This window comes from Lissotriton helveticus, chromosome 3_2 (genome assembly GCF_964261635.1).
Source record: "Lissotriton helveticus chromosome 3_2, aLisHel1.1, whole genome shotgun sequence".
Classification (NCBI taxonomy): domain Eukaryota; kingdom Metazoa; phylum Chordata; class Amphibia; order Caudata; family Salamandridae; genus Lissotriton; species Lissotriton helveticus.
Genome location: NC_136062.1, coordinates 68,088,363 through 68,665,078, shown reverse-complemented (window position 1 = coordinate 68,665,078; position 576,716 = coordinate 68,088,363).

Below are 576,716 nucleotides of genomic sequence, written 5' to 3'. Positions count from 1 at the left end.
CTTTCTGTAGTGGACAATGGGTTAATGACTCTGTCCTCCAGAATTCTTTCTTTGGACAGCATTGTGTCTTCAGCAATCGACATATTATCGCAAGACTTACTGTTATTACAACACGGTCAGTCTCAATTGCGTTCTATTGTACAGCTTGGCTGGACGTTACAAAATCTGCGTTCAGGCTATGTGCCTTGGCGTTTAATCAACACAACGTCACTATTTCATATCTTTAACCTTACTGATAGACAAATCAGTATGGCCCAGAAGGGTGCTGATTATACAATCCTGAGCATTGAGAAACTTGAGAGATTACCAGTGACAATGTCAGAACGACCTGTCAGTGAATGGATAATACATGGGATAATTAATATTCCAATATCAACCTTCAGGTTTCAATACTGCCAAAAATATATACAGGCTGGCATGTACGAAAAATTGGGAAAAGGGTACATTAAAACAACATGGAACCTGCCCTATTCACATGCATGTGTCAGTAATAAAGGACAGAAAGTGTTTCTTAGTGGCAATAATTGTGCAATGTCACTAAGCGGTACACTTCTGTGTAATGGAATTAGTTTGCACGGAGCCTGTGAAGGGAACTCAAATAACCTTTCATGTCACCAGCAAGGCGCACCTGCAACAGAGATAGAACCATTCTTTCAAAGACTCTATAATGGGAGTTACATTCTTATTGTAGATCGCAGATGTTGTAGTCTTATGCCCGGGACTCCTTATCTCGTAACTACGACTGCGAAGGTCAAGTGCTGTGGACACTCATTGTTCCCCAGCTCCTTTCCAGACAGGGAGGCAAGGGCATGGCCCAACTTGAAAAATTACTTCTATTCGAATAGACACTTTAAGCAGAATGAAAACAGTGCTTCTTCAGACGCCGACCAGGCTCACGTCATCAAAAGAAACATATGATCTCCAGGTCGCAAGGACGACTGCAGAGATACATTCATTGTTATCAACTAATTCCCCCATACATTTAGCAGAAATCCTGAATGAAATCTTAAATATTTCTGATACCAGTGGAGTCTCACAAGTATTTAAGACAGTATTTTCGATGGCATTAACACCATTCAAAGCCATACTGGGTATTTTCCAGATTTCGTCCATTCGATTTTTGGCGGACTTCCCCTCATTTTGGGACTAATTGCAGGAATCCTATTCCTAGTCCTTATATTTCGTTATGGCAAACCGTGTCACAGACAAAACACCTGCGACAAGGGAAGAAACAATCCGAGCCATTGGATACCGGGACCGGATATCAAAAATCCTGGGACTATCCCGGCTTAGAGACCTGAACATGACTTGGTTTCTATCATTTCGACCAATGTGGCATCGATGTGTTTTACCTGTATTAAGGTGCCATCACGATTAAGGGGTAGTGAAGTTCAAGATGAAAGCAGCATCGATCAGGTACGACCTTCTGTCATCATTCCAAATCAAAACGCCAGTGGAGACAATCATGCGACCGAATGCATGGTTACACGTTTTTCCGAGTTAGTGGAACTCTCCCAGGAAGCTGTTGACAGTTTTTTCGAAAGCCTAAATGATATGATGTTCTCACCAGAGCAGAAATAGAGACTTTTGAGCAAGCTCGCACACGGCGTTCCCTGAATTTGGCCTTCAACTTTAATAACAGAATACCATGAACAATATTCCCTCCAGTTCACGGACAGCAATTTTTTCAGCAGCCCCATAATATTTTGCATATTTTTCGGGACACTATCTTCTGCCTAAAGTAAGAACTATTCTTAGAGAACTAAAATTTCTAAAATTTAGATAGCTTATAGACATTAGCTGCCCGCTGGTATGTTCATAATCATTCTTATTCTGTGATGAAATGGTCTCGAACCTTTTTTCTGTATTAAGAGCCATTTCATGTGTTAATTCTCATATACCAAATAGCAAAAATGTATACAAATGCGTAATTACTTTAGCGTTATTCTACAGCTTGAGTGCATACAATACATGTAACTGCATTTTTCCGTATATTTGATAATTTCAAAATGCATTTATGTATTTTGGGGTGGTAAGGTATACACGATACTCTATAGTATGTTGTACTATGTTTTACTATGCATAGATTAGTAAATATGTCCATAGTTAGCGTGGAGTGGGTGTGATGTATTCCTATAGGTTCTGTATCGATCCCCCTATTCCTGACCCTATTCTGGTTAACAAGTTAACTAGCAGCCAGCCCATGAGGCAGAAAACCCCCATGATGCAGGAACCGTTATCTGATAAAGCCACACTACGGCACAGGAACGTGTTATCTGATTAGGTCATAACGCTTGCCATCTAATTAGACAAGCGATATTCCTCCAGCCCCTGATAAGGCATACGGAGTTCTCAAAACAAATCAAACCTATGTCAACCTGGAAAAACCCTGCGGCCATTGTTTTGATTTCTTCGAGAACTTCAGCAAAAGAATGTGCTAACGACCAAGTCGTATGACATCCTTATTGACGTATCTATGTCCATCCTTACGTCAATCTCGGCACCTTAAAGGTATAAATATTACCGATATTGCCCTATGCAAACACACGCGGTGGTGACGAGGACGGAGCAGCCAGACTTGCCGAAGCCCAGAGCAGAGCAGACCCCGCTGGTGCAGCCCCGCCTTCTTGACGCGCTGAGAACGAGACGCTGCTTTCTCCTGCCGAGAAATCCAGCTCCGGCGCTTCCGGGTAGCCCTCGCAGGCAGCCTGGAATATCGAGACCAGAGACGAGAGATACCATCCCTCATCCATCCTAAATTCCAGGTACAGAACTGAATAACCCCTCGCAGAGAATTCTTTAGTCAGTCACTTGGCAAAACAAACTTAACTTAAACTGTTACTTTCTATTCCCGCCCACGCATTAGACTTAGGTCAGGTACACGGGGTAGGCGTAGTTAGAAACACCAGTTGAGTACGATTAGTCAAATGTATATGTGTATGTAATATATTTTATTCATTTTAAACCTTCATATGGCTTAGAAACCATATCAATGTTTTTACAGTATTATTTTATACTTCTGCTTTTAATGTATGCACTTTACTTAACTATAAGTATTGCAATAATATCGATCCATTTCTCTTGTATGAGAAAAGAGACTGATCAATAAATAACATCTTTTATTGCACAAGCCCGTCTCTTCCTTTTCTCTACAATCTGATGAGACTAAGAATGCACGTACTGACTGAGTAAAATAAATTGCCTTTTGTTCACACGACTCTCGAGGTACACTCTTGATTAGGGGAGAGCAAAGTTGTCATGTTCTATGGTTGTCAGAAACTAAATCCCTTCTTGTCTATCCAGGGAGGTTCAACTCCTCCTTGCCTATTCGAGAAAGTTTCTAGTGAACTCTGAGCTAAGCTGGCAAACCCAAAACTTTAAGTCTAATATCGACAGTAGTAGACCTAGTTAACGTCTGGTCTAGGCCTATACTATTGAAGGTATTATTCCAATGCGCAGAGCCTATTGGGATAATAGGAACTACACTACAATACTTCTTCATACTCTTTAACAAATTAAGAATGACCCTACTACAGAACATTTTAACTTTGATTTCCTTAAACTGCCTCTGGTTAAACTCTCCTTCTTTGCACAATGTTTTATTCTTCATATGGTAGACTTTTTGTCCCTTATTAGTTGGTAGTGAAGTTTGTTTTTTATTTCCTTCATTTTGTACTTTTTTCAAGCTGACAGCATACAATTTTAAGAAATGTCTATGTCCTCTTACTAGCAGCTTTTCCTCTTTTTCAGAACCTTCTTCGCACTTTACCCCTTCTGTTTCCTTTTGTTAGCATTGTAACTCACTGTAGTGAAGAAGAAGTTGATGTCTGAAAAGAAAAAACGAGTAGCTTTTAAATATGCAGGATTACTTGGCGAAGTACCAACATAAAGATATCTGTTATCACAATATTGCTAACATTATTTTATAAATTTTAACATTAATGTCTGTTTGTTAGAATGATGTATAACTGAGGATATGGATCCATATCTGTGCATAAGGCTTATTAAAACTCCTAACGACATCTGTTAGATTTCAAGGATATACAACCGTTCCTGATAGACTACCTGCAGCCTACCCTAAAGGTGAGTGGTATGTGATAGGACAGCAGGTTAACCCTTGCAAGGGATTTTAAATGCCAAGTAGGCATAGCAGTAAAAGTACATGCATAGACTTAGGAGTACCAGGCCTGAAACATGATGCAAAAACGACTTCTTTGGTTAGTGAACTTGAAAATCTCAGTTCTTCATAAGATATATAAATGCATGTCTCACTCTCTGAGTGGGGGTCTGTTTGTTTTTATATACAATTGTATTTGTATATAACTACCTCTTTCTGGCATGTATAGTTCTCTAAATATATTTGTAACAGGCTTCACGGATAGCTTCCAGGTTCTGATGCTGAGGATTTTTGTTACTTAAGTGTGTGTGTGTAATCGCCTTCATTGCTCCAACAGTGATCAGAGACAGACAAAGATGGCAAAAAACGAAGGGGAATCTGTGGGGAGAAAAAACAGTGAGTAGAGACAGATAAAGATGACACACATACACACACACACAGACACACACACACACACACAGAACTCCTATGTACCTAGGTACATAGGAGTTCTGTGTGTGTGTGTGTGTGTCTGTGTGTGTGTGTATGTGTGTGAATGAATGTTTAGATACTCCTCACACTGTTTGAGTATAAAGTGTAACAGTCACAAAACATAATGCAAGGGCTACTTTTCTGAATGCTACACTTGAAAGTGCTAGTAGAGGATAGCTGAATAGGTAGGTCGCTCCCCCTGCCTCATGCAGCGCCACCAGTGCTCTCCGCCATCTGCCCCCAGTTTTTCACTATTTTTTCTCCCCACAGATTCCCCTTCGTTTTTATTTGCCATCTTTGTCTGTCTCTGTTCACTGTTTTTCCCCCCACAGATTCCCCTTCGTTTTTTGCCATCTTTGTCTGTCTCTGTTCACTGTTTTTTCTCCCCACAGATTCCCCTTCGTTTTTTGCCATCTTTATCTGTCTCTACTCACTGTTTTTTCTCCCCACAGATTCCCCTTCGTTTTTTGCCATCTTTGTCTGTCTCTGATCACTGTTTTTTCTCCCCACAGATTCCCCTTCATTTTTTGCCATCTTTGTCTGTCTCTGTTCACTGTTTTTTCTCCCCACAGATTCCCTTCGTTTTTTGCCATCTTTGTCGGTCTCTGTTCACTGTTTTTTCTCCCCACAGATTCCCCTTCGTTCTGTTTCCGTCCCTCCCGCCACCCTTTTCCCGCAGTTTTTTTACCGCAAATCGGTCTTTGCCCCGCCTACCCTCCCGCCGCCCACCCCTCAGCTGACCCCTCCTCCCCCAGCTACCCCATAAATGGCGGCCACTGCGAGGCCGCGCCGAAGACGCGCATAAGGCAAGCCCGTCTGTGCCCGTCCGCTCCTGGACCGTGCCCAGCGCCACAACCCCTGGCCCCCGTGACCCCCACCCCCCCGCCGGACCTACGACACCACCACTCTCACCGCCCTCAACCGCGGACGCACACCGGGTTGCAGCCGCGCCACCCCGAAGCGAGCCCACGGACCTTTCTCCTGCCGCAACTGCCGTTTCACCTGCCTACGAACACCCAACGCACCCAACAAGAACAACTCCCCCAGAAACAAACTCGAATGCATCCTGATCAACACCCAATCCGTCCACAGGCACGCCATCGATATATGGAACCTCATCGACTCCACAACCCCGGACATCGCCTTCCTCACCGAGACCTGGATGAACCCCTCCTCTGCACCCGACACCGCCATAGCCATCCCCAACGGCTACAAAATCATCACGAGAGACCGCACTAACCACACCGGAGGAGGCATCGCCATCGTCCACAAGAGCTCCATCCGCATAACGACCAACACCGACAACACGCTCCCTGACGCTGAACACCTCCACTTCTCAATCCACAGCGACCCCAAGACCACCCTTAGAGGCACCCTCATCTACAGACCACCGGGACCTCGCACAAAATTCAGCGAAGACATCGCAGACTTCATCAGCCCACACGCACTCCCCTCCACCAACTACATACTCCTAGGGGACCTGAACTTCCACCTGGAGAACCACGCCGACAACAATACCACCACCCTACTGGACAACCTCGCCAACCTCGGACTGAAACAGCTGGTCAACACCCCCACCCACTACGCCGTACACCACCACGCCAACAACCATCAAGAAGACAATGGAACCGAGTCACCGCCGAACAACTCACCACAGCCCTCTCCCAGAACCCACCCACCAGCACCGCAGACTCCAACGAAGCGGCCTCCAACCTCACGAACTGGATCTCAGACTGCACCAACCTCCTGGCCCCCCTGAAGACCCAGGTACACAAAGACAACCACAAGAAAAACTCCTGGTTCACCCCCACCCTCAAGGACTCCTGTCTGCTCTCAAGAACGCCACCCGCAAACACCACCAACTCCTCCGCGTAATCAAGAAAATCATCCTTCAAAGACAGGCTCGAAAACAACGCCCACAATAGCAAGGAACTATTCGGCATCGTCAGGGAACTCTCTAACCCTGATGCTGAAAACAACGCCAACCCCCCTCTCAGGATCTCTGCGACTCCCTCGCGACTTTCTTTCACCACAAGGTCACCGATATTTACAACAGCCTCTCCACACCCAACACGAACCCACCTCCGGAATTCGACACTGACAACACCACCATCCACACCTGGAACCCAACCACCACCGAGGAAACCACCCGCATCATGAACTCCATCCACTCAGGATCCCCATCCGACCCATGCCCGCACCACATTTTCAACAAAGCCAACAACATCATCGCACCCACCTACGAGACGTCATCAACGCATCACTCACCACCGCCACCTTCGCTGGAAACACGCCGAGCTCAACGCCCTCCTAAAGAAACCTACAGCAGACCCCACCGAACTCAAAAACTTCCGGCCCATCTCGCTCCTCCCATTCCCCGCCAAAGTGATTGAGAAGATCATCAACACTCAACTCACCACCGCCCTAGAATCCAACGACTCACTCGACCCCTCACAGTTCGGTTTCAGAGCTAACCACAGCACCGAGACCGCCCTCATTGCAGCCACAGACGACATCAGATCCCTGACAGACCAGGGAGAGACCGTGGCACTCATACTCCTGGACCTCTCCGCAGCCTTCGACACGGTATGCCACCGTACTCTAATACGGCGCCTCAACAACGCCGGCATCCGAGGCAAGGCCCTGGAATGGATCACCTCCTTCCTCTCCGGAAGAACACAGAGAGTCCGAATCCCCCCCTTCAGATCTACAGCTACTGAAGTCATCTGCGGCGTCCCACAAGGATCCTCCCTCAGCCCCACCCTCTTCAACATTTACATGACCCCCATGACGAACATCGCATGCAAACACGGACTCAACATCATATCCTACACCGACGACACTCAGCTCATCCTCTCCCTCACCAACAACCCCACCTCAGCAAGAACCAGACTACATGAAGGAAGTAGCGGACTGGATGACAGACAGCCGGCTTAAACTCAACACCGATAAGACGGAGGTCCTAATCGTCGGCCCTACTCCCACCGCCTGGGATGAATCCTGGTGGCCCCCCGCCCTGGGCAGCACTCCCCAACCCACCGACCACGCCCACAACCTCGGCTTCATCCTGGACTCGTCCCTCTCCATGAACAGACAGGTCAACGCGGTGACATCGGCATGCTTCAACACCCTCCGCATGCTCCGCAAAATCTTCCGCTGGATCCCCACCGACACCAGGAAGACCGTCACCCACGCCCTCGTCACCAGCCGCATGGACTATGGGAACACTCTGTACGCCGGCATCACTACCAAGCTACAGAAGAAACTTCAACGAATCCAGAACGCAGCCGCACGACTCATCCTGAACATCCCCCGCCACCACCACATCTCCGGTCACCTGAAGAAACTTCACAGGCTCCCAGTCAGCAAGAGAATCACCTTCAGGCTCCTCACCCACCCACACAAAGCCCTTCACAACCTCGGACCAAAACTCATCAACCACCGCCTCTCCTTCTACTGTCCTCCTTGCACCCTGCGCTCGACAGGACAAGCCCTGGCAGCCGTGCCCCGCATCCGCAGGGCCACCGCCGGGGGCAGGTCCTTCTCCTACCTGGCAGCGAAGACCTGGAACTCTCTTCCCAGCAACCTGCGCACCACACAGGACCACCTCTCCTTCAGAAGGCAGCTCAAGACCTGGCTTTTTGAGCTCTGACCCCCCCCCCCAGCGCCTTGAGACCCCCACGGGTGAGTAGCGCGCTTTACAAATGCAAATGATTGATTGATTGAATAGGTGCCTCATGATGCATTTGGGGCTATGATCACATGTCTTTACCTGTTTGTTTGTAAATGACTGCTTCTCTGTCTGACATGTATGCTTCTCTAAATGTATCAGTAAGGGCTGCATGGATTGCATTGAGGGTGTATTAAAGAGTACTGGGTTATTTAAGTAAGTGTGTAACTGCCTCTATTACTACTACATATTGTGCGAGAAAATGATGCTGCTCATCCCATACCTCTAACGGCCATACTATTGCATACCCACATTGCCACCGTCTCTAAAGGTATTAATTTAATTCAAACCACGGCAAAAGCTTGACAGGTATTTGTCGTACGAGTGAATAAAACCCGTTGTATGCTCCAACGATGCCATTGCTGAACCACCCATCCATATACTCAGGAACCCAAAGCACTCGCAATACTACACAAAGAAGGTCTGATAATGATGGGGGGGTCACTGACACAATATCGACCACCAACATATCGTCTGGACAGAAAATCATCGCCAAAATATCGATGGACAAAATATTGTCTCCCTATCTACAAACAGGTAAGTACAAAAATATTGAAGACAAAATATTATTGTATTAAATATAGTTTGTAATAATATTGATTTTTTTAAATATGTTAAAACATATCTTAACTAATTTTAACTAATCAATATAATTAAGTAAAACATACATACAATTATTTAAAAAAAAGAGGGTAACATTTACTATTCCCACTCCAGGGAGTGGAACAGTAGGGAAAGTGTTGGATAGCGGCAGGGTAACATTTACTATTCCCACTCCAGCAAGTGGAACAGTAGGGAAAACGTTGGATAGAGGGAGGGTAAAAATTACTATTCCCACTCCAGTGAGTGCAACAGTAGGGAAAGCGTTGGATAGCATAGGGGTACAAATTACTATTCCCTCTCCAGAGTGTGCAACAGTAGGGACAGTGCTGGATAGCGTAGGGGTAATAATTACTATTACCACTCCAGAGAGTGCAACAGTAGGGAAAGCGTTGGATAGCGGGAGGGTAAAATTACTATTCCCACTCCAGAGAGTGCAACAGTAGGGAAAGCATTTGATAGCGTAGGGGGAAACATTACTATCCCCACTCCAGTGAGTGGAACAGTAGGGAAAGCGTTGGATAGCGTAGCTGTAAAAATTACTATTCCCACTGCAGAGAGTGCAACAGTAAGGAAAGGTAGGTTAACGTAGGGGTAAAAATTACTTTTCCCACTCCAGAGGGTGCAACATTAGGGAAAGCGTTGGATAGCGGAGGGGTAAAAATGACTATTCCTACTCCAGTGAGTGCAACAGTAGGGAAAGCGTTGGATAGCGTAGGGCTAACCATTACTATTCCCACTCCAGTGAGTGCAACAGTAGGGAAAGTAATGATTTAATATATAAATAAGAATACAATAATTGTCAATAGCAATAAAAAATGTATTACAATTAATTACTAATTACAAAATATTTATTAATTAATTAATTATAAATACCAATACATATTATTCAAAAAAATGAATTACATATTATTAATTAATTGACAACCAATTAATTTTCAATACCAAAATTGTAATAAGTAATAGAGAAATTACCAATTAATTAACAATAAATTAATTAGTAATACACAAAAATAATTTCAATACCTTACTTAATTACAATTAAATTACTTCCCACCCTATTCCCCTATAAACCCACAACCCGCTCCGAATAATAACGTAATACAATTAACATAATTATCAATTAATCCATTAATAAACATTAATTACCAATTAATAAAAATAATTACCAATTCATAATTAATTAACAATAAATTAATTATCAATACCAATAAATAAAAATCAATATTTTCTTACTTACAATTAAATTACTTCCCACCCTATCCCCCTATAAACCCACAACCCGCTACAGAACTAAAACACAAAATTAAATTTAAAAAATGTAATTATTCCTAAAAATGTATATTTAATTTACTATATTTAAATTACTTCCCACCCTATTCCCCTGTAAACCCAAAACCCGCTACAGAATTAACTTATGCAAAAATATAAAAACATAAAATTCATTACTTTAAAAAAATTAAACATACATTACAAAAATAATATAGACTTTTAACACATATATTAACATACAAAACTAGTAAAAAATCAATATTATAAAAAATTCGATATATATTTTAATGCCTATATTATGTACTTCAATATTTTGACAGTCAATATTACTTACCTGCATATCGATATTATTAGCCACTATATTATATCCATTCGATATTATGTCCATTCTATATTTTGAATTCGATATTCTGTCCATTCTATATTTTTTCCAATATTATGTCTAGTTACCGATGGGGGATGTGTTCCCAGAGGGGACATTTATTACACTCACATATTTTTTTTGCATTTTCAGACACACTCCCCTTTGCGGATTTATATACCATAGATTACGGGCGGCCATGAAAGTTCTGTGTCCCTCCTTCTCTCAGGAGCCAGCATCTCTGGGGGGTCACTACAATGCCTACTTACCTGAGCTATTCATTAGTTATAATGGGGTAACCCAGTGATCCTCAGAACCTGGGTTCTAAAGCTAAACAAAAACAGTGGTTCTGTTGGGAATCTACCAATTTCTTTGTTTTCATGTACTCAAAATAAATTATATGTCTACATTGAATGCACAGTACACAATGACACACAAATTCAATTTTGGTTTCAGTGGTATCTCTTATTGTAGATACCGTGCATGTATTAATCAGTAAATCCAATGGCTGTCTAAGACAGAAAATGCCATAAAAATACACATAAGTAGTGCAAGGTTTAGTGACTGGTACTGAGTGGTGATGACCGTGCTTTACAAGAATAAAAAGGGTGTCATATATTCAATACAAATACAAACGACATAAACTCTCATGTGTCCACTTCTGAGTTGAATAATCACAAGTAAAGTCCACATTTGTAAAGTCCACATTTGTAAAGCGCACAATCACCCGTAAGGGTCTCTAGGCGCTGGGGGCCGTCGGGAAGATTAAGCGAGCTATTGCCCAGAGTCACATGGTGCTGGGCTAACCTGCCGCCGGAGCCGGGGATCGAACCGTGGTCCCCAGATTCCAGCGTCAGTCGCCCTGGCCGCGGCGCCACACCTCTCTCCCAAGAGAATTAACATTTTTCTTTTTGTTGTGACTCCATATGAATCAGAATTACTTGGATCCCATGACTGTTATGAAGACATTTTTAATGCTGTAAAAGACACAGTTGACTGCTCAGTGTTTCCAACCTATCTCCAAATGTTGAGAGATTAAATTGAACAGGAAGAAACCATTGCTGCTGAGATAACCGAGGAGAGTTCTCAAAGCAGCCAGACAAGATCCTCAGCAGTTCAGCAGCAACAAGTGAAGATCCTCTTGCAGAGCCAGTAATTCAAAATCAAGCAGCAATAGCTATGAATGAGGTGGAGAATGAAATCTAGCAAGCAAGACAGGAAACTGTAGATTTTGAACAGCTAGTAATACAAATGAATAATGAACAGAATTTTTTTTTAACAAAGTTATAGATAAAATAGAGCAGGGATTCCTGCATGAGAAGATACTGTGTGAATATTCTTCATTTAAAACATTTGTACTATGCATAAGTTGTCAATCGGCCCTGGAAAAAAGCTTCTGAATTAAAATACTCCCCAGTTAGCTACAGAAGACAACAGATTCAAATGTGTCATGTGTACTTACAACAGGATTAGGTGCACATAACATTAAAGGAATTACTCTTCATCAACTATTAATGCTACCCATGGAACATGCTAACAAACAAGAATACCAGAAATGATCTGGTAACGCTTGTCATGAGGTAGCAAGAGTATTGAAGAAGCTGAAGCTTCTAATTTGCTTTCACGCAATTAAGAATGCAACAGATATTGAAAACAAACTATGATATACTATTTGGTAGAAAACATATAACATTACTTGGTGATCTACTACAACTAACACCTGTAAAAGGACAAACTGTTTTCAAAATATGTTTTCATAATGAAACAAGAAATTCTTTGGGAAGTATTGGGAATGTAAATATTTGGCAAAGCTTCAAATACAAAGAATTGGTGAGAAACATGCATCAAGCATCAGATTTTCAATGTGAAAGTATACTGAAGGACATCTGAGTAGGAGTTCTCATAAAAGAAGGCAAACAAGCTTTGGATAGGTGTCTTATGCGCGGCCGCCCGCGCATGCGCATTTCTTGCGAGAAATGCGCATACGCGAGCGGCCGCACATGCGCATTGGTTATCAAGACGGCGGCGTGAACGAGCAGAGGGAACCCTGGGACGCCGCGGACAAGTTAAGTGCCTTTTATTTATGTTTATTTGCCCGTTTACTAAAATTAGGTATATTCGGGAGGGCGGGAGGGAGGCGGGTGGCGGGTAACTTCGCTACACCCAAGGAGTGGGCGTAGCGTTGCCTGCTTTGACTACTTTGCAAAGGGCGAAGTAGGCAACACTACGTCCACTTCGTGGGCGTAGCGAAGTCCTTCGCCCGGGGTTAGTTAACAGCATCAACACGTCTTATTTATGTATTGCTGTTCATACCCTAAACCGACATCTACTGTGCTCTGCCCTTCAGTTCAAAATGGTGCATGTCATTTCATGAGTGGGATGTTGGCTTCCAATGGATTGTTTTGATGATAGTTGTTACGAAGATCATGAAAAGTCACAATTTCAGCACAATTCTTTAATTTCTTGCTAAGTTATTCCTTTTGAACATTGAACTAGGATGTCATCAAAGTCACACCTTGTAGTCTAGCCAAGTTATTCTTCTGAGTGCACAGAGGGCAAAAGCCCAGGAGATATCAGTCCTGACAGAGCACTGCCGTTAGAAGTGTGGTACGAATACCTGGAATTGAATTCTTCTGAAGCCTTCCCTTTTCCTTCAGACTAACAGGCTTGATCAAGGCAATTCAGGTAAGTGAAAAGCAAAAAGACAAAGTAGGAAACAGGGGTGGGCATGGTATTTTAGAGGTTGACTGTGTGTTTTTTGTCCTGTCAGGGTAATGGAAAGTTCACTGTGAGCCAGGAGTCATATTAACAAAAGCACAGAATTATGGAATGCTCACCGTGAGCCAAGGGCCTGATTAGCAACAGAGTCATAGAATGTTCACTGTGAGCCAAGGGATTAATTAGCAAATGCATCTGCTGGGGTCATGGAATGTTCAAGCAGGGCTTTTAATCTTGAAGGTGATGTCTCATGAGTTTAATTGACAAGGACACCTGTCACTGCTGTTTGTTCTGGAACATTTGCACTAAATAGAGCAATTATTCCTGACAGTTACTCAACATTAACGTGACTGATTGGTGCACCTGCGAAGATTGTGGAACTTTCACAGTGGTTGTAAGGAGCTGTGTCTTTTTGTTGGCAGTTCAATCATTTGTCTGTGGAGGTCAATAATTCCCCTTATACCACCGCGAAGGGAGCAGACAGCAAACCAAATCAGAATATGAATACATGGAGGGGGGTAAGAAGGGGACAAATGTGGCTCAAACTCATAAGATCCTTGAGGATTGTGCAGTGACGGGGGTGACGAGGACCATGACACAAAAACTGCGGGGTTAGAGAAGCAGTTACATTTGTGCTATTGTAATATAATTTTGCGTCTGAATAATGTTGAAGAAGGGTTAATAAATGATGCAATTGGTAAAGTTATAAATGTCATTAATTACCGAAACGGAGATCAGGTGGAATGCTTGGTCATAACATTTAATGAGATTGATGGTGGCAAGCAGATTGGTTAATGCGTTATAAGTTTTTTGCTAGTGAAAGACATATACGTCCAGCAAAAGCAGTTCCCATTGTCTCTAACATATGCTGTAACCATCCACAAATAGCAAGGTTTAAGTGTATATACAGCTTTTGTTAATATTAGAAGTTATGTATGCAAAGAAGTAATGTCATATTTAGCATTGTTGCGGACATTGTGCGATTTGGTTTTGATTGACTTTAATGAGAAGAAAGTTAGTGCTGATGGAAGCCGTGTGAGGAAATGCAATCAGTTAAGTAGTCTATATGCTCCTCATTTAGGCCAGTACCTTGTTTACGAGAAACGGTTAATCTGTAAAAAGTGGAAGTTTACAAAACAGCGTGTAGCTGCTCCAGAAATGGAAGGAGAGAAAGAGAATCTTCAAGGATCAAGAAGAGAAAACTGATAAATGGTTGAGAAGTTGTAGGTTCTCAGTTTAAAAAACAGTTCAGGAGTCAACTGCTAAGCAAATGTTGTTAAGAATGTACTGTTCCATTTTCCACTAGTACCAACCAAATTGAACAAAAAAGAGATAAGAGAATCTTTTCTGCACTACATAGCTTGTTCCAATGTTTATTGATTGACAGAGCTATAATACATTCTGTTTCAGGAATCTGAGATCTTGTAGATGTATCTACCGGCTCAGTAGTGTTTTCTCTAAATATTCAACAAGATGCTCAAAAGTGTATTAAGGCAATGCTAGCAGTATTAAAGAAAGCAGAAGTAAGTATTAATGAGTTTCTTGAATTGAAATACAAATGGGATCATGACTGCGAAGATTGTGGATCCATGTCCAGCACTGTAAGTAATTCTGCACGATTCCTTTACTTGACATTACCAGATACTAAAACTGCGCCTTGTTGAAAAAGGCCAACTAAAATATGACCAGCCAAAACTGTAGAACAGATGTCTTGTCTGTATTGTTCCTACAAACAACTGAGAAATATATTATACTGATGTTACAACGATGCAGAGCAGATGACCCAAAATTAGAGACTGACATTACAAACATTGTAGCTGGACAAAGTTTAATTTCAGAAAAGACTTTTATTACTTTGGCTATCATCTTTAACAAAGGAGTTAATACAACGTCTGGACACTATAGTGTCTATTTAAGATTCCAATCTGGATGGAAATAATTGAATGACATTAATCTAAAATACAAACCAGACTCATAAGTTTTCTTTCTTCAACCAAAGTTCTGAGGACTCTTTCTGGATGAAAAAGTGGTATACATAGTTATTATTGCGTGCTTTATCTGTTTATTATTGTGAAAACAACAGGAGTAAACCCATCAACCACTTTGGGATTGGGGTAGAGAGTATGCAAATAACATATGGTATCCCAACTGGTATAATTTGGAGGCAGTTAGTTAAGATATGTATAAAACAATATCAAAAGAAGATAAGGAGCCTCTTTTAGTATTTCACTTATGTGCGCGTGGCATCATATTTATTGTAGGAGTAAAAAGGGAAAGAGACACAAATCAAAAGAAACAATTTTGAAGTTATAACAGCACTGCAAAGGGCAATGTAACACAATTGTGGATAACTCAAATTGTACTTGGTGCTCAGTGCTAGTGAGTGAGAGGCACGGTAGCGAAACAAGTGACAATAATCAGCGACGGCGGCGCAGGTGACTGGTGATCAATATATACAGTGAGTGAAAGACACACAGTATGGTTCCACATTTGTTTCAAATTGACTTCGATATGATAATGAAGGTATTGTTTACAGCAACCATTTAGTCTGGAGCGCCTATGTTCGCGCTGAATGGTCAACGGCGTTTCGATCCTTTTCAAATCAGGATCATCATCAGGACTTGGGTAAGGTGCAATGAAGGGCAGCGAGAGTCTGATGTCCGGTCCGAAAGTTCATCAGAATCCGATGCTGGGAAGCCAGAGCTGGTGGGATATCCAGTCGATGAAGAGGGTCACCGGTCAAGTGATCCGGATGAGGATCTGTGCAACCGATCCAGAGGGTGATCGGCGAGCAGGGAATGAATCTCCAAACGGCGAGGTCTCTGCGTGGGAATGAATCTGAGCTTGCGTTGCCTTATCGATTTATTAGACATTATTTGGCCTATTGGGAGTAGTGTTTTAAAAAAGTTGTTTTAAATGTATGTTTCTTTTTACCATTGACAAAGGAGTTTATATAGGATCTAAACACTACATTCTCTAATTACAGTTGGAAACTGAATATATATATATATTCACTGAAAGAACCATAGGTTTCAGGAGTTATATAGTTAGGAATTAGTTTTTAAAAAACCTTTGAAATTCACTCAAAAAACTATAAGTTTTAGTGGTGTTATAGTTAGCTGGACATTTTACTCATACAAAACCAAGGAAATTGCTCCTATATAGTTAGTTGTACTAACTATATTTTGTGCACCCGCAATCCACTGCTGATGATGTCACATATTAGATCATTCATGACATGGTCAGTGACATCATTGATGACATCATCCAGTGAATGTGGTTTGTTTCGTTATTAAAATATGCATTATATATATAGCAATTTACATTGAAGAATGAGTGGATATATATAAATAAATATTTGGATGGAGGATTTAGTAGCCGTGTAAATGACTGTTTACTTGACCAATTTATAATGTCTCACTAAATATAGTGGATAGTGACTAAACTGTGTGAATATCTGTATCACTTTGTGAGTTGTTGTGTAAACTGATTCTACAGTTGGTTACTAGCTATGTGAAAGTCTATATTAGTTATTGATTAGTTAACTGAGTATTTGTATGGGAGTGTGAAAGTGTGTGTGGTTCGGTGGGGGGTGTGTGACTGTCCAAAGATGTGTGAATATTTGATTCAGTAGATATATGAAGTTAAAACTACATGTTCTAACAGTTTGGGTGAGGGAATCTCTTTATGGGTGTGGTGATGAGCAAATATATTTCTCAAAGGTACAGGTCCAACAAACTAGAAAAATAAAAGGCAGTGTATGTGTGAGTTGTTGTATATAAATAAGTATACATAAGACACAATGATTGTGTGAGTGACTGTATGGATAACTGTATACTTGTAATAATGATTTTATAATTCACTAAGTACGACTTATTATCTAAATGAATAGAAGACGTGGTGTTTGTATAAGTGTTTTGCTAAGTAAATATGTAAGTATGATCCATTGTTTGCATAAGTGAGTAGGATGACTTCATATGTGAATAGGATGCGTGCTGTTGTTTAATGTCGATATAGATGTATAAGTATTTTTGATAGTGTTCTTTTGTTCATTGACAGCATGTATGAGTGAATCCATAGGTAAGTGATTAGATGTGTGTATACATCTATGAATCACTGAGTGGATTTTTAGATACTTGTATTGCTGTGACAATGGATTTAAATATGATACTCTGTATTTTACAAACAGTGATGAAAAATTGTAATAGTGTATGAAAAGGTGTATGTGATTGTCGCGTGGATGATGTCATCAGTGATGTCATCAGTGATGTCATTTGAGATGTCATCAGTGATGTCACTGACCATGTCATGAATGATCTAATATGTGACATCATCAGCAGTGGATTGTGGGTGCGCGAAATATAGTTAGTACAACTAACTATATAGGAGCAATTTCATTGGTTTTGTATGAGTAAAATGTCCAGCTAACTATAACACCACTAAAACTCCTGAAACCTATGTTTTTTTCAGTGAATTTCAAAGGTTTTTTTAAATGCTAATTCCTAACTATATAAGGCCTGAAACCTATGGTTTTTTCAGTGAATTTCAAAGGTTTTTTAAATGCTGATTCCTAACTATATAAGGCCTGAAACCTATGGTTTTTTCATTGAATTTCAAAGGTTTTTTTAAATGCTAATTCCTAATTATATAAGGCCTGAAACCTATGGTTTTTTCAGTAAATTTCAAAGGTTTTTTAAATGCTAATTCCTAACTATATAAGGCCTGAAACCTATGGTTTTTTCAGTATTTTAAAAAAAAAAATTGATTGGTTAACTGGCTTATTAAGTGTATCTTAGTGAATACATATATTAGCGAGTAATGTTTAAATATTTAAATATATGCATGAGTGATGTAATATGTGACGTCATCAGCAGTGCATTGCAGACGTGCAAGTTATAGTGAGTCCAACTAACTATAACGTGGGAATTTCAATGGTTTTATGCGAGTAAAATTTCCAGCTAACTATAACTGGTGTGAAACCTATGGTTTTTTCAGTGAATTTCAAAGGTTTTTTAAATGCTAATTCCTAACTATAACTGGTGTGTAACCTATGGTTTTTTTCAATGAATATATATATATATAAAATTTCTATGGCAAAATGAAACCCCTCATTTTGTTCCTTTTCACATTAAATGTATTAAGTGTTACCACTTTATTCCAATCAAGATGACTTCAGGTGTGCCATACTTTTGTCATAAGTAAGACTGTTAGTTTTCTAGTTGTTCTTTAGAACACTCTGGGACATTCTGTCATTGGGCTAAAGTTGGGCTACATCTGGCTGATATTTGGGCTACATTTGGGCTCTTTTGTCTCTGGTGGCCATCTTGGGAGACTGCATATCAGAATTTTTTTAATGAAATATAAGAGGATTTGAGAAGTCACTCAAAATGTGCCCTAATTTTTCTTTCTTCAGCGCTAATCATAATTTCTATGGCAAAATGAACCCCCTCATTTTGTTCCTTTGCAAATTAAATGTTTTAAGTGTTAACACTTTATTCTAATCAAGATGACTTCAGGTGTGCCATACTTTTGTCATAAGTAAGACTGTTAGCGCTCTAGTTGTTCTTTAGAACACTCTGGGACATTCTGTCATTGGGCTATAGTTGGGCTACATCTGGCTAATATTTGGGCTACATTAGTTGTTTTTGTCTCTGGTGGCCATCTTTGGGCTACATTGGGCTACATTGGGCTACATTTGGGCTCTAACATATATATAGCCCAATGTAGCCCAATATATATTTTTTCAAAGTTAATTTTCGTAAAAACCACTGGAGCACATATCTTGAGACATAGCAAAGGCACATCGGGCTATCAGTCCCTACAATTTTGCCAAGTTTGGTGGAAAACCATTCAGCCGTTCGGGCTAAAAGTGAGTCCAACCGCCCTATGGAAATTAACATCGGGAAAACACGTTTTGGGAACCCCCTTTTATCTCTGCCCCCGCTTGACGAATCCCCCCCAAACTTTCAGGGAAGGAGCGGAGCGCTGCGAGGCAAAGTTAAGGAAAATTTCAGGAAGATTCTTCAACCGGCGCCAGAGATATTTCCAATAGAATGTTGCAATTTCCCTATGGAAAACAATCCTAACTATATATACCTACTGGCTATCGCCAGTCGGATATATATATATATATATATATATATATATATATATATATATATATATATCTCAATCAGTCATTTGTTAAGCACACTACATACCTGCGAGGGTCTCAAGGCGCTTGGGGGGGTGGGGGCCACTACTGATCGAACAGCCAGGTCTTTAGTGTCCTCCTTAAGGTCAGCAGGTCTTGGGTCTGTCGTAGGCTATGTAGGAGGGTGTTCCATGTCTTGGTTGTTTTTTAGGTGTGCGGGACGGTGTCGAGTGAGAGGTCGGCGGAGCGTAGCTGGTGGTTGGGGGTGTAGAAGGAGAGCCGTCTGTTGAGGTAGGCTGGGCCGGTCTTGTGGAGTGCCTTGTGTGCATGGATGAGGAGCTTGAAGGATATCCTCTTGTTGACCGGGAACCAGTGCAGGTTTCTCAGGTGGGGGGTGACGTGGCCGTGTCGTGGTACATCGAGGATCAGTCATGCCAAGGCGTTTTGGATGCGTTGTAGTCGATTGATGAGCTTGGTCGGGGCTCCCGCGTAGAGGGTGTTTCCGTAGTCAAGTCTGCTGCTGCCGAGGGCCTGCGTGACTGTCTTTCTTCTATCTGTCGGGATCCATCTGTAGATCTTGTGGAGCATGCGGAGGGTGTTGAAGCAGGAGGAGGAGACGGCGTTGACTTGCTTGGTCATTGAGAGCGTTGAGTTGAGGATGATTCCCAGCTTGCGTGCGTGGTCGGTGGGGGTCGTGGCTGCCCCCAGTGCCATTGGCCACCAGGAGTCTTCCCAGGCTAATGGGTTGGAGCCGAGGATGAGAACCTCCTTCTTGTCCGAGTTCAGCTTCAGACGGCTGATCTTTATCCATTCGGCGACGGCCTTCATTCCTTCATGGAGGTAGGCTTTGGCGGTGATGGGATCCTTGGTGAGGGAGAGGATCAGTTGAGTATCGTCGGCGTAGGAGATTATGTTGAGGTTGTGCTGTCAGGCAACGTGTGTAAGCGGGGCCATGTAAATGTTGAACAGTGTCGGGCTGAGAGAGGATCCTTGGGGTACGCTGCAGATGATCTCGGAGGCTTCGGAACAGAATGGGGGAGGTGGACGCTCTGGGTTCTGCCGGAGAGGAAGGAGGGGTCCATTCCAGAGCCTTGTCTCGGATCCCTGCAGCGTGGAGGCGTGCGCATAGTGTGTGGTGGCAGATGGTGTCGAAGGCGGTGGAGAGGTCTAGGATGATGAGTGCTGTAGTCTCCCCGTTGTCTAGCAGGGTCCTGATGTCATCGGTGGCGGCGATGAGGGCGGTCTGTCTGGGAAGGTTCCAGGATTCTGTTCTCTTCGAGGTATCGGCTTAGCTGTCTGTTAACGATTTTCTCTATGACCTTGGCCGGGAAGGGGAGCAGAGAGATGAGTAGGAATTCATGACGTCTCTTGGGTCTGCCTAGGGTTTTTTGAGTAGGGCGTTGATCTCGGCGTGTTTCCAGTTCTCTGGGAAGGTTGCGGTCTCAAGGGAGAGATTGATGACGTTGCGCAGGTTGGGTGCGAAGGAGCTGCTTGCTTTGTTGAAGACGTGGTGCGGAAATGGGTCTGACGGAGATCCGGAGTGGATTGTGCTCATGGTCGTGATGGTGTCATCAACGCTCATGCTGGTCCAGGCAAGCAAGGGGACGTGGTCAATGGTGTGCGGAGGGTCTGTTGTGTTGCTGTTTTTTAGGGTTGTCTGGGTGTTGAAGTTGTCGTGGATGTCTGCTATCTTGCGGTGGAAGAAGGTGGCGAGGGAGTCGCACAGGGCTTGCAACAGGGGGATGTCATTGGTGTTGGAGCTGGGGTTGGAGAGTTCCTTCATGATGTTGATGAGCCCCTTGCTGTCATTTGCGTTGTTGTCGAGGCGGTCTTTGAAGGAGGTCTTCTTGGCAGCCCTGATAAGGTGGTTGTTGTTGCTGACGGCGTCCTTGTGTGCTGCTTGGCTGTCTGGAATTTGTTCACTGTGCCATTTCTTCTCTAGTTTCTGGCAGGCTTGCTTGGAACCTAGGAGTTCTGCAGTGAACCTGCTGGCCCTCTTGCTGGTGTCTCTGTGGGGGGGGGTTCTTCAGCGGGGCGAGGGTGTTGGCGCAGTCCTCAATCCAGTGTCTGAGGTTGTGGGCAGTGACGTCGGTGTTGGAGGGTTTGGTGAGTGGGCTGAGAGCGAGGTTTGCATGTAGTTGGTCTTCGGTGATTTTGCTCCAGCGGCGGTGGGGGATCTGTTGGGTGCGGTGGTGTGTGGTGGGTTTCTGGAAGGTGAAGTGGATGCAGCGGTGATCCGTCCAGAGGAGTTTGGTGGTGTGGCTGACGGAGACGTGCGGGCTTGAGGAGAAGACTGGGTTGAGCATGTGGCCGGCGGAGTGGGTGGTCGTTGTGACGAGTTTTCTTTCTTAACGGGTGGTTCGTCAGCTCTGTGGCTGGTGTAGCTGCAGTTCCGGTAGGTGAAGGGACCGTGTGTGCGTTTCGGGGCAGCCTTGAAGCAGTTGTGGGTCCGTCTGGTGTTGAAAGCGTGCAGAGTGCTGGCATCGTAGTGGTGGCAGTCGTCATGGTGGGTGCGGGGGCCAGGGGTTCCGGCGCTGGGTGCGGTCCAGGCACAGACAGGCTTGCTGCATGCCAGCAGCGCGGCCGTGCAGCGGCCGGCATGTATGGGGAGGTGGGAGTGAGGAGCATCTGGGAGGCGGGAGGAGCCGCCGGGGACGCAGCGGCAGGGGCTGTGAGGGGCGATAAAGGAAACAGTAGGCAAAAGGGCACAACAATTGAGGGGGAAACGATTGGCACAGAGGGCAGAAAAGTCACAAAAAGGGCAAAAAGCTCACAAGAGTACAGGGGGAAACGAGTGGCACAGAAGGCAAAAGGTCACAAGAAGGGCAAAAAGGTCACAGAAAAACAGGTGGAAACGAGTGGCACAGAAGGCAAAAGGTCACAAGAAAGGGCAGAAAGGTCACAAAAAATGGGGGAAACGAGGAGCACAGAAGGTAGAAAGGTCACAGAAATGCAGGGGCAGCTAAGCAACGGAAGGCAAAAGCGGGCAGAGAGACAAGGGGGCCGCGAGGGGAGCAGAAGGAAAAACCGGGCAGAGAGACACTGAGGCAGCGAAGGGAGCAGAAGGCAAACCGGGCAGAGAGACACGGGAGCAGTGAGGGTAACAGAGGGAGAGAACGGGCACAGACCACTTACAGGCAACGGGGGAGACAGACAACAGCAGTCACAGACACAACAATGAAAATGCAGTCACTACAACGGGAGCAATGAAAGGATATACAGCAATACAATGGAGGATGAGCAAACCTACCGCCTACCACTGGCCACCAGGGATGAGGCACAGGTGGTAGCCTGTGGGTGGAGGAGGGCCTCGAACTTCCTCAGCAGCAGTAGCTGGGCAGGGAGGCACAGGTGGAGCTGTGTGGAGTGGGAGCGACAGACCTGAAAGAGTGAAGGGTCGCTCTCCTCACCACGCAGTGGCCAGCCTATATGGGGAGGTGGGAGGGAGAAGCAGCTGGGAGGCGGGAGGTGGGGGCAGCGAATGGGCAGTCAGGGGGGCGGGGCCGCAGGGGGACGCAGCAGCGAGGGGCAACGAAGGAAACAGAAGGCAAAAGGGCACAACAATTGAGGGGGAAACTAGTGGCACAGAAGGCAGGGGAAACAAGTGCCACAAAGACAGAAAGACCACAAAAAGGGCAAAAGGTCACAAATATACAGGGGGAAACTAATGGCACAGAGGGCAGAAAGGTCCCAAGAAAGGGCAGAAAGGTAACAAAAGACGGGGGAAACGAGTGGCACAAAGGCACAAAGGTCACAAGAAAGGGCAGAAAGGGCAGAATAAAAGGGGGAAATGAGTGGCACGGAGGCACAAAGGTCATAGGAAAGGGCAGAAAGGTCAGAAAAAACGGGGGGAAACGAGTGGCACAGAAGGCAGAATGGTCCCAAGAAAGGACAGAAAGGTCAGAAAAAACGGGGGGAAATGAGTGGCACAGTAGGCAGAAAGGTCACAGAAATGCAGGGGCAGCTAAGCAACAGAAGGCAAAAAGGGGCAGAGAGACACGGGGGCCGCGAGGGGAGCAGAAGGAAAAACTGGGCAGAGAGACACGGGGGCAGCGAGGGGAGCAGAAGGGAAACCGGGCAGAGAGAGAGAGAGAGAGAGAGGGGGAGAGAGAGAGAGAGAGAAAGAGAGAGAGAGAGAAAGAGAAAGAGGGAGAAATCAAGAGTACCGAAGCATTTCCCAATATCACATTACAGCTTACTGTAATGCTCACAGAGCAAGTAACTAAAATATGAGATTGTGTCAATTATAATTATTTCTTATGTGCTGACAACTGAGGGACCCTCTTTCAAACCTATATAGTTATAATATCAGTTCTATTGAGTCTTATTACTTTTGATGTCTTATCAGTGAAGTTTAAGATTATCTAAGGTTATTGACATATTTAAAGGAAAACAAAACATAGTTCAGGAGGCAAATAATGCAGAAGTATTATAAAAAGTAACTGACTAAAGAATCGAGTTACTAAAGGTGGATCAGTTGCTACATAAATAAAGACTGTGTAATAAAGGAACGATGGGATGTAAATGGGATGTAAATGGCAGCTGAGAAATAATGAATTCTTCAAGGTTTTATGCAAAGGTTTTTAAAATTGGTTTGCAAGCAGGCACGCAAATATGTATAGTTCTGGAACATAGGGGTGACTTTTTATGTAAATTATGAGTTTTCTTAGCTTTTGGTATTAATATGCAAAATGTATGCAACCACCCGAGACAGCACTGCAGACAGGCACAAGGGAAGATGAGCATGCAGAGCGTCAGTGAAGAACGTAAAATGAATAGGGAAAAATAATGGGCGTCCTTGGTAAATAAATGCAAAATGAACTTTGCAATTATTAGTATGTTCTACTGGTCTCCTGATAGATGATCTGACAATTAGTTTAGTGCTATCACGTATTGAAGAATTACAATAAATTGCACGATTAGATTAATACACAGCTGACCAGGCTGCCAAGACAGAGATGAATACGTATTTGAATATAGGTTTTTAATTAAAAAGAAACTGCTGAGTCCTCTACCTTTGGCGGTGCAAAGAAATAAAAACCAAAGGCAGCTAAATAAAAAAGTTATATTTTGAGTTTAGAACAGGTGCACAAAATGCATACTTTGTACATGGAAATTTCCAGTCCTGATTCACACAATAATCTTTGGCGTAATTTGTGATATGCAAAGGACATTTCCGAATGTGGAAATTGTTCCAGCATAATTTTGACATTGACCAATTGATTAAAAATAATGTACACAAGTGTCAAACGGGAAGGTTTGGAAAGGGAGATAAAGTTATCTTTATTGAGATTCTCAGCCTCTGTTTCCTAGTGGCTAACTAGAGACAGATGTCTACTGATTGGGTGGTTTTAGCCAATCAGTGACGAGCTTGAGAGGACCAGTTGTGCCACCCAGGTATTTGATGCATGCCGCAGCGCGGACGAGCTGTTCGATATAGTTGTAGCCACATATATAATGGATACTGTTGGCTTTGTTTCCACAGCATTGGAAATCTGAGTATAAGTCAACGACACTTATCAACAAAAAACTACACTAGTTGTGAGAGTCATTTTTTCATTTTTTCTTTTTTGTATGTGTCTTTGTCCTGACGAAAGCTCCGTAGACCCGGCTGGGCTTGGAGAGCTGAAACATGTTGACATATTTTTTAAGACATGCGGTAATCCAGTAACATGATTACCATCATATCGCAATTCTTTTTACTGATAGTGCCTAGACCCCTTCTCTTTTTCAATAAATAAACTTTTGGGCTAGACACTGTTTTTTACCTCCTTTTTCATTATTTCTGGACACTTCTACCTGTACCGGAGGTAGCCTCGGGTGAGGCTGGCACCCAGCACGTTAATCGACTACCCTATGAATACGCCACGACTCCTGATGGGGCGGAAAAAAGATACACCGCAACGATAAAATCAGGATGCCTATGAGGGTTTTTGAATACAAACCAATGGTTTTGTAGATACTAGTGTCCATTCTATTTTTGATTATTGCGATATAAGTAGCTTTGGTGTGTGAACTGGGCTTGATATGCGTACTGAACTGCACTTTGTTTAAAATTTGTTTAAATTGCTGCTAATAGTTTTTAGTGTTTTTAAGCTTTAATCCCTTCTGGCAGTGGTTTGTCCTGACTGGGCGATTTTCAGTGACAAGCTTGGGAGAAGCTGGTTGTGCCTAACAAGTATTTGATGCACGCTGCAGCAAGGAAGCACTGTTTGGTATAATTAGACTCGGTGTGTGAACTACCATTGATATGTTTACTGAACTACACTTTGTTTAAAATCTGATTTGTACTCTGCTTCTCTTACTGCTAATTATGTTTTAGCGTTTTTAAGCCTATGTCCCTTCCAGCAACGCTTCGTCCTGATTGGGCGGTTTTAGCCAATCAGTGATGAACTTGGGAGGAGCCAATAGTCCCCCCCCCCAGGTATTTGATGCACATCGCAGCTTTGATGCACCGCTGGCGTGTCAAAGGCACGTCAAAGGCAAGCCTGTCTGTGCCCGTCTGCGCATAGACATTGCCAGGAGCCAGGCACACTGCCTCTCTGTCCTCCCACAGGTTGATCTACTGGCAGGAGGCCCTTTTTGTTGTTAGCCATGGTGCCTCTCTGTAAAATCATGCTCTGAGCAGATTGATGATATAAAAGTAGTTTATTCGTAGGTAGAAAAGGATCCCATCCACAGGAGCACTGTTGGTATGAAGGAGGCTCAGCTTCAACAGACAGCCTCTTACAATTCACATTCCAAAGCACCTGGCAACAATAGCAGGGATATAGAATCCTACACATCTACCCTCTTTACAAAACAGGTTCAAACCATAAATTGCAACAATAGAAAAACAGAACAGAAATGAAAATAAGAGAAAATTCAAAATAAAGAAATTAGGGATATTTAGTGTACATAGTCCTTTAAGTACATTGGAGTATAAGATACTCTTGAAGACCTACGCCCAGCCATCGAAATACTGTGAAATCCCTCTAAACTTCTAGTCAAATATTTCGAACCACAAGAGTCAATAGAGCCTTTTAAACCTGTAGGAGAAACAACTGAACCACTAGAACTTTTCATGGAGTTAGGATGAACACTTCCATACGTCGGATGTCTAGGTATCAGATCATCCCTAACAAACAACCACTCTATTAAGGTTCCGAATGCGGTGGTTAGCAGTCTTGACAGCATTCTTAAAGATCTTAATAACCTGCATAGGCTTCAAAAATGCTGTGGAAGAATTTCATCTGCAAGGATTTTTGATAATGACCCAATCTCTCACTTTCACATGAGTTTCTTTCATACGCTCTCTTTGTTCATAAAGTTCGAAATGGTCTAGAATTTTCCTAGACTCAGCCAGTTTCCAATCACTCTTATCAAGGTCACCACCCGAGCATTTTGTAAGGCATTCACCCATGTAGGTGCCACTAAAGTATTAGGATGTCTGCCCCTGAAGAGTTCAAAGGGAGTTTTCTCAGTAGCGGCATGTGAGGACAATCTATAAATTTGAACTTTCTTGAATATTTCATTACGCCAGTCCATTCCAGTGGATTTAGCCATCTCAATTGTCCATTTGAGAACACAGTTTCAGGATGGTATAAAGCACACTTCTTGTGCTAAATGCCATGTTGAGTCAAGAACTGTTCCATTTCTCTTGAAACAAACTGAACACCATTGTCAGTTAGAATGAAATCAGGGATGCCTTCCCTAGCTATGAGTTTTTGTAAAAATGGCTTAACATTTTTTGTGTCGATGCCACATGTAATAGCTATCTCTGGGCATCTGGAAAACAGATCAACAAGAACTAGAACATACCACTCAGAGTCCAAAGAACAATCCGGTCCAACGATATCCAGTCTGACTTCTTTCCAAGGACTATCAGGATGATCACATATAACCATCGGTTGGACATTTGGTTTGGCTACCCTCTCACTCAAGGCACGCTGCACTCATTCCATTATGGCATGTTCAACCTGTAAATCCATTCCCGGCCACCAATAGGACAACATTAACCTCTCCTTAGTTTTTGACATGCCTTGATGTCCTGCATGTGCCAAAGCATCCAGTTTGTCCCTAAGGATGGCTGGGGGAACTAATCTCACACCCCTAACAAGTAGACCACTGAACTCAGAGAGCTCATCCCTGACATGCCAAAAATGTGCACACTCATCCTCGCCTTTGGTCTTCCAACCAGTCTTGGTGCGTTTCAATACTTCAAGCAATACTCAGAGCTCAAACCCTCTAACCACCTTTGTTTGGTAATATTGTCAACCTCAATGCAACAAACCATGTCATCATCCTCTTGTGCACATCATCTAACAAGGATTGTTCTTCTGAATCAACTAGACGCGGCAAAGCACCAGCTACTTTATTGTCCACTCCAGGAAGGTACTTGATATCAAAATCGTAATCTTGTAGAGCAAAAACCCACTTGGTGATCCCACTAGATACCACATCAATGCCTTTTTTAAAAAAGATTTCACATAAAGGCTTGTGGTCAGACCTAACTTCAAAAACATTGCCCCAAAAAGGTTTTTGATTTACTTAATTGACCGAAAACTGCGAGAGCTGCTCTTTCTATTACAGAATATCTCAATTCAGCCCCCCCGTAGACTTTGTGACAAAACCAAAATTATGTCATCCCGACCCATATTCTTTTGTAGAAGAACGCCACCAAAACACTTCATACTGGCATCAGTTATCAAATACGATTTCTTTTTAGGATCGAAACAACTCAATTTGGGTGCAGTGTTCAACCTTTCCTTAAGATTGAAAAACTCATCTTCACATGCTCGGTCCCATACAAATTCACATCCTTTACGTAGCAACGATCGCATCTTGACACACAGAGAAGCAAAACCCTGAATAAACTTACTATAGTACTCTGCCATCCCTAAAAAACTCATCAATTCCTCTTTATTGGTAGGTGAATGAAGTTTGCGAATAGTCTCAACAAGATCAGCCTTGGGCATGACACCTCCTACAGAAATAGAATGACCCAAGTAGTCAATGGATTCTTTCCTGAATTTGCATTACAAGTTAGATTGTAATCACTGAGTCTACTTAACACTTCCAAAATACTTTCATCATGTTTTTATTGCCACATCCATATATTAATATATCATCTTGATATACTTTCACAACAGAGAGATTTCTCAACACATTCTCTAAGGCTCGCTGAAAAACCGAGGCAACTGAGACCAGACCGAAAGGAAGCCTAGCAAAATGAAAGGTTCCAAATGGAGTCATGAAAGCTGTGGGATCGTTTGAATCATCACTCAATTTAGTCTGATGGTATGCAGATTTAAGGTTGATCGTGTTAAAAAAATTAGCACCTTGAAGTAACATCAACATATCAGCTATTTTAGGTGAGGGGTATTGATCTACAACAACATGCATGTTCAATTCTCTTAAGTCTACACACAGACGCAAAGAGCCATCATCCTTCTTAGCAGGTATCACCGGGGAAAGCCAAGGGGTGGCTTCAACTTCCTCAATTATTCCGTCAGCATTCAGACGTTCTAATTCAATCAGCACTTTCTCACGCACAGCAACAGGGATATTGCGCACCTTGCTATACACAGGCTTGGCACCATCTACCAGCTGAATGTGATGCACATAATCTCTCAAGCATCCCAAAGTTTTGTACAATACTTGAGGAAACTTTAGTTCCAGCATTTGAATGAAGTCCTCAGTAGAATTACTACCTACAGAATAGATTACATGCATGTTGAAGTTCTCTTTTAATCTAATAGGGGGTGAAAAATGTGGATCCAAGATTACACTAAGATCTCTCTGGTGAAACCAGCTTAATATGCTGTCCCCCTTTTGAGAAATGTAAACCTTAGCATTAATAATCCTGTTCTTATATTCTACAGATCCAAAAATAACCAAAAAGTTTGATCCGTTCACCCCATAAGCATGAGGTGTAATATCAGGAGGACAGAGTTTAGTCATGTGCCTGATCTTCTTGAGGTATAACTCCTTAGAAATTATAATGATTTCAGCCCCAGAATCAAACAAAAGAGAAGTACGTTCACCTTATACCAAGACCTCATCATTAGGACCATTCTTACTCTCGCAAATTATTGACCACAATCAAGCTCAGGATCAGTATCATTAACATATTCTTCTTGTTCATAAATTTCAGTTACTTTACCTTTGTAGGATTTACCTTTATATACTACAGTAAAATGCCCTTTCTTTTTACAATTGGTACAAGTGGCTCTCCAGCCTGGACATAGTCTGTCATTGGCCAAGTGACCACATTTACCACAGCGAAAGCATTTGGGTTGAAAATTATTGAACTTCTTATTCCTATTTGGATCAGGTTTCTTTTGATCTAGTTACTTTGTTATCTTTTGAGATTGTTTGAGAACTTGGACAGAATCTTTATCTTTCGTATCACCATTCTTTGTAATGACTTCTACGCACTTAAGGGAATGCTCAATCCTTTTAACAATGACTAGCACATCCTCAAGTGAAGGTCTGTCTTTTTGCCACAGTTCTTCTCTGACACGTTCAATATTACATCCCAACATGAATTGGTCTCTGATTCTCTCATCAACAGTGGAACCAAACTCACAATATGTAGCCAGTTTTCTCAAAGCAGTTATATCATTTTTAATGGACTCACCTTCCATTTGACTCCTGCGACCAAAGTGGTATCTCTCTAGCATGGTACTTATTTTAGGTAGGTAATGTTTGTCCAGCTTGGCAATACAAATTTCAAATTCATTAAGGTCAGTCTCATGTATATCAGGAAGATGGTCAAACACGTCTTGTCCTTCTGAGCCTAAGCAATGTAGCAATAAAGCTGTTTTTCTTTCAAAGAGCAACCGCAAACTCTGGCATACCTCCAAAAAATTTGTGTAATTTTTGCCACCGTATGGGAGGGTCACCAGAGCTAGAGAGAAAGAAAGGTGGGGCAGGAACATTTTGCATTTACCATACTGTTCGCTAAATATGAAGAGGATTTAAGCAGAAAGAGACGTAATAAAAGATGATAAAAGAAGAAAATATCATGGAAGTAATATACCCTTTATAAATAAAAGTGTGAGTTTTCTGGAGCCCAAAACATAAACAGTCAAAGAGAAGAATACAATGAGGGGAAACAAGATATGTTTGTTGTAATAGCTTGAACTACTGCCTGTAACACAAAAAGGATATATAACAGTAGCGGGAAATCCAATACCAATATGACACTCAATAAGGTAAAATGTGTGTGCTGTAATTAAATCAGTGTATACATCACAGTAATGATAAAAATGCTCTAATCCGGAAACGGACAAACAACCGAACTAAAAATGCAATGTGAGCGTGCCACAGAAAGGTATACAATATTTAAATTATCGTGTGCATCACTGACATCACAAGCATGTAGTTTCTTCCTTGTAAATAAATTAGTGTGCACATCACTGAAACGACGAGCACTGTGCTTCTTCCTTCCAATTAAATTAGTGTGTGCATCACTGAAATGACGAGCACTATGCGTCTTCCTTGTATTTAAGTTAGTGTGTGCATCACTGAAATGACGAGCACCATGCATCTTCCTTGTATTTAAATTAGTGTGCACATCCCTGAAATGACGTGCAATGTTTGTTGTGCCAGAAATATATAACAAAATTAAGCTAGAGCGTTAAAAAATTGTGTGTGTATCACAGAGGAGATACGCAGGTGCACAGATTTGTCCATAGACTGTGGTCGCAGTTGGAACTTAAGATGGCCGCCACGCTAAACGAAAGGCAGCATGAGTGCATCGGTTTCTCGAGGCAGGATGCACATCGGCTCCCGAAGTGAGGAGGTGAGAGGTGAGATGGAGCTCCAACAAAGAGACAATGAAGGCTCTCTCACATGAGAGCGGAATCTCGAAATTGCGTGAAATTAAAAAAAATCAAGTTCACTGCAGCACCAGTAAGGCGATGTAACGTGAACTCTATAGGATGTTGCACATGCAAAAGTGAGAAGAAGAGCCCTGTTGAGCACACGCACTAAATATTCCTTAAGAGTTGAGCGCAGGCAATAAATGTTCCTTAAGTAGCACGCGTGTTTGTATAGCAGAGTTGTGGTTGAGTACACTGGTCGAAGCGTGCAAACAAACCTCTTAAGTAATTTAAAAAAAACGCACGTGTAAGAGCAAAGAAATTGACAAAAAGTATTTCAAAAGTGCCGAAGCGTGCAGGGAGCAGTTAAAAGACTTAGCTTAATGCACAAGAGTATTCCCAGAGGCAGTTTAAATCCAAAAGAATCCAAGTGAAATTTGCAGCGCTTGACAAATTAGATTTGTAACAAAAGATTATATAAACAGTACCTCAAGTTGGTTGTAGTACAAAGACTCCTTACAATACAGCTCAAAGAGGAGAGCTTTAAAAACACAGATGTTAAGATCCTTTGAGAGGGTATCCCATTCTGTCGCCAAATGTAAAATCAAACTCTGCGCAGATTGGTGAAATAAAAGTTGGTTTATTCATAGGTAGAAAAGGATCCCATCCACAGAAACACTGTAGGTATGAAGACGGCTCAGCTTCAACTGACAGCCTCTTACAATTCACATTCCAAAGCTCCTGGCAACAAGAGCAGAGACATAGAATGCCACACTCTCCCTGTAGGAAACACAACTGGTCTCCATCTGCCTGCCCCTTCATTGCAGCTCCGGTCATTTTAAGGCAAGTACCGGTCCGGTCACACCGGTCCCTTCCTCTAATAAGATGGAATATAAAATCTTCAGCCTCAACTGTCGCTCCATGGTCAAACATCATGCCAAGTTTTTTGACCTTTTACAAGAGCTGATCTCTGATATATATGGCTTTCTCTGTTGTGATTCTGGCTCTGTCCCTACCCCTGTTCTTTAGGGGTCAAATCCCATACACTGGGCACTGGATGTCAATAACCTAGTGTTCAAAGTGAGTAAAATAACCCTATATCTTGCAGAAAGTGTTCATCTTTATTTTATCTATTTTAGGATGATATCATATATTCGGATTTCCATTGATTGGAAACTTCATTTAACAAGCACTACATTGCCCTTCTGCACTGTCTGTGATATACACAAGATTCAAAATAGAATGGGCTAACAAATGCTGGGGCATATTATCAAGGGCAGGCAATACATTATCGCCGCTTTTATCGGCAGGAAACTGCCGATAAAGCGGCGATATTGGCCTTGATAATATGATCTATGAATTCCAACCGAAGCCCATGTTAGATGTGTTCACAGTTTCCTGCCGATAAAAGCGGCGATAATGTATCGCCTGTCCTTGATAATATGCCCCGCTGTTTTTTGTCTAATTTTGCGCAAAAGATACTTAATTTACATTGCAAATCAGCTTCTAAGGTCAATTTTATTAAAATAAATACAATTTTTACAGACAGCTGGTGTACTTTGTCCTGGAAGTGATCTATCGATAGAGTGAGATTTTAGTCACAACCTTTTACTGGAAAGTAGACCCAATCACTTCCTCTGCTGTAAAAGGTATCGGATCCCCTGCCTGAATCTCTTGCTCCATGCCTCCAGTTGGTCTTTGTTTATGGACTTTAAGTCATTCCAACATTTGTGGATTTTCTCCAGTGTCTTTTTTGTAACCCCTGCAATATTAATCTGGTCTACATAATTGTTTTAGTTGCCATTGAGGTTGTGAGTGAGGTCTTTACAAAGAGTTTGGCAATTTCAGTGACACATTTTACAACCAGGATCCATACCTGCCAACTCATAGGTTGCACTGTGTAACATACAATATCAGCTCCCATCACACGGTCACCCAGGGAGGAGCAGATATCACACAGTGGCAAGGAAAATTAGCTGTAAACCACTGTAAATAGTGGTTTTCCAGCTCATTTTCCGAGGCTTTGAGCTGCTGAAGTCCATGAAGGGGTGTAAAACCACCGCAGGACATCAGTCCCAGCCTCAGCAAACTTATTTTTGTGGGGAGAAAGGAAATTGGGTGAAATTCAAAAGTGACTCTGAGGTACTTTTCGCCTTGTGGCCCGCCCCTTAAAGGCTTCTCCCCCTCTTCACATGGTGAGAACTTCCTCTTCCCACTTCTTCTCACCTCTTCTTGTGGCTCCTGACATTATGCACAGTTTTCAGATGTAAGCATTGTTGGATTAATGTGCACCTCTTCCTTTACCTTCCTACCACCACTTTTCTTACCTGCCCCACACGAGAGTCCCCTCACACATTTAGCACATGCTCATGTCAGTTAGAAAACATGTGTTGAACCCAATGGAAAAAGGGAATATTATGAAGACTACCACAAGGTAAGTTATTGCCTGTATAGTTCTATACCCATTACATGGAGCTTAATTTGCAATTTCATGGTACCAGTGGAATATTACCACATGATACTGGTAATTACAGGTGCAAAGTTTGTGTCCAACCAGTAATATGCAACTTGAAACCAGGGCTGTAGGATTAAATTTCGGCAAGAAGTCCTGTTTCCTGATTTGTCTAATGATGTCATTAATATCAGACTGAAAGTGGGCAGTCAATTCTTTGTTTACAATTTACAGAAACTATGCATCTTTTCTAAAATGTTCCATGTTTTCTTTACATGTTTTTTGCTAAAGGGAGCAGCATGTTGCCCAAATTATGTTACAAAAAAGCACAGAATGTTTTGTGAATTTATTTTGACATTACCTAGAGCCTGATGTATCACAGGATTTTATCCATTCTCTGTCTATGGGCGATTTTCAGTGACAAGCTTGGGAGAAGCTGGTTGTGCCTAACAAGTATTTGATGCACGCTGCAGCAAGGAAGCACTGTTTGGTATAATTAGACTCGGTGTGTGAACTACCATTGATATGTTTACTGAACTACACTTTGTTTAAAATCTGATTTGTACTCTGCTTCTCTTACTGCTAATTATGTTTTAGCGTTTTTAAGCCTATGTCCCTTCCAGCAACGCTTCGTCCTGATTGGGCGGTTTTAGCCAATCAGTGATGAACTTGGGAGGAGCCAATAGTCCCCCCCCCCAGGTATTTGATGCACATCGCAGCTTTGATGCACCGCTGGCGTGTCAAAGGCACGTCAAAGGCAAGCCTGTCTGTGCCCGTCTGCGCATAGACATTGCCAGGAGCCAGGCACACTGCCTCTCTGTCCTCCCACAGGTTGATCTACTGGCAGGAGGCCCTTTTTGTTGTTAGCCATGGTGCCTCTCTGTAAAATCATGCTCTGAGCAGATTGATGATATAAAAGTAGTTTATTCGTAGGTAGAAAAGGATCCCATCCACAGGAGCACTGTTGGTATGAAGGAGGCTCAGCTTCAACAGACAGCCTCTTACAATTCACATTCCAAAGCACCTGGCAACAATAGCAGGGATATAGAATCCTACACATCTACCCTCTTTACAAAACAGGTTCAAACCATAAATTGCAACAATAGAAAAACAGAACAGAAATGAAAATAAGAGAAAATTCAAAATAAAGAAATTAGGGATATTTAGTGTACATAGTCCTTTAAGTACATTGGAGTATAAGATACTCTTGAAGACCTACGCCCAGCCATCGAAATACTGTGAAATCCCTCTAAACTTCTAGTCAAATATTTCGAACCACAAGAGTCAATAGAGCCTTTTAAACCTGTAGGAGAAACAACTGAACCACTAGAACTTTTCATGGAGTTAGGATGAACACTTCCATACGTCGGATGTCTAGGTATCAGATCATCCCTAACAAACAACCACTCTATTAAGGTTCCGAATGCGGTGGTTAGCAGTCTTGACAGCATTCTTAAAGATCTTAATAACCTGCATAGGCTTCAAAAATGCTGTGGAAGAATTTCATCTGCAAGGATTTTTGATAATGACCCAATCTCTCACTTTCACATGAGTTTCTTTCATACGCTCTCTTTGTTCATAAAGTTCGAAATGGTCTAGAATTTTCCTAGACTCAGCCAGTTTCCAATCACTCTTATCAAGGTCACCACCCGAGCATTTTGTAAGGCATTCACCCATGTAGGTGCCACTAAAGTATTAGGATGTCTGCCCCTGAAGAGTTCAAAGGGAGTTTTCTCAGTAGCGGCATGTGAGGACAATCTATAAATTTGAACTTTCTTGAATATTTCATTACGCCAGTCCATTCCAGTGGATTTAGCCATCTCAATTGTCCATTTGAGAACACAGTTTCAGGATGGTATAAAGCACACTTCTTGTGCTAAATGCCATGTTGAGTCAAGAACTGTTCCATTTCTCTTGAAACAAACTGAACACCATTGTCAGTTAGAATGAAATCAGGGATGCCTTCCCTAGCTATGAGTTTTTGTAAAAATGGCTTAACATTTTTTGTGTCGATGCCACATGTAATAGCTATCTCTGGGCATCTGGAAAACAGATCAACAAGAACTAGAACATACCACTCAGAGTCCAAAGAACAATCCGGTCCAACGATATCCAGTCTGACTTCTTTCCAAGGACTATCAGGATGATCACATATAACCATCGGTTGGACATTTGGTTTGGCTACCCTCTCACTCAAGGCACGCTGCACTCATTCCATTATGGCATGTTCAACCTGTAAATCCATTCCCGGCCACCAATAGGACAACATTAACCTCTCCTTAGTTTTTGACATGCCTTGATGTCCTGCATGTGCCAAAGCATCCAGTTTGTCCCTAAGGATGGCTGGGGGAACTAATCTCACACCCCTAACAAGTAGACCACTGAACTCAGAGAGCTCATCCCTGACATGCCAAAAATGTGCACACTCATCCTCGCCTTTGGTCTTCCAACCAGTCTTGGTGCGTTTCAATACTTCAAGCAATACTCAGAGCTCAAACCCTCTAACCACCTTTGTTTGGTAATATTGTCAACCTCAATGCAACAAACCATGTCATCATCCTCTTGTGCACATCATCTAACAAGGATTGTTCTTCTGAATCAACTAGACGCGGCAAAGCACCAGCTACTTTATTGTCCACTCCAGGAAGGTACTTGATATCAAAATCGTAATCTTGTAGAGCAAAAACCCACTTGGTGATCCCACTAGATACCACATCAATGCCTTTTTTTAAAAAGATTTCACATAAAGGCTTGTGGTCAGACCTAACTTCAAAAACATTGCCCCAAAAAGGTTTTTGATTTACTTAATTGACCGAAAACTGCGAGAGCTGCTCTTTCTATTACAGAATATCTCAATTCAGCCCCCCCGTAGACTTTGTGACAAAACCAAAATTATGTCATCCCGACCCATATTCTTTTGTAGAAGAACGCCACCAAAACACTTCATACTGGCATCAGTTATCAAATACGATTTCTTTTTAGGATCGAAACAACTCAATTTGGGTGCAGTGTTCAACCTTTCCTTAAGATTGAAAAACTCATCTTCACATGCTCGGTCCCATACAAATTCACATCCTTTACGTAGCAACGATCGCATCTTGACACACAGAGAAGCAAAACCCTGAATAAACTTACTATAGTACTCTGCCATCCCTAAAAAACTCATCAATTCCTCTTTATTGGTAGGTGAATGAAGTTTGCGAATAGTCTCAACAAGATCAGCCTTGGGCATGACACCTCCTACAGAAATAGAATGACCCAAGTAGTCAATGGATTCTTTCCTGAATTTGCATTACAAGTTAGATTGTAATCACTGAGTCTACTTAACACTTCCAAAATACTTTCATCATGTTTTTATTGCCACATCCATATATTAATATATCATCTTGATATACTTTCACAACAGAGAGATTTCTCAACACATTCTCTAAGGCTCGCTGAAAAACCGAGGCAACTGAGACCAGACCGAAAGGAAGCCTAGCAAAATGAAAGGTTCCAAATGGAGTCATGAAAGCTGTGGGATCGTTTGAATCATCACTCAATTTAGTCTGATGGTATGCAGATTTAAGGTTGATCGTGTTAAAAAAATTAGCACCTTGAAGTAACATCAACATATCAGCTATTTTAGGTGAGGGGTATTGATCTACAACAACATGCATGTTCAATTCTCTTAAGTCTACACACAGACGCAAAGAGCCATCATCCTTCTTAGCAGGTATCACCGGGGAAAGCCAAGGGGTGGCTTCAACTTCCTCAATTATTCCGTCAGCATTCAGACGTTCTAATTCAATCAGCACTTTCTCACGCACAGCAACAGGGATATTGCGCACCTTGCTATACACAGGCTTGGCACCATCTACCAGCTGAATGTGATGCACATAATCTCTCAAGCATCCCAAAGTTTTGTACAATACTTGAGGAAACTTTAGTTCCAGCATTTGAATGAAGTCCTCAGTAGAATTACTACCTACAGAATAGATTACATGCATGTTGAAGTTCTCTTTTAATCTAATAGGGGGTGAAAAATGTGGATCCAAGATTACACTAAGATCTCTCTGGTGAAACCAGCTTAATATGCTGTCCCCCTTTTGAGAAATGTAAACCTTAGCATTAATAATCCTGTTCTTATATTCTACAGATCCAAAAATAACCAAAAAGTTTGATCCGTTCACCCCATAAGCATGAGGTGTAATATCAGGAGGACAGAGTTTAGTCATGTGCCTGATCTTCTTGAGGTATAACTCCTTAGAAATTATAATGATTTCAGCCCCAGAATCAAACAAAAGAGAAGTACGTTCACCTTATACCAAGACCTCATCATTAGGACCATTCTTACTCTCGCAAATTATTGACCACAATCAAGCTCAGGATCAGTATCATTAACATATTCTTCTTGTTCATAAATTTCAGTTACTTTACCTTTGTAGGATTTACCTTTATATACTACAGTAAAATGCCCTTTCTTTTTACAATTGGTACAAGTGGCTCTCCAGCCTGGACATAGTCTGTCATTGGCCAAGTGACCACATTTACCACAGCGAAAGCATTTGGGTTGAAAATTATTGAACTTCTTATTCCTATTTGGATCAGGTTTCTTTTGATCTAGTTACTTTGTTATCTTTTGAGATTGTTTGAGAACTTGGACAGAATCTTTATCTTTCGTATCACCATTCTTTGTAATGACTTCTACGCACTTAAGGGAATGCTCAATCCTTTTAACAATGACTAGCACATCCTCAAGTGAAGGTCTGTCTTTTTGCCACAGTTCTTCTCTGACACGTTCAATATTACATCCCAACATGAATTGGTCTCTGATTCTCTCATCAACAGTGGAACCAAACTCACAATATGTAGCCAGTTTTCTCAAAGCAGTTATATCATTTTTAATGGACTCACCTTCCATTTGACTCCTGCGACCAAAGTGGTATCTCTCTAGCATGGTACTTATTTTAGGTAGGTAATGTTTGTCCAGCTTGGCAATACAAATTTCAAATTCATTAAGGTCAGTCTCATGTATATCAGGAAGATGGTCAAACACGTCTTGTCCTTCTGAGCCTAAGCAATGTAGCAATAAAGCTGTTTTTCTTTCAAAGAGCAACCGCAAACTCTGGCATACCTCCAAAAAATTTGTGTAATTTTTGCCACCGTATGGGAGGGTCACCAGAGCTAGAGAGAAAGAAAGGTGGGGCAGGAACATTTTGCATTTACCATACTGTTCGCTAAATATGAAGAGGATTTAAGCAGAAAGAGACGTAATAAAAGATGATAAAAGAAGAAAATATCATGGAAGTAATATACCCTTTATAAATAAAAGTGTGAGTTTTCTGGAGCCCAAAACATAAACAGTCAAAGAGAAGAATACAATGAGGGGAAACAAGATATGTTTGTTGTAATAGCTTGAACTACTGCCTGTAACACAAAAAGGATATATAACAGTAGCGGGAAATCCAATACCAATATGACACTCAATAAGGTAAAATGTGTGTGCTGTAATTAAATCAGTGTATACATCACAGTAATGATAAAAATGCTCTAATCCGGAAACGGACAAACAACCGAACTAAAAATGCAATGTGAGCGTGCCACAGAAAGGTATACAATATTTAAATTATCGTGTGCATCACTGACATCACAAGCATGTAGTTTCTTCCTTGTAAATAAATTAGTGTGCACATCACTGAAACGACGAGCACTGTGCTTCTTCCTTCCAATTAAATTAGTGTGTGCATCACTGAAATGACGAGCACTATGCGTCTTCCTTGTATTTAAGTTAGTGTGTGCATCACTGAAATGACGAGCACCATGCATCTTCCTTGTATTTAAATTAGTGTGCACATCCCTGAAATGACGTGCAATGTTTGTTGTGCCAGAAATATATAACAAAATTAAGCTAGAGCGTTAAAAAATTGTGTGTGTATCACAGAGGAGATACGCAGGTGCACAGATTTGTCCATAGACTGTGGTCGCAGTTGGAACTTAAGATGGCCGCCACGCTAAACGAAAGGCAGCATGAGTGCATCGGTTTCTCGAGGCAGGATGCACATCGGCTCCCGAAGTGAGGAGGTGAGAGGTGAGATGGAGCTCCAACAAAGAGACAATGAAGGCTCTCTCACATGAGAGCGGAATCTCGAAATTGCGTGAAATTAAAAAAAATCAAGTTCACTGCAGCACCAGTAAGGCGATGTAACGTGAACTCTATAGGATGTTGCACATGCAAAAGTGAGAAGAAGAGCCCTGTTGAGCACACGCACTAAATATTCCTTAAGAGTTGAGCGCAGGCAATAAATGTTCCTTAAGTAGCACGCGTGTTTGTATAGCAGAGTTGTGGTTGAGTACACTGGTCGAAGCGTGCAAACAAACCTCTTAAGTAATTTAAAAAAAACGCACGTGTAAGAGCAAAGAAATTGACAAAAAGTATTTCAAAAGTGCCGAAGCGTGCAGGGAGCAGTTAAAAGACTTAGCTTAATGCACAAGAGTATTCCCAGAGGCAGTTTAAATCCAAAAGAATCCAAGTGAAATTTGCAGCGCTTGACAAATTAGATTTGTAACAAAAGATTATATAAACAGTACCTCAAGTTGGTTGTAGTACAAAGACTCCTTACAATACAGCTCAAAGAGGAGAGCTTTAAAAACACAGATGTTAAGATCCTTTGAGAGGGTATCCCATTCTGTCGCCAAATGTAAAATCAAACTCTGCGCAGATTGGTGAAATAAAAGTTGGTTTATTCATAGGTAGAAAAGGATCCCATCCACAGAAACACTGTAGGTTTGAAGACGGCTCAGCTTCAACTGACAGCCTCTTACAATTCACATTCCAAAGCTCCTGGCAACAAGAGCAGAGACATAGAATGCCACACTCTCCCTGTAGGAAACACAACTGGTCTCCATCTGCCTGCCCCTTCATTGCAGCTCCGGTCATTTTAAGGCAAGTACCGGTCCGGTCACACCGGTCCCTTCCTCTAATAAGATGGAATATAAAATCTTCAGCCTCAACTGTCGCTCCATGGTCAAACATCATGCCAAGTTTTTTGACCTTTTACAAGAGCTGATCTCTGATATATATGGCTTTCTCTGTTGTGATTCTGGCTCTGTCCCTACCCCTGTTCTTTAGGGGTCAAATCCCATACACTGGGCACTGGATGTCAATAACCTAGTGTTCAAAGTGAGTAAAATAACCCTATATCTTGCAGAAAGTGTTCATCTTTATTTTATCTATTTTAGGATGATATCATATATTCGGATTTCCATTGATTGGAAACTTCATTTAACAAGCACTACATTGCCCTTCTGCACTGTCTGTGATATACACAAGATTCAAAATAGAATGGGCTAACAAATGCTGGGGCATATTATCAAGGGCAGGCAATACATTATCGCCGCTTTTATCGGCAGGAAACTGCCGATAAAGCGGCGATATTGGCCTTGATAATATGATCTATGAATTCCAACCGAAGCCCATGTTAGATGTGTTCACAGTTTCCTGCCGATAAAAGCGGCGATAATGTATCGCCTGTCCTTGATAATATGCCCCGCTGTTTTTTGTCTAATTTTGCGCAAAAGATACTTAATTTACATTGCAAATCAGCTTCTAAGGTCAATTTTATTAAAATAAATACAATTTTTACAGACAGCTGGTGTACTTTGTCCTGGAAGTGATCTATCGATAGAGTGAGATTTTAGTCACAACCTTTTACTGGAAAGTAGACCCAATCACTTCCTCTGCTGTAAAAGGTATCGGATCCCCTGCCTGAATCTCTTGCTCCATGCCTCCAGTTGGTCTTTGTTTATGGACTTTAAGTCATTCCAACATTTGTGGATTTTCTCCAGTGTCTTTTTTGTAACCCCTGCAATATTAATCTGGTCTACATAATTGTTTTAGTTGCCATTGAGGTTGTGAGTGAGGTCTTTACAAAGAGTTTGGCAATTTCAGTGACACATTTTACAACCAGGATCCATACCTGCCAACTCATAGGTTGCACTGTGTAACATACAATATCAGCTCCCATCACACGGTCACCCAGGGAGGAGCAGATATCACACAGTGGCAAGGAAAATTAGCTGTAAACCACTGTAAATAGTGGTTTTCCAGCTCATTTTCCGAGGCTTTGAGCTGCTGAAGTCCATGAAGGGGTGTAAAACCACCGCAGGACATCAGTCCCAGCCTCAGCAAACTTATTTTTGTGGGGAGAAAGGAAATTGGGTGAAATTCAAAAGTGACTCTGAGGTACTTTTCGCCTTGTGGCCCGCCCCTTAAAGGCTTCTCCCCCTCTTCACATGGTGAGAACTTCCTCTTCCCACTTCTTCTCACCTCTTCTTGTGGCTCCTGACATTATGCACAGTTTTCAGATGTAAGCATTGTTGGATTAATGTGCACCTCTTCCTTTACCTTCCTACCACCACTTTTCTTACCTGCCCCACACGAGAGTCCCCTCACACATTTAGCACATGCTCATGTCAGTTAGAAAACATGTGTTGAACCCAATGGAAAAAGGGAATATTATGAAGACTACCACAAGGTAAGTTATTGCCTGTATAGTTCTATACCCATTACATGGAGCTTAATTTGCAATTTCATGGTACCAGTGGAATATTACCACATGATACTGGTAATTACAGGTGCAAAGTTTGTGTCCAACCAGTAATATGCAACTTGAAACCAGGGCTGTAGGATTAAATTTCGGCAAGAAGTCCTGTTTCCTGATTTGTCTAATGATGTCATTAATATCAGACTGAAAGTGGGCAGTCAATTCTTTGTTTACAATTTACAGACACTATGCATCTTTTCTAAAATGTTCCATGTTTTCTTTACATGTTTTTTGCTAAAGGGAGCAGCATGTTGCCCAAATTATGTTACAAAAAAGCACAGAATGTTTTGTGAATTTATTTTGACATTACCTAGAGCCTGATGTATCACAGGATTTTATCCATTCTCTGTCTATGGGAACATGTATATTTTTGTCCAATGCATTTGCTCGCAAATCCATTACCTTACACGAACACAGAATAAAACTTGGAATTTGTTCAAAAATAAATAAATACATAATTGTTCTTCATGGTTTAAAAAATATCAATGCTCTCATAGAGAGTAAACACAAAGTATGAGGTGTACAAATGAATATCGATCATTTAACCCAGTCACAAATCGATTACAGACCGCCAAAATGGGCTTTTGGTGTGTATAAAAGCCAATTTGGTCTGTCAAAATAAGTATTCATTAAAATACAGAATTGCAAAATGAAAACTTTCAAATGCCAAACGTTTTTGGGTGCATAGCAAAGACAGAATCGCTATTTAAATGTATAAAGAATGTAGGGGCACATGCATCAAGATAAGGAATTGCGATTCCTAAATAGCAATTACTTATGCATGTAGGTTTTGCAAAAATAATAGCAATTCCTACACAGTCCCTAATAGCGAACTGTCAATTCTTTGTTTACAATTTACAGAAACTATGCATCTTTTCTAAAATGTTCCATGTTTTCTTTACATGTTTTTTGTTAAAGGGAGCAGCATGTTGCCCAAATTATGTTACAAAAAAGCACAGAATGTTTTGTGAATTTAATTTGACATTACCTAGAGCCTGATGTATCACAGGATTTTATCCATTCTCTGTCTATGGGAACATGTATATTTTTGTCCAATGCATTTGCTTTTGCTCGCAAATCCATTACCTTACACGAACACAGAATAAAACTTGGAATTTGTTCAAAAATAAATAAATACATAATTGTTCTTCATGGTTTAAAAAATATCAATGCTCTCATAGAGAGTAAAGACAAAGTATGAGGTGTACAAATGAATATCGATCATTTAACCCAGTCACATATCGATTACAGACCGCCAAAATGGGTTTTGGTGTGTATAAAAGCCAATTTGGTCTTTCAAAATAAGTATTCATTAAAATACAGATTCGCAAAATGAAAACTTTCAAATGCCAAATGTTTTTGGGTGCGTAGCAAAGACAGATTCGCTATTTAAATGTATAAAGGATGTAGGAGCACATGCATCAAGATAAGGAATTGCGATTCCTTAATAGCAATTCCTTATGCATGTATGTTTTGCAAAAATAATAGCAATTCCTACACAGTCCCTAATAGCGAACTGCAAATTGTGTTTCGCTATTAAGGAATGCTTTTCCATTTATTCCTATGAGCTTAAGGTCCATAGGAATGAATGGGAAAGCATTTTCAATTTGCGATTATCAAATAGGTATCGCAAATTGTAGATGCAATTGCAAGGGTGCTAGGGGGCCTAAGGCCCCCCTGATAGACCCCCAAAACTGGCAGGTATGCCCAGGTTGCACACACACGTCTGCGCCACATGGCACTTAGAAAAATGCAATTTTGTGCAGTTTTCCAAGGATTTGCAAACTAACATCAACTTGAAGTTGATGGTAATTTGCTATTCCTTAATGCAAGGTTGCATTTTGAAAATGCTTCTTGCATTGCATTTAGGGAATCGCAAATCGCAATTCCCTATATGCATTGGCAAAATAGGCAATCGCAAAAATTGCGATTTCCTATTTTGCAAATGCATTTTGGGTTGATGCATCGGAAAATGCTTTTTACTGGTCGCAAATGGGCTGATTCTGCAAATCGGACCGTTTGCCACCGGTAAAAAGCTTGATGTATGTGCCCCTTACAATTTAAAAATGATCTTAGAGAATCCACCGTACATGGAAGACATAAACTATATAGAGATTGACCACTTATCTTCGCCTTGCCGTATTGTGTTTCTGCATTGCGACCAGTGGCATTTGTAGGAACAGAAAATGCGTCACTGGATGTTCTGGCATATTTTTTTTTTTTTTTTAGTGGTGCCTTCTATGTGCTGCATAGCTGATCTCACTTCCAAAAACGCCAACCTGCAGAAGTTAATAGTTAGGTTTCCTATACATGATCAAACTTATTTCCCAAAGCACCGTTTGCTCTGCTGTACGAGAACTACTTCTGCCACATATCTTAGAGGTCAATATTCTGTTCTCTGTCCCCCCGACTAATTCGATGTGACAGTAGTCAAGCTTGGACTTCACTTTCAGTAATCATTGGAATGTGATAATTGGGCACATTTTTGGGTCCACCTGAAGTCACCAGCTCTAGTACCTTTAATTATGCGGACAGACTTACACAGTGGGTCGCGACGTAGGCATTTGATATTCAAACTCTTCTCCTTAAAATCATTGTTTAAGATCAACAGCAACTTAACCAGCCAGAAGCACTACTCTAAACTGAATACATCTTGGCCTCAACAATGCAGACTAGCTGTGGCTAAAATAACTGCTATTGGTTATAAGTCAGAATAACATAATTCTCAAAAAATAAGAATCACATGTTTTCTCTTTTGCATCTATACATTCCAAATACTAAGCATTATTTGAATTCACACATTGCTATTTCACTACATGAGAATATTATCTTTTTAATTAATAAACCCATGCACATCTAAGGCAGTTTTACAAATAAAAAATGTCTAACAACAGATGTAACTCTATGGTGTTGGGGAGCAACATTTGAGGATCAGGAAACTGTGGCTAAAAAAACAACGATGTGAACTTATTAAATGCAATAAAGTTTCTGTTAAAAATACTCCAAAGAACAAAGAGGGTAGGTGTAATTCCCCTGACTAAGAAGAGGCAAGGGAATGAATGAACTACTTATCTGAATTCTCATTACTCTTAGTTTACTCCTCCTCACCTTAGCAAGAGATGTGGGAGCTTCCCACCTCCCCACAGATAAACTCTGCTAAAGTTGTTTTCCACTCCTTCAACAATTGTTGAGAATCCAATCAGCATAAAGGTCCCCCACCTTCCTGTTGTTATATAAGCCATATAGAATAGTGTCTAAGAAGGGAGTGAGGGTGATTATTGCTATTAGGAGGAGGACTTTATTTGTTCATTTCCCCACATCTGTCCTGCTCGTCGAAGCAATAACTTGTGAGGATGTGTCCAAGTAGAAAAAAAAAATTTCTGACACAATTATATGCTTCTCAAAAACATATATATCAAACATTTCTTAATTTTTGTTAGCAAGACAGAAACAGCAAAATCGCCAGTAGCATTAGGAAATAAATTCAATTTATAATGTAAGAAAAACATTTTAGTATTCACCCATGTGGCTGATCTGATGTGGTGACCGTCCTTCCTCCATCTGCAGAGGTCGCTCCCACCACGCTCCATCGCTTTCTCACCAAGCCTCCTGCGGTATCGTAGCTTGTGCCTGCGCTTGCCTGTACTTGTAATCCAGCCAAACGCTAGCGCTACTGTACCTGCGCTTGAATAGTAATATTGTTGTCTGCGCTAGTATTGTATTATCGTTTTGTGCGCTTGCATTGTTAAAACGTTACGCTAGTCGCATATTTGCTGGCTTCTTTGTAAATTCATCAGATCACATCTACCTGACTGTACCTGCGACTCTGCCCACCCCAACCCCGTTGTCCTTGCTTCCGCTTTGGCTGCCATCTTGTTGTTATTGTGCCGTCCCAGCCTGCAGCTCCACCCCGCATCTCGCCTCCCAGCTGACCATCCCTCCCACAATAGAGTATAGGATCGCATCCCCCAAGGAAGCGCTGTGACCGTCCTGCCTCCATCTGCAGAGGTCGCTCCCACCACGCTCCATCGCTTTCTCACCAAGCCTCCTGCGGTATCGTAGCTTGTGCCTGCGCTTGCCTGTACTTGTAATCCAGCCAAACGCTAGCGCTACTGTACCTGCGCTTGAATAGTAATATTGTTGTCTGCGCTAGTATTGTATTATCGTTTTGTGCGCTTGCATTGTTAAAACGTTACGCTAGTCGCATATTTGCTGGCTTCTTTGTAAATTAATCAGATCACATCTACCTGACTGTACCAGCGACTCTGCCCACCCCAACCCCGTTGTCCTTGCTTCCGCTTTGGCTGCCATCTTGTTGTTATTGTGCCGTCCCAGCCTGCAGCTCCACCCCGCATCCCGCCTCCCAGCTGACCATCCCTCCCACAATAGAGTATAGGATCGCATCCCCCAAGGAAGCGCTGTGACCGTCCTGCCTCCATCTGCAGAGGTCGCTCCCACCACGCTCCATCGCTTTCTCACCAAGCCTCCTGCGGTATCGTAGCTTGTGGCTGCGCTTGCCTGTACTTGTAATCCAGCCAAACGCTAGCGCTACTGTACCTGCGCTTGAATAGTAATATTGTTGTCTGCGCTAGTATTGTATTATCGTTTTGTGCGCTTGCATTGTTAAAACGTTACGCTAGTCGCATATTTGCTGGCTTCTTTGTAAATTAATCAGATCACATCTACCTGACTGTACCGGCGACTCTGCCCACCCCAACCCCGTTGTCCTTGCTTCCGCTTTGGCTGCCATCTTGTTGTTATTGTGCCGTCCCAGCCTGCAGCTCCACCCCGCATCCCGCCTCCCAGCTGACCATCCCTCCCACAATAGAGTATAGGATCGCATCCCCCAAGGAAGCGCTGTGACCGTCCTGCCTCCATCTGCAGAGGTCGCTCCCACCACGCTCCATCGCTTTCTCACCAAGCCTCCTGCGGTATCGTAGCTTGTGCCTGCGCTTGCCTGTACTTGTAATCCAGCCAAACGCTAGCGCTACTGCACCTGCGCTTGAATAGTAATATTGTTGTCTGCGCTAGTATTGTATTATCGTTTTGTGCGCTTGCATTGTTAAAACGTTACGCTAGTCGCATATTTGCTGGCTTCTTTGTAAATTAATCAGATCACATCTACCTGACTGTACCGGCGACTCTGCCCACCCCAACCCCGTTGTCCTTGCTTCCGCTTTGGCTGCCATCTTGTTGTTATTGTGCCGTCCCAGCCTGCAGCTCCACCCCGCATCCCGCCTCACAGCTGACCATCCCTCCCACAATAGAGTATAGGATCGCATCCCCCAAGGAAGCGCTGTGACCGTCCTGCCTCCATCTGCAGAGGTCGCTCCCACCACGCTCCATCGCTTTCTCACCAAGCCTCCTGCGGTATCGTAGCTTGTGCCTGCGCTTGCCTGTACTTGTAATCCAGCCAAACGCTAGCGCTACTGTACCTGCACTTGAATAGTAATATTGTTGTCTGCGCTAGTATTGTATTATCGTTTTGTGCGCTTGCATTGTTAAAACGTTACGCTAGTCGCATATTTGCTGGCTTCTTTGTAAATTAATCAGATCACATCTACCTGACTGTACCGGCGACTCTGCCCACCCCAACCCCGTTGTCCTTGCTTCCGCTTTGGCTGCCATCTTGTTGTTATTGTGCCGTCCCAGCCTGCAGCTCCACCCCGCATCCCGCCTCACAGCTGACCATCCCTCCCACAATAGAGTATAGGATCGCATCCCCCAAGGAAGCGCTGTGACCGTCCTGCCTCCATCTGCAGAGGTCGCTCCCACCACGCTCCATCGCTTTCTCACCAAGCCTCCTGCGGTATCGTAGCTTGTGCCTGCGCTTGCCTGTACTTGTAATCCAGCCAAACGCTAGCGCTACTGTACCTGCGCTTGAATAGTAATATTGTTGTCTGCGCTAGTATTGTATTATCGTTTTGTGCGCTTGCATTGTTAAAACGTTACGCTAGTCGCATATTTGCTGGCTTCTTTGTAAATTAATCAGATCACATCTACCTGACTGTACCGGCGACTCTGCCCACCCCAACCCCGTTGTCCTTGCTTCCGCTTTGGCTGCCATCTTGTTGTTATTGTGCCGTCCCAGCCTGCAGCTCCACCCCGCATCCCGCCTCCCAGCTGACCATCCCTCCCACAATAGAGTATAGGATCGCATCCCCCAAGGAAGCGCTGTGACCGTCCTGCCTCCATCTGCAGAGGTCGCTCCCACCATGCTCCATCGCTTTCTCACCAAGCCTCCTGCGGTATCGTAGCTTGTGCCTGCGCTTGCCTGTACTTGTAATCCAGCCAAACGCTAGCGCTACTGCACCTGCGCTTGAATAGTAATATTGTTGTCTGCGCTAGTATTGTATTATCGTTTTGTGCGCTTGCATTGTTAAAACGTTACGCTAGTCGCATATTTGCTGGCTTCTTTGTAAATTAATCAGATCACATCTACCTGACTGTACCGGCGACTCTGCCCACCCCAACCCCGTTGTCCTTGCTTCCGCTTTGGCTGCCATCTTGTTGTTATTGTGCCATCCCAGGCTGCAGCTCCACCCCGCATCCCGCCTCCCAGCTGACCATCCCTCGCCCCGCCCCCCTCCTCTATCTACTTATGGTAGAGCAACTGACGCGCAGCGTTCACGCGCAGCGATCGCGCCCCCTGCGCGCCGAAGGTGCGCCAAAGGTAAGCCCGTCTACGCCCGTCCGCGCCTGGACCGTGCCCAGCGCCAGACCCCCTGGCCCCCGCCACTCCCAACCCTCTAAAACTACTTATGATGCCGCCACTCTCCTCGCCCTCAACCCCGGTTGCACCCCACTATGCTGCCAAGCTACCCCAGGACGTACCCACGGCCCATTCGCCTGCCTCTCCTGCAAATTCAACTGCATCAGGACCCTCACCAAACCCACCTCCTCCACAAACATCCCCGATCCCAACCGCCTGAAATGCATCCTACTGAACACCCGCTCGGTCCACAGACATGCAACAGAACTCTGGGACCTAATCGACACTGCGTCACCTGACATCGCCTTCCTTACTGAAACATGGATGAACGCATCTTCTGCTCCCGACATCGCCATAGCCATACCGGACGCTTACAAGATTATTCGTAAAGACCGCGCTAATCAAACTGGAGGAGGCATCGCCATCGTCCACAGAAACACCATCAAAATCACAACCAGCTCCGACGACAATCTTGCAACCGCGGAACACCTCCACTTCCAGATCCACACCGACCCTAGGACCACCCTTAGAGGCACCCTCATTTACAGGCCTCCAGGCACCCGCACTCAATTCAGCGACGACATCACAGACTTCGTCAGCCCACTTGCCCTCGCCTCCGAGAACTACATTCTTCTAGGAGACTTCAACTACCACCTTGAAAACATACTCGACAACAACACCACCACCCTTCTGGACAACCTGGCCAATCTCGGACTCAAACAACTTGTTAACAACCCCACTCACACAGCCGGACACACGCTCGACCCTATCTTCACCTCCTGCAAGCACATCTCCTTCGATTACACTACAGCTCTCCACTGGACGGATCACAGCTGTGTTCACTTCAGCTACAAAACTACCCTGACCCACAACCGTCCACAACCCATCCCCCGGAGAAACTGGAACAAAATCACCACCGACCAACTCCTCACATCACTCAAACAAAACCCTCCCACCCTCTCAATGAACCCAGACCAAGCGGCCACCAACTTCAGGCAATGGATTACCCACAGTGCGGACGAATTAGCACCCCTGAAAAAGCACCAGTTGAAATCAACCAGCAAAAAGGCTCCCTGGTTCAATGATGAACTCAAAAAATCCAAGAAGCTATGCCGCACCATGGAGAAAAATTGGAGAAAAAACCCAACCTCAGACAACATGGCCTCCCTCAAGACAGCCACCCGCAAACACCACCAACTGATTCGATCCGCCAAGAAATCAGCATTCAAGGACCGTCTCGACAACAATTCTCATAACAGCAAGAAACTCTTCAATATCGTCAAAGAATTCACTAACCCCACCGCAGCATCCAACGACATCACTCCCTCCCAAGACCTCTGCGATGCGCTATCCTCCATCTTCTACAACAAAATTGCCGACATCCACAACAGCTTCAAGAATACTCCCTGTGATCAACCCGCCCCACCCCCTTCAGACCCCACTCCTCCAACTAACAACCTCAGTGCCTGGAACACAATCACCACTGAAGACACCATTCGCCTCATGAACTCAATCCACTCTGGCTCGCCTTCTGACCCCTGTCCCCACCACATCTTCAACAAAGCTGACTCCATCATCGCACCCCAACTTCGCGATGTCATCAACTGTTCTTTCGGCTCTGCCACCTTCCCAGAAATCTGGAAACACGTCGAACTCAGCGCCCTTCTGAAAAAACCCACAGCAGACCCCTCAGAACTAAAAAACTACCGACCCATATCCCTCCTCCCCTTCCCGGCCAAAGTCATCGAGAAAGCCGTCAACAGCCAGCTCGCCGCCTTCCTTGAATCCAACAACTCCCTTGATCCTTCTCAATCCGGATTTTGAGCCAAACACAGCACCGAAACCACCCTCCTTACAGCGACCGACGACATCCGAGCACTCCTGGACAACGGAGAAACAGTGGCCCTCATCCTACTCGACCTCTCCGCCGCTTTCGACACAGTCTGCCACAGCACCCTTATCCAACGCCTTAGCAACATCGGCATACAAGGAAAAGCCTTGGACTGGATCATCTCGTTCCTAGCTGGGAGAACTCAGAGAGTCCGGCTTCCCCCATTCTACTCAGAGGCCACCGAAGTCATCTGCGGCGTACCTCAAGGATCCTCACTCAGGTCCACCCTCTTCAACGTCTACATGAGTCCTCTCGCCTCTATCGCACGTCAACACAACCTCAACATCATCTCTTACGCCGACGACACCCAGCTAATCCTTTCCCTCACCAAAGACCCCAACACCACCAAAACCAATCTTCACGAAGGCATGAAAGAAGTAGCCGAATGGATGAAACAGAGCCGCCTTAAACTCAACTCAGACAAAACGGAGGTGCTCATCCTAGGATCCTCCCCCTCAGCTTGGGATGACTCTTGGTGGCCTTCCGCTCTGGGCACAGCACCCACACCCACAGACCATGCACGTAACCTTGGCTTCATTCTAGACTCCTCTCTCTCAATGTCTAGACAAGTCAACGCCGTCTCGTCCTCCTGCTTCAACGTACTTCGCATTCTCAAAAAGATCTTCCGCTGGATCCCCCTCGAGACAAGAAAGACTGTCACCCATGCACTGGTCACGAGTCGTCTGGATTACGGCAACACACTTTACGCCGGAATCACAACAAAATTACAGAAAAAACTCCAGCGCATCCAAAACGCGTCAGCGAGACTCATATTAGACATCCCGCGCCAAGATCACATCACCGGACACCTAAAAGACCTCCACTGGCTTCCCGTCAACAAAAGAATTACTTTCCGCCTTCTCACCCACGCACACAAGGCCCTTTATAATCTAGGACCCGAATGCCTCAACACTCGACTGTCCTTCTACAAACCCACACGCCAACTAAGATCATCCAATCAAGCCCTCGCCGCAGTCCCGCGCATCCAAAAATCCACCATGGGTGGCAGATCCTTCTCCTTCCTGGCTGCCAAGACCTGGAACTCACTCCCCACCCACCTCCGCCTCACTCATAACCACATCTCCTTCAGAAAAGAACTGAAAACCTGGCTTTTCGACAAATAATGAACCCCTCCCTCTAGCGCCTTGAGACCCTCTGGGTGAGTAGTGCGCTATATAAATGCCCGAACTTGAACTTGAACTATCTACAAATGTCCTGAAGTGAAGCTCTTACAAGCCACAGCCCACAAAGCAGCTACTGCCCTTATGAATCTGCCTAAGACATTCCTTAGTACCTCTGACATTATACATGCATAAGCCTAACATATTGTTTGCCTACTGATTGTAGTAGTTAAAGCATTTTTCCCTTTAGAAACTGTCCCTCAGGAGACAAAAAGAGACTGGTAAGATCTAAAAGACATAATTTTTTCCAGATACGTTAACAAGGCTCTCTTACATTTAAAGACAAAGGGATGTCTTGTGAAAATTGTAAAACCAGAAGAATAATTTCTTCTGAAAGCCTGATTGAATTTGATGTTTATAGTTCAGATACAGTTGAAGGATTGCTTGAGGATTGGTAGAGCAGGGAACATTTTTAAGTAAGGGAAGGATATTAGCAAGGATGTTAGCGCTCCTGACTTCCTTATAAAAGATATCACCACTCTTTTCTTGAATATTTAATTAGCATAGACGGTCATGTGAAAGAGATTTTTAACTGCCAACATCTCGGCTGATGTAAAATAAACCTAGCTGACTGATTTTGAGCCAACTGAAGTCTTTGTTTAGGTCCCTTAGGGAGGCTAAGATAAAGGGAATTGGTGTAATCCGCCTAGAGATGGCTAAGGCCAAAATGACTTCAACAGGCATCAAATGTGAGGAATTTGCCAATGTGCTTGATTTTCCATAGCTTTACAAAACAGGAGGATGGGACTGCATCTATTTGAGGTTTCATGAACATATTATATGTACAAGCTATGTCCTATCCAGTGATTATTAGCGTTTTATACATCCTGATTGATTGATTGAGATTCTTGTTGATGAGGACTCCAAAACTCATGACAGATTTCATGGGCTATGGGGAAGCACTCATCGTAGGAAGCCAGAAGGAGGGGTTCCACAGATCCACCTTATTGTGAGTAATGACAATCTCTGTCTTATCAGAGGTAAGTTTTTGTTGGTTACTATTCACCCAATTTATGATGAACAACATAATGTTCTGAAAAAATTTCAACGGATTCAGGGGAGCAGCTTATGGTGAATAACAACTTCAAATCATCTGTATAGTTATAAACTATTGCATGCCTTTCCTGTACGGAATGTACTAATGGACAGATATATAAATTAAAAAGGTGGGGAAACAGGTAAGATCCTTGAGGTTCTCCACAGGTTATTTTGTTTTTTCCCCGAGTTTTATATAAAGCGAACTTGAACGCAAGGTATCAGTGCGCTTTACATGAGCACCAGTTGCGTTACAGACAGACACATTCATTTTGTTATTACACACAGGTAGATTAGATTGAGTGATTTGCCTAGAACCTTAGGATGTTGAGCGCCCCTGCAGAGACAGTGTCGAAAGCCGCAGAGAGATCAAGGAAAACCAACACTGGTGTGCTACCTTTATCAGCTTCTTCCTGCATATCAGCAGTAACTGACAGGATGATTGCTTCAATTGAGTGAGCTGGCCAAAGCCCTACTTGAATGGGGTCAAGGAAGTTAGATTCCTCCAAAAAGTAGCAGATGTGCCTGGCTACATGTGCCTCTAGCACTTTCACTAGGAAAAGTAGCATGAGATTGGTCTGTAATTTTTCAAGGTAAGTGGGTCCTCGCTCATTTTCTTCAGAAGTTAGACGACCATAGCCTCCTTAAAGATGTTAGGTACCGTCCCTTGGCTAAGGAATGGGTTGAGGAGAGAAGTGGCTACACCAGGGAAATGTGAAAAGATCAATGTTAAGATTCTCAGATGGAAGGTAGCATTAGGGGGAGCACGACTTAACTTTGGATAGCAAGTACAAAAGGCCATCCTTGCTGATGACGTGGAAATCAGAAAGTTTGACTGGATTACTATCTGCAACTATCTGCACTGAATGGCAAATTAAGTGAATGACTAGCAGGGATGCTGTTTTTTTAATTACCTTAATCTTCTCAATAAAGAAGGAATTAAATGTATTGTACAGGTTCTGTGTCAGTTTGATAAGGGAGTCTATACGAAATATGTCCTTAGATTTATTGATAGAGGTTAAGATGTTAGTGGAAAAAGGCAGTCTTAACTTGCCTGATTGATTTATTTTTATTCTTTGAAGTATAAGGAGTAGTTTTACTTATCCTTTATCGAATAATTAGTTTACCATTTTCATTCTGCACAATGAAAGGCAATTTTGCTGTTTTTAATTTTTCCAAAAACCATTTAGAAGCTACATGGTGCTGAGCTTGTTTTGATTTCTGAAGAGGGTCACGTAAGTTGCTGGCTACTATTAGCAAGTAAAAAATCTCTTTCATATGACCGTCTATTCTAGTTTAAGATTCAAGAAAAGAGTGGTGATACCTTTTACAAGGAAGTTAGGAGAGCGAACATCTTTGCTAATATCCTTTCCTTACTTAAAAATGTTCCCTGCTCTAGCAATCCTTGGACTGGATCTGAAATTTAAACCTAAAATTCAATCTGTCTTTCACAAGAAATTATTCTTCTGGTTTTTCAATTTGCACAAGAAATCCCTTTGTCTTTCAATGCAAAGAGAGCCTTGTTAACGTATCTGGAAAAAACAAAGAATTTTAGATCTTACCAATCTCTTTATGTCTAAGGGACTGATGTCATTTGAGATGTCATGAGTGATGTCATGAGTGATGTCACTGACCATGTCATGAGTGATATAATATTTGATGATATCAGCAGTGCACTGCGGGGGCGTGAGTTATAGTTAGCTCAACTAACTATAACAGCCGAATTTCCCTGGTTTTGTACGACTGAAATGTCAGCCTAACTATAACGTCCCTGAAACCTGTGTTTTTTTCAGTGAATTTCAAAGGTTTTTCAAATGCTAATTCCTAACTATAACGTCACCTGGGTGTCTACTTTAAAATAAAAATTTTCTAGGGTCAGTTTTCACTGTGAAAATGTGATGTATCCATGTTGCATTTTGGGCCTTTCACTGTCATGGCCACTAGGCCTATCCAAACAACTGAGGTATAATTTTTCTCGCAAGACTTTGGGGAATGTGGGGTAGGTGGAATTTTGTGTATCCACGCAGACTCCTGAGCTTTCCACCACAGAAATGTGGGCAACATTTGTTTATTTGAGTTTGAGGTTTGCAAGGGATTCTGGGTAACAGACCTGGTAGGAACCAGACAAGTCAACCCATCCTGGATTTCCCTTAGTGTCTAGTTTTCAAAAATGTATAGGTTTGCTAGGTTTCCCTAGGTGCCGACAGAGCTAGGGTTCAAAATCTACAGCTAGGCACTTTGCCAAAATAGGGCCTGTTTTCACTGTGAAAATGTGGTGTGTCCATGTTGCATTTTGGGCCATTTCCTGTCTTGGCCACTAGGCCTACCCACACAAGTGAGGTACCATTTTTATCGGAAGACTTTGAGGAATGCGGGGTGAGTGGAATTTTTTGGATCCTTGCAGATTTCAGAACATTTCACCACAGAAATGTGAGGAAAATGTGTTTTTTTTTACAAAGTTTGAGGTTTGCAAGGGATCCTGAGTAACAGAACCTGGTGAGAGCCAGTCAAGTCACTCCATCCTTGATTCCCCTAGGTGTCTAGTTTTTATAAATGTATAGGTTTCCCTGTGTGCTGGCAGAGCTAGGGTTCAAAATCTACATCTAGGCACTTTGTAAAAAAGGGTCAGTTTTCACTGTTAAAATAATGTGTGTCCACGTTGCGTTTTGGGCCATTTTCTGTCGAGGGTACTAGGCCTACCCACACAAGTGAGGTACCATTTCTATTGGGAGACTTAGGGTAATACAGAATTGTAGAGAAACTGTTATTACCTATTGACTTTTGATGCATTTCTGCCTTCCAAATGAAAGACAATGTGTAAAAAAGAAGTCACTTTGAAAAATGGCCTATAATTGTCATGCTAGTATGTGTACTCACAAATTCGGAACTGTGCAAATAGCTACTGTTTCTAAACTCTATATTTTGTTCCAATTTCAGAAATACATAGTTGTCTTTCATCTCAATTTTTCACTGTGTATTTTTTCCCAAATTATTTGCTATATACCCGGTACATAATAATAAACCATTGCAAGATGCTGCTTAGTAATTGGCTCTGGGTTTGTCAGGTTCTTGGTGAACCTACAAGTCCTATATATCCCCACAACCAGAAAGGTCCAACAAATGCAATGGTATATTCTTTTCAAACATCGATAATTAGAAGAAGTTACTTGTGAAAAAGTTGGCACAAATGGCTATTTGTTTCAACTCATTTTCAATTTTTCCTATTTTCAACTATTATTTTCTATATAGAAACCTTGAAGGATCTACACAAATGACCCCTTTTCTGAATTCAGAATTGTGCTTCTTTTCTAAAATGTATAGCTGTCCAGCATCCATTATTGCTTTCATACCCATTTCTACCATTAACTGGAAGAAGATTGAAAGCTCAAAAATAGCAAAAATAAGCTATGTCCCAGTAAAATGCCAAAGCTGTGTAAAAAATGTTGATTTTCTGACAAACATCTGTCAGTCCCTGAAAGCTGGAAAAATGGTGAATTCAGCCCCATAAACCCTTTATTGATATCATTTGCAGGGAAAAACAGACTCTTTCATTTGCAGCACGTTTTCCCCATGTTTTCCCAAAATAAAAAATAAAGGTGTATTTTGGCTAATTTCTGGGTCCCCTCTTGAGAAATTCACAAACCCTGGGTACCTTTAGAATCCCCATGATGTTGGAAGAAAAGGACGCAAGTTTGGCATGGATCCCTTATGTTGTCAAAAAGTTACAGGAGCCTAAGCACAAACTACCCCAAATAGCCAAAAAAAGGCTTAGCACGGGGGGGGGGAAGGCTGAGCAGCGAAGGGGTTAAACTCAAATGGCATTGCAGCAAAAAAATGATGGATGAATTTAAGCCCAGAACTCTTACCTGGGGTGAATGTTTGCCCTTGATTAGCGTTCTGTCCATCAACTGTTCAATTTGCATTTATCACCCCGAGTGGGACGGGTATGCCTGGCGGATGAGGGGTGATGCATTAAAACCGGTTCCAGGATGCTTGTTTACAGTCCAGGAAGGATTTGTCTGGTCCAGGGAGGACCTGGCCTGGTAGTTTTGGCTGGACTTTTCCCATGGGGAAAGGGTCAAGACTGATTTGTATATGGCAGTGTTTAAACTGGAATGGCTTGGGGAGCAAAAAAACATGGATTTAGGCTCAGATCTCTGTACTGGGGTGAAAGCTTGACATTGGTTAGTGTTCTGTCCATCAACTGTTCAATTTAAATTTATCACCGCAAGTGGGACGGGTATGCCCAGACATGGGTCCCGCGCTCTCCTTACCATTGGAATCAAGCAAGCCTGGCAGATGAGGGGTGATACATTGAAACCGGTCCCAAAATGCTTGTTTCCGGTCCACGGAGGACTTTTCCGGTCCAGGGAGAACCTGGCCCGGCAGTTTGTGCCAGACCATTTCCAAGGGGAACCGGGTCAAGACTGATTTGCATATGGCAGGGTTCCAACTGGAATAGCATGGGGAGCAAATAAATGATTAACTTAGGCTCAGATCTCTGTACTGGGGTGAACGGTTGATGTTGATAATCATTCTGTCTATCAACTTTTCTATTTTCATTTACCACTCTGAGTCGAACGGGAATGCCCAGACTTGGGTCACATGCTCTCCTTGCCATTGGAATCAAGCTAGCCAGACTGATGAGGATTGATGCCCTGAAACTGTACAGGGTGTTTGTTTACTGGACTGGTAGGGCCTGGCCTGACAGTTCAAGCTGGACTGTTCCTATAGAGAACCGGGTCTAGAATGATTGGCATATGGCTGTTTTTAAACTGGAATATCATGGGGAGCAAAAAACAATGAATTTAGCCCCAGATCTCTGTACTGGGGTGAATGTTTGACGTTGATCAGCATTCTGTCCGTGAAATGTTCTATTTATATTTGCCACCCCGAGTGGGACGGGTATGCCCAGACGTGGTTCCTGTGGTCTTTATGCAGTTGGAGTCAAAGCTAGCCTGGCTGATGAGGGGTGTTGCCATGAAACTGATCACACGATACTTGTTTCCAGTCCAGGGAGGACATGGCCTGGCAGTTCGGGCTTGATTGTTCCCTTGGGAGACAGGGTCAAGACTGATTTGCATATGGCTGGGTTTAAATATGAATGGCATGGATTTAGGCTCACATCTCTGTACTGGGAAGAAAGTTTGAGATTAGTCAGCATTCAGTCCATCAACTGTTCTATTTGCATTTGTCACCCCAAGTGGGACGGGTATGCCCATACTTGGGCCCCAGGATGCCATTGGAGTCAACCTAGCCTCGCTGGTGAGGGGTTGATGCCTTAACACAGGTCCTAGGATGCTTGTTTCCGGTCGCTTATTTTGGGCTGACTGTTCCCATGGGGAACAGGGTCAAGACTGATTTGCAAATGGCTGGGTTTAAACTGGAATGGCATGGGGAGCAACACATAATGGATATAGGCCTAGCTCTCTGTACTGGGGTGAATGTTTGACAATGATCAGCATTCAGTCTATCAACTGTTCTATTGGCAGTACATCCAGAGGAGGTCAATGATGCTCCGCCTAAGCAATCCAAGTTCCTCTAGTGTCTGCCAAGGCTTTGATCACTGCTGCTTAGTGCCCATGAGAGGGCGAGAGGGAGCCTCCCGCTATGGTGTAGAACCAGTCAGCGTCACTGTTCCCACAAAGATGCCACTGGCATGGATATGCAAAGCAGGAGATATAAACTCCTTGTCTGTTGGCCCTCCTCTCCACATGCAGCACATCGGCCAACCCTCTGACTGGCAAACAAGTCATACTGTCAGTTCCTCCCGGCTCTAACAGCAGAGGCACTTGCAGTCAAAGCGCCAACTACTGCACAACAGGTCAGAGGCAAACACTAATCCTGAAGTGGATGTGCAGTGGCAGGCCGTTAAATCCAGACCATAGGGAGCACTTGGAGGTCCGAGCGCAATGTAGCCTCCCAGCAAACTGAGGCCTGCTGGGCCTTGTTGCCTACTAAGGCATACTCCGTGCATCTCTCTGTCCCCTGTAGATATAACTAAGGGCCTGTGGGGAAGGTCAAGCAGGCCCTCACTGTGACAATATGGAGGCTCTGGCTGATGGCATGTACCTGAAGGGGCTCTAGCACTATACTCCAGCAGTTACTGCCGGACAAAGAAGGTGATTACACCAGGGGGGCCCCCTTGTGACAACACCAGTGGCTGCCAAGCAGGCCTCTGTCTCTCCTCCACATGGCAAGACACTCACACAATTCCTGTGGCCCAGTAGCGCAACATCCGGCTCCAGCAAGGTCCCCTGAGATCATCCAAGGGCCAGAGTAACACACCACAGGTATGCCCAAGGGAGCTCACACAGCGGTAGTCTGTCGGCTCCAGTCCACACTTCCAATGGAAACAGGGGGGAAGTACCAGGCACCATTGCTAATAGGCCAGCCTCCATCCACACACCCACGTGTAGTCCAGAGCTCGGTGCCTTAGGCCGTCTGGTAGCAATGCTCCAAGCAGAGTTAGCACTGGGCATGGAAGGGTGCGGTTCCATATCAGCTCTGCCCACCAGTACCGCCACTCAAACTGTGCCAGGCTGTCGGGCCTCCTTACGCCTCCACAGGGCTGCTACAAGTTTTTCCAGTGGGGTCCTCTCGAATCTCCTGCCCACACTCCCCTTCACCTATGTGCCCTCATCAGCAGACAGGGAAAAAAGTTTGTCGGCTGGCCAGTCATTCAGGGGGGACTATGAGCCTCCAGTGCAGCTGGCACCGATTTTGCTCCTCTTCATGCACCCGACTCAGGGGTGTGGACCTCAGGCTGTTCACCTGCCAATATCACAGCGGTGCTAGCAGGGCCAAAATGGCAATGTTCTGCAGCTCAGCTTAGGCAACAGTACAGCAAAACCTGGGCAAAAACAGCCAGCACTGCGGAGTGTAAAGTTTGATGCTCAAAATTGCAAAAAAATCAAATTTAATCAAGGTCCAGGAGCCTTTTCACGATGCTGCCGCCATCTTAGGTGGTTAGTCACACCTCCCCACCTGCCCTCTTTGTATTGAGCGAGACCAGCAGTGCAGTCTGCTTGGAAAAGGACTGCCTATTCCATGAACAGCAGGATTGGTGGGTAAATCAGAAAAGATAAGAAAAGAAGAAATATAGATCCAAAGAGCGGGGACACAGATTCAAAACACCTGAAAGCAGAGACCATGAACAAAGCTAGAAGTCAAAATGTATGAGTTCTGTTAATGTCGTACTGATATAGGAGGGTGATTGACAGTCACTCTTTCCTTTATGCGTGGTAGGGTAATGAAGTTTGTACAAATGTGCTGATTTTCATAATGTAGAGATTACTTATTTTCCTGTCCAACTGCGGTAACATTTGACTTACATTTCTGGGAACATTTCTCTATAGAAGACCTGGATCTCTGACCTTGAATTAGTTTCAGCACACATTCCCATTTGTCACATCTTGGCAAAACATTTGAAGTCAAGAACATGTATGACTTTGAACTTCAATTAATAATCAACAAACCGCACATTCAGTTAGGTTTTACCCTTCTCTAAAATAAATGGTTAGAATTACAAATGTGCATCAATATCACTTGCGATTTTGTAGAAAAAGAGCGCATAGTGAAATGTACTACCTTTTGACAGAACAGAGAGCAACCAAAAATGCTTTGTTGAGTCTAAGAGAGACAAAAAAAAGTGCCATATGTTGTAAGATATGGCACATTTTCTTATTTCCTTGCGATGACAAACTTTAGGCTGCCATGCGTCAACATGAACTCTATTGTACCATAGTCCAAAGGCATATAAACTGATTTATGTTAGAAAGAACATTAATTTGGAAAGTAAATCCTAGTAACTCGTGACGCAAACCCAGTGCAAAAACATTAGTAAATTTCATCTAAGGCATTTTGCTTCCAAAAAGTCTACTAATTCAAAATCATTGAATGAAGGGTGCTTCAAATGCTCAAAGCACAACAATATAACTGTGATTAATTCTGCCTTTGGAATCTTAGAATTAAAACATGTATTTTTCCAAAGAATTATGTTTTAGACAGTATCACACAAAAATAAATGCCTTGTAATTGCAAAATTCAGTTTCCACATACACTTGTATCTCATATATCTTTGTATTCGTATTCCAATATATAGAAAATATATTTGTTTTAAGAAAATGGAGTACTAGTTTAGTAGTATGTGAGTCTTTCCCAACTCATAAGTTCAAAATCTTCTTAGGTCAACACAGAAGTTGGATAAATGGGTTCCACCCATGGTATAGAGCGGACAGGTTTAACTGGAAAATGTGTATCTAGCAGCATAAAAACAATTAAAAAAATTGGAAACGCGAAAAATGCCACAGCTAATTTCTAAACGTAGAGAAATATTTAAGATGAAAAATGACAAGACAACTGAAATCAAATAAGGGAAAACAGAAATATGAATTTTGAAGGCAAAACGTGTGAAGAAAAAGTAACACTCCAAGTAGAAGTTACTGTTCACTATTTCAGTTAACTGTGAGGGAGCTAATGTCAGATTCATTAGGCGCATCACCTCAGTCAAAGATTTTACCCTTGGACTTAGGTGTCGATTCCGATCCGGTAAAATGCGCTCCGAATGGTCGTACGGAGAGTTTTTTCCCCGTACGAATCGTATCCGTAGACGTCCCGTACGTACGATGAAGTACGATCCGTACTAGGTGCCGAACTCCGTACGAGTCGTACAGGACTCCGTAAGACTCAAATCTCCGTACGAATCTCACTTGGAACCCGCTGTACGCGACATCGCGGCACGTTTTTACGACCCAGCAAGTACAATTCGTGTCGGGTACGCGCCGTATGACCCTTTTCCTACGGGAGCCGAAAACAGTCGTAAACGCAGAGTTCGTGCCGAAACAGGTACGGAACGCCCCCCCCCCGGGTACGGCACGTACCCCCCATGATCGCAGGGGTACGCGCCGTACCCCTGTGGTCATGGGGGGTACGCGCCGTACACCCAGCGTACATGGGGTACGCACCGTACCCCATGTACAGTGGGTGTACGACACGTACCCCATGTACGCTGGGTGTACGGCACGTACCCCGCATGACCACAGGGGTACGGCGCGTACCCCTGCGATCATGGGGGGTACGCGCCGTACGGTGTGTAGGTGATCGTGCGCTTTTCCGTACGAATCGACGTGTACCGTACGAATCGCGTCTGGGTCGGCCGATCGGGATCGGAATCGTCCGGTCGTACGGCGTCTGTACGAGTCGTACGGAAACGGCTCCGGATACGATTCGTACGGACGGGGATTTTACCGGATCGGAATCGACCCCTTAGTGTCTGAAACAGAAGTCGAAATAGCGCAGAGAAGCCGGGTTGCTGGTTGTAATTGGTGAAGTCCTCTTGAAGTCACATGGCCATTGGGCAAGGTCCCACTGAAGCGAATTGTTTTAGGGTGAAGCATTCTGAGTGGGAAATGTCAAATTTCGCACCAGCCAAAATTCTCTTGTTGGTCGGATACTTTTCACACCTTAGCCTGGTCAAGATTTTCACCTTCAGTCTTAGAATTCAGAGCTTAAAGGACAAGTTACTCTAGGACAAACATGACGGATATCCCATCCACCTAATTATAAATGCATTATATCCTATGGCACTAGAAATAAGGTGACTAGGATACCTGTCACCTTTGTAACAGTAATTGTCTGCAAAACTCTGAATCAAAGCTTTAGTCTCTTCTTTGAAGCTAAAAATTCTTCAGTGGGACAAGCCTACAAGCTCCCTGGGGCAAGGTTCTCTTGTAGTTGGATACCTTAGCTGTGAGATCCCACTGAGACTCTGCAGGTAGTGGAAGTCCAACAGTAATATAAGGCCCCACTTTTACTGACATCAGCCTATGAAAGCAGTTTGAAAAACTAGGTTTAAAGCTTCTAAATGGCAATACAAAAGAGGACATTCTGGCATCAATCACCTTCCTTTGTGGCAGTAAAAGATCAACAATAGATTATACGCTAATAAGCGATGATGCAGTTTTTCTACCGGTGAGTTAATTTCAAATCATTTCCCACACGGAGAGCTATCATCTCCCACAAATGCTTAGGAAATGAAGTAAGTTCCACCAGCTGAGTGCAGTCACTTATAATTTAAAAAGACTAAAATGGCAAGGCCTAGGGATTGGCACCAGAGAAAATAAGATGCTTGCAGCATGATGACGATATGTTTCTCTTGACTCAAATGCCAATTGCCTGCAACGCAGTCTAAATGCTCTAAAAACCTATATGGACAAGCAAGGCTTCAAGATAAACTTAAATGAAACAAAAGTGGTCCACCTGGTCGACACCAAGTATAAGCTGTTTACCTGGTTCATTGAGGACAAAAAGTCTGAGGTTGTAACCACACACACATATCTAGGCCTCAATATGTAACATCAGATGCCTTTAAACTTTATCTAGCCACTATGTAGACAAAAGCACACTTATTTCAAATAGTATGTTTTACATGTCTTTTTTCATCATATTTCAGTGTGTTAGTCATTGTACGAATTGATAATACTTCCAGCTGTATGCAGTGGTTTTAATCAACTATGCAAATACATAAATAAGGAGAAGTCCCAGCCTTTCAGTCTTTTTGAAGAAGTTACCTCTGGTCTCTTCTGAGGCTTGAGGGACCCTCAGGGACATCGCTTAGTGGAGAAGACTCACTCTGGCAAAGGATACCAGCAGGGTTCAGTAAAGGTCCAGTTGTTACTAGTCAGCTGGTCACTTTAAGAAAAAGGTCTCTTGCAGCTTGTTATGTCCATGTAGCCACATAAGAAGCAGGTCAACTGAACCTTAGGAGTTCAAGTCTCTTGCTTGGCATGCTCTTATATTTAAGAGCATTCCCAGCAGCTCGGATCTCTACACAGATCATCAACAGTAGGTACAGTCCTCTTCTGTTCATCTATAAGTCAAGGTGTATTCTGAAGAGCTGGGGGTGAGGTCCTAATGTTGTAGGATACACTAGCCACTTCTGAGCCAATTGTCTTTTTGCTTCCAATACATTCTGTTTGCCCTACTACAAACTATCCCATGGTGCACTATTCTGAGCTTAATCCAAAATGCCAAAGTCTTCTACCCGATGAGGTCCCTGTCAGGTGGGTGCCTAGTGAAATAAGCTGTCCCCTCCTCATCAGATCAAAGGTGTTTTCTACTCCAGGTCTCCTTCTGCTTAAATATGAATGGGAAGGTGTCACCATGTTCCATTTCAAGCTAATAAAGTTCCAGAGCATTCCCCAACTTTCCTTTATGAGCTGAGAGGAGTCACCTCACATGCATGTCTTCCTGCTAAAATACCTAAGCAATTGTTTCTGCTCAGGGAGCAGTTTTCATACCTCATTAGGGGAAGGCACTAACAGGGGCAGCTGCTAGAGGCTGATGCTAATTGGCTTACTGGACCCTCAAACAGGCACAGTGTAACAATGTATTAAGTTAATTTTCCTGTGCATTTATAAAAAATAAAAAATCACTAATAAATTGCAGTTTTAATAAATATTTAAAACAGTGATTGAATCATTTCTGTTGCTGATCTCAAACCAATATTAGCATTAATTGTGTCATGACCTTGGGCTCTTCTTCCTGTGCTGTGTGTGCCTTGGGACACCTTGGGGCCCACACTGCATTTCCCAGAGCTCCGCCTTATGTGTGTTCCAAATTGATCTCATCTCACTGGAGTCTGGTTGCCCTTCTTCCACTTTTACCCTTCCTATGTCCCCCAGGGCTGTTTCTTTGCCCACCTTTGTCCTTCAGTATTGTGTACACATGATTCCCCCAGGGCCGGCTCCCATCATAAAGTTATGTCCCTTGGGACCTCCCTGGACTTAGCAGACCATCATGCACACATTCAGTCAGGGCCATGGTATGCTGCAATTACCTCCTGCCTCATGATCCCAAAATATTGTGACATTTGCGAGATGCATGTGCCAATCAGCCATCTTTTTTTGTTTATTTTTTTTGCAGAGTGTTTTATATAGCGCGAACTAGAACCGAACCGAATCAGTTATCAGAGCGCTTTACATAGCACCAATTACGTTACATGAGGACACACTTTCCGACGGTATTTAAACTGCACCCAGCCCACATTGAAGTGCTTGACGTTGATCCCTCAAGAGACCAGGAGGCTCTTCCTCTACTCTCCTGGAGGCCTGCGTATCTTGCCTTTTTTGGCTTCCCGATTGACCTGTGAAATAATGTGACTCCTGGTACCATTGTGCAGTTGTCCATCCGGATCACCATTAGCCTGCTCCTGCAACGCCACACCACTAAAAGAAAAGACGAAGGTTAGTGCAAACCCACACCCTGCAAAAAAAAGACAAAGGTTAGTTCACTAATGAAGCGCCACAGCAGGTCTCCTTCCCACCCAATAAGTTGTTGGAATTGAGCACTCCAATATAGCAATTTATTACATACTGTTATGATAATTAAAAGCTTGTACATTTTTCAAACTATGTTAAAAGGAGGTTCACTGGGCATATCTCCTCTTAATCCTTGGGGACTACTATCCAGAACAAGACTGGTGCATTACCCCGTGAGTGTTTAAGTGCAGAAACTCAGAACCCTGGGGGACAATTGCTGAGGCTCTGCTTAAACAAGACGCCTGTTATCCCGCAATGCTGGAATAGAGTATTGGCAGACATCCTTTGCGGTAATAGTGTGTATGTGCTATGTGAGTAATGCAGCATTGTTTTATGATTGAAAAAGCAGATCTATGAGAACAAGTGTTAACTGTGCATTGTGAGATGGTTGCTAATGTGCATTTATTTGCCCATTTGTGCCAGCTCCCACTCACCCCCACTTTGAAGTCTCTGAGAGCCGTACATAGCCTGAGAAAGGTTCACAAAATCCCTGGAATTCCCAGTGGCTGCTCCAGAAGCCACCAGTTTCTTTCTCTCTTTGGTATTTTGTCCCACCCCCTTCCCGTTTTAGACAGTGGTTTTCAGAGTATTCTTTTCCCTCAGTCGGATGCTGCACCAAGAGTGAGCGAAGGTCCAGCATTGTCTCAGTGTAAAAGAACTTCTGGTCAGTGGCATGACAAATTGTATACAAACTCTAGTTTTTCTCCTGCTTATGTCAGTGGCGTAACACAGGCCTCCTGTAGCCCCCGTAGTGTGAGAGGACCACAGCTCCAGGGAGCCCCCTCAGTACAATACTCTGGCTAGAGAGCTCCTGATTGAGTCTGGAAGGGGCCCCTCTACGTACCTTGCAGGGGGCCCCCTCAGGTTTCTTTACCCCAGTGGCTTAATTGCTTCTTCCCATTTCGTCCTGCTTCTATACCTGCTGTGTTGTTTCCCCATCCCTCCTGCCTAGCCTTGTATGCTTAAATAATTCCTTCTGCCATCTCGATGTTGCTTTATAGTCAGTACGACTTACCCTCTCCATGTTTTCAGGTTTGTACCCCCACCCTACCCCATGCTGCTTGTCCGATCAACACCCCACTCTTCCCTATGTAGCTTCCCTGTTTGCCACTCTTGCTTCAGACACCCCATTTGCTTTAGTTCGGCCACCATGTTGCTTCCATGTTTTCATCCAGCCCCTGGCTCTCTTTAATCCTTTGATTTAAAAACATGTTTGCGAGTTTTCTATTCTTTTTCGAAGTAAATAAGTAACTTTACAAATTGTTCGAATAATTAAAATAATTACAGGAAAATATCATCGATATTCACTCCCACCCGCTTCTGCCACCCCCTTTTACCCCGGGTTCCAAAACTTCTGTCTCCCACCGGCTCACCTAAGCTCTCATCATTATTAATTACATATGTAAAAATAGGAGAGCATTAGAGTGTGTTGTGATTTTTAGACCCAGAGTGTAACTTACAAATATTGCAACATAGACGCAAGACAATTGTACAATATTGCGTACATTCACTCATTCGTACACATTGATGTTAATTCGCTTGCAGTTCAGATGTACGCCATTTCTCCCTAACTAAACATATTTTTGATGCTTAACATCTGTCTCAGATGAAACCTGAACACAAATTATGACAAGATGGAAACACATGAAAAAGCAAGGAAAAATTCCTACAGCAATAACAACCTAAGATATGGGAATCATGACAATATTCCTAAGTCTACTTTAAAAAAAAGTCTACTTTAAAAATGCAGCAACGGAATGTCAATGACAAAAAGGTTATAATCCGTTGGTAGGCATTTGAAACATAAGTCCGATTAATATGAATCTTTTGAAGTCAAGAATTTGTGCTATGAAGATGCAATAAAGAAAAACTATTGGGGTAGAAGACATTACAAATTCCCCCTTTCTAACCCATCCACCCCCAAATACCTTTAGGCACACTACAGACTTACGTTGTAAAGCTTTTTCCAAGATTTATTGATTAATGGCTTGATTTAGATCTTGGCTGGAGTACCGCTGTCCCACCGCAAGTCAAGTACTCTGTCAAGCTGGTGGCAGTCCACCCACTGTACTCAGATGTTGTGGCATCTTCTCTGCTGGCTAACAATCTTCCTTCAGTGTCATGACGGTAGTTTTCCACTGAACAGATTTAGATGTTCCTGTTGTACTAGTAGTGTCCTGGCTGAAGGTATCCTGACGGAGTGAGGCCAAGGTGGTGCAGAGACAGGTAAGTACTATTCATCATGATCTTACTACATATATGTTGTTCATGTGTCATAATACTTATAAGGGTAATATATTATGTCCTTTTTTGTACATATTGCATGCCACAGAAACAACATACACACACTTTTTAATACACCCACGGGCACCACAAGCACACCACCCACAAGCACCACAACAAAAAACTTTTTTATTAAATGTCCATAAAGGTGTGTTCATTATAACTTGATCAGTAGAAAAAAGAACAGTACTGCATTACACCTAAGAAAAATCTTGCATGTAAGACCAATGCAGAAGTACACAAGGCTAAAGCAATTGTTAATACACAATACATAGGACAATTGTTTTTAAAAAAAAATGTTTTTATTAGCATCATGAGGAGTAAGCAAATAAAAAAAAAAGACAAAAGATATAAAAGTACATACAGAAATAGATCATACCATAGAAAGACATCAACAAGGAACAAAATTATATCATAAAACGTCAAAGACAGAAATGAGAAGAGATGTTTAACTTATTGCATTATTGGATCCCAGATTCTTTCTACTTTCGACTTAGTTTGGATTCCCCTTGTTAGAGCCAAAGCATGTTCCATACTATGTATTTCCTTTACCAAACTCCACCACTTCCAAAACTGTGGGTGGGTTATGTTGGATCCAGACCCTTGCTATAGTAAGTCTGGCACAGGTTATTAAGATTTTCATCAGATCGATCTGTAGACCGCTCCCAGCAGCCATGCCGACAAGCACATCTAACAAAGTTAGTATGATTGGGCGTGCAAGCTTCTGAGAGAGAACTTTAGTTACTCCCTTCCAAAATTCAGTTAGTTGTGGTCACGTAAAAAACATATGATTAATATCAGCTGCACTTTGATCGCATTTGGGACACTTTGTGCGGTCGCTACTGCTACTGTTAGTTGCCCATTTCAGTATTCTATCTGGTGTATAGTAGAGCTGGCATATAGTTTTAAAATACTGAAGCTTAAGGTTAGAGGAGTGGACAGAGCGGCTTAAGCTATTAAAAGATGAAATTATCAAATTTGGCGCCACGTCGATTTCAAGTTTCCTACTCCATTTCTCTGCTAGCTTTGGACAATCATCAGTTCTATAGCCTATGAGAATTCTATATTCTATAATGATCACTGACTTATCTGTTTCCCTGTCAATACAATTCCATAGATCACAATACAAAATAGTCGTGAGACCTTGCTTCCGTACAAAGTAGTCCCTGATATGATAGTACTTGAACCCCGCCCACTCCGTAAGGTTATAACAATCTTTTAACTTTTCGAATGTGAGAAAACCACTGTGATTGTACAGATCTGATAAATGTAAACAAGCCTGGTCATGAAATATTTCCGGAAAACCAGGATTAGCCCACAAAGGGTCTCTGTAATGATATAGGGTGGTGTTACATTTAACAAGAAGAGCACGCCAGATACTGATAGTGTCCCGTGCCGTCTTAAATTTCACCCGTTTAAAATAGTTTGGGTCGTTTAGTCTGTAAAGGAACATATTTACATCTTCCCCCAGCATAAATTTGTGGTAAAAAAAATTATTAATGGGGTTCACCAAGCTGCGAAAGCGGGTCAGAAAAGTGGACCAAAAGTAAGATTTAAAATCTGGGAGGTCCAGACCACCCTGATTGAATGGAAGTTTGAGTAGAGTGATAGCGCGACGAGCTTTTTTATAGCCCCAGATGAAGCTACTAATGATGCCGTCTAATCTATTAAAATAAGAGTTATCTACCCGTAAAGGAATAGGGCAAAATAAATACAAATATTTGGGCAGAATCTTCATCTTGACCAGATTTATTCGAACAATAATACTTAAAGGCAGTTTATGCCATTTCTTAAGTAAGATAGTAATCTCTTTTAATAATGACTCATAATTTAAAGCACAAATTGCATTGATGTTGGCCGAGATTTTTACCCTAAGTAGGTGGCTGCCTCGCATACACCCAATACAGGAATAGGTGACTTATAATTCATAACAATTTGAGTTTTACTGGTATTAAGCCTGTATCCGGAAACCATTCCAATTTTTTTGCCTCCAATATTATGCCCTTCAATGCTTTCGACACAGTTGTGGAATATATTACAATGTCGTCAGCATAAGCGGTTATTTTAAGAGAATTTGGGCCGAATACAAAAGGGATTATCTGAGCCTGATTCTGCAACGCTACTATAAATGGTTCCATTATTAGGGTGAACAGCAAGGGTGAGAGAGGACACCCTTGTCTCGTACCTCGTTTTATTGGGAAAATAGAAGAGCACTTTCCCAGATAGCTAATTTTGCCTGTCGGGTTGTCGTACAGAGACTGAATCCAGTTCAGAAATTGGCCTCTAATGCCAAAAGCCCGCAATGTGGCCCACAGGAAGCCCCACCCCACTAGGTCAAATGCTTTCTCTGCATCTAATAATATCATACCGAGTGGGGTTGGCTTGACCCGTGCCACGTCAAACGCCATGATGGCCATGTTGATGTGAGCTGTGGTATTCCTCTTTGAAATAAACCCGTGGTGGTGGGGCGATACCAATTGCGGCATTAGCGGTGCCAACCGAGTTGCTATAATCTTCGCAAATATTTTGGCGTCGTTGTTTATAAGTGAAATGGGTCTATAAGACCCCCGTTTGTCCGCTGGTTTATTTTTTTTTAAAAAGAAAATAATTTGTGTGGAGTTCCAAGACTTAGGAACTTTTTCCCCATTCCCAATAGCCTGAATGACCTTGGACAGTAATAAAATCAGTTGTTCCGTACATGTTTTAAATAATTTAAAGGGAATCGCATATTCCCCTGTTGCTGTACCAGAGGGTAAAGTATTAATAGCTATTCTAATTTCTGCTGCTGTAATATCGGCCAGGAGAAGGGCAGATTGTTCATCGTCCATGTTTTTTATTTTATTTAAAGAAATATATCTAAGTATCTCTTCTTTAGCGACCTCAGTTTCAGGTGTGTAAAGGTCTTGGTAGTAAATAGCGAACTGTTGCAAAATCGAAGTGGGATGGGTATATCTTTGGTTATTAGCCCCTTTAATTTCCTTAATAACCATTTGGGCCCTGTCCTCAGCTACCTTATATGCCAACAATTTTCCTATCCTTTCACCACCTTCGTACTGAGATAGTTTAAATTTTTTTAAATTGGCAATACTTTTTTCTCTAAAGTTTTTTTAACTGCAGATTTTAACTCTATTAAATTGAAACCTAATACTTCTATGTTAGCAGCCCCAATAAGTAGGGCTTCAGCTAATTGATTCTCAATAGAGAGTATGTCTGCAATAGTTTTCTCATCTTGGCATTTACGTTCCTTGTTTTGTCGCCAGATATATTGCTGTGTGAACCCGCGTGTGCTGGCCTTGCATGCATCCCAGACTATCAATGGTGAGGTCGAGTTCATATTTATGCTAATAAATTCTATTAAGTGATCTTTTAATTGTCTTAAGAAGTCTGGGTTTAAAAATAAATATCTAGGGACTGAAAAAGACCGAGGGGCTTGTCTCTCTGTTGCTAAGTCAAAAGAAAGAAGAATAGGATTATGATCCGAGGTAACTCTCGGGCAGATTACCATAGTGCTTGATTCAAGGATTTTGTCCAAAACCCAAGCCATGTCTATGCGCGAGCATAGTTTGTGTGCAGCAGAGTCGTAGGTATAACCAGCTATGTTTGGGTGTAGATTCCGCCATGCATCTTTAATGGAATGGATACGAGCGAGATCTAAGATTGCAGCTCGAGTCTTCTGCATTCTCTGAGTTGATCCTCTTCTAGTCGTGTCGATATTATAATTCATGATACAATTAAAATCCCCATTACTATGTGCTCCACTTCCCAACTAAGCAGCTCCATATTAATTTGGTCAAGGATTTTTGGTTCATCTATGTTTGAGGCGTAAATACCGCAGAATGTATATTTGCGGCCGTCAAGTGTCAGCTGAGCTATTGCCCACCTACCCGCTTTATCAGTGAGGGTTTTGTTAATTTCTGCTCTAAAGTGTTTTTGTTTTAGAATAGCTACCCCGCGAATTAAGGTATTTAAGTCTGTGCATACCAATATGTCATATTCCAGTTGTTTGAGTAAGTTTCGATCTTTGTATGCAATGTGGGTCTCAGATATAACGGCTATCTGTGGGTTATACATTTTAAGTTCCTCAAACACTAAGCTTTTAGTCCTACTGTTCAAGCCCGCCACGTTCCACGCTAGGCATCTAAATTGATACATCTTGTATAATACAGATTCCTGTCTTTAAAAGATTCAAACGAATAAACCTTGCTGAACATTAACACTGAGCTGCTTACCCCATGATGCATTTTTTACCCTGATGATTTCTCCCTCCCCCCAATCCCCAACCTCGACCCCCACCGAACCCGCCCCCCCTACCGCCCTTGTTCCACCAAGAAGGCCTCCCCATTGTCCCCGCTGCCGCTGATATGGCAGCTGCACGAAGTCTCAGCTGTGGGGGGTCGGCCAGTGCTAGCGCTGCAAGCTCACAATAAAGAAAAAGAAAATGAAGAGAAGAGTGAGAGAGATGTCGACCATATCCCCACATCACATGAAGGGGGGGAAAAAAAGAGTCTAATCAGATCTTCTTGTCAGATCATAATAATATCACATAGTTCGTTTTAGATTGTAGTGAATTAAAGTAGTTTATTATCAGTCCCAAAATTCTTCCTTTTTCCCTTTTTTTCTTCCTTCCTTTCTCTCCTTAACCCCTGCTTTCTGATTGCCATTTAATCATTACTTGCTTAACTTCACTTTCATCCGAATAGAAATAAGTGCGTCCATTCTGAAAAATCTTTAATCTTGCTGGTTCTTGTAAGAAGACTTGACCACCGAGAGCCTTTATTGGATCGATGAATTGGTGCAACTTCCAGCGCCTCTCCATAGTGGCTTTGCTTAGGTCTGACCTAGCAAAAAAAGTGACAGAATCTGTGGAAACTGGTGTATTAGATCTTGCTTTTAATGCAATAGCTTGACGCAGTAGAAAGTTTCCTATGCAGATCAAAACTGGGTGAGGGTGTTGGCTCCCCTTATTTCTTTGTATCAAAGGTAGCCGATGGGCACGCTGTATTTGTGAGTCCCAATCCCAATCTGACAGATCGGGGAACGCCTTCTGAAATAGGTGCACGATGTATGCCCTAGGGTCTGCTCCTTCAGCCCCTCCGCAATCCCGAAAATTCTAACATTCTGTCTGCGCTGCTGATTTTCCATGTCTACTAGCTTGGCTTGCATTAGCCCGATCTGGGCCTCCTGTCTATTCACAGTAGTTTCTGAATGATTTGATTTCTCTTCTGTGGCAGCAACTCTTTGTTGTAGCTCTTCAACCTCCTGGGAGATACCACCTAATTTGCCGGCCATCTCGTGCAGGGAGGATTGGGTTCTGCTATTATCTTCTCGCATCTGTTGATAATGTATCTGAGCCTCTTGCCTTTGTTCATTTAGTAGTTGCAAAATCAAATTAAATGATGCGGATACTTCCCCTTGAGTGTTACACTCAAGAGTCGAGCTGGACTGTGATGTAGCTGGTATAGACTTAACTGAGGAATTAGCAATGTGCATTGAAGTTAGGTTTGGGATGGTTGTTATTGCAGCTACTGCTGCTGTTGATGCTGGTGTAGACGATGTCATAGCTGTTCTTATCGGCAGTGGTGTTAGAATGGAAGAAGGCATCTCTTTTGGAGGAGCAGCAGCATCGGAGACTAAAGTGAGAGTGGTGACGGTGTTCAGGAACGGAATAGGTGCCCCTGTAGCGGCCACTGCTGAAGCAGCTGCGGATGCGGATGCTGCAGGTGAGAGTGCTAAGAGTGCTGGGGGAACTGCGATTTGCACCACGTCCACGGGCTGATTTGATTCGCCAGATGTTGCACCCGCCTCAGTAGGACTGTTTCCTGTCAGACGTAAAGCCATAGATTTCACACCCCCTTTTGCCTGCACCCATTTCCGTAAAGGACTGTTCTCAGCTATCACTCTTTCCATTGCAATAGTGGGTTTTAGCTTATTAATTATTTTCTTTGCCTTATTTTTCGACTTGCCCCTCCTCTTCTTTATGCCAGCAGCTGTAGTTGAGCTGGAAGGAGTGCAGTTTACTGAATCGTGGTAGTCTATATATTCCTCGACTGTCTCTGCCCCCTCAGCATGCTCTGGTTCACCAGCTTCTACCCCTGTTTCCTCTATTAGCTCCTCACCACCCGGCATTAGCCTCGATAATGATGGTAATGCTGGCGATGCTAGTAAAGAATGGGTAGTGCTACACTCTGGGTGAGGCTGCATTTGTAGCTCTATGTGGATACCACAGTCAGGTATTATAGTCAATCCCGCGGAGGCACTGGGGGGGATGGTGACAGCCTCCACATTTGTAATACTCTCGCTGCTTGCAGTGCTAGCTACATTGTTGCCGGGCATACCAGAGATAATGGGCAAAGCAGATTTATCATTGTCGCAGTTTCCTAAAGCTATTGAGTTGGAGGGGAGACAAGATGGTGGACTGACACCGCCAGCACGGAGGACAGCTGATGGAGGGTTTGGTCGTTTGTGCTTGCTGCTAATCTGCTAATCTTAAAAGGAGATACTTGAGAGACTAAGACACCATGAGACTGTTTGCATCTCAACGTGCAGCAGATTTCGCTGTGTTCATACTATGTCCGTGCTTGCTGCTAATCTGCTAATCTGCTAACTTTTGAATGGAGAACTGTGAGAGACTAAGAGACTGCGGGATATTTTACGCGTTGCAAAAACTTCACTCTGTTGGCTCACCGTAATCCAGTCCTCTCTGTGATCGTGCCGAGCTGGATGTGGCGGTTGGTTGGGAGCCGACTGAGGCAGCTGCTCCGGTCTGTACGTTCGACCTCGGGTGCGAGTGGCTGGTTCGCTCTCGGCTGGCTTGATCTGAAGGCTGCACACGGGGGGTCGTGATTTCCTCCCACAACAGCAAATCGAGCCAAAGAGTCTACCAAGGAATGCTCGAGCGGCGGTGAAATGAGTGCTTCAACGGGATGGCCGAAGCAAACACTGCCGAGGACCCAGAGATGTTGGAAAACGGCAATGAGAAGAAAATCACGGGGAGACTGGAGAAAACGGTGCCAGCTTCTAGTAAGCCACTTCTACGCTTACCACTGCTTAACAAGCTTACTGAGTCTATTTCTAGTAATATATACATAGGACAATTGTACAAGTAGCTTACCGTAGAACTCAGCGACAATGGAGTAGTTTGGTGTCATGGACTGGTGGAGTCGATGAAGTAAAGGACTGAACTGGATGATGTGGTACAAAAAGGAAACGGAAGCAGGATGAAGGAAAAAAGGTTGGATTTACTTCATTTCCTACGATTCTGCCAACTTGAAGAAGGAGGTATTCCCAACACAATTGCCACAGCAGAAATGCCCATATAATCAAGACTGCGGAATTCTGTGCTGTAGTCCTACCAATAGGTGTTTCTACCTATAGCACCATCTATGCTTTAGAGACTTCCTGGCTGAGTTGGCAATAATCTAGTGGTCTTTCATCAATGCACCAGCCAACATCTAAATACCGTGGGCAGACAGACAAGTCATCAAGAGGACGGGAAGACCATCAAAAAAGTGATGGCCAGACCTGATCCACCAAGATAGCATCACACATCCATTCAGCCTGGAAAGTAATAAGAACACACTAAAATTAAATCCCAGACCCTCAAGTGGCTGAATGAATTTGGTTTAATATAGATCATAAACAACTGTAACAGTGGTAGAGTTTTTATTTAGTGTGGCTGCTATAGGAAATTTGTTTGAAGATATGGACTGTAGTTTCATCACCTAGTTTGTATGGATAGTATTTAATTATATGTTCTTAAATCTATATATTTTATTATCAAGATTCATATTAACTGCTTCACTATAATTGTAAGGAAATTCAGTTTGACGTGAACTGAAGTTTATGACATGGCTCTACAGTTTGGTTAAGTCTCTCCCTCATACATACAGGACACAGGAGACTTCCTTCGGAGGATCTATGATTTCTTGCTTATCACAATTGATGTTGCTACGCTCTATACTAGCATCAAAAATGAAGGTGGCCTGAGGGCCACATGGCACTTTTTAGGTGCAAGTCCATTGAAATGATGGCTGAATACTCAGATGATTTTACACATAATAAAGAGATGCCTCACTAATATATATATTTTTTTAATGGGGAACTCTTCCATCAAGTGTGTGGTACAGCTATGGGCACCACCTTTGCCCCAGATATGTGAATTTACATATAGGCTAGTGGGAGGAGCAGGTGGTGCGCACGAAATATCATGAGGTATGGGACAATCACATTGCGCACAATAGTCGATTCATTGACGACTTGTTCTTGGTGTGGAAAAGGTCAGAATCGGAAGCTAAAGACTTTCTCAATCAAATACAGTTAAATAACTTGAATTTAGGTTTCACGAGCAACATCAGTGCTACATGTGTTACGTTTTTAGATCTTACTGTTATTGTCAAGGACAATAAGGACAAAACTAAACAATATAGGAAGCCAACATCAGGGAACATGTTACTTCATGCAACTTGTATTCATCCCACAAACCTGATTAGAAGTATTCCGTATGGAAAATGTTTAAGAGTTATGCGGAATTGTAGTGAAGTGATTGAAGCCAACAATGAGATTAGTTGTTTGATACGTAGATTTAAAGCTCAAGGGTACAGGTGGGCATTTTCTTAATCAAGATTATGAATTCATAATCAATGTTCTATACATAGCATAAATTCAAAGTTTACCATCTCCATGTTTCCGCCTGTTATTCTGCTGAAACTTTTCTTATCTGGTTTTAACTTATGTTCTTACTGTTATAATTGTGATAGGCCACTCCCTATTTTTTCAATTGTGCTTTCTCCCCGTGTACAAAAAAACGTAATATAAACAAAGAAAAGAAAAAACAGATATGTAAAAAGATTATATATGTAGATTTTCATAAAAAAGCCACATTGCAAAGTATTTCTGAAAAGAGGTACTTACATATACATATTTAACAAATTACATTTGATAAAAAAACATGGAAGAGACTTTTATTCAATTCCCCTTATTCATCCACAGACGGAGGTAACTTGTAGCTGTACCTACAGTTAATCATCTTTGATATGCAGAATTGGCTGTACAGCCGATATTCAAGGTCCTTTTTTTAATCCTAGATCTATAGACAATTCCTTGCTGGAGTTAAAACCGGTGTGCAAAATCAATTATATATTTAGATACAAGAATTCTCAATTGACGTTCTCTATCACATCCCTTTTCATGCGGTCTAATTGCATCTAAAACCATAAATGACAATAATTTCTCATTCTGACCATGCAATTCCTTGAAGTGACAAGCTACAGGGTAGTGTCCATCATTACGCCTTATAGCTTGCTTGTTGGTGCTCCAGCACCCTCTTTTTAGCTCTATCTATGTATCTATGTATGGTATTTCTTAAGTAGTATTTACCACAGGGACAGATTAGGCAGTATATACAGAACTCAGTTGAAGTTTCCTTTGATCATAAGTTCTCTCCCACTGTTTGGGACTTTAACCTTAGTGCAATTGTTACTATTGACACAAGCTTTACAGTGCAGGCAATAAGCAAAGCCCGTAATACTTTCAACTTGCCACCTCACCCCCTAGAGGTTACAAGTTGCCGCTAAGATCATCCTTTAAGGATCTGCATTTTCGAAAAGTAATTTGGGGGAACTCATGTACAGAGTCTGTCTTTAAGATGTGCCAGTTTTGATTGAAGGTTTTTCTAAATCCTTTATGCCTGGTTTGAGAATTGCAAAAAACACAGTTGATGGACAGAATGTAGAACAATGTCATACATTCACCCCAGTACAAGGATCTGGGCCTAAATCCATCGTTTTTTTGCACTCCACACCACCCTGGGTTAGACACTGGCTATATGCAAATCAGCTCTGACCCTGTGCCTCATGGGAACAGTCCAGTCCGAACTACCAAGCCATGTCTTTCCCAGACCGGAATCAAGCATCCAAGGACAGGTTTCTGGCTATCAGCCTTCATTCAGCCTGGATAGCCTGACTCCAGTGGTGTGGAGAGCCTGGGACTCACGTCTGAGCATACCCAGCCCACTCGGGGTGAAAATTGCAAAAAACACAGTTGATGGACAGAATGTAGAACAATGTCATGCATTCACCCCAGTACAAGGATCTGGGCCTAAATCCATTGTTTTTTTGCACTCCACACCACCCTGGGTTAGACACTGGCTATATGCAAATCAGCTCTGACCCTGTGCCTCATGGGAACAGTCCAGTCCGAACTACCAAGCCATGTCTTTCCCAGACCGGAATCAAGCATCCAAGGACCGGTTTCTGGCTATCAGCCTTCATTCAGCCTGGATAGCTTGACTCCAGTGGTGTGGAGAGCCTGGGACTCACGTCTGAGCATACCCAGCCCACCCGGGGTGAAAATTGCAAAAAACACAGTTGATGGACAGAATGTAGAACAATGTCATACATTCACCCCAGTACAAGGATCTGGGCCTAAATCCATTGTTTTTTAGGACTCCACACCACCCTGGGTTAGACACTGGCTATATGCAAATCAGCTCTGACCCTGTGCCTCATGGGAACAGTCCAGTCCAAACTCATCATAAATCTCACCTAGATATCTGTTCCATCCCTTTCTTTTCGTCTTTGATGCAATAAATCAAATCTTTGCCGCGTATCAACCTTCACTATAGCTTGTCTAACTGTGTTCTTGCTATAGCCCCGTTCTTCAAAGCTTCTACTCCTTACCAACCTCTTCTCTACATATTCTCTTTCTGTGCTGCAGTTTCTCCTTGCCCGAATCCTCTCCCCTTAAGGAATGCTATGGATTAAACTAGATAGGTATGCATCGGTAGTATTTAGGACAGTATTTCTGGCAGTTTTCTTTCTATGTAACTTGGTCACCATTTGATGTTCCTGTACTGTAACCTCCACATCCAGAAACGTGATATTTCTCTAATCATATGTGATATAAAATGTAGATTCATATCATTCTCATCAAGTGATGAAAAAAAGGTGCATGCTGACGCCTCATTGCCTTTCCAAATAAAAAAAACATCATCAATACAGCTCATCCACATCACACTTTGTTCACTTTGGGTCTCCCAGCGATTGTGCACCCGCTCCTCCCACCGGCCCATTAAAAGTTTTGCATAGCTGGGGGAGAAGCAGGTGCCCATCACTGTACCCTGTGTCTGCTTGTATGGTTTTTGATCAAGGAAGTTATATGTCAAACAGTACCACACCATTTCAATCAACATTTCCGTGTGGAGTAACAATGACATTGGACTAGCACATAGAAAATGTCTAATAGCCTGGATCCCCAGGTCATGTCTAATACACGTGTAAAGACTAGTCATATCTAGTGTAATTAACATGTAATCCCCTTCCCATAATACTCTATCATTCATCATTAAATAGTGTGTTGTGTCCTTCAAGTAGGCTGGTAGAGCTGTTACAAAGGATCTTAGATAATGGTCAATGTATTTAGAAGTCATCTCCAGTTGTGAGCTTATTGAGGAAACTATAGGTCTTCCTGGTGGTTTCGGTGCATCTTTATGCAATTTTGGAAGTAGATATACGATTGGAATGTGGTGATGTTTGCTAAACAAACTTCGATATTCATCCCACTCCAACTGACCTCTATTCTTCCAACATCTCACTGTATTTTAAATTAGATGCTAATGCCTCTAACTGATTGCTTAACTGTCAGAGGCCTTTCCTTAAGTGTTTCTCCTTGGCCCAAACTACAACGTTCCCCACTTTATCAGAATGTCTGATAACTATAGAAGGGTCCCTCTTCAAATTTTCCAGGGCATTTATTGAATCTACTGAGAGATTTCTTCTCAACCTGCCTTTAGTATTGTATCTTATTATTTTTTAGTCTTAAAAGATGCTTTTCTCAAACACTTCCACGGCATCACAATGTATATTAGGTGTAAATGTAGAATTCGGCCTAATTTGCTTGAAAAAGCCAAATCCACTGATTTTCCCAATGCATGTAAATTTAAAACGGATCCTCATGGTATGTATTATTTTCGTCCAATTGTGACAATGTGTGTAACAATTCTACATCCGAAATACATAAAGTACTGGTTACTACATCATCCCTTTGACTCTTTGCCCTTAGTGTTTGCATAAGAAACCACTTCTTTAGTTTCAATTTCCTTAAAAACCCGAAAACGTCAATTCTAGATTGCACATAGTCTAAGTTTCTTGATTGACAAAATGATAGACCCAGCGATAAAAATTCAATATCTGAGGGTGATAACTCACGTTTTGATAAATTGACCACAGGCATTTCATTCCTCGCCCTTGTTGTCAGTGCATCTGTTTTGCTGAGATCTTCTTCTCCTTCTTATCCTTGCTTTTTTACTCCTCTTGTTCCTCTTCTGCTTCCTCGTGTTCCGCGTCCCCTTCCTCTCCGAAAATCCTGTTCCTCACTTTGTTGATTTTGGTTCACTCTATTAAGTAGTTGGAACTGTTTAAAAAAATTATTTCTACTCATGCTGTTAACAGAGCATTTTGTGCCAGAGTTTCTACTGAGACATCTGATGCATTGCTGTTTGATACATCGCTTTCTTCATGTGTCTTTAAGGTCCTCTTTTCGGAAATACTTTGCAATGTGGCTTTTTTATGAAAATCTCTGTATATAATCTTTTTACATGTCTGGTTCTTCTTTACTACATTTTTATTCTGTGTTTGTACACAGGGAGAAGGCACAAATAAAAGAATAGTGAGTGGACTATCACAATAGTAACAGTAAGAAAATGAGTTAAGACCAGATAAGAAAAATTTCAGCAGAATAACAGGCAGAAAAAGTATATAAACATGGAGATGATGAACTTTGCATTTAAGTTATGCATAGAACATTGACTGTGAATTTATAATCTTGTTTAGAAAAATGCCCACAAGGGCGAAATTGTTTGTAAAATATGTTGAGAGATGGTACCACAAGTCTTGTATAAAACACAGGCCAACATGGGTTGAAATTTGCGATATCTCTAAATGGCGCTGATAGAAACTGCTCAGAGTGACTCTTCATGTTTTGGGAGGTTTGCATTTTGTAAAAAAATGTGGTAAAAAAGGACATTATGCTCAACTGTGCAGAGGATCTAGACAACAAGGAGTGAATTATTTGGAAGAGGAAGAGACGTTTGTTTTGAGTGTGCGGACTGATGGATTGGTGAATGCTGACCACATTGAAATGCCAGAGTGTGTGATTACTATTGATGGGAAGATAATATTGGTTCTTGCAGACTCTGGTTCACCTTAAACCATGATTGGTGACAAGAACTGTAGTATGATCTTTTGTTGTGATGAAATCGCCTTATTGCCTCCAGATATAAATCCTGTGGGTTATCGTGGTGTGAAGATAGATGTGTTGTGTTATTCTGTGATGAAAATCCAATTTGCTGATCGTAAGACAGTTTGAAAAGTGTATGTGGCAAAGTGGGGTGACAATCTCCTAGGGTGGTGACATCAGAGAGATATGGGGATAACACTCACTCCCAATGCCAAAGAAAGGTTTTAGTTTTAGCTAGAGAAGAGTTACCTGAGGAAAATGGTTGAAGATTTCTTAAGGTGTTCAGTAATGAGATGGGACTAAGAACTTTTGAGCATAAAATTGTGTGGGGCTAGACAAAGTGTAAAATTATGATGTTGGCTCCGTTGGAGCAGGAAATAAAAGAACTCAAGGAGAATGGTGTAGTTGAAGAAATTGAAAGTTCTTAGTGGTTGGCTCCAGTGGTTTTGACACCCAAAGATGGTGGTAAACAAATTTGCATGTATGCTGACTTGAGGGATTTCAACAAATATATTTGGGGTGACAGAAAAACCTTTACCAAATATAACATAAACGTTGGCAGTCATTAAAGATGCTGAGATATTTATTCACTGTATTGGATTTATCCTCCCCTAAGCACCAGGTTATGATCCATTCTGAATCGAGACCTTTGACATTATTTATGACACATCTGGGGGCATTCCATTTTATTTGCACCTCTGGGGGCATTCCTTTTTATTTGCATGCCTTTTGGCCTTGCCTCGGTATCGGTGTGTTCCCAGAGGGTTATGAAACAAGTATTGCATGGTTTTGACAAATTATTGTTTTTTTCAGGATGGCAAAAATCTGAAGGAACATGATGAGATTTTGTGGACAGTCTTGGAGCAGTTGCAGAATGCTGGTTTTGTCATAAAAAATGAAAAATGCAAATTCAAGGTGACAACAGTAACTTACTTGGGTCAAACCATCTTTGGTGAAGGAATTAGTCTGAAGATGGACTTAGCAAAGAATATAATTGAGGCGTCTAAGCCTGTTAATAAGGATCAGGTGCGTTCATTCCTGGGATTAGCTGAACTTTGTTCACATTCATTCAAAATGTTACTAATATTTCTTTGCCTTTAGGATCATTACTAAAGACGGGCTTGCATTACTGTTGGACTAAGGAATGTGATGTGGCTTTCAGGAACATCAAGGACAGCATTGGGAAGCTGCCACTTTTAGGAAATTTTGATGCAAATAATAAGACTATTTTGTCTACCGGTGCCAGGATCAGTGGTTTGGGGGCGGTTTTAGCTCAAACAGTGGATGGTAATTTAAAGGTAGTGGCTTATGCATTGCTTTCTTTAAAGGGAGCGGAGGAAAGGTATTCAGTTATAGAGCGGGAGGCCTTAGCTGTTTATTGGGCCATTTTACACTTCAAATTATTTTTGTGTGGCATAACCTTTATTGTTAGATCTGATCATAGACCACTCACAAGAATCTTTGTGAGTAGAGAGCTAGATAATTTGTCCTCTAGGATATGCCAATGGACAGAATGATTATCTAGCTGCAATTTTGTGGTTGGGAATATACCTATGACTGATTGTCTTTCAAGGATGCCTATTGACCATGAAGAAGAAGCTGGTAAAAGTGATGTCATCTGCTTTGGAGGGGGTTTTCTGTGTAAGATGAGATGAGAATTAATGATGGGAACATCTTCAGATGTAAACGTTTCGTGTCTCTGGTTGAATTAAGGGAAAAGGGTATTAACCTTGTGCATGAAGGGCATTTGCGTAGAAACAAGACGAAGGCTAGACTTCATGAATGGTATTGGTGGCCTGGAATGGACCATGATGTGGAAGGAGTTGTGAAAGATTGTTGGCAATGCGAAAATAATCAGAAATCAAAGAAATTGTACACTTTACCATCGTCTCCTGTTGAAGTACCTGTGAAACCATGACCCAAATTGGATTTGGAAATAGCAGGTCCCTTTGAGTTGCTGGCTCAACAGGAGCGTTATGTCATCTTACTTGTCAATTATATGTCCAAATGGGTGGTCACTAAATGTGTTTCTGTTGTAAATATCAGAACACTAATTGACTTTTTAAGAGAAGAGTACTCCAGGAAGGGGATTCCAAAATGTTTGGTCACTGGAAATGGAGTACACTTTGTGTCCCAGGATATAGAGTTTCCGTACTGAATTGTCCATTGCACATCTAAAGACTGCTCTTTATTCACCACAAGCTAATAAATAGTGAAGAACTGTGCACAACACGCACTTTTCAAAAGTGAATCATTGATAAGTTTCTTGAGAGAGACATGGTGTGCACACAAAATCATACCCAATAGGGTGACATCCATATCACCCTTTGCTGCACTCAGAGGAAGGAAGCCTTACTGTAAATTGAATCTGGCATGGTTGAAATTAGACAATGACATGATGGAACAACTATCCAGTGGTGAGTTAGTGATGTGAAGGTTGGAAAATCAGAATAAATATTAATCACGTTTTGATAAGAGGCATTGTACGCAGGACAGTAGATGGGCAGCAGGCGAAAAGGTTTTATTGAAGACACCAGGCTTGATAAGGAAAGAATGACCAAAGTTTATGGGTTCTTTCATACTAACCTCAGTGAAGAAAAATGTGGCTGTGTTAGATTCTGGGAATGTTTGGAGCATGTCTAGATTGGTGGAAGTGGGTAATTTCCATCAACGGTCGTTCTCAGACGGGAATCTTTTCGATGGTGGTTTGAAGAGTTTTTGTCATGGGTGGGCGAGGCTCACTGAATTGCACTTTGCTGTATTCCGCGGAGGTGCATAAAAACTCAGTGGAATGCCACAGAGGTCCGCCCTGCCCTCCCCCTATGTCCCCCTGCACTGAGGCAGCTTGTACTGTGCACAAGGTGCCCTCACACTCAGACCTGCCCGGTGGAGAGCACCGTGGAGAGCAGTGAGTTTACATGTGCGCTGCATCTGCAACTCTGCACAAGCCTCACACTGCTCTCCCTCTTGTCTCAACTGTAACCCCTCCTGTTACTGTAAACTAGTCATGGTGCATGGCAGTTAAGCACATGAAGCGCTCCCTCCAGCCCAGCTGGTTGCCCTACCACCTCCTTACCTGAATCATCCGATGCCCGTGCAGTCTTCCTTCACAGCCAGCCTGACTTCTCTCTCCCTACAACGGTGCTTATGGTGCCATTGCCAGGCCTTCTGCACTACTCCTGAAAGTGAAAACCCAGCTTGGATAATCAACTACAGCCTAGTGGGCTGCCTGACTGTACCGGAGCAGGGAGGGTACGTGTCTGAAAACAGTTGGAGTGCCTCCCCTCCCAGCCCTGCTCCGACCCTACTCAATGGCATGTCCAGACTTCAGAGGGTGAGGGTTCCAGGGGGTCTAGGGCGTTCTGAAACATGTGGTTTTTGCTCTGAGCTCTCCTTCCTCTCCGTCGGCTCATACATTTGTTACAGCTTCATTGGTAAGGGCATGGGGTGATCTGGTGAATTGATTGAGAAGAGAGGAAGGTACGTAACATTGGATAAATACATATCAGCTGTGAGTGGTAACTGGCATATCGCATGAAGAAAAAGCAGACTGACCCAAACAGCTATATCGGTGCGTGCATGCAGTCGCGCTCACAAAGTAAACAATCTACGGTGCGCATTAGTCTCTTTGACCAGTGCATTAGCAGAGAGGAGGTCATGGAAGGAAAGCGTACACTCTATAGAGTGCATCTTTCATCAGTGCAGATTGGGTTCAGCAAGGATAACAAAACAATATCGGCAGCCAGTCCATAAATAAAGTGTACCTGGAGAATTCTTTATCGTTTCAAACACACATTCGAGCCACCTCGAGCTGGAGTTTTGTTCTGCTGGTGAGTCCTGCCCAAGGGGGGCCGCTGTCACTCCTGTAATAGACTTGCATGTGGCCACCACGTCTGACAAGTGAGAGGAGAAGTGCCCAGATGCCCTAATGAAATTTGTTCGCTGCCGAGGAACTGTCTGTAGGCGTTTGGATACGGTCTAACAGAGCAATGGCCTGGCCTGGCATTCTATCCAGATTCCATGTGGGGTAGGTATTTTATTTAAAAAAGAAAGGTTTGGAGGTGTTCAAGGGAAAAGGCATGGATGCAAGAGTGAGGAAGAAGGAATAGAAAGAGGAAGAACCACGGCATAACTTGTTAGGACCATGGATGCAGTGGACAGAGCAAAGAACAACGTGTAGAGCTCTGTACCTTGCAGCAAAGAACAATCTTCTTTTTAGGGTGGGCTGGCCTGGCAAACTTCGCTACACTATGTGGGAGGCAGAGTAGTTTGTCAAACTCCATGATTCAAGCAGAACGCGGAGCAGAGGAAACTTCGCAAGCTCCGCCAGAGTGGCAGAGTTAGCCTCCCACACTTGGGGCCATATTATCATGAAAGGGCAATACATTATCGCCGCTTTTATTGGCAGGAAACTGGTGCTAAAGCGGCGATAATGGGCTTGATAATATGCCCTTGTGAATTCCTTTAGAAGCCCAGGTTCTGGTGTTAACCTGGGCTTCTATGGGAATTCACAAGGGCATATTTTCAAGCCCATTATTGCAGCTTTAGCGGCAGCTTTTGCCGATAAAAGCGTCAATATTGTATCGCCCTTTGTTGATAATATGGCCCTTAGTTTTTGTAATCAAAATGCTGGAAGAGTAAGAGTAAGGCCAAAGTGGCATAAGGATTATGTAATGATGATGCATCAGAAATGATGTTTACATGAACATAATATGTTGATAGAGCAGGGTTTGGCGTAAGTAAAACCTGCTCAGATTGAACCTTCCATGGTGTGAAGGTCTTAACAAAGTTTGAAATTTATCGAAAAAATAAATAACACGCAGTCGAGAAAAGTAAGAAAAGTGCAGGAAAATGACACTGTGTCTAAGTGGGCCACAAACGATTTCTGTACCATGAGTAAAAATACAAAAAAGAAAAATGTGTATTGTTTGTTAACATAATTAAGTAAATATTAATTTCAGAATAATAGTTTTAAATGATTTTGTTTTATTATACTAATGAAGAGATTGAAATAAGATTATGAAATTAAGCATTTGTCTTTGAATACATAACAAAACATGTTTATTTCTCGTAGAGAAACTGCACATTTTACAAGAAGGCCACAACATTGCCACTAGGGTTAATTTTGCTTTAGAATGTATTAATACAGAAAAAGCAGTTTTATTCTTTATATCTGTCCATTGGGTCCTTTATTCTTGAGTGGCTGCTACTTGTTCAGTGTATCCACAATGTTTCTTACTTTCGCAGGAAAAAGCGTGCTCTTGTGATAAATTGTACTGTTAAATGTTTCCGAATTCATCTGAATATGCCTGCGCCGAGAAAGGAGAACATTTAATTTCCTCTGCTGAAGGACAATGATGACAGCATGGAACTAAAACAATGGACGTTTGAAAAGGGAAGAGCGATGGAATTGGTGTGACTTAACAGCCTGTGCTTGTCAGCCAATCCGAAAGGATTTTCCTGGATTTAGTTGTAAGAATAAACCAGAATTGATAAACATTAGGGTATAATTATTAGTGATAGATTCAAATGGGTAGGCAGAGAGAGAGAGAAGAGAGAGTTGGTGTTAGATCTATCTGAGGCATTCGTTGAAGCTGTTCTTTTGATGTCCTTGGCTGATGCTGTTTGTATGCTCCTCATACCTCATGAGGATAACCCCAGCTTTCCCTCTCACCCAGATGGTTAGCATTTCCAGCTATTAGCACACTGTGCTGTATTTTTCTAGGTTACTATGAAATTCTGTATTTGCATTATTCTTATTGAAAATGCTCTTTTGTCTCTTCCTCTATTCACTCAACTCTTGTTCCTTAATTGAGATGTTTCTGTGATTACCTGTATTGTGTTCTTGAGTGAATATTCAGATTCAACATTGTGACTCTGTTAGACTAATTCTATATGATTTGAAAGAAAATAGATAAAAGCAAACTAAAAGAGAAACGGAGTCCTTCTATATTCATTATAACAATGATGAAGAGATGTGTATGAATGTATATAGAAAGGCGTAAATATAAATATTCTATTTGTTCTAGGTCCTCATGAGGGGAATATTTCATGTAAATCTTTTGCCAACTTCCTGTCAAATTGTCTGGTCTGTCAGAGGGCCTGATGTAATATGGGCCAAAATGTTGTCTTATTAATAGAGAGTGCAACATAGTAAGTAAACTCGCAAACTTTTATAGCGCGTGGTATAAATTGTTATACGCTCTGCTTTGGTTACCCCAAACCCTTTTCCTGCTGTGCTTCACGCTATCAGTTTTTGGTAGCTGAGGATGGTTAGTGTAGATTGATTATATTGGTCAACGACTAAGATGAGAATTATTATTTGTAAATAATCTTTTGTACCTTTTTTTTACATGTAGTTTGCACACTGGTTTTGATCTTAAAGGAAATTTGTTACCAGGTCCAGAGAGGCCTAAACCACGGAATAAGCTCAAGGGCGTGTCTTAGTGTGGCATACATTAAGTATTGTGTTGTCTGCTGTTGATGCAAGTATTGAGCAATAGTCGTATTGTCAGTATTGCACAGGGAATTTCGGAGTAAGTATAGCAGAAGCTTATTTGGGTACCTATAGAAGGCATATCTGGAGAAGTCCTGAAAGTTTTTACTTGATTGAGAGTGGAATCACGTTGGTCGGAGATTATCCTAGTAGCGAGAGTATACTTGGAGAGTCTGTATCTATCTCCTTTTAGTGGAGCAGACACGCTCGAATGTCTATGTGTTCTAACTTTGATTGTCTAAAAAGTTTGTAAATAGTTTCTGATAAATTTTGTGAAGGGCGCGTCAATTGCAGGAGTTGTAATGACATCACAGAAAGCCGTGCTGCAATTGGATAGTTAGTGTGAGTCATCATAAGAAGCTGCGCTGCTATTGGTCAATACGTGTAAATCATCACATGAGTATTGTGCTGTTATTGGTGGGTTGGTGTAAATTGCGCTGGTATTGATCAATGTAAACAAATCCGATTCATTAGAAGTACGGAAGAAGTTCTTCAATAAGAGGTTTACTGATTGAGACAGAAAATGAAATTATTAAAATTGCTGAAATTCCAATTTAGAAAGGATGTACCTATACCTATTAGAGAAGGAATTCCTATAGCTCCTAAGGGTATGGCTGCTTCTTTTATCTCACTAGAAAGGGGTTATCATACATGTACATGGTTGGAAAATTGGGTGAAGTAGACCGAGAGAGATGGTAATTTGCCATTTTCAGAGCATGGTAGTTTCAACAGTAGGATTTTAGAGCATTTGAGATATCAAATGAATGAATAGAATTCCCCGCCCAAGTCCTATGCGGTATGAAGCTCTTGAAGAATGGGAACATGAGGCATACAAGAGAGAGTAGGATTGAGAATAGGTACAGGAGCACTGTGATTAGATACTCAGAGGCAAAATGGGGTACTCAGATGAATAAATGGAGAAGGGATGTTGTGGCATTAGGAGAGTGTGTCCAGTTTTATTAGTGGAAAATAATGAAGGAGGAAAATGTAAAGAAAAGAAAAAAAATACAACAGAGACAGAATCAGATCCATATGAGGTAGATGATGAATTGTTGGATGAGTTACTAATGATTAGACCTCCACCGTATCAGGAAGAGCAAGAGAGTCCATCACCAAGTGCTCCATGGATTCAGATAGAAAATCCCTAAAAGAAAAACGCAATTGTAATAAACAGGGTGAAAAGAGCATTGACTAGACAAATAAACAAATTGAATTTAAATGCAGGTGCGTTGTCAGTTCCAGCGTCAATTAGTCCTACAGTTCCATTATAAAATAATGAGCAAAATGTTTCACAGGTGCATGCCTTAACAGTTCCTACATTTCGAAATGATAGAAGTAGAAATGGTATAAGTGAGGCAGAGTCCTTGATTGATATTGCTGAAGACCAGTAGAAACTCCAAGGCGTGATGTGCAGATTAATCCAAGAAGATTGTTACAGAATACAAAGGGAGAAATGGTGACACCTATGTCCGGACGGTCTTTAGGACCTTCACCGGAGGAATTGGATGAATGGATTAGAGGGATGACTTCTAATAAAGTGAATATGGATGTAGGTAGATTAAAATCAGATCTGGAAGAAACGATTAGTCCAGAAAGATTGAGTAAATATCAGGAGGAAGAGTTGTTACTCTTGCGTAAAAATATTACAATGAGATCGAAAAACCTTCATGGAAAATTTGCTGAAGTTGCACAGACGTATGGTGTGGACATAGAAAAAATCAAAGGCTTTACAAAGAAACATACAGATTGGATTTTAGCGACATAGATTTAGAGAGTTTGAGTTCTTCAGGGAAACAGTTACAGATAAGGAGTTGATTAGCACATTAAGACAATGGGGTGAATTAGATCGTTGGAAAGGAAGATGGCTAAAAAGAAGGAAGAAACCGCTGTAATATTAACCCTGGCAGTAGTACGCGTAGACGCGCTATGCGTAGCATCGTGTAGCTATGCGAAGTGCACTTAGCACTACGTAAGCTACGTGTAGCTACGTGAACTGCGTAGTGTGGTAGGGAAAATGATGTTCGCATTGATTGCACAATGCCGAATGCTTGTCCGCACTGTGTAATCATTGCAAACGGCATCCTGCAAAGTGCAAGAGGTCGTTTTTTGCCGCTCGAGTAGATTTGAACTTGTGCGGCAGTTTACTCAACGCGAACTGGTAGTTTGTTATTGCAAGCGGATGTGAGCATACGCAACCACTCGCAATGAGAAACCTGACCTACCCGCGTTGAGAATCTCGCCGGGAGGTTTATTTTCCACGCTCGCGATCGGCAACTTGATCGCAAATGAGGAAAAAGGCTTGCTGGGATGTCATTTAGCTCGTTCCCGGTCTGCAACTTGACATTGAGGACCGTGAGCAAGCAAAGTTGCTCAAACTACGCAAACTATGCGAGCGTAGCATATTCCTACGCCCAGGGTTAGTAAATACAAATATTTTACCAATGTATCCATTGAGAGAAACAAAAACAGAGATGTGGTGGGCGGAATTTGCGAAGTCGCGTTACGTAAAGTTCAGCGAAACAGTAAAACAGTATAAAATCTCCGCGAGCTACGTGGAATTCCATGAGCATGCGAAATTGATTGTTCGCAATGCATTTTTCTTGTTCTGGAATGCTGTTTACGTGATCATGGAGAAATATCTCGGGAACTTGCCCATGCGGTCGCCAATGGGCGCGGCCATCTTGTTTTTTACTTGTCCCGCCTGTTCACGATCCTATTTCCTGTTCCAGGTGGCATATTGTGTGTCATACTACCCATTTGCGATGAGTAATCCCTGTTCGGGAACATGTATTACGTGTCCGCAATGCTTTTTGCTTGCTCGGGGGGGGAAATATTGTGCAAACTTGCCCATGCGATTGCAATGGGCGCGGCATCTTGTTTTTCACTCTATTGCTATGGTTCTGGGCCTGCTTTTCTATCCTTCCTCTATCTTTGCAATCCTTTGTTCCTGTACACTTTTTAAAATCTTTATTATTTATTATCTATCTCTATTTTTCTGATTCTATATTTTCAGTTTTTTTCTACTTTTTGTGATTTTTCATACTACTTTTTCACTCTTTTTCTATAACTTACTTTTTTAATTCCTCCCTTTTTGTTTTTCTGCCCCCGAGTCCCAGAAACATGTCCAAGGGAGAGAGCAAGGGCAACAAGGGCAAGGCTACTACTCGTAGCTGCAGCCACAACTGCCTTCCCTACGGAAGGCTGCACTCACAAGGGGTGCAGGCTAGGGACATCTTTAGCGAGGCATAGATGGCCGCACTTGTTTTTTTGTGCAGCGCCATATCCCCTTAACCCTAGCAGCAGGCGGCAGGCCTGGGTCCTGGTACCGGCTCCGGGAGCATCACCAGTGGTGGGGAAAGGTGCGCCAGGCAGTGTTCCGCTGCTCTGGTGCCTGGTGCACCATTACCCAGCTGACGCACCGGTGGTCCGATATCCTGGACCGGGAGCAGGACCTGCTAGGAGTGGAGGTCCTGGGGCTTGGTGACTAGCTATTTAATATTACTACTTTGTGTTTTTCTGCTCTGTGTTATATATTGTGAATATATATTTTTCTGAATTGCAAGAATGCTGCTGCTTACGTTGCTGGTAAATTACGTTTAAATATTTTCTGTGATTGTTATGACACAGGTGCTACTAAACTTACTTGTTTGCAACTTTGTGCTCGCTTGGCCTGATTATTAAGAGTTTACTTTAGAGTACTTAAGTTTGGTAATGCTAGAGAGACTCTAGACCTTCCTATTTCCTCCTGCCACTAAGAAGAAATAGTGGTGGATTGAGAGGTTTAGTTACTTATCCTATGTCACATCAAGTGCTGCTGAGTGCTGCTTACCCCAGTCCTTAGTAGATCCTTTTGTAGTTTGTTTAGTGAGTGGGAATAGATAGGCTTATCACTAGCAGAACATCAGCAGCAACCAACCAACAATTAGGTGTATGCAAACATGTATGCATGTATGCATGTGTCCTCCATCTATGCATTTTTGAGGACTAAAATAAATTGAAATGCTGACCTAGTGAACAATGGGCCCGACTGGAATAGGTGGGCTAGGTGAGGTGGTACTTAGGCTTAGTTAGAATTCTGGAATTAGAATAGAACACTGGATTAGTGTTCATAAATAATAACTAGACGGTCCCTGAACCCTGCAATACTACTAGTCGGTCAGATTTTATTGCAATTGTTGTTTCCAAAAATGTTTTTTGAGTGTTTCTTTATTAAATCTTACATGATCAGCAGCCTGGGGCAAAAAGATGGGATCAGAGCCAGCTGGACAAGGGCAAGATGCCTTCCAGGGCCAGGACCGTTACTTAACCGAGGGCTCTGCTGCTGACCCCAGTAAGTCCTCCAGTGGTTAATATTAATAATTATATTTCCCTAACTTTTACTGCACCTTATTTTTTCCAAAATAATATTTTGGTTTCCTTATCCTATTTTTTACAACATCTTCTTCGATCTAGACTCTGTTTCTAAATTCTTATTATACCTGCCTCTAACTGCCTCTGCTATGACTCTCTGTACTACTACTATTAGTCTGCCTGTAGCTAAGCTTGCCCAGTTGGCCACTCTTTATTTAAAAGGTTTTAAATAAAACTCAGATTCACCAATAGCTCTTGCCACTGAGTCCAGTCCTTTGGGTTGTCCTCTTCTAGTCTTCTTAATCTTGAGGCTTTTCGACAATTCCCACCAACAAAATGCTCAACCAGATTTGACTATTTTTGATAGGAAGGGACATACTTTAACTGTTGTAGGGATTCTGTGCATACAGAACTATGTACAAGAAAATAGGACATTGGTGATGGGAGGTTGGACCTTCCTCACACCTCAGAACCAACAATCCCCTTGCTGACTAGCTAAAGTGTCTCATTAGCCCCCCGAACCCCTTGAAGATACCCAATGATTAGATAACCCAGAACATAACACTCCTGACCTTTCAGAGTCGCGGAAGCAATGCACACCTTTTCGCTCACTCACTTGTGTAAGTCCACACCAAATACCACAGAGTCTATGTAAGTTGAAAAGGTTTATTTTCAACTAACAACAAGCTCTGTACATTGTTCTATAATGCAGTATCCGAGTCAGCACCTACAGCAAAATGCATAAGATTAAAACAATAAACATTGTTTCAACTACAACTCCATAGAAGACAGAAGGGAAAATCATGATAACTTAAGAGTGGTGGAAGAACCACCCTCCCCTTGGAAGGAATTACGTTTATATAAAGTTATAAATGAAGATCTCTGAGCGAATTCTGGGGGACCCCTAACCTTAGAACCTAGAAGTACTGGATACATCATAAGCTCTGCAAAGCTGTGGTTTATAGAAGGGAATCTTCGGCCTGTTAAGAGAAAAATGGTGCACGTTAGTATAATGCAATCATTTCTCAGTCATGCCAAAAATTGTAGCATGTTATGGCTAAGCAATACGGACTGACCAGAACTCCATAACAAAGTGGCTTGTTCTTTGACCTTTTATGCAGCGCTCAGACAGTAGCAGTATGAACTCATGTGGGCTCAAATGTGTCTGACACAACAAACTGCGAGGTAACATGCGCAAAAAAAACTGACACAAAGCTAAAATGGTTGCATGGCTCAGGCTAACTTAGCAAAGACTAGAATGACGCTACGGACCATGGTAATGTTAATGGTATTTGTATTTATAAAGCGCAGACTGATGCCCGAAGTTGTTCTGGCTCTACAACTAATGTCTACTCTAGTACCCGATTTGTACTAGTGATGTATGTTGTATAGGTATGTATTAACTTTTTTTTCGATCTTGCTAGTGATTGTAATGTTTTTTTCTAGGCATACTACCGACCACCAGTGCCGGGGCCAGCGGAGATGGCGATTCGGCCATTTCGGAGGGAGCAGGAGATGCGGCAGCTGTAGGAGCTGCAGGGGGTGAGCCAGCAGCAGTGGTGGGCGCTGGGCGGTGATAAGTTATATGCCTTACTTATTGACATTACACTCGCTGCAAGGGTGTACACTGAACTGTTGAGACTTAGTAAGTAAGAAGTTGTTGTGAACAACGGTTGAAGAAGACACCCATTACTTAGCATTAGCAATAGCATTAGCGTTGGGAGTTGAGTAACCAATGGCCTCTTTTATCTGACTTCAACTCAGCTGTGAAAGTTTTATGGAGAAGACTAATAGTCAGATCAGATGACCTTGATGTATGTGTTGAACAAAAAAGGGAAAGAAGGGTGGAAGGAGGAAGGACGGACTAGATGTAATATGACTGACAGAGAAGGATATGTGGGATGCATGCATAAGTGGGTGATAGGAATCAGATGCATGGGGCGTTGAAGGATGGGTGGAAGGTAAAAGAAAAGATGCTTGCCTGGGTGGGTGAATCTGTATGGGAGGACAGCAAGAATCCTCAGTGGTGTTTGAGTCAAACTCAAAGCTAAGGCAAGCAAGGAAGGAAGGACACATGGGTGGTGGTTTGAAAAAAAAGAATAAATGTTTGTTGTTGGTAAAACAAACTAAGGTTTTTTGAGAGATTAAGAAGAATGATAGACGATTACTTTAAATGGATGGATGTCTGGATGGTATTCATCATACATAGCATAGGTGGATACTCACTGGATGAAGAATCTTAGTTTGAAGAGCATGTAAAAAAAACCACACTAGAGTAGCAAAGCTGAGGAGAATATAAGTTGTGTTTTCAGAATACTCCCTTGACTCAGTAGTTTGCAAGCACAGCATATATATTGTGAAAGTATGTAGTTATCAAGCGTCTTCCTCTGACTCCGAGGACCACTCCCTACCTATGTTAATTTATTTTCGACTGTGTCAGCCAGCTTGCCATGGGTGGCATATCGGCTGGTTAAACAATAAATCTAAAGAAAGTACCTCATGTCGTCCCATATATATTATAAGCAATGATCATTGGATCAGATATCATCCGCCTTTTTGTAGTAGTCAGGGCAGGGTGAAAGTGAAATTGAGCAGTTGCCCTTGATGTAACAGAGTAATGGCCAGTGCCACCCATAATAGAAAATACGAGCTGTCCCACCTGCAGACAGTAGTAAATAAAACTAACATGAGTCTGCGTCATGACTCGAGTATGTTTTTCTTGAGCGCAAGCTGACTGAGCTGGCATGCAGGCTACAACTAGGTTACGTAATTTCACTAAACAAGAGAGAAGAAGAAGACTGGTGTACTTTGTACTCGAGTCCATAGTGCTAGTATAATGCCTGAAACTCCCAAAAATGTTAGAGGCCGAGGAAGTGGGAGCATAGATACATACCACAACTGGTGGTATGTACCGTGCTTGCTAGTGCTACTTTTCCAATATGTGTTGAATTAATTTTGTGTTACTGTTTTGATATGAATATTGGTTACACTAGTTTCTTTTCTTTCTTGATATAGCTCCTCCTTCCCAAGCAAAACCAACCAGGAAGGAGTTGGCAGCCATGGCCCGGTGCCGGAAGTGGGAGGCCATCTGCCAAGAATACCAGTGGCTGGTGGTTCTGGCGGAGGAGGAGGAGGCGGCAGCAGCTGCAGCCTCCTCCAATGCCCCGGCCCCCAGCCAGGCCCCTCCAGTGGTACGGCACTGCAGTCAGGCAGCCATTCGCCACCGCACTTCAACATCCAGCACTGCTGCCCCCACTGTGGATGCCACTGTAGGGCATATGCGTGATGCATGCTCCTCTGAAATGCATGTCTAGAGGAGCAGTTAGAGGAGCTAAGGAAGAAGATCAAGGTCCTGGAGAAGGAAATCAGAAGAGCCCCGCGATAACTTTAAGACCCTGTTGGATTGCACCTTTTTTTATCCTTTTTTTGGTGGGTGGGAATTGGGTGCTGGGGTTTATTATTATGGACATTTTGGATATTGGTCGGACTTTCTCGTTTTGGACATTGGTTGGGGTTAGGGAGAGGGGTGGGTTGGGTGTTGTGGGATTTTTTACATAGTTTATTTTTGTTAGGGTATTAAATAATATTTATTTTATACTTAAACATAGCATATGTTGTTAATGTTTTGTGGGGGGTTACTGTTTTACATCATATGGTTTCCTTGCTGCTGTAGGCTTGCAGCCAGTGTTTGATTTAAATAACCTGCCAATTTTGTAACACACAAACAGATAGATGAGGTACCCCTCACTGAGTGACTTGTCCTACTAGAACTGTCAGTCTCTCCTCCTAGTCCATTATTATACATCCCCCAAACTTCTTTTCTTACCTGTGATTGATTTTTAAGTTAGGTACAGCGATAGCTGCATGACGATGATGGTTTGGTTTCCCAAGAGAATGGAGATGCAATGGTTGTGGTGGTAGTAGTAGACACTGGCAGTAGCATTTGCTAAAAAAGAAAATGAGACAGTCAGTCGCCTGAGACAGACTCTTGGAGGAGTAATAGAACGAAGTAAATAAAACATAATGGTGGCGGGACAGCCTAGTACAATAAGTTGCAAACTGTAGTTGTGTGGAGTCACTTAACTCAAGCAAAACCTTTCAGTATTGTAGAGGTGAATGTTAATGAATCCAATCGATGCTGGAAATTAATTATGATGGATTATGTTCCTTTGGAAAAAAAAATTGACTGGCAATTTACAAGTACTGAGCATTGGTGGGCAAGCAGAAGAAGATACTCGCTCTGCCTTGAAATTGAATTAGTGTTGCTTTCACCACATCTGCCCCAGCAAGCGTGTGATCAATTATTGGTGAACAATTAATTTAGTACACCTCAATATAAATCACTCAGCCCGGGGGAAGAGGGTTAGGAAGTGATGTATGGTTGGGAAAAAACAACAAAACACAATCTTGGCAAAGGACCATATCTATAAATCTGTTAAGGGAGGAAAAGCAAATGCATGCTTGATGATGATAACTTGATGGTTTATGATAATTGGTACTTAATAGACAATCAAACAGTACAGGGCAGCAATATATTATGCAATTTGCTAGGCCTTTCTGCCCTCAGAGAGACCCAAATTAAATACAGTTTCTGTTCTGTTGTACCGGGCTTACTTTTAAAGATAGCAAAGAGAAGTGGAGAAGTGTGGCTCACTGGTTAGAGGAGGCAGGCCCTGATGCAGAGGTCAGACCCGAGACCAGGGTTCAATTCCCGACGCGGCAGGGTCTTGAGCTCAAATGTCCACGGACTCGATAATTCTCGCCTCGGTGCCTACTCGAATCATGGGTTCACACTCTGCAGCTCTGGGCAATAGCTTGCTTAATCTCCACTACGGCCCCCCCGCGGTGGGATGCCTGGTCTTCACCTTGGGGATGCCCAGTAGGGGTAATCTCGCAGGGAAAGCCAGGACGGGTTCCCAAAGCAAGCGCTAAGAGACCTGTCGGTGATTTGGCGCTATATAAATCGAAATTAACACAACATAACAAAGAAAATGATTAAATAGTTGTAGGGATGAATTATAAGCAGAGAGCAAACATAATACCAAAACACAGTCGTAACGGTTGAAGATAAAAAATGAATTAAATTATTTAAAAGATAATGAATATTGATACTGTTACGGTATGTTATCCTGGTCAAATTGGGGAGTTGCACCTCGGCATTCCTCTTGGTCCTCCCTTCCATGGACACTAGCGTTCATCAATCTTGGGTGCCGCCACTGCCTGCCTGACGGATGCAGATTGGTAAGGTAAATGTGTGTTGTTTTTCCCAGCATATCACACGGTAAGAGCCGGCCTGTAATTGTAGATGGAAAAACAAAAGGGATATTGAAAAATCAAGGAAAAAAAAATGCATACATTACGGTGGAGAGCAACAAGAACACTTTCTGAGGCGGCATGGATACATCATGTCTACTCTGTATCCAGCATTAAACTACAACAACAACAGGACAGAGCAGGCCCACAGCACCCGTGATACATCCTCCATTTAGCTTATATTTTGACAGAGACACATGAAGCACATATACAGCAACATAGTTACGTATCTCCTCGTACGCCTGGACAAGACAGCAGATAGCGCGCTGCAGGGCGGACTAGCTGCCAACGCGATAGCGTTTTTATAATTCCCGTTTTTCTATTTTGTTTATTTTAAATTGTATTTACCCTGTTTTTATACGCTCTGCGCAGTCCCTTAACCTGCACTATAATTGTAACAAGCACCGCGCTTTGGCGGGTCCCTTGAGTCACCTTACGCTTTTGGCGGCCATCTTGGGGGGAGAATTAGACGCCTGGCGGCGCCATTTGTGTTAGCAGACCAGCTGTCACAAGGACATGCTGACCTGCATATAAGGTGGGCATTTTAGGCGGGCTTTCCTGTTAGTATCTTCTCGTACGCCTGGACAAGACAGCAGATAGCGTGCTGCAGGGCGGTCTAGCTGCCAACGCGATAGCGTTTTTATAATTCCCGTTTTTCTATTTTGTTTATTTTAAATTGTATTTACCCTGTTTTATATGCTCTGCCCAGTCCCTCTACCTGCACTATAATTGTAACAAGCACCGCACTTTGGCGGGTCCCTTGAATCACCTTACGCTTTTGGCGGCCATCTTGGGGGGAGACTTGGACGCCTGGCAGCGCCATTTGTGTTAGCAGACCAGCTGTCACAAGGACACGCTGACCTGCATATAAGGTGGGCATTTTAGGCGGGCTTTCCTGTTAGTATCTACTCTTACGCCTGGACAAGACAGCAGATAGCGCGCTGCAGGGCGGACTAGCTGCCAACGCGATAGCGTTTTTATAATTCCCGTTTTTCTATTTTGTTTATTTTAAATTGTATTTACCCCGTTTTTATATGCTCTGCGCAGTCCCTCTACCTGCACTATAATTGTAACAAGCACCGCGCTTTGGCGGGTCCCTTGAGTCACCTTACGCTTTTGGCGGTCATTTTGGGGGGAGACTTGGACGCCTGGCAGCGCCATTTGTTTTAGCAGACCAGCTGTCACAAGGACACGCTGACCTGCATATAAGGTGGGCATTTTAGGCGGGCTTTCCTGTTAGTAGCTCCTCTTATGCCTGGACAAGACAGCAGATAGCGCGCTGCAGGGTGGACTAGCTGCCAACGCGATAGCGTTTTTATAATTCCCGTTTTTCTATTTTGTTTATTTTAAATTGTATTTACCCTGTTTTTATACGCTCTGCGCAGTCCCTTTACCTGCACTATAATTGTAACAAGCACCGCGCTTTGGCGGGTCCCTTGAGTCACCTTACGCTTTTGGCTGCCATCTTGGGGGGAGAATTGGACACCTGGCGGTGCCATTTGTGTTGGCAGACCAGCTGTCACAAGGACATGCTGACTTGCATATAAGGTGGGCATTTTAGGCGGGCTTTCCTGTTAGTATCTCCTCGTACGCCTGGACAAGACAGCAGATAGCGTGCTGCAGGGCGGACTAGCTGCCAACGCGATAGCGTTTTTATAATTCCCGTTTTTCTATTTTGTTTTTTTTAAATTGTATTTACCCTGTTTTTATACGCTCTGCGCAGTCCCTCTACCTGCACTATAATTGTAACAAGCACCGTGCTTTGGCGGGTCATTTGAGTCACCTTACGCTTTTGGCGGCCATCTTGGGGGGGACTTGGGCGCCTGGCGGCGCCATTTGTGTTAGCAGACCAGCTGTCACAAGGACACGCTGACCTGCATATAAAGCTGCCCTTATCACGTGCAGCGTCTGCGCCGTAGTGACGCCGGAGTCACGCCAGAGTCCAGCCCGTCTGCGCCCGTCCGTGCTAAGGACGGGCTAAAGGGCGGGAGACTCTGGTCCCTGGCTGTACTCGATATGTCTCCCCTGGCAGGTCCTTTGTATTCTTACCAGGATCTCACCCGTTTGAGACCTGCATGGCTACCATGCCACTTCTCCTGTTCTCCGGAGACTCTCCGGGACGCTTTTTACTGCAACTGTTTTAACATCTGTGGTAAGTTATCGACAGCTCGTTTTTTTAGGCCCCCCCTTTCCTTTCCACCTCCCCTACGTTGCACCCCCTGTAAGAATCGGGCTTTCTGATTAACACTAGATCTCTAGTGAAAAATAACATCGCCTTTCGTGATTTTGTCACAGCAAGAAAGCCCACATGGGTGTTCATTACCGAAACCTGGGCCACTGAGTCCTCGGGACCTGACTTGGTAGAGGCTGTGCCGGATGGGTATTCTTTATCTAGACTGGATAGAGTGGGGCGTAGAGGAGGCGACCTTGGAATCCTTTACAAGACCTCCCATATTTGTCACACCACTCAACTCTTCAGGCCCTCCGACCTTTTTCAAGCCCTCCACTTTCTCATAAAATCTCCCGATGCCGCTCCTTTTGTGGGCATCTTGGTGTACAGAACTCCTGGGCCCAGGACAGATTTTAGTCAGTCTCTTCTTAACATTCTAGAGCCCTATTTCGGATCTACCAATTTGACAGTTCTCGGTGATTTAAATTTTCACTTAGATAACCCTGATTCTAAAGACTCCTTGGCCCTTCTGGACTCACTATCTGCATGTGATCTCGTGCAACTGATCAAACAGCCTACTCATCAGGCGGGCCATATATTGGACGTGGTTTTTTCTAATGACGATAGGCTCAAAATAGACGATTCCATCCCACTGGCCTGGTCCGACCCTTTGGCCGTCCCTTTGGAGCTTCGGGTCGCTTCGTTGCCTGCAAAGACGGGTGTCCCCAGTCAAACCAAATCTAGGAGGAACCTCAGGAACATCACGAGCGCCTCGTTGGCCCCATTGATGCAAAATCACAATGCTGGTCTTTTTGAGGATGTCAATTTAGCCACTTCTGAATTGTCCAAGGCCATTAGTGCAGCAGTAGATGTGCTGGCTCCTATTTCTTCTTGCTATTCTGCGAGAAAGAAACCCTCGGCACCCTGGTTTTCGGAGCCTCTTAGGCTCATGAGACAGGGGTGCAGGAAGCAAGAAAGGGTTTGGCGGATGAGCTGGAATATGAAGGAGAGGGATAAACACAAGAAACTCCTCAAGGAGTACAAGATAGAGATCATCAGAGTGAAGGAAGAGTACTTTGCTAACCTGACAATGGCTCTTTCCTCTCCCAGGGATCTTTTCAAAATAGTGGACTCACTCTGTACGTTACAGATTCCGGACCCTGTAGTAAGCACACAGGAATTCTGTGATAAAATCACAGGATTCTTCCACTCGAAGATCGCGGACATCTATTCGAATCTTGAATCACAAAGATCAGTCACCCCTCCTCCGCCCGTCCCCTCTTTTCCGCTCCCGAAGGAGGCTTTATCTACCACCTCTATGACTTTGTCTGAGTTTCCGCCTCTATCTTATCAGGAGCTTGACCTGCTCTTAAATAAGATAAGGTCGGGGTCCCCACTGGACCCATGCCCCCTTAAAGTCCTGAAGGAGTGCAGAGACTCCTTACTGCCCTTATTGCTGGACATCATGAATAGGGCTATGAGAGAGGGCACTTTTCCATCTCAATGGAAGAGTGCGGTGGTCAAGCCCCTCCTAAAGAAGCCTACACTAGATCCCGGGGTGCTTAAGAATTATCGCCCCATTTCTTTGCTTCCTGCTGCAGCAAAGATGATGGAGACTCACCTAAATCAACATCTGGCGGCTTTTCTTGACTCCTCGGGTCTACTAGATCAATCTCAACACGGCTTCAGGAGGCATAATAGCACTGAGTCAGCCCTAACGGTCGTTTTGAATAACATCCGTATGGAGGTAGACCAGGGTCATACCACCGTCCTGGTCCTCCTGGACCTGACAGCCGCCTTTGATACCCTATTCCCTTCGATTTTAACATCTCGCCTGAGGGAGATAGGGGTGGAAGGGGCGGCTCTGAGTCTGCTGGCCTCCTTTTTGGACCAGAGGGAACAGAGGGTTAAGCTGGGAGAGTTTCTATCTCCATCCCTACCTGTGCAATGTGGGGTCCCACAGGGGTCGGCATTAAGTCCGACCCTGTTTAACATCTACGTGAACCCGCTTGCCAGGCTGGTTAGATCTTTTGGGATGGAGGTAGTCTCGTATGCTGACGACACACAGATCTTGGTGTCCCTCTCCCATCTGGCTAACTCGTCACTGTTCAACTTCAGGAACTGCATGGAAGCAGTATCCCAGGGATGATCTACAATTGAGTTGAACGGTGAGAAGACTGAGATCTTGGTGTTTGGCCTAAACAATAACATCTGGTCACCTGAATGGTGGCCGCCCTCGTTGGGGACCTGTCGGCACGGAACCTGGGTGTATTGATTGATCCCGCCCTCTCCATGACCCTGCAGGTCAACAGAACTGTTGCTACCTGCTGGGGTATTATTAAAATACTCTGAAAAATAAAACATTACCTGTCTCCTCAGGGGCGGAAGCAAGTGGTGGTAGTACTTGTAGCTTCGCGACTTGATTATTGTAACGCCTTATACACCGGCATGAATAAGAGCCTGATATAGCGTCTTCAGACTGCCCAAAATGCGGCAGCGAAATTTGTTCTGGACACTCCCAGATTAGCGTCAGCAACGGCATCCAGAAAGGCCTTACACTGGCTTCCTATTGAATCAGGATCATCTTCAAAACGCTCTGTCTGACCTATAGTGCACTCTCTGGTAAGGGGGTGGGGGGTGTTAAGAAACTGCTGCTACCTTATGTATCGGGCAGAGACTTACGCTCCTCCTCAAAGAACCTGCTGGTTGTACCTCGCTTCCGTAGGAATAAATGGGGTGGTAGGGCTTTTTCTTCAATTGCCCCTAGGTTATGGAATACCCTTCCTTGTGAAATTAAATCTCAGTCTTCGGTTCTGCTTTTTCGGAAAGCACTGAAAACATGGTTGTTTGCAAAGGCGTACCCGTAGTTACTGTTTTCTTTTTTTTTCTGTTCCTATGGTTTTGCTGTTAGGCGCCTTGATGCCTTCGGGCTTAGTTGCGCGATACAAGATTCTTTTCATTTCATTTCATAGCACTTTTCAAATTAGGTGACTAAATCAATGCACCGCTGTCAGTCATACCACTACACTTCATTTTACCACTACACAGACAAGTAGGTCTGTTGTGGTTGTTGTTGACTTGTTTACCTTCTCTGCTACTCATGAAATGCCCTGAGTTATTCCATCAATCAGCTCCGACCCTACTGAGTGACTGCAAAGATGTTATTATGTCACTGTGGTCATCATCATGGTGTTGTCCAACTTAGTATGCAGTGCAGTGTACATAGTAAGTCCAGATTCCATATTTAAAAATGCAATGGATCGGCCTGCAGTAGAAGTACAATTTTGTTATTAAATAACAAGAAGGGAAACATTGACCTGAGTTACTTTTAGTGTGTAGATCAAATAATAATAGTGCACAATCAATTCACTTCATGCACAACAAACAACAACACAAACATCAATCACTCCCAGAGTCAGCATCCAATGCATGCCATCATTCATTACCTGTTCCTTCTCATCTTAAGTTAAGGGGCAGCCTCTCTTGGCTTCGAAAGGAGCATAGCTATAGTAGTCATCATGTTCCACTTCCTTGGGAGAGACTCGACAAGGCAGAATTTTCTTGCGTATACTGATCTTACTCTACATCCAATCATCATCTGGCTGGAGGGAAATGGATTTAGGGTGAGTCAGGAGGATGGAGGAGGAGGACTCAGAATAGTGGACTTCACTGAGCAGACAGCTGAACCTTCAATATGGCAATAAAAAGACTAGAAGACAGTGGTGATGGATTTGTTGTGATTCGAAGTCTCGAACCAGAAAGACAGACACACACAAATAAAAGTAAATAAGGAAGGAAGAAAGTAAGAAGTTCAAGCCTAGTTGTCAGGGAAGTATAGCTCATCCTCAAACTCTGGGGGTTCAACCAGAAGTAGGTAATGCTTTATCACACTACTTCCGTCACCTAAGCTGCTGTCCTCATCTTCCTGAATTGATTCATGTATCGAGTAATTCGGTGGTATAAAGTGCTGATTAATTTTTATTGTGGTTAACCTCTCCACTTTTTCGGGCGAGAGACTGGTCCTTTTCACTGTTACAATGTCACCAGAAGCACTGAAATCACGTTCAGAATACACTTGCAACAGGGCAAGCCAGATAGTTTATCACCAGCCTGCTGAGCACTGGCCATTGGCCCCTTTTCCCATACCAATACCGCAATGGATTTTGATCAATGTAGACCTCTGTTGGGTCATCCAGATAGGCCTGGACCATCCGCTCAATGTTCAGGGGTGCTACACTTTGCAAGCCTTTGCTGCAAATACCAATCCTGTGCCAATTTTACTGGGGCTGATGATCCGGTTCTTGCTGTTGTTGATAGTGTTGATGACTGCTCTGAGCCAAACGCACTGCCCTCAGGCTCTGAAGTGGAACTTGAACCTGAAGTAGTGCTGGAAAAGCAACTCTGGCGAAATAGAACCGGCTGGGAAACTTCCATTTAGGGCATATGGCTGACACAAATTCAAGGAAACCCACTCCTTCCACGAAAAAAAGGGAAAAGGTCCAGCACTAACGTTTTAGCCAGTTTTGCATTGTACAAACGTGCCATTGTGTGGTTGCGTTCAAACTGCCCCTCTGACCTAAGCATGCTGTCAATGGTAGGCTGGATTATTTTCCTTTGTGGTGCAGCTGATGCAGGTGACTTCTTCAACCCAGTTAGGCTCAACAACGCATTTTTTTCATTGCACTACTCTGTTGCCTTGGTTCCTCAGTCTGACTCTGAGTATTCTTACTAAGGTGCCACTGAGATGTTGCTGAGGATGTGGGCAGTACCAATACACTGCTGGGAACAGGGCTAGAAATGTCTCCCTCTTGTTCTCTTTCCACCGTGATCATACCTTCTTCTACTTCTTCAACCCCACCAGCAACAATGGGTGCAGTTTTACCTTTTTTTGTACGCTAAGTAGGTGTGCCTCCCACCGGAAAATGTGATGTTTTTTTAGATGACTTGTTTGGCTTCCGGTACCATAGTTTGTACCAAGCTTACCCCATCCAACAGTGTGTTGACAAATTGAGCATATAGCAACATCCTCCTCCTTACTGCTAATCGAACAGAAGTACCAAACTGGGGAGGTGAACTTTCTGGTGCTACTGGAGGTGCCACTTTCAATGCCAGATGAACTGGAGGGTGGGAGTGGCATTTGACTCTGTGCATTTACAGTACCACTATGTACTGAGGTGGTGGTTGAGCTGGATGTAGGTCCCTGCCAGGCCTTAGCAAATGCAAATATGTAAGCCGTAGGTTGTGTTGGTGTTACGTGTGTTGGTGGTATCCATGTATAAACAAAGAGAGGAGTATCACCACTGGACCGTACAGGTCCTAATGGAGCGTGGGGAAAAGGATGTTCAAAAGAAAATGATTCTTTTGATAGAAGACCATCACTCACCAACCTGGTTGGTGACATGCTTCATCATCGGGGTCCCACCCGGACAGCCGAATGCCATCCGGGTTTGCTGCGACACCTGATTACAGTGGAGCGGGTAGTTTTTGTGAATGTGATGTACAAGTCAGTTAAAAATTGGCCCAGTATAACTTCAAAAAACTTTATTCAGAAGCTACTGGACAATGTTAAAAACAGTTATCAGATACTGGAGTTGGTTAAATTGACCAACTGTATCTATGTGGGTGTGCTAGGGTCTACATGTTTCAACCTGTAGAGGAAATTCCCAGGTTTTCGTCAGGACCAAGTGAAAAAAAAGAAAGAAGGAACCTGACCGGTATACACACGCTAAGGTGTACCCAACCCTCGGCCCTTGTGGCCTAACTGCTACTCACAGTCAGGAGACCTTGCGTCCAGAGTTTGGAGTAAGGAAAAATAATAAAACCTGCGGAAACAAAAGTACAATCACAAACATTCAAATACATGCCTGTAACGTGGTTTCTCAGTAGACAGGTGCTCCATGCTTTCTCCATCACTCATGTAGCTTGAGCGAATCAGATGCATCAACTGATGGTGGTGACTAACATGCTAGCAAATGCCAGCATACTGCTCTTAATATGTATCAACGTTATTCAACGCGGTGCTCGAATGTGACAAGCCTATAAAACATTTATATACAGGACAAGAAAGAATCATACTGTGGGTTTACATATACTGCCGTGCCATTTACTAGGTATCAATAGCACCGGTGAGTATACAGTTAATGTACCACTTTCATACACTCTCAGGAAGTGGTTACAAATGCTCACAAGTCAATGGTGAGCTTTATGCAAGCTTTAAATCTGATCAGAAATCGGCATTGAAAATAGTGGTCGCTATGGGAGGGTGAAAAGAAGGAAGGATAATGCTTACTCGAAAATCGAGTGGGTTACGCCTCATAGGAAATGAGGTCAGGTGAGTACATCTGAAACAATCTGCGTAAGGAGAAAGAACAGAGAGTGTACCCACGGGTCAGGGAAAACAGCGTGAAAAATGACGAGAGCGGAAATCACAAGGATCGAGGCTCGACCTCACGCTGATGCAGTACTGCAAGGTTTACTCACTGTGACCGGATGGAAGGGGAGGCAGTTAAGCCTATGCACCGACCTCTAGATCCTCGAGGATAGCACGGTGAACAGCCTCCGGGATTAAATGGAGGTATCTTTCGGGTTGGGCGTGGCCCCATGATCACATGGGTACGTGATGCACGCCCGCGTCAAACAGTCACTATGGTAACGACAGTGTACTAGGGGTGGAAAGTAAACCATGGAAACCTAATGCAAGTTATACAGACATCCAGGAGGTGTCAATGAGCAGCATTAGGTCATATCACCACATGTTCATGGTTAAAAATGATAAAGGAAGGCGCTGTGTGAAAACGTGACCACATTAGACAACTAAGGCATTAACCATGGTAAACGGCCGTACACTGAGGGTGTAAACCATGGAGACCTAATACAGGCTTTACAGACATCCGGGAGGTGTCAATAGGCGGCATATATTTTAATCACCGCATGTTCATGGGTAGAATGAATGAAAAATTAGTCCAGTAAATAACTGGAGTGTTTGGCAGAAAAGAAACCTATTAGGCACTGGGAGAAAGGAGGACCCAGATAGGGGTGAAAGTAGGAGTTAAACTATTGCCCATGTGGTGCGAAGAGCCAAGTTATGATAAACCTGCCAGAATGAACCGTAGGCATGTTCACATTAATGTATTGCAAGAATGTTCACAGTAGCACCCAGTCACAAGCTGGTGAGTCATGGGATCTGGAGAGACTAGACCAAGGTTCTGTGTAATGATAAGTGGCTGAGTTCTCATCATTGAAGGACTGTATTCCAGGGAATATTGTTGTTAAGCCCTATTTTGTTGGTTGAAAGCCTGTAAATCCAACGTTGTTCTTTTTCAAAAAGACGTTGTGGAGTTCTTTGCCCAGTCTTAATCTGTTCAATGACTGTCCATTTCAAATCATTTGTGGTGTGGTTCTTCTCCCAGAAATGTTCGGTCAGTTTTGTCATGGACTTTCTGCATCTAATGGTTGTGCGATGTTCGCAGATCCTTAGTTTGACTTTTCTGCAGGTCATTCCCACATAGGATAGGTTGCAAGGGCACTTGATTAAATATACTACATTGGTGCTATTGCAATTAGTGTGGGCCAGTTGGTTCCACACTTTCCCTGGTTCTAATGCCAATGTTTTTGTGTTGTTTGTAAGGTGGCATACGCTACAATTCCCACATTGGTAATGGTCCACCACACTAGGAAGACCCCAAGCCATGGTGATAGATTGCGTTGTCTCTTGCATGGGGTTTCTAGGTCGAATTGTCAAGATTTAAGAATAGTGGTAGTTCAGTACATAGTCGATTTACTTGTTGCATCAAAAACAAGAGAAGCTTGTGTGACAGATACTAGTGCTCTACTGAATCATTTGGCAGTAGGAGGGCATAAAGTTTCACCAGCCAAATTACAATTTTGTCAAAAAGAATATATCTATTTGGGGCATTAATTAGAAAAAGGAGTCATAAAAGTGTCACAAGATCGAATAAATGCGACTTTACAAATGAAACATCCAAAAGCACAGAAAGAAATTCAGATTTTTTTGTGTATGGTTGGATACTGCAGCACAGTGGATCAATGAATTTTCATTGATAGCTAAGCCATTACAGAAACTGACTCATAAATAAGTATGGGCGAAATTTGCGAATCCGCGGCATGCGAATTCACGCAAAAGCGAATACGCGGTCTGCAAAATCTGCGGATTTGTGCGAATTTGCGGTTTTTTTGTGTGTTTGTGGGGCGCTTTGCGTGTTCGCGGAGTTACCTATGCGTTCGTACATGGGTGCGGCATCTTATTTTCAGTGTTCGCGTTGCGTATTTCCGTTTCCGGGCGCTAGTTGCATGCTCGCGTTGGGCGTTTCCTATGTGTGGGGCTTAATTACGTGTTCGCGTGCGTTTTTGCGTGCGCGCGGGGGAAATATCACGCAAACTTACCCACGTGGTCACAATGGGCGCGGCCATCTTGTTTTTCATTCATTGCTATGGTTCTGGGCATGCTTTTTCAATCCTCCTTTAATCTTTGCACTCCTTTGTTTCTTTGAACTTTTTTTAACTTTTTTTTACTCATTAACTATCTCATTATTTTTGTACATCTATATTTTGTGTTTTTTTCTACTTTTGGTTACTTTAAAACTACTTTTTTTAACTCTCTTTTCTTTTCTTTACTTTTTCCCTATTCTTTCCTATCGTTTTTTCTTCAGCTGTCCAGGACCATGGCAAATAGAGCCGGGAAGAACCTTGAGGGGAAGGGCCCCGCACCACGTACTCGGCTCCCTTGCGGGCGCTTAACACCTTGGCTGCTATGACTTTTCCCCTTCTGTGCTGATTGATTGATAATCCCATTGTTCATGACAAGGTCAGCTCGTCATTAGCACAGCTCCAGTGTGCCTGATGACGAGCTGAGCTCGTCATGAGCATGGAAGGGGTTAATGTCAGAGGATAGCACAGCCAGGGAGATCTTTATTGCGGTGGAGGTGGCCTCACTTATCTTTTATGTGCAGCGCCACCTCCCGAAGACCATCGCAGCAGGCGGCAGGTCCGGTACAGGGTATGGCCTCCGGGAGCGTCTCCAGCTCTAGGCTAAGGTGTGCCGGGCCATGTTTAGGGAGTTGGGGGTCCGGCGCACCTACAAGCAGGCGAAGCACCGGTGGTCGGACATCCTTGACCGGGAGCAGGACCTGCTCCACCTGCTAGGCGTTGAGATCCCTGGGCTTGGTAGGTAGCTTTGTAATGACTACTTTGTTTTCTTCTGCTCTGTGTTATATTGCTAATATATGTTTTTTCAAAGAGCAAGAATGCTGCCGATTCGATTACATTGTAGGTAAATTAATGTTTAAATAGCTACTGTGATTGCAGGTGCTCGACTGCTCAGTGGCGTTGCTACAATGCTTACTTGTTTGCAACTTTGTGCTCATTTGGCCTGATTGATTATGTATGAGTGTAGTACTTTACAGAACTGCGTAATGTTAGAGAGACTTGAGACTCAAGTCTAGTCCTTCCTTTGTACTCCTACTGCCACTAAGAAGAGATAGTGGTGGATTGAAAGGGTGAGTATATTATGACTTATTTTTTAGTAGTAGGACATTTTTTAGTGGTCTGCAATCATGATAACGGACTGTGTCTGTCACGTCGCGTGCTGCTGAGTGCTGGCAGTCGTAGTAGAACCTTTTTAGTTATTGATTTGCATAACTTTCCAAGTAGACTGTCTGCGAATCCAGCAATACTGTACTATCCAACCTTAGTTGACCAGATCAGATAGGTCAATACATGTAGTGCAATTGTTGGTAATTTGTTTACCCGAGATAATTTTAGATTGTGGTTAAAGAAATCAAATATTTAAAAAAACAATCATTCATGTTTGTGTTCATTTCATAATCATCAGCACCTCCCAGGGGCAAGACGACGACAGAGACGCCGGCGGAACAAGGTGGCCAGGATCGGTCCTCCGAGGTCTCTTCTGCTGGCACCAGTAAGTTGTTCTGTTGTTAATATTAATAATTATACTTCCCTAACTTTTACAGCACCTATTAATTCCAAACTGTTTCCTAATTCTATTTTTTATATATAGTATTTGATCTTCTTGTAGACTGTTTCTACATTCTTATCCTGCCTCTACTATCACTCTCTGTGCTACTACTATTTACTATTATTATGAGTCGGTCTGTGTAGGTAGCTAAGCTTGCCCAGTCAGCAAACGGTGTTAAACAAAACTCTGTTCCAGCAATAGCTCTAGGCACTGAGTGCAGTCCTCTGGGTTGCCCTTGCTGTCTATTCAAGTCTTCTTAACGTTAGTGCTTTGACAATTTCCAACAACAAAATGTCAATGTCCACCAAGAATAAGCTAGTAGTTGGCTTTTTGATTTGATAGGAGCACATACCATACTGCTAGTGTTTCAGAGACTATTCTGCATATACAGAAGTATGGACAAGAGAAATAGGACATTGTTGATGATAGGCGCAGTTCAACTTTCCACATACCTCAGTCAGAACAGAAGTTGAAACCCCAATCCCCTGACCGACTATCTAGTGTGTCTGACCAATGATTATACTACCCAGCTGAACAGAAGAAGACTACCGAATCCCGACCTATCAGAGTCACGGAAGCATGCTTGCAAAGTGCAGTTGTGCAACAGCAAACCCTTCCGCTCACTCACTCATGAACAAAACCCACACCGTGTTTTTTAGTTCTAAAGTTTTATTTTCAAATAAGAAATAAAAAAACAATATCTTTATTTTTAATAGCGCAGTATTCCCAGCGAGCCGTGGTGATAGATGACGTTAAAGTTTAAACACCCTTCCCTAGAATATACTTCAACTTAACACATCTAATTATTATAATAACTGTGCGGGATCCCTCACCTTGTTTGAACTTCAAGTACTGGTGGTGATGAGGAGTAGGTGGTGAAAATTGAAAAGCTCTTGTTGGCAGAAGGGCAATGGATTCTTCTGTCTGTAATTAGAAAAATGGTGCACGTTAAAAAGCAAGCATTCATCAGTTGTGCCAAAAAGTGCAGCATATTATGGCTAAGCATAAAAAGTTAACACCCTCCCCAAAACCGTCACTTTTTTTCAGTCCCAATAATTAAAAATTGTTTATGTATTAACATTTTCTTCCATTATGAGACAAAATAGAGGGGGGTGTATGGCATCTAAAAATATGACTTTTTTTTTTCTAGGCGTCACAACATCGGATGCAGCACCTACCACCACCAGTGCCGAGGCCAGCAGCACGGAGGCGTCCACTCCAGGGGCTGATGCGGCAGCGCCACAAGTGCCACCAGGAGGAGCTACTGTGGAGGATGGCTCAGCAGCGACGGACGGTGGTAAGTTATTATACTCCTTACTTATTGACATTTTAGAGTAGGCTCCCAAAGGGGTGTATGATGTACTGTACAGTAGACAGCACACTAGTTCAAGTACACTGTACTGTTAAGAACAGTTACTAATTTAGAACTACATTTTTGCCAATCACAGAGAAGACAGTCACCCTTGACTTAGCAATAGCATTAGCGGCGGTAGTTCTCGAGTAAGCAATGTCCCCCTCTATTTGACTTCAACTCAGCTGTGAAAATTTTTTCGTGAAGCCAAGTCAAATCAGATGAACTTGAGAGATGTGATGAACTAAAAGGGAAAGAAGGGTGTAAGGAAGTACGAGCGAGTCGTAACATTTATGACTGTAAAGAATGATACGCGTTTTTGAATGCATGCAGAGGTGGCTGATAGGAAGGAATCAGATGCATGGCTGCTTGAAGCAAGGATGGTTGGAGGAGAAAGAAAAGATGACTGCCTGTGTGGGTGAATCAGAAAATGCATGTGTGGTGTGCATTGCAATATATAATTTGGGTGAAACTCAAATGCAAGTCAAGACGGTGGTTTACCAAATAAAATAAAAAGGGTGTTAGTTGGTTGTTGAGAAAAAGTAAAGTTGGTCCAGTTGAGACATTAAGAAGAATGATAGACGTTTACTTTGGAAGCCTGGATGGTATCTTCTTCCTCATAGATAGCAGAGGTGTATGTAGAGCAGACGCTCAGTGGATGAAGAGTGTTACTTTGAACAGCATGTCCGTGCCAGAGTAGCAAAGCAGAGGAAATCCAAATACTAGAAGTTGTGATTGTTCAGAAATACTCCCTTGACTAACAGTACAGTAGTTTACTTTGCAAGCACAACATATATTGTGTATGTATCGTACAGTTCACATTATATCAAGACAAGTCCCTTCCTCCGGCAATTATGGGTACCACACTCACTCCCTATGTTAATAATTTTCTTTCAGCTGTGTCAATCATGGGTGGCTTATCCCTGTTGTTCACTCAATCTATCAAAACAAAGCACCTAAAGTCATCCATCATATAAGCAAAGATCATGTGATCGGCTGGATATATGATCAGAAATGAATAATCCTCATTTTCCTTTTGTAGTAGTCAAGGCCCGGGGGGGCAGTGCGAAATATAAATTACATTGAACAGTAGCCCTTGATGTAACCGAGTATGGCCAGTGCCACCCCTATAGAAAAGTAAGAGCTTCCCTATCCCCACCTGCATGTACTGCTTAAAGTAATGCGAGTCTGCGTCATCATGGCTTGTGTCTGTTTTTCCTGGGTGCAAGCTGACTGAGCAGGCATTATACCGGCTACCGCAAGTTAACGTACAAGTAATTTTTTTCGCAAAACAAGAGTAAAAAAGAAGAAGACTGGTGTACTCTCTGACTCTCTGACTATGTAGCGAGTCCATAGTGCTGCTAGTAGAATTCCTGAAGCTACCACTAATGTTCCAGGCCTACAAAGATGGTGGAAAGATACATGTCAAAATGTTATACTGTGCTTGCAAGTTCCTAGTGTTACTGTGAGACAACTTTCTGTCGAATTATTTGGTGTTAATGTTAAAGAGTATTGGTTACAGTATTTTTCTTTCTTTCTTCATATAGATGCTCCGCCGGAAGGAGATGGTTGTCGGGCTAGGGCCTGGAAGCTGGAGGCCATTTGTGCCGAATTTCGGAGGCTGGTGGCTCGAGAGCAGGTGGAGGAGGCGGCAACAGCTGCATCCTCCTCCAGTGACCCTGGGTCCACCAGTCAGCAGCCTGCAGTGGTATGAAGCCGTGGTCCGACAGCCTCCCGCTGCCGCGGAGCAGCAAAAAAAACAGCAGCTGCCCCCCCAGAGCCTGGATGGCACATCAGCGCAGTCTCCGCCGGAGAGTGGACTACCTGGAGCGCACAGTTGAGAAGCTGAAGCGCCAGCTCCAGGACCTCCGTAAAGAGATGCGGGACCACCTGTCCACAGGACACCGCCGGAAGTGACTGTCCCTTGCCCCTTTTTTAACAACTGTTGGGGGGGGGGGGGGAATTGGGCATTGGGGATTCAGAGGGACTTTTGGAAGGACATCCCTATGGACATTGGTTGGGGTTAGGGATGGGGGTGGGTAGGGTCTTTTGAATAGTTTATTTTTGTTAGGGGAAATATAATTATTTATTTTACATACTTCAACGTAGTGTACACGTTCATATTATTTTGTAGGGTGGTGGGCGGGGTTACTGTAAGTTTGGTTTCCTCAAACTTACAAGCATGAATGATCTAAAACGTCCAAAAATGTATAAAAGTGCCACTAACAGAGTTAGTGAATTCAATTGCCCTACTAGTACTTTACTAGTACTACTGTCAGTCTCTCCTCTCCTCCGAGTCCTAGCCCTTTATTCTACCTCCCCAAAATGCTTATCTTACCTGTGATTCGTGTTTGACAATAGAGCTAGTCACAGGGCTGGCTGCTTGGCAAATGGCGATTACGGTTGCCCATGAAATCCATCCAGGACATAAACTCCATTGTTGCGGTGGTAGTAGGAGTGGTACCACACTAGCAGTAGCAGCATATGAAAAAAAAGGAAATGAGACTTAGAGTGGCTTGAGAGGAGTATTAGAAGGAACAGTATATTTGTAGCCTAAGCAATGCTGAAGATAAGTTCGGAAAAAAATATTTGTATGGATGATTATGGCTACAACAAGAACAGTGACACAGCAGTGTAACCCTTCTTCACGTGTAGGAGGATGCTGTTGATGATGGATCCAATCGATGGTGGGCATGAGATTCAGAATTGATTTGAAAGTACTCATTGGTGTTTTTCTAAGCAGAATTACAATATCCTAGGATTCATCTAGCTGCCTTAAAATTGATTTGAGGAGATTGCTTGCACCTTATCCTTCCCAGCAAGTGTGTGGAATTATTGTTGTCATTTAGTCACACCTCAATGAAAACCATACAGCCCGGGGGAAGAGGGTTAGGGTTTGGAAATTGGATGTTAATGGGGTTTTTCGGGAACGTTTTGTGGAGAGAGGAAAAAACACAGCATGGACAAACAACAAAGAAAGAAAAACAAATCTTTGGATACGAAGATATCCATAAATCTTTTAAGTACATGCACTACTGCATGCATGACGTTGTTTGCTAAATGAATGGTTCGGTTACTTAAAAGTAGTACTTACTACAACTTACTAACAATGAAGAAACAATGTGACAGTACAGGGCTGCAGTAATTACGCAATTTCACTTGCCTATCTGCCCTAAGAGAGAATAAACACTTATTAGTACATTAAATTAGTTTTAAAAATAACAAGGAAACTTATCAAATAACTGGAGAGATTAATTTGAAGCATAGAGCAAACAAACGCACAGAGTCACACTCATAGAAGTTCACAACAATAACATTATTTAAAAGATAAGGAGAAGTGAAGAGGATACTGTAACTGTATGTTGTAGTTGTCCTGTTCAATTTGGGAAGTTGCATGTATCCACTTATTCTCGGTACTCCTCTATTCCATCTGACGCCCCGTCGATCAATCTTGGTGACCAGACACACTGTCCACTGCCTGGCTGGCGGATGTGGAACTGCGGATCACTAATGGTAAGCCTGAGTTAATCGTTTTTCCCATCGCACAGGGTAAAAGCCGGCCTGTAATGTGATTGTTGATGGAAAAACAGGAAGTGATATTAAAACACCACGGAGAAAAAAATATAAGTTATGGTGTGTAGTGCAAAAATAACACTTTCAGTTTCAGAGGCGACAGTATTGCATACAAGCATCATTTCTAAAGTGCATACTCTGAGTCTCCTTTTTAAAGATAGTAATTAGCACACAGCAGGCCAGGGCCATGCAGACGTTCAAGGCAGGCACCACTGAGTGAAGCAACCCGATGTAGCATACCTCTTTGACACAGACAGACAAAGCATTTCTAATTGTATGCAGCAAGCCACATAGCCGCAATTTTACATGAACTGCTGTCTGGACTCTGGCATAACAACACTGCACTGGCTCGACCACTCCATATCACGACTAGACAGACATGTAGTTCTGCTGTAGTTGTTGTTGACTGGTTTACCTGTTTGCCACTCACGAAATGGCCATAGTTCTTCCGTAAACCGACGATGATGATCCATCCATCCCAGTGAGTGACTGTAAAGAAAAAAGATAATATGTAACTTTGATCATCAAGACTACTCATCATCATCATGGTATATTGGTAACCTCAATGTTGTTCATGCAGTCACAGTCTACACATACAGTGAGTCCAAGGACATTTTGCATATTAAAAAATGCAACGTAGTGGCCCCTGCAGTAGAAGTAGAATTTGAATTAAACATGGTAAAAAAAAACAGAGTAGACTTGAGTTACATTTAGTGTGTAAAAGATTAAATAATAACAGAAGACATATGATGATTCATTTCATGCACAACAAACAAACAGCAATTGCTTTTAGCAGAGCCAGCCAGCCAGTGCTGTCCACTGCATGCCATCTCATTATTACCTGTTCCACTTTTTGTCCGCATCCTGTTCTTAAAGCGAATGCCCACAGGGCAGCCTCTCGTGTCAATTTCATAAGTAATTGTCAGCAATTAGCATATAGTCAGTGTAGGAGAGTAGGGTCTGCTATCCTATGGTCACCCCAAATGTTTGCTTTTTGCCTCACTGGTTTATGACTTAATGTGGCTGTGGGCCTGCTAATCAGACCCACAGCCTGCTGTTCTCTCTCTAAATTAATGCCAATGCACACCAGGTGCATTACGAATTGGAACTGGTTCACCTTATTGGCCCCTGTAACAGTGTACCCCAGGTACCCAGGGCATAGGTGCTTAACAACTGGGCATGAAAGGTCCAGGGATTCCAGGACTATATCTGTTTTCACAAAGATTTTTGTATATACAGGGGAAACATACTCAAAAACTCTGGACCTTTTAGAGTTTTGAAAATAGAAAGTTTTTAAGTAGGGAGAGTATGTATTCCAAGTTAAGATGCTATATAAGGATAAATCCAGTAGTCTTTGATGCAAGTTTTCACTTAACTCTGGACAAAAACTTTCACAAAAACTCTGGACCTTTTAGAGTTTTGAAAATAGAAAGTTTTTAAGTAGGGAGAGTATGTATTCCAAGTTAAGATGCTATATAAGGATAAATCCAGTAGTCTTTGATGCAAGTTTTCACTTAAGAATTGAGTACTCAATCTTTGCATACATAAAAATGCAAAACTTGCATCAAAGACTACTGGATTTATCCTTATATAGCATCTTAACTTGGAATACATACTCTCCCTACTTAAAAACCCAGGGCATAGGTGTTTCCAAGGCCTACCAGGGGCTGCAGCATGTATTATGCCACCCCTGGCCTGGCCTCCATATTTGACACAACTGGCTGATCACTCAGCTGGGGTAAGTCGGTGTAATCACCCCTTACTTAGGTATAGTATGTCTATATCTAACTTAAAATGGACACATATGTTCCTATCAGCCACTCCTATGGAAGGCCTCATCAATCCTGGAGGCAGAGTGCTTGGAAATATGTGATATGGTGCTCTAGCATGAGCTGAGCCTGTCTGCAGCTTTCGGAACCACGTCCTTTAGCTGTTCCATGATACTGCCATACCATATACTCTTAAGTGCATTATGAACCTCGCGGTTAAATGCTATCTTTGGTTTGGCTTCATCAAAACATGTCGAGTAAGGTGTCATACCGATTGGAATACTACCCCCTCGCCAGTTCTGGCAACGGAGGTAGCATTCCACCCTTCTAGAGGGACACGACATGTACATAACCTGAAACCCGGGTAAAGTTAAACATGAGCCTCAGCATCACAAAATGGATGCTGCCACCACAGACACAAGTCTGACTTCCTGCTGCTGGGAGTCCTTCCAGCGAGGGAGGCTTGGACAAAGGGTTTCCTGCCTTGGGAGGTGCTAGCACCACCCCAGACAGGATTTTGTGTATTGGGAAGGACAGGGCTGAATAGAATGAGACATGCCTGGGGCACACAAGGTGTCCCTGTGCATAAGCCAGTCCAAACCGGTGCTGGGGCTTCCCAGCCCCAGTCCTGGCGCGGAGATGGACAAAGGAAAGGGGGTGTAACCACCCCCCTTCCTGGTCCCACCCAGAGGAGGGACCTAGCAGGTAATCTGGCCCCTAGATTTGGAATAAGAGTAGGAGCTGTGTCCCAAGACTTCAGATCATCCTGAACTCGACTTGAAACTAAGAAGAAAACTGGACTTCGACATTCTGCTACATAGAAGACTGAAGAGAATCTCCCTTGTGGCCAAGGAGTGACCACCCTGTGAATACAGGCACCAACCAGCAACTCGACGTCTGCTTTGCCGCCGCCTCCCACCGGAGCCCGAGCCCAGAGCCTGACAAGACCTGGATTCCCAGACATCTCACAGCCCGATCCACAGTTCCTGAAAAGAAGAGACCCATGGAGGCATCGAGAGACGTGGGACCGGCCATCTTGAAAGACCCCTGAGAAGCTGACTGCGCAGCCCCCGAGGCTCCCTCAACGATGTGCTTTGGGGTTTGAGAAGCCCCACCACCGAGAAGCATTTGCACCGAAGAACAGCCCCCCAGCATCTCCACGATCTGCGTGGGGCCCTTTTTGCACTTTGCCACTCGATGCACCATCCCGGCCACTTGCCACATGGCTAGCGGCCATCTTGGTGACGAAACCTACAAACAACACCACTGGTCTGGTTGCTCCAGACTGGCCCTCGCTCCCCTGAAAAGGAGCACCCGCTCTGACCTTGCTGGTCTGAGTAACAAGCTTTCTTCACTTCCTGCGTGGCTTGCATTAGCCAAGGCCTGCTTGCTCCAATCAAGTTGCCGACACCGCCATCAGCTAGAGCCTTTGTCGGACAGCTCATGACCGACTCCTGGACATCCTCGACTTCTTCATGTCCACGTGGCTGCGGAGACAAGCTACTCCTCTTCACCTGTTTGCACCCAACATTGCCTGGTTCCATCCTGGTTCCACGGTAGTCACTGGCTAGTGACTTTGAACATTGTCCCCTCTGCTTTCAGGTCTTCACATCTTCAGATCCACCCTTGGATCCACCGGAACTCTCCTCGACGACCCGCCTGCAGCATCTTCATCTCCAGGCACCATCGACCTGCGTGACGAAACCCAACACTACTTGGCACCTGTGCACCCGCTTCCTGTGGGTGAGGTAACTCAGCAACGCTGGTCTTCCTACACTGGTACACACCTCTAGTGCCTAGATCTAAAGTTTTGTCCTTCTAGGTCAGTCGGAAGGTTCCTAAAACAGTAACTTTATAACTTTTACGCACCATTGACATTGCATTGGTGCATGCGTGTGCTTTAAGCGCTGCAACCGAGTCCCGCGGGCCTTCCCCGACTTCTTCACTGTTATTCTCGAACAGCTCCAGCGATTCCCCAGGCCCTAGGCCTATTTCCTTTCCGATTGGTGGTTCTTATACCACTATTTTAGTATATGGTTTAAGTGGCCCCTAGGGCTCATCCATATTGTACAACTTTTGAATATTTAAACTGTGTTTTGTTTTAACGCATTTGCTTCTGTGCTCATAAAGAGTATAGGGGATATTTGTAGTAAATAAATATATATATATTTTCAATATATATCTGTGTGGTGTCCTTTCATTTGGTATTCAAGGGGATTGTGTATGGTAAAACAGCTTGCTTCACATGCCTATACAGAGTTTAGCCTAAGACTGCTTTGTCCACGCTACTAGGATAGCTGGTCTATAAGGTTGACTTACAACCAATCATCATAAGGGTTGCTTGGCATGGTAAAAGGTGATCACTAGAGCTAGTGAGCATCATATACCAGGCCAACTTCTCACATTGGTGAGCAGCGGTTGGGATTTGAGCTTGCTGTTGTTTTACCATTACAATCTTTGAGATTATCAGTTGAAAGATCATACAGGTACCTGTTAGGTACATATAAAACAAGACTAGTATACTTAAGTTCTACTGAACTTAGTTGTTGTAGAGGATAGGGAGTAGCACACCCTGACTACAACTACTAGATAGGTTTAGTAGGTAAACACCAGTGTAGGTAGATTGCAACATATCCACCCACACTAGAGCAATGTCTGGAGCAGAGGGGTCCACTGGACCTGTCCCTGTTGAGAGTGACCCTCCAAAGGCACCATCCAAATTTGCTATGTTAAACTTTAAAGAAATGAGGCAGCTGTGTACCTTAAGAGGTCTCAAGACGGGTCCAGCCCCTACCACAGCACACCTCAGAGAGCTTTTAGACCAGTCTGAAGCTCTAAAGACCTCTAAAGCAGACCCCAGAGGGAATGTTGAAGAAGGCTCTCCCACTGAAGATGATAATACTGACACCCCTGTCCCTGTTGTCCAGATAGATAAGGAAAACCAGAACACTGGAGATACTCAGCCTGAGGATGAGGAGGAGGAAGAGGAGGAAGAAGAAAGTGATTCTGATGATGAGAGACTTAGTCAGGTGCCAGTCAAGCGACTTAGCCAGGCTAACTTAAGCCAATTTGGGACTGAGTCAGGGTCAAACCCACTCAGACCCCCAAGTGGACTTAACCAGGAGTCTAGGAGGAGAAGGAATCACTCAGGTGAATCTGACACTTCCCATGCTTCTAGAGGTTCTCATGGTCACTCCAGAAGTTGGATGACTAGCCCTCAGAGAAGGGAACATGAGGCCAACATGAGAGAGGCTGAGCTTAGGATCCAGAAGAGAGAGCTGGAAGTAGCCCTGATCCAAGAGAAGCTTGTTAAAGCAAGACAGCCTAGAGAGAGTGGATTAGGACCCACTGGTGACAGCACTATCCCTAAGGATAAAGACAGGTCCTATGACAATATAAACCTGAGTAGGATTGTGCCACCCTATAAAGCTGGGGATGACATCCACAAATGGATAACTGCACTTGAGAGAGCCTGCACAGTACAGCAGATCCCTCAGGAGCAGTGGGCAGCAATCTTGTGGCTCTCCTTTGAAGGTAGAGGCCGAGACAGACTCCTCACAGTTAGTGATGGGGATTCTAGAAACTACCTGGTCCTGAAGAGTGCTCTTATAGATGGGTACGGCTTAACCACTGAACAGTACAGGTTAATGTTCAGAGAGACCCAGAAGACACAGACTCAGGACTGGTCTGAATTTGTTGAATGTGCCACTAAGGCTCTGGAGGGCTGGTTGCTGGGAAGTAAGGTTACAGAGCTGAAAGTAGCCCTGATCCAAGAGAAGCTTGCTAAAGCAAGACAGCCTAGAGAGAGTGGATTAGGACCCACTGGTGGCAGCATTATCCCCAAGGATAAAGACAGGTCCTATGACTATAGAAACCTGAGTAAGATTGTGCCCCCCTATAAAGCTGGGTATGACATCCACAAATGGATAACTGCACTTGAGAGAGCCTGCAGAGTATAGCAGATCCCTCAGGAGCAGTGGGCAGCAATCTTGTGGCTCTCCTTTGAAGGTAGAGGCAGAGACAGACTCCTCGCAGTTAGTGATGGGGATTCTAGAAACTACCTGGTCCTGAAGAGTGCTCTGATAGATGGGTTAGGCTTAACCACTGAACAGTACAGGTTAATGTTCAGAGAGAACCAGAAGACACAGACTCAGGACTGGTCTGAATTTGTTGAATGTGCCACTAAGGCTCTGGAGGGCTGGTTGCTGGGAAGTAAGGTTACAGACTATGAAGGATTGTACAATTTGCTTATGAGAGAACAAATTTTAAATAATTGTCAGAATCAGCAGTTGCATCAACATTTGGTTGACTCAGTTCTGACCTCTCCCCAAGAACTGGGAAAGAGGGCAGACAAATGGGTTAGAACCAGAGTTAAGCAAAAGAACCAGAACCAGGGTGGTGACCAAAAGAAATCAGACCAGAAGGGTGGGGAGCAGAAAGCTAAAGACCAGAAGTCTTCAACAGGGCCCCAAACTAATACTGAGGGTGGGTCCCAAACTTCCAAGAAGAAGAAGAAAGAAGGTCAAAGGAAACCCTGGTGTAGTAATTGTAAAAACACCTCTCACTGTACCAGTGAGTGTAAAAAGGGTGGAGCCCCCAATACTGCAGCCCCCAAGGCACCTGCACCCAATAGTACAGTCAGCAGTGTTGGTCCACAAACTAAGGGGGTAGTAGGTATCACCTTGGGAACTGAGGGAGAGTCTGGCCTAGTCAGAACCCCTACACAGGCTGTTCTGATTTGTGATGTGGACATAGAGTTGTGCACTACTGTCAGCCCCAATAATCTGGCCAAATACAGGCAGACGCCTTTGATTCATGAAAAAGTGGCTCAAGCATACAGGGACACATGTGCCAGTGTCACTATGGTGACACCTAGCTTTGTGGACCCTGGACAATACATACCAGGCGACAAATACCTGGTGACCAATGCCAGCAATGTCACTACTACACATAGTGTGGCAATTGTTAATTTCTCCTGGGGAGGGGTAACTGGCCTAAAAAGAGTTGTGGTTGGTGCTGATCTCCCAGTTGAATGTTTGTTGGGCAATGACCTGGAGAGCTCTCTATGGTCAGAAGTTGAGTACAGGACTCATGCAGAGATGTTAAGGATATCATCACATGTCCTTGCTGTGACCAGATCACAGGCCAAAAAGTGCCTCTCTGATCCTCAGGTCTTGGATCCTGGAACAATGGTCCAAGCACCTTCCAAGAAGAAGAACAGGAGGGTAAAGGCTGTGCCTTCCCAACTGCCTACAAGGGAGGATCAGCCTTCGCAGGAAGATGATCTTGAGACCCCTGAAGGAACTGTCCCTGAAGAACTTGAACCTGATCAGGTTGAGTTTCTGGGGACAGGGGGACCTTCTACGGCAGACTTGGGGCAGGCTCAGCTAACCTGTCCTTCTCTTGAGCCCCTCAGACAGCAGGCTGCTGCTGAGGCTGCTGGGAATGCTCAAGGTACCCATAAAGTGTATTGGGATGATGGGCTCCTTTATTCAGAGGGTAGAGACCCCAAGCCTGGTACAACCAGGATGTTGGTTATACCTCTGCAATTTAGGGGCTTCCTTCTAACCTTGGCCCATGATATTCCTTTAGCAGGACACCTAGGCCAGAATAAGACTTGGGACAGGCTTGTCCCTCACTTTCACTGGCCTCACATGTCTGAAGATACAAAGGAGTTTTGTCGCTCCTGTGTAACCTGCAAAGCCAGTGGCAAAGCAGGTGGAACAACAAAGACCCCCCTGATACCACTACCTGTGGCGGGGGTCCCCTTTGAAAGAGTGGGGATTGATATTGTAGGTCCAATGGATCCCCCTACAGCATCTGGGCACAGATTCATACTGGTGGTGGTGGACAATGCCACCAGGTACCCAGAGGCCATTCCCCTTAGGACCACAACAGCTCCTGTTGTGGTCAGGGCCTTGCTTGGAGTTTTCTCCAGAGTGGGGTTTCCTAAGGAGGTAGTATCTGATAGAGATGCCAACTTCATGTCAGGATACTTAACAGCTATGTGGAAGGAATGTGGTGTCAACTACAAGTTCACCACTCCTTACCATTCACAATGTAATGGGCTTGTTGAAAGGTTCAACAAGACCCTAAATGGTATGATCAAAGGATTACCTGAAAAGCTCAGGCGAAGATGGGATATCCTTCTACCCTGCCTTCTGTTTGCTTACAGAGAGGTCCCACAAAAGGGGGTTGGCTTCAGCCCCTTTGAATTGTTGTTTGGGCACCCTGTAAGAGGACCCATGTGTTTAGTGAGGGAAGGATGGGAGTTACCTCTCAGAAAACCCAAGCAAGACATAGTGGACTATGTACTTGGTCTCCGCTCCAGGATGGCTGAGTATATGGAGAAGGCATCCAAAAACCTTGAGGCCAGCCAACAATTACAGAAAGCTTGGCATGACCAAAAGGCTGTCTTGACTGAGTACCAGCCTGGACAGAAAGTATGGGTGTTGGAGCCAGTGGCCCCAGCTGCACTCCAAGACAAATGGTCTGGACCCCATACTATCATTGAAAAGAAGGGAGAAGTTACCTACTTGGTGGACCTAGGAACTCACAGGGTGCTCCATGTTAACAGATTGAAGGCATATGTTGACAGGGCAGACATGGGCTTGCTTATGGCTACAGATGAGGGGCAGGAGGAAGAGAGTGACCCTCTCCCAGACGTGCTGATTCAGAACCCTGAAGATGGCTCAGTTGATGGTGTGGCCTTAGATGGCAGCCTCACTGAACATCAGCAAAATGACTGTAGACAAGTTTTGCAGTCATATAGACATATGTTATCATTGACACCCAGTCAGACTAACTGGTGTACCCATGTGGTGGACACTGGTGACAGTCTTCCTGTGAAAAACAAGATTTACAGGCAACCTGACCATGTCAGGGACTGTATAAAGACTGAGGTGCAAAAGATGCTGGAATTAGGTGTTATTGAGCCTTCAGAGAGCCCCTGGGCTAGCCCAGTGGTTCTGGTCCCCAAACCTCACACCAAAGATGGCAAGAGAGAGATGAGGTTCTGTGTGGATTACAGAGGACTCAATGCTGTCACCAGGACAGATGCACACCCTATTCCAAGGGCAGATGAGCTCATAGACAAGTTGGCTTCTGCCAAATATTTGAGCACATTTGATCTGACAGCTGGCTATTGGCAAATCAGGTTAGCTGAGGAATCCAAAGCCAAAATAGCATTTTCTACCCCAGGATGTCATTACCAATTTGTGGTGATGCCCTTTGGTTTGAAAAATGCACCTGCCACCTTCCAAAGGTCGGTGAATCAAGTCCTTACTGGGTTGGATGACTTTTGCGCAGCATATCTGGATGATATTGGTGTCTTCAGCTCCACCTGGGAGGATCACCTGGTCCACCTGAAGGAAGTGCTAGAGGCTCTGCAAAAGGCAGGCCTCACTATCAAGGCCACAAAGTGCCAGATAGGGCAGAGTAAAGTTGTATACTTGGGCCACCTTGTAGGTGGAGGCCAAGTTCAACCACTGGAGAGTAAGATCCAGACCATAAAGGACTGGTCCCCTCCAACCACCCAGACTCAGGTCAGAGCTTTTTTGGGCCTGACTGGGTACTACAGGAAGTTTGTTAAGAACTATGTGTCCATTGTGACTCCTCTTAATGATCTGACATCCAAAAAGATGCCCAAAAAGGTTCAGTGGACAGTAAACTGTCAAAAGGCATTTGATGACCTGAAGAGGGCCTTGTGCTCTGCACCTATCCTGAAGAGTCCTGACTACTCAAGAGAGTTCATTGTCCAAACAGATGCTTCTGAGTTTGGAGTGGGAGCTGTGCTTTCACAACTCAATGTAGATGGTCAAGACCAGCCCATTTCTTTTATTAGCAGAAGGCTGACCCCCAGAGAGAAACGTTGGTCAGCCATTGAGAGGGAGGCCTTTGCTGTGGTGTGGGCCCTGAAGAAGTTGAGACCATACTTGTTTGGCACTCACTTCAAGATTCAGATGGACCATAAGCCCCTCTTATGGCTTAATCAGATGAAGGGTGAAAACCCCAAACTACTCAGGTGCTCCATTTCCCTACAGGGGATGGACTTTACAGTGGAGCACCACCCAGGGACTGACCGTGGTAATGCAGATGGTCTCTCCAGGTACTTCCACTTAGAACATGAAGACAAAACTGGTCAAGGTTAGTCTAATGTCCCTGCGTTTGGGGGGGATTATGTAGGAGAGTAGGGTCTGCTATCCTATGGTCACCCCAAATTTTTGCTTTTTGCTTCACTGGTTTATGACTTAATGTGGCTGTGGGCCTGCTAATCAGACCCACATCCTGCTGTTCTCTCTCTAAATTAATGCCAATGCACACCAGGTGAATTACGAATTGGAACTGGTTCACCTTATTGGCCCCTGTAACAGTGTACCCCAGGTACCCAGGGCATAGGTGTTTCCAAGGCCTACCAGGGGCTGCAGCATGTATTATGCCACCCCTGGCCTGGCCTCCATATTTGACACAACTGGCTGATCACTCAGCTGGGGTAAGTTGGTGTAATCACCCCTTACTTAGGTATAGTATGTCTATATCTAACTTAAAATGGACACATATGTTCCTATCAGCCACTCCTATGGAAGGCCTCATCAATCCTGGAGGCAGAGTGCTTGGAAATATGTGGGATGGTGCTCTAGCATGAGCTGTGCCTGTCTGCAGCTTTCGTAACCACGTCCTTTAGCTGTTCCATGATACTGCCATACCATATACTCTTAGGTGCATTATGAACCTCACGGTTAAATGCTATCTTTGGTTTGGCTTTATCAAAACATGTCGAGTAAGGTGTCATACGAATTGGAATACTACCCCCTCACCAGTTCTGGCGACGGGGGTAGCATTCCACCCTTCTAGAGGGACATGACATGTACATAACCTGAAACCCGGGTAAAGTTAAACATGAGCCTCAGCATCACAAAATGGATGCTGCCACCACAGACACAAGTCTGACCTCCTGCTGCTGGGAGTCCTTCCAGCGAGGGAGGCTTGGACAAAGGGTTTCCTGCCTTGGGAGGTGCTAGCACCACCCCAGACAGGATTTTGTGTATTGGGTAGGACAGGGCTGAATAGAATGAGACATGCCTGGGGCACACAAGGTGTCCCTGTGCATAAGCCAGTCCAAACCGGTGCTGGGGCTTCCTAGCCCCAGTCCTGGTGCGGAGATGGACAAAGGAAAGGGGGTGTAACCACCCCCCTTCCTGGTCCCACCCAGAGGAGGGACCTAGCAGGTAATCCGGCCCCTAAATTTGGAATAAGAGTAGGAGCTGTGTCCTAAGACTTCAAATCAGCCTGAACTCGATTTGAAACTAAGAAGAAAACTGGACTTCGACATTCTGCTGCACAGAAGACTGAAGAGAATCTCCCTTGTGGCCAAGGAGTGACCACCCTGTGAATACAGGCACCAACCAGCAACTTGACATCTGCTTTGCCGCTGCCTCCCACCGGAGCCCGAGCCCAGAGCCTGACAAGACCTGGATTCCCAGACATCTCACAGCCCGATCCACAGTCCCTGAAAAGAAGAGACCCGTGGAGGCATCGAGAGACGTGAGACCAGCCATCTTGAAAGACCCCCGAGAAGCTGACTGCGCAGCCCCCGAGGCTCCCTCAATGCTGTGCTTTGGGGTTTGAGAAGCCCACCACAGAGCAGCATTTGCACCGAAGATCAGCCCCCCAGCATCTCCACGATCTGCGTGGGGCCCTTTTTGAACTTTGCCACTCGATGCACCATCCTGGCCACTTGCCACATGGCTAGCGGCCATCTTGGCAACAAAACCTACAAACCACACCACTGGTCTGGTTGCTCCAGACTGGCCCTCGCTTCCCTGAAAAGGAGCACCCGCTCTGACCTTGCTGGTCCGAGTAACAAGCTTTCTTCACTTCCTGCGTGGCTTGCATTAGCCAAGGCCTGTTTGCTCCAATCACGTTGCTGACACCGCCATCAGCTAGAACCTTTGTGGGACAGCTCGTGACTGACTCCTGGACATCCTCGACCTCTTCGTGTCCACGTGGCTGTGGAGACAAGCTACACCTCTTCACCTGTTTGCACCCGACTTCGCCTGGTTCCATCCTGGTTCCACGGTAGTCACTGGCTAGTGACTTTGAACATTGTCCCCTCTGCTTTCAGGTCTTCACATCTTCAGATCCAGCCTTGGATCCACCGGAACTCTCCTCGACGACCCGCCTGCAGCATCTTCATCTCCAGCCATCTGACTTGAGGGAAATGGATGGGGGGAGTCTGTAGGAAGAGGATAGAGGAGCATGACTGAGTTGTGAACTTGTGAACTTCAGGATTGCAGACAGTGGCACCTTCAATAAGGAAATAAGACGAAGACAGTGCTGCTGATGGATTTGTTGTGATTAAAGTGTTGTTGTGGTAAAAGTTGCAAAACAAAGAAAGACACACAGGAGTAAAAGTGAATAAGGAGTCAGGACGAAAAAAAAAGGAAGTCAGTTTCAGGCCTAGGTGTCAGGGTAGTAGAGCTCATCCTAAAACTCTGTGAATTGAGACGGAAGTAGGTCAGCTAACAGAGAAGAACTTCCGCGGTGTCCTCTTCTTCCTGCGTGCATTCACGTATTTTGTAATCTTGTGGTATGAAGTGCTGATTCATCTTGATTATTGTTAACCTCTCCACATTTTTGGGCGAGAGGCGGGTCCTTTTTGAAGTTACAATGGCACCAGCAGCACTGAAAACACGTTTAGAAGACATGCTTGCGAGTGGGCAAGACAAATAATTTAGAGCCAGGTTGGTGATCAGTGGCCATTGATCCATTTTCCCATACCAATAAAGCAATGAGTTGCGATCAATGTAGACCTCTGTTGGGGCATCCAGATAGGTCTGCACCATCATCTCAAGGTCATCCAGGGGTGCTGAACTTTGCGTACCATCTGAGACCTTTGCATCAACACTGGAACGAGCAAACCCTTGATGAGTTATCCAATCCGCTTCCGACAATATTATGGCTGGGCCTGGTGCAGGTGGGGATGATGATACGGCTGCTGGTGTTGGTAATGGCTGTGAGGGAAAGTGACTGCCTTCGGCCAGAGAAGTGGACCTTGACACCTGATGGCCTGCTGATTCAGTAGTACTTCTGCCGGTTACTTCAATTTCCTGCCGCTCTTTTCCAACCGAGTGGCTGACAGAGCTAGCCAATATTTGTACTTTGAAACATCTGCTTCATTAAAAGGAATGAATGCTTTGCTGGGCACTGCCTTTTTGTACCGTGGATCCAGAATAGTGGCACAAATGCAATGTTGTTCTGTATGTATTTTTTTAAGCCTTTCATTGTCAACTAGGCGGGTTAATAAGCTCACAGCCAACTGAAATGCATCTTGCTTGTCAGTATCACCTTTGAACGTGGAAGACACCGCCTTCAGTTGGTGCTCTAGCATGCGCAACAATGGGATAGCCTTTCCCAAAGTACAGTCCTCCCTGCTGACTTCACGCGTGAAGACCTCAAATGGACGAAGCATGTCTGTCAGGCTTTTAACTAGGTCCCATTCCTCCAACTCTAGCCTCATGTCTTTCATAGTAGAACCCAGTGCAAAGACATACTCATTGATTACCAAGCACTGCTCAGACAGACGCTCAAGCATGTACAAGGTTGAGTTCCAACGTGTTACCACCTCCTGGATGAGTCCTCTGACTGGCAGTCTACGGTCATGCTGAAGTTTCCTCAGCTGCTTCCGGGCCTTAAAAGAATGGCTGAAATGTGTGCAGATTCTTCGGCAGGTGGTCAGTAACTTGCTGACTGTGTTTTCTTTTTGCAAGAAATCTTGAACAACAATGTTAATACTGTGCGCCAAACATGGCACTCTGAAATAGCCACCATCATTCATGGCCCGAACTATATTACTGCCATTATCCGAGGAAATATAACCAATCATGCGCTTTCTTGGATGCAGCAATTCAAAGACCTTACTGTTAAAGTCTTCCTAAATGTTTACTGCAGTATGAGATTTCTCCATGGCAAACATGGCTACTGTTGCGTGTTTCCGACTAGCTTGAAAAACTGTGTCACTGTCAAAACCTGCATATAACTTGTCTCTAACCCCTGCAAAAGAGACCCAGTGTGCAGTGATGCACATATAATCAAGGGCTTGGCAACTGGTCCACATGTCTGTTGTCAGGTGGATAGTGTGAACAGCACTTTTCTGCCAAGCTGCCCCAATCACCTCCAGCACATCTTGATGTAGTGCTGGAACCGCAACTCTGGCAAAATAGGACCGGCTAGGAACCTTCCATTTAGGGCAGACTGACAAATTCTAGAAAACCCACCCCTTCCACAAAAGAAAAAGGGAGAAGGTCCAGCACTAACATTTTAGCCAGCATTGCATTATAAAGACGTGCCGTTGGGTGGTTGCGTTTAAATGGTGCCTCCGACCAAAACATGCTTTTAATGGTGGTCTGGACCGTTTTCATATGTGACGAGGAGGATCCAGACCTCTTCAACCCATTTAGGCTCATTGATGTACTTTTTCGCATTGTTGTCTCTCCCAGACTCTTAGTGTGCCTCATAGATGTTGCTGGGGTAGAGTGTGTGGGCGCTACCACTGCAGTGCTGCTGCCAGGGGTACTGTGTGTACCAGAAAAAATGTCTGTCGCTCATTCACCTCCCCCTGCACTATCAGCCCCTTGTCATCATCAGATGCAATATCAATGTATACATTTGGATTTGTTGTACTTTTGGCTGACCGGATCTTACTTAGGTGCGCCTCCCACTGGATAGTGTGGTGTTTTTGTAGATGACCTCTCTGGCCTCCGGTACCATATTTGGTACCAAGCTTACCCCGACTAACTACAGTTTTACAAATCGAACAAATAACTAGGTTTTCCGCCTTTTTGCTAATACTAAAGAAGTCCCAAACTGGGGAGTTGAGATTTCTGGTGGTGGTGGTGGTGGTGGAGGTGCTACTTTCAATTCCAGATGTAGTGGAGGATGGGCGTGGCCGAATTTGACTCTGTTGTGCACTTACAGTTACAGCACCACTACTTGAGGTAACGGAGGTCAAGCTGGATGGAGGTCCCTGCCGGCCCTTCTGAAGAGAACATATGGCAGCTGTAGGTCATGCTGGTGTAGTAGTTACCTGTGTTGGTGGTGGTACCAGTGCCACGCCGCCCACATCCCGCTCAGCAGCAATTCGGGATAGGGTAAAAATGTCTGTCTGCTGCATGCCCGCTGGGGCTGGAGTGATGACTGTGATGACTGGGTCGTCATCGTCAGACTGTTCATCAGCAGCAGAATACACCACTTCTACTTCTTGTTCGTCGTCATCACCCATAAGTGGAAGCCTTGCGGGAACCTTCCTTTTAGGCTTAGCTACCTTTGTGGGCTCATGGTGTGCCTCCCTCTCAGATGGTGGGTTCTAATCTTGATCTAGATCATCAGAAGGAAGGGGGCTTGAAGAACTTGTACTAGCCCTCCTTGACCTTTTTCTTGCTGGGGATCTGGAAGACAATGGTTCATAAGGAGGAGTGGCTTGCTCAGATGAAACCTCCGCTTGAATCTCGATTTCCTGACGTGCCCCAACATCTGGAGGAACAAGCATTGTGGGCAGTTGTGCCTCTCCATGCACCTCTACTTGCGCCTCTCCATGCGTCTCTCCTTGCGCCACTCCTTGCGTCACTCTTGCGCCTCTCCTTGTGCCTCTCCTTGCGCCTCTCCTTGTGCCTCTCCTTGCGCCTCTCCTTGTGCCTCTCCTTGCGCTTCTCCTTGCGCCTTTCCTTGCGCCTCTCCTTGCGCCTCTCCTTGCACCTCTCCTTGTTGCACCTGTGGTTGTCGTTGCGGCTGCCGTTGAACACTCGTCAGATGAGTTACACCCTGCTTTGATTGGATGCTACTTTCTTGCGATGAGTCAACGCCAACATCACTGGTCGATGTTGATTGAGAAATTAAAGTGGCTGCCTCTGCGGCACTCATGGCCTTGGGCCTAACTTGGCCTGGCGGCACTGAGACCAATGAAGCTGAGGTGCTGCTCCCAGCTTGGTCCCCGGCGGACAACGCTGCTGCAGGCGCAGTTTTTTTTCCCCATAAAAGTGTCTGTGGGCACACCAGTCTACTTGGTAAGTAACGCCACTTGCTTCTTCTGCTCCTTCTTACTGGCAGTGGCACTAGCAATTTTCTTGTTAGAGGAGCTACGGCCACCTTTCTTTGGGCCCATCTTTTTCAGATGTCAGAACAGCAGGCCGCAGTTGCACGAGTTGCAGAGTTGTCTGTCGCCACACGTGACGTCTCGTGACATTGTGCTGCACACACTGCATCAGGACTTCTTCCTGGCACTGATGATGAACGATGAGGATGATTTGTGGTTATCTTCTTTGTGCACCTAAAAGGAAAGGAAGCCAGAGGAATATCAGTTAAATAAATGTTGCATATGTCGTGCTTCAATTCATATTTTCAACTAGGCATTTATTATTATTACACCACTCCCAAAAACAGAAAGACCAAAAATGAAAATTGCAATTATTTCTAATCAAAAATGGATGTTTACATTAATAGCAGAGAGACCACACAGAGAGAGTTGTTTGTTTCATGCACCACTGAGTACCCCTGGGCATAATGGATGTAAGGAGGCAGACTGGGTGCAGGCCTATGGCACAAAGCACACTGCCTGGCTTCAAAATGGCCCTTTGACCCCCACCCACATGGCCAGGCCCTGCCTGGACCAGGCCTCAAAATGGCCCCCAGCCACATGGCCAGGCCCCAACAACACCCCAAAAAATCGAAAAACACACAAAAATCAGCACAATCCAATGCCATCCATGCCCTAAATGATGTTTAAATTCAAGAGACCCCACAGAAAGACTTGGTTCATGCACCACTGAGTGACTAACCCTGGGCCTACTGGCTAGTGTGGCTTTACACGCACCCCACATTTTTAAAACAAAATTCCACATATAACAGTGAGATATTCAATTCCATGGCATAAATGATGTTTAAGTTCAACAAAACTCACAGAAACAGTTGTATCATGCACCCATGACTAACCCTGGGCCTACTGGATACCGTGCCTATCCACAATATATTTTTTTTAAAGTTGTGAAAAGGTTAAAAAATTGTAGTTGCAGCAACTGCAATGCCCCAAACAAACAACTTACTTATAAAATCTCAAATCCAAAAGTAATCCAAAAGTGAATCTGATCCAAACAAAAAGTTCAATACAAATATCCAGCAGCAGCCACAAAGAGTAATCCTTCCAGCTCCAGATCCAAATGAAAAGTGACCAGGACGTGGACAAAGCACTGGGAGGAGCCTGCTGGACAGGAACAGGAAGTTGGAGACTCTGGGGCACTTCCTCCCCCCCCCAAAAAATGGACTCCTTGCAATAAAAATTACAGCCAAATGTCAATCTGAGTTATTCTGATCCAAATCATCATTTTCAGAAGGTTTATGCTGCCTGCGGTAGATTTCATGTGCAGAATTGCAATTTTTGCAAGTTCGGGAAAGCGAGCTGTTCAAATCTCCCGCCGGAAGTCAGCTGCGCGTCGCATCTACGTGTTCTCAATTGTTTACTCCCGCGATGCGTGATCGTGGGCCCTTATGACGTAGTCGCGTTCTCAAACTCTCGCAGTGCAAGTTGGCAGGCTGCTATGATGTAATCGCGGTCGAAAAATCTCGCGCGATTACGCAGCCAGATCCAAAATGGCACAGCGCACGCAAACCGGGAGGAAAAACAACGCGGCGAACTCAGAATCACGGTAAGTCAACTCAGCGCGCAATATTGTATTTTTGAAGCGCGACCAAGCGAAACAATCCACTAGCTTGTGAATTGCGAATTTTTGGGCAAATTCGCGCAATTCGCAGACCGCGAAATTGTCAAAAATTTGCAAATTCCGCGAGCGTAATGGATTTTCAGCCCATACAGTGCACTTTCAGTTCTAACGCAAATGCATGGAACTACACGTCGTTTTGTGGCAAATTTTTCAGAGACACTGGATTGTATAGCTGTAGCTTTCACAAGTTGGTTAAAAGCAGTTGCTGCTACTTGTGTGATTTACGAACAAAGTGAGGCAATTGTGATGAGACATCCATTAAGAGTGTATGTACCACATTCTGTTGAGATTTTGTTGACACAAACTCGAAAACAACATCTTACGACAAGTTGGTTAACAAAATATGAACGAGTGATACTGGGAACTGAAATTGTGACAGCGACAAGTTGTAAAATCCGAATCCAGCTACCTTGTTGCCAAATCCAGATTAGTCGTGGATGAAGTAGATCATGATTGTCTGGATGTGACTGAATTATGTACAAAACCAAGGCCTGGCATAAAAGACATCCGATTATCTGAATCTGATTGTGTGATGTTTGTGGATGGGTCTTGTCTAAGAGATGAAACAGGTACATTGCAAGCTTTCTATGCAATTTGTACAGTGGCTAATGTCATTGAAGCTTCATGCTTGAAAGGAATAAAATCAGACCAAATGCGGAGCTAGTTGCTCTGACCAAAGCCTTTTAGTTTGGAAAAGATTGGAGAGTAACCATATTTACGGATAGTCAATATGGTTTTGGGATTGTCCATAATTTTGGACAATTGTGGTCCTGACCTCATCAGGTTCACCAATTCGAAATGAAGAATATGTAACAGAGTTGTTGTTGGCACTACAATTGGCTGAAGAAATTGGGGTGGTGAAATATTCAGCACACAAATCTGGCAGTGATTATATTACTGCAGGAAAAAGGTATGCTGACGAAGTCTCACGTTATTGCGCTCAAATTTCAGTTTCAATAAACAAAAAGATACAGGAATCTGATGAAAGTGAATGCAATCTGATGTTCTCATCTGTTTAAACATGGGGAACTAAGACAGTTACAGGAAAAGGCAGGTTTAGAAAAAAAGAGATTTGGATTAAGGCAGGTTGTTCACGTAGGGAGGAAGATGAAGTGTGGATTCATCATGATAGAAGACCAATAATGCCAGACAGTTTGTTGTCCCAAATGACAAGATTTGACCATGGTCCTACACGCATTGGTAGAGATGTGATGATTAGAATGTTCAAATAGTTCTGGCTTACTCCCGAATTCAGGGTCATTGCATAAAGTCTTTGCCAGAGGCGTGTGATTTTTTAAAATTTTTATTAAATGTTTTATTGGATTTTAAGAAACATAATCACAGCTGTCATATAACCCTCCCCCCCTAAGAACATACACAGTTTAGCGCTTACGCGTCATAAGACGCAATACTTTCTGTCAGCAAATACACAGCCTTTGAGCCAACAACCCAACCATGGGCAGGAGGCACTCAATTCACTCTACGTTATCAGCTCTGACAAGTGGAATATACCACCCCCAAAAACCTCCCTCCTCACACACCTCTCCCAGACCACCCCATGCGTAGCACCACTCAGCCCTTCTAGTGAGTAACCTCTATCCTACCAATTCCCCCCCCAAGAAAGAACACCCCTTGGGCGTCCCTGAACGCAGCCTACGCCCTGCACGCTCGGGGTGAGTGCTCACTTCCCATCCTCATGTTGCTCTTCCTCCTCCCCACTGCTGGCCGACCCCCCGGCCCCTCCCTCCGCTCCCCCGCCACTCAGATGTGTCTGAAACAGCCCCCAGAAGTTTTTCGGGTGGCTTCTGGGTGGCAGTAGCTCATTATAGTGTTCAGACTGCGTGCAGCAGAATAGCATGTCTTGTGTCCATCGTTGGACCGTGGGGGTTGGTCCTCTCATCCAGCAAAGGGCAACCACCCTTTTTGGTATGAGCATACTCATGTCCACTAGCCTGCGAATAGCCCTGGGAAGCTTCCTGGAATGACCCAGGAGCGCCAGCTCAGGATCCGGGCCCAACTCGACCTCCACAACTCTTTATAGATGTCCCTTCAGTAAGCCTGTACTCCCGGCACAGCCACGCCAGGTGTAGAAAGTCCGCCACTGGCGCATGGCACCTTTCGCACTCCGCCTCTGCGCGGAGGCCGTATCTGTGCAGGCGTTCAGGGGTATAATACACCCTGTTAATGAATTTAAAATGTACCAGCCTATGTTTGCCGTTTAGAGATATCTGCCTGGTGTTCACACAGCAGTAGCGCCACATATCATCGTCTATCATAGTCTGCAAGTCTCTTTGCCATGCCAGCCTTGCCGTCGTGAATTGGTTCTCCCTGTGGGACATCGCTATTTTATAAAGATTGGTCACCATCTTGCGGGGGGTCTCCTCCTTAACTACATAGGTGAGCTCTGGAACTTCGGGGGCTCTGCAAGGTCCTCCCCCAGCTGCTCTAGCAGGGCTCTGCGCACCCTGTGAAACTGGAAGCGCGTTAGCAAGGAGGCAGCCCCCCACTCTCATTTGCTTGGTCCCAGGTCTTAACCTTCTCGTCCCGGAAGAGGTCCCCCGCCTGCCTGATGCCCAGCTTGTGCAACGCGCTAATCACTCCCATATCTGCAGGGCGCCAACCATTGGGCCCATTCCACCGGCATACTGGGAGAGTACAGCCCAGCTCCCTGCTGTTGCAAGAGGCAATGCCATGCGTGGTTGGTAGCCGTGATGGAATCTAAAATCCCAGTTCTGTAATCCACAGGTACAAAAATCGTTGCTGGGAGGGGAAGAGGGTCTGCAAACAACTTTTCCATGCGAACATGGGGAATCTGCGCATCTCCATGCATGAAGGAGTGCAAATGCGACCCCTGTGCCACCCTGTAGTAAAGCTCTAAATCTGGGGCCCCTAGACCCCCCCATACTGTACGGCAGCGTGAGGATCCTCCATCGCACCCTTGGTTGCTTACCTGCTCATGCAAGTTTTATCATGAGTTGAGTCAATCTGTGGAAGAATACGCTGGGTAACACCATCGGAAGGTTCATGAATAGGAACAGCATTCTTGAGAGCACTACCATTTTCATGACTGAAATGCGGCCCAGGAGAGAAAGCGGGAGTCTGCTCCAGGCCTCAACATCATCCTCCAGTTTGCTAACTGCCACTCCGTAGTTTTCCCTAAACACTATCTCGGAATCAGTGTGTAACCGCATGCCCAAATATCTGATCGATTCGGTGGTCCACTGCAGCGGGAATTCCACGTCAAATTTGTGCGTGACCGGAGTAAGGGGGAAGGCCAAGGATTTCGTCCAGTTCACTTTCAGTCCAGAGAGAGTGCCGTAGTGCAATACTTCTCTGAATTCCACCGATAAGTTATTTTCTGGGTCACGGACGTATAGCAAGGTATCATCTGCATACATGGAGACCACTATCCAGTAAGTGGGTAAGCCTATGCCCTCGTGGCCGTGGTATTCCCGCAGAGCGCACGCCAATGGCTCCGCCACTAAGGCGTACAGCAGGGAGGACAGCAGGCACCCCTGGCGGGTCCCTCTGCATATTGGGAAGGAGTCTGTAACCAAGTCTCCGAGGCGAATTCTCGCCTTCGGCCCATTATACTTTAGCAAATATCTTTGTGTCGATATTTAGTAAAGACAGGGGTCGGTACGAGGTACACTCATCTGGTGCCTTCCCCTGCTTGAGGATAGTCACCATGATCGCCTCTCTCATCGACTGTGGCATGCAGCCCTCAAAGCATAGGTCATCAAACAATGTTGACAGGTGAGGGAGCAATAAGTCTAGGAACGCTTTATAAAAGCCAACCGTAAGCCCGTCTGCCCCCGGGGCACTGCCTGAGCGCATACTCGCAAGAGCCTCCACAATTTCATCCTTCTCAATGGGGAGCATCAGGAATTCCCTGTGTGTGTTCGTGAGGGTGGGTAGCTCTAAGTGTTCCAAATATTCTAAAACTTTGCTGTCTAAATCGTCGCTCTTGGATGAGTACAAATCTGTGTAATAGCACCTTAACCTTTGTGCTATGTCAGCTTCCTCGGTGAGGACTTCACTCTCGTCTGACTTAACCTCTGCGATCTGCCCTGTCTACCCTTTAGGACTCTGGCAAGGCTGTCGCGTATTTCCCCAGATATTTGACCTCTCTGTCCGCTTCCTCATGGAATTCAGCAAGCAGGGATTTCATTTCGTTGTCTAATGTTGTCTCCAGGTCCCCTGTTGCTGCACTTCTAATTGCGCTAGTCGTCTCTCCAGTTCAGCCAGTCATTGTCTGATGGACTTAAGGACCCCCGAGTGCTTGGACATGGCAATGCCCCTAATATAGACCTTAAATGCCTCCCATATTGTTTGGAAGCTGTCTACTGAACCTATGTTTGTTTCAATGTGCGTGTCAATAGCTTCCGCCAACTCCCCCTTGAACAGCGGGTCAAGGAGCGAGTAGGGCGGGAATCACCATGTGAACGGAGGTATCGTTTTCTTGGGGGTAGCCAACACTAGCAGAATTGGGGAGTGATCAGAAAGGGTGCGTGGGAGGACCCTGCAGTCCCTGAGCTGTCCCAGCAGTGGGGAAGACGCCAGCCAGTAGTCAATTCGGGTGTGGATGTCGTGGTGGGCCGAGTAGTGTGTGTAACCTCCCTGCATTGGGCTGCGCGCTCTCCACACATCCTCTAGGCCAGGCTATTAATAATACTATCTACCATTTTCGCAGTCGCTGAATGCCCACAAGCAGAGCCCGCTGATCTGTCCAGCGATGGTTCAAGAACCAGGTTAAAATCTCTGCTCCATAGGAACTGTACATTACGGAAAGCTTGGGCCTTCGCCTCTAAAGAGGCATAATATTCTGGGCTGTCATAGTTTGGGCCATACACATTAACTAATGCTAAATCCAACCCCCGCCCCTTGCACTTTGCTATCACATATCGGCCTGCCGGGACCGCGCTCATAAGCTCCAACGTGAATTTCGATTTGGGGTTGACCCAGGTCAGAACCCCCCTACCCTGTGTCATAAAGCCCGCTGAGACGGAATTCCCCTCCAATCCCCTGCTACTTAACATTTTACTCTCTTGTGGAAGGTGGGTCTCCTGTAGGAGTGCTACGTCCACGTGGTGTATTTGTAAATAGCTCAGTACCTTCCTCAGCTTCCGGTAGTCATTAAGACGTCTGGCGTTCCCTGTGAGTGCCCTCATGGTGTCTATCCGCCTCGGGTCCTCGGAATCAGCCATACCCGCCATTGCTGTTCGCTTTTAACTTCGTGTGTGCATGCTCGCTGAGTTGTTCACGCTTTGCTCCATGTGTAAGAACCACAACTGCCCCCCCCAAAAGCCCCAACAGTCTCACCAGTATTCTAACGCCCCCACCCCCTCCCACAGCTGACTGCCCCCAACTTGGCTATGCAGAGACCCTGACTCACCCTTGCCCCGTAACTACTACCTTTAACAGCTTGACCCACTGTGGGTCATTTGGGTGCTTTGCACGCGGGGGCCAAGGTTGCTTTGCAACCAACCTGTAGTACATCATCTTAGGTTGCTGGACGCCATCCTCCGTTCTCCCATTGTGCCGAGTCTCTCACATCATAAGGACTAGATAATACTGTCTCCACTTTCCATCTGTAAACTTAAGGTGTTGCATTATACGCTTCATCCCCCCGCTATCTGTTATGCCCTTAGTCAACTAACATTAGACCTGGCGCATCACTTTATCAGCTTCTTACACATATATCTTACACATATTATGTGGATGCGCCGCCGGGCTACACTCTCGAGCTTTCTATTTACCTTATCTAACCATCCCACCAGCCTCCCCCATCTTTTCCCTAGCAATCCTTAGCGCCACATCCCTGTCTCTATAGTTGAGCAGCTTTGCGATTATGGGGCGCGACTGGGCCCCCGGCCGCGGATGCGGTCCCAGCGAGCGATGCGCCCGCTCTACAACAAACATTGGCGAGAAAGCCCCCTCTTCGAGCAGGGTCACTAACAGCTTTTCCACAAACAGTTCCATGTTCCCTGTGGGGGTCGTTTCCGGCAAGGCCGTGATGCACAGGTTACAGCCTCACGAGCGGACTTGCAGGTCCTCGGATTTATCCTGCAAGGCCTGCATGAGTTTCCCAGGTTTTTTGTGGTCAGTGTCCAATTCGGTGTGCGCCTATTCCACTTCGGTGATCCGCCTTTTAGACATATCAAGTCTTTCTGCATGCTTGTCAATCCTTTATGTTCTACACATGGCTGTTTTATAGCGTTGGTAATTTCTGATCACAATACCATCATTTAACCACGAACTTTTGTGTACTTACGTGCAACTTTCTGCTGTTTTTTCCTCTCGCTGCGTATTCACGCAATTATGTTAAGTGATATATGTTCATTGTTTTCTTTGTAGATTGGCCCCTGAAGAAGGGACTCTCAGGTCCTGAAATGCATAGGGCCCACATTTAAAAAAATGTTTTAGTAAACAATTGATTATTTGTCTCTTTGTAAATGTTCTCAATATACATGTATAAGGAATTCATGCTTTTGATTTCTATGTGAATGCAACTAAAAAATGATATCAATGCAAAAAAATGTTTTGGGGATTACAACAATTACCTGTAAAGATTTACATTTACAAGTATATTTGCTATTCGTGTGATTCATTTTTGATATAGGGTTGTTAAATTGTATTCAATGACCTAGAGGGTCACTTTGTGACGATTTGTGGATAGTGCGCAGTGTTGCGACCGTCTTGGTAGCATTTTTCCACTTTTGTCAATCCTTTCCGCCATCCTGTCCTTTCTATAGGTCAAAGCGTCGTTTTTCGTTCCTAGGGACGCCATACTGCTCTGCAGGCCTTTCTCCATAGCTGTAAGCAAGCTTTTTATGTCCGTACCTGCAGCTGCACCCTCGCTGTCTTGCGTGCTTTCTCTGTCCGCATCTGTCGCATCCTGTGATTTCGAGCGTCTTTGTTCGAAAGAGAGCTTGCTCTGCGTTTTGTCACCTCTGCCCATGCTGCCCAAGGGCCCCCGTGGGTCGGTTTCCAATACACCAAGTTTACGCCGTTTGCATCCTTTTGCGGACACCTTGAGCCGACCTGGTTAGTTGGTGAGTTGGTGATAAGTGCTCCCCGGAATGGCTGCCCCCACCTCTCCAACACGGCTGCAATGTTCGTCTCACCAAGGGATCGCTTCCTGACCACTATTGCAGCACTCCCACGATCTCTAGCAGGCAGGCCTGCACCGCAAGTCAGTCGTCCCTGCCGCCTTGGTGCGCACTGCGTAGTGCCCGCGTTGCGCCCCTCTGGACGCCTCCACGTGCCCCGTGGCCCCTACTCCCGATCCACTGCTCAGCTCGATCTCTCCGAGTCAGCTCTGGGAAGCGCCAATCCAATGCTCTCCCCGGCGTCGGGACATACACTCCGGCTCTGGGGGGCACTGCGCCAGTCTTCTCCCCACTTAATTCATGACACTGCCTTTGCGCTCCGAGGGCCTCCTGGTGACTCCTCTCTTCAGCCGTGCAGTACTTGCACCTGCAATGCCTCGCTGCATTTCACCGCGCACTCCCGGAGCCTTTTCCTCTCCTCTCCCTTTCTGGGCCACACCAAGTCACTGTAGCACATGCCGAGGGCCGCATGCTCCAGGCTTCGCGTCGCAGCCTTCCTCTCACGCCAGCGCCGGACGTCTCTCCTTGTCACTCGCGGTCCCCCAGCCCGGGCAGGTGGGGGGGCGGGGATCAAGGGGGATCTCACCCACCACCGCAGCCGGGTCAGGCTCCGATCAGGCCTCCCGCCCAGGGCGTTTAAGCTCCGCCACCGGGCCGGCCCCGGGTGTCCTCCTCAATCTGCGCCGCATGCATGGTGACGTTGCGCTGTCCCGCGTCTTACTGTAGGCCGCGTTCTCGCGGCCCTCTGCGCCTCCTCTCTTCACTGCCGAGTTTCACTGGGCTCAGGACGGCAAACCAAGCACCCACCCGAAACTCCTTGTTTCCGCTCGTTCCGGGGATGCAGAAGCTGGTCTGTGTTGTTGTTACGATGCAGGATATTGCTGAATCTTTGGCACAACAGGACAGAGCCCCAGGCTCAAGCGGCCATCTCGGTCGCTGGCAAGCTCCGCCCCCGAGGTGTGTGATTTGTCAGCAACAAAATGCAGGGAAAATGACAGTTGTCTGTTGGGGACGAATTGGAAAAGGAGCAGGTTATTTTACTCGATTACAAGCTGATTTTATTGAGTTGCCAAAATGTAATGGACTAAAATATGTTCTGGTGATTGGTTGTCTGTTTTTGCGATGGGTGGATGCCATCCCAACGAGACGGAATGATAGTCTAACAGTTGCTACATTTCTTCTTAGAAAGATCATTCCTAGATTCAGATTTCCAGTCTCTTTAGAATCTGATGGGGGAACATATTTTAATAATGAAATAATTCAAATGATTTGTTCAACATTACAAATTGAACAAAAGTTACATTGTGCCTATCAACCAGAAGCATCAGTTGTGGTCGAACACGTCACTGGAACAATAAAATCAAGACTTGCAAAGATGTGTGTGACCACTGCACTTAAATGGCCATATGGACTATCCCTAGTTCTGATGAGTCTGAGAAGTTTTCCAGATGGAAAGACTGGATTGTCTCCGCATGAAATAATCATAGGCAGAATGATGAGACAGCCAGTAGTTCCAGCAAATTGCCCAATGAATATAACGAATGCTTTGGTATTTGATTATTGCAAAGGATTGGCTGATGTGGTGCATTCTGTGCCTCATCAGGGTGGTGAAGTTGCAACCACAACACAGCAAGAACAAGCACACAATGTAAATCCTGGAGAGTTGGTTCTTGTCAAGAAACATGTGAGGAAATTGTGTTTAGAACCCCGTTGGCATGGGCCATATCAAGTGATATTGGTGACAACAACAGCAGTAAAGTGTGGTGGCTTGCCGAATTGGATTCATGCCAACCACACACAAAGCGTTCCAAGTCCACTTGAAAGTGAAGAATCAGACGAAGGTGATACAGAAGGTTGCCAAAAAGAATCAGAACAGACTATGAGTCGAGTAGAGTGGGCACCAGCTACTGGGTCTTGTGAAACTGCAGATGTCAAAACACTAAAGAAATTGAATACAAAACAAAACAGTGAAGGAGGGAAAAAGGAATCAATTAAAAGAAATATTGAAACAAATCTTGAACAGAATGAAACTGAAGAAATTAAAAAGAGGAAAGCAAGAAAAGGAGATGTATGGTCAAGAGGTGTGAAAAGACTGGAATATACTTTGAATGAGAGTGTTTCAAACACAATACTTGCATAATCTGAACAAAGTGATGCAGAAGAAGATGCAGTTCGGAAAACAAAAATCGCAAGACTACCAAACTAGAAATACACAGGAACTGAATGGACCTGTTTGCTTGCTGAAAAAGATGTTCTACAAGATGACAATGCAGAAGATATTGAGCTAGAACGGAGAAAAAGCTATGAACCACGGTAAATGAAGTGTGTTAAAAATTGGGTGCAGAAAAAGGAGAGTTGCTCTGAAAATACAGAAATTGAAATTGAAACTTTACTGAAAAGACTGAAAGAAAAAGAGGGGACTGGATAGGTCTCAGAGAAGGTCTTGGAGAAGTGAGAAAAATAAGAAAAAGGAAGACCTAAGAAGACCTAAGGCTTAAAAGTGCTTGGATACACATATTTTGTTAAGTTTTGGTTTTAAACATATTTTTTTGTTACGTTTTTTTGAGTTGTTTTGGTCTTTTGGTTTAAAATGGCAAGAATTAAATAGACTGGTAATCAAATTCAGGGATCAGATAGGCCTGAATGTATTAATGCTTGCTGTCTATGCGTCTTACTAATAATGATGGTTTGGTTAATATTAATAATTGTAGTACCTTATTTTATGTTTTGTACTAAAAATAATACTATTAATGATTTAGCAAATATAAAAACGCATGTGGGAGAAACTCTTAGAGAAGACTCACATTCTAATTTAAAAAAATGCACTGGAAATTATTTACATCAAGATAACTCTATTAATGATTTCTTGTTAAATGTTTTTACTAAGCTTTTATAAGAATATGTAGGCACTATGGACGCTAGAGATTTTTATGTGTGCATGCAATTACCATCTTCTGTGTCAGAAGGGGTGACTTATCACCACCTCCCTTTAACATATGGTATTTCGTGTAGTGTACTAACTTTATTGTTCAATGAAAAAAGGCAACTCCAGTACTATTACTCAAATATGGATTTTGTGTTTTCTGAACGTCCTGTTCAAAAGAATATGAGCGTAGTAAGAAGGGCAAAAAATGCTGAGTATATAGGGGAATTTTTTCATTCTATTAAAACAATATATACTGCATATGCCCATAGAAATAACTTAACATGTAGTTTACGAAGTGAGGAAATAGAATTCATTAACATCGTAGAAGATAGAAAAGAGAATTTCCAAAAGAAATCTGTAGAGGAAAAGAATCATATTCCTCCGTGGGCTTATAGAGATGGAAATTACAAAAAGGGTGAGACACAATCTGCAATGACCCAGGATTGGCATCAGAGAGCGAAGCTTTGCTTTTTAAGGAAGAAAACAGATTATAATAATTATTTCATTGGTTCTAGTGAATGTTATCATACCTTCCTAATCACAGGGGGTTGGGGATTAAAAGGTGGAACAGATCCTGTTTTTCCTGGAATTTACTATGTGTGTGGTTGGAATGCCTACTATAGGTTACCAGCACGTTAGTATGGGTGTTGTTATATGGGAATAGTCTACCCAAATGTTTCATATATTGATAAAAATTCTGGAACCAATGAAAAGAGTAAGAGTGGATTAATACGTAACAAAAGGGGAATTAGTGCTGCTGAGATTGTGGGTGATATTTTTGGAGCAATGATACCTTCATTTGGAGTAATTTTAAATTCACACAAAATTAGACAACTCTCCATGGTGGTTGATCGTTTATCAACAGATACTGCTGGTGGATTTTTAATGATTGACACTGAAATGGTGGATATGAGATTTAAGGTTTTGCAAAATAGACTTGCTCTTGATGTGTTATTGGTGAAAAAAGGCAGAGTCTGGAGCATGTTGAAAATTCACCAAAGCTGTATATATATCTGACAAAAGTAATAATATAGAGGGATATATTGCTAATATTACACTTTTGAGAGAACAGTTAACTGAACTGAAGGTTGACAGTTCTTGGGAGAAACTCGGTAAGGGTTTCTCTTCTGTGTGAGAAAGGTTTTTAAAATTTGGTATTAGCTTCTTAGGTAGGATACTAATCCCTATTACTGCTAGTACTGTTGGAATGTTAATCTGTATCTAATATATAAATGCTGTAAATGCAAAGGGAAAAGGCTAGAAACAAAACGAGGAGCAAAAAAAAGAAATAGAAATGGAAGACAGAAAGAGAAATTATTATGAGGTTATAAAATTTGTAGATGCAGTTAGATTGTAACCGATGAGAAACAGTGTATTCTGATACAATCCGATTGTAATCAGATTTTCCATTTTTGATGGCTTAAGTAGCAATAAAAGAGGGGATCGATGGAGCAGGGTTTTGCATGAATAAAACGTACTCGGAATAAACCTTCCACGGTGTGAAGTTATTAACAAAGTTTAAAATTAATTTAAAAATAATTAACATTCAGTTGAAAAAAAGGTAATAATTAAGGTGCAGGAAAATTACATTGTGTGTAAGTGGGTCACAAACGATTTCTGTACCATGAGTAAAAATACGAAAATGAAATACGTGTATTGTTTGTTAACATAATTAAGCAAATATTAATTACTGAATTATAGTTTACAATTATTTTGTTTTATTATACTAATGAAGAGATTGAAATGAGATTATAAAATGAAGCTTTTTTTTTTTTTTTTTTTTTTTGGGGATCAAAAACTTTTATTGCATCCTTCAAATACACTGCGGAATGCCTACAACCCAGTGGGCCGGCCGCTATTATTCAGATAAGTAGACATGGTTATGTTACAGATATGTCAGTGAACTATTCCATAAAATTTGTAGCATGGCAACCGTTACATGCACAGGTCCCGGCATTACGTGCAGGTAGGCAGAAAGTATTGGCTGTTGATTTCCCATTTTCATAACCAAACAAACAAACAAACAAAGTAACTATTAGGAACAGGATTGTGGTCAGGTTTAGTGCAGTAGTGGTCATTTGGAAGCAACATACTGAGGAGTCCCAGGACAGAGCCCTCCATAGTGGCATCCCATCCTGTTAAAGGTAAGTCTTTGTCCTTCCCCGTGGGCCTATAATGTACAATTCTATGCCCTCCTGCGGGGTAGTGGAGCAGCTGCCCTCCTGTCAGTGTCCGTGCCACTCAACCTCACACCCCCCTCATCCCACTATTCCCCCTCCCCTTCGTCATCCGAGTCCTCTAGGTCCTCCTCTGGCAACGGGTCACATATCTCTCCTCTATACGTGTTCCATTTGGACCAGATTTTGTTCCATTTTGCCGGGCAGGCGCGGCTAGCGTAGACCGCCCTTTCCGTCACCATTATCTTGTCCATGTTCAAACACCATTGTGACTTGGACGGTGTTTCCGGGACCCCCCAGCGCTGTGCGACATCTCTTTTCGCTACCCCCAATCCCACAGTGACCCAGAGTCGTCCGTGTCGTGAGAGGTCGGTAGGCTCCCATATATTGAGAAGGCACCTCCTCGGGTCCGGTAGTAGCGTCGAGTCTAGTGTTTGTGAGATCGTCCGAAACACCTGTTTCCAATATTCCTGAATACGAGGGCAATCCCATATGGTGTGGAAGAATGAGCCCTCCTCCCCGCACCCACGAAGGCAGTAAGGGTGTTCTATCCTGTGGATACGATGTAGCATTGTTCTAGTGTAGTATACCCTATGTAGTATCTTCATTTGCACTAGTCGTAGTCTTGAGGAGATACCGACCTCCCTAGGTGATGCCAGTGCCTCACTCCACTCATGTTCGTCCATCCCACCAGTGTCCCCCTCCCACTTTGCCTTCAATGTCAGTGTCGGGTCTGGTGCATTATTAAGTAGTTTGCGATAGACAAGGGACGTTGCACGTTCTACCATGAATTCAGTGAGAAGCCGGTCCTCTAGCGGTGAGGACTCCAGCAGGTCTGTGTCCGGAGGCAGCACCGCCAGTAAAGCGTGCCTTATCTGGATGTATCGGTAGAGCTCTCGTTCACTGAGGTCATATATTTCCTTCAACCTATTGAAGGGCACAACCCCGCCCTTCTCCCAAAGATCTCCCACTGTGGAGATCCCTATCGTGTCCCAATGTGAAAACCCTTTGCTGTTCCTCAGGTGACCTAGGACTCGGGAGTCCCACAGCGGGGTTAGCTTGGTGATCACCCCCTTCCACCCGAGCGCGGTCGTCGCTGCGTGCCAGACCGCGATAGTCAATTTAGTGGGCCCCACTTAGGAGCGAAGTTTGCGGTGGTCGTATAGCGGAGCCAACACGGTATCAGAGCCCAGTTGTCCCCTGTCTGCCCGGAAAGCCGGCTCATCCTGTGAGGCATGTAGCCAGTGGTTGATGGGTTTAAGGTGCACTGCCCAGTAGTAAAATTTCAGGTTGGGTAGGGCGATACCTCCATCAAACCAGCCTCTGTGTAATTTAGATTGGGCGATACGAGCAGGGTGAGTTCCCCACAGGAGGCTGGAAACCAACGCTGCTACCGTTTGAAAGAATTTGGGGGCAATCGGGAATGGCGTGTTCTCGAGGACATATAAAAATCTGGGCAGTGCCATCATTTTGTAAAGTGCGGCCCGGCCTAAGAGCGTCAGCGGGAGGTCAGACCAGAACTTAACGTCTCGTCTGAGTCTATCTACGTGGGGTTTCAAATTTTTATCCATGAAGTCAGTAGGGTCCCTGGTGACATGGATGCCTAAGTATTTGAACGAGGAACTCGCCACCCGCAGAGGGCAGCTCGGGTCAAGAGCCGGAGGCTGTCCCCTCAGGACAAACAGTTCTGACTTAGTCCAGTTCAGCGTGTAGCCCGAGATCCTGCCATGGGCATCACAAAGCTGTAACAATGCCGGAATACCCTCGGTAGGATTAGATAAGTAGACCAGCATGTCGTCCGCGTAGAGGGACAACCGGTCCTCCCACCCCTCCCTCCAGCAGATACCCCTAAGAAGGGGCGAGGTTCTGATGAGCGTGGCGAGCGGTTCTAGCGAGATCGCAAACAGCAAAGGGGAGAGGGGGCAACCTTGTCTTGTACCCCTTCCCAGGGCAAATGTCCGAGAGACATGGCCATTAGCTATCACTCTAGCCTCCGGGTCTGTATAGAGCAACCTGACCCATGCAATAAAGCGGGGCCCGAACCCTAGGCGCGACAGCGTCTCAAACAGGTACGCCCATTCCACCAGGTCAAACGCCATCCTGGCATCGAGTGCCAAGACTACCGCCTGGGACGTTATCGAATCCGCCCTAGCCAGCACGCCATGTAGGCGTCGCAGGTTCAAGGCCGTATTCCTGTGCGGCATAAACCCGGACTGGTCTGGGTGTATCAGAGAAGATAAGTGGGGCAAGAGTCGTGTCGCCAGGAGCTTGGCCAACACTTTAACTTCCACGTTGAGTAGTGAGATAGGGCGGTAAGAGGAACACTCTTCAGGTGGTTTGCCCGGTTTGGGGACAGCCACTATAGTCGCTAATCTTTGATCAGGCGGGAGTGTACCCCTCTCCTGACACTCCTGAAACATGCCCAACAGGTGTAAGCTAAGGGCCTCAGGCATTGCTTGATACCACTCTACCGGTATCCCGTTAGGCCCCATGGCCTTACCCGGGTTCAAGGCCTGAATAGCTAAGCTAATTTCCTCAGCGGTGACATCCGCTTCTAGTTCTCCTGATGCTTCCGGGGACAGTGTGCGGACTTCGATCGGCGCTAGTGCGTCTCTGGCCATCTCAGAGGTGACCATCCGGTCAGGGGTGTACACCTGTTCAAAGTGTTCTGCCAGGAGATCTACAATGCGCTCCGGGTTGGTGTGCAGTGTGCCTTCTATGTCCCTTAGACTCGGAACTCCTCTAGATGTCCCGTCCCGTTTATCAAGCCAGGCCAGCAGCTTCCCGGCCTTATCCCCCACCTCGTAGACCCTATTCTGGGTGTCGGTCAGTTGACCCTTGACATACATACGGAGATGGTCGCTATATATCTGCTGTTGTAATGTCAGTGCGTGCAGGGTGGAGGGTGTGGGGGACCGGTCGTGTGACTCCGCTAGGTCCCGCAGGGCCAGGTCTATAGTGTCCAGTTCTCGGGAACGCTCACGCCTGTACCCTGTGATGGTGTTTATGGCTGCCCCCCTCAGAACGGTCTTGTAAGCCTCCCACAGTATCTCGGAGGAGTGTACTGAGTGAACATTTTCCGTGAAATACTGTGTTGTAACCTTTTTGAGTGCCTTGCGGACCTGGGGAACCTTGAGATAAGCGGCCTGTATGGGGAACAGACGCCTGCGTGATCTCATCTGTGAGGAGAGTGTGAGTGTAAGTGGAGAGTGATCCGAGATCCCTCGAGGGTGAATCGTCATTTCCTCCGCTAGTCGGAGACCGTCCCCCAGGGTTAAGAAAAGATCAATTCTTGACAGACTCCCATGTACTGAGGAGTGAAAGGTGTTTCGGTTAGTGTTGGGGTAGAGGTGTCTCCAAATATCAGCTAGACCCATGGCAGTTAAGAATCGTTGGAGGCGGGGGATCCCCCCCGCGGGGGCCTGTGTGGGGAACCTATCGAGTTGTGTGTCAAGGATGGCGTTGAAGTCCCCTCCAAGAATAATCTCGCCCTCCGGGAGGGCCAGAATAAACTCACCCAGTTTGGGGAGGTGTACTGAGTGTAATGCCGGGGGAATGTAGACTGAAACCAGGGTGAGAAGCTTTCCCTCCCACTGCCCCTGCAGAGCTGCGAAGCACCCTTGATCGTCAGTTTTTGTGAGCATGGGGATAAACCGTGTATTCTTCAGTATCAGGATCCCAGTGCCTCTGGAACCGGACGTAAAGTCCGAGTGAACCACCATCTTGTATCCTCTTCGATCTAGGGCTTTGACCGCTCCCCCCGTTAAATGTGTTTCCTGCAATAGTATTACCATGGGCTTCAGTCTCTTGATTGCAGTAAGGACCAAACCTCGCTTAACCTTGTCCCCCAGCCCTCTCACGTTCCAGGACATGACACGCAAGGCCGGGCATTGCGTTTCAGCATTCACTCCGCCCCTCACGGGATTGAAAATATCTGCCATTGGGTATTCCGGGGTCGGTAGTGTAGTGCCGGAGAAGTGGTATCTGGGCATCGGGCGTTTCTATGCCCACTAAGGAACAGGAGGATCTCACGGGGTGCCTCCCTCCCCCGTCCTCCCCCCCCACCCGGGGCTGAACCACTGCCAAAGGCTCCGCTGGGAGCCGTACCTCCCTGTTCGTTACTTTCGACTCGCCTAAACACATATGGAATCCTCGTTACTTTCCTAGACCATGCATGTACGTTCCTAACTTCAACAAAACCCTCCCCTCCCAAATACCCCCTCCCTGCATCCCTGCCTAACGGACTTCCAACTGCCCGCCTCCCCAACTGAGCAGAGCGCTTTACCCATCCCACAACCAGAGTACTTGCGTGTAAGGGGGGAGAGTGTCTCCCCGAGCAGGCGGCATCCCTGCGTGCTTCTAGGGTAGAGTCGCCAGAGTCCAAAAGCAGCTCCCAAACGATTTAACGACTATCAGCAGTTATCATCGGCGCCATCTATTGAATGGGAATCATTCTTCTCCGCCATTTCCTGCCAGTCCATTTAAGTGTGATCCTTCCGCTCCGCTTCTGCCGGATGATTGTGAGCCCGTCCCGTTGTGTCCTCCTCGGTCGTGATGGTGTCTCGGTGGTTTTCGCTGCCGGTCCACAGTGTGCCAGCCCTCCAACCAGTCCCGGGCCGCGTCTGGGGTGTCAAAGAACCAAACCTTCTCGTCTGCCACCACCCTCAGTCGGGCCGGAAACTGCATCGAGTATTGTAGTTCTTGTTCCCTCAACGTTTTCTTGACTTCCAGGAATGTTCTCCTCCTCCTGGCGACATCCGCCGTATAGTCCGGGAAGAACGCTACTCTCGAGTTTTGGATCTGGATCTCCGGCGCCACTCGTGCGGCCTGCAGGATGGCGTCGCGGTCTCTAAAATTGAAAAGTCTTGCCAGTATTGGTCGAGGTGGCCCTCCAGTCTTAGGCTTCCCCCCCGGCACCCTGTGGGCTCGTTCCACCGAGAAGAAGTTCGACAGCCCCTTGGGCTGGAGCTTGGTCTTGATCAACTCCTCCACGTAGAGGTCCATGGCGCCCGTGTTTTCTGATTCTGGCACCCCTAAAATTCGGACGTTGTTGCGTCTGGAGCGCCCTTCCTGGTCATCCAACTTGTCACGAAGCAGCTTGTTATCCGTCTGTAGTCGTTCCATCGCCGTCTGTAGTTCCGAGACATCCTCGACCAGGGATTTGGTGACCACCTCCATTTGTTTGACCTTTTCAGACATTTTGTGGAGGTCCGCCCGGATGAGCGTGACCTCAGTAGCCGTAGCCCCCACCGTTGCTTGCACCTGTGCCAATGCCGCCAGGACGTCCTCGATAGTGGCCTTTTTGGCACCCTCCGCCTCCGTCGCTTTTCCCCCCGTCTTGCGCTGGTCCTGGGGCGGGGAGTGTTTGTCATACGCGAATTTGTCCAACCTGGTCTGCGTGGCATTTTGTCTGGGACCTCTCTGCGACATGTCTGACACTCCCTGAAACGTAAGGGCTGTCGTGAGGGCGGCTGGTCACTCCACGCGTGCACGTTGCGGCAGGTCTGTACCCCCGTTGCCACAGCAGGGGACACCGGGCGTCGCTTCTCCAGATACCAAAAGACGTAGTGGGTATCCCCCCGCCGGCCAGTCCGCGCTGATTACCGTGCTCCTGGGCAGCTGGGTGGTGCGGATCTAGCGCGATTTGCTGGTGTGGCTCCGCTGCTGTGAAGATGGGGGGGGGGTGTCCCCGCCAGGCGTAGGTATGTGTATGCCCACGCGCCCCTGTGTGTCCACCTCTCAGGGCAAAGTCGAGGAGGCTGCAGATCCCCTCCCAGGCCGCCGGGGCCCCGGACCGAACACTGCCAGACTGGGGGGGGGCCGCCGCTGCAGGGACGCTACGCGCGTCCGGCGCTCAATATGGCGGTACCTCCGTCGCGATGTGCGGCAGTTGTGGAGGCCTCCGGTGGAGTCTTTGGCCCCCTTTAATTGCAGCCGGGGGTCACGCAGTTCCGCTCGTGGCCCCTGGTTCCTAGGGGAGAGGAAGGATGGCCGTCACTTGAGCGACCTTCACGTCCCGCCGGCACTTCCGGCCAGGGGTGACCGCCGGGAGTCGGCTTCCGGGCGGACACAGGGGCTACTGTGGCACCGGGGCTCCCTGGCCACAGACAGGCCTCACCGGTTCTCTGGCTTCTGCTGTCATGTAGGGGTCGCGGAAGCGCCGAATCCGCTCCAAAATTTGCACCGCTGGGCGCCGCACGGACTCCTGTTCACCTCCACCCCGTCAGGCACAGGTTGGCATCGGATAAATGTTACGGATCATTGCGGGAAGCCTGCACTGCTCCGGAGCCTCTCTAAGCAGCAGCCGCCATCGATGGCTGCTAGCCACGCCCCCCGAAGCTTTTGTTTTTGAATACATAATAAAACCTGTTTATTTCTCTTAGAGCAAACTGCATGTTTTACAAGGAGGCCTCAGCATTGCTGCTTGGGTTAATTTTGCTTTAGAATGTAGGAATACAGAAAATTAGTTTTATTCCTCAAAGCTGTCCATTGTGTTCTTTATTCTCACATGTCTACTACATGTCTAGTGCATCTATCATGCTTCCTACTTTCGCAGGAAAAAGGGAGCTCTTGTGATAAACTGTACTTTTAAATGTTTCCAAATGCATCTGAATATGAGTGCACCGGGGAAGGAGACAATTTTATTTCCTCTGCTGAATGACAATGATGATGGCATGGAACCAAAACAATGGGCATTTGAAAAGGGAAGAGCGACGGAAGTGGTGTGATTTAAAACCCTGTAGCTGTCAGCCAATCAGAAAAGGATTTTCCTGGATTTAGTTACAAGAGTAAGCCAGAATTGATAAACATTAGGGTATAATTATTAGTGATAGATTTGGCCAGGTAGGCAGAGAGAGAGAGGAGAGAGTTGGTGTTAGATCTATCTGAGGCATACGTTGAAGCTGTTCTTTTGATGTACTTGGCTGATGCTGTCTGTAAGCTGATTCCTTAACTTTGTTCCTCATACCTCATGAAAATAACCCCAGCTTTCCCTCTCGGCCGGAGGGTTAGCATTTCCAGCTATTAGCATGCTGTGCTGTAGTTTTCTAGGTTTGTATGAAATTCTGTATTTGCATTATTCATATTGAAAATTTTCATTGTCTCTTACTCTAGCCACTCAACTTTTGTTCCTTAATTGAGATGTTTCTGTGATTATCTGTATTGTGTTCTTGAGTGAATATTCAGATTCAAAATTGTGTCTCTGTTTGACCAATTCTATATGATTTCAAAGAAAATAGATAAAAGCAAACTAACAGAGAAACTGAGTCCATCTTTATTCATTATTGCAATGTTGAAGGGATGTAAATAAATGTATATAGAAAGGTGTAAATATAAATATTCTCTTTGTTCTAGGTACGCATAAGGGGAATATTTCATCTAAATCATTTGCCGTATCCCTGTCATATTCTCTGGTCCATCGGATGACCTGACGTAAAATGGGCCAAAATGTAGTCTTATAAATAGAGAGAAAAAATAATAAGTGAACTGGTTAACTATTTGTAGTGTGTGGTATAAATGGTTACACGCTCTGCTTTCGGAAACCCTTTTCTCACTGTGCCGTGTAATGTGGGAACTGGGTTAAGGTTCCCCGCATTTTATTTTATTTTGTTGTAAAATTACAATTGTCTGCACTTACAGTAAATTTTATGAAATATTGTTTTTTTTAGTTTACTTAGTGGTTATTGTTATTTTCATCATTCAATTTTGTTATGATTAAGTTGGGGAGGTGCGCTATGGCTTGTGAGTCCAGCTGCTGTGCTTGGAATGTTTACCATGTAATGCTGTGATGCATTGATGTTCTATGGAAACTGGGATTGGAACTTGGGAATTATTTTTGTGGCAGTTGATATTGGACAGTTGCCTAGAAGGGTTGGTGGAGATACTCGGAATAGATATCCTGAAAATAATGTTTGGTAGCGTTATTCATTGACCTTAACAACTAGCCTTATCAATGTATTTCAGACTGAATACGTTCTGGTGGTCCTCCCATTGCTTCACAGTGGCCTGCCCCGGTTCATTCACCTTATTTCCATCGAATTTATAGCCGGCAGGCGTCCATAAAATATGTTCCAAATGCTGTTGATGCATAAAAGGACACACAGCCTCTCGAGTTGGGGCTAGTAAAACAGAGCGTCACCGCTAATTTATTCCAAAGAGAAAACACACACTGTTCCAAGAATGTGGGGAACATCCGTTCACTATGCAAACAATTTATTTGCTAATAGGTTTCCTTCCATAATGCGTTTCAACCCCTCCTGGGTCTTAGTCATATAGGAATACAGAACAGGTAAGTCACTCTGCTTTTAAAGATCACAAGCATAAACAGGAAGGAAAGACTATACATTAAAATAGTTTTAACATCTCATTATGAATAGCATTCCAGAGGCCATTTTATGTAGAAAATAAATGAAAGTACAAAACATATAGGAATTCCAATCAAACTAATAAAGTTCATTAACTTAAATGAAACCTTTCAAAGAATGAAATCCATGTTTTTACTGATAGTTAGTCCCTACATACGTCAGTTCTTATTGGGACCACAGTGCCCACAATGCCGTGCCCCGGTGTTCGTTTGTCCCAATATGCTGTTTGATAAGAGTCTCGACCCTTATAAAAATTAGACATGTATGGATCCTCAAATTAGCCTCAAAGGGGTAAATTCCATATAGGCCAGGGAATCCTACACGTTCTAAATAATTAAGAAAGCCTTACATTTATAGACCTACTGAATTTAGAGTATTAGTTATATAACCTATGTGTGCCCGGTATACTCAGACGTGGGTCCTAGGCTCACTGTGCCACTGGATTCAAGATAGCCTGGCTGACGCGGGCTGAAACCCCGAAACCGGTCCTAGGATGCTTGTTTCCAGTCCTGGGATGACCTGGCTTGGCAGTTTGGGCTGGACTGTTCCCATGAGGCACAGGGTCAAGGCTGATTTGCCTATGATTGGGTCTAAACTGGGGTAGCATGGTGAGCAAAGGACAATGGATTTAACCCATATCTGGTGAATGTTTTGATTTGTTCTGCATTCTGTCCATCAGTTGTGTGTCTTTTGCTTTCTCACATCTGCACTTAGGCACTGATATGTCTGGTTATATATCCAGTCTCAACCCTATGCTGCAACTCACATAGCTATCTCCCAAATGATACAGCCTCTTACACATCCAGTCAAATATGTGCCAAAACACTTGCACAGTAACTCCCATGTAAGTAAGCCTCACCGACAGTTATACACAAAGTCACATACTCCAGTGGTCTGTAACACGCCATCTTACCAATCCATGTGGCTCCTTCCATACATATTTAGAGATGCAAAGAATCAGTACGAGAGTCATTCATATGCCAACACACTCCCTTAAACATGCAAAGATAAAATCAAATAGGGACTGACACATTCATTCAGATATGTCTTTGGTAACTGACACTAAAAATTCAGTCATGCAGACAAACTGCTCTTTCAACAATCTCGGTCCTGCTACTGCTCAGTCTCTGTGTCCAGGATTAGTAGTAGAGATAGTTGACATTCAAAACGCGTTTTAAATCTTAGATTTTCTGTCAAGTACATATAACTCAGAATGTATGGTGTTTGTACCTAGGCTATAGGAGAGGGTACTGTGTACTTATATGTACTTTCACACTGAGTATAGTTGTTAAGTTTCTTACCTTTTGAATGGTATGATATAGTAACTGTTAGACCTGGCACCATTGGCGTGGGTCTTCCTTCCATTTTTTTTGCTGTTGTCTCATGTATTTTTGCTGGTGTTAGATGCTTTGGGAACTGTGCCACTGCTATTCAGTGCCACAGTGCAAGTACTCCCTATTGTAAATTGATGTATTAATCAGTGGTTCCAGGTTTGCCTATTTGGTATACTTGTCAGACCCTAGTCTAGTGCACTGAGTGTGCCCAGGGCGTGTAAATCTAAATGCTGGCGTTGGGCCTGCAGCACTTGTTGTGCCATCCACAGAAGCAGCCTTGTTACATGTGTCTAAGGTTGTCAGATTATCTCCCAACTTGACCCACACTGCTGAAGCGAGGATATGCCCAATCCGCTACCCCTACTCGGACTGTAGTTCGCCAAGACCACAACAGCGGAACCAACAGACCGAGCACAGGGAGAAGGTGGGAAAAAACAAAAGATAAGGAAAGACCAATTGACCCAATTCGACCACTTCACCCTCAGGACTCTCTACTGCTACGATACTGACTGGATAAACTGCAGAGAGAAAGAAAGAAACACAAGAGATTACAAGAACATCCCCACAATGTCGTTTCTCTTGGCACATGCTTTACTCATACAGTATGGCAGAATACAACCCCATCCCTCTGCTTACCAGATGGTACACAGTAGTTGTCTTTAACGTGTCACTGGAAGGGAAGGCTGGCGCAAAAGTACTGCCTTGGTCCTCAGTCAGAAATGAAATGTTCAAAGTCCCACTTAATCCAAGAAGAGGGGAAAAAAAGTCATTTGACCCCAAAAAACCCAAAAATGTACCGTTACTTCGTCTCAGTAGGGTACAAAACTGAATGTGGCCACGATATGAAAACAAAGAAAAGAAAAAAGCAACCGGAGACGCTTGACTCGATGGCTCCGTGAAAGCGTCCCAAAAACTCCCCACAATGAGGACGATAGTTCCCAAACGACCCGGAAATAAATCTTCCGGTTTATCAAAGTCCCGAACCTGCACACAGCCGCGCACAGCCGGTAATAAATGGATTGATGGTCGTTACCAGACAATGACTCCTCACACAGAAGACTCAGGAAAAAGGTAAATACAAGAAAACATCCCACACGTTATCTTCAGTCCGACATGCAGAACGAAGCCTCGCTCTGCATGTTGGCTCCTTGTGGCTCCGTGAAACATCTCAGAAAACTGCCAGGACGTAAATCAAGACGGGGACCCAAACGCTGGTAGAAAATAATGCGACCAGTGTAGAAACCAAGCAAGGAGTCCATGACCCAGCACGAATTTATGACGCTGGGAAGGGAGAAGGACAGACAAAAAGGGGGCGGATCCAACTGCATGTGCATAGAGAGAGGACAGAAAGGAAAGAAAACAAGATCCCTACCTAATTCCCAACAAAGGTCTGCCATTGCAGAGCCTGCGTGCAGTCTGGTACTGTCATGCTGACTGGGCAAGTGCACCCACTTCCCAGTCCCTAAACCTTCCCTTTTCTTCATATCAGTCACCCCTATGGTAGGCCCTAGGGCAGGGTGCATTATAAGTATAAGGAAGGACAAGCCCTGATGTGTGTGGCATGTCCTAATAGTGAATTACAGCCATTTTCATTTTTCACTATTGCAAGGCTACCTGTTCTCCATAGGCCAGAATGGGCTGTTAGAGTTATTACATTTTACTATCCTAACTGACTCAGAGAGTGGTAGAAATTCGAGTTTAGTATGCCTTAACTCAGAATAATAAAATACATCTTTTAGTAAAGTTTATTTTAATATTCTGTGTTTGCAAATACCACTTTTAGAAAGTAGGAATTTGCTTGTCTAACCATTCAAACCTGCCTCTGCTAGGTTGTGTATTCCTATGTCTGGCTTTGTGTGTGACAGGGCTGGGGAATTCCAAGAGGCAGGCTGAGTCACCCAGTGGTGAATAGAGAGATCTGCATCTATTTGGGAGGGAATAGTTGCACCTGAACCTTGAATAGGGCTGTGCCTGCCTTCCACAATGCTGGGTACACCCCCAGGGGAGCAGCTGATGTCTCTGCCCTGCACACTGAAAGAGAGAAGGACTCCTGTAAACAAAGTGCTCCAGGACTGTACTTGCCTTCCACAATGCTGGCTCCACCTCCTGTGGGACGTCTGATGTGCCTGCCCTGCACTGTGAAAGGAAAGGAGAAGTCTGGTAAACAGAGTGCTTCAGAACTTGTTTGGACTTGGCAGAGGCCCCTCTTCCCTCAGAGAACAAAGGATTTTGGGGTATGAATATTGGCAAATATTCTCAAAACAAGACCTAGACCACAACGGCACCCAATTATAAATCCCTTTATGGTGTACCATCACATGCAAGACTTATGCAAATTACTCCTCTCTTTTTAGTTAATGAGGTAGGAGGTACATCCAGGTTATGCCATGTTTAAAAACATAAGCCCATACCCTTGGAAACATATAAACAGTTGTGAGACAACAACTAATTCACACCTTGGTGCCAAATTAAGAAAAATTAGAAAAAGTGTGTGTGAGCGAGATGGCGCCTCACGGGCGAACCACCAACGGGAACCTGGCAGGTACTCACCAGGATTGCCCTGATCTCATCATTGGCACCATCAAGCTCAGAAAAAATAGGTGTCCGACAAACAAACCAAGACAGTGTTTGTGAAAAAATGCAGTGTGTGAAAACAAACGAAAGACACAGAAAGTGTCAAACAACAGACATATAAAAGCCACAAACAACACGGAACTTAGCTTTATTCTGTCACTTTCGTGTTGGTTGCGGGATGTTAAAAAAGTGAGAATAGCTAATACCTATCTAGCCAGACTCAGCTTGCCGACATGTTTCATTGCCAATTCCAATTTAGGAAATTTCTTCAGGGCGTCACACATTTTTAAGCCACTGCATTAGGACATGTGTTGTCTTCACAACTGAAAAAAACATACACATATTTGTCTTCCTTCCATTTAAAAATCAAGCCAAACAGAAGAGGCTTTGAAGTATGATTAGCCCCAAAGCACATACAACACCCCATCATTTACCCTCAATCGACCACCTTGGTGCATACCAGTCGAGAGGTACAAACCCTCATAGGTTTCTGGGTGACTCCAGACGTGAGTCACTCGTCTTCCTGTAGTGATTACTGTAAACAACAAAGTGAATTTTTTGATAGTTAGATAGAACCCCTTGGAATTGTAGTGAATCTGTTCTAATAGCCTGTAATTAGCAACTGTGACCCTATCAATGTTTAAAACATCAAAAGACCCTTTGGATATTGCTGTTAGATATGTCGTTTTAAAGCAGCGATTTAGGAACTAGGCTTCATTAAAGATAGAGCTATATTAATGTTGTGGTAAGTTATTCTTATATGAGAGGACTAAGTTGCAAGGCATTATGATTCAACCAACACTCAGTTACGAGGTATCGCAACTCCAAACCGGCACTGAAGTGTGGCGCATCGTAATTACAAATCGTGGACAAAGCCACGGAAGACACCTATGCTGTGGTTTCACCCCCATCTAAAAAAACATATACCAAGCCCCCAGTACGGAGAGTATACGTCTTTCCAGTAAAGAACACGGGCCCGGCATTCACTCAGCACACGCTAAGCCCCGGAAGTCAGCTTTGATTAAAAATAGTTCCTGAGCATCACGTAGAACTCGCGTAGTATCGCGAGAGAACGGGTCATCATTTCGGAACGGACAAAAACCCAAAGCATCCAATGAAACACATGGAGTATCACGAGAACTCGCGAATTATTCGTGAGCATTGCGAAGCTGAAGTATAAAGTTAAAAATGCAATAATGGACTATGCAGAACATCAATAGTCACATTATGCATGGACACTATTCATAGGGGAATCATTTTTTCAACAAAAAACCTTGATGTTAGACACAGTCTTATGTTACAGTGCTTGGATATAGTAAACAAGGTCAGCATACCAACAGTTTTGAGAATATATTACTGAGTGGAGGGCGACCTTTGACCACTGTTCCCTCTTAGCTCCTTGTTGTTAATTGTATGAATATTGGCACCCTGATCCCATGAAATTAGATCACTTTTGGACTACAAGAAGAAACCTTTACTGAGGATATGAACCTGAATAAACTGAGGAGAGACTATTCCCAAGCTGAAGTGCTGCTTGGGGGATTGATCTGCAGTGGTTGCCTTACTGCCAAAGGAAGGAGAATGGAACTTTGTGTACTTTGCTTTCAACCTGTGAAGGATCTCCAAGGGCTTGGAAAAGAGCTTGCCTCCTGCTGAAGTCTCAGGGACAACTGACTTCACCCCCAGCTCCCCAGAGTTCTTTTGGAAGTGCTTGCTGCTGTTTTGGGGCTTTTGAGGAACTGCGTTTTGCAAGGAGCTGGAAGCGCGACTCAATGAAAAGAAGCGTATCGCCGTCGCTGTGCCTGCCGTGACCGCTGGAACTGTTGCACTGCACCGCATCGGAGAGAAGTGTGCCGCAACGAAGAGAAAGCGTGTCGCCGATACTGCTGCTGCCGTCGCAACTCCGAAGGAGGGTGTCGCCGCTGTAGTTGTCGCACTGCACCGCATGAGGAGACGAATCTCGCAACAAGGTTGGAGCGTGTTGCCGTCGCTGTGCCTGCCGTTGCAACTCCGAAGGAGGGTGTCGCCGCTGGAACTGTCGCATTGCACCACATCGACCAAGAGCACCTCACATCCCCGAGAAGCGCGCCGCCGTCGGAGCTGTGGCCGTCGCATCTTGGATATCGCCGCTGTAGTTGTCGCATCGAGTGGAAGCTTCACGCATCGTGGGAGAAGAGTGTCGCCACTGGAGCTGTTGCCTTCGCATTTTAAGGGTGTCGCCGCTGCAGTCCACGCATCGAACCGAGAAATTCTTGCATCCCTGAGAAGCGTGCCGCATCTGGAAGATCTTCTCGTCTTTTTTTCTTTGTATCTGAACTTTGCCGCATTTCCTGTTGCTGTGACATTGCTTGTCGTGGAAGCGCAACACAACCTAAGGTACATTGACGCAGAGTGTCGCATCTAAGAACTGAACTGAACTAAGCTTAAATCTACCCTCTTAAAGTAATCATAGTGTGTATTTTTGTTGTTTATGGTCTTGTGGTAACTCTATATAAAGCCTACTTATTTTTGACATGAAACCGGTGTGGTGTCCATTTGTAGTGTTGTCACTGGGTTACTGTATGTGGTCACAACTGCTTAACTTACAACGCCTCTGAAGTAAAGCCCTCCTGCTCGTGCCAAGCTACCAAGGGAAGGCAGGGGTTATTTTGGGAGAGTAATCCCCTTATCGTGACTAGAGGAGAGGGTCCCTATTGTCACAAGTACTTACCTGTGCCAACTAGAGAACCCCAAATCTAACAGTAACATAATCATATAAGTATGTTTTTAGATGTTTAAATTATAGGACTTAAAATGTATACTTTATTTTCTTATCAAATATCTACTTGGGTTCAAAGCGAAAAGTTGAAGATGCAAAAAAGGAACAGATGAGAATAGCACAGTAGAAACAGTACTACTTGGAAGACAGTCAGAACGAAAAATGGCATAGTGGACAGAATGTTCTCCAGGAAAAAAATATGCTGGCAAGAGAACTAATCAGTTTCTTAGAACAATAGTTGGAAAATGAAAAACATGGAAAACAGGGGCTCTAGAGAGGCGGCAAGCAAGATGTCCGCATCTCTGTGAGGCTCATTCTGCCCGGGGCCTACATCCGCCAACATCCTTCTGCAAGGGTCGACCATAGCAGCACAAAATAATACAGAAGGAGCGGAGGCCTGAGGAAAAGAACCGCCACCCAAAACACCGGAGACAACAAACTGCAAAACAGCTGCCAGACGAGGGGCCGAGACAAGATGGCGAATGCCTGATCGTTCAGAAGACGGTGATAGGGCGGCCTGAGGGAGGCCGCTCGACTTCCACACTGCTGCTGAATGGGAGCGAGACTGTCTAACCTGCAATTGGTGGGCCGCCGCTTGCGAATCATCAGCCCTTGGTGAGATCGCGAGACACTGAGTGCAGGACTGGTGGGGAAACAACATCACCCCAGTTGCAACCTGCCTGGATTGGGGCACAGAGACTGGCTGCTGAGCAGCTTTTGCAGCGGAGGTTGTGGGGCTGCTGCACGGGAGGTGCAGGCGTTGCAGTGGACTTGGCCTGGAAGCTGCCCAGGGTAGCCTGGGTTGGAAGTGCTGTCCCCCGGGGGCTCTGGTTGGCTCCCTGGATCGAGGACACGCTGAGGTGAGCTAAGGCCTTGTGCGCTGGTTGAGGGAGCTTGAGCTCTGTCGGGTACATTGAAGCGCCTCCACCTGGCCTGGGAGAGGCAGCAGAGGCACTGCTATTCCCGTGTTCGTCTGTGGTTGGGACCCGCTTACTGGCTTGTTTGGGAGCTGCCCAGCACTGTGGCTCATCCGGTGGTGAGGGGGTCTTTTAAATGCCACCAGGAGAGCTGGATATCATCTCTGTGAATACACCCCCTCGAGACAACACGCATTTAGGGTTTGCAGACACTCAGGTATGGATGATTGTTGGAAGTGACTAAATATCCACCTGCTACAAACGTGCATTGGCTCTGGAGTCTGGCAAGGGGTAAGAACTTAGTACCAAGTCAGAAATACTGCCGCAGTGGCTGCCGTTCAAGATCATAGGATAGATCTTGCAGAACTGAAAGACTGCAGTGAGGGACAGTGGGGGCCTCACCGGTCATTCTACTGAGACAAGAGTAACCCTCCACAGGCTGAATTGAAGCCTGGATTGAGCCATGCTTTTTCTTCTGTGCCTTTTGGGAAAGCAGTGTGTTCTGATCACCCAGGGGTCGACCATAGCAGCATAAAATATTGCAGAAGGAGTGTTGGCCTGAGGGAAAGAACAGCCACCAACAACACCGGAGACAACGAACTGCAAAACGGCTGCCAGACGAGGGGCAGAGACAAGATGTCGGATGCCTGATTGTTCAGAAGACGATGATAGGACAGCCTGAGGGAGGCCACACAACTTCCACACTGCTGTGGAATGCAAGCAAGACTGACTGACCTACAATTGGTGGGGCAGCCGCTTGTGAATCATCAGCCCTTGGTGCGATCACGAGACAATGAGTGCAGGCTGGTGGGGAAACAAAAACTTTATTCCGGCTGCGGCCTGCATGGGTTGGGGCTCGGCGACTGGCTGCTGAGCGGCTTCTGCAGCAGAGGTTGGGGGGCTGCTGCACGGGTGACCGGGAGGCACAGGCCTTGCCGTGGACTTGACCTGGAAGGTGCCCGGGGTTGCCCGGGCTGGAAGTGCTGACCCCCAGTGGCTCTGGCCGGCTCCCTGGATCGAGGACACGCTGAGGTGAGCTGAGAGCTTGTGCGCTGGGTGAGGGAGCTTGAGCACTGTCGGGTGCCTTGAAGCCCCTCCACTTGGGCTGGGAGAGGCAGCGGACTGTGGCTCATCCAGTGCTGAGGGGGCCTTTTGAATGCCGCCAGGAGAGCTGGATATCATCGATGTGAATACACCCCCTCGAGACAACACACATTTAGGGTTGGCAGACACACAGGTTCGGATGATTGCTGGAAGTGACTAAATATCTTCCTGCTATAAACGTGCATTGGCTCTGGAGTCTGGCAAGGGGTTAGAACTTAGTACCAAGTCAGAAATACTGCTGCATGGGCTGCCGTTCAAGCCCATAGGATAGATCTTGCAGAACTGAGAGACTGCGGTGAGAAACAACAGAGGGCCTCACCGGTCATTCTACTGCGATAAGAGCAACCCTCCACAGGCTGAATTGAAGCCTGGATTGAGCCTTGCATTCACTGCTGGGCCTATTGGGAAAGCACTGTGCTCTGATCACCCAGGGATCGGTCTCCACCTCTGTGCTCCAGGCTCAACCATGTGCAGGACAGAGGGCAAACAGGCAAAACTGCCCTTTGAGCTGCTGAAGTCATCTAGATGCCCTGGTGGAGACATAGACTCCAACATGGCAGAAGGCTCCCAATCTGTTGATACAGATCTACGCTCCCTGTTGATCACCATGGATCAGAGCCTTACCTCCATTGAAGCCAAAATATATGCCCTGAATGTGCTCATGGACCAAAGTTTGGAGAAACATGATTGGCGCATCAGCGAAACAGTACACAGAATCTCGCAACTGGAAGATGTGAGACGGCTGGGGGAGAACAAATGCAGAACGTTGATTGCCTCCTGAAGGTTATTGCGGCGAAAAACAAGGACTTAGAAGTGCGCTCGCACCACAATGACATCTGTATCCTTGACACTCCAGAGTCCACAGATACAGGGCAGATAGAAGCTTATGTAGAGGGCCTACTTGCAGGTCTGTTTCATCCATCCTCCTTTTCTAAAGTCATGATAGTGGAGCATTCCACCGCTCACTTACTGCCAGACCTCTGCCAGGATCCACCCCTAGACCCATCATTGCTCGTCTTTTGAATTATAATTACAGGGACGTTACCCTCCGAATGGCACGTGAAAAGCAAGATCTAAATTACAACGGTCACTCCATATCTATTTTTCCAGAGTTTACACGCTAATGGTCCAAGAGGCACTCAAAAAGTTTGTTCCTGTAAAGTGGAAGTTGCAGCAGGCCAACATTCCCTATGCCATGCTGTATACAGCAAAACTACATGTGACACACCGGAGAAAGCAACATGTCTTCACCACACCCCAGCAACCACAGGACTTTCACAAGACACTTACTCAGGGTCCCCGATCGAAGAGGAAGGGTAGCAAATCCAGACCAACTTCCCCGCTCTTGATCAATTATTAAAAACTGGTAATGCTGGTTAACATCGGTTTGACTTAGTTCACAAAACTTACAGGCAGTTTGTAGAGGTGACATGTAACACTTATAGAACATACACATATACTACCACTAAATCCTGTTGTTTATAAGTACTTTATGAAGCTCAGTAAGATGCTCTGGTTGATACCAATATTATACTTACCCTCCTGGCCCCCCATACAGCAGAGGAGTAGAGCCAGGCTCTCTAGCATAAATCCCCTATGGGTGTTCCCCAGAGGTTGGGTATTGTTTTCTTTCTGTTTTCCACATCTCCATATTTTTGTGATTTAGATCTTTCTATCTACTTATTCTGTTGTCACTATAGCCTTTCCATTAGAAACCGGTCCCTCCTCTTGGTTGATCTATCTTATATGTACTTGCATGACACTCCAGCACAGGCCCCTGTGACTATGTTAGGCCACTGGGTGTGGGCGAGCTTGCACCCGGGTAATGTGTCTTTTCAGGGGTTGAGGGTGGGTGAATTTCCCTTGCGGGTTTGGGCTGCAAAAATCTCTGTGCAAGAGGGACTTCCTGAATCGCTGCATGAGACATGCATGATTGACTGACAATATGAAAGAAGTTCTGAGTGCCAAGTGCAGGACAAGAATCGGATTCTAGCACGCATGGACTATATATGACGTAGGAAAGTTTACTCAAGTAACATTTAAGATGAAGCAGTGCATCCGAAACGTCCTTGGTGGCAGCAAAAGCCAGTGGACTGGATCCGGCAGAATGAAAACTGCCACAAGAGAGATGATACTTGTTAGAAATGAGGGTCTCAAGTTGGCAGTGGCTTACACCCAGGCCAAGCAGGGGCCCGTCCTCCTAGTCAGGATAAGGGGATTACAACCCTAAGATAGCCCCTGCACATCCCCTTTGTAGCTTGTCACGGGTGGTCCGGCTTATCTCAGAGGCAGTGTACAGAGCGTTTGCACATAACACACAGTAATACAGTGAAAACTCTACACAAGGACGCTAAACCAGTTTAAGAAAAATAGCCAGTATTCATCTGAGTAAAAAAATACAAATCCAGCATACAGTAATGAAGAAATGAATATTGCAAGAATCAACTTAACAGCTCCATTAAGTTGATAGCTCCACGGCGTAGTGAACAACAAATCCAAAAAGTTCAGGCCAACCGCGCTGCCACGGGTAAGCTACAGTGTCGGGGAGACCTGAAAAAAGTACCTTTGGAAATATGGGGCGTTGGGGACCTTGCAATGAACTCCGAAGATGTGGCGTCGCCAGCATCAGAAGGCTTCAGAAGGCATTGGTTCCGGAGGTAAGTTCAGGAGTTGTTAGGCCCTTGAAGTCACACGCATTGCAAATTGAACAGCATGAGTTTGCATTCAGGAGTCCAGGTGTCGATGGCATTGGGCTGCGATGCATAGTAGGATGATGAGACGTGTCGTTCCCACACATCACAGTGCACAGAGAGTCTCAGTGACGGTGTCCATCGGTGAGACCAGGGCTGCTGCGTGTAGTGGGGCGATACGACATGTGGTGTCCACAGGTCATGGTGCAAGCAGCTTTGTTGTCGGTAGACTTAAGATTGTGAAGTGGTGCAATACTTTGTGCTGTGCCCACAGGTTGTGGTGCAAGCAGTGGAGTCAGTTGACGAGGCTGGAGTCAATGGTGCTGATGTTGGTAGATCAGGGCTACCGTATGGGACGGGGCAATGCTTCATGTACCTCCCAAGCGGTGTCCACAGGCCACAGTGCAGGTAGCGGCATTGATGTCAGCAGGATGCGTTGTCATCGTGAGCTGCAGTGTGAAGCAGGGCAATGCTTTGTGTTCTCCACTAGCAGTGTCTACAGGTCTCTCTGCATGCAGCAGCATCGGTGATGAAGTTGCAGCGTCGTCGGTGATACAAGGGTGGCGATGTAATGCAAGGTGATGCAAGGTGCTGTGCCCACAGATCACAGTCTGCGGTGCGGGTGAGAACAGAGTGTGGTTGCATAGTAGGGCAATGCTCCGGGTAGTGCCTTCAGGTCAATGAGCGGACAGCAGCGTCATTGGCGGAGTGTAGTTGTTTTCTTCTGGTGCAGCACAAAACATGCAATTCCCAGTACTGTTGACAGATGAACCTGACGTCTTTGATATTCCAGAGACTTCCAACAGTAGGCAAGCTCTACTTCAAGCCCATGGAAAAAATCAGGGAAAAAGTTGAAGAAAGTTCAGTCCAGTCCTTTCACTGCCCAAGACAGAAGCAGCCACAGCAGGCCAACGCAGCAGAGCACACAGCAATGTGGTAGTTCCTCCAAATAGCTTCTCCAGCTCTTCCTCTTGGCAGGTTCCTTAGTTCAAAAGAGTTTTAAAGTTCTGGGGGCAGGGCCCCAATACTTATACTAGTTCTGGCCTTCAAAGGAGGTATACTTCAAAGACAGTCCTTCTTTCTCACAAGATCCAGTTCTTTCCTGCTGTGTCCCAGCCAATCTTTAGGAGGTGGAGACTTCTTTGTGCAGGACAGGTCCAGCCCTATTCATCTGTCAATAATAACTCCTTCCACAAAAAGTGGTATTTTCAAATACACAGGGGCATATTTACAAGGGAAGTGGCTGATTGAGGCGTTAGCCTTCCTGGCTTAACACCTCACTCTACCACTTCAGAAATGCAGGCCAGCACCATATTTAAAAGAATATGGTGCAGCCCTGCATTTCCCTCTGTACTGGCGCTACAGTTAGCAGCCTAGCCCCAGTGCACAGACACCCTTGCACCATCGTGCAAAGGTGTCTGCGTGCACGGGAAGATTGTTTATGTGCAGGAAGGTCCCTCTTCCTTCACATTAACAATCTTTAAATGCAGTGATGTAACTTCTATTTGTGCTGCCTAATGCAGAACACACAGAAGTTGCAAAACTGCATTTAAAAAAAATGATTGTTTATTTGCAGGAATAGGGACCTTCCTGTACATATACAATCATTGGCCTTTTGCCGTTTTCATGTGTGCTGCACAGCGCAGCATATATGTAAACAGTAAAAATGAGGAGAAATGAAATATTTCTCCTCGTTGTGCCAGGGTAAGACCAGGCTTTCCCTGGTCTTAATTCTGGTACTGCCTCCAATTTAAACCACCCTTGTAAATAGGGGGCAGCGTCAGAATCGGTGCTGCGGTGGAATGCCCACAGCATCTCCCATTTCTAAGTACAGCGTGAAAGGGGGCCTTATTTACAAGGCAGCGTTAAGTCACGTTAAGTTTCTTAATGCTGCCTTCTAAATAAGGAGAAGCCCTTATTGCCACAGGAAAGTCTTGAAAAGTGATGTTCCCTTGGCAATATGGCTTGTAAATATGCCCCGCAATTTCAAAACCATCTTCACTAAAAGCTGTATTTTTAATCTATCATCTTCCAATGGGAATCCACTTAAAAGATGTTCCTAGTCAGACCCCATGTTCATATATGAAAGAGATAGCCTTTCAATAGTGAAAAACGAAATGCACAGTATCCGACTATCAGGACATGTAAAAATCTACTACTTCATGTCCTACCTTTTAAATACACTGTACCCTGCCCACGGGCCAGCCTTGGACCTACCTTAGGGGTGACTTACATATGATCGAAGGAAAGGGATAGACCTGGCAAGTAGATGTACTTGCCGGGTTGACATGGCAGTTTAAAACTGCATGTGTAGACACGTCAGTGGCTGGTCTGAGACACATTTCAAAGGCTACTTATGTGGGTGGCACATGGTGCAGGCCCATCTAAGCTGCAGGCCCACTAGTAGCATTTTATTTACAGGCCCTAGGCACACAGTGTGCACTTTACTAGGGACTTATTAGTAAATCCAATATGTCAATCATAGATAACCAATCAGAATCACATTTTACACAGATAGCAGCTGTACTTTAGCACTGATTAGCAGTGGTAGGGTTCCCAGACTCCTAAAGCCAACACAAACAGTTCAGGAAAAATGTGAGGAAGGAAGCAACATGTTTATGGATAATCCTGCTAAAATAGTAGCTCCAACAGTACCCGTATTTGAAAAGGGACGACTAACATCACAAAGGGGTAGCCATTATCATGAGCAAAGTGTACAGAGAAATGCCTAATTGAGTGGAAGACTCCTGATAGACAGATCAACACCACCATTATCGAATGCTATGCTCCCGCAAATGACATAGAGAAAACAATCAAGGACTTTTTCTACCAATAGATGCAAGCTGAACTTGAAGACATGGCGAGTCATGATCTGAAGATTGTGATGGGAGACTTGAATGCTAAAGTGGGAAAAGACGACACAAACCATGGCAGAGGCATTGGAAAGTTATGGTATGTTATGTCACGTAATGTTATGTTATGTTATGTTAGTTATGCAAATTTGTAGAACACACTATCACCCGAGAGGGTATCATGGCTCTGAGCAGGTATGAGTCTAGGTGCACCTAGGTTCTAGTGGGATTTCTCAAAAAGTCAGGTGGCCAGCTTCTTGGAGAATTCAAGAAGTGAGGAGGAAGCTCTTATGTTTAGCAGCAGGTCCTTCCATGCTTTAGGAGTGGTGTAGTAGGACGATCAACTGCCAGATCTGGTTTTCTATTTGTGTGGGATTTGTGCAAGTAGGAGTCTGGATGATCGGTGGTGTCCGGAAGATTGTTGAAGGCAGATGCGACTGTTGAGGTATGCTGGGCAGTGTTGTATAGAATGCCTTGAAAGTGTTGGTGAGGTGTTTGAATTGTGCTTGTTTGTGAATGGGGAGCCAATGGAGCTCCTTCATGTGGGATGTGATGTGAGTATGGCATGGGAGGTTGAGAGTGATTCTGTCCGCTGAGTTCCAAGGCTTAGAAGGTGTTTCCATAGTTCAGCTTACTTGTGACCATGGAGTGCATGATGGTTTTCTGGTAACTAGCAAGCTATTTGAAAAATCCCTGGGATCTTCTAGGTATGGAAGGACGAGACGGTGATGGCATTGACTTGAGCGGACATGTCAAAGTTTGCTGTTGATGATGATCCCGAGTTTCTTGGCTTGGGTAGTGGGGGTGGGGCTGAGTTCTAGCTCTGTTGGCCCCCAGTTAGAGTCCCATGTTGATGTGCTCTTCACAAAGATAATTATTTTGGTCTTGTTAGTGTTCAGCTTCAACAGTGGATCTTCATCCAGTTGGGAATTTTTGTCATTCCGACATTGAACTTGATCTCGGTACTGGACGTCTCATCTATGAGGGAAAGAATAAGTTACATGCCATCGGTATTGGAGAGGACATTGATATCATGGGAGTGGATGGTGCTGGCTGGAGGGATCATGTATAGCATGAAGAGGGTCAAGTTCAGGGGAAATCCTGGTGGAACTCTGCAAATAAGGATGCGGGTGTAAACAGAGTACAGTGCAAATTGACCGACTGGGTAATTTTAGTAAGGAAGGAACAGATTCATCGGAGTGCGTGACCTTGGATTCTGATGATGTGTAGCTGTTAGATGAGGAAATGGTGGGAGACTCTGTCAGATGCTACTGAGAGGTGCAGGAGGATGAGGGCCGCCGTGTCTCCTGTGGCCAGAGTCATGCAGATGTCCTGTGTGGCTGCTGTGATGGCAGTTTACGTGCTGTGGTTTGGTCTGAAATGAAACTGAGTGGTGTTGAGTAGCTAGTGGTCCTTGAGGTATTCACTGAGTTGTCTGTTGATGGATTTCTTGAAGACCTTCACTGGGAATGGTATCAGATAAATATATCTATATTTTGCAAGTGCTGAATGATCCACAGCAGGTTTCTTCAGTAGTGAGAGGACAGTTGCTTGCTTCTAAGCATCTCAGAAGGTCACAGAAGAGGTGTAGGCCTTCAGAATGGGAGTCAGCAAGGTGCTTGCTGATGGTGGCAGTGCTCTGGAGTAGGTGTGGTGTGGGCAGGGGTCCGATTGGGCCCCTGAATGGATGGACCTCATGGTGGCAACAGTCTTTTTCGTGGAGATGATGGGATAAGTGGTTAGCAGGGGTACTTTTGGTAAGAATGGACAGTGTTGGGTGAGGTCTGTAGGGTCTAGTTGGGGGCTGAAGTTGTTGACATGGGGGTAATGTTGTTGCTAAGGAATTGAGAGTGATTTTTGCAGAGGTCCTCTGAGGGGGTGATCAAGATTGAAGTCGCTAACAGTAAAGTGAAATCTTTTACAATAGTGAATATTTATTTGCTTCTCTTGGTGATGGCATCAATGCAGTCCGCTGGATTATTTGGTGGTAGCTTTTAAGGTAGATTTTAATGTCATCCAGCCTGCATTACCTGGCTCATTCTCTATTGTTTGCAGTGGTATTTCATCAGTTTGAGTTCTTCTGTGTACCAGCTGGTCTGGAATTTGGATACTGTTGTATAGTTGTGTTTGAGTGAGGCCCGGGGGTTGGCACAAGATTTAATTCACTTGTCAGAACAGTGGAACAATAAATGCAATTGGATAAAGACTGTTGGACCTTTGCACCACAAACAATCTGGTCATATGATGGACACTGCTCCCCCACTGTGATATTTGCAAACTAACTTGGTGCTTCCCCAGTGGCAATGACAGAAATCAGATTGATCACCTGAAGGTCACTGCAAGATGTCAGAGAGTGGAGGGGAGTGGATGTCAGTAATGATCACCATCTAGTGATCGCTCTAGTAAACTAAAGCTCATAGAAGCAGAATGCATCACATCAGGATGACAGCGCTTCTATGTGTCAAAAATACAGGACCGCATCACTGAGAAGGTATTTAACTTACCAATCAAAAACATGTTCCAACTCTTGGCAGGCAAGGACTACTAGCCCAAGCCAGCTGCAAACACAGTCAACAAGACATTGGAACAAGGCTTATCAGTATACGTGAAGAGCAGTGAACAACATGGAGATCAACATAAGAAATAAGACAAGACACATGGCAAGCTGTTGAAGACAGGAGGGCAGCAAAAAAAGAAACTAATGGAGGCCAAATCTGAAAGGCTTTAGGAGGAGTATAAGTAAAAGTACATAGAAACAAATAGAGCAGTCAAAAGAATGAAAGGTCCAGCCAAGCAAAGGTGCCAGCAAGTTGAGTAGAATGTCTTCTGATCACAAAGATAGTCAGTGGTAAATCTGATGCAACATATAACACCCGTATCAAGGATATGCAAGGCAAACTACTCACAACAGATCAAGAGCAGGAAGCACATTGGGCCGAGCACTTCTAGGAAGTCTTGAATAGACCAGAACCAATAAGCAAAGCAGACATCCAAGAAGCAGAGTCAGACTTGTTGTGAACTCCTTGTGGAGCTCACCTGGTGTTTCCACAGGGATGAGGTGGATGAACAGATGCTGGGTCCCAACTTCCCTCACCTACCAATTCAGACCAACACTGTTAATGCCAAAGAGGTGAAAGTGGGGAAGAGGCAAAACAAAACTAGGAAAGAGAAAAAGAGCAGAACACAATGGTCCTTCCGGCCTGAGGTACTTATGGGTTTGATTGCATATACTTCCTAATGGGTGAAAATGACAAGTGGTAAGTATAGTCCATGCAGACATAGATATTATTATAAATAATGACTTAAGGTATGTGTAGGAGGGATACATCTGGTAAACATCCCTCTTCTAAATCAATTGAAGATAAGGGCTTGTAGGAAGCGAAGTTAGAACTGAGGTGTCTATAAGAAGTACTAAACATTAACATTAAGACTGCAGAATTAAGCATTCAATCATGACGAAAGTGAACAGTACTAACCTTAATGAAGACCACCATCAGGTTCCACTAGACCCAAAAATAACTTAATCCAAAAATTACCAGGAAATTAAAAAAAACGTATTTTCCTAGACAGGATATACCTTTTTAAACAAAGGTACACAAAGTTGTTGCTGTGTCTGGTTAGGATAATATATCCTTAGGTTTCACAACTAAATAACTAACTGCCATTTTATTATTCAACAGCAGAAGAAAAATCAAGGAAGAATCATAAACTTCACACTGTGTGAAATGCAGAGAATCAGATATGTAACATTGAAGGAGACTGAAGCAGCTGGCGAGGAATCACCAAACCAGCTGCTGTCCCCGGAAGATGACCTGTGACCTGGAAGGGAAAGGCTTAAGAAGGCGCAGCGAAGACACACCGGAGGCTTCTCTGTGACCTGACGCATAGCTGAGGAAAGTTACAGGTGAGTGCCGGGAACTTCGGGACTGCGGGAGGGCTTGGCGGGAATCCGTGACGGAACGTGAAGCACGTTCCAGTCACAGAACACCCCTTTTATTGACCCTAAGCGCCGCCCCTGCCTGCTGAGGTCCGTCGGTGTGCGGGTAGCCATGACACTCCACCCCACCACAGAAAGAAGGAATCATCACTGCCATCCCATCTCTCAAGGAAGAAAAAGCTCCTGAGCAACCTAAATGCAGACATGTTCAATGCAGATCCTAAAACATCAGCCAAGATCCTCCAACCACTGTTTACATTGATTTGGGAATGAAAGATAACACAGATGACTGGAACCAAGGCATCATCATCAAGATTCCAAAGAATGAAGCATTAATCAACTGTAACGACAGGCATGGAATCACCCTTCTATAATCACAACTAAAATCCTGGTAAACATCACTGTACAGCACATTACTGATGCTGTGGACAAGCAGGCATAAAAAGAACATGCTAGGTTCGGCAAGGGCAGAGTGTGTGTTTATCAAATCCTTACTCTACACATCATCATAGAGCAGTGTGCGGAGTGTGAAAGACATCTATACATCAACTTCATTGATTTTGAGAAAGCCTTTGACAGTATCCACAATGACAGCCCCTGGAGAATGCTGAAAGCCTCTGACATATTGCAACAGATAGTTCTCCTCATCAACCGCTTCGATAATAATTTAACCTGCAAGGTGGGAGATAGTGTGTATAGCTTCAAAGTCAAGACCCATGTGAGACAGGGAGGTATGACGTCAGCTTTGTTCTTCAAATAGTCATTTACTTGGTGATGTGACGGGTAACTGAAGACAAAGCCAGAGGTATCTGGTTGACCTTATTCTCTACACTGGACCATGGTTATGCGGATGACCTAGCCTTGCTCTCACACACACATCATCATATGTGGAAAAGATGTCTTGGCTCAGCACAGAAAGTGGGCCTACAGATCTACAGTCAGAAATCAGAAGCCATATCACTCAACATTTCAAACACTTCACCCATCAAGGTAGATGGAGAGGACCTGGCAGTGGCTGAAGATTTCATTTACTCAGGCCGTACTATCATTAGGAAGATTCCCCCTATGGAAAGGAAGGGTATTGCCTGCCTGTGTGAGGTGCCGGTGGGATAATTTAAGGACTAGGCCCTATCTAAAGACTACTGGACCCCTGGCTGCTCCATGGATCATCAGGTGGTGCATCTTTTGGGGGCAGTGCAATGAGGCAGGGATGGTCAATCCTGGTGATTGGTAATGCCGGCAACACAGTCCTTTTCGTCTCATTGGGAGCATTGTGTTTACCTGCCTAAACAAATCCTTCCTTTGCTCTCATGATCTCATGCAACCTGAGATCAAAGCCTTGATTATTTAGGTAGACTAGCCTGTCCACGAGTGCCTCACCTGCACTCTAAAGGCAGCACAGAGATGGAATGATTGAAGAAATGACCAGTAGAGAATAGCAGTCTGTGAGGAAATAGGGTATATTACATGGTGTGGTTGTGTGACCCTACTGTGTAATGCACTTACCAACCCATTTTTGGACCAGTAGTTATCGTCTGTCAAACTCTCACCTCAATCTGGGGTAGCTTTGGCACTGAGCAGCAAGTCTTACATAGAAGAACTAGCGTACAGCATTTAAACAGCAACAAAACAATCGAAGAGGAAAAAGACACAGCACTCAAGAAATCTGACACCAACTTATAAATAAAGACTGTATTGTTATAGGAATTTAGACACTAGGACAAAAAGTTCTCATGGAGGGGTCCAGTGATATGGATTTTACAAGTGTTAGAAATTGGGTTACTGGTTGACTGGGGTGTGAACCCTGGTCAAGCAGCAACAACAATCCTAGTTAGGGTAAGGCACAAGCAAACCCCAATTAACCTGTGATCAACCACCCTGGTGGCTTGGCCGAGAGAAGTCAGGCTTAACTTAGAGGTACTGTGTAAAGTATTTGTGCAAAACTTCAAACTTCAAACAGGAAAATAAAAAAAAACACATTAAAAGATCCCACAGAAGCTTAGAAAAGTAGAGCTTAATTTAATAAATAAAACTAAACCAACACAAACTGCCAACCTTTTTATGGGTAATCTGGAATCTGACCTTATCTGGGGGGAGAAGGGCACCCAATTTGTTGACTCAATAATCTTTTGGGGACGTTATATAGACGACTGCATCCTTCTATGGTCAGGCACTGAGAGATTACTTACAGAATTTTTCACTTACCTGAATAATAACACGTGGGAAATCAAATTTACAATGACGTATAGCCAAACTAGAATTGAATTCCTGGACATTGAGTTGTATGTGATGGATGACACTTTACATAGTAAACTCTTTAGAAAATCCACCTCATGTAACTCTATATTACATGCTTCTAGTTCACACCCTCCACATCAAATTAAGTCTATTCCGTATGGGGAATTGTTGAGAGCCAGAAAGCTTTGTAGTGAAGAATCTCAATTCAAAGACTGCGTACATGACATGAGAAACAGGTTCTCTAAAAGAGGATATTCCAGTAACACTATTAAACAAGCGGAAGTAAGGATAAGTAAAATCAAAAGATTGGATATTCTACAGCCCAAAAAACAAACTCAATCCACAGACAGCACAATCAGGTTAATCACAGAATATAATTCCTTCCACCACACTCTAAGGAAGAGCATGAGCAAGCATTGGGGGATACTGAAAACAGATAAATCCCTACTTCCTTTTGTCACAGATAGACCTCAGATCTGCTTTAGGAGAGGCAATTCGCTCAAGAACAGATTAAGTCCCACAGTACCACATGGCCTGCACACAACGGACTGGCTTTCTACACGAAGTAAGGGTTTCTATAAATGTGGTTTTTGTGCCATGTGCAGATGGGCCAAACACAACACAAAACAATTTTATAACCCTAAAGGTGAATGTTTTCTAATCAATACTAATATCAACTGTCTCACTAAATACGTTATATACATCATAGAATGTAAATGTGGCAAACAGTACGTAGGGAGCACGATACGTGCACTCAAGGATAGAATTTCAGAGCACATAAGAGCAATTCTTAAACAAGATCCTAGATATCCTGTAGCCTTACATGTGGCAGGGTGTCAAAATTCTGAAAATGAGAAATCTGTTTCCTTCTTTGGCATAGATGTAGTCAACTTGGGGGTCAGAGGAGGAAACAGGGAACTAAAACTGAGACGTACAGAGGCCATGTGGATTATGAGAATGTACGCAGTTGGCCTTGGTTTAAACTTCGATTCCGAACTCCAATTTTTCCTAGGGGATTGAATCTTTGGGTAATTACAGTAACTCCAGACAGCCATATCACTTTACATAAAATAAGATGCAACTATATGATGAATCATTATATGTAGTGACTTATATAGAGTGTTTATGATGTTGTTCATGGGGATATCTACAGAAAATCAGGTTCACTTGAATTATTTTCCTACAAATGAGACTTGGATGCTTATACATGTGTACATATCACCATTTAATTATGAAATGAATGTTTATGGTCTATATTTCCATGTATTTAACCATATTACCAATGAACAATACTCTTAGAATTGTAAGAGAGGTTGGGGAGATATCGTTAACACTTGTCCCACGATTTTGTTGGTTGAATAATTTTGCATGCGCGGCATTTGCGGCATCACTTCACAATTACCTTTTATACATTGCCTATAAGCGATGTAACCAGGATATAGGAGCACGTCTTCACACTGGAGAATGAATAATAGTTTTGCTCCGCATCATGGTTCATGTGCCATGGCTCACCGACATAATGTTTGATTAATTTTGAGCAGGTGCACATTATTTTTGTTTTTAAGCCACACGTTACTGCATAGCGGTTCACTTTTCTCGAATAGGGGAAAGAAGAGCTTTTCTCAAACTCGGCATCTACTTTTATCTACTGCCTCTTTAAATTTCTTCTCGTAGACAGCGAGTACGTCACCAAGAGGGCTGAACACGTTAAAAGTAGGAGTTACTTCCGGGTCACGTGTCCGCACCAGGAACACAGAGACCCGGGAGAAACGATTATAACGAGACGCCATCAGGTTAGTGAAATGAGTTGAGCCTTAAGTGGGCTAGACCTTCCTAACAAATCTTAGACAGAGCGTAACTATTTGCTCTTACGGTTTGTCTTACAGACATCAACCGCCACGAGGCCATAGAGCGACCTCTATCAGCTTCGGTGAATGTTTCGGGTAAGCAGCGGACTTCATCCGCTTTAAACTGTTAAATGCACACTACATGCCATGATGCAATCTAGTACCACTATACTATCCCTTACAATGTAATTTCAGATACCGAGGGTAACGGCACCGCTCAATTGCTAAACTATCTCCCGGGTGATTCAAAGAGCGCACTACGCTCGTAAGGTAATTATACAAATTGAAAACGCACATGTTTTTCGCTGAGCTAGGGTATAGTATCCATAAGGGTTTCTGGTGTATTTTTAATGAAGTAAGGTCTATAATTGGGAGATATGGAATTCGATCATTTCCAATGGATACTATTGTAAAATATGTCATATAAATGTATGTACGAATCCCATTCAGATGCCGCTTTATCTGTCTGGTACACAATAATTTCTAAATAATCCACTTACAACCAGCAAAACAACTGGTATGCCTCGCATTGATTAAACAAATATTACTCATATGCTCTTGAATAAGGGAGATGGCTGACACTATGCCATGTTAGATATCATAGGTAAATGCGGGTTACTATTTCAGACCAATTCTCTTTTATGGTTGAACCTTTCCCTTATATTTCTTTTTAGTTTAACAATACTACTTGACTATTGGAACTTCTCATGGTTTTGGGCCCATCCGGGTTGGAATTATCACCGGAAGAGCGGTGAGCCTATTCCAGTTTTTCCTTTTTTTTGTTAAACTTTACACTATTATTAGCCATTGGGGCTCTCATCTTTAAAACAAAATAGATAAGATCAGACTTAAGTCTGTAGAGGATTACTCGCTCAACTTTTGACTTTTTGCTTTTCTCACTTCTTTATCCCTCCCCTCTTTGTTTCCCCTTTCTATGCCTCTTTGTGCTTTTCATTATTTTTTTGTAACTAGACCTCCTGGTCCAAGCACAACCGTTTAGAGGTATGTGTTGGAATGTTTTTTATCCAATCACGGTGCACTTTTTGTTACGCATGCTCTTTGTACCACTCTCGAGCTAATCACAGCACCTCACCGAATAACTATTCTCGAATAAATTCACTGATCACTGCACATAGGCGGAACACAATTCGTCGAGATTTTCATGTGCATGGGTTGTCCACCGACCGTTAGGTGTACATAATTTCATCACACAGTGAATGATGGTACTGAGTGCACTTTTGGTTCCAAATAGCTTATTCTTGGATGCACTACACCTAATGATGTCTTCCACATACCTTCTCAAAAGGGTTAATCCATGCATGAAATTGTTCGACTTGATGCTTGTTTCTAAAGCCGGTCCTAAGTGGTGTAGACAATGTTATCTACCATGTATACTCTGTATATTTTACCAAGAAAAGCCTATTTCTCTGTATCATTTCCAGCCCTGAAGATTCGCGTGATGCGATGAAACACGTGTCGGCTGGTTGTTTTCAAGCTGTGATACATTAAACAAGGAGACCACGACGCTGTTGTCACCATATGTTAATTTATTTCCTCATTCGTATATCACTTTGTATCACATTGTTGTTTCTCTGCACTTAATTGTTAAACTAGAAATGGCCACACAGTGACCTTTTTACTTACTAAGTGTGTGCATAGGGTATGTCTTCTATTTTATTTTTGGATTAGGACAGTTCGCTGACCTCTCCATTGAGTGGTTACATGGTTGTCCACTGGCCCAGTTGCACCATTATCTATTATTCTTTTCAAGTGCTTCCATACTGGCAGTGCGCCCATTCTTTGTCTTCCAAAAAACCATTTTCCCTTCTTAGAAGAACTAGCGTACAGCATTTAAACAGCAACAAAACAATCGAAGAGGAAAAAGACACAGCACTCAAGAAATCTGACACCAACTTATAAATAAAGACTGTATTGTTATAGGAATTTAGACACTAGGACAAAAAGTTCTCATGGAGGGGTCCAGTGATATGGATTTTACAAGTGTTAGAAATTGGGTTACTGGTTGACTGGGGTGTGAACCCTGGTCAAGCAGCAACAACAATCCTAGTTAGGGTAAGGCACAAGCAAACCCCAAATTAACCTGTGATCAACCACCCTGGTGGCTTGGCCGAGAGAAGTCAGGCTTAACTTAGAGGTACTGTGTAAAGTATTTGTGCAAAACTTCAAACTTCAAACAGGAAAATAAAAAAAAACCACATTAAAAGATCCCACAGAAGCTTAGAAAAGTAGAGCTTAATTTAACAAATAAAACTAAACCAACACAAACTGTCAAACTATCAGTAGAAGCAGAAGCATACATTTTTAAAGAATAATCTGTAAAATAGTGCCAAACAGTAGAAAGTTCTAACCGTGTCTATCTGGTAGTATTAGACCAGGTCAAAGTCAAAAGTTCAGGCCAACTGCAAAGAAGCGTGGGTCGGACATATTCCTAGTTTAGTCCAGCTGAAGATTTAGCTTTTCAAGATTTGTCCCAAGAGTCCCAATCGCATTTGAGAGGGTTGTAAAGGAGCAAAGAGAGTGACAGGGGTGGTGGTCGATGTGGTGCGAAAAAATGGCTGGGCGTCGCAGACGGGAGGGCTAGAGCTTCATGGTGGCAGTCCTCTGCAGGTGATCTATGCTTGCTGTGTGAATAAACTGGCTGCCAGTGGCTCACCCTGAATTTCAGTGTAAGCTGCATGATTCAGTTGCGAACTGGCACTTTCAAGGTCGCAAAAAGCCCAAAAGCTCAATTTCAATAGCCCATGAACCACATCAAGGGTCCAGGAGGCACCACTTAAGGGTCAGTAGCTCGCTGTAGCTGGGTCCGGGGGCTGCTGGGGATCCTTTTATGTACCTGAGGCTTAGATCTAGAGGTATGCAGACTAACTCTTTCATGCAAACATGAAAGTAATGGCGAATGCACTCCTTCCCTTTTAAGTCTTTTAATTTAGCTTTGATTGCCAGATGAGTGCGTACATAACAGTGCTGTGTTCGTCCAAACACAGCGTCTCGAAAGATTATAAATAAAGGTGTGAACGTGGCAACACCAACTGCTGCACTGCTGAAAATAGGACAACAGTCCTTCACATTTAGACCATTATTAGCATTTAACCAAAATAATCAAATTGTGTTCCCATTTAGTAAACGTGTAAAGTTATCCATGTTTTCCATTTTTGTGCAATCACTCCGGAGACAGATACGTTGAAATGGAATGCTTTATTCCTCATTTTCAAATGCCATATGCTGTTTATCCAAACTTAGACATAGACACGTGATTCCAACTGTCCTTTTGACCCAGTGTCATAAAAGACCCAATGCATTTCGAACATCAAAAGTTCTTCGTCAGGGGTGCTGAAATAAATCATAAAGAGCTATTTGAACCGTTTCACAAAACAGGTGCGCACTAAATAATGATACTAACAATATATTTGATCACTAGCCACCCCACCCTCACAACCCTCGTTTAAATTACCCTTCCATTATCATAATATCTGAAATGAATAAAGCAAAACAGTGTAATCCAGCCTACTCATAATACGTGACTACCATAAGAAACAAACAGTGTTCTTTTACCTTAAGGGGTCATGACCAACAGGATAACGTATGCCTGTCTCTCTTCGTTATAAAAAATGAATCAACTTCTCTCTCTAGCACTATGATTAGATTTTAAACTTGCTTGCACACGTATCTTCAATTAATCCCCAATTAGTTCGACCCTGTGACCTCTTCACCACACCTCCCAAGAACAGAATTTACTGCCTTTTCAACCCATAATGCACCAACACTATTACCAAAAACGTGGTGCCCCCAGGCTGCATAATTAGAATCAACCTTTTACATGAAATGAATACACACATATACGTGACAAATACGTGCCAAGAATGCATAAACAATCAAGTCGTCTGACAGAAATAATGTCCGTGATGTGCTCTCAAACTAACAATAATTCTTCCTTTCAGTGAAACGTGAAACATTACGAATTTCAAGCTGCTATTAAATACTCCGAGTCATCCGATGTAATTCTGTCTCCTTCGTGAAGTCGAATTATATTAATGCTTTGATTCATACTCCGTTAACTTTGGGGTGCATCTCGCTTTTGGACAATAAATTGCGAAGCAAACATGAAAGTAATGGCGAATGCACTCCTTCCCTTTTAAGTCTTTTAATTTAGCTTTGATTGCCAGATGAGTGCGTGCATAACAGTGCTGTGTTCGTCCAAATACAGCGTCTCAAAAGATTATAAATAAAGGTGTGAACGTGGCAACACCAACTGCTGTACTGCTGAAAATAGGACAACAGTCCTTCACATTTAGACCATTATTAGCATTTAACCAAAATAATCAAATTGTGTTCCCATTTAGTAAACGTGTAAAGTTATCCATGTTTTCCATTTTTGTGCAATCACTCCGGAGACAAATAAGTTGAAATGGAATGCTTTATTCCTCATTTTCAAATGCCATATGCTATTTATCCAAACTTAGACATAGACACGTGATTCCAACTGTCCTTTTGTCCCAGTGTAATAAAAGACCCACTGCATTTCAAACATCAAAAGTTCTTCGTCAGGGGTGCTGAAATAAATCATAAAGAGCTATTTGAGCCGTTTCACAAAACAGGTGCGCATTAAATAATGATACAAACAATATATTTAGGCTGTGGGGTTTTAGGTTTAAACCTATAATAACTGATAAAACCCCACTGAAAGAAAAATAGCCCTCACCAGTGAAAACATATAAACACTGAAAAAACACCTGCACAATCACAAACTAAATGCCATTCAAAGTAAAAAGAAAGTGAAAGCGTAATTTTGTTCTTACTGAAGGGGTCAATACAATTTAACTTTGTTATACAAGCTTGTAGTAAGAAAGACTGGCTAACATTATTCTGCTTGAGTTTTGTTCTTTAGGGATGCCACTAAAATATTGTTTCTTCTTCCTTTTACTCTTTTCACTTTTATGGCCTTTGGTCTAAGGATGCAGGGTTTAGTTTCACGTTTTAGGTTTAGTTTAATTATTGTATAAACTGTAGAGAATCAGGACATATCAAACTCACATTTGATATTTTGGCTGCATTTGATTCTTTCACTGATAGGTAAAATGGCTAGTTTCATAAAAATCTTTCCTAATATGTGTCATCACATTTATCCACAGAGAATGGGTAAAAACCCTTAATACATCAGACCATAGTTTCTAGTGGGTTAGTATTGATAGTAGGTGAATTGCCAACACCTCAGGCATTAAACATTAAATGCAAGGTATAGTGACAAGTATATATATCACCAAGCATCTGGGATAGTGGTGAAAATGTGACACCAGACTTTTGAAAAACATGAAACGCAGTGTCTCTTGTTATGCTCTGCAAAAAAAGGTTATTTCCAAGTTCAACAAGATTGGAGTGATATTGTTTGTATTTGTAGTGATTCAGCTTCGTATATAAAAAATGTGTGTGATGACCTGTCAAAATTGATAGCCGAGCTGAAGTGATTCCCTGTAGGAGATCCTTGCCACTTGTTATATGGTATGCTGAAAGCATCTTTACAATCTTCAGAGTTAATGAAGGATGCTATTGACTTTTTAGTCCATTCTGGTGCGCTATTTTCTTATGTCCAGGAACTAAAACGCAAATATTTATCATTTCGTGCTTTATGTGGCATCAAAGAAAGCGTCATCTAAACTGTGTCCCTTAGCTGACGGTTCTCAGCCCAAGGGGCTATGAATGCAGAGAGGGCCTTTTCACAGAAGTTTACATGGGAAGGAAAGCGCGAACGCACATGACCAAAGACTCACTGAAGAAATATTGTATGGTGTACTACAATAAGATTAATTTGAAAAAATCTCTTTGGAACTCATATACACTATACGTACTTTGTCTATATACCATGTTTTTTCAGTGCAGAAAGCAAGCAATGATAGAAGCAAAACGTTCCATAAACACCGTAAAAATACTTTTTCTGTTGTTTTTAGTGGCGTGAAAATGTGTAACCACAGATAACAACTGTTTTTAAAGATATTGAAAACACTGAAAAACCCCCACCAGAATTGACCAAAAATAGAAACTGAAAACAGGACAGCCTAAATATATTTAATTTCAAATGTATTTTATTGATTTTAAGAGCAAAAACAGGCATCACAGTACGATGGAAAGGCAGTAGGCATATATTGCTAGCGAGACAGACAGACACGTCTTCTCTGTAAATCGAACAATAGGCGACGTACATATGCCAGAGCGAGGTATAATGCCAAGGCAACGAATGGCAGGCATTGTAAGAGAGCAAAACTGTAAGAACAAAAACCAGGAACCCACCCCCGCCCCCTCCCAACCCCCCCCTCCCACCCCAACCAGTGTGCCGTGCATGGGAAACAATCTCAGAAACAATCAGGTAGTGAGTACTGCAATGATACATGAGATCACGGAGGGTCATGCGTAGCTTCGGTAAGTCGCAGAATGCGGAGGTATTTGGCACATGTGATCTCATTAAACTCTTTGGACAAGAGGGATAGCAGCGGTAGCCAGACCTTCTGAAATGCAGCTGTGGTGTGTGTAAGTGTAGCCTGGATGCGTTCCATCACCAAAGTAAACCAGAGTTTGTGTAGCCATCCCGTGTGTGTAGGCCTGGTGGTCGAGCCCCAGAGCGATAGGACATGTTGCGTAGCCACTTGCATGGCGATCCCCATTTGGCGACCCCGGGCAGATTTCAGGGGAAAAGTGAGTGCGTTAGGTAGGCCCAAGATGGTGTAGGCGGGAAATCTCGGGATTTCGGTGTTGAAGGTAGAGTCAATGTCGTCTAGGACCGTCTCCCAATAGCCCCGAACTTCACAGCAGTCCCAGAGGAGATGGGTCAAGGTGTCCCGTTCCCCACATCCCCTCCAGCACAATGCGCTATGGTCGGGTTCCCCTTATGGAGCCGGGCCGGAGTGAGATGCCAGTACATGGCCAGCTTCACCGCTGTTTCCCTGCCTACAGTGTTCCGTGTGGTGTGTGAGGCCCTGTAGCATATATAGCTCCATGTCAGAGCCCTGCCAAGTTCCGCTTCCCAACGCTTCTGACCCGCTGTTTTGCCTGGAGTGGCTGGGGGCGTGAGAATTTTGTAGATGTCCAAAATAAGATGTCTATCCAAATCTTTTGTCATCAGCCATTTCTCAAAGACCGTCATCGGTCGACCAACTAGAGGGGCGTAGACCGGGTTAGTGAGCCTGTGCCGGAGTTGCAAGTATTGGAAAAGGTGAGGATTTGTTATGTCATAGCCCTGCTTGATGTCCGAGAGGGGGAGAAAACCCCGCAAATCAAAAAGGTCGCCGGCAGAACGGCAGTTGGTACCGCGCCATTGCGAGAAGGCGTGGGGCATTGCCCGGCGGGAACTCAGGGTTGTCTAGGATGGGGGTAAATGGGGAGGGGAAGGTTGTCAAACCTCTTTTAACAGCGACCGCGTCCCAAACCCGCATGATGGTGCGAGTGATAGGTGACTTCAAGAGGTATCGCGGCCGGTGCTGCCAGAGGAGGAAGGGAACCCTCCAAAGGGGCATCTGGGCCATCGCCCTGTCCTGAAATAGCCACCGTTTCTCGGATTCTGGCCTATGCCATTCCACCAAATAGCGGAGTTGGGTGGCCTGGAAATATTGCAAAAGGTTGGGGACTCCGAGACCCCCCTCATCTATGCTCCGGTATGCTAGCCGTTTATGTGAGCGCGACCGCTTCCCCTCCCAGATGAAATGGTGGAGAGCGGCTTGTAGGTCCGCAAGGACGCCAGCTGGGGGCAGGACCGGGAGGGTTTGAAAGATGTATCAGATCTTTGGTAGAACTGACATCTTCACCGCAGCGACACGCCCCAGTAGGGAGAGGGGTTGCTTGGACCAGCGCGTAAGATCGGTCCGGATCTGGGAGGTGAGGGTTTTGTAGTTGAGAGCTATCGCCGACTCCGTCGAGGAAGTGAGAGTTACACCCAGGTATGGGAGTTGTGTGGTCAGCTGTAAGTCGGCCCCGTATGCGGGTGTATTCCTGCAAGGGTGGGCATTTTTGCCCAGGGGCAATATCAGGGATTTCTCTCTATTGATTTTGAAGCCTGAGACAGCTCCAAAAGATTCCAGCTCCTCCAGAAAAGCGTGTACAGAGCGGTCTGGATGGTCGAGAGCGGCTATTATGTCGTCGGCGTAAAGTCTGACCGTGTGAGGTTCTCGGCCGTAGGTGATGCCATGGATAGCAGGGTTATCCCGGATCTTCTGCGCAAGGGGCTCTATGTACAAGGCAAACAGGAGGGGGAAGAGGGGGCACCCCTGCCTCGTGCCGCGCTGGATCTCAAAAGGGCTCGATGGGAGGCCACCCAAGCGGACCCGAGCTTGGGGGCGGTGGTAACAACTTGTGATCCAGGACTGAAAGCGGTCTCCTAGCCAAAGGCGCGTCAATGTACCTTCTACTACTAGAAAGACCTTACTTGGTATGTGGAACATTCAGTTCGACTAACGCAGACTTAGCTGAGGGCGGCAACCATTCAGTGGGGATATCATCATTGCTCAGATGGTGTAGGATCGAGGGAGTGAAATTGCATGCTTTGATGAACTGTATGACCTTGTTTTGAAAACTCAATAAAATGTGTTTAAAAAATAAAAAATAGAAAAAGACTCGCTGTAAGTAGGTCCAGTCGACTCGATCGAACGCCTTTTCAGTGTCGATGGCCAACAGCGCAGAGTCCGAGTCCTGGAAATGGGCCTTGTCAACCAAATGGAGTACCCGTTTGGTGTTATCGCTGCATTGGCGATTAGGAACAAAGCCCGATTGGTCAGGCTCCAAGATCCCAGGCAGGCATGGACCAAGACTTGCAGCCAAAATTCTGGTAAAGAGTTTCAGGTCCATGTTGTGTAATGAAATAGGGCAGAACGCGGAGCAGTGCGTAGGTTTCTTACCTGGTTTTGGTAGCACAACTATTTCAGCCACCATCATGTCCGGGGGGATGGAGCTTGGGCCTTCAAAGGAGTTGAAAAGCCGGGTGAGAACAGGAGCTAGCAGCTGACTAAAGGTTTTGTAAAAACCGGCCAAGAAGCCGTCCGGTCCTGGGGATTTGAGCGGGCGAAGGCGGGATATAGCGGCCATCACCTCATCCAGACGGATGGGGGCATCCAGAGCATCTGCGTTTGCCCGGGACAGCTCGGGGATCGCCGCCGAATCCAAATAAGCAACGACGTCCTCGAGGGACACCGCGTCGCCCCCGAATAAAGAGGCGTAGAAGGTCCGAAACGCCTCCGCAACCTGAGTCTCCTCAGTGAGGACTGCACCCGAGACATCTGTAAGGCCGGAGATTTTCGAATGTTGGGTTTTAGCTTTCAAAGCGCTAGCAAGTAAGCGGCCAGTTTTGTTACCCCCAACGTAATACGTATGGCAGAGACGGAGAGCAGCAAATCCCGCCCTGTCAGTGTCTAGGCTGGCTAACTCGGTCCTGGCTGCCTTCAATTGTCTCCAGACCCATGGAGCGCAGGTGCGGCTATGATCCCTCTCCAGCTCAGAGACCTGAGCGGTGAGGTCGTCTCTCTTCGCTTTACGGACCTTGGCCTCTGCCGCGGCTATCGCGATAAGTTCACCTCGGGCCACCGATTTCAGGGCTCCCCACAGAGCCGACACCGATGTCTCCGACATTAGCACCAGTTGTGTTACACAAGGACACATTCATTTTTGTTAGGCACGGGGAGAGTAAGTGATTTGCCTAGAATCACAGGATGTTGAGGGTCATTGCCGAGACTCAAACCTGGTTCCTCAGATTTGAGGTCTACCACCCTAGCCGTTAGACCACTTCCTCTCTCTGGATTTACAGTCTGAGCAATATTTTTTCTTTTCAAGAGTCTGTTTCAAGAGACCTCTATGCTTTGCACTATGGTCTTGCTTTTAAATTAAACAATCTGATTAAAACACTATTTCCTTCGAGTTAAGAGACCAGGCTTGTGTGCCGGTAAGATAATTAAAAAAACATTCTACGGCGCCATCCAATTTGCACACTACTCTAAGTGTTGAGCATATTTAATGCAGTACGAAATTTATTGGGCAGTTTTTCGCTTGTTCAGATAATTCGAGAGTACATATTCACAATGGCTTAGTAAATCATCTTGCTATCCTAATAGATTCATCTTAAAAATTTGCTTTGAAGCGCAGCATTTGCCACTCTTTTTTTCAAAATGTTCTCCCAAGGGAGAACTCTCTCAAACCCTATGCATGTCAGACAAGGTCACAGGCACAAATATGGTGACAATCACATAGAGATGCTGCAACATGCACCTCCAGACTTGCCTGGCCCGCTCACTATGTTGCAATGAGCAACGACTTTGAAATATCACCAACTGTCCCTAACTATCAGACATGATGGAGTGGCAGGCAGTGACATCAAGACTGAACTGAAAATGTCCAGGAACATCTTCAATGTGTGGAGGTCATCTAATTGAATGAGCATAGAGATACATTTCTGCCTGAAACAAGCTTGTGATTTCTGCACACACTCTAACCAATCAAGTAAAAGATTCAATGGCCAACCCTACCCACATTGGACCTTTTCAGGATGGTGAAAGACTTCTGTCACACAAAAGCACACACATATTCAAATACTAGTCACTTGCTAGAAGTAGTGGGAGAACACATGCACATTTAGCCTCCATGATCTTCAGGCAGGGAAAAGATAACTTTCTAAAACATTAATACAAATCTGACCTCACCATTGAATTGGGTTTTTAATAACCATGAACATATTTGTTTCCTTATTTTCGAACTAGTCCTGTTCCAGAGATATATTATTAGGATTTTAATCTGTACTCTAGTTTTCTACAGAGGACAGCTGACCTGCCACTACGCAATATAACTTTTGAATGCTAGTCACTGTAAGGACATGTCAAAATTCTTTTTCTACATGTCCTACTTTCAATTGCAATGCATCATGCCTTTTGAATTATAAGGCCTACATTGGTGTTTCCTATTGATATTAAAAAGGAAGGCTTTGACCCGTCAAAAGGGTTTATTTTAACAGGTCAAACTGCAGTGTTTAAACTGCCATAGTAAGGCTTCAATAGTAAGCATGACGTCATGTTTTACACTTGCACCGTAGTGGATGGCACAAAAGGTTCTGCAGTCCACGAGTGTCATTTAACTTACAGGTTCTGGGTACATTTGGTGCTAAATACTAGGGACATATAGATGGGTTAAATGTACAAATTAGTAATATGCCAAAGTGGCCATGTTTAAAGGGGAGCACAGCCACTTAACAACTGATTAGCAGGGTTAAAGTGCATAGAGTTCTAAAGCCAGCAAAAATACCAGGTTTAGCAAAAGACCTAAAATCTGGGGTCACCCCAAAGAAAAGGCTGATTTCCTACAATTATTAAAACAGAAACAAAACAAAGAGCGGCTTGAATAGGAGTGAATCCTCGGCATTCTGTTATTCAAACCTTTACTTTCAAAATGTCACAACAATTGTTGGAATAATGGAAGAGCAAGAAAAAGTGAAGAAACAGTTGGAGTGTAGAGACAGTCTTGAGCCAGGAAGTTGTCAGCTGTAGGAAATATGAAAGAAGAGAAGACGTGTTGCTGTAGTTCCAATGTGTCGGTCCATGTTGCTGGCAACAACCCATTCTTTCATTACCATTTACCATTTGTTTTATCATTGTGTCATGGTCCAAATATAAATGTATTACATCATAGTCCCAGAGTCACATATAACATTGTTTGCTTTTCCTACTTTTCTTATCTCCATCACCACCCCGGCTGTATTAATTATGTTCTTCAAAATGCACCATTTCAAATCACTCTCTTTATGTCTACATTCTAATCAGTGTTCCACATGTGGTGCATTCCTTTTTTGAGTTCTAATCTCTGATCTATGTTCATTTAGCCCTTTTCTTACCTCTCTCACTGTCTCACCTACATATCCTTTCTTACAGGGACAGGTGATCAAATAAATCACGTTACTACATGAGGTATTATACCTATAGGGCTTCAATTAAAAAATAAGGATGGTTTATTAGTAAAAAGTGAAAAGCTAATAGAACATTTGACATTAACTGCCAATAGTTGCAACTGTGACTGGATACTTCTAATTGTAGAGATGACACAAGAAATAATTATATTAGAGAAACATGAGATTGAGATTTTAGAAGCACAACTGAAAGAAAATACAGCATTAGAGGAGGCAAAACGTAAACTAGAGGAAATACAAGAAGACATAACAGGGTACTGAGAATATTTGGTGATTAAAAAGACCAATACATTTAGAAAGGACATAAACAGGTATAATATTGAAAGAGTCTAGCTGTATCTCCAAAAAGATTGTTATGATAGAACAGTGAATGAGGGGGTTCAAAATAGAAAATGGTACCCAAATAATTTCAGGGGCTCAACAAAATATGTAACTTTCTCTGCCACCTCCTGATTCAGATGAAGAAAATATACAGGATAAAAGGCATAATAGGGAAGAAAGAATGGTAACAAGCAGAGCAAATCCTATGTTTTAGATCTACAGCAGCAAAGATACAATCCATACCCTGAAGGAAAGGCTGGGGAAAAGGAAATTATCATTGTCAAAATGCAGGTCCAAGCAATCAATACCCGCAGTCAAAAGCACTGGGACTAACAGTGGAGAAAGCACCCATAATAAATATATCATTTAGGACTCTCGGCATAGAAGAAACTCGAGTGTTAGAGAGAGGTTTGGGGTTTGCACTCCCGCAGCACCATCCAATAGGTTAAAAAAAGAAAAGGATATAAGAAACCTATTTCGGAAGGTCAGAATAAGAACAAGTACCCAAAACAAATGAGTCAGGTTTGAAACCATTATCCACCTGAACTCCAGCAAGAGAAATGTTATGCAAAATGGAAGAATTTGGAAACGTTCTTGAGAAGGGCATAGAAGACTTATTCAACTAAACATTCTGGAGTAAGAATAATCCATCTAAGGACCTCCATGAGGCTCTGAAGGACCTGGAAGGTTGTGATACTATTAGCATGAAACCTGGTGATAAAGGGGGGAGAACAGTGGTAATGGACAAACCTGATTACAATAGGTAAATGTATGCTCACCTTTAAGTCAGAGAACATTATAGGAAATTCAAAAGGGATGAATTGAAAATGCTGGAGGGAAGGGTAGTACGGTTATTAAGACGAGCTAAGGAGGATGAGTTAATTTGTCAATAGGAAAAGGAATTCCACCATAATGAACACTTAATACTCCCTGCCCTATATAGACATTTGCAGGTACAAAAAAACCTTTCGGACCCTCCTATGCGACCAATCGTGTGCAGTCTAAACTCTCTTACTGAGCCCTAGAGTAAACACGTAGACTGCTTTTTAAGACCTCTTGTCTCGAAACAAACCTCATACATAAAGGATATGAGTGATATGATTAAGATAGTGGAGGGAATCAAGTTTAATCCAGACAGAGAATGGTTGGTCTCTTTAGACATTGAGGTCTTACACACAATTATATTGCAGAGCAACACAGTAGAGATGATCAGAAATATCTTACAAAGATTAAAAAGGAGACTTATCAGCCCATGCTAGTTTTATTATAGATCTTGTGGAGATCATTCTGATTTTTTTTTATTTATTTAATGGCAAGTATTACTGTCAAATCAAAGGGACGAGCATGGTGCAACCTCTGCTCCCAGTGTAGCCTGCTTGTATGTAGGAACATTTGAGGATAAGCACATATTTAACAATACAGGTCTTATTTCATTGATGACGTGTTTTTTATTTGGCATAGCAATAAGGAGGATCTGCTTGTTTTCATAGAATGGTAAAATTGTGGAGATTCCGATTTAAAATTCACCTCCACAATTAATCAGTTCCACTGTGACTTCTTAGATATCAAAATGACGGCTATATTAGGCATTTTACAAGTGGAACTCTTTTCAAAACCATCAGATCGAAACACTGTTCATCATTACACTAAGCACCAACTGACCTGTCAGAAGGACAACATAACCTATGGCCAGTTCTTGCAACTGTACAAACAGGTAGAGTTTTGAGATACATGCGTAAACTCTGAAGGGAAAACTTCTTAATCGAGGATATCCTGAAAGCAGAATGAGGTAGGCTAACAAGAGGTCAGAATATTATAATAAGGATAACCTTTTTGAAACAAAAATTTAAGAAAATGTGAGTCAGCAGAGAATAGATTGTATAAAGAATTTCTCTAACATGAGCAATCAAATTAAAAACCTGATTACACACGGAGTTGGTATCTACTAAATGAGGTAGGAAAGGAAAGGGTATAAAAAAGTTGCTTCACATAAAGAAGAAATAGAACAATTAGAAATTATTTTGTTCACACGTATAGAGAACACAAAGAGCCTCAACAAAGTAATATCACTAGTGGTAGTAAAGTCATAGGTAATTTTCCATGTGGGAATTGTGGTAACTGCAGTTCCATGATTAGTGGTAGAGATATAGAATTAAACAATGTGAAATACTACTTTAAAACAATGTTGAACTGTAGAACAAAGAACATGACATATTTGATCATCCGTCCCTGTAAGAAAGGATACGTAGGTGAGACAGTTAGAGAGGTAAGAATAAGGAGGGGCCTCTAAACAATTGTCGTTTGATTGAAGGAGACCTTACCAAAGAGACGGGAATATTTATCACAGAAGGTAAATAGGCAGATGGGTCATAAAACCTTCTTAGCAATTGTAAATATCGTAATTGTAAAAACTGACTCTAAATGATGGCATGCTTTTAGATGTGATTAATTTTAACATAACGATGTTGGGCAAAAAAGGGTTTTAAGTATAGTGCAAGTAGCCCAACATATTTGCATAATGCAATCCATGCTACTATGGACTCTTAGCAATAGAAAAGTTAGTATGTTGGGCGGATCGCCACCGCCCGCATGGCGGTGGTGATCCGCCCTCCATTCTTTCACGCCCACCATCCATTTCCACCCGCCGTATTAGTGTGGTGGGGGTACCACGGCGCACGGACAGTAAGACCATCTGCCGCTTTCTTTATTATGGTGTCGGTGTCTGCTAGACACCGCCATCCATATCAGGATGTAGGTGGGAGGCAGCCTTTCCGTGGCGGTGTTGCTGCCACGAAAAGGCATGCCGATTTTGAGGTTGGGGGCCCGTTGCAGGCCACCAGGATGTTTGGGAGTAGGGGGAACATGGGGGGGTACCTAGGGTACCCCCCTGCATATGCATGCACAACACGGCAGGCACCGCGCGGTGCCTGCCACGTTGTGCATGCATATGCTGAAAGCACCGCCCACCACAATGTTAAAAATACAGGATGCGCCCACCAGTGTGGCGGGCGCATCCTAATCACCCCCACGGGACTGCCACACTTATGGTGGGTGGTCCCTTTTTATGGCAGGATGGCGGGCGGCCCGCCATCCTAATGATGCCCTAAATCCCTACACAATGTTTAATCTGGGGGGATTATATATTCTGCTTCTAAAATGATAAATAGAGGTGAAACAACTGACAATCACAAAAGGGGCTGCTTAAGTACATCTTCAAGTTAATAGCAAGCCTGGTTGTTCCAGTAATTATGTGTATTTTTCCGTTTTAGTAAACCTGTAGGGCACTCAATTAGGTGACACGCACTGATGTGAGGCAACCCACACGAAAGCCTGTGTCCCCCCTAGAAAGAATATCTCTCTATAAATATTAAGCGCAAACATATTTGAGTTGTTTAAGTATCTAACAGACACCAGATATACATATCGGTAGTTGAGCTTTCTATAAACTATTGAACCAGCTGGAGGAAACAAAAGGGAATAGATATATGAACGATTAACAAGGAAGAGATTCAATGTCATTGTATTCATCCTTCCATCACCACAATGTCATTGAGGGACAAATGCTGTGGTATATTTTAACAGACTAAGAGGATGCAAGCCAATAAATCATCCTGCAGCGTTATACGAAGAGTAAAGTTGGATATTGGAAGCAAGGTTACTTATCCTATAGAAGCGCCAGGGGCAACCTAGACAGAGTTTTCCTCTAAGAAATGTGAGCAGTGATACTTCGAGGTTAGTGGAAAAGGGGGGAGTAAGCTATAGAAGAAAAAATAGGTGCTCCTTTATCTATAATAACATAGACATGTTTTGCCCTTGTGCAGATATTTGGTTTAAGGAAAATAATTGAAGGGAGCAGAGAAGGAACAATAAGTGGTTGCACACTTCCGACAGAGCCGCCAGGATGGCCAGTAGTCATTCTCCCGCAAATTGGTTTTTGGACACACACTCGTGTCCGTTCGAACAACGTTTCTACCGCAGCTTCTTAATTTTATAACGATATGACCTTGTGGCCTACGTGTGTACTGGCGTGACTTTTGTTCCACACTATCAGTGAATAGTCGAGAGCGACTCGGTCTCTGCTCACTCGCAGTTGTCGTGTTCCCTGACCCCAGGAACACACAGGAAATGGTAGGGGTTTTCAATGTCTTCTTTATTGACTCATCGATTACATTACCGCAGCGCTCCTTGTCCCCCGAACTCTTGCTCCGAGGTCCTGCTTGTTACTGACCCCTGGTCCCCTCCCCTGACCGGATGTGGTGTCCGGTGTCCCCTGTCCCCACCCTGTGCCCCAGGGTCCTAGTGCCATATCCACGGCACGACAGCAGTGACCGAGCACAGAGGTGTGCCGGGTTGGAATTATCACCGGCATTACGATTGCTCCTTTTGATTGACTTATCTTACAGTTTCATCATACAACACCACTTAACAAGTTTTGATCCACAGCTTCTCCCATACCCTACCGGGTTGGAATTATCACCGGTTTAGGGAGTACTCTCAGCTTTGGCATTTCCATTCCGCCCTGAAGAGTCAGGAAACTACTTGTTTCCCTGATGAAACACGTGTCGACTAGCAGTGCTGCATTACTGTATTAAAGAACGAAAGACATCAACTAAGAATTCTGTTCTGTTTTGCTCGAATTGACACTTCTAATGATATGTTGTTATACTTTATGTGTGCACGGAAATCTGGTACAATGAATATGTTGTAGGGTCCTTCTACACTAATCAAGGGGTTATGAGCTTTCCCCTTCCCAGTTAGCACCATACCTTACGTTCAATCACAAACACTAATGTTAACAAGCAGAGCGCCATTCTTCCTAACTTATTAAAACCTTGTGGCTTACAGTATCACCAACAAGTTATTCTCAGCCCAGATCCTTTGCACAATTCCTCCAAAAAGCACAGCTTTTTAATAGTACGTTTTTAATATGAAGATTTTGATTACTTGAGGGAAAGGGTTGCTTTAGTTAGTTATAATATTAATATAGGATTTCTTTTTTTCAGAGGCATAACTAAACCAAATTATGTGCCACGTCAAAGCTAAAGCTCTTTTTATCCTATGATATGTTAATTAATATTAAATAAATATATGGAATATGAACTGTAACAGAGCAGAAAGGATTGGCATTGGCAATATGCAGTATCCATAATAGTAACCTCTGGGAGGAATGAAGGAAAATGTGAGAATTCAAGGTTTAATGCAGAATAAAGTAGTGAGTGTGAAAGAAAGGGAACCCCAGGTTGTTAGAACAAACTGAATGTATGGAGAATGTGGACCAAATAGGATAGCCACAACCTGAGCCTGTTTAAGTAATTCTGTCCCAGATGTTCTTATGTCTGAATATTGTTTTCTGTCTTTTTAGACTATTGTATAGGTTCAATAATAATTTGTCCCGAAGAAAGTGGATTGAACCGACCATACACAACTGAAACGCACCGTGGACAATTTCGGACTTTAATTGTTTTTAACATTTGTATGGTGAGAACTTGTGATGAAATAGGTTTTTCCTGAATATTAGTGCAATTTTTCAGTCTTGTGATTATTGAGATTAACAGAAACTGTTCTTAAATGATAACAGACTAATGTAACAGTGAGAACATTTACTGATGTATCCTTGCACAAACAAAGAATAGTTTTTTTGTATAACTGCTATTAATGATATAACGTGTATGATATGAAGATACTATTGAATATTTGTATTTTTAAGTGTTGGTGATTTATGATATGGAATGAATAAGACATTTTTATATTAAGCAGTGTTCGCCTAAAAAGGAAAAAAAGCGATTGGATAAGTGGGACAATATGAGTATGAAACACAAGAGGGACCTTTTGTTGTTTACTTCCAATTTCGGATGAACCAGGGCGTGGAATTGAAAAATTATGCAGAGGTTCTACAGCTTTATTCTCTACCACCATGGAACTGCACTGTGATATTTTTGTTTTGTTTTCCTTGTTTTCATCTTTTTTGGTACATCCCACGGTCACACCCTGGGCCCACACAGGCGTGGGACTTGTTGGGGCCACAGGAAGAGCTGCAAGGCCAGTGTGTGTAGTCAATTAATGTTTATTAGTTTTTTTATTAAAAATATGTTCTAAAGTGCCTAAGTAATTGTGTTAATTTTCTAGATTTCTTTTTTTAGAAATGTTGAAGTGTTTTGTTATTGGTGTAGTGTTATAGGGTAGTAAATATTTTAAATATATTTATGTTTTAATTTATTTGTTTGTAAATATTTTCTAGTTTGAAAGATTTTTTTTAAATACATGTATTTATTATTTTATATTATATATTATTTGTAGTTTTTTTATATGAAATGAATATTATAATATTGTGTATATTTATATATTTATTATATTTGAGTTTTCATTTCTAAATATTATTTATTTATTTTTATGATTTTTAAAAATGTTTAATTGTTTTAACTGTTTGAGTGTGAATAGTAATTTTTGTCTCTTCGCTATCCAACACCATCCCCAATGTTGCACTCATTGGAGTGGGAATATTTATTTTTACCTCTTCGCTAACCAGCACTTTCCCTACTGTTGCACCCAGTGGAGTGAGAGTAGTAATTTTTACCCCTCCACTATCCAAAACGTTCCCTACTGTTGCACTCACTGAAGTGGGAGTAGTAATTTTTACCCCTCCGCTATCCAACACTTTCCCTACTGCTGCACTCACTGGAGTTTGAATAGTAATTTTAACCCCATCGCTATCCAACACTTTCAATACTGTTGCACTCGCTGGAGTGAGAATAGTAATTTCTACCCATCCTCTATCCAACACTTTCTCTACTGTTGCACTTACTGGAGTGGGAATATCAATTTTTACCCATCCGCTATCCAACGCTGTCCCTACTGTTGCACTCTTTGGAGTGGGAATAGTAATTATTTCCCCTCCGCTATCGAATACTTTCTCTACTGTTGCTCTCACTGGAGTGGGAATAGTAATTTGTACCCCTCCGCTATCCAACACATTCCCTACAGTTGCACTCTTGGGAGTGGGAATCTAAATATTTACCCCTGCACTATCCAACACTTTTTCTACTGTTGCACTCTTTGGAATGGGAATAGTAATTTTTGCTTCTCCGCTGTCCAACACTTTCTCTACTGTTGCATTCTTTGGAGTGGTAATAGTAACTTTTACCCCTCTGCTATCCCACATGTTCCCTGACTGTTGCACTCACTGGAGTTGGAATAGCGAATGTCATTATTTTGCTAACCACCACTTTCCCTACTGTTGTACTGACTGTATTTGGACATGTAAGTGTAAATATTTGGTATTAGTTTAATGTATTATAGATTTTTTTAATGTTTTAAAATGTTGATATATATGTATAGATTTAATTTTTATATAATTTAAACATTTTAAATACATTAAAGATAATAGTTTATTAACTATTTTAAAGTAAATGAATATATATAGGTATACTACATTATTATGTTTGTGTGTTTATCTTTTTTTAATTAAGTTTAGTTGTTATATTTTGTTAAAATGCATATGAAGTTTAATTTATTTTGTTAAAATTAATATTAATTTTTAATATATATTATTTTATATTATATATATATTTAAATCTATATTTTTTACATCTATATTTTTTACATCAATACTCACCCGTTTAGGTTTGGGAGTCGATATTTTTGTAGTCTATATTTTTTTTGCGATATTTTGAACATCGATATTTATGCCATTGATATTCTATCAGTGAACCATAACATTACTTTGAAATATGACTAAAACAAGAGGCCATCATAGTTTTCTACAGATTGGATTATGTAATCCATGTAGCAATATAACCCAATACATAAATATTTCCACAACATACCTTTTAGGTTACAAATGCATTCCGACCGGCAAAGTGGCATACAAGAAACCCTGGTACCACAGTGTGGGAAGTAACCTACTACAATGCTATGTAGAAGGTTTGGACCATATGTAGTGGGTTTGGATTCACTAAAGTGATCACACTTGCGCACCAACTGTTTGTGAACCCATTCTGATTTTTGGACCGGAAGTATAGGTTGGTTTACAAACAGGGCTTTGCAGGGGAGCCTGCTTAATTAATAGACATTAGCGAGGTGACAATTTGCACCCCCTTGTGTTTGGCTACAATCATAGGGATGGTGGCCTGCAAGGGACAGCAGAGCACCATCCTTGATTTCTTTAAAGGAAAACGTACTGTTTTTAGGTCTCGCTGAGCCAGCGCGCTGTCAGCGAGACATTTAGTAACTGGCTTTTTGAAGGGCTTTCTCCGGCCACCAGCGAGTGTTTACGACCGTGGGCGTGAGCTTAAGAGCACAGGCGCCATCTCGAGGGCACCCTAACAGCCGCAAATACTTTCACTTTCGCGGCACCGATGGCCGTGCGGCCAATGCTTGTTGATTTATCGTTAAAGGCTTCCTTCTCCTTCATCCTCTGTAATTTCTGCCCGGCGCAGGCTTTGTGAATCTGCCCTTCTTGGCTATTTGCAGTGTGACTTTTACATGCAAGTCTGGGGTGCCCCCACGCACTGCATACCTTATCACAATGTGAGGTCGGCCAGACGGAAGTCTCGGATCTTCTTCCAAGGCTCGGTGCCAGCCACGCTTCTTCAGGGTGGAAGCAAAATATTACACCATGGCACATCCCTGGCACCCAGAAACGCTGCGGGCTACATACACCGCATGGTTTTTAAGCGACTCCGCATGAGGCAGAGAACGCACATGTATTTATTTCTTATTATAACGCAGTATACTTGTGTGCAGCTCAACTCATGTAGGGTGACCAGGCGTCCCGGATTTTTCTCAACTCAGAATGGGAGGTGGCAGTTTCATGATGCATGTTTCAGATGTAGTGCTTCGTGCCTCACTTATGCCATTTCTAGGCGCTGTAATAAGCAGGTGAAACTATTGCCCAGTTTAATGATACTCAGTTTATCAACTTCGGAACGACAGACTCCTCAGTTGGCCTTTTTTTGCATGCAGACTTGTGACTTGCAGATCAATTTACGTTTGCAGCAATAGTCTGTTACATTTCTACACTTGCAGCAGAGCAGCACACTGTCTAACACAACAGCCCTAACATAAAGCGCATAGTCTTTGAGCTGTGATCTAATGGGGGGTGTGGGGAGAGGGGGTGGTAATGACAGCAGTGTTCAGGTCCCATTCCCATAAATCGCGTTGTTGTTCCCATTGCAAGAGCAGGACAATCGCTTGCAGTTCCATATTTCCATATGTTTGCTAAACCAGCCACACACAGCTGCACAAACCACGACTGGTGGCTGTAATGTCCCAGTTCATTGTAAAATGCTTCACCATTCACATTGCTAGCCTTGCTTGCAAGGGGCCCTGCCAAGGGTAATGTCAGGGGAATGTGAAGGGCCAACATTTCACATGCTGCTCTGCCTCTGAGGGAAAGGGCTGGGGTACAGAAGATCACAAGTCTCAGCAGCCAGGCTTGTGCCCCATTCACTCTATATTTAAAATAGGCTGAGGTAGACTATTAGTGCCCAATAAAAAAGTGCCGACAATCACCTCAAGTGCATTCAGCACGTAGACATGGTTATGGCTCCTTCACCCAGCCCACTCAAGCCCATCCCGCTGCTATAGGTGGCGAAGAGACTGTCCCTACACATACAACCAAAAGACGAGTAATAGATCTGGGGGTCTCTAGTTGGCAGAGGTAGGTACCACTGTCCAAATAGGGACCCTTGATTCTAGTCAGGGCAAGGAGATAACCCTCTGAGATAACCCCTGCTCACCCTCTAGGTAGCTTGGCACGAGGAGTCTAGGCTAACCAGAGGCAATGCGTAAAGTATTTGTACCAACACTCACAGTAACACAGTGAAAACACCACAAACTGACTCCACAACAGTTTAGATAAATAAAGGTATTTTTAATCTAAACTACACAAGACCAAATCGACAAAAATCCAACATACACAGTTCAAGAATATGGTTTCAAAAAGAGTTCTTAAGGTTGCGTTAGAATTCTCTACGTTGCGATAGAATTCTCTACTGATGCGTGAAAAGTTCACAGTTGCGTCACGTTTACTCACAGTACCTTTTAGTTGCAACATAGTTCCAAAAGCAGAAACTGGTGCGGTGGAAAACAAGCGATGCGTTGCTCCTGAGACCCTGGGGAGGCGATGTGACAGCCCCGCTGCAGCAGCGGGCGTGTTGCGACGAATCCGGTCTGTATGGGGAGGAAGGCCACTTGTATGGATTCCGATGGGTAGGTTCCGTAGGAAGTCTGTTCTCGCAAAGGCACGATGCGACGATCTCGTAGGGGCTGCGACGATCTCCGGGGCGACGATGCGCGGTCCAGCGGGGATCCTCTCTCTCGCAGCTCCACAATGCGTTGATTCTGCGATGACACTCGCAGTGTCGTGATGCGACTCGCAAGCAAGCGGTGTGCCGATCTCACCCAGCGACGACAGGCTCTGCGACGATACTCGCAGCGATGTTCAATTCTCCCGCACCGGTCTGGTGCGTCCCGCAAACGAAGGATGCGACGGCTCTGGCAGCGGCGTCAGGCGCTGCGACGATCTCGACCTTTGTAGCGGCGGGAAACTTCTCGCACTGTCGGGGATGCGCTCCGCAAGAGAGCGATGCGACACTTTTCAGATTCAAAAAGTCTCTCAAGCTTAGTTTCAAGCTTCCCAGCTCAGGTACAACTTCCAGAGGCCCCACAACTGGATCAAGCACTCTAGGAAGGACAGAACTCTCTCAGCAGAGTTCAGGGAAGCTGGGGGTGAAGTCCTTTTGTTCCTGGGACTTCAAAACAGGGAGCCAGCTCTTCTCAGGCCCTTGGAGATTCCTTCAAGACAGGGGATACAGCACACAGCAAAGTCCTTCCCCTCTCCTTGGCAGCAAAGCAACAGCAGGTCAGTCCATCAGAGCAACAGCAGGACAATCTTCCTTCTTCAGTTTCAGCTTTCTCCTTGGCAGAGGCTCCTTCTTGATTTCCAGGATGATCTATTTTTCTGTTGTCAGGGGTCCTGTACTTATACCCCTAAAAGTCTTTGTTCTCTTTGTGCAAGTGGGCCCTGAGCCCGGTCTGAACCAGTTCTGGGTGTTTCCTGAGTACTTTGTTTTGCTGGCTTCTGGCTTCCTTTCAGAGTGAGGGGCAGGGTCCTCAGCCGCCCAGCAGGGGGGTGGAGCCAGCATTGTGGCAGGCAGGCACAGCCCTATTCAGCCCAGGTGCTAACTCCTCCCACTACTCCAGTTGCAAATGCAGTCATTCAGCCTAGTGCTGACTCATCCAGGGGAATTCCCTCCTGGGGAATTCCCCAGCCCCTGTCACTCTCAAACCAGACAGTCACTACACAAACAGGCCCAGGCACACAGAAGGGTCAGACAAGAGAACAGCAACTTTCTAAAAGTGCTGTTCTCAAACACAGAATTTAAAAACAACCTTTCCTAAAAGATGTGTTATTAAATTCTGAGTTCATGGATACTAGATACTTATGTCCTATCTTGTTCCTATGGGAAGAAATGCTGTTAACCACTGTAGCCAGCATCCCACATGTTAATCTATGGAGCAAGATAGCCTTACAATAGTGAAAAACGAAAATGGCTGTAATTCACTACCAGAACATGTTACCTGCACCAGTACATGCTCTACCTTTCACATACACTGCACCCTGCCCAGGGGGGTACCTTGAGCCTTCCATAGGGGTGACTGATGTGCACGAAAAGGGAAGGGTTAGGCCTGGTCAGTGGGGACACTGACCAGGAGGACATGGCAGTTCTAAACTGCACACAGGCACTGCAGTGGCAGGCCTGAGACACCATTTTAGGGCTACTCATGTGGGTGGCACAATCAGTGCTGCAGGCCCACTAGTAGCACTTGTCATCACCAGCCCTGGCACACCCAGTGCACTTTACTAGGGACTTCATGGTGATACAAATATGCCAAACATGTATATCCAATCAGAATAACAATTTACATAGAGAGCATATGCACTTTAGCACTGATCAGCAGTGGTAAAGTGCGCAGAGTCCTATTGCCAACAGCCACGGGTCAGGAAAAATAACGGAGGAAGAAGCAAAAAGTTTGAGGATGACCCTGCAAGAAGGGCCAGTTCCAACACAACCCCCTTCCAGCCTAAAGCCAGGGTAGACCAAACGATACCTCGATGGTATTCCCTGCTTAAGGCGATAGAACACGCCGTCCTAAACCCAGTTGGATCACTCTATCCATACTCTCAGGGTCCACCATACCAACCCATATGGAACCCTTCTCCTCACCTGTGGACACCACCTGTGCAGCACCTAACCTTAATTTCCTCACAGGTGTGTCCCAACAGACCGACAGCAAGCCACAGTGACCACCAACAGTGATCAGGAATGAGACCCAGGCCTCATGCCTCTCATGGCTCTCAAACCCCTGTGGCATAAGAGGATGGGGGGCAGTAGCCCCAGGTGCTTGGCACCCTTTGTCCATTCTCCCACCTGTCAGGTCAGGTCTAACATCCTGGCACTGACCCACCAGTCCCGGACCTGTATCCGGCGGCTGGACAGGAGGCTGGGGTGGGCTTCCCCACACCCTGCCCTCCTCTTCCTTGGGGCTCTGTACCCTCCAACCTGGAACGGTACCCCCTTCTAGAATAGTCAGGGCACCTGTGGCAGGTATCCTGCACCATTCACCCACCAGGTCAGGGGTGCTATCCTGCAACTGGTATTCCAGGTCAGGGGGACACCCCAGACCTGGCCCTCAAACCTAGGCTCCAAAGCCTCCAGGTCAGACAGCACCTGAACCTGGCTTCCCCACCTGGGGACTAACCCCTGCAGTGGAACACTTGCCTGGCGCACCAGGACTTTACTCACTGAGGCACCTGTACTGGTAGACAGTATCCACCTGGCCAACACAACGGTGTGGCCCAGTCCACCCCCAGGGTGAGACTCCTGCCCTCCTTCCAGGGGCAACCCTGTCCACCAAGACAACCAAGAACACAACTTTCCTATCAGTTCAGGACCTCCCTCCAGCAACTGGTCTCCCAACCTAGGGTTTAACCCCTCAGGTTGTACCAGGGTCAGGGGCGAGGACTCCCTCCCTCTGCACCCCCTTCCAGAGCGCTGCACCCTCCTTACTGGGGGGGTACCTCTGGGAACCATATTGGTCAGGACACTGGTTACAGATGTCCTTCCTTCCAGGTCAGGCAAATCTTGAACCTGGTCTCCCAACCCAGGGACCAAAACCTGTGGTTGTGCATTTGCCTGGCACGCCAGGACGTCTGGGGACTCACATAGTACCCCCTTGAGGGTGACACACAACTCATGTGTCCTGTGACAGTCTGCCTGGTGCAGATCTTCCGACCCCTGTCCACCTGACAGCGTGGGAAGATCCCCCAGGACAGAAGTGAGGTCACTCACTGGGGACTCAGCCCTTCCGACTGGTCCCTGACCCACTGGTTCTCCCACTGGGGACTCCTTCCCCTTCTCACCCCTCAGCCTGGACTTCGGTACCCTCCCAAATGGAGCGGCACTGCCAGACACCAGAACTGATGGAGGCCTGGTTACAGGCACTCCCCGTTCCCCAGACACTAGGAGATCCTCCTCAAATGGCCTACAAGTACAGTCTAGGTCCCCAACCTGGTGTTCCCTTAAGGAACCTTCCAGGCCCTGAGACTGGGTTTCGGGCACCGCGAGATACACCGTCCCACACTCACTCCTTCTCCACTGAGACCGGACATGAGCCCCTACACCCCTCCCACTACACTGGGACCTAACTGGGCTACACTGAACCTCTTCCACCTCACAGGTCTGGAAGATATCTAAGCCACTCGTTTTGGGATCACTCCCCAATGCCTCCTCAGACTCTCTGGAATCCACCAAGAAGTCTGCCTCCAACGCAAGCTCTCTGGGCTCAGAGAACTCACACTCCACCGGGTGTTGGCATAGCTCTGTAAAACAGGGACTTAAAATATGCTCTCCAACAAATAAATCACACAGCCCCCCACAGTTGTTGACAAAGCTACCCTTTGCCTCACCCTCCAGTGCCTCACACAAGTACCCCACACCACTCTCCTGAGACTGGCAAGACAGTATCTGACTGTCTCTGTCACACAACCCACACTCTTCTGGCTGGTCTTCACACACACACACCAAGGTTTCTTCCACGGGGGAACCCTTCTCCCTGTACCTCTCTTCTAGAGTCAGTAGAGTGTCCCTCCCACCACTAGGAATATGGTCCCCTGAGCCAGTCCCCCAATCTACTTCAGGGACACTGCACTCCACTGGAACTACATCATAAACTTGAACCCCCTGGTGTATGTCGACCCCCTCCCTCAAGTCAGGCGCCACATCTCTGGGTGTTTGTACCTCTCTCTCCGCACTAGATATCATAATCATGCTGCCACCATCTGAGCTGGACTCCACCTCCAACTCAGCAAAGCTCCTTCCTTGAGCGTCCCATTTTTCTTTTTGGGCTAAGGCCCACCGGATCATACCTTCCTTGCTTAGCCGGTCTAATTCTCTGCACCTTTGCTCAGTAGCAAGAAGCCACTCATCTTTCTCTTCCTCACTGTCAGAGAAGTACTCCTCCTCAGAATCATCTGCTAATGTTGCTTCCCAAATTCTGGCCTCATGGGAATACAGGCATGCCTCAAGATCCCTCCTTGCGGAACCTTTCTCCATGGGCAGCCCCCTCTTCTTGCAAAAGGCTTTTATCTCCTCTTCTGTGTAGATGCGCAGGTGGAAAAAATTGACTTCCATTTTGGCAGGATTTTACAGGTGCAACACTAGCCAGAGTCTCAATATCCAAAAATACTTCCAGGAGGACACAGGAAAAAACAAACAGTATGTGGTGGCGTAGTGGCCTGCACTCACTAGTGAGGTACACCAATTACTGTGGGTCAAGTACAAATACAAGTTCAAATCCCACCGCCTGACCACCAATGTTAGATCTGGGGGTCTCTAGTTGGCAGAGGTAGGTACCACTGTCCAAATAGGGACCCTTGCTTCTAGTCAGGGCAAGGAGATAACCCTCTGAGATAACCCCTGCTCACCCTCTAGGTAGCTTGGCACGAGCAGTCTAGGCTAACCAGAGGCAATGCGTAAAGTATTTGTACCAACACTCACAGTAACACAGTGAAAACACCACAAACTGACTCCACAACAGTTTAGAAAAATAAAGGTATTTTTTATCTAAACTACACAAGACCAAAACGACAAAAATCCAACATACACAGTTCAAGAATATGGTTTCAAAAAGAGTTCTTAAGGTTGCGTTAGAATTCTCTACGTTGCGATAGAATTCTCTACTGATGCGTGAAAAGTTCACAGTTGCGTCACGTTTACTCACAGTACCTTTTAGTTGCAACAAAGTTCCAAAAGCAGAAGCTGGTGCGGTGGAAAACAAGCGATGCGTTGCTCCTGAGACCCTGGGGAGGCGATGCGACAGCCCCGCTGCAGCAGCGGGCGTGTTGCGACGAATCTGGTCTGTATGGGGAGGAAGGCCACTTGTATGGATTCCGATGCGTAGGTTCCGTAGGAAGTCTGTTCTCGCAAAGGCACGATGTGACGATCTCGTAGGGGCTGCGACGATCTCCGGGGCGACGATGCGCGGTCCAGCGGGGATCCTCTCTCTCGCAGCTCCTCGATGCGTTGAATCTGCGACGACACTCGCAGCGACGTGATGCGACTCGCAAGCAAGCGGTGCGGCGATCTCACCCAGCGACGACAGGCTCTGCGACGATACTCGCAGCGATGTTCAATTCTCCCGCACCGGTCTGGTGCGTCCCGCAAACGAAGGATGCGACGGCTCTGGCAGCGGCGTCAGGCGCTGCGACGATCTCGACCTTCGTAGCGGCGGGAAACTTCTCGCACTGTCGGGGTTGCGCTCCGCAAGCGAGCGATGCGACACTTTTCAGATTCAAAAAGTCTCTCAAGCTTAGTTTCAAGCTTCCCAGCTCAGGTACAACTTCCAGAGGCCCCACAACTGGATCAAGCACTCTAGGAAGGACAGAACTCTCTCAGCAGAGTTCAGGGAAGCTGGGGGTGAAGTCCTTTTGTTCCTGGGACTTCAAAACAGGGAGCCAGCTCTTCTCAGGCCCTTGGAGATTCCTTCAAGACAGGGGACACAGCACACAGCAAAGTCCTTCCCCTCTCCTTGGCAGCAAAGCAACAGCAGGTCAGTCCAGCAGAGCAACAGCAGGACAATCTTCCTTCTTCAGTTTCAGCTTTCTCCTTGGCAGAGGTTCCTTCTTGATTTCCAGGATGATCTATTTTTTTGTTGTCAGGGGTCCTGTACTTATACCCCTAAAAGTCTTTGTTCTCTTTGTGCAAGTGGGCCCTGAGCCCGGTCTGAACCAGTTCTGGGTGTTTCCTGAGTACTTTGTTTTGCTGGCTTCTGGCTTCCTTTCAGAGTGAGGGGCAGGGTCCTCAGCCGCCCAGCAGGGGGGTGGAGCCAGCATTGTGGAAGGCAGGCACAGCCCTATTCAGCCCAGGTGCTAACTCCTCCCACTACTCCAGTTGCAAATGCAGTCATTCAGCCTAGTGCTGACTCATCCAGGGGAAATCCCTCCTGGGGAATTCCCCAGCCCCTGTCACTCTCAAACCAGACAGTCACTACACAAACAGGCCCAGGCACACAGAAGGGTCAGACAAGAGAACAGCAACTTTCTAAAAGTGCTGTTCTCAAACACAGAATTTAAAAACAACCTTTCCTAAAAGATGTGTTATTAAATTCTGAGTTCATGGATACTAGATACTTATGTCCTATCTTGTTCCTATGGGAAGAAATGCTGTTAACCACTGTAGCCAGCATCCCACATGTTAATCTATGGAGCAAGATAGCCTTACAATAGTGAAAAACGAAAATGGCTGTAATTCACTACCAGAACATGTTACCTGCACCAGTATATGCTATACCTTTCACATACACTGCACCCTGCCCAGGGGGGTACCTTGAGCCTTCCATAGGGGTGACTGATGTGCACGAAAAGGAAGGGTTAGGCCTGGTCAGTGGGGACACTGACCAGGAGGACATGGCAGTTCTAAACTGCACACAGGCACTGCAGTGGCAGGCCTGAGACACCATTTTAGGGCTACTCATGTGGGTGGCACAATCAGTGCTGCAGGCCCACTAGTAGCACTTGTCATCACCAGCCCTGGCACACCCAGTGCACTTTACTAGGGACTTCATGGTGATACAAATATGCCAAACATGTATATCCAATCAGAATAACAATTTACATAGAGAGCATATGCACTTTAGCACTGATCAGCAGTGGTAAAGTGCGCAGAGTCCTATTGCCAACAGCCACGGGTCAGGAAAAATAACGGAGGAAGAAGCAAAAAGTTTGAGGATGACCCTGCAAGAAGGGCCAGTTCCAACAACGAGTAACACAAATAAGCAACACCCGACATCTGATGAGGCCCATGACTAGGGGGTAGATACAGATATGAACTGGCTGCCTGCCGCCCACAATGTACAGCTGCAGGTCACCAGCAGCTTCTCATTTCTGCCTCTGATGTTTCATCCGTACAAGTTATGCTGGTAAAAGAAAAGTAACAAAAGAACGCGAAACCTTTAAGGAGTGTGCCTTGAATTACTTCATAGACCACTACGTTTTTCTGGCTGGAGGCTTCAGGTCCCGTTGAATAATAAAGTCTGAAGGAAGAAATTTGCACAGCTCCCCGGTGTGTTTGTGTGTCCCTGCAGAGCAGACGCCGTCCCGGCGGGTGTTAAAGCCCCCGCCTCCCCTCTGGCCACACCGGTCCGAGGCCCACACCGCCCAGTGACTTGTCTGTGATGGACGCCTATCTCCAGTCATCTCACTGGAACATTGTGCAAGTGAAAACACCATTAGCATGGCCATTCGAGCATTGTTGCAGTCACAGCACGGATTCCAAACCGCAGATTGTTGTGGGTAGCAAAGATGCCAAGTGACCGAATGCAAGCAACTAAGCAAGGGAAAAAAAGAGGTCCCGCCCATGGCTGGTATTTAAAAACAAGCATTGGCATAGCCAATAGGTCTCGCCTTTGGGACCTTATAAGTGTTTAGCCATGCAACAGTTAATGTTGTTGCAGTAAGGATATTGTGCTGCATAACTAAACACTTATAAGGTCCCAAAGGCGAGAACTATTGGCTATGCCAATGCTTGTTTAAAACTTCCTTGGAACACTCTCTACTCCTCATGATGTTGCCACCATGATTCACAAAAAATAAGTTGTCCAAATGGCATCCTTTCCCATTTTCAAATCAGTTACCGCCTCAACTTGGGAGACTTTTAAGGGCCACATGTACTTCTTATTGTATCCCAATTAGGAAATTGCATTTCCTACTGCACTGAAGAATATATTTAAAAATAGTCATTCCTATGACTTTGCAAATCGACCTTCCTCATGAATATCAACGAGGTAAGATGCAATTTGTGACCGACTAGGAATCACTGCCATCATAAGGATGGTGGCCTTCTGGGGTCAGCAGACCACCATGGCTGTTATTGCTTTTGAATAAAGCTAATTTCTTTAAAGAAAAATAAGATGCGTCTAACATAAAGAAAATTAAACTTAAGTTACATTTTTTTAGGTGCAGGCAGTAGTCCGTTAGACCTCCACCTGTTCTATATTTTTACATTCTTCTTTGGTTTCCCCTTCCCATTTGCCAATGGGTTACCACCTCCTTCGAGGTGTCAGCAAAATATGAATATTTTGAAGCCAGAATTCTGTAGCAAAATAATAATACATACCACTGCGAATTGATATTTGGAAAGGACACATTTCCAAATATCAATTTGCAAAGCTAAATTGCGATTTGGTAACAAGTTACGGAATCATATTTTGCGTTTTACACATTCCAAAAGGCTTTTTGCAGTCGGACATGGCCCAATTCTGCAAACTGTAGTTGGAAACTATTAACACATGTTTTACTGACTCGTGATTTAAAAGAAAGTCCCTTCCATTTCCCCCTCTATGCTCCTCGCATTTTGTGTTTCAGAACTTCCTAATCGCAAAATGGGGTTAATGAACTGTAAACTGAGTTTTGCAGTCACAAACCCTGTGATTGTGTGAATCACAGTGTTTGTGATCGCACAATACCTTCAGGACCCGACTGGTCATAGCGGGCACCGGGCAATTCCCCGGTGCGCCGCACGGGTAGGGGCCGGTTTTGGGCCTCTGGGGGGCGTTTTTGGAACAGGGCCGTTTTTGCAGTATAGCTGCAAAATCGGCCCTGTACCAAAATCGACTGAAAACCAGCCAAAGAGCTCTGCGGCACCCCCAACCCCCCCCCCCTGCCGTGGGGAGGGGTGCCCGGCCGAGCACTTTGCCAGGGCCGGTTGTGGTTCCCAGTCCGGCCCTGAATACCTTAGTACATTTGACTCCTAGCTTGTTAAATAACTAGGGAGGTAAGTATCTACACTAAATTTCCCAGTTAACTGAAATTGACATTTAAGAAAATAATTGGGAACAATTATGATACGAAGTCAGCTTCAATCAGCCGTTCAAACCAGATAGACCTTGCAGGCACAGACTTTTCCTGTACCTTTCCAGATACTACTTTCACATCTTGCAGCAGATGGATTTTAATATTATTGTGTGTGAGTGTGTTTCCTGTTATTTTCCTAGTAATAACAGAGCTGTCATTTCTAATAAAAAATGAAACCAGCACCCAGAGGAATAACAGAATCGATAGGTAGCACACGCTGAAATATTATCTTGGTTTCACACAAATGCTCAGCAGCATGAAACCGTATTGAAACATTAAAGCTGAACTTTTTCAGAGACTGAAGCTGAGGTATCAGAAGAGAAACATGCAAAAGGTACTGCCCAGGTTTGTTTGGCCTGTTGATTATGTCTTGTTAGTGGCTGTATCCAGTCAACTTTATCGCCTTGCCTTTCGGAATAGACGTGCTGCTGTAGAAAGCATAATTCGAAAAAAAAGATATACTCTAAAAAGAAATCTACAAAAGGAACCCTTACATTGGTCACCCTTAAGTGTGATAAACAAGAATCCTTCCATGCCCCTATCTGAACATGGTGCTTTTTTTTAGTATCCATACCTCTATAAAATGTAAAAAATATAAATCTACTTATAAGTGGTCACTTTGTTATCATTTGTAGGGCCATATTATAAAGGAAGGGCGATACATTATTGCCGCTTTTATCGGCAGGAAACTGCCGCTAAAGCGGTGATAATGGGCTTGATAATATGCCCTTGTGAATTCCTTTAGAAGCCCAGGTTCTGGTGTTAACCTGGGCTTCTATGGGATTTCACAAGGGTATATTATCAAGCCCATTATTGCCGCTTTAGCGGCAGTTTCCTGCCGATAAAAGCGGCGATAATGTATCACCCTTTCTTGATAAAATGGCCCTCAGTTCTTATAGACATCATACAATACACCATATTGTTTGAGAAAATTCACTAGTGGCGATGTAATTAACAAATTGTCAAATTTATTCTCATGACCAATGTGCCCGATAACGCAGTGAAGTAAATTTGCAGCTCTATTTAAATGTGGTTAAGAACCTGGTACAGACTATTTCACTTAGTTGAGAGTGCCATGTATAATACACTACAGTGTCACAAAATGGGGTGTTCAAACATGAACAGATTGACACACGATTAGGGCTTAGGGGGCATATTATCAAGAACAGGCGATAAAATTATCGCCACTTTATCAGCAGGAAACTGCTGCTAAAGCGGCGATAATGAGCTTGATAATAGGCCCTCGTGAATTCCCATAGCAGCCCAGGTTCTGGTGTTAACCTGGGCTGCTAAGGGAATTCACAAGGACATCTTATCAAGCCCATTATCGCCGCTTTAGCGGCAGTTTCCTGCCGATAAAGCGGCGATAATTTTATCGCCTATTCTTGATAATATGCCCCTAGATTTTTAATGAGTTGATCCACCTCAGAGCAGCAAGCAAAGTGTATGCGCTGCATTGCGTTTCATAAACTGGAGAGAGTAGAACTGAACTAAATCTACAAAAAAGTGGCACCGTTCTGATTTCGTTCTGGACTAGCGCATGGTGTTAGGGTGTTTTTTTCAGCATAGTTTTTGGGCAGGAAAGGGTCCTGTACAAAACTATCCTTTAAACAGTTTCCTCTTTGGGCTTGTGCACACATGCAAAGAGGAATATACTAGGAGAAATAAAAAGAAAATCTCCTTGTTATGCCACCCTCAGTGATTAACAGGATTTTGTCAGAAACCCTTGTCTACAATTCTTGTTAGATACGGACTTACACTAAAATCCATTGGCAGATATGTAGGAATACACCATCCATTTAATGCCACATTGATGAAATATAATGCAAGGCAGTGTTACCTTTGTCTTCACACTAATGCAAATCACCATTTCTATTAGTTTGTAAATACCAACCTGGATTTTGTTTGGGGCCTGTACTAAAAAAATAAAAGTAAAAACTGATGCAAAATGTTTGTAAATCTGGGCGATAGTTTTAGCAGATTGCTCCTCTAAGAGTCTGGTCGGACTAGCCTTTTACTCCAATGGGCATTTCTCCTGTGAGCTTAAGCCATTGTAGCCCAGATATGAAAGCCCATGGACCCAGCTGATGCCTATATCACTTTTGCCAGCTCTAGGAGTTTAAATGTTTAAATATAAAAGTGACTCTTGAGGAGCATCCCTGCTATAAAGAAAGTGCTGCAACAGTGACAGAACATTTCCTGCTTAGTTCATTCCAGGAAAGTTCCACTGCACAGCAAATGTATTTGCTTTGCATTTTGTACTGTGAACACTTGGCATTGATAGCACAATAGTTTACATAAGCTCTAAACTTCCTATATAGTATCTGACTATTAGGGAGAGATGAGGGAGATATACTGATGCTGAAAATAGAGGCAAAATATATGTGTGTAATGATGTGATAGTAAATATCCTTTATGTGGCACCTGAAATGTGTTTAGAGGATCCAGCTGCTTGGTCAGGAGTCTGAGGCAGAAATGATCATGCCTCCTGCTCCAACAATAGTTTCCTTGTCCTGAACTGGCATTCAGCACTGAAAGTAGGTGAGGCCTCTCTTCAGACTCGATCACCTCCCCTCGCTAAACTTTGGGATGCTGTGTTCTAGCTACCTCAAGTAGAATTGGGGTTGCTTGGGTACATTAGAAGTACATTGGACAGCTAAGCATATAGTGCCAGATGCATCAAAAACAATTTTGCGATTCCCTAATTGCGAATCTTTGCGATTCACAATTAGGGAATCACAAAACGGCATGCATGAAAGTGTGCAGTACACTTTCTGCGATTCCTAAGGGGTCGCAAATGACCTACCTCATGAATAATAATGAGGTAGGTCCGAATTTGCGACCCTCTAGGAATCGCAAAAATCACAGGGATGGGATGGTGGCCTCCTGAGATCAGCAGACCACCATATCTGTAATTACTTTTAAATAAAGCAATCCATTTGTAAAGCAGCCCGTTCTCCTTAAAGGAAAACAAGATGCTTTACTTAAAGAAACATTTTAAGATTTCTTTTCATTTTTTAAGAGCAGGCAGTGGACCGTGGGACCACTGCCTGCTCTTAAAATGCTTTAATAAACATTCACAAAGTGGAAGGGGTCTCTTGTGGACCCCTTCCCATTTGCAAATGTCTTACCACCTACTTCAAGTAGGGGGTAATACGTGAATGTTTTGCGTCCGCATTCATGGTCACAAAACATACATGCATACTGTTAGGATTCGCTACTTGGAAGGGACGCCCTAAACACGCCCCTTCCAAAAAGCGAATTCTCGAACCCATTTTGTGATTCAGTAACAGGCTACCAAATCGCACAATTGTGTTTGATGCATTGCAAAAGCATTTTTTACAATCGCAAATGGGCCGATGCGAGTAGAAAAATGCTTGATGTATCTGGCCCATAGACTCTTCCTGTCACATTTAGACAGGAAAAGTTGGCAATGGTGTAACCAAAGGTTGTTGTTATAAGTTAAGTAGTGCTTTGTTTCAGAGACTTCTGGTCTTTGCATTAGTGTGCTTTGTTTCTATTCTGTAGTGTTTTATTTCATCGACATCTGGTCTTTGCATTAGTGTGCTTTGTTTCTATTTTGGGAGTAAGACTCGGAATATGCCAGAGCTTATTGTTGCAGTGCACAGTAAACTCATCATGTGACCCTGCCTCAGAGGGCAGTATCTGCAGTGCCATAGTAGAATATTGAGGTGAGTTGAAACTAGTTTTCTTTGAGGAGAAATGGGATAGTGTACGTGTGGGATGAAGTCAAACAAGCAATGATCCTGCCAGAATTCTCCTAAATACTCAATACACTTTTATTGTTTACTCTGTTAACTATCTCGTCTCTGCTCACTGAAAACAAGTGGTAGTCGTTTTATCTGCTGAGTGTCTCATCGATTCAAAACTGACTGACATGTTACACCCATATCTCTACAACTGATTAATTAGTATTGAGCTCCCATCCTCTTGCCCCTCACATAACACTTCAGAAAGTGACCATCTCACACGATTCTATGTATCACCCTTTGGTTTTGCCCACTGTTTTATTTCTTCTGTATCATTAGTGTGTTTATCATGACTATGTATAATGTGAGCACAATTCTGGGCTGAGCGCTTTATTCATGGTTTCTCTGTTGATGTTGTTTTTGTGAAATAATAAAAAGAGATTTAAAAAATTTTTCCTTACAGTGACTAGAAGCCAGTAGCTACTCTCACTCTGGCAATTCTGGCCCGCCAATAGATAAACACTGGAAAGCAATATTAAACAATAATTTTACTAACTTTGGCTAGACACTTGCTAGAAAAATGGTTAAATTACTATAATATTTATTGAAAGCCTAACTTAGAGGTCGATTACGATGGCGGAGGGAAACGGGTCTGACCGCCATGATCGCGGCAAATATAATCCTGACCGCGCCGCAGATAAATCGCAGGTGCGATTAGGATTTTTCCGCCAGCACACAGCGACCGCGACAGACAGATCACACCAAAGACCGCCGCACGTGGACGGTACCACAGAAAAACCGTCCGCCGCGGATGCAACGCCGCGGAAACAGGCCCAACCACCACCAGGCCTGCAGAGGGACCGCCCGCACGATTAGGATAACCCCGCCATCCCAACGGAACTTACCACCGTCCACGACCGCTGCGGAAAAAAAGCATCGACAAACAGAACTTGGCTGCGGAAGGACCAAACGAACATCACCCCTGCCGTCAAACGGAAACAAAAATGGCGGATGGAAGTAAATGGTAAACCAAAAAAACAGGACACACACCTACCTGGAAAACCCACCCCCAACAACTACACACCCCAATGACACACACCCAGCAAAAACAAGAGAATCCAAGTCTCCACACCCACAGAACACCTGACTGCAAAAAACCATTGGGACACAACCACCACACAGAGTATTAAAGGAATCCCTCTCATTACCACAATCCTTTGCATCACAGCACAGCTGCAAGAAAGAGGCACACATCACACACAACAGACACACACAAACACACATACAACCTGCACACCAGCACACCCACCACACCAACCCCCACAACACCATCCCTACATACCACACACCTGCACACCCAACACCCCCAACAGCTTGCAAATCACACACTATGGCCCCCAAGAAAAACCCCAAATTCACAGAGAGTGAGTTGAAGGTCATGGTGGATGAAATCATCCATGTAGAACCACATCTGTTCGGTACCCTAGTCCAGTAAAACACCGTGGCAAATAAAACCACAATGTGGGACAGGATAGTGACCAGAGTGAATGCTTCAGGGACCGTGCCATGCACCAAACACGATATCCAGAGGCGGTGGCACGACCTCAAGGCAAGGGTGAAAGGCATCAGGGCCAAGAACCACCTGCGGGCACACCACACTGGCGGTGGCCCTCCCATGGATCCAATACCATACACCCAATGGGAGGAGAAGGTGCTAGCCACACTGCACCCTGAGAGCCTGGAAGGAATAGATGAGGGAGTGGAAGCTGTTAAGTACAAACCAATGACCACCATCACACTGTTATGTCCTGCCTTGCACAACTGCCAAGACACATCTCCCAGGCTCCAATCCATGCATGTGGACCACACAGTCACCCAAATGTGAACCCCAGGGCTCAAATGCACCTACCATGATCAACCACAAATGTAGCCTCCTACGTTCCCAGGGGTGCGTGTGGTCAAGCAGCTAGCACTACAACAGGTCCCATTGTCTACAGGGAGGGTGGGTGTGGGTGAGAGGCCAGCACTACAACTCCCAACAGGCCCCCATGTCTACAGGGAGGGTGGGTGTGGGTGAGAGGCCAGTACTACAACTCCCAATAGGCCCCCATGTCTACAGGGAGGGTGGGTGTGGATGAGAGGCCAGCACTACAACTCCCAACAGGCCCCCATGTCTACAGGGACGGTGGGTGTGGGTGAGAGGCCAGCACTACAACTCCCAACAGGCCCCCATGTCTACAGGGACGGTGGGTGTGGGTGAGAGGCCAGCACTACAACTCCCAACAGGCCCCCGTGTCCCATCCCAGAGCAAGATGGAGTCCCCCCACCATGTGCTGACCAGTGCATCTCTCTCCGCAAACTTACAGGTAGGTAGCCATCTTCACAGGGAGGGGTGGGTGTGAGGGGGAAGTCTGTACTCCAATGTGCACCCTCCACCCTCATGATTGCAGCGAGGAGCAACACAACACATGGCTTCGTAGTAACTCCATGGTTAAAATGTGAAATTAAACATGGAACAGGTGAGTACGCAGTGCCTGCATATTGCATTCGTCGAACAACAAACAAGTACCATATGTCCACAGAACGACCCACAAATAACAGACCCTTGGACACATGGAAGAGAAGCGTCACATCTGTACACATCAAAGAACTTGCAAGGGGAAATTTGGACACGGTGGCAGTCCACACAATCCATGTAATAGGCAGTCTGTGCATGATGTGAGACTTGACATACCCACAACAGCAAGTACAATGTGTTTCCTGACACAAGGCACATGGATGCAATGTCCAAAGCTTGTCCCTAACACAAGGTAGACCATCCACATGAAAGACCAACATATGCCTCTTTTGACAGTGACTATACCAGGTACAGTAGCAAGGTAGGTTGTCCACAGCCCTGGTGAACATGCCCTAGTCCACATTGCTGAGCCACAGCAACAATGTTAAAATGACTACAAAACTACACAGAGTCCAGGGGTACCATCCAATAGCAGAACAGCACAAGACATATCCAAGTATTGTCTCCCCACCTCCACACCACCATAATGCCCAGTACTGTGTACCACACCATTGTGATGACATCAACAACCATGTCCTGAATCCCTAGAAAATTGAAATGTAACAACAATAAACCTGTCATGTCCACAGCATTGATTCTTAAATTCTTGTCCCTCAGGTGACCGAGAACTGGCAGGAGAACCCAGCACCCGCCAGCATCAGTCACACCCCTCACAGCATGGACTCTGGGGTGATGATTCCCTGGACACCTCGGATGGGGAGGGCGATGCCGGTCTGCCTATACTCCCAGGGCCATCAGGCTCACAGTCCATCCCTGCTCCCACCACCTTGGCCAGTGGAACCACAGCAACGTCTGCCATTGGGACCTGTGCAGCTACCACCACCACCACCACCAGTCCTGCCTGTGCCACCCTCCCTGACCCATTGGATGATGGCGGACCATCAACATCACAGGCTAGCAGGGAGAATGGATGTGTGAGGACACAGGTGAGGCCACAGGTTCCGGACAGGAGGGCAGGTGCAAGGCCAGGTGGGAGACAAGACCCACCCAATCCTGGGACCGAGACCCTGGCTCTAATTTCAAGAGTGCATGCGTTGTACGAGCGGTCGCAGGCACAGGCTGATCGTGCCAAGACTCACTTGAGACCCGCCAGCTGTTGAGGTCCATGGACAACCGTATGGGATAAATGGTGGCCCTCATAGGGGAGCAAACATCTGTTTGGAGGGATTGGTTATCCCGCAACACATCACCTCCCCCTCCCCCAAGTGGCCAGCGGGACAGGACACCACCACCACCACCATCACCTGAGGCCACTGACAGGGAGGTGTCCCCCGCACAAGCTGCCCCCACAGCTGGGTCCACTCCAGCTCAAAGTCGGAGGGGCCGTCTGAGGCTGAATCCAGGACAGAGCAGTGGCAATGCACCAGCCAACCGCCAGAATACGAGCCGGCACTGACTTCAGCCTTCATTGAGCCTGGGATTCACTCTGTGAACTATCTTGCCCCACAATGGCAAGCATTGGCACACGTCTGTTGGACTAGGTTTACACCACACAATGTGGTGTCTACACGGTGGGATCATCTGACATGACCTTCAACTCACTCTTCCCCTCCACCACCATTTTGTAAATATGTACTAACACAAATCCACCCCCTGTAAATAAACACGACGGAAACACTCAAGGCTGTGTGACCTCAATGTTTTAAACACAGGTTTGTCTTAACTGTTGTCATTACCAGGTGCAGGGATCAATGTTGATCGGAATCATGGCTGTGTGGGAGTGACCTAGGGATAATGAGAGAACAAAAAGCACATATCAGGAAACTGAATCACACCCATCACACCACACCGTACTGCAACATCCCACAAACTTGAATTTGAATTTTTTGAATTTGAGTCGGATTTCTAAAGCGCATAGCTACCCGTGGGCGTCCCAGCGCTATGACTTGCTATACTAAGATCAGATCAGGAGGATTTCAGGGGAAGAGCCAGGTTTTGACTAGCCTACAAACCACACTCATCGCAAATTAAGCGGATCACAGGACACACATCAGGGAGCATTGCATGTACACCATGTCCCACACCCATTTGCGAACAGAAAATACCAGAACAGGCAGCATTCACACACCAGATCCACCCATCACCAGCAAGCATACATCACGCATTGAACAGTAGCACAAGACGTAGTTACTCACATTCAAGGAAAGTAGCGGTCAATGAGCTGATGCCTCTGGTCCACACCTTTCATCCAACTATCCTCATCACTGGACATGGGTGGGATGGGAGGCGGAGCAACCTGTTGGTCTGCAGGGTCCAGTATCACTTCAATATTCTTGCGCAATGCCAGGTTGTGGAGCATGCAGCAGGCAACCACAATTTTGCATACTTTGCTGGGTGAGCATGGCAGGGCCCCTCCGGTTTTATCCAGGCAGCGAAACCTAGACTTCAGCAGTCCAAATGTACGTTCCACCACCCGACGTGTCTTCCCATGGGCCTCATTATAGCGCATTTGACCTGGGGTAGTTGGATTCCATAGGGGGCTCAGCAGCCACGGGCGGTTTGGGTACGCAGAGTCATCTAGGTGGGGGGATGACAGACACATACATCAGTACCAGTACTGGTGGGAACAGCATGGCACACATACAACACAGTAGTCATCACAGCACACTCACCTACAAGCCACACACGATCTTGATGCAGATTAGCCATCAGTTGGGGGACAATGCTGCTCCGCAGGATGTGGGAGCCATGTGCGATCCCGGAAATCTGGCACACACATGGGAGATGATGTTGTCAGCCAGGCACACCACTTGCACATTGATTGAATGATAGTGCTTCCGATTGCGATAGATGGGTTCACGTGCCTGGGGTGGAACTAGACCAATATGTGTGCCATCAATGAAACCCACTACGTGTGCAATCTGGGCCAAGGCATAGAAGTCCCCTTTCAGTGCTGACAACTCTGCCGGACATGGGAAATGGATGTAATCATCCTTGATACGCATCATGGCTTCCAGCACATCCCGCAGTACCATGCTAAACATGGATTGGGACATCCCCCCGGCATGACCAACTGTGTACTGGAATGTGCCTGTAGCGAAGAAGTGAAGTGCCGCCATCACCTTTGCTGTGGGTGTAATTGCTCTAGGATATGGCCTGCGTGGCTGCAGGTGCGGTGCCAATTGTGCTACAAGGTCCTGCAATGTCAGTCGGTCAAGCCGGAATTTGCAGATCACCTCCTCTCCAACCATGTCCTCCAGCACAGTGTATGGTCGATGCACGTTTGGAGCCCTCCTGTGTGGGAGTGAATGGGAGCAGATGTCAATTGGACAACACGGCACAGCTGAACCACACTATCACATCTTGACCGACACATCACAAATATTCCATGTAGCAGGCACTGTTTGTATGTGTGACATGACAGAAATATAAGGCACTACAGCCAACTACACACACAATGTTCACCCACAAACAACATCCTGTGTGCAAATATGTACAATGGTACATGCACACATGTTGCAAGAACAGCCAACATCACATGACGGAGGGCCTATGTGTGGACAAGCATTCCCACAAATACACATGGATGTGCACTCACAACACGAACCTGGAACACGCCCTCCTTGTCTTCATGCACCCATGACACCACCAACAATGCTCTGCATGCTCACATGACAGGCATTGACATACAACAGACGACACACAGACGCATACACAGAATGCATGTATCCCCCATCATTGCTTCTTGCACACACAAAACACACACTCACGACTGGATCAAACTGTGGGTACACAGGCTTAATGGACTGTGTAGATGTGTACACATTGAAACGTGTGACCTCAAAACCAAGATGTTACCACATTGCCATGCACATCTGACGCAACTTGAGCTCACATCACTGTCCTTTGACAACCACTGGCAATGTCAATAGTATGCCCACACATGCAACAAATGGACATTGTTGACACGTGGACCCGGCGGTGGGTGACGCTATGTGACTGAATGGGGGGATACCAACTGCCATTTCCACTTGCACATTCAAATGTATCTGTTAGCCTGCCCCGCCCCCGCGGAATGCGTGCTCCGCCATTGCGATGCCAGCAAGTGATGATTTTCAAATGATGCACCATCGCGGTAGCGCGCACATGTGGTTGGCGGTGTGTGACCGTGATGGTCCTTGAACATGCAGCCAATGGAAACAGGTACTGCAGGACGCGTTAGCGAATTCCAAAAAAGCGGAAGCTGTGCACCGCCACAGCGGGGCCAGTCATTGGCTCATTTTGAATAAGGCAGCCCGGGAACACCAATTGCTGCAGACGTGTGCCACTGATATCAGCTCAGGGCCCTATAAATATGTGAGTTTGAGCACCACACATCCACTGCTTCCAGCCACTGCTGCCTGCACCCATCATCTCTACCTGCTGCTGCCCACTCCACCAACTGCTGCTGTTGTGCCAGTGTCCTGGACCTTGCCATGGTGAGAGTTGGACACATCCGGTCCCGTCCCTTCAGTGCAGAGTAGCTGGAGGTCCTTGTGGAAGGTGTTCTCCACCACTATGAACGGCTCTACGCTGCCCCAGGACAGGTGGTAAATGCAATGGGGGATATGTTGGTGTGCATGAGGTGATCCCAGACTACTGGCCTCTGCAATCTGGGCAGTGTTCTGTGGGAGGCAGTATGGGTATACCCCAGCAGGCCAGGCACGCTGTGATGTGTTCCTGGTTCTGTCACTGACTGATTGACCTCTATGTTGCGAAGTGTTATCTTGAGGGGTCACAAACATGACATGTGTAGTCTTGTGGCTGTGCTGGGTCACGGCCGATCACAGCTATCTTGTGGGTGTGTACCTCACCTGCTTTCCATGATGGATTAATGCCATATTGACCTGTCAGTCACTTATGTTGTTCTATGCATGGCTGCTGACAGATACCTGTACCTTCTATCTGTGTGAACGGCCCACTGCTCACTGACTTGCCCCCTCTTGTCTCCCATTATGGTAGGTCAAGCTGCACCATCGCAAGGCCGTGTGGAGGGCCATAGCATGTGATGTACGGGCAGTGGGGGTGTGCAACAGGCAACACATACACTGCCACAAGCGGTGGGATGACATCTCCAGGCTCAGCAAGAATGTGGCGGGGATGACACTGGGGCTGATTCACCGATCAGGCCGGCTTGCACGCCGTACCATGACCCCTCTAATGCTACATATCATAGCTGTGACACATCCCGACCTGTCCGCACGGTTGAGAGGCGAGCAGCAGCAAACTAGCGGTAAGCACACTGAATGGGTTTGTGACTTGGGAGTGCATGCATGTATTGCTGGTCAGACACAGTAGTGACATATGTGGTGTATATGGTGTGCTGCTATTAGATGTTGGTTGCATTAGCGGAGTGAGAGTTACTATCCATGTCAGCCAGCTGGACATACCAGTTGCATTGTAGTGCAGGGGCCCAGGACATGCCATTCAGGTCAGTGGTCCAATGACATCACATGTGTGGTGGTCTGCATGCACTTGCCCTGTTTGTTTCATGTACATGTGTCACAGGGCCAACTAATTATTTGACATGAGGATGTCTGGTAGGGGTCGTTCATGTGCAGGATGGGTGCGATATGTTGTTCAGCAGTCAAGGAAGTTTGGATTATGTAATTTGTAGTACGTGAGTGTGGCTCTAAGGTATACCTCTAATCTCTCTCTTTCAGCTTTGGACGAGGGCACTGACAGAAAAACAATAGAGGTAAGTGGTGGCAATGCATCCGGATCAGAGATCACACAAACACAGACTGAGATGGAAGAGAGCAACTGGAGAGGAGGACAGAACTATCCCTGAGGACTCACATGTGGAGACACCATCGTCCTCATCTTCAGACAGCGGTGGTGAGTCACCTTGGCCAGTGGAACCACAGCAACGTCTGCCATTGGGACCTGTGCAGCTACCACCACCACCACCACCAGTCCTGCCTGTGCCACCCTCCCTGACCCATTGGACGATGGCGGACCATCAACATCACAGGCTAGCAGGGAGAGTGGATGGATGAGGACACAGGTGAGGCCACAGGTTCCGGACAGGAGGGCAGGTGCAAGGCCAGGTGGGGGACAAGACCCACCCAATCCTTGGACCGAGACCCTGGCTCTAATTTCAAGAGTGCATGCGTTGTACGAGCGGTCGAAAGCACAGGCGGATCGGGCGTGCCAAGACTCACTTGAGACCCGCCAGCTGTTGAGGTCCATGGACAACCGTAGGGGATAAATGGTGGCCCTCATGGGGGAGCAAACATCTGTTTGGAGGGAGTGGTTATCCCGCAACACATCACCTCCCCCTCCCCCAAGTGGCCAGCGGGACAGGACACCACCACCACCGCCATCACCTGAGGCCACTGACAGGGAGGTGTCCCCCGAACAAGCTGCCCCACAGCTGGGTCCACTCCAGCTCAAAGTCGGAGGGGCCGTCTGAGGCTGGATCCAGGACAGAGCAGTGGCAATGCACCAGCCAACCGCCAGAATACGAGCCGGCACTGACTTCAGCCTTCATTGAGCCTGGCATTCACTCTGTGAACTATCTTGCCCCACATTGCCAAGCATTGGCACACGTCTGTTGGACTAGGTTTACACCACACAATGTGGTGTCTACACGGTGGGATCATCTGACATGACCTTCAACTCACTCTTCCCCTCCACCACCATTTTGTAAATATGTACTAACACAAATCCACCCCCTGTAAAAAAAACACCACGGAAACAATCAAGGCTGTGTGACCTCCATGTTTTAAACACAGGTTTGTCTTAACTGTTGTCATTACCAGGTGCAGGGATCAATGTTGATCGGAATCATGGCTGTGTGGGAGTGACCTAGGGATAATGAGAGAACAATAAGCACAGGTCAGGAAATTGAATCACACCCATCACACCACACCGTAATGCAACATCCCACAAACTTGAATTTGAATTTTTTGAATTTGAGTCGGATTTCTAAAGCGCGTGGCTACCCGTGGGCGTCCCAGCGTTATGACTTGCTATACTAAGATCAGATCAGGAGGATTTCAGGGGAAGAGGCAGGTTTTGACTAGCCTACAAATCACACTCATCGCAAATTAAGCGAATCACAGGACACACATCAGGGAGCATTGCATGTACACCATGTCCCACACCCATTTGCGAACAGAAAATACCAGAACAGGCAGCATTCACACACCAGATCCACCCATCACCAGCAAGCATACATCAAGCATTGAAAAGTAGCACAAGACGTAGTTTTTCACATTCAAGAAAAGTAGCGGTCAATGAGCTGATGCCTCTGGTCCACACCTTTCATCCAACTATCCTCATCACTGGACATGGGTGGGATGGGAGGCGGAGCAACCTGTTGGTCCGCAGGGTCCAGGATCACTTCAATATTCTTGCGCAATGCCAGGTTGTGGAGCATTCAGCAGGCAACCACAATTTTGCATACTTTGCTGGGTGAGCATGGCAGGGCCCCTCCGGTTTTATCCAGGCAGCGAAACCTACACTTCAGCAGTCCAAATGTACGTTCCACCACCCGACGTGTCTTCCCATGGGCCTCATTATAGCGCATTTGACCTGGGGTAGTTAGATTCCATAGGGGGCTCAGCAGCCACGGGCGGTTTGGGTACGCAGAGTCATCTAGGTGGGGGGATGACAGACACATACATCAGTACCAGTACTGGTGGGAACAGCATGGCACACATACAACACAGTAGTCATCACAGCATACTCACCTACAAGCCACACACGATCTTGATGCAGATTAGCCATCAGTTGGGGGACAATGCTGCTCCGCAGGATGTGGGAGCCATGTGCGATCCCGGAAATCTGGCACACACATGGGAGATGATGTTGTCAGCCAGGCATACCACTTGCACATTGATTGAATGATAGTGCTTCCGATTGCGATAGATGGGTTCACGTGCCTGGGGTGGAACTAGACCAATATGTGTGCCATCAATGAAACCCACTACGTGTGCAATCTGGGCCAAGGCATAGAAGTCCCCTTTCAGTGCTGCCAACTCTGCCGGACATGGGAAATGGATGTAATCATCCTTGATACGCATCATGGCTTCCAGCACATCCCGCAGTACCATGCTAAACATGGATTGGGACATCCCCCCGGCATGACCAACTGTGTACTGGAATGTGCCTGTAGCGAAGAAGTGAAGTGCCGCCATCACCTTTGCTGTGGGTATAATTGCTCTAGGATATGGCCTGCGTGGCTGAAGGTGCGGTGCCAATTGTGCTACAAGGTCCTGCAATGTCAGTCGGTCAAGCCGGAATTTGCAGATCACCTCCTCTCCAACCATGTCCTCCAGCACAGTGTATGGTCGATGCACATTTGGAGCCCTCCTGTGTGGGAGTGAATGGGAGCAGATGTCAATTGGACAACACGGCACAGCTGAACCACACTATCACATCTTGACCGACACACCACAAATATTCCATGTAGCAGGCACTGTTTGTATGTGTGACATGACAGAAATATAAGGCACTACAGCCAACTACACACACAATGTTCACCCACAAACAACATCCTGTGTGCAAATATGCACAATGGTACATGCACACATGTTGCAAGAACAGCCAACATCACATGACGGAGGGCCCATGTGTGGACAAGCATTCCCACAAATACACATGGATGTGCACTCACAACACGAACCTGGAACACGCCCTCCTTGTCTTCATGCACCCATGACACCGCCAACAATGCTGTGCATGCTCACATGACAGGCATTGACATACAACAGACGACACACAGACGCATACACAGAATGCATGTATCCCCCATCATTGCTTCTTGCACACACAAAACACACACTCACGACTGGATCAAACTGTGGGTACACAGGCTTAATGGACTGTGTAGATGTGTACACATTGAAACGTGTGACCTCAAAACCAAGATGTTACCACATTGCCATGCACACCTGACGCAACTTGAGCTCACATGACTGTCCTTTGACAACCACTGGCAATGTCAATAGTATGCTCACACATGCAACAAATGGACATTGTTGACACGTGGACCCGGCGGTGGGTGCCACTATGTGACTGAATGGGGGGATACCAACTGCCATTTCCACTTGCACATACAAATGTATCTGTTAGCCTGCCCCGCCCCCGCGGAATGCGTGCTCCGCCATTGCGATGCCAGCAAGTGATGATTTTCAAATGATGCACCATCGCAGTAGCGCGCACATGCGGTTGGCGGTGTGTGACCGTGATGGTCCTTGAACATGCAGCCAATGGAAACAGGTACTGCAGGACACGTTAGCGAATTCCAAAAAAGCGGAAGCTGTGCACCGCCACAGCGGGGCCAGTCATTGGCTCATTTTGAATAAGGCAGCCCGGGAACACCAATTGCTACAGACGTGTGCCACTGATATCAGCTCAGGGCCCTATAAATGTGTGAGTTTGAGCACCACACATCCACTGTTTCCAGCCACTGCTGCCTGCACCCATCATCTCTACCTGCTGCTGCTGCCCACTCCACCAACTGCTGCTGTTGTGCCAGTGTCCTGGACCTTGCCATTGTGAGAGTTGGACACATCCGGTCCCATCCCTTCAGTGCAGAGTAGCTGGAGGTCCTTGTGGACGGTGTTCTCCACCACTATGAACGGCTCTACGCTGCCCCAGGACAGGTGGTAAGTGCAGTGGGGGATATGTTGGTGTGCATGAGGTGATCCCTGACTCCTGGCCTCTGCAATCTGGGCAGTGTTCTGTGGGAGGCAGTGTGGGTATACCCCAGCAGGCCAGGCACGCTGTGATGTGTTCCTGGTTCTGTCACTGACTGATTGACCTCTATGTTGCGAAGTGTTATCTTTGAGGGGTCACAAACATGACATGTGTAGTCTTGTGGCTGTGCTGGGTCACGGCCGATCACAGCTATCTTGTGGGTGTGTACCTCACCTGCTTTCCATGATGGATTAATGCCATATTGACCTGTCAGTCACTTATGTTGTTCTATGCATGGCTGCTGACAGATACCTGTACCTTCTATCTGTGTGAACGGCCCACTGCTCACTGACTTGCCCCCTCTTGACTCCCATTATGGTAGGTCAAGCTGCACCATCGCAAGGCCGTGTGGAGGGCCATAGCATGTGATGTACGGGCAGTGGGGGTGTGCAACAGGCGACACATACACTGCCACAAGCGGTGGGATGACATCTCCAGGCTCAGCAAGAATGTGGCGGAGATGACACTGGGGCTGATTCACCGATCAGGCCGGCTTGCACGCCGTACCATGACCCCTCTAATGCTACATATCATAGCTGTGACACATCCTGACCTGTCCGCACGGTTGAGAGGCGAGCAGCAGCAAACTAGCGGTAAGCACACTGAATGGGTTTGTGACTTGGGAGTGCATGCATGTATTGCTGGTCAGACACAGTAGTGACATATGTGGTGTATATGGTGTGCTGCTATTAGATGTTGGTTGCATTAGCGGAGTGAGAGTTACTATCCATGTCACCCAGCTGGACATACCAGTTGCATTGTAGTGCAGGGGCCCAGGACATGCCATTCAGGTCAGTGGTCCAATGACATCACATGTGTGGTGGTCTGCATGCACTTGCCCTGTTTGTTTCATGTACATGTGTCACAGGGCCCACTAATTCTTTGATATGAGGATGTCTGGTAGGGGTCGTTCATGTGCAGGATGGGTGCGATATGTTGTTCAGCAGTCAAGGAAGTTTGGATTATGTAATTTGTAGTACGTGAGTGTGGCTCTAAGGTATATCTCTAATCTCTCTCTTTCAGCTTTGGACGAGGGCACTGACAGAAAAACAATAGAGGTAAGTGGTGGCAATGCATCCGGATCAGAGATCACATAAACACAGACTGAGACGGAAGAGAGCAACTGGAGAGGAGGACAGAACTATCCCTGAGGACTCACATGTGGAGACACCATCGTCCTCATCTTCAGACAGCGGTGGTGAGTCACCTTGGCCAGTGGAACCACAGCAACGTCTGCCATTGGGACCTGTGCAGCTACCACCACCACCACCACCAGTCCTGCCTGTGCCACCCTCCCTGACCCATTGGACGATGGCGGACCATCAACATCACAGGCTAGCAGGGAGAGTGGATGGGTGAGGACACAGGGGAGGCCACAGGTTCCGGACAGGAGGGCAGGTGCAAGGCCAGGTGGGGGACAAGACCCACCCAATCCTGGGACCAAGACCCTGGCTCTAATTTCAAGAGTGCATGCGTTGTACGAGCGGTCGCAGGCACAGGCAGATCGGGCGTGCCAAGACTCACTTGAGACCTGCCAGCTGTTGAGGTCCATGGACAACCGTAGGGGATAAATGGTGGCCCTCATGGGGGAGCAAACATCTGTTTGGAGGGAGTGGTTATCCCGCAACACATCACTTCCCCCTCCCCCAAGTGGCCAGCGGGACAGGACACCACCACCATCACCTGAGGCCACTGACAGGGAGGTGTCCCCCGAACAAGCTGCCCCCACAGCTGGGTCCACTCCAGCTCAAAGTCGGAGGGGCTGTCTGAGGCTGGATCCAGGACAGAGCAGTGGCAATGCACCAGCCAACCGCCAGAATACGAGCCGGCACTGACTTCAGCCTTCATTGAGCCTGGCATTCACTCTGTGAACTATCTTGCCCCACATTGCCAAGCATTGGCACACGTCTGTTGGACTAGGTTTACACCACACAATGTGGTGTCTACACGGTGGGATCATCTGACATGACCTTCAACTCACTCTTCCCCTCCACCACCATTTTGTAAATATGTACTAACACAAATCCACCCCCTGTAAATAAACACCACGGAAACAATCAAGGCTGTGTGACCTCCATGTTTTAAACACAGGTTTGTCTTAACTGTTGTCATTACCAGGTGCAGGGATCAATGTTGATCAGAATCATGGCTGTGTGGGAGTGACCTAGGGATAATGAGAGAACAACAAGCACAGGTCAGGAAACTGAATCACACCCATCACACCACACCGTAATGCAACATCCCACAAACTTGAATTTGAATTTTTTGAATTTGAGTCGGATTTCTAAAGCGTGAAGCTACCCGTGGGCGTCACAGCGCTATGACTTGCTATACTAAGATCAGATCAGGAGGATTTCAGGGGAAGAGCCAGGTTTTGACTAGCCTACAAACCACACTCATCACAAATTAAGCGGATCACAGGACACACATCAGGGAGCATTGCATGTACACCATGTCCCACACCCATTTGCGAACAGAAAATACCAGAACAGGCAGCATTCACACACCAGATCCACCCATCACCAGCAAGCATACATCACTCATTGAACAGTAGCACAAGACGTAGTTACTCACATTCAAGGAAAGTAGCGGTCAATGAGCTGATGCCTCTGGTCCACATCTTTCACCCAACTATCCTCATCACTGGACATGGGTGGGATGGGAGGCGGAGCAACCTGTTTGTCTGCAGGGTCCAGGATCACTTCAATATTCTTGCGCAATGCCAGGTTGTGGAGCATGCAGCAGGCAACCACAATTTTGCATACTTTGCCGGGTGAGCATGGCAGGGCCCCTCCGGTTTTATCCAGGCAGCGAAACCTAGACTTCAGCAGTCCAAATGTACGTTCCACCACCCGACGTGTCTTCCCATGGGCCTCATTATAGCGCATTTGACCTGGGGTAGTTGGATTCCATAGGGGGCTCAGCAGCCACGGGAGGTTTGGGTATGCAGAGTCACCTAAGTGGGGGGATGACAGACACATACATCAGTACCAGTACTGGTGGGAACAGCATGGCACACATACAACACAGTAGTCATCACAGCACACTCACCTACAAGCCACACACGATCTTGATGCAGATTAGCCATCAGTTGGGGGACAATGCTGCTCCGCAGGATGTGGGAGCCATGTGCGATCCTGGAAATCTGGCACACACATGGGAGATGATGTTGTCAGCCAGGCACACCACTTGCACATTGATTGAATGATAGTGCTTCCGATTGTGATAGATGGGTTCACGTGCCTGGGGTGGAACTAGACCAATATGTGTGCCATCAATGAAACTCACTACGTGTGCAACCTGGGCCAAGGCATAGAAGTACCCTTTCAGTGCTGCCAACTCTGCCGGACATGGGAAATGGATGTAATCATCCTTGTAACGCATCATGGCTTCCAGCACATCCCGCAGTACCATGCTAAACATGGATTGGGACATCCCCCCGGCATGACCAACTGTGTACTGGAATGTGCCTGTAGCGAAGAAGTGAAGTGCCGCCATCACCTTTGCTGTGGGTGTAATTGCTCCAGAATATGGCCTGCATGGCTGAAGGTGCGGTGCCAATTGTGCTACAAGGTCCTGCAATGTCAGTCGGTCAAGCCGGAATTTGCAGATCACCTCCTCTCCAACCATGTCCTCCAGCACAGTGTATGGTCGATGCACATTTGGAGCCCTCCTGTGTGGGAGTGAATGGGAGCAGATGTCAATTGGACAACACGGCACAGCTGAACCACACTATCACATCTTGACCGACACACCACAAATATTCCATGTAGCAGGCACTGTTTGTATGTGTGACATGACAGAAATATAAGGCACTACAGCCAACTACACACACAATGTTCACCCACAAACAACATCCTGTGTGCAAATATGCACAATGGTACATGCACACATGTTGCAAGAACAGCCAACATCACATGACGGAGGGCCCATGTGTGGACAAGCATTCCCACAAATACACATGGATGTGCACTCACAACACGAACCTGGAACACGCCCTCCTTGTCTTCATGCACCCATGACACCGCCAACAATGCTGTGCATGCTCACATGACAGGCATTGACATACAACAGACGACACACAGACGCATACACAGAATGCATGTATCCCCCATCATTGCTTCTTGCACACACAAAACACACACTCACGACTGGATCAAACTGTGGGTACACAGGCTTAATGGACTGTGTAGATGTGTACACATTGAAACGTGTGACCTCAAAACCAAGATGTTACCACATTGCCATGCACACCTGACGCAACTTGAGCTCACATCACTGTCCTTTGACAACCACTGGCAATGTCAATAGTATGCTCACACATGCAACAAATGGACATTGTTGACACGTGGACCCGGCGGTGGGTGCCACTATGTGACTGAATGGGGGGATACCAACTGCCATTTCCACTTGCACATTCAAATATATCTGTTAGCCTGCCCCGCCCCCGCGGAATGCGTGCTCCACCATTGCGATGCCAGCAAGTGATGATTTTCAAATGATGCACCATCGCAGTAGCGCGCACATGCGGTTGGCGGTGTGTGACCGTGATGGTCCTTGAACATGCAGCCAATGGAAACAGGTACTGCAGGACGCGTTAGCGAATTCCCAAAAAGCGGAAGCTGTGCACCGCCACAGCGGGGCCAGTCATTGGCTCATTTTGAATAAGGCAGCCCGGGAACACCAATTGCTGCAGACGTGTGCCACTGATATCAGCTCAGGGCCCTATAAATGTGTGAGTTTGAGCACCACACATCCACTGTTTCCAGCCACTGCTGCCTGCACCCATCATCTCTACCTGCTGCTGCTGCCCACTCCACCAACTGCTGCTGTTGTGCCAGTGTCCTGGACCTTGCCATGGTGAGAGTTGGACACATCCGGTCCCATCCCTTCAGTGCAGAGTAGCTGGAGGTCCTTGTGGACGGTGTTCTCCACCACTATGAACGGCTCTACGCTGCCCCAGGACAGGTGGTAAGTGCAGTGGGGGATATGTTGGTGTGCATGAGGTGATCCCTGACTCCTGGCCTCTGCAATCTGGGCAGTGTTCTGTGGGAGGCAGTGTGGGTATACCCCAGCAGGCCAGGCACGCTGTGATGTGTTCCTGGTTCTGTCACTGACTGATTGACCTCTATGTTGCGAAGTGTTATCTTTGAGGGGTCACAAACATGACATGTGTAGTCTTGTGGCTGTGCTGGGTCACGGCCGATCACAGGTATCTTGTGGGTGTGTACCTCACCTGCTTTCCATGATGGATTAATGCCATATTGACCTGTCAGTCACTTATGTTGTTCTATGCATGGCTGCTGACAGATACCTGTACCTTCTATCTGTGTGAACGGCCCACTGCTCACTGACTTGCCCCCTCTTGACTCCCATTATGGTAGGTCAAGCTGCACCATCGCAAGGCCGTGTGGAGGGCCATAGCCATGTGATGTACGGGCAGTGGGGGTGTGCAACAGGCGACACATACACTGCCACAAGCGGTGGGATGACATCTCCAGGCTCCGCAAGAATGTGGCGGAGATGACACTGGGGCTGATTCACCGATCAGGCCGGCTTGCACGCTGTACCATGACCCCTCTAATGCTACATATCATAGCTGTGACACATCCTGACCTGTCCGCACGGTTGAGAGGCGAGCAGCAGCAAACTAGCGGTAAGCACACTGAATGGGTTTGTGACTTGGGAGTGCATGCATGTATTGCTGGTCAGACACAGTAGTGACATATGTGGTGTGTATGGTGTGCTGCTATTAGATGTTGGTTGCATTAGCGGAGTGAGAGTTACTATCCATGTCAGCCAGCTGGACATACCAGTTGCATTGTAGTGCAGGGGCCCAGGACATGCCATTCAGGTCAGTGGTCCAATGACATCACATGTGTGGTGGTCTGCATGCACTTGCCCTGTTTGTTTCATGTACATGTGTCACAGGGCCCACTAATTCTTTGACATGAGGATGTCTGGTAGGGGTCGTTCATGTGCAGGATGGGTGCGATATGTTGTTCAGCAGTCAAGGAAGTTTGGATTATGTAATTTGTAGTACGTGAGTGTGGCTCTAAGGTATACCTCTAATCTCTCTCTTTCAGCTTTGGACGAGGGCACTGACAGAAAAACGATAGAGGTAAGTGGTGGCAATGCATCCGGATCAGAGATCACACAAACACAGACTGAGACGGAAGAGAGCAACTGGAGAGGAGGATAGAACTATCCCTGAGGACTCACATGTGGAGACACCATCGTCCTCATCTTCAGACAGCGGTGGTGAGTCACCTTGGCCAGTGGAACCACAGCAACGTCTGCCATTGGGACCTGTGCAGCTACCACCACCACCACCACCAGTCCTGCCTGTGCCACCCTCCCTGACCCATTGGACGATGGCGGACCATCAACATCACAGGCTAGCAGGGAGAGTGGATGGGTGAGGACACAGGTGAGGCCACAGGTTCCGGACAGGAGGGCAGGTGCAAGGCCAGGTGGGAGACAAGACCCACCCAATCCTGGGACCAAGACCCTGGCTCTAATTTCAAGAGTGCATGCGTTGTACGAGCGGTCGCAGGCACAGGCGGATCGGGCGTGCCAAGACTCACTTGAGACCTGCCAGCTGTTGAGGTCCATGGACAACCGTAGGGGATAAATGGTGGCCCTCATGGGGGAGCAAACATCTGTTTGGAGGGAGTGGTTATCCCGCAACACATCACCTCCCCCTACCCCAAGTGGCCAGCGGGACAGGACACCACCACCACCACCATCACCTGAGGCCACTGACAGGGAGGTGTCCCCCGAACAAGCTGCCCCCACAGCTGGGTCCACTCCAGCTCAAAGTCGGAGGGGCTGTCTGAGGCTGGATCCAGGACAGAGCAGTGGCAATGCACCAGCCAACCGCCAGAATACGAGCCGGCACTGACTTCAGCCTTCATTGAGCCTGGCATTCACTCTGTGAACTATCTTGCCCCACATTGCCAAGCATTGGCACACGTCTGTTGGACTAGGTTTATACCACACAATGTGGTGTCTACACGGTGGGATCATCTGACATGACCTTCAACTCACTCTTCCCCTCCACCACCATTTTGTAAATATGTACTAACACAAATCCACCCCCTGTAAATAAACACGACGGAAACACTCAAGGCTGTGTGACCTCCATGTTTTAAACACAGGTGTGTCTTAACTGTTGTCATTACCAGGTGAAGGGATCAATGTTGATCGGAATCATGGCTGTGTGGGAGTGACCTAGGGATAATGAGAGAACAACAATCACAGGTCAGGAAACTGAATCACACCCATCACACCACACCGTACTGCCACATCCCACAAACCTGAATTTGAATTTTTTGAATTTGAGTCGGATTTCTAAAGCGTGAAGCTACCCGTGGGCGTCACAGCGCTATGACTTGCTATACTAAGATCAGATCAGGAGGATTTCAGGGGAAGAGCCAGGTTTTGACTAGCCTACAAACCACACTCATCGCAAATTAAGCGGATCACAGGACACACATCAGGGAGCATTGCATGTACACCATGTCCCACACCCATTTGCGAACAGAAAATACCAGAACAGGCAGCATTCACACACCAGATCCACCCATCACCAGCAAGCATACATAACGCATTGAACAGTAGCACAAGACGTAGTTACTCACATTCAAGGAAAGTAGCGGTCAATGAGCTGATGCCTCTGGTCCACATCTTTCACCCAACTATCCTCATCACTGGACATGGGTGGGATGGGAGGCGGAGCAACCTGTTGGTCTGCAGGGTCCAGGATCACTTCAATATTCTTGCGCAATGCCAGGTTGTGGAGCATGCAGCAGGCAACCACAATTTTGCATACTTTGCCGGGTGAGCATGGCAGGGCCCCTCCGGTTTTATCCAGGCAGCGAAACCTAGACTTCAGCAGTCCAAATGTACGTTCCACCACCCGACGTGTCTTCCCATGGGCCTCATTATAGCGCATTTGACCTGGGGTAGTTGGATTCCATAGGGGGCTCAGCAGCCACGGGCGGTTTGGGTACGCAGTCACCTAGGTGGGGGGGATGACAGACACATACATCAGTACCAGTACTGGTGGGAACAGCATGGCACACATACAACACAGTAGTCATCACAGCACACTCACCTACAAGCCACACACGATCTTGATGCAGATTAGCCATCAGTTGGGGGACAATGCTGCTCCGCAGGATGTGGGAGCCATGTGCGATCCTGGAAATCTGGCACACACATGGGAGATGATGTTGTCAGCCAGGCACACCACTTGCACATTGATTGAATGATAGTGCTTCCGATTGCGATAGATGGGTTCACATGCCTGGGGTGGAACTAGACCAATATGTGTGCCATCAATGAAACTCACTACGTGTGCAACCTGGGCCAAGGCATAGAAGTACCCTTTCAGTGCTGCCAACTCTGCCGGACATGGGAAATGGATGTAATCATCCTTGTAACGCATCATGGCTTCCAGCACATCCCGCAGTACCATGCTAAACATGGATTGGGACATCCCCCCGGCATGACCAACTGTGTACTGGAATGTGCCTGTAGCGAAGAAGTGAAGTGCCGCCATCACCTTTGCTGTGGGTGTAATTGCTCCAGAATATGGCCTGCATGGCTGAAGGTGCGGTGCCAATTGTGCTACAAGGTCCTGCAATGTCAGTCGGTCAAGCCGGAATTTGCAGATCACCTCCTCTCCAACCATGTCCTCCAGCACAGTGTATGGTCGATGCACATTTGGAGCCCTCCTGTGTGGCAGTGAATGGGAGCAGATGTCAATTGATCAACACGGCAAAGCTGAACCACACTATCACATCTTGACCGACACACCACAAATATTTCATGTAGCAGGCACTGATTGTATGTGTGACATGACAGAAATATAAGGCACTACAGCCAACTACACACACAATGTTCACCCACAAACAACATCCTGTGTGCAAATATGTACAATGGTACATGCACACATGTTGCAAGAACAGCCAACATCACATGACGGAGGGCCCATGTGTGGACAAGCATTCCCACAAATACACATGGATGTGCACTCACAACACGAACCTGGAACACACCCTCCTTGTCTTCATGCACCCATGACATCACCAACAATGCTGTGCATGCTCACATGACAGGCATTGACATACAACAGATGACACACAGACGCATACACAGAATGCATGTATCCTCCATCATTGCTTCTTGCACACACAAAACACACACTCACGACTGGATCAAACTGCGGGTACACAGGCTTAATGGACTGTGTAGATGTGTACACATTGAAACGTGTGACCTCAAAACCAAGATGTTACCACATTGCCATGCACATCTGACGCAACTTGAGCTCACATCACTGTCCTTAGACAACCACTGGCAATGTCAATAGTATGCTCACACATGCAACAAATGGACATTGTTGACACGTGGACCCGGCGGTGCGTGCCGCTATGTGACTGAATGGGGGGATACCAACTGCCATTTCCACTTGCACATTCAAATGTATCTGTTAGCCTGCCCCGCCCCCGCGGAATGCGTGCTCCGCCATTGCGATGTCAGCAAGTGATGATTTTCAAATGATGCACCATCGCGGTAGCGCGCACATGCGGTTGGCGCTGTGTGACCGTGATGGTCCTTGAACATGCAGCCAATGGAAACAGGTACTGCAGGACGCGTTAGCGAATTCCAAAAAAGCGGAAGCTGTGCACCGCCACAGCGGGGCCAGTCCTTGGCTCATTTTGAATAAGGCAGCCCGGGAACACCAATTGCTGCAGACGTGTGCCACTGATATCAGCTCAGGGCCCTATAAATGTGTGAGTTTGAGCATCACACATCCACTGCTTCCAGACACTGCTGCCTGCACCCATCATCTCTACCTGCTGCTGCTGCCCACTCCACCAACTGCTGCTGTTGTGCCAGTGTCCTGGACCTTGCCATGGTGAGAGTTGGACACATCCGGTCCCGTCCCTTCAGTGCAGAGTAGCTGGAGGTCCTTGTGGACGGTGTGCTCCACCACTATGAACGGCTCTACGGTGCCCCAGGACAGGTGATAAGTGCAGTGGGGAATATGTTGGTGTGCATGAGGTGATCCCTAACTCCTGGCCTCTGCAATCTGGGCAGTGTTCTGTGGGAGGCAGTGTGGGTATACCCCAGCAGGCCAGGCACACTGTGATGTGTTCCTGGTTCTGTCACTGACTGATTGACCTCTATGTTGTGAAGTGTTATCTTTGAGCGGTCACAAACATGACATGTGTAGTCTTGTGGCTGTGCTGGGTCACGGCCGATCACAGCTATCTTGTGGGTGTGTACCTCACCTGCTTTCCATGATGGATTAATGCCATATTGACCTGTCAGTCACTTATGTTGTTCTATGCATGGCTGCTGACAGATACCTGTACCTTCTATCTGTGTGAACGGCCCACTGCTTACTGACTTGCCCCCTCTTGTCTCCCGTTATGGTAGGTCAAGCTGCACCATCGCAAGGCCGTGTGGAGGGCCATTGCACGTGATGTACGGGCAGTGGGGGTGTGCAACAGGCGACACATACACTGCCACAAGCGGTGGGAAGACATCTCCAGGCTCAGCAAGAATGTGGCGGAGATGACACTGGGGCTGATTCACCGATCAGGCCGGCTTGCACGCCGTACCATGACCCCTCTCTTGCTACGTATCATAGCTGTGACACATCCTGACCTGTCCGCACGGTTGAGAGGCGAGCAGCAGCAAACTAGCGGTAAAGCACACTGAATGGGTTTGTGACTTGGGAGTGCATGCATGTATTGCTGGTCAGACATAGTAGTGACATATGCGGTGTATATGGTGTGCTGCTATTAGATGTTGGTTGCATTAGCGGAGTGAGAGTTACTATCCATGTCAGCCAGCTGGACATACCAGTTGCATTGTAGTGCAGGGGCCCAGGACATGCCATTCAGGTCAGTGGTCCAATGACATCACATGTGTGGTGGTCTGCACGCACTTGCCCTGTTTGTTTCATGTACATGTGTCACAGGGCCCACTAATTCTTTGACATGAGGATGTCTGGTAGGGGTCCTTCATGTGCAGGATGGGTGCAATATGTTGTTCAGCAGTCAAGGAAGTTTGGATTATGTAATTTGTAGTACGTGAGTGTGGCTCTTAGGTATACCTCTAATCTCTCTCTTTCAGCTTTGGACGAGGGCACTGACAGACAAACGACAGAGGTAAGTGGTGGCAATGCATCCGGATCAGAGATAACACAAACACAGACTGAGACGGAAGGGAGCCCCCCTGGAGCCTGGAGCTGTCCCCCTGGAGAGGGGGACAGAACTATCCCTGAGGACTCACATGTGGAGACACCATCGTCCTTATCTTCAGACAGCGGTGGTGAGTCATCACTGTTGGTAGACACAGGGAGTGGACAATCTACACCTTCAATCGGTACACAGCACACTGGGCCCAGACTGCCAACTGCAACAAGTACTGCTCGTGCTCGCCAGAGTAGGGGGAGCAGAGTGGCCTTTGGTGCAGGCACCGCTGCCCCTGCCCCTGTGACACAAACTGCGCTTAGTGCTAAGGCGGTTGATCTGCTGTGACAGCTGTGTGTAGGGCAGACAAACATGATAAATGTATTCCTGGACCACGATAGGAAGTTGGGGCAGGTGGTAGCATTCATGGAGGGGATGCAGGGTGATGTTGCTGGTCTCCACAGAACAGTACAGTCCATATCCAACACAGTGTCTGCAGCCATTCAACAGTCACAGGGACAAGGTTCTACTTCAGTTCCCCCATCCACTTACTGTCTCAGGGGAGAGTGACATTTCTGAACATGCCTCATTTTCAGGTTATTACACTAGAAGCAGGCACAGGCAGCAAGGCAGGCAATGGAGGCCACAGACACCATCCCCTAGGAAAGGGAAATCTTTCACAGAACACAACATCAGCTACCCTGGAGATGACACACAGGACCCTCATGGGGTGATGGGGGACACAGATTCACAAGGCACACAGGCATCCCTCTCATAAGGTACTCCCAAGGGCAACGCACATCTCATGGATAAGGCACAGACCAAGGACAGGGCATCCGCAAAGGACAGGACACCACCCACGGATACGGCTCCTCCCAAGGAGCAGGCACCTCCCAAGGACAGGGCCAATCCCAAGGACCGGGCCCCTACAAAGGACAGGGCACCTCCCAAGGACCGGGCCCCTACAAAGGACAGGGCACCTCACAAGGACAGGGCCGCTCCCAAGGACCGGGCCCCAACAAAGGACAGGGCACCTTCAATGGACAGGGCACCTCCCAGGGACAGAGCACCGCCCATGGAAAAGGCACATTCCAAAGACAGGACACCTCCTAAGGCCAAGGCGTCTCCCACGGCCAAGGCACCTCCAAGGGAGCAGGCACCTCCCAGGGCCAAGGCGTCTCCCATGGACAGGACATCCACCAAGGACAGACATCCATCACCCATGCATCCCCTGAAGCTGGTGTTGGTGAAGGAACGTAAACCACATGTGTCACAGGTAGAGTCCCCCCATACCTCTACTCCCATCCACACCCCGGTGAAGCAGAGGAAGGAGTACACTGTTGTTGCATCCCCCCATTGCACATAATGCAGAGGGCAGAAGGCAGGGCCAGAGCAAGTGTCAGCAGTGAGGTTCCGTAAAAATTATTACGATGTTCTGGGCATTGCCGAATATGGATAAGTTTGGTATCTACGAACCGCAAATGACGAGTTCGGCAAGTGTGCGAAATTTCGCTACACTACCTGCCAGGGTTCGTCTAATATTACGCGTTCTTCATCTGAACCCTCGGGTTCCATTTTAGATACGGCATCCATTTTGTTTCTTGCCCTCACGTAGGCAGCGAGCAGGTAACTGTTCGCTCCTTGACCCTCTAGTTCCCAAGCCTTGCGGAAGACGCATATTCCTTTCATGCGTCTTTATGGCCGGAGGAATGACACAGCAAAGGCAGATGGCACAGCTTGAGGGTAATCTGGTTGTACCGGTCTATTGTGACAGCCTTGCAGGCGATGGATCCGAATGTCTGACAAAATATCGAAATCAAAAATATCGAAATACAAAAATATCGGGACAAAAATATCGAAGTCAAAAATATAGGAATCCTATCCCTAACAAGGTAAGTACAAAAATATCGAAAAAATAATATCGTAGTACAAAAATATCGTATTTAAAAATATCGTTTTTTTAAATGTATTAATAATAATGTAAAAATAATTATAAAATACATATAATGTTACAAATATTAAATAAAAATATTAAAACATAATTAAAAATTTAAAACTAATACATATACATTTAAAATAAATTAAAAACTTAATAATGTAATGTAATTTTATATTTTTTAATTTCATTTAATTGATTTAATTTAAATTAATTTTATTTTTACCCTGTACGACTGTACCCCAAAAACCCAAAACTGACCCTGAACCCTAAAAATACCCCTTTACCCAAAAACCCAAAACTGACCCTGAACCCTAAAAATACCCCTTCACCCATGAACTGAAAACTGACCCTGAACCCTAAAAATACCCCTTTACCCATGAACTGAAAACTGACCCAGAACCCTAAAAATACCCCTTTACCCAAAAACTGAAAACTGACCCTGAACCCTAAAAATACCCCTTTACCCATGAACTGAAAACTGACCCATAACCCTAAAAATACCCCTTTACCCAAAAACTGAAAACTGACCCTGAACCCTAAAAATACCCCTTTACCCATGAACTGAAAACTGACCCATAACCCTAAAAATACCCCTTTACCCAAAAACTGAAAACTGACCCTGAACCCTAAAAATACCCCTTTACCCAAAAACTGAAAACTGACCCTAAACCCTAAAAATACACCTTTACCCAAAAACTGAAAACTGACCCTGAACCCTAAAAATACCCCTTTACCCATGAACTGAAAACTGACCCTGAACCCTAAAAATACCCCTTTACCCAAAAACTGAAAACTGACCCTAAACCCTAAAAATACACCTTTACCCAAAAACTGAAAACTGACCCTGAACCCTAAAAATACCCCTTTACCCATGAACTGAAAACTGACCCAGAACCCTAAAAATACCCCTTTACCCAAAAACTGAAAACTGACCCTGAACCCTAAAAATACCCCTTTACCCAAAAACTGAAAACTGACCCTGAACCCTAAAAATACCCCTTTACCCATGAACTGAAAACTGACCCTGAACCCTAAAAATACCCCTTTACCCATGAACTGAAAACTGACCCTGAACCCTAAAAATACCCCTGTACCCATGAACTGAAAACTGACCCTGAACCCTAAAAATACCCCTGTACCCAAAATTAATTAATATTATTTAATTACCAATTAATTATTAATTAACAATAACAATAAAGTAAATATATTAGCACATTTGCTGTAATTAATTTAATTTAATAATTAATATTATTTTGCACAATTAATTAATTAAGAATAACAATAAATTATATATAAAAAAATTACTATAATTAATGTAATTAAATAATTAATAATAATTAATTACCAACTAATTAATAATTATAAATATGTAAAAATTATAATAATTAATTAACTAATTAATAGAAATTAATGACCAATTAATTATTAATTAAAATATGTACAAACATATATCAATTAATTAATTATTATTAAATTACTTCCCACCCTATTCCCCTATAAACCCATAACCCGCTACAGAACATATTTATCTATTAATAAATTAATTAAAAATAATTAAAAATTAATTCTCAATTAATTAATTAATAATTCCTACTAATTAATAATTAATTTAACATAATTAAATTACTTCCCACCCTATTCCCCTATAAACCCACAACCCGCTACAGTAGTAAAAGACAATATTTAATAAAATAACATTAAAAATAAATAATAAAACATAATAAATACAATATAATATACACTAAATTTATTTAAAACTTGATATTAGTAACATCAAAGTTATTAATTTCGATATTATTAACATCGATATTTACAACTTCGATATTACTGATATCATGCCAATATCGATATTTAGACTGTCGATATTACTTACCTTCGATATTTTTGTTTCTCGATATTTAAACTTCGATATTTTGTCTTTCCGATATTTTATTTTCGATATTTTGTCTGTGTACCGATGGATCCAACTCTTTTGATCCCACGATCATGCTTCTGATATTACCTCCACACTCTTTTCTCTACACGTGTCTGACTTCCTTGCAGCTGTTCTTGTCTCTTCTTCTTTGTCATTTACAACTCTAATGGGTATGCCTAATGGTGGGAAGATGTACTTTTATAGTTGGGAACCGGCATTGCTATTGTAGACATGTTCCGGGATTCTGAACACATGAAAGCGACCTTTTTGAAGTTTACTGTGGGAACTGGATTGTAATCTTTTGTCCACATGTTATGCAATGACAACATTATGTATAAAAGAGAGCGACCTACAAACACATTTTGAAGCAGACTCTCAGAACCTACACACTGTTGTACTTCTTGTGACTTTTGCCTCCCTGCAGTAATAAACGCTGATCTTTGACGCCGAAGGAAGTTTCCCGTGTCTCTGTAATTTGTGCGCCGAAACAGGTATCCCATGAAGGTTATAGGTGTTGTTCCCTGGCACCGCTGGTACTGTTAAAAGTCCAGTCCTTCAGTTGGCGCCCAACGTGGGGCGACTTCAGCGGTACCGGTCCAAAGCCTGATGATCGTGAGGAACTTCGTGTGAAATCTCCGAGGGAAGGTGCACCCCGCTTCATCGATCCTGTTGTCGAAATAAGTGGCCCGAAGTTTTTCCCTGCGAAGATTCCCGCCTCCTGACGGCTGCGACGGACCGATGCCCTGACTGTCGACCTGTCTTCGACGCCCGGCGTAGACCTTACGTACAAGCAAGACGATAGACGGGCCTTCCTGGTGACGCCATTGAAGTTCTGAGTTAAGTATTTTGTGGGTCGCTCCCAGTCCTTAGTGGTTGTTCTAGCTTCTTGAAAGCTTTGTTGTTAGCCTTTAAGGCTTTGTTGTAATAGCTCACCGAGCTTTGTAATAGCCTCCTCAGGCTTTATGGTTAGCTCTCCGAGCTTTGTGATAGCCTTAAGGCTTTGTTGTATTGCATGGTTCCATTGCATTTGTGGTTCTTAGTATTGGTCCTTAGTATTATTTGACAGTTGCAATTGCCAAAAACCGAGGGTTTTGACTTACACGAGGTTTAATTACTTCGGTAATCCTTGAAGTTTGATACTAGGTTAGTGTGCACGATGCCTAGCCATAGTGGTTTGTTTCATATTTTCCAATGTTGCGCAATGGATTCCCGGTTGGAGGACTCGTGTCCGATACCTCCAGTTGGAACTCCGATACATGATCTTTATAGTCGACATGGGGTGGGTCCTATAATATATAATGATTACTGGGTCCGCTATACAAAGAAAGACGGTGACCTTAGATGGCCACCACATGGAACTTTTGAACTTTCGATTTTAGATAATCTTGAGGCTAAATTATTTTTAAAGAAAGCTAGGCCAGCTATGTTTGATTCTTTTCGAATATGGCGTAAAGAGGCCAAGCAGAAAGAAATCAAACAACTTAAAAAGGATCAAAAGCAAGGGTTCGTTCCGATAATGCAAACTATAAAAGAATGTAAACAGGACAAAGAAGAAAAGGAAATGGAAATCTCTACTAGATTGCATCATATGAAAATAGATAAATGTTACCCGGTTTTACCGAATAATCTAGAAAAGAAAGAAGAAGATTTAAAGGAGGATTCCTTGTTATCATATTTGATGAAATCACCACCTCCTTATGTACAGGGTGCTACTGCTCCTGTAGCTGCTCCTGTTATTCCTCCTGTAGTTCCCCTTGTTGCTCCAGTGGCTGCGGGCCAGCCCGTTGTTAACCCTAAGTTTGTTTCACCACCTGTCCTTGTTCCTACTGCTCCTGTACCTGTACCTTCGCAGACTGTTGTTTCTGCTACTCCAACTATCTTGTCAGTTCCTACTATGCCTTCTTTCACCTCCAGTGTTGTTGCCCCTGTTTTTCTTTCCCCTTCTGTTCGTAAGCGTGTTCCTAACTCTGTTGCTACCCTTTATTCACCTCTTTCTGGTCCGTTATTTTCGTCTGATTCATCTGAAACTCCTCAGAGACGGAGTCAGATCCCTAGTGGTAGGGAGAAAGAGACATTAATAACCATGGCACATAGGTGGATAAGACATCCTTCTAATTACACTCCTCGTGTGGTCTTTGATACATTTTCTCAGTTTAATGAGCCTACGCAGAGATTCGTGTTTGAGGAGATGTGTAACTTTTTGAGGGAAGAATGGTATAATGATGATGTAGATAATGTACCGTCCGACATAATTGAACTTCAGAGTCACTTTTCCAACGGTATGATCATAGGTGAAGATGTACGACGTGCCGTGGAACGCTTATTAGCGTTTAGATCCACAGCACATTCTCGGGTGTCCTCAGATGATACCACCGAGGATTGGAAAGCGGTTCCTGGTCAATATCCCATGAGAGAGGTTCCGCCACTGTGGGTGCCTGGTGACCCTAATGCAAACCCTGTGGTTCTACCGCATTTTCGAAGGGTATGGATACATCTTCCATGGAAACGATCGGAAGTTTTGCAAGTGAAGCAATCCTTACCCGATCCGCGTAAAAATCCGGCTGGTTATTATAAGGAGTTATCACAACTGGTGGAAGCTTCTATTATGAACCTTGCCGACATCGACATGTTGTTTGGCAATGTTGTACCGCAACCAGTTTGGGCCAAAATTCGTCAAGCCAACCACGCAGTTGAATTAGGGGGTGATTGGGCTGCACTGCTAGCGGCTGATGCATTACAAGTTGGTGGGGCTAAGCCCGACCAGCTAATCTTAGACTTGCCGCAGAAAATCATTACGCTCATGAAAACTATCATGCCAGCGATGAAGGTGAACTGGGATAAGTTATCAGCTTGTAAGCAAAAGAAAGACGAGAGTGTCTCGGATTTCTTTACAAGGTTTGAGGAAGCGTTTGTCGACCACAGCGGTCAGGACATGGGAGCTGAGGGAGGCCAGCGGTTATTTGTTGACAAATTTGTGTCGAATTTGTTGCCTGAATTAAGCAACAAACTGAAAAATTCAGAGAGTGCGTGGGCAGTTTCAACCCCTGCGCAAATACTAGCAACAGCCCAGTATTATGAGAATAGGGAAAAGGAAGAAAGTGATCGTGTAGAGAAGAAAACGAAGGAGCTAAAAACGAAGGTTTTGTTACAGCAAGCATACCCTCCACGATCAAACCAAACTGATTCACAACAGCAGTATCGACCACGAGCACAGCCCGATAGGACACAGCCGCGTTCTGACAACTTTGATTATAGATCTTCCCTTGGGTATAATCAGTGCGCATATTGTAAGAAAGAGGGACACCTAAAATATGATTGTCTTGCCTTACGGGACAGCCTAAATGGTGTGTCAGCACGAGGAAATCGTGGTAGTGGTCCCCAACAGGCATCACGAGGTAGAGGTCGTGGTTCATCCCACAATCAGAGTGATCGTTATCAAAATCAATCAGATGCAAATAATTGTTTTGACCAGCGAAATGCAGGGTCAGTCCGATCTGCACAGTATAATGTGGACGATTATTACGTAGAGCATGAGACTGTTGTAAATGACCATTACTAGGACAGCCAACGACAAAGAGAGGGAGTAGTGTCAGTTCCGGTCGATCAGAGTGGGCCTTACGTTGCAGTGGCTACATCGGGTGTAGTTGAGCCTTTTCTGTTAGACACTGGTGCGACGAAAAGTTCCATCATGCATTCGAAACTCCCTGGCGCACCTTTGTCTGGCTTAACGAACGTTTCCGTTGGATTCTCTGGCGCCCCTGTTAGCAACCCAGTCTCTAGTCCTTTGCCTCTTATGATTGGTCCTCGTGAGCTAACGGCTCCACTGATTCTATCTACAGGTTGTGGTGAAAATCTTTTGGGCCTGGATTTGTTGAAACGATTATATGCAACATTGTATTGTTCCCCCGAAGGAGTGGAGCTTACATTGGGACGGAGAGTGATCTCTCCAATGTATTTATCGGTCGATAAATTCCCACCGGAATTGAATTCCCTCCCTGCGTCCTTATGGGCCACAGGTCCCAATGATGTGGGCCTGTTAGACATTCCACCCTATGTGATTCAATTGAAACCAAATGCGCGATTACCACGTTTACCTCAATATCGTATTTCTCTTGAGGGCGAACGAGCGCTGTTAGCAATCGTTCATGATCTCATTGGAAAAGGTGTTGTTGAAGAAACTCGTGGGAACGTGTGTAATAGCCCTGTATTACCAATTCTGAAACGAACTGACCCAACTAAACCTCCTGTGTATCGTTTTGTAATAGACTTAAGAGAGGTGAACAAAATAGTGGTTCCACAATTTCCTGTGGTCCCTGACATTACGGCTTTACTAACAATGATTCCGGCATCTGCCTCCTGGTTCACAGTGATCGATCTAAAGAATGCTTTCTTTAGCATCCCGATTGCAGAGGAAAGCAGAGACCTATTCGGATTCTCATTAGGGGGTCGCAGTTTTAGGTTAAAACGCGCTCCACAGGGCTACTGTGAGAGTCCGTCAATCTACAGCCAAGCACTTAAAGGTCAACTTGATGCCTTTGTATTACCTAAAGGTGCAGCTTTGATTCAATACGTTGATGATCTTTTAGTGGCAGCTGATACAGAAGCTATTTGCAAAACGGCTACAGTATCATTGTTACATTATCTACATAACTTACACCACAAGGTATCGCCTTCAAAGCTACAGTATTGTTGTCAAGAAGTTACCTATCTAGGTCACTTATTGTCAAGAGAAGGGAGAAGGTTGACCCCAGAGAGAATTGCAGCGATTACCCGAATGACTGTGCCAAAAACCCAGAGAGAAGTTCGTGCCTTTTTAGGTATTACGTCCTATTGCAGACAATGGATTCCAAATTTTTCACTGTTGGCGAAACCATTGATAGCCCTTACGTGCAAGGTTGTTTCATCCCCATTGCCTTGGACTGAAGAGTGTCAGAAAAGTTTTTCTGAATTACGTGATGCGTTGTGTTCGGCTCCTGTGTTGGGCACTCCTGATTACAGTAAGCCGTTTACACTATACGTTCACGAGAGGGATGGTTGTGCGTTGAGTGTTCTGACACAACCTTTTGGTGGTAAGCAACGCCCATGTGCCTATTTTTCTTCGACTTTAGACCCAATAGCAAGAGCCTTGCCAAGTTGTTTAAGAGCAACAGCGGCAGCTGCGGCGTCCATTCGACAGTCCGCAGGTTTAGTTATGGATAATATGCTCACGGTAATGGTTCCGCATGCAGTTGACACTCTATTGAATCGAACAAAAACTCAACATCTGACGAGCGCAAGATTGTCTGGATATGAGTTGACGTTGCTGGCCAGTCACATACGGATAAAACAATGTAATGTGTTGAATCCAGCAACATTGCTGCCGATTGACACAGAATCAAATGGTGAAGCAGTACATGACTGCTATCTCAGAACTGAGGAGGAAACTAAGGGTCGTATTGACCTAAAAGATACTCCATTGACAGATCCCGATGGTACTTTGTATGTGGATGGTTCTTGTTTCAAGTTGCCGAACGGTGATGTGACGACTGCATATGCTGTAGTTACATTGAGAACGATTGTGGAAAGCGAAAGACTAAGTCAGAATTCGGCTCAGGCTGCCGAGTTAATCGCTTTGACGAGAGCGTGTGTGTTGTCTAAAGATAAACGGGTGAATGTGTTTACAGATAGTCAGTATGCGTTTGGTGTGGCACATAGTTTTGGACGACTATGGAGAGAGAGAGGATTCCTTACGTCGCATGGCACGAAGATTCAACATGGTCAGCTTGTAAATGATCTTTTAGATGCACTCACATTGCCTAAACAAGTGGCCATAGTCAAATGTAGCGCACATCAGAAAGTAACGGACGATGTGGTCCGTGGTAATGCGTTTGCGGATGAAACGGCTAAAGAGACGGCTAAAGATTTGACAAACAGAATGTATGTTACGAGCTCAGTGAGATGGCCAACAGAGACTGGTATGTGTAAAGACACATTTGAAAGCGTGAAAGGAATACAGAATGAAGCCACTGAGACGGAAAGGACTAAATGGAGAGAGAGCACGGGAAGATTAGATGAAAATGGATGTTGGGTTGATCTATCAGAGAAACAGAGATGGATGTTACCGGATGCGTATGTGCTCGCTGTTGTTACAATGGCTCATGGTATGGCGCACATCAACACGAAAGGTATATGCAAGTTGTTGTCTCATGTATGGAAGAATGATGGGATTACTAAGTGTGCTGAGAGAGTGGTTAAAAATTGTATGGTGTGTTTGATGCACAATCCTGGTAAGGGCACCCCCACTCCACCTGGTCATTTTGCCCCTCCTACGTACCCTTTCGAAGTTATCCAGTTGGACTTTATCCACATGGACCGATGTAATAACTTGAAGTATGTGTTGGTTGTGGTGTGTGCATTCTCTAGGTGGATTGAGGCCTACCCCCTTAAGGATAATACGGCTTTATCCACGGCAAAAATTTTGCTCAAAGAGTATTTTCCCCGCTACGGAATGCCTCGGGTCGTATGGTCGGACAACGGAAGTGAGTTTGTTGGGAGTGTGATGAAGAGTGTGTGTCGCGGTTTAGGGATAGTACAAAAATTTCATAGTGCAAACCATCCACAATCAGCAGGCTTGGTGGAGGGATATAATGGCACTCTAAAACTGAAATTGGCTAAAATTCAGGCAACAACTGGTTTATCTTGGCCCGACGCTTTGCCTCTGGCTCTCCTGTCGACCAGGGCAACTGTACACTCTCGAGTAGGGCTCAGCCCATATGAGATTGTGTTTGGTCGTCCTGCTAATATATGGGGAGTCCCAAGACCTAAGGAAGTTGACAGAATTGAATACCCTATGTTGATTGATTATCTCTATGATCTGACTGCTAAATTGAGTTTGATTCATCAACAGGTCTTTGAGTCTCTGCCATCACAAACAGAGGGTCCTGGTCATCGACTTCAACCAGGGGACTGGGTCCTCGTCAGAAACTACGGACGAAAACGAAACCTTGAACCAAGATTTGTGGGCCCGTTTCAGGTACAGCTGGCTACGAGAACGGCGGTTCGACTACACGGACGTCGGAACTGGGTACATGCTACCCACACGAAGAGAGTCCCGCTTCCTTTGCCATCGGACACCTGGATAAGAAGAGGTCTTTCTTCATCTGAGACCGACACTGCACCACGTTTCGTTCCATTCAGCGAGGCTCGGCTTGTATCTGACACCGTTGCTGACTCCTCTCAAACAATTTCCTCCACGTCAACCTTGGAAAATTTGACTGTTGAACAATTGCCTGAACAATTGAACACTCCTTTGCCGTCCAATCCATTGTTTGAAGATCAGACTCGCCCTGGAAGTAGCCGATATTTTCTTCGTCCACGAACAAGCCATAAATAAAAAGATTTTTTTGTTTATAGGTTCTACGTTACTCTGAAAACAGTGGACATTATATATATTGTATATCTTTTTCTTTTTCGTACAGCCAAGAACATTATCTAGCTAGAACCTACCATCCAGGTTGACCGTAAGGCCGTGCGGGTACTTCCTTCTGTTTAGCAGCTATCGACACAAGGTTGGTTTCTATTATCAATTTCTGGGAATTCCTGGGAACTGATAACCGCTACTCAGAACGAAGTGCGTCAAGAACGTCGCGGACGGTCGTTAGGGGATGGAATCATCATTGTCTGAGCTGTCGAAAAGAGAAGAAATGTTGGCGCAAAGATCTACATTGCAGAAAATATGTCATACAAAATGGTTTTACTCGCAAGTAATCATACTGTTTCTCACCATATCTATGCTATTGGTAGGAGGAATATATTATGGGTCTCAGTTCTTATTGTCTTCTGCTACACCTACTCTTCCATCTCATGATCAATATTTCATTTCTACTGTTTCTCCACATTCCTTTTATCCTCTGCCTCAACACGAACAAATCAGACGTGCGGAATTCAGAAACAACTCTTTTATACAACTCCTGCATCAGCATCAGTTAGTGGTAAACACTACCAATTGTTGGGTGTGTGGGTTAATGCCACATACTATGGATAAAGGTATTCCGTACCTAGTTCTGCCTTATAGTGCACAAGGGTCAGCTCGAGCATTACAAACTATGTTCCGTAGCGCACTAGATTCCTACCCCCATCGAGAACCACGCTCAGCAAACTCTGGTCCTGGCCCGTACCACAAGACTCTGGCGAGAGCTATTGCAGACTTAGATAGAGATATTTTTGACGCATCACTCATCCCAGAGGAAGAGGTGCGAGCATATAAGGAACTGAGTGAAGCTGAGTACAGCTTATCAGTGGGTGAGAGGCAGCTTAAAAGCTCGCCACCGATATGGATTGTACCTCACCTTGGTAATTTCTGCTTGAAAGGTCTTGGTCGAAATCCGAGAGCTCAGTTTGGGGAGAGTGCTTGTACCGAGACATATGTCTTACCGACACTCTCCTCCCCTGTCTTCCTATCTGCCAAGGGTACCTACTTTGTATGTTATGATCGAGCCTATACGTGGTTACCTCATGACTTCTCGGGTACCTGCTATATTGCAAATCTTTTGCCTCCGACCTTCACTGTGGCCTCTGATTACCACAGAAATAGAATTGTAAGAGGTGTGATTAGCAAAGAAGATACTTCCGGACAAGAGGCGGGAGACTTCTTTAAGGGTTTCCTACCGTTCTGGGGACCGATGGTTAATAGCAGGAACCTGAGACAGTTAACTCGTGTAGTAGAATCAACTGCCAACATAACTGCAAATGCCCTTGGAAATTTAACAGCCGAAGTCCAGGCGGATAGACTGATGACGTTGCAGAACCGTATGGTTCTAGATATCGTTCTAGCAGATAGAGGTGGGGTTTGTAAAGTCATCCATTCGAGCTGCTGCATATTCATACCTGATAACGCTCCAACGGTTTATCAAGCCATCTCTAAGTTGCACAAAATTTCGGAGTCCATACACGTGGACGAAGGAAATTGGACGCTTCTGGGATGGTTTTGGGGTCTGATATCGACTTGGGGTTGGAAGATTCTGATGATCATAGGGATTGTTGTGACATTTCTGTTCTCATGTTGTCTTTGTGTGCAATGTGGTCCTGCCTTATGTGGCCTTTGTGCTACGACGTGTATAAGACAGCCCGTTGTCACCAAAGAGGCATTGAAGGATCGAATAATGTATCAACAACATCTGAGTGATCTGATGAGTATCGAAATCGATTATGATTCCGACTAGTGCTTGCCTACATGAGGGCAAAAGGACCGTCTGAGGTTCCGTAAAAATTATTACGATGTTCTGGGCATTGCAGAATATGGATAAGTTTGGTATCTACGAACCGCAAATGACGAGTTCGGCAAGTGTGCGAAATTTCGCTACACTACCTGCCAGGGTTCGTCTAATATTACGCGTTCTTCATCTGAACCCTCGGGTTCCATTTTAGATACGGCATCCATTTTGTTTCTTGCCCTCACGTAGGCAGCGAGCAGGTAACTGTTCGCTCCTTGACCCTCTAGTTCCCAAGCCTTGCGGAAGACGCATATTCCTTTCATGCGTCTTTATGGCCGGAGGAATGACACAGCAAAGGCAGATGGCACAGCTTGAGGGTAATCTGGTTGTACCGGTCTATTGTGACAGCCTTGCAGGCGATGGATCCAACTCTTTTGATCCCACGATCATGCTTCTGATATTACCCCCACACTCTTTTCTCTACACGTGTCTGACTTCCTTGCAGCTGTTCTTGTCTCTTCTTCTTTGTCATTTACAACTCTAATGGGTATGCCTAATGGTGGGAAGATGTACTTTTATAGTTGGGAACCGGCATTGCTATTGTAGACATGTTCCGGGATTCTGAACACATGAAAGCGACCTTTTTGAAGTTTACTGTGGGAACTGGATTGTAATCTTTTGTCCACATGTTATGCAATGACAACATTATGTATAAAAGAGAGCGACCTACAAACACATTTTGAAGCAGACTCTCAGAACCTACACACTGTTGTACTTCTTGTGACTTTTGCCTCCCTGCAGTAATAAACGCTGATCTTTGACGCCGAAGGAAGTTTCCCGTGTCTCTGTAATTTGTGCGCCGAAACAGGTATCCCATGAAGGTTATAGGTGTTGTTCCCTGGCACCGCTGGTACTGTTAAAAGTCCAGTCCTTCAGCAGGGTCCAGCACGTCCCCAGAGAGCAGACCCCCACCAGCACATGATCCCCCTTTGATGGGTGATGTTTCAGATGAGCCCGTACCACTTCCCATTCCAGTCATGTCCAGGGTGCCCTTGCAAATCCCAAAGAAACGGAAACACACACCGGTAACACCTGACCACCCCAATGTCGCTCCAGTACAGCTGTCCCCAGCTCCCAGAGCCACCCTGCCGCCTGGCCCATACAGCCCTGTGGCTCATCATTTCAGTGGTCCTAGTGGGTCAGTTGCAGTTCACTCTCATGTGTCAGATAGTAGCACTGTGTCTGTTGTTCGCTGTCATGCCTCATGTAGTAGCACTGTGTCAGTTGTGCGCTCTCCTGTTTCAGGTACTGCCACTGTGTGTGTCCTACACTCTCATGTCTCAGATGCTGGCATGGTATTTGTTGGTCACTGTCCAGGGACAGGTCCTGTCAGTGTGTCCATCGCTCATGTGTCAGTCACTAGAGCTGTGGCTGTTTCTCACACTCCTGTATCAGGTCCTGCCAGTGTGTCTGGGTCTATCGCTCATGTGTCAGTCACTAGAGCTGTTGCTGTTTCTTACACTCCTGTATCAGGTCATGCCACTGTGTTCGAAGCTATGAGATCCCACAGTCCACCTGATTCTGTGCTGTGAGGTGCAGTTCCCATCACTCAAATCTCACTGTACTTGATGTCTGGACTGTCCATTGTAACTACCCTTGCAATAATATTATCCATGGGACTGTACATATGACACACGTACTTGTGCTGCCTCAGATGTACCTGCTCTGTTGTGAACACTGCCCTGTTGCTGTTCTGATGCTGCATTGTGCCCTCTCATGTGCTGCCTCAGATGGACCTGCTCTGTTGTGAAACCTGCCCTGTTGGTGTTCTGATGCTGCATTGTGCCCTCGCATGTGCTGCCTCAGATGGACCTGCTCTGTTGTGAACACTGCCCTGTTGATGTTCTGATGCTGCATTGTGACCTCTCATGTGCTGCCTCAGATGGAGCTGCTCTGTTGTGAACACTGCCCGGTTGCTGTTCTGATGCTGCATTGTGCCCTCTCATGTGCTCCCTCAGATGGACCTGCTCTGTTCTGTACCATGGACTGTTGATGCACTTTGCCCCTCTCATGTGCTGCCTCAGATGTACCTGCTCTGTTCTATCCAGTCTGCATGCTCCTCGCTACTCACAAAGTCAACCTCTGTGCTGTGCAATGAAGCAAGTTAATTCTGTGTTGTGGTTTATCTGTGTCATACCTGGTTATCTCCTTGCATTGTTGATATATTGCTGTTGTCTTACATGCTGTGTCTGCCACTTTCACATAACCATTGCCCAGCACTGTTTCCTTTCATTTGACAGGGGTGACAGTCATTACAATAGGGCTGTGGACTGTGTAAGGGTGGGGGAGGCACTCTGAGGCTTATGTTGGGACAACAGTGGCTTCCCATGCACTACAGGTGATGTGGATGTTTTTCATATGGTGCATGTGTCACACTCATAATTTGTGGCTACCCAGTAGGTTGTTTAGTCTCGACTTTCACAGTCAATATGTCAGGGCTCATTGTGTGTGTGTTGGTTGTTGATGTGTGTGCAGCAGGGTTGTTTTTTGTGGTGTGTGGTGTATGGGCCCCTGTCTGTTAGTGGGGTAGGTGTGGGGTTGGCTTGAGGGTGGGCCAGCATGTCTCCTTATGTGTGGTATGCCTTGTGTGTTGGTGTGTGTATGTGGGCCTGTGAGCTGTGTGGCCTAGCCATTCCTGCCTGCCTAGTTGATTGTTGGCATGGTTTCCGTTGTCTGCTCCGCAACGTTGCGTTGTCCGTGGTGTGGCTGTTTGTTCGCGGTGTGTGTGTGTTCTGGGTGTGTGGGGTCAGTTGTGCCCAGGTTGTTTTGCTGGGGGTACATGTATGTGTGTTCCTGTCCAGACCTGGGGTTCTGTTGTGGGCAGGGGCTTCGACACGTGCGTGGTGTGTGTATTGTGTGTTTGCATACCTGCGTCATCGTCGGCGACGGTCCATGACTTGCAGGTGGTGGAGCACGAAGAGTACCGGGAAGGCATGTAGAGCTGGGTCCATGACGTTGGTCTGGTTGTGGTGGGTCTCTCTGCAATGTTTTGCCTCTCAGCTGTGGTGGTTCCGCCGTGTTCGGATTGGTGGTTTTTCCGCAGCGATTTGCTGTGTGGTTTCCGCCATCGTGATTTTGAGGACGGTCGAGACGTCATTCCGTACGGCGGTGTCTCTGGATTGGTTACGTCCGCCGCGGGGTCGGGTGTATTTACGTGGCGGATCACGTTCTTCCGCGGCGTACGGAAATTCGGCAGTGCTTCCCATCCTAATATGGCGGACGGACTATGCGCGGCTTGCATTTTCCACCTACTCCAGGCCGGCGGTCGTCCTTCCGTCTGCCATCGTAATCGACCCTTACTTGTTATGTCAGATGTGTTCTCTGTCTGAAGATCCTGAAGGCTGATTTGCATGCATTAGCCTCCCACTGTCAGCCAGCTGGTGACTAGCCCTGATGAGGGGTTTAAACAGAGCCCAGAGCGGAGATAAAGGCTTGAATGCAGAGCACTTTTTTGTTCCATTGACATAACACCAGTTGGGATTTGCTAAAAAAAGTAATTTACTTGAAAGAAGTCTCCCCTGTCATAAGCAGATGTCAGATGACACAAAGAATGGCCTCTTCTTTTGTCCTCCCAGTCTGTCAGGAAACAATCTTAGTGGGGACAGCCCCGAGGTCTGCTTGGAGTAAAGTTCAACCAACAAGTATCCCACCAAGGGTCATGGGGGTCATTCTATATAAAGCACGGGACACTGGTTAAAGCAATAGGTCACCCCAGATGGGTGTGCTAGCTCTGCAGGACTCGTGCAAGGCAAGAAATAATTCCTTTTTTATATATAACCCGTACACACTCTAGTAGTGCCATGCTTCATCATCGGGTTCACCCTGACTCCTAAAGGTAAGAGTGGGCTCGATCATGTTTCAGGGATCACTTGTTAGAAGGGTGACTTGGGGGCATAACTAGAGATTTAAAATCCCTCACCTTCTCTAGGTATCCCTTTATTCGTGGAGATGGGGGACAACTAAAACAATAGCTTGTGGGTAATGTGAACTGTTATGGTCCTATGACCCTATACTCCAAAATCTAAAAGGGTCCGGGGCTATTATCAGGGTATCAGATCGGTACCTCTCTGGTTTGTGGGTCAGATTATCATCTGGAAAATTAGTGGAAGGCAATTGTACAGGGGCAGTGTGAATACTTGCCCATCAGGGGTCTTTGTGGAGAATCACCTGTAAGAGAAAGGATTCAAAATAAGTATTATGTTAAGCATACAGTGTCTCGTGATTGCAGAATCCATGACCATGCAGTCTCATGAAGAAGACTGAAAAACAAGCACATCCTGTCTTTCTGATCCTCAGTGTATACAGAATTTATGGTCAAATGTCAAACATGGTGTTATGCTAACAAGCCTGTAGGACTACACATCATGGGAACCTTTGTTAGAGGCAGCTCAAGTAAGGAATCACATTCCACTGTTAGACATTGCGAGAAATGTAGAAAGCAAAACAGTTTCCCAGATATTTTACCACTGGAAGTGCAAAAGCCTGTTTACTATAAAGAGGGATTTACAGACCATTAAGTGAAAATTTCAAGGAAGTATCAGTGATGATGCTGGAATGAGTGAGTGCATGAGTAAATGCTTAAACAGAAGAAGATCATTACAGTCAAATTTGTATGCTGAAAAATATATATTTTGTTGAAAGATAGAATGCTACAAGGGAGCATCCATCCATGAGAAATTAATCAGCTTTAATAGCTTAAAGTTGACAAAAAGCTTTAAGAGTGTCCAACCATTAATTGTGATGCAAAGATCTTAGCAGTTTGTAGTAGGGACACAGTGACTGTAGAAGCCCATTATCATGCATCTTGTTACAGGAACTATGCAAGGATTAAAACAATGGAGGAAGATCATGCTTCTAGCATTCAAACTAATTATCACTACAAAAATATTAGGGATGAAGCATATGTGAACTATTTCAATACATTAGAACTGTTATTATTCCTAACAAAGAGGTAATACATTGTGAGAACTCTCACTGAAATGCTTGAAACCCTAATGATGCACAGAGGAATATAGGGAAAAGACAAGTCAACCAGGAAGCATATTAGGAGAAAATTGGACTCCCATTTCAATAACAGCATTCATATATTCCCAGACAGACAAGGGACATTATTGACCCAACCTGATAGTGTCATGCTACAGGATGTTGTGAGAGAAAACTAGAGTTAAAAAAGAGAATGATCAATTTTAAAGTTAAGGCAACAGACATGAATAAGATCATTGTTCAATCATCATCAAACAGTGGAGAAAATGTGTAAGCCACGTAAGGAATAAAACAACTCTCATCGCATTTCTTGAGAATAATACACTGTTCACGAACAGTGAAGATAAATGCTACAAAATCAATCTGAAGCGAGTCCCGAAGTGCTCGATCTTAACAGAAACTGTGAAGAAGCAGATCGTCGTTTGGTGGTGCATGCTGCGCACTATGCTAATTAGGGTTATGAGGAAGTAATGATAAGCTCAGATGACACCGATGTGTTTATAGAGGGGTCGATTCCGATCTCGGTCCGTCAGCCCTCCGAGACGTGTTAGTAGCCTTACCTTACGGCCGAACAGTACCAGGAGTGGGACCGTCTGGGCGACGCAGTACGATGTGGAAAGTGCCAAATTCCCGACTGATCCCACTCTCCGACTCCAACATCAATACCCGTCCGAGCCTGACCCGGAAACACCCAATCCGCCCCGCAAGGCAACATAAACACTGCTACTTCCGGCTGGTCAAGTACGATGCGTACTTTCTACGTTCCGGACGGCTCGTCACGTACAGGACGTCTCAGCACCCGGAAGAGCTGCATATCAACTCCGATTCGCGCCATTAACCCATTCCACGGGTTCGAACCGGAGCAGCCAGCAACAGATCGAGACGAAGCAGGAATCGAATCGCGCAGGTCTTAGCAGTCCTGTACATATATGACCAGGATCAGGAACAGATTCGGATGGCGCAGACGGGAAGTAGGACACCCTTCCTACCAACAAACCCAGGGGGCCACACCCTGCCCACCAGTATCAGGCCTCCTCAGGGAACCCATGGCCACCACTACTGCCACCCCACCCATAGGGGCATGTTACCTATCACTGATGCCACCCCACCCATATGGGCATGCTACCTATCACTGATGCCACCCCACCCATAGGGGCATGTTACCCACACCCACTGCCACCCCACCCATAGGGGCATGTGCCCTATCACTGATGCCACCCCACCCATAGGGGCATGTTACCCACCCACACTGCCACCCCACCCATAGGGGCATGTTACCCACCCCCACTACCACCCCACCCATAAGTGTCATCTGCTCTATCACAGATGCCACCCCACCCTTATGTGTGATGTGCCCTATTACTGATGTACCCCACCCATAGGGGCATGTTACCCACCCCCACTGCCACTCCACCCATATGTGTCATGTGCCCTATCACTGATGCCACCCCACCCATAGGGGCATGTTACTCACCCCCAATGCCACCCCACCCATGGGGGCATGTTACCCACCCCCACTGCCACACCACCCATAGGGGCATGTGCCCTATCACTGATGCCACCCTACCCATAGGGGCATGTTACCCACCTCCACTGCCACTGCTACCCCACCCATAGGGTCATGTGCCCTATCACTGGTGCCATCCCACCCATAGGGGCATGTTACCCACCCCCACTGCCACACCAGCACCACCCATAGGGGCATGTGCCCTATTACTAATGCCACACCACCCATAGGGGCATGTTACCCACCCGCAATGCCACCCCACCCATAGGGGCATGTGCTCTATCACTGATGCCACCTCACCCATAGGGGCATGTAACCCACCCCCACAGCCACCCCACCCATAAGTGTCATGTGCTCTATCACTGATGCCACCCCACCTATATGTGTCATGTGCCCTATCACTGATGCCACCCCACCCATAGGGGCATGTTACCCACCCCACTGCCATCTCACCCATAGGGGCATGTGCCCTATCACTGATGCCACCCAACCCATAGGGGCATGTTTCCCACCCCCACTGCCACCCCAACCATATGTGTCATGTTACCTATCAATACTGCCTCACCCACCCATAGGTGTTAGTGGGGCAGACAATATTGACAGCCCCACCCAAAGGGAGGATAATGCGACACACATCATCAAACAACAACCACAGGCATGTCAGCCAAATACATCTCACAACAACATCATGCCAACAGTGTGTAGTGCCCGAAAAATATCCCCAAGAGTGATTTTGATTCATGACACACAAATTAACTACCATCACATGTGTAAACAACACCAGTGTGGCCTACACAAGTCAATCTTTGACATATCACTGTCCCAATGTGTCAAAACCCACCACCAGTGTGTACATCCAATGAAAAATGTCTGGACACAAACTGCAGCTAAAGTTGAGCATTGTGGCAAAGGGTGAAAATCACCCATCATCACAGTGAGCACAAGGAAGGTGTCATCATGGAAATAGCTTTATTTTATACAAAACAAGGGAACCCAAAGGTATAGCACTAGGGACCTTGGGCAGTAACGTATTACAAAAAACAGGGGTCCCTAGTAGTTCAGGGATATTTCGCAAAAATGATAGACATACGCTCAATAGTATGTATGACCTTTGTCCAGCCGGACAGGAATTTTAATTAAAGTGATAAGCAAGAATAAAGAGGATTTTTTTACACAGTGGGTGCAGCCAGCAACCCACAGGGGACAAGATCAAGGGAAATATGGTCGGGTACTCAATTATCTGAGCATTTTCCAAGCCAGGGCAAGATAGCCTCTTCATAGGAGACCGGACCGATCGTGTCTCATTCCTGGTTGGGTTGCTCGATGGCAATTCTGGGCTCAGATGATCCCCGCCCATCTGAGCCCAGAATTGCCATCGAGCATATTTCCCTTGATATTGGGCACCGCCCCCTGGAAATAAACAATGTTTGGACCTAAATCTGGTAAAAAATTGCCTAAAGATTTTCAAGACAAACTTTTTTATTCTCTGTCCTGAAGATGATGCCACTCATTTCACAATAGGCATCGAAACGTCGTCGACATTTTAGCGTCATATGTAAAATGAAAAGTATAAATTGTATACAATGATGCTTCTAAAATGTATTTTTGTCTGTTCACTGAACTACTAGTATACAGACCACCTTGTTCGTTCTAACCCCATCCCCTTGTTTTGACTTGTCCCCTGTGGGTTGCTGGCTGCACCCACTGTGTAAAAAAATCCTCTTTATTCTTGTTTATCACTTTAATTAAAATTCCTGTCCGGCTGGACAAAGGTCATACATACTATTGAGCGTATGTCTATCATTTTTGCGAAATATCCCTGAACTACTAGGGACCCCTGTTTTTTGTAAATCATGGAAATAGCAGCACATGCCAAACAGTAGGTAAGATACCTGGACATGTCAGCACAACACCTGTACACTCAACCTTCATCTACCACCCAATGTAGGCACTGGTGACATACGCCTGGGTATGGTAGTGTCCTTTAAGTCACCTGCACATAGACAATACATATGTCTACCAATGTGAATGAATGAATAAATGAATGGTATTTTATACCGCGTATACTTAGCCCCAAAGGGCATCAAGGCGCGAAAAAAAACGGACAGACAAAAAGTCCAGGCTACCAGGTAACAGTACCACAAGACCGCTAAGAGCTCGATTCGTTGTATGCCTGGGAGAAAAGCCAGGTCTTCAGATGTTTCCTGAAAACCGCCAAAGAGGACTGGCTAGAAAGCTCCAGGGGGAGGGAATTCCAAAGTTTTGGAGCCAAGATGGAAAAAGCTCTACCTCCCCATCTCACCTTAGCAAATCTGGGAACCGAGAGCATGTTCTTTGATGATGACCGGAGAGTTCTCGAGGGGGTATAAACCCGCAGAAGAGACCTAATTACCTCCGAGCCTGAGCCATATATAGCACTGTGGGCCAAACAAAGAAGTTTAAAAGAGATCCTAGATGGAATCGGTAGCCAGTGAAGGTCCCTTCTGGCTATGGTTGCAGAAGAGCATCTAGGAAGGTTTAAGACCATCCTGGCCACAGCATTCTGCACCATTTGAAGACAGTGGATAGAGCCTTTGCTAATGCCACTGTAAAGGGCATTGCAATAATCTAGCCTAGATGAGACTAGGGCAACTGTTGCTTGTTTCCGGGCTATCAGGGACAGATAATGGGCGATTTTCCTGAGAATACTGATTATGCCACAGCAAGTTGACACTGTCCTATTTACCTGGGGGTCGAATGATAAGGTGGGGTCAATTAAGACTCCAAGATTCCTGGCGGTAAGAGTGGGACGGGGGCATTCTCCCAGGGACGGGGGCCACCAGTCTTTTGACCAAAGATCATGGCTCCCTCCAAAGACCATGATTTCAGTCTTTTCGCCGTTTAGTTTTAGAAAATTACGGACCATCCAACGGGAGACTGCTTCCATACATGCTCTGAAATTGGAGGCAACATCACTAGCTGGCTGGGTGATAGATACCAAGATCTGAGTGTCATCGGCGTATGATAACACATCAAGACCGAAGGATCTTACCACGTTTGCAAGTGGGGTAACATAGATGTTAAATAATAAGGGGCTCAATGATGAGCCCTGAGGAACCCCACATTGCACTTCCTGGGAGCCGGAGAGGAAATCGCCCATTTTAACTCTTTGCTCCCTATGATGGAGAAAGGAGGAGAGTAAACTGAGGGGAGAACCCTCTAAACCGATTTCCTTAAGCCTGGAAATCAGGATTGAGGGGGACAGGGTGTCAAAAGCTGCTGTGAGGTCTAATAACACTAGCAGAGCAGAATGTCCCCTGTCAACTTCAGACCGGATTTTATTGGTCACCACCATAAGGGCAGACTCAGTACTATGGGCTGCCCGAAACCCATGTTGAGAGGAGTCTAACAAGTTAGAATTCTCAATAAAGGCAGACAGGTTACGGTTTATATGAGACTCCAAAATCTTAGCTGGGCAGGGAATAGAGAGATAGGACGATAGTTTTTCAATATTCCCGGGTCAAGAGATGGCTTCTTAAGCCATGGCTTAACAACAGCTGTCTTCCAAGGGGAGGGGAAAATCCCCTCGCTAATCGCCATGTTCATAACCTCTAATAGAGGAGGAAGAACAGACTCTCTACAGGTCTTCAAGATTTTTAAAGGGCAAGGGTCGAGAGGCGGACACGATTTGGTGGCATCAAGTAAGAGATTAAGATCATCTAGGGACAGAGGAGGGAAACACGTGAGCTGCGGTTTAGGAGGGGTATCGGCATCATCAACAGCAGGGGGGATTAGTAAAGGGAGAGGACCTGTTTTGATGGCATCAAGCTCAAGATTGCTGCTTTCAAGTAAGCTGTGAATATCCGCAATCTTAGAATGAAAGAAAATTGCTAAGTTATTACAAAGTTCCTGTGTTTGAATGGTAGGATCGGCTGATTTGGGTGCTGAAAGAGAGTTTATTATATTAAACAAGTCTCTTGAAGATGTGAGGGAGGCCGTGATGTTTGTAAAATAGCACCTTTTTTCTTCAACAATCGCCTTCTTGTAATCACTGAGTAGGGATTTGTGCAAGGCTTTTCCCTGTAAATCAGGACGCGCATTCCAAGACCTCTCTTGTCGTCTGCATTTCTGGTGCATAGATCTTAAGCGGTCAGAAAACCAGGGTTGGGAAGTAATTTTTCGGGCTGAATAGTGTTGTTTTGCTGGGGCGAGGGTGTCTACAGCACTGGCTATGGCATTGGAGAGATCAGAGGCAGCCCTATTGGGATCAGCCCCGGAAGTACAGCTAAGGGCATTCATGAAAGGTGATATAGTGTCATCATTGATTGCTCTGTAGTTCCTTCTGGTTTCCCACACACTGCTCTTGAAATTATTACAGGAAGAGGAAATTACTTTAAAATGGAAGGGAACTGCCCAATGATCAGACCAAGAAAGAGGGAAAGGTATGCCAGTCGTAAGTCTGTCATCATTTGAAAAAATGCCATCCAGCGTATGGCCAGCCAAATGGGTAGGGCCATTAACCAGTTGGGCCAAGCTGCATGCGGCTAAGCCTTCTATAAGTGCTGATGTGTCTTTAGCCTCTGAGACCTCTAGATGAAAATTGAAATTGCCCAAAATGCTAAATTGAGGTTCATCAACGTAAGGCTCAATAAGTTTAAGAATGTCCTGAGGGAAAGTCATTCTAGGGCCAGGGGGTCTATAACAAAGAATGCCCGAGAAGGAGGCTGAGGGAAGAAATTTAATAGAGAAATGCAGAGCCTCAAATTTGTCAGAAGGCGAAGAACGAGGCTTAATACGGCAGGTGAAAATATCTCTAAACAAGATTCCCAGCCCACCCCCCCTATGACCAATCCTATCCATCCTGGACAAAATATAGCCCTCTGGGACTGCCTCAACCAGATCGGGGCCTGAAGTTTCAGAGCCCCAGGTTTTGGTGATAAAGTCCCAGGGAGGCTTGTTTTGAGAGACAAAGTCGTTGAATGTAACATTATTACGGACCAAAGACCTAGCATTTATGAGCAAACGTGCTTCATTAAGAACATTGGGGGCAGGTGATTTGCTTCCTGGTTTGGCCTGTTTTTTATGATGATAACGTCGGGGGCATGTAGATATCCTGGCCCCTTTACAACATTGGATGTTGACAAGAGTCTCAGTGGGGAAGGTAAAATGGCATAGCCTGAAAGGGGGTCTAAGTGCAAGAAGTGTGGCATGGGAGTAAAGCTCACAGTTATCTTGGAGTTCTAGACGGGGCCCCGCCCGCCTGGCCCCTGGCGCGTCCGTGAAGCGGACGGGCGCAGTCGGGCTTAACTTAGGCGCAACTTCGGCGCACATTCGCTGTGCGCGTTCGCTGTGCGCGTTCGCTGTGCACGAAGAGAGTCGACCCGGTTAAATCGGTAAGGTCACAAGTCTGGCGTCCCACCTGACAACCACCAGCCAATGGGAGCGGGGACCCAATGTATGCCGTCAAGCCCTCCACGCAAACGGGAACACCCGCGGTGGAACGGGGCACAGGCAGGGAAAGTAACAACAATGAGCAAACAGCTGAAATGAAAGATCGTTTTTCACAAGATTTATCAGGTAAGGTGCAAATGAAATACTTAAAATCACGGCGCAGTTTTAAAATATAGATTCCTCTATAGCAGCAATACAAATTTAAGATCAGAGCACAGTCAGCCAGAGCATAGTGGTCATGCATTGGGAGCAAGGACTAACCGAGGATTCGAGTCGACCCGGTTAAATCGGTGAGGTCACGAGTCTGGCGTCCCACCTGACAACCACCAGCCAATGGGAGCGGGGTCCCAATGTATGCGGTCAAGCCCTCCACGAAAACGGGAACACCCGCGGTGGAACGGGGCACAGGCAGGGAAAGTAACAACAATGAGCAAACAGCTGAAATGAAAGATCGTTTCTCACAAGATTTATCAGGTAAGGTGCAAATGAAATACTTAAAATCACGGCGTAGTTTTAAAATATAGATTCCGCTATAGCAGCAATACAAATTTAATTTGTATGCACTGAGGACACAGTTGACCTTACACCAATGAGGACCACACCTGCATGTACAGTGGAGATGGCACAACCGTCAGGGAAAATGTCAAATTGGACAATGTGAAGCACATCATATGTGCATGGGTGCAAGCCACAGATGTTGTCATGCCAAGGAAATGTTACCATCCCTGTGCTAAATTTGTTAACCATTACACACCCACTCAGCTGCGAAGGATGACAAGGATACCAACCTGAACATGAAACACATCTCATGGAGCATGTGGAGTACACCACATCAACACCTCAGTAACAGACATTTGTAAATCATGCATCATCACACAAAGGTCAGGCTAACAGCATCAACAAAATCTACAGCTCAATCAAATGCACAAGCAGAAAAAAATGTTTTAATCAGCATTCTGCCATCTGGAAGGGAAAATCAACAAAAAAGTCCAAAGTTCAATGATGGTGTGAGTGACACCTGTCACCCATTGCTTGCCTGCACTGATAAGGACCGGAGAAATCTACTCTGAGGGGTGTACATGGGGTAGGCCAGGCACCGCAGGGACAGGATCAGGGCTCAGCAGAAGGAGGTTGTGAAGGGGTGCTAGGTGCAGGAGAGTCAGTGACAACTGCAGTGGAGGGGTCTGACATCAGTTGTGCCGTCACAACTGTGGGGCACACGTCTGATGGGGTGTGTGCTGGAAGGACTGCAGTGGGTAGGTCAGGTGTAATGGACATGGTCCACACTGCAGTGCCCATGTCAGACTGGCAGGGTGTCAACTTCACTGCAGTGCCTAACACCATGGGAGTGGAAAGGGGTGCAGGTGAGGTTGGCAGGACAGCTGGGGGGACACGCTCCCCACAGTAGTTGCAGCAACAGACAGACTGGTAGTGGTGTCAGTGGAAGAGCAAGTGGGAGTTGGGGAGGGCCTGAGCATTTTGGGGATGAAGTATCTGTGGGTGGAGGAACGTGGGACAGGGAATGGCGTCGGAACCTGTGATGTGCTGACCTGGGGGATGGAGGAAGGAGACTGTGCAGTGGAGCTGGGGGGCTGGGGGTGGGGTCTTGCTCTTCCGGGTATGGCGTGACTTGCGGGTGGGGGCCTCAGTCTGCCTGTGCTTGGGGGAGGGTGTAAGGGTGTGAGGGGCACACTTCACTGTGTGTGGGGACCTCCCTTTCCCCCGGTAGTCAGGATCTGCTGGATCTGAGGGGAAGAGGCCTAGGTCACACAGGAAGAGCTTCTTAGGAGATGGGGTTGCTGGTGAGGCAAGGGAACGGCTGTTGGAGGGAGAGGAATCTGAGGACTGCGGAGTAGTTGTGGATGGCTGTGTGTGTGTATGCGACCCATCCCCTGTGTGTGTGGTATCAGCCCCCTGACTTAGCTTGCGTGCACGTTTAGACTTATGTTTGGGTGATTGTGTGCTGTCTGTGTCTTTGTGTTTGGGTGACCGTGCAGGTGTGTGTGTGCTGGAGACAGGTCCGGTGCTAGGAGAAGTAGTTTGTGCTGAGGCTGAAGGGGTCAGGGACTGCTCTAGTAGAGATACTGGTGCCGTCAGTGAGGAGGCCATGGACTGATTGGTCCTCTGTAGGGCAGAAATGCCAGATGAGATGCCCTCCATGAATAACACCAGTTGTGTCAACAAACCGTTGTGTGCATGGAGGACACTCAGCATTGATGTGTGCCCTACATGGATCTGTTCAAGTAGGTCCACAAACTCCACACTCAGGGCAGCAGGGGATAGCGTCAGGGGGTGCGGTGACTCACAGGAAGCAGACTTGCTCCCGAACACGGGAGCTGCCACGGACCTGGGAGCCGAGGGGAGGATTGTGGTGGTGGAGGTGGCAGGGAGAGCCTCACTATCAGTTGTTTCCTGGCTGCTGACACCCGCCCCCACAAGGGAGTCATCCTCTGAGCTGCTGTGGTCCTCATCTGAGGTAGATGGTGCTGAGGACTCCTCGGTGTGGCTCCCCTCACCCTCCGTGCCACAGGGTCCCTCCGACTCCTCAGTCGCTGGTCCAGGCTGGCTCTGATGCTCCTCCTGTTCCGTGGCCATGTCTCCTGTGCCCTTGGATGTATCTGCATATAAGTAGGAAAGGAACAACCACATTAGTTGCCTGCACTGACTGCACACAACACTGTAAATACACCACATCACAGGCCATGCACTGGCATCTTTAGCTGATATGTGCTCATAATGCACACATAGGTGTACATAGGGTAAAAGCCAGTCTGAACATCAATCATGGCACACAAACCCCTCCTTGACCTGTACCCATATGTCTGTTGCCGGTTGCCTGATGATACCCGAAAGTGCTCACATGCACCACATACACAGTTGTTGAGAATGCAACTGACCATGTAGAAGTACAGTACCATAGACAAACATCACATCAAATGCCAATCACTCAGTACAGGGGGCTTGATGAATGTATGCCCAGACTCACATTTCACAATCTTGTGATGCCTAGCAGCACAACACACAATGGTGTCCTTACGTCCTGAAAGTCAATGACACAATGGGGTGCATGGAGCACCTCTCACTCCAATGCAGGATCCCTCATCTCAAGTCAATGCCCTGGCACAGACATGCATGGTAAGTCGGTCTTCACTGTCACATGTCATTGGGCAATGATTCCGGTCAACATCAGTCTGAACTGCGTCACATTCATAGGTCAGGCCCATACCAAAAGCTGCATCTGACAAGTGCACCACTCTGTCCCCTGCCACACACTGCTCTTGGACTATGATGATCCTACATCACTCAAATTCTAGATATGAGTGACTGCAAACCCAACTACATGAATATGAGCACCTCACAGTCTACTGACAATGACACCCAGCCATGTGAAAGTCTCTCTTGCCTACAGCACTGTGCACATTCAACTGATCACACCCCTATGTGTTGCACAGATATGAGCACCATTGTCACAACTCAGATGTCCTGCTGACACTAAAATCCTCAACACACCAGTTGTCACAAAAAGGAAGCCACAACACAATGACATTGTGTCAGACACCTGATGGCACATTTCAGGAAGCACAATCAGTTGGTCCATACACGTGAGTGTGAGTACAGACTCTCCCAATGCTGTGGAGTGGGCATGACTGACCAGGTAAACCTAAAACAGTGTATTGTCCTGGACAGTAGGCAGGTGTCTGGGCAAGTGTGACATACTTCCTAAACATACTCCGGAGGAAATCACAGGGACTCACCTAATGCATGTTCATGTTTTAAGAACCCGATCACACATGTTGTGACGCAGACCAGCTATTTGAACACATGTGGAAGGCACGCACAGAACACATGTCAGAGACCAGGCATAGTGCAAACAATAGTCCCACCCACGATGCTCACATCAGAGTCCCAATAACATATGCTGTGCAGGACAATCAGCATAGCAGAATGAAGGGGCACAGTACCCAAGTTAAAAAACACACCTACTATAGGGGCCACAACTGTAGATCAGATGACAAGTGTGACTGACTCAATTGAGGGACACGAGTCCTGGACTCCAAGACCAACGTAATGTAGGAGTATGACCAGCCCAAAAGACTGCAAATGGCATGTCACACATGTTTACAGATCAGGCATGGACTTACCCCCTCCTTGCTGCTGTCTGGCCTTCAGTTGCCCATCCAGGTCTGGGAAGAGCACCGCCAGGATCCTAAGCATGTGGGGGGTCAGTGTCCGGTGTCCACCCCTACGGCAAGGAGGCGACAGCTTCAGCTGGACCCTTGCGATCCTCCGGGTCTAGCCACGTAGGTCCTGCCACCTCTTCTGGCAGTTGCGGATCCGGCCCATGTAGACCCCCACTTATCACACTGCCCGGGCGATGGTCAGCCAGATTTCTTGCTTCTGGTGGGCATCAACCTGTGAGGATGACAAAGTGAAGAGGACATTACCACACATGCCACATAATTGTGCTGCATACAGTTGAGTATACATGTAGTTATCACAAAGGTAAAAGAGGTACACAGGTAGTGGGCCAATATGAATGTGCATTTGTGCTGTAGGTCTGACATGGTAACACTGGCTAGGAAGTTAAGGCTAGCACTCCTGCAGTACTGCAGCAGGACACCTGCAAACCACATGAATCCACTTAAATAGGTAGCTGAAAGTACTCAGTGCATATGCCTCACACTGCTGTGCACACTTCTATTACTTTTAGTCATACTACTTGCATAAAACGATAGGCAGTTGATTGCACACTCACCTGCTCCCCTGGTTTCCCATACAGCTTGCTGTACTCTGGGATGACTCCATCCAGCAGGGCCTGGTTCTCCTCCTCAGTGAATGCTGGGGCCGTCTCCAAAGCACACGCCATTGCAGGATCCAGAGGAAGCACAGACAGCAGCAGCAGTGTATTTGGGAAAGTTGTCCTGTGGCATGTAGTGCAGGCAAGTGAGCTCCCTAGGGGCCTTCCAGCCTTAAATCTGTGCTGAAGAGCCAGATTCTGTGACATTGCCCCTCACTGATAGGCCAGACATGGTTGCATTCTATGAATCTGTCCAATCCATGGATACGTAAGACTCCTACACGTCTTCCGCATTGTTCAAATCACTCACCTTCAGGACGCCCTAGGATTGCAACATTGTTGTACGCATGCAACTGTAGTTCCAGCGCACGTCTCAAACGGTTTTTGAATTCGCATCCGTCTCCATGATAGCCCATTGCCAATGAGTGTGCATGGCTCGGTAAACTCATTATCCGACGCGTATATTTTTTAACAAGACGCATCGGTCCGGATACGACTATATGGGCTATGCGTTCGCACAGCTCGGTCCATGCATGTACCATGCATATTCTTACAAGTCACCTGCGTCGGGTCAGAACGCATACGCGTCTAACATGCATGAACCGAGCCGTGCGCACGCATTGCCCATTGGCATCAATGTGATACGATGCGAGTGACTGTAATGCATACGCATTGTTCAGTCAATGGACAACGTGTGACCACGACTCGGTCCATGCATGCACCCGCGTCTGCATACAAGTCATCCGCGTCGGATCACATTGGTATGACTTACAGACAGTTAAAACACAGATTTAAGTGCCATTGCCACACCTTCAATGCCACAGCATGTCCCACACTGCATCCCATGGCATGTAAGGTTGCATCACCTGTGTGTGTAGGGGGGGCTACATTCCTATTCTTGAATGGCGCTTAGGTCAAGCCACTCCCAGGCTGGGCAGGAGTTCATGGGGACAGATTTGTTTTGGAGTGGTGCACCTAACAAATATAATTTCAAAGTGTTGGCTTATGGGCATGAGTAATGGACACAGTACCAGTTTGGAGATGTGTATGACCTGTCACACACACCATGAGTACAGGGTTGTATGTCATGTACGTCACAGCCAGACACATGGCTACAATCCTGATCTACCCACACAGTCTGTGTGCATGTTGTGTCTCAGATGTTGGTGGTCCCATGAGCCCAATGTGAGACAGGGCCCTTCTTGTGCCTTGTGCATGCAACTTCATGCTGTGTGTGTGTAATGGGCATCCATTCATGGCCTGCAGGTACCAAAGGGGGCACCAACTGTGTGACTCATTATTGGTTGTGTGATATCCATGATACAAGCTGTCATTCCAGTGCACATGTGGCATTCCAGGGACCATTGCTATTTCCCTGACATGGAGTTGTGATGCTTGTCAAACATCAGTCCTCGTTTGTCACTGTGTTGGGTGTTTTTAACGTGACAGCAGTCCATGGGTACTGTGCCACAGCTCAATGTTTTGATATTGCACCCCAAGGTACTCATCTACACATGTGTTATTTATATGTGAGATGATGGGCATGAAGGTGATATATGTGTTCATAAACAACTGCACACACCTTAGTGAAATATGAATAGCTGTGATGTAAATTGTGATTTTTGGCAAGGTGAGTGCCACATGGGTACCAGGATATTTGATGTCACTTTGCTAATCTCTGTACTACAGGGTCCCAGCAGTCCATAGACCATTCCCTGACCTCGAGACCATGGTGGAACGCCACAGCATCCGGCGGTACCGCTTCACCAGGAGCATGATTGATGAGTTGGGGGAGCAGTTGGCGCAGCATCTTGAACCTGGCCGCACATACCCGACAGCACTGACACCAAAGGTGAAGGTGATGGCAGCCCTACACTTCTTTGCCAAGGGTACCTTCCAACACACTGTGGCTAGTGTTGGTGGTATGTCACAAACTATGTTCAGCCGTGTGCTACGAGATGTCTTGGAGGGGATGTTGACTCACCTGGACTCATACATACAGTTTCCTACACCGGGTGCACTCGCAGCGATCAAGGATGCCTTCTATGGACTGGGGAGGATGCCAAACGTGATTGGCTCTCTCGATGGCAAACATGTGGCCCTGATACCACCACGGGCACAGGACCAGACATACCGCAACCGCAAACATTACCACTAAATCAATGCTCTTGTGGTATGCCTGGCGGACATGGTGGTTATACATGTGTGTGTACGTTTCCCTGGTTCGGCCCACGATGTCTACATCATGAGAAGGAGTCGCATACCGTTGTTGATGTCACAGATGCCAAACCAGTGTGCCTGGCTTGTTGGTGTATACTGTTTACCATTGTGTGTGTTTTGCAATTTTGTCTCCCACCCCCTTACAATACACAACTAATGGTGATTCTTTGTATGTAGGTGACTCTGGATACCCCAACATGCCATGGTTGCTGGCACTCCTGAGGAACCCTGTGACAACATCCCAGATGCGCTACAATCAGGCACATGGCAGAACCAGGCGAGTCATCAAGCGTACCTTTGGTCTCCTGAAAAGCCGCTTCCGCTGCCTGGACAAGACCGGAGGGGCCCTCCCATATGAGCCTGTAAAGGTGTGTAAAATCATCATCGTCTGCTGCATGCTCCACAACATGGCAGTACGGAAGGAGGTACCTCTCATCCAGGACGACGACGACCAACTTCCAGCACCTGTGGAGGATCCTGGCCTGGGCCACGAGGCCAGTGATGATGATGATGAGGTTGACGTCCACACACAGCTCATCAACAACTTCTTCAGCTGAAGGTGAGTTCACAGGTTTGTCATGTCAATGTCCTGAGTGAGCCTGTGAAGTGTTTGTGCAGCTCTGTTGCTGTTAGAGTTTGTCCGTGTGGTACTTGACTCGAAGTGTACAATGATGTGTCCTGTCATTTGGTCTGTTGTCCACAATGGTGTTGACATGCTAAGTGGTTATTGTGTAGGTTTCCTGTGACATGTTTAATGCATCTTCATCCTGGCCTGGTGTCCTTCTGACTGTGTATCATTTCTGTCCTTCCCAAGGTACTTTGCCAGTTCCTGGTGCAAGTCTGACACCAACATCCAGTATCCACCCTTGTAGCGCCATTTGACGACACTTGGTGACCCTGTGCCGACTGTCATGTGGAATCACCTTAATATTGTTGTATAATAAACTTGTTCATGATTTGTAATGTACCTGTGCTTCACTTAGTAATGTGTTTTATCTGTCTTCACACATCTGACTGCCATATGGTTAACACACCTGTTGGCTTATTGGCAGTGACTGTGGAAAGGTGTAGTGTCTGTGCATTCCACCATATATCTGACAACCATCTTTGTAAGCAATGTGTCCCATGTCCATGGTGAGTATGTGTTGTGGACCCAAATATGTGTGTGTCCCTCATAGGTGTGACATCAACATGAGTCACATTACAGTAATGACATTGCTGTAGTAGTTGGCATGCACTGTGTGCTTCAGCATTTCCTCATCTCCATGACACATACCAAGTTGGAATCACAACATAGGCAAGTATAGTGTAATAGTGATTTTATTGACATACATGTGTGGAGATAGTGCTGTACATGAGGTTTACAATACAAAGTTCACACATGAGTTAGAAGTATTGGTGGATGAAATGTCCAGAGTGGAGTCCACATTCATCTTCTACATTGGTACAACATGGATCCTCCATGTCATGATGGGGACTTGTGTCATGTGCAACAAGATGAACTCTTTGCACACAAAGACCAACATCCAAAACAGGTTCAGGGTACCTGGGGGATGTGCAAGGACAACTGTGGCTCACTTGTCCTTCTTCGGACGACCCCGCCTCTTCTTATGGGGGGGATCCTCAGGAGCAGGTGCCGACGGTGCATCAACTCGCCACCAGATTCATCCTCCCTCCCTGTAGCATTTGCAGATGTTGTTGCATGAGATGTTGTGGGCACACAGCAAGGTGTGGACATATTAGTGCTGATCTCCCGGAGACAGGTCAATATGTCCATATGCTCCGCCGTAAGTTTGTCCCACTTGGCCTCCATGCGGGCATGATGGGCAACCTGCTACTGTTGCATGTCCTTGAGGACCCCCACTACCTGGCTTAATCCTCCGGTGGTATCCTGGTACGCATGGGGGTCATCAGGCAGTCCAGGCCCCTCTGCAGACCATGACCTCTGCCTAACACCACTCCCACCACCCCTAGACACACGGCCTGTACCTGTGGTGGCAGGCACAGTTGGCCCAGGGGCCCCTTGGCTGTTGCCACTGGTGTCATTGTTGGTAGCATCCTGGGTGGCCGTGGCCCCTGTGCTGTTTGAACTTGGTCTCCTTGGTCGGTCCGTGTTGGCGGTGGTGTTAGGTCTATGGCCTGATGGTGTTGACATGGCTGCAGGGGTTGCAGGTGTTTTTGATGGTGGGGCTGCCTGATGACTCACACCGGAAGTTCCAGGTTGATTGTCGTCATCCAAAGAGGACAGAGCCAGATCGACACCAGAAAGGTTCTCCTCCACCAGAGTCTGGGCCAGGGACTCATCTTCACTTGGTGCAGACGCCCTAGTGGCACCTGAGTGTGGAAGAGACAGACATTGTCCTTTATGTTACTACATACATCAATGGTTGACCTATGTAGATTGCAACAGGGAGGGTGGAAGAGGTACTGATACATTCATCTTGCAATGGGTAGTACTGACAATGAAGGAGGGGCAGTGGATCACTCATCCTGTGCAGCCATGATATCTACATGATTTTTTTTGTTGTCCTCATTAGTGCAATATTATTAGTAAGGAGTTGTCGGGGCCCCGATCTCTCTTTAGTTCTTAGATTTCACTGTCATATAACGGAGTATATATATCTAGACAGTTCCCCTGTACCGTTTGAAAGAGAGGAGGGTCCCCTTATTTCCATTACTTTGTAGAAGGATTTAATGCGAGGGGGGGAGCTAGCCATTATGGCTACTCAAGCAGGCCTTCTCCTGACTTTCCATTGCTTACACATAATCATTGGACTATTACGTAGGTTTATCTGAACCATACCAACCATTGGGACAATATCCCTCCAAATTTTCCTCCAAACAATTTAGCTAGAACCTTGCTGGTAGTTTTCCCAGATGTCCCAGAACTTAAATTTCTCACTAGGGGGTTTTCTTCTATCGAGTTTATATATTCTTAATATTGAAGTTAGCCATTCACTGTGAGTTGGAGGGACCTGACCTACCCATTTCACACAGATTTCTCTCCTTGCCAGTAGTATTAACAGGAAAAGAAGATTTTCCTGTGCTAAAGAAAATTTGGATTCCTTACCCCAAAGATAATTAAATCAATACTTACATTTAGATGTCTTCCTAAAACCCCATCAAGAGTCTTACCTACATCATTCCAGAAGCCGCCGAGAAGGGGGCACTGCCGAAACATATGTAAGTCGTCGGCCCTTTCCAATCCGCATTTTGGGCAGACTTTCACTGTCGTCCCAGCAAATTTCGACAGCTTTTTTGGGGTCCAGTAAGCTCTATGAGAAGTGAACAAATGGTTTCTCTTTAGGGCAGCTGATGTTACAATTGTCCAGCATTTGCTCATAGATACTTGCCATTGGTTGTTTAACTCCAGCGTCGTCAGATCTTTCCCCCATACTCTCTCCGGTATCCGAAATTCTTCTTCCCCTGCAAGGATCAAGGCCCAGTACCAACGTGAAATTTCTTTATGTATAGAATTTTCTTTCAGCATTTCTTTTTCCAGGGATGAGTTTCCTGCTCTGACTTCTTTTAGGGATTTAGCCCAGCTGGATAACTGGTAGTATTTAAATTTAGCTACTGAGCCATTAGTTTTTGAAAATAGGGAATTCCAGTCCAGAAGAATGTTTTGAGCCATCAGATGTCCCCACTTGGTTATTCCTGCTGATTTTATAGGGTGTGCTAGTTTGTCTTTAAGACACTCTGGGGTGCCAGGGGAGTCCCATATGGGGGCCAGATCGCTGTAATAGGGAATATTTAAAGTACATCTTATGCCGAACCAAGATTTGGCCGCAGACTTCAGCATCTTGAGTTTAATTTTTTTTTTTAATTTAGGGTGTCCAAATTTGTATAAGAAATGGCTGGTTCTATTAGTCATTGTTTGGAAGTACAGCGGATAGTTTTCAAATGTGTTTAGGAGCTTTCTACTTGATTTAAATTGAAAAGCTCTGCAGTACTCAAAGAGATCAGGACTAGCAATTCCCCCCTGGTCTTTTTTCCGTCTTAGCTTACTCCAGGCAATTCTGGGGTTTTTTGAAGACCAGATAAAACTTGAGATTTCACTCTGGATTTTTTTTATTGATTCTTTTTTTAATTCGAGAGGAATGGCTCCAAAAGCGAAGGTAAATTTCGGTAAAATTGACATTTTTATTATGTTCGATTTGCCTAGTAGCGTCAAGGGGAGTCCCCCCCACACTTTCAATAACCTTTTGACTTCCTTTTTCTATTCTTTGAATGTTGATGTGAGTTACCGCTTAAGTATGCCCAATTGACTCTATTGAACGCTTTTGCGGCGATGGTGATTATTGATAGAGGACGTTTCTCGTTGGAGGCAATGTCTATGGCGGCAAACAATTCTTGCGTTAGGTCTTGTAGCTGTCTTCCAGGTATGAAGCCCTTCTGGTTGTTATTAATTAGTAGCCCCGCTGTTTTCCCCAGGCTCTTCGCCATAATTTGTGTAAAGATCCTATAATCACAGTTCAGGATCGAGATTGGACGGTATGATTCGCATTTTTTTGGGCTTTTACCCTGTTTTAGAAGGATGGTAATTGTAGCTTCGTTCCAGGAGTCTGGGAGATCAAATTTTTCCAAGAATATTTTGTTCATCAGTGTTGTTAAGGGTAAAAGCAATGCCTCTTTTAATTTTGTATAAAATTCATTGGGTAGAGCATCTGGACCAGCTGCTTTGCCTTTCTTGAGGTTTTTTAATGCCTCTTCTACTTCCTGAGTCGAGATTTCCACGTTTAGTTCTTCTCTCAATTCTGGAGGTAGGGTTGGGAGATTTAGGGGGTCCAAGAAGTGTTTTATTTCTTCCATTTTGGGTTTACAATCTTCGTTGTACAGATCTGAGAAAAAAGTGAGGAATTCTTGTTTTATTACAACTTCTTCAGATCCGTTCTCTGCTGGATTTCTCGGATTGATACAAACAACTTTGTTCCTGGTTTGTTCTGTCTTGGTTTTCCAAGCGAGCATCTTGCCACATCCCTCCCCATATTCATAGTGGGCGAGTTTGCTTGCTTCCCATTTTTCTCTAACTTTGTTTTCCAAGATTTCTGCTAAGCTCTCTTTTTGACTTGATCTGTCCACCTCTAATTGCTCTTTATGAGAGGAAGAAATTGTTGCGGCTAATTGTAGATCCAGGTTTTTGATCTTATCTTCCAAAGTTAATATTGATTGTTTTATACTCTTTGATTTATGAGCCGCTAGGCTGAGGATATGTCCCCTGATCACTGCTTTATATGTGTCCCAGGTTGTCTGTATCAGGGTGCCTTCCTTATTGTCCTCGAAGAAGAGCTTGGTCCATACTTTTAACTGGTCAATGATCTGAGGGTCTAGGAGGATTGTACGATCCAATGTCCATCTTGTGCTTTCCTTATTAGGTTCCAGTTTCAATGTGATCAGAACTGCGGAATGATCTGAGAGATGGGCAGGAATGTGTTCTACTTTGATTGTTTTTACGATTAGACCTTGATCTAGAAGAAAAAAGTCTATTCTTGATTGGATTCCGAGTTTTCTATTTTTGAAGGTAAAGTTATTATGTTTATCCCCCTTTACTTTCCATATATCCACTAAGCAAAGATCTCTTTTGTATACCCCCAACCAATCTCTCATTTTTGGCAAAGTAGTTTGTCTTCTAATAGGGAGGCGGTCTGTTTTGGGGTCGAGTATTATGTTTAAGTCTCCGCCTAAGATTATTGGTGAAGAAACCGAGAGTAAATGTGAATACAAAGTTTGCAGCGGGACAGCGTCATCCCTGTTTGGGCCGTAATAGCCTCCCCACGGGTAAGGCATTATTCCGTATCCTTACTCTGGCCAGAGCCCATCTCCCCTTTGGGTCAGTTTCTGATGCTTCCACTTTTGCATTCAAAGATTTTTTAAAAAGAATGGCAATGCCTTTGACAACACACTCCTGGTCAGTGCAGATATATGAGTGTACCCAGTACAGTTGTTTTACGATGTCTTCCCACACTTTTTTTAGTAGGTGTGTTTCCTGGAGGATTATAATCTCACTGTCTATCGTTTTTAAATATTCTAATATTCTCCTTCTTCTACTCTTGATTCTTAAACCATTAACGTTCCAGGAGATAAATTTGACTTGGGTTTTATCTTTATTCATTTTTGTGACTAAATCTTTTTGTTTTTACGGGCCTCCGAGTACTCCTTCTACTTTTTCTGATTGTTGCTGAGGAATTTTTTTTTTCTTTTTTCCCTATTTTGCTCCCGCTTCCCGTGGATAGTTTTTTATTTTTTTGCTTCATTTTTCTTGTAGTGCACAAGTTAAATAGTAAATTAAAAAGTCCCCCCATCCCTGGAGAAACCTCCCTTTTTCTTCCTTGGGCTTGTTGATAGCCCTCTTTTGAGCTCCGTGCTTTAATAACATTTAAGCAAAGAATACATAGGCGCAATCTAATTCCTCATCTGATCACGTAACTGTTCTAGAAATTTTTCGACTTCCTTAGGGTCTCTTATGCTGTGCATTTTATTTTTCCACATTATCCGGAGAGAAGCCGGGAATTTCATCTGAACAGTAGCGCCTAGGGCTTTCAACTCCGGCATCATCTGCCCCAACTCCCACTGCCTGTCTTGTGTAGCTTTTGATATATCTGAACGGATCCTGAAGGACCAGTCATCTTTATTGTATGATCCAGTTTTTATTGCTTCACTTAGGAGTCTTTCTTTAATAGAGTATGTTCGGAAATTTTCCTCAGATTCTTCCTTTCCTTACTTTTTCCAAATGGGTCTCTGTGTACCCTCTGGATGTCATCTTCTAGCCCGAGATCTTTACACCATGGGAAGAACTCCTCTAGAAGTGAGATGATGAACTTTTTAATATCTGTACCTTCCCTTCCTTCCGGAACATTTAGGACTCTAAGGTTATTACGTCTGGAGTGATTTTCCAACGTTTCCAGCTTGTTGGCGAAGATTTTATCTGTTTCTCTCAATGTTCTAATTTCCTTTTGATTGGATTACACTCTTCTGCTTATTGAAACTACTTCAGCCTCTACTGCTGTCACTCTATCTCCTAAGGCGTTTAGCTTGGTGTCTAAGAGTTCACATACCTCCTGGATCTTACTTTGATTTCCTTCTGAGATCTCGAATCTAGATTTAATTTCTTCCATCATTTTTTCTAGGAGTACATCGGTGGGGGATCTCACCAGGCTTGGAGTTTGGTCTGCAGTTGGGGTTTGGGTCTCCGTTTGGGCTAAGCATTGGCCTTGGGTAATTAGGGCCACGTCTCCTGTTAGAGACATAGTTGGGCCGATTGAGGGACTGGGTAAATTATGCGTAAGAATAGGAGGAGCTCCTACCTTCTTCTGGTCAGGGCCTGAGATTTTAGATTTTGGTTCAGAGTCTCGTTTTTTCTCCTTCTCTTTCTCCTGTTTTTGCTCTTGTCTTTTAAAGAAAGATCTTAAAGAGGGAGTTATTTTGATCCTTGCACAGTCCGGTCCCTCCCATGCATCTTCTGATCCCCCTGTTTTTTTAAATGTCTTTCCTGCCTTTGCCTGTGCTTTAGGAGTTTCCTTGGCTTTTCTTTTGGTACTTCGGGGTAGGACGGGGAGTTTAGTGTTTGTAGCTGGATTTGTTTTAAGAAACTGCCTATTTCTTAAGCAGTATGTAGATCTCCCCTTACAGTCTGAGTTCTGTCCTGGCACCTCCAGATTTTCTGCCCCCCCTGACCCCTCCTCTTTGTTTGGTAAATAGGGACTCGCTCTAGAAGATTGTCCTAGATTTCCGGTCTTCTCCCCTTCCCTTTCGTCTGCGCCTCCTGCACCCCCCCCCCGCCTTCCGACCTTCCCCCCTGGCTTACCCGGTTCATGTACTGGGAAATGGGACCTCCGGAGCTTTTCTTCTCCGTGTTCGCTTTCTGGGCAGATCGGACAGAGTTCTCCGCCGCTCCTCCCTCCAGGTCCAAATCACGCTTTTCCAACCTTGCACCGGGCTCTGAATTGGGCTCAGAACTGTTCTGGGATCTTGCAGCGTTCTCGCCTCTGTTTGCGTTGTGTGCACTGCCGCCTCCACTCTTGCCCCGGAAGAAGACGGCAATTCTTTGACGGGCCCTCCGGCAGTTCCTGGCTGCCTCGAAAGCCACCTCCCACCGACCGACGAGAGTTTGGTGCAGGGGGCTCAGCAGCAGCAGCGGTGTTTGACCCTTCCGTGGATTCACAGGGACGGCAGGTGAGACCCGTGTTGTTTTTTTTGGCATCTCCTTCGTACTTGTTTCTTTCTTTTTTTCGGGTTGGTGCTGTGAGAGAAAGCGAGTTAGTGAGAACGTTGAGACTCCGAGACACTAATTACGGTAGGCGGACAGGGAAGTCCGGGAGAGATTCTATGCCGAGCAGTACGTTGACCCATAGCACGAGGAGAAAGGAAATATGAACTGAGTATGTGACTCCTAGTGAAGAAAGTTCTTGGATGATTTCCTTATACAGTTTCCTTATACCGTTCCTTGCATTTCGCCGAGTGATTGCGCCATATCAGCCTGGGAGCAGCACGGAGCTCCCGACAGGACTCACTGACCGGCCGCCATCTTTTCTCCAGCCATGATATCTACATGATTGCATTCCTTAGTAAATGCCCTCCTATACGTATACAGGAATGGGGCCGCGCTACTTGGATTGCCGCATCAGTGTACTGTAGCTGCATTTACTTTGGATCACCTTTACTGCAAATATGATGTGCCTTCACCTGGAGGTAGAGTGGCTGCTTTCCCAGTAGTGTCCAGAGGAGATATTAGGTCTAGGATCAAATGGGGTTGCTACATGTTGACCAAGAGTGACCAACCTTGGTGTGGTGGATCAGTAGCTGGATGGACACACAACATCTTTGTTTGTCACTTCAAACATCACAATGTTCAACACTTTTCCTTAGCCTTTGGGTGTTGTGTGTGTTTTTTTAGTCACAGCACTTGAGCACAAACACACACTCTCAGTTTTCTCCTCTGGGCACGACTGGGGAACCAGCCAAGTTACCTCCAGGTCGAGGCACAGCATATTTGCGACAAGGAGGAGCCAATGATGCTACTGCTACAGTACACTGATGCTGAAAGACATGATGTCACACACTACGCATGTGTACATATGTGTGCCTTTCAATGGAAGCATCACAATCAGTCATGAACCAGGTTGCTCAGGAGAAGTAGACCAATCACCCCTCCTTGATCTTTGTAACAATGTTTGATATACATGACATTTGCAACGTGACGTCAGAATGCATGCCTGAACACTGCATTGTCTTCTGTTGTCACAGACATAGTTTGATATTGTGGTAGCACATTGCCCTGCCAACATGGAGCCTTTCAATGTGCATATTGATGTGTGCACATACCCAGCTCATGTATGGATTTCCATGTAAATGGAAATTGTTGCTCAAGGGCCATGAGGTCGCTGACACAGGAGTGTGATCCCTGTTAACATGTGACTCAGCATCCCTGTTAGGGTGTGTGCCTGTGCTGACAAGATGGCAGACAGTGCAGTCCTGGTGTTTGTAGGTGTACAATTCCCAGAAGGGCCTTGTGCTCCCCACAACAGAAAATAGTGTCAGACATCCTGTCAGTCCATTTCCACTCCTCCCTGTGAGGTGAGCATGGTTCAGTGTGGGTGTGCTGGGCCATTTGGGTGGGTGGGTATCGTGAGTGACTGCAAGTCCCAACATGCTCTTGCCTACACCCCCTTCCCAGGATGCCCTGAATTCCCTCCTTCTGACTCTGGTTCCCTGTGAGGGGATGTGCCTGTGCTGACAAGATGACTGTCAGTGCAGTCCTGGTGTTTGTAGGTGCACAGTCCCTAGCAGGGCCTTGTGCTCCCCACAACAGAACCCAGTGTCAGACAACTTGTCAGTCCATGTCCACTTCCTGTGAGGTGAGCATGGTTCAGTGTGGGCTTGCTGGGCCATTTGGGTGGGTGGGTATTGTGAGTGACTGCAAGTCCCAGCGTACTCTTCGCTACACCCCCTTCCCAGCATGCCCTGACTTCCCTCCTTCTGACTCTGCTTCCTAGTGAGGGTGTGTGCCTGTGTTGACAAGATGGCTGACAGTGCAGTCCTGGTGTTTGTTGGTAGCCAATTCTCAGCAGGGCCTTGTGCTGCCCACAACAGAGCCCACTCCCAGAGGACTTGCCAGCCCATTTCCAGCCCCTCTGAGGTGGGCATTGTTCAGAGAGGTGTTGATGGTGCAATTGTGAGGGGGTACATTATATGTGACAACAACACCATTATGCTTTGGTATACACTCACTTCACAAGCATACCTTTGGTATACACTCACTTCACAAGCATACCCACTATTCCTTCCTGTCAGTCAGCATCACTGTGAGATATTGGTTCTGCTGGCAGGGATGTCTGACAGTGTTAACTCAAATTAGTGCCACTGCCTTGCCCTATTTGTTGGTAGCTTTGTACATGTCATGACACAGTTACAATTCACTATGATGTGGCCATTATTGTGTTTGTCTGACTAGCATAGACTTCTTGGGCTTATTGACTTTCGTTTCCTACACCTTTGCTCTCAGGGCATGGTTTGGCAGTCCCCTTAACGGTACTGTGTGTGTGTGTTGCAACACAATATTGGGCATGTTGGTTGTGTACTCACCAGGCTCTGGTATGTCAGGTAGGCCATGGATGCCCTCTGGTGGTAGGATGTCCGGCACCTTCTCCCAGGACCTGAAGTAGACTGGTTTGGCAGGAGGGCCACTGCCAGTGACCTGGCTCAAGGCGTGTTCCTTCTAGAGGAGCTTCTTGACCCTCCTGCACACGTCACACCATCTGTTCTGGATGTCGGTCTTTGTGCGATATGCTGGTGCTTGTGAGTTCACCTTGTCCACGATTCTGTCCTACATCTTGGTTTTCTGAGACATGGGGGTCTTTTGTACCAATGTGCCAAACAAATGTGGCTCCACTCTGAGGATCTCATCTACCAATATTTTATACTCTGTCTCTGTGAAAGGTGGATTCTTCTTAGGGTGCATGGTGGTGGGTGGTGTCGAGGAGTGTTGTGGGTGGGTGCAAGTGAGGGTCGGTGGGTGGGTGTCTGTTTTGGTAGGTGTATGTGTGTGAGCTTTTGGAGAGTGCTGATGATGTGTGGGTTGTGTGATGGGTGAGTTGTGTGTGTGTCTGTGGTTGGTGTCTCCAGTTGGTCTGTGCTGGCTGCTCTGTTGTATTTGCAAAGGGTCATGGTAGTGTAGTTTTGACTTTTTATAGGTGGAGTTGTGGGTGTGTCTGTGTTTTGTTTTGTGTATATTTATTGACTTTGTCACGGCTTGGCTAGTCTTTTTTTTGTGTTTTTGGCATTGTTTTTGGTGTGCATGTAGGAGACGGTCTTCTGACCAAGTCGGACTCTCATGCTGGCTTGTGCTTGCTGCTCCGTATCTTTCATGCTGATTGTGCTCTGTGTTGCAGTCTATTGCCGCGGTCTCTCTCGCTTCAGGTACGTTTTCTGTCCGGGTCGGTTGTGCGCTTGGGCTCTGTGTGATTAGGTCGGATTTAATATGTTTTGCATCGTACTGTGCGGCTCGGACGTCGCAGGTACATGTCGGTCGAGTTCATTCCGGGTTCGGTTCGGTTGGTGTGGCTCGTGTCCATTTTCTGGCCGGATGGCAGAATTTTGCCCGGCTCGGTCGTACAGCTTGGTTTCCATACGGCTCGATTGGAAATCACGGGCATTGCATCGTACTGCACGGGTCGTAGGGTGCAGGTAGGTGTCAGTCCAACTCCGTTCCAGGTAAGAGTCGGTTGGGCCGATTTCCGACCCGAATCGGAATCGGCCCCTAAGTGTTTGGGATTTCATGACAGAATCATGGATGAATTGTTTCTGAAATGTGGTACTAAAATATGAATGCAAGTCCTTGACACAAGGAAAATAACTTCAACTCTTGGTGAAAATGTTGTTGACCTATGATATGTCTCCATACATTTACGGGCTTTGAAACAGTAAGCGCATAAGTGCATTCAACATCCTGTCTGCCAACAGACAAACATAGGAAAAAAATTCACAGCTTGGAGATGAATGGGATCTTTCTGAAGAACAAATGGACAAATTGGAACATCAAGCCGCTCTAAGCAAGAGATGTCTTCTGAATGATCCACAGACATCTAGTCCAATTGGAAGAGTGTGGAAGTTGGAAAAAGGCAAGAAAGCAGAGCAACTGGTAGTTGACTGGGTGGAGGGGCTGCCAGCCTCTCAGGTTGTGTTATATCTGCTAGCTTACAAATTCATTAAGAACTGCAAACTGCCAACATGTGTCTGCTGTCTAAACTACCTCAAATGCACTGACATTTGCAGACTTCTCGCCAGGGAATGATGACACCTATTCAGAAGAAAATGATGACAAAGTATGTGAATTATGATATTGTGTTTATGTTCACTCATCACATACATTGCTTATATAGGATGTAACAACTATTATTATTTAATATTGTAAGTGAAAATTATGCATCAAATCTATATACATATATGAGGAAGACAATGAACTGTTATTGTTATTAGTTTAAGGACTATGTGGTTATTATTACAATTAATAATCATTATTATGCCATAATATTGAATTTAGCCAATCTGGTGGAAATAGATGTATGTTTCTACATATTATGATGAATGTGTATGCTACATGTCAAACATATGAAAAGCATTTGTTTTTTTAGCTATGGTTTTTAATCCAATAATATCAGGCAAAAGGCAAAGATTGATGACTTTTTATCACATATTTTCCATCACTAGGCATCTATACCTTGCAAAAAAAAACATGTTGGAACCCATCCCTCTGAGTGGGGCTGATAGAGCTAGATTTCATCAAGATTACGCACCGCTTTGTTTTGTGTTTCAGACAGACTGCATTTAAAATGGCACGCAGATTTTGGTGCAAGTGAAAACACATGGCACATGAAACATGAAATGAGGCCTAGTCAAATGCTTTTTAAAAGTGGCACTTTTGGTGCATGCAAAGTGAAAGACATGAAATGAGGCCTGGTCAAAATGCTTTCAGTCTGAAATGCTTTAATTGAAAGCCATGCTTAATTAATTAATCAGAGATGATAATGTATTTTTACTTTTAAAGTAGCACATAATTGTGCTAAATTAACATGTGGTTTTGCAGTGTAGAGAAACTCGTGATTTCAGTGGCCTCTTTAGCTTTGAAGATAAAATGGAATGTGTGGTTCTTACCTCCCAGTTCCTTTCCCTTGAAATCAACACTCCCTGTTCCTGTCTTAAGAGACTTTGGCTTTGTTGCATATTTAGACAATGCATATTCAGTTCATAACACATCTTCTTGCTATGTGTATTAATTAATCAACCATGCACCAAGACTACGCGTGGGGCAAACACATTTTGCATAAAAAGCTATCTAAAACATTAGATGATGTTGGTATGAGTATGTATTAACTGTTTGCATTTTGAACATTTGCACTGGTGCATGTTTATGCTATGTTGTACAGTGCACATTTTTGCATGTTGTGCACAAATGATAGAAAATCTGCTTTAAACTAATAGCTTTTGCTAGGTAATAATGGATAGAGGGTTATTGGTATGGGTGAGGTAAACATAATGAGTTTTATTTAATACATTTGTATTCTTTTATGTTTGAGCCCAAAATAAAATGGATACCTGAGAATCCAGCATGGCTGAGAATTGTTAGCAGTGTGTTGAATGAGAGACGTATGGGCAGACAGAAGATTGTGTCAACTGCATGAACTCCCAAGTGCTTCAATTGAGGACACATGGGTACAGGCCACAGTGACGTGTACACTGCTGTCATAGTGCTAATGTAAATGTACCAGTGTTTGTGGGAGAGTGTCATTCCTGCGTGCGGTATGAAAGTGAGAAGGAAATGGACTGATACATTTTTAAATCTAAATGTTGCAACAGTTGTATAATTATTGATGGTGAAACATATGACTGTAAGAAGCCTTAATGCTACCTTTGTTAGAACTGGTATGGGTTGGATTTGCAATGAGAATAAGAAGGTAAGACCTTCAAGTCATCTACGCTAATCAATCACAGTGCATGTTTCTACTGAAACTGCAACATTATTAGTATAGTCAGCCAAGAATTAGAGTATTAAAAATAACCCCATAGGGGGTGTGTCAGCCTTAAGCCTTTGGTCTTAGAGGAGAGAAGGGGAGAGGAGCAGATTCTGACCAGACATCATATGGGTTAGGTATGTGAACGTCGCAGGTGCAGCCTGGGAGGAGATTGCGTCTGAGGAGAGACAGAGGGTAGAGTGGAATAGGCCAGCCTTGCAAGTCATATTTTTGGCAAGGCAGATCACATTCCTCTGTGGCCTTGTGACGGAGGGGCCTTTTCAAGGAGCAATCTGTCTATCTGTGAAGACGCAGAGAGAATGATTGAACAGACCAGGGCAGAGAGAGGGCAGCTCATAGAACAGGTTTAGATTTAGATTCTAAAACTTTAAGTTTATGCTTTGACTAATTAACTAATTTTGAAAAGATATATTTGTCTTATGCATTTATTTCTCTTTATGGGTGATTTTTGCCAAATATTAATTATTGATTAGCCATTCAAAACTCACTCTTGAATTATATTTTTCAGAACTCTTTGAAGAATTCTGACTGACATTTGATGCCTCATTCCCTTCCTTTATTGAATGGTTTGTATGCAACCTATAATATGTTCTGTATTAATTCTATTTTTCCTATTTTCAATTCTGTAACCTGATTGATATTTGACTAATGAATAAAGGGTCAGACAACCTTAACCTTTAATTAGAAAATAAAACCCTTTAAAAATGCTCACAACTCTCTTTATTGGCTTAAATATTAATTGCGTTTTGGTATTCCATGTTTATATAAAGTCTCCTGGAAGTGATACATCACCTTGTAAGTGGTAAATGAGTGAGAAATTACTGCTGGTTCAGGACCAATGGCCTACATTTGGGGTCCTGCCTCATGGCCTATCTGAAACCCATCAATACTATTGCTTAAATGTTCTATTTGTCTTCACACTCTAGAGGTCTTTGATCTTATTATGTAAAAGACCAACAACAGCATGATCCCTTGGAATGACAGCATGGCGGTTGAAAGTCCTTTAATCAGTAGCAGCTCATGTACTGACAGAGTGGTGGGCCGGGGAGGAGTGGGAGATGGAGGACAAAAAAAGGGGACGGAAAAAATATCTTACCTGCCGCATCTCTGCTCTTCTGCCTAGTCTTCACCAGCACATGCTCTCAGAATCCCCTGTGGCTAATCCGGATGCTACATTCATGATACTGAAAGCAGCATCAGGATTGGCCTGAGCATTAAGGATTTGCGCTCTCAGTGAAAGTGGGAGCCTGTGATTGCTCTGTCCAACCTGATAATGCTGCTAGGTTAGAGTGAGCATGAGTGCGTGAAACTACCTGCCCAACTGTCATGCACACTGAGAAGAGTGTCCTGCTCACCACTCCCCTCCATGATGGCCCGCCACCAAGCCTCAGCTTTTGTAAGAAAAATGAAACAGTAATAAACACTTTTATTTTCATTTTATTTTGAAAGTCTTGAGGCTAATGGGGGTGTGACACTTTTCTGCCATAGCGGAGGAGCCATTGCTGCCTTCAATGTGAAATCTTTCACAAAAATTTAAAGCTGTGCATAAAGTATCCAAACCACTACATTATTTGGGGGATTTTACATTAGTAGCCTTCTCCAAATCAGGTCAATGAAGTAGTTTCCAAAATAAATGATAAAAGATGGCAGAGTGGACATTTTGTCTCCATCTATTCCTCTTCGGTGTGACGTCATCTAACAGCCTGTTCAATGTTAAATGTGCTTGTCTGTTTCTAATTATTGCTATGTCTATGATCGCCAATTCTTTCATGCTCTCCTACCATAACATTTCTGATGAATTGTCACTTTTCATTTGTTTTCCTATCTTCACCTCTACCCTTCATGATTCTATTTTGCCCAGTGTATCATGATAATTTATTGGATGGCCTCTCATGCACTACACCTTAACCTATCTAAATCCAAGCTCTTTTTCTTTCCTGAAGCCTTTTTTTGCTATTCCCCCTGCATATCTCAAAGTGGTTCGTTCTTTCCATTTTTATTTTCCCCTTTCATATTTGATTCATATTGTAATCTTTGACCTTAACATTATTTTGTTGAAAGATTTAAACTGACTCCAGCTCTTGTCACCGGCACCATTATACACTCTGTAGGATCTTCCACGCCACTTTGTGGAATCTTTTTTTAAAAGTAGAAAGAATCATGCAAAGTAGATGAGCAGTAAATCTTCAGGTTTATTCCATAGTAAGAAGACCCATCCAGGTCCCAGCTAGTGGATACAAACAGCACTTTCCATTTGAACTATAAGATTCTCCGTAACTAGGACACCACCAGTAGAGAATGTAATACACAGTCGCTATGGCATCAGAAGTACAGCAAGCTCCAGATGCTACACACCCCCCTCTTTCATAAAAAAAACAAGTTGCAGAAAGAGAAAGAAAAGAAGGGGGATAGGAACGTTGAAGAAAGGGAGTGAGATACAAGAGAAACACAATAAAACTGAGAGAATAGAGCAAGCTAAAACCAAAAACAAACATAGAACATTTTAAACATTACTGTAAACAAGCAATTGTACAAAGGCACTTATGCCACACTTTACTGTTCTTAATCTTTCAAGTAAGACGGCCTCTTGGTGACTCCAGAGGTCAAACGTGGATGTGTCACAAAAGAAGCATCAGCAATCTCACCCACAGGAGAATCAGTGAGACTCATTGGCCCTTTGTACCAGGCAACCCTACTCATTTTCCAAATTCTATGATCTTGGGTCTTTATTGCATTCTTAAACACCTTAATAACACGAATAGGCTTGGATAACATGGCACTAAAAACAGATTGTTTGATGATCACCATGTCACCAACAGCAAAAACTGTTTTTTTGGTGGCTTTACTATAGTCACAGTGGGCTTTTCTTGCTGGGCTCTTTCCCACTACTCTTTTGCGCCACGTAGTACCAACATTGTCTGACAATGAAGCAGAAGTAGACTCCTCTAAATTCCTCACCTATGAAGGCTCTACAATAGTACACAGAGATCTGACTCTAAATAGAACAAAGGGAGACTTCCCTGTAGTACTATGAGGAGTCAACCTATGAACACATTTATTTATTTTTTAACTTCCTTTTTCCAGTTAAAACCACAACTTTTGGCTAAGGAAATTGTTTCCTTCAACACTCTGTCGAACCTTTCAACCATGCTTTTGCTTTCAGGAGGATAAAGGGAGCATCTTTTGGGCTTGATAGCACAACTCTTGAGAAAAACCTCAATTTCCTGCAAAACCAGTAGGGATGATGTTACGGAAACCTTCTCTAGCCATGAGATTTTCTAAAAATGTTATCAGATTTGCAGTTTCAATCCCACTTGTGAAGTGGATTTCAGGCCATCTTGAAAACATATCTATGACTACCAAGATAAATATTTGTTGTCCTTCAGAGTGAACGGGCCCAAGAATATCTAATGCTATCTCTTTCCACTGTCGAAAGGGTAATTCCCTGGCAACCATTGGTTGCACTCTCACTTCCTTGGACTTCTCACTCAAACAAATGCCATACAATCCCTGACAACCCTTTTTACGTGTAAGGCCATCCCTGACCACCAATAGGTAGAGTGAAGCCTCTCTTTAGCTTTGGACATCCCCAAATGGGAGCTATGGGCCAGATCAATTAAATTACTACAAAGTTTGAGAAGAGGAACCAACCTGGTCCCACGAAGTAACTACCCTTCACAAACAGCCAACTCATCTTTTACTCCCCAAAACTTAGCTGCCTCCTCAGACGCTTGTTTTTTTTAGTGTCACCCTTTGTGAACAAAAGGTTGAACTTCAGTGAGGACTGGATCAGATCATAAATCCTCACGCCACTGATCTTCATAAATAATTTCCTCACCAACAATGCACACATGGATATCACTCTCTTCACTATCTTCATCAGACACACTCTCATTCTCACTCCCTTGCGTGCTTTACTACTCCTGACAAGCAAGAGCTACTTACCATCGCAAACAGCATAAAATCTGGCTCTCCCAGCGATATCTGTCCACCTACCTGCTGTAGAGAAGTCATGGAGACCACAATAATTGACCACATTAGTCTTATTGTATCGCTCTCCTTTAAAGAATGCAGGGTATTAGATGCCTGGAAAACCGCCCAAGTAATCCCCCTCAAAAAGAAGGCCAACATCCACATTTCCCAATTCCAGAATCTCCGCCCCATCTCACTCCTCCCTTTTTGTGCTAAGATTATGGAGAAAGTAGTGAATAGGCAGCTCATGAATTATCTGGAAGAACACTCTCTCCTGCATTCCACTCAATCAGGTTTTAGAGCTGGATACTCTACTGAGTCAGCCCTACTTTTTTCCACCGAGAGTCTTAGACACATAGTTGATGAGGGAGAGACAGCAGCGTTGGTACTTTTAGACCTAAGTGCAGCTTTTGACACCGTGCTGCACTCAACGCTGCTGTCTCGGCTATCTAGTATGGGAGTAAAGGGGCCAGCCCTTGCGTGGATGGAGTCCTTCCTGGTGAACAGGAACTTTCAGCTGCACTGCCCCCCATTTAGGTCTTCTCTCAGAAAGGCGAGCCATGGGGTTCCTCAGGGCTCGAGTCTGAGCCCCACCTTGTTTAATATCTACATGGAACCCCTGGCTCGCATAGTTGAGGCTTATGGGGTGGGCATTGTCAGCTATGCTGATGATACCCAATTGATGTTTAAACTTACGCCCGACCACAGTGAAGAGGCCACCAATTTCTCCAACTGTCTCACGGCAGCTTGGATGAATAACAACTGTCTCCGCCTTAATGGCGACAAAACCGAACTACTGGTGGTAGGTAAATCCTCCTCCGCATGGTCTCACATGTGGTGGCCTGCGGAATTAGGCAGTCCTCCTAATCCTGTGGCCTCGGTGCGTAACTTGGGCATCATATTGGACTCTAACCTTCCATATAAGCCCCAAATCAGTAAAACCACAGCCAGATGTTTCAGTGTACTGAAAGTTCTTCGGAAAGTACTGGACCTCCTTCCCATGGATTCCAGGAAGACCATTGTACATGCCCTTGTAACCCCCCACCTGGACTATGGTAAAGCCCTGCTACTGGGGTTGAGCAAAAAGGGACTCCACCAACTCCAGTGTGCCCAAAATGCTGCTGCGCGTCTTGTGCTCAAACTTCCTCGAAGAGCCTCAGGCAGATCTGCCTTGTCCAAACTCCACTGGCTCCCCATCAAGGAGCGAATTAAATTTAAATCTCTATGCTTCGCCCATCGCATTGCCCACGGCACTGGCCCAGGTTATCTTCATCGCTTACTCATAATACATCGACCTACCAGGAATTTGAGATCTTCTGGAATGATGACGTTCAAAATCCCTAAAATCACCAGAGCCAGGATGGGCGGCTGTTCATTCAGATACTTGGCTGCCAAGGGCTGGAACGAGCTTCCTCTCGAGATCCGTATGGAACCCTCCGAAATCAGGTTTCAGGGGAAACTTAAAACGTTCCTATTTCCTCGCAATTAATCATCTTCTCCTCCCGTGCCCTGTGGGATCTTCCTGTGTTTCTTTCCTCTGAGCTCTTATTGCAGTTTTCAGCACGGGGACACTCTGTTTTTGAGTAACCAGGCGCTTTACAAATGGTTTCTATTCTATTCTATTCTATTAATTTTTTCAACTAACCCGGATAACGTGTCTGCTATGCCATTTTCTACTCCCGAAATGTACCTTATGTCAAAATCATATTCTTGAAGAGCAATCACCCATTTAGTTATCCTGCTCAAAACCAGATCGATACCCTTTTTGTTGAAAATCTCACCAAAAGTGTTTTTGTCGGTTTTGATTACAAATTTTGTACCTCAGAGAAACTTTTTGAGTTTCTTAACAGCCCAAAACATCGCGAATGCCTCTCGCTCAATGACCAAGTAATGTGACTCTGCATCCTTAAGGCCTCTAGATACGAACATGATTGTTCTCACCCCCTTCACCTTCTTGTTGGAGAACAGCCCCTAGACCTTTAAGACTAGCATCTGTTGTAATGATAGAAGTATTTAAGGGGTCAAAACTTTTAAGTTTAGGCGCAGAGTTGAGTTTATCTTTAAGAACAACAAATTCTTTATCAGAGGAATCATTCCACTTGAATTCAACTCCTTTCTTTAAGAGTGCCCTCATGTTGACAGTGAGTTCAGCACAATTCTCCACAAACTTATTATATTATTCAACCATCCCAAAGAATTTCATAAGCTCTTCTCTGCATATAGGGGCACATATACGAGATATGTTATCAACTAAATTGGCCTTGGCCGTAATACCTTCATTAGAGATGGTGTAACCTAAATAATTGATGGTGGTGGACCCAAATTGACATTTTCAGACTTTATAGTAAGATTTGCTCCATCAAGTCTAGCAAGTACCTCATCAAGGCGATTCCCATGCTCCTCTGCGTCCTTCCCAAACACAAGGATATCGTCTTGGTAGACGCAAACCCCTTCACAACCTTTGAGTGTTTTCTCCATGGCACATTGAAAAATGGACGCTGCCGAAACTAAACCAAATGGAATCCTTACGAATCTAAAAGTACCAAATGGAGTGATAAAAGCAGTATAATTTCTTGATGACTCTACCAGTTCAATCTGGTGATATGCTGAAGTTAAATCAATAGTGCTGAATACTTTGGCACCACAAAGCAATACCAACAATTTGGATATATTAGGAAGTGGATAGCGATCCACGATGACACATGTATTCAGTTGCCTCAATTCCACATATAGACAAAGGGACCCATTGGCCTTCTGAGCCGCAACTACCATTGAGTCCCCTCTACTTCCTCAATTATACCACTTTGTTTGAGTTTCTCCAATTCCTTCTTCATTTCGTCCCTAACAGCCAAGGGTACATTTGCTACTCCACAACTTGAGGGCAGAGAATCAGAACACAGACATATTTCATGCTGAAACCCTTTGAGAGAGCCAAGTTCTTCCCTGAAAACATTAGGACATTTTTGTTTGATTTGAGCTTCAAAATTACCACCAACATTCCCTTGAACCATGGACACTCTATCCTTCAGTTTGATTGGTGAGGTGCTATCTGGGTCAGGCATAATCCCTAAATCTCCTTGGTGAAACCAACTAATTATACTATCACCATTTTCCAAGACATAAATCTTCCCAGACGTATAGCCTCCTTCATATTCAATAAAGCCTACAAAATAACCACGTAGAAGTATTGGTTCTCCACCATAGGCTAAAGGGTGTATGTCAGGCTTGAGAAAGGAAACTTTATGAGACAATTTGTTTTGAAAGAACACTCCGGAGATAATGGTAATCTTCGCACCGGAATCAAAAAGAGCCTTGGTGGGTTCACCATCTACGAGGATGGTATCAATGAGGCATGATTTGTTTTTGATGTCGGTGTTACCTTGAACCACTATTTTTCCACTTAAAAAATCCTCTTCAATATCCTCAGTTTCAAAACATTTGACAACAACAGCAAAAATGGTAACAGTTAATAGGAGCGCACAGCAATGTATAGGTAAAATAGTCAGTTTCAAGAGTAGTATGTAAAGTCGGTGCTCAGGAAGAGAATAGAGATCGATTACCACAACCTCTGAAGGAACCAATGGTCAATAATAAGGTATTCCTCCGAGCACTCTGCAAATTAATGTCTTTATCGAATGTTATCTTCAATCATCAATAATCATCCAAACTTTAGTCCAGAACAAGTTAAAGTGTCTTTAGAAAATCCGATTTATTCAAATGCGCATTTGAATAAATCGGATTTTCTAAAGACACTTTAACTTGTTCTGGACTGAAGTTTGGATGATTATTGATGATTGAAGATAATATTCGATAAAGACATTAATTTGCAGAGTGCTCGGAGGAATACCTTATTATCAAAACATTTGACATTAGAGGAAGTCATCTTAGTCTAACAAACAATAGCAAGATGACCTCGCTTCTTACATTTAGGGCAGACTACACTCAAATCTGGACACTTGTTATCGTTAGCTAAATGTCCTGGCTTATCACACCTATAACACTTAAGAGTGGTGAATTTACGGTTTGCTTTACTACTATCTCCTTCAGACTTAGACATGGTTGTGTGATCTTTCCTCACTACTTGAAGCATTGCTGTTTGTCTCTCTTAACAGTGTCTAGTGCACTTCAACTTGTGTTCAACCCTTTGTGCAACTTGAATCACTTTATCTAAGGAGGGTTCATCCCTCAACCAAAGCTCTTCTCGGATTCTTTCAATATTGCATCCCAACATAAACTGAGCCCTAATCCTTTCATCCACCAAATTTGCAAATTTTCAGGATAATGCGAGCTTGCTAACCTGACTGATAAATCCTTTAACTGATTCTCCATCATTTTGTAACCTTTTTAAAAATGGTACCTCTCTAAAATTGTGCACAATTTAGGGAGATAATTTTTGTCTAGTTTCTTAATACAGATATCAAATTCATTTAAATCTGTGGCTTCTGCTTCACTCAGTTCAGGAAGATGATCAACCACATCTTGCCCTTCTGATCCTAAGCAGTGAAGAAGAAGAGATGACCTACGGTCAGCACTTAAACTTACTCCACAAACTATTGCATAATGTTTGAAAACCTTTATCCATTTTTGCCATTTTATGGGAGGCTCCCCAGGAGAGGTTAAAAATAAGGGATGAGCAGTAACACTTTGCATGGTTAGGCAATAGCATACACTATGCTTACAAAGCAAGAAATATGACTCACCCTGTAACAAATATTGGAAAGCAAAATAAGTATAATAATTAATTAATGTAAAGAAAAAGAAATGTGAGTATACTTCCAATTCTATACACCAAATTGGTATTTATCACAGCTGTAACACACAAATTTGCCAGGAGGTTACAATAAACATAATAATTATAATTGTAACACAGAGGGTCAACATCATAAAAACAGAAAGTTGCCAAAGACTAACAATAAAACATAAAAATTGTAATCAGTAATGTTGTGAGTGCATCACAGATAAGACACGCAGAGTGGCACAGTAAAGAGGTGATGGGCTTAAGACCATTAAAACGTGTGCGTGTCACAGAAGAACCAAGAATATCAATAGGTATAAATGTGAATGCATCACAGAAGGGACACACAAAGTAATTTGCAAGAGAATATTGAGCGTTGAAACAATGAAGATGTGTGAGTGTCACAGATGCAATACACAGCGTGGTTAACACAATGAAGGAGTGTCTGCATGTCACAGAAACAAAGCATAAAAAGGCAGCCATGCGTAGATGAAGAAAGTATCTCCTCCAATATGGCGGCTGCATCGGATTACATGCAGCATGACATGAAGAATACTGCAGACTGAAGAAAGCTGCGCTGCTGGCAAGTAAGCCCTCGAGGACAGGAACAACGAGGTGAGGTAACCACGTGCTCTTCCCTGATGAAACAGAATGGCCGAAAAGAACCTCACCACTCGCTGTTGCTAACCATAAATGCTGCAAAGGACACGCACTGGTGGAGCGAGGTGAGGTGATTGTATTTATAAATAAACAAAAGGGACGAACCTGCGTCGGTAGCTCCCAACCCTCAAGGGATTAAAAAGGGTGAGTCATGCGACAGCAGCCCCCAATCCCAGGGCCATGTAACGCACTGAAAAGGTGGAAAAATCAACTTGTCAAACTAAGAAGGTGATACAGATAAACACCTTTCAGTTTAAAAGTTCTCTGCCAAGACGAGACAAGTTTCTTTAAAGTTAAACAAAGCATATGCAGCGCAAATTAAAGCAGGAGAAAATATGAGGGTATTTGTCCACTCACGACTTGTAGAGATGAGAGGTTCCAAGTAGGATGAAATCCTATTGTTGTTGAGTCTTGTTGGGATCTTCTTACTGCCGAAGTTGCCAACTACGCCAGTGTAGGGTCCTTGTTCAAAGTAGAAAGGATCATGCAAAGCAGATTAGCAGTAAATCTTCAGGTTTATTCCATAGTAAGAAGACCCATCCAGGTCCCAGCCAGTGGATACAAACAGCTCTTTCCATTTGAACTATAATATTCTCTGTAATTAGGATACCATCAGTAGAGAATGTAATACACAGTTACCATGGCATCAGAAGCACAGCAAGCTCCAAATGCCACACACTTGAACTCGTATCATTGCCCTTATCCAGTTTTTGTGGTCACTCTTGCTCTACTCTGTTACACCAGTTCTCGGCTATGCCTGCAAAGCATTTCTTTTTACCAGCTTCATTTTTATGTCTGTCTCCAAATGTATAGTCTTTAAATGTATCCTTGACCTAATCCTTCTAAGTCATTGTGCTACAATCCCAGTTTTTATAGTTCTCTATGCTTAGCTTGTTTATTCTATCAAAATAAATCCACTTGTTTCCTTGCTCCAAGAATGTGCAGTCCCTATCAATTTTGCTCCTCCTTCTGCATAGATGCAGAGTACATTTTAGCTCATTGTTATCCTAGTCTATATTAATGTTCCTTTGTTTCTATTCAAGTAATCACCTAGGCATGAGAGTGATATAAATAAAGCAAATATGTTACTTGAAATAATATAATATTAACAAACAGCATTATACCACCTGCATTGTTCCAGCCTACCTAAAATATGTGAAATACTGAGGGTTTTTGAAGTCACCATACATACATTAATACCCTGATGGCACATGATTATATCAAAAGTCGTCATGCATTAGTGTACATTGCAGGCATTTATCCAGGAAAACCAGCATAGATGTAAAACATGTTCTTCTTGGTATATCATTGAGTTCAACCTCTTCCCTAAATGCAAATGTTGATTATCACTCATCCTTACCTCTACTATGGACTCTTTGTAATTCAATATTGAAATATGATTTCACCAACAGCTTACATCAATAAGATAACACAATTCTCAATTTTGTTTCTGCATGTCGTTTAGGAAAATAAACATCTCTTGACCCGCAAACAAAGGAACACATCTGCTCAGGTGCTAGTCATTTCTTGATTGCTAACATCATCTTAAGTGGTGATCCCAGACATCAGTAACACAATTAGGGTCATTTTTCATATTACCGCCTGACTCCTTTTCACCACAATTTTGCCATGTCCCACCAATGTTCAAGGAACTTTACCTGCTTTTACTATAGGAAGAAAACAATCTAAAATGTATTGGTTCTTGAACTCCATTCTGGATTCAGGTACCTCCTCTTATCTGCCAAAGTTGTTTACCATCTCCAGGCGAGTGAGGACACGTAGGAACAATAACAATTTTAAACAGGAGGCTCTGAAACTGAAAACATCCTTTTCATGAGAACAATCCTTTGCTGGTGCTATAATCAGTTTGTAAAACTCCCTTTTGTCCCTCTTAGGTCACAACCAGAGGTCTTAACATCCTGGAAACTGCTAAACACATGTCTATTACAATTTTATTTCAACTAAATATCTAATTGATTCATTTGTTCTTGTGCATTCTATTTAACCCTCAACTCAGTTGAAGTTTATTCTAGGAGTGTGCGCATGTCGGGCAATTTTCTGTAGCATAATTATGAGAAATTACAACACAATCATGCAAGCTTTATTTAGAGCTATTTTGAACCCTCGGACCAGGAATGAACTGGTAGATGCATTGTGCACTAAGAAAATTGAGCTAAATGTAACAGAACAGGAATAGCAGCCAGTTCTATGTTGCTCTACACATACAGTAGGCGATCCCCCCAAAATTACTCTAAAGTATGTGACCAGACATAATTGCCGAATTTTTTTAGAATTTTAAGTAATAAGAGTAGCCCAAAATTTCCTACATTTCTTTTTTTTTTTAAACAATTTTTATTCTTTTCATGGCAGTTAACTATGCACGTTAACAATCAATACGACAATACTTCAGCCATGATCCCAACACACCATTATACATAATCAGGGTTCATAAAGACATTACTATGAGAAGCAGTTCGTCCTGTAACTCATTATAGTTAGCAGTGCAAATAACCCAGCCCCCATCGCACTCCTCTTTGTCATCTGAGATGGTGTCATCTCCTTCTGGCAGCAGGTCACACAGTTCCCCCCTATATGTATTCCAATTAGACCACACTTTGTTCCACTTTCGAGGGCAGGCCCTCGCCACATATACTGCCCTTTCAGTAAACATTAGTAAGTCCATATTCCTGCTCCATTGCGCCAATGTAGGTAGGTCCGCTGCGCCCCATTTCTGCGCAATGTCCCGTTTCGCCACCATAAGGGCCAATGTACTCCATATTAACCCTTACCTGGATAAGTCATTTGGATCCCAGATATTCAAAAGACACTTACGTGGTTCCGGAGTTAGTGACACCCCCAGTGTTTGTGAAATTGTGCGCAGTACCTGGCGCCAGTAGGATGCTATGAACGGGCATTCCGAAAGTGTATGAAACAAGGTACCCTCTGCACCACAGTTCCGAAGACAATACGGATTCGGTGCTCTCTGGAGTTTGTGTAAGGTGGTCCTCGTATAGTATATACAATGTAGGATTTTTAATTGTACTAGTCTAAATCTAGTCAAGATGCCCACCTCCCTTGGGGACGCCAGTGCTTCATTCCATTCCGTATCGTCTATAGCGCCCAGTTCCTCCACCCATTTCTCGCACAATTTCAGCGTGGGGTCCGCGAGGTTGTTCATTAATTTTTTATAAGTGAGGGAAGTTGCGCTATGCTGCATGTAATCAGTGAGTAGTCTATCCTCCAATGGGGAAGACTCCGGGATGTCAGTCTCTGCTGGTATTGCTTGCAGTAGTGCGTGTCTGATCTGGACATATCTGTATGTTTCAGTTGGACCCAGTGCATACTGGTGTTGGAGTTGAGTGAATGGGATTACCGCCCCTTCATCCAACAAGTCCCCCACCGTTGATGTCCCTATATTGTCCCATTGTGTAAACCCTTTACACTTTCTTAATTGTCCTAGGGCTTTGGCGTCCCAGAGTGGGGTAAGTTTAGTAATTGTGTCCTTCCAGCCCAATCTTGCCTGTGCGTTGTGCCATATCGCGATCGTGTGTTTCGCTGGGTGCACTAGTCCTGCCACTTGACCTCTATTGTATAGCGTTTAAAGCATGCCGTCGGTGCCCAGCTGGACCCAGTCAGCCCTGTAGGCTGGGTCATCCCGGGGTGCATAGATCCACTGGTTAATTATTTTGAGTTGGGCTGCCCAGTAATATAACTGCAGGTTTGGCAACACAATCCCTCCCTCATACCAACTTCTATTCAGCTTGGCATGGGCAATACGTGCAGGTCGGTTACTCCACAGCAGGTTAGACACCAGCGTTGTCACTTGCTGAAAGTATTGTGGTGTGACTGGGTAGGGTGAGTTTTCTAGGGCGTAGAGGAATCTTGGAAGGGCCATCATTTTGTAGAGTGCTGCTCTACCAAGAAGCGTGAGTGGCAACTGTGCCCAGTATTTCACATCGTTTCGAAGCCGGACTAGTGGTCGTTTTAGGTTTTTGTCATTAAATTCCGTTTGATTGTCAGTGATGTATATACCAAGGTATTTGAAGGAGGTCGTGACTCTCTTGAGCGGGCAGTCCCCGTCGAGCGCGGGTGCCGGTCCCTTTAGAACATACAGGACTGATTTCCACCCGTTTAGTGTGCAAAATTTCCCACATTTCTAATAATATTTTGGTATTATTAATCTTTCGACCAGTTTCATTCTCGCTATTTTTTCATTTCAGTAAACCAAGAGGTTATTGCTATATATAAAGACGTTACTGATATATCTAGTACTAGAAAAAATTGGAAAATAAAGAAATACATAAAATATGTTATGTTCTGCTACATTTGTTAGGTATAAAATACTTTGCAGATGTCCTTATAGCAGTTTATGTATTGCACACTGGGGAATAAAAGAACATGTTTTGCTTTTCTGTGGATTACATGGTTGCTTAATGGAATAAGAGTTTTAAAAAAAAACTTTTTATTGAGTTTAGCAGTTCTCAAATATTATCTCATATACATCTCTTAGAATCAGTACAACAGCATCAACATTTATAATGCATTTATTCTTGCACTATGCAGCTAATCTGACGGTCAACTCATACCAGGATATTCCAAGTCTCAAAGTATACAACTTCCACTTTTAAGTCATCTATGTTTTCTTTCCATTTCTACCATTCAATTTAGACCTATGCACTGCTCATGGCAGTCTTGTATCTAGTCGATCGGCCAGCATTCTTAATAGTTTTGTCTATTCCACAATGACCTTTGCCCATTTTCCTTTGAGAGAACACGCGTCTTAGGACAAGTCAGAATGGGAAAATTCATTTAATAACTTATTTAAGCAAAAGCTTCAAAATGTACCATATAGACCACCTTTCATAATAAAGCGCCAATTAGTGATATGTTTCTTGTGAGCACTGCTGAACTTTGTACTCTAAATATTTTCAATACTCTTTAAAACATTTACTGTGCCGATTTGCCCGTGATACTGATAACACAAAAAGAGGTAAGGGGCTATCAAAGTACTTGTGCCAGGGAAAAACTACGGAAAGATGGCATCATTGATAAATTACGGTCAATTAAAATTGCAAATACTGTGCAAATCAGAAATACTTTGACATTAAAATATTTCACATCCAGAACACTGTACAAGTTATGCACATGCATAACAAATCCCATGGCACATAATTGATGCATTAAGAATTAAATGCCAGAGGGAATGAGAACCTAAGACATTATTTCATTGATAAAAGTTGGTTGCATTCCAGGATTCAGAGGAATGCTTCTCCAAACAGTCCTGTCAGGGCTAATGGCCTGACTGACTAACTGACAAAACTTATATAATTCAAATTATCTCAAGAGGTCCCTTGTTGCTGGTTACCTAAAGGGTGCTGAGAAAATGCTCACACTATGGGGCTCATTATGATGTCGGGCGGAATGCCTCCGCCAGGCTGGCGGTAGCCACCACCGGCCTGGCGGAGGCAATCCGCCCGACATCCACTTCTGAATGCCCCCACCATATTAGTATTGCGGGGGGACCTCGGCGGACGGAAAGACCGTCCGCCGCTTTTCCGCCCCAGTCGGCCGGGGCGGAAAAGGATTAATAAGGTGGCGGTGTCTCATAGACACCGCCAGCCATAATAGTATGGGCCACAAAGGCTTGCAGTCTTCACTTTGGGGGCCCCCTGGGGGCCCCCAAAGTGAAGGAGGGGTGGGGGTGCACACGGGGGGGCGTACCTGTGGTACCCCCCTGTATTGGCATAAACAATGCGGGAGGCACCGCGCGGTGCCTGCCGCATTGTGTATGCAAATGCATTCATGCATTTATGGCATTGTGGCGGGCGCTGCAGAGAACACCGACCGCCACAATGTTATAAATGCAGGATGCGGCCGCCACTGTGGCGGCCGCATCCTAATACCACCTACGGGACCCCCGTCCTTATGGCGGGTGGTCCTGTGTCCCGATAGGATGACGGGCGGACTAAGTCCGCCCGTCATCCTAATGACCCCCTATGTTTGATTTTCAACTTTTATGTATGTCCCGAGGGGGTTGGGACGTGTGGGGAATCGACCACTGGCCTGACCGGTGAAGTTTGAGTAAAGAGAAACACAGGCGCCTTCAATAGCGGTTTTAAAGAGGGTTTAATGGGGATGTATGTCTTTTTCATTGAAGGTGGCAGTCCACTTTATCCTACAAGATATCTGTGTCCCAAACTATATACATTTTTTTTCCATCTGTACAATCCGAGGTCTTGACAGGCGTGGTTTTCGTCGGACCCTGGGATCTTCTTACTCGCGGCTCCACACCGTTAACAAAATAAAGAGAAATGGGGGTCAGGTACGTGTAACACTCTGGGACTCAAAATAGGGCCGGGGGTGAAGACACGACAACCGTGCACCAGTGCTCACTTCACACGTACTGGGGTGAGGGGAAGTGCTCGTGATGAGGGAGGGGAGTCTAGGGCGGTGCTCTTTACACTCGGGGCTGCCTCTTCCGCCCGACCCAACCCGCTACCCGGCCCCGTACCTCTTGGAGCCACGCTCCCCCCTCATGTGGGAACGTGGCTGGACGAAGAGTGGTAAAGTTGGCCTCCTGGCTTGCCGCTCTCGCTACCCTCCGACTCTCTCCATCCGTCCTCCTCGATATTCACCGCCTCCTGGGAAACGCCGTCCGACGAGCCCAGGATACTTCCGGCTTTTGATCTCGTGCCGTCATCGATGGGCGGAGCCTCGGCCACACTGTACATTTCCTTAAAGGGCCTGCGTGAGTTGGTATCGTCGGTCCAGCCGGACTCGGGATCAGCGGCCCAGGTACACTGCGGTAGATGTGAGGACAAGGGGCATGGTGAAAGGGGGGTGGCGGACCACCAGTCCGTAGGTCCTTCTATGTCCGGTCTGCCCACCCCGTCACAATGTACTAAGACTGTAAAATGTCTGCTGACTTTAAATGTACGTATACATTTATTTGACCATCTGAGTGCATAAATGCCAGAATGTTTTGACATTCCCTTATGGTGACAACAAGGTCACTCATATTTTAACTTTTAAAAACCAATTGATCAGGTAAAAACTGAGCTCATGCGCCACTGTCAGCCAGAGTAATGAGTGCCAGACTGCAAAAAAAGGGTGACACTTGCTCACACCACAGATAAATCTAATTTCTGCATTGTATGCAATTCGCAGTGTACTAACTGTCAATGTTTGTAAGACTGCAAATATAATTATTAGTGCTGTTAAGTCCTGATTAAACGCTAACGGGAATAGTTTTCTGTAGGTACGAGCCCATACCCCCTGGGACCATGGACCAATTGTTGTAAAAGACCCCAGAGTGGCCCCCCAACCCCACAGACGGGCAAACTGTGGCCAAGAAAAAAGAGGGAACAGAAACTGATCCACATCCAAGGGAGAAAGCAACCACCAGTTCAAGCCCTGAAAACAGAGCAGGAAAAAAGGAACAGGGCAGAAAAAAACTTACAAGGGAGGGAGCCCAGTGGGACAACAGATGATGGATGAGAGGACAGAGATGGAGACAAGTCCAAGGACAGACCACAGTGGTTGATGCCGCCTAATCCCAGGGCACTCATCCAGAGAACCCCTGAAGCCATAAACACCCACTGCTAGAGCCAATACCCATGTGAAAGTGTGAGGAGCAGGGGACAGACGGAATGGCTGAGAGTCATGAAGCCCAAGATGAACCGGAAGGAGCCTTCTGGATTGCGGACCAAAAAGAGAATGGATGCGACCTCAGCACCTCTACTTCTGTCAGCACACAGACAATGGCCTTGTGGGTGCGCAGTGACAACACAGCAACTCATATGTGGAGGTCCCCTGATCACGGGAAGCCTGACACTGTCCCAACAAAGAAGGACTGCGAAAAGGGACCAAACCTGTGGCAGATAATTCACACCAAGAGCTCGGAGACAGGAGAACCCTAATCCAAGAAAATCTAGTCTGGCCCCGACTCAGGGAAAATCAGTATAGCTGTGCATCCCCCTACTTTTGATCGGGGGCCAGGAGCCAAAGTTGAAAGTCGCTCCCACACGATAAGTCCGCCACAAAAAGGATTGCAAATAGGACAATAACACCTGAAATCCATATGTGAAATTTGATGGTGGTTACTGGACAAACCAAAAAGCAACAATAGCAACATTCATAAGCCCAGCTACCCACCATAACTCTCAATTCATCCCCAAACAGCAGAGGACTCCCAAACGCTAACTTATTGAGAACCGACTTCTATGCCACCTTCAGATGCTACGATAAGGCCAGAGGGACCGGAGACCGGCCACATCAGCCCCAGCTTGGAGGAAAAAAACCCACAAGGTATCAATAAAAGCAGCAGATAAAGACTGAGCCAATACCATCAAACTCCCATATAATGGCAAAGCACCCCAAGACTTGAAGACACAAAAACTGCCTGTAAGCATACAGCACCTGAGAATAACAGGCAGCTCCCATCCTGGTCCCAACAAGTCATAACCCAGCTTAAAAAGGAGGTCTGTAGATTTCAGGGTGGTATGGCCCTATCCCTCAAGCTTAAAGAGGACCAGTGACTGACAGGCACCAGCCACACCGGCCCGCATACCAAAAGCAGAGGCAGCGGGAGATACAACAGAGCTGACAGCTGGAACCAGTGAGTATGAATCCTTTAAATGAACCATAAGAAGACTGTCAATCAAAAGATGGGAAATACACAGTGTATTGACATACTTCCATCATACTCCAGGATATCCCAGACTATGCCACGCAGAGCCAAATCATTTAAGAATATAGAGCATGGGAATGACCATTGAGACACCGAGCCCACGCAGTAAGAGCAAGAGTGCATAACTATCAGGCCGCAAGTGACACACTCAGAAAAAAGGTCTCTTCAATTACTGTTATGTAGGGGGGTTGGCCCCATACACATCAACACACCTCATCTGCTTTATCTGGCTTGAGATGCACCAATAGCAACCCAAACCGGCCCAAGAAGAATAACCTGGAAGCAGAACACCACCAAAATTCATCCTTGCACATGCTACCTCGAAGAAGCAGCATATCCAGCTGCAGAAATCAAAGCAGAAAGTGAGCCATGCTAAGAGCACAGCTCTAACATGTAAACCAGTAAAGAAGTGAAAAAGCCTCAAGCAGCAAGACTTTACATGCTTAGGAAAGGCTGCCACCTCTCCGGCCGCCATGCACACAGAGGACATGGCAGAAAGGTCCAAGTGCTGCTAGATACCACTTAGGACTCGACCGGCCCGCTCTGAACCGTTGAAAACACCCATCCGAAGCCAAGCACATGCACAGGGCTTGGCTGCGGATGATGCAGAAAAACACATAAAAAAACATCGCCCTCAGCAGGTGAATGCTTCTTAGAAAAAAGAAATAAAAAAAAGAAATGCACAAACACAGCATAACTAGCACGTACTCTTACCTGTCACTGGAAGGAAAACCAAGTAGGGATGGGGGTGGGTGAGATGGGCCTTGGTTCACAAATACAAATATACTAGCCTGTTAGGGTGCCTGTCGGGAGGTGGGACCGTCTCATATTGTAATGACTGGGACCAGGAGGACCTGGGGGGGGGGGGGGTTAATGGCTGACACTAAAGGATTGACAGAAATAGCTAGGGCCACAATTGCAGTTTTCATTTTCTACAACATTCGAGTAAGGAGAGCTTGCTTATATGGCTATTGTTAGATCTGGGGGTCTCTAGTTAGCAGTGGTATTCACCTTTGTCCAAATAGGGACCCTTAGTTCTAAGTCAGGATAAAGGGATTACACTCTTAAATAACCCCTGCTCACCCCCTTGGTAGTTTGGCACGAGTAGACAGGCTTATCTCAGAGTCAGTGTGTTAAGCATTTGTGAATTTCCACAGCAATACAGTGAAAACATTACAGATGGACACAACACATGTTTTAAAAAAATAGGTATTCTTTATATAGACTTAACACAAGACCACAAATGACAAAGATCCACAATACTACACTTAAGATTACTTAAAGATGATAAAACGTTGCTTAGTTCAAGTTAATGATCAATGCTACAAAGTTCTCAACAAGTATCTGGATGCGTTACGCAAAGTAAAAAGGGAGATGCGTCAGTTCCGTGATCCGGGGGAGATGATGAGTCATGCCTCAATGCTTGCGCAGAGTAGAGGATGCGTCGTGATCCTTACCGGTGCGGAGGTGATGCATAGATTCTGAGCCTACGGGCCCGTTGCGGTGCGCAAGATGGCACCTTGATGCAATGCGATGATCCGGTAGCAAAGTGAGAAGATGGTGCCCTTGACGTGGGGAGGCGATTATGATGCATAGACGCCCTGGCAGCCTTGCAACGACTCTGTACTTTGGAGCCACGACAGGCCCTGTGACACGCTTCTCCGATGATGCGATGGCGACTCTCTCGATGGCGTCACGCTTCTCCGGGGATGCGACAGCAGGCAGCTTCGATGAACACACGCTTCCAGGGAGATGCGGCAAAGGCTCGCTTTTCCGGCGATGCGACGATTTCAGCTGCAGCGGTGACACGCTTACTCTCGATGCATCGAGTTCTAGCTCCCAGCGACAAGCAAATGCCTGGAGCCAGAATTCCAAGCAAGGAAATTCAGAGGGGAGCTGGAGATGAAGTCTTTTGTCCCTGAGACTTCAGCAGGAGGCAAGCACAGTTCAAGCCCTTGGAGAATATTCTGTAAATGATGAATGTCCTCAGAAGTTCCTTCTCCTTTTCTTGGCAATGAGGCAACCACTGCAGGCCTGATCACTGACATAATATCGACTACAAAAATATAGGCATTTAAAATATCGACTCCAAAATATCGACTACAAAAATATCGAAGTCCTATCTACAAACAGGTAAGTACAAAAATATCGAATCAAAAACTATTGTTTAAAAATATGTACTTTGTAAAAATATCGAATTTATTCAAATTAATGTAAAATAAAAAAAATTAAAAATAAATGACTCAAATATACTTAAAAAACTTAAATAACCTTAAAATTATTAAATAATTAATTTAAGTTATGAAAAAAATAAAATTGTATTTGTTAAAACATATATATATATATTAACATAATATTATTAAAAAATATACAATATTATTACCGTAGCATAGCAAGAGTGTTAAAATTACTATTGCCACCCCAATGAGTGCAACAGTAGGGAAAGCGTTAGATAGCATAGGGGTAAAAAATACTTTTCACACTCCAGTGAGTGCAACAGTAGGGAAAGCGTTGGATGGAGTAGGGGTAAAAATTAATATTCCCACTCCAGTGGCTGCAACAGTAGGGAAAGCGTTGGATAGCGTAGGGGTAAAAATTACTATTCCAACTTCAAAGAGTGCAACAGTAGGGAAAGCGATGGATAGCGTAGGGGTACAAATTACTATTCCCACTCCAAAGAGTGCAACAGTAGGGAAAGCGTTGGATAGCGTAGGGGTTAAAATTACTATTCCCACTCCAGAGAGTGCAACAGTAGGGAAAGCGTTGGATAGCGTAGAGGTCAAAATTACTATTCCCACTCCAGTGTGTGCAACAGTAGGGAAAGCGTTGGATAGCGTAGGGGTAAAAATTACTATTCCCACTCCAGTGAGTGCAACAGTAGGGATAGCGTTGGATAGCATAGAGGTCAAAATGACTATTCCCACTCCAGTGGGTGCAACAGTAGGGAAAGCGTTGGATAGCATAGGGGTAAAAATTACTATTCCCACTCCAGTGAGTGCAACAGTAGGGAAAGCGTTGGATAGCGTAGGGGTAAAAATTACTATTCCCACTCCAAAGAGTGCAACAGTAGGGAAAGCGTTGGATAGCATAGGGCTTAAAATTACTATTCCCACTCCATAGAGTGCAACAGTAGGGAAAGCGTTGGATAGCGTAGGGGTTAAAATTACTATTCCCACCCCAAAGAGTGCAACAGTAGGGAAAGCATTGGATAGCGTAGGGGTAACAATTACTATTCCCACTCCAGTGGGTGCAACAGTAGGGAAAGCGTTGGATAGCGTAGGAGTAAAAATTACTATTCCCACTCCAGTGAGTGCAACAGTAGGGAAAGCGTTGGATTGCGTAGAGGTAAAAATTACTATTCCCACTCCAGTGGGTGCAACAGTAGGGAAAACGTTGGATAGCGTAGGGGTAAAAATTACTATTCCCACTCCACAGAGTGCAACAGTAGGGAAAGCATTGGATAGCGTAGGGGTTAAAATTACTATTCCCACTCCAAAGAGTGCAACAGTAGGGAAAGCATTGGATAGCGTAGGGGTTAAAATTACTATTCCCACTCCAAAGAGTGCAACAGTAGGGAAAGCGTTGGATAGCGTAGAGGTAAAAATTACTATTCCCACTCTAGAAAGTGCAACAGTAGGGAAAGTAAATACTTCATATATTATTTAAAAAAAATATAACTTAATATCTATGAAAAATTAATTAAAAGTAATTACCAATTTAATATAATATAATAATTAATCAATTACAATTACAAATTAAAATTAATTATTACAATTAGTTACCTATTAATACAAATGTATTACAAATTAACAATGAATTAATTAACAATTAAAAATGAATTAACAATTAATTCAAATTAAATACAATTAAATAAATTGAATTATTTAATTAATTATAAATAAATTACTTCCCACCCTATTCCCCTATAAACCCACAACCCGCTACAGAAAATAAATTAGTAAAATTAACATAATTAGCAATTAATCAATTAAATAAAATTAATTTGCAATTACAATTTAATTAATTACCCATTAAAAATTAATTAAAAATTAAATCTAAATAAATACCAATACATAATTTTACATATTTAATTAATTATAAATAAATTACTTCCCACCCAATTCCCCTATAAACCCACAACCCGCTACAGAAAATAAATTAGTAAAATTAACATAGTTAGCAATTAATCAATTAATTAAAATGAATTGCCAATTAAAATATAATTTATTACCACATATAAATTAATTAACAATAATTAAAAATGAATACCAATAAATACATTTACATATTTAATTAATTATAATTAAATTACTTCCCTCCCTATTCCCCTATAAACCAAAACCCGCTACAGAATTAAATTACGCAAAAATTAAAAAAACAAAATTAGTTAATTAAAATAAATTATAACATAAATTCACACATATAATAACTTAAAAAACACTATAAAAAATTTGATATTAATAAAAATCCGATCATTTTAATAACCTATATTATATACTTCGATATTTTAACTTTCTATATTTTTAACATTCAATATTACATTACTTACCTTAAAAACGATATTTTTGATGTCTATATTCTGTCCATTCGATATTTTGTCCATTCTATATTTTAAACTCGATATTATGTCCATTCGATATTTTTTACTCAATATTTTGACTGTTTACCCTGCAGGCCAACCCAGCAACAGCATTCTGGAAGAGGGGCAGTAAAACTCCTGCAGCTTCCTTGGTTCTTCTCCTTGGCAAAAAGTTTTTTGTTCCAGAAGTAATCTAATTTCTTGGGATCAGGGTACCAATATATATACCCCAAAATCCTTTGTTCTCTGAAGGCAGAGAGGCATCTGCCTAGTCCAAACCAGTTCCTGAGCACTTTGTTTACATGACTCTCTTCTTCCTTTCACTGTGCAGTGCAGAGACATCAGCCGCCCACAGGAGGTGGAGCCAGCATTGTAGTGGGAAGGCCCAGCCCTATTCAGGTCGCAGGTGTAACTCCTCTCTCCCATCTAGATGCAGATCTCTCTATTCACCACTGGGCTGCCACAGCCTGTCTCCTGGAATCCCCCAGCCCTGTCCCTCACAAACCCAGACAAGGAATACACAACCAAGCAGAGGCAGGCCTGGACATTTAGGCAAGAAAATACCTACTTTCTAAAAGTGGTATTTTCAAACACAGAATATTAAAACCAACTTTACTAAAAGATGTATTTTATCATTCTGAGTTCAGGCTAACTAAATTTGAATTTCTACCATGTTCCCTGAGTCCGTTAGGATTATAAGAATGTAATAATCTAACTGCTCATACTAGCCTATGGAGAACAGACAGCCTTGCAATAGTGAAATACGAAAATGGCTGTAATTCACTATTAGGACATACTACACACATCAGAGTATGTCCTACCTTATACTTACAATCCACCCTGCCCTTGGGCCTACCATGGTGGTGTCTAACATGAAGCAAAGGGAAGGTTTAGTGACTGGCAAGTGGGTGCACTTGGCCAAGTCGACATGACAGTGCTAGACTGCCCATAGGCCTTGCAATGGCAGGCTTGAGACACACTTTACAAGCTTCTACTGTGGGTGGCACAACAAGTGATGCAAGCCCACCAGCAGCCTTTGATGTACAAGCCCTGGGCATACATGGTGCACTGTACTAGGGTCTGACAAGTAAATCAAATAACCCAATCATGGTTTCACTAATTGGCACATTAATTTAACGTAGGGAGCACTTGCACTGTGGCACTGAATAGCTGTGGCACAGTGCCCAAAACATAAAACCAGCAAAAACATATCAAAACAGAGGAGGCAATCCGTCAAAAATGGGAGGGAGATTCACACCAATGATGCCAGGTCTAACAGCTATGTTTACTTATATGGCTATGTTTAGAGTTGCTGTATCTGTAAGCCCATTCAGGATCTTGACTGGTCAAGAGTTAAATAGAGAACAAGATTTCAGTGCAGATGTTAAAAGCGCTGTTTGTTCAAAGAAGGTGAAAGCAAGCATAACCAAACTCTCAGTTTTCCAGGACTTTGAGAGAGGGGATATGAGGCAGCTAGGGATAGATTCCTAGTCACCATATTAGGAGATCTAGGTGCACTCTACACAATATTGCTAAAATTGAAGGGTAATTCAGGTTTGAAAAATATCAAACTTTTTTATCAGAATTATGTATCAAACAAAAGATGCTCATATATGTTTTGCTTGTCTGTAAAGTGCATCCCATTCACTTTTAGGCAGCTCTCTAACTATGCTTAAAGGTTATAGCCACTATTTTCTAGAGGTTCTGTTTAGGACCAACATCATAATTCATGGTGGGTGGTTCCTTTCACAGAATATTAAATATTACTTTTGAAAGGAAAACCACCTGCCTTCTTCAACCAAGTTGTAATGGTATCACAAAGTAAATTAGCATTTGTCACAGCTGGATCAGGTAGAGTTTCTTACTCATGGCCTAAAATAAATTGCATAGTAATCAGACCTAGCAGGTTAGAAGGTTATGCAGTCCTGCATTTAATTACGATCTACAAATCTTAAAACTGTGGTCAACAAGGTGAGCTAGACTATTTACTAATAGAGAGCATGAAGGTTTTGCAGCTAGTCACTACTTCCTGTGGCTCATATACATCAATATACCCATGTTCCATCGCTGGATAGGAGTGTAATAGCAAAGATGAGACCAGGATGGGGATTTAACTGCTAAGGTGAAGGGGGTCAGTAAGCAGTTATAAAGCATGTATATTTCAGGGACCTTTTCTAAAAACCATATAGTCAAAAGGAATACCTTCATTGAAAACTCGGCCTGAAGACAACAACTTTTTGTGATGGACTAGATATCAATGTTGTAGCCATCTAATATAGCAATGACCCAAGTAGAAAATTACACCATGGAAGAATCATTGATTGACATAATACTTGGTTTCCTTGGGGAAGGATGAAATTATTATGTCCGGTTACCTCTATGAACACAGTGACAAAAGTAGAATGGAGAATGAGGCAAATTGCACCAGAGGTTTTCAGGTTATATATTCATTTTACAGTCTCACACATTGTAAGAATCAGGGGATGATAACCCTCCTCAAATAATAATCACATTCATTGTCAGGGTGAACCACTAAAGTTATGAAACAAACCTATGCTTAACCCTCTGGTAGCTTTGCACAAAGCAGGCAGGCTTAACTTTAAGGCAATGTCAACTATGTATGCAGTACTCAAACAGAAATAAAGTGCAAACAATACCACAAGAAAAACCCTAATCAACTTTGAAAAATAGAGAATATTTTGATTAAATAAAATTACATTCAAATTACTAAAATACTAGTAGTAGAAATGGAGATGTAATTTTTTAAAGTTTGGTTTAAAAATAATACCATAAAGCACAATGCTGCCAACCACAGTTATCTGGTCAGGTAAGACGGAGTCAAAATCATAAGTTAAGAGTGACAAACAATGGAACACGGGTCAGTTACAGGGACCAGGTTCGTCTTGATAGAAAGTATACTTACTGACTTAGAAGCCTATATCAAGAAAAAGTGGTGGTCGACGAGTTATCGTCGGGACAGCCTGCAAGCTAGATCCGAAGCAGAGTCAATGGCGGGTTGCTAAAGAGTGGGCTCCCAATATGGTAAAGGTAGGAAAGCTCTGAGTGGGCAAAGTCTTAAGATCATTCTAGAGAAGGACTCAAAGCTGATCAGAGGCTGCTCGGCACCAGCCCCGATGAAGCCATCTATGTTCAGCAGCTGACAAGCAAGCTGATGCCAACCAGCGATTTAACTTTGATGGCTGGAAGTTCGAAGGCGATCCCATTCTTCACTGGTTCTACAGGCAGAAAGTAGGCTGTGTCAAAATTTGTATTACGCCAGAGTAGAATACAAACCTACTGATAATTACATGATTTGGCACACAAACCTCACTGCAAGAGCACATGCACAACGAAGTTAAAGAGCAACCGTGTCTGCTAGCTGATGCTGTTCATATTCTCTTGCATTTGGAACTATTTTCTTAGCGTAAAACATATTGCCAGGTAAAATTTGGAAACAAGGAAGTATTTTATGCAATGGAAATATTGGTAAATGCTGGGTAATGCCCCTCATATAACTCTGCATAATCTCACTTAACACTTACGGGCCTATAACAATGGCGCCACCATAACAGTAGATGGGACCGACCGCAAGAGGTGCAGTGGTCCCACTGTACCTATTAGGATGCGACCGCCACCATGGTGGTCGCATCCTGTATATTTAACGTTGTGGCGGGTGGTGCTATATTCAGCATCCACCACAATGTTAAACTGGCATGCTGTGCATTTGCATGCACAACGTGACAGGCACCATGTGGTGCCTGCCACCTTGTGCATGCAAATGTCAGGGGGTATCATGGGTACCCCACCAAGTGCAGACACCCACCCCCCAACTCACTGGGGGCCCGCAACGGGCCCACAAAGGTATTCTCTGCATTCCTTCCCATGGCAGAGTCTCCGCCATGAAAAGGCATGAGACCGCCATCATCGTAATATGGATGGTGGTGCCTGGAAGGCACCGCCAGCATATTGCATGTCTTTTCTACCCGGTAGGCAATTGGGCGGCTTGCCTACCAGCGGAAAACTGGCGGACGATCCTTCCGTCCCTCTGTGTCGTAATATGTTGGGGGAAATGTTAGGTGGGCGGACGGAAATGGCGGGCGGATCGCCACCGCCATACGGGCGGTGGAGATCCGCCCGCCATCCAAATAGACCAAAAATTTGCTGTTGCATATTTTAATCTAATTAAAATATGCAACAGCAAATTACATGAGTTACTCCCACCCCTAGCAGAAAGTTGGCAAAAAGTATCTATTTCCCTCTCCCACAGAGAAGTGTGTCCCAACACCAACCAAGGGTCCAGGACCTGGGGGGTACCACTTGGGGGTAAGTACTCACTACAGCAGAGGCCAGCCGGTGGGTCCAGGACAGATCTAGTTGAAATTGGTCAAGTAGGTCTTTGCAGGAAGGGAACACTGTAGAAGCTTGTTGTGTCCCTGTGGTTCAATCAGATCAGCCAACTGACCCACAGAGTTACTTCTGGGGTACTAGGTTCAAGGCAAGCAGATCCAGTCTCCATGTTTCATACAGCAGAGCAGTCCTTCTTCTGATCAGCAGAGATCCGGAGGGTTCACTTTAATACCCATTGCCTCTAGGTGGAAGGCAAAAGGGAGGCAGGCCTAGGTGTGAGCTTCCTTTGCCAGTGACACAGTAGGCATTCTTTGAAGCTCATGAGGGGGCTGGGGACAGCCCCAGGCTATCCTGGGAAGGGAGGAGTCCCTCTACCTACTATTTGTCCACTATCTTTGTCCACTATCTGGGAGCAGTACACATCTCACCACTAAGCATGAGCGCAAAATCCGCTCCGATCGCGGATTTTGCGGATTGTCGGTAAATCCGCGGTCCGCGAACTCTCGCGAATTCACCGAAAATCCGCAATCCGCGATCGGAGCGGATTTTGCGGTCAAAAGTTCAAGCCTAATGCCTAATTTACGATGGCGCCGGCAAGCTGCCAGCGCCATCCTCAAATGGTTACTTAATTAGCTTCAACAGGAAGCTCTAACAGATAAGATAAAGCAGGGGCTCGAGCGCCTGCTTTATTTTATCAGTTGGAGCTTCCTGTTGAAGCTAATTAAGTAACTTTTGCAGGATGGCGCTGGCAGCTTGCCGGCGCCATCGTAAATTATTCATGATGGTGACAAACGGTTCTGTCTCTTAATCTGCTGCTCTGATCGGTCTCTGACCTTTTATACACACAAGAGGCATGTGCGCTCGCATGGAAGCCCCGTCCGTTTGGCCCCGCCCACACACTCGAGGAACACTTGCAGATATCAATAAAGCATGTGCCCTAGTTGAAGCTTAAATTCAGTGACTCATTCATCAGCCCAAAAACAATCGTGAGCATTGTGGGTGCTGGGCAGGTGTCTCTTCTTCCCAAATATACCATCGAAAATCCTCTGTGATGCTGGCCAGAGGCATTTGCATCTTTGACTTTCACGAGCGCAATCCTCGTGCTGTTCCTGTGACCAGGAGCTTCTGTCTCTTAATCTGCTGCTCCGATCGGTCTCTGACCTTTTATACACACAAGAGGCATGTGCGCTCGCATGGAAGCCCGTCCGTTTGGCCCCGCCCACACACTCGAGGAAGCCCCGCCCCCAAATCCGCCAATCCGCAAATTCGTGAATCGTGGATCCGCAAAATCCGCCCATGCTTACTCACCACAGGGGAAACATCAGGGGTCAGGTGACAGCTGGACACTGGAAGGAAAGCCTTTACATTTTAGACAGGAACATGATAACTTTCTAAAAGTGTAATTTCCGGGTTAGTAATATAAAATCTGACTTGACCATTACATTGGATTTTAAATTGCTATTAAAACGAGTCATTGAACCATTTTTCTAACTATTCCCAAACTGAATGTAGCACTTATTAAAGTTAATACTGTAAAGGAGGGACAGCCTTGTCATAGTGAAAAACGATTTTGGAGGTGTTTCCCTGCCGGGACAAGAAAAACATCAAGTATACATGTGGTGTGATTTTAATACCATGCAAACTGCTTTATGTGCTTTTAAGTCTTTCCTTGGGGTTGACATTTAAATATTAAAAAGTAAGGTTTAGGATGGAAAAAAGGTTTACCTAGTATGGTTAGTCAGTCAGTCAAATTAACTTAATTTTGGTTTGAACATTTATAAAAGTGCACAGTACAAAGACATTCTCGATACATAAAAACGTTATTAGTCCGAATCACAAACCATACCAGTGAACATATATTAATCAATTGCTAACATAATGAATCAGTTAATAATATGCAACCCTAATGCTGCGTTCAAAACCAGAGAGACAAAAACCACAGAATGTGGCCCCTTGAAAAGGGCTCATAGGGGGTATGCCATCTCACCGTGATTCCTGTGTTGTTTCCAACTGGGGGTAGCTCTGAGAATTTGCTGGGATAAATAGAGTAAATATTGCACATAGACCCAAAAAAGATATATATAAACAAAACTTTAAAACCGTGAGTGAATGTCATAGAACTGGTACGTATCGTCCAACAATTCCTACACACGATTTTGGAACACCGTGGTTTAAAAAACAGAAGGTATACTCATAAAGAAGTTATAAGATAACCAGGCCTAATTAAATACCTTGTTCAGAAGGTGCTACAAATTAGTCTTAGGTCGTCAGGGTCACTTAGAATGGGCACAATATTAACATGTACTTGCATATTCACTACTTTAGTGCAACATGGCTTTCATTGCCTGCCACTCTGTCACAGGTTTTACCCATAACACTTTCTGATCAGAACGGCACTCCTGATAAAATACACGACCACAATACAGATGTTGATATAGGCCAGGAAATACAGATAGGTAAAACCTTCTCTATAAGTGCACGGACGTTACATTCTCAGTAATGGGAGCCGAAACCTTGCTCTCACTAACTTATAAAGTGCTCAACATAATACAAAGTGCAGAGTTTTTGTTTGGACGAGTTGTCACAGGGACATGATGTGAGGTTATCCAACCTCCCTGCTTGACAAGCGAGAGCTACCAAAATGTGCACAGTGCCTAACCTTGTGAGATAAAATCTATTTTGCAAGTTTGTACTAAAAACTGAGTAATACTGTGGGTCAGCCAAAACAGAGGTTAGAGCTGCAAGATAACCCTGATGCTGCTGATGACACATGTTATCCCTAGTGAATTTAATCATGTCTTTGGGCATTTTCAGAAAGGTCACCTAATCCAATCTCATAAAACCTATGTTTCAAATAATGAAGCTAGGGGATCTTATAAACACTATAAGTGGCAAGGCAAGCCCTGATGCTATCTCTAGAAAAATATAAATCCTCTGATAGCCAAATCTCAGCCCAGAAACACAGCGGGATGAGGCGAATGTGGGCCTCAATGAACTCCAAGCCAAATTCAGCATGGCAAAGTGTTGTAGAAGCACTTTTAGGTACCATCAGGAGTCTTCTAATAAAGTTGTTATCTACTACTTGTAGCTTAAAACTCCCATTGTCCCCCCATGTTCTGCCCCATAAGTGGCATTAGGAAGGCATTTGGCTCTATAGAAAGTTAATAGTTCCTTTACTGGTTTCTGCACCAGCTCAGACGTGAACCGGAAAGGCTTGTCCAAGGCCCTGTTTGTCTACTGCGCTCTTAGGGCCAAAAGGGGTCCTATTTCAGCTGTGTATTGAATAGATTACCCAAATATCAAATGTTTGTAACTTTTTCTATCACTTTTCCCTGCATCAGGGAAGTTTTTGTGTTTGTAGTCTGCGGATCACATACCATAATATATGATTTGTTAAAATTAACTTGTAAATCAAAAGATATCATAAAATCGGTAAAATTGTCAAGGGATTTCATGAAGGCTGATAGCTTTCCCCGTATCATCTGCGTATGAAAGCAGTGGGACACAATTTCTATCAATTCTCGGGTAATTGAGCTGCCTCGTCAATAAAAAAGCCTGTAGTCCATTTGTAAAAATAAGAAAGGGTCGAGCATACAGCCTTGACGGACTCCCTTGGTTGAAATGATTGATTGTGTTTTTTCTCCCTTACTACCGTATCTTATCCTAACCGCATGTAGCCTTCGTACAATGTTTACCTGTGCTTCTTCTACTCACATATCTCCCATCATTGCCCACAAACTGTCTCGATTGACAGTATCGAAAGCACTAGATAAGTCCAGGAAGGCCAGTTGTATAGATCTCTTCATGGACTTTGTGTACTTATTGATGATCAGGGACAGATTGAGGCATTATTCAGTCCTGGCCATGGTTGGACTGAATCTATAGGAATACCACGCAACATATGGTCATTTCCAACAGACAGCAGATAAGAAACTCATAAACATGAATCATTTTGTTTTCCCACTTCTTAAAATAGACAGCATATATTATTATGAGCCCAGCCTATGCACGGATGGCACAGACAGAATTGCCTATGGTATACTTTTGGGGCCGATTTGCATGTACCTGCTGTGCAGATACACTATACAATTGTTAAAATGCTGAATGTTGTCTGCTAGGTTTCATGTATACAAGTAAGGTCCAATCAAAGAGTACTCATGTTTTGTCATTCCCAAAGTGAACTTCAAGGCTAAAGTCAGAACTCAACGTTTAGATTGATCAAGACGTTAAAAGTGGGAGCATCTCCACATACTAATCGCAATCACAGAGCAAGTACAGGTATATCTAAGGGCATAGAGACATTTCAAAGATGGTGAGTCCAAGGGTTACTACACAGAGGGAGGTCTGGACTTCCACAGTAGTGGACTTTGAATAGCAAGTCTTAGACCTTTAACTAGTTGCTTGTAGTCTTTAGGCAGGAAAAACAGTGCCGTATAAGACAGTGTTACACCGCCAGCCCACAGTTATCTAATTATCTAACCTGAAAGTAGGAGAGTGCAGTCTTGCAGAAAGTTTTGTAGCTTTTGAATTTGAAACTAGATAGAAAGTGGGTCCTTTCTATTGACTTAAAGGCAGGCTTGGATTGCTTGGGCTGTCTTAGGGTAAAAGCATGGTGGGAGTGTTAAAACTTAGGGCCCGATTCCGATGTCGGACGGACCTGAGTCCGTCCGACATCGGCCAGGAGCCAAGACCGAAAGACCTACTATTGTCTGTTATTGCCCTGCAAGTACAAAGCGACCAAACCCTATTCGGTCACACCCATATGTTTCACAATGGGAACATGCATTAATGCATGCCCGCATTGTGAAATGGAGGGGTGCAGTTCATCCCTGCACCCTGTGGCCTGCACCCCAATGTGCTTGCCAATGGGTTCAGGGATCAACAGAGGGGCACCATAGGTGCCCCAAGGCTGCCATTTGGCGGCTTCGTACCCAGGAGGGTCCTAGTGGAAGCTTCCAAAGACAGTTTGCAACTGCCTTTTTGTGCTGGAAACACCGGCACGAAAAGGCAGTGAAAAACTGCCATCGTACTCCCTCGGTCGTAAGGAGGCCACGGGGGGAGTACTGAAGGATTTTGGGATGGTGGATGGCTCTCGGAACCCGTCGTAAGCCATCCGGAAATCCGAGTCAGATTCCTTTCCGACCGAGCGCATCGGAATGACTCTGTCGGAAAGGAATCTGGTCGGCACGTTCAGATTCGGGCGGAAGGGCTTAGACAATCGTTCGGAGCCCTTCCTTCTGAAATCGGAATCGGGCCCTTAGATGTTAAAGAAATAGGATAGGCAATGTATACCACATTAAAGCAGCCAAAGACTGAGAGGACATTTTCTAATAAATGTTCTTTTCCCTTGTTGAGGAAATGTAATTGGCACACAGGATGAGATATTATCACTATCAGTTGTAGTATTTACCAGGAATAGGCTAGCCCCATGAGCAGGACTTTTGTCTTATATCCAGTGAGGCAAATCATGTTGCGGTGCATGTATAATTGGATGCAGGTACAGCTGAGTCACATCAGTTTAAAAGTGACAGCTAATTTGTCGGAATGCAGTCATTAAAAAGGGACCATTCCAAATGTTGAAAAGAATTGGAAAAATATTGGATCTCCAGAGTTTATATTAAACAATTGACAAAACACAAGCCTCCTCTAGTTAATCCAGTTTTCAAGAAGGATTTGAAGCAAATCAGGATTTTTACACCAATGTCTGTTCTTTCAACTTATATGTATTGCAGTACAGTGTGGCCAAAGGCAATACACATGGCGGTAAACAGACATAATATCATTTTTTTTTTTTACCTACAGTAATATCACGTTTTTAATATCGAGGTACAAAAATATCGAAAGGAAGAATATCGTGGACCAGAATATCGACAGTAAGGTAAGAAATATCGAGTAGTGTAATATCGAAGACAGTAATATCGTTTGTAAAAATATTGTTGTTAATAATATCAATGTTTATAGTAATGTTTTTTATTTTTGTATGTATTTAAATGTATGTATTCTTTATTTTTATTTAAGTATTGTATTTCTTTTTTAATTTATGTATTACATTTTTATAAGTTATTAATTATTTTTTAAGTTTATATTGCATTTTAGTTCCATAGCGAGTTGTGGGTTTTTAAGGGAATAGGGTGGGTAGTAATTTAAATATAATATATTTAATAATAGTTTGTAGAAATTATTAACTATTTTTCAATAAATGTTGTGTTTTTAATCCGTAGCGGGTTGTGGGTTTATAGGGGAATTGGGTGGAAAGTAATTTAATTATAACTAATTAATTAATATATTTTATTGATCAATATTTATGTATGTAATATTTTATATTGTTACTTGTGTTATTTAATGTATTATTAATTAGTTATTAATTGGTTGTTAATTGTTAATTATTAATTGGTAAACATATTAATTGGTTTTATTTATGGATTGTGGGTTATAGAGGAATAGGGTTGGAAGTAATTTATTTATAATAAAGTAATTATTAATTTGTATTTATTCGTTTTAATAATTAATGTATTAATTAAATATTGATTTGTAATACATTTTTATTAATTGGTAATTGTATTAATTGTGGGGTTTTTAGGAGCTGGTTGTTGGTTCATAGAGGAATAGGGTGGGAAGTAATTCTTTAATAAAGTAATTATTATTTTTTATTTATTTGTATTGATAATTAATGTATTGGTAATTAATTATGAATTGGTAATTAATTTGTATTAATTGATTAATTGCTAATGATATTAATTTTGTGGTTTTTTTTAGGATCGGGTTTTGGGTTTATAGGGGGAATAGGATGGGAAGTAATTTAATTTTAATAAAGTAATTAATAATTGGTTATTTATTGGTATAGATAATTACATTATACATTATTATTAAAAAAGTATTAATTGGTAATCCATTTCTATTAATTGATTAATTGATAATTATATTAATTGTGTTTTTTTTTAGGGGTGCGTTGTGGGTTTATAGGAGAATAGAGTGGGAAGTAATTTAATTATATTTGAAGTGATTAATAATTTTTATTTATTATTATTTATAAATAATTTATTATTAATTCATTATCAATTTGATTTTTAATTAAACAAATTATTCAATTGACACTTTCCCTACTGTTGCAGTCTCTGGAGTGGGAATAGTAAATGTAACCCCTTTGCTATCCAACACTTTCCCTACTGTTACACTCTTCCTGAATGGGAATAGTAATTCTTACCCCTACGCTATCCAACACTTTCCCTACTGTTGCACATTTGGAAGTGGTAATTGTAATTTTTAACCCTATGCTATCCAACACTTTCCCTACTGTTACACTCTCTGGAGTGGGAATAGTAAGTTTTTATCCCTGCGCTCTCTAACACTTTACCTACTGTTGCACTCCCTAGAGTGGGAATAGTAATTCTTACCTCTTCGCTATCCAACACTTTCACTACTGGTGCAATCTCTGAAGTAGGAATTGTAGCTTTATCCCCTCCGCTATCCAATATTTTCTCTACTGTTTTAGTTAATGTAGTGTATAATGTCTTTTAAAAATATTCTATTTTTTTAATTTGTTATATGTATATTTATATTTTTATGTATATATATCAATTGATCATTTTTAATGTGCTTTTTTAACAATCTATAAGTTATTAAAATATTTATTTATAAATGTTATTAGTAAGTACATATTTTATATTGTATACATATTAATGTTTAATTTATTTTTACATTATATTTATTAGTTATAATTTTAAACATTTATATGTATTATTTACTTTATTTTACATTACTTTTTAATCATTAAAAAATATATTTTTAACAACGATATTTTTGTTAACAATATATTTTTTTCAATATTTTTGTACTTATCTTTATGTAGATAGGACTTCGATATTCTGGATATCGATATTTCGGGTCCGATATTTTTGTCGTCGATATTCTTGTTGTCGATATTCTGTCACTGATTCACACATGGCGTAGTGGTCCAGCAGAAGTAGGGAACATGTGTAGCCTTGGCCCCCGGCTGGCAATTGTACTTTACTTCTGTTCAACGTAGTGGTTTTGTTTCCTCCCATCAGTGGAAGTCACATGACAGGTATTTGAGGGCACAACTAGATTCCAACATAGAGGAGAGTTGGCTGATGACAGCGGTCTCTATCACCATTGCTGGATACGAGTTGCGGCCGATTCCCACCTTACTGGTAACGCCCTCCGTCCGAATCGGATCCGGAGTGCTTTCCAATCGACTCAACCTCCGGGGCTCCGAACGCCCATGTACAGTGTGAACACGTGCTTAAGTACATGGGTCGCTCAGAGCCCTATTGAAGTCAATGGGAGCCTGTTGTACGACGCTTACATAGGGTCCAATTGACAAAAAGGTATGTTGCGCTAAAGGGTGCCCCTATAGTGGGGACGCGTCTGTGCCATCCGCACCATACATGCACATGTTGGGGGGATCCTTTGGTCCCCCCTGTGACTGACTCGTAAGGCTACAGGTGAATGGGGTCCGGCGTGGACCCCCAAAGTCCGCTTCCCAGATCTTTTACTCCGTCTAGATCCGGCTGTCCGAATCGTGCATCGTACTGTCGGAAATTGCCTCTATTGCACGGCACGGTTCGCTTACGGCCGACAAGTTCGGAGTGATCCGGACCCGGAAACATCTTAGTCAGTGATTTCACTTTTCCCGCATCGTACTTGCTCGCTCGTACAGTTGTACAAGTCGGTCGGAAAACATGCATCCGGCTCGTACTTTTCCCGGCCGGATCGAGTTCAGATCCATTCCGAGCGGGATCAGAATCAACCCCTTAGTAGTTGAATTTCAAGTTGGTTCAACCACACGTTTTGAGTTGGTGTTCTCCAGAAACAAAATGATGGATGAAATGCTTAATTTCAATATTCACCACTGCAATTATTTCTGTGCCACATTCAAGCATATTGTTTGTTTCATCAATGAGCTACTACAGAACACAAAATCAACCATTTCTAAATCAGTTTTCGCCACGATTCAATAAGGACAATCTAAACCACATTGTTGTGACATATACCATTGTGCGTGGGAACACGAGAAGTTAGAGACAGGTTTTGTTCCTTATCGAGGCTCCGTTGAGAAAAGCAGCTTCAGTCCTATGGCACACTGAGGCACAGAACCCATATGCTGGTATTTGGGTACTCGTTTACCACTTTAAGTGTAGTACCGAGAATAGCAAGAAAGGGATGGATAGGTTCAATAGGGGCTGATTTTTCACCTTACTGATGTCACTCAATGCCATAGAAACTAGTGTGGAGTTGATGGTATTTTCATTCAGAGTTTACTTGACCTAGTAGTTTGGGGTGGTTATAAGAGTGGGGTCAAGGATAATTTGCATGTTTTTGGCACCCTTCTGTAATAGCATACATCAGCTAAAAAATAATTTTACCGAATGTGCCCAGGGTAATCAGCTTTTAGGTGTCCATGTTGTGCAGCAAGAGCAGCACAACAGCATGTTTGAACTTCCCGGATATATCCTGTGTGGACTATGCAGCATTCCGAGGTGAAGTCCAAAGATACACCTATATTTGTGATAAAGTGTGAAAACCATGCCATTGGGAAAGAACATGATAATGAAGGTTAGCTGTTATCCGGGGAGAATTTAGGACAATTTATGTTGCTTGGAGGAGGCAGCCTATAAAAATAGCTAGTCACTAGTGTGCCTTAATTGCGCTTTCTGATGGTGATAAAATGTGTGTTGCCACAAAGGTGCTAAAAGGTGGGAGCTTTCAATTATGGAAATGCAGACTACTAGGTGTTAGAGGAACTTGAAAAGTAGGTGTGAATACAATTTTATAATTTTTGTTACTTCCATTTGTTAGAAATTGTGTGTTGGTTGAGGGGGTGTGAGCCCTTCTCAAGCAACAGCAACAATCTCATTCAGGGTAAACCACAAAAGCCGCTAAAGTATTCTGTGCTTAACCCTCAGGTAGTTTGGCACAAAAGGAGTCTGCCTTAACTTAGATGCAAAGTATAAAGTATTTATCCAGCAGGCAAATAGTAATAAAATAAAAACACAACACAAGACAAATCCCACACCAATTTAGAAAAAGAGTACATATTAAATAATTGAATTGATACCAAAATGACAAAAATGCAAGTAGTGGAACCGCAGATATGGAATTTTATAGTGTAAGAAACTAGATTGTTGGTTGACTGTGGTGTAAGCCCTGGTCAAGCAGCAACCACAATCCTTGTTATGTAAGGCACACACAAACTCAAAATTAACCTTTTCTCACCCCTTTATTAGATTAGCACAGAGTACTCAGGCTTAACCTAGAGGCAATGTTTACAGTATTTGTGCAAAACAGTAAAGCAATGACAACAGTTCACAAACGAAGACTACAATACATTTAGAACAATAGAGTACATTTTAATAAATATAACAAGACCAAAATGTCAGAAATCTAATTAGTAGAACTGGAGATATTGAACTTTGAAGTTTAAAGAGAAAATAGCAGCCAAAAGCACAATACACCACTTGGGACATCTGGTTGTGCATGACTATGTCAAAGGAGAGGATGTGGCCTAACAGGGTGAGCGGTCAACCTCAGAGCTGGGTAGCCAGGCTCGATTGTCAGCCGGGACGCTCAATATCCTGTAATTTTGGGCAAAGCACTTAATCTCCCCATGCCTAACAAAAATAAATGTATCCTTCTGTAACACAACTGGTACACATGTAAAGTGCTCTCTTACCTCCGGGTCTAGTTTGTGCTATATAAAACAACCTCCTCAAGTTCAGGCCATCAGTGATGGAGTATGGGACAGCTACCGGGACCCAGTTAGACCCACTTAACAGAGTAAAATAAATTCTGGTTGCAGAGCATTGCCTGGATCTCTGTCAAAGATGCATCGCACAGCAGAAGTGATGCGTCAGTTCTGAGATACAGCAAGGCTGTGGTGCGAGGTCCTGTTCCATTGTCATCGAGAATCCCATTGGCGGAGCGTGCGATGCAAAATCCAGCATCAGGGATCTAAGGTGTAGGTGGGAATTCATCCATTTCAAGGAGATGCTAAGCTACGATGTGGATTCTGGAGTTATCCTCGAGACTGCTGTCAGTAAGAGATGAGAGGACCTGGGCTGTGGAAGCCCCGTTTGCGATGCATCAGTTCCAATGACAGTGGTGGGGGATGTGGGTCTTTGCAACAGATCTGATCCATGCAGCAACGGTGATGCATCGGTTCTGGTTGGGAATGTGTTGCTCAGCCAAGCAGATGCATCAGTTCTGCTTGGAGATCAAGCCCTCAGGTACACTGGATGGAGGAGGGATTTGAAGGCCATGACAACAAAACTTTTGAAATCAGATCAAACATTAATTGCAATACTAAATTATTGATCTATGTGATAGAATGCAAATGCAAATGAGTACTAACAGAACTCTCAAAGAGAGAGTTATCGAAAACATGAGAGTGACAATAAATAATGATGAAAGATACCCTATAGCCACACATATGACATGTGACAAACAGGATCAACACAGATCAGTTGAATTTTATGGCATTGAACATGTACCTAGGGACCCAAGAGGGGGCAATAGGGAATTGACCCTTAGAAGGAAAGAGGCGATGAGGATTTTACACTTGAAATGTGTTAAAATGGGTCTGCACACAGATCATGAGCTTCAATACTTCCTGGGTAATTAATGAAAACAAACATGGATGTATGATATCAAAACCGTTTAGTATGAATATTAAATGATACATTTTCGCTGAAAGACGTGTATAATGGCAAATTCACAAAAAAATAGCTTTCGAAGTTGGTGGTCATTGAATTTGTGTACAGTTGATATTAACTGAGACATAGGAAAAGCTGTTAAATATTGCTTCAATTATTCACGGTTGAAATCATCACATATGGAAATTGTATGTTCAATGTGAGAAAATATTTAGATAAAAAACTGGGAAATCCACCATGAACAGATAAAAAAGCTTGTGATCTACAAGTCATGAATAGTTAACATCAATTGGAGACATAGCCAATTGGAGACAAAGCCGAGATAACCAGACTCCAGCGTATTCAGAACTCGGCGGCCAGGGCAATTGTAGGCCTACCCAGAAGATGCTCGGCTAGAGACACCATACAGAGGCTCCAGTGGCTGCCTATGGAAGCTCGCATCCAGTTTAAGGCTCTCACCATCGCTTTTAAAATTCTTAAAACTGATGGCCCGAACTTCTTCGATCATTGCTAACACCTTACACCCCCCAACGCAATCTTCGCTCCGTGGGTCAACACTTAGTTGTGGTCCCTCGCACGAAGCTTTGCCGTATCGGAGGTCGCTCCTTCAGACTAATGGGGGCGAAATTATGGAACTCCCTGCCCCTCCACATTCGCTGCCTCAACAATCTGTCTGCTTTCCGTAAAGCACTAAAAACGCACCTCTTTCCACTTCTGTAGTCTCTTTTCCCTCCCCCCCCCTCCCCAGTAGGTTGTGTTGTGGTTCTTAGCGCCGGGACGCCCCGTTGCTGGGGCAGCTGTCGCGCTCAACAAAACACATAACATAACATAACATAACATAGCAAATGATAGTCAATATAGAGTACAATATATTTTTTTATGTTAAGAAATATGAAAAAATGTAACATTTGAATATGGTTGGGACATGAATTGGTGTAAACATTGACATTTGAGATGATGCCCTTTTAATTGATTTGTAGACAATAGAATTCAGTCCCTTGGGTTCTTAGAGGCATTGAAGGTTGTTAAAACCATGGGTGTCGATGGATCTATTACAATCCAAGTAATATATGCTACATTTAAGATGACACCAATATGTTTGATTCAGACAGAGGTGGTTCAAACGCCTTCATCTATGATAGACACAAACTTACTATATCTACTATCATTACAGGATGCAAATATATATTTCATTATAGGGCACATTGTCAATATAGTTGACATGAATAATGATAAAGGTCCTATTCGGAGGACGGGAAGGCGCCTCATGTAATTGCAAACATGGACCGGTTTAGGTCTCGAACATGGTTAAAGATGGCCCCCTCCTATTAAAACCCAATGTGGAGACCTACAAGTCCCCTTTCTGTTTCTTAGGAAGTAACATATACGAACAAACATGGCCCGTTTACAAAATCCACAACAGAGTGTACACGCAAGGCGGGAGGATAACATTGGCTCATTCAGTGGTAAGCGTAGGAGTCTCTTTGAATACTTGTAACAAATGAAAAGGGCACAAGAGAGACGCAATAAGAAACTGATAGCCTGTTCACATTATTTTACAAAACAGGACAAGAAGAGAACACGAGTAAACAGACTTGATACAGTTTGGGATTCCTACTATGGGAGCAATACATTTTATTTCTTAAGGAAATACATTAACAAGCAGAGGTCGGGATGAAATTACAACCGGCGAGAAGTTAGGGGCAGCTACAATTTAACAAGATACATTAAATATTCAGTTTCTTTGAAAATTGGCTGATGCTCATATATTGAAGAGTGTCCCGATTATATTTCTTGAATGATTATAGATAAGGATTACCAAGATAAACCTATACAGGTATAAACCCAAGATCTTTGGGGTGTTAACTTGACGACTGCAATAATATAAGGGAGTTGATTCATACACATGGGAGCATATGGTTTTACACAGTCATTTGGCATGATTTAAGGGGGAACAATGTTATGGGTGCACTTTTATTTAGATAAATTGGGGGCAGATGAAAAAATGACTTGTGTATGAGCTTATTTTGCAAACACACAACTACATGAGGTAACAATCTCGATGGACATATTGTCCACAATGATATTTTAATAGTTCTTTGTAATTTGTCTATATATTTTAAAAAATGTATTAAGCACTATTATCAATTGATTTGATGCATGGGTTGCTAATAATTATATTTGACAATAATCAAATTTGCTATAAATTGGTTTTGCTCACACTAATCAAAATGTCAGTAGATGTATATAGCGAATTAATGTCACCATAATATAAATAATACTATATAACAATCAGTACATCATACCGCTTGATTGTATATTTCCATGTATTTTAGCCCTGATGAAGTCACAGGATTGAATGCCCAAAGCAACAAAATATGTGTTGGCCAAGGCTGAGAACATAACAAGTAAATAAAGAACAGATGAACAAAAGAATTTGGGCAATCTTGTCACATTACTGTTAAACAATTATATGTGGATACCAGCATGTGCTGGTGGGCAGAAATCATTCTGCTTGGGGATACATCGCTCAGAAGAGAATATGTGTCAGTTTGGCTAGCAAGCACCTTAGGCCCACTCGCAAGGGATAAGGACTGGGATGGCACCACTTGACAGAGTAGATTCACAGATGGCAGAGTAGAGGTGTGGGTGCAAGGAGGTTGTAAGCATGTCCATGAGGCTTCAGATAAAGAGGCCAGCCAACAAGCCCTTTAAGTTACTCTAAATTCTGGATTCAAGAGTTGCAGGTCCAATCCTTAGCACCCAGGCAAGTGGGCAGAAGACAGAAGGTCAGCACAGAAGAGCAGGAATTCAGCAGAGTGCAGTCCAGCAGAGTGGCAGCCCTTCAGCAGCACAGACGCCCTTCTTCCTGGCAGGATATCCACAAGTCCAAAAGTATAAAGTGGTGGTGTTCGAGGTCCTTCTTTTATTCGCAGTTGTGCCTTTGAAATGGGTAGAAGCTTCAAGATGATTGCACTTTGAAGTGCGCAGGTGCCCTGCCTTTTTTGCCCTGCCTCCAGAATATCTACAGTGGGTATGCACCCTTTGTGAGGAGACATGACACAGCTCATTCTGGTACAAGTGAGGCTGGGGCCAGCCCGTCACTCCCATCCTGCCAATGAGAGCCATTCAGTCAATCCTAGGCCCCCATTGTATTTGGCTGTCTAGGAGGATTACAAAAAGTCCAACTGCCAATTACACCCAATCATGTGACCAGAGACAGGTTGCAGGCAACATAAGGCTTAGCAAGAAAATGCCTCTTCCTAAAAGTGGCATTTTCAGAATTTTAATTTAAAATCCGACTTCACTATAAGTTGGGATTTTATTAGAATTCCAGAGCCACCAACTTCGAACCAGTGATATCTTCCCTTTTGGAAATTACAATTATAAAATGTAATAAGGTAATTCCAATGTTATGCTATGGGAGATAAAGACCTTGGAATAGTGAAAAATGAATGTACCATTTTTTCAATATCAGGACATGCACATGTCCTGCTTTTTAAATACAAGGATCACTACCGTCTGGACTGTATAGGGCCTACGCTAGGGTTGACCTAAATGTATTAATTAGAAAGGTTTGGGCCTGGAAAAAGATTTATGTTTCCGATCAAATAACAGTTTAAAATTCATAGTCAGGCTCTGAAATGGCAGGTGTGAGACACATTTAAAGGGCTAATTGAGTGGGTGGCACAATCAGTGCTGCAGGCCCACTAGTAGCATTTCATTTACAGGCCCTGTGCACTTATATTACCACTTTACTAGGGACTTATAAGCAAATTATTAACTAATATTACCATGTTTAGAGGAGAGATTACATGCACTTAGAGCCCTAAGGCCTACAAAAAGGAAGTCAACAAAAAGTGGGAGAATGAAGACAAAAGCTTTTGGGAGTGATCCTGAAAAAAGGGCCATTTCCAACATATAGGTTTTGTAGAAGTCAAGCACTAAGACGCAACAAGTGCCAACTGCAGTTGGACCGGCTCCAAGTCACAAGTTCAGGCCAACTGCTATAGAGCACGGACCTGAATTCAGTCGGCTGACAAAGTTGATGGTAACTTGTGATGGGGAGTCAGTCAGTCAGTTAAATAACTTTATTGGAACTTAAGATAAGAGCATAAAAGTACAGTACAGTTAAAAACATCCATTAAAAAACTCCTCCAGAATATTCCCAATTCATAATATAAAATACATAGGGGCAGATTTACTAAGTTTTTGCGCCGTTTTTCCATCACAAATGTGATGCAAAAATCTGTTTTTTGTAATTTACTTTCCAGCACTAAATGTGTTTAGCGCTGGAAATAATGTAAAAGTAATTCCCAGAAGCGCATTGCGCTGCTCCACTTTACTTTGCGCCATGGGGGCGTTCCAAGGCTGGTGCCTGGGCGTTCCCATGCAGCCACCCAAGGTTTCTCACGCTAAACCCAATTTACTAAAAACAGTAGATTGGGTTTAGTGTGAGAAAACTGCGCCCTTTTCAACTAGGCGCAAGGAAAGAAAAATGCTTTCATTTATCCTTCCTTTTCTGACTGTGCATGTGTTCTGCAATGTGCAGCACGAAGACAAAGTGGGAAAAGCTTTCCCTTGTGTCAAGCTTATTATTTTGTACAGGAAGAGTGCAATACCTATGCTGGAATCATGCACACACCATAGCGCTTCGGCACTAAGGTGCATGGTGCACAGCAGCTGCAATCAGCACCCGCGCAAGGGAAAGGGGAGGAGAAAGCCATGTCTTTGAAGATATGGCACTCCCCTGCTCCCTCACTGTTGCGCAATGCAGCGCAGCCTCGCAGGGGCTGCTCAGTGTTGCGCAACATTTTTGTGAATCTCCCCCATATTCCATATAAAATTGCCTTAAAAGAGTTAAAATAAATGATTTGTTAAATTAATGAATATTATAATTAAGAATCTTTTAATCTCCGAGACGTTATTGACAAACAGAGGTAAAATGCAAGGTAATTTCACACAAGGTGGTCAGACAGCATTTGTAGAAAATAGAATGATGCGGAGTCCTCCGGTGTAATTGAGGAAGTTGCTGGGGCTGCAAAGACTTGTGCTGTGATGTGACAGCATAGAAAACAAGATGCGTCGCACTCGGCCAGTGTTGGCGTCGAGCACAGTCAACGTCAAAGGAGCAGTAGGGGCTTACAACAGCTTGTGTTGTGAAGCATTGACGCAGTGAATAAAATGCGTTGGGCTGGTTCGGTGTGGATGGGAAACTGAACAACAATGCATCGAGATGCGTAGGGATGTGGCAATGTCAAAGAAACTTATTGTGTCCCTGTGGCCTGAACAAGGGGCCAGCCGGTTGACCTTTGGAGATTTCTTAGAGTCCTGGGTTAACACTGGCAAGCTGGATTCCGCAGGGCAGCTCACAGTACCAGAAGAGTCCTTAGTCAGCACAGCAGGGTTTTGGGAAGCAGGGAAGACTTCACAGCTCGGCAGTCCTTCTGCCTCTTAGAGTCCACAGGTCCAGAAGTGATGTGAAGAGTTGGGTCTGAGGGTCCACTGCTTGTACTTGCTGCCAGCGTTGAAGGGGAAGAAGCTTCTAGAGTTCTCCCCTTCCAATTGGTGTCTGAAACTTCCTCTTCCCCTGCCCTAGCCCCAGCTTGGGGGCACAAAAGACTAGAGAGAAATCCCTTTGTGAGTGTGCTATGTCTTTGTAATGCCAGTGTGGTACATGGCAGCTCATACCCCTCAATCTGACAGAGATGGCCTGTCCTGCTACTGTCTGGGAGGAATACAAAAAGACCAACTGCCATCTACACCTAGTCATGTGACCCAGGATAAAGGCTGCAGACACTAGTGAATGTTTTGATTTGTTCAGCATTCCGTCCATCAATTGAGTGTCTTTTGCTTTCTCGCCCTAGGTGTGCCGGGTATGCCCAGACGTGGGTCCGGGGCTCACTGTGCCACTGGGACCAATCTATGCTGGCTGATGAGGGCTGAAAGCCCAAAACTGGTCCTAGGATGCTTGTTTCCGGTCCAGGGAGTACCTGGCTTGGCATTTCGGGCTGGACTGTTTCCATGAGTCACAGGGTCAAGGCTGATTTGCATATAGTCAGGTCTAAACTGGGATGGCATGGTCAGCAAAAGAATGATAGATTTAAACCAGATCTCTTGACTGGGGGTGAATGTTACGATTTGTTCAGCATTCCGTTCATCAATTGTGTTTCTTTTGCTTTCTGACACTAAAAGGTTGGGACAAGAACATGCCAACTTTCTAAAAGCTGTATTTTCAGAATTATGACATCAAAATCCAACATTACTATTAAAACGGATTTTAAATTACAACACTTTAGACACCAAACTCAGAATTCCGCTGTGCTCCGTTTTGTAAGTTATCACTTATTCAATGTAACAAATGAACCCAATGTTATCCTATGGGAGAGGTAAGCCTTACAATTGCGAAAAGTGAATTTAAGGATTTTTCACTACCAGGACATGCAAAACTTCAAAGTATATGTCCAACTTTTTAAATACACTGCATTCTGCGTTCTGGGTTGTATAGGCCTACCCTAGGTGTGACATACATATATTTAAAAGGAAGGTTTAGGCCTGACTCAAGTTTTTTTTTAACAGGTTGAAATGGCAGTTTATAACAGCAAACACAGGCTAAAATGACAGGTCTGAGACATGTTTAAAGGGCTTCGTAAGTGGGTGGCATAAGGAGTGCTGCAGGCTCACTAGTAACATTTAATTTACAGACCCTGGGTGCATGAGATACCACTTTACTAAGGACTTACGAGTAAATTAAATGGGACAATTGGGTGTAAGCAATTTTACCATATTTTCAGAATATGCCACAAGCACTTTAGTCTGGTCAGCAGTGGTATAGTGTAGAGTCCTCAGGCCAACAAAACAAGATCCACATAAATCGTAGGTTGAAGACAAGATTGTTTGGGGTACTACCACCCTGAGGCAGACTAGTTTAACACCATTGTACTAATTTATCAAATTAAAATTAGATTGCTCTTTGTTGTGGATCAAATCAAATCCATAAATATGCTTACCATGTCTCATCTAGGGAGTTAATGAACTTTCCTGTACTATAATACCACTTTCCCTTCGGCTCAGCCCAGACTTTCTAACTTTTAGACGTTCTTATAAAACTTGGCTGTTCAGACAGGCTTATTTTCAGTAAGTTGTTCAGTAAGCTTCAACAGCGCCATGAAGCCCACGGGCGTACGTGCGCTTTACAAAAAAAACCTAACATAACATAACATATAATCTTACCGTTATAAATGCTATCAGTGGATTATTTGCTGGTCTTTCGAGGATATATTTTCATATGGTTTTAAAAATATGACATTACCCTAAGTCACATGATAGGACTGTAATGGCTGTTGCCAGTTAACATACTTTTTATTGGAATAAAAAATGGCTTTAAGTGTATACTTTGCAGAAGCACTAATAATTAGTGGTACATGTTTAAGAGTCTTTTTTTACCTTTCTGAAGTATTCTCTCACCATATCAATCGAGTAGAAAACTGGATGTACGTTGTTCTATGCATTTATGCGCAATTCTTCAGACTTTTTAAAAACGGTTTCCATGGAAATGGTGTAATCTTCTGAACTAGAGAGGGTGAAGTTACGACACGCTGATAAATTTATGGATACCAATTCTGCTGGGAAAATTACAGTTAGGAGAATTACATTTACGGGCTGGTGTAGAAATAAGAGAGGTTCAATGTATTTCAGAGCAAGATGTATGATTTGGGCTAGTATTAAAGATCATTTGCACTGAAGTCAGAGTATTTCAGTTGGTGACGTGAAAGGAAAAGTGGTCTGTTTTTCAAACGGTTCCTCCGCTCAGCAGATTGGAACAAAAGGCATGAAATCCCATTGCGCATGGCATATTTGATACGATATGCTAACCAGATTAATTTCGTGTGCATTGGAGGGTAGTGCGAATTCTCTGTAATCCTTTGATCTGCTCCGGCTTCCGGGATGCTGTTAATAATAGAGCTAGTATCCCACTGAGGTTTAATCAGGTTTCCAGTTCACAGAGTGATCTTGGGCGACAAAGTCGCTTCCCGTAACAACTCCTGTACGACATCCGCCTCTATAATCTTGATGGTAAGGGAGTGTATTGAAGAAAATCGGCCAAGCAAATAAATCGAGAGCAGTGTGGATTCATGGTTAGAGAATTTCAAAAGACAATTAAACGCACCTTTTAGGGTGGTAGAAACAGCAACAGCTTGCTCATGAATCCCAAATGTTCTATTTAATCGAAGGTAGATGTAACTAGCACACATCGAATTTCTCTTAATCTTATTAGTTAGTATATACTTTTAAAAACATGTATACACAAATTGGCTAGATATGGTTCAGCGTAAATAACCTGTGATTGTATTCCAAGCCAAACAATTCATGATGCGAGGGTGTAAAAGTAAATATTTTCTATTACAATTGGATTTGGCACTGCCAAAAATACTGTTTTCACAGCATGAATAAAAAACGTCTGCCTTTATTCCCTACTGCCTTGTTTATCTATGACATTCTCCTACAGAATATTCTTCTGCCCAGACCTTTACATATAAATTGCTTCACCCTCTCATCCGGCGGGTGGCGGTGATTTTGTATTAAATGTATGGTGTAAAAGGACGGATAGGAACTGAGAAGTTAAAGAACACATATGGATTGTCAGCATTTAGTTATGAATATCCTTATGACATTGTTTAAGTTATCAAGCACATTACTGGTGATACCAGATAGTGAGTTCAACAGTTGTTGAGGTAGAAAGAGCTGAACAACCTGAGAAGTTCTGAAGCTGAGACTGATCCTACGGTGTAACTGCAGCCAAAGTGGTTCTCACAAGGCGCGCATATATCCACTATTTTATGTATGTAACTGAATGTCCCATACATCAAAAAGTGCGTGTTACCAACTAAAATACAAATGGAAGAACAGAGTAAGTGCCCAGAAATGCATCCACAAACGGAGAGTCACTGCTGACAGTTATAAGTAGCTAATGAAAAATCAAGCAGTTTCCCAAGGAGGGTGATGCAAATGTATACATACACTTAGGGGCTTATTTATGAGAGGCTTTGCCATCGGGCCCACCTTTTAATGATGCTCCGGTGGCGCACACCTCTCAACCATATCTATGAGGGCATGCAAAAGCCACTTTGTGTGGCCACATACATGGGGAGTAAGACCAAGCAGCTCAAGTAGCTGCATTGCCTTACTCTGAACTAGGGAGGCATTGAATGGGCATTAGATAGATTTTCCCACACAACACCCTTGGATTTTGACGCTGACCCAGATTTAGTTAATCACTTAAACCTGGGGCACGCCAAATCCTTACGCCGCCCCAAAGCAGGAGGTGTAACAAGAAGGAATATTTGTATTCCTCCTCGTTTTTGCTTCTTTCCATGTGTGATGCATTCTGCAACACACATAGTAAGTGAAAAATGCCTCTCTGGATTGCAAAAACAACGGTAGATAGTAGGTTATAAGCTTGCGCTCAATTGTCATATGTAATTTTGGAACATATAAGACTGCTTCTAGGGATAAGGATGACGTCTATCAAACCGTCACCATTAGATGTAGATATCCACATCAACAAATATATACACGTTGTATCCCGAGCAAATTGAACAGTGTATTATGCAAATTATGAGTCCCAAAGAGACATTACAGTCCACATGAGTGTTTATCTTCTTCTTTAATGTTCAAAACAGCATCCTTATGAGTCCTAGCCAACACGTGTTTCGTCTATTTAGAAGTATATGCATACAGACTTCATCAGGGCTAGAATATACAACAAAGACAATAATTACTAACTGAAGTATATATAGAAAAACATCTACAATAACAAAGAAGAAAGCAAAGGCTAACCAAACCCAGTGACAACAGGCAAAAAAGAAACAGGAGCACACCATAGAGCCAACGGTTCTAACATGCGTACACCCAAAGAAATGCAAAAATCAAACCATAGTGAAAAATAGAGATTGAGAAAAAAGTGCGTGAAAAGAGAAAGAAAATAAGATAAAAGTGGATTGCTTTTGTGCAAGAAGGTGCTCCTTCATGCACAAAAACAATCCTGCATGCAACACTGATGATGTAGCAGAAATCACATTTTATTCGTAGTGGTGCATTATAATCACATGTCTAGAGCGCACTCTCATATAACCTCTTGCCGTATTAACCTGAAGTTTTGGAATTCCGAAATGTACTAACTCGAAACGTGATGTGCTCAGTCCTTTGAAAAGTACATGGAAAATTAACATAGAAAGTGAATGTCACTAGCAGAAAACATTAACGTCAAGAGCTTGGGACATTTATTCTTGTTGAGGCGCCTTCCTCCACAAAATAAATCCTTCTAGGTGTTTTCCACTTTCTGTGTGCTGCAAGATGCAACTCACATGGAAAGAGGAGAAAACTAAAAGAAATAAACATATTTCTCCTCATTACGCCTCACCTTGGGAGGCATATGGATTTGGCGCTTCCCCATCTTTACATCACTTTGTAAATCTGGAGCAGCATCAAATATCATGGGTATAGCATGCCGAAATCACAGAGCACCCGCGGAGCGCCTCCAAGCACAGAGTGAGGCGATGCAGCGATTTGCACTGTGTTGCCTTACTCATGAATTATGAGGCCACTCAAAGCCACGCTGTGTGGCTTTGATTGACTTCATAAATGTTTGAGAGCCTTACGTCATGCATGTACTGCTTTACGTGGTGCAAAAGTGAGGCAGGGATCTCATAAATAAGCCCCTTAAACAGAGAGCAGGAGAAGTTATCGATGCACATTCTCCCTATCAGTAATCCATAACAACAACAAGTATCAGCAAAGCCAATAGTTCTCAGCAGTGCCAGAACTATTGGCTTTGTCTATGTTAATGGCATTTAGCCAAGAGCACACAATTTGAGTGTGTAAGTACATTTTTGTTTTTGCACCATTTCTAGTGCTTTTAGAATTCCTTCAGCACCTTAAAGCATTCCCTGGAAGGAGAATAAAAAAATGAAATAGCAAATGTTAATTTTTAACTGATTGCAGGTATAAACTAGGCCTGGGCGAAGCACTACGCTACGCTCGCGTAGTTTGCAAAGTTTGCGCAACTTCGCACTATGCGAGCTGCACGTAGCACAGTGCAAACACGCATAGCGTAGTGAAGCGGTCATTTTTTGCTTGCTCTCAGTCCTCAACGTCAAGTTGAGCAAGCAAAATTACATCATGGCGAGATTTTTTCATCGTTCGCAATCAGCAACATCAAATTGCCGATCGCAAGCGTGGAAAATAAACCTCCTTGCGAGATTCTCAACGCGGGGAGGTATGTTTTCCCATTGCGAGTGGTCGCGTATGCTCGTGACCGCTCGCGATGAGAAACTACCAGTCCGCGTTGAGAAAGCTGCCGCTCGAGGAAAAATCTCCTCGAATGGCAGAAAACTACAGTTCGCACTGTGCAAGATGCCATTTTCAATGATTGCACAGTGCCGGATGCTTGTCCGCACTGTGCAATCATTGAAAACGGCATCTTGCACAGTGCGAACATGCTACTACGCAGTTTTCGTAGTGCTACGCGTAGCTCAGGTAGTGTGAAGTGCACTTTGCGTAGCTTCACGAAGCGCTACTTCTCAAACTACACCCAGCCCTAGTATAAACATGGTCATACAGAATTTCTGCACGTCAAAATGGCAGGAGTAGAATGCCATTCCAATTAAAACAAGCATATTGTGGGTTTCTATAACATGCACACAAAAAATGCATTCTGCAGAAGTTTTTTTGGGGGGGCCCTATTGACTTAAATAAATTCTGAACAAACCAATCAGCCTTTGCTTGCGCTGCATCTCATAAGTTCGATTGTTAAAACTTCAGTCAGTTCTAAAAAACATATTCCCTACCACAGCATACAGGTTTAATTTGCCGTGAACGCATTCCCTTCAAGGTGTAATATTAAAAACATGATTCTAATTCAGGGAAACATATACCTTATTTTGCAACTGACAAACAGTCAAAGAAGGAGTGATAACTTAAGTTGAATGGACATACAATAAGCAATATGATACAAACCTCAAAATACAGTTGCATCAATAAAGTAAACCACAGCCTCCTCCGTACTTTAGAGGCTCTTAGATATTTGGCACTCAATGGGCGCCAAGGTGACAACCCAATGACTGCCACAAGAACATTTGGCATTACTCAGTCTGTCTTAAACTACAACTTAGTTATGCTCTCACTCTACAATGAAATTATGAGTTTCAACATAAATGCAAGATGTGAGAGTGACCACTCACTGCAGATTATCGGGATCATGAACTTCAATGAGCTAGTACATGCATATGATGTAATTGACGCTCAGGATGCAGGTAGACATTGACAAAGGGTGAGATGGCTCACAACCGCCTCTGCTATGTATAAGGATTGAAAAGCAGACTAGCAGTACATTAAACAGGGAACATGAAGTCCCAATGAAGGCATGACAAATGTATTTAGATGAACTCAAAATCTATCTCTCAATATTAATTAAAAGGCTCCTACAGAGATCTCAATCGAGGAAAAATAGGAATGGTACTCAAAAACCTTAATGCTTCAACGTCGAGCAATGACAATTGAAATGAAGGCTATTAATGCTCATCCTGATCCCGCATTTAACCGTGACAGATTCTGTGAGCTACACAAAACATATAAAAAAGCAGTCTGGTCAGCATTGAAATTGTCCAAGCCTGCAAAAGCAACAATGCTATATCTCTTTGGTAGCTAATTATGCAACTGGATAGAGATCTAACTGCAACTTCAGGCAACAATATCTCTGGAAAAACATGGGTGTAGCATATTGAATTTTTATATAAAAGCAAGGACCCAAGTCCTCCTCCATCACATAATGACAACAGCACAACTGCCTTATCCTGCTCCTTGAGCTAAATCAAAGAAAAAATAGAGAAATGTAGAAGGAACAGCACACCTGGCTCAAATGGGCTTCTTGCATCTATCTACAAACAAGACTGTGATTTCTGGTGTGCACCTTTGTATTCCTTGTTCAATTTCTGTCTAAAGGAGAATGTAGTTCCGGAATCATGGCATGACTCTATCTTGGAACCAATATACAAGAAAAGCCAGTGCGACTCTCCCAACAGCAATCGAATAATCACCCTTCTTGATATGGATTCAGAAATCTTTGTTAGCTTACTACTGGCAGAGCTGGAAGCCTGGGCAGAAAGAGGAACATTAATTGCTTTCAATCAAACTAGATTCAGAGCTAAATCTAGTACCACAGATAACTTAGTTGTGCTCTCAATGATTGCTGAGAAATATATCATCAATAGAATATAGCTTTTATATTCCTCCTATGTGGATTTCTCCAAAGCGTTTGACCATGTCAACCACCATTTCTTTATGGAGAAAATTGGTTGACTGGAGCATCCCTGCAAAACTACTATGCACCATCCAACTACTGTCTTGAAATAACTGGACAAAGGTAAAAATTGGTTTCAACAATAGCTTGTCATCTAAAATAGAAGTTAAAAGGGACCTAAACAAAAGCTACACCTAAGTGCTCACCTTTACGCAGCCAAATCACATCCACCAAGACAGGGACAACATCAGGTGACCTCATTACAATATGTGGATGATATAGTCCTGATTAGGCCTGCGCGATGAACTTCGCTCTGTTCGTGGAGTTTGTGGAGTTTTCTGCACTCCGCACTTCGCGGAGTTTGTGGAGTACAGAAAACTCCACTTCGCGATGTGCAGCAGAGTTTTTCCCTGCTCGTGAATGGCAAGTTTGTGATCGTGAACGGTAAGTTTGCGTGCATAAGCTGAAGCTCGGGTAGCATTTCTACCCGAGCTGCAGGAATAACAGCACAAATTGCAGTTCGTACTGCACTCCGCCACTCGCGGACCTTCGCAGAGATTTTTTGTAACTTTGCGGAGTTCCGCGTAGCAAAACTCCACGAATTACACCCAGGCCTATGATGAATTCAACAGGCATTGGGCTTCAAAGGCTCTTAAACAATCTCCATGTGTACTGAGCCAAAAACAAAATGGTGGTGAACCTCACAAAACCTCAGCTCATGGTTCTCTCAAGGAAGGTCTGCAAGAAAAGTAATTGGCTCCTGGGTGGACTGCCGATCTCCAGAGGCACTTGTTATAAATACCTCCATGTATGGCTGCAGGAACGCCTTTCATTTCCCTTAGATCTAAATTCAATAAAGCCAAAGCCTGCCTCAATATTAACCGGCCACAAACTCTGTTGGTGGAGTTTGCAGATTTTGGCATACTCTGCGTTCTCCAGGGAATGCAAAGTTTCTGCAAAATTCCCAACTTCGCTGTGGAGAAGAGTTCAATCCCAGACCCTCCCGCCTCCCATCCCCCTCAATAAATATTTTTCAAATACAATTACAATTAAAGTAAATAAAAGCGCACTAACCTTTATCACAGTGTATCTGGCTGCCCTCCTCCTCTCTGCAGTAATCCTCTGTGTCAGACGACGTACGTCTGACATAGGGCATTCTGCAGGCGAGGAGGTAGAGGGCAGCTAGGGACGCCGCGATAAGGTAAGTGCTCTTTTATTTACTTTCATTGTAATTGTATTTGAAAAATATTTGTCGTGGGGGGTGGGAGGCGCTAAGCTGAATTCTTGCCAAACTCCGTAGAGCTCCGCATAGAGCAACTCTGCCTGCTCTTCCCGGGGTTACTCAATATTGCAAGCAATCAAAGCCATACCTGTGCTCCTGTTCTTACAGTGATAAAAGCCAAGCTTATTCCATCAATCCGCTTTGGCACATTGGCTTTCCCGGGGGGCTTTTTTTAACTCTGCTCAAAGCAAGATATTTTACATTTCTTTCACCTACCGCAAAGCACCATCTGATGCAAATGCAGCTAGAATTCGGTATGCTAAACCAAGTACTAGTGCAACATAGCTCTTTACTCAAGTATATATCATTACTATATCATTGCTAAGGCTGGCGGATCAGTAGACACTGCGTGCCGAAATATGGGAAGAAATTAGGCCTGGGAGGAGGTCATGGAGTTCTGCTACGTGAAACTCCACTGGGCGTATATGTTAGACCGAAACCAGGACCTCCTAGGCATTGAGCTTCAGGTGCTCGTGAGTATTAAATATTGTTGTCTTTGTGTTCAATGATGCTAACTTTTATTCTGAAGACCATGCTGCTCACACTTTGACTTTACGTTGGAATGCTATTATTATATGATTCAGTTCCTAGTTTCTGGTAGGCAGGTCCTTAGCACTACATTTTCATACTCATCATTGGCGATCGCTCTGGCTTATTAAATAAGAAGCCATTGCAGACTGTCTACAGGTCACTATAGTAAATCAGTGATATTTGTGAGTAGCTTATTCTCTCTGTGACTTTGCTTATGTAGCTCGTACTGTTCCAAGATATTTCACAGTGATGTGTAGTATGCATCTATGCATTGCAAAAAAGGGGGACTGAGATGTCCATCGAGGAGGTTAAGAAATGAGAATAGAATCAAAGATTATTCACTGCAATACATTGGATTCAAATGTAGATTTTGTTAAGGAAATTTAAATAAAGGCTTTTTAGATTAGTATGGGCAACTCAGCGATAGTCGTTAGACTCAAAACTATTACTATAGGTGATCTGTTTTAGAGAACTATAATTTTGTGGCTCTGTTTGCCTGTCATATTCATTTTGTGGAGATTATCTTTTTCATTTCTTACATCAGCACCCTAGGGCAAAAAAGGGATGTTGTAGAGGATCCAGGAGAATCTGGTCAGGATCTGGTCAGTCCAGTGCCACTGTTGAGAGCTCTGCTAAGCCCAGTAGGTCGTATAATTTATTGTTATTATTTCCCAAATGTTTGTTTCATTATTTTTGTGGGCTTAGGATAGAATCCTGGGATATGGGAATGTTGGTGCTGAGTTCCAGGATGGGAGTTACTGCATGGAGGCGGGTGTTGCTGATGAGATATAAACTGTCTCTGAAACCCTTACCTGCCATCTTTCTTCCGCTTGGCAACGAGGATAGGGTACAAACCCACTCGTGCAAAGCATAATAGTTTCCATTTTTGCTTCATCCCTGTTATCTTTGAATTATCTTTTTCTCCCCTTATATTAAATTGTTTCTGTTTTGGTAACTGACCTTTTCTGGTCACTAGTTTCTAGTTCACCTATCTTGTGCAACAAATACACACACACACACAGCAACATTTCACAAATCAACACACCACTCTCCATTCTACATAGCTGAGTACTAGGCCTCAAACTCATGTTTTACCTTTAAAGTTGATACATTCTTGCTTCTAGCTGTTGATAAGGTAGTTCCAGGGATCCTATCCTGAGTTCTTCCATCCTTATCCTCCTCACTGCGAGCAACTCCATGGTAGACCATGTCATGGCCTGTGCAAAATAGACGTGTAGTGCACAGCTATTGAAGAACAAGTAGAGAAACAGAATTGCAGTATTTTTAATAGGTTTTTGTTTGTTAATTAAAGTGACTCTTCAGGTCTCCGAAGAACCAGAAAAAAGGAGAGGACCCTGAAAGTAAATCTGGCTAAGTGTGAAAGGGCCAATCACCTCCAGGGAAAAAATGATCGGCCACTACTTAGGCTCCCAACTTTGCAAATTAATCATCTCAATCAAGTTCCCAAATTAAAGTTCAACACCCTGCCTCACTGTCTGCCACCACATGAATCATATATCATCACTTATAATCACTCGATAAGCAGAATACTCATCGGTGTAATGGTTACCTGTTCCAATAAAGGATGGTATTAGGTACACTATCTCCCAGTTGATGCAAAAACAGATTGGAATTTGGCAGACTTGTAAATCAAGCAATTGTCTGGAACAGCTCTCCTAGATGATGTATAAACAGAAGGATCATAGGACTGGATGTACAGGTAAATTGATTGCCCATCACTTAGGCATTAAACACTGAAAATCAATTATCTTAAGCAACTTCCCAAATTACAGTTCAACACCCTCACTCATTGTCTACCACCAAAAGAATCATCAATCATCACAACTCACACAATCACTCACTCACCATTGCAATAGATGTAGATGCCTCTTCCAATCAAAGCACTGGTGGTTTAGGTATTAGGTATTCATCTTTGACGTAGCCAACACATTGGAATTTGGTATTGGCACTCTTGTAAATCAACGATCTTCTGGGGCAGCCCTGCTAGTGCTAAGTGATGCAAAAAAGAATAGGCATGCAAGGAGGGCAGGTATTGTATCCAATGTCATAAAGGAATTGTGGAGGCATCTTCAATGCACACTGGTCCAACTTCAATCCAGCAATATATGTGACTATAAAATGGTGGAGCAGCATAAATCTGACACAAAAATAATAATATTCCACTAGCTACTTTTTGTTGTTGCAAAGATAGAAGTTCAACTAGGCATAACTAAAACGTTCTGTGGGGGCACCGGCATACTTAGTCCACAAAGCAGAGTTCATCCTCAAACTCAGGTGGTTCACCCCGACGTCGGTCTGCTAACACATTTAATTCTGACTAATCATCCTCCTCCTGTGCTGTTTCAGAAACTGTAAAATTGTGTGGTATGATATGTTGGTTCAATTTGATCATAGTCAGTCTCTCCAAGTTTTGAGGTGAGAGGCTGGTCCTTCTCACTGTAACAACCGCACCGGCTGCACTGAAAATACGCTCCGCACACACACTGGCTACAGGACAAGCCAGATATTTTATTGCCAGCCTACTGAGCTCTGGCCATTGGCACATCTTCCCATACCAATACATTAATGAATTGTAAACAACGTAGACCTCTTTTGAATTTTCCAGATACTCCTGTAACATCCTGTTGATGGTCATTGGTGCTACCACTTGCTCAGCCACTTTTGTCATTGCATCTGCACTGGACTTAAGTCCTGCCGATTGAAAACAATACAATGTAGATATTGGGTCCAGTCCTTCTGTTGCTGTTGCTGCCTTGTGTCCTGGTTTATGGTGTTGTTGGCTCCTGTGTGACAAGACTGACCCCTCTAAGAAGTTGAAGTCGGCACCCCAGAACTGCAAATTGGGACTTTAAGTTCCAGCCATTCTTCGCCCAGGTCTTTGGCTTACTCTACAATCCACCTCCTGTATTTTGAAACATCACCCTCTGAAAAAAGAATGATTTGTACAGTTGTTCAAGTAGTGTGGCACAGATGTTCTCTTTGGACACAATGATGCCATTTTGCAGCCTTGTATTACAAGCCAAGTGAAGGATCACGCTCTCAACCAAGGCTTGCGCTTCTGGGTTTTCATTCAACCCTGTGGGTGCGAACCTTTTAGACACCTTCTTTTTGTGGTCCTGTAGCAGATGCAATAACAGGATAGCTTAGCACTTCATACTATCCTTATTGCTAACTTCCAGCGTGAAAACCTCAAAAGGGAGTAGCATCTGTTTCAGGCATTTGACTAGGCACCATTTGTCTGCCTCCATGGTTATAGCTTTCCCAACTGTATCCCGTCCTCTTTGAATGCCATAGTCATTGATCTGTTTGTACTGCTCAAACAGACATTGCAACATGTAATAGGTCAAATTCCAATGTTTTAGCACCTCATGTATCAGGTGCTTTATTAGCACGCTGAAAAATCCACAACTACTTCCAGGCTTTAAAAGAGTGGCTGAAATGAGTGAAGATTCTTCTGCAGGAGGTCATTATGTTGCTGACTATGTCTTCTTTGTTCAGAATGTCTTGCAGCACCAGGTGGATGCAATGGGCAAAACACTGGACCCTGAAAAAGTTACCATCTGCCATGGCCTTTATCAGGCTACTGCCATTGTCTGTGGCAAGTAATCCAAGTCTTACACCTGTATGTCACAGTCATTCATACACCTTGCTTTTAAATTTGTCCAAGATGTTTACAGCTGTATGTATCTTTTGATTTACCCCTGCAAAACCTGTCAAACGTATCCAATTTGCAGTGACACATATGTAATCAGTCGCCCGACAACTGGTCCACATGTCCGTCAACAGGTGGATAGTGTGAACAACACTTTGCTGCAAAGCGTGTCCACCCAACTGCAGCACATCGAGAAGCAGCACTGGAACAGCAACACCTGTAAAATAGGTCTGACTTGGTACCTTCTATTATTGGCAGATGGCTGCCAAACATTCAAAAATCCCACTCCTTCCACAAAGGAAAAAGGGAGGAGGTCCAGTACTAACATGTTTTCCAAATTCCTACTGTACAAATATGTGGTTGAGTGGTACTGCTTGTATGGTCCCTCCAGCTTAAACATGCCATATTAGAAGCCTGGATTTTCCTATTTTCTGGGGCCACTGACACTGGCATTTTTCAAGAAATAGATGGTGGTGGTGGTAGACACAATGTCTGTCATGGTGTGACAGTCACTGTATGCCATGGTGTCTCCATCTCACTCCAAGTCTTGTGCCATTGTGAAGTCCCAGAGGTGGGTGTTCTGCTGGTGTACTGCTGGGAACAGGGCTGCTTTGCATGATGATATAACCCTTTTCTTCCTCATCATCACCTCCCACAATGATTGGACATGTAGCTGATGTTCCTCAGCTCCCCTCATCACCTTAAACAATTACTGTAAGGTGCTCCTTCCACTTGATTCTGTGGTGTTTTTACATATGGGTCGTTTGGCCTCCAGTACCATAATTTGCACCAAGCTTACCTCAACGAACTTTAGTGTGGCGAATGCTGCATACTACAATGTGCTCCCTCAGTTCACTCACCGTAAAAAAGTACCAAAAGTACTTTCTTACCATGCGACTGCCAATGCCTGAAGAAGAACTGGAGGTAAGTGGGTGTGTCATTTATTGTCACTGTTTCTCCTGCAGTAGGGGTTGGTGCAGGTCTCAGCTGTGGTTTTGCAAATATGGGAGCTGGCAGTGCTACCTGGGCCACATCCTACTGAGGACTTCCACAATGACTGCCTCATCATCATATTTCTCCTCATCAATCCTGTCAAAAAAACTAAGTCTTTCAGGAACTTTTCTTTTCCCTTGCCTCTCCTGAACTCTGCTGTGGTGCACTCCATGTACCTATCATCATCATCATCAAAAGTGGTGCTTGGAGTAGATGGTGAAGTAGTACCCTTCCTTTTCCTTGCCAGAGATCTGGGAGCCAGTGATTCTAAAAGAGGAAGTTCTTCCTCAGAGTGAAGCTCAAACTCCTGTTCTGCTCCAACATCTGGAAAATTTACTGTTCCCGGCTGCAGCTGCTGTTGGCTTTGCTCTGTTTCCTGAAACGATTGTGTCTTACTTTGCGAAAGGGGCAAATCTAATTCAACGTCACTGCTCGTTAACATGATTGCAGTAGCTGCCTCACTAACAGGCATGGTCCGGGGCTTAGTTTGGAATTGTGCTGTTGGTGCAAGAGTGCTGCTCTCAGCTTGCTACCTGGAGGCTGGTGCAGCAGGTACACATTGGCTGAAAAAGGTTTCGACTGACACAGCACTGGTGGAAAGCTGCTCCTTCTAACTGACCACTTTCTTGGCAGCAACTTACTTTGGGAGCATTTTAAAGCTCTCAGTTGGCAGTTGTACAAAGCTTCACAAGCAGAAGGGTTTAGAGGACTGACGTGTGACTGCACAGACCTTCTTTTGGCAGTAATGTGGGAGATGTCTCTTATCTGAGACTTGCGCACCTAAAAGCAAACATGCAAGGAAAACATTTAGTGTGAAACATGGCATTATTTGCAGTTTGAATGAGTACAGGCAAAGGCAATATTAGTTTGGTTGTTTTGTTGACTTTGGTAACCACTTTAAAGTCAAACTGCACCATCACACTAGAATTTCCCATCAGAATAATGCACAATATACCAAATTATAGAGCTCTTTCCTTTATGTTCATATGTAGGAGAAACCTAGATAAATGGAATTGTACATTTTTTAAATGGAGGTTAGCTTGCACCTATGGCAGGCAATCTGATCCAGGAGGTAATGGAATATAATCATCATCATTTCACAAATGAATGATGCTGGAGTCTAAAGTGCATCGCAGCCAGGGTGTCCAGGAGGAAATTGAATCATATACATAAAAATCTGAACGTTGTTATGTGGCTGTGTGCCTATTCAATTCAATTTATCCAATGTATCCAATTTCTTAAGCGCACTACCACCTAACAGGCATCTTGGCGCTAGTAACTCTGAGACCATGTCAGCACAGGAGGGAGTTGAAGCGCAGGGCTAGTTCATAGGGAATAGCCAGGTTTTAAGGTTCTTTCTGAACGCAAGCAGCTCCCCATGTTGCCGCAGTACAAGAGGTAGAGTGTTCCACAGCCTAGCTGCGGCCACCCCGAATATTCTGCCCCCTGCCCTGACTTTGTTGAAGCGTGGTACTTTTACTAACATTCCTTTCAAAGAGCGAAGCTCTCTGCCTGGAACGTACCACTCAAACATTTGCTGAAAAGGGATTGGACCTTTTCCATGCAGGGCTTTAAAGACTAGGCACAGAGATTTAAATTTAACTCTCTGTGCCACTGGCAACCAATGCAGCTCCGAATGTGCTCCAAAGGCAGAGGTCCACCTTGACCAGCCCAGTACCAGCTTAGCCGCAGCAGATTGAACCCGCTGGAGCCTGTCTAGCAGGAATTTTGGGGGATCCAAGGAGTAGAGCATTACAATAGTCTACCCGACTAAGTATGGTACTGCGTGCAATTAGGTCACGGGCTTGAGATGGTAGGAGGGGAAAGAACTTCCTCAAAGAGCGCATAATCCCCAGACAGCAGCTCACCACTTTCCCCACATGCACCTCCAGAGAGAGGTCACAGTCAAATGTGACCCCTAGGTTGCGAACTGTTTTTACCGGCAAGCCGGGGTTGGGGAACTCTGGTGGCCACAGATTCATGGGCGGCCCTTCCCTGTTCTTATGCGTTTTAACATGCATCAGTTCAGTCTTAGCAATGTTAAATTGTAGGGAATTCTCCTTCAGCCATTGTGTAATATCTCCTAAACATCTATGAAACTCTTCTGCTGAGATGGACTGCTCTCCCTCCAGGGAGAGAATGAGTTGAGTGTCATCAGCGTAATTGATGACTTTGATGTTATAACGCTTGATGATCTTTAGCAGGGGTCTCAAATAAACATTAAAGAGATGGTGGGTGGATGGATTGATGGATAGATCGATGAATGATGGATCGACAGAGGCAAAAGACAAAACAGGCAAACATAATTTACAATTAAAAAATTTAAAAAGTACAATTTACTTTATTACAAAAATTCAAGTACAATGAAAATCTTAAAAAAATCTTTTTTAAATGCAAAATCAAAAAAAATTACAATAAAAAAACCCAAAAACAATATGTGAAATTCTCAAGCATATTATTAATAAGTCTGGCCGGTGAACTCCACTCCGCTCGCGGAGTTTGCGGAGTCTCCGCACTCCGCGTATGCGGAGCTCATGGAGTTCTGAAAAAATCGGCTTCGCGTTGCAGAGCAGAGTTTTTTTCCTTGCTCGCATCCGTCAACATCATCTCCTGGTGAGATTTTTCCTTGTTTGTAATCACCAAGTTGGTGAGAGTGAGCGTGAAAAATGAACCTCCCTGTGAGAAATCTCAACGGGCGGTCAAATTTCTCAGTGCGAGTGGTCGTGTATGCTCGCGACCGCTCACTTTGAGAAACCGCCTGTTCACATTGAGAAAGCTGCAGCTCGAGTAAAAATCTACTTGAGCGGCAGAAAGGAATCAACACCCACTTGTGCTGTGCAAGGTGCCATTTGTGATGTTTGTACAGTGCGGGCAAGCACCTGGCACTGAAAATCACAGCAAACAGCATTTATCTAACGCGCTCCGCTGCTCACAAGGCTTCACGTAGTGCAGCAGTTTTTTTTGCAGTTCACAGACTCCCGTTAGTGGAACTTCGCTTTTCTGACCAGGCTTAGGCTGATATTTCATCCTTCCATGCAAGCCTATGGTAAAGGCACACTGGATGGATGCACAAAATGGCTGCCAGCCAGTGCCATGAGAAAGAAGGCATGGGGAACAATACAGACATGCAGGCCTATGGCAAAAGCACACAGGCTATCTAAACAAAATGGAGCCCAGTCACATGGTCTGTCACAAGAACAATAACCAAAAGGTATGCATGGCCACAACAAAGTACACATGCAGGCCTATGGCAAAAGCACACTGGCTGCCTAAACAAAATTGCCACCAACCACATGGTCAGAACAACAAGCAGGAGGCATTGAAAACAAAGAAAACATGCAGGACTATGGCAAAATCACACTGGCTGCCTAGTGTCGATACAAAATGGGCCCAACCATATGGCCACAAAAACAAGCATGAAGCATGGAAACAAGGAACACATGCGGCCTATGGCAAAAGCACCCTGGCTCTCTAGTGCCTACAAAAAATGATTATCAGTCACATGATCACAACAACAGGCAGGAGGCCTGGGAAACAGAGAACACATTCAGGGTTATGACAAAACACACTGGCTGACTAAATAAAATGTCCGTCATCCATATGGTCAAGCAACAAGCAAGGAGGCATGGAAAATAAAGAATACATGCAGGCCTATGGCCACTGTCTAAACAAAGTGGCCCCAGGGTACAAGGCATGGACAACAAAGACAATTGGTGGCCTATGGCGAACACACTTACACAATGGACAGACAAATGGGGTATGGTATCACAAAAAACAGCATTAATTCAGCAATGCCAAAATAAAAATTAACTGGGCTAAAAGAGTTTACAACAGCACACATCCTCCAAAGGTATCAAATATAATTACCCCAACCTATACACTTTTTGCAGAAATAAAACATGAAATAACCCAAAAAACACATTTCATAATTTAATCCAGTGCCATCCATGGCCTAAATGATGTTTCAATTCAACAGACACCACAGAAACAGTTGTTTCATGCACCCATGACTAGTACTGGGTCTAAAAATGCTTCTTGCACAGCAGAGACCACAACCAGAAAGGAGGCATAGCCACAACAAAGAATACATGAGGCCTTTGGCAAATGTACACTGGCTGTCTAGAAAAAATGTTCACAGCAACAAGCAAGAGGCATGGAAACAAAGAAAACATGCCGGACAGGGCTATGGAAAAGCACACTGGCTGCCTAGTGCCTACACAAAATGTCACATGGTCACAACACAAAACAGGACACCAAGAATTAGTCCACCTATACCCTGTTTGTAGCAAAAAAATTAAGTACCCCCCAAAAAACACATTTTGTAATTTAATCCAATGCCATCCATGGCCTACATTATGTTTTGATTCAACATAAACAGTTATTGCATGCACCCACTGTTGGATAAAATGCTTATTGTAGATCTTACCGGATGAGGGGGGTGGAGTAAATGTTGCTTAGCTTAATGTCTTCTTCCCATGTTAGCAAAATGTATCTTGTCACTTCTGCACTTTATATGTGGTGCTACAAAAGAGGCAGTGTAAAAGAGGAGATGGGGTGTCACTACTCCCTCAAAATAGTATACGCTGTGTTGCCACTTGTGCACCTTATACCCGTTTTTTTGGAAGATGTACTGCAAGACAGGTCGGGATGCAAATGAACTAGATAATGCAGGCTGATCCTTTCTCCCTGAGGGTATTGTTTTAATTCTTTGTGAACCTTTTAAATCATTTATGAAGTGTAATTTATAGTCTTAATTAACCAAAAGAAAGATGACATTGACTTTGACAATGCTAAACAGTCAATGCGGTCATGCATTTTTATTAACAGGGCTGAGCAACTAATGCTAACCATTAGGACTGCATGTTACTCTGATTGCGGTTCAATTTGAACATCGTATGCTACATAAACTATATGAGTGCCTGGTGATACGCTGCCCTGCAAGCAGCTTTCTGCTTAAGGGCAATTGTAGACAAGCAAATTAAGCACAACATTACAGTTTTTAAACTATGCATGAAGATGAATGTGAATCTTCTGCAACACTTGTGTAGGAAGGTAAAGCAGATACATAAAACATTATCGAACATTAAAACTGTATTATTTCATCACTAATCACACACAAAATATTAAAAAATTCAAGTTGCACTGCACAAAGAGATGGGGTAACCAACTACTGAACAAAATGAGGCTTAAAGCACATGAACTCCACCTCCGGTTGGAGAAACGAGAAGTCACTTAAGGTCTGTCTGAGACATGTACTTGTTAATCAGACTAGCGGCTCGGTGCGTGCACAGTGTTGTATGAGTGGAGATTACTCAAGAGGGCGTGTAAGAAAAGAATTGTAGCTTAAGAGAAACACGGGGGGGGATTATTGTAAAAAAGAAAAAGTCAAACCGTTTCAATGTGGCGACTGTACCACATGCACTCAGTAAAAAAAAAACAAATATGGAAAAGTTCTGCATAAAGAGGATGCAGAGAGGTACTTAATCAGAGCTGCAAGCAGTCCCTCACTTTTGAAAGGGCTGTCTGCTGACATGTGTAAACAGTCTAAAAACGGACCGCTGGCTTGGTGCATGCAAGATGTTGTAGGGGTGAAGCTCATGTAAGTGCACGTAAGAAAATAATTATAATTTAAGAGGAACACATGAACATTACTTTGAAAAAATCCTGTCACTTTGAAGTATACTTTAAAGTATATTAACACACAAGTATTACTGTTAGGTATCAACAAATGTGTACTTGCTGTCAGCCTAATGCGGTAGTGCGGGCGCTTAGAGTGGTTATGTGACAAAGCTCTACAAAATACAATTAAAAAACCCTAACGCTGTAAAATCAAGTAACAAGTAATATTCGAGCACCAAACACTGAGAGGCCGGGTCATATTAGTAGAGATTAGAGTTTGTTGGTAGGAAAATATTATTAAGGGGTGTGACCGGCTTACTTGGTTGCAGTATGTGCGGCAGCATATTTCTAGCTATGATCCATATCCACAAATGGTTTATCCACGTGGTATGTGGGCACAATTATTATAAGTAGGAAGGGCTGCTTGAGTTAATTCATTGCTTCCTTTGCAGGGAATGGTCCTGTCATCTTTTAGTGGTCAAGACTAAGACGCATGCATATTCGTTAATAATAGGATAAACCAATTTTAACAGTCATGGGATGCTAGGAAATTGTTACATTGGTCCAAATTGTTTTACAATCAACTATAAGATTTGTTGTTTTAAAGTTATGATTGTTTTTATCTTTTTTATTTATATTATTCGCTCAAAGCTTAGTGAGTTAATGTTTGCATCGTTGTAAACATAGCAAATGTTAAGACTGGATGACAAGTTGTAAAGTTATATAGGGATATAGAATGTTACTAGTCCATTGGCATGATGCGGAAATAAATATTTTGAGTATTAAAGAAAATCATTGTGATGAAAGTTCACTTGGCCAGTGTACCAGATTATTCAGGACTCTAAAGGAAACAGATATGTGAACAAGTTTCAAGCTAACGCTAGGTGTGCTTTCTCAGGGATATATTGCATAGGTGGCATGCATAGAGCCAAGGTAGATATGGTATACATGCTGTCACTTAATCTTCACCAAAGGACTGAACCCAATGACCTAGAACTCACGTCAATACTCAATGACTCCCTCACTTAGCTAAGCAGATAACCCCAAATCAAGGAGCAGCCAGGCTCAAAGATCTTCACTGGCTCCCCAGCCATAGATTTCTTAAAATTACTGACACACACATTCAAAGCTTTACAAAACACTTGCATAGCATACTTTAACAATTGTCTCAGATTACAGAAACTTTCCAGACACCTCTGTTCTGCGGCATGCTACTCACACTCTTACTATGCAGATGCAACGCACAAACAGACAGAAGTGTCTTCTACTACTAAACTTCAAAAGCCTGGAACAGCCTGCCCTTCACATCTGCATTGCCTCTAAAATGTTTCATTCCACAAGGAGCTGAAGACTTGGTGCTTCAACTAGGTGATTCGATTGATCAGCCCACTCTGCTCCGGTGTCAGCTCTTTACAAATACTCATAACATTACACAGAATTCGGCACCCAGCACTAAATGTACGGTTCATATTTATGGTATGGTTACCATGTTCAGAACTTGGTAGATGTTCAGTTTGACGTATGACAATTACATCATAGTCACATCACTGCACATAATTTTGGATGGGACATATGCCACGTTGTCACTGAGTACCCTGTGTGAAAAAAACTTCAATAGTAGTTTAGGAAGTGCTCTTCAAGGGACTTAGGGAAGTCTTCCTAAGCATGTTTACCTTAGTTTCAAAGGTAGATATGCTCACTAAGTTTGAGGAAGTTAGGGCATTGATGCATACTCGGACACCCCCCAACTCAAATCCATAATCTAGAAGAAGTTGGATTAAGCACAATGAATGTGCTAAAGGTACATAGAAAGACATGCCTTCTTGAGTGTCATGTGCCACTCTTGGAAGCCATAGGCAAAGGTTCCCTAAGCATGTGCTCTGTAAAGCTCAGAATGTCTAAGGTGGTTGATAATTGACTGAGAACACATTCAAACTTTTTTTCTTTTGAGAAGGTTGTTGAGGCACCAACTGTCATAAAGTTTAGTCATATGTGTGTAGAGGTTTGCTTTTGGTGTGTTTGCATGCAAGTTGGTTGATGACTGGGTGAGCGGTTGCTTGATTGGGTATTCCATCTATGGCGTATGAATGTGATGGGTCCTTGAATGCTGGGGGCATGTTGATTTGAGTACACTGATGTGTTGGATTGGGTCTGTGGATGGTGGTATGAAAGTCATGCATGTGGTGCATGAATGGCATATGAATGGCCGATAAAGCAGTCAGTACCTTGTTGTGGCGTTATGGCTCACCTTTTGTAGTTTTGATTTCAATGTTCAGGAACTGTGTTTAGTATTTTTTTTTAAGCTAACACTTCTGGAGGTACCTAACCCAACCAGTATAATTGGTGGTTCAATCCAAAAAGTTTAGTAACAACAACCTATTATTTCCTGTGAATTAAACACCTGGAGGTGTGCAAAGTTGCATAACTTGCATTGATCCCATTCACGTTCCCATAATGCCCTGCAAAACTTGAACGTGACAGGAATAGCAAAAGGCTATGCATGTAGAAATCGTTTAAAAAATAGCGATTTCTAAACATTTCTTAATTGCGAATCGCAAATTGCGAGTTGCATTTAAGGAATACCTCTGCATTCATTTCTATGGGCCTAGAGGCCCATAGGAATGAATGGGAAGACATTCTCAATTTGCAATTCTAAATTAGAGAATCGCAAATTGAGAATGCAATTTCAAGGGTGCCAGGGTGTCAAAAGGACACCCTGTTGCACTCCTGATATCTGCATATGAGTACATCTTGCACACACACATGAGCCAAGGGCATGTGTGTGTGTAAAATGGAACTTTGAAAAATGCACATTAAGTGCATTTTTCTAAGTTTTTGCAAATTTCCATGAAGTTCAAATTCATGGTAATTTGCACCCCCTATTAGCGAAATCGCTAGTTTTTTTTACTTTAATGCATTGCATTTAAGGAATCTTAATTTGCGATTCTTAAATGCAATGGCAATTTAAGTAATCACAATTTAGAGATTACGTAAATTGCGATTTTTGCATTTAGGATGATGCATCCCAAATGCAAAAATACCAGTAGCAAAGGGGCAGATTCTGAGAATCTGCCCATTTGCGACCGGTTTTTGCTTTGATGCATGTGGGCCTTAAATGGCTAAGACCACTAATTTATTTACATTTTGTACTAGACATTTCTGGAATCTGTTTTGATTTACAAATGTTACCTCCACCCAGCATTCCTACATGTCTCCATATGAAAGGAGACCCCAAAATTCATGGTTGGCCTTAGCCTCCACAATTGGAAGGGGCACAAAACACAACATGGGCACATGACATTTTCCTACTGAAAACCACCCTGTTTTTGCAATGTGGTTAGCTGTAGATTTTGAAGTTTGTCTGTGACCTACAAAATCCCTGCATTTCTGAAAACTATACAACCAGGGAAGTCAATTGTGGTGTGGCTTATGTGGATCTAACAAGGTTTTCTTACCCAGACACCCTTGCAAACCTCAATTGGCAAAAATCACAAATTGTCATCATATTTCTGTGCAGAAAGTTCTGGACTCTGAGAGGATCCACAAATTTCCTACCACTCAGAGTTCCCACAAGGCTGGCACAAAATGCCCTAAAGGGCAACTTGGAGAAATCAAAGATAAGTACAGCTAACCTATTTGTGACTGTGCTCATCTGCCGTTCATGGAAACCTACCAAAAACAGAATTTGAATTTTATTAAAGATATTTCGATCCATAATACAAAACATAGCTGCCTTTCACACATATAATTAAAAACAAAATCTAAAAGAGTTTAAAAATGAGTTTAAAAATGAAGCTAAAATACGGTGTACTCTAAAACTGAACCACATTTGTCAGGCCCAAAAACGCTAAGAGCATAAAACAATAGCTCTGGACTGACATCCGAGATTTCACTGAAAGTAATAAAGGTGGGATGTCAAGCATTGACACTGAAAGTGTTCTTGTTAAGCGTTCTTGAGTTTTGTGCGCTATTTATGGCTGTGCTTGACTGCCACTCATGAAAACCTAACAACCATAGGCTCTGTGAAAACTGGACTCTCCACTGTGGTGTGCTTTGCATGGATCGCACCTGGATTTTTTACCTTCTATGCCCTGCAAACCTCAAACTGTGACTGAAATCAAGCATTTTCCTTACAAACCTGTGGTGGAAATTTCCAAAATCAGCAAGAATCCACAAAATTCCTCCCAACCAGCCTAACCCCACTTGGGTAGAAGGGCCATTTGTATAATGATCTCTTTTTACCTACCCTTGTAATCAGGAGATGAGTGAGAACTCCGGGTGGTATGAAATTTGTGGATGTCTGCAGATTCCAGCACTTTCTTGCGTAGAAATGTGAGGAAAATGCTGTTTTTCTAAAGTTTACAAAAAATGAGGAGTTAGGTCCCGGGACACAGGGTCAGCTGGACCATAGAATAATTTATGAAAAGAGAAATGCTGGAAGGGTTTGTGGGCAGAAAGGAAGGTGAATTTTTGGTAAAAAAATTCCCACGTACCCCAATGCTGTACTTCCTGCCCAAGATCCACAAAAATCTGAATGACCCCCCCGGACGTCCATTCGTCTCGGGATGTGACTCTTGTCTAGAGCCACTGTCCAAATATGTGGATTTTTTCCTAAAGCCTTTTATCTGTAATGTGACATCATACCTGAAAGATACGACCGATTTCCTGAATAAAATAGAGGGCCTAGAATTCAATCCACTTGAGGAAATAATGGTCACTATGGACGTCACGTCCCTCTATACGCAAATCCCGCAAGGGGAGGCGTTGGAGGTGATGGAGATGTACCTTGACACAAGAGACCGGCCTCATCGAGTGCCCACTAGATTTATTCTGCAGTTGGCTGAACTAACCCTGAAAAAGAACTACTTCTGCTTTAATGGCGAGTTCTTTTTTCAAATCAAGGGGACAGCCATGGGATGTCCCTATGCGCCGGAGATGGCCATATTGTTTATGGCACAGTATGAAGAGAAATTTGTGGCAAATAACAACCCCTACAAGATACATTGATGACGTGTGGCTCCTGTGGCAGGGGAGCCACACCGAATTGATGGAATTTCATCAATGGTTAAACAACAAACATGGTGATATTAAATTCTCTATGGAACACAGCAATACGAAATTGACATTCCTAGATGTGGAAGTTAGCTGCATTGACGGTCTCTTAAAGTCATCTCTTTTTAGAAAGAAGACGGACAAAAACACTATTCTCCATCATAGGAGTGCGCATCCACGCAATCTAAAAACAAATTTACCCTACGGGCAGCTACTTCGTATCAGGAGGAACTGCTCTGAGGTAACAGACTATGACTTTCACGGAGGAAGATTTTGTGAGGAAATGAAAAGCAGAGGCTACCCCAGGAAGCTGCTGAAACATGCCTTCAAAAGAGCACGTTATACCCCGAGGGAATGTCTACTACAAAGTAAAGTGAAACCTGAAATGGAAAAATTGGTTTGTGTAACAACATTTGGTCCACACACCCATAAAATCAGACAGACCATACTTAAAACTTGGCATCTGCTGGAGGGCCTAGAATGCCCCTTTCCCAGACCGATTTTTGCTTTTAAAAAAAACCGCAGCATTGGACAGCAATTGGTGCGTGCGGATGTCACCATTGAAAAACCTAAACATGACTTATTGTCAATGTGGGGATTCAAGCCGATTGAGGGACACCACAGATGTGGCAACTGTGTCTCTTGCGACACAACAATCGAGGGGAGTGAATTCACACACAAAAATGTCAGGTGGAAGAACCAAGGGTTTTCAAACTGCAAAACACGGAATGTGGTGTATGCAATTGTCTGCGGATGCGGAAAATTGTATATAGGAAAGACCAACCAGCAGGTCAACACCCGCATAACACAGCACAGGTCACGAATAAAAACAAAAGTGTTAACCGCCCCAATGGTACAACATTTTGTTGACAGTGGACACACTGAAACAGACTTCACGTGGACGGTTCTGTACACAGTGACTCAAGCCCAATGTATCAAAGATGTGGACGATGTCTTACTGAGGAAAGAAGCGTATCTAATACTGCGCTTCAACAGTTTACAAACTGGACTAAACTCGATGTCTGAAATTTCACGACTATAAACCGTTTGATATAATACACAGTGCTCACGTGCAATCTTTGAAGCAGGCATTCACTTAGTAAAACATCAGAATGCAAAGTGGGACTACAACTCCCACAAAGCCCGGGCAGTCATGTGACACGCATTGACGATCACATGTCCTCTTTTTAAGATGGCGACCTAGTCACCCGAGTGACTCCTCGAATTGGTTTGGAGTGCACTTGGGAGCGTGTTAATCTTCAAGATCCACAACACTTAGGTAAGCACCAAGATAGGTAATGCTTAGCGATACCTCGCATGACACAGCAGCGGGCTCACTCTGACCGTGTTTGTCACTACAGAATATGAAAATCGAACTGAAACCGGCTAGAAGTTAGAAAAACAGGGGAGTTGCACTGAAACAACCCAAGCGCCAACAATAAGGTAGGCACTTGGTTTTGCTACCCGTTCTAACCGCTTTTTGTGAACTCATTTGAATAGTCGAGTCACTCCAAACCCTTCTTGTAGGTGCAACAAGACGTGTCCACCGCCGGCTGGCGGGTGGGAGCTGATTTTTGTCCTATGCACGGCCGATTTGAATACATACTAAACAGAAGTGCAGACTACTGACTCTAAGGTAATTTCCAAGATTGTCCTTTGGCCTCCTAGGCGCAGGCTGTCCTGACCATTACAATATTGTAATTGGGATTGTTGTAATTTTTTAGAAAAGAATCAACAATGATTGAATAAGATCTCTTCAAAACTGAAAACCCGCTGCCAACTTGAAAATAAAGGTACACATTTTCGATAAAGTTATGGGAGAGGGCAATGTACATAGGGGATGAAAATGAGGAATACGTTAACTTACTCATTTTCTCTGTACATAATTTTCAGAAGACTAAAACGAGAAAGCCCTGATGAGAACTTGCCAAATGCCAGAGCGAGTTCGAAACGCGTCGGCAATAGCAGAAAGGAATTGGCAATAGCAGAAAGGATTTAAGCTCATTTATCAGACAATTGAAAAATTTGTATTTGTTACAATTCATTTTGTTTCCTTTTCCTAATTGCAAATAGCTTCATTCTTTTAATTAAGTTTTTGCTAAATACCACATAACGATTGATGCTTCTCGTATTACCGTATTCGTATATCTATGTACACTAAATGATTGGATGTCACTTTGTCACATGTTTTTTGTCAAATATTCTTTGTCAAATGTTTTTGAGTTAAATGTTTTTTGTACAAATTGTATGCACGTAGTGTTTTTCTCATGCAACTAATGCTTTAAATTAATGAGATTTATATAAAAAGTAAATGGTTTAAATAAATTTGACCATACAAATCATAACAAAGATTTGGTTTGTTGCTTAAAATAAAATAGCCATCAAAAACCGCAGGGCCAGCATTTCTCTTTTCATAAAAGTTTTTCTAAAGTTGGCAATTTTCAAGGGCTTCTGTGTAAGTGATCGTGGTGAGAGCCATGTAAGTCAAACCACCATGGACTCCCACATGTGTCTAATTTTCAGAAATGTGCTGGTTTGGTAGGTTTCCTTAGGTGCTGATTGAGCTAGGGCACAAAATCCACAGCTATCCAAATTGGAGAGTTGAAGGAACGGTGGCTAGTAGCAAATTTGTTGCCCCCAGCAGTTTCCAGAACTTTCAGTCACAGAACTGTGAGGAAAATATGTGTTTTTAGCCAAGGTTTGAGATTTGCAAGGGCTTTTGGGTAATATTACCTGGTATGAGCTATACAAGTCATTTCTCGCTAGACTCTCCAGTGTGTCAAGTTTTTAGAAATGTGCAGGTTTGTTTGATTTCCTTAGGTGCCTGCTGAGCTAAGGCCCAAAATCTACAGCTACCCAAATTACAAAAAAATGGGTTGCTTTTTTAGTGAAAAAAAAGTGACACATCCATGTTGCTTTTTTGGCCCCCTGATATCACGAGAGCTAGCCCACCTACACAAGTGAAGTGACATCTTTATATGGAGACTTGGAGGAATGCTGGGAAGCACTACATTTGGGGCTCCCTACAGATTCAAGACCTTTACCTCACTGAAATGTGAGGAACATTTGTTTTTTAGCAAAAGTTTGAGTTTTGCAAGGGCTTCAGAGTAACATTACTTAGTGAGAGCCACACACGTCATGCCACCCTGCACTCTAGGGTGTCCAATTTTCAGAAATGTGTACGTTTGATAGGTTTCCCGTGGTGCTGGCTTAGCTAGGACCAAAAATAAACAGCTACTCTAATTGCAAAAAAGTTTTTTTTTCAGTGAAAAAAGGTGACATGTCCATTTTGTGTTTTGAACCCTTTCCTGTTGTGGGGGTGGGGCTGTGTAGGCGAGGTGTAATTTTAATTTAGGGAGCTTCCCGGAATGCAGGGTGGTAGAAAATGTGGACTCCTCCAGATTCCAGAACTTTCCATCAAATAAATGTGAGAAAAATATGATTAAAATGTGTGCTTGTGGTTTGCAAGGGCTTATGGGTAAAATTGCCTGGCGAGAGGCATGCAAGCCATACTACCCTGGGCTTTCCTGGGTGTCTAGTTTTCAGAAATGGACAGGTTTGGTAGGTTTCATTAGGTGGTGGCTGAACTAGAGCCCTAAATCCACAATTACCCAAATAGCAGAAAAAGGAGGCTTGGTTATCAGTGGAAAAAGGTGATATGTCCATCTTGGGTTTTAGGCCCTTTCCTTTCATGAAGGCTATGCCACTTATGAGAAACTAGCTTGTTGACTGAATTGGGGGGGGGGGGGGGATCCCTATTCAAGCAACAATGAAAATCCCTATCAGGGTGAACCACAAAAGTCACTAGATTAGCCAGTGTTTAAACCTCTGGTAACTTGGCACAAAACAATCAGGCTTAACTTGGAGATAATGTGTAAAGTATTTATACCGCGTACAAACAGCAATAAAACAAAAAAAACACAAACATTTCTCACCAATTGAGAACTATCGAGTACATTTTAATAGATTATATGACACCAAAACTAATAAATCCATTCAGAGTGCAGGTAAGATGAAAATAATGGATTAGGTCCAGTTGGTGCTTACCTTGGTATTGGGAAAATGTTCTGAAAAGATCAGCAGGTTCAGACTGCCGGTGATGTGTGAGAAGTTAGCCTCATTATTCGGGAACCCCTGGGCGAAGTCACAATAAAAGTGTCACATTTAGAGTTAGCCTCTTTTTTGGAAAACTAAAATTTCCAGATGGACGAGGCTGGAGCCTGTAGCCTACAAGAGTTCCATGAGGTAAGATACTCCTCTGGCAAAGGACCACTGAACAGGACTTTCTGCTGCGGAGTAGAATGCTGTGAGAGTTACCGTAAAGTCAGGCTAATGTTGATCATCTCATATTTTGGATTTTAACTATCTGTGTACCTTTAGAAACACCACCAATGGTCTGGGACTGGATGGGGCGCCACTTCAGGGGTTAGGACTCACTTAGTCTGGGTCTAGACAGGGGTTCAAGATGGTTGGAGTCTTTTCTGTCTCTTAGGCTTTGATCAGGAGGCCAGCCATCTAGCACTAGGAGTCATTCTGGTAGTCCTGGGTTCATGTGATAGCAGCAGGGTGGCCATCTGAGCATTCTTGGCAGGCTCCAGGCAGCAAAGTAATATTTTGTGGTTCAGGAAAGCAGTCTTGTGGAGTACATAGCAGGCCACAATAGATTTAAGTCCTCTGAAAGTCCTTTCACAGGTCCAGAAAGGGAACTGAAGAGTTAAAATAACATAAGGAGCTATACCTACCAATAGCCCCAATACCAATTACCAAATAACCAGTCAGTTGGCAGTGAAGAAAGTTCAATAGTTTAATATGTAAAATACTCTATAGAGGAGCCTCTCCAACTATCACCATCAGGTGCACGGAGAAGACTGCTGGCTTACAATCAAAACGGCACATATTTACTTTCAGCACAGTACATGAAGTTGCCGTAAATGGAAAAACACTACTTGGCTCTTGGGCCTCGAGGAAGGACCATATATGGCACACATGATTAGTTCAAAGCTCTGTTTAGTTATTATTGGGGAGGTCAGGAGGGGTGACTCCTTTTCGTCCCGGTGCCCGGGAGTGCAGGCACGGCGCCTTCAGGAATTCACTTATCACACCCAAAGCCAGATGGGACCATGAGTCCCTGGACAGAGGAAGAATGGTGTGCATTCAGCTACTCTCAGTAACTCAACTAAACTGGGGCCTGACAGCTATCGGAGAGCAACACGTGATCACTGCTCAGGCCTAGCACAGGCAGAGAGAAGATGGCGTCTGTATGATTCTCGGCCTACTCGATGTAAACAAAATACATGAACAGTATATACCCTTATCAACTAACTAAAACAGATATAGGTTAGGCATTATGCATATAAAACGCAAAGAGTATATAGATACATCATGCTTACACAGTATATAGATATGACTAATACTGCTAATATAGGGGAATTTGATTTTTATCCCTCAGAACCACCCTTTTAGCATGATGTAGCTAATTAAAAGGGAAATCTTCAAAAATCCATTCATCAATCTGCATGATATCCTTTATTTCTTGCTGAACTAATTGAGCTTTTACTGCTGCTGGAGAAGGACTAGTCACAGAAGAGGCGAGTTTAGCAGCACAGTAAGAGCAACAAGCAGGCCCACAATGTATGCAAAGACAGCAGGTGAATATGATACCAGCTATACCCACTAGTACCATCAAAATTTTCCCTCCCAGGTAGACAACAAACCCCACAACCAACCAGATAAAGACCAGGTACCAGTATCGGCATGCACTTCGGAGGCCAAACGGTGTACATTTTGAATGGCCAGATGAACAGAGGGGGCGGGGTCAGGGATATATACACAATAGGAGCTGCCGATCACGCGACATGCTCCTCCTCGGTCAGCCAGGATAACATCTAAAACCATTCGATTCTGAAGCGAGACGAGTCTCGTCGCTTGAAGTTCTACGGTTAGATTGGTCAATATACCTGCAGTGGTATTGATCACCCTTTCGACTACTCTAGACAGACGCCTCACTTCCTTACTGGTAATGATGGGACCCCAAATAGGAAACACCCCCTTCGCAATGTCAATAAAATGTTGCTCAGGAGTATCTGTTTGATCTATGTCAGTGGTATCAATCTCTCTCGTATCTCTGACAAGTGGCAGGCTCCGTTTATCAAATCAATGATCCTTATGATAATTAGAGGGCGCTATGTATACAGGACGATACAAAAAGGACAAATAACAACGGCCAGCCTAACCACGGGGAAGCCATGTATATGCATTTTCTCCACAGACAAAAAATACATTAGGGGGAGTCAACAATGGAGGACTACTGAAGGTGCGCAGTCGATTGGTATAATTACATCGACTTTATCCTACTGAAATGTATCCTGCTCCCTGGACACAGAATGCTGAGGTACTGTTTAATATGGCCACTGGAATTGCTTTGTCATCAGTAACATTTCTTTCCTAAAATTGCTGAAAATACTGAGTAAAATTAAACTCTTCAAAGTCGAGTATTTCATTTTTCAACCAGGTAACATTTTCGTGCTCGGTATATACATTCATACAAGCATTCGGATCTAACGACCCTTCACCTTCATTTCCCTGTGGGTCAAACCCTTGGTGTACTTCTAAGTATGCTAGGATCATCTCATAGTCTCTTTTTCTGAATATCATTTAGTATCTACAGTATAATGCATGTACATCATAGATAACAATCTGAACCAAGCTTCACAACTTCCTAAATATGATAATGGCAGAGAGATAAATAGATCATGTTCATGCATTACAGAAGGCAGAAGGCCGCAAACCTAACAGTTTGTGGTATTCATAGCACTATGCGTTTGATGAAGTATTTAAACAAATACATTATAAGTCTGACGGGGCCTTTCCTTATGCGGGGCTAAAGTATAAAATAAATGTTCTGGAGGCGGGGTAGTTGTTCCCAAAACAGTATGCATAGGATGACGAAATTCCAAATATACAAACACACTCATCAATAGTATTAACAAAATAGCTATTGTGACCACAATGGCTCATTTGACACGCATGGTCCAACTAGAAAAAATAGGCATATATGTAGGGTAATAATGGGGTGCAAGAGGTCGTTCCTCTTCGGGAACAAAGCGGGCAAAAGGGTACATGCTAGCTAAAAGTCCAGAACTAAACTCGGGCAATGAAGTCCAACCTGCCCGAGGGTTCTTCTTTCCTGTGTCTGTCTAGAGCCTCACAGGCAGGTTCATCACAAAGAAAACCCAAACAAATCCTTGTGTTGGGGTTATGTTTTCACACAACTCTTGAAGAAAAACACAACCTGGGCCCCTTTTTCAGGAAATTCAGTTTTTCTTTCTGAACAGAGCAAACAAAATGTTCCAGGCTCTCAACGTGTTCAGTCCTCGCTCAGTACCCCATGAAGGTTTCTAACCAACCCTATTACTCAAGTCTTTCCCTATCTCCTTCCATCTCCATCCTGGGTACCGTGTTGTTTTCTGGGCTGCAGATTTTATCGAACATGGCCAGGCATTTCCTGATCAGAGAACAAAACAGAGGAGGGTACATCCGTTGCAACAGGGATATCATGAACCTTTCGTTCAACTGTAGGGGCAACAGAATCTGGAGCAAATACTGGTGCAGATGACAAAACCCCTTCCGAGCCCACTGCCCCTTCTCCTTGCCCCTCTCCAACTTGCAGGGCATCAGAAAAAGTGACAGAGTGAGGGGCCCATTCGCTCTCCTGGGTCAAAATTCCTTCCTGGTTCCGCTATCATAAGGAAGCGGGAGAGGCAACTTTTTAATGTGGGAGACAATTATCCAATTTCTCTTGCCGTCCACCTTCACCGCCGTCCGCTTGGCCAAAAGAATCTGGTGAGGTTTGGACCACCGATGGTCCAAGCTGGAGTTTCGCTAATAGTTGCGGACCAGAACCCACTGTTCTGGCTCCAAACGATGTCCGGGACCCTCTGGCAGGGGTTGCAACACTGCTGATACCTGTTGATGAATGGAACGGAGTTCTTTAGTCAAAGCATGCAGATAATCTGTCATCATAGGATAATCAATATCACAAAACGTGTGGGTCTCGGGACACCCCAAATATTAGCTGGTCGTCCAAAGAAGACCTCATACGGTGACAAGCCAGAACAGGAATGTGGAGGAACTTGTAAAGACATCAATGCTAATGGTAGGGCATCGGGCCACTTCAGCCCAGTACCCTCCTGGATTTTGGCCAATTTCAATTTCAGTATTCCATTATACTTCTCAACCAGTCCCGCAGACTGGGGGTGTCGAGCAGCATGAAACTTCTGCTTAATTTGCAAACCATTACAAACATGACTGATAAGATCTGCATTAAAGTGTTCCCTGTTATCTGTCCAGATCACCCGAGGTAATCCCTAGCGTGGGAAGAACTCCTTTATCAAAGCTTTTGCTGTTGTCAAAGCAGTATTTTCTTTGGTCAGGTAGGCCTCAACCCATTTACTAAAGGCGCACACCACGACCAGGACATACTTTTAGATTATTCACGCGCTCCAGTTGGATATAATCCATTTGGAGCACCTCAAAAGGCAAAGATGGTGGTGCAAAGTTCACACTGAGAACAGGTTTTCTGCCTCCGGGATTGGGTCGTAAAGAAGCCCTGCAATATTGAACCAAATGGGCTGCAGTCTTTGGGATATTAGGATTATTCCACACAGGATCCAAAAGTGCACAAATGCCTTTTGCCCCGATGTGTGCTGAACCATGGCCATAGTTACTACAGCATTAACCACTGCATTGGGCAACAACCATCTCTGTTTTTCCGTCAAATCAACCCAACAATCGTTTTCATCTAATCTCCCCACTTCCCTTTCCCAATGAGCCAATTCAGCAGGAGTAGCTTCTTTCTGTATCTCTCGGACACTCTCCATAGTGTTGTCAAACATTTCTGTTTCCGCAACCCACCTAGCAGAGGTAGTTACAAACATCGACGACATTTCGGATTTGGCAGTTTCCTATGCTACCTGATCGGCGAAGGCATTTCCCTCACCTAATACATCTACTACTGTCTTATGTGGACTGAATTTAACTACAGCCACCTTCTCTGGTAATGTCAATGCTGTTAGTAATCATAAAATCAAAGGGCATGTTGTATTCTTTGACCATGGGAAGTGAGAAAATCCCTCTTCGCCCACAGCCGGCCGAAACTATGAGCCATGCCAAAGACGTATTGGCTATCTGTGTAAACGTTTACTCTCAATCCTTCACTCAACTCACAGGCCCGCAGCAATGCCACTCACTCAGCTGCCTGTGCTGACTGATAGGGTACTCGAGAAGCCTCAACTATAGTGCGGAGGGTCATAATCGCATATGCAGCTGTTGTCGTGCCGTCTGGTAACTTGAAACAAGAGCCATCCACATACAATTCCCCTTGGGGGTCAGATAGAGGAATGCCTGTGAGATCTACCCATCACTTCCTCTCTTCTTAGGTCCGAAATATACAATCATGTACATTATTGTTTTTCTCGTCCAAAGGGAGAGGTAGCAACGTGGCAGGATTCAGAGTGGCACACCGCTTAATTGTAATATGGGGGGCAAACAAAGTAAATTTGTATCCAGTAAAACATGCACTCGTAAGGTGCTGAGTCTTTATTTTGTTCAATAATGTATCCACAGCGTGCTGTACCATCACTGTGAGGTCAGTATTCAGAACAAGCCCTTCTGATTGTCGAATGGCCACCGCGACAGCAGCAGCAGACCTTAAACATCTAGGAAGCGCTCTGATGACGTTATCCAACACCGCTGAGAAATAAGCACAAGGTACTTGCTTACCATCAAATCCTTGTGTTAACACAGAAAGCAAACAACCGTCCACCTCGTGTACATAAAGCACAAAAGGTTTTCGGTAGTCAGGAGTACCCAAGAAGGGTGCACAACAAAGCACAGATTTTAAAGAGTCAAAAGCTTCTTGACATTCATCAGTCCAGGGTAGAGTTTCATGCACATCCTTAGTGGTTAAGTTCAAGAGAGGTTTAGTTTAAATTAGGAATACATTGGCGTCAGTAAGAGGTTATACCAAGAAATGCACGAACATCACGCTGAGTATGAGGTATAGATATAGTAGAGATGGTAGTCACACGTTCAGGGGTTAGCCTCTTCCCCTCTTTTGACAGTAGATGACCAAGATAAGTTACCTCCTGTCGACAATATTGGAATTTGGAGAGGGATACCTTATTACAATTGGCTGCCAAGTGAGACAACAATTTAACAGTGGCTTCCTTACAACCTTCCTCAGTATCAGAAGCCACCAACAGATCGTTTACATACTGGAGGAGCACATTACCAGGGGGCAGGGTCAAATCATCCAATACTGCTTTCAAAGCTTGGCTATAAATGCTGCGACTCTCAGTGTACCCCTGGGGAGCGCAACAAAACCGGAAGCTGCACCCAGATAAGGAGAAGCCGAAAATATGACGTCTATCAGGATGGATTGGAATACTAAAGAAAGCAATCTTTAGATCGATAACTGAGAAATACTTGGCAGTGGGAGGAATCATAGTGAGAGTAGTAGTGATGTCAGAAACCACAGGGTACTGCGGCACCACTATTTTATTCATTTCTCGCAGGTCAATTACAAAACGGTAAGTATCAACATGGTCGGGATCACTTCCAACAGGGCCTTTTTCAAAATCGGCAATATAGGACTATTACATACATTGGCAGCCGTTTCTTCCAATACGCCCTTATCAATCAGGTCCTGGATAATAGCAAGCCTAGCCCTTTCACCAGCTGGTGACATTTTGTACTGAGGTATACGTGGTAAACAAACATTTGGTTTCAGAGTAATAGAAACAGGCGAAATCTTCAACAGAACAACATCGTCGATGGGATAGCAGCTCCCAAGGGAGGGGCTCATTTTTAGTGAAGGATTGCAATGTATGTTTACCGGGAGATTGTATGTTCAAATAAACACCATCAGGGGAACAATGAATCTTTGCATGCAGTTTCTTTAGCAAATCCAACCCTAATAGATTTTCTTCGCAATGCAAAGTTTCCAAAAACAGAGAGTCCACTGTGACAGGACCAATTGTAAACGGGATAGGCTCACCACCGGGATTCCAGAAAATCCCACCAAAACATTATTCTGCCCGGACAGAGCAGCCCCTGGGACCAGCAAACGAGCAATAGAACTATTTACCACACCCGTATCAACTAGAACGTTTTCAGAAGTCCCCATCAACTGCCCTCTCACATAAGGCCCTCGCTGATCAACGGGTACTGACACCTGGCCCCCACTCTGTCCATGCCTGTACTATGTGTAAACATATCCATCGGCCCCTTTAATCACACAATCTTCATTGTAATACTGCCTTCCTCTCGGATTATTATTCTTCTCAGACTCACCATGCGTTGCTTCTTCTCTTCCCATATCACTTGGATCCACACCCCCTCGGCCTCTCCCTCTCCCTCTTACTGTTCCATTCTGAGCCAGCAACAATGGACACTGAGCTCGCCAATGCCCTTCCTGTTTACAGTAAGCACATTGGTTTATTTCCAAAGCAACAGCTGGACCTCTGCCTCGTCCTGTTCCCGCCCCCCTCGGGTCGGACCCTCTACCGCCTCTGTCTCTGCCTTGTCCCCTGATAACTTGCTGTAGCAATACTCGTGTCTTAGGATACTTTGCTTTCTTTTCAGACTTATCTTTGCTCTCATTTTCCCTATGTTCATAACACTGAGCCATACTCACTATAACTGACGGTGTGAAAGTGGTCCAAGTAGTCTCAGCTGCTTGTAGCCGCGCGGAGATCTTGTCTAACAGATTTGTCATGAAATGATTAACAAATAATCGTATACCACCTTCCACTGACAAGTCTTGTACCCTAAAGTCAAAAGCACACGTTCAAATCTGATAAAGAAATCGAAACACTCTCGTCCTTTTTCTGTTTACATACTCTCAATTTGTCCCAATCCACCTTACGGGGCGGAATTACGGAATGCATGTAGGTAATAATCCGACCTGGCAAAGCCAATATTTCAGGTTTAGGTTTATCACCAGGCTTTGATCTGATCCCAAGTCCCTTCCCAACTCTGTGGCATGATCCTGGTCATGCACCTGACGCCACACATTGACAGGGACTAGTAAACCGAAAAATAACTCTATGTCAGCCAGGGTCAGAACAGCTGAAGAGGCAGCCTCAGTGAGCTCTTTATAGTAAGTACAAGCCCTAGATACATTTAACAAAGAAAAGGGTACAAAGTTCCTAGGTGACGAGGTAATCACCAGTAAACTGCCATAGCTAGTGAGTTCTGGCAATGTGTTACAGGAGGTCAATGAGGGAAGTACATTGCCAGAACTCACTAGCTATGTCAGTTCATTAGTGATTACCTCGTCACCTAGGCTCTGCACCTCTCATTTATGCATTGTTCTCTGGCAACAAGCAGGTGAGTACCACTGTCTAGTGAGGTGCAGGACAACACCCCAAAGCATGACAACTTCTACTAAAGTGTGGCCTAGTCTTGTCCCTGAAAGAAGTATTTTCTCACAATCATCATGGCTGAATTTCAGCAGAGCTGCAAGAGCTAACTAAACCAAACACAGAGTATGGCGTATTTCCATAAGCTCCCCCCACTCACATCTGTGAATGCCTTTCTTAAGCCTACTGTCTGTCAGGGAGAGGGGGTGGCCCTGAACGGCAACAGTGCTTGACCTGTTCTTCCTTTAAAGTTGATGCTTTATTGCCAAAAAACCCTGCTCTGGCATTCCTGTGCCGCACATTGCTCTCTCCATGAAATAGCCCCTGGTCGGTCAGGCCACTTATCACCTAACTAAGGCAGCCTGGCTAATCCCTTCAGGGGTGCTCAATCAGGGAAGAGTGCTAGAGACTGGATTTTAGCTTACAGAAAAGAAAGTCTTATAACTTGTTTTCAGTACAGGTTATAACAAATTAAACAAAGCCAAGTTGCTGGATGTATCAATACCATTCTGCTCAGTCTTTGAATAAAATGTTCCCACTCTCTAAACAATAGTTATGTATACATAACATATAGCAATGTTAGCCTATGATGCCAACTGTCTTCAAGGGGAAAAAGTGAAATATGCAATATCTTCTGTAGTGTAGTTCCTATTATCCCAATAGGCTCTGCGCATTGGAATAATATCTTCAATAGTATAGACGTAGGACAGAGGTTAACTAGGTCTTCTACTGATGATATTAGACTTAAAGTTTAGTGTTTGCCAGCTAGCTCAGAGTTCACTAGAAACTTTCTCGAATAGACAAGGAGGAGTTTAACCTCTCTGGATAGACAAGAAGGGATTTAGTTTCTGACAACCATAGAACATGACAACTTTGCTCTCCCCTAATCAAGAGTATATCTCTAGAGTCGTGTGAAAACAAAAGACAACTTATTTTACTCAGTCAGTTCAGTGCATTCTTAGTTCCACCAGATTGTAGAGAAAAGGAAGAGACGGGCGTGTTCAATAAAAAGATGTTATTTATTGATCAGTCTCTTTTCTCATACTAGAGAAATGAATCGCTATTATTGCAATACTTATAGTTAAGTAAAGTGCATACAGTAATAACAGAATTATAAAATAATACTGTAAAAGCATTGATATGGTTTCTTAGCCATATGATACTTAAAATGGATAAAATAGATACATACATATATACATTGACTAATCGTACTCAACTGGTGCTTCTAACTACGCCTACTCCAATGTACCTGACCTAAGCCTAATACGTGGGCGGGAGTAGATAAGTAGCAGTTTAAGTTAAGTTTGCTTTGCCAAGGGTCTGCTTCAAGAATTCTCTGCAAGGGGTTATTCAGTTCAGTACCTGGGATTTAGAAGGCTGGAGGGCTGGTATCTCTATCTCAGGGCTTGATATCCCAGCTGCCTGCAAGGGCGGCTGGAAGCGCCGGACCTGGATTTCTCGGCAGGAGAAAAGGCAGCGTCTCTTTCTCAGCGCGTCAGAAAGGAGGGGCAGCGTCTGTGGGCTTCGCTGTCAGCTGGGCTCCTCGGCAAGTCTCGCTGCTCCAATCTTGTCACCACCTCGTGTGTTTGCTTAAGGCAAGGTCGGTATTATTTATACCTGAAAGGTGCCGAGATTGACGTAAGGATGGACATAAATACGTCAATAAGGATGTCATACGAACTGGTCGTTCGCACATTCTTTACTGAAGTTCTCGGCTAAATCAAAACAATGGCTGCGGGGATTTCCCAGGTCGCTGTAGGTTTGATTTGTTTTGAGAACTCCGTATGCCTATTAGGGGGCTGGAGAAATAGTGCTTGCCTAATGAGATGCCATGCGCTATGACCTAATCAGATAACGGGCTTCTGTGCCGTTGTATGGCTAATCAGATAACGGGTTTTTGTGCAGTTGAATGGCTGCTAGTTAATTATTAACCAGACAAGGGTCAGAAATAGGGGGATCGATACAGTACCCATAGTAAATACATCACACCCACTCCACGTAATCTATGTCCATATTTACAAATCTAGGCATAGTAAACAAAAACTAGTAGTGCATGTGTATACCGAACCACCCCAAAATACAATCAAATGCATTTTGAAAATTGGAAATGCGAAATACACGAAAAGATGAGTATAGTTACTATATGCACTTCAAGCAGTATAATAATGCTAAATCTAATACGCATATTTTGAAATCAGCATGAACGAAATGCGGAAATTACACATGAAATGGCTCTTAATACAGAAGAAAAAATTCGAGACCATCTCATCACAAAATCATAAATACTTGTGAACATGCTAGAGGGTAGCTAATGTCTCTACAGTAGCTAAAAATAGAAATTTTGTTCTCTAAGAATAGTTTTACTTTAAGCAGAAGATAAGTGTCCCAAAAAATCGTAAATATTTTTGGAAATGGAAAGAGAAAAAAAATTGTCCCGCTCTCCGTAAAAACTGGTGAGAAAATTTCTGATTGCTTTATTTTCAAAGTTGAAGGCCAAATTCAGGGTGTAGGGAACGCCGTGTGCTAGTTTGCTCAAAGTCATTCTTTCTGCTCTGGTGAAAACATCATATTGTTGAGACTTTCAAAAAAACTGTCAACTGCTTCCTGCGAAAGTTCCACTAACTCGGAAAAATTTATTAACATGCATTCATGAGCATGATTGCCTTCATTGATGTTTCGATCAGCATAGCTGACAGAAGGTCGTACCTGATCGATGCTGCTTTCATCTTGTACTTCACTACTCTTCAATCGTAGTGGTGAAGTCTCCATGAATGCCGTCATCAGGATTGGTAGCCGCTGGGGACAGTACAATGCATGAGCCGTTACCGGACCCAACAAAGTCTCTGCGTCCATTGGCACATCCGATTGTAGTGTCAGACAGGTGTCCAACACGGATTCTTCGCCGCATTGCAAGCACCTTAATACAGGCATAACACAACTTTGCCACATCGGTCTAAATGAAAGAAACCAAGTCATGTTCAGGTCTCTAAGCCGGGCTATTCCAAGGACTTTAGTTATGCGGTCCCTGTAGCGTATGGCTAGGATCGTTTCTTCCATTGTCGCTGGTGTCTTGTCTGTGACGTGGTTTGCCATAGCGAAGTAACAGGATCAAAAATAGGATGCCTGCCACTAGTCCCAAAAGGAGAGGAAGTCCGCCAAAGATGGAATGGACAAAATCAGGAAAAATACCCAGGATGGCTTTGAATGGGGTTAAAGCTCCCGAAAACACTGTCTTAAATACACTTGAGATTCCACTTGTATCAGAAATATTTAAGATTTCGCTCAGTATTTGTGCGAAATGTATGGGGGAATTGGTTGATAACAGTGAATGAATCTCTGCAGTTGTCCTTGCAACTTGGAGATCATACGTTTCTTTTGATGACGTTAACCGGGTTGGCGTCTGTAGGAGCACAGTCTTCATTCTGCTTAAAGTATCAATTCGAATAGAAGAAATTTTCAAACTGGGCCATAACCTTGCCTCCCTTTCTCGAGCATCGTTTGGGAACAATACTCGTTCACAGCACATGACCTTCGTAGTCACGGTTATGAGATAAGGTTTTCCGGGCAGCAGACTGCAACATCTGCGATCTACAATTAGAATGTAACTCCCGTTCGAGAGTCTCCTAAAGAATGGTTCTATTTGTGTTGCAGGTGTGCCTAGCTGGTGACATGAAAGGTTATTTGTAGTCCCTTCACAGGCTCCATGCAAATTAATACCCTGACACAGAAGTGTACCGCTTAGTGACCTTGCACAATTATTGCCACTAAGAAACACATTCTGGCCTTTATTACTACCACATGTGTGTGTATATGGCAAGTTCCATGTTGACTTAATGTACCCTTTACCCAACCTTTCATACTGGCCTGCCTGTATATATTTTTGGCAGTATTGAAACTGGAAAGTTGTTATCGGAATATTTACTATCCCATGTATTATCCATTCAATGACAGGTCGTTCTGACATCGTCAATGGTAATCTCTCAAGTTTTTCAATGCTCAGAATTGTATAGTCAGCACCCTCCTGTGCCAAACTGATTTGTTTATCAGTAAGGTTAAAGATATTAAACAGTGACGTTGTGTTGATTAAACGCCAAGGCACATAGCCTGAACGCAGATTTTGTAACGTCCAGCCAAGTTGTACAATAGAACGCAATTGGGACTGACCGTGTTGTAACATCAGTAAGTCTTGCAATATTATATCGATTGCTGAAGACACAATACTGTCCAGTGAATATATTCTGGAGGACAGAGTCATTAACCCATTGTCCACAACAGAAAGTGATTTTTCCAAATTAATACGGTCAATTTCCCGTATTTTTTCTGCTGTCTCAATTTGAGTTACTTTCCAGGCTTCATTGTAAGCTGCATATATAGAGGCCGCTATGAAACGTTTTTGACGCTGTTTGCGTGGTCCCATAATGAAATCACGCAAGTCAGCACCCTCTTGAAGTAAAGTTAGGTGTTGCTTAATTTCTGCCAGTGTGGATGTTTGTAGCCATTGAAGGCAGAGCTTGCCCACACTGTAAGTAGTTACTATCCCTGGATGTTGTCTTTGGGAATATCTAGGGTCTGGCCTGGTCAATTTGAACCCCTGTATTTTGTTCAGGAATCTGTCTTGACAGTTATTTGTGTCTGTGGGCCAGATCAACCATTGTTTGCAATCAGGATGTGTTCTGTTTTGGTTTAAAATATGGTTCACGTCTATCTCAACATCTATAGAGCTATTACTGTTCGTTGTTGGCTTTGGAATAGACGGTTTGTTTAAGCCAAGACAGGTAGTTTGTTGAATAGTGTCATTCAGAAATATAATTTGTTCTGGGATCATGCAGGCTCTGAACAATGATTCTATACCTTGTACTTGCCAATCTTTTGTACCTCAAACAGTTTTTGCTTCAATGTTATTGTTCCAGAAATCAAAACGAAATGTATTCATTTGCTCAAAAAATGATTCTGAATATATCAATTTCGTGTTTGTAAGCATGGTCTTCATACCTGTCCTATTCGACAATTTGAAATAAAATGTTTCTGCATTACTTGTGTTAAACCCTGAAAAATATGAATATTTATCATAAAATGTTTTAGAACTACCCTTTGGAGGAGTATCACAATGTTCCCATTGGTTATAATTTAAAACATTTCTAAGTAGTGCAGATTTATGGAGATAATGGTTACCATAGTGGTTGTAGCAGAACATTTGATCATAATTAGACGAACCCTGCAAATAATCATGTTCTGTAAATTTAGCAGACATTACTAGGTCAGACATCATATCATTAATACTTTCAAAGTCCCAATCATCAGCAAATGTGCTTGGTTTTACAAAGTCACTTAACGAGATCTTAAATTGATGTGGATACTTCAGGATTTCAACCGGGCCATAGATTTCATAATCAGTATTGTCCCATGCTACACCGCCTGGTATAGGATTGGCTGTGAAGTTCACTGAAGAAAGTTCTCTTTTCTCGACATGTGAAGATGTGTGTGGTTTAAGGACCAAGTTGATTTTCTGGCTTGCTGTGTCCATTTTAGCACATTTTCCCTCAATGAAATGTCCCAAGCATAGTACCATGATGAGCCAAAGTATGAGGACAAATGCACCTAATGTCACCCAAATTTCAATCCATGGAGAAGTCAGATAGGTTCCCTTTAGTTGATGAAAAAGTTCCTTTGCTTTGTCCTTAAAAGTTTTTGTTGATGGCTGTACTTCTGTTTCATTTGGATTTTCAGAAAAATCATCGAAGTTGATGAAGTAGCCGGATGCCGTTCTGTCATTTGTTCCAATTGCTTCTGGATTACTTTTTGCTTTTGGATTTTGCTTTGTTTCATTAGAAAAGTCTGTAGTTACATCATCGTAGGTCGGTGTTTCTTGATGAAAAGCTTTGATTTGGGGTTCAAGAGGTTCAAGTTCCATTGCTTTATTGCTTAGTCCTTGTTGTTTCACTGTAGATTTTTCAAATGTGATCAGTCTTTCAGTTTGAACCTCTGTGGATGTAGCAAACTTTGGTGTTCTGCTACTTCTTGGGAGTCCACTTAGCCTACTATTTGTTATCGGCCACATGATTGTGGTTTAACCAGGTCGATGGATATGACTCGGTTCTCCTTTTTACCAGCAAGGGGCGGTAGTACTACTGATCTTGTCCCGTTGATAGACAAGACAGGAACTGCTTTTCTGTAAGAAGGCCCAAATTCCTTCTTTACCGCGATCTTCTCTCTGACCAGATCCCCGACTTTTGGAATCCAGACAGGCCTTGCTGGGACAGGTGGTTTTTCTTCAGTGGTTGTTGGCTACTGTTTCAACTTTATGTTGCTCAGGTCTTTTCTTGTTTCATTTAAGTCCTGTAAAATAGCCAAGCGATCTTTGATATCAAAGCATTTTTCTTTAACCACTGAAGTCTGACTATCTAAGTCCTGGACTAACATTCTAGTCCCAAACAATAGTTCGTACGGACTGAGTCCTTTCAGAGAATTTCTTGGCAGGTTATTTAGACTACGTTGGACACTTATTAAATGTTTGACCCACCCAGCTCCTGAACCTAATACCTTTGCTGTTATAGATTGCTTTATGTCACGGTTTTTTCTTTCTACGATTCCGTTTCCCTCAGGATGAAATGGACAAGAGTACCGCAACGCAATGCCCATGCTGGTCATGGCCTCCCTATAAGCTCGAGAGCTAAAAGCAGGACCCTGGTCAGAATGTAGCATGCCAATTGCGTATGTGCCGATAAAGACTCGCAAATCTTTTATAACAGTTCTGGCGTCAGCCGATCGCTGGGGCCACATCCATATGAATCTCGTGCATGAATCCACTGCGACCAAGATATATTTATATTTACCATCCCTTTGTAAGGGACCACAGTGGTCCAGGTAAACACAGGCTAATGGTTTATCTGGGATTAGAAGGGGCGTCTGTGCTGGTCGTTTCACTGTTGATACTTTCATTCTTTGACATATTTCACATTCCAGAACATAGTTCCTTGTCTGTCTTCTCATTTGTGGCCACCAGTATCTCTGTTTTAATAATGATACTGTGGCTGAAACGCCAGCATGTACAGAAGCAAGCCCTTCGTGTGCCGCTATGATGAGTCCTAACCTATGTTCCATGTTTGGAATTGCCCTATCCCCCACTCCAGGGATTCGAGCAAACGGAACATTATTTGCATCAGTTATGTATAAGTACTTTTCTGGAAAGCCTTTCGGGAGTGTTTCTATTGCATCTTTTACTGTAGCGCTGACAGCCTGTAATATTTCGCTGTCTATTTTTGTTTTTGACCGAGTGATGGCAGCTACGGAAGCCGTTTGCACAGCTGCCTTCGCGGCCTCATCAGCCAATGAATTCCCTGCAACGTGAACGCCATCACGTTGATGACTCAGTGTATGTATCACGTGAGTCTTTTGTAGTTCCTTTTGCAAAAGAACTACTTGTTCCCAAAGCATTTTATGCTTGATTGTGTTACCTTTTGCGTCTTTAAAACCATTCTGAACCCAGATCTGCAAGTATTCATTGTAAGATTGGACGCAGTAATATGAATCGCACACTATGAGTGTGGGGAATTCTCGATCGGTATTTTCAAGCGCCATCTTGAATGCCAGTAGTTCTGCTCTTTGAGCTGTACAGTCTCCTAGAGATTGCGTTTTAGTGACCACTGGTTTAAATGTACCTTCGTGCCAGTGACCTTTAACAATCGCGCACGCAGCACTGTAAGCTTGCTTACCCCCCACTGCGGGTTGTGCTGATCCGTCTGTATATATTATACAGCCGTAATGTTCTAGAGGCAGAATTTCGGTCGGCGGAGGACATTCGAACTCATATTGGAGAAACTCTTGTGTTTTTAAGTTGGGATCAAATTCGTATGCCACGTATGTTGCAGCAAGAGAATTAGCCCATTGTATCCATCTCGGATGGAGTGCTTTAGCATTCGGAATGCTTGCCTTTGTTACCGCCTCCAGGGCTGGTATCGGTGTCACGATGATTATTCGTTTACCTTGTGCTAGGGCTCGTTCTTTTGCTACAGCAGTCTGTACCGCGGTTAGAATTTTTTCCGTTGGGCTAAATTTCATTTCAGCTTTTGTGTACAAGTGTGATTTGTATGTAATTGGTACCTTCTCTCCCTCATTAGAGGTTAGGTACGTGAATCCGCATCTTCCTGGGATGACTCGAATCACAAGGTTGCGTGTGTTATCACGTGTTTGTAATTTTGTTTTAACTAACATATCTGTTTGTAAAGATCTCAAAATTTCTGTGTGTTTTTGAGTCCAATTGATTCTTTTAAAATCTGGTTTTATAAGATCATAGAGAGGTTTAACTCTCTCCGCATAATTTATAAAGTAAGTTCTTCCGAAATTTAGGAAACCTAGAATTGATTGTAAGTTTTTTAGTGTTCTAGGTGCTTGGATTACAGCACATTTCTCTAGGAAATTGTCAGCCAGGCTTTTGCCTTCACTTGATAGTTCATATCCTAAAAACAGGACAGTTAGATGGGCAATTCTTGACTTTTTAAAGTTGAATTTGTAACCCTCTGCTGCGAACCCAAGCATTATGGTGTTCACTCTCTTCAAGTGAGTATCCAAGTCATCATCTGTTAGATAGATGTCATCGACATAAGATAATGCCTCATCATCATATATTTGTAGTAACTCTGTTACTCTTGCTGAGAATAATCCTGGGCTGTTCTTGAACCCCTGGGGCAAACGACAGAATTTTTTTTGCGTGCCATTTATTGAGAACGCGGTCAAATATCCGCTCTCTGGTGCTATATTTTGACAGAAGAATCCATTAGAGATGTCTAATGTTGTTTTGTATTTTTTGCGCACTATGTTATTCATTAGTGCAGCACTGTGCGAATTTTGTACTGCAAAAGTTTTGCAACATGAGTTAAGGTGTCTGTAGTCCAAAACAAGACGATATGAATTATCTGGTTTGGAGACAGGAAACAAAGGATTATTCATTTGTGAGGTGCAAGTTTCAATCACCCCCTGGTATTCAAGTTGATCTAGGATCTCTTTTACCCGTTTTTTCGCTTCTTGCTTAATTGGGTACTGCCTCTGTGCAGTAGGTTGTGATTTTAACTGGATTTTGTGAGGAGGAGAGTCCTCATCCCATCCCACATGGTTTTTATATAATGCAGGAGCTTGGGCTACTGCCCACTTTCTTGCAAGTGTATATTTTTTATGAATTGGAATATGATTTGAGAAGGCAGGCATAATTATTTCTTCGCCATGAGGGCACTCCCTGACAAACTCTGGTGGCCAGTCTCTTTCAGCTAGAAGGATGTCATAGCCCTTCGAGAGATTATCCCAAAAGAGACCCCTTATTTTCATAGTCTTATCCCCCTCTATACGCAATGTTATTTCATATATTTTATGAGGTTTGCTAACTCTGGTATCTGCAGTTTCCACCTGAATGTATTCATTCGTGTCCACTGTCTCCAGATGATTCATAAGGATCTTGCGAGCTATGCTCACTTCTGCTGCGCTGTCTAGCATTGTCTGAGCCCATTCTCCGTTTTTCAGCTGTGTCCTCAGTATTCTCGGCATGGTTGATTACTTTAATACTGGCTACCTTCTTTTTTGGAAACTGTAATTTTTTATTTTGATGAGCAGGTTCCTTGTCTTTGGACTTGACGTGCTCTTCCCTGTGTTCTGACCGTCCTCTTCTTTCCGATTTCTGCGAGGAAGTCTGAAAAGATCGAGAGGGACGTGTATCAATATCTTGATATCTATCAGGTTTCTTCAGATTATCCCTATTTCTAAGGTTGTATTTTTTCTCAGAGGGCTCCCTCTGGGGAGGCTTGTGTCCTTGGTCCGGAGATCTTTCTGTCCGCCGAGGAGACCTTCCTCTGGACTGGAATCTTTTTTCTTTTGGAGTGGATTGTTTATTTCCATCCCAGATCTTCTTTGAAGTGTTTAGATTATTTTTAATAAATACCTTTTCAGGATTTTCTATTAGTTGGGGTTTCACTGGTTTCCCACCCAAACTATCTCTTCCTAGTTCTTCATAGGATTTTTCTATGATTCTGGCAAGTTCAAATGGTTGGTCTGCTATATCTGTCTCTTTCAACCTCTGGCGGATCGCCACATTTGCTGCTTCTCCCTTTATATTGGCTAGTAATATTGCCGAGACCAGCTTGAAGTCTTTTAGTAATTTCATACCAAGAGTTAAAGCAGGTTCTGGACCGTATTCATCTTGAATTTGTTTTTAGCACATCTGGTATTACTGACATGGATGGAACACCATGTGTTTTTGTGTCAATGGAAGCAAAGACTGTACCCCAAGTGTCACAGTCCTCCACATGTGGTGCGATTCCCATTGGAAGACAGATAGTCAGAATCCTGTGTTTCTCAACCGGGGTGGTATCTGGAAATACTGCCTCTATTTGAGTGAATTTTTTTGCTAACCAGAATGGAATTTGTTCCCGTTTTGCGGGTACTTTACCTAGACAGGACTGTATGTTCTGTGGTGTAATTTTATTTGTGTTCCCCTGGTGAGGGATCAGCTGTGGAATTTTAATAGCTGGTTGGACTGTTGAAGTCCGCATTAAAAATTGGACTAATTGTCTGTGTATTTTAATTAGTTGTTTTAGCTGTGCTAAAAGATCTGGTGCAGACATTTCTTCAATGTCTGGATGTGGTGTGTATCCGGCTAGGACCGGCCACGTTGCTCCTGGTCTACCTAGTGGACCGAGCCTGGTGATGTGATTATTATGTTTTAGGGCACCATTAAACCAGAGCAGGTGCTCTTGGTATTTGAGTGGTATTTCCACCTCCTCGAAAGGAGTGTACTCATTAGGAGGTTCCTCTATTTTATAATAGTGGAAGTCCTTTGTTACATCGTTTGCTGCTGTAAAGTTTATCCATGAATAGAATACCTCTGTCTGCCGATATTCGTGTGCCTCAATTACGAATATGACTGTACCACCTCTCGGTGTCAGCCCATTTTCTATAAGTTTTAAAGTTATAGATTTTCTTACGTTGACCGGGATGAGTATTGCATCCGGGTCTTGGTGCTGGAAGGGACACCTTTCCACACATAAACAATCCTCCCCTGCATGCAGACACCCTTGCACTCTGGTGCAAGGCTGCCTGCGTTGGCGCTAAGTTGCTAAACTTAGCATCATCGCCGGGGGAAACACAAGGCTGCACCACAATATTGTAAATATGGTGCAGCCTTGCGTTTCAGAAGTGGAGGAGAGAGGCATTCAGCCAGGGAGGATAACCCCTCTCTCCTCCACTTTCTTGTACACATCCCCCTGTGTGTTAGAACTCTTGTTCTATTTACCACTCTCCCAAAAGCACTGGATAGCATAGAGTCTGTGTTTTTACATTATATCTAAGTTGCAGAGGTTAAAAGTCTCCCACATTTAAGGTTACCAGTTGACTCCTTCTCTCAAGGATGCAGTGGTCCTGCTTTGGGATTTCATTTAACAACTCACATCACTCTGGGGATTGCAGGCCTCCCTAGGGCATAGGTCCTACAAACAAAATTTTGCAGGTTCTAATTAGTATATGCATGTAGAGTGACATCATATTCAATGAGGTAATATCACAATTCTATCAGGTGCAATACATAAATCTTTTTGTAGAAAATGTCGCATTATTTATCATGCTATGTTTTATCAGTGCTCTGAAGTGGTCACCTGACTGCATGAGTTCTTTATAAATCAACAGATATAAATATGCACAGAAATATTAAAAGAACATGTTTTTATTTTACTTCTTGTGAATCATGTGTTAGGTTTTCAAACACTAAGGGTACTTTACTTTAGAAAATTACTCAAAGTGACATTTTTAAAAGCATTTCTTTGTCACATTCAAAAATTATTTATCTTTGAGAAAATTAAAGGGGGTTGGTGTATATTTTGTAAATAGTCAATGTTTTAACATTATATATTTGGTTCCTGTTGTTACTTTTAATAACATAAAACCGAAACATCCCTTTTCCAACATTATTCAGAAATTAATGGGTCAATCCTGGATAGATCTTCTCTTTGTTAACGCCACCCTGGGCTCTTCTCGAGGAGAAGGAACATGTTGCATGGTGGGTGAAAACACTGTTACGTGACCCATAAGGGCATTGTCGTATTCCCTATGTTAGCATGAGCACATTGCAGACTGTCCACTGCTTCATGTAAACATACCATCCACCGCACAGCCTTCCTCCACTATGTCCACATTGTGGCCTTCAGTTAGGACACAATGCGCCCCCCGCTAACAAATTGAATTTTAAAATGTTTTTAATAAACTGCAGATCTCTGCCCTGCCATGCTACCGAAATCTCTATTCTTCTTGAAGAAGATGCGCCAGGAGATCTTTCTCACAGAAACATGGCTTTCCCCTAATTCGGATCCTGACCTCGTCCAAACCTTGCCCCCGAGCTATGCCATCACACGGATGGACTGCCCTGTAGGGAAAGGTGGCGGAATCGCTATCATTTATAAACACTAACTGAGCTGCATAATCCTGGGTAGCCCTGCTATAGACTGTGAGAATGTCATATTCACCATTGAATTTAGCCCTGTTCTTACGTTCACAGGTATGTTAATTTATAGAACCCTTGGGCCTTCCCTGAACTTCTGCAAATCTCTTCCGGACTCGGTTGCTAACTTAGCCAGTTCATCCGCCAACTTCTCTATACTTGGGGACTTCAATCTTCATTTTGACGACCCCTTACACACCTCAGCGGCAGAACTAATTAAAGATCTTGCAGTCTTCCAATTGTCACACAAAGTCTCTAAGCCCACTCATATAAAGGTTCACTCTTTGGACGCCATTTTTTCAAACCTGGATACTTTGGTTGGGGAAATTCCTATACCAGTTCCCTGGTCTGATCACTTTATTATTCCATTCACTGGGTCCCCACCAGGGAAAATAACAGAAATAGCCCCCATTCCCGTAAAAGCCAGGCCATGGTCCAATTTGTCATCTGAACAATGGGCCATTACTCTGAAAGCCTCCAAGCCGGCACCCTAGGCAAATATAGTGACAGCCAACCATAATTTTAACCGCTGGATCAAAGGTTCCCTGGATTCCCTTATTCCTGAAAGAGATCTTAAAATCAAGGCCAAAAACGGAAATAAACGTGGTATACGGATGCCCTCTGAGTCTTAAAACAGAATTGTAAAAAAACTGAGAGAGCGTGGAGAAAAAACTTTTCCCCAGATTCAAAAGAGAAATATAGGAAAAACATCAACCTTTACAAAGCCAATATTAGAACTGCACAGGCCAGCTACTATGAGGGAAAAATTCTAGCAGCAGCCAACTCAACGCGAGAGATCTTTAAGGTTGTAAAATCCCTCTCAAAGCTTCCCGCCTGCTCCGACACCTCAGGTTCCCAGTGTGACAACCTTGCCAAATTTTTCGTCACCAAAATCAACACTATCTTCTCTTCCTTTCCCTCGGTAGATAAAAACTCCCCACTCACTCACCCTGTCAACGGGCAGCCTAGCCTTGATCTTTTTCCGCCTGTAGATATGCCAGAACTTGAAAAACTGTTCCTCAAAGTTAAAAGCGGCTCCCCCAAAGACCCCACACCCTTACATAGGCTTACACAGGTAGAAGAAGTGGTCCTTCAGGTTATTCAAGATCATATCAACACCTCACTCGCATCAGGAATAGTCCCCCCTGCTTGGAAGGAAGCCATGGTGAAGGCTTTGCTGAAAAACCCCACCCTGGACCGATCTGTGTTAGGAAACTACCGGCCCATTTCTCTTCTGCCCGGGATAAGCAAAATTACAGAAAAATATGTTAACACAATTCTGTCTTCCTTCCTTGAGACCCACAATTTTCTCCACCACACTCAGACGGGTTTCCGTCCGCATCAGGAAACAGAAACTGCCTTGATTTTGGTAGTAGAGCATACCAGAAAAATAATTGACTCTGGTGGTACAGCGGTAGTCCTGCTTCTTGATCTTAGCGCGGCATTCAAAACCGTCAATCACCACATCCTAATCCAAAGGTTGAATAACATAGGTATCTCTGGCGCCGCTCTGGCCTGGCTCCAGTCATTTTTAGATAAAAGATAATTTCAAGTGTTCCACAACGAATTCTCCTCCAACAAACCCCCTCTCCAATGTGGTGTACCCCAGGGCTCTTCCCTAAGCCCTACCCTTTTTAATATATATATATACGCATACCCTTGCTGAAACAGTTCTCCCCTTTGGAGTCCATATTATCACATACGCTGACGACACCCAGCTGGTGATTGAATACAACAATAAGGACAGTAACCCTTCCAGCCTTAATTCCTGCCTTCAAGAAATAGCCTCCTGGATGAGGGACTCCTTCCTGAAATTAAATGGGGACAAAAGTGAAATTATGGTTTTGGAAAATCGTTCCCTACTTGATATGAGAGAAATCTGTCCCGCTGTCCTGGGTCCGGGACCACCCCCAAAGCCCAAGTCAAGAGTTTGGGTGTTTGGCTGGATCAGGACCTATCCTTCACACCCCAGGCGCATAAGACGGCCGCCACCTGCTATGGTCTCCTCCAAATTTCTCGCAAAATTCTGCCACTATTGCCATTCTGGGCAAGAAAGACCATGGTACAGGCCCTTGTCCTGTCCAGATTGGACAAGCACAAACGCGCTCTATCTAGGTACTCCTACGGCTACCATCTCAAGGCTCCAGACCATCCAGAATCGGGCTGTGAGATTACTGCTTGATATACCTAAGATGGAATTCCCAAGACCAGCGCTGAAATCCCTCCACTGGCTTCCTATTGAGGTAAGAATCAAATTTAAATCACTTTGCATTGCCCATAAATCATTCGACAACCTAGGTCCCCCATCCTTAGAAATGTCATCCAGCACTACGAGCCCTTCGATCCAAATCCCTTAACCTGGCATCCATTCCCGAAGTAAAAAAAAACAGAAGTGGTGGTCGTCAATTTTCCTTGCTCACCACCAAACTCTGGAACTCCCTCCCACCCTATCTTCGTGCCCAACCCAACCATTTCTCCTTTCGCAGATCCCTTAAAACACTGCTGTTCCCTTAACGTGCTCTGATCATCTGCCTCTGTCTTTCTTAAGCGCTGGGAGGCCTCCGGGTAGCCATGCGCTATATAAATACCAATCAATTTAAATTTAAATTTCAATGTACATTACTACACAAATTTATTTTGCTTGTGCCATACTGAAAATTTCACATTGGACCTACAGTTGTTTTTACAATTTGCTCATTCCTGGGATTTAGTTTTAACATTGTGAACAAGGTGAAACAACAATGCCCCTTGTTATTCAGTCCTGGTCCGGCCCTAGCACCTAGACAAAACATTCAGGTGCAGCTGTTTTTTGGGAAAACATACATTATTCTTATGAGGGTACACAGATAGGTAACACACACTTGGAGAAGGACCTTTCCAGGGAGAAGCGTACAACAGCACCTGTGATGTAGATCTACCATCTATACTCTGAGGTACGGATTCTGCTGATAACACCGAGAGATATTCTAGCATATATTCATCTTACTTTTATACAAGGGGAGGGAAGTAAGGTTACATTGTCATTCACCATGACAGATCCTTTTATGATTTACGGACTACTTGCTATGCTGACCGTATCTATGTTAGGCTTTTTTCTGCTGATTGTGTCATGTCTACTGCATACTAGAGCACATCAGTTAAAATACATATTTTAAACTTGTTCATATCTCTGTCAGATGTTATTGTGGATGAGTACGAGAGTGTGAGCGAAAGAGTCTTACAACAGCGATTCCTGAGAGAGTCCGAGTGTTGGGTTCTGGGGTGTCTAATCACTTGTTCCTCTGTGAGTGAGTAGGAGGGTAAGTGAGACACTATACGTAGTTGGTCCCTGGATCATGGGTACTAAGGTGGTAGGATAACTCAGTCCCTGCCTACAGAGGTCCCATAATCAAAGCATAGTTCTGTGTTAAAGCAGAATCCCTGCAACATGACACAGCTAATGTTTGTTCTGGTACCTTTACACCCCCCCCCCCCTGAGTAGCACTTGTGCTCGTCTATGATACTCTCTCACCAGTTATCCGAGAAGTCTGTGGTGGGGCTGGCTTTGTCTTCTAGTTGTAGGTTTCACCTATTGCTGTAGGTTTTTCAAGCTTGAATTCTAAAGAGTTGTTGACCAGTTTTCTGCTACCGTTTAGTATTATTTTTACTACAAAATGACACAATTGATCGTGATTCTGGCACATTGCCATTCTGTGGTTAAACATCATTTGACAAAGCACGGGGTCCCCAATACGGGGTCCGCACTTGTTTTTGTTGACAAGGAGGATCCAGCATACCGCTTCAAAGTCTTTTTTTCAAGGGTTATATTTCCCGCAGTGGAATCAAATGATAATTTTTTTCATGCTCATACGGTTACTGCTGCACCGGCACAGTATTTTCCTTATGCAGTGATTTAAGTTCTTCTTATGTCCTGGAAGCACCAGATTTGTTTTAAAGGCGCCCTTCCTCACCCTATATCATTTGTTCGTATGGGCCGCTTAAGTATTGATGGGGCCACATGGCTGGCATTTGCTGGTTTTATCAAACAATTGAAGGGTTGGTCACTCGCACACCTATCTTTTGAACTAAGGGTAATGCGTAAACTGCAAAAGTGTGGGGAAATGTATCTATCTTTTGCGTGCAGCTTGGTGCCACAAGGCTGCCAGTCCTTGAGGTGACATAATGAAAATGAGTGATTCAAGATAAAGAGTCTTAAAGAAACCGGGCGCACAGCTGTATGTAGTGTACCTTACTAAATCAAAGTATTAACATACATGAATACAACTTCGTTCAATGTTGAAACAAATACTAGTACACATGAATTCTTGTGTTTAAACAAAACTTCATTGATTTTTTCACAGGTTGTTGAATCAAATTAGTTGCTTGGGTCATTACATTATGACACAATTGATTAACATGTTATTTGTAATATTTACAATGTACATAACATAGGTTCATGATAGTGGCGTAATAGTTATATCAATGATGATTGCTGCAGTTTAGCCCGATGCATTTCGGGACCTCGTGTCCCTTCCTCAGGGGCCACTAGACATTAGAAATAAAAGCATTTAGCATACAACGATTCCATGCACAAACATTGCAAGCCAATATACTATATGTTGAATGCATCTTACTGATGAACAGTCTAAAACGATCCCATGAGCGAGGTAATAGAATTAGAGTTTTACGTGATGCCAGTACCATTAGTGCTGTGGAGAACAGGGATAGAAGAAAGTGTGACACCTCGCTGCCCAGAGCTCGTAGACATGCTAAAACTATAGAGTCTGGTCATCTTGTGTAAACAGCGCAGGTAAGATTGCGGTGTTTACCGTGAGAACAAATACTGTGCAGAAAAAGTGAAATAGAAAATGGTGAAAGACATGCTAATGCGGCGTACTGGAGATTAATGGCACACACAGGGAGCGGAACAAAAACCGACCTGTCGAGTAGCTGATAACCGACGGGATAAGTGAATTCGAAGTTTGGAATGGAGACAGAGAAACGATGTACAGCAAACAATCTAGAAACAAAACGTGCATAATGTAAAAATATGAAAGGGGGTGGGGGCTTGTTAAAATGGTGCTCTAGAAGAAATTCTGAAGGCGAGACGCCTTAAGTCACCTGTAATATAACGGTAAAGTGAAAAGGCTTAGATCCTTCTGACCTAGGAAGAAGAGCTGTTACTGTTGTATATGATCACAAATGCTACTGCACACAGAGAAAGTTCAAACACGAGCGGAAGCTCGCTGTCAGTGATAAAGACAGACTAAGTCATGTGAGCGCCTGAATCAGATTGGTGGCCGTATTGAGTGAGTGTACACCGCTGTAGACATGCTCAGGATTAAACCATGAGATACTGAAAAAAAGCACGATCGGCAAACCAAAAAAGTGAACCGCAGTGGAAATAGTGAATGAAAGGGGTGCAGGAAAATAAGTGTGTGTATGTGCCTGTACATATACAAAGGAGCATACTAACAATCACGGTCTACTGTGAATCAGTGGTACTGGGTTGTTCTTAATAGTTCTTAGCATAAGTCATGGAGAATACGTAGCCTATAAAGAACATCTCCAGACAAGTACATGTACAGCACAAAGGTATGTACTCGTTCATGATAACATGAATCACTTACATAGTGGTTGTGTGCCTGCCTGCTTGTTCTGGTGAATATGTGAATATGTGGCAGAATCAGCTGCCTGAATGGGAGTGGACATCAATAAAGTTTAAAGCAAAAGTGGGATGGGTAGGATGCAATGATCTGGTTATGTGGCTCCTTCAATTAAAGAAAGCAACTCAAATCCATTTCATCATTCAGTCCTAACCGTTGCATGGTTTGAAATTTTGTGATGAGCATAACTTCTCGTTGAGATAAATATTGGCTGTTGTCCCTGCCCTCTTTGCTTTTAATTTTTTCAAGTACCAGAAATTGCACTTGGGTGATGTTATGTTGTTGTTGAAGTCAATGCACTACTAGGTTGGAGTTGGTGTTCTTATTGAGTATCATACTCTTGTGTTCTCCAATTCTTATTTTAATCTTTCTTTCAGTTTTGCCTATGTACAATAGCCCACATGGACATTTAATACTGCACACCACATAACTGGAGTTACAATCTGCAGTGAAGTGTAGCTATCTCTTTTCACCCGTTCTTTCATGGGTGACAATGTTTTGCTGCATCACGTTGTTACAATGCGTGCAGTTATTGCATTTTCTCATTCCTAGGTTGTGGGAATTGTCACTCATTTTCTTAAATGACAGTAATTCTTTAAGATTGGGACTGCGAGTGTGTGCAAAAAGGGGTTGATCTTTGAAGATGTTGTTGAAATCTCCTTCTTTTGGTAAAAGTTCCCATATTTTCAAGATGATCTTCTTTATATTTATTGATCTTGTGAAAAATATGGAGACAAACGCAATACGGTTCGAGGGAGTTTTTTTTGGTTTGTTGGAAAGTAGCTCTTCACGTTGAATTGATGACACCCGCTCTTCGGCTTTAGATATACATTGCTTAAGATACCCTCTGACCAGGAATCTAATTTTCATGCGATCCATATCGCGATTAAATGCTTCAGGTGTAGAAGAAATCCTTTTAATACGGAGCATTTGAGAGAATGGCAGGTTCTGTATCAGGTGAGGCGAATGAAAGCTGTGGTACAGCAACATATTGTTGCGGTCCCTCAGTCTGACGAACATCTTTTTTTAAAATATTTTTTTTTATTGATGACATGAGGACAGAGTATCAGCAAACAACAAAAAAAAAAGACAGACTCATCATACAGAAATAAAAAACAGGCAAATGTAGCAAACAACAAGGGTTAATATATTTTGGGACGGCGGACAAAAGGGGAATAACCTTCCAAAGAAGAACTTATAAGCCTTTTTATACTAGCATAACTTCCTGCAAGCAACCAAACAAATACCTAAACAAATTCCTAGACAAATTCTCCCCAAATTTTTCCTAGTTTACCTAATGCTCTTACACCACTGATTTTAGCTAGAGCGTATTCCATGTTGAATGTATCTTTTACTATGGCCCACCACTCTGCCATCGATGGTGGATCCCGTGCGATCCATGCTCGAGCAATAGCTAACCTAGCACAGCCAATATAATACTGATAATTTCTCTCGAGCTGTAGTCGCATGATTGAGGACCCAGTAATATATCCGTAACCGTAAATGAGATAGGTCTATTAAGTTTGTGAGACACATCCTTTCCAATCCTCCCTAGAATGTTACTAATGCTGAACATCAGCAAAGCATATGCGTTAAATCAGTTGCATATAGATCACATTTTGGGCACCTAGTCTGATCACTGCTTGAATTACTTGTTGCCCATTTCGAAATACGTACAGGAGTGTAATAAAGAAAGCAGATAGTCCTGTATGATTGTAGCCTTAAGCTGGACGAATATACTTATTTACGAATAGTGTCTAGTAAAAGAGATATACAATTAGCAGTAATAGTAAACCCTAATTTCTTTAGCTAGATAGATACATTCCCATATGCTAGAATCTGTCAATTCAGTAAGCTTAAGGCTGCGTATAAAATAATCTCGGATTTGATAATATTTTAGGCGCATACTATCCGTGACATTGTAGAGAAGTTGGAGTCTCCCAAACAATGAAAACCCAGTATTATCATATAAATCGCCTAAGCTTTTAATACCCAGTTGTGCCCCTTGTCTCCCTCCCCCATCATGGAAGATTCCTGGGAGAGCTGGATTGTCCCATAGATGTAATCTGGAGTGATATAACGGTATTTGGAATTTACTTGCAATGGCTCTCCAAATGTAAGCTATATCTCGTGCAACCTTAAATTTAACCCTCTTAAAGTAATTTGGGTCGTTAATACGGTATAAAAACATTTTGGATTCCGTTCCTAACATAAATGCATAATAGAAAAAAGGTTCCTTACCAGGGTGTATCAGACTACATATGCGTCATAGAAATGTCGACCAGAAATATGCTCTAAAATCAGGAAAGTCAAGGCCCCCTTTTCCATAGGGTAATTTGAGTATCTCAATTGCGCGACATGCTTTTTTATAACCCCAGATGAAGCTACTTAGTATGCAGTCAAGGCGTTTACTAAAGAGATTATTAATACGTAGTGGGATAGATCGAAATAGATAGATACAATTGGGGAGAATCTTCATTGTAATTAAATTAATTTTGCCAGTCAAGCTGAGTGGGACCTTATGCCATTTTTTTAAAGTAAAAGTGTGCCTTTTAACAATACATTATAGTTCAGCGTGGCTATCTCTTCTGGGCATGCAGAGATTTTTACTCCCAAATAAATAGCAGTTTTGCACATTCCCTGAATTGGGTCATTTGGTTTATAGTTCATTACAATTTGCGTCTTATTAGTGTTCAGCCTGTAGCCAGAGACTACACCTAACATCCTAGCCTCCATGATAATCCCTGTCATTGCCTCAGCTATATTTGTAGAATAAACCGCGATATCATCTGCATATACCGTCATTTTAAGAGTATTTAAGCCAGATGGAAACGGTAATATGCAAGGGTTTTTTTGTAATGCCACTAGGAATGGTACGATAGATAGAGCAAATAGTAAAGACGACAATGGGCACCCTTGACGGGTACCATGCAAAACAGGAAATATACCCGACTGTATACCTGCATAGCATACTTTGGCTCGGGAGTTATCGTAGAGAGCCTTAATCCATCGCAAAAATTAGCCCTTGATGCCAAATCTATTCAACACCGCCCATAGATAGTCCCGCCTCATTCGATCGAATGCTTTCTCTGCATCAAGTAGTATCATACCGAGTAGGGTGGAACATACCTTAGCAACACCAAAAGCTGTAAAAGCCGTATTAATATGAGTCGTAGTATCCCTACTGGGTACAAATCCATACTGTTACGGGGAAATCAGAGCAGAAATTATTGGGGCAAGTGGATTTGCCAATATTTTGGCAAATATCTTCGCATCATTGTTGATTAGCGAAATCGGTCGATAAGACCCACATTCATCTGGTGTTTTATTCTTCTTAAGAAAAAATATAATTTGTGTAATATTCCATGACTCAGGGGCTTTCCCCTCTTGTCCCATGAATCCGATCACTTGGCTATGTATGGGGGATAATTCCTCAATGCAATGTTTATAGAGCTCTACCGGAATCAAATCTTCCCCTGAGGATTTTTCAGAGGGTAGAGCAGAAACTGCCAATCTAATCTCAGCAAAAGTAATTTCTTTATTCAATATATCTGCTTGCTCCATATCAATACGGATCACTTTATTAGTCTGTAAATATATATTAATATCGTCATGCCCCAGTCGGCTTTCAGGAGAATATAAATCCTTATAGTATCTAGCAAACTGTTCAAGTATTTTGAGAGGGGTTGCTATATGTCACGTTATCAGGGCCTTTAATCGTCCTAACTAATGTTTTAGCCTTGCTTTCTGCCACCTTATAAGCTAGTATCTTTCCAACTGTTTCACCACCCTTGCACTGGGAAAGATGGCTAGATGTTTTTCTGCATATAGTATTTTTGCTATAGTATCATCTGTGTTCTTTTTATTTTTGAAGTTCTGTCTAAATATATACTGCTCAGTGAAACCCCTAATGCTAGCTTTACAGGAGTCCCATACCACATTGTACGAGGCTGAGCCAATATTAAATTCCCAAAAATCTTTTATATGAACCTTAAGTTTAAGTATAAAATCTGCATTGAGCAACAGATATCGTGGGAATGAAAAAGAGCGATTTCTTCATTGGTATTTCAAATGAAAGGATAATAGGGTTATGATCTGACTTGACCCGCGGGCAGAGATCCATGTTACTTGTTTCCAAAATATTATCTGACACCCATGCCATATCGATGCAAGAGCATAATTTATGCGCCGCTGAGTAGTAGGTATAGCTGGCAACATCAGGGTATAGTGCCCTCCAAGCATCTTTAATATTATTAATGCACCCTATTTCTCTAATTGCTGCCCTAGTTTTACGCATCCCACTAAATGCCCCCCGTCTGGTAGTATCAATATCGTATTGCATAATGCAGTTAAAATCACCGAATACCAGACGCTCCCCCTACCATTCAAGAAGTTCCATATTAATTTTGTCCATAACAGTGGGCTTGTCTGTATTTGAGCCATAGACCACACACAATGTGTATTTCTTGCTTTCTATAATAAGTTGGGCAATTTCCCATATACCATTTTTATCTAAAGAGGTTTTAATTGTCTCAGCTTTAAAAAAATTATTTTGTAAAATAGTGACCCCTCTAATTGATATATTTAAGTCAGAGCTTACAATAATGTTATGCCCTAATTCTTTGAAGACATTGCGGTCCTTATAGCATATATGTGTCTCAGACAGTAAAACTATAGGCGGGCTGTACATCCTTAACTCCTCAAAAACTAAACACCGTTTGTTCCTGCTATTTAGCCCTGCCACATTCCTGGCTAGACACCTTACTCTATCCATAACAGTAATGTTCTCCTCTCCCCTTGCCCCCTACACATTAATAAAAAAGAAAAAGGACATGAGCAGAAAACCTTGCCACTTATTGTCTTTCTAGAAACCCGATTCATGTCAATTTTACTGATTTTACCCTCTCCCAGGACATCCCCACCCCTAAACCCTCCTCCCAGCCCACTCCATCACAACCCCACCCACCCTACCCACTCCCCTTCTTCGTAGAGGAGGATTCCTCTCTCTAACCAGCTGCCGTTGGTTTAGGCAGAAAAAAAAGTCACATCAGTGACCACCCCTCTCTCCCAGAGCCCCGCAATTATCTCTAATATCACCATGTGTAGTGCAAAAGAAAAATTAATCGTTACATCATTGATCCTACAGCCATTTTTAACAGAATAAAAGGACGAAGAGCAGAAAAAAAGAAAAAAGCATATAATTAAAAAGCAGCTCCCTCTTGAGTCTCCTAGCAACGATTTTTGCGCCCCTACCTACGCCGTTTTAGCCTTTTACATTTTTTAGATCACTATATATATATAGTCAATCCCTATGTTACTATTCTATTACTTTCTCAGTAGATTCTCTCCGCCAATCCATTCAGTATTTTTTCCACTTCTTAATCATCAAAGAAAAAAAATGTATGACCATTCTTAAGTACTTTTAAACAAGCCAATTCTTGTAGAAAAGCTTGACCCTCCAGGGCCTTGATTGGTTCAATGTATTGCCGTAGCTTCCAGCGTTTCTCCATGGTAATTTTACATAAGTCTGATCTAACGAAGAAAGTTATTGACTCTACAGTGACTGGCTTATTAGGTCGAGCTTTTAGTGACACCACCTGCCTTAGCAAAAAATGACCCATATAAATCAGAAAAGGGCTGGGGTACCGAATATCCTTTATCAGTTGGACAAGGTGTAGTTTATGGGCCCTTTGCAACAGCGAGTCACAGTCCCAATCCAATAGGTCCAGGAATGCCTTTTGAAAAAACTGAACCAGAAACGCTTGCAGGTCTCCGCCTTCAGCCCCTTCTGGTATGCCAAAAATTCAAAGATTTTGTCTTCTTTGTCGATTTCCCATCTTCTCAATTTTGGTTTGCAAATTTGAGATCTGGGTCTCATGTTTACTAACGCATGCTTCTGTGCAGGTGGAAAGTTCCTCTGTATCTGTAACCCTTTGTTGTAGCTCTGTCATCTCTGATGTAAGACCACCTAATTTATTTTCCAAAGTATTTAAAGATCGTTGCATTTTATTGTTGTCAACACGCATTTTCATGTAGTGCTGCTGAGATTTAAGTCTCTGTTCAGTAAGGAGTTGGAAAATCAAATTAAGTGATGCATCCTCCTTACTAGCCCCTTTCTTGGTCTCGGTCAGCGGCTGGGCAGGTGTTTGGTTCAGGCCCGTATACTGGCTATCCATATTGTGAGTCATATTGTTGGTGCTGAATATGATGCCTAATGGATTTTGACCAGGCGTCATTGATGTACAGTTTTCAAGTGTGTTTATGCTGTTGGGCTGATTTTATTTGGGAGTTCCCGCCCCTGGGCTGTTACCTGACAGCCATAGTACCATCGTCTTTACTCCACCTTTAGCTTGCACCCACTTTCATAGAGGGCTATTATCGGCAATAATTTTAGCTGTAACCCCGCTTTGCATGTGCTTTGTTTTTTTAGTTTTGTTTCTTCATTTTCCTTTAGCTTTTTTTGCAGCAGAGCCTTTATTTGTGCTGTGAGTTTTCCCAAGTATGGCTTCCTCTATTTCTTCAAACTCGTCATTAAATTCAGAGTCAAATTGTGAGTCATCTCCTACTGTAGCTCTATCTATAGCTGTGCACATCTCTTCCCCCAGCTTTTGCACCTTGCTTAATCCAGGATTTTTTGGGGAGAGTTTCTCATAATTAGTGCAGGTGGGTAGTATTGATGAGCCCAAATGATTGAGTAAGTCACCCCCACATGGGATTTCAGGGGGCCTATATGCTCTTTAACTGTAGTTACGGTTTTGCTTTTTGCGGCCTGTAACAGTGACTCATTAATAGTAGCCCCGTCTGCTCCTACATCTGCCCCAACACCCCTAACCAATATATTAGTCAGTTCCTCTATTTCGCCCGCAATCTCTTTAGCAGGAATTTGAGTTTGAATTGGGGCTGAAGCAAGAGCCCCACTGCAAGACAAATCTTTAGACGTTGCGTTATTGCCCTGTTGCTTTGTTGGGGTTGCGGCATTACGGTTATTAAACATTTGTCCATTTTCCCTTCCGTTTTTGCTACCTAAATCTGCGGCTAACTTGGGGGGCTCCAACGTTGGGGGTTTAATTAAAGGCAGACCTACTCTTTCATGTGCAGCTGTTTCAATTCCAGAGCTATTAACTTCTTCAGTTGCCACATTCTTACCAGCACGCGTGGATCTCGACGGGTTTTTAGGAACCATCTTGAAGATGCTGTATCCTGGTCTGTGCACTACATTCCGTGCTGGTCTCCGCGGAACTGTGGACTAGATAGATGAAAGTAGAAGCCCACAAGTGTGACTCCAGACGATCCGATATTTTTGTCAAGGATGGGTGTTTCACCCGTATTAACAGCCACACACGGGTCCCGTTCAATCGCAGAATCCAAGACTTTATCCTCTTTCTCTCCTTTTCCTCTGTTTCAGATTCCAAACTCAGGCTTGTTCAGTGCCTTATTCAGTGCCTTATTCAGTGCCTTATTCAGTGCCTTATTTTCCAGGTCCTTTCTCCGGTCCCGGACAGCCAGCGGGCATATATCAGGCCCGTGGTCACCACACCTCCACTGGATCATTTCAAAAATCCGCTATGCTCCCTGAATAGCCCAGGTGTCCAGGTACCAGCTAAAAGAAACAGGCCTTTTTTCTCCGGAACCCACCGAAACCCACTGAAGCTTCTCACCACTCCCACCCCTTCACCGCTGCCACAGCTACTGCCTGCATTGCCTGAGTCAGTCATGTTGCCCTTATTACAGTATAGCGATAATGTAGCAGTATTGTAACAGTATAACTGTGTGGCAGCAAGATCGGCTCTTCATGCGATCTTACTCTCGTTGCATCGCTTCTGTCCTCCTGTCTTCCAGCCAAGACCAAAGGCCCGCCTTCAACCTCTGCTCCCCCTCCTGCTCCAGGGGGCCTCTCCGGCTACAAGCTGCACACTCTGCCCACTGACCGCCGGCCGCCAGCCACCATCACCCGCGGGGTCTTGCGTTGCCGCTGAACCGCCGCCGCTGAACGCCCAGAAACACCTTGGCTGCTCAACGGGTCCAGATGCATCTCCACAGGTAGATATTGTTAATGTTTTAAAAGGCCTCAGTCAGAGTCTTGTGCTCCACATATCGGTGGGAGAGAGGGGTCTCCCGCTGCAGCTCCATGGCGGCTTCAGTCTGCCATCTTGCTCCTCCCCCGGTCAGAAGTATCCATAGACAATAGAACAATTGAGACACAGATGTTTGTCAAACCGGTTGACCACTTCTGACCGGTTTGACGAACATCTGTGTCTCAATTGTTCCATTGCCTATGGATACTAAAACATCTAAGAATGTCTATTCCTTTGTGTTAATGTGATGCGTGAATTTGATCCTGGTGTTTCTCGTACACAATTCTCTGATGTGTGCTTCCAATGTTTCCATAGTGTTAGACCATATTAAAAATATATCATCAATGAACCGTCGATATATTATTAGATGTTTATTCCATTCCATTCAGTTTTTTGGGGTGCGTGTTCATCTTCAAAAGCAGCCATGAAGATATTGGCATAGGTTTTATGCTACATCTGAATGATCTCAATGCTAATGTGGTGGATGTACGTTAGCTATACACTCCAGTGGTTCCCCATAATAGACGAGTGATCCAATTTATTGCTTGTGCATTTTTGGTGGCTCTAATACAGGGAGGGGGGCCTTGTAATTAGTCCTTTCATGATTAATTTAGTGATGGGCAAACATCCTTAGAATCTTGCGGACCTACCTTTTTGGATGGCTCAGAAGATTGAACAGCTTGATGCTGTTTTTCCACATACTTTTCCTATGGAGAAGCACAGGATCCTTGCCATGTCCTTACGAAGTGGACTGATTCCCCTTTGGTGGACTGCAACACCTGGTAAATGGTGTTTGCCTCACTGTATACACTCTGTTTTGGCACCCCCACCATGAGCATTCTAAAATGTGTACAGGATGAACGCGTTGCTGATCCAGCATTGGATTTGGTGATGAAATTTGTGGGTATTTTTCCCATTGTCTCTGATATGATTTTTGCTAAAATTAAAGGTGAAGTAGTTTGCTTACAGGGTCGTCAATGCCTAGCGGGGGTTGCGGACATTGATCGGTAGTGTCAGTTGCTGAGGTTTTTACATCATTGGGATGCAATAATTTGGGAATCAGACCAACTACCCAATACCAGGGTAAACCACCTTCTGACAATGAGGGGCGTCCTGTCTTTCCAAAGAAGACCTGGGACAGAAATAAGCAGCAACAGAAACCTAAGTCTTCTGCTGGTTCTCCTCTACCTGATGCTTCTGAACGTAGATATGATTTTGTTCTAAAATTAAAACGCCCGAGAGTTTCCAGGTTCCTGATCCCTTTTCCCCTCGTTCCTTTCAGGAATCGTCGGATCAACAATTTGGCAGAGGGGGACCTCAGGACCGCAGACAGGGTGACTCCACACAACAAAGGTGAGACCCGCAGTACCAGTTTGACATGAAAGTCAAACAGTAGGTACCACAATCTCGAGCCCTTTTTCAGAAGAAATAAATTGCCGCCATGACAATGAAATATGCCTCAGACAGTGAGAGCCCTCCTCCTGGACAGAAGTTGGGCAGTGACTCTCCTTGACAGCGCGGCAGAAGTTACCATAGTTCACCAGGCACTCCACCAGTTTTTGGAGGTGAAAGCAACTGAGACGATTATAACTGTTGAAACCGAGTAGCTCCACAGACTTTATCATGTAGACTTTCAAATTGAGTGTTATAATAAATGCACTGTAGGGACAACTTAACATCTTCCTATGACATTTTACTGGCGGGGTTTATTGGCCTCCCCCATTTGCCCTCGCTTCTCAGCAAGGAGGTAATTCTTCCTTCTTTTTCGCAGTACGTCCCAGATGAGACGAATCAAGCATATGCTTCAGAGTGGGCTCTTGTCTTAGCTCTTGCTTTGTATCACAATCAGGCTGGCTGGGATAAGTATTCTCCTTTGCATGTTATTCCACTACAGTCCACTCTGCAGCCCCAACCTCAATGTCCCATTAAATGTCAAGTCAAGTCAAAAACATTTGTAGCGCGCACATATCACATCCAAAGAGTCTCATGGCGCATGCAGACGGCTCTGACGAGAGGGTAAAAGAGGCCTAATTTGCAAAAAGCCAAGTCTTCAGCTTCTTGTGAAAGCAGCTGTGTTCGGAGATGACACGAAGGTTGAAGGGCATTTTGTTCCATGAGGCAGGGGCAAGAAAGGAAAAGGCGCGACCGCCATTTCTAGAGGTTTGTATTCTAAGGGGGGTAAGCAGAGACTCGTTGCTAGATCTTAGTTCTCTTCGGGGCTGATACCATGTTAGCTTTTGGGACCAATATTTTGGACCATTTCCATACATGTGTTTGTGGACCAAACATAAGGTTTAAAAGAGAATTCGCTTTTTCACCGGGAGCCAGTGAAGGCTTTTAAAACAAGGAGCAGATGGGGATCTTCGCGGTAAGTTGAGGACCAGCCTGGCTGCAGTGTTCTGAAGAACCTGGAGCATGTTCAGAAGGGGCTCATTTATGGCTAGTAGGAGCACATTCCCATAGTCCATTCTGTTAATGATTAGACCCTGAACCAGGGGTTTCCGCGCCTCAGTGGGGATCCACTTAAAGACCTTTCTTAAGCTTCGCATCAGTCCAAAGCAAGTGCCCGCGATGTGATTGATTTGGTTCTTCACGGATAATTTATTATTCATGAAAAAACCCAGGTTCCGCACTGATTCTGTAGGCATTGGGCAGTTACCCAGGCTGGTTGGCCACCAATCATGTGCCCTGTGTTCTGCCGCATTGTCAAAGAACATGATTTCTTATTTGCTGCTATTTAATTGAAGATGATTGGCGCTCATCCATTTCTTAACCTGGATCATGCATTTTTGAAACGCTGTTTTGTTTCAATTGGATCCGGGCCCAGAGTGACTAGAATCTGGGTATTGTCAGCATAGGACAGAACATCAAAGGCAAAGGGTCTGATTACTCTGGCCAATGGTGTCATATAAATATTAAAAAGCGTAGGACTTAAAATGGAGCCCTGCGGAACACCCATCTTAACAGGCCTTTCACCTGCTATGTTTTTGCCAATTTGAACAGCTGTTACCCGATCAGATAGGTAGCTGGTGAACCATTTTAGGGCGGTTCCTTTGACACCAACCTCCCAAAGCCGTTGAATTAGAATGCGATGGGAGATGGTGTCAAAGGCCACAGACAGGTCGAGCAGGACGAGGATGGTTGATTGGTGATTATCTAAAGCCAATCTGATATTGTCCGCAACCTCGACCAATGCTGTCTCTGTACTGTGGGATGCCCAAAAACCAGATTGAGAGGGGTCTAAAAGCCCTTGGTTTTCAAGATGGCTCACAAGCTGTTTATTGACGAAGCATTCAAGAATTTTCCCAATATATGAGAGTAATGAGATGGTTTGGTAGTTTAAAAGGATGTTGGGGTCGGCCAAGGGTTTCTTTAATATTAGTCTAATTCTTGCTGCTTTCCATGCTGTAGGAAAGTCTGCCTCCGAGAGGGATTTGTTGAAGAGACCGGTCAGACCTTCCACCGGTGCCGGCGCTAGAATGGAGAAAAGTTTAGAGGAGACATGATCGGTGGGAGACCCGGACTTTTTTCAGCCCAACTGACATGGTCACATCATTATCAAATTTTTCAAATTCACTCAGGATATATGATGGATCACATGACAAATTTGCCAGGGCTTCGGGTTGTGTTGTAATTTGATGAGAAGGAAAGGAGAGGTGGATGGCAGTAATTTTTTTCTTCAAAGAATTCCGAAAGAGCGTCAGTCCACTCTTGGGAGTTAGGTATTGCTGACGGGTTGCTAGAAGTGGTGAACTCCCTTAAAATTTGATACAGTTCTTTTGAGGAATTTTCAGCTTTGTTTATTCGCTCCGTGAGAAATGCTTGCTTTGATGCCCTTATGTCACGCATATAACTGGTATGCAGTGCTTTATATGTTTTGTGATCATCCTGGTCTTTACTTTTCCGCCATTTTTTCTCAGCGACTCTGGTTAGGGATTTGGTGATTTTTAGTTGTTCAGTAAACCGCCCGCGCCCTGCTCCTGATTAAATAGGAGATGGGCGGAAAAGACTAGAATGCTAGTTGGTACTTCCGGTACGACCCTCCGTAACAAACGGCACAAGCCTTGACAAACCGGGGTCTAAGGCGGTGACAGAAGGCAGGAAGGGTGTAAGGCAGAAGAAACAGAGGTACGACGCAAATTATTCAAAACAAGTACAAGAAAGTGAGCAAAAGCAAAGATGTCACTTGATACTTCTACCTATGCACACTTGCAATGTCGGAATGTAACTAAAACAACAGCGTGGCCCTCGGGTCTAAGGCGCCGCTGCGCACGTCCGTGCCCTGCTCCTGATTAAATAGGAGATGGGCAGAAAAGACTAGAATGCTAGTTGGTACTTCCGGTAGTACAACCGGAAGTAGATAGCGGCAGGACCGACCCTCCGTAACAAACGGCACAAGCCGTGACAAACCAGGGTCTAAGGCGGTGACAGAAGGCAGGAAGGGTGTAAGGCAGAAGAAACAGAGGTACGACGCAAATTATTCAAAACAAGTACAAGAAAGTGAGCAAAAACAAAGATGTCACTTGATACTTCTACCTATGCATACATGCAATGTTGGACTGTAACTAAAACAACAGCGTGGCCCTCGGGTCCAAGGCGCCGCTGCGCGCGTCCGCGCCCTGCTCCTGATTAAATAGGAGATGGGCGGAAAAGACTAGAATGCTAGTTGGTACTTCCGGTAGTACAACCGGAAGTAGATAGCACCAGGACGGCCCTCCGTAACAAACGGCACAAGCAGTGACGGGTTCTACTTGATACTTCTACCTATGCATACATGCAATGTCGGAATGTAACTAAAACAACAGCGTGACCCTCGGGTCTAAGGCACCGCTCAAATGTGATGCTAAAGCGTCAGTTAGTGACATTCTCACTTAATTGGAGTATCAGCGTGTTATTGAGCCCTGTGTCTTTTCAATTAATAATCCTCTTTTTCAAATATTGAAACCAGATGATTCATATCATATTGTTTTTAACTATCGACATTTGAATAGTCATGTCCGTACCTTTGCAGTACAGAACACACATAGTTTAGCATTGGTAAATAATATAGTAAAAAATGTAAACCTACTTCAGACATTTCTAATGGTTTTTTCAGTCACACTTTGGCTCCGGAGAGCTTTAACTTGACCACATTCAGTGCTCTCGGCACTCAAAGATGCTATGCAAGATTGCCTATGGGGTATAAGAATAGCCCTGTCATTTTTACGGCAAGTATATTGTTCATTTTGAATTAAATTGACCCTGATGCCTTTTCATATGTCGAAGACATTTACCTGCCAGATGATGAGTCAAATCATCATCCTGCGGGGGTAGATCACATTATCACGCGTTTCGCCGCATTAGGTTACAACAAGGCTTTATCTCAGGTCGCCCACTATCTCAATTCCAAAGTTACTGGTTAGTCTACAAGCTATAAGTCAATGTTGGTTATTTGGGTTAGTGCTGTGCACTCAAGAAACGGTTTCATGCATATTCTCACATCTCTCTGAAGTAGATTAAGTTAACAGGAGTTAGTAATGGTCCTTTAATATTAGTAAAGGTAGGATGAGTGTATCGGTTAGATAGGGGTATATTTGAAAAAAATATTACAGAGAAGGACTGTTTGTTTGGCATACGTTTGCGCTTGGGAATAGTTTTGAAAATGCACAGATTTAAAAAAAACTATAAAAATTCCAACAAAGGAAGACATCCGAGGTTCCTTCAGCATCAGGCAAAGGGGGACAGTGCCCCCCTTAACAATTTGGAGCAGGTATCTGACTACCCTGGACTTATGTCCTGAACCTCTGTCACCTCATTTGAACTGACATAACTGAAAAGAAAGAGCTGTAAAAGAAACAAGGTTCACACGGCTTCTGCCTCCCTCTACCTGAGATGTGATGTTATAGCCGGAGTAGTCGACTATAAACAATACATGACCTTTAGTAATGTAATATATGCTAATATAAAGCTCTCCAACACCTTCAGATCAAAGTTGCACTATATTCTAAAAACTACAGAAGTATGCACTAAGAAGTAAGGACAAAGCCTTACCTTATATGTAGTGCGTACAAAGGATTTGTAGATGAGAGATGAGGCAAGTGTTTTATTTAATGAATTAATAATGTATATATTTGCAATTTTCTCTGAATATGCATCTTTTATGTTTACATTTTTATGATGCAATGTGTACAGTTGTTTGTAACATATAGTTATCTGACCGTTTTCCTTTAAATTTGTGTTAAATTCATTTTATTTTCTTCATTTTTTAGTGTTTTATATTTTATGATGCGATTTGTTTAGGCATCTGCAATGTATAATGATATGACTATTCTTTCAAATCAATTTTACTAACTTTTTTAATTTTTAAAACTTTTTCATATTTCTTCATTTTGACATACATGGGTGTATGCGATGTCTAATGTTGTATACCTTTTTAATTTACTTTTTTAGTGTTATTGTGGTTATTCTTTTCTTCCATTAATACCTATGTGATTCCCTTTCAGTACCTGTGATTGGCCAGCGGCCATATGTTTCTATGTGACTTCCAAAAAGGTGTGGCTTGAATAAATATGAAGCTGTTTAAGATATAGCAGTGGTACTAGATGTAACTGTACCTATAGTAAATTGCAGCTGCCTTACCCTTTTGCAGTTGTTTTTGTGTTTGCATGCCCCTTCCTGTGCACTTGATTAAATTGCCCATTCCTCCTTCCACTTTGTCATGGATATTCTCCATTTTCCAGCCACTTCCTGTTAACACTCTAACATTCACTCCTACAATATGGAAGTAAATGTGTACAATTCTGTGCACTGCACAGAGAAATCCACACATAACATATAGGACCAGCATAAGCTTCGATCTACACATTTACCTTTTTTAACTGCAATTAAGAGTACAAAGTACTACAGAAGTACTACTAACCATATTCCTAAATGTCTTCATTAATTAGACTTGTTGTGAATCGGGTTCAGTGTTTATATTCATTTCCTAAATGTGACATGTGGTCATTAGCCCTATTGCTGCATGTGAAAATGTAGAGCAGGAAGCACTCTGGGTTTGTTTAATGGCAACAAAAATTCTTCAGGACAGTTAATAGATGCTGGTCACCGCAGTGCTGCTTTTCACATACAGTCCTGAAGACATATTCAAATCCAAAGTGTTTTCTAGCTTTAAAGTATTGTTAATGGAGCAGATGTACAAACATAGTCCCTGATTCACAAAGGGCTTCTGTACTTGTGGCGGAGGCCTAACAGCTGTGAAGGACTATCCGCACTCGGGACAGATTCTCCACAATTAGAATTTTCATGGCGGAGATTTCGCTCTGAGTGCGGACACTCTCCCGTGACTTCGGGGCCTCTGCAACAAGTGTGGAGGCCCTTTGTGAATCAACTTGATCGACATTTGTAATTCTGTGTTTGTCAATTTTAATGAAACATAAATACTTGATCACAAATTACTATGAAAGTACAATTATGAGCTTCATCACAATTTAAAATTTGCAATGTCCTAATTGCAATTCAGTACAAATGGGTATTTTATGAATTGCAATATAGCAAATGTTGCACTGGTACTCCCTAGTGACATTACAACCAGAAAGTGTACCAGCCCTCCCATATTATGGATCAGAATACGATTCAGGAGAGGATCTTATGCCACATAATTGAAGAGAAGGATAGATAGGTTTAATGAGGACCTTGGCAGATTGGAGGATGTCCTGAAGGGAAAAGAAATACTTAAAGCAATGGAGCTAGCGTTCTTGATGGAGGAGAGTGGGCCAAAATTGACACACTGTTTGGCAAATTGTCCCTGACTGTTCTGGAGGCCATGCAGCATTGCATATGGCAAAAATATCCAGTAGGGAGTAAATGTAATTGGAGTCATCCGACCAAAGCCTTATGAAATCTGCAAAATATGGCATGATTTTTGCTTCAGGACAAACAATTTGTCACCAAGAGGCACCCCTGCTACGGAGCCACCAACCACAACACTGAGAGCGTCAATTGAATCCATCCTTGGGCTTGAGGTATTCACTGGAGTGACATTGACAAATCTACAGCAGTACCAGCATGCCAGTGGCAGTAACCTTAAACTCCAGGAAGCCAACATATATTTGGCTAACCATGCATGTCTTTGGGCTTATCCTTCCACCAAAAATAATGTCTGACATGGATCATGATACGAGGGGCATCGTTTAGTGGGGGAATTATTTCAGAGCTATATAACAAATTGAGGAGTACCACCAAAGATAAGGCTACGCAGCCGATATTGGTGGAATGAGACACTAGTGTGAAAGAAGAAGTCCTTCTTTTTTTATGAACCCCTCACTCACCGACCTGGTCGGTGACATGCTTCATCATCAGGGCCACCTTGACAGCCGAGTGCCGCCAAGGTGTGCTGCGACACCTGAAATACAGTGGAGCGGGTATGTGAGTGATGAATGTGAAAAAAGGAAAAAAGTCAGTGAGTTAAAAATTGTCCTGGTATGACTTATCAAATATTATTTATTTCAAGGCTACTGGACAATATTAAAAACAGTGTGTGTTGATACAATAAAGGCTTTAATAGGACCTAGTGTATCCACAGTATGTGTAGGTCTACATGTTTCAAACCAGAGTGGGAGTTACCGGTTTTTCTTCAGGACCAAAAGGATGTAAAAGGAGTTGGGTGGTCAAGGTACACTAACACCCTGCCATACCTGCAACCCTTTCAGGACCCTAAATAGCGAAATTGCTAAGTGGGTAAAAATAAATTGCAACCCAAAGGTGGTTACAATAAAATTGCAAAAACCTGGGAAGAAAAGAGAGGATTATAAGTCACAAAGATTCTTTACATGCCTGTAACGAAGTGAAGTGACGTAGTCCGCTCTATCTCTGAGTCATTCCACATTCAATTAATGCGAAGTATCCATAGTGTGGTGTATCAGCATAAATTCTAGATAGGAGCTACTTGTTCCTGAGGGGACACACCTATCAATATGGGTGTGAGGGTGAAAACGCACATATAATTCTATATTTTAAGCCAGTCTTACACAAGCTAGATTGTGCGTGCCTAAGTCATGATTCTGTATGACTAGTGCCAGGGATTACCGACGTGATAATATGTCAACTTGATCCAGAGTCACATATAACACAAGACAAACAACACTTAACACATATATTGCCAAAAATATGCTCACTCCGTAATGGAGAAATGCTCGCTGCACGGGGTTTTGAGGGGAGAGGCAACAGAGCGCAAAACGTATTCTGTAGAGTTAAAGGGAAATGGGGATAGAAAAAAGTATCAGAACACCGTAAGTTTCCTTCTATTTTGGTGAAGGAGGTCCGGAAACAGAAGCGTTTCCAAAAGTCTAGGGTCTACTTACAGTTTTTCTGCTCAGAAAAAGGCATTTAACCTACTCAGCCCCTCCGCGCTCCCGTGTGGGACAGAAGTGCAGCGCCTGAGTTAAAGGCAGCCGCCATTGCGGGCGTGGAGGGCGTGGCAGGCCGGCATCGCGTCATGACGTCACGTGGTCACGTGAACGTCTTACGCGCGTCGGGTTGCCAGGGGGAGAAGATGTAAACAAAAGACTCCGTGAAGCGGAGTGGGAACGAGCCGTCTGTTTAGATTAACAAGGGGCTAAGATGGGGGAAATAAAATGTATTGACGGTTGCACCTCAGGTGTGACTTAAACAATTCTTAAGAAATGGGGAAAAAAGATTTCGTTAGGGACAAAAAGAGGCTCCGTGTTTGGAGTCACAGTGAACCCATAATAGAAAATAGTCAAAGGGGTTCAAATGCATTCTGGGGACTGAGTGAATACAATTTAATTGGAATGCAGGGTTTGAGGGTAATATATTCTTTTCCATACTGTTCAGGAGAGCAGTTATTGTTCATCAAAACTCCATCACAGTGGGAGATTTTCTGCATAAAAAAGGTTTTGGCACTTTAGGAAAGTACAGAGGCCCAGGAAATATTATCATTCAAACCATATTTGTTGGTGGACAGTCTATACACCCATCTTTGTTCTTTCTCATACAGGCGTTTCTGTATGTTAGGTCCTGGAGTGATTTGCTCAATGACAGTCCAGAACATATCATTCGGAGTGTGACCTTTTTCAAGGAAGTGGTCTGTCAATCGGGTTGCGTTTTTTTTGCAGCGTATGGTGCTGCGATGTTCGCAGATTCTCTGTTTTACCTTCCGGGTCATCATCCCAATGTATCGCTTCTTGCACGTGCATTCGATCAAATAAACTACGTTTTCGCTGTTGCAGTTGGTATGCGCAATTTGCCTCCAGGTTTTCCCAACTTCTAGGTCTAGAGTCTTTGTATTTCTGGTTAAATGGCACACACTGCAATCTCCACAGCGAAAATGTCCAGTCACATCGGGTAGGCCCCATGCCCTGGTTATGGAAGTTGTGGTGGGAGTTTTCTTTGTCTTTGGTCTGGTATTTACAAGAGTGTCTTTCAGGCTCTGAGATTTCTTGAAGGAAAACTGGGGTTTTTCCCAGTGTAGATTTCCAGTGTTTATAATATTCCAATGCTTGTTTATACTCTTAGTCACTTGGTTTGATATTGAATTGAACGTGGTCACACAGGTCAGTGGTATTGCAGCATCAGTTCTGGTTTTTGCCTCGAGGAGTGCCTCTCTGGGCTGGTTCCTGGCCCTCTTTTGACATTTGTTCACTATCTTATTAGGGTATCCACGATTGCCTAATTTTTTTGATAGGTCATCTGCTTGAGTTTTATAGTCAGATAGTTTGCTGCAGTTTCTACGCAGTCTTAAAAATTGTCCGTAGGGTAGGTTTTCCCTAAGAGGTCGAGGGTGGAAACTTTCGAATCTTAACAGGTTATTCTTCGAGGTTGGTTTATAATGGGTTTTTGTTTCCAGATGATTGTCTTCCTTGTTTATTACTACATCTAGAAAAACAATTTCCCTTTTATCGTAGCAGCTCGTGAACCTGAGGTTCCTGTCGCAGGTGTTAATCCAGACGATGAACTGTTCAAGCAGTTCAATTGGTCCTTGCCAAATGGCAAGGACATCGTCGATATACCGTCTCCAAAAGGTTAAATGTTCGCGATATGGATTCATGTCATTCAGAACGAATTTGTTCTCAAAGTCGTATACGTACATACCAGCTATGCTGGGAGCAAAAACACTGCCCATTGAGGTCCCCCCGGTTTGCAAGAAAAGTTTTCCTTCAAATTCAAAAAAATTTCGTTTAAGGGCCAGGGTAGCGCATTCCAGAATGAAGGCCCTGGGAGTATGGAAAGGCCAGTCAGCATTCTCTAGGGTGTTCCCCAGGACTCGGATGGTATCGTCCTGGGGTATGCTTGTATAAAGGCTTTCGATATCAAAGCTCAGTAGCACAGTGTTCTCATCCACTTCCACATTTTGTAGTAGATTCAGTAAGCTTTTTGTGTCTTGTAAGTAAGTTGTTGACTTCTGCACGATGGTCTTCAGAAAAAAGTCGCAGAACCTGGAAAGAGGTTCTAGCAAAGAGCCAATGCCAGAAACTATTGGACGACCTGGGGGGGGTAGTTTCCCCTTATGCATTTTGGGTAAGATGTAAAAGTAAGGGATCTTTCCTTCAGTGGTGCATAAATAGTCCGCTTCCTGTTTTGATATTGCTCCGTTGGTTTCTGCAATCTCAACTAGCTGACAAATTTCTGCTTTTAGATCACTTGTCGGGTCAGTATCCAAAATTTGGTAATTCTTTCTGTCACTTAAAAGTCGGACACATTCATCGCGGTAGGCAGTAGTGTCCATAATGACTAGTCCACCGCCTTTGTCAGCAGGTTTTATAATAGTAGTTTCACAAGTGCGCAGTTCTTTTAAGGCTGTTTTTTCAATGTTACTTAGGTTCTGAAAATTGGAGGTTGTTTGCATCTTCTCCACATCATTGTAGACAGCTTGTTCAAATGTCACTAGTTCAACTGGTGTTGCGTGTTGAGGTGGCATAAAAGTTGATTTCAACCTTAGTCCACTCTCGTTTTCCACTTCAGAATCTCTTTGTTGACCCTGTTTCTCAAAAAAAGCTTTAAGTCTCAGTTTCCTAAAAAAACCGGCCAACTCGCAATGTAACTGAAATTTATCAAGTCGTGCTGTGGGGACATACCCAATCCTTTGTTCAGAACGTTTTCCTCAACATTTGTGAGTGGTTTTGAGGGCAAGTTTGTCACTAAGGTTTCGCACTGCTTGTGCCCACCTTGCTCTTTGTTCTGTTGCTCACTGGATCGTCCTCCTCCCAGTGTACTTGGTTGGGTTGTCTGTTTTTTCCCCTTCCCCTTCTGCCCCTGTGAAAAAAAGGAGGGCGGAACTGATTTTGATGGAAAGGGGGCGGTTGGAAATATGGTTGGAAAGGAGGTTGCCAGCCATACATCTGGAAGTTTGCAGATTGGTTGAAAGGATCCTGGAACATGGGAGGGTGGAAACCAGGCCAAAAGTTTTGCCCTCCTCTCCCTCCTCTTCCCCTCTGTTTTTTAACACTGGTGTTAGACCCGTTGCTACTGCCTGATGAGGCACTTGATGCGTCGGAGTCGGATGTCTGTTTATCGGGTGGTTTATAGTCAGGATCCGAGTAGGGGTATGTTTTAACAAATGAGAACCTCTTTAGATCCTTTTGAAATTTCGTAACTTTTTGCTGGGTCAAATTTTCTTTATATTCAGTTATCTCCTTATTGATTTCATCTAATCTTCTTTTGTATCCAGTTATAGTGGCCTTTATGTGTGCTTCCGTCTTTTGGATGTCAATTTGGATGGTTTCTGACAGTCTTAGGGCTGTTTTCAGTATTAAAACAATCCAATCATGCGTGCAATGCCAGGCTATTAAAGCCCAGTCTTTTCGAAATTGCGCATCATTTAGAAAGATCCGTGGGGCATTTGTAACCAGAAGACCCTTGGGTGCCATGTCGTTGGTAACATATTCTTTTAAGATGGTGCCATGCAGTATTGTTCTTATACGTTCCCTTTTCATTTCTGTGAGTTTTTCCCAATCGCCTGTTTGTGATATTGTCTGAGAAATGCTAGCGTCAGCAAAACCAGAGATTTCGCCAAAGATGGCATCTATCTCCTCTGTGGAGTACGTGAGACCTTGGTTTTCTCCCATGTTTGAGAAAAATTGTATGAGCAGGACAGTGTATGTGTAAGTGAGATATCTAACAGGTGGACTAAGGATCAAAGAAGGACAAAATAAACTCTTGCAGCTGTGCGCTGCCAAGACAAATATATAACAAGGTATAGAGAGCAGAGGGATTTTATCCGCTTGAGTGGACGGAAGGGTACTCCCGTTCCCCTGGTTAGGTAGCTATATAACAAATTGAGGAGTACCACCAAAGATAAGGCTACGCAGCCGATATTGGTGGAATGAGACACTAGTGTGAAAGAAGAAGTCCTTCTTTTTTTATGAACCCCTCACTCACCGACCTGGTCGGTGACATGCTTCATCATCGGGGCCACCTTGACAGCCGAGTGCCGCCAAGGTGTGCTGCGACACCTGAAATACAGTGGAGCGGGTATGTGAGTGATGAATGTGAAAAAAGGAAAAAAGTCAGTGAGTTAAAAATTGTCCTGGTATGACTTATCAAATATTATTTATTTCAAGGCTACTGGACAATATTAAAAACAGTGTGTGTTGATACAATAAAGGCTTTAATAGGACCTAGTGTATCCATAGTATGTGTAGGTCTACATGTTTCAAACCAGAGTGGGAGTTACCGGTTTTTCTTCAGGACCAAAAGGATGTAAAAGGAGTTGGGTGGTCAAGGTACACTAACACCCTGCCATACCTGCAACCCTTTCAGGACCCTAAATAGCGAAATTGCTAAGTGGGTAAAAATAAATTGCAACCCAAAGGTGGTTACAATAAAATTGCAAAAACCTGGGAAGAAAAGAGAGGATTATAAGTCACAAAGATTCTTTACATGCCTGTAACGTAGTGAAGTGACGTAGTCCGCTCTATCTCTGAGTCATTCCACATTCAATTAATGCGAAGTATCCATAGTGTGGTGTATCAGCATAAATTCTAGATAGGAGCTACTTGTTCCTGAGGGGACACACCTATCAATATGGGTGTGAGGGTGAAAACGCACATATAATTCTATATTTTAAGCCAGTCTTACACAAGCTAGATTGTGCGTGCCTAAGTCATGATTCTGTATGACTAGTGCCAGGGATTACCGACGTGATAATATGTCAACTTGATCCAGAGTCACATATAACACAAGACAAACAACACTTAACACATATATTGCCAAAAATATGCTCACTCCGTAATGGAGAAATGCTCGCTGCACGGGGTTTTGAGGGGAGAGGCAACAGATCGCAAAACGTATTCTGTAGAGTTAAAGGGAAATGGGGATAGAAAAAAGTATCAGAACACCGTAAGTTTCCTTCTATTTTGGTGAAGGAGGTCCGGAAACAGAAGCGTTTCCAAAAGTCTAGGGTCTACTTACAGTTTTTCTGCTCAGAAAAAGGCATTTAACCTACTCAGCCCCTCTGCGCTCCTGTGTGGGACAGAAGTGCAGAGCCTGAGTTAAAGGCAGCTGCCATTGCGGGCGTGGAGGGCGTGGCAGGCCGGCATCACGTCATGACGTCACGTGGTCACGTGAACGTCTTACGCGCGTCGGGTTGCCAGGGGGACAAGATGTAAACAAAAGACTCCCTGAAGCGGAGTGGGAACGAGCCGTCTGTTTAGATTAACAAGGGGCTAAGATGGGGGAAATAAAATGTATTGACGGTTGCACCTCAGGTGTGACTTAAACAATTCTTAAGAAATGGGGAAAAAAGATTTCGTTAGGGACAAAAAGAGGCTCCGTGTTTGGAGTCACAGTGAACCCATAATAGAAAATAGTCAAAGGGGTTCAAATGCATTCTGGGGACTGAGTGAATACAATTTAATTGGAATGCAGGGTTTGAGGGTAATATATTCTTTTCCATACTGTTCAGGAGAGCAGTTATTGTTCATCAAAACTCCATCACAGTGGGAGATTTTCTGCATAAAAAAGGTTTTGGCACTTTAGGAAAGTACAGAGGCCCAGGAAATATTATCATTCAAACCATATTTGTTGGTGGACAGTCTATACACCCATCTTTGTTCTTTCTCATACAGGCGTTTCTGTATGTTAGGTCCTGGAGTGATTTGCTCAATGACAGTCCAGAACATATCATTCGGAGTGTGACCTTTTTCAAGGAAGTGGTCTGTCAATCGGGTTGCGTTTTTTTTGCAGCGTATGGTGCTGCGATGTTCGCAGATTCTCTGTTTTACCTTCCGGGTCGTCAACCCAATGTATCGCTTCTTGCACGTGCATTCGATCAAATAAACTACGTTTTCGCTGTTGCAGTTGGTATGCGCAATTTGCCTCCAGGTTTTCCCAACTTCTAGGTCTAGAGTCTTTGTATTTCTGGTTAAATGGCACACACTGCAATCTCCACAGCGAAAATGTCCAGTCACATCGGGTAGGCCCCATGCCCTGGTTATGGAAGTTGTGGTGGGAGTTTTCTTTGTCTTTGGTCTGGTATTTACAAGAGTGTCTTTCAGGCTCTGAGATTTCTTGAAGGAAAACAGGGGTTTTTCCCAGTGTAGATTTCCAGTGTTTATAATATTCCAATGCTTGTTTATACTCTTAGTCACTTGGTTTGATATTGAATTGAACGTGGTCACACAAGTCAGTGGTATTGCAGCATCAGTTCTGGTTTTTGCCTCGAGGAGTGCCTCTCTGGGCTGGTTCCTGGCCCTCATTTGACATTTGTTCACTATCTTATTAGGGTATCCACGATTGCCTAATTTTTTTGATAGGTCATCTGCTAGAGTTTTATAGTCAGATAGTTTGCTGCAGTTTCTACGCAGTCTTAAAAATTGTCCGTAGGGTAGGTTTTCCCTAAGAGGTCGAGGGTGGAAACTTTCGAATCTTAACAGGTTATTCTTCGAGGTTGGTTTATAATGGGTTTTTGTTTCCAGATGATTGTCTTCCTTGTTTATTACTACATCTAGAAAAACAATTTCCCTTTTATCGTAGCAGCTCGTGAACCTGAGGTTCCTGTCGCAGGTGTTAATCCAGACGATGAACTGTTCAAGCAGTTCAATTGGTCCTTGCCAAATGGCAAGGACATCGTCGATATACCGTCTCCAAAAGGTTAAATGTTCGCGATATGGATTCATGTCATTCAGAACGAATTTGTTCTCAAAGTCGTATACGTACATACCAGCTATGCTGGGAGCAAAAACACTGCCCATTGAGGTCCCCCCGGTTTGCAAGAAAAGTTTTACTTCAAATTCAAAAAAATTTCGTTTAAGGGCCAGGGTAGCGCATTCCAGAATGAAGGCCCTGGGAGTATGGAAAGGCCAGTCAGCATTCTCTAGGGTGTTCCCCAGGACTCGGATGGTATCGTCCTGGGGTATGCTTGTATAAAGGCTTTCGATATCAAAGCTCAGTAGCACAGTGTTCTCATCCACTTCCACATTTTGTAGTAGATTCAGTAAGCTTTTTGTGTCTTGTAAGTAAGTTGTTGACTTCTGCACGATGGTCTTCAGAAAAAAGTCGCAGAACCTGGAAAGAGGTTCTAGCAAAGAGCCAATGCCAGAAACTATTGGACGACCTGGGGGGGGTAGTTTCCCCTTATGCATTTTGGGTAAGATGTAAAAGTAAGGGATCTTTTCTTCAGTGGTGCATAAATAGTCCGCTTCCTGTTTTGATATTGCTCCGTTGGTTTCTGCAATCTCAACTAGCTGACAAATTTCTGCTTTTAGATCACTTGTCGGGTCAGTATCCAAAATTTGGTAATTCTTTCTGTCACTTAAAAGTCGGACACATTCATCGCGGTAGGCAGTAGTGTCCATAATGACTAGTCCACCGCCTTTGTCAGCAGGTTTTATAATAGTAGTTTCACAAGTGCGCAGTTCTTTTAAGGCTGTTTTTTCAATGTTACTTAGGTTCTGAAAATTGGAGGTTGTTTGCATCTTCTCCACATCATTGTAGACAGCTTGTTCAAATGTCACTAGTTCAACTGGTGTTGCGTGTTGAGGTGGCATAAAAGTTGATTTCAACCTTAGTCCACTCTCGTTTTCCACTTCAGAATCTCTTTGTTGACCCTGTTTCTCAAAAAAAGCTTTAAGTCTCAGTTTCCTAAAAAAACCGGCCAACTCGCAATGTAACTGAAATTTATCAAGTCGTGCTGTGGGGACATACCCAAGTCCTTTGTTCAGAACGTTTTCCTCAACATTTGTGAGTGGTTTTGAGGACAAGATGGTCACTAAGGTTTCGCACTGCTTGTGCCCACCTTGCTCTTTGTTCTGTTGCTCACTGGATCGTCCTCCTCGCAGTGTACTTGGTTGGGTTGTCTGTTTTTTCCCCTTCCCCTTCTGCCCCTGTGAAAAAAAGGAGGGCGGAACTGATTTTGATGGAAAGGGGGCGGTTGGAAATGTGGTTGGAAAGGAGGTTGCCAGCCATACATCTGGAAGTTTGCAGATTGGTTGAAAGGATCCTGGAACATGGGAGGGTGGAAACCAGGCCAAAAGTTTTGCCCTCCTCTCCCTCCTCTTCCCCTCTGTTTTTTAACACTGGTGTTAGACCCGTTGCTACTGCCTGATGAGGCACTTGATGCGTCGGAGTCGGATGTCTGTTTATCGGGTGGTTTATAGTCAGGATCCGAGTAGGGGTATGTTTTAACAAATGAGAACCTCTTTAGATCCTTTTGAAATTTCGTAACTTTTTGCTGGGTCAAATTTTCTTTATATTCAGTTATCTCCTTATTGATTTCATCTAATCTTCTTTTGTATCCAGTTATAGTGGCCTTTATGTGTGCTTCCGTCTTTTGGATGTCAATTTGGATGGTTTCTGACAGTCTTAGGGCTGTTTTCAGTATTAAAACAATCCAATCATGCGTGCAATGCCAGGCTATTAAAGCCCAGTCTTTTCGAAATTGCGCATCATTTAGAAAGATCCGTGGGGCATTTGTAACCAGAAGACCCTTGGGTGCCATGTCGTTGGTAACATATTCTTTTAAGATGGTGCCATGCAGTATTGTTCTTATACGTTCCCTTTTCATTTCTGTGAGTTTTTCCCAATCGCCTGTTTGTGATATTGTCTGAGAAATGCTAGCGTCAGCAAAACCAGAGATTTCGCCAAATATGGCATCTATCTCCTCTGTGGAGTGCGTGAGACCTTGGTTTTCTCCCATGTTTGAGAAAAATTGTATGAGCAGGACAGTGTATGTGTAAGTGAGATATCTAACAGGTGGACTAAGGATCAAAGAAGGACAAAATAAACTCTCGCAGCTGTGCGCTGCCAAGACAAATATATAACAAGGTATAGAGAGCAGAGGGATTTTATCCACTTGAGTGGACGGAAGGGTACTCCCGTTCCCCTGGTTAGGTAGCTATATAACAAATTGAGGAGTACCACCAAAGATAAGGCTACGCAGCCGATATTGGTGGAATGAGACACTAGTGTGAAAGAAGAAGTCCTTCTTTTTTTATGAACCCCTCACTCACCGACCAATTGAACTGCTTGAACAGTTCATCGTCTGGATTAACACCTGCGACAGGAACCTCAGGTTCACGAGCTGCTACGATAAGAGGGAAATTGTTTTTCTAGATGTAGTAATAAACAAGGAAGACAATCATCTGGAAACAAAAACCCATTATAAACCAACCTCGAAGAATAACCTGTTAAGATTCGAAAGTTTCCACCCTCGACCTCTTAGGGAAAACCTACCCTATGGACAATTTTTAAGACTGCGTAGAAACTGCAGCAAACTATCTGACTATAAAACTCAAGCAGATGACCTATCAAAAAAATTAGGCAATCGTGGATACCCTAATAAGATAGTGAACAAATGTCAAAAGAGGGCCAGGAACCAGCCCAGAGAGGCACTCCTCGAGGCAAAAACCAGAACTGATGCTGCAATACCACTGACCTGTGTGACCACGTTCAATTCAATATCAAACCAAGTGACTAAGAGTATAAACAAGCATTGGAATATTATAAACACTGGAAATCTACACTGGGAAAAACCCCAGTTTTCCTTCAAGAAATCTCAGAGCCTGAAAGACACTCTTGTAAATACCAGACCAAAGACAAAGAAAACTCCCACCACAACTTCCATAACCAGGGCATGGGGCCTACCCGATGTGACTGGACATTTTCGCTGTGGAGATTGCAGTGTGTGCCATTTAACCAGAAATACAAAGACTCTAGACCTAGAAGTTGGGAAAACCTGGAGGCAAATTGCGCATACCAACTGCAACAGCGAAAACGTAGTTTATTTGATCGAATGCACGTGCAAGAAGCGATACATTGGGATGACGACCCGGAAGGTAAAACAGAGAATCTGCGAACATCGCAGCACCATACGCTGCAAAAAAAAAACGCAACCCGATTGACAGACCACTTCCTTGAAAAAGGTCACACTCCGAATGATATGTTCTGGACTGTCATTGAGCAAATCACTCCAGGACCTAACATACAGAAACGCCTGTATGAGAAAGAACAAAGATGGGTGTATAGACTGTCCACCAACAAATATGGTTTGAATGATAATATTTCCTGGGCCTCTGTACTTTCCTAAAGTGCCAAAACCTTTTTTATGCAGAAAATCTCCCACTGTGATGGAGTTTTGATGAACAATAACTGCTCTCCTGAACAGTATGGAAAAGAATATATTACCCTCAAACCCTGCATTCCAATTAAATTGTATTCACTCAGTCCCCAGAATGCATTTGAACCCCTTTGACTATTTTCTATTATGGGTTCACTGTGACTCCAAACACGGAGCTTCTTTTTGTCCCTAACGAAATCTTTTTTCCCCATTTCTTAAGAATTGTTTAAGTCACACCTGAGGTGCAACCGTCAATACATTTTATTTCCCCCATCTTAGCCCCTTGTTAATCTAAACAGACGGCTCGTTCCCACTCCGCTTCACGGAGTCTTTTGTTTACATCTTGTCCCCCTGGCAACCCGACGCGCGTAAGACGTTCATGTGACCACGTGACGTCATGACGCGATGCCGGCCTGCCACGCCCTCCACGCCCGCAATGGCGGCTGCCTTTAACTCAGGCGCTGCACTTCTGTCCCACACGGGAGTGCGGAGGGGCTGAGTAGGTTAAATGCCTTTTTCTGAGCAGAAAAACTGTAAGTAGACCCTAGACTTTTGGAAACGCTTCTGTTTCCGGACCTCCTTCACCAAAATAGAAGGAAACTTACGGTGTTCTGATACTTTTTTCTATCCCCATTTCCCTTTAACTCTACAGAATACGTTTTGCGCTCTGTTGCCTCTCCCCTCAAAACCCCGTGCAGCGAGCATTTCTCCATTACGGAGTGAGCATATTTTTGGCAATATATGTGTTAAGTGTTGTTTGTCTTGTGTTATATGTGACTCTGGATCAAGTTGACATATTATCACGTCGGTAATCCCTGGCACTAGTCATACAGAATCATGACTTAGGCACGCACAATCTAGCTTGTGTAAGACTGGCTTAAAATATAGAATTATATGTGCGTTTTCACCCTCACACCCATATTGATAGGTGTGTCCCCATAGGAACAAGTAGCTCCTATCTAGAATTTATGCTGATACACCACACTATGGATACTTCGCATTAATTGAATGTGGAATGACTCAGAGATAGAGCGGACTACGTCACTTCACTACGTTACAGGCATGTAAAGAATCTTTGTGACTTATAATCCTCTCTTTTCTTCCCAGGTTTTTGCAATTTTATTGTAACCACCTTTGGGTTGCAATTTATTTTTACCCACTTAGCAATTTCGCTATTTAGGGTCCTGAAAGGGTTGCAGGTATGGCAGGGTGTTAGTGTACCTTGACCACCCAACTCCTTTTACATCCTTTTGGTCCTGAAGAAAAACCGGTAACTCCCACTCTGGTTTGAAACATGTAGACCTACACATACTATGGATACACTAGGTCCTATTAAAGCCTTTATTGTATCAACACACACTGTTTTTAATATTGTCCAGTAGCCTTGAAATAAATAATATTTGATAAGTCATACCAGGACAATTTTTAACTCACTGACTTTTTTCCTTTTTTCACATTCATCACTCACATACCCGCTCCACTGTATTTCAGGTGTCGCAGCACACCTTGGCGGCACTCGGCTGTCAAGGTGGCCCCGATGATGAAGCATGTCACCGACCAGGACGGTGAGTGAGGGGTTCATAAAAAAAGAAGGACTTCTTCTTTCACACTAGTGTCTCATTCCACCAATATCGGCTGCGTAGCCTTATCTTTGGTGGTACTCCTCAATTTGTTATATAGCTACCTAACCAGGGGAACGGGAGTACCCTTCCGTCCACTCAAGTGGATAAAATCCCTCTGCTCTCTATACCTTGTTATATATTTGGAATTATTTCAGATCCACAATAAATTGCTGAGAAAAGGGTGAAGGGTCACAGGGAAACAAAAGGCCGTACAGTGAAAAGGTTAAGGAAATGTTTAACACATATATTTAATTATATTATATGGTCAAAACATAAATATTTGAATAAACCTTCGAAATTACACTGCTTTACAAAGATACATTTTATCTACAAATCAAGGGAGTCTCCATGGGTGCATGCTTTGCCCCAAACTTTGCTATACTTTATGTACATATTCTTGAAAAAACAAGATTCTTACACCCTGCAACCCTTCTTATGAATACATCACATTCTGGCATTGCTATATCAACGATATCTTACTAATTTGGAATGGGAACAAAAAAATTCTCCAACACTTTCTTGAGTAGATTCACTCAAGTCAACCCCACCTCAAATTTACGTCAGATCCCAAAAATAATAACCTCTCCTTCCTGGATCTCACATTTCAGGTCGAAGATGGAAAAATAGGAACCAGTCTCTTCAGGAAACCCATGGAAAGTACCACTCTCCTGCTTTACACAAGTTGTCACCCATGTGGTCTACGAGAAGGCCTGCCTTTCGGACAATTCCTTCACATTCGCAGGAACTGCAAATTGGTCAAATACTACTTCCACTAAGCTGCCATTCTGACACGCCTGGTATAACCATAGGGAAGCCCTACTCCCATCAAAAGAAAAATGCAGGAATACACAAATCCCATTTGTTTTGACCTGTTCCCCATCCAGCAATAAGGTCTGAAAAATCATCAGAAGTAACTGGGATATTCCATGATCCCCCACTATTTTCCTATTGCATGGAGCACAACCTGGCAGACCACCTTGTTCATGTCATAACTTGGCCAAACAAACCCAACAATGATTCTTCAATTGCTTCCACTTGGGGCCTCACCCCCATCAAAGGCCACAACAATTGGAAGAGATGTGTTGCCTGTTCTTCAACACTTAACACCAAGAAATTCAAATTCAATGATCAGACGTATCCAGTAAGGCACTTCATAAACTGCAGGTCCAGCAAATATGCCATTCGATGCCCCTGTAACCTTGTCTACATCAGGCAAACCACCCAGATGATTAAAGACAGAATAATTCAACACAGAAGCTGTTGGACTTGGCCCTTTTCCCCCTGAATTTATTTGCTTTTGTGGGAATCAACATGTCATGTGGATGTATTTCAAATGCAAATGTTAAATGCTGTGCAATGATGTACGCACCTAAATCTCCCCCTTGGTAGAGGAATGTGTAGGCCATGTGTGGTGCGAGATCCAGTGATAAATGCTGCGCAATGGCATACGCAGAGTCATTACACCATTGTATTAATGCACCTTTGTAAAATGTCACTTTTAAAATGGACGCCATTTCTGTCTGCTTGTGCTGCCTGACTGAGGTGGGTTGGCGGTCTAGTGTTTGAAGTGACACGGTGCTCTACACTTCCCCCAGTGACAGTGAGGCTTGAACTGCCAGGGACCTTCTAGAAGCTTCCAGCTCTTTTTGGTAGATGGGAGGAGGGGTGTATATTTAGAGCAGTAGAGATGCCATGTGCTCAGACTGAGGGTGGACTGGAATGAGAGGGGACACTCTGCCAGGAGGTACCGCTGCATGGGCCTGTGTTCTGGCCCTTGATCCCATCTGTACCCCTCTGCTATCCACAGGGCCAGTGAGTGCCTTTGCTGGAGTGAAGACCTCTGTGTCAGGAGGAGTGCCACTTTATGGGAGATGACTGCTTCTAGGAGCTGCTGTCCTGTACTGATGAGTGCCCACTGTCTGCTGATTTTGCCCAGCCTGGCCTGCTTGCTCTGCTTCCCTAGCACCTCGTGAGTGCTATACTTTGACTGCCTGCACTCCAAGGAGGTGAGGAGCGTGGACGCTACTCCCACGGGTGGGACCCCGGGAACTGTGAGTCACCTAGCGCCTGGTGAGCGCCATATTGAGGTGACTGTGCTGCTCTGCCTGCACTCTAGCGCCTGGTGGGCACTGTTTTACTGATTACCAGAAGAGGTACACTATTTTCTGTCCCTGCAGCTTCTAGTGGGACCTAGTGCCTCGCAATCGCTATATTCAAGGTGCCAGGGGAAAAAGAGCTGACGCCTGCAGCGCTGTGCTGTCAAAGCGCTATATTTCAATTCCCCTGCAAGTGTGCTGCATTGGGGTGCAGCCAGAGTGCCATGTTTGCATTGACTGTGCTCTGCTTGCTGCCACGGCGCTACAATTGTGCCCAGGAGAAGAGGAGCGGACGTCTGTAGCGCCGGGATTCTAAAGAGCTACAAGGGGATCCCGGCATGTGGGATTCCCCCCTGCCTGCTTGGTTGACAGTGAGCAGTTGCAACTTATTGGGGGGCATTGTACTCCTCAGGAGAAGAGAGAGAAGAGTGAGAGACACTCCTGCCTTGCCCCAGTGCTTTGCACACTTTGTTTTTGCTGTTTTTGCAGCCAGCCCTGACTTTGCGGGACATAGGGCATTTGAGCCCCGTAGAGAGGCCAGTTGGCCAGGGGCCAATTTCAGAGTGGTGTGCCCCCAATTGGGTCGAACTGTGTTTATGCTGGCGAGGCCTACTGCCCATATGATTTCTTGCATAATATTGTTGCATAATGCATTTGTACCTAGGATGATACCTAATGCTTTTTTCCCTCCAGTTTGCAGTGCTGATTTTGGGCCATTGGTAATTTGAGAGCCCACGAGTAGGGGTTCCCAAGGCGCAGTGGTGCCAGAAGGGAATCTGCAACTTTAGGGCAGCTATTCCAGGTGTATTTGCATCAGGTGTCCTGTTAATGTTGTTTTTGGCTCATGTTGCTGCCCCCTACTTCATGCCCAGGGTGGTCCATGCTATTTTGAGGCCTACAGGTTATGCCCCAGACCATTGGACTTGCCAATAGGTTTATGCCTAATGATATTGCTCCTATGACTCAGGTTCAGGTCTAATGTTTTCCTGCCTATGGAGTTGCCAAATGCTATAATGTGTATGCCTATGCTAATGTGATTGGGCCTAATGCAGGATGAGATTTATGCCCCATGTACTTATGTCGCTGCTGATATGATGCATAACATGTTATATGCTGAGGGTGGACTCCCACCTTGATCTATACTGATGATTTTATGACTCATGTCCATGTGGTTATGCACAATGTACTAGAGTTTTCATGCCTGCTGTTATATGCCTAATGATTTTCTTCCAGGCTTGCCCAAAATGTGTTTATATGCTGACCTGTGTGTTATTCTGGGTCCCTTGTTTATGCTTCATGCTAAGGAGGATGCCTTATGTTTAGGCCTGATACTTTTAACAAGGTCGCCCAGATCATGATCTAGCCAGAAGGTCCTGGCTGTTCTATATTTAGTGATAGACTTTACCTTTATTCTTCACCCTTCCATTTACTCTAACTCTACGAGCGATGGTTCTGGCAGCGTCCCGATTGGCGCTGCCCTGTAAATATTCCCTGTGTAAATCATTACCTAGTGCCGGCTGGCATCGTTTGTATGCACCTGTGATTCCCTACTGAAGTGTTGATCTTAGAATACACATACTGTTTTTCACCCAAACTGGTGTGGTCTCTTTTTGTAGTGTGCCTTGGGTGTCGCCTGTGTGTGCTGCGTGGATGCTTTACACATTTCCTCTGGAGTTAAGGCTGCCCGCTCTGCACCACGCTACCCGTTTCTAACAGAAGCCGTATCAGGTGTGAAAAACTGAATGCCCCTCTCGTATTCCACTTCGAAGAATTGAATCACAAGGAAAAAGACTGCACCTGGCAAGTCATAGACAAACCCATCATACCACAAAGAGGTGGTAACCTACAACAGCTACTGAATAGGTGCGAATGCAGGTGGATATCCTATTGCCATATTGTAGAATATGCCCTCAACACTTTGGACTAGTGGAATAACACCATAGCCTGCTAGTGTTCGCCCTTGTGCCCTCACTCTGGACCTTATCTGTAGTTAGACACCTCTGTCACCTCTTGTGGTGACATCTGGCAAAATATCCATCACTACCTCTGTGACCCCCGTTCAGCCATCCTCCTCAAACTTTAATAAATATGAAAAACATATATAGATATATCCTGTATATACACTCTCTGTTCTAATGCATCCTCGTTTTGACCCTTCTGCATTTGCTGTGATCTGCTTGGTTAACTATCGAATATTCAATTTATTATGCCTTGTACGTCCTATGCATAAATCCTTCTCTTTGTCTCATTCATGTTAATTGTTGCTTCTTGTACCACAATTGAAATTTAAATGTACCCATATAGATTTCTATAGAATTGCTGAATATGCCTGAAATAATGTTTTATGTATGGATTTTTGCTCTGTATATTATCCACTACTATGTAATGAAATCCTTTCTTCAATCAGGCTCCTGATCAGAACTGTCCTCTATTTTAATCACTCACTTCCTTTCCAACACTCAACCCGCCTCTTCTGACATCCTGACATCGCAGCAGGCACGCCCCGTAGTTTCCTTAAGTGCTAACAATCAGTGTATGGCCCTGATTCATTGCGCTCAGTACCTACGCCAGAGGGGCAGACTGCTCCCGGCTGCCCCAGTCCCCGGTGATTGATGCTGGTGTTCTTTGCAATCACAACCATACAAGTAAGTTCTCTGACTCGTCTTCCCATGTGGTCATTCCATCACACCTCTCATTTTCTCCTTATCCACCGGCCCCATTCTTTCCTTTTTCTGTTGGGGGTCCCTCCGATCCCCATCGCCGTATCCTCATCCTGCTTCAACACCCTGCGCATGCTCCGAAAAATCTTCAGGTGGATCCCCACAGATACCAGAAAGACCGTCACTCAGGCCTTCTTCACCAGCCGACTAGACTACGGAAACGCACTCTACGCAGGAACCACAGCCAAACTCCAGAAACGACTTCAGCACATACAAAACTCCTCTGCCCGACTCATCCTCGACATCCCCCGCCACAGCCACATATCCGCCCACCTAAGAAACCTGCACTGGCTCCCCGTCAACAAGAGGATCACGTTCAGGCTCCTCACCCACGCACACAAAGCGCTCCACAACAAAGGACCAATATACCTCAACGACCGCCTCTCGTTCTACACCCCCCCTGCCAGCTCCGCTCAGCCAGCCTCACCCTCGCCACCGTTCCACAGATCCAAAGAACCACTGCTGGTGGAAGGTCGTTTTCCTACCTGGCCGCAAAGACATGGAACTCACTCCCCGTGCACCTTCGACTGACCCAGGACCACCTCACCTTCAGGAAGCACCTCAAGACCTGGCTATTCGAACAATGACAGCACCCCTCCCTTTAGCGCTTTGAGACCCTCACGGATGAGTAGCACACTCTATAAATGTATTGATTGATTGATTGATTCTCGGCAAACCCGAAAGCTGCCTGGATTTTACCTGATCTCGCCCCGCATTGTATCACGAGGCCATGCATGCAAGTGAGTGTCTCGGTTTTTCTTCTCCTTTCCCTTCACCCTTTTCCCCTCCACTACATGCCCCGCTCATCCCCTTCTTCCCCCCTGAGTTGACCGTTTCACAATTCTTCTCCCTCAGTGTCCCATGATTTCAGCGTGTGCACGCCTTCATGCCAATGCGCCACCAGTTCTGATACCTTCCGTGACCTCAGATGACTTAATTCCCAGTAAGTGATGCCCCTGCCTGCTTCTTGCGCATTTTTCGCATTTTACTATCCTCACCCGGTTCACAAGACAGGCATCTTCTCACACATGATTTTCCCTTTCTTGTTGTTTATGAGCCTGGACATGATACTAATTCTTCCAAAACCAATGCACATGTCTGTTTAAAAATTATCTGATTGGGCAATGAAGTGTCTAAACTTTGCCACTGTCCTTTAACCTGTGACTCATTACATTGCCTTTTAATGCTCACGAGGCCAAATGGCGCTCCCTTTTTTGTCTTATGAGCCTAGACACGATAGTAATCCCTAAAAAACCAACGCACTTGACTGTTGTAATTTATCTGATTGGGCAATTAATTTGTCCAACTTTACCTATGTCCTTATACCTGTGGCTCATTTCCTTGCCACCTTTATGGTCCACCATTGAATGTTTCCATTTTTTATTCATGCAGCACTGTCTCGAAAATCTGTAACCTGGTCCTGATGATGGCCTGACATTTTATATAGGCCGAAACGCTGTCGACCCTCTATGATTGCCCAGAAGAATTACCTTGTCCATAATTTTCAAACGGTACGGTCATCAGAGATGACTTCATTGTATATATAACTGTGCTTGCGCATTTATTCCGCTGTATATATCCTTCATGTCACTTGAGCTGTTCACCTCTCACAAGCACTTCTGCACAAATTCACAGGTTACATGACATTTAATGTAACGCAGTGTAATTTTGATGGTTTATTCAAATATTTATGTTTTGATAATATAATATAATAACATGAAATATATGTGTAAAACATTTCCTTAACCTTTTCACTGTACGGTCTTTTGTTTTCCTATGCCCCCTCACTCTTTTATTAGAAATGTATTGTGCATATGAAATAATTCCCCCACTAAACGATACCCCTCCAGACATTGTCTATGCTATACTATATCTACCCTAGTCTCTAGCGGGTCTACGGGTAACCTCTTGTAGTCTGTAACTGTATGCATCATGATAATGCATACCAAAAGTCTTTGAGGCCATTGTCATGCATTTGTTGGGGTTTCCGTACTGTGAATATGAAAACAGTGTTAATGAAATTAACAGAGATTTATCAGCTCCAACATGTCTGAGCACTAAAGTGGTGGCTTCCCAGGAACTATGCAATGACATTGCTCTGCATTTCCTGGAAAAAGTGGGAAAGATTGTTAGATCACTTGAGGTGCTTAGTACCGTCACCCACCCCCATAGACCACTGGAGACGGAGGGGGCCCGAGCCAATTATACACTCTTGATGGCTTTCAGGCTCTCTCTGACTCCACCTTCAGTGAGGTAGTGCAAAATATATCCTCAGGATCTCCTTCTGACCCTTTGCCACAGAAAATATGAAAAACCTATGGCCGTGAAACTCTTCCTTGGCTGAGACAGATATGCAATTAGTCATTAGAAACAGGAACTGTCCCGGGGGAATGGAAACACGCGGTGGTGACACCACTGATTAAAAAACCTTCTTTAGACCCCACTAACCCAGTCAATTTTCGCCCAATCTCGCTGCTTCCCTTTCCTATCAAAATCTTGGAGAGGGTTCTAAGCAGGTCCTTGTCAGACTTTTTTGAGGAACATCACTTATTGGACAAGGATCAGTTTGGGTTTCGTCCGGCGCACGGGATGGAGTCTGCTCTCTTGACTATGCTGGTACTTCTCGATTTGTCAGCCGCGTTCGACACGGTAAGCCACCCAATCCTATTAGAGAGACTGGAAAAGATGGGGGTCAGGGGTAAAGCCTTGCAATGGCTTGGCTCCTATCTGACAGATAGAGAACAGACAGTTTCTATGGTAACTTTCACCTCCTGCAAGACGCCGGTCACTCACGGGGTGCCTCAGGGTTCTGCTATTAGCCCTGTTCTCTTTAATGCCTATTTACAGCCGCTGTTCTCCATCATCAAATCGTTCGGGTTGACCTAGTCAACTACGCGGACGATACGCAGCTGGCATTTTCTTTAGAAGGAGAACAGGCAGTTCCCCTGGAGCACTTCCAAGAGTGTATGCGCCACACCGCGGATTGGCTGCGGAGGAACTCTCTGCAGTTCAATAGCGGAAAAACTGAAGTGCTCTACTGCTCCCCTGCAAGGCCGACCATCTATTCCCCATTGGAGTTGAGACTCACTCGGGAGGAAGATCCACTGACCCCGGCCAATACAGTGCAGAACCTGGGGGTCCTAATAGACAAAAACCTCCAGTTGGAGTCGCAGGCATCCAAGAATGCAAATGTGTGCTTTGGTCTGTTGCGCCTGCTTCGTCGAATACTCCCCATGTTGCCAAAGGAACTGCGCGCTATGGTAGTAAGCAGCACAGTGCTGAGCAGACTGGACTATTGTAACTCTCTATATTTAGGAGCCCCCCAGTACATCTTTCAGGGGCTGCAAAGAGACCAGTCTGCGGCGGCAAAATTGGTACTGGGGTTGCAACATGACTCTTCCTCCACCTCCGCACCGAGGCAGCTCCATTGGCTACCAATCAGGCAAAGGGTTCTTTTCAAGTCACTCTGCCAGGTGTTTAGGGCCTCACATGAGATGGGCCCAATCCCATTACAGGGAAGATTTTCCTGGTATCTCCCTCAGAGACAGTTCCGGTCCTCGGGTACCGGCTTGTTGGCAGTCAGGAAATTTAAACACTACCGGATGGGGGGAAGGGCTTTTAGTGTGGTAGGGGCACAGTTATGGAACAAGGTACCACAAATGATTAGACAGAGTGTCTCATTAATCGAATTTATGAAAGGCCTGAAAACCTGGCTTTTCCCAAAACTCTGATCTATTTTCCAGTCTCTCTCCCCATCAACCAGCTGACCAAGTATCTGGATATCTAAAAGCGCCAGGATACCCGTAGGGTGGCAGTAGCGCTATATAAGTATAGATACACTACAATACAATACAAATTAGGAACTTCCACCAATACAGATGACCACAAAACTCCCAAGTGCACAAGAAATCCCCTAAACAAAACCACAGGGATACCCACACCAACACAGAGACAAGAGAAGGGTTCAAGCAAGAAAAGTATGTCTAGCCATATGGACTGAGAATGCAATGCAGAGCTTCACACAAATGGATGAAACATATCCATCAGGGAGCAGGATGAGGATCTCTCCAAAAGGGGAGTTTCTGGTATTAGAAAATCCATTTTGGGAGTGCAGTGCAAACAATTGTCAACCATAGTGACTGATGTTAATTATTGTTATGTTCCCATTTTCACATCCGTGAATAAATAGAATATTTTGTGTTCTACATGCAAGGATTCTACATGTCTTAAATTATTCATTTGTTGTGTTTTGGTTACTTGTTAAAAGTGGTTATGTGTGTGAGTTCTGCCCTACATATCTTTCCTTCTGCATTCCGCGCTACATCCTGGAGAAGATGCATCCTCTTTTTTAGAGTTATCATCATCTAATGTGAAAGATGTTTCTCTTGGTAATCATGTGTGTGGTCTTGGACTGCACCTCCAATTTTGTGCAAGCACCAGAGTTGCTCTTTAGGATCCCAGAGGTATGTTCTGCTACATAACATGTGTTTCAGTGTGCTATATTGTAACTCCTTCCACTAGGAGACACTGCTTTCAGATTTGGGTGAGCATCCAATAGGTGTATGTCAAATGCACCAACACTTATAACAGGAATTCAAGACTTGCCACTGTAACTATTTTTGTTTCCTGTTTTATTAAATATTAATCAATAATACAAGGTTACTACCTGAATAAAAAAAAGAAAGAAAAAAAGCAATCACATGAGAATAACTGAAAGGCATTGGAAGAAAAATAACACCATTATCAACAGAACATTTTGGTAGTTTATTTACTCTTACGTCACTGTAATCCTTAAGTGCCTGGCTCCTATTCATCGTTGTCAGCTTTTAAGTGACTTATTTACTGTTGCCAAAGTCTTCTCTGATCAGATGATTGCAAAGTCTGAAGTACAGGAAATGAAGGAATGATGGGTATTCTCATGGTGTCCTGCCACAAGGTCAGTGATCAGGTTTTCAGCACTGCACACAGCCTATCTGTAGTGGCAGATAGAAGGCATCTTATTGCACAGTGGGGGAAATGCTATGATATTACAGCTTGCTTCCCTGTAATGCCAACGGGGTATTTGGGAAAAAAACAATCCTGACCAGCATTGTATCTAGTTCATTACAAAGAAACCTAGACAGGGTACGTAGCGACACAGTGCTTCAAGGTTGTGCTACTGGTGTGGCTGCTCTGGGTAATAACCTAAATGGAGGGCACTGACTTCGTGGAGGAGGTGCTGTGTTTAGTAATAACTTACAATTTAAAAGCACCTGCTGCAGAATTCCTTGTACATTCAGCTTCCAACATGGCACACACGCCTTGTAAACTGCACACATGCCTTGCAATGGCAGGCCTGAGACAGGTGTGAAAGGCTACTTGTGTGGGTGGTACAACCTGTGCTGCAGGTCCACTAGTAGCATTTCGATTACAGGCCCTGGGCATGTGATGTACCCCTTTACACTGGACCATACATTTACTGCTATGTTGACTTGGCTTTTAAAACCCCTTGCAAAGCCTTAAACTCCCTTTTTATTATGCATAGGTCATCTTTAATGAAGACCCTGGGTAGCCCTTAGGGCAGGGTGCTGTGTAAGTAAGAGGTGGGACTTGTAGTATTGCGTTTTACATGTCATGGTAGTGACAAACATCTAAACTAGTTTTTCACTACTGTGCGGCCTGCTTCTCTCATATGCTAGAATTCCGAATTCATTAAAACACTTTTAAGATGCAATTCCTGATTAGAAAGGAGTAGCTGCATCATGTTTCATTTCTGCAGAATGTTTATGGCCCAGGTTAGGTCCATGTAGCAAAGTTGGTAATTTCTTACTTTATCTTCTTTTGCACAATAATATTAATGCTGTGACTTTTCGCACATATTCCTGTGTGTGCCAATGTTGGATTAGTCTCTCTGAAATTACATATCTGGCTTTGCATAACATTATCACAATGCCTCGAACACCAAGTTCAAGGCCTTTATTAACCAATGTACAAATGTTGTTCTATCTTCCTCCACAGGACGACAGGGTCATTTACATACTCATAACATTGCTAATCTAAACGTACAGCTCAAGGTTGCTTTTTAATATAAATAATCAACAATCCATAGGATTAGCAGAGGAGGCACTTCAGCTGACACCAAGGGTTCAAGCATGCTGAGTCTTCACCACTCAGCAGTCTGACACTTCCGTAAGGGGTGTCCAGTTTGTGACCAAGACGGGGCCCTTCATTCTCCTCCACCAGGTAATGGGGTTGGATTGTTCCTTGGGGCGCTTCTTGGCTTTCCCCATATACACTCTCTAGGCACACACAGCAAAAGGTTTGCATAATAGGTGTATGCCTGATTACTACCTTGTTTTATACGCCTGCAAATGTACACAGTTTTAGCACCATGGTATACCAGCATCTGCTATTTACTCTTTTGGTGCTTGTTCTCACTTTCATCTGCTTCTGTCTACTGATTAAAACAGCACATGTATTTTTTATAAAAGAATAACATTGGTTCAATAAATATAATGAAAGTGTCCCAGTGTGTGTTCTCTGTATATTTCTCTGAGAACACAAAAGCACGAGTGACTGAGCGAGAGGTTCTGATCTGTTACCACAATCCCTGAGGGGTCAGGGTTGTCATGTTCAGTGGTTTCCAGAAACCATTCACTCCCTGGTAGGGTTAGGAGGGCTTCTGGTGGCATTGTGAGCTGGGTGACATTGTGAGCTGGCTGGTCTCTAGGCCAACATATCCTGCGGGGGTGCCCAGAATCAGTCTAGGCACCTTGCCCAATGCTTATGGTGTCCAACAAATGTGCATATCCTATGGAGTAATGGGAACTACACTATATGGCGCTGCCAACATTGGTTGGGGTCTTATTTAGTGATCTACCTGAGTAGCTCTGTCGGGGTGGGCCTCAGCCAGGCTTACCAGTGCTAGGGGTTCAACCTTCTCTGCACAAAGTCCTCATACCAATAGGATAGAAGTTGGCACGGAAACTGGAATATAAAACAAAGTTTTATTAACCTCATGAGGTGGACTACATTCACACAACTCCCTTCGGTAGTGTATGAAGTAGCACACTGAACAGAAGGACCATGGTCCTTTTATACCCACACAGGGGCTCAAAAGAAGGTGGTACAAGTACAGAAGAGAAGGGTTACATACATAAAAGGTCATACAGAAATGCACAGTCAACAGTAGGGAGGAGCTAGGAGTTTTCTGACTCCAGTAAGAATAACCTGACAGTTGCAAACTAGAACAGGTGCATGGACAGTCACAGTCTCTTCTGAGCATGTGCAGAGTAGCAGAGCCTAAATAGCGTCTGTCTATAGGCAGAGTGCAAGAGTAAACAACAGCAAGGTAGGACAGAGCACATGGTGACCACATGACAGACAAGATGGCTGCCGAATGCAAGATGGCTTCAGCTAAATGCTAACCCCGATCGCTGCCAATTTACAACAGATGACCCTTTTAGCATTAGCTGAAGACATTTGTTCATTTGGGGTAATCTAGGTTCACACCGTGTACATCTATTTTCATCATTTCAGTGACTTCTTTATTTAGCTTACGTTGGGCTCTAATTTCTGCAACATTTCGCTTGGCGGGAGTACAGGCAGTAATGCAGACGGAGCAAAGCATTGGACCACATTGTATACATGCACAGCATGTAAATAGTATCATGACTATTACACATAGGATGGCCAATAGCTTCCAGCCCCAAGTGGCAAAGAGTGCCCAGAACCAACTTGCAAAAGTCCAGGTGCCAGTCTCTGGATGAATTTCAGCCGTAATCTTATGTAGTTTAGAAATTGCATCAAACATTGAAGGTGAGTGGTCAGAAATGTAGACGCAGCAACTACTACCGATGATGTGACATGCACCACCTCGATCAGCCAGAATTACATCCAAAACCATACGATTTTGGAGTGTTACAATCCTCGCAACTTGCAGCTCTTCTGTAATGTTCCCAAGTGCCATAGCTGTCTGATTGGTAACAGCTTCTACATCACGACTCAAGCGTCTTATCTTTCTACTGTTTAATGCAGCACTCACAAAGAAAAACAAGCCCAAATTGAAATCAATGTAATGTTGCAAGGTGGTGTCAGTCTGGTCCACCTCATCAGTACTTGTCCTCTTATATCTGTTCTTAGAGATATCGTTATACAATTTGAAGTCTCTATGATATGATGCAGGTGCCAGAAACACAGAGGGCAACAGAAAGGATACATAGCATACTCCTGACCATCCACCTGGTTGTTGGTAATATCCCTTGTTACCGCAGACAAAGTATGTATTATGTGAGGATATGAAGCTACTGTTACTGGCATATGTGGAGTAACAATCCCAGGCATATATTAGAACAATGACCAATAGATTAAACAAAACAAACTAGTGCAGTTTATAGAAAATATACATTTTTAATTTGATAAAAAAGGATTTAGTAAAAAACAGTGCATTGATCAGAAATGATAAAAGATTGTATATTAATACATGTATATTCACAAAACAATTTAATTAAAAAGGAGGTCAGGTGGCATCCGGTCGACGCGTTTCGACATAAAATATGCCTTCATCGGGACTTAAACCATCCAATTTCTAAATTTATATAAATGTACAGGGACAATACTGTTCACCGTTTATTTTGACCTGCAGTACGGCTGTATAGATGCTGTCTCATCGGCTTCAAAGTTTGGAGATTTATTTGTAATTTTCTTGTATTTTTCTTTAAAGTATCATAGGAACTTTCGTTGCCTTAAGTATTTTTGGGTTACACTAGGAACAGATGACACTATCCCTTAGGGGATTATGCTCTGTTCATCATCTGGGGTCATTAAAACGGCTAAGTACCACATCCAGGCCACCAGTGTGTGAAGTAAGGTCCTAAATATCTTGAAATGATATTGCTGCGTGGTACCGCTTCGTTCCCGTAGGTAGAGCTAACAATTTCGCAAGGCACCGAAGTCCTACGTTCTTTTATATTTTACTGTTGCCGGTTCCTAATTTTACATAATGCGGTTTTCCCCACGTGATTCAATTCTGAATGCGTGTTGGTGACGTCGTGATATTTTGTCTTTTTCGGTATCCAACTCCCGTAGCTCCTGGAGTCTACGGCGGAGACGTCAAAAATCCGTCTTTTTAGATTACCATCGCACGTCACTCCTGAAGTTCACACGGGGGCACCGATAAGTCAAGACCTACTGCCGATGGGTCAGATTTTTCAGAGAGAACAACTGTTACTGGCACCTTCAATAGTCAAAACCACAGTACTCTCACTTCTACCCGCTGGAATTCTCCTACACTTCCTATACATAAGTCTGCTTTAGCTCTGGTAACAGAAATCACAAATGGTCCATTGTTCTTAATAGTTCTCATATTTGGGAAAATATATGGCGTAGAAATATTCTCAGGTCGATACTCTTCCCATTCCCATTTAGTCCCTTCAGCTAGCGGATAACCATCTTCAACCGGATAACACACTTTATTGAGATGATAATTAATCCTTCCTATTGTCATCCTCGAAATCTTTGCTTTTGCAGAAGCAAAAAAAAGCTCAAACTAAGCTTGGCAAGACCCATTATGCGAGAAAGGAAGAGGAATAAAAGGTGTTCCTCCTTTCTTCTGATGAGCAGGTATCATCCCACACACCCAACAGTCAGTAGTATTTGTGGCATTGTGAGTGTGATGCAACATCTGAATAAACTTACTGTTCAGGTAGGATTGTCGATGTTTCTGCTCATGGTAGGGCAGCGTAAAGTAATGATGCTCAACTGGTACTGGAGTAGTGGTGATCAGAAGCTGTCGAGCAGGAGCCACTTTCTCAACAAACCAGGTTATCACTGCTATGGCCACCATAACAACAACAAACCCCACAGCACAAATTATCTCTTTATTATCGATCTTAGCAACAGTTGATCTCCTTGCAGACATGATCACTTCATTGTTGAATCAGTCGTTGGAGCTCTAATGTCCTTGTCCTGGGCAGCCGTTGGTTTCTTCACCGAGGGTCAAGACGGGTGTCAATATGTAGGACTTACCCCCCCCCGCTTGCCACATCAGCACTCCGTTTCATAAACCCAGGACTGTAGCTCAACCAATCTTTTTTAACAATGCAGACTCTTTCTTAATTGGTATCGAGATACTCCAGGGATCGTGTGGTCCGGGAAGACTTCTTCAGATTTGTCCAGAATCTCTCGATGGTCAGTCAGCACAACAGGTTCCACCAAGGTAGGCGACACTCGCTTGCACTGAGTACTATGGACCCAGTTCTTTCTGTTCGTCACTCCAACCGGTGTCCTCGTTGCTAGGAGCACCTGCTCCGGTCCTCGCCACCTGGTCTCCAAGCTGTTCGACCTCTCAATGGCCTTGAACAGTACGTGGTCTTCATGCCGGAGTTCATGGGCCTCACCTGTAGACCTGTCAGGAAGAGCTTCACGAACCTGTTGAAGAATAGAGATCAAACTATCAGTAAACTGTGCTAAGTAATCATTCCTCAGAACACATGGTACATCATATATGGAGCGTTGCTCAGGAACTCCCAAATGTTCATCGGTCTCCCAAATTCCAGATCATGAATGTGAAAAACAACAGAAGATGCTGATGCTAGTCAATTTCTACACAATCATTTAAATCCCAAAACATTGGAATAAAACCAAATGTTTTTATTTTTTATTTTATTTTTAGTTCTTTTGTTTTATTCAGTGACACTTTTAACACATTATATTTTTTTACATTCCACTTAGTTTGTCATAAACACATTTTTACCTTATGTACAAAACCTAACCAACAATTTTTCAAAAAGGAATACAATTTATAACAAGTTCATTCAAACTCACACCCATACTCCACTCATACTCTTACAGATAAAATATAGCTGGAACTACAATATTCACAGCAGAGCCATATACAAATTATAAAAGTTTGAATTTCTAATATAATCTCCTGGTCTATTCAGTCTTTTTTATGGCTTACAACAGTCTACGCGTTTCGAACCCCGATTGTTTTATAGGGTTCTCATCAGGACGGTAGTCTGTGAAGAGAGGAGAACACCTTATTATAGAAAACACTATCTAAATAACTGCATGCTGCGAGTTTCAACACTATCATACCTCTTTGTCTTACCTCTTATTAATCAGAGCCTGAAAGGGATGGCACTTTCCCGACGTACAACTCATATAAAGGGCAACCTAGTGCATTAAAAAACGAGAACAAAACAATGGTCAATATCAACATCATTATGTTTCATCATTTACAGCTCATTCGTACTTGTGCTTAATTTATAATTGGCACTTACTTGTGCTCATATGGCTGTGGTTAAGGTCTTTAGAATTCTGTGCAGCCTAAGGCTGTGTCAATAAGAAAGAGAAAGTATGTTTTTAGTATTATTTGATGCTGTCCCCTTATGTTTGTTTATACGAGTAACATAAAAACAAAGTACCTCAAGCTTTAGCTGCTTTCCTTCAGATGACCGGGGTCGAGCGCTCCCGCCTACCCGAGCAAAACAAAACGAGTGGGGGCAGTTTAGTAACCCGAGAGTGCAATGCATGGCTCAGGAGTCAGTTTCAATCAAAGCTCCGGTACATACCTCGGACGGTCGGGGCACCGAGCCTTCAGTTCGCTTTTCCTCGTTGTTAGACGCCGCGTTCAGTGGGACGTAAACTTCCGGTTTTCCCAGGATTCATGGGAGTTGTAGTCCCGGTTAGTAGCGGTGTTTAAATACACCCAACTCTATTTGATTCTGTTATATTGGCTGCATGTTCCTTGTCTTAATTTTTATTTTATTTTGGGCAACATGCTATGTGGGAATCTTTATTCCGATTACATTACGTTATTTTTACAAAGCCAGCGAAAACCGTGTGAAACTGTTTACATGTCCTATAGCGATTTTAATATTCAATCAGGTCTCCGGTGATCGATGTATGCATTGACTATCATATGTCGTTTGTTACTGGTACCTCAATTATTGATTACGAGCGCCCTATGGTGTTGCACGACTACAATGGGTGGATCATGGAACATGTAGTCAAAGGCGAAGGTAACTCTTTTTGGTCTTGTCCTCCTCTATATATGGCTGCATGTTTCTGTTCTATTCATGAGATTGCATCTTGTCGTTCAGTTGTTGTCTGATGTATACCCTTGCAAAGTCGGTTTGTGATATTATCCGATTCTGTCAATCTGTAATATCATTCAGATTCCTAAATGTGCCATCATCCTTGTTCATCATTCCAATTGTGTTCCACAGGGGCACTGAATGTATAATTAACCTAATTTAAATAATTCGGATAATTCATTAAGGCCCTCAGTTGCAGAGTCAAATTTTAGAATCAGCATTGCCTCCCTTCTGGAAAGTTTTTCTTCAAGATCACCTCCTCTTTCATCATTGTCCACTTTTGAAATAACTGTCCAAGTTAGCTCCGTGTCTTTATGATTCTTTTCAAGCCAATGGTTGACAAGGGGAGCCGTTGATATCTTGTTTTTAATCCTTGATTTTGTGCTGTTGGATTCTACTACGTACCTCTCGACTTGTTTTTCCAATATAAAGTTGATTGCAAGGGCATAGTATTCCATATACGACAAATCGCGATTTGCAGTTTGTAAATGTGTCATGTTTCCATTTTATATTTCTGTGTTCAAACAAACTTCCTTCTTTCGTTGTCTCACAATATGTACATTCACTACATTTGTGGTGTCCTTGGACGGGCGGTAGGCCTAGCATTGTTCTTAAATCCGGGTTTTTACTTTTTTGTGGCAATGCTGCTCGTACCAAATGGTTGGCAATGCTAGCGTTTTTTTTAAACGCAAACAGTGGCTCATTGTTGAATGATGCATCTATATTTCTCAGCAGGTGCCAGTTATTTGGCACTTGCTTTTTCAGTGCATTGGATTTCGGGCAGAAAGTGCTCACAAAAAACATTCTTTCATTTTCTTTTTGTGTTTTCTTTCCAGTAAATTTTCCCGCGGTGTCCACCACGCTCTTTTGACCGATCTTTTTAATAGTTTTTTGGGGTATCCTCGCTGTAGTAAATTATTCGTCAGGTTCTCCGCATGGACACCGCGGGAAAATGAAGGGTATGCCTCTATCCATTTACTGAAGGCACATACCACCACTAGAACATACTTCAAGTTATTGCAATGTTCAAGTTGGATATAATCCATTTGCAAAACTGCAAAAGGTGCAGTTGGTGTAGCAAAACCTCCTGTAGGAGTCTGTGTTCCTTTACCAGGAATATACTGCTAACAGACCAAACAAGACTGTACTATTCTTTTAGCTGTGCTGGTAATTTCTGGATGCTCCCAAACTTGCGTAAGCAATTTCGTTACTGCCGAAGCTCAAACATGTGCCGGCCCATGTGCCATTTGAGCCATAGGCTGTAATAGGCTATAGGTAGTTTCCACTTATCCATCTCTTTGTTTTGCTAACAGCCCTTATCATCCAACATTCCCTCTTTAGACCATTGCTCAAGTTCTTCCACAGAAGCAGACCTCTGTATGTCTAACACTTCCTGCCTAGCATCATGCCAACGTTCAGCTTGTGACTTCACCACTTACATAGATGTAGTACTTTGTTGCAGCGCAGTCTCACAAACTACGCAATCTGCAAAGGCATTACCTTGTCCTGTCTTGTCAGTCACTTTCTTGTGCACGCTACACTTAACAATAGCTATTTTCTTCAGATATGTCAGTGCAGTCAGAAGGTTATTCACTAGTTCTCCATGCATTATCTGCATCCCGTCGAAGGTAAGAAAGTCTCTTTCCTTCCAAAGTAGTCCAAAATCATGGGCCACTCCAAAAGCCTAGCAGCTGTCTGTATAAATGTTCTCATGCAAGTCAGTGCTAAGTTCACACGCTCATGTCAGCGCTATTTGCACAGCTGCTTGAGCTGATTTCTGTGGTATACGAGCGGTCTCCACTACTCTCTGAAGTGTCGTAATTGCATATGCAGCTGATTTCGTGCCATCTGGTAACTTCAAACAAGACCCATCAACCCATAGTTCCCCATCTACATCCGAAAGGGACGTATCTTGCAAATCGACGCAACCCTTTGTCTGTTCCACAGTAAGCAATATACAATCATGAGAATCCTATGACTGAGTCTGAGTCTGAGTCACTGGATATGGTAACAAAGTAGCTGGGTTCAGAGTCGCACATTCTTCAAGGTAATGTGAGGGGCCAGTTGTGTCAATTCATATCCTGTCAAATGAGCACTAGTCAAGTGTTGCGTTTTAGTCTGATTCAAAAGGGCATCGACCGCATGCGGTACTAGCACTAACAGTTTATGTGACAAAACTATCCCTTCACTCTGATGTATGGACACAGCTGCTGCTGCAACTGAACGAAAACACCCAGGCAATGCACGAGCAACAGGATCAAGAATTGCTGAAAAATATGCACAGGGACGCTGCTTGTCACCGTGTGTCTGCTCTAAAACTGACAATGCACATCCATCTTTCTCGTGTACATAGAGTGTAAAAGCCTATGTGTAATCTGGAGTGCCTAACACTGGTGCAGAGCAAAGAGCTTGACAAAGCTGCCAAAAAGCATTCTGGCATTCATCTGTCCATGGAAGGGGCATTGGAGTGTCTTTGGTCAAAAGCCCTAACAAGGGTTTAACAATGTGTGAAAAACCTAATATCCATTGCCTACAAAACATAGTCAGACCAATGAATGCACAGACATCTTTCTGAGTAGAAGGCACTGGTGTGTCTAAAATTGCTTGAATGCGATCTGGTGTAAGTGCACGTCCCTCCTTAGACAGAAGGTGACCTAAGTAGGTAACCTTCGGTCTACAATATTGCAATTTCTTCCGCAACACTTTGTGGTGATGTGAAGCAAGAAAGAAAAGTAAAGACAAAGTATATTTTTCACACTGTTCAGGGGTATCGGCTGCCAACAAGATGTCATCGACATATTGTATGAGAGCCGCTCCTTCAGTCAAAGTGAAAGAATCAAGTTGTCTTTTCAATGCTTGGCTGTAAATACTAGGACTCTCAGTGTACCCTTGAGGAATTCTACAAAATCTGCACGATTGATTATTCCAAGTGACGCCAAACAAATATTGGCTATCAGGATGAATAGGAATCAAAAAGAAAGCATTCTTAAGGTCGATCCCAGTAAATGTAGTTGCTGTCGGCGGAACTAAGGTAAGAAGTGTCGTTATATCAGAAACGACGGGGCATTGTGGTACTACAATCTTGTTAACCTCCCACAAATCAATGATGAATCTATAAATCCTAGATTCAGTGTCTTTTTTCAAAATAGGAAGCATAGGACTGTTGCAAATGTTATAAGGAACTTCTTCCACAACCCCCACTTCAATTAAATCATGGACAATGCGTATAAGTGCTTCTTCGCCTTCTTGAGAAATTTTGTATTGAGGCAAGCGTGGCAAAGAAGCGCCCTCCTTGACACTAATATGTACTAGTGGAATAACCATTTGCCCTACATCGGTGTCTGACGTAGCCCACAAAGCACTAGGGAGTGAAGCTAATGCAATGTCTTTTTTAACAAGACAAGATCTCTCAATCACGGGGTAGTTGTCATTCAAAAATTTCGTACACCTTATGGAGAACATCGTATCGTAGCCCTGAAATACTTGAGCATATCAAGACCCACAATATTGTCCGGTGTATTCGGAGAAAGCAAAAAATGGACATGGAGCAGTACATTTGTCAACATGAAATGCAAGTGGTTGTGACAGCGGGATAAGGGAAGGTGTTCCATCGAAACCTATCGATGTAAGGGTTAAGCCAGACAGGGTAGCCCTTGGAACCAATTGTTTACACAAGGCGCTACGAGTAGCTCCTGTATCAACCAGAAACTGATCAGTAGAACCCAAAACATGTGCTGTAACATAGGGACCCTTCTGATCTACTGGAACTTCAACTGATTCCTAACCCCATCCTAGGCAGTCCCATGCATAAGCAGAACATTTCAAATCAGGCGGCAAATAATCAAACAGACATTTGATATTGGTTCCGTCTATCAAAAGTGTTAAACCCATCCTGTCCACGTGTATCAGCATCAAACCTAGCACGATCATCCGTGCTTCCTCTAAGGCCTGAATTTCCTGAACGATTTCTCATTTGTCCTCATCCACGTGGATGCTGCTGAGCACGCAATGCCGGACAATCTGCAGCCCAATGTCCAAATTTCCAGCAGTAGGCACACTGGTCAGCAGACAAAGTCCGACGAGGACAAGGAGGAAAAGTCGGACCATAAGACCCACGTCCACCTCTATCATTACCTCTAGATGGCGGACCATTAGCATGAGCCAACATAACCTTCGTTTTTAACTCTTAGTCTTCTTATCCACATTGTCTTTCGCTTCTAACTCCTGTTGTTCATAATACTGAGCTATAGTCAGAAGAGAAACCGGAGAAGAAGTAGTCCATGAACTCTCACTGGCCTTTAGGCAACTAGCTATTCCTGGCAACAGGTTGGCGACATATTTATCAACAAACAAAGCCTGCCAGTGTCATCTGTCAATGACTGGCCACTAATATCGTGGAATGCCTCCTCAAAGCATATAAAGAAGTCAGAAACCAATTCACCTCTTTTTTGCTTGCATGATGCTAATACAGTCCAGTCTATCTTTTTAGGGGGAATGATCATTTTTAACTTAACTAATATAGCTGCAGGAAGATCTAAAATTAACTGACATGGCTTCTGTGCGGGTTCCCTTTCTACTTCCATTTCTTCTAATTCTCTCCAAAACGCCCTAAAAGTCGGACAGTCATCAACTTTACAAACAGTTCTCCACATATCAGGGGGTAATATCAATCCGAAAAAGTATCAATATCAGGCAGAGTCATGGTACTAGAGCTAACGGCTCCCTCTACTTCCTCATAAAAAGCAGCTGGATTTTTCCGCGGATCAGACAATGCAGCTTTAAGAGCCATACCATCAGCTCTATTCCAAGTAGTGTAAACCCAATTATAAATAAATTAACCCTTTGCATCAGCGGAATCCTTATTATCACTTGTTCCCTCGTCTCTAGGAAGAACATACAAAGGTACGGCTTCCCGCATAGGTTTCGCATGAACCATCATAGTCTTATCTGTTCCAGAAGCAGAAGCCTGTGCCACGCTGGTCAAGGATGTTTGTGCAGCTGCGTCAGCTGCCTTTTCTCTTCTCGCAAATGGACTGCTTCAGCACGCAGTTTAACGAATCGTCTGATTGAGTCAGCCACCTGAGAAAAGACAAAAAGACCACCACGCATTTGCTTACATTTATTTGCTATTTCATCGGGCTCCAGCTCCTCGTAATGTTTCCTAAACCGTTAAATGACCTCTGCGGCAAATACCTCGGTAAAATATATTTGCTCCCTTTCCTGACAATCTTTCATGTCATCTAAAAGTTCAGAAGCAGGGGCAACGCTACGATCGGCTTTACAAGCAGCAGATCTAAGCTCGGACGCACGCTCAGCGGACAACATAGAACGAGTCTCCCGTGCTTTCTCTTGCTCTGAAGGAGAGTCCTCATCTGACTCTTGAGGAGCAGACGGAATAGTATTTGGAGGCGGAGAACGATCTAACACCAAGAAATCATCTTGCGGTTTATTAGGGATAGGATAGAGGCGTCGCCGAACAGCGTATTGGCCAGTTAACTGCAAATGACACTCCTCTCTTTCTTTTAGTTCTTTCATTTCTTTCTTTTTAAACTCTAATGCTTTTGCATAAATATTTTTTCGTTGTTCCTTTTCAATCAAGGCTTGCACACGCCTCATTCGTTCACGCACTTTTTTCTCCCACATTCGTACACAGTCAAATATATCTTGCCTAGTCTTTTGCTTAAACATACATTGTTCCACCTACTGAATCTTTCATAAATCAAATGACCCATGCATAGGCTAACGCAACTCAGGAGCCTTATAGTATATTTATTCCATAACGTGCTGTACATTATAGAAGAGATACCATACTTAATATACATGTCCCTATTAGGCGTTCCTTCTGGGGGGGGAGGCTTTTCTTCATCGAGTCGTAAACTGGTACCACCACAAAAGCAACACATTCTATAAAGTGTGCTAGAAACAGGCATGCCGTGAATAGTGCAGTATATGCAGTATTATACGGAAAGTAGCACTTAAAGTACGCTTGTACACTGTGCCGTTCAAATTTTATTCAAAACAAAGAAAATTCTCCTTATTACCTGCCTATATAAATTGCAATTTATATATTAACAATCACAGATTCCAAAATTGGCCAATACAAATTCCAAAACCAACAGTAAGTCACATAAACGATCTCACCAATCCCTGGTATCAAACCAACAACAAGTGTCGCATCAAAACGACCCTTACCAATCCCTTGGTGTCCAGATTCCAACTGCCAAGTTCTTGAATCGACCAAATGGTCACTGCACGGCAAATCAACAGAAGAGATCTCAGTCGAGGATCGGCACCACCTGGAGGGTCAGATCAGAAAGAGAGGAAAAACGCTGTGGTTGCCAAGACGTGGATCTCCTTGGGCAGCGATCCACCGCAGCAAGATTCCAATCCTACATTTCGACCACTCCTTCAGGCATCCAAGTCGCCGATGAGCCCCCCGTTGGGTGCCAATTTGTCGGGGTGGGACTCAGCTAGGCCTACCAGTGCTAGGGGTTCGCCCTTCTCTGCACAAAGTCTTTAGACCAATAGGATAGAAGTTAGCACGGAAACTGGAATATAAAACAAAGTTTTATTAACCTCATGAGGTGGAACTAAATTCACACAACACCCTTCGGTAGTGTATGAAGTAGCACTCTGAACAGAAGAAGCATGGTCCTGTTATACCCACACAGGGGCTCAAAAGAACACGGTACAAGTACAGAAGAGAAGGGTTACATAAATAAAAGGTCATACAGAAATGCAGTCAACAGTAGGGAGGAGCTAGCAGTTTGCTGACTCCATTAAGAATAACCTGACAGTTACAGACTAGAACAGGTGCTTGGACAGTCACAGTCTCTTCTGGGCATGTGGAGAGTAGCAGAGCCTAAATATAGTCTGTCTATAAGCAGAGTGCAAGAGTAAATTACAGCAAGGTAGGACAGAGCACATGGTGAGCACATGGCAGACAAGATGGGTTCCGAATACAAGATGGCTTCAGCTAAATGCTAACCCCGATCACTGCCAATTTACAACAGCTCAGTTGTGCTTTACTCAGAGGCCTATACTCAGCTCCAAACAGGAGACAAACGTGGTGGTAGGGAAATCCGCCTCAGTTGAGGTAGTGTACCCTATGCATTGGCTGTAGGTTATTCAAACTTGGATAAAAACTTCCCACATTGTGTTTACCCTATCTCCATAATTTCATATTGTAATTTCCTTCTTCTTTAAAAAAACAATGCACTTTAACGGAGAAAACTGAGAAAACATTGAAGAAGGAGTATGATCGCTAAACATTAACGAAAATTACAAACATGCTGGTACAATACATGTATAACAATACGGTCTCCCAGTAACAGGTGGAAATGTTACCTTTGTGGTTGAGGCACACAAAGCATTTCGAACAGAGGTATTCTATTCCTGGGTTCAATTCCCATTTGCCAATGGACGCACACAATTGCTTGAAGGGGAAACGCCAGATGAATACATTCCCCTACAGTACAGAAAACAAGAGATTCGGTCCGATAAGTGAAGAAGGAGCGACATGGCCAGTCTTAGCTGCTCGTACAGTGAATCTTAATTTTGCTAATTGAGATGCACCAAAATTGAGCACACTAGACGAAGATCTAGTAAACATTTATAGGAATCTTACACAGTTCATAAAGCGAAAAATTACAGTTAACACTGCCTGGACTGCTCAAACAGCACAACCACAATTAGCTATCACGGGTATCAGTCGACAAACACTGAATGCCGTTATGGAAAATATTCCCACCATTTATGAGCAAATTCCGTTCTGGATAGTAAAAAAAACAAGCCAGCTTGAAGCTGATTTTCGCCACATGGGCCCACAAAAGAAACACTAAATACTAACTATGTTCAATGGAGATGGCTCCCCCATGGAAAACTGGCAACTTGAGCAACAGTATTTGCTGGCATTTATATCAGAACACATGGTACCCATCCACTGGCTGTCTTGCCTCAGGTACTGAAAAAGGTATAGAATGAGTGCGGGGAGCACCCGCCATGGACTTTGGAATTAAACTAATTGCAATTTAGCCACAGTAGCAGCCATAATGTTAAGTAACATAAAAGGGAGGCAGCAGCATTAGCTATATATCAATGCCTGAGGGAGTTCACTTCTGCACAGCAGAAGCGGGAATTGCCTAAAATTATCGAAGAAACCTAAGCTACACTAGGTAGAGATAATTTGGGAGCCAGACCTGGGAAACCGCAAGCTAAGAGTAATTCTGAAAAAAAGAATTCTAAGCAAGCACCCAATTCTTCCTAGAAGAAATGGGCCTTTAAACAGAAAAATAAAAACAAAACACAATCACGGTGTGGGTCCCCTCCACAGGAGACCACTGAAAAGAAATACAATTTAAGGAAATGTAGCACCAATAGGAAGCCGGATAGGTATCAGGATTAACCCTGTGCGGGCGGCTACGTTCCGTGCACGGAGTGTGCGTAGTGCCGGCTTCTACGCATTTTGCGTAGCAGGCGTAGAATCCGGCACTATGCACGCTCCGCAGACGGAGCGTAGCTGGCCGCCACCCGCCTCCCTCCCGCCCTCCCTAAATACTTTAAATTAAAAGTGTAAAAGAATTAAAAGGCACTTACCTTGCCCGCCGCTGCCCGCCGCGTCCCCGGGGCTCGCTATCTTCATGGCTTCCGTCTTGTGTATCTAATGCGCATGCGCGAGCGGCCGCGCATGCGCATTTCTCACGAGAAATGCGCATGCGCGGTCGCCCGCGCATGCGCATTAGATACACAAGACGGAAGCCATGAAGATAGCGAGCCCCGGGGACGCGGCGGGCAGCGGCGGGCAAGGTAAGTGCCTTTTAATTCTTTTACACTTTTAATTTAAAGTATTTAGGGAGGGCGGGAGGGAGGCCTGCGGTGCGTAGTGGGGCTACGCGGAGTGCGGAGGTGGGCGTAGTTTCTCGCCCACTTCACGTAGCTCCACGAAGCCCCACTACGCCCACTACGCCCAGGGTTAATCAGGATACTGAAACTCAATCCTCTCATTCCTTTCAGGAGTCATCCGACACACGTTCATAGAGAGGTGCATGGTCAGAAAACAGCTCAGAAGATCAAGTGACATCAAAGAAGGAACAACAATGCTAATCAGACTACACAATTAAAAAAGAATAAAAACAAAAGAATACTTAACCTCTGGAAAAAAAGAAGGTAGCTGGGATTAAAATGAGGCATGCCCAGGCTGCTGAGGACTCTGCTTCTGAACGGGGAATGGGCAGTGATGATGCTGGACATCGCAGCGGAATTCACAATACTTCAGCGGAACCTAATAGATTATTTGGTGGCAATACAGCTGAGTGAGCATATCACAGCGGAAACACCAGATACAAGGGTGAGTTTTCCCCATCGTTTATATGAAATAGCACACCAATTGGAGGGAGGCATACCCAGAAACACCAAGGCTCTCCTTTGGGACAACCTGACTTATGGTTATGATATTCTTTTGGCTGAAAAAGACTGGTCATCTAAGTTTGTAATGGAATGCCCAAATGGGGAAACGGTAATTTTACCTGCTTTCTCTGTCCTCATTTTAGAATCAGTTAAACATTCTTATGCAAATGAGTGGCCCTTAGCATTAGTTCCTCCACTATACCTTAATCATGTTGGGTGGGATAATGAGTCACCTGATCATGAAATCCATTAAATTCAATTCCTCACCCCAGAGACAATGCCCGATAAAACATGAAACTAATAAACAAGTTATAGACATCTTAGAACAACTTGAATACCAAGGTTCAATAGAAAATTGCACCTCCTCAATGAATAATCTCTTGTTCCCCGTAATGAAACCAGACAATTCATACCTTGTAGTTTAAGACCATAGGCATTTAAGCATATCTACTTTGTGCAGAAGAAAAACAAAACAACACTTGATATCTCAAATGGATTCTTCTGCCAGAGTATAGCTCCTGAAAGCAGATATTTGATGATATTTTCAGCGCAGGATTCACAAAGGCAATTTTGCTGTTTACCTCAAGGGTTTAAGAATAGCCCTGGGCTGTTTTCAGTGAAAGAGTTACTTCAAAGTTCTGATGAGGAGGCCTTGTCCTATGTAGATGGTATTTATCTGACAAATGATGAATTAATGGAACACTTGGACAGAGTAGATCGTATAATTCTAGGGTTTTCTCACCTGGGCTACAAATGCAATTTACTTTTTTATTTTTTATTTTACATTTCTGTTTTCTGATACAAGTTGTCATATGAGAGTGAAAGCCTGGCGGCACATTTTTGGGAAATTTTGCATTGGAAAAACTACAAACCATTTTACGAATTTAAAATTGTGGCAGAACATTCATTTTGGAATACACAGAACAAGATTTAAATAGACCAGATGTTTCAATCACACATTGGACACAGTAACATATACACATTTTCCGTACCGTAAAAGCTGATTTCTCTGCCCGTAACTTAGCTAAGTGTCCCTGCAGCCTGTCTCTAGTACCCATGTGTTTCATGGTGTGGGTGACAACTACACTTTGTACAGTCCCACTAGACAGCCACAAACACAGAAAGGTGGGTGTGACAGAGTACCTATCTGCATTCTGATAGCTCTTCCTGGGTAGAAACAGGGAGATAATGTGGGAGCTGACACATCTAAATAGGCAGTATCATGTGTCCTACACAAAGAGCTGATTAACCCCCAGAGATTGCCTAGCAGGCAGGCTGGGATAAAAGGGGACCTGTGCACTTCAAGTCAACCCCACTTCAAAGGCACAGTTCATCCCCGTTATCAGGCTGGGATACGGATGCCGTCGATCAATTTCGCTACCAATCACATCTAGGAGGTGTACTATATGACCTTGGGGTGCTACGTTCATAGTGATATATAGAAAAGAGCGTCTTGAAATACGCGCCTCGCTCTGGAATTGATATATATCTTCATGAGTATATTCTATCTTTCATTGGATTCCTGTTTTTATTAAGGCGACTGTCGCGGTGCCAATTACCTCAGAGATATTCCATGAAATTGATGCCCTCTGAATATTGAATATGAAGAGTTAAGTACCTTGTTTTTGACCCATTGTCATATGACACCCTCAACTGCATATCGATATCCACATATTAGCTTACTACACGCCACGTCTAAACAATTGCCCTGACAAAGTTACATATTGTAACAAAACGCGTTGGCTGTTTCTATCTGGTTTAATTGACCGAAATAAAGAGGAAGTTATTTGGAACATTAACATCGTCTCCTTAATCTATTTGAGTGCGCCTCCTACTTTCGTCTATAATTTTACCCTTTTGGGATCTGTGCCCTAGGACAACAGGCATTTGGAGTGTGCAGCACCAACATCTACTTGTTTACTATTGTTTTGGTTGTGCTTAACCTTGGTCAGGTTGTCCTGTTCTTTCTTCTCACATTTGGGTATAAGTACTAGGGCTTTGACCCTACCAAGCCAGTGAACTACTGGACCTATGAAGAACTCTGTCAGGAGTAAAGACTGCTGTGCCACAAGGAGTGCCACTCTGCTTGTCTGCTGCTCTGAAGAAACAGCTTTCAGCTTTGCTGAGCTAACCTGCTGCCTGCTGATCTCTGCCCCACTGAGGATAAGGACTGAATCCATCTCACTTGTACCCAGATTGACTCCAAGGGCTTGTTCTGAGGTTTCAGGGCCATAAAAGAATTCCTGCAGTTGTACAACAGAACCGAGACTCTGTGGTCTGTGAGTCATACCCTGCCAAGTGGTGCCAATCCAGTCCTGGGCCCTTGAAATTTCATTTTGTTTGTCCAGAACCATCAAAATCGACTTCGTGACGACCTTGCACCAGTTGATACCGAAGTATTGCCCTTCATCGCTGACACAGGAGCCGAGGGATGACATTGCTTTGACGTACTGCGTAGTTCGATGACCGCAGACAGCGCGGCTCAATGATGATGCAGTGCCTGCATCGTAAAGGGGTTCAACAACGAAGTCTTCAATGACTGGGTGGATTGGCGCCGATGCTTCACCTCCATCCACGGGTTGGACGACAATGCGGTGACACCTCGCATCGAGTCTTCAACTTCGGCTCAGGCTCCATCCAAGGTACTTTTTCAGCTGGACCAATCTGAGCCCTGTAGCCAGACCTACCCTCCATCACGGTCAGCCTGAACTTTAGATTTACCCTGTCTAGCATGGCATTGCAGCAAAACATGAACACAGAAGGAGAGCAGTGGCTCAGAACATTTTAGTGAGACCACCACTTACGACAAGGAAGTCAATATAAAATTTGTGTCTGGGGGTAAGGAAACAACAAAAACCTCGTAGAAAAATTGAGAAACTATCCCACCAGTAGATGAACAAATGGCGGGAAGTAACTTCTCTGCAAAGTTACTAGGATACCACAGTGTACTGAAATCTCCACAGTAGTATCATATGAAAACACTGATCCTAGTAAATTGAATTCATGGAGAGGAAATTTAACCCAATGCTCAAGACATATGCTACTGATATTGATCAAATACATCTGGGCAGACTGTGAAAAAGTACTCAAGTAAAGTGTGCGCACCAAGAAACACAAGGAAGAGAGGAATAGAAGACTAGACAAACTGAAAGAAGACATTAATTGCAAAGAAAACTGAGACAATTCCAACAAGACCGAGAAGAATATGCCATAGGCTTCATTTTTTTTGTCAAATCTGTTTATTGGCATTTATGTTATTGAGCATACATTAGGTACAACATTCGTGTATCACATCTGAACTGATATATCAAACAATTGTACATAGGCGAAGTAACATGTCATTCAGATGCTGCAGCTGTTCATAGAGGCGTCACAAGGTGTGTGTTAAAGAGTATGCTCCTGAATGTGTCCGCAACATAGGGGAGACCGGGCTCCCCAGCCCTGTGTACAGAGATGTTATTCATATAACAACCGTAGAGAATCAAATCAAATCAAAACAAACAAACAGCGGCATGAGCACAGATATAGCGTGTGTATTGAACCCCTCCCGAACCCCGCCCCCCCGTGCACGCGCGCCTCCAGTCTCATCCATTCCTGTGCTATGGAGCTGTGCGTCGCACCAAACAAGAGGCGCAACTGCTAGCCAGGTACTGCCTGCGGTGCACCCCCCTCGCCCGGTGTGCCTATCTAGTCCTCTGCTACCCCTGCACTCGCAGATCTATCTACTAGTTGCAGGGCATTAAGCATGAGCTCCCAACGCTACACAATGGGTTCCTTGCGAAGCCCCACCACCACCTCCCATCTTATGGCTGTCCATTCCGCCCAAGCCCATGCCTGTAGGGACAGGGTCCACAGCTGTACGCTGGGCGGGTCACGCGCCTTCCACCTCTTCATGAGGAGGTGTGTCGCCACCACCATCCCCAGATCCAGGAAGCGTGACGACACCGTATCTGTGGGTGGTCTCTTGAAATGGTGTAGAAGGTATTCAGGCCAGTTACAGGGGATGATTTGCCCGGTACATTGCCTGAGTAGCTCGCTAATGTCTCTCCAATAAGTGCCCAGCCCTGGACAGTTCCACAAGATGTGGAGAAGATCCGCATCCGTCTCGGCGCATCTGGGGTAGGACGCGTCAGACCTGTGGAAGTATTTTTTTATTAGGTCTGGGGTGAGATAGGCCCTGTGAACAATATAAAGTTGGATTTGGCGAAAGCGCAGGTTTCGGGGGATGCACATCAGGCGCTTAAGGATTTTCTCCCATTCCCTGTTGTCAAGTGCTCGCCCCAGGTCTCGCTCCCATTTGCCTCGAAGTGGGGCTAAATCCACTTCCGTGTGTGTCCTCAAGGACGCAGCAAACCATCTAATTAGGTGCCGGCCCCTGCCCATGACGTGGAGGTATTGCATAGTCAGGTGCTCCTTAGGCTCCAAAGTTACATCCCCCCACCTAGCCGTCATGTGCGCTATAAGGGAGCGATGCAAAAGGAACCCTCCAACGGGAAGCCCGTTCTCAGCAACCAGTGATGCATAAGGTATCAGTGTTCCATCTCTGTATAAGTCACCCATCATCTGGTTATCCGCCTCGTGCCATTGCTCCAGCAGATGGTGTGTGAGGACCCCTCCACCCCCCGGCAAGCCCTCCAAAGGCATCGCAGGTGCATAGCGGAGCACCCCCCGCGTGAGAAACATTGCTCTGCGGAAGCATTTGTATGCCACGTCCAGTAGCAGCGGGGCGGTTTGCGCCGTCTCTGTTAGTGGATGGAAAAGCGTGGTGACCAGCTCCAGAGTGTATGGAGGCTCGCTCATGGCGGTGTCCTCACTCCCCCTGTCTGCTAGCCAGCGGACAACCCATTGAAGCTGCGCCGCCAGATAGTAGTGCTCGAAACAGGGAGCAGCTAGTCCGCCCCTGTCCGTGGGCAGGAACAGTTTCCTAAGCGCCAGCCGGTGCCAAGACGTGCCCCATATGAAAAAGGAGGCCGGTATAAAAAGGGGGAGATTGGCAAAATAGTACAGAAGGCGGGGGAGCATGACCATTTTGGCAAGGGCCACTCTGCCTGTGGGGGTTAGTGGGAGTGTGGACCAGAAACAGACCTGGGACCTGAGCGCTGCCACTGCTCGCCCCAGGTTCCCATTGAAGAGAACGGCCAGCTGACGGTAGATCTGGATCCCCAGGTACTTAAAGGTGTCCACGTTCCATTGGACTCTGGTGCCATGAAGGCAGTAGGCGGGGTCGTCTACCCCGCTGCTGAAAGCGTAGAGGCAGGACTTCCCGCGTTCACCTGGAGCCCCGAGATCGTGGTGAAGCGACTCAGTAAGTGGGCCAGTTGCTCGGGTATGTGTCCCAAATCCCTGACGAACACCAGCAGGTCATCCGCATATAGGGAGACCTGATGAGTGGCATCGCTGAGAGGGATGCCATCACCCAAGGTGTGATTCATGGATGTGGCTAGCGGCTCCATAGCCAGCGCGAAGAGCAGTGGCGATAGAGGGCACACCTGCCGGGTGCCCCTACCCACCGCCACCGCCTCCGAGACATAGGGCCCCAGTCTCACGTGGACCACCGGATTGCGATATAAGAGGTCAACCATCTGCAGAAAGTCCACGTCCAGCTCATATCTCTCCAGCACTGACGACAGATAACCCCACTCTAGACAGTCAAAAGCCTCCTCTAGGTCTAGCACCAGGCATCCTACTCTAGGCCATTCCTGCGTCGCCTCAGCCGCCACCCTAAAATATCTCTTAAGGTTCAGAGATGTGGACCGCACCGGCACAAAGCCATTTTGATCTGAATGAATTAAGTGAGGGACCACCGGCGCCAGGCGCTCTGCGAGTATTTTGGCAAAGACTTTGTAGTCAACGTTAAGCATTGCCAGTGGGCGGTAGGAGCCTAGAGCAGCTTGGTCTCTGCCTGGTTTGGGCAGTAAAACCAGGAATGCCTCTCGCATGGACGGCGGGAATGAACCTGCATCTATCGCTGCATTGTACAGCTGTAGGAGACGGGGCGCTAGGATGTCCCTGTTTGCTTTATAGTATTCAGCTGGCAGGCCGCCCGACCCAGGGGTTTTCCCGGTCGCCAGTGCCTGTATCACGTCTCCCACTTCCTCCAGGGTGAGCGGGCCATTAAGCGCGTCTCTATGTTCTTCAGAGGCAGTGGGCAGCATAACCAAGTCCAAGAACTCTACCATTGCGTGCCTAGGGCCAGTGCCTCGGGCCGTGTACAGCTGCCGGTAATGGTCCGTCAGCGCCTAATGTATTTCATGCTGCGTGTAGACCAGCTCCCTGCCCTTTCCTTTTGCACCAGCCAGGCCAGCAGCCGGCTGGCTCTATCCGCCTTGGCATGAGTCCTGGCCGTGTGCGCCGCATAATTGTGACATCGCAGCCTTACTAGAAGAACCGCGTGCTCACCGCGGAGGTCGTTGAGCTTGGATGAGTATCGGCCAGTCCCCTCTCCTTCCCTCTCGTATGTCAAGAGCTCAGCCTCCAAGCCCGCCAGGGAAGCAGACACTGTTTGTGGATGTTCCAAGTGGCCCCCATACAATGCCCACGAATGGTCGCATTGTGGGCATCCCATTCTGTCCTGGGATCATTCACCGTCCCTGCATTTTCCTCAAAATAGGCTAGGATGGCTGTGCCCAAGGAAGAGCAGAACTCAGCTTCTTCAAGCGCAGCTGGCTGTAGCCGCCATGTGGGTACGGGAGGTCGGTCCACCCCCCAACTAATTTAAAACCATAGGGGGTTGTGACCAGAGTGTGTCCTGCCCAGGTATTCTGACCTTACCAGGAGTGGGAGCAGCGATTGGGAACTGACTATCCGGTCTAAACGGACATGTAGGTCATGAACTGGCGAGCAGTAGGAATATATTTTATCTGCTGGGTGTTGCACTCGCCATAGATCATGGATCCCCCAGTGCGAGAGCCAGCCCTGAAAATGTCTGCGCATTTGATGCTACTGCTGCACCTCGGAAGGGGGGAAAGGATATGTCCATATGTGTCTCTAGAACCATGTTAAAGTCTCCCCCAAGTAACCATGGGAGTCCCGCATAGGGATGAAGGATTTGATTTAGGCTTGCCAGGAAGGAGGGCTGATCCGTGTTAGGTGCGTACACTGACCCCAGCAGGACCTCCTCACCGTTCAGCCGCCCCCTCGCTAGAGAGTACCTCCCCTCCGAATCCACCTGTATGGTTTTGCATGTAAAAGGGACACCGGCCCTTACCCAAATCAGCGTGCTATGCGCAGGCGCAGAGAAGGTTGTGCCGTAGATTTGCCCTCTCCAGCGTCTGCGGAGTCGGGCGAGTTCTGTCTGGGCCATGAGTGTCTCCTGAAGGAGTGCAATCCCCACCCCGTGTCGCTGCAGATAGGAGAAGACTGAGTAGCGGCGCAATGGGGTGTGCATACCATGGATGTTCCAGGTCATTATGTTAGTGCACGCCATATGGTGAGTCGCAGCGCTGCCTTCCGAGGTCAGGGAGGGCGTCGCAAGTGGGGCCTATGGGCAGCCTCCCAGGGGGGAAATCATTGTGCCGCTGCTGGAACATGTAAACTATAACCAACCGTGTAACAGAGTGGGCGAGTTCCCAACGGGCATACGTCCAAACCAGAAATGGAGCTACTACGTAGTGATGTGTTGACTCAGCGCAATGTGTACGCGGTGGAGCAGGGAGCCAACAATTGAGCCAAGGTATACCCCCATCGAAGGCCCTTAGACGGCTTAGAGGTGCCTGAATAATGCTAGAATGAAAAACGCGCGGAGCCAATGTGAGCTACCCATAGGGGGACACTGCCCACGCCGGGCACCTAGCGTCTCCCAACTGCGGGTCTGGGAGCGCTTCTGCATACTCTAGGCTGTACATGCACTATAGGCAGCGTATGCAGAGGTGACTAATGATGCATTCTGGCAGCGCACTTCGTAGCATTTTGACAAAGGATATAAGGAACAGAGCATTTAGTCTGCAGGCCAGCACCCATAGTTCATCATCCAGTCACATAATGTGGTCAGCTGTCTGGGGCGTCACCACGGGCAGACCTGCATCCTCTGTCAGCACAGTGGAGGGGGTGGATGAACCGCTCATGTCCAAGTCACTCTGTGGTCGATAGTCTGAGTAGGCAGCACTGTTCACTACTCCCAATGTCGCAACCGCCTCAAGTGCCTCCTGCCGCTCCTGCCACATCTTCTCCGGGCTGGGCGGGACCTGTCCTAGACCTGCGCCCCGGTGAGCCTTCCTCTTTCTCCACCTCCTGGATCGTTGCTCCTGCCACCCGCCCTCTTCTGGGACCGGAGGTCTCGTTCCCGACTACTGCCCTGTCTCTTCCAGCCAGTCCCAGACGTCCGACGGGTCGTCAAAGAAGCGGGTGCCTTCCTTGGTGACTATCCGAAGGCAAGAGGGGAACAGCAGAGAGTCTCTTGACGGCCAAGTAGGTGCTCCTCCTTCTCTGCACTCGACTATTACCCACTTTGATGTCACCCAGCTTCCTAGTTTCACAGAGTACCACATCACGGTCTCGGTAGTTGAGGAGTTTGAGCAGAAACGGGCGGGGCTGAGCCCTCGGTCGCTGGGCCTGTGCCGACACTCAGTGTGCTCTTTCCACCGCAAAGTGTGAGGACAGCGCCCCAGGCAGCAAGAGTGTCTGCAACCAGGCTTCCGTGTACTGCTCCGGGTCTGTCCCTTCCTCTCCCTCCGGCAGTCAGACCACCCGGACGTTGTTGCGCCGAGAGCACCCTTCCGCATCTTCTGCACGGCCCTCTAGTGCGTGGACCCTGTCATTTAAGTCCTGTAGGGCTGAGGTGTGGCTTTGCACCACCGGTTGTAGCTCCTGGACTGACTGGCGTTGCGTGGCTACTAATTCCGTCAGTTTACAATGGTCCACGTGTAGTAGTGTGAAGTCGGAGGTGACTTTGTCGATCCGCGCTTCTAAGGATGTTTGCTCCAGAGTGGTTCCGATGCGTTCCACAGCCACCAGAACAGAGTCCATCTTGGCTGCCAGGACTGCTGCAGGCTCCATGTCATCCCGTCTGCGCTCCTGCGTGGGGCCAGGGTCGCCTGTCACCTGCTGCTTCAGCTGGGATCTGTCCCTTAGCTTGCCCATCACCAACTGCTGTGCTGTTGGCATCAATGCACAGTGTCCGGCCGCAAGTGCTGAGTGAAAGGGCACCTCCCCAACTCAATCGGCGCTGCAACAGGACCAGGAGAGAGCCGGATTGTCACTGCCAGGGGGCTCTGCAAAAGTCTCAGGGGTGTGTCAGCGCCCAACCTGGCCCCAACTTCTTTGTGTGCTTGCCTCCCCCGGTATAAGCAGCCTCCGGTAATACCTCGCACCTATGGGCACAGCAGCTTTGGCAGTTTAGAAGGATGGTTCTGATGCACCCAACATGGCCTCTGGGCATCAGCATCCCGGCGCAATGCCCGAGCCGCCCCTAAGGCAGAGTCCGCTTGTTGTGGCACAGTTCAAAATGGCACCCGTCGCAGAAGTGGCGTGCCTCCGCCAGGCTGTGCTCCCTCTGAAGGCTCGCCACAGCGCCGCGACACCGCCGCCACTCTGCCAATGCTGGCAGACTCCTCCTGCACCCAGTGTCCGCAGCCCGTCAGGCTCAACGCAATGTCACTCCTCGTCAGTGGTCCAAGGCCCCGCAGGACGGAGCCAGAATATGGCGGCCCCTGGCCATATGCGTGGCCCTCCCTCAGGCAGTCTCTCAATGGTGGCAACACCCACGGGGCAGCCCCCTTCGGTCAGGATCCAGCGCCCAACGCCGGGCACAAGGGCCGCCACCCGGTGGGCTCACTCTGTCTCTTCTGGTTGCAGCGACCCCGTAGTCCGCCTCCTACGTCAAGTCGCGGGGGTCCCAGCGCTCCGCCAATGTCTGCCCAGGTAATCAGTGGGCCCCTTTAGTCTAGTGGCAGTGCCGGTTGGCAGATGTCTCCGGGTAGCCCCCCCATTTAGCTCCTCACTATCTGTCCTCCTCGCACTCCGGCCCCTCAGCACCTCCAGCCAGGCAGCAGCCTGAGGGAGTGTGTGATGAAGTGTCCATCACACCAGGCCCCGAGGTCGCAGAGCTTACCGCGTCAGACCTTCACGTCCCTCCGTCCGCCGCCGCAGGCGCATCGGGTTCTGCCGCCCCAGTCCTCTCCTTCTCTTCAGTCACAGGTGGGAGTGCCCGTTCGGACCCCCCGGGTGCCTCTGGCCGCTCACCAGTGTATCCAGGGCCCGCCACGGCTCGCCTCACATGCCGCCAGTCACAAGGTCCGTCCTTCCCCCGGCAGGCAGTACTCTCGCCGCAGTCCCCGAGGATCCGGGGCTCAGGGCGATCTCTGCTTCCACCGAGTGCGGTCTCCACAGCCACGCAGGAGCCACCACAAGGGCGCCGAGGCCTCGGGTGATTGTTCGCGCCCCTGCCTCCCGGGCAGCGTCACCACCTCACCATCACGGCTGCGTTGCCTCCGCAGCCTCAATTCGGGAGTCGCTGCCCCGCGATGGCTCCTCAGTGCTTCCCTTCACCGGCTCTGCTCGGCAGGGACACAGGGGAGCATGTCCACAGGATAAACGCAGGTGAATAGGGGCCCCCTGAATGGAGCTCTAAGAAGTCGCGTCCGCCATGTTTGCCAGCTCATGCCACAGGCTTCATCTTTGGGTTTAGCAAATGGAATGGCAATGCATAAAGAAATCAACTATGGAAAAGTACTCAAGTAAGAAAGGAAAGAGTGGCAATATAATAGAGGAACCAACAACTTCAGATAAAAGTGAACTAGAAGTTGTGGAGGGAAGAGGGGACAAAGAAAGCACTTTTTATACAAATTTCACCTTTTGAGACATGGACCCGAACACTCACAAATTTAGAGTAGAAAACCAAGAGATGGAGGAGGAAGCTCAAGCAGAGGGGATAAGAAATAAAATAAACAAGGACAAAACCCCATTGATAATTTGAAAAGTGAAAAATGCGATGGAGAATATAGATGAAAAAGCCATTATAAATGTGACTGGCAGACAGTTGAGCAATGCTGAGAGATCCATGCTTGAGTTGACTTGCGCTTTTGACCTATCTTGACTTTGAGTATGTTCAAAGTAGGATAGAATGTGAATGAATTCATCTGGAAGATATTACAGATAAATGCTGACCAAATGAACATCAAAACACAACACAGTAACAATGAGGAAAAAGAGGAATACAATCTGTAGATGTTCCTAAAAGTGGCATTTCTCTACCATTGGCACTAGCTGATTTGCAAGATATGGCTAGTAAATGCCTAGTAGAAAATAGGATAATCTACCTATAAGACCCTAGTATGTAATAGAGCATGGATGTTTAAAAGCCCAGCAGATTTTATGCCCTTTGCTTGTGTGCACTGCTGAGTGTCTGGTTGTCATTTTAAAGGCAGCTTTGTTTTGCAGGACTGCTTTTATTTTTATTTTTTTAAAGATTTGCATTACCATTTTTAAATACATTACATCTGAAGTACAATTTTTCCACATAATGCTTTCTCCACCCTCACCTCCCCAGACCCCCCCACTCTTAAAAATTTAAACAACAAGCCAAATAGCCCACCACATTTGGGTATGCATTCTTTCATTCTTAGCTGCAATCATCATAAAGACACCGGATGACAAAAAGTGTGCAGAAAAAAGTGCTAAGTGCAAAGTGCAAACTGCTAGTTCAGCCCCTTGCAAATTTGCTAAATAAATTCATACATATAAGCTACTTTCCACTAATAACCGAAAACTGACAAAAGGTATATAAAGTGTCAAGTGCAAATTGAAATGGTGCTTATCAAGCCACAATTCAGCAGAGAGTGCTTGTTGCACTTGAAAGTTCCCTTTCATTAAGCCCACATTCGTCAATATAGATTCAAACATATTTAACAGCATCCCTTGACTAAAAGAAAGTTGACAAGAAGAGTTCATGAGTGCCAAATATACAATATGTGTAACTTATTCAACATAGATTGGCCCAGACATGCTCTTTACCCTTTGAGCTTAATTCCCCCTTCAATGCACAGTAGTATGACCTACCCATTTGTTCAACCGATCCTAAACAGCTAATGCCTTTTTCCTGGCACGGATTCCTTTCTCAGCACATATTGCTCTTTCCAAATTATGAATCAAAAGTAATCGGGCCACCCACTGCTGAAAGGAAGGGGGACTGGAATCTAGCCATGCCGAGACAATACACAGCCTGAGTATGGTCATAGAACAAAGATCAGGACCGCCCCCCCTTCCTTCCTTCCAATGGTATAATGTACTCCCAATATTATCATAGAGGGGGTTAAAGATACATTCCAGGACAACATTTCCTTGGGAAAACCAGAAATGTCATCCAACAAGGACAAAGGCTACCACATGTAGCAAACATATGCACTGAGTCAACCCCATATTCTGAGCAGCGGGACACCTAGTACCTTTGCCATTCCCCCATTTAGTAATTTTACTCGGGTGCAATATCGGAAAAAACAAGTTTTATAAAAGTGTGCTTGGAGATTCGCAGAGAGTAAATCAGTTGGTGCATATAGGAGGGCTTGCTGAAAAGCTTTATCAGTGATTCCCAATTGCAACTAACATTTAATGGAGATCTTTCTCAGATCATCTGACATCAGGCTATTAAGAATATTATAAAGAGTCCCTATTTGTGGGAAATTGCTATCAGACAATGTCCCCAACAATTCACATTTTCCAAATCCAGAGGGCCTTCCCGCCTTACACTGTAAAAAAATTCAATTCCTAATTAATAAATATTAAAATAACTCCTTGTTGCTGAGGCCAAAATTCATTCTTAAATCCCCAATTTATATAATCCCATCTTCCAAAAAACAAATCCTAGTTTGTTTATCCCAGCCTTAGACCAGGTTGCCGAGTAATGGTCCCCAAATATCTCTGGCAGGTTCTCATTATTTCTAGTTGGAGTATAGTAATGCAATCTGCCAATACCAAGACGTTTACGAATAGCAGTGATAGCCTTGTAGGCCCCCATAAGGGTCTTGAACCTTACTCTTTTAAAATAACCTAGTTTTAGTTGAAATCACAAACAGTACCAAGCTTCTGGACCAACCAGAAGTTCCAATGGCAAAGGAAACTCTGATACTTGATCATTGGAGCAGTTTTGTAACAATACGGGGCAATGTTGCAAGATGGGTACCCAGTAGAACACCTTAACATTGGGGAGAGCCCATCCACCTCTATTCTTTAAGAGGTGTATAGGTATTCTAGGCTGAGAATAGGCCCATAGAAAATGTGCAAATAGATTATCAAATTTCTTTAGTATTTGATTCGAAAATTCTTAAGGGATGGCTCTAAAAAAGTATAACATTTTCAGAAAAACGATCATCCTTAAAACATTACATCTACCAACTGAAGAACTGTGCAAATTATTTAGCCAGTGCAATGACCTCTTTGTCACGGTGGCTAGAGCGGCTACATTTTCTTCCACGATCAAGTCAACATTAGCCAAAATATTCACTCCTTATTTACCACCCTAGGGTCAGCCCATTCAATTTTCTTATTCAAAATAATCTGTGTCTTTTCTTTATTTTGAGCATAACCCGAGACATCCTTAAAGCATTTTGCCTCTAATTCAATCACCTCAATTGACCTTATCGGATCGTCAGTAACAAAGCTTTATATCATCAGCTTTATATCCATTCCTCTGATTAGGTGAATACACAGATTTATTTCTAGCTTCCTGATAAACAAGTCAACATACATCGTAAAAACAAGGACACCCTAGGCGAGTCCCCTGTGTTATTAAACATGTCTCAGTCAGCACCCCATTTCTCAAGATGCTGGCAGTAGGTTTAATGCATAGTGCTTTTATAGCCTGAATAAAACCAGGCCCAATCTCAATTTTCTGTATGATGGTCCACAGGAAAAGCCAGGAGACCTGATCAAAAGCTTTTTCGGCATCGAGCAAGATCAGCGCCATTGGGTCTCCTGTAAGCTGTGTTGCATCAAACAGCGTGATGGACCTCCTTATATGATCATAAACCTGCTGCCATTTAGAGACCAGTCTGTTGATTACTTGCAATAGGCAAGATTCTAGTATTTTAGAATAGACACAAGCCCAATTCCTTGGAAGGTTTGTCTTTTTTAAGAAAGATGATCCTTTTTGCAGATGACCAGTGTTGGAGAGGTAGAACAAAAACAGGAGAAGGCCCGTTAACACAGTTGAGATCAGGGTAAATATGTTTAACAATGTCTCAACAGGTAATCATTAAGTTAGACAAGTACATAATAAAAACAATTCAATGTGATAGAGAAAGAATTAAGGGAGACCATAATAATTACCAAGAAAACTGAAATTGTACAGATGGAAATGCCATTGACCATCTAGCGCATCTGTGGGAGTTATTGTGGTTTCCTTAAACAGCTGAATCATTTTGTGAATTATCTGCTGACTGTTTTTGTGAACATCAACAAAATTATTTCTTGCGCTAATCTTCGCTTTTACTTCACCTTTATCATGTGTTACTTGCACCGTTCACCCTCTCCACGAGCATGTATGTGCACACAAACAATTGGGTTACACTTGCATATAATGTAATGCAGTGCTGATATAACTAGTTCCACAAAAAATAGACCAGATTTCTTGTTAATTATTGTGGTCTCCCTTATTTCTCTCTCTTTCAAATTGAATTCTTTTCATTATGTACTTGTCTAACTCAATGATTACTGGTTGAGACCTAGTTACCTTGTTAAACAGGATTGAGGAGGGACAGTGTCACTAAAGATTTGCTCTAGAATGGTTTTTAAAATCTCTTTAATTTGATCGATAAAACGTTATACAAATCAATAGGTATAAGGTCTAAGCTGGCGGCTTACCCGTCCGACAGACTGGTACATGCGAAGACAATATCCTCCCAGGAGGGGAGGCCTTCTAAAAGTTAACAATCCTCCTCACTCAGTCTGGTCATCAAGATATGGTCAAGATACTTATCAATAGCATTCTGTCTGGTCATTTTATCACCGACCCCTTTCTCGGTATACAATGCTTGATAGTACTGAAGGAAAGTTACCCTAATTTTGTCGGATCTGTTAACACCCCTGCCACTGAATCTCTGATCGACCACATCCCATTGTTAGTAATTTGTTGTCCAGTTCTTATGGCTAGATGATGACCAATTTGTTCGCTAAATTCATATGTCTTTTCTCTAGAGGTGGCCCACTTGGAAGCAGCTTTCTCGGCTAGAATTTCCCCAATTGCTGCTTTAGCAGTCATGACCTCCAACTGGGCTGTATCCACTTCTTTCGTTTGCTGAACTGCCCAAATACACTTTCTTTGGACCATGCCAATTTCCTTTAAAGTTCTTGTAGCTAACATTTATCTCCTTTGCCCTTCCTCAATGAGAACTGAAGAGTTTCACCCGTATGCATGTCTTTAGTGCGTCGCACACCACTCCTAATTGTGCAGACCAATATTTCTTTCCAAAAATTCCGATACCCACCCTTTCATGTGATTACAGTATTCCATATTATATAACAAGGCTCTCTCTAAGCTCCAGGCAGAGGTCCTCTTACTGAGGCCTTTCCCCTTAATCCCTAGTATTAAAGGGTTATGATCCAACATAAACCGGGGAACAAGCTCAATATTAACATCCTGGATCATGGAAGTGGATACTAAAAAAATTATCTAATCCGGCATGCGACTGATGTGGCGCGCAATAGTAGGTATACCCATAGTTGATAGGTCTCAGACTAGACCATACGTCGACAAGCCCATGTACGTGACATAGGGCTCTAAGAGCTTGCAAAACTTTGGTTTTCTAACCAGTTTAAACGTTTTAACCATCCATGCCTCAATCACAAGGTACATTTATATTCAGGTCTCCACAAGTTATGATAGGTAGATGCCTGTGTCCCAGCTCACTGGTGAGCCAGTCAAAAATCCCTGAGTTATCAGCAGTGCTACCGTAAACTGAGCATAAAATAAAAGAGGACATGAATAAAGGCTGACATTCATTTAAAACCCATCCCCTTGGGGTCCATTTTTGTTTCGGTACATTGAAGAGACTCCATTTGGGTTAAAATTGCTACCCCTTGAATGCATGAGCTCTGTGAAGTCCCCCCTAGCACGTTATATCCCATTGAGTTTAAAACTCCCTTCTGTTCCCCTTCAATGTGCATCTCTTGCAGGCAGACTAAATCTGCTCCCAAAAGTCGCAGTCCCTGTGAAACTTTCTGCGTTTTCTGCAGATCGTTTAATCTGCAAACATTAAGGGTGACACTCCTAAGATTTTCTTTATCTGGCATTCTTGTTACTCCCTACTGTGCCTAGAATAATACACACAATACTTCCTCATGTCGCCAACAAAAAACAACATAACAAAAAAAGACAAACAGCACCTCTTCATAGGCATACTCACCTCATCGTGTGGGCCCCTTCTCCTCGACCACCACCATCACTAACCTCCCGGTCTCACTCATCCCTCCCAACCCCTCCAAAAACCGAGCAATCAGGACATGCCTGACTGATGTACACCTAGCCAGTGAACCCACCACCGAACCCCACCGTGTTAATCAAAGAAACATTAAATTGTTCGACAAAACAAGGACGGTTTCATATTAGCCTGGACCTTTTGTTTTTCTTTTCTTTTTGTATTCCCTTCACTCCTTTTTTGAGGACAGAAAGCCTGCAACACCAAATTTAAGGTCAGCTAGGGTAATTGAAATTGCCCAGTTTCGATTTAAATTAGTTGAAATAGTCCTGAGCCTTGATCTCTGTGAGAAAGGCCATTTAGATTAACTTTAAGCACTGATGGATTCATTAAGTAGACTTGGGCCCCAATCTGTTGAAAAGGGACAAACATGTGATGAAGGTGCCACCTGCGCTCGACAGTTGTATGAGAGAAGTCTGGTTTAACAAAAATCGACAACCTTTCAACAACTTTTTTTTTTATTCGGACGAGGTTGTTCGTAAACCAACTGTGTTAGTAAAATGTTTCTACATTAGACTAAGATGACTCTCGGTTTCTCCACTTTGTTTGATGGATGTTTCTTGATCATGAATGGAAATCAATGTACTTGTTGTATCTCTTTGTCCAAATTTCAATTAGAATGGTCAGGGAATGCACTTTTAAAAGGTTTACCATGAACTGTCGGGGTTATCTCCTTCCATCCCTTTGGGAATTCCCAGAAATCTGAGATTATTCTGGAGCTGCCTGTTTTCCTGGTCATCTTGCTTCCACATGACATCAGTCATACAAGCTCTATGAGAAATCCTTTGCATTTTAAAGGCGCTGATGTCTACTTCAAGACTCCCGGTGCGATCTTCTATAATGGTGACGCGTCTGGCAATGTCTGTGAAAGTTTTGTTCAGCTTCCTGATCCCCACTGGCTATTATCACTCTGTACTTCTTCTTGAAACTGTTTAATGGAGTGAAATATAGTAGACAGAGAGCGTTCTTCCATATCCATACTTTCTTGCATAAAAAGGAGTTTCAGAGGAAAAAGGAATGATCAGGTTACCCTCCACTCAAACTTCAATAACAACAATCAGACCTGATCATCAAAGGCACCTCATATTGAGGAAAAATATAAGTGAAGGAAGGGGGCAGGGTGGTTCATAACTCTTTCTCCCATCAACAATCCTCACTTTCAACTGAGGTAATGTCCTCGCACTTTATTGCCTAATTTTTGATCCTGAACCCTTACAAATGACAATCACAGTGAATCCGCACCCTCTGTTTATACAGAAGTGTTCCACTGATAATATTATCAACACAAGTCACATATACATGTGTATAAACCAAAAAAGTGTGAAAGGACAAGATGGCACCTCACGTGTGCAACACCAATGGAGCTGGCTGGTTGGTTCTCACCAGTAATGCCAACGTTTCTCATCATTAGTAGCTACTGTCTTGGCCAGGCTGTATAAGTGATTCATCTCCATGGGGGAAAGTAAGCTGTGTACCAGGATAGTCCCATTTTAAATTGTAGTGGCTCTGTTTCCCCTTTCACTTATTCTGCACTGACTTCCTGAGTTGTGTGGTATCTGCCTCAATTGTGGTGTTGCTACAGTTCGAATCTGAAGGTTCATTATCACTTGAAGACAGATTTCCATCCGCGGAAGTATCAGATCGGTCAGTTAATGAAAAAAATATTCTCCAGCTAACTCAAGGGAGGGGATCACTCGCTGTTGCCACCACACAGATATAGTCCCACTTTCACTTGTCGGGCTTCTTCCAGCCCTGCCTCTTTCAAAGATCCCTGTACTGAATTCCAAGTTTTGTCCCAGTAATTCTGGGTTTAGGGACCTCCTGTATCTGGGGTGCTGTGTCCCCCACAGACAAATCCACCTGCCTTTCCGGACCATAGCTCAATTGTGGTTTCAGGCCATCGGCGTAGCAGTAGTAAGTCGGGCCTCCGTCTCCAACCCAATAGGATCGGTGGCTACCCTAATGGCTGCTCCGGCCCCCCGAGAATCATCCAAATTTCTCCCTTTAGAGCTAGCAGTCCAAGAAAGGGGGAACAAATTAGCAATAGGATGTTGTGAGCCTCCCCCTTGTATTGTACACTCCCCATGGTCCCAAGCTGTGCTGTCTTTTTGCCTCCACTTCCAACATTCCTTTTACCTTTAGAATCACTCACACTCCTGAGGCGGAAGCCAGGAGGGTTTTTAAAACAATTAATAGTCACTAATATGTCTGTATTTTAACTTCACCTCACTTTCTTCGCTGCTGAATCAGGACACAGCTTGGTCAGAATTTACCCGCGCAGCTGACTGAACGCTGCCGTGGACTTGAGGGAAACAAAATCTTTTCCTGACGCCGTTACCGGCGACCCACAAAGCCACGCCCCCTCTCAGGCCACGCCCCCCGCTCGCGCCATAAATAAACGCTGACTGCTAGCGCCTACCAGAATCACTCACACTCCTGAGGCGGAAGCCGGGAGGGTTTTTTAAAAAATTGAAAGTCACAAATATTTCTGTATTTTAACTTCACCTCACTTTCTTCGCTGCTGAATCAGGACACAGCTTGGTCAGAATTTACCCGCGCAGCTGACTGAACGCTGCCGCGTACTTGAGGGAAACAAAATCTTTTCCTGACGCCATTACCGGCGACCCTCGAAGCCATGCCCCCTCTGAGGCCACGCCCCCCGCTCGCGCCATAAATAAACGCTGACTGCTAGCGCCTACCAGAATCTCTCACACTCCTGAGGCGGAAGCCGGGAGGGTTTTTAAAAAAATTGAAAGTCACTAATATTTCTGTATTTTAACTTCACCTCACTTTCTTCGCTGCTGAATCAGGACACAGCTTGGTCAGAATTTACCCGCGCAGCTGACTGAACGCTGCCGCGGACTTGAGGGAAACAAAATCTTTTCCTGACGCCATTACCGGCGACCTGCGAAGCCACGCCCCCTCAGAGGCCACGCCCCCGCTCACGCCATAAATAAACGCTGACTGTTAGAGCCTACACGAATCACTCACACTCCTGAGGCAGAAGCCGGGAGGGTTTTAAAAAAAATTGAAAGTCACTACTATTTCTGTATTTTAACTTCACCCCACTTTCTTCGCTGCTGAATCAGGACACAGCTTGGTCAGAATTTACCCGCGCAGCTGACTGAACGCTGCCGCGGACTTGAGGGAAACAAAATCTTTTCCTGACGCCATTACCGGCGACCCACGAAGCCACGCCCCCTCTGAGGCCACGCCCCCGCTCGCGCCATAAATAAACGCTGACTGCTAGCGCCTACCAGAATCACTCACACTCCTGAGGCGGAAGCAGGGAGGGTTTTTAAAAAAATTGAAAGTCACTAATATTTCTGTATTTTAACTTCACCTCACTTTCTTCGCTGCTGAATCAGGACACAGCTTGGTCAGAATTTACCCGCGCAGCTGACTGAACGCTGCCGCGGACTTGAGGGAAACAAAATCTTTTCCTGACGCCATTACCGGCGACCCGCGAAGCCACGCCCCCTCTGAGGCCACGCCCCCCGCTCACGCCATAAATAAACGCTGACTGCTAGCGCCTACCAGAATCATTCACACTCCTGAGGTGGAAGCCGGGAGGGTTTTTAAAAAAATTGAAAGTCACTAATATTTCTGTATTTTAACTTCACCTCACTTTCTTCGCTGCTGAATCAGGACACAGCTTAGTCAGAATTTACCCGCGCAGCTGACTGAACGCTGCCGCGGACTTGAGGGAAACAAAATCTTTTCCTGACGCCATTACCGGCGACCAGCGAAGCCACGCCCCCTCTGAGGCCACGCCCCCCGCTCGCGCCATAAATAAACGCTGACTGCTAGCGCCTACCAGAATCACTCACACTCCTGAGGCGGAAGCCGGGAGGGTTTTTTAAAAAATTGAAAGTCACTAATATTTCTGTATTTTAACTTCACCTCACTTTCTTCGCTGCTGAATCAGGACACAGCTTGGTCAGAATGTATCCGCGCAGCTGACTGAACGCTGCCGCGGACTTGAGGGAAACAAAATCTTTTCCTGACGCCATTACCGGCGACCCGCGAAGCCACGCCCCCTCTGAGGCCACGCTCCCCGCTCGCGCTATAAATAAACGCTGACTGCTAGCGCCTACCAGAATCACTCACACTCCTGAGGCGGAAGCCGGGAGGGTTTTTTAAAAAACTTGAAAGTCACTAATATTTCTGTATTTTAACTTCACCTCACTTTCTTCGCTGCTGAATCAGGACACAGCTTGGTCAGAATTTACCCGCACAGCTGACTGAACGTTGCCGCGGACTTGAGGGAAACAAAATCTTTTCCTGACGCCATTACCGGTGACCCGCGAAGCCACGCCCCCTCAGAGGCCACGCCCCCCGCTCGCGCCATAAATAAACGCTGACTGTTAGCGCCTACACGAATCACTCACACTCCTGAGGCGGAAGCCGGGAGGGTTTTTAAAAAAATTGAAAGTCACTAATATTTCTGTATTTTAACTTCACCCCACTTTCTTCGCTGCTGAATCAGGACACAGCTTGGTCAGAATTTACCCGCTCAGCTGACTGAACGTTTCCGCGGACTGGAGGGAAACAAAATCTTTTCCTGACGCCATTACCGGCGACCCACGAAGCCACGCCTCCTCTGAGGACACGCCCCCGCTCGCGCCATAAATAAACGCTGACTGCTAGCGCCTACCAGAATCACTCACACTCCTGAGGCGGAAGCCGGGAGGGTTTTAAAAAAAATAATAATTGAAAGTCACTAATATTTCTGTATTTTAACTTCACCTCACTTTCTTCGCTGCTGAATCAGGACAGAGCTTGGTCAGAATTTACCCGCGCAGCTGACTGAACGCTGCCGCGGACTTGAGGGAAACAAAATCTTTTCCTGACGCCATTACCGGTGACCCGCGAAGCCACGCCCCCTCTGAGGCCACGCCCATCCCCCTTCCCTCCTCTATTAAAACATGTGTATATCTCGAACGTGCAGCGGACGGGCTACACCCCCTATCTGTCCTACCCCAACTCTGCCCATACCTATCCGTTACTCGCGCAGTCAGCTGCTAGCCATTAACAAAGTCAATACGAATACAAAAACTCATCTGTGCACCCAAACCGGCCCTGGCTCATCCTATGGACCCATTTCCTGCCTCGCCTTCCATTGGTCTAGCATGGGTCAAACCCCAACAGACCACCTCACAATCAGCGGGAAAAACCAAAACCATCTGGCACTGAAATGTCTATATTTTAACGCTAGATCCCTACCTAAACACGCCCTGGACATCTGGGCTCTACTAATATCAAAGGCCCCAGACCTGGTTTTTATCACCGAAACCTGGCTATCTGAAACCAGTGCTCCAGACCTAGCAAATGCCCTTCCTCCTAATTACAAAATTATTACACAAGACAGACCAGGCAAATAAAAAGGTGGTGGAGTCGCTGTGATCTTTAGGGATCACCTAACGTGACTCGCCGAACCTACAACTGTTACACCGAACATCAGACCCTACCTTTCAAAGTACTTTTTGAAGGTCTTACCATTATAGCCGGAGCGGTCATATGTAACGCCCCAGGGCAACAAGCTAGCTTAAGCGCCAAACTATTGAACAAACTGCTACCACTTTGCCTGAAAAACAAAAACTATATGGTAGTCGGCGATTTCAACACCCATTATGAATAAGCGGATGCCCCTGGATCTTCCCAATTGGAATACGACATGGGAATTTTACAACTGAAGCAGTGGATAGTGGGCCCCACACATTCAGCTGGCATACCTTAGACCTATTATTCACCAACATTGAGTCGACCGATATTAAAGAAATCCTACCCCTATCCTGGTCCGACCACTCCATGGTATCCTTCTCATATAAACTTCCCGGTAAACCTCTGAAGCCCAGAACTACCCCGCCTATGGCCAGCAGAGCCTGGAGGCTAATTAATGAATCAAACTTTCAAAACTATTTTCTTGAGACAGCCACCACACCTGCGGATGATTCTCCCGTCTGCAAAGACGCTGCTCTATTAGATGCCGGAATCCGGCAAACGCTAGACAAACTAGCCCCCATGCGGGAATCGAGGAAAAAAACCACAAACGAGAAATGGTACACCCCTCACCTTAAGAAATTGAAAAAGGAATGCCAAAAAAATGAACATCTATGGAGACAGATGAAAGATAGTGAAGCGAGAGCAAACTATATTACCAAACGCAAACAATACATCTTGGCCATTAAAGACACAAAAAAGGCGTATTTTACTCAACGCATTCATGAGAACAGCAACTCAGCAAAAGAACTGTTCAGAATAGTGAAGGAGCTTAGAAAACCATCCAGCACCTCACAAACCCTCACCCCCTCAACCGAGGCTTGCGAGCGCATCAGCACTTTCTTTTCCGATAAAATCAATAGAATATACTCCACCTTCAATCCCCTAAATACCCCTAGCAAGCCGGACAACCCTGGCGAGCACATAATGACATCAGAAAGACGCAACGACCAATTAGACTCAGACAATACACCTCGTCTAACCGGTTTTCAACTACTCTCTGAAGAGGAGGTATTAGCGCTACTGAGCACAATCAAATGCGGAGCCCCCTCGGACCCCTGCCCCCACTTTGTGTTTTCCAAAATCGCTCCCACGCTCTGCCCCCTTGTCACCCAACTCTTCAACAAGTCGCTAACCACCGCTACCTTCCCTGAGGCCTGGAAACACGCCTCCGTGACCCCCCTCTTGAAGAAAGCAGGATCCGACATTTCTAATCCAGAGAACTACAGACCTATCTCCCAGCTTCCCTATCTCTCCAAAGCTTTGGAGAAGTCGGTCAATATACAACTGACCCGGTATCTGGAAGATAACTCTCTCCTGGATCCATCTCAAACCGGCTTTAGAGCTAACAATAGCACCAAGGCAACGTTGCTGGCAGTGTCGGACAGTATTAGATGCTCCACTGATCAAGGGGGATCGGTGGCACTGATACTGCTTGACCTGTCAGCGGCGTTTGATATGGTTTCCCATGACTGCCTGCTAAACACACTCCTGAGTAAAGGAGTGCAATCAACAGCACTGAACTGGATTTGATCCTTCCTGAGCAATCGTACCCAGGCAGTGCATATGGGTCAGTTCCACTCAAAACCCAACACCATCGGCTGTGGGGTCCCCCACGGGGCCTCATTGAGCCCCACTCTTTTCAATGTCTATATTTCATCACTGGCCGACATTGGAAGGAAGTGGGGCATTGGCATATGCTCTTATGCTGATGATACACAGCTGATGGTGGCAATGGATGAAGGGCCTGAGACAACAAGGAAAAAGCTTCATGACTGTCTCTCCGAGATGGCCCAATGGATGCACAACCACTGCCTAAAACTAAAAGCCGGCAAATCGGAGATTCTCTTGTCCGGGGGAGCCAAACTCATATGGGACGCCACATGGTGGCCACCCACACTAGGACCGGCCCACACTCCAAAACAACACGCGAGAAACTTAGGGATCATCATGGACGACGCCCTGTCCATGAAGGACCACGTCCGATCACTCTGGGGCAAAAGTTTTGCCATACTCAAACTTCTCTCAAAGATATTCCCTTGGATACCCCTGGATTGCAGACGCTCAGTCACCCAAGCCCTACTGGTTAGCCGCCTGGACTATGGCAACGCATTATTCGAGGGGATGAACAAACAACTCTTCTCCCGCCTTCAGGTCTTGCAAAACCCGGCGGCCAAACTGGTCTGCAATAAAGGCAAGCGAGACTCGGCATCGGAATGCCTAAAGAAACTTCATTGGCTACCGATGCACCAGAGAGCTGCCTTTAAACTACTAAGTCACACGCACAGAGCTCTTCACAAAACTGGCCCCACAATTCTCCAAGGGAGGATCGACTTCTACGTTCCCAACAGGAATCTACGATCAAGCCAATCAGCTCTGGCCAAACCTAAGCGTATTTACAAAGTCAGAACAGGTGGCCGCGCCTTTTCCTACCTGGCAGCCAGAAGATGGAATGACCTACCTTCCGACCTTAGACACACCACAAACTATCTTCAGTTTCGACAAAAACTGAAAAGCCACCTTTTCCCTAAAACATAACCCTTCCCTAAAACATAACCCCCCAGCAATACCTCAGTAGTCTCTCTTGGTTCACAGCGCCGTGATATCCCTTGGGATGAGTGTCGCGCTTTATAAATACCGAAAATAAATAAATAAATAAATAGCTGGCATCGCCCAAAAACCAACCTCATTAGATGCGTCTGACAGAGTGGCCGGAGCCACTCCAGTAATTCCTGTAGTTGGCAGGGGGGGCATCTCGGTACCCTTTGCCCCTCTCGTTGCCATTGCTCTCCTCAGTAGCACCCTCGCAGTATCAATTAGCCCAGATTCCTGGGCCATAAAAATAGTGCAAAAGTGATGTTGCAACAGCTGCCACCAAATCCAGCCAGGTCAGGCCACCAGAATATGGGCCATGAAATAGGAGCCAACAGCCTCTCGGCGAGAGGTGCAGCAGTTCTTGGAACAGAATCCAGATTCCAAGCTGTAGAGCCGATGGCAGATGGTTAGAGCTACACGGTAGTGGCAGGGAGTGGCTCGGCAAACTACACAGGCACCATCTTACTCTCCCCCTCAGGCGTCATCTTTCTCTTCCTTTCAGGCACCATCTTGCTCTCCCCAAAGGGCTGCTATTAAAAGTAAATTAATTGCAAAGTCGACTTTGGTGCTATGGACACTGTAAAGTGACAGACTACACTATTTTTTACATATTAGGTATCCCAAGGGCTTCCCTAGGTGTCCCTGGGGTGGGATGCATGCAACTAAAAGCAGGGTTCTTATAAAAGAGGTTTTATAAGCCCTGCTGAGGGAAAACTGTCCATGTTATTTTTCCCCAGTGTAGTATATTGACTGCAATCTTGACTTTGGTGTTGTGAAGACCACGAAGTAATAATCTGCCTTATGGATGGACATATTAGGCATCCCCAAGGTCTCTCCTAGGTGAATCATGGGTAAGAGGGGCCATGTAACTATAAGCAGGGTCCTTATAAAAGATGTTTTATAAACTGTGGTGAAGTATTTCTGCCCATGTTATTTCTCCACATTGTAGTTACTTAGCCCAAAGACTAAAATTGCTATATTGTTATGCTTACATAATTATTTCTAGAAGAGAATAACAATATCATTAAAAGACTTGCAAGAATGGTATTGATCAATCCAACAGATGCCCTGGTTGAATTTATCATAACTTGTAAAGAAAATAAGTTTTAAGACGTTCTTGTCAGTAAGCCAAAATCCAGCCTTCCTATAGTCACCCCTGATTGGTCAGCTCTAACAGGATTAGCCACGCTGCCTTGATTAGGTAATAAGTGGCTTGGCCGAGCAGAGGTTGTCTCATGGTGGGGCTCTGCAGTGACACAAGAACACCAGAGCAAGGAGATGGGGCATAAAGTATGAGCTTAAAAGAAGAGCAGGACAGGTAAGAATGTTAGACAGGGCCACCCTTTATTCCTGTCATATGTAAGGAATTCACAAATGTAAGTAGGGGGAGTTTATGGAAATGAGCCACACTCTGAGTTTAGTTTGGACAGGTCGTACTCACCTGCTGAGATTTTATTCATATTGGATTTTGAAAGAATAGTCCTTTCTGTGACAAGATTACGTCAGGCTTTGGAGGAAGACATCATGTGCCTGGCAGGTCCCCTGTGACCCACTGGTCAGGAGTGCCTCACTGTTTGATGCCCAGTAGCTGAGAATAAATATCTGAGAGCTACAAAGGCTCTCAGTTCTGCTGCCTGAAGCTACAAGAAGAGGAGGACTGATCTGCTGGAATCTGGATCTGCACCCAAGGGCGATTGACTGCGCCTGCTGTACCCTCTGGTACTACAGCACTGGGGACCTTGCCTTACTTCTAGGAGGAGTAAGGAGTAGACTCCCTGCAAGCTACAGGCTAACAAAGCTCACCTGCATCCTCTCCAGCAAGAGTCCCCACCCCCCAGAGTGTGTCCAGGGGACTTTTTCAAGGATATTACAAGGTGCATTGTGGGAACTGAAGCCTAGACCTCCCAAGGACCATCTAGGAGATTACAGACCCTTAGATTTGTGTTTTGGACAATTGGCACCTATAAGCAGACCTTCTGGAAGGACTTTGAAAAGTATGAAGAACTTTTGGGTAAAAACGTTTTTGTGACTAACCCAATCACAAGAGTCAACCCAATCACCTTCAACTACAACCCGTGCAGGATTTCAGGTTTGTCCCACTTTAAGCCCCGGACCTTTAGGATTTGACTGGGGTCTCTCAGAAAGCCAAGTGCCATCGGAAGAAAAAGCTCCAGAAAGGTTTTGAAGTTTGAAGGTAAATTTTGACCGGGGTGCTCCCGCTTAGTGCATCTGACCAGGGCTTCATTGCAGTCAACTTGAAACTTAGAATTTGTCCAGGTTAAGCGCAACCAGATGTCCCAAGTTGGCGCTATTAGTTTCTGTACACTAGAAAGTGTTTACTCTTCAAACATTCATATATATGGGTTCCTACAGTGGATCCTTATTGTTATGGTGCCTTTTTAAAGATACAAATATTTTATATTCGTATAAATTGGTGTGGGATTTTTATTGTGTATTGTGTACTACCTATTTACTGTATTGGTGATTTTAGATGCCTAAGTTAAGGCTTATGGCTCGGTGTCAGCTACCAAGGGTTGAGCAAGGGACTCATTTATAGAGACCCTTTTTAGGACACAGTACTGTGTCAGTTGCCTTGTTACTGGTGGTCGGTGCATACTTACTACCGCCAATCAACCACCTTCCAACAGAAGATAACATAGAGTTGGAGCTTGAGGGATGGTGTAATATGGCAGAAAGTCTTTAACACATTCTCCACAGTGGATACCATAAGCCCAAATGGCATGACAGTAAATCTAAATTTATTAGAAACTTACCTTTTGATTTAATTGATACAGACAAGAAAGCAGTAATTAAAGACTTAAAGATACTGAGAAGAAAAAAATACAGCAGGAGAAGTAGCAATTTTACACATACACAATTGATGGTGCACCAAAAGGTCTGATGGAAGATGACAATTTGGTAATTGAGCCATCTGAAAAAGGAAGCAACATGGTCCTCGTGGCTAAGGAAATGTATGCTGCAGAGATTGAATGATGTTACAACTCCCTCATGCTCTCTTTCTTTCAGAACCCCCTCTTGCATCCTATGTATAGTGCTATAGCATGCAGGGCTCATGTTGCTTTATGTAGTGGTCTAGCACATAGAGCTCTTATTGCTTTACCCCTATTGCGTCTTATGCATGCTATGATATGTTATGTTATAATGATATAATATATTATAAAGAGCACAGCTGCCCCATCAAAGGGGTGTCTCAGCACTAACAGTAGCAAATTAGGAGACCACAAAAAAAAGACAACAAGACCTAAAGCTGGGGGAAGAGGTGTGTTTTAAAAGCCTTACAAAGTTCCAGGTCATTATTCTTACTACAGATATATATTCGAAGAAAGTTCTAGAATTGTACACCCAGTGTGTGGAAGGAGAGCCCACCAGCATGCACCCAGCTCACCCTAGGAACAACCGCCAGATGTTGACCCAAGGAATGGAGTTGGTGTGTGGGTGTATAAGGTAAAAGCAAGTTGGCCAAAATGCCAGGAGAGGAGGAGTTCAGAATTTTGAAAGCAATGCAAAGGGATTTGGACTCCACACGACTGGCCACCCGCAACCAATGTAGTTGGCGGATAGCACTAGAGGTAAAGCAAGTTCTCGGGTGTCCAAAAATGTTCCTGGCCTCAGCATTCTGGACCCTCTGCAGTCTCAGTATCTCTGTCTTATTGGTCTCCAAGTAGAGCGAGCTAGGGTAATCCAACCTAGATAGAATGGAGGCCTGAAAGTAACCAAAACTCTGCAAAGTGGTAAAAAAAATGCAGCAATATGGGGATCCCTGAGAGCGGCGGAGTTTGATAGAAAAATGCTGTTTGCGGACATTGCATAGTGCTGAATGCTTGTCCGCACTGTGAGATCATCACAAATGGCACCAGGCACAGCGCAGGCTTTCCTTTTCTGCTGCTCAAGTAGATTTTTACTCAAAAGGCAGCTTGCTCAGCTAAAACGGGCAGTTTCTCAACGCGAGCGGTCGCGAGCATATGCCACCACTCCCAATGAGAAACCTGATCCCCCGCATTGAGAAATCTCACTGGGAGGTTTTTTTCCCCGCTCCCGCTCACCAACTTGGCGTTGTTGAATGCCAGCGAGGAAAAAACTTTGCTCCGCGAAGCAGAGTTTTTGGAAACTCCGCGATCTCTGGGTAACACGGAGTGTGGAAAACTCCTCGAGCGGAATTCACGGCCCAGGTCTACCTGAATGATAACCTGCCAGATGGACGGATCGGAAAATCCTAGCAGTGGTTTGAGCCACCGCAGTATTCCACAGCAGGTCCCTGCCTCTTTCTTAGTTTGGACCTGGAAGCTGAGGGCCGAGTCCACCCAGACACCCACATTTTTTACCACCTGTTTCGGGGCAGGTGCACAGCTCAGGGTTGTAGGCCACCAGCACTCGCTCCACAGCTCTGAGTCCCTCCCAACCAGCAGAATCTCAGACTTGCTAGCATTAAGCTGCAGACAGTTGGTAGACATCCACTCAGCGATAGCTGTAAGATCGCTCTGGAACTTGGAGGCATCCTGCACAGAATTGTCAGAGAGTGCCACTACGAACTGTGTATCGTCAGCATGCAATACTACTGACAACCCTCTGCTCCTAGCCACAGCTGCTCACAGTTGGACATACAAGTTAAATAATTTGGGGCTCAGTGCTGAGCCCTGTGGCACCCTTGTTTAATGGTGTGTATCAGGGAGGAGAAAGGGTGGCCGTCACCTGGAAGGGCCTCTCGGAAAGAAAAGAGGCAGACCAGTCTGGGGCAGAGCCCACAAAGCCCGCCTCCTCCAGCCGTTGGAGCAGGATCTGGTGGGAGACCGTATCAAATGCGGCACTGAGATCTAATAAAATCAGTGCCAAAGTGCGTCCAGCCTCCAGTGTGACCATCAGATGTTTGGTCACCGCTAGGAGAGCAGACTCCATGTGGTGACCCGAGCAAAAGCATATTCCTGACTGATGCTTTCCGAGCATCCTCATGACCCATGTTCCCCCAGCACCCTCCATGACTGATCTTTCGCTTCCCCAGCTTCACACATAACTGATGTTTCCCCAGCTTCCTATGACTGATGCTCCTCCAGCATCCCTCATAACTGATGTTCCCCCAGCACGCTGTCATCCCCAGTGCCCTCATAACTGATGTGCCGCTAGCATTCCTCATGGCTAGTGTTTCTCCATCAACCTCATGACTGATGCACCCCCACCGTCTCCTATGGATAGTGTTTCCCTAGCACCCTCATCACTGATATCACTCCAGCGCCCTCTTGATTGATGCTTTCACAGCCCCTATCATTTCCATCATGCTTGTAACCCTACAAACGTCACGTACATCCAGTGAACCAATGTATTCACTTCTCTTAGGGCCTTGGCATGGTTTTCTATTAATCCCCTGCAAGTTTCCCCCAGAATCGCATGAGCCAATGGCAAACCTTGTTCTAGCTGGTACCGAGGCCCAGGTGTTGTTTTCCACTGTGCACGTTCAAGCAAATACTATTTATTTGTTTCCTGTTATTTGGTTCCTGCCCATTCTGTAAGGTCATAGTGAGTGTCCTAACATGTGTTTTCCCTAAGGTTCAAGAGCCTTCCAGGTGGCCAGGTTCCCCATGTGCTACATGTGATCTAGCTACATCCATAAACCCTTTGAGAGGGTATATAACCACACCCACACCCAAACACTAATCGTGCCTCGGGATCACTCCCTGCAGAAAAACTTCACCCTTTCCACTCACCTGAAGAATCCTGCTCGAACCAAGAAGCACACCAGTCTTTTTAAAATCCATCTAAATTGGCTGTTCCTGTGGCATCTGCTCCCTCAGAGCCTTCCTTCTCGTCCCATCCTGCACAGCTACACCATACACCCAGAGTCTCCCTGAGTCAAGGCTTTGAGGTCTTCTTCGAACTTCAGGCAAGTTGAAGAATTAAACTAGGTGCTTGATATCAGGTTAGTGTGCACTTAACCTCCTACAACAGTGAAGAGGACTGAATATTCCCATCTTCAAAGACTATAGACTTTTCCTCCATTTCAGCTCTGTGAATTACTCGAGTGCCTTTTGTGTGTTTATACTGCAGGCCCTCCCTACAACCTTGATGCTAGAGCTAGGATAAAAGACTTTGGTCCTGTGTTTCTCTGATGAACATTAATGCCAAGAGAAGGCACTTCAGAGTCTTTGGTATACTTACCCCTTCCATGTGTTTTGAGTGTATCCTTAGGAGTACAAATCATCCCAACCCATGCTCTGAGTGTATGTTGGGGAATGGCAATAACTTCAATCTGTATTTCAAGTTTATTACTAGGAGTGTCACACTCCAATTTATGATTTTGATATTTCTGCTCTCATGCCAAACTGCTGATGAAACTTGTAAGTTTGTATCACAAAAGTTATTGAATGTTCATTGTATGTAAAGACATGTTAGTATACCTAGAGTAACTGCCTCCTCTTGTTATTTCCTGTACATTGGGTCAATGCAAAGCCAGAGTTTTGGGTACAGTGCACTTCAACCTTTCAAACATAGATGGTCTCAAAAGTGACAAATCCGGTAATGCAGTTATGCACAGCTGCTGAGCAGATCGAGTGAGTAAGTCTCTCTTTTCCTATTGAATCCAACCCCAACACCCAGGGGACATTGTGGACTCTCAGGTTTTGGTTCCTGGATCAGCATTATTCTCAGATGGGACAGGAGGTCCAGCATTGGCTCCAGTGTTGTCACAGCGGTTAGGACCAGGTGAGTACACCACCAAAAATAACTAAATGCTGTTACATGCTATAGGAAAATTGACAGGAAAGTGTTTATGGCCACTAACTACAGATTTTGGGAAATACTAGAAGACTGGAGAAATAGAGGCCTTCTAGAGATAGAAGAATGTAGATTTCTTATGGATGAATTCCTGGAGGTGCCAGTATTCCCAAAATAGAGAAGAAAGCCAAGAAACCAAAGGGGAGGCCAATACTAGCATATATAATCAGTCTAGTAGAGAATGCCTATAACTATACTGATTTTAACCTGCACCCATATGTCAGCAATTTGCCATCATATTTAAAAGACAGTCAGAATTTCCTTACCAAGATACAGGAACTGGAATGGGTAAAGTACTTTCTATGCATGAATTTAGAATTTACAGCATGGCATACAAGCATAGTTCATAGGGATGGCATTAGGGACCACATTCTCTTTTTGACGGCAAGACCTATGTACCCTTTTGTGTATGTGTGTATATATGTGTGTGTGTATATATATGTAATTATTATCTACTGGCAGCCGCCAGTAGACAGTTATAGTTAGGACCTATTTTCCATAGGAAATCCGCAACATTCTATTTGGAATAACTTTGGCGCCGGTTGACCAATCTTCGCAAATTTCCAATCCCCTCACACTGCCCCGGGGACTGCCACCCCCAGGGCTTTATCATAATATAGGCGGGGGCTCACTGCCCCCTACTACCCCGGGGACTGCCACCCCTGGGGCATCTTTAAATTGGGTAGGGGGGCTCTCAGGCCCCTCCCAGCCCCGGGGACTGCTATCCCCCGGGCTCCTAAAAATTTGGTGTGAGGGGGCTCTCAGACCCCACCATCCCCCGGGATCGCCACCCCAAGGGGCTTTCTAAAATCCGGTGGGGGGGGCTCTCAGGCCCCCCCAGCCCCAGGGACCATCACCCCCTGGGGCTTCTGGAAATTAGTTGGGGGGTCTCAGGCCCCCCCAGTCCCAGGGGTCGCCACCCTTGGGGCTTTAAAAAATGAATGGCGGGGGGCTCATTGCCCCCCTCGGCCCCGGGGACCGTCACCCCCGGGGGATTTATTTTTCTTAAATACACCCTGTGTGGGGGGCTGAAGCCCCTCCACACGTCCCGGGGTCTGCCACCTCCCCGGGGCACAACATATTCAAATTGGGGACCACCCAGCCCTGGGGACCCCATCCTGGAGCCTTGTTGAGGCCCTGGGGACAGCCACCCCCCCAGAGCCAGCTCCTGCAGTGTCCCGGGGTGCCCACCCCCGGGAGACTGCCATTTGCAATAACCGGGCGGGAGCCTCGCGGCTCCCACCCTGTCATTGCAAACTGCTTTGCTATTTGGAAGAGAGAGCAGGCAAACCTGCTCTCTCTTCCAAATAGTAAAGCATATTGCTTTTCCACAGGGGGAGCAGCATGTTAGCTGCTCCCCATGTGGAAAATCAAAGCCGGATCCCGCAGGACGCGGGGAGCTGGCTGGGACTGTGGGGGGATTGGGGACCCCCCACGGCCCCCCTTCGGAGAGGGTCAGCCCGGGGGATGGAGTCCCTGGGGCTATTAGTGGCCCTGGAGGGGGGCCACGTGTCCCCCTCTACAAAAAAATAGATTTTTGTTTTAAAAAAAGCCGGCCCCGGGGCCATGAGTGGCCACAGGAGGGGGGCAAGGCAGCCCCCCTCCAAAATATTAATACTTTAAAAAAAAGGGCCATGCCCAGCGGATGGGGTCTCTGGGGCAAATTATTGCCTTGGGAGGGGGGCCACGCGGCCCCTTCCCGATTTCTACTGTTAAAAAAAATTTGGGGGCAGGCCCTGGGGGATGGGGTCCCCAGGGCCAAAAAGCTAGAAAAAGAGTGTTGCGAAAAGGGGCGAGGCCTCTGAGCACCTCTCTGCAACGCAGCTCCTTGGCGCATACTGGAGGTACCTGGTGGGCTAGTTGGCCCCCAGGGGACCTCAGGATTGAAGAGGAATTTATTCCCCAACTTAAAACGCACCAATGGCTTGATTGCACACATGTCACCTCGGGCCCCGCCCCCTTCCTTTACCATTGTGCAAACGTGCAAACATTGGGCGTTTTAAGTTGAGGAATTAATTCCTCTTCAATCTTGAGGGTCCCTGGAGGCCAACTAGCCCACTAGGTGCCTCAAGTATGCTCCAGGGAGCTGTGTTGCAGAGAGGTGTTCGGAGGCCATACCCCTTTTTACACCTCTCTGCAATGCAGCTCTGTGGCGCTTACTGAAGGTACCTAGTGGGCTAGTTGGACCCTAGGGATCCACAGGATTCAAGGGGACTTAATCTCTCAACTTAAAACGGACACAGAGCATGTTTACATAGGGGCTAAGGGAGGGGACGGGGCCTGAGGTAACGTGTGAAAACACACCCTGTGGCGTGTTTTAAGTTGGGTAAATAATTCCCCTTCAATCCTGAGGGCCCCTGGGGGATAACTAGCCCACTAGGTGCTTCCAGTAAGCACCACCGTGCTGCGTTGCAGAGAGGTGGCCCGGGACGTGCCCCTTTTTACACCTCTCTGCAATGCAGCTCTGTGGCCCTTATTGAAGGTACCTAGTGGGCTAGTTCGACCCTAGGGACCTTCAGGATTTAAGGGGACTTAATCTCCCAACTTAAAACGCACCACAGAGCATGTTTGCACAGTGGTGAAGGGAGGGGATGGTGTAAAAAGTGACTCTATATATATTGGACCGAAGTAAACTCAGCCGAACTACGAATCCCGATTTCCTCACCTGTTATTAGCAGATACCTCAGTGCTGCATCTTTGAGCCCAGTACTGATCCTGAAAAGTAATTTTAACCGTACACACCAGTAACTTGAATTTCCTTCCATAGGCTAACCTTGACTTGTTTCACTTAGCAATTCTTCTAAGTGTGGAGTTTTGGAACTTTAAAATACTCTTCTAAAATCAGCCGAACTACGAATTACAATTTACTCACCTGTTATCAGGAGAGACCTCAGTGCTGCATCTTTGAGCCCAGTACTGATCCTGAAAAGTAATTCTAACCGTACTTACCAGTGACTTGAATTTCCTTCCATAGGCTAACATTGACTGGTTTCACTTGGAAATTCTTCTAAGTGTCGATTTTTGAAACTTACAAATATTCCTCTAAAATCAGCCGAACTATGAATTTCGATTTACTCAGCTGTTATCAGGAGAGAACCCAGTGCTGCATCTTTTAGACCAGCACTGATCATGACATGTAATTCTAACTGTACTTAACAGTAACTTGAATTTCCTTCCATCGGCTAACATTGACTGGTTTCCCTTGGAAATTCTTCTAGGTGTTGATTTTTGAAACTTACAAATATTCCTCTAAAATCAGCCGAACTACGAATTCTGATTTACTCACCTGTTATCAGGAGAGAACCTAGTGCTGCATATTTTAGCCCAGCACTGGCCCTTAAAAGTAATTCTAACCATACTTACAAGTAACTTGTATTTCCTTCCATAGGAATCCATTGTCTGGTTTTCACCAGAACAGTTTCTATGTGTCTATTTCAACAAACTACAAATATTACAAAACCTTTGAAATTCACTGAAATAACCATAGGTTTCAGACGTGTTATAGTTAGTAAATAGCATTTAAAAAACCTTTGAAATTAACAGAAAAACCATAGGTTTCAGACATGTTATAGGTTATAGTTAGGAATTAGCAGTTAAAAAAGCCTTAGAAGGTCACTGAAAAAAACCCATAGGTTTTATGGGTGATAAAGTTACCTGGACATTTTACTCGTACAAAACCATTGAAATTCCTCCGTTATAGTTAGTTGTACCAACTATAACTTGCGCGCCCGCAATCCACTGTTGAAGATGTCACATATTACATCATTCATGACATGGTCAGTGACATCACTGATGACATTACTGATGACATCTCAAATGCCATCACTAATGACATCACTGATTACATCATCCAATGAATGTGGATTGCTTCCATATTTAAATAAGTATTATATATATAGGAATCTGCATTGAAGACTGAGTGGATGCATAAGTGTCTGGATGGAGAATTTAGTAGCAATGTGATTGACTGTCAAAGTGACTAATTTAAAGTGTCTCACTAAATACATGGGATAGTAATTTAACTGTGTGAATATCTGTATTAGAAACAGCTTTGGCTAATAAAAATAGAGAAAGCTGCAATTTAGCTGTTCTATTTTCTAGTGTGGTGCATTCTGCTCACCTTCTGTCACCGGCGTGTGTCCAAGAGGGCCTACCACGTGCTGAAGCAACCTCCTCAGCCGTGGCGTACAGGCGGTCCAGTTGAGCACACAATTCATATTGAGGCTTGATTGCCAAGATGGTGTATCGAGGCCACGCATCATTGCAGGCTGCACACCCGCTCAGCTCTGGTGGTACTAACTCAGTGGAACTCAAGTGATCGCCATGTGGTGGAGGCCCATGCCGGGCAAAGTGCCTCAGCTGCCACCAACTTTGTGCACTTCAAGTCATATGAGAGAATGGAAATGGCCTCCAGCACGTGCGCCCGGCTCTTTTTATTGGCAGGGTCACATATTCAGTGACACCTGTGCTGCATGGGAGTGGTGTGGGTGTAAACCAGCCATGAGGGAGTGGCTGTGGCATGCTGACAACTAGACCTGTGATCAGCAGATCACTACAGGGAAGATCTGGGACATGTAGTATTGTCGTTCCTCCCAGTAAGTGTAAGCAGAGTGGGCTGGCCTGGCGTATGCCAGTCCTGCGTGAGGCTGTGAACAATGACTCCAGAGCTATGGGTGTGGTTCTGTCCTGGGTTGTATAAGGAATGAACTGATATGGGTGTCTCTGTTGTAGTGTGGGTGCCACACTGGGCGCAAGCACCAATGTGTCACCCTCTGACCCAAGTCCCACAACATGGCCAGCATGGAAGGTAGGGGGAATCACTGACCCTACATTCATTCATACTTCCACACATGAAAGATCATGCACATGACATATCTGTGTAGATATGAATGTTTATTGCCCATTCAGTTGAGTGTTGCAGCTGTAGCAATAGAGGGCCATGCAAAGCCCAAATTTCAGTTTTTGGCACATTTAAGGCAGCCAATTAGAGACAAGCTTATGCTCGGGGGTTAGGCTCCGCCAACATATGTATTTATCCATTCACTCCGCTAATCGCCAAGCACTTATAAGTAACCCTGGGCGTCCGATTCGGCTACGCCCACGGAGTAGGCGTAGTGTTGCCTTCTACGCATTTTGCGTAGACAGCGTAGCCGGCAACACTACGCCCACTCCGTGAGCGTAGCCGAGTCGGCCGCCACCCGCCTCCCTCCCGCCCTCCACTAGATACTTTATTTAAGCAATTACACTGATTAAAACAATTTTAAAGCACTTACCTTGTCCGGGGCTCGTCCGGGGCTCCCTCTTTGAATAGCGTCCTTTTCCTGGAAACAAATGCGCATGCGCGGCCGCCCGCGCATGCGCATTGGTATCCAGGAAAGGACGCTATTCAATGAGGGAGCCCCGGACGAGCCCCGGACAAGGTAAGTGCTTTAAAATTGTTTTAATCAAGGTAATTGCTTAAATAATGTATGTAGGGGAGAGCGGGAGGGAGGTGCGTAGTGGGGCTACGCGGAGTGCGGGAGTGGGCGTAGCTTCTCGCCCTCTCCGCGTAGCTCCGCGAAGCCCCACTACGCACACTACGCCCAGGGTTACTTATAAGTTCACTATACTCTCCTTGCAGTACTCTAATGATCTAGTCTCTACCTATGTACTTATACAATGACCGAGACAAAGATACATAGCTAAAGTTTTCCCCACTGCCAGAGGTAACATGGTTGCGAGTGCTGTACCCAGCACAATGTAATGTGGTAGGGTCCAGGGGCAGCATCATGCATACAAAATAAACACACTGACACAGTTAGATAGGTAGTGGAACTGGGTATGGGCACGTGTGCTCGGCCCCTTTTTATTACAAGGGTCACATGGCCAGTGAAATATGTGCTGGGTGAGTGTGGGGCGAGTCTATGCCAGTCCTCAGGGAATGGTTGGTGCTGGCAACAAGTACAACAGTAATTATCGGATCACACACAGATATTCAATCATAAAGGGTCTCTGACTTGTGCTGCACTAAGGTATGGGGCACCAGATGTGAAATAATACACAAAAGATTGTATTGTAAAGGGTCCATGACTTGTGGCGCATTGAGGTAGGGGCAGCAGATCTGAAATCATACACAAAATATTCTATCTTAAAGGGTCCATGAGTTGCGGTGCACTGAGGTAGGGGCATCAGAATCATTCCGCGTGTGCGCAGCCAGCAATGATGCATGGTCCGGGAGAGCCGCACTGGTAGCAATGTCTGTTGCCTACTGGACTGCATCATATTCAATCGCAATTCTATTTGAATTGTGAACCCTGCTGTCCAAAAATTTAGATCGAAGGAAGTAGTCAGCAGAGACATTGAGGAATGCATTTTGTCACTTCCTCTAGACAAAATCAGAGGACATAGGGTACAATTCTGTCTGCAATTAATAAATCAAGAATGAATTCAAGTTGTGAGCTCTGCTGACCGCAGTGTAGGCGTATGGAACAAAAAACGAAATATGTATGGACTACATTGTTAAAATATGTAGGTTTCAGGGACTTTAAAGTTGGTTGCCTACTCGACTCTGAAATTAATGAATCAAGACTGAATTTGAATTGTGAGCCCTGCTGACCACAGTGTAGGCTGGATGCAAAGATCAGCAAAGGCCCCACGCCAAGTGGCGTTGACTTGAGCTGCACAGATTGGGAGCATTTGACCTCCTTAACCGATTATAGTCTCTTACACAATTTGCATTGGTACTAATCTTGAATTGTGAGCCCTGCTGACCGCAGTGTAGGCCAAAGGCAATGGTCAGGAAGGGCCCACAGCCATGTGGCATTGATTTGAGCTGCACAGAGTTAGTGGCACCTGAAGCACTCAGCGTGTGCGCAGCCAGCGATGATGCGTGGTCCGGGCGGGCTGCACTGGTAGCAATGTCTGTTGCCTTCTGGACTGCATCATCTGCAATCGCGACTCGATCTAAATTGTGAGCCCTGCTGACCACAGCTGCCGGAGGCAGCGGTCAGCAAGGGCCAACAGTCACATAGCATTCCCTTGAGCTGCACAGTTAGTGGAACTGAAGCACTCAGCGTCTGCATAGCCAAGCGATGATGCGTAGTCCGGGCGGGCTGCACTGGGAGCCATGTCTGATGCCTACTGGACTGCATCATCTTCAATCACGACTCGATCTGAATTGTGATCCCTGCTGTCTGCAGTGTAGATTCAAGGCAGTAGTCAGCATCGAGGAATGCTTTTTGTAACTTCCTCTTGACAAAATCCAAGGACATAGAGTACAGTTACCTCTGCAATTAATAATTCAAAACTGAATTCGAACTGTGAGTTCTGCTGACCGCAGTATAGACTGCTATTCAGTGTTCCTTTGGACTTGCAAGATGAATTTGGTCATTGTACTAAAGCTATAACTGATATAACATAGGTTCTTGAAGCAAGGTTACTAAAAGGATATTATGTAGGTTTTAGGGACGTTGCACTTAGTTGTCTACTGGACTCTGCAATGAATGTACTAAGACTCAATTTTAATTGTGAGCCCTGAAAACCACAGTGTAGGCCGGAGGCAGAAGTCAGCAAAGGCCCACAGCCACGTGGCGTTGAGTTGAGCTGCACAGTTAGTGGCACCTGAAGCAACCAGCATGTGCAAAGCCTGCGATGATGCGTGGTTCGGGCAGGCCACACTGGTAGCAATGTCTTTTGTCAAATTAATTCTGCTGTAATAAGGCTACGGGGTGATGACCTGTGGTGCACTGAGTTACTAGCACTTGAAGCACTCAGCATGTGCCAGCCTCCGATGATGCGTGGTCCGGGCAGGCCGCACTTGGAGCAATGTCTTTTGCCTACTGGACTGCGTCATCTGCAATCTTGACTCAAACGGAATTGTGAGCCCTGCTGTCTGTGGTGTACATCAAAGGCAGTAGTCTGTACAGATATAACTCTGTGGTGCTTTGCTGCTGGGTACGCAGGGGGCCTGTGTCGAGGAGGCCAGCGCTCACAGTGGTGGCCTTGTGGCAGACTGAGGGCCGCCGCTGTGGCAGACACGTTGGCCTTCCCAGAACCATACCAGGAGCCCCGGCCTATTTATTCACACTCGTACGCCGGAGTGGCGTACGTTGAACCAGCCCACTTTGATTCCGCTTACAGGCAGGGACGACACAGCTACATGACCGAGATCTTCCACACTACTTGAGCTAACATGGTTGTGTCTACTGTCCACAACACTACAAGCACCAGCAGTAAATGTACACATGGAGAGGTCTGTGCTCTGCATAGTGAGGTCTGTCCAGCACATCATCGCTACACTTGGCATTGTGTGCATTGTTATTGATGGGTGACTTGCATCCTTCATGCATACTTGGTTGCCACATCTCCCAACATTCAGCTATTGTGTGGCTGAGAGGCCATGGCGTTTTGGGAAGATCCACTGTCCTGCTCTGCGCTGCCTCTGTGGTAGTAGGGGGGTGGTCTGGGGGAGGTCCTGGGGGTGGTGGCTATGGGTGTTGTACCCTTCCTGGGTGTCGGAGCTGCATCAGTTGCTCTGTGACATGTGTTGGTCTTCAGATGTGGCTCTAGGCTGGGCTCCCTTTCATACTGTAGGTAGTAGTCCTGCTTTACACCAGTAAAATACAGATTTTAAATTCTTACTGCTAATGCGGCATTTCAACTTTTTTTGGACTGCATTTCAGATTTGGCTGGTCATTGAAAATATTGGGAAGTGATGTCTTTGTGTTATTTTTGCACGGGAACGCCTACTCTGCATATCATTAGCGTTAGTTGTTGCTCTCATTTGTGGAGTTTTTTTTGCAGAAGCTGAAAACTGGTGATATTGACAGTTTTCATCAGGTTGTGAATGGGATTATAAATTGAAATCACAGAAAAAAACCATAGGTTTAATGAACATTATAATTAATAATTAGCATTTAAAAAACCTTTGAAACTCACTGAAAAAAACATAGGTTTTAGGCACATTACAGTTAGAAATTAGCATTTAAAAAATCGTAGAAATGCACTGAAAAAACCATAGGTTTCGGGGACGTTATAGTTAGTTGGATATTCTTCTTGTACAAAACCATAGCAATTCCCCTGTTATAGTTATTCCAGTTAACTATAACTTGCACACCAGCAATGCACTGCTGATGACGTCACATATTACATCATTGATGACACGGTCAGTGACATCACTGATGACATCTCAAATGACATCACTGATGACATCACTGATTACATCATCCACGTGAAAATCTGATGCACCTCCTCACACTCTAATATAACCTTTGATACACCCACTATAAAATACAGACTACCATATTCGAAACCATTGACACACCAATACCAGTTACTACATACGTACTCACTGATTCCCTATTCTACACACACATCCACTCATTTACCCATACAATCACACATATATGCAGTCACTCATCAATACAACACTATCACAAGCACCCATACACCTATACATGCACTCACACACCACCACTCATCCAAAGTTACTCGTACACGTAGTCAGTCATGCAAAGAATCAATCACACTTCCATTTAATAACCTATACAGTTATACACACACCACATCAGTTATTCAAACAGAATCAAAAACATACTTACTTCTTATATAATCACTCATACAAGTACACACTCATCCATAAAGCCATTCTCACAATCACTGACTCTCACGTATAGTCATTTATATACTTCAACTCTCACATACACTGCCTTTTACATATGTAGTTACTTGGACATGTACAATTGAGACATCCATTCACTCACCAACACAACCATATACACACTCACCCACCCATACAGCTGTTTCCATATACACACTTGAACCCATACACACAGTGAATCAACCACTCAAACATCTATGCACAGTCACATAACACACTCACCCATACAAATACTCAGCCAATCAATCGATAACCCATATAGACACCAGTGTAGCTATTGAGCAACCCATGCTGCAGCTTATACAACAACAGACAGACTGATACAGACATTCACACATTTATTCACTAACCCATGCATTCAGTAAGACACATGTAATCACTCACTTGAACAGTCAGTCATGCACCTTCTCAAACCTCCATCAAGACACTCATTCTTCAATACACCTTGGCATATATGTAATACATATTTACACTTTAAAGAAAAACACATTCACTGGATGATGTCATCAGTGATCTCATCAGTGATGTCATTTGAGATGTCATCAGTGATGTCACTGACCATGCCATGAATAATGTAATCTGTGACATCATCAGCAGTGCATTGCGGGTGCGTGAGTTATAGTTAGGTGAACTAACTATAACAGGGGAATTTCTATGGTTTTGTACGAGAAAAATGTCCAACTAACTATAACGTCCCTGAACCCTATGTTTTTTCATTGAATTTCTAAGGTTTTTTAAATGCTAATTTCTAACTATAAAGTGTCTGAAACCTATGGTTTTTTTCAGTGAATGAATATATATATATATATATATATTACCTACTAGGTAGTTATAGTTAGGACCTATTTTCCATAGGAAATCTGCAACATTCTATTCAGAATAACTTTGGAGCCGGTTGACCAATCTTCGCGAAATATTAAAAACTGGTGGGGTGCTCCGTTCCACTCCTATCCTGAAAGTCTTGGGGTGATTCATGAAGCGGGGGCTGAGAAAAAAGGGGTCCCAAAACCTGTTTCCCCATGCAATTTTCCATAGGTACCGTTTATCGCTGCTACAGCCCGAATGGCTGAACGGAATTACACCAAATTTGGCAAAGTTGTAGTCCTTGGTTCAGACTCGTGCCTTTTGCTTATATGGTGTAAATCTGTTCAGTAGTGCCTGAGAAAATTACAATTAAAGTACATATATATCTATGGCCTCGGTGGTTCCGCGCATCTTGCACGGATTATAAGCGCACCGTCCCGATCACGTGCATAATGCTGATTGGCTGTGAAGTGGTTGTCAACATTCAAAACTAGAAAGTGTTGGCAGCCAGTTTGTGCCTTGGTAGAAGTGAGTATCTAGAAATTAGTGGAACAAGTCAGTCAGTCAGTTTATCTTTATTTCGACAATGATTTCATAAAAGAACTCACAATTGATAAAAACAGTTTACAATTAATACATTTCATTCAAAAAACAAAGTAAAAAAGGAACCTACAGTCACCACACGTCCTGGGAGCTATTTGATCTGATAAATAACAATAGACATAGATAAATAACATGCCTAGTAAGTTACAGTCGACTTAGATAAATGCGTGAACACTAAAATGCACAGTCTTTTTAAGAACAGGAATCAAGCTCCCTAGCAGCTATACAGTTTTGTCTGCCAGGTCCTATTTCAAACATGCTTCACCAATTTCCTTCTGATATTCCACATGGCTCCTAGAAATTTAGTTACAGCAAACAGAATTAGAGGGGAAAGATCCGTCTTGAGTATTCTGTGTGCTTGCATGCAATGAGTGATACCCATATTCTTGCACAGGGGAATAATCCACTTTTTCCTAGCTTTTAGATAGACCGGGCAGAAAAACAGAACATGCAATTCGTTTTCCAGCTCCGAGGTGCAACCAGGACAATTTTTTGGGGATGTTGCACACCACTTGCTTATAAAATCTCTAATTGGTAGTGATCCGTGCCTCCATTGAAAAAATAACTTCCTTAAAACAACTGGACTAACATCGTTGAAAACTGACTCAAATTTATAAAAATCTTTGATCATTAAAAATATGCCGGATAGAGTGCCAGTTTGGGTATTCGCTAGACAGGCCTTTAGATTGCTTTCATGGTACAAGTTGACCAACAGCTTGCGCGGTATTTTACTACATGCATGCTCTGGGTCAGACCACATAGTCGGGAGGCCTAGTCTCTCAGATTCTTCTCTTATATGCTTCAACCAGGAAACGTTCCAGGCGTTAGGGAGTTCTAGGACATCCAAAAGCTCGAGCCTGTAGTTCTTTAGCTCTGGGGTGACCCAGAGTATCCTCCAAAAAGTTAAGGGTTTAAGACCCAATTCCTCATTAATAGGTCTAAGGCCCAGGTCAAGCCTGAGCGGCAACAATGGTGTACTTGGAGGCAATGCTACCAGTTGTCTTGGGAATCTGTTCTCCACGGCGGCGATCACGGGTACACATTTGTGACCCCACAATTCGCCACCGTAGATTACAGCCCCACGAGCCTGCAATTTATAAATTTCGAGGGGTGGGCCCAATGGTTTAACTGAAGATTTTCCTAGGAGCTTGAGAATACCCCCTGCTTTTTGTGAGAGCCTGAGCTACCATTTTGCTTGATGTTTTCCCCAAGTCATGGTTTCATTTAGGGTGAGACCTAGATACTCAAACGTCTGGACTCTTTCAAGGTGCAAACCTTCTATCCCAGGGCACAGACGGGATGTTTTTGGAGGGTTAAAAATCATGAATTTCGTCTTCATGGTATTTATTTCCAACCCCCGATCCTGGCAGAAAGACACAAAACTATCCAAAACTCGCTGGATACCCATTGGAGTCTTGGAGAGTAACAGGGTATCGTCGGCGAACATAATCGCAGAGATACCGGATCCAGCAAGTTTTGGGGGATCACTGTTAGGGACAGCGTTCAGGTGGGAGATTACCCCGTTGACATAGAGGCAAAACAGGGTGGGCGCCAGTACGCACCCCTGTCTCACCCCCCTGCCAACGGGGAATCTAGCTGAGAGAGAACCATTCTTTCCACACCTGACCTGTGCGTAGTTCTCATCGTGCAAGCGGATTATCATATTCAGCAGAGGGGGCGGAATGCCCAGTTCCAAAAGCACGCTCCACAATTTCCTACATGGGACTAGGTCGAAAGCCGCACGGAGGTCAACAAAAACAGTGTAAAGTGAGCCTCCCTCAATCTTGACAGTTTTCCAATAGAGCAGGATTAGTCGGAAGATCTGCTCTACAGTGGAAACGTTCTTTCTGAACCCAGCTTGGTACGGGCTTAAAATGTCGCCTTCCTCGATCCAGTCTAGAAGGCGATCTAGGATCAGCCTCGTGAAATTTTTTGGGGACACATCAATGAGGCTAATAGGTCTGTAGTTGGCTGGGAGCAGAGGTGAGGCCTTCTTGAAGATCGGGACTATCTCTGTGCCCAGCCAAGTACTAGGGACCGCCATGCCTCCCAGGATAGCATTAAAAATGGCCATTAGACAAGGAGCCCAAACCCTTGGTTCATGCTTAAAAAGATCTCCGGGCACCTTGTCTAGGCCAGGGGCTTTGCCAGGCCGGAGTATCGAAATCGCAACCCTTACTTCTCCCTAAGTGAATTCGAGCTCGATGGTTTCAGGGGTGGAGCTGTGAAGTAAACCCCCTTGCTCCAGGGCCTCGGTAGGAGTATCCCCCTGATACAAGGTTTTGAAGTGTTCCTCCCACACATCTGCGGAGATGTTAGGTGTTACAGCCAGAACGGGTTCGGCCGAGCCAGTAATCACAATTAGCCAGAACTTCTGCGCATCTCTTGTTGACAGAGCAGATGTCAAATTAGCCCAATTCTCATTGCCCCACTCAAGCTTAGCATGGTGGATTAACTAGCGATATGCTATCCTCTTTTGTTTTATCAGCGCCCGACTATTGTTTTGTTTCAGGGCCGCAAAGAGTTCCGTTTTTGCCTTTCTGCAGGCCTTGTTGTACCAGGTAGGTTTATTGCCGACTCTTCTCCCACTTGGCCCTATGGAGTTTAAGTTGTCTGCTAGAATATTTGCTAGGTTCATATTAAGTTCTCCTAGCTTTATAAATGTTTCAGGAGAAGGATGCTGTAGGTTTAGATTGCTAACGGCTTCCAATAGCGGTATAATCCAATCATATAGCTCTGCCACTTGCTCAGGATGAGTAATCAATTTTTCCCATCCGACCCTGCGCCTATTGTTTAGTAAAAGCAACCGGTTATCTGATCCGTACTCTACACCGGAACTATCTTTGGAATTACTGGGCGATAGGAAATCTAAGATCAATGCGTTGTGGTCGCTATCACCCCTGGGTATTACCCTAAAATCGTGAACCTTGTGCCAGTCACAGCTCTCGACAAAGATATAATCCAGGTGTGATTCTTGCCCCGGTTTGTAAAACGTGCACTTTGAAGGTATATCTGATGCTATACGGCCATTGCAGGCCCTGAATGAGTGGTTCAAAGTCAAGGCCGTAGTCTGTAAAGCCAATGGTGCCCATGACCTCGGTGAGGGACTCACCACTTGAGGGATTTTCCAGTACTCCTCCTCCTCCTTTCTTGCACCATCTAACAAGCCCACGAGTGGCTCAAAATGGGAATTAAGATCACCCCCTATCACAATTGTGGTACCCTCGGGGATCTCACTTAGGAAAAAGGAAAGCTCTTCAATGGTTCTGGACTCAGATGTAATGCTCAAAGGTCTAGAGTAGATATTGACTAGAGCGAGTCTAGAACCATTCTGCCACTCTAGGACCACACATTGCACATCCTCTGAATTAGTGTGCATCGCCCTAGCACTACATCCCAGATGGACTCCCACCCAAATTGTTAGCCCTCCCGAAGGTCTGCCCTTTCCCCCACACCTTGCAGGGACTGAGAACGAGGCAAAGCCCAATCTAGATTGTTTGTCCCTAGCCCAGGTTTCCTGGAAGAGGCAGACGTCGTTCGCGTCTATAAAGAAGCCCCACTCAGGGCAGGCCACCTTGTTACAGAGTCCCTGTCCGTGGAGGAGACATTAATACTCTGTTGAACAAAGCTGAATGTAAGTGGATGACCATTTGTGACTCGGTGGCATCCGGTTTGAATACACTTGATGAGTGGAAAAACACCGTTACCATCTAGCTGCCCCCTCCTACACTGCCCTTGGTCCGTTTACCTTGTTGCCCATGGTTACTCAAGCTATCCAGAATACACCATTGCTGCTAGATTTCTTCCCCCATGAATATCCTACTGTTCCAATTAAACAACTACATCTGATGCTCCGTCTCTCAAAATATCCTGATCACATCTGTATAAATACCTATACATAATGTACATACTGTTCGAACTGATGTATGATTGTTAAGCAATATTTATGTGACAAATTTCTCTTTGGGTCAAACTTTTGGTTTTTATGCACTGTGTATATTAAATGTAGCAATGGTTGTTGATACCTCGGATTCTCCTGATCTACTCAGTGGGCTTGAGTATTTACTCCTTTCTGTCCCCTTAAATTGTTCCATTCTATCTAGATAGGGTCCTTCCCAGCCACGCCCACTCACGCCCACTGACCGTCGATCCCTCCCCCTTCTGTCACGCAGTCACTCCCCCCAGTAGTTTTCCCCTTGCAGTCAGCGTTTGATCTCGCTGCTCGTTGGCTTCCTGACCCCTGGCTGGCTCGCCGACCCGTATTCATTACGCGATCAGCTCCTGCAATTTTTCAGGTAAGCTTACACTAGCCCTGTTCTGAATTACTTTCTTCATTCATGCACATCACGGGCCCTGACGGATTTCTTCGGTTTTAGGTTCCCTGCTCCATTAATTACAGCGTTCAGGAAGTGGCGTTTTACCGGTCCATCTAGAAGATTCAGGTAATTTACATATGATTTAGAACTGCCTTTCGTGACCATAGTGTGGCTGGGCTTATATAATGGCCGGTCTTTTCCCCTCATATTTCTACCCGCCTACAGGTAAGACCGAACTTCGGTCTTCAGTGCTCCTTCAGTGCTCCTTTTCCACACGTGTGCGGGTGGGTCCTCTGTACTAACTCCCCTTCCTGTCAGACTGGACTCCTTCCCAATTGTGACTCTATACCCGCCCCACTAACCAGCATGACGCGCCCTTCACGTCAACGGGTAGACCTAAGGGCTGGATAGCCCTGTATAAGTCTTACCATTAGTCCTGTTACCCCCTTAAGGTTCTCTAGACTATCTAGTGGGCGGAGTGTAATTACAAAATGGCCCTATACATACCAATGTCATCGACTGCCGGCTTCCGTGGTGACTTAAGGTTAATTTCTTCTGCCCCAGCGACTCCCTTCTGCCCACCCCCTATTCCTCCTGTCCCCCTGCCATCTTTGAGCTATGACCACCCCCCCAGGACCCTAACCCTTTTCCCTCTCTCCCGACAGCACCCCAAATGAGACAACCCAGTCCTGAAGATTGTCCACATTCGTTAAGGACCGAAACGCCGTCGACTCCACAGCGCAAATTATAGGCGCATCCTGCTGTGACTCCAATTAAAAATTGCGAATTGTGCAACATAAAGTCACTGATTCCTTGTCACATGTTGAGCTAGTCACTGTATATATTTCACTTTGCTCACCCTGTGCCGTTTATCGCTGTTCACCTTTTTCACTTGCGTTGCCACTTATCACTTGTATATATTGAGCACCAAGTTTTATCGGTTGTCATTTGAATCCTCTAATTGTGTGCTGTATATAATCTTTGTGGCAGAAATTGTCCTTCTATGACTTAAATATCAAGAAACTAAAGATCATTGTTTGACTTTAAATCCCTGTGAATAAGTGTCTCCTTTTTCTGACCGTTGTAATGCATTGTGCATGCAATATAAATTGCCTTTCCATTCATACCTGTTGGGATACTGTTATTCCTTTATACCTTTGAACCCCAATCCCGATTGGTATATGGGTCACACTCCTGTTCTTATCTACAAGTTTGTGAGCAGCTGCTGAGCTGCGAGAGTCCATACCCCAGTGGTATATAATTTTAGATCTAAGTAACTAGATTTACTCTGTGTGTCACTTTTGTAGGACACATACGATGTCTAAGGAGACCCTCACATATTCTGAAGAATACATCCAATCGCTGATGGTTGGTCCCTCACTTATTTCTGCCACTTTCAATGTTCCCGCTTCCACTCCCACCTCCAATACTTCTAGGGCAAACTTAGAAAAACTTGAACAATTAAAGAAAAAACAAATCCGGACAGATCTACATGCCCGCATGTTGAAAGATTATCTTAGATCAGGAGTGATCCCAGTAGGACTACAAATCCGCAATACCCCGGCTATCTTTACTACTGACCCTCTATTCCGCACCAAGTTCAGTCATCTAGCGACCACCTGCTCCAGACATTGGATGGTCCTTGGCATAGATACTGCAATTGAACACAGCCGTCGTGAACTTGAAGAAATAGCAGAATTGGAAAAACTAATTTTAGCTGATTCTTCGCTAACAGATGCTAAGACCCTACTTGAGAAGATTGCCTCCACCATTGCTACATTTAATGCATTTGAACATAACAAAAAGGTAAACAAAATCGAGAAGGATATCAAATATTACAAGGTGGAACAAACCTATCCTTACTTAAAAGACGAGTTTTACAATACTTCCTTCACTCCCGCTAGAACACGCAATTGGGGACGATTCCGAAATAATCAAAGAATCACTTTCTCTGATTCCTCCAACACCTCTGGGGAGGACACCGATCCGGGCCAGGGCCCAAGTACATCTGGGAGTAACAACAGACCCCAGCCACTACTATCAAGTGGTTTTTTAGCCAGAGGCCGGGGACGCGGCCAACCTCCACCTCAAAACCGTCCCACAAGAAACCGACAATACCAACCAACATTTGCAGGTGATCGCCAAACGCGCATTCGCTATTACCAATGGGGGCCCCCACAGTAAACAGCATTGGCCCAGAAGGGACTGGCGATCTTTCTATACCCATTTTCAACTTATCAGATCACTGCCTCAGCCAAGAAGAAACTTCTCTGCTTTCCAGAGGTCTGACATTTGTACCCAACGAACGTACAGATTTCCTGGAATTACAAACGAACCTTCTGAAGTTCTTCAGATGAATCAGGCTCAAGCATTTCTTTGTTGACAAACAGGACTCTTCAATGCCTACCATCTCTCCCTTCCGACCTCCGTCCACCTTCAACCCTCCTTTCCACTCAATGCCATCGGAGATCCTCACATTCGAACATCTAGTGAGGAGGGATGTAATGAATTTAAAATCTAAACCTTACTTTATACCATATATTTTGCCCATGGCCGAAAAACAAGCCCTCCTCTCTCTGAAAAACAATGCAGAACTTGTTATAAAACCGGCAGACAAGGGTGGGGGGATTGTAGTTACCAGTCACAATAAATACGATCAAGAAATACAGAGACAACTCTCTAACCGCAATCACTATAAACCACTCTCAAAAGATCCATTGGAAGATATCAGACAAAAAATATTGACAGTAACAAATGAAGCAAAGGACCTCAACATCATCACGACAAAGGAATTTGAATTCTTGAACAATCCCAGGATTCATGTGATATACATCTTGCCAAAGATACATAAGGACCAACTCAATCCACCTGGACGCCCGATAATATCTGGGTGCGACTCCATTCTGGAACCTCTGGGCAAATACATCGATGCTGTCATTAAAGAATTCGTCCCTTGTACTGATACCTTCATTCATGACACTTCTGATCTAATAAACACAATAGAAGATCTACCTTACGATAGTACATCTCAACTACTAGTAAGTATGGATATCGAATCCCTCTATACAAACATTCCACATGATGAGGGTCTCCAGGTGATACAGTCACTTCTTCTATCAAGACCACAACCAACTAAGATACGCACGGATTTCATTATGTCGCTATTGCGCATCGCCCTCCAAAATAACAACTTTCTATACAATGACACCTTCTACTTGCAAGTGAAGGGAGTCGCTATGGGCGCTTGTTTTGCCCCAAACTTCTCAATTCTGTTTGTACATGATTTGGAGAAATCTGTGATTCTTACCCCCACCAATCCATTCTTTTCACATATTCTTTTATGGAGTCGATACATCGACGATATTCTTATGATTTGGAGTGGAGATACCCTTTCCCTGAACTCATTTACTAATTGGCTCAACCGGGCACAGGAACATTTGAAATTCACAAATGAGCAAGAAACCAATGACCTTCCATTTCTGGATGTTACAATTCATGCATAAGACGGTAAATTGGGTACCACTCTGTTCCGAAAGCCCACGGAGAAGAACACCCTGCTGGAATACTCAAGTTATCACCCCAGAGGCCTACGAGGTGGATTACCGTATGGACAATTTTTATGCATTCGGCGTAATTGTAAGTGGCGGAAGGACTATTTCAGGGAGGCAGAGGTCCTTACTAAGAAACTTATCCATAGAGGCTACCCACGACGTCTGGTCTCTCAAGCTAGAAAAAGGGCATGGTACTGCCACAGAGATACGCTCCTCTCACCAAAACCCAAAAAGACCATGAATCGGATCCCGTTTGTGTCTACGTTCAGTCCGCACAGCAATGAAGTCAATAAAATCATCAAGAAAAATTGGCCAATACTTCGAATACATGAACCATTCACTGAATTACCTCTTTTTTCTTACCAACGTGGCCGAAACATCGCAAGCCACCTGGTACATGCCATCACATGGCCACAATCTACAAAAGAAAAACATACCATTACTGCTGCGTGGGGATTGGACCCAGTGGTTGGACATTTTAAATATCAAAATTGCAGTGTTTGCGAACTGACCAAAAACACCAAGGTCTTTACTAACAAGGATCGCACATGCAAATTGAAGAGTCACACCAACTGTAGGACACAGAACGTTATCTACGCCATCACATGTCCTTGTGCTCTCATTTATATAGGGCAGACAACCCAAATGGTTAAGCAAAGGATTATCCAGCATAAAAGCAGGATCAACTGTAAAGTACTCACTGCCCCTTTAGTACCACATTTCATTGATTTAGGTCACCTAGACACAGACATTATGTGGCAAGTGATCGACAAACCGTCCCTCCCTGTCCTTGGAGGAGACATTAAAACTCTGTTGAACAAAGCTGAATGTAAGTGGATGACCATTTGTGACTCGGTGGCATCCGGTTTGAATACACTTGATGAGTGGAATAACACCGTTACCATCTAGCTGCCCCTCCTACACTGCCCTTGGTCCGTTTACCTTGTTGCCCATGGTTACTCAAGCTATCCAGAATGCACCATTGATGCTAGATTTCTTCCCCCATGAATATCCTACTGTTTCAATTAAACAACTACATCTGATGCTCCGTCTCTTAAAATATCCTGATTACATCTGTATAAATACCTATACATAATGTACATACTGTTCGAACTGATGTATGATTGCTAAGCAATATTTATGTGACAAATTTCTCTTTGGGTCAAACTTTTGGTTTTTATGCACTGTGTATATTATATGTAGCAATGGTTGTTGATACCTCGGATTCTCCTGATCTACTCAGTGGGCTCGAGTATTTACTCCTTTCTGTCCCCTTAAATTGTTCCATTCTATCTAGATAGGGTCCTTCCCAGCCACGCCCACTCACGCCCACTGACCGTTGATCCCTCCCCCTTCTGTCACGCAGTCACTCCCCCCAGTAGTTTTCCCCTTGCAGTCAGCGTTTGATCTCGCTTGCGATACACACGCTGCTCGTTGGCTTCCTGACCCCTGGCTGGCTCACCGACCCGTATTCATTACGCGATCAGCTCCTGCAATTTTTCAGGTAAGCTGACACTAGCCCTGTTCTGAATTACTTTCTTCATTCATGCACATCACGGGCCCTGACGGATTTCTTCGGTTTTAGGTTCCCTGCTCCATTAATTACCGCGTTCACGAAGTGGCGTTTTACCGGTCCATCTAGACGATTCAGGTAATTTACATATGATTTAGAACTGCCTTTCGTGACCATAGTGGGGCTGGGCTTATATAATGGCCGGTCTTTTCCCCTCATAGAACCTAGATGCAAAGACGACTCCCCGCCGGATCCTCGGATCAGGGCCATATTTCTACCCGCCTACAGGTAAGACCGAAATTCGGTCTTCAGTGCTCCTTTTCCACACGTGTGCGGGTGGGTCCTCTGTACTAACTCCCCTTCCTGTCAGACTGGACTCCTTCCCAATTGTGACTCTATACCCGTCCCACTAACCAGCATGACGCGCCCTTCACGTCAACGGGTAGACCTAAGGGCTGGATAGCCCTGTATAAGTCTTACCATTAGTCCTGTTACCCCCTTAAGGTTCTCTAGACTATCTAGTGGGCGGAGTGTAATTACAAAATGGCCCTATACATACCAATGTCATCGACTGCCGGCTTCCGTGGTGACTTAAGGTTAATTTCTTCTGCCCCAGCGACTCCCTTCCGCCCACCCCCTATTCCTCCTGTCCCCCTGCCATCTTTGAGCTATGACCACCCCCCCAGGACCCTAACCCTTTTCCCTCTCTCCCGACAGCACCCCAAATGAGACAACCCAGTCCTGAAGATGGTCCACATTCGTTAAGGACCGAAACGCCGTTGACTCCACAGCGCAAATTATAGGCGCATCCTGCTGTGACTCCAATTAAAAATTGCGAATTGTGCAACATAAAGTCACTGATTCCTTTTCACATGTTGAGCTAGTCACTGTATATATTTCACTTTGCTCACCCTGCGCCGTTTATCGCTGTTCACCTTTTTCACATGCGTTGCCACTTATCACTTGTATATATTGAGCACCAAGTTTTATCGGTTGACATTTGAATCCTCTAATTGTGTGCTGTATATAATCTTTGTGGCAGAAATTGTCCTTCTATGACTTAAATATCAAGAAACTAAAGATCATTTTTTGACTTTAAATCCCTGTGAATAAGTGTCTCCTTTTCCTGACCGTTGTAATGCATTGTGCATGCAATATAAATTGCCTTTCCATTCATACCTGTTGGGATACTGTTATTCCTTTATACCACTCAGGGCAGGCCACCTTGTTACAGAGACCTGCCACATTCCTGGAAAGAATTTTTAGTAGAGTGGGGTCAGATCGCAGGACTTGGGCTGGCGAGCAGGCTTCAGCTATGGTGGGTAGAGTAGACACTTTGGTGGAGTTAGCCGGCTCCGTGGCTTGTCTATCAGCAGCAAGGCTAGGTGGTGCGATCACCGAGGACTCAGGGTGGCTATTACTCACACTAACTTCGTCCCGTCTGCTGTGCTGATTCGAAACAACAACCGTCCCCCCGACCCGAGCCCCTGTGCTGGCTTCGTAGTGTAGTCAGTCTACTTGGTCCAGGCAACTATACCTGTTGGAATGAAAATAGTTGATGGGCATACAAGGCTCATAGGGATTGATCCTGAAACCTCTAGTGTGTCCCCTGGAACCCACCCGCGTCCAGCCTTCTTCAAGCCCAAATTCAGACTGATTATTAACGGGCGGATAGAAGAACGCCAATGGTAGGGTCTGAATTGCAGTATCTGCCGCACTGCCCGGCCAGTTACAGATATGCGAGACAATCCCTGGGTTCCTAAAATTTACAAGGATGCAGTCACCCTTGGTTGTTTTGTTGGTGTGACCCACCCATGGAACCCATCTAACCATTAGAATTTCACTTGAGATATGGTGAGGGAATGGTCTAAAGGTATTCAGCCAACTAGCAACTTTGTTTTTCAGCGAAGCATATGGTTCGGCTACAGAATTGCAAAGCTCGGAGACACCAGTAAGGACTACTACATGAGGAGCAGACTCAGGGGGAAGATTAACTACCTTCTTTCCCCTTGCTCTATTGACATTTACATTGGTCCGCTCGTCATTTGCAGCATTTTTACCGGCCAGCCTGATGGGGTTAGTCGGTGCAGCAGACTCTTTATTTAATCTTTACTGGAGTGGTTGGAATTACTTGCGCAGGAATGTTAGCTAGGGGGGGAGGTTAGATGGCAAAACACCCCCCTCAGTTGCATCGCGCTCCCTAGGCCTCATTCCAAGAGACTTCAAATGGTCTGCCATTGACTCAGTGGCCGCTGCTAAGGTTTGCAGCCTAAGATCTATACGATCAAGTCTGGAAACAAGGGGTCTACCAGAGTTTTCAAAATATTACCTAGTGCAAGAGTAAACTGGTTACCCCCGCAATTGCCACATCGCCAAATCTGAATACGGTGGAAGTCACAGTGGGCGGAATATTAGGTGGTGGACTAGTAATGACACTATTTGCTTGAGGAACCGCTCTGTCTTCTGTGGGACCTACCATCTCAATAAGGGTGGGACATTTGTCTAATCTCGCCTTTTTTCCACCCCTTGCCTGCACCCCGCGTTTTCTTTTTGGGACAGCCCCTTCTCGGATTCCTTGCTGCTGTAGGGTATTGGCATCAAGACTATCTCCCAATGCCACGCTGTTAACGTTTAACTGCACAGGAGTGCCCTCAGGGATAGCCGCGAGGAAATCTCTCTGAGTAACTGGGCAACACCTGAGGTGCTGTAGTACAGTTGTAATTGTTCGATCTATACTGTTAAGAAGAGCAATAGGGGAGCCCCCAGGCTTTTCAGGGGTTACAGCATTGGCAAGTAGACTCAATGAGGATCTTCTAACATTTTCAGTTCCCTCCGATAACCGTCTTACTATAATGGTTCATTCATTAATCACAAGAGAGTTTGCTCTAAGCAGGAAATTGTCCAAAGTATCTGCCACCATTGTACTGGACGCCGTGGCTCTGCTTCTGGTTTCTCGGGAAGACATGGTCCTAGGTCCAAGGAGGATCCTCTGCCAGGGATTGTAAGGTAGCAATTTAGGGACCGGCTCGAATAATCAGAGACCAAGAGGGGTGGCCCGGTCCGGTCTTACCCGGTCTGTAACGGGCTATAACGGGCCCGCCCTTGGCCCGGGCTTCGCCCGGCGCGCGTCCCGCAGAACGCACGTAAGGGCGTAGTTAAATAGGGAGGGGGTAGGAGGCGGGAAGAGTACCCAGGTGCGGCCGATGTACTCCTGCACAGACTGCTGGTCCTCGCAGCCCCACTCCCTCGGCAATTCCGCTGGTCGTCCGGTTATTGTTCAGCCCAAAGTCAGCAGAGTTCCAAAAAGTACACAAAAGATGCCCCAGAGATCAAGAGCACAGGGTCGCAGTCTTATCTACAACACGGCTGCGAGTGGAACAAGTGTTTAAAACGTATAAAGGGGGCAGGTAAGAAATAGTTTGACCCTCTAGACCTGCGTAGGGGGTCCCACAAGGACCTAAGGGCCCTAAAAAGAATTCTTATATTTTTTTAAAAACTGAGAAATGTGCGCTGGGTGCATGGATCTGCCGTAATAAAAATAAAAAGGAAGCAGGGGCTCCTGTGCTTTTTAAAAAAATAGCTATGTGGGAAGGAGAACTCTTGGGGTCTTAAATATTGCATTTGAAGCTGGGGCTGAGAAAAAAGGGGGTCCCAAAACGTGTTTTCCCCATGCAATTATCCATAGGAATCATTCATTACGGCTACAGCCCGAACGACTGAACGGAATTACACCAAATTTGGCAAAGTGGTAGTCCTTTGTTCAGAGTCATGCCTTTTGCTTAAATGGTGTAAATCCGTTCAGTAGTTCCTGAGAAAATGACAATTAAAAATACGTATATATATATCTATGACCTCGGTGGATCAGCGCATCGTGCGCACACTCTAAGCGCACCATCACGATCATGCTCTGAATGCCGATTGGCTATCAAGTGGTTGTTAATAATATTCAAAACCAGGAATTATTGGCTGTCATTTTGTGCCTTGGTAGAAGCGAGGATCTAGGAATTAGTGGATCAAGTTTTCAACACGTATAAAGGGGGCATGTAAGAAATATTTTAATCATCTAGACCTGCTTAAGGGGACCCCCCAATTTTTTTTTTTGGGGTGGGGGAAATGGAGAAATGTGCGTTGGGTGCATGGATCCTCTGTAATTAAAATTAAAACGAAGTGTGGGCTCCTGTGCTTGTTTAAAAATTAGCTACCTGGAGGGCCAAATCCCGGAGTCTTAAATATTACATTTCATGGGGTCCAGAGGGGCCCTGTAGCCCGGGGACTGGCATTCGTTGGTGCTACAAAATAAATGGATGAGAGAGCTCAAAGGTATGTCTAAGTCCCGGGGATTACCATCCTCCGGGGCTTTTTACATTTTGAGAGGGGGGCCGTGTTGTCTCCATTCCGGAGCAGTCAAAAGCCTTGGGGAACACCACCTCCCAGGAGTGGCTCCTGCTGTGTCTCGGGGTGTCTACCCCGGGGACACTGCTGTTTGCTATAGCAGGGCAGGAGTCGAGGTTCCCGCTGTCTCATAGCAAGCTTGAGGGCATATTAACAAGTGCCATTTCACTGCCATTTTAAAAAAAAGCCCAAAATGTGGTGAAAATTATATCACCCTATTTACTAGGTGTTGCTAAGATGCATTAATGCATGTTAGGAGCCGGTTTGCTAAGGGCTCACCTCGTATCTCCAATAAGTTGCAATGTAGGTGTTCTCAGTGGCAAGGCAGGTGTTTCTATGAGAATATAAAAAGGAAGAGGGAGGTAAGACAATAGCGTTGTATTTACAAGGCGGCTCTGGATTTGAGGACCGATAGGAAAACTCTCGTCAATTGCGGTTTATGTCGGATCCTAACATCTGTTCTGAAGTAGACTTAAGCATGTTTAATATGCGAGGTGGATTGATATGTTGAGTCCACAGTCTTATATTAATGACCTTTTCACTTGCGAACATAAATGATCACGGTATTTCTTGAGATATTGGGTGCATATTTACAAGGACAGCGTCATAATTATCGTCGCTTTAGCGTTAAGATAGTGTTGTTAAAGCGGCCATAATGGCTTTATAATAGGCTTTTGAGAATTTGTGAGAATTCCAATAGAAGCCCAGGTTTACAGCAGAACATGTTAACGCTGCCCTCGATAATATGCCCCCAAGTTTGCTATGGCAGGGCGAGAGCCTCGGCTCCAACTCTTGCATAGCAAACAGCAATGTTGAAAAAATCTTCCTGTAAGATAACAAAGGATTTTGGAGCCCATTATCGCCGTTTTGGTTGTAGTTTGCTGCCGTTAAAGCGGCGACAATTTTAACGCTGTCCTTGTAAATATGCCCCTAAGTTTTGTAATGTCGACATTCCTGTCTCCCATTTAAATAGGCACAAAGTATTTAGTGAAGTGCATTGTGAATCGTGAAGCAACACTGTCTAATTGTGATGATAAAGAATTCATAGAGTTGTGTACTTCTTTTGCTCGTAATGCACATGGGGCAGATTTACAAGTTCCTTGCGTCACTATTGCATCACTATTAACATGGAAAAAGTGACGCAAAAGTGGTGCAAGGGGCTTGTAAATCTGCTACACAGTGTTCTGTCTTAGTTTGCTTTCCTCTCTGTCATGTAGAGGATCCTGGGTAAATATAACGGTTTCTGTACAGCCAGTGCCTTTCAACCCTACCCTCAAACTGCTTACTGCCTGTTACCATAGCAACAGTTCATGGAGCACTTAAGTGAGCACACAGGTTACAAGTTCGCCACACAATGTTGCTAATCCAAACAGTTACTGTGTTGGAGTTTTTAAAATGTTCCATAGGAACCGTTAATCGCAGCTAGTGGCTCTGGTAAAGAGCTGTTAAAGAGTTAGCCTCAGTGTTATACTTTTAGTTATAAACATCATTTCTATTTGTAATTGTTTAATGTTTTCTAAGCATATGATTATCACACTAAATAATAGGGAAATGTCAGAAAAAGAAGCCGTATATACTTTTTTAATTAACTTTTAATAAAGCAACAATAAACAACTAGAAATGTAACTTTAAGATAACAATATAATAAATAACTAGAAACATAACTTTAACATAACAATATAATAAACAAAATGTGAAATGGACTCCAATAGAAGGAGGGTAGGTAACCTGCAAAACAAAAATGAAAACAAGTGTTTAAAATTAGATTGATGTGACTGAATGGGGTCAAAAGTCACAAATGAAGATATCACTTGGCATTATTTGTTAATTTGCACGTTTATAGTGTGCTTGACAAATTCCACTTCTCTTATAGTCCCGCGTTGAAGAGGTGTCTGTTCGGAAGTACCTACTGATTCAGATTTACAGTTCGGTGGTTCTGGCCTACATGAGGCGTCCGAATCACTAGGACGGGCAATCACAGAGCTTGCGATGGGAGCAACTCTAAAATGGTGTAGAACACTTGCGCCCCGTCTTTTTTATTGGTAGGGTCACGTGTGTAGTGACGTATGTGCTGGATGGGTGTGATGTGGGTGTATACCAGCCATGAGGGAGTGTGTGTGTGCTGTTCTGACAACTAGACCTGGAAGTAAGAAATCACTACAATGGAAATCTGGGCCATGTGCGTACTGTTGTTGTGTTTTCCTGGAAGTGTGAGCGGAGTGGGCTGGACTGACGTATGCCAGTGCTGCGCGAGGCTGTAAACGATGACTCCGGAGCTATGGGTGTGGTTCCGCTGTGAGCTATATGAAAAATCTGCTGATTTGGGTGTCCATGTTGTAGTGCTGCCGTCACCCGGGTCCTACATGCAAATGTATCATTATGTCTGTAAAGTCCCACAATATGGCTAACATGGAAAGTACGGGGTATCACTGACCATATATTCCTCCATAGATACACATATAAAAGATGGTGGACATGACACGTTTCTGCGAATATGAATGTTTGTTGTACATTCAGTGGAGTGTTGTAGCTGTAGTAATACAGGGCTGTGATAGCTTTAGGTTGCAGTTTTTGGCACATGAAGGACAGATGATATATATATATATATATACGTATGTGGTCATTCAGGTATACTGTCGAACTTGGTGCTGGAAATCATTGTTCAAGGCTCGGAGTTGCGTCCACATCCTGTTACTGTAGAGTAATGACGTAATCAACATATGCCTGAAAATGTACTGTAAATACGGTGGTCATATAAATTGTTGATATAGTTTTAGGTCGACTTCGCGCTATATAAATATGCTTAAAAAAAGAAATAGTTCACATTTCTAAATTGACTATACAGTTTATTTGCAGTATTGTAATGTTCCACTTTGTACGTTTGTATTTGTAGAATGAGCGAGAGAAAGTTATATAATTGAAGTATTTAGTATTGGCAGAGGTAAGATGGTTGCATACGCTGTTTAGAGCACAATATAATGTGGTAGGGCGCAGGAGCAGCATTTCACAAACATAATAAGTACACAGACACAGATAGATAGTTGAAGTGGGTACGGGCACGAGTGCTCAACTCAATTTTATTATGTTGCTGTTGGTAACAAGTAGAATAGTAATCATGATATCACCTACAGATATTCAATCATAAACGGTTTATGACTTCTGCTGCACCAAGGTAGGAGCACTGTATGTGAAATTATAAATAGAAGATTCTATCGTAAAGGGTTTATGAGTTGTGGTACACTGAGGTAGGGGCAGTTTGTGTGGAGCCTGCGATGATGCATGGTTCAGGCAGAGCGCACTGGTAAGAATGTGTTGGCAACAGAACTTTCCCTTAATAAAGGCAGGTGGCTATTATTTATGGTGCACTCAGTTAGTGGTTCTAGCGGTCTGTACTCAAAGCATTGACTGTTGCATACTGGACTGCATGAACTTTGAGGGGCAAAAAACTACCATCAATGGTTATCAATTGCTCTGCAAACTAGGCCTACCAATTGCTCCCCACAACAAATTAAATTATTGCATTTCACGCAGTGCATTCTAACTTTCTCAAAATGGGGAGGTATGTCTGGTGGCGATGTTATAGGTGATGCCCCAGAGGTACTTGGTATTGCCGGTGGTGAAGGTACATTTTGGCGCAGTGTTCTACATTCTTTGTGAACATAGTTCACAGGATGCAGGGATTAAAGGTGCTTGTGCATACTAGCAGTGCCACAGGAGTATTTTTTAGTCTGTGCCTTAAATAAATCAAGGCTAAATTCCCTACTGTCTGTAGTGTAGATACAAGGCTAAATTCAAGTTGTGTATCCTACTGTTCGCAGTGTACATCAAAGTCACTAGTCAGCACAGTTATAGAAGAATGCTTTTTTTCACTTATTTAACCAAAATCTAAATACATACAGTAAAATTGTCTCTGCATTAAGTAAATCAAGGCTATATTCCATACTGTCTATAGTGTAGGTGCAAAGCTGAGATCAAGTTGTAAACCCTGCTGTCCACAGTGTAGATCTTAGGGTGGACTGCATCATCTATAAACATGATTGAAATGAAAGATAGAACATATATAGAATACATTATTGAAATATGTATGTTTTAGGGACATTTGTAAGGGACAGTATGTCTCACTGTGACATAAAACTGTTCACTCTTCTTTGCGATGATTTATGGTGCACTGAGTTAGTAGTATCTTTGGCGCTGAGCTTGTACGTATCCTGCGATAATCCGTAGTGCAGGGAGGCTGCACTGGGTGGTATGTTTTTTGCCTAGTGAATTCTGCTTTAATAAGGCCATAGGGAGATGACTTGTGGTGCAGTGAGTTTGTGGTATCAAAAGAACTCAGCGTGTGCGCACCCTGCGTTGATTCGTGGTTCAGGGGGTTGCAGTGGTATAATGTCTCTTGTCTACTGGAATGTGTCATGCACAGTCGCCATTCTACCTGAATCGTGAGACCTCACAATGTAGATCGAAGGCAGTAGTCTTCACTGATATCAACAAATTCTTTTTGTTGTATCTTTTAACAAAATCTGAGGACATAAAGTACAATTATCTCTTCCTTAAAAAAATCGAGGCTAAATTTCATGCAGTTCATAGTATAGATTCAAAGCTGAACCCTGCTGTCTGCACTGTAGATGGAAAGCAGTCGTCAGCACAGATATCGACGTCTGATTATTGTCACTTATTTTAACAAAATTTAAATACATACAGTACAATTGTCTCTGCCTTAAATAAACCAAGGCTAAATTTCCTTCTGTCTGTAGTGTAGTTGCAAAGCTGAATTCAAGTTAAATCCTGCTGTTCGCAGTGTAGATCTTAGGCTGCACTGCATTATCTGTAATGTACTCATACATTGACTGCTGTTGCATACAGGACTTTAACAAAATCTGAGGACACAGTACAATTGTCTCTGCCTTAAATAAACCAGACTGAATTCAATGTTCTCTGTACTGCTGATGCGCCACTGGTATCAAGTTGTAAACTCTACTGACCGCACTGTAGATCGAAGGCAGTAGTGACCACAGATATCGACTAATAATTTTTATCACTTATTTTAACAAAGTCTGAGGACATAGAGTAGATGTTGTGCGTAGTGTAGATCCAAAGCTGAATTCAAGCTGTGAACCCTGCTGTCCGCAGTGCAGCTCAAAGGTGATAGTTGATACAGACATAAGTCAGCGGTGCTGTGGCGCTGAGTTCGGAATGGGGCTGTATCGAGGAAGCATGTGGTCATGGCGGCAGCTACGTGGCAGGGTGAGGACCTTCGCTGTAACAGTCTTTTCTCTTTGCAGAAGTAAACGACGCCCAAAGCATAGGCTAATTATTTATACTCTTAGGCTGGAGTTGCGTACGTTGTACCAGCCCACTCCACTTCTGCTTGAAAGGGGGGGGGAGACAACACAGCTACATGGCCGAGATATTCCCCAGAGTCTGATATAATATGGTTGCGTCCACTGTGCAGTAGACTACAAGTATCAATGGTATATGTACACACAGAAAAGTTTTTTGTTTCTATAGCGAGTTGTGTATAGCATATCACTGGTACACTTGGGATTCTGTAAATGATTGTTGATGTGCGAATTTGCTCCCTTACACATAGTTGGTTGCCACATCTCTGAACATTCAGCTATTGTGCGTTTGAGAGGATATGGTATCTTGGGAAGGTCCGTTGTCCTGTTTTGCACTGCCTCTGAGGTAGTAGGGGGGAGGGATCCGGGGGGGTGGTTGTGGTGGTGGCGGCGCTGGGTGTTGTGATTTTGTTAAGTGTCGGAGGTGCATGATTAGTGCCTCTATCATTTATTCGTCTTTAAATATGGGTGTGAGTTGGGTGTAATTTACGCAGTAGATAGTCGACCTCCTTACACCATTTAAATGTTGATGTTAATTTGTAACTGGTAAGTGGAGCTATCGCCTGTTTTTTTAGTGGTTTGTGGCAATTTTGTTGGCGGAAGGAATCAATTGAAGAGTGGTGATATTTGCAGTTTTTACTAGGTTGAGATTGGGATGATAATTAAAAAAGATAGAAAAAACAGATATGCTTAATGAACATTATAATTAGGAATTCACTGAAAAAAACATAGGTTTCAGGCAGGTTATAGTTAGGAATTATCATTCAAAAAAACTTAGAAATTCATTGAAAAAAACATAAGTTTCAGGGGTGTTGTAGTTAGCTGGACATTTCACTCATACAAAACTATTAAAATTCCTCCGTTATAGTTAGTTGTACTAACTGTAATTCTCGCGCCCGCACTCCACTGGTGATGATGTCACATTCATGACATGGTCAGTGACATCACTGATGACATCACTAATGTCATCTCAAATGACATCTCAAATGACATCACTGATGACATCATCCACGTGACAATCAGATGCACCTCGTCATACAATACTATAACCTTTCATCACTCACTGTAAAATACAGAGTACCATATTTGAATGAATTGACACAGCAATACAAGTATCTAAAACCCCATTTAGTGAGTCCTAGAGCTACACACACATCTAATCAACTAACAATAGATTCACTCATACATGTTGTTAATGATGAATAGAACACTATCAAATACACTTATACACCTATATTGACATTACACACCAGCACACATCCTATTCAGTTATGCAGTCATCCTACTCACTTTTGCAAACAATGTATCTTATTTACATTTAATAAGCTACACACTTATACAAATAGCACTTTATTTATTTACATAGATAGTAACTCATACTTAGTGTGTTATGAAATCACTATTACAAGTATACAGTTATCTATACAGTCACTCATGCAATCAATGAGTCTGATGTATACTTATTTATATACAACAACTGTCACATACACTGCTTTTTATTTTTTCTACTTTGTTGGACATGTACCACTGAGAAATATATTTGCTCATCACCACACCCATAAAGATATTCACTCGCCCAAACAACTATTATAACATATAGTCTTAACGTCATATACCTACAGTCACAGATCCCCACCGAACCACACACACATTCACTCTCCCCTACAAATAGTCAGTTAACTAATCAATAACTAATATAGACATTCACATAGCTAGTAACCAACTGGTGCAGCGGTTTACACAACAACTGACCAAGTAATACAGATATTCACACAGTATCACTATCCAATATTTAGTGAGACACTATAAATTACTCAAGTAAACAATCAATCACGCTACTACTAAATCCTCTATCCATATATTTATATATCCACTGATTCTTCAATGCAGATTGGTGTATAAATAATACATATTTAAATAACAAACCAAACCACATTTACTGGATGATGCCATCAGTGATGTCATCAGTGATGTCATTTGAGATGCCATTATTGATGTCATCAGTGATGTCACTGACCATGTCATGAATGATGTAATATGTGACATCATCACCAGTGGATTGCGGGCGCGAGAGTTACAGTTAGTACAACTAACTATAACGGAGGAATTTCAATGGTTTTGAATGAGTGAAATGTCCAGCCAACTGTAAGACCCCCTGAAACCTATGGTTTTTTCAATGAATATATATGATCAAGGCTCTTTGGGAGCCAAAACGCGTCGTGGCAGACTGGTGTTGGGCGCAATAAATCTCTAGAAACACCACGAATTGGGTCTCGTCTCGTCCGTGTCACAATTTGGCTGTTGGCGCTACGTACCGCATATATTACCTACTGGCGGTCGCCAGTAGGTATATATAGTTAGGATTTTTTCCCTATGGGTTTTTTGAAAATTCTATGTCTAATAACTTTGGCGTTTGTGGACGGAATTGGCTGAAATTTTCTGGAAAATGGAACATTTTGTTTCTGAGCAGCCCCTGGAAATTTGGGGGGGGTTCGTCCAGGGGGGGCCGAGAAAAAAGGGGGGTCCCAAAACGTGTTTTTAACATTGAGTTTTCCATAGGGCGGTCTGTCGCACTTTTAGCCCGAACGGCTGAATGGATTTGCACGAAACTTGGCAAAATTGTAGAGACTGGTAGCCCGATGTGCCTTTTGTAGGTCTCAATATATGTGCTCCAGTGGATTTTGAGAAATTAACATTTAAAAAAAGATATATATCTGTAACAGCGGACTGGGCAGCTCCCGGTTCGCGGACCGGGGAGCGTACCAAAACTTCGCGTAGCGAAGCTGATTGGCTCTCCGGCGTCTGTAAACATTCCAAACAGTCCGGAGCGGCCGCCATCTTGTCTCTCGGTAGGATTGAGAGACAAGAGGAGGCCAAAACAAAAGGGGAAATAACCATAAGGGGGCATAGTAGATCCTCCCTGACCCCTTAGGTTTAATGTGGAGGCTTTAAAAGGGCCCCGCGGGGCAAAAAAAAACAAAACTTTTTTTTTGTTTTTTTGCGTGGGTAGCGCCCGGTACGCGAACCGGGAAGCGTTCTGGGCAGCGTACTGCAATGAAAAATGAATGATAGACTTTTCAAATGCTGTATGTTAATTGATTGTTGTTTTTGTTGATTATTTTTTTTTTTTTTTTTTTTTAAGCATTTTTTATTGTGTTTCATATTTTATTAAACTTTCTAACATTTCATTGTCAGAAATTTCAAAATTATCATGGAATATACATTGTAGTCTCTGAGGTTGTAAAATGTCCTCATTTGCAAGGAGGTTATCTACTGCTTGTACACATTGCAGTAGTTCTTGGTCCCAAGTTTCATCCATAAATTCAATCTCATTTGGATCAATGATTTCTGTGTTGGACTCTGGAAGGACAATTTCAAATGAAATTTTTTGTTCGCTTTCCATTTTCCCTGAAATTTGCATAAAAAAAATATATATTAGTAGAGGTAGGGCAATGTTGGGATTAATTTTAGATAGGCAGTTTTTAACAGTGAATTTATCTTTGGGCAGTGTATAGTATCAGAGTGATTGTATCTAAATTTATAAGTACTACAGAGGGATAGTATATAACTAACAGAAAAAGTTTGCCATATTAACTTAAAGTGCACAATATACTTCAGTTTTAAAAATAACAACTTACCTTTAAAAATAAGTTGAAGTTATTAATGAAAATCCTATTGAAATGTACACCAGGAAGTAGTAGTCAAAATGGCTGTGTTTCCTTCTCTTCCTTTATATATATTCGGGTACATAACCAATCAAATGTCAGGTAAAAAAAGTAAAAAATGAAAGTAACATTTTAATTGGTTGTGAATTCCAACACTTCAGATGTGTTTTGTGAAGTAATTTACCTCACGGTATTTAGAGAGGTCTACAGGCTAAATGGCTAAATGGAATTCCAATCAAATTTGTGAAAATGGTACGGATTGGTATGTAGTATGAGCTAATCTATATTTGGTGAAATTATCTCAAGTGGCTTTTGTGTGAACTACTTTCCCACCTTTTTTGATGGTGCGCTTCCCAGGGAGCGACCCGGTACGCGAACCGTTGAGCGCCCCGGTTCGCGGACCTTAAGCGTTCCAGGAGTCCACCATTTTGTGTTTCGGTCGAATTAAGATACAAGATGGAGGGCAAATAATGTTCAGAATGGGTAGAAGGGGGCACGGTAGAGTTATCTTGACCCCCTAGGTTTTCTGAGGGTGGCTGAGGAGGCTTATATGTGCGGAAAAAAAGAAATTAAAAAAAAAAATTTGCGAGGTTAGCTCCCGGTTCGCGTACCGGGTAGCGGCCCCGGTAGCGTATTTTGTTGAAAATTAGTGAAAAATGTTAGAGTTAAATAATAATTGTGAGTGATCAGATGTAGGGTAGCTCTGAGAAGAGCTTTTGGGTTTATGGTACATTTAGGTACTTATAAGTAGGTACCAATGCACATTCTTAAATTCAGAGTGAAAATTCTGTTGCCCTCATCTGAGAAGTGAACTCCATCTCCTCTGTAGATATCTTGCATGTAGTAACGCAAGTTATTGTTGTACAGGGAGCCCATTCCATGGTCTCTCATGTAAGCTGAAACAGATTTGTTTACATGCTTCCTCGATTTCTCAATTTGTGGACAAAATTGGTTGGACCACCTCCATTTCTGTCTTTGGCATATATTTGAATATACCAAGGCAGTCTGAGGAAAAAGTGCCATCAATTGCTCAAAGGTGTCCTTTAAAAGCATTTCCAGACCTACCCCAGTCAAAGTGCCCAAGTCATTACCTACACAGTGCACAATTAACAGGTCAGGTTTGGGCAAATGCATAAAGGTTTTCACCAATGGTATCAATTGGTGACATTTTAATCCTCTGTGGCCAAACCACTTAATTTCCACATCTTGTAAATTGAGGTTAGGTAAATTCCTGCTTTCAACGTACCTTTGAGCCCAGTGAATATAACTATGACCAACAATCCAGACAGAAAACATGGTGAGAGAAGGTTCTCCTGCAGTCAGATGAAGTGTGGCAATGAAATGGCAGTTGAAAAAACGAGAGTTTGAAATGAAAAAAACTATGGAGTTTCTGTGTTCATGAAGCAGTAACAGTGATTGGTGGATTTTGATTGATGAAAACAGAAAGTTAGGGTGTACAGATGTGTTGTTTGAGAGATGTATTTTGAGTGGTCAATAAAAAATCATTAAATGAAAGAAAGCACTGGATATGCAGGTGCACTGAGAGTTCAGAGTTCAATTGCAACATTGTTGTGTGAACTTGCAAACACCAGAGTTTCTCCAAGAGGTGGTTGCTATGGAAAATAGCCAGAAATGGCAGAGGGGGGAAGGGTTTTCATTTGAAAAAAAGTGAGGGAAGAGTTTTGATTGGGTGACATGAGAAATATGTGTGAAGAATTACAGCATTTCTGTGCTTTTGATAGCTGCAGACTCTGGAGTGCATACCTTTTGCTCTGCTGAAGACAAATTGGTGTGTTTCTTAGACTGTTTTCAAACTCAAAGTATTTGCTAAGGTGAGAAAATATTTCTTTATTTTAGATAGAGAATAGTGTGCTTTAAGGAGAAAATTATGATTTATGTGGCGCAAATTGCTTGTAAATATGCTCTCACATGTGCATGGAAAAATTTGATTTTGAATGTTAGTGTTATATAGCCATGTTAAAAGTGACTCAACCATGCTGGAAAGTCAATCAAAAAATGATTTCATGTGTTTTAATGACATTTTAAGTCATTTTCTCATGTGCAGTGTTTAGAAATTATGATTTGAAAATCGTTTTTGTGGAAAAGGAATTGTTTTTAAATTCATGACAAGGATATAATGGTGTATGGTTCTTTATAAGGCAATTGACTGTCCCTGATGTTATTTTTCTCATTTTAGTGTAAGACCTTTCTCTGTGGCGCAAATTGCTTGTAAATATGCTCTCACATGTGCATGGAAAATTTAGATTTTGAATGTTTGTGTTAAATAGCCATGTTAAAAGTGACCCAACCATGCTGGGAAGGCAATCAAAAAACGCTTTCATGTGTTTTAATGACATTTTAAGTCATTTTCCCATGTGCAGTGTTTAGAAATTATGATTTGAAAATCGTTTTTGGGGAAAAGGAATTGTTTATAAAATCATGACAAGGACATAATGGTGTATGGTTCTTTATAAGGCAATTGACTGTCCCTGATGTTATTTTTCTCATTTTAGTGTAAGACCTTTCTCTGTGGCGCAAATTGTGTGTAAATATGCTCTCACATGTGCATGGAAAGTTTTAATTTTGAATGTTTGTGTTACATAGCCATGTTAAAAGTGACCCAACCATGCAGGAAAGCCAATCAAAAAACGCTTTCATGTGTTTCAATGACATTTCAAGTCATTTTCTCATGTGCAGTGTTTAGAAATTATGATTTGAAAATCGTTTTTGGGAAAAAGGAATTGTTTTTAAATTCATGAGAAGGACATAATGGTGTATGGTTCTTTATAAGGCAATTAACTGTCCCTGATGTTATTTTTCCCATTTTAATGTAAGACCTTTCTCTGTGGCGCAAATTGCTTGTAAATATGCTCCCACCTGTGCATGGAAAGTTTTAATTTTGAATGTTTGTGTTACATAGCCATGTTAAAAGTGACCCTACCATGCAGGAAAGCCAATCAAAAAACGCTTTTATGTGTCTTAAGGACAATTTAAGTAATTTTCCCATGTGTAGTGTTTTGAAGTTATGATTTGAAAATCGTTGTTGAGGTAAAGGAATGTTGTTAAAATTTATGTGCGCCATATGCCCCCAAATTTCTTTTTTAGGGTTGCAGCAGGGTGTTCTTGAGACACCCCTGCACCTTTGGAATAAATTCCTAATTTGTGATGAGCAAATTGTTAATCGCAAATTGCACCTTCATTTATATGAGCCTCCTAGCTCATGGAAATGAATGGGTAATTTGCAATTAGCAATTTTCTCATCGCAAATTTGGAATGGTAAAGAATCGCTATTTATTCCTTAAAATTCGCTTTTTTGGAAATGCAAAATAGTTATATGATACATATGGCGGTTGATGTCTAACAAGATAAGAAGCTTAGGGATACATTTATGATGACTGGCGCAATGAAGTAGAAATCACTTACTTCATTGGTAGGCCTTTACATGAATTATCTCCTCTGTATTCTTCATCAAGCGTAACTTTAATCTGCAATCCTGAGTAGGCCTCACCTTAAACAAACCTCTGGATAGGCCACATCCTATTGTCATCCTGAATTAATCATTTAAAATGCTAGGGACAGATTTATGATAGGTGTATACCTCTTTTGTGCCACTTAGAAAACATTGTCCATGGGGAAATGACTTAAAATGTCCTTAAGACACATGAATGTGTTATTTTAAAACGTTTGCAATTTTTTTGGGTCACTTTCAACATGGCTATGTGACTGAAACAGTCAAAATCTAAATTTGCAATGCACAGGTGGGAGCATATTTACAAGGAATGTGCTTCATGGGGAAAGGTCTTATAATGTAATATGGGAAAAATGACATTAGAGACACTGAAATGCCTTATAGAGAAGCATACACCATTATGTCCTTGTCATAAATTTGCAAACCATTACTTTTCCCCAAAAACGATTTTCAAATTATATTTTGAAAACACTGCACATGTGGAAATTACTTAAAATGTCAATAATTCAAAATTTGCGATTCCTTAAATGCAATGTATCAAAAATAAAATATGTAAAAAATGATATTAAGGATTTGGAAACTACCACCAACTTCTAGTTTGTGGTAATTTGCGAATTCTTTTCAAAAAGCATTTTTTTCCAAAAAAAAAAAGGTCCCATATGACGCCCATACATGCTATTAGGGCATGTAGGTGTGCCATGTGCTCTCAAATTTCTTTTTCAGGGGTGCAGCAGGGTGTTCTTGAGATACCCCTGCACGCTTGAAAAAAATCCTATTTTGTGATGAGCTAATTGCTAATCACAAATTGCAACCTTAATTCCTATGAGCCTCCTAGCCCATGGAAATGAATGGGTAATTTGCAATTAGCAATTTGCTCATTGCAAATTAGGAATAGTAAAGAATTGCTATTTATACCTTAAAATTTGCTATTTAGGAAATGGAAAATAGTTTGATGGTACATATGGTGGTTCATCTGTAACAAGATAAGAAGCTTGAGGATACATTTATGATGACTGGTGCAATAAAGTGCACATTACTTACTTCATTGGTAGTCCTTTATATGTATTATCTCCTCTGTATTCTTCATCAAGCGTAACTTTGATCTGCAATCCTGAGTAGGCCTCACCTTAAACAAACCTCTGGATAGGACACACTTTATTGTCATCCTGGATTAATCATTTAAAATGCTAGGGATAGATTTATGATAGGTGTATGCCTTTTTTCTGCCACTGTGCGTCACTTTTATGATGCAGCGGTGGTGCAAAATATTTGCTATGAGGTGACAACATTAAAAATTGATGCATTTAGGCAGATATGTCATGGTGTAAAAAAAAAACGTACCACATAAAACCCAATCAGCAGTAATGCAAAAGATGCACCATGTCGCAAGACAGGCCTCACTTGGGGCCATATGTATCAAGCTAATTAGCATTTGCAAAGATCAAAATTCTATGAATTTCGGCCTTTGCGAATGTTAATTAGACAAATGGTATGTATCAAACAACTTTGATGCAAAATAAGGAGTAGCAAAATTTGCTATTCCTTATTTTGCGATTGCACTGAAGCATTTGTAAATTTTGTGACTACTTAAATGCAATGTATCAAACAAAAACTATGTAAAAAATGACATTAAGGATTTGGAAACTATTGTGGTAAATTAGTGGTAATTTGTGAATTCTTTTCAAAAAGCTTTTTTTCAAAAAAACAAAAGGTGCCATATGACGCCAACACATGCCCTTAGGGCATGTATGTGTGCCATATGCCCCCAAATTTGTTTTTCAGGGGTGCAGCAGGTGTTCTTGAGACACCCCTGCACCCTTGGAAAAATTCCTACTTTGTGATGAGCAAATTGCTAATCGCAAATTAAACCTTCATTCATATTAGCCTCCTAGGCCATGGAAATGAATGGGTAACTTGCAATTAGCAATTTGCTCATCGCAAATTAGGAATGGTAAAGAATCGCTATTTATTCCTTAAAATTCGCTATTTAGAAAATGTAAAATATTTTGATGATACATATGGCAGTTCATCTGTAACAAGATAAGAAGCTTAGGGATAGATTTATGATGACTGGCGCATCACCAGGGATGTGACAGTCATCCTGCGCCACTGTTCCGCCACCCATGTTGTGCTGCATTTACAATGTGGCGCAGCATGGGGCAAAAACGGCACAGATGCGTGACGCATCTGTGCCGTAAAGGTGGTGCATTGCTGGAGTTGTATCGCAAGTGCGATGCAGCTCCAGCAAGGCTCAGGGGTGCCCCATCTCCACAATGCTGCGTCAAGACCTATGCCAGCTTCAATCAGGCGCAGGGTTTTGACGCAGCTTTCTCCTATCTGATTGTAAATGCGGCACACCATGGGTGGTAAAGCAGTGGTGCACATTAACTGGTGCATGCCTGGGGATGTGCCATTTAATATAAATCTGCACTTTAACATTTGAGTATGTGCAGGGGACACAGAGTCGTTGAGGCTTATCCAAGGTTAAGAAGAGATGAGTCCTGTTCAGTGAAAAATTAGACATAGGCTTCACCTGCTCAGCATTGCTGGACATGGCTAAATAATAGCTGCAAAATGTTAATCTTGTTAAACAATTTTACTATTATAATCTCTGAGATTTGTTTCCTACTCTGCAACATCTCATTGTTGTTATCTTTCTTTAAAGATAAAGACAACATCAACATGAGCGACAATCAGCAATCAGTTGATTTTGACCTCATCATTGAACTCGTAATTGAAACATCAGTGGATGTTGATCCCTTGGATGATTTAAATCCTGAGGATGAAGAAGAGCGTGATGAGGATGCAGATTTGTCCGAATTATATGATATAGGATGGGAAGCTGACCTGCTTGAGCCTTTGGAATTATAAACATTTATTTTTAAAATTTATAATCAATAAAAAGTAAAAAGGTAAACCGTTTAATTTAAAAATAAAGACACCTTCAAAAACAGGTTATGTGTAGTGTCTTCAATAAAATATTAAAATATGCTCATAAAATTAGATCAGATTCACATATAAAATAGCATAGGTAACATAAATATAAATGTCATTTCTTTTCTGGTATTTCTGTATTGTAAAAATGGCAATGACTAAAAAATCTTCAAATTAAAATGTCAAGTAGTGTGTTATGTTTTTGATCACTATTACTGATTTACTGTTTGATAATAATGTTTATTAACATTTTTTATTATATTTTTCCTCAGATTCAACTGCAGATCATTTCAAGATTTTAATATGCCTACAACACAAAGACAGATAAAGGCTGCAAAACGTCAAAGACAGCAGGAGAAAAAAAAAATGCAGCAGTCCTCTAACAAAAAGATTTCTCAAGCCACGAAGAAAGCACCGGGTAAGAGCTCTAAATATTTCATAAGAAATATTTGTAATAAAAAAAATATTACTACAGAAAATGTTTCAGTCCATAACACGAGGAGTAAATCAAATGGAAAGAAAAGGACAATGGAAAATGTTACTGCTAGAGCAAGAGATAAATCTGTGCATGATAGTAGAAGGAAACAACAGTTTAGGGAGATTCGTAAACGAATGTTCCGCAACAGGATAATTGGCAATTTGTTAAAAAATATTAAGAAAGGTCAACAGAAACTAGTTTTTTATAAGAGAAAAAAAAAAGTTGAGAAAGTTATTGATCAGGCATTTGAAATTAAACGTAAGTTATTTATTTTGATAATCAATAGAATTAGGAAACTAAACAAGGCAATTTTTGATTTCAAAAGAAATAGTAGATGGAAGAGAATAGTTAATCGTAGTAATTTTTGTGAAGTTTTTTCTGGAGAATGGATGCATAGTTCAAGCTGTGAGGCATTTTTTAATGAAGAGAGTTATTTCCAGGATAATGATTTGGTGCATGCAGTTGACATCAGTGGTCGTGCTTATGAAGTGAAAGATGGTTGTCCAGTTGAAAAAGAAAAACTTGTGACAACAGAGGCAGAAGAGTTGTTAGGTAATGAGGTTTTAGGAAGACGTGCTAAGGGTCCTGTGTACACCTGGAAGTGTAGTAGTATTTGCAGTGTGCAACAGGATTCCATCAATTTGCTTTGTGATTTTGTACGGTCATTTAACAAAAAAAGTTTGAAGCAGAAAATGAGGTTGTTGCAAGAATTAGATCCTTGCAGAGTAAGAGAAGTGACAGGTTTGCATGGTCATTCACTGGCTTGTCTTTCCAGGAGAGTATGCCAGAGTGTTTTTCATCATTTCAGGATGCTAGCAGTGCATCATAACAAAGTGAGGAAATTAGTTAGAATGTTGTATTATGCTAAGAGTCCAGCAATTATGCTGAAACAATTATGCGCTGCTCTTTTGCATGGTTCTGAAATAGATGTGAAGAATATATGTGAAGAAATTGAGTTTTGTTACTTTGGAAGTAAAGAGGAGAATGTTGAAATTGAGCAAGAAGTAGAGGGTCATTTGGAAGATAGTGTACATGTTTCCAGTACAGATAATTTCCAGAGGGAAATTGCGACGTTTGACATGAAATCAAGTGAGAGGCCTAATTTCACTTGTGTGTGTTGTAGACGCACTTATTATAAGAATCAGACTAAGTTAGTGGATTTATATGCAAAAAGTGAAAGGTAAAATAATAGTGAATGGAAGGATTTTGCAACATACTTGATGGTAGAAAATTGTTTTGATTTGGGATTGGATCAACGTGTGTGTACTTATTGTTGTAACAAATTAAAACAAAACCAGATGCCTGCTAGAGCAGTTCATAATAATCTGGAATTGGTTGAGATTCCTTCTGAATTGAAGGACTTAAATACTTATGAATCTATTTTGATTCAAAGTATCCATCCCTTTCAGGCTATTGTAAGAATGGAGCCAAAGACAGGGAAATTGCCTCCATCAGATTTACAGAGAGGATTAAAGGGAAGAGTTGTTTATTTGCCTCTAGATTTGAAGAAAAACATTAACACAATTGGAGTAGAAAAAGTGGAAGAGGAACCTCTGGTTATCTTAGTTAATGGGGTTCCGACAAAGAATAAGAAAATATGGCAAGATTTAGTAGATGTTAGGAAAGTTAAAAAGGCAACATTGTATTTGAAAAAAAATAATAAATACTATAAGAATGTATATGTTGCAGAAGAGGAAGTAAGTGAGGAAGAGGATAGCGATTTGTGTGCTAGTCAAATTGAGAAAGTAGAACCCTCTACTAGTGAGGAAATATATGAACATTATAGTGTTCATCCTTTGCATTCCAAGGAAGTCATGGGGAATGCTATTGAGTTGTTTCAAATGAAACAAGCCAAAGGGAGTCCCATTAGTGTTTGGGAGGAAAGTTTGGAAGCTCGGTGTTTCCCACAGCTTTTTCCAACAGGTCAGGGAGGAAGATATGATGAGCGACCTCATCAAATTCCTGCTTCTGAATACCGGACTTTGCGATTGTATGCAGGAGATGCTAGGTTTCGACAATGCATTCCTTATTTGTTTCATCTCCTGTTTGAAAGCGATCTGTCTGGACTGTCATATGCAGTGAACCACATCTTGAAAAGTGGTATACACATGCAAAACATCTCGGCAAGTGATTTTATGGATAAAGTGAATGTCCAAGATAGTATTTTGGATTCTCACCTGATTAATCTCATGGCGTGTCAGCGTGGTACTAATGAGTACTGGTACCGTCGTCATGGTGATTTAAAATGTATGCTGAGGAACTTAGGTACTCCCACATGGTTCCTCACTCTGAGTTGTGCCGAGTATGGCTGGGAAGACTTACTTCAATTTCTACGAGAGGCAAATGCTAACGTAGATAACATTGAATTCAAGACACCCGGAGAACTGTGCTCTTTGGATCCAGTCAATGTATGTAGGTACTTCAATCATAGATTTGAAGCTATGATGTCTTTCATCATGAATAAGAAGAATCCACCTCTTGGAGAGGTGTTGGATTTCTTCTGGAGAAAGGAGTACCAAGCAAGAGGTGCTCCTCATATACATATGTTGTTGTGGATCAAGGATGCACCTAAATTTGGAACGGATCCAGAAGACTCAGTGATGAGTTTCATCCAACAGTATTCTACGTGTGCTGTTCCAAACGCAAAGGAGAAGAAAAGCCTAAGAGAAAAAGTTCTGCGTTTCCAAAGCCATCGATGTGAAAAGTACTGCCGTCGTAAATTCCGAAACAAGGACAAGTTCTACACCAAATGTCGTTTCGGCTTTCCACGACCGGTGATTTCTAAAGGAAGAGTAAACAGTTTGATGTCTTCGCTGCGACATAATGTGATGAAGAAATCACCTAAAAACACATACAATTTGAAGAGGAATGAAGAGTCCAAGTACATCAACGACTACAACCCGGTGATTTTGTCCATGTGGAATGCTAACATGGATATACAGTTTGTGGCTGATAACTGTATGGCTGTGGCTCGGTATGTGACGTCTTACATCACCAAAAAAGAGAAGACAGAATTGAAGGATATGTGGGAGGACATTTCCCATGAAAAGAGCCTCAGCAAGAAGTTGTACAGTTTCAGTCTGAAGATGTTGTCGCATCGAGAAATCGGAGCGTACGAATGTTCTGACCGGTTGTCTTCAGCAAGTCTCTATGCCAAGTCCAGGAGTATCGTTTGGGCGAGTCTTGGTCTTGCTGCAACGCGTAATCGAGTTCTCAAACCTGTGCGGGAAATTGAGTATTTGGCGGAAAAGGAGCCAAACAGTACCGACATTTTGAAGACAAACATGTTGGATACATATTATCCAAATCGAAGCAGTCACCTAGAGAATGTTTGTCTGTATGAGGTTCTGCAAAATTACATATTCAAGAGGAACATCAAAGAAGATACTGAGAAAGGAGTGTATGCTGTAATAGGAAGTGAGGGATGTCTGGTCAAGCAAAGAAAATGCCACTTGATAAACCATCGAAAATTGAGTGGCGAATCTCCTGAAAAAAAGGAGTTTTTCTATTTAGCACTTTTGCAACTTTTTAAGCCTTGGCGTGCAGAAGAGGAACTGCTTGGAGATTTCCTCTGTTACGAAGACTCTTTCAATGCCGCCAAGGAGACCATAGAATGTCCTGCTTTTCCCAAATATGTAGAAATGTTGAATGCGGAAATTGAGCAGGAAGCAACGATTGCAGCCGAGATTGCCAGAGACAGTTCTCAGGACAGTCAGAGTTCTGCTTCATTGAGTCAGGATCCACTAGGAGGACCTCTTATTGAAAATGAAGCTGCCACTGCTATGAATGAAGTGGAAAGAGCCATGGCACATGCTCAAGAGGATGCGGTTAACTTAGAAGAGTTGGAAAGGCAACTCAACGTTGAGCAGAGGAAAATATATGACGAAGTTACCATGCAAATTGATCATGGATTAATTCATGATAAGAAAGAGTGCTCATGTACGTCGTTGAAGCCTGTCCGACTGTACGTGAGTGGAGAAGCGGGAACTGGAAAAAGTTTCCTCATTAAAGCAATTTCATGCTATTTGCAGGAAAGGACAGAGTCATCGCTGTCTTGTGTTGTCACTGCTCCAACTGGACTGGCAGCACATAATATTAAAGGGATTACTTTACATCGTTTACTGATGCTGCCAGTGGAGCATGACAACAAATTAGAATATCACAAGCTATCTGGAGATGCTTGTTTTGAAGTTTCAAGAATCTTGAGGAAAATGAAACTTATCATTGACGAAGTAAGCATGGTTTCCAATGTCATGCTTGCCTTTGTGCATTTGAGGATGCAAGAAGTTCTCAAAACAGAGTATGATGTGTTATTTGGTGGCAAACACATCATTGTTTTCGGAGATCTTCTGCAGCTGACACCAGTGAAAGGGCAACCTGTGTTCAAAATGCTCACGCATGAAGATACCAGGAAGTGCCTAGGCAGCATTGGCAACGTCAATATATGGTTAAACTTCAATTATGCTGAACTGCATGAAAATATGCGTCAGGCGAAGGATGAAGTTTACAAGACTATTCTACAAGATGTTAGAATTGGAAAAGTGACTGAGCATGGGAAAGAAGTTTTAAATGCACGATTACTGTCAAATTTATATCCAGAACAAGATGTTGTGCCTGAGAATATTTTTCAGAAAATTACTGAAAAGAAATCTGGAATATGTTTGATGCCAACTCTTGCAGAATGTGCCAAATTTAACAACAAAATGTTGCATTTAGAAAAGCAAGAGATTGTGAAACTGGAAGCTATTGATAGAGTAGAGCATATGGGATCAACAATTATTTTGTCTGAGAATCTGAAAACTAAATTGGATTCATTAGAGAAGAGTATATCTAAAACTGCAGGTTTTGAAAAGACTCTGAATGTGTGCTTGAACTGCCGTATAATTTTAAGAAGGAATTTACATGTTGAAAGAGGTCTGGTAAATGGATCAATGGGTAATGTTGTTGATTTTGTGAAATACAGAAATAGAGATGGAATTGAATTTTTTAAAATTAAATTTGATGGCATTGAGGAAGTACAGCTAATTGCTCGTTGTTCTGCTAGATTTTTGCTTGTAAAAGACTTATATGTTCGCCGTAAACAGTTCCCTGTTTGCTTGGCATATGCGGTGACAATCCATAAATCGCAAGGTTTAAGTGTAGACAGTGCATTGGTGAATATTGGCAGTTCTGTGTTCAAGGAGGGTATGGCATATGTGGCATTGTCACGAGTTAGAACTTTATCGGGATTGTACTTGATTGAGTGTGATGTCAGAAACATTTGTGCAGATCTAGATTGTGTTAAGGAATACAATAGATTAAGAAGAGAGTATGCGCCACATTTGCCTCAGTTTCCTTTGTTTGAGAAACGTCTGGTAGGCCGGAAACGAAGAAATGAGAACAATACTGGGGAGGTTGTAGCAAAAAGACAAAAAGTGAATGAACCTAAAATTACAAGCAGAAACAAAGAGGATTCTGTTGAAGATGTTGTTGGTTTTCAGTTTGAAAACAGTTCTGGTGTCAACTGCTATGCTAATGTAGTAATTAATGTTTTGTTTTCTCTAAAAAATGTAAAAGAAGAGATTGTGGTCAATTCTGATCAAAGATTTTGCGGTTTGTTAAATTCTGTGTTAGAGAAATGTACCACTGATAGAAGAAACATAGAAAGTGTGTCTGAAATTCGAAATCTGTTAGACAGATGTTCAGGCCAAACACAATTCTCTCAAAATATTCAGCAAGATTGTCAGGAGTTTTTAATGTATATGCTTGATGTATTACATGCTGAAGGTGTAGATGTAGATCAGCTGTTTGGGCTTTCTTATCAATGGCAGCATGACTGCGAGAACTGTATGATATCAAGTACTACTAGTATAGACTCAGAAAGATTTATATATTTAACTTTGCCAGACAGTAAATCAGTCTCCTTTAATAAGCTAGTAAAAGCTGCTAATCACAACATGGAGTGTAGCCAATGTAAATCTGAAATGATGTCCACATTATTTATACGAACATATGGCCAGTACGTCATTTTAATGTTCCAACGATGTAGGCCTGATGGAACAAAATTGACAACTTTAATAAAAAAATTTGTAGCTTCGCAGTTGTCAATATCAGGAAGGACTTTTGTAACTATAGCAATTATATATCATGACGGCCCTTCAATATCATCAGGACATTACACAGCTTATTTAAAGTCTAGAAATGGCTGGTCATTCTGCAATGATTCTGTTTTAATTTTCAAAAAAAAATTGCCGTATGACCTTAAAAACTCTTACCTGGTGTTTTTAAAACCAAAATTTTAGGGAAATAATCTCGGGTTGTGCTCTGTGGAATTTCAAGAAGTTCTAATGGCTCCTACACAATTTGGCCTTGAGGATAAGTGTAGTTCAGAGACATAACTTCTAATCATAGGACTGGACATCATGGAGATATATGTGCACTTTTAATGAGTTCAGAAAAACTGTTTCTTTTTATAAGCTAATTGAAGCAGCCAATCAAAACATGGAGTAGAGGGAATGTAAGTCTGCAATGCTGTCTACTGTTTTACATTGCTTTGTGATTAAAAGTGATGTAGAGAATTAAATAATTGTTGTAGTCATAGAGGTAGTGTAAGTCTGCTTCATATTAAGCAGTATCAGTGTCATAGGAAATGTAGAACATGACTGAGCAAGAAGGGGAAGATATTACTATTCCAGGATTGTGAAAATGATCTTCAACATTTTAATTCTGAAAGTTGCGGGAATGCCAAATGATGGGATTGGCTAACAAGAAATCCAAGAGTTATACATGGCTCTGACAAGATTTGGCCTTGTGGAATCTTGTGGTAGAGAGCAAGAAGTCATTTATTGTATGTAACATGTTTTTAAAAACGATGGAGATTTTCTTTCAGAAAGTGGTGGGCTGAAAGTAATAACAGCACAAAAGAGTGTAAGCTATTCATAGGACATCCTTGGACGTCATGGAAAGTAAGTTAACTTTAAGGAGTTCTGATTTTTGATTTCTGATGTTGTATGGGTTTTTTAAACACAATCATTTTGATTGTGTTTTTTTTTCCCGCTGTTACATGATGAATACCTTCAAGTCACTGTTTTTAGTGAATTTTGATACATTCTGAGAACAGCAAAAATAAACCATTTAACATGTATAATTAATTCTGTACTGTTTGCATTTATGATGTATATGTAGAACTGTGTAGAAGGCATGGAGAAGGTGAGGCTTCTGTAAGTGTCAAAGTTGTTGCATGCAGTGCTGCACTTCTGCGTATTCTTTGATATGCTAGACTACATCTGCACAATGAGATACCTAAGCAAAGGAAACACAAGTGATGTGATTGTGAAATGAGCAAAATAAATTGCATGTATTTCAATAACATCACCTGTGTTTCCTATCATTACGAATCACATTGTGCAGATCAAGTTTAGGTCTGTCCAGGGAAACATAGGAGGTTTGGACTTTGTTGAAGATTGCAGTGGACATGACTCACTTCATTGGTAGACCTTCACATGTATTATGTCTTCTATTCTCTTCAACAACTCGAAATTTCATCTGCAACCCTGAGTAGGCCTCACCTGAAACAAAACTCTGGATAGTAGACATCTTATTGGCATCCTGAAGCAATTATTTTAAATTTTAGTGTCTTGCGACACTTTTCTGAGACAACAGCAATGCAAAAGATGCACCATGTTTTAAGATAGGCCTCACTTCATCTGCATCAAGATAGTGTTAGTTTAAAATGTATATCTTTAGGACTGTGTAGCTTCTGTAAGTGTCAAAGTTATTGAAAAACTGTTTGTCCTTCAATCTTTGCCCTTGTCTTTTGTAATTTTTTAATACATGTTTTTATATTTTTCAAATGTTTGTTCTCTCTTTCACAGATTGAAAGTATAAAAATAAAAAGTGAGGAATTTAACGACAATTATAAGGTAAGTATTTTGTACTCTTTTCGTTACATTTCTATCACATTGAACTACTATTAGTTCCACTGCTTCATTTCTTTAATCCTCAGTTTCCTGCCTTTGCTACTTCCCTCATTCCTTTATCTATTAACTACTTACTCAACTCCTTCCACTCTTTTTCTCAGTCCCTCTCTTCTCATAGTTCCTCACTCTTGTTCACTCACTCCGTCTCTATTACTCTTAGTGTCTTTGACTGATCACTGTATCACTATTTGTTCATAATGCTTTCTCTGTGTAGTTGAAGCACACTAAGGGGCATATTATGAATGCAGCCAATAAAATTATTGCTCTTTTTATTGGCAGAAAACTGGTGCAAAAGCGGCTTTAGCGGCAGTTTTCTGCCGCAAAAGCAGCTTTAGCGACACATTTCTGCCGATAAAAGCTGCTAAACTTTTATTGCCTATGTTGATAATATGCCCCTATGTTATTTACATTAGGGCTATATTGTCCAGTATAACAATCAAAATTGCTCTCCAAAGACACCAGGCAAAGCAGACGCTCCCTCAAACAGATCACCAAGCGCAATTTACCCTACTTACAATCTAGCCTGTTCTCTGTCGAGACTTTAGCAATCTTTAGAGCACAAGATAAGATTTTTTTACATGGAAGAGCCATACGTATTGCAATTCTACTTAAGAAACAAGCATTGGCATAGACAATAGGTCTCGCCTTTGGGACTTTATACGTGTTTAGCCATGCAACAGTTGATGTTGCTGCACCAAGGATATTATGCTGCATAACTAAAGACTTAGAAGGTCCCAAAGTCGATACCTATTGGCTATGCCAATGCTTGTTTTTCTTTCACTTCGTTATCTATTTTGTTTTTCACAATTATACCCTCTTCTGTCTGTTCTTTGGTAAATAGATCTATTAAATAGTATCTCTTCTTTACTCCCTATAGCTGTCTTTCTTGAAACATCACTCTCTGTTTACTTTCCTTATACTTACTCTTTTTTTTAAAAAAAAATTTTTTTGGTTAGCTCCCGGTACGCGTACCGGGAAGCTAAACCGGAAGCGAACCAAAAGAAATAGAGCTTGCCAGAGTGCTAAACATTCTAGCAATTTTTTTGGAAAGGGAAGGTAGTTCTGAAAAGAACTTTTTTTTTATATTTTTGTTGTTTTATATTTTTTTTGTATTTTTTGAACATTTTTTGTTTTTTTTGTATTTTTTGAACGATTTTATATTTTTTTTGGTTTTTTTGGGGGGGGGAAACAACAAAAAACAGGCGTTGAAAAGGGCTCAACAGGAGCAAAAAAAAATTACTGGGGGCGGTTAGGGCAATCATGGTGTTCATACGCCAGGTTCAGTGCATTGATGCTCATGTTGCCACAAGCTAATAATCCACGACAGCGCATACATAAGTGTATCATGTTCCCAAAATTGGGCTGGATATTTGGCACAGTTTCCCGTGCCTCCTCTGGTGATAAAGAAACCGATGTTGCTGGTCTCGTCACAGGAGTTGGTCGAGGATTGTCCATCATATCCCTTAATTCCGCCCGGCTGTAATTTAAGGGATGTTTCCTCGTCATATGCCTATGCATGGTATGATTACCGTAGCTGTATTTTTTGTCCGTCCCTCTGGACAATTGTTCCTTGCATATGAGGCATGTTGCATACCTGGCATTGACCTTTTTTTGGCCACGAGGGATGGAAAAAAACTGCCAGATGAAACTGGGTTTCTTTCTTGAAACCCGGGGCAACTCTTCAAGAAATTGTGGTTGTTCTCCCTCCTCATCCATCTCTTCATCTTCCTCCTCAGTGTTGATAACCACCTGGGGAGGTGGTCCTCTCTTCCCATGAGGAGGTGGAGGTGGTGGTGGGGGTGCACCAGCTGAAGCAATCAGTGAAGCCATTTTCATACAATCAAAATAGGTCTTCCAAGAAGCAAAATAGGTCTTCCTCTCACAATAATGAAAGTCAGAGTGAGGAAAGAAGGAGTGGTTTTCATCATTTGGAAAAAACAATACTTCTCAACCAATGAAAAGTGTTATTTTTAGGTCACCTGACCTAGCCTTCCATAATTATGAAACTAAAAGTGAAATGAACCAATGAAAAGCTTTATTAACAAGTCACATGACCTCTAACTTTCATGTTACGCGCTGCGGAACGCTCCCCGGTTAGCTTCCGGTTCGCTGCGCTTCGCGCCTCGGTCCGCGCCCCGGGACACTTCCGGGTGCGCTAACGCAGTACGTCACAAGACGCATTTCGCGGCAACGCGATACGTCGCGCTTTCGCGCCGCGGATCGCTTCCGGGGAGTTGCGTTTCGCGCCTCGGTCCGCGCCCCGGGGCCCTTCCGGGTGCGCTAACGCAGTACGTCATAAGACGCATTACGCGGCAACGCAATACCGTCACTATGTTGATTTGTTACCGGTTCGCGGACGGGATCGCGGAATCGAATTGAGCTAACTGGAAGCTTCCCGGTTAGCGGACCGGGAGCGAAACAAAAAAAATATTTTAAAAAAAATTATTAATAAACATATAAAATATATTTTTGGATTTAAAGAATAATACATTTTACTTCTGTAGATATTAGCTTTTAAAAAACCAATGAAATTCACTGAAAAAACCATAGGTTATAGACCATATATAGTTAGGAATTAGCATTTACAAAACCTTGAAAATTCACTGAAAAAACCATAGGTTATAGACCATATATAGTTAGGAATTAGCATTTAAAAAACCTTATTTTACTCACACAAAACCATTGAAATTCCATATATAGTTAGTTGTACTAACTATATATCGCGCACCCGCAATCCACTGCTGATGATGTCACATATTACATCATTCATGACATGGTCAGTGACATCACTGATGACATCACTGATGACATCTCAAATGACATCACTGATGACATCACTGATGACATCTCAAATGACATCACTGATGACATCACTGATGACATCTCAAATGACATCACTGATGACATCACTGATGACATCTCAAATGACATCGCTGATGACATCACTGATGACATCTCATTTGACATTACTGATGACATCACTGATGACATCATTCATGTGATAATACGATGAAGCTTTTCAGACTCTAATATAACCTTAGATACAGTAAGTGTAAACAGACACTCACAGACTGTCACTCATCCATAGAGTTACACACACACCTAGTTAGTCATGGAAAGAATCAATCACACATCCATTTTCTCAACTATACAGTTATACACACCTTACTTATTCAAAGATATACTAACACATATTTACTCTCTTATGCAATCCCTGATACAAGTTCACAATGATCCATACAGCAACTCACACATTCACTAGTTCTTATGCACAGTTATTTATATATGTCAACTCTCACATGTACTGTGTTTTACATATGTACTTACTTTTACATGCAGCACTGAGATATCCATTCACTCACCCATACACTCATGCACACAGTCAACCGCCCATACAGCTGTTTCCACATGCACTTTTGAACCCATACATCTAGTGAATCAACTGCTCACACATCTATGCACAGAGTCATACACCTCCCAGCCACCCATACGCACTCTCAGTCTCCCATACAAATACGTAGGCAACCAATCAATAACGCATATAGTTAATCATATAGCTAATGATCAACACATGCAGCAGTTTATAGAACAACAAAGATAATGATGCACAAATTGAGACAGTTTAGTCACTAACCCATGCACTCAGTGAGACACATTTAACCACTCACTCATACAGTCAGTCATGCACCTAATAAATCCTTCATCCAGACATTTATACATCCACTAATTCTTAAATATGTAAGACATATTTTAACTTTACAGAATTATACAGTCACTGGATGACGTCATCAGTGATGTCATCAGTGATGTCATTTGAGATGTCATCAGTGATGTCATCAGTGATGTCACTGACCATGTCATGAATGATGTAATATGTGACATCATCAGCAGTGGATTGCGGGTGCGCGATATATAGTTAGTACAACTAACTATATATGGAATTTCAATGGTTTTGTGTGAGTAAAATAAGGTTTTTTAAATGCTAATTCCTAACTATATATGGTCTATAACCTATGGTTTTTTCAGTGAATTTTCAAGGTTTTGTAAATGCTAATTCCTAACTATATATGGTCTATAACCTATGGTTTTTTCAGTGAATATATATATATATATATATATTTATATATATATATATATCACTTCGAATCCCCTGGGTTCACGTAGTTTCCACAGAAGTCACGGCACCACAGCAGCAGATAAGTTCAAGTTTCTTTTATTTTTCCACAAACACCATGTGCATTAGCAACAGGACGGCCAATATATACATACACTTATCCCTACCATTTCTGCTCCAGAAATTGAAGAATAGGACCGAAACAGCACGGGATTCCATGAGTAACGTGTTACAGCCGGAAGATCAACCTTCTTCAAACTTGTCGGGTGCCATTAAAAGCATACCTTTTATACTCTAAAGTAGTGCACGTGATACACAAGTATAAAAGAAATACTTTACCTTTATCTTGCTCGCCACACAAATCGTAAATTTGGCTTAGATATTTAGCTTTTAAACTGCATCACGGTTAAATTTTCAGCACAACACCCTGCAAATAGGATCAAACCCATTACTCTCATGTGGACATTTTATACCAGCGATTATCTCTGGTAAAATACCTGAGACCAGTGTTGGATCCTTGCTGATAAATCCAAATTATTACAGCAACCAGATGCCACCCTTGCATGATGTTAAGTTGCAAATCACCATGACATAAATGCAGCTTAATTGAAAGCACTGTGTGACTGATAGAGGCAACATGTTTCCTAACAGCGCTAAAAGGTGCAGTCATTAAAATTTACAGACCCGATCCATAGAGGTAAATTGAGAGGAAAGTCTGACTTTACAACTTTTGGTATTCACAAAGGGCATATGCGAGTAGTAAAGTTAGACATTTGTCTCAGTTAAACTTACGTTTTAGTCTTATGTTTAATTGAGACCGAAAGTCCTGGTCTCAGATAAACTTAAGCCCTAACATCCATTTAATTGAGACAAAGGTCTAACTTTACTACTCAAAAATGCCCTTTGTGAATACTGAAAGTCATAAAGTTAGACTTCCGTCTAAGTTTACCTTTGTTAATCGGGTCCTACATTTATATTCTGTCTTTAGCGCACAGCCCCACTACACAGCAAACGGAAGGAAAGAGAATATATGTATAAGTAATACTGGTTATGGTCTGTACCACTTTGACTTTAGTTGAAACTTCAAGTACATTAACCCAGGTCCAAACTGGGGGCCTTCAGAATTGTGGTCTCCACACGCACAGTCTCAGCAATGCTCAAATAATGTCACTGGGAACTTCCACTCCTTACCAAGGTCAATCCATTAATTCCACAGATGCATATTCCTCCGATATCCTAATCGTTTGATTTCACTGTGCTGGGGCCATAGCAGGAGACGAATCACCATTCAGTCATTGACTGCGACCTCCTTCCTTCTCTGTGTTCAGCCAGCAAACAGTTTGTTCCAACCTCATTGAGGTGCCATACGTCCTGCTCACACATCGCCTAATGCCGCAACTCCTCTCCTGATTGCCCTGAATGCATTGGCACCAATCGCGAGCCTGTGCATTCTGGTGTCCTACGACACTCTGGCTTCAGGTTCCATTTGGCACGGGGGCTCTGCGTTGTATTTTTATACATTCATCCACCTGCTGATAACCACGGTGCTCCTGACTGAGTGGCGTGTCGGTCTTCGGCACCAGCCAACTCTAAACAACATTCTTCCCATTCCTGCTCCAGAAATTGCAGAACAGGACAGAAACAGTATGGGAACCATGGCACTTTCTTATTGAAACAAACGGTTTGCCAAGTAACACATTTCATCCTGAATACTGGCCTCTTTCAAACTTGTCGGGCACCATTGAAAGCACACCTTTTACACACTGAAGTAGAGTACGTGCTACACAAGTAAGAAAGAAATAATTTACCTTTTTCTTCCTCTCCACACAAATCATATAATTGGCATAGATATTTAGCTTCTCAACTGCATTACTGCTACATTTGAAGCACAACACCCTGCAAATAGGATGGACCCCATTACTCTCATGTGAAAATTTTATACAAGCGAGGACCTCCGGTAAAATACCTATATTCACTGAAATACCTGAAGGTTACAGGATTGCTATAGTTAGGAAACAGAATTTAAAACTCCTTAGAAATTCACTGGAAAAAAAACAAAGGTTACACAGCCACTTACTCAACTATACAGTTGTACACACTCCACCTAACTTATGCATACAGACTCAGTCACCCATACAGTCCCTCACAGATGCACTCACTAATCAATACATCCCCTGAATCACCTACTCACTCTCTCATCCATGCAGGCAGTTATGCACCCGCTGACTCACCCATACAGATACTCATACACCCATACAGCTACCCAGACAACTAATCAATCACCCATGCAGCCACTCATGTACCCACTCACCCACCCATACAGCCATTTAGACACCAACTGACAGACTGATACAGACATTCACACAACCTAGTCACTCACCCATACATTCACTAAGACACCTAATCACTCACTTATACAGTCAGTCATGCACCCACTGAACAATTCACACAGGCACTTATACACCCACTGATTGCTCAATACAACTTGGTGTATATTTAACACTCATACACTTTTTAAAAACACTCAAATTCACTGGATGATATCATCAGGGATGTCATTTGAGATGTTATCAGTGATGTCATCTGATATCACTGAACATGTCTGACTCATGAGTGATGTAATTTGTGAGATCATAAGTAGTGCATTGTGGAGGGGTGAGTTATAGTTAGCTCAACTAACTATAACTGCTGAATTTCTCTGGTTTTGTATGAGTGAAACCCAAGCATGACTATAACGTCTCTGTTATATTTGTTTTTTCCAGTGATTTTCTAAGGCTTCTTAAATACTAATTCCTAACTATAACATCCCTGTAACCTTTGCGTTTTCAGTGAATTTCTATGGTTTTTAACTAGTAGTTGCATTTGCAAAGTGGTGGAGAAAGGGGGCTGGGCCTCTGACAAGCACTCAGGAATCCCCCTGTGTAGGACTTACAGGAGGTACCAGGAGGGTTATTTCACCGCCAAGGTCCCTGAGTAGGAATGTGGACTTCATCTCCCAACCAGTAGTGTACCACAAGCCACATTTTCAGAGTGGTGGAGAAAGGGGATGTGGCCTCTGTAGATCACTTAGCAATCCCTTTGTGTGGGACTAATTGGAGATAACAGGTGGGGTAATTGGCCCCCAAGAACATCCTTGAGGGCCAACTACCCCTCTATTACCATCAGTAAATCCCACACAGCTGGAATGCTGAAACCTGCTAGGAGGCCATTCTCCTTTCTCCAATACTCTGCAAATGCACCTACCAGTAGGGGGATGAAGTCCCCTTGGCTATTGAGGGTCCTTGTGGCAACTACCCCTCCTGTTACCTGCAGCAAGGCTCAAACAGTGGGTTTACAAAGAGGTTGTCAGTGGCCACGCCCCCTTTCTAACCACTCTGCAAACACATCTCATGGCGCACTTCTAGTTAGGGGATAACGTCCTGTTGGCTCTTGAGGGCCCTTGGGGTACAACTAGCCCTCCTGTTACGTCCAGTAAGACCCACACAGGTAGATTGCTGAAAGGTAATCAGAGGCCATGCCCCTTTCTCCACCACTCTGGAAACGCACCTCCTGGTGCTATAATTGTTGGGGGAAGAAGTCCACTTTAGTCCAGAGGCCCTCAGGAGGCATCCCCCCACCAGCAGTGTGTAAATAGGTGCTTTTGCAGAGTAGTGGAGAAAGGAGGCCCCAGAGACCCCCTCTGGAGGACCAGGCCTTTCCTTTTTCTTTTCTTTAAAGGGAGGGGTGCCAAGCAGACCCCTCCTGGGCCATTTTTTGCCCCTGGAATCTTATCTCTGGGGCCAGGCTACTTTGTTGTGGATCGTGGGGGAGCCATAAGGCCCCTGCGGTCACGCCCGTCTCTCCGCCTCCTGCCGGAGTTGGCATTGCTTTACACGCAGGGAGATGCTGATATAACTTCCGATGGGGAAAAGAAAGAGAAATAATGTTTGGGTTCTCTGAACTCAGTATTTAATAACACATTTTTTAGTAAAGATGTTTTTTAAATTGTGTGCTTGAAAATGCAACTTTTTTTGCAGGGAGGGAGGAAATTGTTAATCAGCTGTTCAGGAGCTGAGGAACAAAAAGCATAGATATGTCCCGTCCCTTCCACTGCCAGGGATAGAAGTGCTGCATTCGCCAGAGAAAAAACACATTGTGGTAATTGATTGAATCCTGCCCCATGTTTGAATCACGAACGACCCGTATATTGTAGGAATTAGGTCATTGTCAATTTGGCCCTCTTTAAAAAGAACACAGTTAAACATACTGAACATTGCAACACAACCTGATTTCAAATATCAAGCAGTTCTTGCACTCTTTTGCATGAAAGAGTCAGACCGAGTCCTGGTCCTTGTGAGAACCCTCGAATGGCAATAGGGTTCCGAAACACGTCGACCAAACACAGCTGGCCGAAACAACTACTATCCCACTGACCCACGCAGTGTGCAAACAAGGCAGTATGCCTGTTGCATTTCTACCATCGATTAGCTGTTTGTAGCAAGTCACAGTAATGTAAATTATAAATATATATGCACCGCTAAATTTTTTCTTTTCAACTTGAGGACTGGTCATTTCTTGTTGTCAATGTTTATTGTCATGTGTTTGCCAAATGTTAACTTGTTTGTATTTATTTCTTGATGTTGTGTTGAAAACTTATGTATGCCATTTTCCTATGGCATGAATTTAATGTCTTTTTGTACGCTAAAAATTAACAGTGAAAAAACAAGGTGAAATAAAAAACACCAAACCCTGTTTACTTGTGGAAAAGGGTTTTTCAAAAAACGTAATCCAATAATACACCCAATTTCTTTTCTGTTGCTACTTTTAGAAAGTAGCATTTTCTTGTTTAACGATTCTGTGTGCCTCTGCCTGTTTGTGGATTGACTGTCTGGTTTTGGAGTGACAGGGGCTTGGGATGTGCATTCACCGTAGACAGCTACTGGGACTGTTGAGGTGTGCCTGGCCCTTTCTGGATGACAAAGAGTGAGCTGCATGGGGCTTGGATACATTAAGAGCAGTGGGAGGAGTTTTCCTTGCACCTGAATAGGGCCTGTCTCCCTTGCACAATGCTATCCCCACCCCCTTTGGTCATACTCTTCCAGTTAGGACAGAACTGGTTTGGAGTGGGCTCGGAGACCCTTGCACAAAGAGAACAAAGACAAAATGGGATATAAGTAGTAGACCTTAAACCCCAGAACTTTAGAGCTGGAGAGCTGTTAGGAGGAGTACTGCCCCTTTGCTGTATCCTGAGTGGGGTTGGCTTGCAGTTGCTGTTTCTACCAAAGAAAGGACAAAGACTGGAACTTTGCTGTGAACCTGCTTGAAGAAGAATCTCTAAGGGCCTGTGTGTGCTATCATCCTATTTTGAAGTCTCAGGGACACAGTGACTTCACCCCCAACTCCCCTGAACTCTGCTGCTGAGAGACCTGACCTACCAGGAGGTGCCTATTCCAGTTCTGGGCCTTTGGAGGATGTTCCTGCTGTTGGGAGCTGGATGAAACCTGAAAAACTGAGAAAATCCATGCATTGTCCACCTTGCGTCTGTTTTCCTAATGCACCACTATAGTGCAAGAAGAATCTCCACGCACTGCTGCGCCACTGCCCAGACAACGCAGAGCCTGTCCTGGCTGCAAGTACCAACACTTCATGAGATCGTGGCTGAAGAAAATAACGCAGCGCTAATTGTCGCCGCTGCATCGATCACCAGCGCATCCCGGATTTCCATGCATCACACCTTTGCGGCAAGTTTTCTGGATGTATCACCCGCAGACCAGAACCGTCTTGGGTCGATGCATCACTTCCCCTACAGTCTGGATTTGACGCACCACTTCTACTCCATGCAGCAGAACTGTTGCACTGCCTTCCCAAGGACTGAGGAACTAACAGATCTCTTTGTTTCTCGACACGTCCCTTCTCTGCAGCTGTTTGGTCTTGTGAAGTTTGATGCATCTGCAGGTACTCTGTGTAGCATCACGCATCCATAGTTTTCTATGGACACAGTTGCTTGAAATCTTTTAAAAGTCATATTCGTATTACATGTATGTTGGATATTTGTCATTTTGGTCTTGTTGAGTTAAGATCAAGATACGTTATTTTTCTAAACTGGTGTGGTGTCCATTTGTGGTGTTATCACTTTGTGTTTTGATTGCAAAACTTTACACATTGCCTTTTGGATAAGCCGCCTGCTTGTGCCAAGCTACCCAGGGGGTGAGCAGGGGTTATGTAAAGTGCGTATCTCCCTTACCCTGACTAGAAGCAAGGGTCCTTATATGGACAAAGGTACCTACCTCTGCAAATTAGAGACCCCCAATTCTAACACCCACTAAAAGATTCAAAATTCCAGGAAAGAGACTAAGAGGCTAAATTAGAGTTTGGTTGATGTCTATTTACTCCATCACAGTGAGGGAATACAAGCCCGCCAATATTTGGAGATGTCAGCCAGCCCAGCGGGCATCTCTTGCATTTACAGGAATTACCATCACAGTAGTTCCTGTAAAGGAATTAAATGTTTGACCAATTGCTTTGTCAACATGACGGAGCCCTGCATCAAATTTTCATTTTTTGTATTTTCTCAAAAAAATCCTAAAGAGTGAGGTGAAAAAAAAAATATATATATATATATGTGCGCTCGCGTGTAAAGACACGGTCACACTCGCGGGGAGAAACTTGAACTCGCCTTTCTTGCCACAGCGTACTTGAATAGCTGAGGATATATATTATCCAACCCTACTCCTCACAGAAAAGGGCACGCACGCGAAGAGTGCTGGGTTAAAAGGCATTTATTTCATTGAGCCTCCTCCTACCCAATAGCACAGAGAGAACGCCTTTTTGGCTGTCACAGCAGCCTTTGTCAGTCTGGTAAGTGCCATTTTGTTAAAACCATATATAGTCTACATGAATGTATAGACACAGAAAACATACTGCTTTCATTTTTGGAAATGTAAAAAGACATACTCACAGAAAACACGAGCCCTCATATATAAATACAAATAAATGAAAATTATATGTGTAATGTGCAAAAAGGATGGTCAAAAAAATAAATATAAAAATAACATCAACATGTAATCATGGTGGTCTAAATACATAGTGTCTGATGCAATGATATGCACCTATAACCTGCATAATGCGTCTATGAACCCACCCTAATTGCCTGAGGTCTTCACTCGTGGTTCACATGCTTTTAAAGTCTCTTAAATCATAATGTTTAGGCGCGTGAAATGTAATTAAAACAATCTGATGAATTGCGCGATTATAGTGCAACAAAATAATTGAAGTAAATATGATTGACTATCCCTTTGATCAGATATGGAGGCCAGTCAAAGCACTACGGGCGGCTAATGTGAGGATGTGGTACGGCATGCGCTGATCTAATGGGTCATGCAGAAGGGTCTAATTAATAATATACATCAACACAGTAATTGTGGTTAAAAAACGCCCCTGCAGTCCCTTATTTACACAGCAAAAACTTCACAGGACTGCACATCCCACAATGCCGCATTTCAGTTGTATGGAAGCTGTAACAAATGCCAGTCAGTCTGAATCCTCGGAACCAATAGTGCGTTCACTTGGTCCCTTGAAAACCTCGCCTTCCCGTCGAGCAGGCAATTGGCATTGTTCCTCGCTTGACTGGCATATGCAAACATAACCTCGGCTATGCCGCCGTGCTCCCAATCATGGCTCGTTAACCTACTTTTTGCAGTCAAAAGGCATAGGAGCAGGGGCACCACTACTCCTACAAAGGTCAAACCCATTACATTAAGTGCACCACACTCAATCAGTCAAATAAAACTTAATGCAGGGTCGGGGGAGAGCAATGTTCAAAATCGATTTTTCAGTGCAAACCTCACCATGCCAGCTTCGGCTGACACGGTGCATATATATATATATTTATATATATATATTACCTACTGGCGGTCGCCAGTAGGTAGTTATAGTTAGGACCTAGTTTCCATAGGAAATCCACAACATTCTATTGGGAATAACTTTGGCGCCGGTCGTTGAATCTTTGCGAATTTCTCAAAGAAGATGGCTCGCTCCACTCCGCTCCTTCCCTGAAAGTCTTGGGAAGATTCGTCAAGCGGGGGCTGATAAAAAAGGGGGAGTCCCAAAACATGTTTTCCCCATGTTAATTTCTATAGGACGATTAGACACGGGTACAGCCCGAACCGCTGAACGGAATTACACCAAATTTGAGAAAATGGTAGGGTCTGGTACGCAGATCACCCTTTTGGTGTAAAGACCTCCAGTAGTTCCTGAGAAAATCAAAAGAAAAAAAATATATATATCTTGGCGGAGCCTAACCACATATCTCATCGTGAGATCTGATTGGCTGTCAGCACTTCATCCAAGAAGTGTTGGCAGCCATCTTGGGACCAATATACATGATAGCACCTCATTAAAAAGCATTGCAGTTAATAGACGGTTTTAGGACTTTAGTTACATTATAAATCATTTGTTGATGGTACCATACTCATTTTAGGAATTGTGGTGTGTTCTAAGGTGATTTTACCATGTGAAAAAGCCTTCTGCTGGGATATCATGAATCATGTTTGAAAGAAAACTATTATCTCATGCTTTTCCCACAAGTGGTTTGGAAGGGGATCTATAAGCTAAACTGAAAGCATATTTTCTGTAAATTCACATTATCTTTCTCAATAATGTGAAAATGAAGTCTGACATTCTCAGTAAAACATGTACATACAACAGGGACAGAGACTGTCAATTGATTCCTTTGTGTTCTACTGCAGCTTCCCAGAGTGTTCTAAAGAACAACTAGAGCGCTAACAGTCCTACTTATTACAAATGTATAGCACACCTGAAGCCATTATGATTGCAACAAAGTGGTAACTCTTAAAACATTTAATTTAAAAAGGAACAAAATGAGGGGGTATATTTTGCCATAGAAAGTATGATTAGTGCTGCAGAAAGAAAAATTAGGGCACATTTTGAGTGACTTCTCAAATCCTCTTCTATTTCATTAAAAAATTTTGACATGCAGTCTCCCAAGATGGCCACCAGAGACAAAAGAGCCCAAATGTAGCCCAAATATCACCCAGATGTAGCCCAAGTATAGCCCAATGACAGAATGTCCCAGAGTGTTCTAAAGAACAACTAGAGCGCTAACAGTCTTACTTATGACAAAAGTATGGCACACCAGAAGCCATTTTGATTGGAATGAAGTGGTAAGTCTGAAAACATTTAATTTAAAAAGGAACAAACTGAGGGGGTTCATTTTGCCATAGAAAGTATGATTAGTGCTTCAGAAAGAAAAATGAGGTCACATTTTGAGTGACTTCTCAAATCCTCTTCTATTTCATTAAACAATTCTGACATGCAGACTGAAACATGCACTTTCAATACCAGCAGCAGACTTCCCTTGTGAGCAGTAGCTTTACTACAGTGATCTAATAAGCAACTAGCGTGCTAATATTCTGAATTTATGGCAAATGTGTGTCACATCTGAATGCCTTCTTGATGGAATCAAAGTAGAAAACTGGAAGTATTTCCTACTGAAGAGACTGTAGTAAATGAGGAAATTAGGAAACTTCACAACAAATAAGTCTCCCAAGATGGCCGCCAGAGAAAAAAGAGCCCAAATGTAGCACAAATATCCCCCAGATGTCGCCCAAGTATAGCCCAATGACAGAATGCCCCAGAGTGTTCTAAAGAACAACTAGAGCGCTAACAGTCTTACTTATAACAAAAGTATGGCACACCTGAAGTTATCTTGATTGGAATAAAGTGGTAACACTTAAAACATTTAATTTGCAAAGGAACAAAATGAGGGGGTTCATTTTGCCATAGAAATTATGATTAGTGCTGAAGAAAGAAACATTGGGGCACATTTTGACTTCTCAAATCCTCTTCCATTTCATTAAAACCATTCTGATATGCAGACTGAAACATGCACTTTAAATACCAGCAGCAGACTTCCCTGGTGAGCAGTAGGCTCACTACAGTGATCTAATGAGCAACTAGAGTGCTAACATTCAGAATTTATGGCAAATGTGTGACACATCTGAATGCCTTCTTGATGGAACCAAAGTAAACAAGCATTGAAAATGCAATAGATCTCGCCCTCGTTTAAGTTAAAGCCATTCTGTTTGTAATGAGGTGCCTTTTTAGCTTTGCTTTTATTAGTGTTTTCAAACTTTCATGTAAATAACAGGCATATGTATGCATATATGTATATGTATGCATGCATTTATATTTGTATTTATATAGATATATAGATTATATATGTTTATATATGTATGTATATATATATTCACTGAAAAAACCATAGGTTATAGACCATATATAGTTAGGAATTAGCATTTAAAAAACCTTATTTTACTCACACAAAACCATTGAAATTCCATATATAGTTAGTTGCACTAACTATATATCGCGCACCTGCAATCCACTGCTGATGATGTCACATATTACATCATTCATGACATGGTCAGTGACATCACTGATGACATCACTGATGACATCTCAAATGACATCACTGATGACATCACTGATGACATCTCATTTGACATCAATGACCACATCACTGATGATATCATTCATGTGACAATACAATGCATCTCCTCACATTTTAATATAACCTCTGTTTCACCCAGTGTTAAATACAGAATATAATTTTTGAAACCATTGACACACCAATACTAGTTACTACATACGCACTCACTGATTCCTACGTCTACACACACCTTCACTCATTCACCCATACTATCATTCATACATACAATCACTCATCTTTACAACACTATCATATGCACTCATACACCTATACAGACACTCACAGTCTGCCACTCATCCATGGAGTTACTCACACACCTAGTCAGTCCTGTAAAGAATCAATGACACTTCCATTTTCTTGTCTATACAGTTAAACATAGAGCACCTTACATTTTCAAACATATACTAACACATACTTACCTTGTTATACAATCATTGATACAAGTACACATTGATCTGCACAGAGTCACACACCTCCCAGCCAGCCACACACACACTCAGTCTCCCATACAAATACTTGGACAATCAATCAGTAACCCATATAGTTAATCATATAGCTACTGATCAAAACATGCAGCAGTTTACAGAACAACAGACATAATGATGCACAAATTAAGACACTTTAGTCACTAACCCATGCACTCAGTGAGACACATTTAATCACTCACTCATGCATTCAGTCATGCACCTACTAAATCCTTTGTCCAGACACTTATACTTCCACTCATTCTTCAATATGTAAGACACATTTTAACTTTACAGAAACATACAGTCACTGGATGTTGTCATCAGTGATGTCATCAGTGATGTCATTTGAGATGTCATCAGTGATGTCATCAGTGATGTCACTGACCATGTCATGAATGATGTAATATGTGACATCATCAGCAGTGGATTGCAGGTGCGCGATATATAGTTAGTGCAACTAACTATATATGGAATTTCAATGGTTTTGTGTGAGTAAAATAAGGTTTTTTAAATGCTAATTCCTAACTATATATGGTCTATAACCTATGGTTTTTTCAGTGAATTTTCAAGGTTTTGTAAATGCTAATTCCTAACTATATATGGTCTATAACCTATGGTTTTTTCAGTGAATTTCAATGGTTTTTTAATAGCAAATATCATAAGCTGTCGAATGTCAAGTACGTGGTAAGTGAAAACATTTTCGTGTTTATGCACACTGATCTGCTTTGAATGGTGCCCCCCCCCCTCATTTCTATTAGGAGTACTCTCTCTTTGCAGATAGTGAAAGGTAGTTAACGCAGGTCTTTGCCCCCATTGTAATCCGTCGTGCCTGCTTCTCTCTCCATTTGATTCATTGTTATCCAAGTATTTACTGTTTTAGAATTAGTTCTCTTTGGTTCATTCTCTATTTACAAACAAACACAGAGTCGCAATACTCTGTTTAGTCTTTGCAGATAACGAAAAATCGTGTAAAAAAAAAGAAAAGGAATCGAGCAAAATCAGTAGGCCACTAATGGGATCTCTTTTTGACCTCGCTAAAATAGAAACATTAGGAACAACCCCTCATGACAAATACAAAACTAGTGAGATGAACTGAACTCCACACAATGATGGCTGCAAAACAGCTCTGCTCCGCCACCCACCCCGCCCAAAATAACGATAAAGAACGGCTGCCATGATTGGTTGCGGAATGACCACGACGGAGCTACGAAATGGTGCTGCTCTCATGCTAACCCCAGCTTCAGTCTGAAACATCCAGAAACACTGTAGACTACCAATTCGATCAGTTCCGGTAGCGCCCCAATGTAACCCGGTAGAGAAGAACTAGCCCTCCCCTCTTTGACTGATGGTTCTTGTTGCCTGTCCCTTCTGTTGTCATTTAACAGAACTATTTAGCCTGCTGAAAGGGGTTGTGTTCCGACCGCTGGTTGGTGGAGACATTTTGACTATATTCTGTACCTGCGTTGTCGCGTAATGCGTCATATGACGCGCCGCGTTAGCGCATCCGGAAGTCATCCGGGGCGCGCAGCGCGTAACGTAAGCATAACAAGTCATGTGACTTGTTAATAAAACTTTTCATTGGTTCATTTTACTTTTCTTATTGTAATGATGAAAGGCTTGATCATATGACCTAAAAATTACGCTTTTCATTACTTCCGAACATTATTTTTTCTTAAATATATGTTATAATGTTCCAGGCTAATGTACTTTCCCGGAAATTTTACAACTGTCCTGCAAGTAAAATATATTCTTTTTTCGAGAAAAAGAGCGTTTCTTCGTCCCATGACGGAGCCGTTGAGCAAAAGAGGGTCGACCTGCTGTCTTAGTCGCCGATACGCCTGAATATGAGATTCTTATCGATCACTTTATGTTGCAGGAATAGAAAACACAACAGCCCTTGACCATTTATCTTTACTGCGTTCCTTCGTATTATACCTTTTACCCTTCATGTAATTGGTCTGCTTTATTTCACTTGCCTTTTAATGATTCTAAAACAGTGACTATTATTAAAAACTTTACCAATGTATATACTACTACCATGTTTTCTTTTAAAAACCTTTATTGTGAAAATTTCATTATACAAATACGAGCCTATAACCACGTGGGCCGGCCACGGAGCAAACTGTAATCGTATATGATAAATAGACATTTACACTGTAGAGGAACGTAACGGGCGGGCCATTAGGTTGCAAGAACTAAGCTGTCTAACAGTTACGGAATCGGTGGACGTACATTTTATAATTAAAATACGACAGGGCCAGTTACAATAAAATTATCTAGATATACATTTGCGGGCAAGTACCATGGGTGACGTTAATTCGAACTTTCAACAGTACAGTAATCAATAACACATCAGAACTTAATATCAATAGGGATGTCGAAATATTCAATCAATTCTCGTCCCCGCCCGCCATGTGCTTCAAAACTGCATACGTATCTCGTGATTTCAAGGTTCTGCAACCAGTACACAACAAGGAGTTACGAGTCCCATTTATTCTGGCGCCATTTTGGGCGAGGACGGGCAGGTCCAGGATATAGTCAAAATGTCTCTACCAACCATCGACTATGATGATGTTCATATGCTGTATTTATTAGAGTAACACTCAGATGTCCACATGAAATAAATTTGCCACAATCTAAACATGTCATTTTAATCTTTCCAAAGTTCTTCTAAATATTTGGGACCGTTTCCCTTGCCTCTGAAGCTCTCAGTGCCACTTCTTTGATGAATGTACTAGCAGGTCAGGGGTTCTCCTCCAAATCTCTCTTTTATGCAGCACTATAATTAATTGTTGCCACCTCTCCATATGACGATGCATGGTATAGTTACCACAACTATATTTTTTTTCGGTTCCTCTAGAGAGTTCATCGTGGCAGATGAAGCGTGTAACGTACCGGGCATTTACCTTTTTTTGCATGTACAGGAAAGGAAAAAAAAATCGAGCGTCCGAGTTCTAAGGTGTCCCAGGGCCATTTTAGTGGACCAGGCCCAAATCCAAAGAACAGGCCGCCATTTTGAGAGTCCTGTTGCAGCCGCCTGTCGCTGTAGCATCAAGAGCAGCCGAAACTCAGCTGAATGGCAACTGAAACGGTAAAGGGGCGCCCCACTACAGCAGACGAGCCAGGCCCAAATCCAAAGAACTGCTATCTCACAGGCTAATGGGGCGACCCACGCCGAGTTTCAGCATTGTAGGATGACCACACAAGTACAGCAACTTGCTAGACATCACCTCGGTGCCATCCGGATCTCGGCGCCCCACTGCAGATGAAGTGCCTCTCAACTATGAAACCACCACGGTGACATCCGGATCTTGGCGCGTTGTGCTGCCTTCGGCCTATTCGCACATCGGTCCGCTACTGACGCCATCTCACAGGCTAATGGGGCGACCCACGCCGAGTTTCAGCATTGTAGGATGACCACACCAGTACAGCAACTTGCTAGACATCACCTCGGTGCCATCCGGATCTCGGCGCCCCACTGCAGATGAAGTGCCTCTCAACTATGAAACCACCACGGTGACATCCGGATCTTGGCGCGTTGTGCTGCCTTCGGCCTATTCGCACATCGGTCCGCTACTGACGCCATCTCACAGGCTAATGGGGCGACCCACGCCGAGTTTCAGCATTGTAGGATGACCACACCAGTACAGCAACTTGCTAGACATCACCTCGGTGCCATCCGGATCTCGGCGCCCCACTGCAGATGAAGTGCCTCTCAACTATGAAACCACCACGGTGACATCCGGATCTTGGCGCGTTGTGCTGCCTTCGGCCTATTCGCACATCGGTCCGCTACTGACGCCATCTCACAGGCTAATGGGGTGACCCACGCCGAGTTTCAGCATTGTAGGATGACCACACCAACTTGCTAGACATCACCTCAGTGCCATCCGAATCTTGGCATCTCAACGCCTAGTGGTATCTTCCATACAAAAAATATTGTTACGCTGCCTTTGGCCCCATTCGCACACCAGTCCGCAACTTAGACATCACCTCGGTGCCATCCGGATCTTGGCATCTCAGCGCCTTGTGGTGTCAGTCAGAAAATATTGTTGTGCTGCCTTCGGCCTATTCGCACATCGGTCCGCTACTGACGCCATCTCACAGGCCAACGGGGCGCCCCACGCCGACTTTCAGCATTGTAGGATGGCCACACCAGTACCACAACTTGCAAGACACCACCTCGGTGCCATCCGGATCTTGGCATCTCAGCGCCTTGTGGTCTCTTCTACACCGGAAATATAGTAGAAAATATTGTTGCGCTGCCTTTGGCCCCATTCACACATCAGTCCGCTACTGACACCATCTCACAGGCCAACGGGGCGCCCCACGCCGACTTTCAACATTGTAGGATGGCCACAGAAGTGCGACAACTTACTAGACACCACCTCGGTGCCATCCGGATCTTGGCGCGTTGTGCTGCCTTCGGCCTATTCGCACATCGGTCCGCTACTGACGCAAACTCACAGGCCAACGGGGCGCCCCACGCCGACTTTCAGCATTGTAGGATGGCCACACCAGTGCGGCAACTTCCTACACACCACCTCGGTGCCATCCGGATCTTGGCGCGTAGTGAAGCTGCAGCAGCTGCAAATAAGCTTCAGACAGTGTTACAACCGCTGCTCAGAACTCTCAACTATGACACCACCTCGATGCCATCCGGATCTTGGCGCGTTGTATTGCCTTCGGCCTATTCGCACATCGGTCCGCTACTGACGCCGCCTCACGTGCCAACGTATTTTCTCCGCATTTTATACCCTATGCCGCATAACAGGTCATGTGACTTGTTTATAAAACTTTTCATTGGTTCATTTTACTTTTGGTTTCCTAATGATGGAAGGCTTGATCATATGACCTAAAAACAACACTTTTCATTGGATGAAAACTTTTTTTTCCCCCCAAACGATGAAAGCCCCACCTTGTTTCTGGATGTTTCAGACTGAAGCTGGCGTCACCATGAGAGCACCACCATCTCGTAGCTCCGTCGTGGTCATTCCGCGAGCAATCATGGCAGCCGCTCCCCACCAGAAGCCTGCAGGAGTCGGGGCCCCCAAAACTTTGGATGAATTCTCAAGGCGGAGGGGACGCTTTCGAGAATGGGGTCCAAGACCTAGCAGACAAGCGTCCGATTTCCAAGGTGTCCCAGGGCCATTTCAGTGGACCAGGCCCAAAAAGGAAACAGCCTGCCGCCATTTTGAGAGTCCTGTGGCAGCCGCCTATCGCTGCACCGCAAGAGTGGGCGCAACTCAGCTGAATGGCGGATTTTGACACAGTGGACCAAAAGCGGACGGAATGGCAACTGAAACGGTAAAGGGGCGCCCCACTACAACAGACGAGACTCCACCTGGAGAGGCCCGTTCACGCCGCCTCCCCCGGGGCGCTCCACGCCGTTATTCGGAGCAGCATTGTAGGATACCAAAACCAGTGCGGCAACTTACTGGACATCACCTTGGTGCCATCGTTCTGCTGCCTTGGAACTATTCGCACAACAGTTTGCTACTGATGACCCACCCCCCGCGACGCCCCACGCCGTTATTTGCTGGGTGGCAACTTACTAGACATCACTTTTGTGTCATCTAGATTTCGGCGCGTTCTGCTGCCTTGGAACTATTCGCACAACAGTTTGCTACTGATCACCCACCCCCCGCGACGCCCCACGCCGGAAATCTGGACGTTGTGCTGCGTTGGGACTATTCGCACAGCCGACCGCTACTTCGTTGTTTTTCTCTAAAAATGTTTATATGTTATTACTATTTTTGTTTTCTTGTATATATTTATAAATTATTAAAGTTTTATAATCTTACTACTTTGTCGGAGTGCTATATATTTTTAATGTGACACATAATTGTAAAAACTTTGATGTACAAAGAGTCATCCCTGGAATCTTCCGCTTCACGCTCGGTCCCCTCCCCAATCACAATACAGAATGGTTTTCAGATAATAGCAACGCTTCTGCTGTGACGGATCTCATCGAGTGTGGGCCTTGATCTACTATAACTCCTTTGAAGACGGGTGATTCTTTACAGCTGTGGCCATAAACTACATCTGCAGGGCTAGCTGATAGCCTAGGACCGGCCTGGACAATCGGACACAGAGGAAAAGGAGTGTCAGAGGGTGCGGTAGTGAATAGGGCGAAAGGGAGGTGTCGGGCGGGCACAGGGTGTGATTCTCAGGGAAGAACAGCGCAGATGGGGGGAGGTTTATTACCCATGCATAAAACAGAGAGCGGGGGTGACCACTGCCTGGGGGAGATGCTTGCGAGGGTGGGGAGCCATGGTAAGGATCGACAGCGTTCACAGAGTGGATCTGGTCAAGGCATCTAAAATGGCTGCCGTGCACGACAAAAGTGTGGCATTTGAAAAAAGACAAGATGGCGCACACAATGTTTTTCAACAATTCCTGATTTCCTTCGAATCGAACGTTAACAGACGTTGGGGCATATTACCAAAGTTAAGCGATATTTATCCCTAACGATGCATTGCAAAGATTTTTTTACCGTCAGAAATTATCGCAGATAAACCTTGCTATTATCAAGGTTTATCGCAAATACGATAAAAAACGAGCGCAATGCATTAATGTCGCTGAAAACTCCGCGATATTCATGCATTACCGAGCTAATGCTCTTAGCCATGTTATCCACCTCCCATTGGATAACATGGCTAAGAACTGCTCAGGGCAGCTGTTACTTTTTGGAGATATTCGCGCTTATCTCGAATATTTCCAAAAGTTGATAATAGGAGATAGCGATGTTAGCGACTGTTTCCAGTCGCTAACATCTTGGCATGCCCACTTTGCATGTCATTAGTGATAAATATCACTCACATGCAAAGTGGGACCCAAGATGGTCGCTATCTCCTACTAGCCGTCGCTAACTGGTGTTAGCAACAGCTAGGTAATACACATATAATTTTATCTCCGCGAAGCGGAGCGCTGTTACAGATATATATCTTGTTTTTGAACGTTAATTTCTCAAAATGCACTGAAGCACATATATTGAGACATAGCAAAGGCACATCGGGCTACCAGTCCCTAATATTTTACCAAGTTTCGTGCAAATCCATTCAGCCGTTCGATTATTATTATTATTTTTTTTTTTTGCCCCGCGGGGCCCTTTTAAAACCTCCACATCAAACCTAGGGGGTCAGCGAGGATCTACTATGCCCCCTTATGGTCATCAGCCGTTCGATTATTATTATTATTTTTTTTTTTGCCCCGCGGGGCCCTTTTAAAACCTCCACATCAAACCTAGGGGGTCAGCGAGGATCTACTATGCCCCCTTATGGTCATTTGCCCCTTCGCTTTGGCCTCCTCTTGTCTCTCGATCCTACCGAGAGACAAGATGGCGGCCGCTACGTACTGTTTGGAATGTTTACAGACACCGGAGAGCCAATCAGCTTCGCTTCGCAAAGCTCCGTAACGCGAAAAGTACGCGAAGCGGTGCGCTGTTACAGATATATATCTTTTTTTGAACGTTAATTTCTCAAAATCCACTGAAGCACATATATTGAGACCTAGCAAAGGCACATCGGGCTACCAGTCCCTACAATTTTGCCAAGTTTCGTGCAAATCCATTCAGCCGTTCGATTATTATTATTATTATTTTTTTTTGCCCCGCGGGGCCCTTTTAAAACCTCCACATCAAACCTAGGGGGTCAGCGAGGATCTACTATGCCCCCTTATAGTTATTTCCCCCTTTGTTTTGACCTCCTCTTGTCTCTCGATCCTACCGAGAGACAAGATGGCGGCCGCTACGGACTGTTTGGAATGTTGACAGACGCCGGAGAACCAATCAGCTTCGCTTCACAAAGCTCCGTTGCGCGAAAAGTACGCGTCCTGGGACGCTGCCCGGTCCGCTGTTACAGATATATATCTTTTTTTAAACGTTAATTTCTCAAAATCCACTGGAGCACATATATTGAGACCTACAAAAGGCACATCGGGCTACCAGTCCCTACAATTTTGCCAAGTTTCGTGCAAATCCATTCAGCCGTTCGGGCTAAAAGTGAGGCCAACCGCCCTATGGAAAACTCAATGTTAAAAACACGTTTTGGGACCCCCCTTTTTTCTCGACCCCCCCTGGACGAAACCCCCCCCAATTTTCAGGGGCTGCTCAGAAACAAAATGTGCCATTTTCCTGAAAATTTCAGCCAATTCCGTCCACAAACGCCAAAGTTATTAGACATAGAATTTTCAAAAATCCCATAGAGAAAAAATCCTAACTATATATACCTACTGGCGACCGCCAGTAGGTAATATACACATGCATATATATGAATGCATATGCATATATATGCATATATATATGTGTATATGTGTGCGTGTAGAGAGAGGTAGAGAGGTAGAGGTGTAGAGGTAGAGGTGTGGAGGTAGAGACTAGTAGAGAGAGAAGTAGAGAGAAGTAGAGAGAGGTAGAGAGTAGAGAGTGAGTAATAGAGAGTAGAGAGTGAGTAGTAGAGAGTAGTAGAGATCAGTAGAGAGAGTAGCAGAGAGTGAGTAGTAGAGAGTAGTAGAGAGAATAGTAGAGTGGGTAGTAGAGAGTGAGTAGTAGTAGTGAGTGCAGTAGAGAGCAGTAGAGAGTGAGTAGTAGAGAGTTGTAAAGAGTGAGTAGTAGAGAGTAGTAGAGAGTGAGTAGTAGAGAGTGAGTAGTAGAGAGGGAGTAGTAGAGAGTGAGTAGCAGAGAGAGAGAATAGTAGAGAGTAATAGAGAGTGAGTAGTAGAGACTAGTAGAGAGAGAGTAGTAGAGAGTGAGTAGTAGAGTGAGTAGTAGAGTGAGTAGTAGAGAGTGAGTAGTAGAGAGTAGTAGAGAGAGAGTAGTAGAGAGTGAGTAGTAGAGTGTAGTAGAGAGTGAGAAGTATAGAGTGAGTATTAGAGAGTAGTAGAGAGTGAGTAGTAAAGAGGGAGTAGTAGAGAGAGAGTAGTAGAGAGTGAGTAGTAGAGAGTAGTAGAGAGTGAGTAGTAGAGAGTAGTAGATAGTGAGTAGTAGGGAGTGAGTAGTAGAGAGAGTAATAGAGAGTAGTAGAGTAGTAGAGAATGAGTAGTAGAGAGTGAGTATTAGAGAGTAGTGGAGTAGTAGAGAGTAAGTAGTAGAGAGTAGTGGAGAATATTCCAAAGTTTGGCACAGCACTACTTGCACACCAAGTCCAATCAAATCATATCACTTAGAGTCCTTATTGAAGCGCTGAATCTTGGTGTATATTCAAATGCTTTTATTTTCCTTAAGTTTATGTACCACAGCCAGCCGACGCGTTTCGTTCTGTACAAAAGAACTTCTTCAGGGCGTTCTTATCTCCTTCAAGTTATGTCGGTATCCTGTTGTCATATAACTAGATATTTCTTCCAAATGTTAGACGAGTCGTAAGTACATTCTTATTCAAAGTGACTAGGTATCAATTTTACCCACACAATTCGGGCAGACTTGAGTAATTTATAGCATCGTCAAAGTCAGTCTCTCAAAAATTCCAAAGTATAGGACATGATAATCCAAATCCAAATGTTTCTCAAGAAAAGTCATTTTCAATCGTTCATAATATCGGCGTTTGGGCAGATATGACCCACGGACACGGTTTATGACTTTTCTTGAGAAACATTTGGATTTGAATTATCATGTCCTATACTTTGGAATTTTTGAAAGACTGACTTTGAGGATGCTATAAATTACTCAAGTCCTTCCTTAATGCATCTATATAGCTACCATGTACCTATGGATCTATATATTTATTACTTTTCTTCTAATTCAGCATATCCAATGCACTACCCTAATTTTCATCCTGTACTGCTCTCAATTTATCCTTCACCTCAACTCTCTGACTCATCTCAATCCTCTTTTTACTACTCTTTCCAATGCACTACCCTATTTGTCACCCTATACCTCTATCAATATCTCCTCTCACTTCACTCTCTCATTCATCCCAAACCCCATACCACTACTATGATTCCTTTCTAGACCCAACCTTACTCTCCTCCTCCTTGCATCATCTCATACCTCTTTTACAATTCTGATCCCCAAAGCAAGCCTTTCTAAACCCTTTCCTCTGACTCTCCCCCTTCCACGTCCCTTTTACTCATCTCAAGCCTTCTCCTACTGCTATGAGCTCCAGAACAAACAAACAAACAAGAAAACACAACAACAACAACAAGAAATATATACATATATATGTATACCACCGTGAACAAAGCCTATGCTAGGCTAAAACACGTTGGTATGAGCGAGGAGTGAATAAAGACTGTTTTGTGAAAAAGTACCTTACCTGTGTGCTGCATCCTTGGAAAAATTGTTTAAATGGGCCTGGATCCGGCCCCTTTGCAGAGCACCCGCAGCTGAGCGCATTGGGGTGAAGGATCACTTTGAGAAAATAAATATATATATGTATATATATATATATATATATTTCTAAATCCTTCCCTCGTCTATCCCCCTACTATCCTTCTCAATCCAAATAATTTACTAACATTTCCACCACTCAAATTACTTTCATATTTCACTATACTAATTCACCACTAATCCTTTATGGGTTTCGAAGTAGCATGCTTCTCTCCAAAAAAAGCACTTCAACACAGCATCAAGGGTAGCAAGTGCTATATAAAGGCAACCCTTTTCCCTCTTTTATCCCTCCACTATCCTTCTCAGTCCAATAACCTGATTAACATATACACCACTCAATTCACTTTCATATTTCACTATACTAATTCACCACTAATCTTTTATGGGTCCGGGGTAGATTGCTACTCGGCAAAAAAATGCTTCAATGCCTCATCAGGGGTAGTGAGCACTATATAAATGCAATTACAATACAATATGATACAATGTTATAGCCACATTCTGTTTTCATTTCATGCGAGGATATGGTTCCTAAACTGATATATTCCCATGTTATAAAGGTAAGATTTGGAAAATACCTTTGTCATGCATCCTAGTATAGGAAATCAAGTTTGCATTGTTGACAATTTCTGCATTTGTTTGATATATTTCGATATATTTATAATTGACAGTGTCGTAATAATTTATAACTGGTCTTGGGACATAATATTGTTTGAGAAATATGCTGAATTGTCCCTTTGGGTCTGAACAAACACCTTGTTACAAGCGATTATAGGAATGAAACTGCCACATGCAATAGTTTCTGCTTATGTATTCATGCGGGCGTGTGAATTATTAATTTTTGCCTTTGGGAATGTGCTAATATGATATGATTGATCCAACAACATTAGCTTATATGAATTCATATGGCAAAATATTACCGCTGTTTGATTAAGTATGAAATAGTGTGGCTGTGGGCAGCTTCGAATTAACTAGTTTAAAATGGCCGACAGAAATAATGTGTATAGTCCATTTTCTATGTTCACTTTGTTCACGTAAAGTTTAAATGATTTGATTTTGATTATCTTACTCACCCGTGACCAAAGCGGTTGTTGGCCGAAACGCGTTGGGTTTTTGTCTTGGCTAAAATGATGGATTAAAATAAACATTTCCAAGCTTCTAACATTGCGTGGCATCGTGTTTGGAGTGCATCGTGCACTTGGGTGTACAGTGGAAGTGAATGTTTACTGGGTAACCTCGATCCCTGAGATGCACCGACGTCAAAAGTGTCCCGGCGTATTGAGGAAATTGAAAAGGGTATAGAGTTTACAGCCGGTTGACCGCGACGTGGAATTCGCGCAATATCTTTGCCGAACCAAGCAACTTGGTTGTGAGAGGTAATGGGAGCTGAGTTGCCGATAAGTACAGGGATTCAACTGACGGCATGCTGACAAACCTGCAACAAGGGGTGGTGATGGACAGAGTCTCTGAATTAAGCAGAGTACTCTCACCCAGTCAAGAGATCAGGGCTAGATCCAACACCGTTTTTTAGCTCATTGCACCATCCCAGTTTCAGAACCTGGCTGTATGCAAATTAGTCTGTCCCTGGCCCAGTGCATCATGGGAACAGGGCAGACCAGACTACAAAAGCCAATTCTTACACTGGGAAGGAAACAAGCTCCCGGAGACCGGTTTCTGGCATTACAGCCGTCTTCGGCCCGGCTTGCTTGAATCCTGATGGTGCAATGAGCAAGGGACTCACCCCTTGTTGTAAATAATTTTGTCCACCCTAAGCGTGGAAGGGTATACTCAGACATGAGTCCCTTGCTCATTGCACCATCAGGATTCAAGCAAGCCGGGCCGAAGACGGCTGTAATGCCAGAAACCGGTCCCCGGGAGCTTGTTTCCTTCCCAGTGTAAGAATTGGCTTTTGTAGTTTGGTTTGCCCTGTTCCCATCATGCACTGGGACAGGAACGGACTAATTTGCATACAGCCAGGTTCTGAAACTGGGATGGTGCAATGAGCTAAAAAACGGTGTTGGATCTAGCCCTGATCTCTTGACTGGGTGAGAGTATTCTGCTTAATTCAGAGACTCTGTCCCTCACCACCCCTTGTTGTAAATAATTTTGTCCACCCTAAGCGTGGAAGGGTATACTCAGACATGAGTCCCTTGCTCATTGCACCATCAGGATTCAAGCAAGCCGGGCCGAAGACGGCTGTAATGCCAGAAACCGGTCCCCGGGAGCTTGTTTCCTTCCCAGTGTAAGAATTGGCTTTTGTAGTTTGGTTTGCCCTGTTCCCATCATGCACTGGGACAGGAACAGACTCATTTGCATACAGCCAGGTTCTGAAACTGGGATGGTGCAATGAGCTAAAAAACGGTGTTGGATCTAGCCCTGATCTCTTGACTGGGTGAGAGTATTCTGCTTAATTCAGAGACTCTGTCCCTCACCACCCCTTGTTGTAAATAATTTTGTCCACCCTAAGCGTGGAAGGGTATACTCAGACATGAGTCCCTTGCTCATTGCACCATCAGGATTCAAGCAAGCCGGGCCGAAGACGGCTGTAATGCCAGAAACCGGTCCCCGGGAGCTTGTTTCCTTCCCAGTGTAAGAATTGGCTTTTGTAGTTTGGTTTGCCCTGTTCCCATCATGCACTGGGACAGGAACAGACTCATTTGCATACAGCCAGGTTCTGAAACTGGGATGGTGCAATGAGCTAAAAAACGGTGTTGGATCTAGCCCTGATCTCTTGACTGGGTGAGAGTATTCTGCTTAATTCAGAGACTCTGTCCCTCACCACCCCTTGTTGTAAATAATTTTGTCCACCCTAAGCGTGGAAGGGTATACTCAGACATGAGTCCCTTGCTCATTGCACCATCAGGATTCAAGCAAGCCGGGCCGAAGACGGCTGTAATGCCAGAAACCGGTCCCCGGGAGCTTGTTTCCTTCCCAGTGTAAGAATTGGCTTTTGTAGTTTGGTTTGCCCTGTTCCCATCATGCACTGGGACAGGAACAGACTAATTTGCATACAGCCAGGTTCTGAAACTGGGATGGTGCAATGAGCTAAAAAACGGTGTTGGATCTAGCCCTGATCTCTTGACTGGGTGAGAGTATTCTGCTTAATTCAGAGACTCTGTCCCTCACCACCCCTTGTTGTAAATAATTTTGTCCACCCTAAGCGTGGAAGGGTATACTCAGACATGAGTCCCTTGCTCATTGCACCATCAGGATTCAAGCAAGCCGGGCCGAAGACGGCTGTAATGCCAGAAACCGGTCCCCGGGAGCTTGTTTCCTTCCCAGTGTAAGAATTGGCTTTTGTAGTTTGGTTTGCCCTGTTCCCATCATGCACTGGGACAGGAACAGACTAATTTGCATACAGCCAGGTTCTGAAACTGGGATGGTGCAATGAGCTAAAAAACGGTGTTGGATCTAGCCCTGATCTCTTGACTGGGTGAGAGTATTCTGCTTAATTCAGAGACTCTGTCCCTCACCACCCCTTGTTGTAAATAATTTTGTCCACCCTAAGCGTGGAAGGGTATACTCAGACATGAGTCCCTTGCTCATTGCACCATCAGGATTCAAGCAAGCCGGGCCGAAGACGGCTGTAATGCCAGAAACCGGTCCCCGGGAGCTTGTTTCCTTCCCAGTGTAAGAATTGGCTTTTGTAGTTTGGTTTGCCCTGTTCCCATCATGCACTGGGACAGGAACAGACTAATTTGCATACAGCCAGGTTCTGAAACTGGGATGGTGCAATGAGCTAAAAAACGGTGTTGGATCTAGCCCTGATCTCTTGACTGGGTGAGAGTATTCTGCTTAATTCAGAGACTCTGTCCCTCACCACCCCTTGTTGTAAATGACAAACCTGCAAGGCTCCTGCTCCATTCCGGTGAGACACGGAACCCGAGTTATTGTTTGGTAATGCCACAAAATAAAGGGGCCGATTAGGATGGCGGACGGACTTGCGTCCGTCCGCCACCCCAGAGGTGGAGGGACCGTCCGCAGGGGCAGCGGCGGTCCCTCCGTGCAAATTAGGATGTGACCGCCACCCTGGCGGTCACATCCTGGATATTTAACATTTACATGCACAAAGCGGCAGGCACCGCGCGGTGCCTGCCGCTTTGTGCATGTAAATACTGGGGGGTAACATAGGTACCCCCCATGTGCACCCCCCACCCGCCTACACGCTGGGGGCCCGCAACGGGCCCCCAAAATCAAAAGTACACATGCTTTTCCACGGCGGAAAAATCGCCGCGGAAAAGCATATTTACTAATGCTTCCTAATTTGGCTGACGGTGTCTGATAGACACTGCCAGCCAAATGAGAGCTTTTCCGCCGCGGTTGTAATCCGACCGCGGCGGAAAAGCTGCGGACAGAAACCAAGACCCACCAGCCATCATAATGCGGCGGTGGGTCTTTGGTGACTCCGCAGAGGATTTTCCGCCTCCTCCGGGCCGGAGGTGGCTTCCGCCGGCCTGGAGGAGGCGGAAAATCCTCCATCATAATGAGGCCCCTAGTGTGGGATTGGAGGCGGAGGTTCATTTTCTGCACAGAATAGCAGAGTAAGAGAAAAAAACGCGACCCACATCGCTACATTCCTGGAGGGCTTCACCAGAAAACTGCTTGAGGCTCGGACAGGCAAACAGGACCGCACGTGTGATTCCCGGCTGGGTTTCACATTAGAAATCTAAGGAAAACTGAAGATTTTTCCTTAAGAACATTGTGTGACTATTCAATTAGCCAAAATGGAGGAGGATATGGAAGCACACAGGAGACTAAGAGCTACTAAGATGTTTATCAAATCTACAGACTAAGTGCATGCTCGTGAAAAGGCAGCAACAGCACCTACTTCTTTACATCACAAATATGTAAAGTTAGAGAAACTGATGAGAAAAGAAATCTCTAAGTGGTGGGAGGCGATTACCCTAGAGAAATATCAAGAGGAGAAAAGAGTCCCAATGGGGCTCAGAATCCTCATTGCACCCTCCTATGAGGATCCTGATCAGGAGCTTGCGGATGAATGGACACATCATCTGATGGATTGCTCCAATAGGATGTTGTCTATACTCATTAAATACGCCTGGAAGGAGCGTGCTGCTGTTTTGAAAGCGATTGCTGAATTGAAAGATGAACTACAGAAAGAAGAAAATGCGGAAACCTTTACAAGCAAATTAGAGGAAATCCGCAAAAGAATTGATAAACATGAAGAAGAGATTATCGCAAAAAAGGAAAGAAAATTTCTAAGAGATACCATAGACTATCAGTCTGGTAGAATATTTACATTTAGTCGAAAATATGACAATGTCAGAAGGAAAGTGGTTTCCAGTAATCCAGGGATGGCACAAATGAGTGGTGGCATTGAAAGTGATGTCAGTGAAAGTGACATTTCAGAAGATGGAACTTCTTTAACCGAAAAGCCCCCAGTATCATCGGTAAATTTTTGGAAGGAATTCCAATTAATGAGCCAGGCACAGAATCAGCAAAATTGGTAAATAGATCGGGGACGAGGACAGGGAAGAAGATACATCGGTCGAGGCAAAGAAAAAGGAAAATCAAGTGGGGAATTAACATCAATTGGTAACAAGTCAGGAGGGGTGGAAGGAGGAAAAGCAACAGTAAGCCCTGTGGGAGTGGAAACCAGGGGCCAGAAGAAACGAGGAAATTGACCACTAATGTGGTAAACCTTTCTGATCGTTCATTGACTGATGTTGATCTTGATGTTTTATGTTTTGGGCTTTCTTTCTGCCCCACAACTGCTTTTTCCTATCCCCAAGAGAGAATAGACTTGTGTCATTTTACAAGAAAGTTGAGACTTTGTAAATGGCATAAATTAAAGGTGAAGGGAGCTTCCCTTGTAAGAACTAATGTACAAGTTAAACCCATGGGAGAGTCCATTAATGAAGTCAACACCCTCATTGCCTTAAAAGAATTGGAACGAGACAATACAGAGGCTACACCTAGTGATGCTGGTTCACTAGGTTACACCGTTAACTTAAGTTGCCCTAATGATTTTAAACCGAAATCTATCTTCAATCCTACTTTGACTCCTTGTGGTATTGATGTTTTTGAAAATTTGATGATTGGTGATTTGAAAAAGTTGGAGAAGGAAATGGAACCATGATAACTTAACTAAAAAACAGAGATTGGCGGTTATAACACTACAAATGGATCATGGGATTGTCATCTGCCAATCTGACAAAGGGGGGAATGTTGTGGTCCAAAAATTAGAGGATTATATTCAACAAGCGGCACAAACCCCCAGGGAGACCCATCGTTTCTTCGATGGGTTACCTTTTAAAGAAAACATCGCAGTACATCGACTTCTTTTTGCGCCCTTATGTGGAGAGTTTGCCCTCTTATCTAAAGGACAGCAGGGATTTCTTAAATAAAATCAAGAACATCGTTTGGGAGGAAGGTTACCTATTGGTGACTTTAGACGTATGTAGTCTTTATACGTCTATAAAACATAAGGACGTATACAAGCTTGACAACATTATTTGAATTCCAGTTCTATCTCTTTTCTGGAACATAATAAGATGCTTCTGCAGATGATCAGTTTTTGCCTTGAAAATAATGTCTTTATTTTCAAAGAGGTCCATTTTAGGCAGAAACAGGGGACAGGGATGGGCACCTGTTTCGCTCCGAGTTACGCTAACCTCTTCATGAGGTGGTGGGAGCGGCAGGTGCCCAAGATGTGCAACAGCTACCATATAGATGATCTTTTTATCATCTGGAGAGGCAGTCAGGAGGATGCCACAAAGTTCATTGAGGGCTTAAATCACAATGAAGTAATTGTAGATGTAAATGTAAATGTAAATATATAGTATTTATATAGCGCACTTCTACCCGAAGGCCTCGTAGTGCTGTTTTCATACCGCTGTGGAACCCATCCTGTCTTTCCTGTGAAATGTCCACCCCTGGGCACCCCCAAGGTGAAACCAGGCATCCAAGTGCTGCTGGGGCCGTTGTGGAGATTAAGCAAGCTATTGCCCTGAGTCACAGAGTGGGACCCATGGTTAGACTAGGCACCGAGGCGAGAATTATCAGGTTCGGGGAAATTGAGTCCAAGAGCCACCGAGGCGGGAACTGAACCCTGGTCCCGGGCCAGACCTCTGCATCAGGGTCTGCTGCTCTAACCATTGAGCCACGCTTCTCCACAATTTGAGGGTAAAATGAGCAAGACTAAGATTGAATTTCCGGATTTAGAAATCAGTGTAGTTGACAGCAAATTATCATCCTGCTTATATCGAAAGAAAACAGCTGGCAATACTTTGCTGCATGCTGAAAGCAGTCATCCTAGGGCACTGATCCACAGTATCCCTTACGGGGAATTTCTTCGGGCACGAAGAAATTGTAGCAATGAATTGAGTTTTGAAAAAGAATGTCAATGCATGAGAGAAAGATTCCGGGAAAGGGTATATAGTTCTAACTGTATCAAGGATGCTTATACTAAAGCTGCCAATTTTACCCATCTTGAGTTGTTAACACCTAAAGAAAAGGAGATGGGGATTGAGGATAATGTCATCAGATATATTACTACTTACAACTCAAATTCTGTCAATGTTCCGAAAAGCTTAAAAAAACATGGGAAGATCTTAGGCACTGAACCCGCACTGGCGAATGCTATCAAAGAATCCCCTAACATCACTTATAGGAAAGATAATTCTCTAAAAGACAGATTATGCACAAATGAAATTGTACAACCCAAACCTGGTATGCGAGACATTCAGGGATTCTTTGTGTGTATGTCGTGCAAAGCATGTAAATACAGTTCAAATGTAAAGAGTGTGTACTATCCTATTGTTGAAAGTGAAACATCTAACTAGTTTATCTGACCACTGTGTGTACGTTCTAACATGCCCCTGCGTTAAAAAATATGTAGGGAGCACAATGTTTGCTGCCAAGAAGCGCATTTTAGAACACATGAGGGCGATTCAAAATAAGGATAAAATATCCCCTGTAGCACGACACTTTGAAGAACTACATAGCAGTAATCGAAATTTGCTGCGTTTCTTTGTGGTTGATAGAGCGCCCCCGTCCGGTCGAGGAGGAGATAGGATTCACAAGTTGCGCCAGCTGGAGTCTAAGTACATCTTGGAACTCGATTCAAAAATTCCTAATGGTCTGAACTCCGAGGAGGAACGTTCCTGGTTCCTGGGGGATTAAACACAATGCTTTAGGTTTAAGGCATTGTCTCTCCTTGTTTATGAATTTTGTAGGATCTGAAATCTCCTATTCGATTGCTTCCGTATAAAAATTTAAAATTTCAATTTGAATGTTTTTAAATTCACTTTTTCACTATTCAGAGAATTTTCATTTTATTCTGTCTGAGCCCTCTTTCATATCTGATTTTTGCAGGTGGTGTTTGCGACAAGAAGCAAGCAATGATCTTCAACATTACACAACATACTGTCTATGTGCAATGTACTTTATCTTATGGGTAGCTGAGATGTTATATATTATGTTGACATTGTCGAATATTTTCTAGTAATTATTTTGAGGATGGTACTATATGCATATAGGCTGTAGTTATCAATTTAAGTTGGATTTGTTATGTAGAAAAAGGTATACTCACCATATGAGTGATGATTTCAATGTTGCCCACTGGGGACACATGATGTATGTTTTAACTACAGCCTGCATTATTTGACTGAATAAGAGTAACCCACTTGGGTATAACTTAGGAAATCAAGTTTGCATTGTTAACATTTTCTGCATTTATTTGATATATTTCAATATATTTATAATTGACAGTATCGTAATAATTTATAACTGGTCTTGGGACATAATATTGTTTGAGAAATATGCTGAATTGTCCCTTTGGTCTGAACAAACACCTTTACTATCCAATATATTTAGAGAGACACTTTAAATTAGTCAAGTAAACAGTCAATCACACTGCTATTAAATCCTCCATCCAGATATTTATATTTATATATCCACTCATTCTTCAATGCAAATTGCTATATATATATAATACATATTTAAATAACAAAGCAAACCACATTCACTGGATGATGTAATCAGTGATGTCAGTTGAGATGTCATCAGTGATGTCACTGACCATTTCATGAATGATGTAATATGTGACATCATCAGCAGTAGATTGCGGGCGTGCGAGATATAGTTAGTACGGAGGAATTTTAATGGTTTTGTATGAGTGAAAGGTTTTTTAAATGCTATTTCCTAACTATATCAGGCCTGAAACCTATGGTGTTTCAGTGAATTTCAAAGGTTTTTTAAATGCTAATTCCTAACTATTTTCATTCATTTTAACTTTATTTCGGTTTGTTTATGAACCATAAAAGTACAACAAGAAGAAAAATACATTTAAAACAATAAACTAATACACAAGGTACATCTCATATAGTATATACAGTCAATAGATTAACATATGGTTTATGGAATGACGATTAAAATACTAAGACAATAAATTATATATGCACAGATTAAAAAGTTAGAACATGGTAGAAGCCCAGGTATTCCTGAGACGAGTTGTCTAACTACAATCAGAGTACCTTGTTACTACCGGATCATTCTCCGTCTAATTAACCACATGGAAAACAGAAATTTAGCAATAGCTGTAACTATTAATGCATTAGTGTCAGATTTTAAAATTCTAAAAAACTCTATGTAGTTCCTAACTCCTAGGTTCACACATAGCTGTATAATCCATTTCTTTCTGCTAGCGGAATAAGCAGGACAGAACAAAATCACGTGGATTAGGGACTCATTAGGATCCTCACAACCTGGGCAGGGGCGGACTGGACCCATTTTCCATTTATCTGTGTGAGAGTGCAGGGGTAGTGTACCGTATCTGAACTGTAAATACAGTTTCTTCGCTAAGACCGGTTCTATAGTGTCTAGTTCCCTCTCAAAGCTACAGACATTCTTGAAATCTAAAAAGCTGTCAGTGAGACTAGAGGGCCTGGCTGATCGGAGAGCTTCTTGTAAATTATGGTATTTTATAGTCTCTGCCAGGGTTCGCCTCGAAATGGCTTGGCACGCGACCTCCGGGTTAGACCAGAGATTCTCCATGCCAAACCTGGACACCTGCCCCCTTATAAATGATAGCCACTTTATCCTCCCTACACCCGGACATGCCATCACAATCTTCAGTTCTTCTCTGTAGCACTCAAGCTCCGGGACACTCCACAATCTACGCCAATAAAGAAGCGGGCGCGAGGCGACTGCATCTGCAATTGGCCTCAGATTTAGATCCAGCCTTAGTGGAATTAGTGGAGTATTTTTTGGTAAAGAGAGCAACTGTCTGATGAAGTTGTTCTCAGTTATGCTAATTTCACTCGCTGGTCGGTGCCCCCAGAGTTCCGCCCCGTAGAGGGTGGAAGATCTGGCTTGAACCTTATATATTTCTAGCGGTACTCTCACTATTTTATGCACACAAGATTTCTGCACTTTAAGAATCCCCCCCGTGGACTGAGAAAGGCCTAAGTTAGCCTTAGACATTTGGGTTTCCCAACCCATTTTATCATTTAATGTCAGACCTAGGTAAGTGAAATTATTTACCCTTTCCAGGGCTCGTCCATCCATTTTCGGGCGAGGGCAATTAACTGTGCTGGCATTAAACACCATGTACTTTGTTTTGTCTATATTGATCACCAAATTCCTTTTCTTACAGAATTCAGTGAATTGGTCTAACACCCGCTGCACGCCCATTGATGTTTTTGAGAGCAGCAGGGTGTCGTCCGCAAACATGAGTGCAGGAAATTTACCGCCAGCTAAATTAGGTGCATCGATATTGTTTACACTGGTCAGGTCATCAACAAGGCCGTTTAGGAAAAGAGAAAATAGAGTGGGGGCAAGTACGCATCCCTGCCTGACTCCCTTCTCAATTGGAAAGGCTCGTGTCAGCTGGCCATATTTGCCAAATCGTACCTTCGCAAAGGTTCCTTCGTGGAGTCTTTTAAATTGGTGACACAAGTAGGGTGGAATCCCCATTGTGGTTAGTATGCTCTACAATTGATTCCTGTCCACCATATCAAAGGCGGATTTGAGGTCCACAAATGTAAGGTAGAGGCTGCCCCCTTCCAAGACCACATGCTTCCAATAGAGTACCTGAAGCCATAGTAATTGGTCGATGGTTGATGTTTTAGCTCGAAACCCTGCTTGCAGGTGGGAGAGGATCTTATTCTCAATAATCCAATCTTGCAAGCGTTGTAAAAGCAGTCTAGCATAGATTTTTTGGGTAACGTCGATAAGGCTAATTGGCCTGTATTCCTAACTATATCAGGCCTGAAACCTATGGTTTTTTCAGTGAATATATATATATATATATTTATATATATATATATATACACAATGACCTCCTCATTATGGGAGATTTTTTACATGGCTTTGTGTTATTTGTACTGTTTTCATAGTCTCTTGTGGTGTCAGACAGTGAAAACTGGCCATTTGTCCTCTCTCTCTAAATAGGGTGGATGGACAGATGGCTAAATCAGCAACACTCTTACTCTGTTGGGCCATTTGAGGTGTATGTTGGTGAGGCAGACAGAGTGGTTTCTGCCATTGACCCACTGATGGTTCGCCCAAATCTAAACTAGGTGGGCAGACCTTCAGTTCGCCGGAGAGGATACTCTAGCACCATTGCGACAGAGTCCCCTCCACCAAATTATAAATTGGGCCCTAAAGGCAAAGTTAGAAATCTTCACAGGACCTAATGTCAATCAGTATCCGATCAACATTGATGGCTTTCCGGGCATGAACTCTGAGCATTTCCTGCCTTTGTTGATAGTTTCAACAATACCTCGTCCTTTTCCAACCTGTCTTCGATGACCTTGCCCCACTGAGGACTCTACCTTCTCAGAAAAATTAGAAGTCTGAAAGTTACTGTTTGAAATGGACCTCCCTGGGACTTGTATTCAGACCCGTGCTCAAATACAGTGGGCAGAGGTCACATTGCAATTTACAGCGCCTTTTTCAAAAGAAGCCATCGATTTTACAGTTAGTCTGAAGTAGTACTTAAGGATTGTTTAGGCAATTAAACATAAATGAATATGCCCCTTACGAGGATGTACGTCGTTACAGCGCATGCTTTTACAACGCATGCCTTTACGACGCAACTTTTACAACGCAAGTCGTTACAAAGACTTGCGTTGGGGGGCGCTGGATAGTGAATAGTTTAATTTACTATTCCAACTCCAGTCCCCGTGAATGTAGGAAAGGGTTTGGATAGTAAATTAAAACTATTCCCTATCCCAGAGCGCCCCCCAGCGCAAGTCGTTGTAATGACTTGCGTTGTACTGGTTGTGTCATAAAGGTACTGCGTTGTAAACACTGTTCCCCCCCTTACGAATCAAATATGTAAGAGAAGCATTGGCTAAAAGAGCAGCAAGTAGAGAGAAATGTCTATTTCCATATTCATGTGCTGCACCACAATGCTAGTGTGAATTTGATGACAGAAGAAATGTCAAACCTTTTAGACACAGAACCAGCAAAAATACTTCCCATCGCAATACCTCTGCAAAACTGCAATAACTCGAGCAGCAGCAGAGGAAGCTTCACACAAACTATGGGTACAAGTACAAAACAGGTGAATTCTGGGCACCAGCAAACAAAACAATCCACACACATAAAGGTGCATAAGTAAACAGGGCAAACTTTTCCTTTAGAGGTTACTTGTAGGGCAGCTCCCACACTCTTAATTAATGAGTTACCACTGACGTTAAACATACACATTTTGTGACTTTGCATGGTATCACAAAGCTGCTGGCGGAATGTGAGGCTGAAGCCCAAGTGTATTGTTAAAATGTCAAAATTATGTAATTCGCACATTTAAAAACTAATAGTGAATAAATTAATAACAAATAACAAGCTGATTTTTTAAAATACATTTTTAAAAATCATTTGTAACACGTTTCTTAACAGGCATGTTTTTTTTTAACCATTGAGGATTTTCACAGTCTGTTCTTCGACAAATCCAATAAAAGTGTTTTTTGTGCTCATGGTAGATGCTAAGTCTCCATTTGGCCATGGTTACCGCCAGCACCTTTTCAGGGTGGGTAACTTAAGGCATGCAGATCTATCTGGTAAAGGATTACATTGGGGAGAAACAACATAAATGTCCATACATTGCTCATATTGATATGTTATTTAGCTAGGTGCACAGATTGTAGTCCCGGGGACTCCAATTAGACTAGTATCTCCCAATATGCTTTTGGGGGTATATGATCAAAGTCAAGATTTAAAGGTTGGTAGGCAGTACTCCATCCATCAGGGAGGCAAAGAACATTTTGTCGACCCCTATGATGGACTACCATTCGCCAAATTTCGTGATCACTGGTGGCTCAGCTGTTATAAATGTACTTTGATAGGAAACCAAAACTATTTTGACAAATGTCCACCAATTCTTTACAGTTTTCGTTTTTCAAAAATAAAGTACCAAGTTTATTACAGAAATTAAATGAATGACTGTTCTACCAGCAGGGTTTATCCAAATAGATTGGTCAGTGTAATGCCCTTCCTGTGCCAGCATAAACTCTGCAGGACCGTCAGAGCAAGCTTTCTGTTGATGGAGTCAGCAAGGGCTCCCTTGACGGAAAGGTGGAAATTCTCCAGACACTAAATAGGACCATCAGTTTGGCAGAAAGGGTACTCCGTTGCATTTGTGATGGATTGTTTTGTCCACCAAACTCTTAGGACCTAATTTAGATCTTGGTAGAGGGAAAAATGCTGTCACAAATGTGACGGAGATCCCATCTGCCTTATTACAATCCCATTATATTCTATGGAGATCATAACACGGCAAACGGGATATCCGTCATGTTTGTAACAAAGTATTCTGTCTGCCGAGATCTAAATATGGCTCCTAATCAGGCAGAAAGTGTTAAAAATCAGTGTGAACATGCCAGGTAAAAATGTAAGTTTGACATTGGTATCAATTAAATAACTATAATTCCTTATGAGGTGCAATGTGGTGTTACTCTTCGATGTGTACTGTGAGACATGACTCCCTGAATCAACAAGTTGTGTCTGAGTAAAACACCATCTGTCTTATACCTCAGCTATTGAGACATAACTGCTGCTTCAGGAGATTTGGAAGAAGGTGCTAACCTAGAAAACTCAATAGCAGATTGCAAATTCAATGATGTATTCCTGTTACTGTGCTGTTTGATTTAACAATGTGTTTTGAGGATTGTTCTAAAAAAGCAGTGCAAAAGGAAATATGACCAAAATAACTTTACTTTTCTGTGAGCTATATTAGTTTGACCAGGACAAACTTGCTCCAATGATTCAAAAAGTGTATACATTTTCCCAGCCTCCTCATTACTAACTCGCGCTTGCACTTTTTACACTTGACAGGAGTCCTCAACTTCCAGTCAGTCAATGGCTATGCAGCTTGTCCTACCTGGGCCCTGAAGTTACTGACTATGAAGAACCAACTGAATTAAAATACTAGAACAATCACACAAACACAACTTATTCAGCTGTTTGGCACTTGCTCAGATGCACCATCTCCCACCTGGAGCTTTCCAAGCTTATCATGTCTGCTGAAATTAAGGCACCTTAAAAAGTCGTCTGAGGGCGAGAAGCTCCATTTCTGAAGCCAGTTAAATAGTCCTCCACTGGAACTCTTTCCTTGGTAAAAATATCAAGGACTGAAACTATATAGGCCAAACGTCCACTTCACTCTGACCATATTTCCTCATGTCTGCTCCATCACCAATTGTATTCCTCTTGAAAGGCTGCTCTTGGGATACGGACATATTTGCAAGGTGATGGACTTCCCCTTCTCAATGATTATCTGTGGATTTACAGTGTGTCAGGTGCTTTGATTAAACAATAATAAACTCTACTTTTGAAGTTCTAATTGAGTTATCGTTTTCTGAATTGTGTGTGCTTGGACTCATACTTTTTTCTTCATAGCCTTAATGGAACATACGTGCTTCCAATGAACTCTAGTGAACATTGAAGTATGCACAAACCTCCCATCTTCGAAGCTTGTAATGCTCTGAGGGTAGGATTCTGCACCACTAGGAGGCAAATGGAAGTTCCAGGAGAACTTCTGAATGTAGGTGATGGGATTTCTCAACTGAAGTGTATGAAACCTCTCGGCATTCTCTGGCGTCTGCTTTACCAGACCAGTGTGTTACAGCTCCCTCTCCCATTTTACACTCAAAGGGCAAGTCTTAATCACACGCCGACACTTTCAGCCAATTGGTGGCAAACATTGGTGCTGGTCACTCTGGTTTTGCTGGCCAGTCTCGGAGGGTACAAAACATGATCTGAAAAGATCAAGAGTAAGCCTTCTCCCTCTCAAAATCAAACAATGTGAAGCCAATTTTGGTAAGGAAGACCATAGACTATGGGGCCTATTCGTAAAGGCATTTTGGAGTAGGTAAAACAGTCCTCCTGCAGGACTCGTTTACAAATTCTCACGTGCTTTTGTGAATTGGTTTCAAAACTCCTAAAAAAAATGAGAATATTCATATACAATTTGCAAAACTGAAACGGATATGTCTTCTTTCCATGTTATATGGGTGCGTTTCACTACGACCTTTATGAGTACGTGAAGGAGTACAACGCTACTACTACCTCGGCCGCAAACTGTGCTGGGCATGACAAAACTGAAGTACACAAAAATGGTCCTTCTCTCTATACCAGACACAGCATCTGAAGTTGCTTATGCTTTTAAATGTAACATTAATGATAATGAGAGTTCTTTGAATTAATTTAAATATGTCTATGAGTCACATTCGACGTTAGGGATTACATATTGTGTCACAAGTGTCTGGGAAGTATCAAACATTAATCTATCTCTACTGCAGGTGCAGAAGTAGCTTATCGGCATGTTTTACAACCAAACAGATGTTATTTTAAGTAGTATCATTATTCTGTAGCTGAAAAGCCATGCATCACAACATGAGCTTTTCTCATCTTAAAAAGCATATCAATCTCTGGTTTTGGAACAAACTCAAAAACAAGTAGAAACTGTGTTTTTCACAGTGAACACATTGCAGGTCCTTTGAGACAGTGGCAGGGTGAATAGCACTAACATATTCAAACTAGGGCAAAAGGCATATTAATAAACTGACAATGTGTTTGTTTTGTGATCTCCTGGCATATATTTCAGTTTTTCAGACACACACAATACGATGCATTAGAGTTGTTTTAAAAAAAGCTAAAGGCATTTACATTTTCAGAAATTCACCCGTATTGCCGTGCAACAATTTTTCGGCGCTTCACTCTATTGAGACCTTTATATTACATTAATGAGAATCAGTTAATTAGGATAAGGTTCTAGTTAACTTATGAGGATGGTCCTTAGGAAATGATTTAATGATGCACTTTGGATTATTGGGTGTATATATGCATGCCGAACTCGGTATCAACATGATAATGTCTATTCATTAATTTCAGAGAAGGCTAAAACAGTCCAGGATTCTTGTTTCATGAAGGTTTTGTAGGTGAGATCTTTCGATTTAGAATCTTAATTTTTCACTCGGGAAGGTATGAATTTCATATTACCTTTAATATTTGTTGCAAATTTGTTTTAGATTTTAAGAATGCTGTTGACATTCTTCAATGTTATTCACAAATCATCACAATTAATGGAACATTCAAAGCTAACTCTCAAATTTATGAATGGATGGGTGCAAAATATTGCGTTTTCTCTAGACCAATGGATTCAGCTCCTCGTTCGAATAAACGAGGGAAGTAATTTTTTATCATAGCAACCAAAGCATAAGAAACAACAACATATAAAACGAAGAATTCAATGGTAATTCCTGGTAATCTAAGGGTAATAGTTTAGTAACTATTTAATTTGAGAAATCATGAATAAGTAGCCCTGAAGCAGCCCTCTCCATCCTCGTCCATGATTTTCAGATTATTGACAAATGTTAGAAGCATCTTTTGCACAACGACCTCACCATACTCCACAGTATCTTCAGAAAAGTCCCATTTCATAGTTCCGTTAGCGATGGACGTGTCATAAATAAATGTCGTAAATTGCCTTTCTCATATTTACATGTTGATGGAAACATGCTTCTTTGCCCAAGATATAACATTTAAACATCTTGTTAATGTCAGGAAACATTTCACTGCAAATAGAGATCACTAAGGGGTTGAGGCACAAAAGTAAATATACATGTACATATTTGATCATTTTTAGATCTACTCCTACACCTACATGTAACTTTCCAGTATTTTGATATTCACCATTTCTAAGTGTTGATTTATAGCAAGGTGTGTGTAGGCTTACATGGGTACAATGCCTCAAACGAGTTCTCAGTTCTGCTGGGGGTGATATCAGGCACCAGGATGGAGATATTCCTATGGAAAAATATAAAGAGATTTATTAAAGTTATTGTGTTTCCGAAAAATATGTACAATATTTTAGTACATAATTAAATGGAAAATAAATTGGGGAATCATTACGATCTATGTCAGAAAGACTCTGACCACCTATTTACAATTTGGCGGTCGGAAGTGAAACCGGTCGGACATTCCGGCTGTATTCTGATGGGCTCATGAAGCCCGTCGGCCAGTCAGAGACTGGCCGTAATCCATATGGATGGTGTTTTACGCTGTGTGGATTATGATGCTCTTTTCCTGACAGGCTATCGATGCCGGACTTTCCACATGGAAAACCTGTTATGAAGCGAGTTGGGTGGCCCCTAGCAGGGCCCTCTTCTGTTTTGGGCCTCCGTTGGGGGCACCTATCTTGCCCTGTGTTGATCCCTGCACCGTGTGGCAGGCACCATAAGGTGCCTACCACACAGTTCAGGGATGAACACAACCTCCCATTTCCCTATGGGAGCTTGTGCTATGGCCAGATTATGGCCGTAGCACATGCTCTCATGGGGAAATGTGAGTATGTGACTGCACCATGTGCAGTCGCATCGTAATTAAGTAGTTCAGACCGTTGACCGGAGGTCGTTCTGACCCGTAGCCGCGATGGGTGCATCCCCCTGACATTGTAATAAGCCCCTAGATGTTTAGTGTTATCCCGGAACTATCAAACCAACAAGTCACAGCACATTAGTTCATCAAATTAAATATGTAGTAAATCATATATTGTTTCAACTTAACTTTATTATTAAATAAAAAAATAAATAATAAAATAAGATAACATTTTTTATCTTTCACACACATGCAGAGTTTGGTGTTAAATAACACAAAAACTAACATTTAAAACTCCAAATCTACCACACAGGTTATGGAAATTTCGATCACGGAAATTGACATCGGAAGTACCCGGGAGTGGAGAGGCAAGTTTTTCGACTTTAATTTGGTCTGTTTCTTAAGTTATATTCTCCTTTGCTCCCGGGTTGCTACGTGTTCCAGCTGCCATTTTCAGAGCTGGAGCTCACGATTTTCATATTAGCTGCAACACTCAGAGAGTTTGCGCTCTCGTTTCTAATATAGGAGGCAGCATGTTTTTTCTCTTCACTTAAACTACAGCCAGGCAGCATTATTTCTTCAAGATGAGAATTTTCCTAGCATTATATATCACGGAGGGATTGCCATGTTTCCAAATGACCATAGTATCTTTTTGAAGAGAATTTTTGTCATCTGAACTGTGCTCTACTTTACAAAAGTGACTGCAAGCGGTATTGAAAGTCCCAGCATTGTAAAGGCTTACAAATGCTTATTGTACGATCAAAGGGATTGTTGGTGGAACCCTTACCTCACACCTCTGGAAATTTGTATTTTTGGCGCCATTTTGTTTTCACTTTAAGAGTTGCCTCCAAGATATAGATCCTTATTAGATAACTGTGTTATTTTTAGTCTGCCATAAAATGGATTCTGCAAGTTCAAACAAATGACATGGGTCTTCTGGTTCCTGCATTACTGGCCATAAAGAGACTGCAAGTAACACTAATAAAAGGGCTAAAAAAGACCCTTCTTCTCTGTCTAAGTCTCCTTTACCTTTAACACTGGAGGCTAATATGGAAGAACTGATAAACATCCATCCATTTATGGAACACTAGAATGAATTGATGAGAAATGGTCTAGATTGGATTTAAGGCTTACCGATGTTGAGCAAAGAATTAGCGATGTGCAAGATGTGGCCTCCAAAGTAAATGCCTTATCTAAGAATGTGACTCACTTGAAGAAAGCAACAGAAGATTTGGAAAACCGAAATAGATGTCACAACCTAAAAATGTATGGTATTCCAGAAGATTCTGAAGGCAATGATATGATATCTTTTTTGAAGTTATAAATCCCACAAATTGTCGGTCAATCAAAATCTGTAGATCTCAATATCCAGAGAGCACACAGGATTGGTCCTCGCATTGCGGAATGCTCAAATAAACCACAAGGAATCATTGATAATTTTTTTTATATTCCGACTTAATGGCGATTCTTGCTGCAGCCAAAAAACGCAAAAAGATGCTTTGGTTGGGTCACAAAATCTTTTTCAGTCAAGATGTTTCAAAACCCACTGCCAATCGCCAGAAAGAATTTTGGGATTTCAGACCTATGCTTCGTTCTATGACTGCTCGTTATGGCCTCATTCACCCTTGTTTTTCCAAAGTGACATATAAAGAAGGAACAATGACCTTTGAGGAACCTGCATTTCTTAACAACTTTATGCATGTGCATAAAACAGAAGAAACAGAACTGAGTAAAACCTAAATACTCTCTTTTCTTCTTTTCTTTCACAGGTTTTCCATTATTATAATGTTTGATGTTGTTTTTGTTCTCATCGTACATCAGTTCCGTTGTCCATGTTCTTATCTGGTTGTATTTTTTATCCCAATGTATGGTAAGTCCCATATCGCTGTATGTTTTCAGCCCCTTTTTCATGAATACTGTCCCTCAACTATTTGCTGACAATTTAATAGCTTATTCTCGGCGTTGCTCAGTGGAGCGGTATTTGTCCTTTTTGTTCCCCCTGTCATCTGTATTGCTTCTTTCTATCTTTAATTACCATGGCTAAAGTATTTAGGCTTTTTGTCATATATTCTGAATACATTCCTCAGAGGAGACTATCGTCTCTTTCTTTTCCTCTTATTTTTTCTCCAATTTCTTACTTCTGTTTTTCTGTTTCTCTTCCCTCCCCCCCTCCTACAATTCACCATGGTGAGTTTTTTCTTCTCTAAGGTGGTTCTTGTTGTCTCATACCTTTCCTTATTTGACTAGATGGATCTTGGTAAATCAGCTGGAATTTATATTCCTTTTTCTATTCCTTTGCTCTCATTTTCTCAACCCCTTTGCTTAAATCTGTACTCTATTTGTGTCAGTTTCTACTTATTTTTGGGCATAGATTCTCAGTTATCAAATCTGTTTTGCTTGGTTAGCTCATGCATTTACTCGGTTATTTATTTATTTCATGTTAAAAGTTGTATAATTTTATTTTTGAATTTTATTTGTTATTATCCTATTTAGTAACTTACGTATGGTGTCATGGAATGTTAAAGGTATTCATAATCTGGTTAAAAACAGATTTTTTGTCCCACTCGTCCAGTTTGAACTGTCACATTGCTTTACTAAAGAAACACACCATAAAGAACAAGACATTAACTCTATTAGGAGACAATGGGTCAGGAATGTCTTTAGCTCTCCTGCTGTGCAAAACAAAATGGTGTTCTTATATTATTTCATGAATCCCTAAATGTTCAATTGATGAATGAGTACAAAGATGATGTTGGAAGATGGCTTTTCTTACAAGTAATCATAAATAGTACAACATTTATGATTTGTAATATATACGGGCCAAATGGAATAGATCTAACCTTTTGGAATGACATTTCTTTTTTGTTATCTTCTCATGCCTCTGAAAATGTTATAGTTGGGGGCGATTGCAATCAATTTATGGACCCATTTCTAGATCGTAAGTCAAAACTAGATTTATTCTATCTCAAATGCATAAAACTTTCCAAAAGAGGGCTAATTGATGTATGGAGAGTACTCCACCATGATGGAATATACTTTTTATTCTCCTGTTCATAAGTCCTATTCTAGAATAGATTATGTATTTTTCACACAACACACAACATACACTTCAATTTTTAACCCATGCATAAATAAGATAAATTCTTATTTCTAATCACACACCTGTTATTGTAAATTTTGATTATCCTAACCCCATCTCATCCACTCGCAGCTGGAGATTTAATAACTCTCTTTTACCGGATCAGAACAATTCACAACCTTTAAATAGGAATATTTCACAAATAACCTCCTTTCAGATACAGAGATGAATTTTGTTTGGGATGCAATCCAAGCACTTGCACAAGGCTTTATAAATGATTATGTAGATAGGAAAAAGAAAAAAAACTTATTAAGGATACCAAGCAACTGTTAATTCCTCCAATAATAGTGATACATTGTCTTAACTTATTAAATCCAAATTGCTTGAGGTAAACTACTGTGATTAAATGTGAAAAATGTATGACGGTCGCAATAAAGCAGGTAAATCTTTGGCAAATTATCTGAAAATTAAAAACCAGAAATCTAAGATTGTTGCCATCACTGATTCTTCTGGTGTCTGACATAATAGCGATTCAAACATTTCAGAATCCTTTACTGACTACTATAAAAACCTATACACCCCGGAATCATCCCCCTCCACTGAACAAATAGATTATTTTTTTCAGTCAATCCCTTAAGGCCCTAATAAAAATATAAATGTATCCTCCCTGGGTACACCTTTAGCTGTCCAAGAATTGTTATATGCCATAAATCTGCTTCCTAAAGATAAAAAACCCGGGCCCAATGACTTTATAGTACGTTTTCATTTATATTTCAACCACCTTTTAATTTCTAAGCTACTACTGTTGTTAATCATTTTTTGAATGACACTTGTACACAGGGTTCTTTCCCTCAGGCCATGTTATGCCTAATACCTAAGAAGGACAAACACCTGTCTCAGTGTAGCAATTATAGACCTATCTCATTAACTAATACGGATTGCAACATTTTTGCTAAAATATTGGCTCTCCGTATCAACTCTGTTATTCCAGACTTAGGGGCCGATTATGATAGCGGATAATCCGCATCCTCCGGGCCAGTGGAAGCCACCGCCGGGCCGGAGGATGCGGATTATCCGCTGCGGACTGAAGAAATACCCCCGTCAGATTAGGGTGGCGGGTGGATAAATTTACTGTCCGCAGCTTTTCCGCCGCGGTCGCCTTCGAACAGTGACGGAAAAGCTCTAACATGGCTGGCGGTGTCTATCAGACACCGCCAGGTATATTAGGATGGCTGCGGTCCTATGCCTTTCAACGGCGGCATTTCCACCGTGGAAAGGCATACGGTCTTTTGTTTGGGGGCCCGTTGCGGACCCCCAGAGGTGAAGGGGGGTGGGAGTTGCACATGGGGGGTACCTACGGTACCACCCTGCCTTTGCGTGCACGAAGCGGCAGGCACCACGCGGTGCCTGCCGCTTCGTGCATGCAAAGGTCAACATGCACTTTTTAACTTTGCGACGGGTGCTGCTTGAAGCAGCATCCGCCACAATGTTAAAAATACAGGATGTGACCGCCAGGGTGGCGGTCACATCCTAATTGCCATGGAGGGACCGCCGCTGCCCATGCAGACTATCCCTCTTCCTCGGGGATGGCGGACGGACGCAGGTCCGTTCGCCATCCTAATAGGGCCCTTAGTAGACATGCACCAGTCTGGATTTGTAAAGGGTAAATCCATCTCAGATAACTCAAGAATTTTTATTAATAATATGCATTTAGTGGCTAAACTTAGCCCTCTATTAGCTGCCATAACACTAGATGCCGAGAAGGTCTTTGGTCAAGTCAACTGTTAATTCATGTTTTGTGCTTTGAAATGGCATGGTTTTAGTCCCCACTTTATCCAATACATTAAATTACTATACTCTAATCCTTCTACATCTATTTGGGTTAACGGTAAACAATCCAAATACTTTCCCCTATATAGAGGTACCAGGCAGGGATGCCTGTTGTACCCCCTATTATTCATCTTAGCACGTGAACCCTTTTTGGAAACAAATCGAAGATCATACATTTTTTCTGGTTTTCAGTTAAAAAATATGAATATAAAATATACTGCATATGCAGATTAAATGTTATTATTTGTATCTAACCCCACTACCTCCTTACCGGAATTATTTTCATTATTAACTACATACTTGATTGCCTCAGGTTATAAATTGAATATTGATAAATTAGAAGTTTTACCACTGAATAAATGTTGCCTCATATATAATTTTAAATATTCTGGGTTCAAATAGAGTTTAAAAGGCATTTCAAGAGCAGGTCCCCCCTTTTCTGGCCGCCCGTCGAAGTTTACAATAAACTCCGACAAGGTACTCATAGACCTTGATACAGGTCAGGATAATATACCTAGACCAACCCTCACAAAAAATAGTTTTTTTCGTTTGTTCATTTCCACTACTTTCTAGGTCCTGAAGAAAGCCTACTTGACCCCCTCTGGGCAGACCAAGGCTGAAACATGTCGACCTTTTTATGGACAATGCAGAAGCCCCATAACGTTTCTTCCTATGCAAGTAAATATTTTTTAACAAGCCTGATACCAGACCTAATAAAATTGCATTCTTTTTGGTTACCCAGGCTTGTCTAGCAGGAACCTTTTCCCTTTGCACTAATCCTTTTTCATCACTAAATCACTACTGTACTAACCAGTGGTTCACCTCCGGGTGGAGGAAGCACACAAAATAACTCAATGATGATGCTGTCACGTAGCTAGAAACCAAAGAAAGGCGGAGAATCAAGACATACCGCCATTTGAGCCTAAGTACGTGAATGAGGGATTTTTATTGGTACCGGAACAAATAATAACAAAACCCTGGTTACTCTAGACAAGTGATCCTTCCCCACTTTGATTTTTTCAATATTAACTACATACTTGAATGCCCCAGGTTATAAATTGAATATTGATAAATTAGAAGTTTTACCACTGAATAAATTTTGCCTCATATATAATTTTAAAGATTCTGGTTTCAAATGGAGTTCAAAAGGCATTAAATGTTTAGGAATTCTTTATACTAATAATATTAAGGACACTATTAAAATCAATAGGAATGACATTATGAGTAAAATTAATACATTATTAGATGTTTGGTCTCCCCTTTTTATTTCTTGATGGTGTAGGTTAGTCACAATTAAAATAATGTTACTACCTTTTATTAATTTATGCTTGTCAATTCTTCCTATTTCTCTCCCACTTAATTTCTTCAAAATTATTAATCGGTCTTTACTTAAGATTTTATGGAACAAATACAAACCCGGCATTGCTTTAGCTCAACTCTAACAACCGAAGGACCTTGGTGGGGTTAATGGTCCTAATATTTGAACATATCATTCCTCTTTTACATTGAAACATATTTGGGTTTCCCGTTCGGAAAATTACACAGACTCATCTACAACATGGGGTCAATTAGAACATGCACAATTCTCCCCTTTTACTTTCAAGGATGTGATTCGTATCACTCAACCCCAAGAGGTCTCATTTCCCCCATACTTACCCACTCAATAGTCTTTAGTAAACCTATGATTGCTTCCCTAAATTCCATTTCTGAAAATATCTTACAATGCCCAATATGGTATAATACAAACATTAAATTAAACAATTGGATCCCTGGGTGGAAAAAATTGAATAACAAAGGCATTATTACAATCAGACACCTTTTCTCTAATAACACATTTTTTTCTGAGATACAAGAGTCATTTCATATACCTAACAAATATGCTTCTCAATTTCAAATTCTTAGACCTCTCCTTAATAAATATACTTCTCAGCAAACTCTTCCAGCTACATACACACAGCCTCCTTCCTCCTCAATTGATTGTTTTACTCAACTGAAGGCTTACATCATATACAAGGTATTGACTGATTCCTCTAAATCTGTTTAAAAAAATAAAATAGAACTTTTATGGGAATCAGAGTTGCATCAAGAATTTTCAGCTCATACTTGGAAATCAATATGGGCCAAGATTCATACTTCATCCTCATCAGCGAGCACAAGACAAGCATTATATTATTTCTATAACAGATTATTTATCACACCCACAACTTGTATACATTTAACTTATCATCTAATACTAACTGTTCGTCATGTACACATGATAAAAGTGATCTTTTTCATATGTTTTTTGAATGCCCTCTTGTTAAAAAGTTCTTGCTACAGATGTGGCACAAAATGAATGATATCCTATCTGTGTCTTTTCCTTTTGATGTTACTTATATATTTTTGGGCAGGGCTTCCCCCTTTTGGACTTTTCAACATTTGGTTGGAAAATTTGTTGATTTAATGCTCACCTTAGCTCTTCAAATAATTACCTCTAATAGAAAGGATACAACTAAAATGTCATATCTGGCATGGTGGAACCTGTTATGTCATCATCATCGATTAGACCTTGCCCATGCCACATCTATTCCTTTAAAAATTAAAAAAAGATTTATAATGGTCACCTCTTCATTTTTATCTAGAAGTATGAACTGATCTGTTTCTAAAGTTTGTAATTACGAACCTCCTTAAATCATGATTGTTCAATTACAACCTGTTTATATAATTGCATAGTTGATGGACACTCACTGTTTCAACCTAATATTGCATTATATTTCCCCTTGCTTTTCCCTTCTTTCTCCTATGCTTTTCCTTTTTCTCAATTTTTTCTTCTTTTCTTTCCTTCTTTTTATCTTTAAAAAGATTAAAATGCATGTGTTTTAGAAATATACTTCACAGTACAATTCAAGTTTCTCAAGTATACATTTGCATAATATAAGATATGTTTAAACTTGTCAATCTTTTAATAGTTTAATCTCTTTTTTATTGGGTTCTTATATTGTACCTTCTACTTGTTCTTATATTCTCTTGTATTGTCTTATACATCATTATTTTTGTTTGATGTAATTGCACACGGTTCATATTTATTTCTCAATAAAGCATTTTTAAATAAAAAAAAGATACCCTGGGTTCAATAGAATCCTCCTCTCCACTTACCGAGGTTAACTGACTGTTTACCAAAGTTGCCCAGATGGTCCTGCGCATAGTTACTCCAGGCATACATGGTCCAGTACTCCCAGATCTTGAGCTAGAATACATGTCCGATGATCTGGGCCCACTGGTTAACTGGGACCTGGGCAATAAACCAAGTGAATAGGGGAAGGTACAAAAGCTATAGTATTCTAGCTATTTAATCTAAATGTGGATGCCCCTCGAGTGACCTAATAGTTGTGCATTGATCTACTCTATCCGACTCTGTCATGACTCTTAATATGGGCTCTGCTGATGTCCAAGAGTTAGTTTTTTCCTGCCCATTTCCAACCTCTCCTGATAATTAATATATATAACAGGCATTTTAGCCATAAGCAGGAATTCTAAACTTTACAATTATTGGACAGTGTATTAATTGACTGTTCAAACGCCCACCATGTCCTCATGGTGTTGGACCTTAACCTCTCATTTGAACCAAGTGGGATAGCCCGTGACTTGTCAAGCTTTGAGGATTCGATTTGGGATGTCCCGGATCTTGCTCTTCCCATTGGAAGGAACATCTCCAGAGTAGCACTCCAAGTTGTGGAACTCACCTTGATGCATGGAATCTGGGCCTGCAATGGGCGATCCCCTTCCTACAAAACACTTGCACCCACTTTCAGACGAGGGTTTTACTATAGTACAATCGATTACATCCTCCTGGATATAAGACTATGGATAAATTGGACGATATGGTGGTTGTAGAATGTGAGGAGAATGACCATAATCCCTTGATCCTGAAACTGAAAAGAATCAATGATCCTGCCAAGCCTGGGAGACACAAAATGTGCCCAGGACCAGCTTGCCAGCTTGTAGTCACAAAAAGGGGAGGAACATCAAATGGGAAACAGTGGCTCCTCAGCCAAGAAAGTAAAGGTGCTAGACTAAATCCTTGCTACCCATATAGATAGTGTCCACACAGATAAAGGCAACTCAAATTAATCTTGGCTAAGCAAAATACCGAATTCTCCAAATTAAGGAACTTTTTAACCAAGAAATCCCTGGGACACCAAATCCATTGGCTCCAAATGGGTGGTTTAACAGCCCCTGTAAGAAAGGCAAAGGCTAACCTGCTAATAGCTATAAAAAGGGGGGTCACACAAAACATCAGAATAAGTAGGGCATTCTACCAAGCTACTCTAAGTGAAGCCAAAGCAAAGCCTGGGAAGATGGAATTTGGTCAGAACTTTTGGATGCAGTTCAGCCAATGACCAGAAGAAATTTTGGTCACTGGTTAGTGTGGACGACCCGAGATCAGAAGAATTAAGAATTGAATAATATAGTTTTAAAACTTTAGTGACACTGAGTGTATCATATTTTAACTGTTTTTCGTGACTCACTTCTGCTTACTGCTTCTCCGACACCCGCAGTTAGGTTCGCCAACTCCCCGGTCCACCACGGGTCCTTCCCGGTTGTTGTGGAGGGAGTGAAGGCGGCCCGTCTGCGCCCAGCCGCACCCAACCAGGACCAGGGGCCACTCCCCCTGCTCAAAATGCGACCCCTCCTAGATATTCATATGGTGATCTTAACAAACTACGACCTAACTGCCACCAGAATTGTAAACTGCGGAACGTAGAGTATTCATTGACTCCTTGCCCGGGCTGCAATTTTTCCTTCTCCCTGAGTTCGCAAAGTGTGTTAGGGGATACTCTTGTGCACAACAATCAAAATCTCTATGGAAAGCAAAAACAGGCTAATATGACCAGAGAATACCGATTTTTTAGTATGAATTGTAGATCACTGCCTAAACACAAAGGAGATATCTATAAGTTAATAAATGATCTCCAGCCTGATGTTATTTTCCTGATGGAAACTTGGCTTAATGATAGCTCTGGACCTGATATAGCCATGGCAGTCCTGCTTAATTACACGATCATTAGGATAGATCGTAAGAATAGAGTTGGCGGAGGTATAGACATTATTTTTAGAAAGGAATTTATTTGCAAATGGGAAGATTTACCATTAAATAATTGTGAAGCCGGATTATTTAAACTAACTCTTACACTCCAGTTCACACTATCAGGGATGCTGATTTACCGGCCCCCGGGAGCAGCAGGAGCATGGGTGGCTGCATTTTCAGACTTTATCACCCCATATTTATTGGAAGCCACTGATTTCTCCATTTTAGGAGATTTTAACTTACATCTTGAGGATCACAATTGCTCCACCAGCACAAATTGTATCTCAGTTCTTGAAGCTCTTAACTTGTTTTTATGCAATTCCGGTCCCACGCACAAAGCAGGACATTTGTTAGACCCCGTCTTTTCTAATGTCAACAACTTAACGTGTGAGCCTACTATACCTCTACTCTGGTCAGACCACTATTTGGTTAGTTTTAAAATCATGATGGCAATGTCACAGAAAGCAGAACTGGCTGACTCCATCTGGTCCAGAAACTGGAAAAAGCTTAACATCGACCGCTTAAATGCTCAATTACTTAACTCAGTGGTATTCAAACTGTGGGGCGCGCCCCTCTGGGGGTCCGTGGCTGCATTCCCAGGGGGGCGCGAATGCGTCTTCAACTATTTGCTATTTGTCACACAGTGTGTCTAACGCTTTGCTGGGGAGAACCTGGTTTCAAGTTACAATAACAGAGTCCCCCCCCACCTCCTCCTTATAAATGGAGTGGCAGTGTGTGCGTCCTTCAGTGCGGCCCCCAGGCAGGGGAGGCACAACGTGCAACAGTCCTACAGTAGAGTGCCACTCGGAGGCACCATCCCTCTCTGTGTGACATTGCTGCCAGCCGCTAAAGAAGCCCCCTTGCAAGGCAGCTTCTAAACGAAGCAGCTCTATGTCGAAGTGTCTGAGCTGATCGTGACGAGGGGTTTAAGAGAGCACACTCCTGCACGCACAATACTCAAAGGGCTTCAGCCCCCCTCCCCCGTCATGTGAACCAGCTTTCCCCACCCCAGTACTTCACAGGTCTTTAAAAGACCATTTGCTTGGTAATGAGGCTTCCTTGTTTTTCACCCCTTTGTAGAGCCCCTGAATCTCTCAGCCTACAGCAGCAAGAGTCCCAGTGTTTTTGCACTATGCTCTTCGCAGAGCGGGAGAAATTAACAACGAGTTCACAGTCTCTGAGGCCACGAAACAGCACCGAATTCAATGGCCAAAGCAATCCTCGTGGTGAACTACTAAATTCCCATATTACCAACCTTTAAAGCGCTGGAGCCTCTGTGCCCTGTGTGGGGATACTCAATGGCCATATAACTAATAGGAGCACCAGTACGCTGCTTACTCTGTGTTTATGTTGAGATCGTGTGATCTAATAGTGATATAGGGATTTCAGTATTCTCATTATAATCAAGCTATTGCATTTTCCATGCCCTGATGTATGATGCAAGCATTTTTTGATACCATAACTGTCAGGATAACGAGTATCATGTCAGTAATTGCACAATGTGCACAGTATTTCTAATTTATGTTGTTTTGGACTATGATATATACATACATATACATATATGTACACACACACAATACGAGACATTTTTATATAATCAGATTTGTAGATCCAATTAGTACAGCAGATGCTGTGGCACCAGGTCCCAGTGGTATAAAGGGCCAGCTAAACCCCATGTCTGTTTTACTATTCATACTATTAGATTATTATTACAGTAGGGTCCAGTGGCAACTTGCTTTGGCAGAATTGCTTTGCGCCTCTGAGTAATGATCTAAGGGTGGGAAAATTGTAGCAGAGGAGACACCTTTCTGGGGGCATCAGAGAGAAGACAGTGACTATGATGGGACAAAATGAGAGCTCTTGTTTTTAACGAAGGGCAGAGGAGACATCCCACTTAGCGAGCCCGTACTGATCAATGGTGAAGTAGGTGCAGCAGCACCAGGGTCCACTGGTCTAAAGGGCCCACTGTATTACAGTAATGTCTTTTTAAAAATAAAAAAGGGTATGTGAGCTAATTTACCTTGCTAGCATTAGGACCACAGGCATCTTTGCTGCAAAAAGGGGGGCAACATATGGGAGCTCATGTTTTTCTGGGGGAGGAAATGTGGCCTTATTATGAGAGATGCTCAATTTGGACCAGGGGAACTAGGTTCAAGTCCTAGCTGTTGCTCAACATCCTGTGATTCTTGATGAATCACTTAATTTTTCTAAGTCTTACAAAATCTCACCTTCGGTAATGTAATTGGAGTATATTTCTTGCTGCTCAGGGCCATGCTTATCATAACTATAGCAGGTGCAGTTGTATTGATCTGAGGAGTGTGATAGGATCACAGACACCAATTTATGGGGAGCAGAGCTTTTATTGGTTAAGTCATGTTTTTGCTTTATGAATTTGCTATTTTGTAAGTCTTACATATATTGTGGAATATATGGCATAAAAAACATCTCCCTGAATTGATCTCATAAGCCCGCCCCTGTGCTCAACCCTGCCCCTCCCCTAATCCTTGTCATAAAGGTTTGGAGGGGGGCCCCGGCGTCAAAATGTTTTATTTGGGGGGGCTTAGGGCAAAAAAGTTTGAAGACCTCTGACTTAACTCGATGCCAGACCTAAAAGAGGTCAGAATTGCACACACAAACATAATTATTAAATGGCTAACTGATGCAGCAGATAGTATCATCCCACTCACTAGGAATAAACTTAGATCTAGTCGTCCTCCAGCTCCATGGTTCTCGGAGTTGCTAAAAACTGAAAAAAGTAGATGCAAAGTGCTTGAGAGGCAATGGAGGAAACATTATGAACCGGTAGAAAAATTGGCATATAAACAAGCTATCAAGGCCTACCAACTATCTTGCAAGATGGCAAAGTCAGAATTTATGAAAAATAACTTCCTTGCTGCACAAAATAATCCTAAACTCCTTTTTAAGGTGGTACAGGATTTGCCGGGTGCAGCACATCAACCTGAACCCCCTAAGCTATTGGTTATTCAATGTAACCAACTGGTGAACTATTTCAATGATAACATTTCGAAAATCTACACCGATTTGAAGACAAACAAAGAACAGAGCCCTGCCCCCACTTTAACGACTTCCAGCTGTATCAATGAGCTGGTAGAATCTTCTAGGAATCTACTTACCAGCTGGCAATAATTTGATCCAACACCCTTTATGGATATTTTAAAGAGCATTAAGTCGGGCTCCCCGAATGAATCTGTTCTGGTACACATTCTAAAACTACTGGAATAACGTATCCTAAATGAAATTAGGGTACTTCTTAATGCCTCACTGGAGGAAGCCGTGATGCCGGAAACATGGAAACACGCCATGATCCTACCTTTAATGAAGAAAGCTAATGGGGACCCAGAAGTCTTCTCTAACTTTCGCCCTGTCTCACTCTTACCGGCTTTCTCCAAAATGTTGGAAAAACATGTAAATAACCAATTGTCGGAATTTGTAAATGCCAATGATCTTCTGCACCCGTCTCAATCCAGGTTCCGAGCAGGGTACTCAACGGAATCTGCACTCCTGGGAGTAACAGAAACAATCCGCCAGAGACTGGACGGGGGTGGCACGGTGGCACTTATAATATTGGATCTGAGTGCCACCTTCTACACCATCTCCCATGCAACCCTTTTCCAGACCCTGAACACTAAGGTAAAGTAATAATTCTAGCACTTTGGTTTCCCCTTATGGAGTGCTTCAGGGTTCTATCTTAAGTCTGCTGCTGTGTAATATATATATATATATCCTTTGGCGCCAATAGCAGAAGAAGCTGGCCTTACGATATTCTCTTACGCTGATGACACACGGCTTGTCTTCTCCCTATCAGCAGTTGACAAAGCTGGGGTGTCTCCCCTTTACATTGGACTTCAAAAAATTGTGGATTGGATGCACTCCAATAAATTGAAGCTCAACGGTGGAAAAACAGAGTTGCTTATCCTTGGTGAACAAAAAGAGCTTTGGGGTCCTTTGCATTGGCCAACTGAAATGGGTCCTTGCCCTCAGCCAGTGCAGTCTGTTCGCAATTTGAGCATCATGATTGATGACAAATTGTCTATGTGACAACAAGTAGCAAAAACTGCCTCTATATGTTTTGCCAGTTTAAAATGGCTGAAGAAAATCCTTTGGCAGCTTCCTGAAGGGATACAAAAGACAGTAGTCCAGGCCCTTATTGTCTCTAGACTGGATTATGGGAACATCTTATATCTAGGAACCAATAAAGATGCTGCAGCCAGACTACTTTATTGCCTCCCTAGAAGGACCCACATCTCCGACCTCCTACGTGATCTACACTGGCTTAAGATTGGCAATCGCTCTAAATTTAAAGCTCTCTGCTTTATGTTCAGAATCAACACGGGATAGGCTCCCAGCTATTTATGCAAGCTGGTTCAAAATAACCTCCTACTCGTCATCTTCGCTCATTGAATCAGGCTAAATTTGTAGTCCCTAGATTCAAACGAGTGTGGATGGGCAGCCACTCCTTCACGCAGCTGGCTCCTGTCCTGTGGAATTCGCTTCCTCTTCAGCTACGGCTGGAACAGAGCAATGGAAAATTCCGAAAAAGGCATAAAGACATGGTTGTTCAATCAATAAACTCTTTGTCCCCTTCTAATCGAGTGCAGGTCCAGGGCGCCGGGAAACCTCAGGGTAGCTGTTGTGCCATATAAATTCATTAAATAAATAAAATAAATAAATGGATTGCATTCCACATCGAACACCACTGAGGAAGCTTTGTGCCTGGAGGCGACACCCATTTATCTGTTCCCAACCTTCCTTCAGTAGTTTTCTCCATGGAAGAAACTGTGCATGCCGTGGCCTTGTTCAAGCCTGGTAAAGCGCCAGACCTCAATAAGATTCATGCAGATGTCTTTAAATAAGATATTGCAGTTTGGGCAGAATGTATGACGTTGCAACACATACATTTACAACGCATGCCTTTACAACGCAGTTTTTACATCGCCACATCCTTTACAATGCACTCCATTACATCGCATGAAACTACATCGCATTTTTACAAACTACCTTTACAACGCATTCCATTACATCATATTATACCTTTACATACCATTACAACACATACCATTACATTGCATTTATGGTAAGTATTTGATAGTATAGGGGTAAAAATGACTATTCTAACTCCAGGGGGTGTAACAGTAGGGTACGCTTTGGATAGTGTTGGGGTACTGTGCGTTTTAATGGTATGCGTTGTAATGGTATGAGTTGTAATGGTATGCGTTGTAAAGCCTGCATTGTAGTGACAAGCGATGTAGTGTTATGCAATGTAGTGTCATGCGTTGTAAAGGATGTTGCGATGTAATGACTGCGCTGTAAGTGTAGTGCGATGTAACAGTTGCGTTGTAAAGGATGTTTCCCGTTTGGCCACCCTATGTTAATGTTGTTTCAAACACCATCTTGAGGGAAGGGGCAATCCTGACATTTTGCAGGGGGGTGGAAATTGTCTCAATTTTTGAAAAGGGGGACCCCCGAGCATGCCCTCCAACTACCAGCCAATTAGTTTAATAGATAATTTGCAAAATGTGTTTTGAAAGAAGGTCCTTGAGTGGCTGTTGGATTGGTGTGAGGAATACAACGTCCTCTCAAGCCTGCAGGCAGGTTTCAGACAGAAGACCTGCACCGTTGACAATGTTTTCCTCTTTCTCTTTTCTAAATGGAAGATGGTGGACCTTGCCAGGGAGAAGTTCTTTGTGGCATTTATTGACCTTGGTGCTGCATTTGACCTAATTCCCAGAGGGAAGCTGTGTGAGGTATTCCACAGGATGGGGATGCCCCCAAACATTTTGCACTTAATCCAGCTACTTCATGAGGGGGTGTATTACACCAGAGTCAGGTGAGGCCCAAATGGAGCACTAGCTGAGGCTTTTCAGTAGACCAATGTGTGCACCAAGGCTGTGTCATCCCCCCAACTTTATTGCTTCTATACATAAATAACAGTGTATCCCACCTACGCAATTGTGTAAACGATTCTCCTACCTTGGCCGCGTAAAAAATCCCAGTGTTTTTTTGTGGACACCACTCTTTTCAAACCAGGAGGGGCTTACAAAACCTGATTGACAGATTTAACCTGTTATGTGAAGAGTACTGCCTCAAAATCAACACTTCTAAAACCAAATATATGACCTACTCTAAGGGAGGCAGATTAAGAGGTGTTGCTAAGGTGGGAACCAAAATATTGGGAAGATTTGGGTAGGAATTAGGCTAGCTGCAACTGGATCCGGGGATCCGCTGGTCCTAAAGGGTATTATAGTAGTCAAGCATAGCTCTTGGGTCCTATACAATTTTGCCAGAAAAGCTAATTGGACCCCCATATTTTCAGCAGTTGAGATTTACAACTGCTGAAAATTGTCTGTATACAGCATTGTCATTAAGGCAAAAATGCTTGGCTACTGTATTAAGGCAAGTCTCATAGCGATTATTGATAACCACTTGATGATATCTTGCACTGAAAACCGTTTTAATGATATCTATTTCTGTTTTATGTTGTTTAAATGTTGTATAAGGATGTGTTCTATTTTTTTATTTGATTATCATGTATTTTCTTTGATGATGAAATACATGTTTAGAACTGTCCATAAATGATATGATACAATACTACACCCAAGGGAATGAGGATGTGGATAAAATAACAAGAGACAGTCTACGGGTACTCTGCCGTCTGGGTGGGCCTTCCACTTGATGTGACACCTTGATTCTTCTCAAGGAAGTGACCTGTAACTGGAGCCAGGAAAGGAGTTGGAAAGACACTTCTCTTACCATTTCCAAATAATTTTCTCCAGTGGGTTGGGGATAATCCACACAAACCTCTTGTGGTGGCACTCCACTTAGCATGCCCAAATCATTGTCTCACAAGGGTTGGTGATTATCCTCACAGCACCCTTATAGATGAGAGCCCCCTCAGTATTGAACAACAAGCTCAGGCGTTCCAATGTATATTGTTTATAATTGTCGAGCTCTCAAGAGATATCGCTCATTCGCATGCACTGAAGCCTATTATCAAGCTTATTGTCAGTTTGACCGGCGTGCGTATACATTCACTAATGTTGCATTTCGCTGTTGTGTTTTTTCTTTCCTGCAGGTTCCTTGTGTACTGAGGCCACGAAAATTGGATGTGGCTGAAATCAGGATGCGGAGACTCAAGAGGTGTCCTCAGCAAGGCTGGTGCAGTTGAGACCGAGATGTGCGGATTGAGGCGGAGCACCAGGCAAGATCAAGCAGGTACGGTGTACTCACCTTGACGGTCCGCTGGGCGAAAAAACACGTCTCTTTTTGTAACTGTGAAACACCAATGGGCCTCACTTTGGATGACCTTCAGGCCTTTTCTCATTTTGAGCCTATTCTGTGTCGCTCCACTTTGTAGACGGGTGCTATTCATGCCAATTACATTTGGGTGCACAGTTTGAATTTTACTATTTATATTTTTGTATTCTTTTAAATTGCACCCCTTATTAAGGGGCTCTATGCTCATTCTGTGCTGTTCAGTTTGTAAATCGGTGTTATTCATGGCAATTAAAATTAGAAATTAGATGTACTGTTTGAATTTTATTTATTCATTTTTGTATTCTTCTAGATTTATATCCCTTTTCAGCAGGCTCCTTGCTCATTCGGCGTATACCTGCTTGATTCACTTTGTGCGCATTGGATGACTGCTACAAGACATCACACTGACGCAGCTGTTCTACAGTGCTCGCTTTTGTGTATTTTAAGTTGCCTGTCTTCTTTTTGGTAGAATATAAGTTGTTTACTTTGTATGAGCTTTTACTAACATCTGTTGTCAGTATTGATACAGCATTTTCATTAACACTTTTTTACAGATGAATGTCTATATTGCTACATGACCATCATATTTGGAACACCTACAAAGATGTGTGTTTATGAACATAATATAGATGCTAAGGCACACATTATGTTCTGTATGGTAACCCGGTGAAGTTGATTCTTTTAATTTAAAGATATTTTTCTTCTTTTACTGGTTTTCCTCTTCTTTCTGTTGGTGCACTTATTATCAGTTCACCATTTCGATCCTGCTGGCTTGGGGTCCACAACACCTTGTTGTTCTTCTTTCCACCAAGTGGTGTATTGTGGTATTTTCTGCTCTTGAGGGCCAGCTTGGTCCATATCATTTGGACTTTCTTGATTGGTGTTTGCTTTTTTATGGTTTTGTGTTCATGACATGATACATGTGTCTTTCTGCTTTTGCCACCATGAGGAAGTCTTGGATAAGACAAACCGCGTGTTGGCTGTGCTTGGGTTAAACAACATATTGTTAACATTTGTATTTCCTCTATACCAAGTGTATTGGGCACATTATGATCTTATGTGTTATTCAAAACCTGATTCTTTCTCTTTATTTATGTATTCATACCCGGGGTACCCGCTTTCACCTCCTGCCTGCTGCTCCTTGATTGCCAAGGGACCACCAGAACCAGCATTCCTTGTACCTTTGTGGCGCGTGGCCGCCAACATCAGCGTGTAGTGCCAAGAGGAGCTACAAAAAAGGCCGCAGGCTCCCACAGCATGGAACGCGCGTGGGTGTGTCCAGGCCGGGCGAAGCCTGGGTCAAGGTCGGGCCGGTCCTTGCCCTTCATTGCCAGGAAGAGGCAGGGCAGGGCTACCTCCCTTTCACCCTACATACGGACTGAGGACATTGTGACTGGCAAACCTATTCTTCCTAAGGTGCCATGACTGTGTTTAGCCCTGTGTAACCTGCGTGCGTGTAATGCCTAATTAGTATTTCGTTTTATTTTGTACTTGGAGCAAGCACACTAAGTTCTGTCCTATCTTGTCTGATATCAACTGGGCTTTGTGTAATCTAGAACCAAATGATTGAGCCATAGGGGGAGGGCTTGTTTTCTCGATATGTCTTTAGTGGAACGCGTAGGCCAATGGGCAAAAGACAAAGTATGGAGGGTA